General features: G+C 43.6%; 3 protein-coding genes across 4 annotated transcripts; 1 reads left to right on the forward strand and 2 right to left on the reverse strand.

The window, feature by feature from the left end:
• Nucleotides 1-1661: 1661 nt before the first annotated feature.
• LIX1 (limb and CNS expressed 1) lies at nt 1662-199733 on the reverse strand. Its single transcript, XM_077289588.1, has 6 exons — nt 199374-199733; nt 142943-143106; nt 95789-95929; nt 42539-42634; nt 23030-23107; nt 1662-6646 (listed from the first exon to the last, which is right to left on the reverse strand). The coding sequence occupies exons 1-6, from the start codon at nt 199483-199485 to the stop codon at nt 6362-6364; spliced, it is 876 nt and encodes a 291-aa protein (XP_077145703.1). The 5' UTR covers nt 199486-199733; the 3' UTR covers nt 1662-6361.
• Nucleotides 199734-218966: 19233 nt separating this feature from the next.
• Nucleotides 218967-296208, reverse strand: RIOK2 (RIO kinase 2). 2 transcript variants are annotated; one of them, XM_077289608.1, is made up of 10 exons: nt 296076-296208; nt 293929-294067; nt 282652-282768; nt 281328-281503; nt 256563-256651; nt 244989-245180; nt 244441-244533; nt 241969-242475; nt 238457-238553; nt 218967-222101 (listed from the first exon to the last, which is right to left on the reverse strand). In XM_077289608.1, the coding sequence occupies exons 1-10, from the start codon at nt 296139-296141 to the stop codon at nt 221946-221948; spliced, it is 1632 nt and encodes a 543-aa protein (XP_077145723.1). In that variant the 5' UTR covers nt 296142-296208; the 3' UTR covers nt 218967-221945. The 2 variants fall into 2 exon arrangements, with proteins under 2 accessions (XP_077145723.1, XP_077145715.1); XM_077289600.1 differs by having other exon boundaries at nt 218967-222107.
• Nucleotides 296209-296431: 223 nt separating this feature from the next.
• Nucleotides 296432-456402, forward strand: LOC143793677 (uncharacterized). The gene is made up of 13 exons (XM_077280722.1): nt 296432-296571; nt 305115-305181; nt 330953-331105; nt 331843-331892; nt 333261-333360; nt 336364-336452; nt 336895-337009; nt 389141-389263; nt 417841-418071; nt 440144-440302; nt 449760-449907; nt 454107-454250; nt 456224-456402. Exons 2-13 carry the CDS (start codon nt 305149-305151, stop codon nt 456400-456402), a joined length of 1524 nt encoding a protein of 507 aa, XP_077136837.1. The 5' UTR covers nt 296432-296571; nt 305115-305148.
• Nucleotides 456403-576716: the final 120314 nt, after the last annotated feature.

The raw sequence follows: 576716 nt of genomic DNA on the forward strand, positions 1-576716 counted from the left end.
CTTCAAGTTGTGTCTCCATCTGTTGGGATGCTTGTAGTAGAAGGTGTGTCAGAGGCCTATTATACTGCCTCTACTCTATGGAAATTGATGCCACTTTAGTGGTGTGTGACAATTATTTTTTGAAAAGTGGAGACTGCAAGTTATGTGTCCATCTGGTTGGTTGCCTGTAGTGGAAGGTGTGTCAGAGGCAGGTACAGACTGGGGCTGAAATTCAGTCCTGGCATTTGAAATCACACAGGCCCATGTTGTCCCCGTCCCCAAGCACTAGGTGGAATCTATTACTAATATTACCATGGATGGAGGAAAGCAAGATTTACTACAAGACCAATATTTCTAATGATACCCGTGGCTGCTGATGTAAGTGACGGAGTCAGCGACTTTGTGCTCCGTCACAACTCTTAACAGTATGGGTGTCTTTAGAACACCGATTCTGTTAACAACATTGCAGACAAGGCGGTCCATGACCAGACAGGCCCTTCTGGCATTTGCCAGATGGCCAGTCCGGCCCTGGTCAGAGGCCTACTATACTGTTTCTACTCTGGGGAAATTAATGCCACCCTCTATTGAGAAAGGACTGTTTTTACTGGGTCCGAAACATGTCAGGCCTATGGGGGGTCCCCATGATGTTGTTTTTTATCGCTGAAGATGTTTAAATAAAGAAATCATTTTTTACTGAAAAAGCTTCATATGCCAGAAGTCTTCTATTTCCATCTAGAGGGTTGCCTGTGTAAGTAGGGCTCCCAGACAGGAAGGCCAACACTTTCTGTCAACTACCTGTGTTACTTTCCTTACCTTTTTCTAACATTATTACAGTATAAAACTGATGTTTGTGCCATCTAAGTGTGGCTGGAATAAAAAAAAATGGAGGTATCAGGTTTTCCAGCTAAGAAGGCTTACACCACTCCCTTAACCACCAGGTCCTCATTGAAATTTCAATTCCAAGCTGTGAATGCTGGGCCAGACCCTGTTACTTCATGCCTGGCTCATGGCTGACTGCGGCTGTGCCATTTGCAAATTTTTACAGTGGGTCAATTGATGCCACTTTTCATGGTGTCTGAATCTAATTTTAACTATTTGGGAAGCTTTTTGTCACCCCTGATGGTGTTGTGTATACGTTTGGTTTGGCCTCCCATTTAATCTAATGGCGTTCGGGGCCTTTTATTGAACCTTGAAAGGTTGAGCGAATCTCTAGTGTTGAGATTGGAGCAAATTTATTTGTGTTGAATCAAATTTTTGGGGAAGATTTGTGAAGTCTACAAATTTTTACTTTCAAAAGAGCCACTCAATCTAGTAGCCAGCTAATGTGAAATCTAGCTTATAGCATTCTTGTTACATTTATCATTGTTGTTACATTTATATTTTTTTTAACAGGTTTTTTTATGTTTTAGCATTATCATCATGTGAACCATATAGTTTTACTAAGAGGGGTTTTCAAGGACAACCTTCTGTCCAAATGCAGCACCACTCCCTGACAATCTACTATCACATCTTAACACGAGGTTCTCTAAAGTGGGAATTGATGATAGTAGCAACTCTCTGCTCTGACTTATACTAGAAAAGTCCAAAGTGGCAGATCTCTTTTATGAACTAGACATATAGGCAGTGATATAGGCAGACGACCCTTTTAATATACAATTGAAAATGTAGCAAAAAATTGAATCTTTTAAAATTGACTGTACATCTTTATTTAATCAACTAAATTGTCATTTAGAACAATGCAACAAAAATTACATCTTGTGTTATAAAAATGCACAAAACCAAAGAATAACAAAAGTGTTCAATCAATTCCAACAGTATTTATAGGCAGTACCACTACGACTGTAGATATTTGTGTGTCATGTGTGTGATGTTTTTTTCAAGGGTTCAGGTAGGAAAAGTTTATCAAAATCAGATACTGTACAAGTGTACATTTGCTAAAAAATCATCAATCCATCCTAACCAATCCTGGCTAAACATGTAAAATCAACACAAGAATTTGGTGGGATTTCATTATAATAATAACATACTGTAGATGTCAACTATTTTAATACATCCATCCATTAAAGTGTTATTCCTATGTTTTTAAGTAGGTATAAATAGGTAGACCCTGTAAAACTAAGCACATGTTTAATTAATTAGCTTTTTCTATGCACAGTTCACCTGAAATTTGAGTTATTGAGCTTTATGGTTTACAGCTCGGAGCCTATGGGATGGACCACGACTGATGTCTGAGAACATGAACATGTTAACAAGATGTGAGCAAACATCTCGAAAGCACGCAGAGATGCTCCTCTCCCATGTCACTAGCTAATCTGGACCCTTCTTCCTCAGTGTCTGGGCTAGAGAAGTTTGTCACCACTGCTCACCTCCTACCACCCTGTGCGTGTTAGTGGCAGAAGTAGAGCCATCCTCCACGTCACCCATTGCTGGGATGATGGTGGCACCTGCTTATTGAAGAAGGTTGATATGATCCTAGCACTTCCAATACTGTCTAAATTGCCGCAACTGAAGCAAGCAAGTTCAGGCCAGCGACGTGATAGTGCTGCTGGTTTGAACTGTTAATCAAAATGGAGCGAGATTGGGATATGGTGCGCCCCTGAAAATAGATATTAGGATTAGTGATGAGCGAATATACTCGGTACTCGAGATTTCCCGAGCACGCTCGAGTGTCCTCCGAGTATTTGTAAGTACTCGGAGATTTAGTTTACCTCACCTCAACTGAATGATTTACATCTCTTAGCCAGCTTGATTACATGTGGGGATTCCCTAGCAACCAGGCAACCCCCACATGTACTTATGCTGGCTAACAGATGTAAATCATCCAGCTGCGGCACTGAAAATTAATTCTCCGAGTACTTACAAATACTCGGAGGACACCCGAGCGTGCCTGGAGCTGCCCTGCAAGGTAGAAATGATTGACTGCTTGTGAAGATGGACCCACCCAATGACTATTAACTGGTAGCAAACATGCTGTAAGTTTTATAGTTTACATCTTGTAGCCAAGGGAATCGGCCACCACCACTGCGGTCTTGGAGTGGTGGCAGAAAATGCACAATTACAACACTATATGTTAACAATGAGTCGATTCGTAGGCCCCTAATCCATTGTCCACATTAGTGTTTCATGGCCTCCTATGCGCCTGAATATCCAGTTCCTCTTCTGATTTGTAGGTTCATGCAAAGTAATTTTTTTTCTCCTTTCTAATGACATTACAACTAGAGTTGAGCGAATATATTCGGAATCGGTCACCGAATCTGAATTTGCCATATTTTTGCCATATTGGTGCCCTATTCGTGCAGAATTTATGTTTGACGATCGATTCTGAACATATTTGTTCATTTCTACTCCCATTGACTCCAATGACGTTTGGCTGTGTACGGCTCATATTGCACATACATTATTCGCCACCGATCGCAATCAGAACTGAATTTTGAAAAATTTGCTCAGCTTTAAGTACAACCTTAATATTTCCTTCAAGTTGCTAGGGAAATTTCAGAGAGGGAGACTGTTATCCCATATAATATTGCCACGTTCTACACATCTAATGATAGGTTCCCTTTATCTGTTAAATTATATAACTATAACACAGTAGTATATCAGTAATAGCTAGAACTGCAACTGCAGAGTGGAACCAAAACAGGTCACATTATCATGTTTTTATCTAAACGCTTTATTAAAATTTATTATTTACAGACTTGCAGATCTGCAATTTGAAATGCTTTTTGGGTGGATTTTAATTCTTAATCATATTTTTGTAAAACAAAAAAATATCAATTTATGCCTTGTTTTCTTGTGACTTGGCATTAATGTTAAATTTAGTGTAGTGCTTCTTCTAGCCTGCAGATGTCAGTGTTGTAGAAAAAGAATCCGACCTCTCTAAGGACAATTATTGGTCACAAAACTTAGGGGTCTAAATAATATTATTGAACATGTGTATTCTTATTGTAGCAGTGAAAGTTTGGAAAAAGTTAACACAAGATGAATCCCTGTAATAAATTATTTTCAGAACTGTTCACATACAAAAGCTACAAGAGTTTAGCAAGTTATAAAGTAAGAAAAAAGTGCAAAATACTAAGTGCAAAAAACGTTGTAGTCACTTCAAAAGGTTTAGTAAAAAAGTGCAAAACACTAAAAGCAAATAAACTATAGAGATTAGATGATCTTAACTGGGATTCTATGAAGAAATCATACACAGCTGTCACAGTAATGTGGATCGGGCATAAGGAAAGCAAGTGCACTTAGCGTCATCTCCACCAGTGTGGCCATTAGATTTACAACAGTCACATCAATATGAAACTTCTATTACAAAATCATTCCTATTACTGAGACATGACAAACTTTTTTTTTTTATAGGATTGTACCTACTGATGTTATCAGCTATTCTATGAATCCTAGAAGGCAATCCACAATGAATGGCCTTGTTCCAAAGTAACATGCCATGATCTACTTAAAGAAGCCTGAAGCCCTCCTGTGAAGATTTTTTTTTACTAAATCTGTGTATGTAGTGTAGTGTCAATGTGTGACTATACTCACCTACTGTTGTCACCTTCTCCGGTGTCCAGCGCCGTTCCGTTCCTCTTCAGAGTGACATCACCGCTCTTCAGACTCTCTTCAGACTCGTTGCGCACTGCTTGACCCCGAAGTGGCTGTTACACTACAAGTCTATGGAGCGTCAGAATGAGACTCCATAGACTTTCATTTTAAAAGAGGTCATAGGGCATAGAGTGGGCAGGAGAGTCTGAGGAGCGGAAGTGACAAGTCTAAGAAGAGCCTAAAGGCGCTGGATCCTGGAGAAGGTGGCAGTGGATGAGTATATTAACACACTCCCACTACACTACACACATATGTACACAGATTTAGTAAAACAAAATCTCCATGGTCGGGCTCATTTCAAGAGTTGGGTAGGGTTATTCCTCATAAGAGATGGTCTGACCATTTGGGGAATTGGAACCATCTCAGATCAATAGGAGGACCACAGGAACTCAGATGAAGTCAATAGGAGCTATGTTATTATTCACAATAGAGGAACTTTTTTTAGAAATCAATAATACAAGTAAAGATAAGAAACTTTGTAATATCTCATGTAATAGAAATCTGCATCTTTTTCCTCCTGGACTTATTTTTCACTCCTAATTTACAGGTACAATCTCACATGGTGTGTTCAGGTTTTCCAATTACTGATGACAGTTGCTGGTGATAAAATACTATGAATAGGGGAGAAAGAAGGACAGAAGGGCCAGGGGCAGACTCAGACTTTCTGCTTAAATGGGTTGTTCAGTCTAAAATGAAAAGTCTGCAGTCACTCTGCGTGAATCTCACTGCGAGGATTCATGGTTGCCTGTAGAAGAACTGCGGTCATGTATGCGATATGCATATTCCCGGGCAGAACCCGTCTAGTTGGCGTGGCCTCGATACAAGTGAAGTAAGGGAGGCCGTGCCCTGTCTAGTGGGCCCGGCTTCGCTCAGTACAAGTATACTGAATGAGGCCGCGTCCACTAGACGGGTTATGCCCGGGAGTATGCATATCGTATCGCATACCTGACCGCCATTCCTGGACATACAACGGCGTATCCTCACAGCACACAGTGTGTGAGCCTGGGGGATTCACAAATCTGCAGCCACACAGAGCGACTGCAGACTTTTAATTTTAAACCGGACAACCCCTTTAAAGTTCTCCTGAAATGACAAGAAAAATTTAAGATCTTTGTGTTGCGCAACACAAAAGATTGTGTAACGTTGAGAACACAAACAACATGCCACTTTGAAGTATTAATGAAGAAAAAAAGTTTCTAATTACTGTCACAATTTCATACTGATCCTGTCTGCTCCAGCTGTAGCGACAATGAGCTCTGTCATGTGGCTGCTTTCTCCATCAGATGTAGGTCTTATGATATTTCATCCATGTGAAGGAGACAATGGACGAGGCAGCCATGTGACATGACATTTTGTGAGTCAGGATATTATACTGTATATTTCATGATCTTGAATTACTAGTGAAAGTTCTTTAAATGAACAGAAATCATACAATGCAAAAAACTAAAGCATATTGTACATGTCTGTTTAGAACGTGCATTATGTGATCATTTTGGGCATCCGGGACCATGAATGATGCAGTAAAGGCCTCAGGTTGGCCATAATGAATTAAGATTATAGTATTAGTACCATATTGTACAGATACAGAGCTGATATACAAAATACAAAAATGAAGCTTCTACCAAAAAAACTTGCCGTTTTGTTACAGTACAAGGCAAGAATGTGTTGTAAATCACTAGGAAATACACAACTCAGTAACAATGTCCATAAAAGTTTCCTTGTTGTTGAGCCTGGGTGGTCTTATGAACAAGAACTTGTTTCTATCAGAAGACTTAGCGCCATAGATCTACTAGTGATAACCATTTAGAGTAAAGTTCAGATGATCAACATGTGTAGGTGAAGTAATGCAGTCGCTGTAGATGTGACTCAGAGCTAAGCTCAAGATTTCCTTCTTTTCTTTATAGAATCGCAGCTCTCTCCCGGCTTTTCTCGACTCTTCCAATTCCCTGAGAGCAAGCTGAAGCTCCTGAGATATGATTCCAGGACTCTCTTCTTCCTTCATTATCCAGTCTAAGGCCATGTGGCTCCTCATTCGCTCATCTAAGGAGTATTGGGAATAGTAAGCAATAACCTCCTGTTTAGAAAACAAAGACAAGAATATTAGGTTTACCACCGATATATATATATGTTATTGTGTATTGTTAGTTTAGAATCAATTCACAGATGTTGGACCATAATAGACATGTGGGTGAAACTGGTGTAACGTGCAAAGCCGTGCCTCATACTTTGTATGATTGTACTATGCAGGCATCACAAGGTAATATTAATAGGAACACTTAGTAATATAGCGGATACATACTAAGGCCTACACTGCTCAAATAATGGTTATATATCATTCACAAAAAAACAGTTAAAGGGATTCTGTCACCTGAATTTGGCGGGACCAGTTTTGGGTCATATGGGTGTGGTTTTCGGGTGTTTGATTCACCCTTTCCTTACCTGCTGGCTGCATGCTGGCCGCAATATTGGATTGAAGTTAATTCTCTGTCCTCCGGAGTACACGCCAGCGCAAGGCAATATTCATACTAGTTCATAGACAGGAAATATGTCTAGGTTGTTTAGTGGTGAAAAAACTTTTCAAACTTTGGTAAAAAAAAAAGCCGCCATTTTCCGAGACCTGCAGCATCTCAATTTTTCGTGATCTTGGGTTGGGTGAGGGCTTATTTTTTGCATGCCGAGCTGACGTTTTTATTGTTACCATTTTGATGTAGATTCAATCTTTTGATTTTTGCATTTTATTGCAATGTAGGAGCAGCCAAAAAAATGTAATTCTGACATTTTAAATTTTTTTCTTGCTGCGTCATTTAGCGATCGGGTTAATTATTTTTAAATATTGATAGATCGGGCGATTCTGAATGCGGTGATACCAAATATGTGTATATTTGATTTTTTTTTTGTATTGTCTTATTTTGAATGGTGCGAAAGAGGGATGACTTGAACTTTCATATATTTTTTTATTTTTAAATATTTTTAAAAACACTTTTTGCATACTTCAATAGTCTCCATGGGAGACTAGAAGCCGCAGTACTTTGATTGGCTCTGCTATATACAGGCGATGATCAGATCCCCTGTATGTAGCAGAAATGCTCACTTGCTATGAGCGCCGACCATCTATGACAACTATAGAGGTCTCCTGGAGACGTCTGGATGCCATACCAAACCCATCGGTGACCCGCAATCACGTTTCCATCCCAACCCATCGCGATTCCCCTCGTAGCTGTTAGAGGCACATGTCAGCTGTTCAAAACAGCTGACATGTGCCGGGAAAGATGTGAGCCCACATCAAAGAGAGGGATTCCAACATGGGAGTAATATTATACCCATCTCCGGAAAGGGGTTAATAGTCTGTTTAGACAAGCCAACTGCACTTTCCATGCACTCAGAAATCTTGTTAATAGATTGTGCCATAATTGTAGACTGCCATCGTTCTTGGCAGCACAGGACAATGTGCTGCTCAGAATCATGATTTTTAAGCAAGTTTAAAAATCATTTCACCTGATGAACAAGCATTTTGCTCTTTTGTCAGGTGACTTGCAACCTGTTTTCACTGACCAATTATCATGAAATGATCATTAACGATCAGCTAGTTCACAATAATCAACCTTTGTAAATGCACTCTAAGGCTAAATCATTAATATATGAAGCCAGAAAAAAATATTTTAATGATTATATGAAATAACTGAAGCATATTAAAGAATTTGTCTCATGAGATCAATCCCTATCCATATGACGTATTCCAGAATATACAAGTCCTAGCAATATCTTCAAGAGTGAGTCCCACTCTGGCAGACTCAAGCCATGGATTGGCCACCTTGTAAACCTAGATGTCGCCTGTTTCCTATGTGTGTCGGGAGTCAGACCCACAGCAATCAGCTGATCGTCACAGTGGCTGGATTCCTAAGGGGATTGTCTTTGCACAGACATACAGATATCAATTTTAATACATATGCTGTGGATGAAATGCACCCAGAAGAAGCAGAAGCGAAACGTGCGTCAGGGTGAGGAGGGATTCTGGTCACCCACTGGGCATTGGAGCAGCACTGGAATAACCGGGTAATAATTAAATAATTAAGAATTTTTTTACATGTAAATGGGCATTTATCCCTTCAGCATTGGCCGGGATTGTTGAGAAAGAATTTAGGTCACGCGACTATGATATTATTAGTATGTAATCACCCTTGCCGTGTTCTGAATAGGGATACTTATGGACTAGATATTGTGTTTAGCGGTTTCTAAGTGTTATTATGCTTTCTATTAACCATACACTAGTATTTGGGTGTACTTATATTTAGCCTTAGAATCCCTCCTAGTTGGGGTCTGTTTTTGTAGTCGTCTTACACACGTGGTTAATGCTAGAAAATTATGGGTATCTCTATTGGTGTGTGGGATACGTATGGGGATATGTTTGCTGTAATATTAGTCACAAGAGCGGGTAGTATTCTTAATTATATTAATAAGCAAATGCTGATTAGTTTAAAAATGGTTGTTATGTATTTTCGCAGCGGTTTGATGTACGTGAATTACGTAGTGTATGTTTTTATATGTTTTTTTGCATGCCAGTAAATGTGCCGTATTCAAAGATGGCCGCTAGTGTTTTTCGCGCATGCGCAGTGGCGTCATCGCTGTTTTCGGCTTTTGCGGTGCCTTGTGGGGCGGATCACATGGGGCCCGTGTGTTTCTGGTCCCGCAGGCCGTGCAGGCTGGATCCAAGATGATGCGACGCGCTGGCGAGCGCGATCACTGCGAATTCCGGGCGGAAAGGTATTTAATCTGTGCCCCCCACATCGGTCACAACCCCTGAGGAAGGTAGTCGCCGAAACGTGCGTCGGGGTGGACGAGATTGGTGTGCACATATACTGTGACCCCCTACTGTGGTATGTATTTGAACGATACGTGTAAGCATAGTCACATGTACCTATGACAGGCGTTCTTACATTTCAATTGATATACATGATGCAGACTACTTTGTAGTCGCCGTCTAGGATATTTATGTGCACCCTATCCGGTCTTTATTTGATGTGTGTGCGGGTTTTGTAGGGGGGATTCGTTTGCCTGCCATGCTGCATACCTGTGTTTTATCTATATTTATGAATAAAGTCTTTGTATGTTTGTATTAATTGGGACATTCCAGACTGCTTTTTTGGTGCTTTAAGTATATTTATGGTATATGTGCAGTTGTCCAAATATGGTCCTAGTCTGTTTTAGTAAATATGACGATTACATCAAAATAATGGAGTGAACAAACAGACCATGTATTCCATTGAGTATTTTTGGCTAGTTGGGGTACCTGTATATATTTTAGATATGTTTGTCTAAATTTTAAAATACTTTAATAAAATATTATTTTAATTCTTAATTTAATCTGGATCTCTTCGTGCAGCTTCCAAGAGTGTCAGTCCGCATTTTGGCTATATACTGTTTAGGAAGTGCCAGTTTTTTTGAAAAAATCTCTTTGGACTAAACTTAGGTATTTATATTAAAGAATTTGTCTCATGAGATCAATCCCTATCCATATGACGTAATATACAAGTCCTAGCAATATCTTCAAGAGTGAGTCCCGCTCTGGCAGACTTAAGCCATGGATTGGCCACCTTGTAATCCTAGATGTCGCCTGTTTCCTATGTGTGTCGGGAGTCAGACCCACAGCAATCAGCTGATCGTCACAGTGGCTGGATTCGAAAGGGGATTGTCTTTGCACAGACATATAGATATCACTTGTAATACATATACTGTGGATGAAATCATGATAAAACTGTTGGAATGGGCTTCTGTAACATGTGAATTCTTAATTTAGCCCTCTTTGTTGGAATAATAAACAAGTGAAGAGAGAATATATTTTTAGTTACAGATCTAACTAAAGAGAATTGAGAGCGGAACTTTCCCAACACATGGTTTGTGTACGGCATTCTTCCACGTAACACATGGTATTTATTTCACATTTTCAAACAGATTCAGAACAATGGTGATTCGGTAACTAGAACACAGGATATGCTGCAAAAGGTTTACTTTATAAATCCAGAATGAGAGTGAAATGGCAAGCCGAGGATTTGGTAATTCATTAAGAATGCATGTTTGGCTACTTCTTGGTCTGAAATTGGTTGCAAAGTTATGGAGCCAACACGTATAAAACATGGTATAAAATAGTGTGACACAGAAAGCAGATGTCAAGACCGTAGCCCAGCACGAATAAGACAATGCGCCCCATTCAATCCACAAAACTGTGATTTAGGATTCTGAAATGTGATATTATTGTTATTAGAAGAAAATATTAGATAAATAAATAATCCACATTAAGACTAATCACTAAATACAAAAATTGGCACAAAATGACTTAATAATATACATCAAGTATATAGAAAGAATAATTGTAGCCTGTTAGAGAAGCTGTTGGTTAAACCATAGACTTTATAATGGTTTTAACATTATATTTCCGTCCATATAAAAAATATTGCTCTTCTGCTATTCAATAATTTACAGGACTGTAACAAAACATTGAAACACTTGACAGAATTAATGAAGGATGGAAAGGTGTTATTAGTATTAGGAATGCAATAAGTGATGATAACATGACTACAGAGTGAGTCACTTACTACTTTACCAGCAAAAATTGCTGTAACTTCTAAAAGAGATGATCTATCATACAGACATAAAGACTGTGCATACCTTGGTTCATGAGAAACTGATATTTTAAAGCAGGTGTTGAAAATTCCCAAATTTAAGAATGCCTGCACACGCCATTCCATGTTGTTGAATGTATTATGGAGGAAGTCTGTGGTCATAGCCTGAATTTCTCGCTGTATGTTATCTTAGCGTCCCTGTAATGTTCATGGCTTGTTATTGTACAGCCGACCCTTCAAATGGCCCCGAAAAAAGAATCCGGCAGTGCTAAATCAGTACAGTCACTGTATGGGTGAACACCACCTTTCTTGGCCGCTCGTTGACATGTGGAATATGACAGGCCTGTCTCCTTGGAAAGCCTGTGCAACGATTTCCGTAAAGATTCCAGAAGTCGCTGTTTCACATATTGAATTGTTTCCTCAGAAATTTTAAGACATTCTCCATCATGCCTATCCAGTAATGTTCCTGTATGTTCCAGCTTATTCGCCAATGACAGAATACACGGTTTGAATGGTGGAACAGAACCTCCAAACGTCTTTAGAAACTCACTTTGGCACCTCTGTAAGGACTCAGTTTTCACACTGAAAACACGTTCCTCCAAACTATATCTGTACATTGTTAACAAATAAAGAAGGAATTCAGCAGGAGTGAAATGCAAGCGGCACATATAAACTACCGCCGCGCAGCTAGTTCTATCTTGCAGTGGAGACAACCAGATAGAATCACTCTCAGAAGTGAGAGTACAATGTTTTTCATTTTACTCTCACTTCTCATGAACCAAAGATATGTACAGTACAAATTTCGGTACGGACAACCGTTTCTTTTAGAAGTTACAGCAATTTTTCCGGGTAAAGTAGTGAGTGAGTCACGCTGTAGAAGCAGTTTATAGTCAAGGATTGAAAAACTTAGTTATTTTTTATGCAGATGCATTTTGTTAGTATGGAAATTATTTAGTATAATTCACAGTGGTAGGTTTACATACAGACGATAGGCCGGGTGCTTTTTTTTAAATGTACTGCAATGCTAAATTTCTGAACTAATAGTCACAGTAGCCCACACCTTTCCCCAGAAGATACATCACTGCAGAGCACTGTGTCAACCACTGCTCTCTCCAGGGATCACAGCAGTGACTTTCTCCCAGCAGCCCCTACCACAATAGTTACAGAAGTCCCCCTACTCCAGTGATGCCATAAATGTCTTTGTTATATTTCCCCAGTATCCATAGCAAGTCCTTTCATTTCCCAAGACGTTACAGAAACTCCAACCACCTTCTAATACAGCAAGGGTCTAGGTGATCACAACAGGGCACTCCCTGTTTGTTCACTAACTTTGCTTGGTCAAAGCACAAATGGGTATGTTTCCCCAGTATTCAGAGCATTACTTGCTCATCTTCCCCTGTAATCACAGTTGGGTTCCCCCTTTCTTCAGCAATGATCTCCAACCAAACCAACCAAATTGTACAGTGCTGTGTCTGACAAGCAATGAAGATAAAGCAATGCTTGCACTGTAGGCCCTTTAGTTGGCTGATTGGCAGGGGTTCTGGGAGTCTGATAACATTGGTCTAAAGGTACCGTTACACTAAACGACTTACCAACGATCACGACCAGCGATACGACCTGGCCGTGATCGTTGGTAAGTCGTTGTGTGGTCGCTGGGGAGCTGTCACACAGACCGCTCTCTCCAGCGACCAACGATCAGGGGAACGACTTTGGCATCGTTGAAACTGTCTTCAACGATGCCGAAGTCCCCCTGCAGCACCCGGGTAACCAGGTGCTGTGCTCTGCTTTACGGCCGGCGCTGACACATTCCGTGCAGGGAAGCTCTCGGCAGCAGCGCGTGCATTACCAGCGCTCCTGCCGAAAGCAGTTTTAACCCTGTGGATGCCGGGGGACGTGACAGACATCAGAATGTGAGTATGTACTGTTTTTTTTTTTTACTTTTACAATGGTAACCAGGGTAAATATCGGGTTACTAAGCGCGGCCCTGCACTTAGTAACCCGATATTTACCCTGGTTACAAGTGAACACATCGCTGGATCGGCGTAACGCACGCCGATCCAGGAATAACAGCAGGTGATCAGCGACCAAAAAAAAGTCCTGATCATTCCCATCGACCAACGATCTCCCAGCAGGGGCCTGATCGTTGGTCGCTGTCACACATAACGAGATCGTTAGCGGGATCGTTGCTTACGTCACCAAAAGCGTGACGTTGCAATGATATCGTTAACGATATCGTTATGCGTGACTCAGCCTTAATATTAAAGGACCACTCCAATTATTTTATTTTTATTTTTCCATGTGATAGCAGTGGGCCGCTGTCTTCTCCCAGTATCAGCCCCACTCTAGTCTGCTCCAGCAATATGTCACATCATTTGTGACCTCCTGAATCACACAGTGGCTACTGCGTGGAGCGGAGGTCACTTTCAGAATGTTCTCAATATAAGTCTATGGGAATTCTGAACGAGGCTTTGTAACTTTGAGATTGTAACCAATGCAGTTATCTCTCAAGTTACAGAAGTGGTCACGTGGAGGCAAAGCGGAGCGGAACGGGGCTCAACCCAGGAGAAGACATCATCTGGTGAATGTGTGATTACACAAATTACACTTACATACATAATAGTTTGCACATGGTAAATTATAACATACATGGGAGTGCTCCTTTAATAGTCTAGAATAGGTAATTAATATGAAAGGCCCACAAAAACCTCTTTAACTTTGCAACATCTCATCCTGGTAACAGACCCTTCAGAGTTCTGGATGCTACAAATTTACGGTATATAGCTTTGAAGAGCACTTAGGACTACAAATCTGAGGGTGATCTCGCTCATAGACACCCTCCAAAGGAAACCACTAAGACATGTTTCTGTAATTTCAGACATTTTTTATATCCTAAAGTTAGATTTAAACAAATGTAATTATCAAATTATCATTGCCATTAAATTTCAGCATTTCCAAGAATTTTAATCCCAAATTCGTGTCTATATTTTCTAGGAAATTGTAAATTTAATATAAAAGCTTAAGTAATTCTTTGGAAAAACTACTTTTACAGTTTTTGTCATTCTACTGTCTCAATAACTTCCATGTACAATCTAATTTAATTTATCATATTTGAACTACAAAGCAGATCCCTAACAAATATAATCATTGCCATATGTTGTTTAATCACTTTCCAATTTTCCCTGGCTTTCTTCTCAGGTCCAAATAAATCCAATTAAATATGAACATAATCCTTAGCTGATAATCTAATCATTGTACGTATGCATCAATCCAGCTTTGGTTACAGCACTAAGCCTATTATCATCGCCTAAAATCTACATTCACCCACATTTTTCCCATCAAATAGATAGTACTAACAACAAGATAAAAACACATGGAGATGATCAAAAAGGTATTCTGATTAGTGGTGAGAGAATATACTCGTTACTCGAGATTTCTCGAGCATCCTCAGGGGTCCTCCGAGTATTTTTTAGTGCTCGGAGATTTACCGTAGTTTTTCTTTCCGCAGCTGAATGATTTACATCTGTTAGCCAGCATAAGTACATGTGGGGGTTGCCTGGTTGCTAGAGAATCAGTCATTCCATTCATTTTGCCTGCAGGATGCGTTTTTTTCTCATAGACTTGTATTAGCGACGGATTGTGACGGATGGCCACACGTTTCATCCGTCGTGCACTGGATCCGTCGTAAAATTACTGTCCGTCGGGCAGAGAAAATGTAGAGAGGAACATTTTTTCTGCACGTCGGAAAATTGCTCACCGACGGATGACTGTGAAAAGCAGGAATCCAGCGATGGATGCCGTCTTTTCAAACCGAGCATGCATGGAAGAATTTTCCGTCTGGAAAATTCTCTCTCGCTCTCTCTTTTTACTACTGATGCTGCCTATGCAGCATCAATAGTAAAAAGATATAATGTTAAAAATAAAAAAATCGCAATATTCTCACCTTCCGGCGTCCCGCGCAGCGCTACCGATGCTCGTGATGCTCCTGGCAGATGCCGTTCCCAGTAATGCCTTACAAAATGACCCGATGATGTCATGGTCTCGCGAGACCGCGATGTCATCAGAGGTCATTGTAACGCAAGGCACTACTTGGAACACCAGCTGCCAGGAGCATCGCGAGCATTGGTAACGCTGCGCAGGACACCGGAAGGTGAGAATACTGCAATTTTTTATTTTTAACATGGGTTGTGTTGTGCATGCATTTTCGCAACGCATACACAACATGTGCACATAGCCTCAATGCGATAGTGTCAGGCCTATTTCTAGTATATACTGTATATATTCACCACTTGCACCAGGGATTTGCTGGTGACAGTTTTCAACTTCCTGGTTTGATGGTGAAGGAGTAGTCTGATTTAGTAGCAGGTGGTTGTTGTTGTTTCAGTAGATATCTGTGTGGATTTGGTATTGTGTGTTTTAGCCTAACCCCCCTTCCCATTTAGCTTATTCCTTCTTCAGTTCCCTTGATTCCCTTGTAGTTTTCTTTTACCCCTGTCTGTTTTCCCAATCTGTCAAATTTCTGTTATTCTATACCCTTCTGTCCCATACCTCCCTGGATGAGGAAGGAAACAGTGTGCATCTTTAGGCCTTTTAGAGATCATTTCATCTTCATCTTGCTTAACTGTTCACAATAACAGTAATTTTGACAAGTGGTGCCCAAACTTTTACATGCCACTGTGTATACTTGCACAGTTTTAGAGGAAACTCATCACAGAGTTTGTCCCCAAAATCTTAAATAAACTAACAATAAATCTTCTGTGGATGCAGGATTGTGCAAATCCTTCTGTCTCTTCATGCAATGCCACACAGACTCAACAATGTTGGCATCTGTGCTCTGTGGGAACGATATCATAATTTCCAGGGTTCTTTGATGTTCGTATTGCTAAAATGCAGCCTCAAACTTGCCAGTAACCTCCACTATTCTTCACTGTTGCCTGTATACACTCATTATTATACCATCCAATCGTACAATATATCATTTCTCTCAGCATCTCTAAATACAGTCCTATCTATATCACAATACATACTAAACACAGCAGGACATAACTTAGACTTCACATTACACAACCTATGTGTATAAAACGCATGACATTATTCACATAATGTGATTGGTGTCTTCAGGAGCAGGAATGCGACAGCATAGTCCACCACTCTTACATCACTTTCAGCCTCTTCTATATACAGCTTCCTCCTAGACCCTAAATATGAAGCCATTATATAATTCCTCTCAGCCCCCTATTTACTGTAACATCCCACTTCATAAAGATAACCATATAGTGGCTGTTTCCTCTCTGGTGTGGTGAACTTGCTGAGTGATAGAAAAATGGTTCCCCCAAACCAAAGCGAACCAGCCGAATCCCACCTATGACTAGTAGTAGTCCTAATGTAATCAAGCATCAGTCTGGCTCAATCCAAAAGTAGCAAACAATATACTTTAATGCTCAAAAGCAACCAAGGAACCTTGTTGCTTAGTGAAGGATCAGATGATTGGGCTCAGTTTAATTTGTTCTCAGGGATGCTGAAGTATAGATTGTGCCCTTTACAGTATTACTCCAGTTTTTTCTATCCTTTTGTTAGGGATCACGTATGTGAGTGTAATACATGTAGTCGCACACTCACCGGTAGCGGTCTTGACTAATTTACAGTCCCTCTTCGGCGCTACATGATTGCGGCTTTGACCTGTCGAATCACACATTGGTTGTTATGCGAAGCGGCAATCACTCTTTTAAATCTTGTTATGGTATCCCATAAAAAAAAAATGTTGGGTTGGGGTGTACTCATTTATGCTGAGCACTCAATGTGATTCCTAGCAAAGAGTTAAAAAAAAATAGTCTGGAGTAGTACTGAGACTGAGTAGAGACTGAGCACAATAAGTGCCTCTTAGGGGGAGCCAGGTGATGTGCGAGAGATCCACTATGGTGGCATCTACAGGAAGGTGGCCAGCATGTTAGTTCATTATGGAGAAGTCTCCTGTAGTTACTTTAATGTTTCCTCTAGGATGAAAGTCATGACTTGCTTATATTTTATATGTTGCTATTTTTCAACATACAACCCAAGTAATTACAGAATACTCTTAAGGGAATATCATATGAAAGTAGTTCTCAAAGCAGATGGTAAAGTTAAGTACACAAATCATTGTGAAGAAATAGTTACTGGCACTGGCAGGAAAGAAACCTAAACACTTGGCCTAGATCTTACTGAAGCAGATAATGGAAAAAAGTATTCAGCGCCACAACACACACAGACTGCGCTTAGGACAGTTTGTGGCAAAAATATTTTCACTGCAGCCTGTGAAAATGTCAAAACAATTGTGTTCTCTGCTGTCTCAGTAGTGTCATATCATTCTCAGATTCCCTCTCAGGAGTGGGGAAATGCACCCTTTATATTTTGTGTTCATCTTAAGTTTTATCTTATTTATTACAATTAATGGGGTTTAACACAAACTCCTTGATCATGTTGAATGCACACTACAAAACACTTAAGGAAGTGCCGCATCAAAGTTTTTATCCTATTAATATAGTGCCATCATCATATAGCACTGTGTACTTACAATTGCTCATTTTGCCTTTCTACCCAGATAATTCTTCTCTTTTCTAAGCTCTATGTAGAAACAGGAAGTTTCTTGTCCCTGCAGAAATCATTCCGCTCTTCAACTCCTGACCCAGCGGCTCTGCGCCCTCACCCCGCCAGGGACTTTAGCAGCAATGTAGAATTGTAGTTCTAATGATGACTCACACATGGAAAACTGTCCTCCTGTTTCTACAAAGAGCTTAGAAGGATTCAGCTAGTTTGTTTTTAATCACATGATGTCATAGACCTAATGGAAAACAAAAGGATTAAGTGGGTAGAAAGGCAAAATTGTCAATTGTAAGTACATAGTGCTATATATGATAACTATGATGACTACAATGTATTAAGAGGATACACATTTTGATGGATGTGCTTCTTTAAAGGGAATCTGTTACTTTTTGCTATGTAATCTGTAGAGCATAATGTAAGGGCTGAGACACTAATTCCAGTAATGTGTCACTTACTAAACTTTTTGTTGTTTCAACAAAATCGGTGTTTTATCAACTGGAGATTATCACTATAGGACTAGGTGTCTTGTGCCTCCTAGTCAACTGCTCTGTGTAACCACACTCTCAACACTGATTAGCAGCTTTCTGTCAATATACAGTGTACAAAGAAAGCGGTCAATCAGAAAACAATCAAAATGACAGCATATTTATTCATTATGTTTCTGTCTTTGATTCTCTGTTCAGTGGCTAGTGTGAACATGCGCTTACAGGTGGCATGCACACCAGTTTATACCTTTGTTTTTTGTTTCAAAATGACAACATGCAGACATCATGCTTATCTTAGATTACAGAGCAAAAATCTGGTGACAGATTCCCTTTAAATGGTTTGTCTCTCACTTAGAAATCCCATTTTTGTATACTTTATTAGGAATTCTGAGTTATAGGGGTGACAACCTTTTTTAAAATCCTCATTGACAGCCTCTTTTAAAACGCAGTTGCCTAGAGATCAGTTGCCAAATCCTAAAGAGGCCCCCAAAATGGCTGAGTTTATCAAAGGGAACCAGGACCTGCCAGGAAATGTAGCATTATATTTATATGAATGATTATCTATAAGCTACCAGGGTGTCTCAAATCAGAACAGGTGTCATTCCACAGTGTGACTTTCCATTCTGTGGTTTTCATATGCCTGAATAGGACAGGAATTATCTAGTGAGACATCACTTTTAATAATAATGTATTCTTTTTCCGGAATCTTCAACACTTGATCACAAAAGTGCAGGGTAGTTACATCTGGACAACTGCAATCAATTGTTTCCTATAGCCATCAATAAACTTCTTACACATCTTAAAGGGAACCTGTCACCACGTTTTTGGAAGATGGGATAAAAATAGCGTTAAATAGGGGCAGAGGTGGGCATTACATTAGTGTGTTTGTTATGCGTTTATTACCCACCTAAGTTGCCGAAATACCTTTGCAAAGTCTCCGTTTTCGCCTGTCAATCAGGCTGGTCTGGTCAAAAGGGCGTTGTCTTCCCCCAGATTTTGCGTAGTTTTCCGTTGGTGGCGTAGTGGTGTGCGCATGCCCAAAGTCCTGAATCCTCTGCCAGGGGATTTAAAAGAGCGCGCTGTTCGTTTTCATTGGTGATCGGTGGGCGCGGCCATCTTCCTTTGGCCGCGCGTGCGCAGAAGCGGCGCTCTGCTGGCCGCGGCTTCAGGAAAATGGCCGCCGCGATATCCATCTGCGCACGCGCGGCATCCCGCGGCCATTTTCCTGAAGCCGCGGCCAGCAGAGCGCCGCTTCTGCGCACGCGCGGCCAAAGGAAGATGGCCGCGCCCACCGATCACCAATGAAAACGAACAGCGCGCTCTTTTAAATCCCCTGGCAGAGGATTCGGGACCTTGGGCATGCGCACACCACTACGCCACCAACGGAAAACTACGCAAAATCTGGGGGAAGACAACGCCCTTTTGACCAGACCAGCCTGATTGACAGGCGAAAACGGAGACTTTGCAAAGGTATTTCGGCAACTTAGGTGGGTAATAAACGCATAACAAACACACTAATGTAACGCCCACCTCTGCCCCTATTTAACGCTATTTTTATCCCATCTTCCAAAAACGTGGTGACAGGTTCCCTTTAAACTGTCTTTTGGACCACTCTGCTCCAGGTCGCTCATATTTGAAGGCACCTTCTCCCAACGGCAATTTTAAGATCCCTCCACAGGTGTTCAATGGGATTTAGATCCGAACTCATTGCCGGTCACTTCAGAACTCTCCAGTGCTTAGTTTCCATCCATTTCTGGGTGCTTCATGAAGTATGTTTGGGGTCATTGTACTGCTGGAAGACCCATGACCAAGGATGCAAACCCATCTTTCTGACACTGGGCACTACTTTGTGACTTAGAATTCTTTTATAATCTTCAGATTTCATGAAGTCTTGAACACAACCAAGGCACCCAGTGCCAGAGGCAGCAAAACAACCCCAAAACATCTATGAACTTCCACCCAATTTGACTGTAGGTACTGTGTTCATTTCATTGTAAGCCTCATTCTGCTTTCAGTAAACAGTAGAATGATCTGCTTTACAAAGAGGTCCATCTTGGTCTCATCTGTCCACAAGATGCTTTCCCAGAAGGATCTTGGCTTACACACGTACATTTTGGCAAACTGCAGTCTAGCTTTTCTAGGTCTCTGTGTCAGCAGTGGTGTCTTCCTTGGTCTCTTGCCATAGCGTATCATTTTATTCAAATGTTGATGGATAGTTTGAACTGACACTGATGCACCCTAAGCCTGCAGGACAGCTTGAATTTCTTTGGAACTTGATTGGGGTTGCTTATCCACCTTCCGCACTATCCTGTGTTGCAACATTTCATCAATTTTTCTCTGCCATCCATGTCCAGGGAAATTAGCTACAGTGCCATGGATTGTAAACTTCTTGATTATGTTGTGCACCATGGACAAAGGAACATCAAGATCTCTGGAGATGGACTTGTTACCTTGAGATTGTTGATATTTTTCTACAATTTTGGATTTCAAGTCCTCAGACAGTTCCCTTCTCTTCTTTCTGTTCTCCATGCTTAGTGTGGCACACACAGACACACAATGCAAAGATTGAGTAAACTTCAATCCTATCTATCTGGTTTCAGGTGTGATTTTCAAATTGCCCACACCTGTTACTTGCTACAGGTGAACGAGCATCACATGCTTGAAACAAAGTTGTATATCCACACTTTTGGAAAAGTGCCAACAATGTTGTTCATTTTTGGGGTTTTTTGTGAAATTATGTCCAATTTGACTTTTATTCTCAGTTTTGTTTGTGTTGTTTTAATACACACAAAGGAAATAAACATGCATATACTAAAACATGTGTAATTGCAATAATTTTCTGGGATAAATACTTCATTTTCTGGAGCAATTTCAAGCGTGCCAACACTTTTGGCCATGACTGTATATGGGCAACAAGTGTCTGGCACAGTGTGTGGGCATCACTGTAGTGGTTGGATAGAAAGATGAGCCTGACTGCTGCATTCTGATTAAAGAGGACAAAGATTGGAGAGAGGGAAGTCTGAATAGTATGAGTTACAGTAATCAAGGCAGAAAGGAATTAGAGTAACAGAAAGAAAAGAGAGGATTCTGCAGATGATTTTTAATGTTGTGAGTAATGGAAGGTTGGAATCCACACACTTACATAGAAATATCAGGTTTTCAAAAAGTTTTAACATTTTAAAGATTCTGTTACAGGTACAGGGAAGACATGATGTCAGAGAAACTGACAAATTACATTAGTGTTTTATAGTAGCGCATGGGTGATGTCATGGAAAGGAAAATATAACTGGGTGTCATCAGTATAAAGATGGGACTGATTGTCCAGTGGGGACTTCGTACACCATAAAATAAAGAGATCCTAGAATAGGACCCTGAGGAACTCCAGCAATAACAGGAAAAGGAGAAGAAGTAGCTCCAAAATGATTCACTGAATGAGGCTTCTTTTACACTTACCGTGGCATTGCGTCCCATTTTTGCGGCCCCTATAGATTTCTATAGGGCCGCAAACACGGACTACAATAATTCAACGGAGCGCCGTATGGCCGTGAAAATATATCGACTGAAAATCAATGGGGCCGCAAAAACAATGGAAGCTTATTTTTACTGTGCACTGTGACTTCCGGTTGTGTGGAACGCCATTTTTTTCCAATATTTTTCCATAGTATTAGAAACCCGAAAAACAGCGATCAGCAAGTTTTTTGCAGTCCGATATTGCGGCAGACCGTGAAAATTGCGACGATACGGCCCGCAAAAAAGCCCGCAATAACGGGCTGCAAAAAGCACGGTTAGTGTAAAAGAAGCCTTAGGATGAGAACCAAGAGTGCAGTAACCTTGAGGTTAATCGAATAGATGAAACGTAGTAGTAATTGATGATCTATGGTGTTAAATGCTGCTGAGATATTCAGAAGAAGCAATATAGAATAGTGTTTGTTACATTTAGCCATAAGGAAATCATTGCAGAATTTAGTAAGGGCAGTTTTTTTTAGAGTGTAGAGTGTGAAAACCAGATTGTAAGGGGTCAAGGAGACAGACAGCTGAATATTTGAGAACAGACTTAACATTTCAAGAGTTTGGAAATTAAGGCTATGGGATAAGGGATGGGTTGGTAATTAGCAGAGCATGATGGGTCAAAAGATTGTAATTTTAGGGGTAATATCAGAAAATGAAAACAAGAACCTGAATGACTGTGTTATATTTTCCATACTTTAACAATTTAGTCAAATGGAACTTATGATACTTGACCCATTAGACATAAGACCCAACAATCAGTGAACAATATGCGTCCGTTTCCATTTGTTGTAATCACTCACTAATACACACACATATGCTTTCACATGTTGACGAGCGCAATGAAATATATTTTCCCTTTACTTATGTGAGATCATTATCACAGTACAATGGGAACTCCAGCGGCCTTAGACATGGGAAAATGTCTCACAGCCTGTCAGCGTCAATGATGTATTTGCCAGTTTTCAGCAATGTTTCTCATTGAGTTGATACAACCCATATCATTTATTAACAAATGCAATTTGATATAATTGTGCACAGAAAGCTTACTTTATTTTCCCCAGCTCTGTATTTAATCACACGCTCAACAGTTTACTTGCTATTGGCAGCGTAATGGAGAACAAGAATTGGCATTGAAGATGACTCTGAATGCAAAAATCACAGATGTTTCTTAGTAAAGCCATAAGATTCCAGAATTAGGAAAAAACTCATGCTGGGTAAGTGTTTATGGTTTAAGCGCATGGACTGGGTAATGTGCTAGATATTTCTTACCTGACGAGAGCATTTTGTGTCTCTCAGGGCTTTAAGACTTCCATTCCAGTGTAGAAGCTGAAAGACTATCATCAGTTCCTGTAACAAAGAGGGTAAAACTTGGAATGATCTATGCATTTCATTACACTACATTATTTACTTAGCATGTACAGTACATTATACATAGCTATGTATAGTCCTTACCCTTAAAGGGGCTTTCCCACAAACAAAAGTTCATTTTAATCAATAAATCTTGGAATAATAATAAGCTCCACAATTGGATGTGTTTAAATAAAATCTTCCTGTGCCGAGATAATCTTATAAATGTGCCCCTGATGTGTACTGTGTAATGGCTGTGTCTGACCATAGAGGAACATGGTCTGATCATATCACAGCTCCTGGGCAGCAGGGAAGCAAAAGAGAGTATACAGACAGGATAGCACGGGATCACAGCTGATTCTTTCTTTGAATTAAAACATTGTTTAAAAACAGGCAGGGAAATGTTTTACCTCACAGAAACAATCATCTGTGACCCTGTGCTGTAACGTCTGTATACTCTTTTTTGCCTCCCACCCCAGAGATCTATTGACCAAAATGAACTTTTATACTTGGGAAAGCCCCTTTAAGGCCAAGGGGGACAACATTAGGTGGGGTTTAGCATGAAAAGTTGGGGCAATTGTCCATGACTGGGATCTCCCTCAAAGCACGCCAAATAGTTTACAAACTTGATTTTCTCTATGTTATTTTAGTAAAAATTCAACACAAAACTGTACATGGTTTAGTAGGCATAAAACATCTGACAGAATTCTTATAACGGTAGGATAGTACCTGAGTACAAGGTAGAATCTGTGCATGTGTTTTTGATTTTGGAGTTCAATGCACCAATTAGTTTTACAGAATATACACACAAATCATAATGTACGATGACTAGAGATGATTGAATTTTTTAAAATCCAAATTAATTAGCTAGATTCGGAGGATTTTTCAACAAAATTTGAATTGCAGGTTCTCCAATTGCTCTGAATATTTGTGTATAACACTCAAAGGTCTTCCAGGATTGCATAAAACCTTTTTAATCTTCCTAATGCAAAGATAGCCTTAGTAAAGTCAAAGTGACATCACAATAGAAACAGATGGTAGCTCCAGCCCATTTAACAACAGGATTTCCATGTTTTTTTTTTTTTTTTTTTAATTAAAACAGGGTCCAAAAATTATCTTTCTTAGACATTTGCACAGAAAATTTACTCAAGCTGATGGTGTTGCTGTAAGAGGTAACATCATACTGCTGTGACTGAGACAAGTAATGTGACATATATTACTTCCTCCCCACTAATATGATTGCTGGAGGCAAAGTAGGCCAAGTGCATCCGTAGTTCGTAGTGCTATTGCCCAGATGGCTGATGCTTTTAGTGGTAGTGGTGCTTTTGATAGTGGCTCCCACATTTTTTGCTATGTTTTTTACCCTGTCTATTACCATTACCATATTTTTCCATAAATTTTGTACAATACTAATTAACTTTTGACAATAATTTCAACCCCAATTATTTAACCCTTGTTACACCAAAAAGGATGTAATAAAAAATGATAGGTAAACATGCAGAAAGCAAAATGTAGTAGCAGGCGTCAGTATAGGTATGTATGGTTGTCAAATTGGACTAGTAAACAGGTTCGCAAAAACAGACATGTAATGTTAAATGTCTAGATTTTTTGAAAATTTGGGTAGACTTTTACTAACAGTTGTAATTAAAAACCTAGATTGTGGGGAATTAGCTTTTGCATTTTTTTAAACTATTTTTTCTCTCTTCTCAAAAATGCAAATAAAAAAAACTCAACGTCTGACACTGATTTCAGATTTTTTCTGTAAAAACATTTGTGCTGACTCATGCAGTGCATTCGCAGTTTGGAAAAGAACCAGTGTCCCTAGGCTTTTTTATATTGGAGGGGCTCTTGGGGACCTCTGATTTACCTAAACCTCTTACACAACCATATTCTCTTCTAAAGTCATCTGTTGTCAAACCTTATGATAAGTCTTATGTGAAATGGGTGGCGGATATACCAGACTTGACTGTGGAGGAATGGGGAGAGGTGTAACATACATTTTATTCCTCAATGGTGAGTGCTAGGGACTGTTTGATTCAGTCAAAATTTCTAAACAAAGTTAACTACACAAAAGAAAGGTAGAGGAGGTTGGGATGGCTCTGGATGATCTGTGTTTTCATTGTCAAGCAGTGATGGACTCCTTTCTGCACTCAGTTTGGTCCTTTCCAATAATGTTTTCATTCTTGTCTGAGCTACTTCTGTTTTTTCATGAATTTCATGAATTTTTCAGTCTACCACTCTCATTTTCTTCAGTGCTACAATTATACAACATATTACTGACTGGAGCATTTGTCCAATATTTTAGGGTTTTCTCCTACTCTCTCTATTGCAAAGTTACAAGCTTTAACATACTTTTATTAATCTAAAACCACCCTAAAATGTCTTCTGCATTCCCTGACTAGGTTTTTATACAGGTTATGATAGTCCCTCCTGATTGGCTGCACCATACCATGTGAAGTGATAGATGCAAGGCATTATGGGAAGCCCTGAGGTCATGTCAGCCTTTTCTGATGCAATCTACTGCAATGTGTAAAAAGACAGTGGCCATTTTTTTAAATAATTTACACAAATCGAATTCAAGAAAATTCAACACAAATTTGATCTGCACCAAATCTATTTGATCATCTCTAATGACGAGTGTATCACATTCTCAAGAGACCTGCTCAATAGTCCTTCAATCCTCCCTAAGTGTTTTTTTTTTACTTTTTTTCTCTGCCTGTTCTAAGTGGAGAGCACTAAAGAAAAACTGAGAAGAGCAAGCATAAATTCTGCAAATCCTGCTTGATTTAAAAACAGTTGTTGAATATGTACGATGCAGACAAGAACAATTAGCTTTGAATATTATTATTCTTTAAGTTAAAAAGTAATATATGTCAACTTTAACTAATCAATTACATAGTTCTTTTTTTTTAAATCCAACAATCTTTAGAGGGGTTCTCCAAGAATGAGATAACATGTCGTCCCTGATATACCCGTATTTTTCGGACTATAAGACGCACCGGACTATAAGACGCACCCAGGTTTTAGAGGTGGAAAGTAGGGAAAAAAATATTTGAAGCAAAAAAGGTGGTAAAATATTTAATAACATAAACATACTATTATATGTATTATTATATATAATAGTATGTTATTATGTTGGAAGCTGCGGGTAGAAGATGGCACTGAGGGACCAGTGTGGTGTCTGTAAAGTACTGTATGAAGACGCTGGAGGGTGAGTATAAGAATGGGGGCACAGGGCTTATATTTAAAGCACCACTCCAGCACTGAAAAATAACACTGGAGTGCTGCTTTGAGATCCCATTGGGAGAACTATAACTCCCAGCATGTCCTGGAGATCCTATGGCATGCTGGGAGTTATAGTTCACCACAGAAGTGGCAGAATGCTTTATTGTGTGTTGTAGTGACTAACCTTTTAATTGTGGCAGCCAGCCAGCTGTGGTGAGGTAAAATGTTGGAGCATCCCATCCCATGACACCACAGAGCGCTCCCTCTTGTTGCCTCTCCACAGCACAGGAGTAAGCTTGCAAATTGTAGTGTGGTGTCTGCAGGACCTGTGATGACATCAGAAGAGGGAGGGCTCTGTGCTGCCATGTGATGCTCCAGTCCGCCCTCTTCATGACATAACACAGGTCCTTGTGCTGGAGCAGTCAGCATCCAGCACAGCCCCGGCAGGCAGGTAGGCAGCAATCTTGTCCCCTCTGGCCCCTGCTGCTGCCTCCTCCTCCAGACACACAGATCTCCCCAGCTGCTGCAGGAATCCAGCGCTAGGGAAACCATGTGTGTCCCTGTGACGGAGTATTCATTTGCTGCTTGGCTCACTGCTCAGCTGACCGGTGGGCGGGGAAGCAGCTAATGAATATTCACTGCACTTTAATGATCGGGACCATGTGGTTTCCCCAGTGCTGATTCCTGAAGCCTGGCAGGGACATTTTTCTGCCTCCTGCCTCCCAGTGCAATCCCACTCACTGCTGCCCCTTCCCCACGTTACATCCCTACCATAAAACGCACCCACACTTTCCTCCCAAATTTGGAGGAAAAAAGTGAGTCTTATGGACAGAAAAATGCGGTAATTCAAACTGCAGGCCATCCTAGTCACGTGTCAGGACAGGATGCATACTGAAGGTTACACAGCTCCTGAAACCTCCGTTTCAACTGACATGAGCTGTGTTATATATACCTCAGTGTGCAGCCAGGAGCACGACTGTCAGATGTGAAGAAATAAATCTATTCCTCGCTGAGCACAAAGGACATTATCTCCAGCGTCATCCACCTCAAATGTTTATTTGTTTTCACCTCGGTGAAGTTAGTCTCTGTGCAATGTTATAAAGCTGTGAAATTGATTGCAGATGAAGAGGATGAAGCTGGAGAACTCCTAAGCAAGCACAACATGGGTTAAAACATGTTTCTTCACATATTGCAGCCATGCTCCCGCTCGCCGACTGAGGTATTGTGTGATACAGCTCTTGTCAGTTGAGACACACTTCTGGGGAGCTGTATGTCTTCAGTCTGCAGCTTGTACTAACACATGAATAGGGAGGAATATCAAGGAATACAATTTATCTCATTATTGGAGAACCTCTTTAAAGGGAGTCTGTCACCTCCTATAAAAATCATACTTATGGTATTATGGTACAGATTTGTTTTATTTTATTGGGTGTAAATACAGTTTAATTTCATATGTAATTGAGGAGGCTTTAGTGCCCCCCTTCAATTTCCATCTCCACCACTCAACTTGTAATGATTGACAGCATTGTTGTCTGTATTGAAACTTCAGCCCTTAAACAATGTGCATGCCGAAACCCACTGATCCCCCCTGTCCTGTCTGCAGCAGCCATTTGGTGGACACAGGATGGTCAATGCCGACAAGAGATGAGAGCATGCTAACATTGTGTGAGTGCTCAGCTTCTGCAATGTCAGTGTTTGCAGAGCTGTGGATTTAATACAGGCAGTGCTCCTTGTAATGCTGTCAATCATAACAATAGGAGGGGTGGAGGGTGGTAACTGGGGGGTGGAATGGTGCGCTAAGGCAGCACCTCTCAATTACAAATGTTCTAAAACTGTTTTTACTTAAAACAAAATAATTAAAACCTGTACCACAGGTATGATGCTTAAAGGGATTAAGTGCCCAATGTGAATGTATAAATGTTTTAACTTGAGTACTGACGATGACAGATTCCCTTTAACAAAGACCATTGTTCAACAGTGTTTTGGATCAAGTTTCATCTGTGTTTAACTTTTTTTTACTATGAGTGTTTCACTAGTGATTTTCATGTATGGAAAAATAAAAAAATTACAACGCTTTTCATATTCATTGCAATGTTAATCATGGGCAGCACACGGACTGCACACTGATGACATCGGTGTGCAGTTTGTGATTTTCACAGAATCATAGACCTGCATAGGTAATTTTATTGACCGACAGAACAAGTGTGTGATTCAAGGACATCTGAATGAGGCTTTAAGGACACTGCTAGCTTTGACCTTTAAAGTATTTTTTTTCCACCATTGCAAATTGAGAGCCATAAATTCTAAGTTTAATTTTTTTGTAGGGCAGGTTGTATATTTCATTTATACCGTATTAGGATACATACTGTAGCAGAGAGAGATGGCGTGCTTTCTCACAACTATCAGGTGAGCAGGTACTGCAGTAGAAAAACGCCTATATTTTGGATAATACCTTATCTTGCGCTCCTTTATTCTACATTTGCAAAAAAAAAAGTTTCTGTGCACTGTGTTTGTACTTCATTGCTCTGTTAGCTGTTTTCCAGAATAGATCAACTATCCTGCGCTCTGCTTTGACTGCACAATGGCGCTTATAATAACCAGGCAATGCAGAGCTTAGACACAAAGAGAGACGAGCTATGTTGGTGCCTGCAGCAGACAGATCAGTGAAGCGAAACTGCAAATACTGCTCTGTTGATGCATATGGCAGAAGATAATACTCTGTTATATGCATCAATATCTGTCTGCTGCAGGCTTCAAACACAGCTCAGCCTTGGTTTCTTAGCCTTGAATTACCTAGTTATTACAAGCTCTCTGTTGCAGGCAGAGCAGAACCGAGTGTTACATAGTTACAAAGGTTGAAAAAAGACCTAGGTACATCAAGTTCAACCTTTCTCCACCAATTTTTTATTTTGTCACTAAATTAACTCTAACCCACAATGTTATGTGTACTGAGGAAATAATCCAGCCCTTTTTTTTAAGACAAAAAAAAATGTTATAGTGTCTGCCATTTCTACCTCTTGTGGTCGGGCTTTCCACATTCTGACTGCTCTAACTGTAAAGAACCCTTTCATATTTAGCTGTTGGAATGTAGGTCCTACACTATACAGTTGTGCTCTGGTGGAAAACAGCTAACAGGCAATAATGTAAAAAAACACAAGCAGTTTCATTGATACAGGTGACAGAATATAAAATCAGACTGGCAGAATATAAAATCTGGCTGTCAGAATATAAAATCAGGCTGGCAGAGTTGCGGACAGCCACATACAGTGCACAAAAGAACAGAGAGAGATTAGCTTCACAATGTACCAAATATCTGTGGTATGTGCAGCTGAGCATAGCCTGCAAAGCTAACATTCATCAGTCAGAGGAGCTTCTAGCACAGATCTTAATCACCAACTTAGGCCAGTCTCACACGTCCAGATAATTCCGGTACCGGAAAAATCGGTACCGGAGTTATCCGTGTCCGTGTGCTCACGTAGACTATCCGTGTGGGATCCGTGTGATGTCCGTGAGTACGTTTTTAAGGTCCGTGTGCTGTCCGTGTGCTGTACGTGTGCTGTCCGTGTGTCCGTGTCCGTGTATTGCAACAATTTTTACAATTTTAACCCTATGACAGGAAAAACGCACACGGACAGCACACGGATGGCACACGGACAGCATCCGTGTGCGGTACGTGTTTACACGGACCCATTGACTTTAATGGGTCCGTGTGATCCGTGCGCTCCCACTAACACTGACATGTCTCTGTGTTTTGCACACGGACACACGGTCCGCGAAAAATCACTGATATCTGCAGAGACACATTGATTTTAATGTGACTACATGTGTCAGTGTCTCCGGTACGTGAGAAAACTGTCACCACACGTACCGGAGCCACTGACGTGTGAAACAGGCCTTAGACAAGAGAACTCCGGAGAGAGAGTGAGGGCTCTGCAACACTGAGGACAAGCAGGGTGCTGCTGGGAAATGTTGATTTTGCAGTATAAGAATAGTATATGAATTGGACCATCCATTCAGTTATGTAAATCTGAATGCACAAAGGGGCAGATAGCGATGGAAATATAGAAAGAAACAAGAAAAACTACAAGTGAGCTTATGCAGCGCCCCAGAGTCCTGGTCGTTGCAGTACTGTGGCTCCGCCACTAAGGGGAGCTATGGTACGTCCGATGGCACTGAAGGAGTTCATCTGACCAGGTATCACAGACACCAATACATTTCACAGCCGGGCCTCCAGGGGGAGCTAAGGGTTCTATTCATTAGGCCACTCCCCACCATTGTGGGTAAACTGGGGGTCAGGCAGGAAGTTAGTTCAGAAAGCTGACTGGGTTGGAACCAGGCAACACCTTGTGGCAGAGGGTGTTGTGGGAGAAGATTCGGTAGGGTCCCTGTCAGGGGTGGGATCCTGACAGAGGCCTGGCTACAAGAAGGAATATAACGGGACCGTGCCTGCTCAGCATAGCGGCGGTGCCCAAGGAAGGATTAGAAGCGAGATAGATTGTGCTGAGTGAGAAACGAGATCAAAGCAAGAAGGAGAATACCAGTAGGAGTCGTGCTGTAAGACCGAGGCAACATCCTACTGAGGCGCACAACCGGCGGCCGGAACGCCGAGGGAGTATTACAATATTCAGCTTCAGGCAATACTCTAAACCAACGGCAGGACAGTCAGTCTAAGGCGGGCTGTCTCACCCAAAATCACCTATGCAGTCTTGGGGGGCAACTTGTGGAGAGGGGCGACTCTAGGGTCCCGGAAGAGCTCCGAGCCTACCCGTCATACGGGTGCCGTCCTGACCGCAACATCAGGGAGGGACGGAGGGTTAGCAGAACATCATCTAATCAAGTTGTGAGGGAACTTAAGAAACGGACACAACAGTTGTGGGGACTTTCCGTAAGCACAGCAGGGAAGGACCACAACACCTAGCGCTAGAAGGAAGGCACAGATTTCCACCTGTTAAGAGAACTCTGGAGGTGCCATTGGACCAGCCGGACTTGCGCAGCCTGGTTATCCGGATTCCGGACTGAGGACCCAGAGATCTTCAGTAAAGAGGTAAAGAGACTGCAACCTGGTGTCCTCGTTATTTACTGCACCGCACCACCACCACTATCTACATCCGTCACTTCATAAACTGTGCGCCCCTCGGCAGGGTCACGGACCGGGGCCTAGCCACCGTGACAACCCCAGAGCAGAGACTCAGAGGCCCGGTACCGGGTACCCCTCGGCCCTGCGGCAGTGGGGGCGCTACAACTTGGCGTCACGAACAGGATCTACTTAAGCCTGAGGAATCAGGTCATGTGTGCCTTGGAACTGTGATTTATTGTGCTTGGACTGTACTTTATTGCAAAGACTGTGTGTTGCCATTTACCGCCAAAAGTTCCCGCCAAAAGTCGCCGCCATTGCAGCGTCCCAGGGAGCGCGGAGGAAGAAGAGGGGCGTGCCATGGGAGGAGACTACCAAAGTGGCGCCAGAAGTAGCGACCGCCCCCTCCAACTCCTGCTGCGAGAGGACGACTTACCCAGCAGCCGAAGAGAACCGCCCCCTGACTTGCAACGGCGGGAACGAGGTGAAGGAGGAGCCCGACCTTGGAGAAATGGCGGAGCCAGGTGCATGCGTTGCCGCCGAATGCCCGACAGCGACGATGAGCAGCAAGTGCCCGAGCCACAGCGAGGTGATCCTGGCCTGCCCCTGCCCATCAGAGACGGGCTTGCGTCCACCGCCGGTGAAGGACCTGAACTCCTTGGAGCCGCCAGTGGAGGAGCCGAGCTTACCTATCCCAGCCACGGAGCCGTGGAGGGCGGAGCCACATCCAGAGACCACTCCGGAAGGGCCGCGGTCCGGGCTGCAGCCGATTCCAGTGTCCTTGTCAACGGACCGGAGCGACATCGGTGGAATCACATCAGGCGCAGTGGAGCGGGTAGTCCTCACCCCCGACGCGATGGGGAAGCTGTTACCTCCACTACCGACCAAGGTGGGGGAACCCATAGATGTAGGCCCGGACGGGGTGATCCTCCGGTGGGACACCCCCTGGAATGAGCCGTATGGAGCTCCGGGGGAGAGCCTCACCCTTGCGGTACTTACCTGGGAACAGTATAAGCAATGTCTAATACAACACTGGAAAGATCGAGACGAGACCGAACAACATGACACACAACGTAGGAAGTCTGCGCACGGCAGGAAAGACGTGGTAAAGAGGGGAACTGTGCTGGCCTAGCACCCGAAGAGGGGATGGGGCTCCATACAGGAACCGGGGCTACCAACTGATGTCTTTGTTACTAGTTACAACGTGAAAACTCCCTGCTGCAGTCGAGATGGTGACCCATTGCAAAGGGGGGATCAGGTGACTTACACTCGCCACCGGAATGCACAAGGATGGTGCGCTCGGAACGTACACCGGTGTGAGCCTGCGGGAGCGTCGCCTGTTGCCCCGATCATGATTGATCCAGATTTGCCAGATCTTGTTACTGTCACCACTGTACGCCTTGTAGCGGCTGCTGAACTTGCAAGCAGGGTTAGCCTCCAAATCCAGACACCGGCTGATCTGATGGCATCTGAGAGACCAACTACCAGCACAGGTGCTGCATCGGCCGGGAACCAAAGACCACCCCCTACACTACAAGACTGAGTAAGCAGGAATGCTTTAATAAATGTAAATAGTTACTGTTCTACTGTTTTGCTGCTAAACCCGTCTAGGGTTAACTCTTAAAGGGATCCCTTTGTTGACCCGGGATCCCTATTGCTTTTTGGTTGTTTTTCCACTTTTTGTTCCTGTTGAAAAGAACTGCCGCAATCATGAACAGTGCATGATACAAACTGCTTGTAAATAGTTCACACCTTATTAAAGGTGCTCCCTACTGGTTTTACTTAAAGAGAGACTCTTTGTGAAGATACCGCACCGGAGCTTTTGCTAAGTATGGACTGGTAGCTTGAGAAGATGTGCTACCTCATAGAGACTTGGTCCCCTCTTAAAGGGGATGTTCACGTATTGCGCTGATGAACCGTATTGCCTTAAGACAGTTGGGTGGCAATAATGTCTTGGAAAGAGAAAGTAATAATGTTGATATGAACACGTTAAATGTACCTAACTAGTTAAATGTGAAAAGTGTTTGATAATGTTGATGGAAGAACGAGGACAGGAAGTGAACCCGTAGGGGTTAGTAGTGAGTCCTCTTAGGAGCCAGATAGAGATGGCTCAGTGATTTCAAACTGAAAGTAAAAGTTATGTTCTATACTGTGTATAGTAGTTGAAAAGGCAGTAGGCCCGGGCTGAAAGGGGCGGTCCTGTAAGGAAAGGAGAGGCAGTAGGTCTGGAGCCGTTAGGACAGGCGGTCCTGCAGACATCAAGTAGGAGAATGTAGCACAGTTGCTTAAGCCTTATAATGTGTATAAGAAGGTCTTTAGTGGATTCAGAGTGTACATCCTTAAAGGCAACGTTGAATTAATGTCTAAAAACTTTGCACTTAGTAGAATACCCGGTTGGGTAAAGAGAGTTATTTATAGAAAAGTTATTTAAAAGTATTTAACCATGTTTGTAACGTTCAAGTGTCCTCACCTCCCATAAAGGGAAGCTCTGTTCAAGCATACTTATTGTTATTGCACTCAACAAAATTGTATGTCTTTTTGCTAACCTGTATTGTTGTTTTCTTCCCAGTCCAGGAGTACTGGATTTAACCGGGGGGGAGTGCAGCGCCCCAGAGTCCTGGTCGTTGCAGTACTGTGGCTTCGCCACTAAGGGGAGCTATGGTACGTCCGATGGCACTGAAGGAGTTAATCTGACCAGATATCACAGACACCAATACATTTCACAGCCGGGCCTCCAGGGGGAGCTAAGGGTTCTATTCATTAGGCCACTCCCCACCATTGTGGGTAAACTGGGGGTCAGGCAGGAAGTTAGTTCAGAAAGCTGACTGGGTTGGAACCAGGCAACACCTTGTGGCAGAGGGTGTTGTGGGAGAAGATTCGGTAGGGTCCCTGTCAGGGGTGGGATCCTGACAGAGGCCTGGCTACAAGAAGGAATGTAACGGGACCGTGCCTGCTCAGCATAGCGGCGGTGCCCAAGGAAGGATTAGAAGCGAGATAGATTGTGCTGAGTGAGAAACGAGATCAAAGCAAGAAGGAGAATACCAGTAGGAGTCGTGCTGTAAGACCGAGGCAACATCCTACTGAGGCGCACAACCGGCGGCCGGAACAACGAGGGAGTATTACAATATTCAGTTTCAGGCAATACTCTAAACCAACGGCAGGACAGTCAGTCTAAGGCGGGCTGTCTCACCCAAAATCACCTATGCAGTCTTGGGGGGCAACTTGTGGAGAGGGGCGACTCTAGGGTCCCGGAAGAGCTCCGAGCCTACCCGTCATACGGGTGCCGTCCTGACCGCAACATCAGGGAGGGACGGAGGATTAGCAGAACATCATCTAATCGAGTTGTGAGGGAACTTAAGAAACGGACACAACAGTTGTGGGGACTTTCCGTAAGCACAGCAGGGAAGGACCACAACACCTAGCGCTAGAAGGAAGGCACAGATTTCCACCTGTTAAGAGAACTCTGGAGGTGCCATTGGACCGGCCGGACTTGCGCAGCCTGGTTATCCGGATTCCGGACTGAGGACCCAGAGATCTTCAGTAAAGAGGTAAAGAGACTGCAACCTGGTGTCCTCGTTATTTACTGCACCGCACCACCACCACTATCTACATCTGTCACTTCATAAACTGTGCGCCCCTCGGCAGGGTCACAGACCGGGGCCTAGCCACCGTGACAACCCCAGAGCAGAGACTCAGAGGCCCGGTACCGGGTACCCCTCGGCCCTGCGGCAGTGGGGGCGCTACACTTACTCTGTATATTAGCAATAAGTATGCTTTATCTGTGCGTTATGAAAAATAATGTGATTGTGAGAAAAAACCCTTTAAATGACAAATGTATCCTTGTTTGTCTTTAGTATACAATAGATTACATCACTATCCATTACTGCTTATACAACTTTTTTCAGCATAACTATTATCCAAAAATGCTTTCATTCCCAACAAAGTTACTGCTTTATAAATGGCAAAAAAAGTAAATAAAACTGTCTAAAGTGGATAATATAATAAAAAGAAGAATCAGATGCCAACGCATTTCAGTGCGTCTGTTCTTCAAAGAAATGTTACTTCTTTATTTCATTACAAACTCACTGCAGCCGCAAAACCCCGGTTCTGAAACCTGCCACAGCCTTTCCTGAAACCAATACTCCTTGGCCCAAATGGTGAATTTCTGTGTGATGAGGTGGTGGTCTGTTACTTCTTCTATTCTAATTGTGTTTTCTTTAAGATTGTCAGCGCTAGCGCCAGTGAGGGGGTTAGTATGACCTGAATTGGGTTGCCAGAACCAATATGGTACATAGAGAAAGAAACAAATCTGCTCTTACAGAACACTTATTACAGATCGTGCTCGTTATAAAATGCCGTCTTGCCACCAGTAAACAATCCTGAAATAACATATTACAAAGTGCTAGATATTGGAGAGTTGAGCAGATCATAAACTCTGCCCATGTCACATGTGTTCAGTAACCATGCTTCACTTGTGGTTTAAAGAACATAAAATGGGTTATTGGAATCGTGGGTGGCCTGCAAATGGGGAAGGAAGTGACACGTTTATGGCTAAGAGCACAAACACATTACGAAATGATTTTTTTACGGCTAGCACTAAAGTGGTGAGGTCTTATCTGCTGCCCTTTCTAATGTTTTGCAGCAGATTACAGGTTTAGTTAATTCATACTGAATTGCGGATAGGGGTTTTCTTCCATACATGGAAGAGCTGGTTTTGTTATGCAGAAGTTCAAAGGAACACGATTAGTTTTTGGCTTCATATAAAAAAAAAAAAGTAATTCTGTACTACACACTTTTTTGTGGACTATTATTATATTCTGATTTTTCAAAAAAAGTAAAACCACAAAATGAATTAAAAAAAAAAGTATGAAAAACCCCTTGGAAATGCTGAAAATCCCCTTGGAAATGCTGACTTTTTTTGTTTTTGCCCTTTTATTTTTCCTTCTCGTCTTGCAAAAGAAATTAAATTTTTTATTTTTCCATTGACAATTCCATATAAGGGCTTTTTTTTTTTATTGGTGGGCTGAGTCGCAGTCATTTACCCATACACAAAAAAATTTAGAAATAACAATAATTCTACTTTTGTTTTTTTTTAATGATCACTTTAAAGTAAAAATAACAGTCAATATAATTATAGTGATACCAAATTTCTATTTTTTGTTGTACTACTTGAAAGAAATATTCTAAGAGCCATCACTTTTTATTTTTCCGTCGTAATCAGTGTACAAAAGCTTGTATTTCTGCAGCGCACGCTCCAGTTTATATTAGAGTAAATATGACTTTGTGATCTCTTTTTATTTCATTTCTTTTTATGGTGATTTATTTTTTACAGTATGGGAAAATATTTAATAAGTTATTATTTTTCACAAATGCGCCCAGAGAAATTCCAAATGTTTATTTATAGAGTTTGCTATTTAACTTTGGAGAGAGGGTGGTGATTTAAATATTTAAGTTTTTAACATTTTTAATTTTTTTTGTTTAATATACTGTGGTATTTTGGTGTATTGGAAAATTAAAGGTCTTTATGAAGCCCAGCCATGGACCGGGCTTCATAGGTGTGGTAAGATGGCAGACACAGGGACCTTCGGTAGGCCCATAATTGTCCTTCTACGCCCCACGAACATATCGTGTACAGGGAAGGTCAAGAAATAACTGCTCCTCTCATCAGTCCTGACCTCTTTAATTCTGCTGTCACAATTGAGGTCAAAATGTTGCTTTGAGCTAGCTCGATCACAGCAGTCACTCTCGGTTGCTGGCTGTAAAAGCAGCCATCTCCCATGCTGTATGGAGTGGGTGCAGCTCCTTCAGTGTAGATCTGCTGTGTGATAGTCTGGTTGGGCAGTAGAAAGAGTATTGTATTGTCAATGACTATTAACCTTAAAGGGAACCTTTCAGGGTATTCATGCTGCCCAAATCACAAGCAGCATGAATCACTGTATGTCTGTAGCCAGGTATATACCATTCTTTTTAGAGAAAATATGCTTACAAGACAATTGGCAGATCTCACTGCATTAATATGCAAGGAAAAGTACCGTCAATCACCAGCAGCGCTTAGAAAAGTCATCATTGAGCGAGGCCGAATCTTCAAACTATATTTTATCTAAAATGCCATAGCCAGGCTGCGATTCATGCTGACCACACCATGGGCAGTAGGAATCGCTTGACAAGTTCCCCTTAAAATAAATATGTCAAAAATTGAAAACTGCCAGAAATCAACATGTGCTGTTCTCGGTTTTGTCAGACAGTCTCATAGAGAATGAATGGACAAGAGGTGTGCATGATTGACCTCTACTGCATTCAGACAGATCTCTGCAAAGCCTCATTCTTGGGACTAATGGTGGAAACCCCAGTGATCAGAGAGTTCTCTCACTGTTGTACTGCAGGGCAACTGTATACAGCACTAATTCATATACATGTGCTTCTCACAAAACTAGAATATCATCAAGAAGTACATTTATTTCAGTTCTTCAAAACAAAAAATTAAACTCATATATAGAGTCACTACATTGATTTATTTCAAGTATTTATTTTTGTTAATGTTGATGATTATGGCTTTCATCCAATGAAAACCTAAAAGTAATTATCTCAGTAAATTAGAATTAACAAAAAACACCTGCAACGGCTTCCTAAGAGTTTAAAAAAGTCCCTTAACCTGTTTCAGTAGGCTCCACAATCATGAGGAAGACTGCTGACTTGACAGATGTCCAGAAGGCAGTCATTTACACACTCCACAAGAAGGGTAAGCCACAAAAGGTCATTGCTAAAGAAGCTGGCAGTTCACAGAGTGCTGTATTCATTAATCATTAATGGAAAGTTGAGTGGAAGGAAAAAGTGTGTTAAAAAAAGGTGCACAAGCAACCAGGATAACCGCAGCCTCCAAAGGATTGTTAAGAAAAAAACATTCAAAAATTTGGGGGAGATTCACAAGGAGTGGACTGCTGCTGGAGTCTGCTTGAGGTCTAGTGTGAAGTTTCCACAATCAGTGATGCTTGGGGAGCTATGTCATCTGCTGGTGTAGGTCCACTGTGTTTTTTCAAGACCAAAATCAGCGCAGCCATCTACCAGGAAAATTTAGAGCACCTGCCGACCAACTTTTTGGAGATGGAAAATTCATTCTCCAGCAGGACTTGGCACCTGTCCACACTGCCAAAAGTACCAATACCTGGTTTAAAAACAACAGTATCACTGTGCTTGATTGGCCAGCAAACTTGCCTGACCTTAACCCCATAGAGAACCTATGGGGTATTGTCAAGGGGAAGATGAGAGACACCAGACCCAACAATGCAGATGAGCTGAAGGCTGCTATCAAAGCAACCTGGGCTTCCATAACTCCTCAGTAGTGCCACAGGCTGATCGCCTCCATGCCACGCCGCACTGATGCAGTAATTGATGCAAAAGGAGCCCTGACCAAGTATTGAGTGCATTTACTGAACATACATTTCAGTAGGCCAACATTTCGGATTTTAAAATCATTTTTCAAGCTGGTGTTATAAAGTATTTTAATTTACTGAGATAATGACTTCTGGGTTTTCATTGGCTGCAAGCCAAAATCATCAACATTAACAGAAATAAACACTTGAAATAGATCACTCTGTATGTAATCACTCTATATAATATATGAGTTTCACTTTTTGTATTGAAGAACTGAAATAAATTAACTTTTTGATATTCTAATTTTGTGAGAAGCACGTGTATGTCAAAAACCAGCTGATAGATTCCCTTCACTGCTAAATCTCTGAAGTAATGAAATAATGTCTTCAATAAAGCAAGTCATGTTCAATTATTTCTTTTATGTAATGGTTTTCAAATACAACTTCTACAGCCAAGTCTATAGCCAACCTTTAATGCGGTCATCTAAAACAAATATTCTGTAATTCCACTTCCAATGGAATAGAGAAAAAACTATTCCATTGGGTAATAATTGGACAAAACCAAAATTTAATTAACAATTTTGATTGACTTAAACCTGGTACAGCAAATCTATCCATTTCTCATGGAAGTATAAGTGTGGGCAAATGCTGTAACCGTACCGCCTGCTGTGTTTCATTTCAACCGTCCCCGAAGAGTTGTTTTCGGAGTCTTTTTTTTGGCCACTCACTGTTCTCACCTATTAATGTTTGGAGGTGAGGAAAGAACTAATTTCCTGCTGGAAAAAAAAATATGGTAGGTTCGTTTACCTTAGAGGATATTTTATTTTTCTTTGTAGTGTTGTATGTTTTATTCATGGGTATCTGATCGCGTAGAATAAATTTACTTGCATTAACAAGCTCTATGGGGACACACTCATCACACCCTAAATAATCAGCATCTAAGCATTGGAAATGTTTATTTAATCTGCTCTGATAATTGGCCAATGCATGTTTGGATTTGACTTTCCTCCCATTTACAATCATCTGGTCCCTTTGCTTTCTGCTGGCACCATCTACTTCTCTTTTATGTGGTGTATGGGGAAATGTTTAGTATTGGGGCACAGTAAAAAGCTTGTGTTGAATTCAATTTGTTATGCTAACTGCACAGCTATTTTTTTGCCTTCTTATATTTCCCCAATGTACAGCAAATTTCAGACATTGTTGGCAGCTCCTTCTTTGATGTCTTGAATTTCATGAATGTATTATTACACCTTCTTCGACAAAGAAAAACTAAACATGCGCTGCCACTACGGAATCAATAACTCAATGAAAAAAAAAATCCTGGATAATTTTACACCTAATAATTTTTTTAAAAACAATGTTGCCTTCTTCCTGCTGTTTTTGCAGCTTTTTTTTAAACCCATTGTGACCAGATGTTGACTGTAAGTCAATTGAAACTACAAGCAGTACATTTTTGTGGCATTTTTCATGCTCTGGCCATGGCATTTATTTTTTCAGGTATTGGTTTCTCTATAGGAAGAAAAACACTCCAAAAAATGCATGTTAAAAATTTATGAACACAAAAAAATGAATGGATGGATGTAACACTGACTTCCTGCAATTCTGTTGAATCAAATCTATAGCACCATATTACAACTCTATAATGTGGGAAGTCTGGTTCAAGAGAGTCACTGGAAGAGGAGTTGAATCAAGAACAAACACTGTTAAAAAAAGGGCTTAAAGACTCACATGGCTTAACAACATCACACGAGCCCCAGAAAGCCTGGCGCCGGTATTGCTGGAATGGCGCTGGCACCGGACGTGAGTACAGGACGTTATTTCATCAAGGGGAATATAGTAATTGAGAAGGGGTTGTCCGTGTGTGATGTTGTTATGTCATGTGAGTTCTGAAGCCAATCAGCAGCTGCTTCACTCTTACTTCCTTCGGACATTCGGATGTAATCAGAGAGCAGCAGCACTTTTTCCAGGTGATTGGCCGCTGATTGGCTGCAGGGCTCATGTGACGCAACAACGTCACACAAGCCCTGGGTGACACTGGCACCCGATGCGAGTACAGGCTGTTTATATTTTATAAGGGGGATATAGGAATTGAAAATGGGTTATCCGAATAGTAGACAACCTCTTTAGTACACCACTAAGGAAATAAAATAACTTTAAAAATTTAGCTTTTAAGCTCTGATTTTAGAGACCAGAATGAGCACACTATTATCTTCTCTATAAAACATAGTCACATAAAGAGACATACCACTTTTCCCCTCATAGACTCAGTTAGAATTTGGGATGGATTTATAACCACTTAACTGGTAAACTTTTAAAGAGAAACTTTAGTGAAAAAAAATATTTAGCCTGATAATTTTTCATTAGTTACATCCTAGTAAAGAATATCAGCAGGCATTTTGCTTGCTATATAACACCTTAATAAGTTCAGAGTCTGGCTGCCAGCAAGTGCCACTGTAATGGTAGTACCATGTTCAAAAGAAAACTACCACTGATTTAAATGGATTCTAACTTAGAATGTTCTGAGAGTGTACCTCCAACTATGGGGGTGCAGTAAAGACTAGCATCAGCCTTTACTAGGGGCTGCTAACATCTATGCACTAGGAGACAGATCGTCGTCCCTTGTCTTTGACTGTACGTTTCTTTATCCGGTAATGTGACCATACGGCACTGGCATTTTTACTGGATACTGGAGATTAGGAGACTGAGCAGGGCCAAATGGGTTTCAGTCATCTATACACATTTTGGAAATGTATGGTGGTTCATGATGACAGACTTATCTATTGAGATATAGTATTTATTTCAAGGTTGGACATGATTGAGTACTATTACAAGTACTTGCTGAGGATAGTACAAATCATTTAAAGGGGTTAACCAGGACTTTTAATATTTCTGTATATGGGGTTAAGAATATACAGGCAGACAGTTGCCAACTGCATGCCTGTTCTGCACGGGGATGACCTCTGCCAGCTTAGCTTGGCAATCCTCCTGCATGGCAATCCCCACTCATCAACGCAACAGCTCTTCTTCTTCTGGTTCGAGGCATGATGGGGCATTGCTGCAGACTGATTGACAGCCGGCTCGCTCCCCGCAGTTAGACAGCGGGGATCTTGCTGCCAATCAGCATGACATCGGTTCAGCACCCCGTCAACAGAGCAGAATGGAAGAGAAGACGCTGCTCTGACGACATGAAGTAGATAGCAGAAGTCAAAGAATCGCCGTCAGGAGCGGTCCGTGACCACTCTGAGTCAACGGAGAGGGGAACCGGGCAGAACAGTTAGCGAGTACCGGCCTGTTAGCTCTTAGACTCTCAAGCAAAAATATTACAAATCCTGGATAACCCCTTTATTAACAACATGTACATACAGTATGTAGAGTTCTCCCCTGTACAAAGACCTGTTTCAGCCACTGGGAGACTGTGCATGATATAAATCATTATCCTATGCCAGACTCCAAAAACACCTTTCTGACACTCCATCATGTCCTCCTTACACCATTTTACACTGCACTGACTGATATCCACGACCTTCAGACATATTTTTACAATTATATAATGAAAATCGGATGCAGCACAGACAAGATTCCTGCTCACACATCTGAAATATATCCAGCATCTTTAAACAATTTAGTGTTTTATACATTCCTGAAACCTCCATATATCATTTATATTCATTTATATCTCTATACTATATCAGACAATTCTGATGTTAAGAAACTTTTATGAAAATTGAGAAATACACAAATGGTATTACTTATGATACTGACCTGAAATTCCAGCATAGTTTTTCCAATGTTAGCCTCCAACATATAATGATAGGAACCAATGCTTGTACTAGGATCATCAGCATCATCCTCATTACCCTGTGGGACGCAAAAAGTAGAAATACAATTACGGTATATGTATCTGAGTATACAAAAGATACAGTATTGTGACTCAAGTTGGGCAAAACTATTACAAAGAATTAAAAACCCGTCCAAAAAGGTCATGAACATCAGATAATAAACATTTCCTTTACCCTTCCTATGATTTCTAAGTTAACTGAATCCTATCATAATATCAAAAATATGCATGTAAGAGCATTCAGAGTACATCTCCCTCTTATAGAACTACTGGTAAGCACTTGTGCTAATTAATAACCTCTAGGACCCGGCAATTTTTCATTTTTGCACTTAAGTTTTTTCTTCCTCTCATTTTAAGTACCATAACTTTTTCATTTTTCCACTGATATAGCTACGGTACATGGTGGCATATTTTTTGCAATGTGAGTTATGAATTTGGATGATGACTTGTATAAATTACTATAATGTCAAACTTGCAGAGGTTTTTTTTTAAGTGGTGAAAAAATGTGGTTTATGTCGCAATTTTTTCGAGACATGTAATGTTTTTATCTTTCTGTTGATGGAGATGTATTAAGGTTTGTTTTGTGGGGCAAGCTCATGTTTTCCTTGAAACCATTTTGGAGTAAGTACGACGTTTTGATCACTTTTTATTGCATTTTTTTTTTTACAGACGAGTGATGAACAAAAAATACAATTCTGGCATTGTGAGTTTTCCTTTATCTCATTACAGATGTAACATACAGATTCACTAAATTTATATTTTGATAGACTGGACATTTATGGACGTGGTGATACCAGATATGTTTATTTTATTAATTCTTAAAATCCATAATTTTTAAAGGGAATCTTTCATCCCAAAAATCGTATATGAGATAAGGCCACCGACATCAGGGGCTTATCTGCAGCATTCTGTAATGCTGTAGATAAGCCCCCAATGTTACCTGAAAGAGAAGAAAAACAAGTTATATTATACTCACCCGGGGGCGGTCCCGCTGTGGTCCGGTCAGCATTACAGAATGCTGTAGATAAGCCCCTGATGCCGGTGACAGATTCCCTTTAATGTGGGTGAAGTTCACTTTCAATTTTTATATAATGAAACCATTTTTTTTATATTTTTTACTTTCTTATTTAGTCTCCTAAGGAGACTTGAACCTGTGATCTCTGACTGTCTCCACAGTGTCACAATATTACAGTATATAGACTGAATCATGGTCTCCTAAGATGCTTGGGAGCATCATGGCAAATGTCCCTGGAAGCATTTCTGACCCCTAGGTCACAGCTGTAAGCAATATTGTCAGAGTTTCACGCCATTTTTACAGGCGCACCAAAAAACATACAAAAACTAAAGCAAAATGGATTTTGCTGGGAAATATGTTAAGGAACATCTTTTCCAGGGAAATGAAATATATAAAGCAAAATAACTAACCCCAACCAAAAATGGCATTAACGTTCTTAAAGGGCCAGTGGGTCTCCTATACTGTTATTGCCTATGCAGTGAGTGGCTGGGCTGCCAAAAATTATGACACACTCCAATACTCCTTTCACGAGACGTACAGGAGGGCCTCCTGAAAAAATGTAGCATTGAATGCAAGGCCTGCCGTGCCCCAAAGTTATATGCACCCCAATAACCGTTTCTGCAGACGTACTTGAGGGCCTCATGTCAAAATTGTTCCCATTAGAAGAAAGTGTGCCTCCCATACTGTTTTCTTATGCATTGAATGCAAGGCCTGCCCTGTCACAAAGTTACATGCTTTCCAATAAGCCTTTCAGCAGAGGTACTTTACGGCCTCATGACAAAATTGTTCCCATTAGAAGAAAGTGTGTCTCCCATACAGTTTTCTTATGCATTGAATGCAAGGCCTGGCCTGTCCCAATGTTACATGCACCCCAATAACTGTTTCAGCAGACGTACTTTACCGCCTCATGACAAAATTGTTCCCATTAGAAGAGTGTGTGTGTCCCATACTGTTTGCTTATGCATTGAATGCAAGGCCTGCCCCGCACCAATGTTACATGCATCCCAATAACCCTTTGAAACCACGTACTGGATGGCCACATGAAACAAAAGTTTACATTATTATTAATTTTTTTATTACCATAAATTTTGTCCACGAAGTGAATGCAAGGCCTGGCCGTAATTTGCATGCACCACAATCCCCCTTGGAAGAAACGTGGAGGAGGGTCTCATAAAAAAATTGTCACATTAAAAAGGAGCGCTTCACCTATACTTGGAGTGCCCATACACTTAGTGTATGGGCTAACAAACATTTCCCCCTGGGGGTACCCTTTTTTTTAAATTATTTACGGGCATCATAAACACCCTTGCCAAAAAATAGAGTGACTGTTGCATCACTGAATCTGTTCACCCTCGTGTTCTAGTGGTGGTGCCTGAAGAGACGTGGAGGATGTCCTCATATGTCTCTATTCCCAATTTAAAGGAGCAGATCTCCTACAGTTTGAATGCCCACACATTAAGTGTATGGGCTGACAAACATTTCCCCCTGGGGGGTACAAAATGTTTATTTTTGGTAAGTATTTACGGGCATCATAACAACACCGTTGCCCAAAAATTGAGTGACTGTTGCATCACGGAATCCCTTCACCCTCGTGTTCTAGTGGTGGTGCCTGAAGAGACGTGGAGGATGTCCTCATATGTCTCTATTCCCAATTTAAAGGAGCGGGTCTCCTACATTTTGAATACCCATACACTAAGTGTATTGGCTGACAAACATTTGCCCCTGGGGGAATAAAATTTTTTTGTTTCAAATTAGTAACGGGCATCCTAAAAACACCCTTGCACAAAAATTGAGTGACTTTTGCATCACAGAATACGTTCACCCTGGTGTTCTAGTGGTTGTGGATGATGAGGATGAGGATAAGGAGGAGGATAACTCCAAATAGACAAAATCAAGAAGCGTATACCCATGTGTGGTTGTGAAGAGGTGCATGACAATACACCTCCCCAAAAAAGACAATGCATTTGAGGTTATGTTTCGCTGTTTTCATTCGGTGGTGTACAGAAGTCTTGCCCAATCCAGCCCTTGTTCATTTTTATAAGAGTCAGCCTGTCAGCATTTTCAGTTGACAGGCGGATGCACTTATCAGTTAAAATTCCACCAGCGGCACTAAAAACCCGCTCTCACAGAATGCTAGCAGAAGGGCAGGCCAGGACCTTCAAGGCGCAGAGAGCCAGTTCATGCCACGTGTCCAGCTTGGATACCCAATAATTAAAAGGCACAGAGGAATCACGGAGGACGTTTGTATGATCAGCAAGGTACTCCCTCAGCTTCCTCCCAAACATTGCACTTCTTGTGACAGCACCCCTTGCCTCTGTGCCGGCACGATGGGAGGGTCTGAGAAAACTGTCCCAGAACTTTGCCATTGTTCCCCTGCCTGTGCTGGATTGTACTTCTGTCTCTCTCACCTGTACTCCTTGGTTCGACAACAAACTCTGACATCTGCTGCCAGAGTTCTCAGATGGGAATTTTTTTAAGTAATTCCGCTCCAAGGGCCCTCTGGTACTGCACCATTTTAGTACATCTGTCTGCCTCTGGAAGAAGAGATTGAAAGTTATCCTTGTAGCGTGGGTCTAGAAGTGTCACCAACCAGTAATGAGTGTCACCGAAAATTTTAATAATGCGAGGGTCACGGGAAACACAGCGCAACATAAAGTCAGCCATGCGTGCCAGACTGCTAACAGGCAAGACTTCCATGTCCTCAACAACAGGATGACTGACCATGCTGTCCTCCTCTTCCTCCCCCTCCCTGTCCTCAGGCCATAAGCGCTAAACAGATGGTATGACAGCTGTGCTTGTAGTACCGTCTAAAGCGCATGAAAGTAACTCCTGTTCTTCTTCCTCCTCCTCTTCCTCATTGTCCACCAATCCACGTTGGGACGACATGAGGCTGGACTGTGTGTAATCACCCTATATGGTTCTTTGCTCCATGTCCTCATGCTCCGCCTGCAATGCATCCTTTTTAATTGTGAGCAGAGAGGTTTTCAGAATGCAGAGAAGCGGGATGGTGACGCTAATTATGGCGTCATCGCCGCTCACCATCTTGGTGCAGTCCTGTTTTGGAGGATGGTACATATGTCTGACATCCATGTCCTCTCCTGAGGTCTTATGTGTGGAGTCTGAACTGAATAATGATGACCTTGTTGATGCTGGTAGTCAACAACTTCCCTCTTCTGCTCACAAATCCTTTCCAACATATGCAGTATAGAGATCCAATGCATGGGGACATCACACACCAGTCAGTGAGCCAAAAGCTGCAAACACTGCTGAAGCACAGCAAGGGCGGCTGAAGCTGTAGCTGATTTTCTAAAATAGACAGACAGGTGGCATACTTTCACTAGCAGACCCGGTAGCTCCGGGTAGCTTTTGAGAAAATGTTGAACGACGAGGTTAAGCACATTGGCCAGGCAAGGTACATGTATGACCTCACCTTGCCTCAGAGCCGCCACCAGGTTCTGGCCATTGTCACACACGACCATGCCTGGCTGTAGGTTCAGCGGTGTCAGCCAAAAATCTGACTGCTCTTTCAACGCTGTCCACAACTCTTCAGCATTGTGCGGTTTGTCACCTAAGCAGATTAGCTTCAGCACATTCTATTGCCGCCTGGCTGATGGAGGCTGAAGAGGAGGAGGAAGAGGTGCAGGAGCTATAGACTGTGGGGGCTACCCTGATTGATGTAGGGCCCGCAATCCTCGGCGTCGGGAGGATGTATTCCATCCCAAGGTCCGACTGGGTCCCGGCTTCCAGTGTGCTGTCAGGGAGATGTACCGTCCCTGCCCACAAGAACTTATCTACGTGTCCGTGGTTAGGTGGACTTTCCCAGTAACAGCATTGCTGAGGGCACAGGTAATGTTGTGGGACACGTGCTGGTCTAATGCCAGTACAGCACACCGGGAGAAATAGTGGCAACTGGGGACCGAGTACCTTGGGATGGCCGCTGCCATCAGGTTGCGGAAAGATTCCATCTCAAAGAGCCTAAGGTTGCTTTCACACATCAGTATTTTGCCGTCAGTCTCAATCCAGCGAATTTAAAAAAAAAACGGATCTAGCGAATGTTGCCCCCGGATCCGTTTTTTTCCCATGGACTTGTATTAGCAATGGATTGCGACGGATGGCCTCACGTTTCATCTGTCGGTCGCCGGATCCATCGAAAATTGTTTATCTGGTGGTCGGAGAAAACGGACATAGTAACTTTAGTGTGTCCATCAAAAAAACGGACAGCGACGTCTGTCATTTGCTAGAATGGAATCCTATGGCGCCGGATCTGTCAAATGACGGAATCTGGGGACGGATTCCATTTTTTTTAACTGAGCATGCTCCAATTTTTTTAGGATCCAACTAACTGGATCAGCTAGTCGGATCCGGCAAAAAAACAGATCCGTCGCATCAGTTTTTCACAATCTGTGACGGATCCATTTAATAGTGGAAGAAGCAGTGATGTCACCTTCAGACAGTGATCCTGGAGCCTGGGGTTCGACCCACAAAGTCGGGTGCTTTGCTGCCATGTGCCTGATCATGCTGGTGGTGGTCAGGCTGGTAGTTTTGCTACCCCTGCTGATGCAAGCATGGCAGGTGCTGCAAATGGCCTGTTAAAGGTTATCGTCAGACTCTTTAAAAAATAACCAGACTCGAGAAGATCTAACAGTTGGAATGGCAACTTCCGTCATCTTGGTGTTACGGGGAACGGATGCACGCCTTCTGTCTGTGGCCATCACACTGCTTCTTCCTGCCTGTTGGGGTGCTATGCCTCCTTCCCCATGTGTGCTGCTGTCCTCACTCTGCATGTCCTCCTGCCAGGCTCGGTCAGTTACTATGTCATCCACCACCTCGTCTTCCACATCCGCACCCTGCTCCTCCTCCTGACTTTCTGGCAATTGTGTCTCATCATCGTCCACCTCTTGTGACACTTTCCCACCATTGCCTTCGTGTGACCGTGGCTGCTCAAATCTTTGGCCATTGCTACATGCGATCTCATCTGTCCCCACTTCAAGTTGACCGGCCGAGAGTCCGGAATCTTTAAAGGGAAAAGTATACAGCTCTTCGGAGTGTCCAAGTGTGGGATTAGCTGTCTCAGGGCACTCGGCATGGTGGGAGGAAGGAGGATCAGGGTGAGTAATATGCGGTCCAGACTGACGGCTACTCAGACTTGACCATGTGGAAGACGTGGTGGTGGTGGCATAGTGACAGGAAGCATTATGCGCTATCCAACCAACAACTGTTTCACACTGCTCTGGCTTCAGTAGTGGTGTGCTGCGGTCCCCTAGAAACTGGGACAAGAAGGTCGAGCGAGAAGATGTGGGTCTTTGTTGTGGCCAGCTTTCAGCTTGGCCACGGCCTTGTCCTCTGCATGAACCATCAGCATCACGTCCACTTCCTTGTCCCTTGCCTTGCCCATTTTAAATGGACTACTGAAATATTTTAAAAGTTCAATGCAAATGGATTAATTTTGAGAAAATTTATATGTGATCAGTGTGCCGAAAAAGTACACTTTTAATTCAATGGAATGTTGGTAATTTTTACATTAAGTTTTTAACAAGTTTTATTAATAACTAAGGTAAGACACACCAAAACCAGTTCAAATGAGCACTCAAATACAACAATTTTTAACCCACAGATAGAGGAGGCGTCTGACAGAGAAACCAAAATGTTCAATATGTGGCCTTTTTTTATTTTTTGAAAACAAAATTACTGTCACGAGGTAGGCTAACACGTTAAAAAAGTGGAATGTATGCCTGAAAAGCAAGTATTTGTAGAGCACAGATAGACCAGGCATCTGACTGAGATAACAGACTGTTTCAATATGTGGCCTGGAGTTTAAAAAAAATTTTTTTTAACCCAAAATACTGTATAGACCAAAGTTAGCAGACAAACAAAAAAGTGGAATGTATGCCTGAAAAGCAAGTATTTGTAGACCACAGATAGACCGGGCGTCTGACAGAGATAACAAACTGATCAAAATGTGGCCTTGATTTTTTTGGGGGGCCCACCAAAATTGTGTCAATAAGTAGGCTATGAGACAAAAAAAAATTGGAGTACTAAAATTGTAAGATATTTAGTGCAATGATATGCGTGTGGCGTACAAATCACAGTGATAAATATAAGAACTGTAGCTAAATATTTTTGGGCCAGCTAAAGATTTTTTGGTCAGCAAAATGGTGTCCAAAAATGTTGTAAAACACTCCAAAAAATACTTTAGTACCAAAAAAAAAAGCCAGAATTTTCTGCGCATTCTCATTTGATGCCTGGGACAAAAAAAAAAACATTTTAAATTGTTAGATTTTCACGCTCTTGCATTTAAATGACCTGGCTGTAGTCTGCAGTGTGACCAAGTAAATAAATGTAGAAAAAAGGTCTATGGATTGCTTTGTAATAAAATTAGCAGATATAAGGTGCAAAAAAAAAATCCTGGCCACGGATACCTGCAGCTAGGTATACACTCCCTGACAGAAGTTATGTCACAAATTCATGTTATGTAAATAAAAGCTTATAACCTGACGTTAAATACATCCATTGGTTGTATACATTATTCTTTTGAAAGCTGTAACCCTCTGAAATGTGGTTTAGGTTGAGAAAATAAATTGGCATCAATAAAGAAATATTGATCAGTTAATGGACACAGAATGGTCAGATTTTGGCAAGACAAAAGTTTTGTCGCCTAGTCATATAATGCACCCAATCCTAGTTTACATCCTAACCTGTGCTCAGTAAATGATCGGTTAATTAGTGTGTGTATAAAAAGAAACCCAGCACCCCAGACCTTCACTTGAACTGCAACTTGAGCTCTGACAACATGCCAAAAATCCACCCTGCGACCAAAGCCTGAATTATGAAGAGGCTGAAGACCACTGCAGAGGTGGCTGGCACCTTTAATGTGTCTCAGCATCAAGTACAAAGAATTAAAAAAAGATTTGCAGAGACTGGAGATGTGGTTGACAAGCCCAGGTCCGGCAGACCAGCAAGACAACTGCTCAGGAGTCACGTTTGTTGGATAGAAAATCAAAAGCAAGCCCCTCTTCCACTGCAGCAGAGCTCCAACAGGCCTGGTCACCTCAAGTCCCTGTGTCAACTAGAACAGTTTGTAGGATTCTGACTCGAAATGGCCTCCATGGTCGAATCACTACCCAGAAGCCAGCACTAAACAAAAGGCAAATAAAAAACCGTGTGGTATTTGGCATTTGCAAAGTCCCACAGCCTGCTAAACAGATGGAAGCTGGAAAAGTGGCAGAAGGTGGATTTCTCTGATGAATCTTCAGTAGAATAACACCACAGCCGACGCAAATACTGCAGGAGACCTACTGGAGCCCGTATGGATCCAAAATACACCCAGAAAACAGTTAAATTTGGTGGTGGAAAGATCATGGTCTGGGGTTACATTCAGTATGGGGGTGTGCGAAACATTTGCAAGGTGGAAGGCAATATCAATAGCCTAAAATATCAATAAGTATTAGCTACCTCTTATATTCCAAATCATAAAAGGGTTCAAATTCTGCAGCAGGATGGTGCTCCATCTCATACATCCATCTCTACAACAAAGTTCCTCCAGGCAAAAAAAGATCAAGGTGCTCAAGGACTGGCCAGCCCAGTCACCAGACATGAGCATCATTGAGCATGTTTGGGGCAGGATGAAAGAGGAAGCTTGGAAGACAAAACCAAAGAATTTAGATGAACTCTGGGAGGCATGTAAGACTGCATTCCTTGCTATTCCTGATGACTTCATTAATAAATTGTATGAATCATTGTTGAACCGCATAGATGCAGTCCTTCAAGCTCATGGAAGTCACACAAAATATTAAATATGACTCTAATAGCACCACAACTTCATTCACCAATGTTATGCAACATATATTTGTATTTCAAGTTAATTACTTGTTTGAATATAACAATAATTTCTGTGGGCGACAAAACTTTTGTCTTGCCAAAATCTGACCATTCTGTGTTCGTTAACTGATCAATATTTCTGCATTGATGCCAATTTATTTTCTTAACCTAAACCACATTTCGGAGGGTTTCAGCTTTCAAAAGAATAATTTTACAACCAATGGATGAATTTAACGTCAGGTTATAAGCTTTTATTTACATAACATGGATAAGCGACATAACTTCTGTCCGGGAGTGCATATAAAATACGCAGCAGCAGACAGTAATGGAGCCTTTTGATGTATGCAGTGAGATCTATATACTCACATACAGTGTCTGCATGCCTTGCACTGATGTGGATATGTGCACATAAACTCCCCTGCATACTTAACACTGCAATCTATATACCCCTGAATTAGCCCTAAAAAGGACTGTTAGCTTATCAGGATTTGTGGATTGAACAATGGTAGATCCACACTAACTAATAAAAGAACGAATCTGACCCTATCTCAGCAGCAGTACTCCCTACACTAGCTGATTCTGAAGCTGAATGTGCCGAGCAGGGTGGCGCCAGGTCTCTTTTAGACCTGATGACGCTGTGCGGCCAGCCAATCACTGTAATATCACAACAAAGATGTCTGTGGCATTACAGTGCATGGCAGACAATCTCTGCATGTTCATTGGCGCTCTAAAAAGCACCAAAATTTAAAGGCGAGACCAGAGCTACAGCCGAATAATCCCAGAAATGCTCGGTGCTCGCCGAGTACACCAAGCATAGTGATACTCGGGCAAGTACCGAGTAGTGGAGTGAAAGTTACTCATCACTATTTACTATACATTGAGGGACCACCAAAGAGCAAACTTGAACTGCTGTCTTGTAGTCTGTCAAATGTAAGAGTACTGCCATTGTTGAAATAGTGTGAACATATTTATTATGCATCATTATTCCTGTGAATGAACATTGCATCTGCCAGAATATTAGCTGCCCACAACATCAAGCAATGAGAATGCCAAAATGTAGAGAGTATGTTTGATGATGCCTGGGAGTGAAGATGTTTGCCAACAAAAAGAAAGCAAGGGGGTTGGTGCTTGAGTATGAGGGACTAAAACATGGCAACTGTGAGTAGTACATAGAATTGCCCAAGATTGCCAGATTTGATTTTACAGTATATTGCTGTCAAAAGAGATGAAAAATAGAGGGTGCTGTTCCAAGATTCCACCTCTTTTCAAACTATTTCTTCTTGGGAGAACATTTGCAAATTGCAATCATAAAATAGGTTACCCTTCTGAAGACTCTAACCATCAGGCTTGTTGCTTCACCGTGAGTAAGGTCATTCTGATCTTCCAGTGTGCATTTAAATGTATTGTTTCTACCATACCTAGATGCAGACACAAAAAAGCACTATACCACCAAGGCCTTTTGTATCTTGCATTCATAAGAGACACTTCACCAACCAACCACTCCTTACATGTACCTAATTCCCACTTTTTTGACTGTCAAAAAGAAAAGGTTGATACTACAAATATACCTGGTCCAACCATATAATAAACCATAAAAAGTTAAAAAAGACCAAAATAGCATAAATGAGCAGAAACTAAATGTCTCATAAGAAAGGTTATAGAAATGTAAATATACAAATTCCCTCTTCTGAGAAAAAGAGGACTTAACTCTATAGTGCCGCCTGTTGGAAGTAGTGATCCTACAAGTCACAATCAACCCTTTAACGAGTCGTGCAATATCACTTAGGATAACGTAGGAAGGTTTAAAATGCCCATAAAAGCAAATTGATAAGAATTATAAGGTCTGTGTAAAAAATACTATGCAGTTAGTTCTCTGGGCTTTATGCTTCAAGCCCATTATTATATTACAATTTTACTTAATTTGTCAAGTTGCACAGAGCCAAATTATGGCACTCACAATGGTTCAAGTACTATGCAGGCAAGCCTCCAGTTTCATACAAAGAAAAACGTTTGTTGTAGATTTAAACGAAACTCTGATTTTCTTTGGTTTTAAGCAACCTGTGGTATTTGATGGGTCTGTTGTGAACCCACGTATCATAACTAGTGATGGGCAAACCCCTGGATGTTTAGGTTTGGCTGAACATTTTAAAAAAGTTTGACTCGGGTATCAGAACAGTACCCAAACCCAGATGAATGGGGGGCCCCGAACATCTGTTGTTTGCCACGCTGTCATCTACATGACAGAATGGAAAACACTGCCTCTAATTGCCAGTAAGATTATTACTGCTGGTCAGAGAGCTGCGTGAGCCAGCAGCTGTTACTGATGGTAAAAAGTTCACTGCCAATCACAGAGGCGTCGGCTGATGTGAGTACTACTCCCATCATCTTACGCCTGCTGTCGCTGATAACAGAACAGGCATCACTGATGGGAGTATTCATCAGCCGGCACCTGTACTATAAATAAATAAATATTAAAAAACGACATTGGGTCTCCTCTATTTTTAATAACCAGTGCAGGTAAAACTGACAGCAATGGACTGGAACCCTTAGCTGTCAGCTTCATCATAACTGGTTATCAAGAATAGAGGGGTCCCCACGCTGTTTTTTTAAATTATTTAAATAAATAACTTTAAAAAAACTGTGCGAGTTCCCCCCCATTTTTGACAACAAGCCAAGCTAAAGAAGACAGCTGGGGGCTGGTATTCCCAGGCTGGTACAGGGCCATGGGTACTGGCACCCCCAGCCTAAAAAGAGCAGCCTGCATCCACCCCAGAAAAGGAGCATCTTTTAGATGCACCGATTCTCTCGCTTTGCCAGGCTCTTCCCAATTGCCCTGTGGCGCTGGTAAGTGGGGTAATATTTGTGGGGTTGATGTCACCTTTGCATTGTAAGGTGACAACAAGCCCAGCAGTTAGTAATGGAAAAGGGTCTGTAATGCAACTATCCATTGCTAATTCTACAGTTGTATTGTAAATAAAAAAACACCCACAATAAAGTTCTTTATTCTTAAAAAAAAAAATGCAAATGACAGCATGGGAAACACCCGATGTTTGGGGTGCCGAACTTGAACAGTGATAAGTGTTCGGTACGGACCCCAAACTTTACTGTTCGGGTTCACCCATCAGTAATCATAACAGCCCTGTCAATGATTATATGATTTTTTTCTGTATCAATTTGTGCCGTTCTCAAATGTAGTCTGTGAGGTGGCCTCAAAACCAAACATTTACTTTGTAAATTCAGTTCTCTTTTTTGGAAATATTATTTTTTCCAGTTTACTTTAAATGTAAGCCAAACTAGCAACTCGCCAGCAGTACGGGAAACAAATCCATCCTGGAACAACAAAAAACTTGTACTATATAAACTTAGTGAAAGATGCTTCATGTACAATATCTTTCTGTTCCAGTGTGATTATAGTATTCTTCCATTAAAATGCATGTATTATTCCCTTGATCTGTCAGAAACTACGCCAGTATCTGAAACATCAAATAGCATTCCACCGGATAGTATTGGGACATTAAATGTGGAACACTCCTTCCATATTAAAATGATATTTTTCATGGAAAACGCATTAAAATACAAACTGGCCTAGATTTTCCTGTACACAAACACTCCTCCGCAGCATATTTGTTCTCATATATTTGGACTCCCGCGGTGCTGTGGGGCCTCTGGGAATGACTATTGTCTGCTAGTGCTTGTTCCACTGTAATATTGTATTACTCTTGAAAATTGTGACTTGCAAAATCCAATCTCGTTCTCTTCACACACATGTAATTTAAAGCTCTATGTCCCTTAAGCAAAAACTAACAGGGCACCCCATTTAGAATAATATATTCTGTGGTAGAAAACCCATTAAAACTCTCACGCATCAAGTCACTGGTGTGACTGCTACTTCTACACCCCTGTATCTAAGACATTGCTTTAAAGAAGCACCCCCATCAAAGTTTGTATCCTCTTAATATATTGCAATCATCATATTAGATGGCACTGTGTACTTACAATTGCTCATTTTGCCTTTCTACCCAGTTAATTTTTCTCTTTTCACTTTTTTCTGCTTTACGTAGAAATAGGAAGTCTCTTTTCCCCGCATGAGGCATCCTCCTCTTCAACTTCTGGACCAGCCGCTCCACTCCTCCCCCTGCCAGGAATACAGAATTGTAGTTCTAATGCTGACTCATGCATGAAAAGAGATTTCATGTTTCTACTGTTATAGAGCTTAGAAGGACTCAGCTAGTCAGTTTTTAATCCCGTGATAAAAACTGGGAACAAGAGGGTTATTCTGCTCCTGCCATTGCAAAAGAATGCGGAGATGTAGAATGCAAATGTAATCTGTTTATTCATCAATGTGTTTCAAAGTTTTACAACTTCTTCATCAGGACAAACCATGTGGTTTGCAAAACTTTGAAACACATGGACGAATAAACCGCTTACATTTGGATTCTACAGCTCCTCATTCTTCAACGGCAGTGCAGATTGATCCATTTGTTTCCAGTTTCTATCTTCTGATTCTCCTCATGGGTCTGCAGCAGACATAAACTATATCAGTGGTTGTGTGCACACAACCAAACCACCACTGTGCATGGTCTCATGACGATTTTAACAGAGATAAGACCCATTTGCTGTTTTTATCCTGTCCAATAGTTCTTCGGTTCACTATTTAGTCACGTGATGTCATAGACCTAATGGAAAAAAGAAGAATTGAGTAGAAGTGCAAAACGAGGAATTGTAAGTACACAGTGCTGTATAATATGATGACACTCATGCTGGAGAAGATTGTACATTTGTATAGGAGAGTCAGGAGAAATAGTTTCAGGTCAAACTAGTGGTTGGCAGTGGCGTAAGTTGAAACTCATGGGCCCCCGATGCGAAAGCTCCAACGGGGCCCCCAAATATTTTAAATCTTTAACAGTAATAGTCTTTTTCTATAGGCCAAAGGGACTTTTAGGGCCCCCAAGGCTCCAGGGCCCAAGTGCGATTGAAACCCCTGCACCTGTTGTAGTTACGCCCCTGGTGGTTGGATAATACATATCTAAGGTATAGTGTTTAGGGGCGTACACATGCAGAAGAGGGCCCCTATGCAAGAAAAATACTTGGGCTCTTTGCAATCCAAAAGCTCAGCATAATGCACAATTTCACCTGCTTTGGGGAGGGAAGAGGGCCCCCTTTCCTCTTGAACCAAGGTGCTGCTGTACAGGTTACACCACTAATATGTCCAACCCCCCGGTTCACATACAAGGATATACAGTATATCTTGATACTATAGAGGTAACAACAAAGTTCTCATGCTATATTTTAGTGAAAATGATTTGCACCCACTCATAGACGGTCTTCTGTTTTGCAGCACTTGCTTCCTTCCAAATCATCGCCTTACCTATTAAATCACATCATATGAATTAAATAAGCTAAACACTAACGTCATGGCCTCTATTTAACTGCTGATTTATTCTTGCTTGATATTGGATGGCGATTTTAAGTAATGAATCATTTTTATGAAGATTTCTATGCTTAAAAGGAATACCCTTTGTAGACTTCTGGGCGCGACTTTCCTCTGGGATATCTAAAAGCCAGCATAAATATTTCAACGGCACTGCGTTAATGTTGCTGGATTCAGATGCTATAAATTTTCCAATGCATTTAGAGTTAAAAAAAATACTGACAAAAGTGTGTATGACCTTACAATATTTGTAACTACGGGGTCTATAGTCCATGGCCATGATTACTAATATGAAATCTTTTCACCAAGGCACTTTTGTCAGAGGCTGCCCAGTCACTGGGCAATGTAACCTACAGCCTAATTGTATGGCTGCATATAAATCACATCATTACATATAACACTACACAATGTATTCTACTTGGGTTATTACTTCTAGAACATGGATAAGAAAAACCATTCTATGCTTATGAAGTTCTTAACTGAAATGTTAGATTTAACAGTCAGCATTTGGTACAGTGTATATGTTGTGTGGAAAGGCGAGAGGTGTTAAAGGGTAAGCTTTCCTTTAAAAAACAAAGGCCTATTATACGGAATACTTAAATGTTGACTTTATGCCCTATTAAGAGTTCTCAACTCAAGAGTTCTCAACTCTCAGATCTCGGGGACCAGGACTGGGAAAGAGTTTTGCTTGTTTATGTAGTCCCAACTGTTTAGGGATCTCTCAGGATGAGCTGCATATGTTGGAGCTGTATATCACCTTCGTGACCACCAATACGACTTAAAACTGACCTGAGATGTAAGAGAATAGCATCCACCAACGGGCGAAAATACAGCAACCGCTAGCTGTACACTATAGCTGACACCCTGCTGCATCAGTCACGATTGGTGTTGGCACCAACCACGGCCGTATAACAACTTTGATGCTGCTGTCATTATTTAATACAGCATTTAGATGGTTAACAGAGTGTGGGGGTCCCTCTTTAACCCATCGGCACCTTGAGATCATGATCGTGTGGTGTTAATGGTTATTATGACAATTCATAGCCAAAAGACAGCATTAGAGTCTGCCGGCCATAGTGACCTGTTCAGAAGTTAGCAACTTTTAGGTGGTAAAAATAACATTTTTCTTTCATGTCATGCCACTTTTCATTAATTCCTAAAAAGCACCTGAAGGGTTAATAAATTACATGTCAGCAGTTTTGAATATGTTGAGGGGCACTGATTTTAATATGGTATCACATTTTGGGGCTTTCCAATATATACGTCCCTCAAGGTCACTTCAAAACTGAATTGGTCCCTAAAAAAGAAGAAGTTTTGTAAATTTTCATGAAAAATTACTACTACAATTTTAAAGCTTCTAACATCCTAACAAAATAAAAGAACATTTTACAGATGGTGCTAACATGAGGGAAAATGTTATTTGTTAATTTTTTGTGTGGTATGACTGTGTCACGACTGTATTGAAGGGTGCTAAGGGCGCGGGACTTTTTCTGATGGTGAAGACACCGGGGCCACGTACCTTGCCTTAGCTCCTGAATCCGCCCTCAGTCTGTACCCTTCCCCCACCCAGGGAAGAGGGGAATAGTAGTGTACCATAATACACCAACCAGACTAACAAGGTAAGACGAAAAGAGATAAAGGAAAATACCAATCATACAAAAATACACATATAAACAACAGAGGTAAACACCAGGGAGTGGAGGATGGGGTTAAACCAAAGTAGGCGAAAAAAGGGAAATATCAAACACTCAAAACTTAGCAACAGTCACAGTTAAACCCACCAAACACCTTCGCCAATAAAAAACACCAACAACCACCAGCCATGCAGCATAAGCTATCTCTGACAACGAGTGCTCGCCAGGGTCTGGTATATATAGGACATGGGAGTGGCTAACAATGCAAAGCTGAGAGCCTTAACGCAGGAAATCTTCCAGGAACTCTCAACTGAGCAGATTAACCCATGCACTGCTAAAATAAACTTAGAGCGATTACTATAAAGGTGAAGTGCTTCTAATCAGTGCAGGAGTAGGAGAAATCAGACACTGCGGTCTAATGATTATCTAAGGGATGATTCAAAGTTTGAAAATTGCAAATGTCAAAATTTCTGATATTTTTATAAATAGATGATAATTATAGTGACCTAAATTTATCATTATCATAAAATGTAATGTGTTATGAAAAACAATCTCAAAATCACTGTGAAGTGTTTAAACGTTTCAGAGTTATCACATAAAGTGACAGGTTAGATGTGAAAAATTTGGCATGGACTCTAACAGGATATACATAGCTGTTAGGTTAGAGCTATAGTCACCAAGTTCATGTGGTCCGTCCATAAGAAATGGTGATCAGCTGATCGTAGGGGTTGGTGGAACTTGGACACCAACTAATTTGATATTGATGGCCTCTCATAAAAATCCCCCAAAACTGGTGAACCCTTGAATACATTCATGATAAATTAAATTAATAAAAAGCACAACACAACTCTTTAATATATCCTGCATAATAATATAGGATCAGAAGGTGTGTTCTCAACTTTTATTGGCTGTCTTTAGCATATAGTTTTGCTAATTTATATAGTCATTATTATTATTATTCCTTTTTATAGCGCCATTTATTCCATGGTGCTTTACATGTGATAAAAGAGGCATACATAGACAAGTACAATCAACATGAGCAATACAATGAACATACTGTTAGGGTTGGCGGAACGCACCGAATATATTTATTAGGTGAGATAGGTGCGTTCGCAACCCGGGATCCACCGTGCAGGAAAGAACCTACTGCTAAGTAAGGCGGTGAAGTAAATTAGTATAAACGAACTCTGTTACTTCACAGAGCCCGTAGTAAAGAGAACGTTGTGCCCTGTTTAGCTCACAGGGGACACAGCTACTGAGTAGAGCTGACAGTGGTCATGCAGTCCAAACCAAATACGCAGCTCCTCTCCGGAGGAGTTGGAATTCTAATGGCTTATTTTAGCCGAGTGCCTGACTGCATACACACAAAACTCCTCGCCGGAGGTGCCAGCATTCCAGGGGCTTATTTCAGCTGGGTCCCTGACCACACACACGACCACACTGGCGCTGAGCTCGTACATATTTGATACTAGCGCATGGCCGTGCAGTCATGAAAACCTTTTATAGCTGCAGCAACTTCAGGACCTTCCACAGAAGGACCAATGGAAGGCTGCCACAGAACTTGATCAGGTACAAGACCTTCCTGGAGGACCAATGGAAGTTGCTGCAGTACCTGAGCATGTGACCCTTGATCTCCATTGAGAGATCTTACCCTGGGCATGCTCAGTGTGTGCAAAGCAGGACTTAGTCCCAGAAAAGCCTGCTCGCTGCAGACCAGTGCAGGGTACAATAGCAGAGCCTGGAGAGGCAGCAGTAATCCTTTGCACAGTATCAGATTCAGTGAGGCGCTGGGACCGAAGTCTCCACTGAGCAGGCTCCACTGCGCTCGATGTAGAATGGGAGACCGCAGCAGACATGGCTCGAGATTCCCCCTGTGCAGCGGCGGGAATTCGACTCCTAACACACACAAGTACAGAAGGAGAGAGGACTCTGCCTGCTAGGGCTCACAGTCTACAGGGGATGGGTGATGATACACTAGGAGAGGGTAGAGTTGGTTGTGCGGTGGTTCAGTAGACTGAGGATCACTGCAGGTTGTAGGCTTATTGGAAAAGGTGGGTCTTCAGGTTTCTTTTTGAAAGTTTCCGTGGTAGGCGAAAGTCTGATGTGTTGTGGTAGAGAGTTCCAGAGTATGGGGAAGCACAGGAGAAGTCTTGAATGCGGTTGTGGGAAGAAGAGATAAGAGGGGAGTAGAGAAGGAGATCTTGAGAGGATCGAAGGTTGCGTGTCGGCAAGTACCAGGTGACCATGTCACAGATGTATGGAGGAGACAGGTTGTGGATGGATTTGTATGTCATAGTTAGGGTTTTGAACTGGAGTCTCTGGACAATAGGAAGCCAGTGAAGGTCTTGGCAGAGAGGAGAGGCTGGGGAATAATGGGCAGAAAGGTGGATTAATCGACATCAGAGTTTAAGATAGATTGGCATGGTGCAAGATTGCTAGAGGGAAGGCCAGAGAGCAGAAGGTTGCAATAGTCAAGGCGGGAGATGATGAGGGCGTGCACAAGCATTTTTGCAGTTTCTTGGTCAAGGAATGTATGGACCCGGGTAATGTTTTTGAGTTGGAGTCGGCAGGAGGAGGCAAGGGCTTGGATATGTGGCTTGAAAGAGAGGGCAGAGTTGAGGAACACCCCGAGACACCGAGCATGTGGGACTGGGGAAAGTGAGCAGCCATTGACATTGATGGATAGGTCTTGTGGAGGGGTAGAGTGAGATGGGGGAAAGATGATCAATTCTGTTTTGTCCATGTTCAGTTTTAGAAAGCGAGTAGAAAAGAAAGATGAAATAGCGGACAGACATTGTGGGATTTTGGTCAGTAAGGAGGTGATGTCAGGTCCAGATAGGTAGATCTGCGTGTCATCGGCATCGAGATGATACTGCAGACCGTGGGATTCTATGAGCTGTCCCAAGCCAAAGGTGTAGATGGAGAAGAGCAGGGGTCCTATAGCTGAGCCTTGGGGAACACCGACAGACAGGGGGCGAGGTGAGGAGGTGGTGTGGGAGAGGGAGACACTGAATGTTCGGTCTCTTAGATATGACAAGATCCAGGATAGGGCCAAATCTGTAATACCAAGAGATGACAGAATCTGTAGCAAGAGGGAATGGTTCACAGTATCAAAGGCAGAAGACAGGTCCAGGAGGAGGAGCACAGAGTAGTGTTGCTTGCTCTTGGTGGTTAGTAGGTCATTGTTAACTTTAGTTAGTGCAGTTTCAGTTGAGTGATGCGGTCGGAAGCCAGATTGTAACTGGTCAAAGAGGGAGTAGGAGGAGAGGTGGGCAGACAGTTCATGAAGGATGTGTTGTTCCAGTAGTTTTGAGGCATAAGGGAGAAGTGATAATGGGCGATAGCTAAACACAGGGGATGGGTCGAGGGAGGGATTTTTGAGGATGGGTGTGATTGAGTCATGTTTGAAGGATGAGGAGAAGACACAATTTGCAAGTGAAAGGTTGAAGAGATGTGTTAGGGTTGGGATGAAGACTGTGGCGAGGTTAGGAATGAGGTGGGATGGGAGCGGGTCAAGCGTGCAAGTGGTGAGATATGATCTTGACAGAAGATCAGCTCTCCACCCTGCTGTCATGGCAAAGAAGCTAGTTTTGGAAGAACAGGGCTGAGCAGTTAAAAGGAGGGGCACTAGGGGCTGCGGGCCAAAGCTTTCTCTGATTGTATCGATCTTCTTAAAGAAAGAGGCAAAGCAGAAATGAGAGAAGGAGGTGGTGCTGGGGGATGGAGTAGAGAATTGAAAGTGTTGAAATGATATTTAGGGTTGTGAGACAGGGAGGATATGAGAGATGAGAAGTTTGTTTTGCCACAGTGAGTGTAGATCTGAAATTGGCAAGGGACTGCTTGTATGCGATAAAGTGCTCAGCAGAATGGGATCTCTTCCATCTCCGCTCAGCAACCCTGGAAGCCCGTTCTGTTCTTTGGTCAGGCCTGTTGATTGTACGAGTTTTGCTGTGCGTGAGGGGGGCGGCCAAATCAAATGCTGCTGTTATTGTGGTGTTGTATAAAGTGGCAGCAGCATCTGTGTCATGTAAGGAAGATATGTCTGTAAGAAGGAAAAGGGACTCAGAGATTGAGTGTAAATTGATGTGTTTGAGATTTCTGCGAGAGTGGGTGAGTTTGTGGAGTGGGGGTTGCACACTAGGAGGAGAGGGAAGAAAATGTCAGTAGGTTGTGGTCAGACAGGGGGAGGGGTGAGTTAGTGAGATTAGTAGGGGAACAGAGGCAGGTGAAGATAAGGTCCAGCATGTGGCCATCTTTGTGAATGGCCACAGAGGACCAATGAATGAGGCCAAAGAAGGCAGTCAGTGCTAAAAGTTTAGAGACAGCTGAGGTGGAAGTGTCAATGGGGATATTGAAGTCACCCATGATAATGAGGATGTCAGCAGAAAGGAAATGAAGTAGCCAGATGTTGAAGTGGTCGAGAAAGGTGGAGATGGCTAGCTCTGGCGGGCGGTAGATGACAGCAAGCTGGAGGTTGGAGGGGGAGTAGATGTGGACAGAGGGCACCTCAATCGAGGGAAGAGTAGCAGAGGTAGCAGAGGGTGGTAGCGGTAATTGGGGCAAAGGAGCAGGTATCAGACAGGAGCAAGCCAACTCCTCCACCACGTTTGTTGCTGGGGTGAGAGGTGTGAGAGAGATGGAATCCGCCATAAGAAAGTGCAGCTGGAGAGGCTGAGTCAGAGGGGGTGAGCCAGGTTTCAGTGATGCCAAGGAAGGAGAGTTTGCTGGTGATAAAGAGGTCATGGATATACGACAGATTGTTGCAGACAGAGCGTGCATTCCATAATGCTCCAGGTCTGGGGATCGGGGGAGTGGGGGCTGGATCAATGGGTATGAGGTTAGCATCATTGCAAAAGCTTGTAGAGGATCGAGGCAGGGTGTTAGAAATGAGTGTGGGGATGTGTTGAGGAGGGCCAGGATTTGGGGATATGTCACCGGCAATGAGGAGTAGCAGACAGAGCATTAGAAGGTGGGAGCAGGATAGGACATGATACGGCCGTGTGTGTCTGGAGAAAAAGGATTGTATGTGGAGGAACAGTTCTGAGGAGAAGGTGAGATGGCTGGGGAGTATGGAGGAAAAAATGAGTAGTTCTTTACTAGGTGGAGGGATTGCAGGAGATTGTAAGAAGGAAAATAGTATGGGGGTGAAAGTGAAAAGAAACAGAAATATTGTAGTGGTTTTATATTCCATTACCTTACAGTCAATTTCAGTCCAATTCAAGTCTAATTCAAAGTATTGTAATTAGAAATCTGTAATTTGAAAGATACATGGATCAGACTCCTGGGTCTGAATATATCCCCAGTTAAGGGCAATCAGGTGTGAATGAGGAGGTGGGTGGGTATGGCGAGACCAGATGTAGAGTGTTAAGCAAAGGTCATAAAGAGAGGGAGGGGTTGGAGTGACCACTCAAAGATATGCCAGAATAACATAATGAGAGACATGAAACAGGTCATGGAAACAAGATGATAGGTAAGAAAGCATACAAGAAAAAGATTATATGCGCTGCACATTAGGGTGCCAAGGAAATGCATGGTAAAAATTAAGTAGCAAGTTTTTGAAGGTCTTACCTCCTAATTTTATTTCTTTTTGGTCATAGATATTTTATCATTTTCTTTTTTTAAGATTAGTTATCATTTACTGGTTGCTCAATGGCACATCATATTGCAGTTTTAAATGTTTGTTTAGTATTTATGGTCATGCATATTCCGCGTTATGTATGGTATGTTATGCCGTTTACCGATCAGATTAATTGATTTTATATTTTGATAGATCGGGCGTTTCTGAAATCGGCGATACCAAATGTGTGTTTTTTTTATGTACAATGTACAGTACATAATTGTGTAATGCATATTTTACTGTAATATAATGCTTACTGCCATTCTATGTTTTTTTAATTATAAATAGTATATCCAGTTAAAGATATGATGACAAACTGAGTGGTTATTGTGTGTACAATATTGTGGAAAATGAGAAACATGGAATAATTCACATGCCTTGAGCAAGTGGTAAACCTAAATTTAATGTCAACATACTTTACATGGTGAATCCTTATGCCAAAAGGAACAAATTTGACGGGAAAGACTTACCAATTTACAAAGTTCATTTTTCCTTGGCACCCTACTGCACATTGACACTCAGATGCCAGGGAAAACTGAGTAGATATAAAGCATACCAGAAAAAGATTATATGCGCTGCACATAGACACTCAGAAGCCAGGGAAAACTGAGTATATATAAAGCATACCAGAAAAAGATTATATGCGCTGCACATAGACCCAAAGAGTGGTCGTAAATGGCTGCACATCCAGTTGGAAGAATGTCGCAAGTGGGGTACCACAGGGTTCCGTCCTGGGCCCTGTATTGTTCAACATCTTTATCAATGATTTAGATGAAGGAATTCAGGGTAAACTGATTAAATTTGCTGATGACACAAAGCTAAGAGGGATAGCTAATACTAGAGAAGAGAGAGGGGATTCAAAAGGATATAAATAAACTGGAGCAGTGGGCAGCAACAGAATGGTTTTTAACAGGGAAAAATGCAAAGTACTACATCTGGGCTATAAAAATGAAAAAAAAACATATACAGAATGGGAGGAATAGGGCTAAGCAACAGCACATGTGAAAAAGACTTGGGTATACTTATAGATCATAAACTAAACATGAGTCAACAGAGTGATGCCGCAGCAAAAAAAGGCAAATGCAATTCTGGGATGTATTAACAGTAGCATACAGTCATTATTGCCCTCTACTCCTCTTTGGTCAGACCTCACCACATTTTAAAAAAGACATCAACAAACTTGAGCAAGTTCAGAGAAGAGCGACTAGAATGGTGACCGGTCGGCAAACCATGTCCTATGAGAAACGGTTCCAGGATTTGGGAATGTTTAGCTTGCAAAAAAGAAGACTGATAGGAGACTTAATAGCTGTCTACAAATATCTCAAGGGCTGTCACATTGTAGAAGGAACATCTTTATTCTCATTTGCACAAGGAAAGACTAGAAGCAATGGGATGAAACTGAATGGGAGGAGACACAGATTAGATATTAGAAAAAACTTTTTGACAGGGTGATAAATGAGTAGAACAGGCTGCCCCGAGAGGTGGTGAGTTCTCCTTCCATGGAAGTCTTCAAACAGAGGCTGGACGGACACCTGTCTGGGATGATTTAGTGAATCCTGCTTTGAGCGAGGGGTTAGACCAGATGACCCAGGAGGTCCTTTCCAACTCTACCATTCTATGATTCTATGAGACAGTCAGGTGCCAGGGAAAGCTGAGTAGATGTAGTTCTACCTGTTTATGCGTCATGTGTATAAGATCATAGCTATAATTATCATGTGTATGTGGTTTATAAGAACTGGCAAGTAGCTGATTGATGGGGTTCGCAGGAGTTGGATGCCAATTAATTTGATTTTGATGGCCTATTCTAAAGATCCCAGGTAAATACTTTAAGAGTTTACTGGTTAAGATACTCGTTTTATGAATCTACAATTCTTTAGAATGTCCTGTATCTGTAGTCTCCAACCTATCTTAGCCTAAGAGCCATAGTCAGCTCTGACAGATGGTCAGGAGCCACGTTCTGAGTAGTGAAATTCGGTGCCAACCCGTAGCAGTGACTAGTGACACCCAGAGCTCACCATTACTGGTAAAATGACAGTCAAAGCTTTCCCCCCAGATATAACATTGAGATCTTGTGACGACTTTCCATAAAGGCATCACACTTATAGCCAAGGGTTCCCACCTTACTTCCATTTTGTATTCTTGCCTAAATCACTCTCACCACACAATCCCATCCAGCATTATCATACTATCTCCAGTTTACCATATTTACCTCTCCACGCTTATGGCCAGAATATGCGCATCTAGATCTGCTCTTCGATGCGGGGCTACTCACAAATGTCACCTTTTGGAGACCTGCTCTTCTGCGAGCCACAACTCAAGGGCTCATGAGCCACATATCGCTCCCGAGCCACATGTTGGGTATCCCTGTCCTAATTAAGTCAGAAAAGTTGTTCTCAACTTTCAGTGACTGTGTTTTGGAAACAGTTTTGACCTGTTTATGTAGTAGTCCTAACTGGGCATAGACCCCAACTGATTTGATATTGATAGTTATCCTATAAATAGGCTATCAATACCAGAAAACCAGGAAACCTTTTTAATAATAAAATTCTTACTGCCAGCAACCATCCTTGCTAGGCTAACTCGGTAAAAAGAACAGCACAAGTCTATAAAATGTCCAAGGAATGAGTATATGGTTAAAAGATCTGTATAACTAATTCAAATAAAACTTAAAAAACACCTTAATGGATGAATATATTAAATTACTCAATGTATTGTATCTACAAATGGCACCTAATATAAAAAGCAAGGAAGCAGTTAATTATATGAGGTATACACTATCTCTTGCCTTCCATTAATCTTCCAAGTTGTAAGTCAGTTTTGAGGTTGAATTTTGTTTACCTGCCACCCAGAAGTTAAATCTATTTCTCTACACTGCTCCCCATCCAAACGTTATTACTGTAAGGTCAAATTACTTAAATGTAGCTGGAATGAAAAGCACTGCCAACTGCTTCAGTGAACTGCAAACCTCACAGGAACCCGCATAACAAGGGAAGGATTACAATGGCTCCTTCAAATGTATTGATGATTATAGGCCAGTGATAGGGAGAATGTGAAGACAAATGACGCTGGGTTTGTTTGGAGATTTTTGCTGTAACTATTAAAACTAAGGAAAACATGACATATTTTCTTTAAAGCCACAAAACTTGTTAGGTAGAAATTTGCTCTGAAGCTTTATAGAAGGTCAGAGCTTTACAAATAACCCCAAATTTGAGGTTTCCTAAAAGTGCAATGTTTAAGTCCCATGGAAATGTGTTTTCTGATAACTTAAAAAGAACAATATTTTAGAGCTCTGTGCGGTATCACACTTTGTTATTCCTCTTAGAAATTAATAAATTGTCAAATGGGTATTATCATTCCCTTTGTCAAAGGGGATTTTCCCTACAGTGGGTACAGAAAGTATTCATATCCCTTTACATTTTTCAGTCTTTGTTTTATTGCAGCCATTTGGTAAATTCAAAAAAAGTTCATTTTTTTCTCATTAACGTACACTCTGCACCCCATCTTGACTGAAAAAAAACAGAAATATAGTAATTTTTGCAAATGTATTAAAATGGAAAAACTGAAATATCACATGGTCATAAGTATTCAGACCCTTTGCTCAGTATTGAGTAGAAGCACCCTTTTGAGCTAGTACAGCCATGAGTCTTTTTGGGAATGAAGCAAAAAGTTTTTCACACCACCTGGATTTGGGAATCCTCTGCCATTTTTCCTTGCAGATCCTCTCCAGTTCCGTCAGATTGGATGGTGAACGTTGGTGGACAGCCATTTTCAGGTCTCTCCAGAGATGCTCAATTGGGTTTAAGTCAGGGCTCTGGCTGGGCCAGTCAAGAATGGTCACAGAGCTGTCCTGAAGCCAATCCTTTGTTATTTTAGCTGTGTGCTTAGGGTCATTGTCTTGTTGGAAGGTGAACCTTCGGCCAAGTCTGAGGTCCAGAGCACTCTGGAAGAGCTTTTCATCCAGGATATCTCTGTACTTGGCCGCATTCATGTTTCCTTCAATGACAACCTGTCATCCTGTCGCTGCAGCTGAAAAACACCACCATAGAATGATGCTGCCACCACGTTTCACTGTTGGGATTGTATTGGGCAGGTGATGAGCAGTGCCTGGTTTTCTTGATACATACTGCTTAGAATTATCATCAAAGGTCTATCTTCGTCTCATCAGACCAGAGAATCTAATTTCTCATAGTCTGGGAGTGCTTTGTGTGTTTTTTTTTTTAGCAAACTCTATGCGGGCTTTCATATGTCTTGCACTGTGGAGAGGCTTCCGTTGGGCCACTCTGCCATAAAGGCCCGACTAGTGGAGGGCTGCAGTGAGAGTTGACTGGAAATTTCTCCCATCTCCCTACTGCATCTCTGGAGCTCAGCCACAGTGATCTTGGGGATCTTCATAACCTCTCTCACCAAGGCTCTTCTCCCACGATTGCTCAAATTGGCTGGACGGCCAGGTCTAGGAAGACTTCTGGTTGTCCCAAACTTCTTCCATTTAAGGATTATGGAGGCCACTGTGCTCTTAGGAACCTTGAGTACTGCAGAAATTCTGTTGCAACCTTGGCCAGATCTGTGCCTTGCCACAATTCTGTCTCTGAGTTCCTTTGACCTCATGATTCTCATGTGGTCTGACATGCACTGTGATCTGTGAGGTATTTTATAGACAAGGACAGTACAGACCAAAATTTTGGACCCCTTCTCATTTAAAGATTTTTCTGTATTTTCATGACTATGAAAATTGTACATTCACACTGAAGGCATCAAAACTATGAATTGACACATGTGGAATTATATACTTAACAAAAAAGTGTGAAACAACTAAAAATATATCTTATATTCTAGGTTCTTCAAAGTAGCCACCTTTTGCTTTGATGACTGCTTTGCACACTTTTGGCATTCTCTTGATGAGCTTCTAGAGGAAGTCACCAGGAACGGTCTTCCAACAATCTTGAAGGAGTTCCCAGAGATGCTTAGCACTTGTTGGCCCTTTTGCCTTCACTCTGCGGTCCAGCTCACCCCAAACCATCTCGACTGGGTTCAGGTCTGGTGACTGTGGAGGCCAGGTCATCTGGCGTAGCACCCCATCACTTTCCTTCTTGGTCAAATAGCCCTTTCACAGCCTGGAGGTGTGTTTGGGGTCATTGTCCTGTTGAAAAATAAATGATGGTCAAACTAAACGCAAACCGGATGGAATAGCATGCCGCTGCAAGATGCTTTGGTAGCCATGCTGGTTCAGTATGCCTTCAATTTTGAATAAATCCCCAACAATGTCACCAGCAAAGCACCCCCACACTATCACACCTCCTCAATGCTTCACGGTGGGAACCAGGCATGTAGAGTCCATCCGTTCACCTTTTCTGCGTCGCACAAATACATGGTGGTTGGAACCAAAGATCTCAAATTTGGACTCATCAGACCAAAGCACAGATTTCCACTGGTCTAATGTCCATTCCTTGTGTTCTTTTGCCCAAACAAGTCTCTTCTGCTTGTTGCCTGTCCTTAGCAGTGGTTTCCTAGCAGCTATTTCACCCTGAAGGCCTGCTGCACAAAGTCTCCTCTTAACAGTTGTTGTAGAGATGTGTCTGCTGCTAGAACTCTGTGTGGCATTGACCTGGTCTCTAATCTTGGCTGCTGTTAACCTGTGATTTCTGAAGCTGGTGACTCGGATAAACTTATCCTCAGAAGCAGAGGTGACTCTTGGTCTTCCTTTCCTGGGGCTGTCCTCATGTGAGCCAGTTTCTTTGTAGCGCTTGATGGTTTTTGCAACTGCACTTGAGGACACTTTCAAAAAGTTTTCCCAATTTTTCAGACTGACTGACCTTAATTTCTTAAAGTAATGATGGCCACTCGTTTTTCTTTACTTAGCTGCTTTTTTCTTGCCATAATACAAATTCTAACAGTCTATTCAGTAGGACTATCAGCTGTGTATCCACCAGACTTCTGCACAACACAACTGATGGTCCCAACCCCATTTATAAGGCAAGAAATCCCACTTATTAAACCTGACAGGGCACACCTGTGAAGTGAAAACCATTCCCGGTGACTACTTCTTGAAGCTCATCAAGAGAATGCCAAGAGTGTGCAAAGCAGTCATCAAAGCAAAAGGTGGCTACTTTGAAGAACCTAGAATATAAGACATATTTTCAGTTGTTTCATAATTTTGTGTTAAGTATATAATTCCACATGTGTTAATTCATAGTTTTGATGCCTTCAGTGTGAATGTACAATTTTCATAGTCATGAAAATACAGAAAAATCTTTAAATGAGAAGGTGTGTCCAAACTTTTGCTCTGTACTGTATGTGCCTTTCCAAATCAAGTTCTATCAGTTTAATTAAACACAGCTGGACTCCAATGAAGGAGTAGAACCATCTCAAGGAGGATCACAGGGAAATGGACAGCATGAGACTTAAATATGAGAGTATGAGCAAAGGGTCTGAATACTTATGACTGATATTTCAGTTTTTCTTTTTTATTAAATTTGCAAAAATTTCTACATTTCTGTTTTTTTTCAGTCAAGCCACTGTATGTCCTGTCTTCTCCATGTAACCATCCAGGCCTCATCTGAGTGGGGAGTGAAAAGGACACCAGGCATAGCTCACATTTAAAAAGTGTATAATGAAGATGGGTAGATCAGAGTGCCGAGTCCTGGAGGGGGCCCTAACTCCAATATGTACTATAAAAAAGAAAAAATAGGACCCACACACGTTTAGTATTAAATTAACGCAAAAGAGCACAACTACGCCACGTGGCTAACATACAAACATATACATACCCGACGCATACGACCCCAATCCTGGTATACATGGCCCCCTATCCTGGTATATATGCCCCCATCTTGGTATATATGGTTCCCCATCCAAGTGTATATGGCCCCCATTCAGGTACACATTTCCTTTAAATTGGGGGATCTTAGGTAAAAAATACCATTTAGCAGGCATAGAATTCACTGGATATAAAAGTTTACCCATCCGTCAAGAAAAAAAACTTTTTTAGACTCCATTTGTTTAAGAGAATGCAATTTGTTAGCAAACTTCAATGTTGAATTCTCAGATAAAACCACATATAATTCCCAATCGGACAATGGGCCTCGACTTTACTACTACATTTCAACCATTATACATCAAAATAGTCTATTGCGGGTAGGCTACTGCTACACAAGAAGCAATTCCAACTCCAAAATATAAGATTTAAAAGTACATTTTATTTATCAGGAAATAAAACAATAATAAAAAATAAATTCTAAAAAAGACAGGGCTAAAAAAACCTCCAAAGAGGGAGGGAAATGCACAGGATTAATATTCAATATGCTGGGACCATCAATATATACATCACCTGCGGGACAACCACTATATAAATAAAATTTACCTTTAAATCTTATATTTTGGAGTTGGAATCGCTTCTTGTCTAGCGGTATCCTAAACGCAATAGACCGTTTTGATGTACAGTTGTGCTCAAAAATTTACATATCCTGCAGAATTTTTGCTTTCATGGCCTTTTTTCAGAGAATATGAATGATAACACCAAAACTTTTTCTCCACTCGTGGTTAGTGGTTGGGTGAAGCCGTTTAGTGTCAAACTGCTGTGTTTTTTCTTTTTAAATCATAATGACAACCCAAAACATCCAAATGACCCTGATGAAGAGTTCACATACCCCATTTCTTAATACCGTGTATTGCCCCCTCTAACATCAATGACAGCTTGAAGTCTTTTGTGGTAGTTGTGGATGAGGTTCTTTATTTTCTCAGATGGTAAAGCTGTCCACTACTTGGCAAAAAGCCTCCAGTTCCTGTAAATTCCTGGGCTGTATAGCATGAACTGCGCGCTTGAGATCTCCCCAGAGTGGCTCAATTAAATTGAGGTTAGGAGACTGAGATGGCCACTCCAGAACCTTCACTTTGTTCTGCTGTAGCCAATGACAGGTCAACTTGGCCTTGTGTTTTGGATCATTGTCATATTGGAAAGTCCAAGTACATCCCATGCGCAGCTTCCAGGCTGATGAGTGCAAATTTGCCTTCAGTATTTGCTAATAATGTGCTGCATTCATCTTTCCTTCAACTTTTACAAAGTTTCTTGTGCCATTGTAGCTCACACATCAGCGATCCACCTCCGTGTTTTACAGTAGGAATGGTGTTCCTTTCATCATAGGCCTTGTTGACCTCTCTCCAAAAGTAACGTTTATGATTGTGGCCAAAAAGTTCAATTTTGGTCTCATCACTCCAAATTACCTTGCTCCAGAAGTTTTGAGGCTTGTCTCTGTGCTGTTTTGCGTATTGTAGGCTAGATACTTTGTGGCATTTGTGCAGTAATGGCTTTCCTCTTGTGACTCGACCATGCAGCCCATTTTTCTTCAAGTGACTCCTTATTGTGCATCTTGAAACAGCCACACCGCTAGTTTTCAGAGAGTCCTGTGTTTCAGCTGATTTTATTTGCAGGTTTTTCTTTGCATCCCGAACAATTTTCCTTGCAATTGTGGACAACATTTTTGTTGGTCTACCTTGGTTTTGTTTTTACAGAGCCCCTGATTTTCCATTTGTTAATCACAGTTTAAATGCTGCTGACTGGCATTATCATTTTCTTGGATATCTTTATGAATCCCCTTCCTGTTTTTTACAGTTCAACTAGCTTTTCCCGTAGATCTGTTGACAATTCTTTTGCTTTTCCCATGACTCACAATCCAAAAAAAGTGGCTGGATGAAAGATGCAAAAGTCTGTCTGGATCCCAGAAACTCACTCAGCTTTTATGCACACTGTTTACAAGCTAATAGGTCACAGGCGAGGATGTTACCTTTAGTAGCCATTCAAACCCATTTGTGTCAACTTCTGTGCATGTTATGAGACCAAAATCACCAGGGTATGTGAACTTTTGATAAGGGTCATCCGGATGTTTCAGGTTGTCATTATGATTTAAAAAGAGAAAACACAGTAGTGTGCCAATAAATGGCTTCACCCAACCTCTAACCATGAGTAGAGAAAAATTTTTGGTGTTATCATTCATATTCTCTGAAAAATGACCAATAAAGTAAAAATTCTGCCGAGGTATGTAAAATTTTGAGCACAACTGTATAATGGTGGAAATGTCTAACAATTACTTTATCATTTGGACATATAGAAATTACATTTCCACCATTGGCAGCATAATTGATTATGAAATCCTGACGACTTCTGAGCCACTTTAGTGCCCTCCTCTCTCAGTCATTCAAATTAAGTGGTGTCTCAATTATAAATTAAGACCCTAATATTATTTCACACCATTGTTGCAGATTTAACTCCACCCTTAAAACATTCAAATTAAGCCTCCGATGAGGTGTCATTTTGCCAGTTCACTCAAAGCATTAGGCGTAGTTATAGTAAAAATCTGATTTGCCTTCAAATATACCGACATTATCTTTTCCTCATTCAGTAATCTGTAGTTTCTGTTTATGAAATTTATAGAACTGAAATTTTCTTAGAGATTTATAAAAATCTATTTCAAACCTAGAAAAAGCAAACGTATTATTTACACGATATATAAGGCCTTTTACGAAGAGACAGGAGAAACAGGTGCTAAAACACATTCGCGACTATCACAGGAGTCGTTCTAGATCGTATACACTGAAGCATTGGGTCCACTGGGCCTAAATGATCGCAATGATCTCAGTCATTTTCTATTATTAATACACTGCTATTTCATTCTTTTCTACCTGTATTTTATTAAGAATTGTATTCATGTTTTTAATCATTATGTATTCAACTCATTGGAATGAAGGAAGAAAGGTAGGGTCATGTGAGGCACCTGGATGAAGCGTCAAGAAGGACAAAAAATGGTCGTAGTGCCGTATACTTGGAAGGGAGCCCGCTCCAACCTGCTTCATGTATACTATCTTTGAATGAAGAAACATTTTGAAAAAGGAATCTTTCAATCATTCCATCCTTATGGTGAGAATTTCTAAGTATTCCAGTCTTAAGTTATTTATTTATTAGCAAATAGATTTATTAGAACCAGTGAGAATATTGTACTTTGAAAATCCTATATCCTTTCATTTTTATAGCCCACATCATATAAAATGAGCTTATGCAATGCTTATTCTAATATTAGAATTATACAGCTCTAGGTTTTTTAAGCCAGTACAGCAATGTCAACAGGTCTACTGTATATCTATTTACTAATGCAAGCAATTTGTGTTGTTAAAACTTGTCACAAATCCTCTTATTAAAGTACATACACAATTTTGAAATTATTTTTTGCCAGAGTTTCTTCTCCTGTCTCACTTTATGGCTAGAATAAATGGTTGTGGTGTAGAAATTAGACTGGAGGTGAGTGTGCTGCCTGTTGCCAAAATACAAACCAAACTAGGATAGAACTGCAATCTTGTTTTCTGGTATTTAGTTGGAGGAACAAGCTTAACTGATGGAAGCAATTTTCCACAGGTCAGATGATAATAATTTCTAATTGACCAATTTATATGGACTATTTTTAAAATATAGTAATTATTACCGACATTTACGATGTAGCAGATCTCTATGTGTAAAACCAACCTATAACCTTAGGCCTCATACACAGGACCTAGAGGATGTAGCGTGACTCCACTGTATAATGTTTCATTACTTCCTATATGTACAACCCTTATGTACAGTATCTTTTAGGGGAGAAAAGCTCTGAACATGGAGTATACTATAGAGAGCACCACTATTTGGTAGCTGGTGGCATCATTTGGAATTCACACCAAAAAACTAGGTATTCCTCCATATGAAGGCAGTGACATATAGTTACACTAATGGCCCTTACATTGTATGCACGCTCTATTACAAGTCTATACAAAACCAGGCAAAACATCTCTGTGCCCAAACTCAAACTGTAGAAATGCCAGAAAAAGAATAATCTATATGTAAATTACAATTACCCCGAGGCATAAGTGCACTTTGGCAAATGTGCAATATTTAAAGCTCCAGGAGATACTCCTGTTATGAATTACTTTGAGGTGAAGTATGTCTATGTCTGTCCTTAGAAAGTCTCCGCATTCCTGCAAATTCATATTAAAACAACTATCGATTACATTTCTGCTTTCCATCATATTTTCCATCTTTGCAGTCAAAACTTTTAGCTTTTATTTTACATGCCACGCTCTTTCCTCCGTTAGTAAATATTCATGTGTCCAGAAAAATAAAGTATGTCAAATAATTTTGGGGACAAAATCTAAGATACAGTAACAGTATGTAAACTATTTTGGGCCCTAGACAACATGGAAACGAGGCCAGTCATTGTATCTAAGAGGTAAAAAGTTCTGTTCTATCAGGTCTGTCAATATATGTTTCCTGTGCCAGGAAACAGATTATTCCTCTGATTTAGAAAAGGTTTCTGGAATATCTAGACAATTAGCAAAACTTGAGTTCTCACACTAAACCTTTCACTCGTTGGCCCTGATTGACGAAGATTTCAAACAGTTGGCAAACCATGAGAACAACTTTAAGCAAAGGGGTATATTTGCTTTGGAGAACACATCGATGGGCTTTGATGAAAGCTCAAAAATGGTTATTCGGAGGAAAATAAGTTTATTCATTTTCAGACTCCTTAGAGCTGAGATGGCACCTGTAACACATTGAGGGAAAAAAGGTTACAAAAAAGGCAGATGGATACTGAAGGAATGAGGTCTATAAGTCCTACATGATGCTGTGCTATAAAAGACATAGGATAAGGTGGATACATGTGCAGAAGATTTCTGGGACTAAAAATCGGTTCCTTTCATCTGATTGGGCTAAGTTTGGTGGCAAGTCTCATCTTGTTAGGGCATAATAGGTAAACTGTGTACACAATTATCAGGTGAGTATTTTGACCATATTATTTGTATATAAACGTTTCAACTCTAACCTGTATAAACTTGAATGCTCATTGGATGACGCCGATCAGGTGATGTGTATTTGTGTAACAAGGGAGGGTGAGGTCTACAAATATCAACACCCTTGATCAAGTTGTGCAGACTTATTAGGCAGCTTGTTTTCCACAGGCAAAATGGGCCAAAAGGGGATTTATTTGACTCGGAAAAATCAACAATTGTCACGTCTTACACAGGGATGCAGCACTCATCAAATTGCTAAGATATTGGGGTGTGATCACAGAACCATCAAAAGTTTTGTTGCAAATAGTCAACAGGGTCACAAAAAAAACTTTTGAAAGTTTTTTTTTGTTGAGAAAAAAATGACGCACAATAACTCCCAAATATTTCAGAAGACTCAAAAGTGAAGTGACCAGGGAGCCATTATTCTCCAGAGCAGTCATATACCAGAACTGCAGCCTCCCTGCAGTGCCCAGAAGTACAAGTTGTTAAGTCCTCAGAGACATGGCCGAGGTAAAGGAGGCTGAAACCCAACAAACACTGAACAAGACACATAAGTTAAAATGTCAAGAAAGGGACAAGGAATATCAAAGATGGACTGATGAATTGCAAGTGACTCTTGATGGATCAGATGGATGACCTACACATTGCATCAGACACCAGCAAGGTGGAATAGTGGTGCTGCTCTGAGATGGTATTATATTTTGGATTGAAGATGGACTCAAAAACAATAATTCTCAAACCTAAAATTTTTAGAAGATACTTTCTTCAAGCAGCAGTACAGGAAAAAGACTGAAGTTTTTGTTTTGTGCAGGACAATGCTCCATCTCAGGCATCAAAGTCTCCACTGCTTGTCTGCCAATAAAGGCCTTAAGGGTATGTGCACACGCTGCGGATTTTGCTGCCGATCCGCAGCGGATTTGACGCTGCGGATCCGCAGCAGTTTTCCCTAAGTTTACAGTACCATGTAAACCTATGGGAAAAAAAAAACGCTGTGCACATGCTGCGGAAAAATCCGCGCGGAAACGCAGCGGATTATTTTCTGCAGCATGTCAATTCTTTCTGCGGATTCCGCAGCGGTTTTCAACATGCACCAATAGGAAAGTGCAGTTGAAAACCCGCAGAGGAATCCGCAGAAGAAACCGCGAGAAAATCCGCAGTGAAAACCGCAGTGGTTTTGCACTGCGGATTTTCCAAATCCGCTGCGGAAAAATCCGCAGCAGAATACGTAACGTGTGCACATGGCCTAAAGATGAAAGTATAATGACATGGCCCCTTCCTCACCTGACTTAAACCCTAGTGAGAACTTGTAGGACTTAGTTAAATGGGAGATTTATGGTGAAGCAAAACAGAATACCTGTCTGAAAAATGTCTGGAAGGCTGTGGTTGGTATTGACTTTATGGATGGAAGGCTTAAGGTACCTTCACACGAAGCGACGCTGCAGCGATAGCGACAACGATGCCGATCGCTGCAGCGTCGCTGTTTGGTCACTGGAGAGCTGTCACACAGACCGCTCTCCAGCGACCAACGATGCCGAGGTCCCCAGGTAACCAGGGTAAACATCGGGTTGCTAAGCGCAGGGCCGCGCTTAGTAACCCAATGTTTACCTTGGTTACCAGCGTAAAAGTAAAAATAACAAACAGTACATACTCACCTGCGCGTCCCCTGGCGTCCGCTTCCTGCACTGTGTGAGCGCCGGCCCTAACAGCAGAGCGGTGACGTCACCGCTGTGCTTTTACTTTCACTTTAGGGCCGGCGCTCAGTCAGAGCAGGAAGCGGACGGCAGGGGACGCGCAGGTGAGTATGTACTGTTTGTTATTTTTACTTTTACGCTGGTAACCAGGGTAAACATCGGGTTACTAAGCGCGGCCCTGCGCTTAGTAACCCGATATTTACCCTGGTTACCAGCGTAAAACATCGCTGGTATCGTTGCTTTTGGTGTCAAACCTGACGATACACGCCGGTCTGACGACCAAATAAAGTTCTGAACTTTATTCAACGACCAGCGATATCACAGCAGGATCCAGATCATTGCTGCGTGTCAAACACAACGATATCGCTAGCCAGGACGCTGCAACGTCACGGATCGTTGTCATTCTCGTTGTAAAGTCGTTTCGTGTGAAGGTACCTTTAGAGCTGATATTGAAAAGAAGGGAGACTATATTGGTCACTGATATTTTTTTTAAATATAGTTTTGTACATTTTGAGTTGTTTTTTTTTATTATTCTCACTTTCTCAGACAAAAACAAACAACTGAGATGGGGAATTTACAATTTTTATTTAGTAGTATAATAATTCTTCACAGTAATAGATGTCCAAAAATTCTGCACCCATAGATCTACTAAGAAAAACAAAACTTAACTTTCACTTTATTTAATCCTTTCACTCTCGGGTGATTTTCTGTTTTTCATTTTTTTTTCCGCCCCTTGTTGCAAGAGCCATAACTTTTTTATTTTTCCAGCCATATAACCGTAAAGTGGCTTGTTTTTTGTGGGACAAGTTGTACTTTTGAATTACCCCATTCGTTCTGCCAAAAAGTGTACTGGAAAACAGGAAAAAAATTCCAAGTGCGGTGACATAGCAAAAGAAATGCAATTACACATTTGTTTTTTGTTTTTTTAAATTACCAAGTTCAATACACTGTGTTCCAAATTATTATGCAAATTGGATTTAAGTGTGATAAAGATTTAATTGTTTTGTTTTTCAAATAAACTCGTGGATGGTATTGTGTCTCAGGGCTCAATGTATCACTGAAATCAATCTTAAACACATGTGATAATTGGTTTTCCAGATGATTCTAATTAAAGGAAAACTACTTAAAAATGATGTTCCACATTATTAAGCAGGTCACAGTTTTCAAGTAACATGGGAAAGAAAAAGGATCTCTCTGCTGCCGAAAAGCATCAAATTGTGCAATGCCTTGGTGAAGGGATGAAAACATTAGAAATTTCCCGAAAACTTAAGCGTGATCATCGTAGTGTTAAGAGATTTGTGGCTGTATCTGAGCACAGATGTGTTTATGCTGATAAAGGCATAATGAGGAAGATTTCTGCCAGGCAAGTTCATCGGATTAAGAGAGCAGCTGCTAAAAGGCCATTACAAAGCAGCAAACAGATATTTGAAGCTGCTGGTGCTTCTGGAGTCCCTCGAACCTCAAGGTGTAGGCTCCTTCAAAGGCTTGCTGTGGTGCATAAACCTACTATTCGGCCACCCTTAAACAGTGTTCACAAGCAGAAATGGTTGCATTGGGCCCACACATACATGAAGACTAATTTCCAAACAGTCTTGTTTACTGATAAGCGTTGGGCAACCCTGGATGGTCCAGATGGATGGAGTAGTGGATGGTTGGTGGATGGCGCCATGTCCCAACAAGGCTGCAACGTCAGCAAGGAGGTGGAGGAGTCATGTTTTGGGCCGGAATCATGGAGAAACAGCTGGTAGGGTCCTTTAAGGTTCTTGAAGGTGTGAAAATGACCTCTGCAAAGTATACTGTATAGAGTTTCTGACTGACAACTTTCCTCCATGGTATAAAAAGCAGAAATGTGCCTTCAGGAGCAAAATCATCTTCATGCATGACAATGCACCATCTCATGCTGCAAAAAATACCTCATTGGCTGCTTTGGGCATAAAAGGAGATAAACTCATGGTGTGGCCACCATCTTCCCCTGACCTCAACCCTATAAAGAACCTTTGGAGTATCATCAAGCAAAAGATCTAGGAGTGTGGGAGGCAGTTCACATCAAACCAGCAGCTCAGGGAGGGAAGAAATACAAGCAGAAACTCTCCAAAAACTCACAAGTTCAATGGATGCAAGAATTGTGAAGGTGACATCAATGAAGGGGTCCTATGTTAACATGTAACTTGGCCTGTTAGGATGTTTTGGAGTTAAATAGATTTTTTATTCAGTTAATGTGACCTCCTAATGCTGCTAATTCCACAAATGAGCATTTTCAGTTCTTTAAAACATATCAAATGTTTAGAAATTCTGCTGTGCCTAATAATTTGGAACAGCGCATTTTAAGTTTTTATTCATTTTGGAGATTATACTGTTATCATTGGGAGGTTTCTTCAATAAAATTTGATGTATACTCTAATGGGTGATTACTTTTATTAGACTGACTGTCATTTGCACCAACCATTTAGGAAAATCAGATAAAAATGTCAGTTGCATAATAATTTGGAACATAGTGTATATTGTAAAACTGACCTAGCAATAAGATTCCCCAGGTCAGTACAAGTACGCATATACCAAACATGTATGTTTTTTTTTTTTGTATTTAAGTGTTGAAAAAAAATTAAAAGCTTGTCAAAAAAATTTGCTTTTGTTGCCATTTTCTGAGACCCGGAACGTTCTCATTTTTCAGCATCTGGCGCTGTGTGATGGCTTATTTTTTGTGCCCTGAGCTGACATTTTTACTGATACCATTTTGGGGTACATACGATGTTTTGATCACCTGTTATTGCATTTGATTACAATGTTGCGTTTACCACATAAACATAATTCTGGCATTTACATTTTTTGTCTCGTTACGCCATTTACCGATCGGATTAATTTACCTTATATTTTAATAGCGCGGACATTTCTCAACGCAGCTATATCAGATATGTTTATTTTTTTCTCAATGTTTTATTTTTAATGGGGCAAAAAGGGGGGGTGATTTGAACTTTTGCGTTTTTTCAATTGTTTAAATATTTTTTTCAAAATTTTTTTTCTACTTTTTACTGTATTTAATAGTCATCTTAGAAGACTTGATGCTGTGATCATCTCATCGCCTGTGCTACACATAGCAGTGCTTAAGCATTGCAATGTATAGCTAAAATCACAATCTTCAGCAGACCCCCGGCTGTTAATGACAATCTGCTGACGTCCAATTATCATGTGATAGGCACGACTATGAGCGGGATCATTGAGGTGCTTCTTGTCTGCACATATTATAAGCTGCCATCAGTGAAAGCAGCATTAGACATGTTAACAGCCCCACCCGCATCTGTTAGAGGCACTTGATGGCTGATAAATCAGCCATCAAGTGCGGGGAATGATGCAGGCTCAGTATGTGAGTCAGCATCAAAGGCATGGACAAGTCACTTATGTCATTGGTCGTGAAGGAGTTAATATTCAGGTTTTAGGTTTATTAACCTTTTGGATTGACCGGCAGCACTGTAGCTGTTTAATAATAAAATTAATCATTAAGAAATATAAACTGCCTAATAATTATCACACAGTATATAGAAGCTAATCCCAACATTCAGAGGGTTCACTCATCACAAGCGCCATTTGATGGAACTTAGACCCTTATCTTGTGACTGTACAACAAGAGCAGTAAGGCAAATCCAATTTACCTCTAAGCCAATCAGTTGTTCTTTTGTTGATTTTTTGATGATACATATGTAGGATGCTAACAGGTGCGTAGGATGCAGTGACACACAGGAAGCAGAGCAAGGGTTAACAGGTTCTTTATATATAGAATAGTAATGGTACAAGGAGGGGGGTAAAGGATGTGACTGGAAGATGGGGAAAGTCAAATGCAATAGAATGTAACAGGTTAACGTATCAGTCTCTGTGCGCTGGAGGAAGGAGGCTGGAAGATCCCTCGGCGGCGCGAGATGTCTCCGATCCGGTTCCGCAGATGAGCGATGCACTTTCTCCTTGCGACGACGAATCCTCCGGGTCCTTCGGCATGTGATCTCCTGATCCCTGCACACGGTGGAGTAGAAGTGATGGTCGGTGGCACAGAAGAAGCAGAAAGTTCAGTAGGCAAGGCCACAGCAGAAGCACACAGTCCAGCGGACACAGCCACAGGCACGGGCCGGTCCTTAGCAGGCACTGCAAGGATGGGACTAAGCTGTGCCTCCGCGGTGGTGAGCGGAGCCAAGGTACGTACTCTATCCTGGTCACTACCCAGTGCGGAAGTATCTCTGAACTGAGGGTAGGGTGTTCGGCAGTCTGGCTAGCTGGAGGTATAGGCACAGCTAGCAGGCGTGGGTCCGTGGAGAGGGAGTTAACCGTCTCACTACTCACAAGCTCATTCCCTGCCAAGTGTCCCATCTTCCCGCTCAAACTGCTATTTATGTCAGACCCGCCCCCATCAGTCAGGTGCCCTGAACTGCTCTGGTCAGCAATATCTTCACCCTGAAACACTGGTGACAGCCCCGACGGCTCCGGCCCAGACATGCAGGAGAGACAGTTAGCTTGGCTCTCCTCCCTACACATACAGACGACAATGTTTAATTCTGCTACTGTTGTTTTTAGTCCTGTTGAGTAATTACTGCGTGCACCAGGGTGTCAAGTACAGTTGTTCGTTAGAAATGCATTTCATGGTTAATGTTCTTTTGTTGTATTGTAGAGATACAGTGGGGAAAAAAAAGTATTTAGTCAGCCACCAATTGTGCAAGTTCTCCCACTTAAAAAGATGAGAGAGACCAGTAATTGACATCATAGGTAGATCACAACTAATGAGAAAACAAATCCAGGAAATCACCTTGTCTGGTTAAGCAAGATTTATTTTGCAAATTCTGGTGGAAAATACATATTTGGTCACCTAAAAACATGCAAGATTTCTGGCTATCACAGACCTATAACTTCTTCTTTAAGAGGCTTCTCTATCCTCCACTCATTACCGGTAGTAATGGCACCTGTTTCAACTTGTTATCAGTATAAAATAGACCTGTTCACAACCTCAAACAGTCACACTCCAAACTCCATAATGGTGAAGACCAAAGAGCTGTCGAAGGACACCAGAAACAAAATAGTAGCCCTACACCAGGCTGGGAAGACTGAATCTGCAATAGGCAAGCAGCTAGGTGTGATGAAATCAACTGTGGGAGAAATAATAAGAAAATGGAAGACATACAAGACCACTGATAATCTCCCTCGATCTGAGGCTCCACGCAAGATTTCACCCCGTGGGGTCAAAATGATTACAAGAACGGTGAGCAAAAATCCCAGAACCATACAGCGGGACCTAGTGAATGACCTGCATAGAGCTGGGACCACCGTAACAAAGGCTACCATCTGCTTGTGGCACATTAGTATATGGAAGGGGGAAAACTTTTCAAGATGGGTGGTGACCATGGTGGCCATTTTGAAGTCAGCCATTTTGGATCCAACTTTATTTTTTCCAATTGGAAGAGGGTCACGTGACACATCAAACTTATCGAGATTTTCACAAGAAAAATAATGGTGTGTTTGGTTTTAATGTAACTTTTATTATTTCACGAGTTATTTACAAGTTTATGACCACTTATAAAATGTGTTCAAAGTGCTGCCAATTGTGTTGGATTGTCAATGCAACCCTCTTCTCCCACTCTTGACACACTGATAGCAACACCGCAGAAGAAATACTAGCACAGGCTTCCAGTATCCGTTGTTTCAGATGCTGCACATCTCGCATCTTCACAGCATAGACAATTGAATTCAGATGACCCCAAAGATAAAAGTCTAAGGTGGTCAGGTCGGAAGACCTTGGTGGCCATTCAACTGGCCCACGATGACCATCATGATGGGTTGCCCTCTTTATGCACTGAAGATGCCACGTTCCCTGAGTTTTTCCAGCAAGATGGTGCACCACCACATTATGGGTGTGAGGTCCGAGCATTCCTACATGAACAGTTTCCTGGAAAGTGGATTGGTAGTCGTGGGCCAGTTGAATGGCCAGCAATGTCTCCAAATCTGACCCCCTTAGACTTTTATCTTTGGGGTCATCTGAAGGCAATTGTCTATGCTGTGAGGATATGAGATGTGCAGCATCTGACACAATGGATAATGGAAGCCTGTGCTAGCATTTCTTCTGCGGCATTGCTATCAGTGTGTCCAGTGTGGGAGAAGAGCGTTGCATTGACAATCCAGCACAATGGGCAGCACTTTGAACGCATTTTATAAGTGTTCAGAAACTTGTAAATAACTCATGAAAGAATAAAGTTACGTTACAACCAAGCACACCATGTTAGGGTTGGCGGAACGCACCGAGTATAAAAATATGTAATAATAGGTGCTTTTGCAACCCGGGATCCACTGTGCAGGAGAGGAACCTGCTGCTAGTAATTGGCGGCGCTATATGGTGGTATTAGCGAACTCTGTTACTTCACAGAATCGCTAGGATAGGGAAACGCTGTGCCCTGTTAACCTCTCAGAGGAACACAGCTACCAAATAGAGCAAAACTGTGGTCATGCAGTCAACATAGTACACAAACAACTCCTCACCGGAGATGCCGGTATTCTAGCGCTTATTTCAGCCAAGACCTGAATCCAAACACACAAAACTCCTCACCGGAGGTGCTGGTATTCTAGGGGCTTATTTCAGCCAACGCTGACCTCGTTCAAACATAACCACACAGTAGCAAGGCTCAAAACATAGGTTGATACTAGCGCATGGCCGTGCGGCTATGCAAACCTTTAAAACCTGTAGCAGACAAGGACCTTCCTGGTGGTCCAATAGGAGCTGCTACAGGACCTGAGCATGTGACCCCAGAACTCCAATGGGAGGTCGTCCCGTGGGCATGCTCAGTATGGGAAAAGCGGGACTTAGTCCCAGAAAGACCTGCTCACTGCTGAACATTGCTGGCTACAATGACAGAGCCTGGAAGGGCAGTAGTAACCAGTCGTCCAGTATCAGCCTGAGCCTGACGCTGGGACCAACGTCTCCACTGAGCAGGCTCCACTGCAGCTGGAGGAGAATGGGAGATCGCAGCAGACATAGTTCGAGATTCCCCCTGTGCAGCGGCGGAAACTCGACACCTAACAGACCATTGTTTTTCTCGTGAAATTCTCAATAAGTTTGATGTGTCAAATGACCCTCTTCCTATTGAAAAAAATAAAGTTCAATCCAAAATGGCAGACTTCAAAATGGCCGCCATGGTCACCACCCATCTTGAAAAGTTTTCCCCCTCCCATATACTAATGTGCCACAAACAGGAAGTTGATATCACCAACCATTCCCTTTTTATTTAGTTTTATCCATATAAATGGCCCACCCTGTATAACAAAATATTGAGATGAACTTTTTTTAATGACCAAATACTTATTTTCCACCAAAACTTGCAAAATAAATTTTGACAAATTAGACAAGTTGATTTTCTGGATTGTTTTCTCATTTTGACTCTCATAGTTGTGGTCTACCTATAATGTCAATTACAGGCCTCTCTCATCTTTTTAATTGGGAGAACTTACACCAATTGGTGGCTGACTAAATTTATTTTTTTCTCCACTGTATATGTGTTGGTTTCAGGGACAGACAAATCATTGGCGCAACCTGTACAGCCGCACAGGGGCCCAATACGTGAGGGGGCCCATTTTTACCTCCAAAGCAAATGGAATTGGGCATCATGATGAACTATTTGGCTGCAAAGTGTCCATATATTGTTCTTGCACAGGGACTTTTTTTGTCTGCATCTGCCAGTGGTTGGTTTTGTAGAGGCAATTTTACATACCCCCTCAGTATTTTGAGTATGGATTTCCGTTTGTTTGTCTGTCTAAATGTGTTTTAATTGTTTTTTAATGCAGATCTGAATAAATGTTAAAGATCACCAAAAATTACCTCTGCCTTTTTAATTTTATATTACTAGTAAAAACTAAACAGATTTTTAAATGTCATTTTTAAAAAACTGTGAGGAAAGAGCTTTTTTAATGTAGGAAAAATATGCAAATGATTTGATAATTTAATTTCCAGTAAAACGTTTCTGCCATTTCCTGACATACCTAGCACCGAAGTGACGCATCTATTCCGAGCAGCATGGTGTGTGAGAGCAGATGGCATCGTCATTGTTATGGAGTGAGTGTCTTCGCTGCTCCAGGGGACATACTCCTATTTTATTGAGAGGCTTTTCCTTGCTTGTTTACTTCACTATATACTATGGCCACACTTGTCTGTGTTCTGATCAGAGTGAAAACGCTCATATCAGAGTAAAGACCACTGCAATAGTGATTGATAACGAAGCTGCTGACGAGCAGGAACAAATGTAATAATATATATTGCTACCAGAGCTTCTAAGCAAGTGCAGAGATGTCCCAGGGAGCTGCCTGTATGAGAACACTTCCTAGTTTCTCATCTATCACTGAGCGGTGAAATCTCTCAGTGAGAAGAGAGACCACCACTGCTCCTGGGGACATCACTGAACTGTCTGAGAAGACCAATTACTGCCGCTCCAGCAGTATCACACTTGTCCCTGTCCTGTCATCACTGGAAGAGGGTACTGCTGCAGCACTGCTCTCCTCGTTAAGAGCAGTCCTTTGGCGGTAACTTCTCCCAGCGGTGAGAAAAGCTTGGTAGCCTGGTATTAGTCGTACAATATCAGTATGTCTGACCTGCACTCACCACCCCTGCCCTGGAGCTCCTGTCACTGCCGCTGGCCAACCTGTGCTCACCGCCTCTACCCTGTCACCGCTCACCACTCTTGTCACGTTCCTGTCATCATTCACCACTGAACTCTGTGTGAACAATGATAGTTAAATTGTAGTTCAGAGCACAACTCTGGGCTACAATAAAATATAACCCAACTCCTCCCTCAGCTAATAACTGGATAGCCTAGGGAGTGTGCTCAGATGACAGCTGAGCAGCCACAGTGTTGGAGATGCTCCTATGACCAGTGCCTGCTGTATTTCCATTGTGTCAATGTCGTGCTTAAACATTTCCACATCAGCAAATAAAAATGGCAGCCCCAAGCAGGAGCAGAATTATTTGTTATAAATAAATTGAAGTTAAAACTGTACATACTATTTTGTATTAAAATAATTGATTATATTATCCATTTTTTAAAAATTGCCACACATTCCCTTTAATGTGGATGATCAGTGTTTATTTCCATGTGAGTGCAATAGTTTGTGCTAGTCTACTTGGAGAACATTTATGCAGATTCAGCTCACTGTTTTTCTTTTGATTCTTGGATGGAATAATTCTTTGCTTATTGGCAGAACTCAGCATGAGGATGTTTGGCTAAGAATAATAAGATGCTTTGATCAACTGAAGAGTAATCTATGGTGCCAGCTAAGTGCTATACACTAAAAAGTGTGCAGTAAAAAATAACTACTCAGCACTGGGCCAGTAAATAATAACAAAAGGAAAAACTATAAAATAGATTTCAAAGGAAAATAGTTTTCCACATTCAGTTGGTAACACTTAATGAGCAAAGCTGTCCAGTAAACAGAAAATCATGCTTATGACCAAGACTGCCAGGAGAAGAAGCATTGGAATGGACAAGACGTCAACTCTCATTACCACATTATGGGAGTTCTAGATGTGGCCTTGCTTGTATTAGAGAGCTGTAGATGATCTGCAATGTCTCTTGTCATCATTTTGCAGTGGAGAAGTGGCCACACACGTGCTGTCACTCTTCATTATCTTCTATGGAATATACAACAACAACTCTGAGTGTCCTCAGTTGTTTCTATACCCCTGATTTTCTGTAACGACGTGCAACCAATTGTATGCGGCCAACCCTTTCTTTACAAACATTTAGTTGCGGTTACTTTCTAGTGTCTGAGACTCTAAGGACAGGAGTGGGGAACCTTATTTCTGCCAAGGACCATTAGGATATTTATACCATTCTTCGGGGCCTGCACAAAGCATGCGCTAACTCTGCCCTCCTGATGCTGGCACCGATGTCTGGATGTAATCGTTAATTGCACACACCTCAGCATTCAGTAGGGAACAACTGCATGCACAAGAAAAAGTTAAAGGGTTAGCGGCAGTCAAAATACAGCTGCTGGCCCAAGCATTGTGGTCCCCGGAAATCTGTCTGGGGGCCGGATAATAGGTTATCGAGGGCCGTAAACGTCCTGCAGGCTTGAGGTTCTCCACCCCTGCTCTAGGGCCTGTTAATGATATATATTTTTTACATTATAGGCAAATAACTGTATGCATAAGTTCTGCTGTCCTGCCTGCCTACACACAGAAGGATTAAGGGCTTAATGTAGTACCCAGCATGCAAGTAGCCCACCCCTGTTCTAGATACCCCTACATAAAGGGGTTTTCTTGAAAAAAATGGAGAAAAAGGTAGATGTTGCTTGAAAATAACAACATATGCATTACTTACCTGCTGAAGCCTCTGAAGCTCCAGCACCTCCACAGTTCTTCCTTCACAGCAGCGGTAACATCTGTCTTACAAGCAATCACAGTAGACAGCGTCCAAACCTCAGCTGACATTTTAAAACATACTTTACTCTGAAATAGATATACAAGATACAACGTTTCGTTTCGACCTGTGTTAGGTCTTGATCAAATACTTCACAAAGACCCAACACAGGTTGAAAAGTTGTATTGCGCCTATCTATGCCAGAAAAAAATACTGTGAGTGCATACATTATCATTTCCAAAGGGTCTCCTCGATATTTTGGACTCTGTGTCCTCCTGGAAAGTGTACCTTCTTTTCTATAATCCTGTCTTACATGTGACTACTGCAGCCAATCACTGGGCTCAGTGGTCATGCTAAGGTAGACTAAATTAATATTAGAGTTTTTGTTAGTCATGGGTCATTTTCTCCAAAAGCAAAGAAGTCTACAATTTAATAAATAACTGCTCATTATTTAATAAATCTGTTGCTCTGTGAACAAGAACAAAGATGCCCAGTTCTCTGACATTTTTTAAGTAGCAAGGAAAAACCTGTGTTATGTTAAGCTAGCGCAAACCTTCCTTCTTAAAGAACAAAGCTGATTTTAATGCCTAAGTTCAACAAAAACTAAACCCGAACAAAATTATCATCCTGTCCATCAAGGAGCCTGAATTACATTACAAACCATAGTACGGGCTGTTGTTTTAAATTGTTTGGCTACCTTAGAAATGCTACGTATCAGGAAAATCTGTTTTCGTGGCCAAGTGCCACCACCATACAGAATATAAGTCAAGAATGAGTCATGTCGTGCCATAGAAAATAAAGGAAGAAAATCAGGGAAGGCTGGTTAGCAGAAACTTTACCTGAAATATAAGCATGACTTAGGTAAATATAAGAATTCAGCTAGGAAGGGCTGATTCCTATCTCATCTTAACGTATGCATGGTTTGTACTTGACTCCTGTAGTCTACTACAATCATTAAAGCGTACAATAGCCCACCTGAACCCATTCCAACCCGTTCAACCATTGTAGAAGAAATGATATATTTCCTCTAATAACCATTTTAAAATGAGGCTGTTTTGTGGTTGAATGCAGTGTAATCCTTACTAACCCCTAGGCTTAGTGCGTCAAAATGCAACACATGATATTGAGTACTATCAAGAGGAGGAACTTGGTTTATTAGAGGTTTATTTCCTATATCGTAGGCTCTGTTGATATTTTACTTGGTGTCACATTTGGTTTATATTCCTGAGAAATCTCCAGACATGTGTGGCTTTATGGCATATAGCCGAAAATAACACACAGCTTCGCATTTTAAAGACATGTTTACCATTGGGTCAATGACGTCTATGGCCATTTTGGGACTACACTCCCTGACAGAAGTGATGTCACTTATCCATGTTATGTAAATAAAAGCTTATAACCTGACGTTAAATTCATCCATTGGATGTATAAATTATTCTTTTGAAAGCTGAAACCCTCCGAAATGTGGTTTAGGTAAAGAAAATAAGTTGGCATCAATGTAGAAATATTGATCAGTTAACCCTAGAACGCATACCTGGGGCCTCGCAGGCCTGCCAGGTTACTTTTTTCTATTTTCTGCAAAAGTACTTTAGTTAGAATTTTGAAAATCTAGGTAATCCTCAGGTATATAGTTGTTAGTAATTTCCAGTTATTCATATATTTTTATGTTACAGACATTTCGGTATAACAACCTTTTTTTGGGACTACCCCATATTCACGCACCTGGGGCCTTTTAGGCCTGTACTAGGTTTACATGTGATACACAGATTTGCTTATCAAGGCAAATTACGGAGGCAATGATCCGATGTGGAATACGCTTTCTGGAACATCCAGAGCAAAGAGAAAAAAAAAGAAAGCGCTGCTATATTTGTCCAGCAAAGAAGGAAAGAAAATCGGAGCGTTTCTGTTCTACTTGCGGACAAAATGTATGCAAGGAACATTCAGCCGAAAAAATAATATGCGAGAATTGTCGGGGGAATATGTAAAGTTACAAATAAATATTCCTGCACCAAGTTTGCTACAACCAAAAAATGTTTTCATAAAAAAATTGCATATAGAATGCCTATATTTGGCGTGCCCGTTTACTTACTTTTTTGTTGTTTTATGCACATAATTATGTTTTGAAATATGCACATCTTAGGCTGTGTTCCCAGTAGCCAGGGGTTCGCCAGAAGGGGATCCATAATGGATCTGACCTCCTGGTAACTCAAGGATTCCGCCAGCCTTAGCTGGGGTCACCAGGAGGTCAGATCCATTACGGATCCCCTCCTGGCGGACCCCAGTGCTAGTTGGAATGCATCCTTACCTTGCAATTGTAAAATACATTTTGAAAAGTATTTTTATTTGAGTTATTCCATGATAATTGTAAACAGGCCTAAAAGGCCCCAGGTGCGTGAATGTGTAGATTTTTATGGGTATGCGTTCTAGGGTTAATGGACACAGAATGGACAGATTTTGGCAAGACAAAAGTTTTGTCGCCTGGTCAGATAATGCACCCAATCCTAGTCTACATCCTCACCTGTGCTCAGTAAATGATCGGTTAATTAGTGTGTGTATAAAAAGAAACCCAGCACCCCAGACCTTCACTTGAACTGCAACTTGAGCTCTGACAACATGTGACCCTCAGAACAACGAGATGTGATCGCGTTGTTCCGAGCATCTCCTCTGTCCTCCACCCTGCAGGCCTGGATCCAAGATGGTGCTTTGCAAAATGGCAGATCAGCGATCTGACACTATACAATGATGTCCCACCCTGGGACAAAGTAAAAAAGTTAAGAAAAAAAATTCCTAAATAAAGAAAAAAAAATATTGTTCCAGTTAATACATTTCTTTATGTAAATAAAAAAAAACAATAAAAGTACACATATTTAGTATCACCGCGTCTGTAACGACCCAACCTATAAAACTGTCCCACTAGTTAACCCCTTCAGTGAACACGGTAAAAAAAAAAAAACGAGGCAAAAACAACGCTTTATTCTCATACCGCCAAACAAAAAGTGGAATAACACGCGATCAAAAAGATGGATATAAATTAACATGGTACCGCTGAAAACATCATCTTGTCCCGCAAAAAACGAGTTGCCATACAGTGTCACCAGCGAAAAAATAAAAAAGTTATAGCCCTCAGAATAAAGCGATGCAAAAATAATTATTTTTTCTATGAAATAGTTTTTATTGTATAAAAGCGCCAAAACATTAAAAAAATGATATAAATGAGGTATCACTGTAATCATACTGACCAAAAGAATTAAAATGCTTTATCAATTTTACCAAACGTGGAACCGTATAAACGCCCCCAAAAGAAATTAATGAATTGCTGGTTTTTGTTCATTCTTCCTAACAAAAATCGGAATAAAAAACGATCAAAAAATGTCATGTGCCAAAAAATGATTCCAATAAAAACGTCAACTCGTTCCGCAAAAAACAAGACCTCATATGACTCTGTGGACCAAAATATGGAAAAATTATAGCTCTCAAAATGTGGTAAAGCAAAAACTATTTTTTGCAATAAAAAGTGTCTTTTAGTGTGTGACAACTGCCAAACATAAAAACCCCCCGCTATAAATAGTAAATCAAACCCCCCTTTATCAACGCCTTAGAAATAATAAAATTAAAAAAATGTATTTATTTCTATTTTCCCATTAGGGTTAGGACTAAAGTTAGGGTTTGGATTACATTTACGGTTGGCATTAGGGTTGGGATTAGGAGTGTGTCAGGGTTAGGGGTGTGGTTAGGGTTATGGTTGGGATTAGGGTTAGGGGTGTGTTGGAGTTAGGGGTGTGGTTAGGGTTGGGAGTAGGGTTAGGGGTGTGTTGGGGTTAGGGTTGGAGTTAGAATTGGGGGGTTTCCACTGTTTAGGCTTATCAGGGGCTCTCCAAATGAGACATGGCGTCCGATCTCAATTCCAGCCAATTCTGTGTTAAAAAAGTAAAACAGTTCTCCTTCCCTTCCGAGCTCTCCCATATGCCCAAACAGGGGTTTACCCCAACATATGGGGTATCAGCGTACTGAGGACAAATTGGACAACAACTTTTGGGGTCCAATTTCTCTTGTTACCCTTGTGAAAAAAAAATTGGGGGGCTAAGAAATCATTTTTGTGGGAAAAAAATATTTTTTATTTTCACGGCTCTGCGTTATAAACTATAGTGAAACACTTGGAGGTTCACAGTTCTCACAGAACATCTAGATAAGTTCTTTGGGGGGTCTACTTTCCAAAATGGTGTCACTTGTAGGGGGTTTCCGCTCTTTAGGCACATCAGGGGCTCTCCAAACACGACATGGCGTCCTATCTCAATTCCAGTCAATTTTGCATTGAAAAGTCAAACAGCGCTCCTTCCCTTCTGAGCTCTGCCATGCGCCCAAACAGTGGTTTACCCCCACATATGGGGTGTCAGCGTACTAAGGACAAATTGCACAACAACTTTTGGGGTCCAATTTCTCCTGTTACCCTTGGGAAAATAAAAAAATGGGGGCGAAAAGATCATTTTTATGAAAAAATATGATTTTTATTTTTACGGCTCTATATTACAAACTTCTGTGAAGCACTTGGGGGTTTAAAGTGCTTACCACACATCTAGATAAGTTCCTTAGGGAGTCTACTTTCCAAAATGGTGTAACTTGTGGGGGGTTTCACTGTTTAGGCACATCAGGGGCTCTCCAAAAGCAACATGGCTTCCTAACTCAATTCCAGTCAATTTTGCATTGAAAAGTCAAACGGCGCTCCTTTGCTTCCGAGCTCTGCCATGCGCCCAAACAGTGGTTCCCCCCACATATGGGGTATCTGTGTGCTCAGGACAAATTGTACAACAACTTTTGGGGTCCAATTTCTCCTGTTACCCTTTGTAAAATAAAACAAAGTGGATCTGAAGTAAATTTTTTGTGAAAAAAAGTTAAATGTTCATTTTTTTAAACGTTCCAAAAATTCCTGTGAAACACCTGAAGGGTTAATAAACTTCTTGAATGTGATTTTGAGCACCTTGAGGGGTTCAGTTTTTAGAATGGTGTCACATTTGGGTATTTTCTATTATATAGACCCCTCAAAGTGACTTCAAATGTGATGTGGTCCTTAAAAAAAATGGTGTTGTAAAAATGAGAAATTGCTGGTCAACTTTTAACCCTTATAACTCCCTAACAAAAAAAAATGTTGGTTCCAAAATTGTGCTGATGTAAAGTAGACATGTGGGAAATGTTACTTATTAAGTATTTTGTATGACATATCTCTGTGATTTAAGGGCATGAAAATTCAAATTTGGGAAATTGCTACGTTTTCACAATTTTCGCCAAATTTCAGTTTTTTCACAAATAAACGCAAGTAATGTCAAGGAAATTTTACCACTATCTTGAAGTACAATATGTCTCGAGAAAACAGTGTCAGAATCACTGGGATCCATGCAAGCGTTCCAGAGTTATAACCTCAAAGGGCCAGTGGTCAGAGTTGTAAAAATTGGCCCGGTCATTAACATGCAAACCACCCTTGGGTGTTAAGGGGTTAAAGGGATTTTCCCACGAACAAAAATAATATTTTAATCAATAGATCTTGGAATAATAATAAGTTCCACAACTGGATGTTTTTAAATAAAACGTCCCTGTGCTGAGATAATCTTATAAATGTGCCCCTGTATGTGCTGTGTAATGATTCTATTTGGGAGGTAAAACATATCACTGACTGCTTTTAAACAATGTTTTACTTCAAAGAATGAACAAGCTGTCATCCCATGCTGTAATGTCTGTACACCCCTTTCCTCCCTACGGGCCCAGGAGCTGTGACATGATCAGACCATGTTCCTGTATGGTCAGACACAGCCATTACACAGTACACATCAGAGGCACATTTATAAGATTATCTCAGCACAGGAAAAAAAATTTAAAATACATCCAATTGTGGAAATTATTATTATTCCAAGAACTATTGATTAAAATTAACTTTTTTTTGCGTGGGAAAACCCCTTTAAGGTGAAAATGAGCCCCCGTCACTAACAGGTTAAATCATTCCTGAACAGGGAATACAGCTATAACTGATCACTCTGCGGATAAATTACATTTTTTTTTAAATTGAATGCAAAAAGAGATGATGTCTGTTCTATATCACACACCCGAATTGTTTGTGACATTTTTTAACATTATCTAGATGTATTTTAAAGGAAAAACCATAAACTGAAGGTTTGAGATCACAAAACACATAAAGTGAGGTCCTCTGAGAGAAGAATGGGAAGATTTACAAGTTTAGCAGAAGACCAAGAATATTTTCATGGCACGATCCTGCCTTCGGTTTGTATAACTTCATCAGTGTTTAGGAGACACTCAGTTCTGATCCTATTTGATGATTTATATTTGAGAGAAAGCAGCAAAGTCTGGACGACCTGTTCTGGAGATTAAAACAAAACTATTTCCACCTTGAGAAACGTTCCACAAATAAGAGCAGTGACTGATGTTGGTTCCTTGCGGCTGTTACTTCTTAGGAGAGTAGATTTGTAAAGCACTTTTCACAGTTCTCTGATGAGCAAATTAGAGGTCCTTAGAAACCACAGGAATGCAGACTTAAAGTTTCTTTTTCATACGCACCGCAAAATGTCTATTATATAAACTATTGTAAGGGAGCATTTACAAGGTTAAATCATTGTGCATTACTGCGGTAAATACAGATGAGATTTCTCCTCATCTAACTTACAATCTCATATTTTTTTTTTACTATTGATTCACTTGAAAGGAATCAGAAATGTAGTTTTCCAATCTTTGTGATGGCTAGGAAATGCCATATCTAAAAATGGTTGTCCACTTTATCTTTATCTTAACAAATGTGTTTGGAACATGATTTTGTGGCATCCACTTACTATTATGTAAGTATTACATGTTTTTCTCTTGAACTTGAGCCTCACAGACTTCCCTGTTCTCAAAATGGCTGCTAGTGGAGGAACATATTCCCAGGCTTGTCAATCAGCTGTTCCAAATGAAAACTACTGCTCCTGGGAAAACAGATTTTGAACTGAAGGAGGCTGCTGGACAGTTCTGGTCACATGCTCCTCCACCAGCAACCATTTTGTGTTAGGAACCTAATTTTGTAGCATTAACTTACTATTTTAGTAGTATTACATGTACTCCTCCTAAGCTTGTTCCTCACATACTGCACATCTTTCCTGTTCTCAAAATGGATGCTAGTGGAGGATCATGTGACTAAACTTGTTCATTAGCTTTTCCAAATCAAAACCATTGTCTATGGAAAAGTTGTTTTTTTTTAATTGGAGGAGACTGATGGACAAGTCTGGTCACATGCTGGAGGAGCAGCAGCCATTTTGTGTTGGGGACCTAATTTTGTAGCATTAACTACTACTATTAATATTTTATGATTGGCAATAATTTGTATGTATATAGTGCAGATGAGGCAACACCATCCAGCATGTTACATTTCGTAGCTGACTCAATACATGTGATAATGCAATGATTTAGCTTTACCTACTGAGTGTAGGCCCGCAATTTTGTAAACTCCTCTAAGGCTGGTTGCACAGTACAGATTTCAGTTGACTTAAAAGCGTAATTTAGACCATTTTTGTCAATGAGTGTTACAGCTGCCAACTGCTGACATATATGAACAAAGTTGATTTGACATAGTTTAGTATTTGGCAAAGGTCGTTGTGGTATAACTACGATTTCGCATGGGACTGCAGATTAACAAATTTGGAAAATAATGCAAAAGGTTACTGTGATGCATTTATCACAAATTTAGCCATTCTACACATCTATGTGTTTGTCGAGCTTTGGTGAATGAGCAGCTATGAAGACAGCTTTCGACTTACACTTGTAGAGGAAACAGCTTCTTGAACACTTTTCATGATGAATTCGTGCGTGATTCTCCGGATGGGTAATTCATTGTAAAGGGAGTTGATTAGGGCAACCTTAGCTGCATCTCTCCGTGCTTCTGCTCTACTTGTGCAACACTGAGGAAACAATAAAGACACACAAGATTAACATTAACCTACATGAGTTACTGTGTGGCATGGCATTTAGACATTGTGACCCATATGGTTAAACAAGAGTTGCACAGGGGCCCTAATAAACAGTTTCCGGTACGTTCACACAGGACTTTTTTGCTGCTTTTTTTTGCTGCTTTTTTATGCTAATTTTCAGCTGCTTTTTACAGTACCAGTAAAGCCTATGAGATTTCAGAAATCTCATGCACACACGTTGGTTTTTTGTTTGATCAGTTTTTTCTGCTTTGCTGCTTTTTTTGGACATAGGGCATGTCACTTCTTTCAGCGTTTTTGCTGCGTTTTTGCAGCGTTTTTTCACCCATTGACTTGAATGGGTGATGAAAAAAACGCTGCAAAAACGCTGAAAAAACGCATGTAGCATTATTTGCTGCGTTTTTTGTGCACAAAATCATGGCCAGCAGGAAGGGATCTCACAGCCAAGAGCTTAGGGGTGTGGTTAGTGAGGTGTGAAGAGCCATTGTGAGCCATTATGAGGTGTGAAGAGCCATTGTGAGGTGTCCTGTTTGTGATCTATTGTGTGGGAGTTCCTGGTAGTGAGGTGTGAAGAGCCATTGTGAGGTTGAAGAGCCATTGTGAGGTGTCCTGATTGTGATCTATTGTGAGGGAGTTCCTGGTAGTGAGGTGTGAAGAGCCATTGTGAGCCATTGTGAGGTGTGAAGAGCCATTGTGAGGTGTCCTGATTGTGATCTATTGTGAGGGAGTTCCTGGTAGTAAGGTGTGAAGAGCCATTGTGAGGTGTCCTAGCAGCTGAAAATTGGCATAAAAAAAGCAGCAAAAATCTGCAGCAAAAATCTGCAGCAAAAAAGTCCTGTGTGAACGTACCCAAAAAACGCACCAAAAACGCACCAAAAAAATGCACCTAAATTAGCATAAAAAAAAGCAGCAAAAAAAGCAGCAAAAAAGTCCTGTGTGAACGTACCCTGAGTTAGTTTCACTGATCCATCATTCACAGTCCAAGACAGCAATGTGTGGACCAACTGCAGGTCTACTGACACGAACTCAACAGCCTCATAGGCATACATGAGGCTATTGAATTCGACTCCAGTGGCATGCAAACAGTCCGAATTTTGTGATCAGTACTTGGATTGTGAAGAACAGAAATTTGAAAGTTCAGCATTGCTATAAAAATTTGAACCAATAATACATATATAACAGAAGTAGGTAAGAACTTTTGTAAGGTTGTGACCACAAAATATTTTTAATAATACATGAAAGGGTTGTCTAGATTAGGATAACAATTTAACTATATACCCAATTAGGGCAAAATGAAACTAACCCTACATAGACCAGCCTCTGCTCCCTCCTATCACCTTTGGGGGCAAGGCTTAAGTTCCACAACAGACCGACCTACGTCACTATCTAGCTCTCCCTAGGCTGCGCTGATAGCACCATATTCTGAAAGCAAGCAGAAACTGCCATGTTACTATGACAGGGTATGGCATCACCAGCTACTACACCATAGTATGCAATCTGCAGAAGGGATACTGCATATTACAGTTTTTTTACAACTCACCTAACTACAATTTTTAATCTCTCCCTCTCCTCTGGCATTTTCCCCTCCTCCTTCAAACACTCTATCATTACTCCATTACTAAAAAAACCCACCCTTGACCCATCATGCACAAACAACAACAGACCGGTCTCCAATCTCCCCTTCATCTCAAAACTCCTGGGGCGCCTGATCTACTCCCGCCTTACCCGTTACCTCTCCACTCATTCCCTCCTAGACCCTTCCCAGTCCGGTTTCCGCCCCCTACATTCGACAGAAACTGCACTCATCAAGGTGACCAATGACCTTCTGACAGCAAAATGTAATGGTGACCACTCTCTGCTCATTCTCCTCGACCTCTCTGCAGCTTTCGACACTGTTGACCACCCTCTCCTACTCTCTAGGCTCCAGTCACTAGGCATTAAGGACACTGCTCTCTCCTGGTTCTCCTCCTACTTTTCTGAACGCTCCTTCAGTGTTCTGTTTTCTGGCTCCACTTCATCTCCTCTTCCTCTCACTGTTGGGGTACCTCAGGGCTCAGTCCTTGACCCCCTTCTCTTCTCCCTCTACACAGCCCCAATTGGACAGACCATCAGCAGATTTGGCTTTCAGTACCATCTTTACGCTGATGACACACAACTATACACGTCATCCCCTGACCTTACCCCCGCTGTACTACAGAATGCCACTGACTGTCTGTCTGCAGTTTCCAACATCATGTCCGCTCTCTATCTGAAACTTTACCTCTCCAAAACTGAACTTCTTCTGCTCCCGCCTTCTACTAACCTCCCTAAATCTGACATTTCCCTCTCCGTGGGTGGCACCATAATAACACCCCGGCAGCAGGCGCGCTGTCTGGGTGTTATGTTTGACTCCGATCTCTCCTTCACCTCCCACATACAACCTCTCGCCCGCTCGTGCCGCTTACACCTAAAGAACATCTCCAGAATCCGCCCTTTTCTCACCATGGAGACCTCAAAAACTCTCACTGTCACCCTAATCCACTCCCGCCTGGACTACTGTAACGCTCTACTAATTGGCCTCCCTGTTACTCGACTTTCCCCTCTCCAGTCTATCCTTAATGCGGCAGCTAGGGTCGTCCATCTGGCTAATCGTTACTCGGACGTGTCCGCTCTTCACCAGTCGTTACACTGGCTGCCCATTCATTACAGGATACAATTCAAAGTACTTGTTCTCACCCACAAAGCTCTCCACAGTGCGGCACCCCCATACATCTCCTCCCTCATTTCTGTCTATCGGCCTAGCCGACCACTGCGCTCTGCAAACGACTTTCAACTAACCTCTGCACTAATCCGTACCTCCCACTCCCGACTCCAAGACTTCTCCCGTGCTGCGCCAATCCTCTGGAATGCTCTACCCCAAGATATTAGGACCATCCACAACTTGCATAGTTTTAGGCGCTTGCTCAAAACACATTTGTTCAGAGTTGCCTACCACATTAACTAATCAAAGACATTTTATGTTTGTGTGTGTGTAGCCCATTCACTATCTCCATCTACCCCCCACCCCCTGAAGATGGCTGGACCATCATTGTAAATACACACCTGTACTTTGTATCTCCCCACCTTTACTGTAGATTGTAAGCTCTCACGAGCAGGGTCGTCTTATTTTGTCTTATTTTGCTTTATTACTGTATTGTTAACGTTGTTACCTATGACTGTTGTGTTTGAAACTGTTAAACTGTAAAGCGCTGCGGAATATGTTGGCGCTATATAAAGATTATTATTATTATTATTATTATTGTTTTTTTATCTTTCTCTGCCCTTCTGGGGCAGCTGTAAATCCAGAGATGCCAATCAAAGAAAAAGGGGTTGAAGATAGAACTAAAGAAAGTAGCTGAAAAAGTGCACTGAGTTGGCTGGCCACACGTAGGGTTCACTGAGCACCTCATTAACATATTTGAATAAAAATGATTTCTGGTAAACAACAACAAATGTGGATACCATAGGTAGGATTTGTATTAGGGCTATGTCCCCTACAAGGTGCAGTCATTTGGTGCTGAGAGACTCCCCTTAAATTCACCTCTCTGTTGAGGAGATAATAGCAATCAAGGTATTTGGCACCTAATGAATTAACATTTTTAAAGTCCAAGTGTATGTTATCAGTGTTTTCACAAACGGACATAAGAACAAGCCCTCACCATTGCTTAGAGTAGATTTCTCCCTGATTTCCTGCCTTAACCTCCTGCATAAGAAACAAATGTAATACAGTGAAACCCTGAAAACAGGTGAGCTGACTACTTTGTTGTTGGGTAACCTACTGCAAGACTCAGTGTCAGGGAGGGGCAGCACAGCTGAGTTTAGATGTGTCACATTACAAACCTTTCTATCAGCTTTCCTTATTACTGAGTGTGTCAGTAATCGCACTTATGTCTGCTGTGCTCAAGCAATCTGTAATTGCTCTGCAGTGAGATCATGGCTGTCATTATGTCTCACACAGGAGCATCCTGCCTGTTCTGGATTACTCCTTTGTGAGATATGATGACTCCCTGCTCTGATCTTATAACAGAGTGAGTACAAATTCAGTACAACAGACATAAGTGTGATCAGTGTCAGACTGCAGAACATTGGACCCACCGGAGGATTTGATTCTGAGTGCCCACCTTTCTCCCCCGCTGAAGAACCCCATAGCAAATGCAAGGTTTGCCCTATGAACTCTCCTGAAGGAGAAGCCAGGGTGCAACTGAGGATTTTCTGGTTCTCTGGTAGGCCAGTCCAACCCTGAGTGTGATTGCTGACACATCTGAGGACACGTGTAAGATGGTGATTGGAGGATCTTGCACCCACCTGAGGAGTGCTCTGTTGTTTTACAGTGTGTGAATGTTTTTTAAACTGCAGTATGGTGGTACATTTATAGGTCACCAGACAGTAGTGTTAATTTAATAGTCATCTTTGTGGCACAGTCTCTGTGGGGTTCGTATACAGGGTTAATTGTAGGTCCGACCAATACTGGGGATCGTGGGTTAGTGACAGTAATAGGAAGTTCAGGCAGTTAAGTATTAAGTGTTAGCAAGGAAAGAAGTACAGGTTAACCTCAGAAAAGAAAAAGATCATTGTTAGGTGTTTGTGGGAATCAGTGAAAAAGGAAGAAAGTGTCCTCAACAAAACTTAATTAGCAGCGGTGTTCTACCTGCCACAGTCAAGTTGGGGGACCTGCGGTGAGAGAAGAGAGGAACATCTCTAAGAGACTTGGTGGAAACGGCCCTAGTGCTGGACAGGCTTGAGACCTGCAGTCAGTGAGACAATGTCAGCGGGTCTGGGCACGTATAGGATGAAGATAGTGGGAGAATCTACTTTACTTCTGTTCCCAATTAAAGATTGGTCAGAGTGCAGTTCAGGGCGAAACATTTTGACCCGGGTGGCACTACACTAGTAATATGGAGATCCCTTGCTTAAACTGAACTGTCAACAACGTTTAAGTATTGTGCCGTTGCTAATAACCATAAAGAACACGACTCTGGTGCAGAAGTGTAATTCCTGCTATTCTTTGTGTGCCGGTTGTTTGACTAGTAAAATGGACTTTGTTTTTAACAAAGGATCTTGTTTTTCTGTAATGTGCCGGGGTGTCGTACTTATGACACTCGAGTAAAACACTAAGGTGGAACAATAGAAGGTCACCAACATAGTATTTAAACCCAAATAGGGTATAATCAGTACAGAGAAACTGGGACCAAAAGCAGGAACATATAGGACCACTGCCTTAAATTAATCAAAAGACCAAAGGAAAAAGAAGCAGCATACAGTCCGGATAAATATGTAAACAAACTTTATTAACAATTATTACAAGTTTAAAATGAACAGAGGGGGATGGTCCCCGTGCTGTACTCAGCACGCACCTACAAGAGCAGGGGATATGTGCCTGTAGTATACATATGTCCACATTATAACCAAGGCTAGTATAGCAGAGGATTAAAGTGACTGTGCATAGGATTCAAAAAAAAGCCTGCATTGGACACACAGGTCCATGAAATTAGCTAACAAGCACATTTCATACTAAGTATATAATATATTATACATACCAGGTAATGTGGAAACAAGTCACGGCGTGGATTGGCACTGTACCCCTGTATCCCCCGACGCGCGTTTCGGCTATCGCCTTTCTCAAGGGCCCTTGAGAAAGGCGATAGCCCTTGAGAAAGGCGATAGCCCTTGAGAAAGGCGATAGCCGAAACACGCGTCGGGGGATACAGGGGTACAGTGCCAATCCACGCCGTGACTTGTTTCCACATTACCTGGTATGTATAATATATTATATACTTAGTATGAAATGTGCTTGTTAGCTAATTTCATGGACCTGTGTGTCCAATGCAGGCTTTTTTTTGAATCCTATGCACAGTCACTTTAATCCTCTGCTATACTAGCCTTGGTTATAATGTGGACATATGTATACTACAGGCACATATCCCCTGCTCTTGTAGGTGCGTGCTGAGTACAGCACGGGGACCATCCCCCTCTGTTCATTTTAAACTTGTAATAATTGTTAATAAAGTTTGTTTACATATTTATCTGGACTGTATGCTGCTTCTTTTTCCTTTGGTCTTTTGATTATGACACTCGACTACGGCTACCACCCCAGATACGTTTACACAGACAGTGTATAGGAGGGACAGTACAGCAGATCTGATAATGCTATGAGAGGAGGAGAGCTGATAGAAGGGTTTGTAATGTGAAACAGTTAAACTCAATTATGCAGCCCCTTGTCCCGCAAGGACCTTAGCTAAAAGGTGTTACTCATCTGTCCTTTCTAGTCATGCAAAAGGTTGGACCAGGAGATCAGACTGTATGTCATATGTTTTATACACTCAAAAATCTGCATTAAGCTATGGTGAGGGCCTGCTTTTCTGTCTTTTTGAGTATTGCGGCCTGCTTATGATGGGTCAACATTATACAGGGAGAAGAACACGCCCCAAGTGAAAACTGTTTGATAACGTCGTAATGTCATGCATGCCCTGGGAGAGCCAATGCTAACAATGTGAGTATAAGTGTTATTTCACTGCTCAAAAAAATAAAGGGAACACTTAAACAACACAATGTAACTCCAAGTCAATCACACTTCTGTGGAATCAATCTGTACAGTTATGAAGCAACACTGATGGAAGCTCAATTTCTCCTGCTGTTGTGCAATTTGGACCAGACAACAAGTATATATTATAGCAATACAACCCCTATAAAGGAGTAATTCTGCAGGTAGTGACCACAGACCATTTCTCTGTTTTCATCCTTTTTGGCTGTTGATTTGGTCACTTTTGCATTTTGTCATTGTTCTCACACCTAGAAGTACAGTAGCATGATGCGGTGTCTACTGTACAACCCACAGAAGTTGCTCAGGTAGTGCCGCCCATCCAGGGTGGCACATCAATGTGAGCTGTTGCAAGAAGGGTAGCTGTTTCTGTCAGCATTGTGTCCAGACCATGGAACAGATACCAGGAGACAGGCCAGTGCACCAGGCAACATGGAGGGTGCCGTAGGAGGGCAACAACTCAGCAGTAGGACCACTAAGTCCTCCTTTGTGCAAGGAGGAAAAGAAGGATCAGTGCCAGAGCCCTGCAAAATTATCTCCAGCTGGCCACTAACATCCATGTGTCTGATCAAACTGTCAGAAACAGACTCCATGAGTGTGGTATGAGGGCCTAATGCCCAGAAGTGTGTGTTATGCTTACAGTCCAACATCGTGCAGGGCGATTGGCATTTGCCAGAGAACACCAAGATTGTCAGATTTCGACATTGGTACTCTGTGCTCTTTATAGATGAGAGCAGGTTCACACTGAGCACATGTGACAGAGTCTGAAGACACTTGGAGAATGTTCTGTTGCAACATCCTCCAGCATGACCGGTTTGGCAGTGGGTCAGTAATGGTGTGGGGAGGCATTTCTTTGGAGGGCCGCACAGCCCTCCATGTGCTAGCGAGAGGTACCCTGACTGCCATTAGGTACCAGGGTGAGATTCTCAGACCCATTGTGAGACCAAATGTAGGTGCAGTGGGCCCTGGGTTCCTCCTGATGCATGACAATGCTAGGCCTCATGTGGCGGAAGTGTATCTGCAGTTCCTGCATGATGAAGGCATTGATGTTATAGACTGGCCTTCCCATTCTTCAGACCTGAATCCAATCGAGCAAATCTGGGACATTATGTCTCGCTCTATCCATCAATGCCACATAGCACAACATACTGTCCAAGACTTGAATGATGCCTTAATATGACGGGGATCTCTCAGGAGAACATTTGCCACCTCATCAGGACCATGCCCAGGCGTTGTAAGGAGATCATACAGGCACGTGAAGACCATACGCATTACAGAGCATCATTTCCTTGTCTTGAAGCATTTCCACTGCAGATGGATCAGCCTGTAATTTGATTTTCCACTTTGATTTTGAGTATCATTCCAAATCCAGACCTCCATGTGATATACATTTTGATTTACATTGATCAATTTTATGTTTTATGGTTCTCAACGCATTCCACTATGTAATTAATACATTTTTCCAACTGGAATATTTCATTCAGTGATATCTATGATGTGCTATTTTAGTCTTCCCTTTTTTTTTGAGCAGTGAATTTTGCTGGGGGAAAACATAGTGGTTGAGAAGATGTTGTCCAAATAATAAACAACCCCTTTAAGGTTTTACTCAAGTAGATTGCATTCTTATGTCCTGATTGGTTGGTTATTTGGTCCACTTGCTAATAGGCCATTTAACCATAGCTTTTTACCAATGACACAGTTGATTGAGCATTAGTTCTGTACTTATTGGTTGAGGCCAAATGTAAACTATTTCCAAATGGCTGCAATTGTAGTACATTATCCCATTGATGGATTAATGGAAAGAAATAAGAAAAGAGCTGTATTGCTAAAAAGAATTTTGGGCCGAATTCATAAAGACTAGCATTTTGTACACCAGTTGTGATGAACTGTTCACTGCAGTAAGATGCACCAAATTCATTGAAAAGCATGCAACTCTTAATGAATGTGGAACATCTTTCAACTGTGGTGCGCCACTGCCAGTGAAGTTATTCTAGTCAGTGACTGAAGTACATCTCTAGCGTATTTTACACGGTTTTTAATTATGAATTATTTCACTTGGTTATATCACTTGGTGATGCTTGTTTTGCCCGAGCTACACTCACTTTTCTAATTTAGCAGAGCTGTCTGTGAGCGGCGTAAAAATGCCAAAAGTTGTGAAATCGGTTTTAAAAATTGTGGCAAACACATGGAAAATCAGACCCTTTGTATCTATAGGCTCTAATGATATTTCTGGCCATGAGCACATTACAACAAGACCACTTGATTTATGATATGACATATGCTAGGTAAGTATGGTTTTGCATACAGAAGTAGAAACGTGTGCCTCATATTTTACACTATTACTCCATTTCCACCTTGACTTCCTTTTCATTTGCTTTGAACTTTACACGCTCGTCCTATTTCCTCCCTTTATGTTATGGATCTCTTCCCTCACTCCTCTTCATATCAGCATATAAGACACATTCCAAATATTGCTCAGGTTATTGCTTTCAGATCTGCAGATTCTCCAGCTGTTGACACATGATACTAATCACTATATACAATATCTTGACCCGGGACCTGCACTCAACATGTTGAGTTTCAAAATCAGGGCTGATTTTTTTCTTACCTCTGGTCCTTTGATCTAGTGACAAAGTATGAATTCTCTCATTTTGCTGAGTAGGACGTGCCTTGTTGATGAATTTATTTGATACATATTGATCTGGTTTATGATGTTGAACTTTAATGAAAACCATTCATAACGTTTCTATCCCAAACAAATATTATTTAAGGATGAACCTGTGATACTATACTAGCTGGAAGACAACCAAACCCGTTACTTTATAGTCTGAGAGAGAGAAAAAATAATGTGGCTGGACATATACATGACCGGCACATTTAGTCATTGCATTTAGAATGTAATGAAATATGACATATTGAGACAAAAATATATTATTTTATGTTTTTATTGACGGGGTTGTCCAGCTCTATTAGAGTGAAAATGAATGACCAGGAATATTCTTCAATATGGACTGGTGGCCATTAATTTGGTAGAATGCAGCCTATGGTTTTCAAACCTCGGACAACTCCTTTCAATGTTTCAGAACAGAAACAGAAGAGTAGTTAACTATCATTTTTATTAATAATTTTTATTTCTATAGCACCAAAATATTCCGCAGCACATTACAATTTAGATTAATTAGCTAGGAATTACAATAAAGAGATTCTCCAGGTACATAACAGACATATACTATTCATGGCCTATCTTTTGGATGTGGCATCAAAGCAATATTGGTGAGGTCTGGCATCTAGCCCCTCCAGTTATCAGCTGTTATGAGCTCCAGTAGCCACCGCATGTATACACTAAATGGAGGTGCGCTGCGCAGAAATGCAATTCAGCTTCTATTCTCTTCAGTAGGAGTATTTGTTACACTGATCATATGGTAGACTTAAAGGGAACCTTTCACCAGAAAAAATACTATTAACCTGCAGATATGGGGTTAATCTGCAGGCAATAGCGTTAATAATGTGCCCAGGGCTCGCACTTAGCTGAACACTGCGAGTAGAAAATGAACTTTATACTCAGCCGGCAGTGTTCCAGTTTCAGTCACAGGGGCGGCGCTGCAGTAACCGCACTCAGGGCTGCCACAAGGTATTTCAGGGTCCCATACTGACAAAATTTTGGGGCCCCCTTGGGACTCCACCCAGGCTCCACCCCATCTCCGCCTCCAACTCTCAAACCTTTCACAGTCCTATCACCCACTCAGAAAAACTCCACATCTACACCACATCCTCATCAATCACACATTAACAGATTCCATCTAACACCAGATCACATACATACCCAGCAGCTTTTGTTTTGGCTAAAAGATTTTTTGAAGCCGCCACCACGATAAGGTAGACACTTTTGGCAGGGCCGTAGTCTACTCTAACCTATTAAATATTTGTTAAAATATCCAACACTCTTTTTAGGTATATTTCTATTTATGTTTCTTTAAGGGAATGTGTCAAATATATTTTAAAAATGAACAATAATACCACATATAAGGGACAAATACTGCCACATCATGACCAGACCACATATTACCACCACATAGTGACCTATAATACCACATACAAGGCACAAATACCGCTACACTGTGACCAGACCACATTATCATCACAGTGACTGAATAATACCACATATAAAGGGACAAATACCACCACACCATGACAAGACCTCATATTATCACCACATAGTTACCGAATAATACCACATACAAGGGACAAATACGGACACACCATGACCAAACCACATATACCACATAGTGACCGAATACTACAATACTGATCATTAATTAAAAAAAACCCACAATACTAATTTTACCATAAGTGCCATTATACACAGCAGCTTTGTATATAGTACACAGTGTATAGTGTCAGGAGTGTCATCAGTGTACACGTAATACAGTGATCACCAGTGACATTATACACAGGAGCTCTGTATATAGTGTCAGTGTACAGGTAATACAGTGATCACCGGTGACATACACAGGAGCTCTGTATATAATGTAAAATGTACAGTTAATACAGTGATCACCAGTGACAATATACACAGGAGCTCTGTATATAGTCTATAGTGTACAGGTAATACAGTGATCACCAGGGACATTATACACAGGAGCTCTGTATATAGTATCAGTGTACGGGTAATACAGTGATCACTGTTGACATTATATACATGAGCTCTGTATATAGTGTCAGTGTACAGGTAATTGTTATGATCCTTAGTGGTTGAGGATCACAAATTACTCCAGCTAAGTAACAAACATAGGACAAGCTCTAGGGAGGTGGCAAACTGGACTGACCGCAAATCTGAACCTATCCAAACACACTAGAAGTAGCCGGTGAACGTGCCTAAAAAATCCTAGATGTCTCGAGCCAGCCTGAGGAACTAACTACCCCTAGAGAGAAAGAAAGACCTCTCTTGCCTCCAGAGAAATAATCCCCAAAGATATAGAAGCCCCCAACAGATAATAACGGTGAGGTAAGAGGAAGGCACATACACAGGGGTGAAAGCAGATTCAGCAAATGAGGCCCACTAATACTAGATAGCAGAAAATAGAACAGGGAATCTATGCGGTCAGTAAAAAACCCTTACAAAATATCCACACTGAGAGTTCAAGAACCCCCACACCAACTCACGGTGTGGGGGGAGAAACTCAGTCCCCTAGAGCAACCAGCAAGCGAGGAAATCACATTTTAGTGAGCTGGATTAAAAACATAGTGAACACTGATAATCAAAAAATGATCAAACAAAAACTTAGCTTGTCTTGGAGAGACTGGGAGCAAGGTAGACACAAGGAATCTGAAGAGCACTGAATACATTGATCGCAGGCAAGGAACTGAGTCTCCAGGTGAGCTAAATAGGAAACCAACCAAGGATAACGAACCAGCTGATGCAGCCAACCTGCAGAAAGACAACACTACACAGTACCGCTTGCGACCACTAGAGGGAGCCCAAAAACAGAATTCACAACAGTACCCCCCCCTTGAGGAGGGGTCACCGAACCCTCATCAAGACCCCCAGGGCGATCAGGATGAGCCGCGTGGAAGGCACGAACCAAATCGGCCGCATGAACGTCAGAGGCGACAACCCAGGAATTATCCTCCTGACCATAGCCCTTCCACTTAACCAAATACTGAAGCCTCCGTCTAGAGATACGAGAATCCAAAATCTTCTCCACCACGTACTCCAATTCGCCCTCGACCAGCACCGGAGCAGGAGGCTCAACAGAAGGAACCACAGGTACCACATACCTCCGCAACAAAGACCTATGGAACACATTATGAATGGCAAACGATGCTGGGAGATCCAAACGAAAAGACACCGGGTTAAGGATTTCCAAGATCTTAAAAGGACCGATGAAGCGAGGCTTGAATTTAGGAGAGGAGACCTTCATAGGAACATACCGAGAAGACAGCCACACCAAATCCCCAACACGAAGTCGGGGAAACACACCGCGGCGGCGGTTGGCAAAGCGCTGAGCCTTCTCCTGTGACAACCTCAAATTGTCCATCACATGGTTCCAAATCTGCTGCAACCTATCCACCACAGAATCCACCCCAGGACAGTCAGAAGGCTCAACCTGACCCGAGGAAAAACGAGGATGGAAACCAGAATTGCAGAAAAAAGGCGAAACCAAAGTAGCAGAACTAGCCCGATTATTAAGGGCAAACTCGGCCAATGGCAAAAAAGTCACCCAATCATCCTGATCAGCAGAAACAAAACATCTCAAATAAGTTTCCAACGTCTGATTAGTTCGCTCGGTTTGGCCATTAGTCTGAGGATGGAAGGCCGACGAAAAAGACAAATCAATGCCCATCTTAGCACAAAAAGTCCGCCAAAACCTGGACACAAACTGGGATCCTCTATCAGACACAATATTTTCAGGAATGCCGTGCAAGCGAACCACATTCTGAAAAAATAGAGGAACCAAATCGGAGGAAGAAGGCAACTTAGGCAAGGGCACCAAATGGACCATCTTGGAAAAACGATCACACACCACCCAGATGACAGACATTTTCTGAGATACTGGAAGATCCGAAATAAAATCCATGGAAATGTGCGTCCAAGGCCTTTTCGGAACAGGCAAAGGCAAAAGCAAACCGCTGGCACGAGAACAGCAAGGCTTAGCCCGAGCACAAATCCCACAAGACTGCACAAAGGAATGCACATCCCGCGACAAGGAAGGCCACCAGAAGGACCTAGCCACCAAATCTCTGGTACCAAAAATCCCAGGATGACCCGCCAACACCGAAGAATGAACCTTGGAAATAACTCTGCTGGTCCATCTATCCGGGACAAACAGTCTCTCTGGTGGACAACGGTCAGGTCTATCCGCCTGAAATTTCTGCAGCACTCGTCGCAAATCTGGGGAAATGGCAGACAAAATCACTCCCTCTCTGAGAATACCAGCCGGCTCAGAAACTCCTGGAGAGTCAGGCACAAAACTCCTAGAAAGTGCATCAGCTTTCACGTTCTTCGAACCAGGCAGGTATGAGACCACGAAGTTGAAACGGGAGGAAAAACAACGACCAACGAGCCTGTCTAGGATTCAGGCGCTTGGCAGATTCAAGGTAAATCAGATTTTTGTGATCAGTCAAGACCACCACACGATGCTTAGCTCCTTCGAGCCAATGTCGCCACTCCTCAAATGCCCACTTCATAGCCAACAATTCCCGATTACCAACATCATAATTCCGCTCGGCAGGCGAAAACTTTCTTGAAAAGAAAGCACATGGCTTCATCACAGAGCCATCAGAGCTTCTCTGCGACAAAACAGCCCCTGCTCCAATCTCAGAAGCATCAACCTCGACCTGGAAGGGGAGAGAGACATCTGGCTGACATAAGACTGGAGCTGAAGAAAACCGGTGCTTCAGCTCCCGAAAGGCCTCCACGGCCGCAGGAGACCAATTAGTCACATCAGAACCCTTCTTGGTCAAATCCGTCAAAGGTTTAACCACGCTAGAAAAATTAGTGATGAAACGACGGTAAAAATTAGCAAAACCCAAGAACTTCTGAAGACTCTTAACAGACGTGGGCTGAGTCCAGTCATGAATAGCCTGGACCTTGACTGGGTCCATCTCCACAGTAGGAGAAAAAATAAAACCCAAAAAGGAGACCTTCTGTACTCCGAAGAGGCATTTTGAGCCCTTCACAAATAAAGCATTAGCACGCAGGACCTGAAACACCATCCTGACCTGCTTCACATGGGACTCCCAATCATCAGAAAAGACCAAAATGTCATCCAGATAAACAATCATAAATTTATCCAGATATTCTCGGAAGATGTCATGCATGAAGGACTGAAACACAGAAGGAGCATTAGAGAGTCCAAAAGGCATCACCAAGTACTGAAAATGGCCTTCGGGCGTATTAAATGCTGTTTTCCATTCATCTCCCTGCTTAATGCGCACAAGGTTATATGCACCACGGAGATCTATCTTGGTGAACCAACTGGCACCCTTAATCCGAGCAAACAAATCAGACAATAGTGGCAAAGGAAACTGAAATTTGACTGTGATTTTATTCAGAAGACGATAATCTATACAAGGTCTCAAAGAACCGTCCTTCTTGGCCACAAAAAAAAATCCTGCACCAAGAGGGGAAGAGGATGGGCGAATATGTCCCTTCTCCAAAGACTCCTTTATATAACTCCGCATCGCGGCATGCTCTGGTATAGACAAATTAAATAGTCGTCCCTTAGGGAATTTACTACCAGGAATTAAATTTATAGCACAGTCACAATCCCTATGAGAAGGCAGGGCACATGACCTGGGCTCATCAAATTCATCCTGGTAGTCAGACAAAAACTCAGGGACCTCAGAAGGAGTAGAAGAAGCAATAGACACCAACGGAGTATCGCCATGAATTCCCTGACAACCCCAACTTGACACAGACATAGCTTTCCAATCTAAAACTGGATTATGAGCTTGCAGCCATGGCAGACCCAAAACGACAACATCATGCAAATTATGCAGAACGAGAAAGCGAATCACCTCCTGATGTACGGGAGTCATGCACATGGTCATTTGCGTCCAATACTGGGGCTTATTCTCAGCCAATGGCGTAGCATCAATTCCCCTCAGAGGAATAGGAAATTCCAAAGGCTCCAGGACAAAACCACAGCGCCTGGCAAACGACAAATCCATCAGATTCAGGGCAGCACCCGAATCCACAAAAGCCATAACCGGGTAGGACGATAAAGAACAAATCAAAGTAACAGACAAAATAAATTTAGGCTGTATAGTACCAATGGTGACAGGTTTAGCAATTTTTTTTTTAAGCGTTTAGAGCATGCTGAGATAACATGAGTAGAATCACCACAGTAAAAGCACAACCCATTTTGACGTCTATGACTTTGACGCTCAATTCTGGTCAGAGTTCGGTCACATTGCATAGACTCAGGTCTCTGTTCAGAAAATACCGCCAAAGGATGAGCAGATTTGCGCTCCCGCAAACGCCGATCAACCTGAATGGCTAAAGCCATAGAATCACTCAGACTTGCAGGGGTGGGAAACCCCACCATAACATTCTTAACGGCCTCAGAAAGACCTTCTCTGAAATTTGCAGCCAGGGCACACTCATTCCATTGAGTAAGCACCGACCATTTCCGAAATTTTTGACAATACACCTCTGCTTCATCCTGACCCTGAGAGATAGCCAGCAACGCTTTTTCTGCCTGATTCTCAAGATTAGGCTCCTCATAAAGCAGTCCAAGAGCCAGAAAAAATGCATCTACATTAAGCAATGCAGGATCTCCTGGCGCCAGAGAGAAAGCCCAATCTTGAGGGTCGCCACGCAACAAGGAGATAACAATTTTAACTTGCTGAGCGGAATCACCAGAGGAACGAGGTCTCAGAGATAGAAAGAACTTACAATTATTCTTAAAATTTAGAAACCTAGATCTATCTCCAGAAAACAACTCAGGAATGGGTATCTTTGGTTCTGACATAGATCTATGAATAACAAAATCCTGAATACTTTGCACCTGTGCAGTAAGATGATCCACACTAGAAGTCAGAGTCTGAACATTCATGCCTGCAGCTGAGCTCAAAACCACCCAGAGTTCAAGGGGATGAAAGAAGCTAAACAGACTGCAGCAAAGGAAAAGCGGGAGGAAAAAAAAAAAATGTACTCAGGTCTTCTTTTTTATCCCACTTCTGCGATGCATTAAACACTTTTTGGCCTGCGATACTGTTATGATCCTTAGTGGTTGAGGATCACAAATTACTCCAGCTAAGTAACAAACATAGGACAAGCTCTAGGGAGGTGGCAAACTGGACTGACCGCAAATCTGAACCTATCCAAACACACTAGAAGTAGCCGGTGAACGTGCCTAAAAAATCCTAGACGTCTCGAGCCAGCCTGAGGAACTAACTACCCCTAGAGTGAAAGAAAGACCTCTCTTGCCTCCAGAGAAATAATCCCCAAAGATATAGAAGCCCCCAACAGATAATAACGGTGAGGTAAGAGGAAGGCACATACACAGGGGTGAAAGCAGATTCAGCAAATGAAGCCCACTAATACTAGATAGCAGAAAATAGAACAGGGAATCTATGCGGTCAGTAAAAAACCCTTACAAAATATCCACACTGAGAGTTCAAGAACCCCCACACCAACTCACGGTGTGGGGGGAGAAACTCAGTCCCCTAGAGCAACCAGCAAGCGAGGAAATCACATTTTAGCGAGCTGGACTAAAAACATAATGAACACTGATAATCAAAAAATGATCAAACAAAAACTTAGCTTGTCTTGGAGAGACTGGGAGCAAGGTAGACACAAGGAATCTGAAGAGCACTGAATACATTGATCGCAGGCAAGGAACTGAGTCTCCAGGTGAGCTAAATAGGAAACCAACCAAGGATAACGAACCAGCTGATGCAGCCAACCTGCAGAAAGACAACACTACACAGTACCGCTTGCGACCACTAGAGGGAGCCCAAAAACAGAATTCACAACAGGTAATACAGTGATCACCAGTGATATTATCCACAGGAGCTCTGTATATAGTGTATAGTGTACAGGTAGTACAGCGATTACCAGTGACATTATACACAGGAGCTCTGTATATAGTGTCAGTGTAACAGTGTAAATGTAATACAGTGATCACCAGTGACAAACACAGGAGCTCTGTATATAATGTATAGTTAATACAGTGATCACCAGTGACATTATACACTGGAGCTCTGTATATAGTATCAGTGTATGGGTAATACAGTGATCACTGTTGACATATACATGAGCTTTGTATATAGTGTCACTGTACAGATAATACAGTGATCAATGGTGACATTATACACAGGAGCTCTGTATATAGTATACAGTATACAGTAAATAGTGTCAGTGTACAGGTTACACACTGACTCACCGGTGATGTCTCTAGTTGAAGTCCTTCATCTTTGCCTTTCTTCTTCTTCATCCAGTTCAGACCACCATCATTTCTTCCAGCCAGGACTCGTCTCTGCAGACAATAATAGTTATCTAGAGCACATTCCCCAATATTTGCTCAAGCTCTACACTACGCCAGATGAAGAAAAAAAGCAACTCACCCTGCACAGTAACAGAACCTCTCCTCCCCCACACTGAAAACAGTATCCTCAAAAATAATATCCTTTAATTAGCACCTGCAGTAATAATATCCTACATTCTGGACCCCACGTTTACTCCCATTCTGGACCCCGCATGTCCTCCCATTCTGCCTCATGTCTCTCCATATTGCCCCCATAGTAATCTATAATAGTATAATGCATCCCATAGTTATCCATAGTAGTATAATGCAGCCCCATAGCAGTATAATGCATCCCCATAGCAGCATAATGCAGCCCCATAGCAGTATAATGCAGCCCCATAGCAGTATAATGCACCCTCATAGCAATATTATGCAGCCCCATAGTAGTATAATGCACCCCCATAGTAGTATAATGCACTCCAAAGTAGTATAATGCAGCCCCATAGCAGTATAATGTACCCCCATAGCAGTATAATGTACCCCCATAGCACTATAATGCACCCTCATAGCAGTATGATGCAGCCCCATAGTACAATGCAGCCACATAGTACAATGCAGCCCCATAGGATAAAGCACTCCCATAATGGTATAATGCAGCTCCATAGTATAATGCACCCCCATAGTGGTATAATGCACCCCCATAGTGGTATAATGCAGCTCCATAGTATAATGCACCCCCATAGTGGTATAATGCACTCTATAGTAGTATAATGCACCCCCATAGCAGTATAATGCACCCCCATAGAAATATGATGCAGCTCCATAGTAGTATAATGCACCCCATAGTGGTATAATGCACCCCCATAGTATAATGCACCCCCATAGTAGTCTAATGCACCTCATAGTATAATGCAGCCCCATAGTATAATACACCTCATAGTATAATGCACCCTATAGCGGTATAATGCACCCCCATAGTGGTATAATGCACTCCATAGGAGTATAATGTAGCCTCAGAGGAGTATAATGCACCCCCATAGGAATATAATGCACCCCCATAAGAGTATAATGCACCCCCCTAGCAGGATAATGCAGCCCCATACTGCGGCTTTACAAAACATAAGTTTCTCCTTACCTGGCAGCGGTCCAGCGATGCCCACCACTTGATAAATCTGAGGTGCATACCATCGTATTACAGTGACGTCATATGCCGGCGACGTGCCCGCTGACGTCAGCTGCCGGCCTGTGTTTGGCTGGCGGCTGTTTACTGTTGCCATGCGGGAGGAATCTCCTGCAAGTGGCCGGGGTCCAGCGATGTCCACCACTCGATACATCTGAGACGTGTACCATCGTATGACAGTGATGTCATACGCCGGCGACGTGCCTGCTGGCCTGTGTTTGGCTGGCGGCATTCAACGGTTGCCATGCGGGAGGAATCTGAGGTAGGAGATGGCAGCTGGTGCTCATGACAGTCTATGGAGAGGGGAAGGGGAGAAGAGGAAGGAGCTAGCGGGAGATTAGCATATGGACAGATAGATAGATATACATGCATACTTTTATTTATTTTGTGGAGTCATATCTCCAAACTTTTATAAACCAGGAGAAGGATATGTATTGGGACATGTAGACAGTAATTATGTCCCTATTGAAGCCCCTTAGTATTCTCGCCAGCAATACCCCTGTTATGGCCATTAGGCCTGTCCCACACGTCCAGATAATTCCGGTACCGGAAAAATCGGTACCGGAATTATCCGTGTCCGTGTGCCCATGCGTTTCTGCGGCACATCAGTGTGGCACACGTGCGGCACACGTGTGCCGCCCGTGTGCCGACTCGGTACCACACGCACCGTGCAGGAGACAGCGCTAGAGATAAGCGCTGTTCCCCCCACGTGGTGCTGAAGCCGCCATTCATATCTTCTCTGCAGCAGCGTTTGCTGTAGAGAAGATATGAATAACCCTTTTTTTTGTTTGTTTCTCGTGTTTAACATAAAGATCCATGTCCCCACCCCCCTCCCACCCCCTGTGCGGCCGCCTGCTGTTATTAAAATACTTACCCGTCTCCCTTGCAGTGTCCTGTCCTGGCCGCAGCTTCTACTGTATGAGAAGTCACGTGGGGCCGCCGATTACAGTCATGAATATGCGGCTCCACCTCCCATAGGGGTGGAGCCGCATATTCATTTCTGTAATGGGCGGCCCCACGTGACCGCATACAGTAGAAGCTGCGGCCAGGACAGGACACTGCGAGGGAGCCGGGTAAGTATTTTAATAACAGCGGGCGGCCGCACAGGGGGTGGGAGGGGGGTGGGGACATGGATCTTTATGTTAAACACGAGAAACAAACAAAAAAAAAGGATTATTCATATCTTCTCTACAGCAAACGCTGCTGCAGAGAAGATATGAATGGCGGCTTCAGCACCATGTGGGGGGGACTGCGCTTACTGTAGCGCTGTCTCCTGCACGGCACACGGACTGCACACGGACAACGTCCGTGTGTGGTACGTGTTTTACACGGACCCATTGACTTTAATGGGTCCGTGTAATACGTGCGCTCCCACGAACACTGACATGTCTCCGTGCTTGGCACACGGAGACACGGTCCGCAAAAAAATGAATGACATCTGCACAGATGCATTGATTTCAATGTGTCTACGTGTGTCAGTGGCTCCGGTACATGAGGAAACTGTCACCTCACATATCGGAACCACTGACGTGTGAAACCGGCCTTATTGAGTATGATGCTTCCCACCTGCACACTGAGTATGGTATCCCCACACACACAGCTTTACCCCACACGTGCAGTATACAATGTGATGGCCACATAATTTCTATACAAGGTATGATGTTCCCACAGTGCCACCAAAACAGTATAATACCTCCACAGCAAGTGCCCCCTATAATATGATATCCCCATAGTCCCGCCACATAGACACAGTATTTTGGCACACAAAGTATGATAGCACACTTTTAAATATGACGGTCCCCACAAGCCCTCACACAGTGATGACAAGGGGAGGAGAGGGAGTCCGGTGCTGAACGGCACTGGCCAACACGACACATAGGCCCCAGTGAAGCTATGGACAGTACACCGCCCTGAGCATGCACTATTCTAACACAATTATCAGATCAGACTCATCCATTGGGCACGCTAACAAAATGGATGTCATATGGACATAATCCATATAACATTGGCTTTTTACAGATCCATTAAAATTATTAACACAGGAAACTGTATTTGGCCTTTTTATGTTTAAATTATTGATATATAAAATGGATGTTATACCCATGTAAAAAAAACTTATTTAAGAGTGGGTGTCAGGTCTAAATATGTTGGTAGAAGCTGAAGTTCAGTTGCCAGAAAGAGGCAATCAGTACATGATGGGTGTTGTAGTTCAGGTGCGGTAGTTCTGCCTGACTCTTTTCATATACCATGGTTATGATCGTTCCTCCTGCAGACAGAGATCTGGATATCATGATACAAACATTTAAATATATTCGAAAACCAGACATGTACTCTATCCACATGACTATTTCATGAACTTGTAGACTCAAACAGAGACAAAGAATCTTGTTTTCAACATAAGCCACCTGCCGCTTTTGTCACTGAGATATTATATGATTTTGATAGAGCAATTTTGGCAAAATCAACAGTTGTGCAATCTGTGCTATGAGCCGAGCCATTTTATATACTCATTTGTTATTGTTTCGCCTATGGTGCAGTTTAAAACCACAAATTAATTTGAAGGTCTCTGTTTCATGAAGCACTTTGTCTTACACAGTAGCAGCAGGATGCAGTGGTTTTGCTTCCCAGCCGTTTGTCAGAAGGTCTTGGGCTTTCAGCTGTGCGGAGAATGCTTGGTTTAAATCATCATGAGAAACCTTCCCCCTGATCGTCCTGCTGCGCTGCATTGTGAAATACTGTCACCATTCGTGGAAAAACATGAAAGTAACAGCAATACGATCATTTGGGGAATAACGTAATGGCTTACAACTAGATGTTATTACCACATACAGAGAGACACTATATTTAATTATTTTAGTCAAAAGCAGAAAGATCATCTATTTGACATCAATGAAATGCACAATCAGGACCAAAACTTCAAAATATCTTTAGTTTCTGACATTTAGACAGAAACTGACCTTTTATGCCATTAAACTGGTGTGTAAAGCTTTGATAAGCCATAAAAATTTTGTGCAACTTCAGAATTGGGCGCAGATGTTGTGACGTTTGGCATTTTCACACCAGTTTCTCCCAGCACCATAAAAATGGGCAAAGCTCAGGGGGGCTGAGCATGATGAAGGCATGACGCCACAGCTCAGGGCCGGCTCCAGGTTTTCATGGGCCCTCATCGAAAGAGTCCAGGTGGGCCCCTTTAACACATACCACAATTCATAATGTACGGATACGGCAGAGAAATGTAGGTATAGTACAATGTCAAAGATTTCACTTACTTCTTACATTACATGAGTGATATCCATTGTGCATTCTACATTAGCTCAGAAACCGGACAGTATAGTCCTCTATACAGAATAATGTGCCCCATATATTGCTCCAAACAGAATAATGAGCTCCATATATTGCCCCATACAGTATAATGGCCCCATATAGTGCTCCATACAGTATAATGGGCACCACAGAGTACTCCATACAGAATGAGCCGCATATATTGCTCCATACGGAATTGACCCCATATAATGCTCCATACAGTATAGTGAGCCACATATAATTCTCCTTACAGTATATGATGGGCCCCATCTATTGCTCCATATATAATGGGCCTCATATAATGCTCCATACAGTCTATGATCGGCCGCATACAGCATACTGAGTCCCATATATTGCTCCATACAGAATGGGCCCCATATGATGCTCCATACAGAATGGGCCCCATATAATACTCCTTACAGAATGGGTCCCATATAATGCTTCAAAAATAATTGGCCTCATAAGATGCTCCATGTGTAATGGGCGCCATATAATGCTCCATATATAATTGGCCATATAAAATGCTCCATATGATCTGAATGTCACAGTCAGAGGATGGAAGACACTGCAGCACTGGAACCGGGAGAGGTAAGTATAACTATAGCGCGCCAGTGTCCCCGACGGCGAGTGGGCCCCCTGCCTGCTCAGGGCCCCCGGCACTTGCCCGGGTGCGCCGGGTGCTGACGCCGGCACTGCCACAGCTCATCTAATTCACGAAGAGCTGTGTAGCTCCTTACACCAGAAATTTCTCTAATTGCCTTACCTGCCTCCCAATGGATCCTCCCCTCTGGTCTCTTTTATGTGCAAATAAATGTGTATATATTTGGACCAAGAGGTCTCTGACCTCAGTCTCTTAGTGCATCTTCAAATGCAGCTTTTAAGTGCACATTAGAAATATACCTGGAATGTCCCAGAAATGACAGCAGGTAAGAAAAAACAATGTTAACTGTGCTTACCTCTTTATCGCTCACACTTACTTTCACCATGCTTACTTATGCCTTTATAGTTTTTGTTTCACTAATCCTTACTCTCCTTCTCTACCCCCATATCCCAGCCATCTCCAAACAAATGTTTATCTCACCTTCCATCTTACCTCCACACCAAACCTCATCTGCATACCTGCTCCTTAACCTCAGATCCCTGTTACTAAAACACAAAAAAAGCAGCCACTCTCCATTTCCCATCTCCTCTCCCTTTCTCAGTTTCTCCTCACTGCTGACAATATACAGTGCCTTGCGAAAGTATTCGGCTCCTGGAACTTTTCAACATTTTCCCACATATCATGCTTCAAACATAAAGATACCAAATGCAAATTTTTGGTGAAGAATCAACAACAAGTGGAACACAATTGTGAAGTTGAACGAAATTTATTGGTTATTTTAAATTTTTTTGGGAAATTCAAAAACTGAAAAGTGGGACGTGCAATATTATTCGGCCCTTTCACTTTCAGTGCACCAAACGCACTCCAGAAGTTCATTGTGGATCTCTGAATGATCCAATACTGTCCTAAATGCCTAATGATCATAAATATAATCCACCTGTGTGTAATCAATGCATGTATAAATGCACCTGCTCTGTGATAGTCTCAGGGTTCTGTTTGAAGCACAGAGAGCATCATGAAAACCAAGGAACACAACTGGCAGGTCCGTGATACTGTTGTGGAGAAGTTTAAAGCCGGATTTGGATACAAAATGATTTCCAAAACTTTTGTGATAGAAATATATATATCATGTAGATCTCACTTGCATGTATACTGCTCTATAATCATATATACTCATATACTCACAGCTAATATATACATTATAATCAATGGCTTAAAATGGCTGACATAAACTTATATAAGCCAGACAGATTGTATGGGGTTTTCCATCTCAAAAGCGGAACAACGCCAGATGTATTAAGTGCTGATCAGATGTCTCAACTCTGTCCTAGATGCAGAGAGCTCAATTTTAGTTGCTTAATCAGCAGTCATATGTGCATTAATCATAATATTCCATATATGTTTAGATAACCAATGACAGAGGAGCTAGACAATATGGTAATTAACTAACCACCCCTAACAACCCCTAACCACTCCTTTCTATATGAAAATATAAAACTATGTATGTATAATAAAGTATCAGTATTGATGGAATGTTGTTCTGTCACAATGGTGTACAGTCCATTCTTGATGAGCGCTCAAAATACTCAGTCTTATTGGGAACGGCAGCAGCACACACACAGGGATAAATTTATCCAACCCAAATTTCCATATCACTTTAAACATCCCAAGGAGCACTGTGCAAGCGATCATATTTAAATGGAAGGAGTATCATACCACTGCAAATCTACCAAGACCCGGCCGTCCCTCTAAACCTTCATCTCAAACAAGGAGAAGACTAATCAGAGATGCAGCCAAGAGACCCATGATCACTCTGGATGAACTGCAGAGATCTACAGCTGAGGTAGGACAGTCTGTCCATAGGACAACAATCAGTCGTACACTGCACAAATCTGGCCTTTATGGAAGAGTGGCAAAAAGAAAGCCATTTCTCAAAGATATCCATAAAAAGTGTTGTTTAAAGTTTGCAACAAGCCACATGGGAGACACACCAAACATGTGGAAGAAGGTGCTTTGGTCAGATGAAACCAAAATCGAACTTTTTGGCAACAATGCCAAACGATATGTTTGGCGTAAAGACAACACAGCTTATCACCTCGAACACACCACCCCCACTGTCAAACATGGTGGTGGCAGCATCATGGTTTGGGCCTGCTTTTCTTTAGCAGGGACAGGGAAGATGGTTAAAATTGATGGGAAGATGGATGGAGCCAAATACAGGACCATTCTTGAAGAAAACCTGTTGGAGTCTCCAAAAGACCTGAGACTGGGATGCAGATTTGTCTTCCAACAAGACAATGATCCCAAACATAAAGCAAAATCTGCAATGGAATGATTCACAAATAAACATATCCATGTGTTAGAATGGCCAAGTCAAAGTCCAGACCTCAATCCAATCGAGAATCTGTGGAAAGAGCTGAAAACTGCTGTTCACAAATGATCTCCATCAAACCTCACTGAGCTTGATCTGTTTGCTAAGGAAGAATGGGCATGAATTTCAGTCTCTCGATGTACAAAACTGATAGAGACATACCCCAATAAACTTGCAGCTGTATTCGCATCAAAAGGTGGTGCAACAAAGTATTAAGTTAATGGGGCCGAATAATATTGCACGCCCCACTTTTCAGTTTTGGAATTTCCACAAAAATTTAAAATAACCAATACAATTCGTTCAACTTCACAATCATGTTCCACTTGTTGTTGATTCTTTACCAAAAATGTACATTTGGTGTCTTTATGTTTGAAGCATGATATGTGGGAAAAGGTTGAAAAGTTCCAGTGAGCCAAATACTTTCGCAAGGCACTGTAACTCCCAATCTGAGACTTCCACAGCCCCATTAATTCTCCCTCCTATCACACACCACCTGTCAGAAAATATCGCAATCTCTCCAATATAAAACCCGTTTTTCTGACGCCACCTCCGCCAGTTTCTTTTTCTGGAGCGATTTGAAATGCCCTTTACATCTGCAATAAGCTCCATGTCATCCACGACCACTTTACCTTTCATACCTTATCCTTCTTGGGCCTCCTTGAAAGGTGGCTGATGCCCCCCGACACGGCCTTACCCGTTGCCCTGTGTTACGATGGAATTCACTTCACTCACACTCCATGCCCTGGCAATAGACATGGTGGAGTAATTGGTCGTCTTCTTTCTAACAACTGCACCTTCAATCCACTCCCACCTCTACCCTCCCTCGTCCTCCCTTTTTTTGAAGTGTATTCTGTCTGTATCTACTCTCCCTCCAACCTCCAATTGGTGGCCATATACAGACCCCTGTCCCAGCCACTTTAACATCCCCAATGACTCCTGCCAGCCTACAGCTTCCAAACTCCTGTCATTTGCTTCATTCTATGGTTTTATCCATTGATCTGCCACCCACACAGACAGACATGTATTAGACCTCATCTTCATCTGCCTCTGCTCCCTATCTAACCTCACCTCTCATACCTGTTCTCCTCACCTGCCCCCATGTTTCAAACTAGTACACTCCCACAGAAACCTTGCACACTTACATGTTAAACCAGTCTCCAAATCTATTCTATCACTGTCCTCCATATTTTCATTCCACAACACAGACAGTGCCACCATTTTCTACAACGCCACACTCGCATCAGCTATTGACTTGTCACCTCACTCGTGAATGGCAGAGTCCCTCAAGGCACTGTCCTGGGACCTCTACTCTTTTCAATCTATACCTTTGGCCTAGGACAGCTCATAAAGTTTCATGGCTTCCATTACCACCTATACGCTGATGGCACTCAGAACTACCTCTCTGCTGTCCTGAATCCCAGAATGTCTATCAGCCATAGCCTCTTTCTTCTCCTCTCGCTTCCTAAAACTCAAAGTGGACAAAAGAGAACTCAACATCTTTCCTCCATCTTGCCTAACCTCCCTACCCAATCCATCTATCAAGATTAACAATACCACCCTTTCCGCAGTACCAGAAGTCTGTGCCTCTGAGCTACCCTCGACTCTGCCCTGTCCTTCAAACCACACATCCAAGCTCTTGCCACCTGCAACTCAAAAATATTTAAAGAATCTGTCCTTTCTTCAACCCTGAAGCTACTAAAATGTTAGTACATGCCCTCATCATCTCTCGCCTCGACTACTGCAAAATCCTCTTCTGTGGCCTCCCTACTAACACTCTCGCACCTCTCCAGTCCGTCATTAACTCTGCCTCCCAACTAAGACACCTTTCTCTACGCTACTCTGGTTCTGCCCTCTGCTAATCCCTTTATTGGCTCCCAATTCCCCAACGTATCCAGTTTAAACTGCTAATACTGAGAGTAAATTAACTTAGGCACTCAACTTATGCGAAGTTTTTTGCAATTTATTGTGGTCATCAAATAAACGTTTCGGCTACAATGAACGGCCTTCTTCAGTAACAATTCCTTCAGGAAGATAAAAGCGTTTAGTGAACGCGGTGAAACAGCATCGGCACATGAACAGTAACAACTGCGTGAAGGTAAAAAAGTCCAAGTCGGTGTGTCCGGGAATAATTGGAGGCCCAGAGAGGTGTGTCGGCGTGTATGGCAAAGACACGGCATCCACCGCTAGTCAGCTCTTGGTGTAAAGCACCAAGGAATCAATGCTGCTCTAAAAAACAATAATAATAATAATAGTAATAATAGATACTCCTGATTCATTAAGAGTAAGTTTCTTCATTAATCAGGAGTGACTCCATCACGTCCCCTCATCAAAACTGGCATGAAAATTTAAATATTGAACAACAACAGTGCTATTTGGTAAAAAAAAAGGTTAATAAATATGAAACATGAATATTTAAGAAAGTTGAACTGAGGTTTTGCCTTTTTTAGGAGAATGTCTATGTATGTAGAATTATTGGCTAACTATTACTATGCAAAATTATTATACAACTAAGTGAAAAACCTAAATTTCTCCATCTTAATTGTTTATTTTCATGTGTTAAAGTGAAAATATTAATGAAAAACTAAAAACTGTGCAAAAATGATTTCTGACATTTAAGAAAAAAATACCAGTGACCAATAGCTGCCCTTCTTTCAAATAATCGTCATAAGCCTTCCATCTATGGAGTCTGCCAGTTTGTTAATCTGTTGACAATTAACATTTTGGTTAGCACCCACCACAGTCTTGCCAACATTGTTCAAAAATGCACTCTGTAGAGTATGGGCAACCAGTGCAATTACTGGCACAGAGTGGAGGCATTGGTGTAGTGGCTGAAAAGACCATTCAGCTGTATATACCCTCTTAAAAATCATCATATATTTTGCAGTGCACCCTGTAGCTCATTACTAGTCATTGTTAAAGTTTCTGCCTGCCATGCAAGGGATTGAGAGTTTGCACAGATCACATAAAAATTAAAAAAGTGAATACTGTGCAAAAGGGACCCCCTCCTTTATGGGTCCTGATGCAACTGAAAGGGCTGCACATGTGGTAAAAAAAAAAAATTAGAGGTGAAGAAATATTGTACTAAGGCCTTTGATAAATTATCTAAAATGACAGAACAAATTAATTTTTAAAACAATTAAAGAAAACTAAATCTAAAAATATACTAAACCACTGCTAAAGAAAGCAATTTGCAGGGTTACATTTCAGCAATTTAATCAGCTTCTCTAGGCCTAGAATCTCATCCATAAATATTATTGTACATTGCTCAGTCTTTCCTTATATTTCTCTTGATGCAAAACTTTGTGAAACATCTACAAGAGATTGTAGTTAAAGCGGTTGTCCACCACTCAGACCACCTCACCTCAACCACTACGTTCCCCCCAAGTAAAACAATAGCAGCAATGGTAAAGGCGTATAATGTATCCATAAAAATCAGATGCAGCATGGATGTTCCTCATGGCATGTGACTTTTTTGTGCTCCTATAGACTTTAATAGGTGAGTCTCATCTGAAATACAGAACAAACTAGTGCATGCTATGGTTTTCTTTTCACATGGACACTTGGTCCAAGTGAAAAAAAATATCATCTGATCAGCCTTTTTAAATGACAGTCAGTGTGCTGTCATTTTGCTAGCCAATTTTAACTTGGATAGCACACATCCTTATAATATGATCGTCTGATTGAACTCAATAGCTAAATTTCCAGAAGAATATGAATATGAAAGGAATATCAAGGAAAATGGCCATTTTTTATCTGTAGAGTAGTCCATCTGTCATCCGTAATTCCACTTTTTACATCCATGCAACATCCGTTTTTACATCCATAACTAAAAAAAAAAAAGTTTAATACAGTTTCCTATGTAATGTTTGCAATGGATCAGTTAAAAACCACATCAATTATCACTGTTTTTTGTGCTGTCCATGTGCCCTTCGCACTCATGGACATCAAAGAGACCGAGAACTTGCCTTAGCCTAAGTTGACATGTGCTATGAAAAATTGCCCATTTTTCATTCATAATAAATAGATATTTTTTTGTCCGTACCGTATAGTCAACCATTTGTTGTTCATATGTCCTTTTTTTAACATCCATATGCCTTCTATTTTTATACATCAATAAAACTAGACAAAGCGGAGTACAGTTTCTTTTAATAATAATAATGGTAATTGACCCATTGAAAATAGATGTCGAACGGAAGAGTTTGTGTGCTATCCATGTGTGATATTCATTTTCCAAATGCATAGCATGGACCAAAAATTAGTTTGTGTGAAAGTAGCCTGTATCAGAGACTGTGCGTAATTAGATGTCCTATCACTTTTTCCCTGTTTGGCCCTAGGTCACATCTATAGTCGGAAAAGCTCAAATACATAGAGAGTTTATGTTCTTTTTAAACGATTGTCCATGTTTAGAGATGTATCATACATTAGTGATGAGCTAGCGTGCTCAGATATAGTGTTATCAAACAGGCAATGACCGCATGTGGCGGCGAGACATGTATCCGTGGTGACGAGAACATATTACTTGAGCATCCGCGATACTCGGATAACACCTGAGCATGCTTGGATAACGCTGTCCGAGCACGCTCGCTCATCACTAATCATAATATATTCTACGTATAAATGGCCTTATCATTTTCAAAGAACAAACACAATATTCCATTAGAATTTCCAAAACTCCAAGATGACAGTAACTAAGAAATGGGAAGATTAGATTGAACTTTGTCTGTATTCTTATGACTGAACATTTTGGACACAACAGAGTATAATACTGTAAGGACGTTGAAGCCATGGTCCCACTTGGAATTTGTCCATATCTTTTACTTAATCTGTCTGCTAATACCATCAGAGAGATTTACTGCTCCGGACTCAGGAAGCACAGTACAAACCTCCGAGAGAGGGAATGTGCAGCCAATACATAATGTCTCCCCGGGTGAGCAAGTGCTACATAAAATACAACATGTCGCATTGATCGGTCCTTCCAACAGGTACAGCCGGATGCATTCAACAGTGGAAATGTCAGCGTGAAATGTGGTAAGACTTGTAATGCACAAAAAATATTTGTCTGAAAATAAAACATTTTCTACGTGATTACCATGTAGTTCTTGGAAAAAAGGAAACAAAGATTGTACACTGTGCCTAATATATTATTGTAGGAATTTGCAGATATAAAACAAATTTAAGCACCATAGATCAATATGTGAAACGTTTTCCCTGTGTAAAGAAACACAAATTTATCCTAATAAACAGTTTGTGTGTAATACTGCTGTATACAAGTAATACAAACATACATGTTCCTATATACAGCACATCAATGTTTTATACCTTGCCCACCTTTCGGTGCTTAAATATTTCCATAAGTTCTCATGTAATCTTTCAGGACAGAAAGACACAAAATTGCTCATAATAATGCAGCCATATGGTGATTAAATGTCCAACTAAGGACACACATAGTAGTGCCACATCGTGCCTAAATACAAGCAGTAAAAGGGCATATACCACAGTATCCTCTTTTAATAGTTCTAGTTTTTGCTCCTATAGAATAATGTCAGACATAGGGTCCATGCAATACAGCCATTAAAAGTGCCTATAAGCCAGTGTATACGAGTACCATCCACAGTGCCTCTGCCCCTTGAATACTGCCAATCCACCAATGGTGTAGCTTTAAACTCCCAATGCAAAATTACCAACAAGTCCCCAAGTATCACACATTTTTAATAGTGTTGGATTTTTCACCTGCAGAAAAATGGACCTTTTGGGCCTTGTAGGCTCTAAGGCCCAGATGTGATGGTTACCCCTGCACTTACTATAACTATGTCCCTGCAGGCCATGGTGCTCATTGACCGTGCCAACTACTCTAACCCAAAATTGTGAAAACTGAAGTTCCCTGGTCATGGTGTCCACCACAATAGTAATAATTCTGCAGGCTGCACTTACAATGTCTAAAACCTACAGGGAATCATAATAATGTACATATTCTAAAGTTTATTAAATACAATGCAAAATCCAATAAAATACTATGCATATTATACTGTATGAAGAAAAGGAAGGGGAAGGGAGGAAAGATGCCCACCATGGAGCCAAGGGACTGTTTGACGTGAAGAGTAAAATTGAGAGGTATCGCCTACTATACAAATACAGGCCAAAAGACTAGATACTGTAAATGCAAGCATTTACTGTAGATGTGTATAGAAAATGTAAATATATGAAGATATTATCGAGGTCCCATAGCAAAGCAATAGAGAAAAAAGATCAGTTAGAAATTACCTTTAGCCATGGTGATGGACCTGAGACCGTGACCTCAGAGCTCCACCACCTTTAAGCACAATGTGGTGCAAATGCTTTCCGAAGGTTTTTGCAGACTCTATTTGCTGCTTTAAGCTTAGTATGTGATGTCCAATTAATCTTGTATTACAGAATGGATCAATCTTGGAACCAGTTGGAAGACCACTTCCCATGTTACTTGTGCTACTGTGAGCAACCTGGGTGGAGTCCACCCAGGTTAATGTGAGCAACCTGGGAGGAGTCCACCCAGGTTACTGTGAGCAACCTGGGTGGACTAAACATGCTACCATAACCTGCAACATCTCCGGACCAGTGGAACTTGATGATTTGTGTGCCCAAGTGCCTTCAGCATGGTAGCAGCCAAGGCTGTAAGTGCAGGGATTTCTGCGTGCGTAGCTCATACTCGATACTGAATAAATGGACATGCTTTAAAAAATTGTTTCTATTTTTTCATCATTTGCGTATCATTAACTTGTCTATCCAGCCTGTGATTTTTATAATTCCACGACTTCTTTTTGGCGTTGCAATTCAATGTTAAGAAGAGTATGTATCAATTACATTTCCACTAAGGGGTTCAAAAGCCAAAATAGGCGACTGTTTCCTTGTTGCTTACTGATCTCCAATACTTGTCATATATTTTTGTTGACGGGACAAAATTTTTAGATTAATGTGAAATTTATTGAATACCAGACAAGGCATGCGACACAAAACAAAATAAATGAATTTCTTATATTCATGGAAGGCAAACCGGATGTTTATCTGATGTCTGAAGAGGCATAAAACTGATAATATCCATATAGGAAGAGATTATCTCAAAGAAAAGAAAAAAAGAAAGATAATATAAAAAAAAAGTCCCCAGTGTTATTAAAAGTAAAAACATCTGTGGAAACCATAAAGCACGGAGTGGCTGAGTTCAGGAAGAGGGGAGCCAAATGTCAGATCAGTTGGGGCTAACATAGGTCTTACTGTGGGAAATGGAAATTGTTGAACATTTTCATGACCATACCATGTGGTTTTGAGGATTTACTAGACAGCCAAAAATGGCACAGAACTATTTTTAAAAGCATAGACATATAATATATACTGTCAGTAGAAGATGGAAGGATTAGCGGATAAGTCACCCACCCAACACAACGTAACCACAAATAAAGTATTTGATATTCATGAAACATCAAGCTACAAGCTAGAAAAGCAAAAGCGAACACTAGAACATAAAAAAAGGTTTTCATCAGAAACATAAAAGCACAAGAACCATTAAAAACATCCAAAAGCAAAATATTGGCCCAGATGGAGTTCCACATTTTGAAATTGATCTCAATCCTCAAACACAAAGAACACAGTTTTCTTCTTACACGTCCAGTGGACGAGTTCCCATCTATCAACCAAATCAGTGACCGTCACCACTATGATGTCATTTCTCCATGTTTTTGATGCACAGTTCTTTAGGTTAAACCAAAATCCACTAGTTACATCCAATTCATGTTAACGAGATCAAAGAAGGGCAAATGTGGTGTCCAAGCCGATCATCGGAGCAACTCCATGGAATAGAGGAGAAAACACTTGGGAGTTTACAACGCTTAAAGTAACAAAAATACATGGAAAAATGACAATGTCTTAAGGGGGTCCCATATGCCAGACTGACCACCCCTTTACTGCTTTCTATCTACCTTATATCTTTCATTAGTGTAGATATGTAACATGTTGGATTCCAGCATTAGCACAGATACAATTGACTAATAACATGATTCTACCAGACATTGTGTTATACGGGACTCCTGTAGTACACCTTCACTTTGTATATTTCCACAGTATGTGGACATCAATACTGCTCTGTTCTCACTATCTTTTTAATAATGTTTGTAATTTTCTTTATTTTTTTTTTATAATAAAATTTGTTAAAATTTAAGCATTATAAACTCCGAGTGTTTTTCTCCTGCATGTAATAAAGTTTCTTAAGTTTATCCATATTGATAATCCATATGTTGTGATAACGATTAAAAAAAAGTTGTCCAATTGTACATAAAATAAGCTGTTTGATACTTTTCTTAAAGGGAATGTCACCAGGTTTTTGCCACCTAATCTGAGAGCAACATAATGTAGAGACAGAAATCCTGATTCCAGCGATGTGTCACTTACTGGGCTGCTTAGTATGGTTTCGATAAAATCACTGATTTATCAGCAGGAATTTATCAGTAAACCTGCTACTCTACAGTCCTCCATATTTATGAGCTCTGTATAACTCCGCCCCCACCACTGATTGGTAGCTTTCTGTGTATACTGTGCATGGGCAGAATCAGGGGTGTGGGTGGGGTTAGAAGGAGCTCAGCCTTCAGAGAACTGCTACATCTGCAGCAGATAAAACAGTGATTTTATTAAAATGACAGCAAGCAGCCCAATAAGTGACACATCACAGGAATCAGGGTCTCTTCCCCTATATTTTGCTTCACTCAGATAGGGTAGCAAAAACCTGGTGAGATATTCTCTTTAATGGGCTGTGTCTGGAATTGTAGCTCTCTCATTAAAGTGATTGGGGATGGACTGCAATACCAGAAACTACCATGAACAAGAGTAGCACTATTCCAGGAAAAAAAAGTGATAGAAATATATTTTAATTTCTGGACAAGCCCTTTAATGTTTTAAACAGTGAAATTGAATCTGGTGATAATGGTACTTCCTCATAAGATTGCATTACTCCATATAGGTCAGATTTTATTGCTTCCATGTTTTATAATGAAGAATTTAGAGGACAGCTGTTTTGAGGAGTGGGGGTTGGATTGGTTTGTATTCTTGTTATATCTTGATGCTGGTCAAGTATGTTAATAACTCCTATGAGGATGTTATTTTTCATATATCAGCAAAGTTGGATCTATCCTGAAGGGAAAAGCACTCCGGGGAATTCCTTAAATATAATATATTGCAGGCTTATCATGTTTATCTGAAATGCAGCACAGCACCTCCATGACTTTCCCAGGGTCCAGGACAATGCGCAGTCCGCAGACAGAATACCAGAAATGCTATAACCATGATTAGGGCCAATCCAACTTTAATAAGCCCACCATAAAATATATGGTTTACAGGATCATGGAAAATAGAGCTTTTAATGAGAAATATATTTTTACAGACTCACAATTATATTGCGCTGTATGAGTTATATAACAGTCACAACACTCTGCATCTATAGGATTTTGGATTGTGATTACGGATAAACAAACTAGCTGCTGTGATTTACTTTATATAATAAAGGTCCAAACCTAGACATATAAAAAATAAAGACCACTTAAGTATTCAACATTCCTCCAGTCAGCATGTATGGATTTCAGTGCACAAAATGATATTTCAAACTTGTATTCATTGATAACTTGGAGAACTATGTTGAAGGGGTGGTCCAGGTTTGACACAAAAGTCTGCAGTTACTCTATGTGACTGCAGATTTGTGAATCCTCACATCACGCACAGCGCACGGTCAGGATGTCAATTCACTTGTATTGAGCGAGGCCGTGCATGTCAAGTCGGGATGTGGCCAGGAGTATGTATATTGCATACATGCAACAGGGAGAGGGAGGGGAATCCCAAACACTAGGGAAGGGGGAGTGGAGACTGTTAGACAGATCTAACAACACCCTGTCTCGCCTGACGTCCCTAAATAGGTTCCGCACCTATCGCCGAGCAGGAACCTAGTCCCTGCCTGACCCTAGCGATAGGCCCTGGAAAGGGAGGGGATGGGGTTGTGCTAGTCAGCCCCCACTACAACTAAAGACAGAGAGGGTGGACAAACGAGGAGATACACTTAGCTCGAGAAGACCACCGAGATATCACGCCAACAATCCTCCAAGAATACTACAAGAAGACCCTAGCCAACTGCTAGTACTTCCAACCAGACAGATGAAAATTGAGCTCACACCAGCACCTGGTATTTAACCCCTTTACCCCCAAGGGTTGTTTGCACGTTAATGAACAGACCAATTTTTACAATTCTGACCACTGTCCCTTTATGAGGTTATAACTCTGGAACGCTTCAACGGATCCTGGTGATTCCGACACTGTTTTCTCGTGACATATTGTACTTCATGATAGTGGTAAAATATCTTTGATATTACCTGCCTTTATTTGTAAAAAAAAACCTGAAATTTGGCGAAAATTGTGAAAATTTCGCAATTTTTCAACTTTGAATTTCTATACAATTAAATCACAGAGATATGTCACACAAAATACTTAATAAGTAACATTTCCCACATATCTACTTTACATCAGCACAATTTTGGAACCAAAATTTTTTTTTTGTTAGGGAGTTATAAGGGTTAAAAGTTGACCAGCAATTTCTCATTTTTACAACACCATTTTTTTTTAGGGACCACATCTCAGTTGAAGTCATCTTGAGGGGTCTATATGATGGAAAATACCCATGTGACACCATTCTAAAAACTGCACCCCTCAAGGTGCTCAAAACCACATTCAAGAAGTTTATTAACCCTTCAGGTGTTTCACAGGAATTTTTGGAATGTTTAAATAAAAATGAACATTTAACTTTTTTACACAAAAAATTTACTTCACCTCCAATTTGTTTTATTTTACCAAGGGTAACAGGAGAAAATGGACCGCAAAAGTTGTTGTACAATTTGTCCTGAGTACGCTGATACCCCATATTTGGGGGTAAACCACTGCTTGGGCGCATGGCAGAGCTCGGAAGCGAAGGAGCGTCATTTGACTTTTCAATGCAAAATTGACTGGAATTCAGATGGGACGCCATGTTATGTTTGGAGAGCCACTGATGTGCCTAAAGATTGAAACCCCCCACAAGTGACACCATTTTGGAAAGTAGACCCCCTAAGGAACTCATCTAGATGTGTTGTGAGAGCTTTGAACCCCCAAGTGTTTCACTACAGGTTATAACGCAGAGCCGTGAAAATAAAAAATCCTTTTTTTCCACAAAAATTATTTTTTAGGCCCCAGTTTTGTATTTTTCTAAGGAAAACAGTGTAAATTGAACCCCAAAAGTTGTTGTCCAATTTGTCCTGAGTACGCTGATATCCCATATGTGGGGGGAACCACCATTTGGGCGCATGGCAGACCTCAGAAGGGAAGGAGCGCCATTTGGAATGCAGACTTAGATGGATTGGTCTGCAGGCGTCATGTTGCATTTGCAGAGCCCCTGATGTAACTAAACAGTAGAAACCCCCCATAAGTGACCCCATATTGGAAACTAGACCCCCCAAGGAACTTATTTAGATGTGTTGTGAGAACTTTGAACCCCCAAGTGTTTCACTACAGTTTATAACGCAGAGCCGTGAAAATAAAAACTCTTTTTTTCCCCAGAAAATCTATTTTTTAGCCCCCAGTTTTGTATTTTTTCAAGGGTAACAGGAGAAATTGGACCCCAAAAGTTGTTGTCCAATGTGTCCTGAGTACGCTGATACCCCATATGTTGGGGTAAACCCCTGTCTGTGCACACGGGAGAGCTCGGAAGGGAAGGAGAACTGTTTTACTTTTTCAACGCAGAATTGGATCGGACGCAATGTCGCATCTGGAGAGCCCCTGATGTGCCTAAACAGTGGAAACCCCCCAATTATAACTGAAACCCTAATCCAAACACACCCCTAACCCTAATCTCAACTGTAACTCTAACCACACCCCTAACCCTGACACACTACTAACCCTAATCCCAACCGTAAATGTAATCCAAACCCTAACCCTAACTTTAGCCCCAACCCTAACTTTAGCCCCAACCCTAACCCTAACTGTAGCCCTAACCCTAGCCCCAACCCTAACCCTAGCCCTAACCCTAGCCCTAGCCCTAACCCTAGTCCTAACCCTAGCCCTAACCCTAATGGGAAAATGGAAATAAATACATTTTTTTATTTTTTCGTAACTAAGGGGGTGATGAAGGGGGGTTTGATTTACTATTTTTGACTGGCAGCCGTCACACACTAAAATACGCTTTTTATTGCAAGAAATGTTTTTTGTGTTACATTTTGAGTGCTATAATTTTTCCATATTTTGGTCCACCGAGTCATGTGAGGTCTTGTTTTTTGCGGGACGAGTTGACGCTTTTATTGGTAACATTTTCGGGCACGTGACATTTTTTGATCGCTTTTTATTCCGATTTTTGTGAGGCAGAATGACCAAAAACCAGCTATTCTTTTTGGAGGGGCGTTTATACCGTTCCGCGTTTGGTAAAATTGATAAAGCAGTTTTATTCTTCGGGTCAGTACGATTACAGCGATACCTCATTTATATAATTTTTTTATGTTTTGGCGCTTTTATACGATACAAACTATTTTATAGAAAAAATAATTATTTTTGCATCGCTTTATTCTGAGGACTATAACTTTTTTATTTTTTTGCTGATGATGCTCTATGGCAGCTCGTTTTTTGCGGGACAAGATGACGTTTTCAGCGGTATCATGGATATTTATATCTGTTTTTTTGATCACGTGTTATTCCACTTTTTGTTTGGCGGTATGATAATAAAGCGTTGTTTTTTGCCTCGTTTTTTATTTTATTTTAATTTTTTTACGGTGTTCACTGAAGGGGTTAACTAGTGGGACAGTTTTATAGGTCGGGTCGTTACGGACGCGGCGATACTAAATATGTGTACTTTTATTGTTTTTTTATTTAGCTAAAGGAAAATATTTATTGGAACATAATTATTATTATTATTTATTTAGGAATTTTTTTTTTTTTTTTTTTACACATGTAATTTATTTTATTTTTTTTACTTTTTTACTTTGCCCCGGGGGGGGGGGGGGGGGGGGGCATCACAGTAAAGTGACAGATCGCCGATCTGACACTTTGCTGTGCACTGTGTCAGATCGGCGATCTGACGTGCACTTCTCCTGGCTTCCCGGCGACTGCTCTGAGCAGGCGCAGTGAAGCCACCTCCCTGCAGGACCCGTATGCAGCCCCGCGGCCATTTTGGATCCGGGGCTTGCAGGGAGGAGACGCTCGGTACAAGGTGAGCACATCGCCTTGTACCGATCGTCTCAGGGAAGCCCGAAGGGAGCCCCCTCCCGGCGCGATGCTTCCCTATACCACCGGCACACTGCGATCATGTTTGATCGCAGTGTGCCGGGGTTATTGTGCCGGGGGCGGTCCGTGACCGCTCCTGGCACATAGTGCCGGATGTCAGCTGCGATAGTCAGCTGACACCCGGCCGCGATCGGCCGCGCTCCCCCCGTGAGCACGGCCGATAGCGCTGGACGTACTATTCCGTCCTTGGGAAGTAGGGCCCACCCCACATGGACGGAATAGTACGTCCAATGGCAGAAAGGGGTTAAACCTTTAGCAAGCGTGTGTTAAATAGCAGCAGAACGTGGAGTTTACGGTTGGGTCCTAGAGGGAGTAAGATATCTGTTGTGAATTTGGTTTCTGGGCTCCCCCGGTGGTTACTGGTGGTACTGAACTTGTGTGCTTCATCTCCTCTGTTCACCTGTTTTCATCAGGATGTGGGAGTTTCTATTTAGCCTTGCTCCTCAGTCATTTCTATGCCGGCCAACAATGTTACCAGAAGCCTTTCTGTTGCATGTTCCTGCTCCTAGACTACTATCAGCTAAGTTGGACTTGTAGTCCTAAGATTGTTTTTGCATTTTTGTTCCAGTTCTCTGTGTTTGAATATTTCTGAGGCTGGAAGCTCTTGTGAGCTGAAATTGCCACTCTGGTGTCATGAGTTGATATTAGAGTCTTAAAGTAATTTCAGGATGGTGTTTTGAAAGGGTTTTCAGCTGACTGTGAAGTTCCCTTTTCTGTCTTCCTACTATCTAGTAAGCGGACCTCAATTTGCTAAACCTATCTTCATACTTCGTATGTCAATTTCCTCTAAAATCACCGACAATATATGTGGGGGCTACTGTCTGCCTTTTGGGGAAAATTTCTCTAGAGGTAAGCCAGGTCTGTATTTTCCTCTGCTAGGGTCAGTCAGTCCTCCGGCTGGCGCTGGGCGTCTAGGGATAAAACGTAGGCACGCTACCCGGCCACTGTTAGTTGTGCGGTAGGTTTAGCTCACAGTCAGCTCGAGTTCCCATCTTCCAAGAGCTAGTCCTTTTGTATGCTTTACTACGGTCTCTTGCCATTGAGAACCATGACAGTTTGGCCGGCCAAGGGTTAAAATAATTGGCAGAAGAAAGGAGAGAAAAGAAGTCTGCAGAGAATTTTTTTTTTTTTTTTTTCTGAGTTTGCTCATTAGTTGATTCACTTGCATCTCTGCTTACTGCAGCCTTCGTCTCTCTCTCCTTCTAATCCTTGAATGGTTCTGATTTCACCTGATTAAAATGGATTCTCAGAGTTTAGCTACAGGTTTGAATAATCTCGCTATGAAGGTTCAAAGTTTACAGGATTTTGTAATTCATGCTCCTATATCTGAACCTAGAATTCCTTTACCTGAATTTTTCTCCGGGGATAGATCTCGCTTCCAGAATTTCAAACATAATTGTAAATTATTTTTGTCTCTGAGATCTCGCTCCGCTGGAGATCCTGCACAGCAGGTCAGGATTGTAATTTCCTTGCTCCGGGGCGACCCTCAGGATTGGGCATTTGCTTTGGCACCAGGGGATCCTGCGTTGCTCAATGTGGATGCGTTTTTCCTGGCTTTGGGGTTGCTTTATGAGGAACCTCATTTAGAGATTCAGGCTGAAAAAGCCTTGATGGCCCTGTCTCAAGGGCAAGATGAGGCTGAAATATACTGCCAAAAATTTCGTAAGTGGTCTGTGCTTACTCAGTGGAATGAGTGCGCCCTGGCGGCGAATTTCAGAGAGGGTCTCTCTGATGCCATTAAAGATGTTATGGTGGGGTTCCCTGTGCCTACAGGTCTGAATGAGTCCATGACAATGGCTATTCAGATTGATCGGCGTTTGCGGGAGCGCAAACCTGTGCACCATTTGGCGGTGTCTACTGAGAAGGCGCCAGAGATTATGCAATGTGATAGAATTCTGTCCAGAAGCGAACGACAGAATTTTAGGCGAAAAAATGGGTTATGCTTCTATTGTGGTGATTCAACTCATGTTATATCAGCATGCTCTAAACGTACTAAGAAGATTGATAAGTCTGTTTCAATTGGCACTTTACAGTCTAAGCTTATTCTATCTGTGACCCTGATTTGCTCTTTATCGTCTATTACCGCGGACGCCTATGTCGACTCTGGCGCCGCTTTGAGTCTTATGGATTGGTCCTTTGCCAAACGCTGTGGGTTTAATTTAGAGCCTCTGGAAGTTCCTATACCTCTGAAGGGTATTGACTCCACGCCATTGGCTAGTAATAAACCACAATACTGGACACAAGTAACTATGCGTATTAATCCGGATCACCAGGAGATTATTCGCTTCCTTGTGTTGTATAATCTACATGATGTGTTGGTGCTTGGATTGCCATGGCTGCAATCTCATAACCCAGTCCTCGACTGGAAAGCAATGTCTGTGTTAAGCTGGGGATGTCAGGGGATTCATGGGGACGTACCTTTGGTTTCCATTTCGTCATCTATTCCCTCTGAGATTCCGGAATTTTTATCTGATTATCGTGATGTTTTTGAGGAGCCTAAACTTGGTTCACTACCTCCGCACAGAGATTGCGATTGTACTATAGATCTGATTCCGGGCAGTAAGTTTCCAAAGGGTCGTTTATTTAATCTATCTGTGCCTGAACATGCTGCTATGCGGGAATATATTAAGGAGTCCTTGGAAAAGGGACATATTCGTCCTTCGTCATCTCCCTTAGGAGCCGGTTTTTTCTTTGTATCTAAAAAAGATGGCTCTTTGAGGCCGTGTATTGATTATCGGCTTTTGAATAAAATCACGGTTAAATATCAGTATCCTTTGCCACTGCTTACTGATTTGTTTGCTCGAATAAAGGGGGCCAAGTGGTTCTCTAAGATTGATCTTCGTGGGGCGTATAATTTAGTGCGAATTAAGCAGGGGGATGAGTGGAAAACCGCATTTAATACGCCTGAGGGCCATTTTGAGTATTTAGTAATGCCTTTTGGTCTTTCAAATGCCCCTTCAGTCTTTCAGTCTTTTATGCATGACATTTTCCGTGAATATTTGGATAAATTTATGATTGTGTATCTGGATGATATTTTGATTTTTTCGGATGACTGGGACTCTCATGTCCAACAGGTCAGGAGGGTTTTTCAGGTTTTGCGCTCTAATTCCTTGTGTGTAAAGGGTTCTAAGTGTGTTTTTGGGGTTCAAAAGATTTCGTTTTTGGGGTACATTTTTTCCCCCTCTTCCATTGAGATGGACCCTGTCAAGGTTCAGGCTATTTGTGATTGGACGCAACCCTCTTCTCTTAAGAGCCTTCAGAAGTTTTTGGGCTTTGCTAATTTTTATCGTCGATTTATAACTGGTTTTTCTGATGTTGCTAAGCCGTTGACTGATTTGACTAAGAAGGGTGCTGATGTTGCCGATTGGTCCCCTGCTGCTGTGGAGGCCTTTCGGGAGCTTAAGCGCCGCTTTTCTTCCGCCCCTGTATTGCGTCAGCCTGATGTTACTCTTCCTTTTCAGGTTGAGGTCGACGCTTCAGAAATCGGAGCTGGGGCGGTTTTGTCGCAGAAAAGTTCCGACTGCTCCGTGATGAGACCTTGCGCGTTCTTTTCTCGTAAATTTTCGCCCGCTGAGCGAAATTATGATATTGGTAATCGGGAGCTCTTGGCTATGAAGTGGGCTTTTGAGGAGTGGCGTCATTGGCTTGAGGGGGCTAGACATCAGGTGGTGGTATTGACCGACCACAAGAATTTGATTTATCTTGAGTCTGCCAGGCGCCTGAATCCTAGACAGGCGCGCTGGTCGTTATTTTTCTCTCGGTTTAATTTTGTGGTTTCTTACCTACCGGGTTCTAAAAATGTGAAGGCGGATGCCCTTTCTAGGAGTTTTGAACCTGATTCCCCTGGTAATTCTGAACCTACAGGTATCCTTAAGGATGGAGTGATATTATCTGCTGTTTCCCCAGACTTGCGACGGGTCTTGCAGGAGTTTCAGGCGGATAGACCTGATCGTTGCCCGCCTGGTAGACTGTTTGTTCCGGATGATTGGACCAGTAGAGTCATCTCGGAGGTCCATTCTTCTGCGTTAGCTGGTCATCCTGGAATCTTTGGTACCAGGGATTTGGTGGCTAGGTCCTTCTGGTGGCCTTCCCTGTTGCGAGATGTGCGAGGTTTTGTGCAGTCTTGTGATGTTTGTGCTCGGGCCAAGCCTTGTTGTTCTCGGGCTAGTGGATTGTTGTTATCTTTGCCTATTCCGAAGAGGCCTTGGACTCACATCTCCATGGATTTTATTTCTGATCTCCCTGTTTCTCAGAAGATGTCTGTCATCTGGGTGGTGTGTGACCGTTTCTCTAAGATGGTCCATTTGGTCCCCTTGCCTAAATTGCCTTCCTCATCCGAGCTGGTTCCTCTGTTTTTTCAAAATGTGGTTCGCTTGCATGGTATTCCGGAGAATATCGTTTCTGACAGGGGAACCCAATTCGTGTCTAGATTTTGGCGAGCGTTCTGTGCTAGGATGGGCATTGATTTGTCTTTTTCGTCTGCTTTCCATCCTCAGACTAATGGCCAGACCGAGCGAACTAATCAGACCTTGGAGACTTACTTGAGGTGTTTTGTGTCTGCGGATCAGGATGATTGGGTTGCCTTTTTGCCCTTGGCGGAGTTTGCCCTCAATAACCGGGCTAGTTCTGCCACCTTGGTTTCTCCTTTCTTCTGTAATTCGGGGTTTCATCCTCGTTTCTCTTCCGGTCAGGTGGAGTCTTCGGATTGTCCTGGAGTGGATGCTGTGGTGGAGAGGTTGCATCAGATTTGGGGGCATGTGGTGGACAATTTGAAGTTGTCCCAGGAGAAGACTCAGCAGTTTGCCAACCGCCGTCGTCGTGCTGGTCCTCGTCTTTGTGTTGGGGACTTGGTGTGGTTGTCTTCTCGTTTTGTCCCTATGAAGGTTTCTTCTCCTAAGTTTAAGCCTCGGTTCATCGGCCCGTACAAGATATTGGAGATTCTTAACCCTGTGTCCTTTCGTTTGGACCTCCCTGCATCTTTTTCTATTCATAATGTCTTCCATCGGTCATTGTTGCGCAGGTATGAGGTACCGGTTGTGCCTTCCGTTGAGCCTCCTGCTCCGGTGTTGGTTGAGGGTGAGTTGGAGTACGTTGTCGAGAAGATCTTGGACTCCCGTGTTTCCAGACGGAGACTTCAGTATTTGGTCAAGTGGAAGGGCTACGGTCAGGAGGATAATTCTTGGGTGACAGCCTCTGATGTTCATGCCTCCGATTTGGTCCGTGCCTTTCATAGGGCTCATCCTGATCGCCCTGGTGGTTCTGGTGAGGGTTCGGTGCCCCCTCCTTGAGGGGGGGGTACTGTTGTGAATTTGGTTTCTGGGCTCCCCCGGTGGTTACTGGTGGTACTGAACTTGTGTGCTTCATCTCCTCTGTTCACCTGTTTTCATCAGGATGTGGGAGTTTCTATTTAGCCTTGCTCCTCAGTCATTTCTATGCCGGCCAACAATGTTACCAGAAGCCTTTCTGTTGCATGTTCCTGCTCCTAGACTACTATCAGCTAAGTTGGACTTGTAGTCCTAAGATTGTTTTTGCATTTTTGTTCCAGTTCTCTGTGTTTGAATATTTCTGAGGCTGGAAGCTCTTGTGAGCTGAAATTGCCACTCTGGTGTCATGAGTTGATATTAGAGTCTTAAAGTAATTTCAGGATGGTGTTTTGAAAGGGTTTTCAGCTGACTGTGAAGTTCCCTTTTCTGTCTTCCTACTATCTAGTAAGCGGACCTCAATTTGCTAAACCTATCTTCATACTTCGTATGTCAATTTCCTCTAAAATCACCGACAATATATGTGGGGGCTACTGTCTGCCTTTTGGGGAAAATTTCTCTAGAGGTAAGCCAGGTCTGTATTTTCCTCTGCTAGGGTCAGTCAGTCCTCCGGCTGGCGCTGGGCGTCTAGGGATAAAACGTAGGCACGCTACCCGGCCACTGTTAGTTGTGCGGTAGGTTTAGCTCACAGTCAGCTCGAGTTCCCATCTTCCAAGAGCTAGTCCTTTTGTATGCTTTACTACGGTCTCTTGCCATTGAGAACCATGACAGATATCACTCCATAACAGAGATACAAAAATCAAGAAGGTGCTTGCAGAGCTAAACGCAATGACCTTCTACAGCTGGATCCAGGATGACTGTCTGTCACACCCGTGACAATTGCTCCTCTTTAAATGGGTTATTATATGAAAAAATCCCTGCAGTATTGTACAACATTATTTTAGCTTTATTGATGGAAAAAAACATGACTCTCCAGTGTATTTTTATCCCTTTTAATCTTTCTACTCACCACTCTGCAGCGCTTGTCTGTTCAATTACTACGGGCAAGCAGCACAATCATACCTACCTATCTATCTATCTATCTATCTATCTATCTATCTATCTATCTATCTATCTATCTATCTATCTATCTATCTATCCATGAAAGGGGAGGACATAATAAGGAAGTCACTGAAGAGCCTACATGTCTGTCCACCACTATCCACCAACATTTTGACCATATGTGAAATAACAGGGTGTGCTAATAAAGATAAAAAATACTAAAGAATATACAAAGCCCCACAATATTTTAAAAAGGATAAATGATGCAAATGTAACTATATTCAGCTTGAATACAAACATTTTTTTTCTGGCAACTATTACTTATATTTGGAAAATGTGTCCAAACAAACATTAAGTGCAATTTTAATTAGCGGTAACATACAGTAAATTAATGATTGAGGTAATCAATATATGAGACAAAAGTGTGATTTTCCAGGAACACGGTGGGGCTCTCTCTATGATGTGTAATATACCAGCACAGCTACGAAATCATCTGACCAAGTTCAACAAGTGTATTATGCAACATTATACCATAGGGGAACGCCTGACAATAATTTGCACAGTATTACACATGGGATACACAGAACCAATATTTACATTCTATCAAAACAATTTCATGGCCTAAAAATGGAAATAATATGGGAAAAGTCCTGGGAACATGGGAGACTAAAAACACTGCAGAATGTGGATAAGAACGCAGCAGATGTGGAACACAAACATAAATATTTGGCTAAGTGACTTTCTATCAGCATATTTCATCAGAGAGATCACATTAGTATGCAGGGAAATCTATAGATAAATATTTATACATCGTGCTGCATATTTGACATATTTTCACACACAGAGATGACTGTAATAATGAGACCAATTTCACGTAGACGCTGTATTTTCTAAAGAAAAATGTCTCCAGAGAAAGGAATATTGTTCTGTAGCCATTGGCTCGATTTAGATCAAACATTGCAAATTACTGCAGGTAGAATATAAGCACTACCGGATGACACCTTAGGAAGAGCTCCAAGGTGCAGCCTAAAATAAAAAGACAACTTCTTACCTCCTGCAGCAGCGCCGTTCCTCCGCTGTCCGTGCTGTGTCTCTTGGCCGTCATGAGATGTGGTTATGTCATCATCAGACACTGATTGGCTGCAGCTTTCACTATTCCATCAGAGAGAAAATACTCTGTCATGGAATATTAAAGGCTGCAGCTGATCAGTGAATGCCGATTATGATATCGTGTGCCAACCAGGAGGCACAGCACCGACATCAGAGGAATGGAGCTGTTTTGGGAAGGAGTCGAGCTATTTATAAGAGGCTGTCCAGTAGTAGACAACCCCTTTAATGCACAAGTAGTCTGTGTCTTAGCTTATGCTTGCCTGTCATTTATTTCCCATATTGTCAACTACTTGGTCGCATTATGCCATCATTATGACCAGTGACTTGTTGCACCGGGTAAAGCTTATGTCTGAAATTCACTTCCTCCATTTTCAGAGACCTTGGCTTCTGCTTTGACCCAAACTATGCTTTACACTGGAGCACCACCTGTGCATAAATGCTGTGGTGTATAAGCACAAGTTCACCATAAAGCTAAAAAAGTTAAAAATATGAGGCAATTGGTAGAACTATACAGGCACATGAACCTTAAAGTGGTACATTTTCAATAGGTCTTGGAATAAAAATAAGCTCCACAATTGGATGTGTTAAAAAAAAATATTCCAGTGCTGAGATAATCTTATAAATGTGTCCCTGCTGTGTACTGTGCAATGGCTGAAAGAACATGGTTAGCACACACCACAGCTCCTAGTCAGGGGAGGAAGCAAAAATGTAGAAAGACAGGACAGCACAGGGTGGCAACGGATTCTCTCTCAGGTAACACATTTCCCTGCCTGTTTTATCACAGCAGCGAGTGTTTCTGCCACGTCTCCAGCCCTCTGAGCTCATAATAAATCAAGTCAGTGACACATGAGCTCAGCGGCTGCCGAAGCGCTTACAACACTGACTTGATTTATGCTGAGCTCAGTGGGTTGGAGACGTGGCAGAAACACTCACTGCTGTGATAAAACAGGCAGGGAAATGTGTTACCTCACATAGAGCAGCAGTTGCAAGCCACTGCTACAGTATGTCATCTGTATACTCACTTTTTCTTCTTCCTCTGGCCAGAAGATGTGGTATGATCAGATTATGTTCCTGCACAACCAAACGCACTCATTATACAGTACACAGCAGGGGCACATTTGAAAAATCTCAGCACAAAAACATTTATTTTTTAAACATACCAAATAGTGAAATCTATTTTTATTCTAAGATCTATTGATTAAAATGTACTTTGTTCATGGGACAACCTCTTTAATAATGAGATCCTAAGTATCAATGTTACAATAAAAAGGAAAATCATTCTTACCTGAAAATTTCCAAAACAGCTTCCTCCAGGTAAAGTGACATAACAAACAAATGGTGGATCTGGAGATGGGACAGACTCATAGGCCACCAAGCTTTCACTGGGGAATATTGCCCTTCTTTTCTCTTTTTTCTCCCAGAACTCTTGAAGTAATGCAACTACGTTCACTGCAATGGATAAAGAGAATAGGAAGAATTACATAAATCTCCATTAACCCCTTAGTGACAGAGCCAATTTGGTACTTAATGACCGAGCCAATTTTTACAATTCTGACCACTGTCAATTTAAGAGGTTATAACTCTGGAACGCTTTATCGGATCCCGCTGATTCTGAGATTATTTTTTCAGGACATGTTGTACTTCAAGTTAGTGGTAACATTTCTTCGATATTACTTGCGATTATTTATGAAAAAAGTGGAAATATGGCGAAAATTTTTAAAATTTTGCAATTTTCAAACTTTGTATTTTTATGCCCTTAAACCAGAGAGATATGTCATGAAAAATAGTTAATAAATAACATTTCCCACATGTCTACTTTACATCAGCACAATTTTGGAAACAAAATTTTTTTTTTGTTAGGGAGTTATAAGGGTTAAAAGTTGACCAGCAATTTCTCATTTTTACAACACCATCTTTTTTTTAGGGACCACATCACCTTTGAAGTCATTTTGAGGGGTCTATATGAGAGAAAAATTCAAGAAGTTTATTAACCCTTTACGTGCATCACAGGAACTGAAACAATGTGGAAGAAAAAAATGAACATTTAACTTTTTTTTGCAAACATTTTACTTCAGAACCATTTTTTAAAATTTTCTCAAGTGTAAAAACAGAAATTTAACCACAAATTTTGTTGTGCAATTTCTCCTGAGTACGCCGATACCCCATATGTGGAGGTAAACCACTGTTTGGGCGCACCGCAGAGCTTGGAAGTGAAGGAGCACCGTTTGACTTTTTCAATGCAGAATTGGCTGGAATTGAGATCGGACGCCATGTCGCGTTTGGAGAGCCCCTGATGTGCCTAAACAGTGGAAACCCCCCACAAGTGACACCATTTTGGAAACTAGACCCCTTAAGGAACTTATCTAGATGTGTGGTGAGCACTTTGAACCCCCAAGTGCTTCACAGAAGTTTATAACGTAGAGCCGTGAAAATAAAAAATCGCATTTGTTTACACAAAAATGATCTTTTCTCCCACAAATTCTTATTTTCACAAGGGTAACAGGAGAAATTAGACCACAAAAGTTGTTGTGCAATTTCTCCTGAGTATGTCGATACCCCATATGTGGGGGTAAACCACTGTTTGGGCGCACCGCAGAGCTTGGAAGAGAAGGAGTGTCGTTTTACTTTTTCAATGTAGAATTGGCTGGAATTGAGATCGGACGCCATGTCACGTTTGGAGAACCCCTGATGTGCCTAAACAGTGGAAACCCCCCACAAGTGACACCATTTTGGAAACTAGACCCCTTAAGGAACTTATCTAGATGTGTGGTGAGCACTTTAAACCCCCAGGTGCTTCACAAAAGTTTATAACGTAGAGCCGTGAAAATAAAAAAATCGCATTTTTTCTACAAAAATGATCTTTTTGCCTCCAAATTTTTATTTTACCAAGGGTAACAGGAGAAAATGGACCCCAGAAGTTGTTGTACAATTTGTCCTGAGTACGCCGACACCCCATATGTGGGGGTAAACCACTGTTTGGGCGCATGGCTGAGCTCGGAAGCAAAGGAGCGCCATTTGACTTTTCAATGCAAAATTGACTGGAATTGAGATCGGACGCCATGTCGCGTTTGGAGAGCCCCTGATGTGCCAAAACAGTAGAAACCCCCCTCAAGTGACCCCATTTTGGAAAATAGACCCCCCAAGGAACTTATCTAGATATGTCGTGAGAACTTTGAATGCCCATGTGCTTCACAGAAGTTTATAATGCAGAGTAGTGAAAATAAAAAATATTTTTTTTTCCCACAAAAAAGATTTTTTAGCCCCCAAATTTTCATTTTCACAAGGGTAACAAGAGAAATTGGACCCCAAACGTTGTTGTCCAATTTGTCCTGAGTATGCTGGTACCCCATATGTGGGGGTAAACCACTGTTTGGGCGCACGGCAGAGCTCGGAAGGGAAGGAGCGCCATTTTGGAATGCAGGCTTTGATAGAATGGTCTGCGGGCGTTATGTTGCGTTTGCAGAGCCACTGATGTACCTAAACAGTAGAAACCCCCCACAAGTGACCTCATTTTGGAAACTAGACCCCCCAAGGAACTTATCTAGATATGTGGTGAGAACTTTGAATGCCCAAGTGCTTCACAGAAGTTTATAATGCAGAGTAGTGAAAATAGAAAATATTTTTTTTTTCCACAAAAAAGATTTTTTAGCCCCCAAGTTTTTATTTTCACAAGGGTAACAAGAGAAATTGGACGCCAATATTTGTTCTCCAATTTGTTCTGAGTATGCTGGTACCCCATATGTGGGGGTAAACCACTGTTTGGGCACACGGCAGAGCTCGGAAGAGAAGGAGCGCCATTTTGGAATGCAGACTTTGATAGAATTGTCTGTGGGTGTTATGTTGCGTTTGCAGAGCCCCTGATGTACCTAAACAGTAGAAACCCCCCACAAGTGACCAAATTTTGGAAACTAGACCCCCTACGGAACTTATCTAGATATGTGGTGAGAACTTTGAATGCTCAAGTGCTTCACAGAAGTTTATAATGCAGAGTAGTGAAAATAAAAAATATTTTTTTTTTCCACAAAAAAGATTTTTAGCCCCCAAGTTTTTATTTTCACAAGGGTAACAGGAGAAATTGGACCCCATAAGTTGTTGTCCAATTTATCCCGAGTACGCTGATGCCCCATATGTGGGGGTAAACCACTGTTTGGGTGCATGGCAGAGCTCAGAAGGGAGGGAGCACCATTTGACTTTTTTAGCGCAAAATTGGCTGTCGTGTTTGGAGACCCCCTGATGTACTTAAACAGTGGAAACCCCCCAATTCTAACTCCAACCCTAACCCCAACACACCCCTAACCCTAATCTCAACCCGATCCATAATCCTAATCACAACCCTAACGATAATCACAACCCTAACCCCAAAACAGCCCTAATCTCAACCCTAACCATAACCCTAATCAAAACCCTAAATTCAACACACCCCTAATCCTAATCTCAACCCTAACCTCAAACCTAACCCTAATCCCAATACACCCCTAACCCTAATCCCAACCCTAACCTTAACCCTAATCCCAACCCTAACCCTAATCCCAAACGTAACCCTAATCCCAAACGTATCCCTAATACCAACCCTAATCCAAACCCTAACCCTAACTCTAACCCTAACTTTAGCCCCAACCCTAACCCTAACTTTAGCCCCAACCCTAACCCTAATTTTAGCCCCAACCCTAGCCCTAACCCTAACTTTAGCCCTAACCCTAAATTTAGCCCCAACCCTAACCCTAAATTTAACCCTAACCCTAGCCCTAACTTTAGCCCCAACCCTAACCCTAAGGCTACTGTCACACTTGCGTCGTGTGGCATCCGTCGCAATCCGTTGTTTTGGACAAAAAACGGATCCAGCAAATGTGCCCACAGGATGCCTTTTTTGCCCATAGACTTGTATTGCCGACGGATGGCCACACGTTGCGTCCATCGTGCACTGGATCCGTTGTGTTTTGGCGGACCGTCGTCACAAAAAAAGTTCAATGTAACCTTTTTTGTGTACGTCGCGTCCGCCATTTCCACGCATGCGTGGCCGTAACTCTGCCCCCTCCTCCCCAGGACATAGACTGGGCAGCGGATGCGTTGAAAAACTGCATCCGCTGCCCACGTTGTGCACAATTTTCACAATGTGCGTCGGTACGTCGGGCCGACGCATTGCGACCGCACCGTACCGACGCAAGTGTGAAAGAAGCCTAAGGCTACTTTCACACTAGCGTCGTACTCGGCCCGTCGCAGTGTGTCGGGCCGATGTACCGACGCTAGCGTTGTAAGCGCCGCACAACGGGTGCAGCGGATGCTGTTTTTCAACGCATCCGCTGCCCCATTGTGAGGTGCGGGGAGGCGGAGGCGGCGTTCCGGCCGCGCATGCGCGGTCGGAAATGGCGGACACGTCGCACAAAAAAACGTTACATGTAGCTTTTTTTGTGCCGACGGTCCGCCAAAGCACGACGGATGCGACGTGTGGCACTCCGTCGCAATATGTCGCTAATGCAAGTCAATGGGGAAAAAACACATCCTGCAAGCACTTTTGCAGGATGCGTTTTTTCTCCAAAACGGCGCATTGCGACGGAAGCCAAAAAACGCTAGTGTGAAAGTAGCCTAACCCTAGCCCTAACCCTAGCCCTAACCCTAAATTTAGCCCCAACCCTAACCCTAAATTTAGCCCCAACCCTAACCCTAACCCTAATTTTAGCTCCAACTCGTCTCTCCTGCTGGCCGGCAGATGGCAGCAGATGGCGGGCGCACTGCGCATGCGCCCGCCATTTTCTTTCCCGAGGAAGAAGCCGGCCGGCAGGAGGAGACGCAGGAGGACCCAGGGACACCGGTAAGTATGATAGGGTCCCCGAATCCCATTTCTCTGTCCTCTGATGTGCGATCACATCAGAGGACAGAGAATTACAGATCGCTTTTTTTTTTTTTTTGCGGTCGCCGGTAAAGTTAATTACCGGTGATCGCAAAACAGGGGTCGGTAAAAACCGACCCCGATCATGTTCTTTGGGGTCTCGGCTACCCCCGGCAGCCGAGACCCCAAAGATCTTCCGGGGGCCGGGTGGCGGGCGCACTGCGCATGCGCCCGCCATTTTTTCCCCGGAAAAAGATGGCGGCGCCCATCGGGAGCCACGAGGAGCACCGCGGGAGATAGGTGAGTATTGGGGGGCTATCAGGGGCCATCGGGGACCCTATTTCTCTGTCCTCCGATGTGCGATCACATCGGAGGACAGAGAAATTAAATGGCAAATCGCATTTTTTTTTTTTTTGTTGCGACCGCCGGTAAACGGTTAATTACCGGCGATCGCAACTCGGGGGTCGGTAAAAACCCCCCGAATCATGTTCTCTGGGGTCTCGGCTACCCTCGGCAACAGAGACCCCAGAGAAAATCCGATTCTGGGGGGCGCTATTCACTTTTTCCACAGCGCCGTTAATTAACGGCGCTGTGGTTTAAGTACCCTTAGCGGCCGCCGTTAAAAAGCGTATCGGCGGTCGTTAAGGGGTTAATTCTGTTACTTTGTTTAGTGATTGGATTCTATATAATTTTATACTTAAGATGCAAGAAAGAAAGAAACTGCAATGTTTAATGTAAAACAGCAGACACTTTGTAAGTTTATTCTTATGTGAAATTAATTTGCATAAATGAAAATTTGCTGATGCAGTTTTTATTGTATGATGCAGTCAAATTCCAAATATGTCACCAGACAGATTACAGATATATCATAATAGAAACCCAAAGATCCTATATGGTACCTTAGCTAATTGAATGTAATATGTGGCATTTTGACATCTGTGTACTTTTCTTTATAAAGTAATTGCACATTATAATACTTAAAGGGTTTACCCAGTAATATTTAATTTTTTTCTTATGTGCCTAACAGCTTGAAAGCAGGTAGTTGCTGGATCCTCTGTTATGCCTCATCATGTCAATCTGCTTCTTATTTGTTTTTACTTCTGCTTTCTCACAACTCGCCCGCCCTTCAACACATTTTATGCACTCTCTCCATATCCACCCCTCCCTTCTCCCCTCTCCCATGTATAACTCTGAGGCTCTACTGACATTTCTTACCCACTCCAAACCATCGAATAGCTCCATGCAGCACTCAAAACGCTCATACAAATCATCCCACCTCCTGCTCTTTCTGTGTTTTTCTCCTTTTACTAGTTGCAGGCGACATCTCCCCCAACTCTGGGCCTCCCTCCACCAGCATACATTACTCTCCTCCAGCTGCATATAAAAACCCTGCTAATCTTATTAACATTCAGTGCATGCCTTCTCCTATCGCTTTCCACTGTGCTCTCTGAAATGCACGGTCTGTGTGTAACAAACTAACTTACATTCACAATTTCTTCCTCTCTAATTCCCTTAACCTTCTGGCTATTACAGAAACCTGGATCCAGCATTCAGACACCACCGCCGCTGCTGCTCTCTTGTTTGGTGGGCTGAAATTTTCACATACCGCCAGAGCTGAGGACAGGGTTTGCTCCTTTCATCACAATGTGCTTTCCAGGTCATCCACCCGGTTCCCTCACTTACATTTCCTTCCTTCGAAGTCCACTCCATCAGACTCTTTAAGCCCTTCTCCTTGTGAGTGGTGGTCATTTATCGCCCTCCAGGCTCCTCCCGCCAGTTTCTAGACCAATTTGCCACCTCGCTTACTCACTTCCTATCCTGTGACATACCCGCCCTCATCATGGGAGACTTTAACATCCCCATCAATGATCCCCTCTCCCAATCTGCCTCTCATCTTCTTTCTCTAACTTCTTCATTTGGCCTCACAGTTTACTAATTCTCCTACGCATGAGGACGGGAATACTCTGGACCTGGTTTTCTCCCATCCCGGCTCGTTGCACGACTTTACTAACTCCCCTCTCCCGCTCTCGGACGACAACCATCTTTCCTTCTCTGTCAAGAATTGTCTGCTCACCCGGGACACCCCCAACTACCACACTTATCAGAATACACGTACCATTAATACCCAGCAGCTTATGGACAATCTCCACACATCTTTAGCCCCCATCTCCTCCTCTCCTGTCCAGACTTAGCATTGTCACACTTCAATAATACACTGAAGAATGCCCTAAATGAAGCAGCACCTTCTACACGCAGAAAGACCCGACACCGACAATGGCAGCCCTGGCACACTATGCAAACACGCTTTCTTCAGCGTTGATCAAGGTGTGCAGAGCGGCAGTGGAGAAAATCTCTCTTAGCAGAAGACTTCATCCACTATAAGTTCATGCTCAAAACCTATAACTCTGCCCTTCATCTGGCCAAACAATCCTACTTCACCACACTCATTACCTCACTATCCAACAACCCAAAATTTTGAAACCTTTAAACTCCCTCCTGAAACCTAAAGTACAGGCCCCCCATCACCAACCTCAGCGGTGAGGATCTGGCCACTTATTTCCTAGAAAAAAATCAACCACATCCATCAGGATATCTCAGCCCAATCTCCTCAGTGCTTGGAGCCCCTGCCCTGCCGCACCTCAAGCTCACTAGACATCTTTGAGCCTGCTTCAGAAGAAGAAGTTTCCAAGCTCCTCGCTTCTGCTCGGCCTACCACCTGCAATAGTGACCCTATTCCTTCACATCTCCTGCAGTCTCTCTCACCAGTGGTCACCACTCACCTGACTAAAATATTTAACCTCTCTCTTTCTTCAGGTGTCTTTCCCTCCTCATGTAAACATGCCATCATAACCCCTTTACTTAAAAAGCCATCCCTGGACCAGAACTGCACTGCTAACTACAGACTTGTCTCTAATCTTTCCTTCATCTCTAAACTCCTGGAACGCTTGGTCCACTCCCATCTATTCCGCTATCTCTCGGATAACTCTCTTCTCAACCCTTTACACTCTGGTTTCCGCGCTTTACACTCCACTGAAACTGCCCTCAGTAAAGTCTCTAATGGTCTAATAACAGCTAAATCCAAAGGTCATTGTTCCCTGCTGATTCTCCTGGATCTCTCCGCAGCATTCGACACTGCGGATCATCAGCTCCTCCTCTCTATGCTCCGCTCTATAGGCCTCAAGGACACAGCCCTCTCCTGGTTCTCCTCCTACCTCTCTGACCGCTCCTTCACTGTATCTTTTTCTGGTTCCTTTTCCTCTCCTCGTCCCCTTACTATCAGGGTTCCACAGGGCTCAGTCCTAGGCCCTCTCCTCTTCTCTCTATACACTGCCCTTATTGGACAATCAGCAGATTTGGGTTCCAGTACCATCTCTATGCTGATGACACCCAATTATACACTTCTTCCCCTGACATCACACCTACCCTAATTCAAAATACCAAGGATTGTCTGTCTGCTGTCTCTAACATCATGTCCTCCCTCTATCTGAAACTAAATCTCTCCAAAACGGAACTTCTTGTGTTTCTCCCTTCTACTAAGCTCACTATACCCAACATCAAAATTACCCTGGAGGGTTCAACCATAACTCCTAAGCAGCATGCCCGCTGTCTTGGGTCACATTCGACACCGAACTTTCTTTTACTCCCTATATCCGATCACTCACTCGCCCTTGGCACCTGCATCTTAAAAACATCTCCAAAATCCGACCTTTTCCCACCTTTGAAACTACTAAGACTCTTACTGTCGCTCTTATTCATTACCGTCTGGACTACTGCAACTCTCTTCTGATCGGTCTCCCTCTTACCAAACTTTCTCCTCTCCAATCTATCATGAATGTGGCAGCCAGGGTCATATTTCTGTATAGCCGCTTCACCGATGCCTCCATCTTGTGCCAGTCATTACACTGGCTACCCATTCCAGCAGGGACGTCACTCCTAATGTCACTGTTTAAATTGTCTTAACTTGTATTGAATTTATTGTCTGTAAATGTCCCCGCCTAATTGTAAAGTGCTGCGGAATATGTTGGCGATATATAAATAAAAATTATTATGCCTAGCGCCGATTTCTGCTAGCTCAAAGTGGTCACGGGCCCCTCTTGTAGCTTATAGTGATGTCACTTCGACAGAGCATCTGGTTATCTTCCACTCTGCTGTTGACAGGCGTAATTGTAGATGTGATGCTGATTGACAGCCGACCCCCTGCTGTATAACTAAGGAGAGGTGGCTGTCAATCAGCATGACTTCAGCAGTAGATTTTCCCTGACTTCAGGAAACTTTTGACTGTCAATCATAGCGCTGGGGGCAGGAAAAAGAAGATGAAACTAAATATTGATGAAGCACATGCCTGCTAAACCACCCACCTTACAGGATTTACCTATCGCCGTTCTAGTGACACATCCGCTATAAATGTAAATAGGTCTAAAACTATATTCGGATTTCAGGAGATAATGTTAAAAGGGGCAGAACATCTTTTTTTGGTAAAAAAAAAATAAATAAAGAGCCAAAAAACCCAAAACACTGTTTTGTAGCCACCGCTATGTGAAGGTATTGGATGATTTTGTTTTAATAAGCGCTGTATACATCTCTAAGCAGCAAGCTGTTCCTAGTGGCAGCTGTGTATATAGCTCATAATGCTCTGGGGTGAGCTGAAGGGCCAATCAGTTAGGCGTTGTGTGCTAGAAATCCTGGTAGGACATTTATAACTTATGGGGTGCGGAGTGAAGGAAAAATGTTGGGGTCAGAGTTTTCCAAAATATACCAAGCACTTTGGAAAATGTTAGTACAAGGCTTGAATAGCTGTCATTGTTTTTTGCATTTCTGTAATAGACACAGCATTGGTTTCTCTCCAGATATGTACTATATAATATTGCTACATCATGATTTCTTATTTCACCCTTGGCTCTACTGAGCGGCTTATATTTCTACAGGGGAGATGGCTGAATGGGAAATATCAAACTAGCAAGTTAACATCTCATACTGATGATGTCAAATAAACTATTACCGTACATTTTCGGTTTGGATCTCAGAAAGTAATGAATGATTGGAACAGCCCTGAGCTGCAAACATTCACAAAGTCTTACAAAATCCCTGTTGGAGTGATTTTGGCTTGGCTGTTCTACAGGAATACAGCATCTTAGTCAATCTACACAGAACATAAGATTCAGTTTTTAAAACCTTTCAATCACCTGTAACATCAAAGGATATTCTATAAAAATGTCAAATAAACTCCAGCCCAAGTCTGCGAAGCAGAAGTTAGAGTCCATTTAAATCAACTTCAGCTGTCAGGCTTTCTTTTCTAGGGTACATTATGGAACATATTATACCTGAATTCAGCCTTATTCTGCAGAGCATGGTTATTTTTATGGTATATATATATATATATAGATATATATATATATATATATATATATATATATATATATATATATATATAAATAAACAGAACTGTTGCAGTAGAAATATAGGTAATAGAGAAGAATTGCTTGAAATTCGAATTCGACCAGCTTTACTGAATTATTAAAAACATGCAGCTTGTGGCAAACCGATTTGTGGTGAATTGAAAGTACTACAAAGTCTACAATTGTCCTAAAAAGATGCATATGACACGGTCTCCTGTGTCCAACTAATTTCAAACTCTTTAACACAAACATGATCTTAGTAATGTCACCAAAGTGACTACATACTTGGCTATGTACTGTCTATAGAGTTTGTTCAGTGTTTTATACCTTTATCTTTCTTTATGGCTATGCTATGAGATGTGACGTCTTCTCACAATCCAGATTCACCACAAAATGACTGCTGCATTTCCTGCATCTGCTTTTATACAAGCAATGATAGTCCCTCCTGATTGGCTATGCTGTACCATCTCACTTGATAGCTGAAAGGCATTATGGGGAAGCACACACAGCTCAGTCCAGGTCACGTGAGCTCTCTTTGGCTAATAAAATCTTCTGCAATGAGTAAAATGGCGATGGCTATTTTAGGCAATTCGTGAAAAGCGTATCGCAAATTATTCAAATTCTACAGATTCAGCAAATTCCTAAAAGTTCAACACAAATTCAATTCTCATTTAAAATGATTTGCTCATTTCTAATAGTCAAGAAATAAACAATATAGATGTCTGCAGGCTCGGACTGGCACCAGGCACTGACACCTGCTGGCATACTGGCCAGCAGCTGCCTAGGGCCCCCACTGCTCCATGGCTATAGGGCCCCTGAGTCAAGGGGGCAAGCCCTGTGCCAGTAGCAGCAGCTGGAGACAGGCTCCAGTCCCTGCTGCTAAATCCAAATGAATATTCACGCTTCCCCACGCCCCTATGGGCGTGGAGAGGCGTGAATACCATTTCTCTTTAATAGCGGGCAGCGTTAGCCGCAGGGTGCAGCTAACACTGCCCGCATGTAAAACCGCCCACACACACACACTCACAAAGTACCGCACACCCACACAGCACCGCACCGCACACATACACACGCAGGCACACAGACTCACAGAGCAGCTCTCCTCCCGGCGTCCTGCTTCCTGTCTGAGACAGCCCAGCTGGATGACATCATCCAGCATGCTGCTGTCTCAGTCAGAAAGCTTCCAGGAATCCAGCAAGGAAGAGGCTGCTGGAATGAGCTGCTGCTGCGGTGAGGTGAGCTGTGCGGTGTGTCTGCGTGTGTGTGTGTGTGTGAGAGTGAGTGAGAGTGTGTGTGTGTATGTGAGTGTGTGTGTGTGTGTATGTGTGAGTGAGTGAGAGTGTGTGAGTGAGTGAGAGTGTGTGTGAGTGAGTGAAAGTGTGTGTGTGTGAGAGAGTGTGTGTGTGTGTGTGTGAGATGAGCTGCGGTGAGCTGTGTGTGTGTGGTGAAGGACAATGATATTGGTGGGGGAGGCAATGATGGAGGTGATGGGCAATGATGGTGGTGGGGGGAGACAATGATGGAGGTGATGGGCAATGATGGTGGGGGGGAAGACAATGATGGAGGTGATGGGCAATGATGGTGGTGGTGGTGAGGCAATGATGGAGGTGAGGGGAGGCAATGATGGAAGTGATGGGCAGTGATGGTGGGGGAGACAATGATGGAGGTGAGTGGCAATTATGGTGAGGGAGGGAATGATGGAGGTGATGGGCAATGAGGGTGAGAAGAGGCAATGATGGTGGGGGAGGCAATGATGGAGGTGATAGGTAATGATGGTATGGGAGGCAATGATGGAGGTGATAGGCAATGATGGTGGGGAGGGAATGATGGAGGTGATGGGCAATGATGGTGGTGGGGGGAGGCAATGATGGAGGTGATGGGCAATGGTGGTTGTGGGAGGCAATGATGGAGGTGATGAAATGGGCAACGGTGGTGGTGGGAGGCAATGATGGAGGTGATGGGCAATGATGGTGGTGGGAGGCAGTGATGGAGGTGATGAAATGGGCAATGATGGTGGTGGGGGGAGGCAATGATGGAGGTGATGGGCAATGATGGTGGTGGGGGAGGCAATGATGGAGGTGATGGGCAATGATGGTGGTGGGAGGCAGTGATAGAGGTGATGAAATGGGCAATGCTGGTGGTGGGGGGAGGCAATGATGGAGGTGATGGGCAATGATTGTGGTGGGGGAGGCAATGGAGGTGATGGGCAATGATGGTGGTGGGGGAGGCAATGATGGAGGTGATGAAATGGACAATGATGGTGAGGGAGGAGGCAATGATGCAGGTGGTGGAATGGGCAGTGATGGAGGTGGTGGGGAGAATGATGGAGGTGGTGATGAGGACAATGATGGGGGTGGAGAGGGGCTACATTATATTCTGTGAGGGGACTGCATTATTCTCAGGGGACTACATTATATTTTGGGGGCTACATCATACTATGTGAGGGGGCTACAATATACTCTATGGGGGGGCTGCATTATATTCTGTGGTGGGGCTGCATTCTCTCAGTTGACTACATTATGTTCTGTGGTGGCTGCATTATACTATATGAGGGTGCTACATTATATTCTATGGTGGGGACTGCCTGAGGGGTTTGCATTATATTTTGTGGGGTGCTTCATTATATTCTATGAGAGGGGACTGCGTTATATTTTATGAGGGGGCTAAATTATATTCTGCGAGGGGGCTAAATTATATTCTGCGAGGGGGCTAAATTATATTCTGCGAGGGGGCTACCCCAACCCTTGCTACATAATTAAGATGTGAACTACCTTATATTATACCCTGATATTAGCGCTTATCCCCTTAATGACAGCCAATACATCTTTTAACTGACCTGAGATATAAGAGAATAGCCTCCCCATACAGGTGACAATCCCGCAGATGTCAGCTGTGCACTATAGCTGACAACTTGCTGTATCAGCCATGATCAGTGTTTGCACCGTCCAAATCTATTTAACCCCTTAGATGCTGCTGTCAATAGTGACAACATCATTATAAATGGTTAACAGAGTGTGAGGGCTTCCTCTTTATCCAAATTGGTGCCCTTAGATCATGATTGTGTGGTCCTGATGTTTGCCATGGCAATTCACGACCAAATAGCGGCCTTACAGTCTGACAGCTCTAGTAATCTGTTCAGAAGTTAGAGGCATTTAGGTGATAAAAATACACATTTTCATTTCTGTCATACCACTTTGCATTAATTCCTGTAAAGCACCTGAAGGGTTAATAAACTACCTGACAGTAGTTTTCAATATGTCAGGGGGTGCTGTTTTTAAAATGGTATCATGTTTTGGGGTTTCCCAATATATGAGACCCCTAAAGTCACTTCAAACATGGATAAGTCCCTAAAAAAAATTTTTTTTGTCAATTTCCTTGAAAAAATGAAAAATTGGTGCTACATTTTTAAACCTCCTAAAATGCTAACAAAATAAAATAACATTTTACAAATGGTGCTGAGGTAAAGCCGACATGTGGGAAATGTTATTTATTAATGGTTTGCTGTGGTATGACCATCTGGATTAAAGGGATAATCATTAAAATTTTGAAAATTGCTAATTTTTTAACATTTTTCTCAAATGTTTGATATTTTTTATAAATAAACACAAAACATATTGACCTAAATTTACCATTATCATAAAGTATAATATGTCATGAAAAAACAATCTAAAAATCACTGGGATTTGTTGAAGCATTCCAGAGTTATTACCACATAAAGTGACACTAGACAGATTTCAAAAATTTGGCTCCGTCACTAAGGGGATAAACTGCACAATTGGTGGTCTTGTATCTATTTCTATGTAGCTACTTAGTGGGCCCCAAGAATGATTTTCTCTGGTGGGCTCAAGGTGCTCCAGTTCGATGCTGGGTGTCTGCTATAAAAAAATAAGAATTTGTACCTTCTTCCCTTTTGCTATAGCATATCTATGCCATTAGGATTTTTAGGGTATTTTGATATAATGTATCCTTACTGCTGAGGCTTGTGATTGGTTGCAGTGATCAGGTGACTTCACTGGCGCATAATTGCATTTGCCTCTGATAACGTGCTATTTCAGTTACTTAATTATTGCAGTCAATCATAGGTCTCAGCAATCAGCTGACCAAAAAAATGGGACATCACACATCCTCTCTAGGCACAGAACACCGGAGCTTATATGAATAGCCTGGAATCCTTTCTGGCTATTGGTCCCTTCCCAGAATATTACTATCAGTTCCCAGCTGTCGACTTTCCCTCAGCTGGTTATAAAAACTAAGGGTGACCCCATGCCGGTTTTTAATTCAATTATTTATTTAATACATGCTACACAGACAGCGGATGCTGCCTCCAACTGCCATCAGCGTCGCCTGGTCTCCTACTGCCATTACCTGGAAACAGTGCAAATTCTACTGCTTTTCCCTGGTGCCGTTACGTGTCACACTGATGAAACACGAATGTCATCTATGTGCACATGTGTAGCACGCATTTTGTCCATGCTGCATGAAACAAAGGACTTGTTTGTGTGCACCACCATTGAATACAATGGGTGTGTGTATGCCTGCATTTGTAGTCCTTAAAACCGCATACGAACATAACAAACAGACTTGTTATAGAAATTTCATTTCCACCGTGCTTTTTATGTACTCAGAATAAACTGACCTGCGGTGCGTGTTTCAAATCTGCAACATGTCATTTCTCTTGCGGATATGCAGAGTTTCCTGTGTGGATTTTCCCCTTGACTTCCACAGGTAAAATTCACAGGTAAAAATGTACATAAGGCGGAAACGCATAAGAAAAAGCATAGTCAAATCAAAATACCAGAACGTATCAAAAACAGAGCAGCTTTATTTAAAACATGACACACCAAAAACAGACAAAAGAGCAGCCTCAAAAACGCATGTTAAAAAAAAACGAACACAAAAACACAATGAAAAACAGCAATTTAAGTAATAGGTGCATAAATTCTGCTGTGTCAAAAAATTCAACAAAAGCTCATGGTGGCCTAAGGGTAGTGGCACAAGATCGTTTTCTCCTCATCTGACAAAAATGGTCTGATTATTCAGATCAGACTTTGACATCCATTTTTCTTGGATGTGGAAAGAAAAAAGAAAAAATGTTTCTCCATATTGTCATTACTTTCATTGCCAATTTTGATTCAACACTCAGATCAAGATTGGACATGTCTCTGATTATTTCCACTCAGTCCAAAAGATACAAAAATAAAATCGAACATGTACACAGCCCCATAGAATATCATAGGTACAAGTGCTACCCATAAAAACCACAGATAGCACTTGTCTGAGAAAATCAGTCATGTGCACAAGCCCCAAGAAATACTGGTTTCCATTCTGATGGACTTGGCCCGGAGGCTCCAGTGTTAGTGTGCAGCTTTCAAAAACAGGGCCCATTAAAATTATCTGATTATTGGGGCAGCATTTTTTGTTACAACCCTATTAGAGGGATTTATAGGGGTTTTCTACATCAAACTATGCATTTTTGTCAGAAGAGATACCTGCCAGGGTATAAATCTACCTATTAATAATAGTATTTTAGAATAACGAGGATATGCCAAGTGAAAGAGAAGCAGTGGTGATAAGTCAAAGAAGGTCATATAGGGTAATGGTGCTGCATAAGAACCTAGTATGGATCAACTAATCATCATGTAGTTACAAACATACATTTGAAGGATTTGTCACCAGTGTAATGTATGAACAGATCATACAGGCCACAAAGGCGGCACTAGTACAGACTCCATGCTTACCCATGCAAACTGTCAAACACCACAGCAAAAAATGTCCCGACGCGTGTTTCGCCCACGTGCTTTGACACTCCCCTTCAGAAAGCACGGGGTGCGAAACACGCGTCGGGCGTTTTTTGTGGTGGTGTTTGTGACCTGGCAGTTTACATCACGGGTAAGCATGAAGTCTGTACTAGCGCCGCATTTGTGGCCTGAGTGATCTGTTCATACATTACACTGGTGACAAATCCTTGAAATGTTTGTTTGTAACTACATGACGATTAGCTGATCCACACTAGGTTCCAATGTGGCACCATTACCCTATTTGACCTTTGACTTATCAACACTGCTTCTCTTTCACTTGGCATGCATATGCCCTTTCCTTTTGTGATATACTGCATGTCTTTTAAATATATGATCAATAAAATGTAATGATTGTATTCTTTTATTCTTTATTCTCTTCCCTCTCCTCTCCAGGTCCACAATCCCAACCCCACTCCACAAACTTGCATATATAACACCACAGTAGCTGCAGCTCTGGAATCGGTTGCCCCTCTCACACATACCAAAGCTCGCAAAAATCAACAGACAGCCCTGGCATACCAGTCTGACCAAAGAATTGAGACGGGCTTCCAGGGTTGCTGAGCGGAGATGGAAAAGATCCCACTCCAATGAGGACTTCATCGCATTCAAACAGTCCCTCACTACTTTCAAGGCCATACTTGCTGCAGCAATACAAACCTACTTTAACATCCCTGCCGGCTTCACTGCATGGCTTCCCATCTCCCCTCCTACTCACCACTCCGGGCCATGCTGTGAGTTCTGTCCTCTGCCGGCTCTATGTTCCATGTCCATGTTCTGGGCATCATATCCTTGCTTGCTGCATACTTCATGTCAGTATGCTTAGGGCGCGGCCCCGGCACTTCCTGTTTCTTATAGAGACTGTGTGCACCTTCCTAAGGTGTCCTCTGCCAATTGCCAGGAGACATCAGGTACTAAAGGCATTCCCACCCCTAGGGGGATGCCTGAGCAACAAACTCTGCCAGTCTGTCTTTGGCTACCGAGTTGCCAGGTCCCGTCCTGCTATTTCTCTTTGCCACCCAGGGGGCTTCGTACCCTTGCCCCGGTGCCTGTGTTCTGTGTCCCTCGTTTCTGCCTTCCAGGAGGCTGCATTCCCTGGCATGAATCCTTGGTCCTTTACCTGTACCTGTACCAGATCCTGTCTGAACTGAGTCTTATACCTGTGTCCGTTTGTACCCCTGTCTATAGCGTTCCCTATCCCTCTGTGTGTTTCCTTGTGTTCACTCCCTTTGCTCTTTGCTCCGCAACCTGCGGCGTTGCGCTTTGCTTCACAACCTGCGGCTCTGCTCTTTGCTCTGCAACCTGTGGCTCTGCTCTTTGCTCCGAACCTTGCGGTTCGGCTCTGTTCACCGCAACCTGCGGTTCCCCTCTGCTCGCCGCATTCTGCGGTTCTGCTCTACACCCATCTCACCTCCTGTGGCTCTGCCCTTCTCTCCGCATTCTTTGGCTTTGCTCTGCTCCCGTTCCGTGCCCTGTGTGTCCTTGTCCTTCTAAGGCCCCTTTCACACATCAGTTTTTTGCCATCAGTCGCAATCCGTTGAATTATGAAAAAAACGGATCCAGTGTCTTGTATTAGCGACGGATGGCCTCACGTTTCATCCGTCGTTCACCTGATCCGTCGAAAATTGTTTGTCCGGCGGCCGGAGACAACGGACAAAGAAACATTTTTTGTGTACGTCGCAAAAAAGGACAGCGACGGATCTATCGCCATCCGTCGTTTGCTAGAATGGAAGCCTATGGTGCCGGATCTGTCAAATGATGGAATCCGGCGACGGATTCCGTTTTTTTTAACTGAGCATGCTCTGATCCAATTAGCCAGATCCGCTAGTCAGGTCCGTCCAATAAATGGATCCATCACATCAGTTTTTCACTGATCCGTCGAGCCAACCGATTGTGACTGACGGCAAAAAGCTGATGTGTGAAAGGGGCCTAATCTGAACTGGTTCCTTACAGTTCCTGTCCCTCCAGTCTGAACTAGTTCCTAACAGTTCCCTACTCGTACCTGCCTGTGTTCCTGCCCTACCCGTTAAGATCCCGATTCCTTCAGTGGGCTCCGTGTCCGCCTGTCTGCCAGAGTGCCAGCCGTGCCCGCCTGCCAGAGTGCCAGGTGTGCTCGCCAGAGTGCCAGCCGTGCCCACCAGAGTACCAGTCAAGCTCGTCTGTACTTGCTTGCACCTGTCACTAGTGTTTCGTCCCTCAGTGGGATCAGCTGCTACAGCCAGACACTGCCCTGGAGTGGTACCTTGCAGTTACCTGCCGCACAAGCATGACCTCACCATCAGACGTGTTGTGAAATTGGATTCTGGGCTCCCCCGGTGGCCACTGGTGGAATTGAACTTGTGTTCATCATCCTCTCTGTTCACCTGTTCCCATCAGGATGTGGGAGTCTCTATATAACCTTGCTCCTCTGTCAGTTTCATGCCGGTCATCAATGTAATCAGAAGCCTTTCTTTGCATGTTCCTGCTACTAGACAACTCCCAGCTAAGTTGGACTTTCGTCCTTGTTTGTTTTTGCATTTTGTTCCAGTTCACAGCTGCTGTTTCGTTACTGTGTCTGGAAAGCTCTTGTGATCTGAAATTGCCACTCTGGTGTTATGAGTTAATACTAGAGTCTTAAAGTAATTTCTGGATGGTGTTTTGATAGGGTTTTCAGCTGACCATGAAAGTGCCCTTTCTGTCTTCCTGCTATCTAGTAAGCGGACCTCGATTTTGCTAAACCTATTTTCATACTACGTTTGTCATTTCATCTAAAATCACCGCCAATATATGTGGGGGCCTCTGTCTGCCTTTTGGGGAAATTTCTCTAGAGGTGAGCCAGGACTGTATTTTCCTCTGCTAGGATTAGTTAGTCCTCCGGCTGGCGCTGGGCGTCTAGGGATAAAACGTAGGCACGCTACCCGGCCACTGTTAATTGTGCGGCAGGTTTAGTTCATGGTCAGTTTAGATTCCATCTTCCAAGAGCTAGTTCTTATATATGCTGGGCTATGTTCTCTAGCCATTGAGAATCATGACACAGACGCTCCAGTGAACATCAAGGTAGCTGCTTAGTCATGCCCCTTCCAGAGTAGTCTGGTTTGTGGCACATTGGGGCCACAATCCCAGTCTTGCTCCTCTCAGTCAGGGAATGAGCATTACACCTACTTCTCATCTCTCATATACTCCCTGTCTCACCCGCCTAAACAGTTATTCAAAACTTTCAATTCTCTCCTCCGTTCCCCAGCACCTCCTCCATCTCCACTCATCTCAGCTGAAGACTTTGAGGTTATCAACCTTCTGCTTGAGAAATGAGGCAGAGACAGTTTTGGTCGGCAACCCCCAGAGCCCTTCCCGCTAACTGCTCAGCCCTCCGCCTACAAGACCAACTTCTCCACCATTACAGAAGATCGACTCTCCACTCTACCTTCAAGATTACATCTCACCACCTATGCACTTGATCCGATCCCATGCCACTTCATCCCAAACCTCACCACAGTCTTCATCGCAACCCTAACCCATATCTTCAACCCATCACTAACTGGTGTTTTCTCCTCAATCTTTAAACATGCCTCAATCATACCTATCCTCAAAAAGCCGTCTCTTGACCCATCCTCTGTATCTAGCTATCGCCCTATATAACTTCTCCCCTATGCCTTAAAACTACTGGAACAACACGTCCATCTTGAACTGTCCGCCCACCTCTCTTCTTGCTCCCTCTTTGACCGCTTACAATCTGGCTTCTAGCCGTAACACTCCACTGAAACTGCCCTAACTAAGGTCACCAATGACCTATTAACTGCCAAGGCTAAGCAACACTACTCTGTCCTCATCCTCCTGGACCTGTCCTCTGCCTTTGACACAGTGGACCATTCCCTATTATATTACCCTCTCATCTCTTGGCTTCACTGACTTGGCCCTATCTTGGATCTAGTCATACCTAACAGACTGGACATTCAGTGTCTCCCACTCGCACACCACCTCCTCACCTCGCCCCCTATATGTCGGAGTCCCGCAAGGTTCAATCCTAGGGCCCTTGCTCTTCTCCATGTACACCTTCGGCCTCGGACAGCTCATAGAATCTCACGGCTTTCAGTATAACCTCTATGCTGATGACACACAGATCTACAGCTCTGGACCAGATATCACCTCCCTACTAACCAGAATCCCTCAATGTTTGTCTGCTATTTCATCTTTCTCCTCCACTAGATTTCTAAGACTTAGTATGGACTAAACAGAATTCATCATCTTTCCCCCATTTCACTAGACCCCCTCAATGGACCTATCCATTAAATGGCTGCCCACTCTCCCCAGTTGCACAATCTCGCTGCCTCGGGGTAATCCTTGACACTGATCTCTCCTTCAAACCACATATCCAAGCCCTTTCTAATTCCTACCAACTTCAACTCAAAAATATTTCACAGATCCGTACATTCCTCAACCAAGAATCTGCAAAAACCCTAGTCCATGCCCTCATCATCTCTCGTCTTGACTACTGCAACCTCCTGCTCTGTGGCTTCCCCTCTAACACACTTGCACCCCTCCAATCTATTCTAAACTCTGCTGCCCGACTTATCCACCTGTCCCCCCGCTATTCCCCGGCCTCCCCCTCTGTCAATTTCTGCACTGGCTCCCCATTACCCAAAGACTCCAGTTAAAAAACCCTAACCACGGCATACTAAGCCATCCACAACCTGTCTCCTCCATACATCTGTGACCTCATTTCCCGATACCTACCAGCGTGCAACCTCCGATCCTTACAAGATCACCTTCTCTACTTCCCTCTTATCTCCTCTTCCAACAATCGCATAAAAGATTTCTCCCGTGCATCACCCCTACTCTGGAACTCTCCACCACAACATATCAGACTATTGCCTACCATGGAAACCTTCAAAAAGAATCTGAAGACCTGCCTCTTCTGATAAGCCTACAACCTGCATTAACCACCGGTCAACTAAGCCACTGCACGACCAGCTCTACCCTCGCCTACTGTATCCCCATCCATCCCTTGTAGATTATGAGCCCTCGTGAGCAGGATCCTCTCTCCTCCTGTACCATTGTGACTTGTATTGTTTAAGATTATTGTACTTGTTTTTATTATGTACACCCCTCCTCACATGTAAAGCGCCATGGATTAAATGGCGCTATAATAATAATAATAATAATAATTCTTGGGTATTAGTGGTTTATGGATACTTTGTATTCTTCTCTAGGTGATATATGATTCATTCCACTATAAGTAAATAACTATGTGTTAATGGAGAGACAAATATAGATATGTCTGTAGCCAGCATTACTATTCTTTTATGATTCTTGAATATTTGTTTCTATTAATATTAGTGTAGGGATCTATGAATTGCCAAAACTGAGCTGTGAGATAGTCATGATGAGGTGAGCTCTGCGCAGGCCTAAATGTCTACGTGGTTTTCATATGGACCGTCTAGAACGATAATTATTTGCTGATCTGGTATATATGCAGAAGTTTTTGCAATGAAATCAGCAGATTTTTGCTTCTCTGGATTTCATTGATGAATTTATACACTGGAAGACATTCTACGGCTTTTAAACATGTTGAAAACATTTTAAAACTTGTTTTTACCACTTGTGCACTGCTGGCTCTTAGTGAGAGATTTTCACTCCGACTATAGAGAATGTATGCTGGCACTGCATTCATAATTATACATTAATGTGGACAATTATTCAGCTTATGTATTCTTTATTCTCCCATATGCCAACCTATACAATCCATACAAATTTTTTATAAGCGAGGAGGATTGTAATGTTGGCGGTTCAAAGCTACATTCATACTGGGTGGTGATATCAATAATATTACATTGGAACTGAACTTGACTTCCCTTTTACTGCACTTCTGTTGTGAATTACTGTCCTAATACACATTTGTATGTAGTGAAATCAGTGGCATTTTAGTTGTTTGTCAAAGTTTCCGTATTTGTCTGGAGTCCATTAAAAATCTTCATGTACCTCTCTTAGTACACACCACATATGGGCCAGATGACATTTACGTTTGTAAAAAGAAAAAAATGTAATAAATCTGTAAGCGCTTATACAGCTGTATACAGTCTATCGGGCATTGACTTCCAATATGAAAAAACATATCCTAGCAAAAAAAAACTCATCCAACGGCATTAATTAGGAAAAATACCCAGCTCGACAGAATTTTTAATAATCAGATACAAATAAACCTACAGAGGAGAATATAAATAAGCAAACTAGATTCTATAAGAATAACTTTTTTTTTTGCATTTACCAGAAATGATTAAAGTTAAGAAAATTTGTAATAATTGACTAATTAATCCATTTGATTCTAAAAGCAACTGCCGCCACCCATGACGAGCAGTGCGAATAGAGAGAAAAAGCGCTAATAGGGTAATATTGTTCACACAAAAAATGGGACCAAATCCCCTATGAAGTGGCACGCTCACATTAGGATTCTGTGTAAAGGGCATAACACCTTTAGAAAGTACCAATGTGATCCATCTGCTGCTGCGAATCCTGGAAGGATGGAGGGTACGCCACATACAAGTATCAGAAGTAGGCAGTTGGCACAGAAATAGGATGTAATGCCTGCATTGCTATTGATTAATAGTCCAAACGAAAATCCTTTATTATGATGTATAAATACAACGTGTTTTTGGCTCAGATTTAGCCCTTCATCAGGAACACCACATCAATAACAGTGTAGTAATAACATCCTATTTCTATGCCAAATTTCTACATCTAAGAACTAAATAATGACAATTGCCATACACATCTTCAAAGACATTGACACTTTAAATGAAATCTGTCACCAGGTTTTTCCCACCTAATCCAACAGCAGCACAACGTAGGAACAAAGACCCAGGTTCCAGTGATGTATCACTTACTAGGCTGCTGTCTGTAGCTTTTATAACATTACTTTTTTATCAGCAGGAGATTGACTAGAAGAATAGTAAACCTCCTGCCATGTAGTTCTCCATATTTATGCGCTCTATATAACCCTACCCTCATCAGTGATTGGCAGCTTTCTGCCTATGCACAGTGTACACAAAGACCTGCCAATCAGTGGTGTGAACAGGGTTTTACAGAGCTCAGCAGAGAACTGCTAGATCTGCAGCAGAGAAAATAATTTTGTAAAGAATACAGCAAACAGCCCAGTAAGTGATACATTGCTGGAATCAGGGTCTCTCTTCCCAGATGGAGGTCACAAAAACCTGCTGACAGATTTCCTTTAAAAGCATCAGAGAGGACTCATCCCCATTGCTGTGTGGGACCTGACACACACTGGACAATACATTTAGAAAGCTTCTGCAGTTCCAACCCAACCATAACAAAGTGCTAAATAAGGGACCTTCATATAAGGTGCAGGTTTATCTCCAGAATTGCTGGGAACTTTACCTCATTCGTTTTCTGCTGTGGAAACATTTCATAAATATTCCCTATGGTGCGTATGATTTAGATCACGTCTCATTTTCTGTTATCTCCAAATGTCAAAACAATTTACATACCTAACATTACAGCATCGTGAAAGATGAGGCCAAAGAACACACGGACACATTTATCAAGGCCAAATAGGGTCACAACAAGAGATTCATATTTTTGAAAATAAGAGAAGACAGTTCTAAGGATAACATGTTGTTAGATAATGTCCCAGAAATGACCCAGGCTTTTGTTTTGACATTTTACCATGACATTTCCACGGGTGTGCAGTGTTCTAACTTCTAACACTGTGACAAAACAAGTAGGGGAGGCAGATATTATTTATAGAATAAAGGTGGTTACAAATGTCTCATCTGAAACTGTACCATACTGATAGAATAGATGGGAACCTCGTTATGGTTCTGTCTGAACTGATGCTTGGTCCTTTTCTGACTGGAATCCATTTTTAGAGCTCGCTAACCCCAATGTTATTCAATGGGACAGCCCTGATGGCCGATTTTTTCACTGACAGAGTCTTGAAGGGGGTCTGGCCTCAGGGACCCTTGTCAATACTAATACTATTGTCAAGTCAGTCATGGTAACACAAAACCCATTCTTAATTAAAATAAAGACACAAAGCCTCAAATTGGAAATCAATGGCGGTGGTGTTTATTTAGGGTGACATGAAATAAATTAATTGAATATTACCAATAAATATTTTAATAAATAAATTAATACCAAGAATTTCATAAATTAATTAAATAACACCAATACATAACTGAAACAATCCACCCAATAGTTGGGCGATTTTACCCTCAAATAAACAACCACGACAAGGAAAGGAACACAACAAAATAGGGAGGGCGGGCGGGATCTTCTCTCTTCATTAACGATATGAGATAAACTGAGGTAAAGCTGCCTATTTATAGACAGAATTCTTCCCGCTCTTTTACAGCTGACCAATGAAAAGGCATAAAAAGAGCGCCAACAAAAAACAGAAATAACCAGCTCGTGTTACCACAGCTTTACACATTACTCATTTAACCCTAAAAATTCATATCAGAAACCAACTAATATAGAACCAAAGTGATAATTAAAGTAAGAAATGAAAATTAAACTGTAGGGTCTGTGTTCCCATGAAACCTCCCCGCATACTTGGCTTCAGGGGAGGGCTTCCAAGAGTGGTGCACTCAAAAATGCAAGGGCGGTGTTCTGAAGGAAAGTAGAGTCATGATATAAGATGCTATCCTTTGGCACTCAATAAGTCACGTACAATTATAGTTAAAAAAAAGTTGCAGTTTGGTTCTCAGCCGACTTTTGAGAATATTACAGACATTTAATCCATCCAACGATTCGGCAGTATTGCCTTTCTCAAGGATATCTGTAGGTGAGTCGATCGGTGGGATCCCGATGCTCCTGTGCTGTGCGGTAGCTACAAGCCCCGGACAAATGTATCGTCTCATGCCGGGAAGTCAGGCATATGTAAATTGAAACTTAATATTCACCCCTTCCTCCTTCCATAACCCCGTCCACCTTCTGCTGGTGTCCGTACTTCAGCCTAGCTGCCGTAGGCCCGAGGATCACATCAGAATCCATGCACTGACCGTCTGCTCTCCTGACCTGAGAGTGACGGCTGCATAGAAATACATGCTGTCACCCTCACGAGAGCAGACGACCAGTCCTCGGATTGAGATACGATCCTCAGGAGAGTAACACAGACGTCTGACTGCATCCAATAAGTGACGATGGATAGGAGGGGTGGGTGCATATGTGATTGGAAAGGGGTGAATATTTATTTTGCAATTTACATTTGCTTGACTTGCCGGCATGAGACAATACATTTGTCCGGGGCTTACAGCAGCACAACAGGGCCCCGTAGAGAAATAAAGGGTACATATCCTAAAAGGGATACCCAAGCACTATTTCAGGATACTATTAGCATACTATACAAAAATGACCTGACATATTCCCTTTAAAGAAAACTAAATAATAAGTAAACAGAATAAACTTAAAATATCTGTTCATGTGTAGGGTCTTGTGTTAGATCCTTAGACAGTTGGGTAGCAATGCTATAGAAAAAAAATAGCATTTTTTTTTCCAGATCAGTTCTATTTCATAGCTAATCAGCTGATGGGGCAGGTCTTTGCCGAGAAGGGGACTAAAGATCTTTGTGTCCTACAGCGGACAAGGCCGAGGTGGGAAGCTCTTGCTGCAGCCAGTTGTCTTACAGCCTGCCAAACAATAGTGCGATGAAGGAAGGAGGATACCTGACCACGTGGCATCATTATGCGAGACACAAAAAAATATTTCTTTATAAATAGAGATGAGCAAATATATTTCAGTGGAATTGAATTCTTTTTGAATATTGCAAAAGTACACATTTGCCAAAATTCAGATTTTTTTTTGTAATTTGCTTCTGCAATAAGTTGACCAATAGTGTAAAGTGCCGTCAAAAGTTGAAAGAAACCCTAAACTTATATTTATCTCACTGCTCAGCTCCCAGGACCCTCTGCTCCTGACCAACACCGATCCGGTTATTGATGCATATTTTTATCATAGCCGCGAGAACTGAATCCCTGCGTCTCTTTACGCTAGGCCAGAACTTCAAGTGTGTGTAAGGTCATGATGTCATGACATGAATTCACTTCCCGGTTCTGCGTATGCACAGGCAAGGTCATGGTGCACGTCATGACTTCATTACATTGGGACCTTACCCACGCTTGTGCAGGACTGTCCCAGGCCTCATCAGACCTGGAAGTCCCAGCCTGGTGTGAAGAGACCAGAGGACTCAGCACTAATGGTAATGATAAGAAGATGTAACAAGGAACCAGCTGGGTGACGTGGGAAGCGGAAGAGCCAAACAGGTAAGTAGAAGTATTTCCTTTTTTACATGTGACGTTTATTATATTTTGGGGTCTGGAGAGACCCCAGAGCATAATAAGATACATTCAAATCACAGATAATAATTTCTCTGCAAACTGAATTTTTTGGGAAAATCCACAAGAACTGACAAATGTGAAATTTGCCTGATCTGCTCATCTTAATTTCATAGAGATACAGCAATAAAAGACAAATTAGAATTAAAAAAAGAATGAGAAAAGTAATCCTCAAAGACCAAAAATTGAGGACCATTCCGAAAGGTGGACTATCAATGCCAAAAAATGTTTAGGTGCGCCGTCACCCTGTCTAAAGTAACGTCACATTTTATTCATGCTGAAAGGTATGCCATTGCTATTAGCTTACAAAAATTACTTTATAAGAGGAGGTAGCATTAAATTAAATTATACATACCTGACTACATATACATCAAATCTAAATCTTGGCTGTTCTTCACTAGCTCTATTGTAGTCTTGTGCACATTAGAGGATGTGTTTTGTCTCCATGAAATTATAAAGATCTGATTATGGAAGATAACGTCTTTAGTTACTGTATTTAGAAAATCTTGGCTCTGCTTTTCTTTAGTTTATTCTCTAAATACATTTAATGTATAGATTCCTTACCATAAAAATAGTTTCTTTTGAAGCAAAAGCTTTCATGTGTTGGCCAAAAAAACCTTTTGGTTCTCAGTCATGAAATACCATTATGTATTTGGAGCGCCTGCCAGGGCCGTGGGGCTACTCGATACCGGGCAGGTTCTTAAAGGGATGTGTCACGGCAGCAGTGACCCGGTCCGTGGCCCTGGGCGTCCAATAAAAGAGTCAATGTAATGAAAGGGGAATAGTTTATAGGGGAATTGTTTGTGACGCAGCCTGTGGTATTGGGCAAGGGATAGCCGACGCTGCTTAAAGACACCGCTTGGGCAGCTGGTGATGCAGCAGAGTTGGTACAGCTCTCCACAGGTAGAGCTAAGTCCCAGGGCACTTATGATGTGAAAGATAGTAGTGATGTTTGTAGTGCAGAGTGGATGGTGCAGTAAATAACGTCCGAGGACACAGCAGGGTGTAGTTTCCACACTTTTACTCACAGTTTGTGGTGCAGTCCATGGCACTGATTACAGATGGTTATGAAGATCCGGGCAGCCTGGAAGCAATTTGGGATCCACCTAACCAGGTGAGTTCAGAGAAGACCCTCCTATTGTGCTGTATTTTGAGGTCCTTGCTGCCTAAAGCTGTGCTCAGTCCTCTGCTTCTTCATGTTCTTTAGTCCTTGTCTGTATGGCAGACAGCTTGAGTATATTGCAGGTGTCACTCATTTGTGGTGGCTCCGGGCTCTCATTTGCTGCTGTGCCTTCAGATGTTGTGATGGGCCAGGAGACCTGCAGTCCACTGCCCTCCGGATTTAGCTGCCGTGACTTCAGTACCCGCACAACCACAGACTCCGGCATCCAGTCTCTAAGACTTGGCCCTGAGGTGAGCTTATCTACAGATCCTCTCCTCAGGTTCTTCCTTGACTTCCTCTCTCCTCTCTGTCTGCTCTCAGACTAACTGACTCACCCCACCTCCAGGCCAGAACTTATAGAGCAGCTCCCCTGAAACTGGGTTTAGAGCCCCCCCTTCTAGTCTGGAGTCAGGAAAGTGTTGCATGCCAGTGTTACCTGCTAAGGGGATCCCTTATTGCTTCCAGGCATGACATCACCCCCTGTGAGGGAGGCAATGCCACTGTAGCAACCGGACTCCTGGGGTGCCACATATTATTTATGTGCTTTTACATTTCTTGCCCTTGGTTATATATTAGTAAAGAAAGAAACATGTTGGCCTGGGAATATAATTTAAATATTTTATAATTTATTTTGCTAATTACATAAAAAAGAGAAACATATTGAGATTTGAGAGTCCTTAGTCGATGATACTTTTTAATGGCTAACAGAAAAGATGGTAACAAATTGCAAGCTTTCGAGGATACTCAGGTCTCTTCATCAGGCTTAGGGCTCATACTCACTTGCGAGAAACTCGGAAGAGTCTCGCACGGCAATACCCGGCACTCAGGAGCAGAGAGTGCGGCTGCATGTATTCCTATGCGGCCGCACACTCCAATCTGAGTGCAGGCAGCAGCGCCGGGTAATAACATGCGAGACTCATCCGAGTTTCTCACAAGTGAGTATGAGCCCATAGACTAAAAATCTGATATTTATGCAAAAGAGGACAACTAAGGAATGTGCTCTTCAGACCATTTGGGGGCTTCATAATTATAGACGAAACCTAAATCACAGGACAATAAAGCTTTCCTTATCTATGAACTGTTCTAATATTTGTGGCCACAAATGTTTATCCCTCTCCCATAATGATAGCTCTGCTTCACGTCACTTGTCTTATCTATTGCATTATTCCTGTGCTCTGTTGTGCATGAATATGTGATTCTTCAGATTTTGTGTTATTCTATACATATATAGATGGTTAAAAGGAAGGTTGATCCTACTGACAGATAAATACAAGTTAAGGCCCCGTCTCACATAGCGAGATCGCTAGCGAGATCGCTGCTGAGTCACAAGTTTTGTGACGCAACAGCGACCTCAGTAGCGATCTCGCTATGTGTGACACGTACCAGCGATCAGGCCCCTGCTGTGAGATCGCTGGTCGTGTCGGAATGGCCTGGACCTTTTTTTGGTCGTTGAGGTCCCGCTGACAGCGCTGAATCGGTGTGTGTGACACCGATCCAGCGATGTCTTCACTGGTAACCAGGGTAAACATCGGGTTACTAAGCGCAGGGCCGCGCTTAGTAACCCGATGTTTACCCTGGTTACCAGCGTAAATGTAAAAAATAACAAACAGTACATACTCGCCTTCTGATGTCCGTCAGGTCCCTTGCCGTCTGCTTCCTGCTCTGAGTGCCGTACAGTGAGAGCGCAGCACAGCAGTGACGTCACCGCTGCGCTCTGCTCTCTGTTGTGGATTCTGTTTGTGGGCTCCCTCTGGTGGTTACTGCTGGTACTGGGTGACTTTGGTGGGTTGCGGCCTTTGGTTTCCACCTGTCCATCAGAGGCTGGGTGTTTCCTATTTTACCTGGCCTTTCTGTCATTTCCTTGCCGGCTATCAATGTATTCAGATGTGCTCTGTTTTGTTCCTGCCTACCTGCTCCCAGATCTTTCAGGATAAGCTAAGTGCTGAATTTCAGTTGTTTGTTTTTTTGTCCAGCTTGCTTATTATGTCTCTATGCTAGCTGGTAGCTCTAGTGGACTGAGGTTCTCCCCATGTGCCATGAGTTGGCACATGGGTTCTTGTAATCTCAGGATGGTTTTTTGATTAGGGTTTTTTGCTGACCGCTCAGACCCCTTTTGTATCGTTCTGCTTTCTAGTTTACAGCGGGCCTCAATTTGCTAAACCTATATATATCATCTCTATGTGTGTGCCTTCCTCTCATTTCACCGTCAATACATGTGGGGGGCAACTATACCTTTTGGGGTTCGTTCCTCTGGAGGCAAGTGAGGTCTTTATTTTCTCTGCAGTACTAGTTAGCTCTTAGGCTGGTGCGTGGCGTCTAGAACCAACGTAGGCACGCTCCCTGGCTATCTCTAGTTGCGTTTGTCAGGCGTAGGGCAGCGGTCAGCCCAGGTTCCATCACCCTAGAGCTCGTCCGTTATGTATTTGTACCTTGCTTGTCCTGTGCTATCCCTAGCCATTGAGATTCATGACAGTATAGCCGGCCCACAAAGTGTTAATTGTTTAACACTTAAAAGAAGTTAAAAGAAGTGTTTAAGGGAAATTTTTTTTTTTTTTTTTTTCCCTTCAGAGTTTGCTGCCTAGCCCTTAATTGCTGTCTAGCTGCTTCTTACCTCCTCTTAACCCTTGAATGGCTCTGATCTTAGCTGTTTAACATGGATGTCCAGAGTTTGGCTTCCAGCCTGAGTAATCTCGCGGCAAAAGTTCAAAACATACAGGATTTTGTTGTTCACACTCCCATGTCTGAACCTAGAATTCCTATTCCAGAGTTCTTCTCTGGAGATAGATCTACCTTCCTGAATTTCAGGAACAATTGTAAATTGTTTCTTTCTTTAAAATCTTGCTCCTCTGGAGACCCTGCTCAACAGGTCAGGATTGTAATATCTTTCCTGCGGGGCGACCCTCAGAATTGGGCATTTGCATTGGCACCAGGGGATCCTGCATTGCTCAGTGTGGATGCGTTTTTTCTGGCATTGGGATTGCTCTATGAGGAACCCAACCTGGAGATTCAGGCTGAAAAGGCTTTGTTAGCCCTCTCTCAGGGGCATGATGAAGCGGAAATATATTGTCAAAAATTTCGGAAATGGTCGGTGCTTACTCAGTGGAATGAGTGCGCCCTGGCTGCAAACTTCAGAAATGGTCTTTCTGAGGCCATTAAGGATATTATGGTGGGGTTCCCTACGCCTACAGGTCTGAATGAGTCTATGGCTATGGCCATACAGATTGATCGGCGTTTGCGGGAGCGCAAACCCGTGCACCAGTTGGCGGTGTCTTCTGAACAGGCACCTGAGACTATGCAATGTGATAGAATTCAGTCCAGAAGTGAACGGCAAAATTATAGGCGGAAAAATGGATTGTGTTTTTATTGTGGTGATTCAGCTCATGTTATATCAGCATGCTCTAAACGCACAAAAAAGCTTGATAAATCTTTTGCCATTAGTACTCTGCAGTCTAAGTTCATTTTGTCTGTGACTCTGATTTTTTCACTGTCTTCCATTTCCGTTGATGCCTATGTGGATTCGGGCGCTGCCCTGAGTCTTATGGATTGGTCATTTGCTAAACGCTGCGGTTTTAGTCTGGAGCCTCTGGAAGTTCCTATTCCTCTGAAGGGAATTGACTCTACACCATTGGCTATGAATAAACCGCAGTATTGGACACAAGTGACCATGCGCATGACTCCCGTTCATCAGGAGGTGATTCGCTTCCTTGTACTGTATAATTTACATGATGTACTAGTGCTGGGGCTGCCATGGTTACAAACTCATAATCCTGTCCTGGACTGGAAAACAATGTCTGTGTTAAGCTGGGGATGTCAGGGGGTTCATGATCATGCACCTCCGATTTCAATCGCTTCATCTACTCCTTCTGAGATCCCTGAGTTTTTGTCTGACTATAGGGATGTTTTTGAGGAGCCTAAGCTCAATTCGCTCCCTCCTCATAGAGATTGTGACTGTGCTATAGAATTGATTCCTGGCAGTAAGTTCCCTAAGGGTCGTTTATTTAATCTGTCACTGCCAGAGCATACTGCTATGCGGAATTATATTAAGGAGTCCTTGGAAAAGGGACATATTCGTCCATCTTCGTCCCCTCTGGGAGCAGGTTTTTTTTTCGTGGCAAAAAAAAGATGGTTCCCTGAGGCCTTGTATAGATTATCGCCTTCTGAATAAGATTACAGTCAAATATCAGTATCCATTGCCATTATTGACTGACTTGTTTGCTCGCATTAAGGGGGCTAGGTGGTTCACTAAGATAGATCTTCGCGGTGCGTATAATCTGGTGCGGATAAAACAAGGTGATGAGTGGAAAACCGCATTTAATACGCCTGAGGGCCATTTTGAGTATTTGGTAATGCCTTTTGGACTCTCCAATGCTCCGTCAGTCTTTCAGTCCTTTATGCACAATATTTTCCGTGAATATCTGGATAAGTTTATGATTGTGTATTTGGATGATATTTTGGTGTTTTCTGATGACTGGGAGTCTCATGTTCTACAGGTCAGGAAGGTGTTTCAGGTTCTGCGGGCCAATTCTCTGTTTGTGAAGGGCTCAAAGTGTCTCTTCGGAGTCCAGAAGATTTCTTTTTTGGGGTACATTTTTTCTCCTTCTACTATTGAGATGGATCCCGTCAAGGTTCAGGCAATTTGTGACTGGACACAACCTACATCTGTTAAGAGCCTACAGAAGTTCTTGGGGTTTGCTAATTTTTATCGTCGGTTCATTGCAAATTTTTCCAGTATTGTTAAACCTTTGACTGATTTGACTAAAAAGGGTGCTGATGTTGCTAATTGGTCTCCTGCGGCTGTGGGGGCCTTTCAGGAACTTAAGCGCCGGTTTTCTTCTGCTCCTGTGTTGTGTCAACCAGATGTTTCACTTCCGTTTCAGGTTGAGGTTGATGCTTCCGAGATTGGAGCGGGGGCGGTTTTGTCACAGAGAAGTTCTGATGGCTCGGTGATGAAGCCATGTGCATTCTTCTCTAGAAAATTCTCGCCCGCCGAGCGCAATTATGATGTGGGTAATCGGGAGCTTTTGGCCATGAAGTGGGCATTTGAGGAGTGGCGTCATTGGCTTGAGGGTGCTAAACATCGTGTGGTGGTCTTGACTGATCACAAGAATCTCATTTACCTTGAGTCTGCCAGGCGTTTGAATCCTAGACAGGCTCGTTGGTCGTTGTTTTTTTCTCGTTTCAATTTCGTGGTTTCATACCTGCCAGGTTCAAAGAATGTGAAGGCAGATGCTCTTTCCAGGAGTTTTGTGCCTGACTCTCCTGGAGACTCTGGGCCTACTGGTATCCTTAGGGATGGGGTAATATTGTCCGCCGTATCCCCAGACTTGCGACGTGCATTGCAGGAGTTTCAGGTGGATAAACCGGATCGTTGTCCACCAGAAAGACTGTTTGTTCCGGATGATTGGACCAGTAGAGTCATCTCCGAGGTCCATTCTTCTGTGTTGGCTGGTCATCCTGGAATATTTGGTACTAGAGACTTGGTGGCCAGGTCTTTTTGGTGGCCTTTCTTGTCTAGGGATGTGCGTACCTTTGTGCAGTCTTGTGAAGTGTGTGCTCGAGCTAAGCCTTGCTGTTCTCGGGCCAGTGGGTTGTTGTTATCCTTGCCCATCCCGAAGAGGCCTTGGACGCACATTTCCATGGATTTTATTTCTGATCTCCCGGTTTCACAGAAAATGTCCGTTATCTGGGTTGTGTGTGACCGCTTTTCTAAGATGGTTCATTTGGTGCCCTTGCCTAAGTTGCCTTCCTCCTCTGAGTTGGTCCCTTTATTTTTTCAGAACGTGGTTCGTTTGCATGGGATTCCGGAGAATATCGTTTCTGACAGGGGATCCCAGTTTGTGTCTAGATTTTGGCGGACATTTTGTGCCAAGATGGGCATTGATTTGTCTTTCTCGTCTGCATTCCATCCTCAGACGAATGGCCAGACGGAGCGAACTAATCAGACCTTGGAAACTTATTTGAGGTGTTTTGTTTCTGCTGACCAAGATGACTGGGTTGCTTTTTTGCCACTGGCCGAATTTGCTCTTAATAATCGGGCTAGTTCTGCCACGTTGGTCTCTCCTTTTTTTTGTAATTCGGGGTTTCATCCTCGTTTTTCCTCTGGTCAGGTGGAGTCTTCGGATTGTCCTGGAGTGGACGTGGTGGTGGACAGGCTACATCAAATTTGGAATCAGGTGGTGGACAATTTGAAGTTATCTCAGGAGAAGACTCAGCAGTTTGCTAATCGCCGTCGCCGCGTGGGTCCCCGACTTCTTGTTGGGGATTTGGTGTGGTTGTCTTCTCGTTTTGTCCCTATGAAGGTCTCTTCTCCTAAGTTCAAGCCTCGGTTCATCGGTCCTTATAGGATCTCGGAGATTCTTAACCCTGTATCTTTTCGTTTGGATCTCCCAGCATCGTTTGCTATTCATAATGTGTTCCATCGGTCGTTGTTGCGGAGGTATGAGGTGCCCGTTGTTCCTTCGGTTGAGCCTCCTGCTCCGGTGCTGGTGGAGGGAGAATTGGAGTATGTTGTTGAGAAGATCTTGGATTCTCGTGTTTCCAGACGCAAACTCCAGTATTTGGTTAAGTGGAAGGGTTATGGTCAGGGGGATAATTCCTGGGTGGTCGCCTCCGATGTTCATGCGACTGATTTGGTCCGCGCCTTCCATAGAGCTCACCCTGATCGCCCTGGGGGTTCTCGTGAGGGTTCGGTGACCCCTCCTCAAGGGGGGGGGTACTGTTGTGGATTCTGTTTGTGGGCTCCCTCTGGTGGTTACTGCTGGTACTGGGTGACTTTGGTGGGTTGCGGCCTTTGGTTTCCACCTGTCCATCAGAGGCTGGGTGTTTCCTATTTTACCTGGCCTTTCTGTCATTTCCTTGCCGGCTATCAATGTATTCAGATGTGCTCTGTTTTGTTCCTGCCTACCTGCTCCCAGATCTTTCAGGATAAGCTAAGTGCTGAATTTCAGTTGTTTGGTTTTTTGTCCAGCTTGCTTATTATGTCTCTATGCTAGCTGGTAGCTCTAGTGGACTGAGGTTCTCCCCATGTGCCATGAGTTGGCACATGGGTTCTTGTAATCTCAGGATGGTTTTTTGATTAGGGTTTTTTGCTGACCGCTCAGACCCCTTTTGTATCGTTCTGCTTTCTAGTTTACAGCGGGCCTCAATTTGCTAAACCTATATATATATCATCTCTATGTGTGTGCCTTCCTCTCATTTCACCGTCAATACATGTGGGGGGCAACTATACCTTTTGGGGTTCGTTCCTCTGGAGGCAAGTGAGGTCTTTATTTTCTCTGCAGTACTAGTTAGCTCTTAGGCTGGTGCGTGGCGTCTAGAACCAACGTAGGCACGCTCTCTGGCTATCTCTAGTTGCGTTTGTCAGGCGTAGGGCAGCGGTCAGCCCAGGTTCCATCACCCTAGAGCTCGTCCGTTATATATTTGTACCTTACCTTGATTCATGACAGCTCTCACTGTACGGCACTCAGAGCAGGAAGCAGACGGCAAGGGACCTGACGGACATCAGAAGGCGAGTATGTACTGTTTGTTATTTTTTACATTTACGCTGGTAACCAGGGTAAACATCGGGTTACTAAGCGCGGCCCTGCGCTTAGTAACCCGATGTTTACCCTGGTTACCCGGGTGCTGCAGGGGGACTTCGGCATCGTTGAAGACAGTTTCAACGATGCCGAAGTCGTTCCCCTGATCGTTGGTCGCTGGAGAGAGCTGTCTGTGTGACAGCTCCCCAGCGACCACACAACGACTTACCAACGATCACGGCCAGGTCATATCGCTGGTCGTGATCGTTGGTAAATCGCTATGTGAGACGGGGCCTTTACTCTTTTAATGACTAATTTCAGGGACCAAAACAAACTGATGGGGACAGAACAATTGTTAATACTATTGTTCATGATTTTTGGCACGCAAAAAGGATCTGAAAAATTGAGAAACTAGCATTTTGCTTGTTTATTGGCAGATTGGCTGCTGACTCAAAAACAGATCAGAAGTTTTATGCATGAAGGCCTATTTATACTAGTCAATAATTGGCAAACAAGCATTTATAAGAACTCTTGTTCCTGATCTTCATTCCATTTAAACATGTCACTAATCAGCCAACAATCAAAAGATACAAAGAATAATAGGGTCTCATCAACAGACTTTCACATGTGGTTGTCCTGACGAAAGAGTTGGATTTGACTCTGAAACCCTTGGACAATAAACCACCTTTAATCAGTCTTCTGATCTGTTCTTGAATCAGCAACGCTATTGAAGTCACCCTGCAGGTGAGCAGATTATATCAAATTCTTAACCTCATTACCCAGGTGAAGCCCTATTGTGATTTGTATATTTTTATTGTTGGCGGATTAGCGACATGTTGAAATAGAAAGAGGATCGGGAACAAGAGTTCTTATGTATGCTGGTTTGCCAATTATTGTAAATAGGCCTTTATGCATAAAACTCACATTGATCAACTGTGAAGGAAAAATTTATTAAGGAATGTTTAGCACAACTGTACTGGAAAAACGTTGATTTTTTTTGATAAAAATGTCCAATTTCTTTGATTTTCCAACATTATTGCAACTTTAAAAAAAAAAAAAATAGGTGAGGTTCTGCATAAAAGAACCATGTCTTCATTGGGTTGATATATTTACTTTAACCATATTTGGTGTAAATTTGACTTTCTGGCTTATGATCGCCCAGAAGTGCACCAAAATTATTAATAAGTGTGATAAATATCCTTATTTCGTATATTTATTTAATCAGGATTCTTTACCAGATGCCTCATAAAAAATGTAGTGGTTTATTGGATTGTCCATCAAAAAACATAATTTCGGCAATACATAAAATAGGTGAAATAGTTGCAAATAGATTCTCTATTTGTTCCCCATCTTTCCTGAGATTCTGAATGGCAAATGGTGTCTGTCCCTGTCATGGAAATCCAGGAAAAAGATGTGCACACTGTCACTGGGTTGGTGCAGGCATGAACAAAAATAGTCCAAGTATAGGAAAAATCAGCCGCACTCAATTGGTTGAAAGTTCAGCAAACTGTGTAGTTTCTTTATTAACATATACAATAAACATCACCAGGTGCTTTTTTAGGAGGTAAATGGGTGGCGGACTATTCAATTCGGGTAACATTTCGACCCCAGCGGGTCTTTATCAAAACCTCACTTATGCCAAAGAGGTAGAGGAGAGGAGAAAGAGCCGAGTTCCCATAGGGCAGCTCTGGTGGAGTTGTGTGGAAGCGCGTCCGCCTGGTGGGTGATGTAGATGAGGTAAGTGAGGTTTTGATAAAGACCCGCTGAGGTCGAAACGTTACCCGAATTTAATAGTCCGCCACCCATTTACCTCCTAAAAAAGCACCTGGTGATGTTTATTGTATATGTTAATAAAGAAACTACACAGTTTGCTGAACTTTCAACCAATTGAGTGCGGCTGATTTTTCCTATACTTGTCCCTGTCATGGAGTATGGTATTAGTCATCCTTGCTCACTTACATACCAGCTGTTCATTCTGTCTATGTGAAGTCTGAAGTCCATCGAGAGTGAAGGAGCAGGCAGGAGGCCCAAAGTAACAGCCCCCATGTGATAATATATGTCCCATAGAGCACGTGCTCTCTCTATATGGTGCTAACTTTTACTTTGAGCTAAATATACAGAAATCACTTTTTGTAATGTCAGCAAAACCTTCCACGAGGCTCAGTACAGAATTGAGTATAATAATAATTCAATTAATAATTAATATTTAACAAAGTGTAAGCCTCTACCTAACTTTGATGTGTAAACCGTCAGTTGTAATAAATTACCCCCAGAATATTTTTACAAGGTGTATAAAATTGGGTTTTCTAAACCAGACAACACCCTTTAGTATGGCTGCTAGAAGTTCATGTCTCCAGACACAATTTTCCAACTGTAGCTTATGCCAATGTAGCTGTATTTGCTTAAAATGATAACAAATAGCTCCATTGTATAGCATTTATGGAACATATTTCTATTACAGCGCAATGGATTACATGTCATAAATGAAAAATACAGTGACGTATGTACAGGACGCAGAAGAGAGACAGTATTTGATGACATATTGAAATAAGCATCTATTAAAGATGGGAAATATACATGAACTCCAGAAGTTGCTGATCCGGCCTCTGACATATATTATCCCCTTGTGCCGGAGATGTACTATAGGACTCTTATCAGTGACACAAATGATTTATGTACAAGAGGTGCAAGCATAATAAAACACCTCGGCTCATTCTATCCATCATACACAGCATACATGCCAAGCAGGATTATTTATATCTCTCTTTGAGAAGCCACAACCCAAAAATTTACAATGGAGACCGGAGTGATAAAGAAGAGACCACAAGTGAAGTATTTGAGGCTGAAAATCCAATATGAAATCTATTACATAGAGAAATTCCATTGTGAAAGGGCTCCTAAGGCTAGATTACATTTCTTAAATCAATCAATGGCACGTAATCAGTAAAACCATATCATTTAAACATAAAAATCATAAGTGCACCCTGCTACAGCTGGCTCCCATTACAAGTTGTAACTTAAGGCAAGTTTTCGGGAAAGTTGTTAAAAAACCGACTTTAGACTACAGAACAGATTGCGAGAGTCCGTGTTATAACAGTGCGATTTGGTAGCCACAAGCTTCTTCTAGAGAGTTTCAATATTATTCTTCAAGTCCAAACAGTGGGGTGACGTTGGTTTTTATAGGCAAGGTAAAGCTATGGTTGACAGAATTATTGAAGGAATGTTCAAAATAATTCTTATGGCTACTGCCATTTTTCAAGAAGTTCTCCAGGAAATTACAGCTAAAGCATAACGACAGCGTTTGAAGTTTTTGGTGAGTTTTGTATGCTGCGTACATTCAAACAAATGTAAGTAACCTACAGTTGAAACCAGAAGTTTACATACACTATATAAAAAGACACATATGCATGTTTTTCTCAATATCTGACATTAAATCACAATTTATTATTATTATTTATTATTATTATTTATTGCTATAGCGCCATTTATTCCATGGCGCTTTACATGTGAGGAGGGGTATACATAATAAAAACAAGTACAATATTCTTAAACAATACAAGTCATAACTGGAACAGGAGGAGAGAGGACCCTGCCCGCGAAGGCTCACAATCTACAAGGGATGGGTGAGAATACAGTAGGTGAGGATAGAGCTGGTCATGCAGCGGTTTGGTTGATCGGTGGTTACTGCAGGTTGTAGGCTTGTTGGAAGAGGTAGGTCTTCAGGTTCTTTTTGAAGGTTTCGATGGTAGGCGAGAGTCTGATGTGTTGTGGTAGAGGGTTCCAGAGTAGGGGTGATACGCGAGAGAAATCTTGTATACGATTGTGGGAAGAGGAGATAAGAGGGGAGTAGAGAAGGAGATCTTCTGAGGATCGGAGGTTGCGTGTAGGTAAGTACCGGGAGACGAGGTCACAGATGTATGGAGGAGACAGGTTGTGGATGGCTTTGTACGTCATGGTTAGGGTTTTGTACTGGAGTCTCTGGGTAATGGGGAGCCAGTGAAGGGATTGACAATAAACTTTTCCGTTTTAGGTCAATTAGGATTACCATAATTATTAATACTAGTTGGCTCATGCAAAATTTTCACACATTGGTTGTCGGGGGCGCAGGCAATTTCAGGAAAATTAAGCTGGTCAAATGTAAATGTATGTAATGAGATGATGAACACAGAGAGGTATGTGTGTCAATTACATGTACAGTATATAAATGTTTTCACGAATATTTGAGCCCATGGATCCATTATATGTCCTTTTTGCAAGCCGGCGAGAAAATCTCACCATACGGATGTCACAAGGATGCTTACATGTGAGAAAGTTGCATCCTCGCACTGCACACGGATTACATAAGGATCACTGTTCAGGAAACATTTCTGCTATTGTCGTCCGTGTAAAATGGACCAATTTTTTATACGTTGTGTGTGACTCAAGCCTAAAGGAGATCCCCCAACATTAAACCTAATGGCATTTTACTTACTCATCAGAAGGGGTCTGATTGTCAGGACCTTGCAAACGAACAGGGTCAGCAGCATTTTTTCCCCTCTACAGCAGCACTGCCATCTATCTGCAGTGTAGGGAAGTGCAACACAGCCCTTTGTATGTGAACGAAGTAGCTCACTGTACAGCAGTGCTACTTTGACAGTAAAAAGATGAAGGAGAATTGACCTAATGACTGAGCGTATATACACCATTGTATTGGGAATAGTAATATCTGCAGATTATTTTACCTTTTTTTTCCCTACGGTTGGATTTTTTTTTCAATTTTTGCAAGGCTGTTTCCACCAATCTCTCCCATCGGGAAACAATGTACAGTCTGAGTTATGTCAACGCTGCAGTTTTTTACTTGGAACCAGAGGTGACTTCAGGTCACCAATAAGCTGCAGCCTTAGAAAGAAGATAAACTTCTCAATGACTGTCCAATAATACGGAAAATCTGATGGTTCAGAACCTGTCCGGTCCCTTTTAGACTGCATTCATTTATATCTTCAGTTTTAAAGCTGAAGTCTAAAAGGTAAAGGTAAAGTTTTACTTTTATTCTGCTTCCAAATATGTAGCAAATATTTTATAAGTACCTGCCTGAAATTGGCTTGGCAAGGAGTTTGGCAAGCTGGAAAGTCCCCAAGGCAAATGTTAGGATTTGTTTCAGCTTTGTATTAGTTTGCTTTGGGGTAGTGTGATGCCACCTGCAGGTCCTTACTGCAGTTTTATGAAAATTAATGTTTAAAATGTATTTTGTGATAACACCGTTGATGTGTGGTTTGCTTGGCTATTTTCTTGCTGAAGGTGTGTCATTTGTGTGCGTGGGTGCCGTATGAACGGAGATACAAAGGAATCACCGAAAAAGAGTGTTTTGAAATAATATAGAAGGATTTGCCAAATGCCATAAAAATGACAGAGAGAATGTTTTAAGGCATTTTTATTACTTACTGCAAAGTCAAAAGTTTACATACACTAAGATTACTATGCCTTTAAACAATTCTGGACTGTCCATATGATCATGTCATGTGTTTGGAAGCTTCTGATTGTTTTTGCAGTAACATCTGAGTTAATTAGAAACACACCTGCGGATGTATTTTAATACACACCTAAAACACACTGCTTCTTTGTGTAGCATCATGGGAAAGTCTAAAGAAATCAGCCAAGATATCAGGAAGAGAATTGTGGACTTGCACAAGTCTGGCTCATCCTTGGGTACAATTTCAAGATACCTAAAGGTGCCTCGTTCATCTGTACAAACAGTTATACGGAAGTACAAACAAGATGGGAATGACCAGCCATCATACTGCTCAGGAAGGAGACTGGTTCTGTGTCCCAGAGATGAATGTGCATTGGTCCGACAAGTGCATATCACCCCAAGGACAAAAGAAAATGACCTTGTGAAGATGATGGTGGAAGCTGGTAAGATTGTGTCAATATCCACAGTGAAATGAGTACTGTATCAACATGGGCTGAAAGGCCACTTTGCCAAGAAGAAGCCATTACTCCAAAAGAAACATAAAAAAGCCAGATTAATGTTTGCAAATGTACACAGGAATACGACCTTAATTTTTGGAGACATTTCCTGTGGTCTGATGAAACTAAAATTTATGGCCTTTTTTGGCCATAATGACCATCATTACATTTGGAGAAAAGAGAGAAAAGAGAGAAGTTAGAACACCATCCCAACTGTGAAACACGGTGGTAGCAGCATCATCATGTTCATTCCAAAAAAAAAGATGACATAAGGGGAAAAATCGAGTATAAAAAAACAATACTTTATTGATTAAAATATGAGTAACCACTAATGATTGGAGACAATAAAACGAACAAAAACAGGTGAGTGTCACACAACAATGGCAGGAGGCAGGTTAGTGAGAGGTCCTAATACATGATCCAACAATAGAAGGAATAAAGTCCTCACATAATGACTACTACGAACGGCGGGACACCCACTCCCATAACATTGGAGGAAAGTGGTAAAAACAGAGGTTGCCAAATCTAGCAACATGCAGGGTAATCACCGAACATAATATATATAGGAGCGGTCAGCAAATATAATCCCAAATGGTTATGCTGCCGCTGTATATACCACTTGCATAATAATACTGTGTTCATAACAAAGTCAGTACATAGATAGTCATTAGGCTTACCCACCGCAGTGCAGGGACCTTACACGAACTTGCCTCCGCCCCAATCATCATGTTGTAGGGTTGTTTTGCTGCAGGAGGGACTGGTGCACTTCACAAAATAGATTGCCTCATGAGAAAAGATTATGTGGCAATACTGAAGCAACATCTCAAGACATCAGCCAGGAAGTTAAAGCTTTGGCGGAAATAGGTCTTCCAAATGGACAATGACCCGAAGCATACTGCCATAATGGTAACAAAGTGGCTTAAGGATAACAACGTCAATGTTTTGGAGTGGCCATCACCTAGGCATGATCTTATTCCCTTTGAAAATTTATGGGCAAAGTTGAAAAGGCTGGTGTGAGCAAGGCGACCTACAAACCTGGATCAGTTACACCAGTTTTATCAGGAGGAATGAGCCCAAATTCTGACCAACTATTGTGAGAAGCTTGTGGAAGGATATACCAAACCATTGACCCAAGTCATTCAGTTTAAGGGCAATTGTACCAAATATTAATGAAATGTATGTAAATGTTTAACTTTGCAGTAAGTAATAAAAAAATGCCTTAAAAGGAATAAACTTTGTCAACAAGTCTTTGCTTCAGTGTGCTCTCCTGCGAATTACCACCCCCTATAAGCTGTTGCTGGTCAGAAGACAATAATCCCTAAGTGTAACAGTATGTGCCTCAAAGAATTATTGTTTTATTAATTCATTATTATTTTTCCATGGGAGTAAATATGCTCCAGGCTGAATTGCTGTCATTTCCCATATGACAGGAAATTGTGACTTTGAATCACTTCTCGCAGACAAGCCGAGAATCAGGGTAGTCAAAGAGTCCGAGGTCAAAAACCAGGAGTGTACGTCATGACATGAACAGAGGGAAGAGACAAAAGTGTTGTCAGGTAACAGTCCGAGGTCAGAATACCAGGAGAAAAGCTGATCAGAGCAAAGGGAGCAGGCTAAACAGATGGTCAGAACGATGTCCAAGGTCAGGCAACAAAAAGATCTACAAGCAGAACACAAGGCACAAAGACACAAACCACACAGAGCTAAATGTACATCTGGCAGAGGTCTTGGACTGACAGCCAGCAAAGCAGCTGGGCAACCACCTGGAATAGGGAACACCTGAAGGCAGACCAAAACCTCCCAGTCCCAGATGTCAATCAAAACTCCGACAACTCAGCATGCCCCTGAACCAAACTGGACGACTGAGCTGTCAAACTGCAATCAGTAACTGCATGCCAGCCAGACACATTGACGGGTGGAATCGTGACACAAAAAGGTAAACTCTCTGAGAGGTAAATCTTTATATCCTTTCGCCTTCAGAATGATGTAGAAAAAGAATAATGATGTGCTTTATTCATTTACACAGCTTCTAGATATGAAAGACTGTCCCTGATTTTCCTGCTTTGTTTTTTGGGTATAGGTCCCAATTCATTAAAACTGACACTTTATATGCCAGTTTAATGAAGGAAGCGCTGGAGTAAGATATGCCAAATTCATGAAGTGGAGTGTGCCACAGCCAGAAATGTACTCCACTTTGGTGGTGTAAGGTTTGATGAATTTGTAAGAAGCACTTGATAACATCCTGTCCTTCCCAATCTCTGGCCACCTTTTACAAACTAGCTGGAACTGGCTGAGCGTAAAAACATCAAAAGTTATATTTTCAATTTTGCAATATTGCAATTAATTATTCACCATAATTCTAGGGTAAACTGCTTGATGAATTGGAGCCATAGTCCCTACATGGACTGCTGTATGGGAGATGCCTGCTTTAGTATACAGTAAAAGCAAATCCTCCCTTGATGAATGCAAATGTATAGAGTTAGTATCAGCTGAAAGGAGCGATATACATTTAGTGTAGGGATTGTCCCATTAGACAGAGGAGACTCCCAACAATTAGCCAGAGCACAAAGCTACTCTGTAAAAGATGCTTTACTTGTGGCAAATCCAGTTCTTCGATACATTATATGATCATTCAACCGTAAAGAAACTGCACAGATCAATTTTTTTTACAGATGAGTATAACTGAAATAGTGATAAAAATAATCTAAGCAATAAGATCATACATCGTTACCACCATTTACAAACACTATGACGCGTACCCAAAAACAGCCAGAAAACCCCAAAACATCCACTTTCGCCACCTTTGCTAACCCCACCCTTTGGAGATCCAGTTTGCAGACCTGCCGAACCAAATAGAGATTGTAGGAGTATACAAGAAACACATGAAACATAACAAGTCATTGCAGGAACAAACAATTACCGCTTAACAGGTAGTTTAATCTAGACAGCGCGTAGCTAAATGCAGATCTACTTCCCTGCAACGCCTGTTCTGCATTTACACAGTCTTCTACTGAAAATCAAAAGCACATGGGCCGCTCATATCTGGCTTCATAAGAACAATGGGAAACAAACCTTTGAAGCTTTTCCGAATTTATATAGAAGGTGCTTTCAATTTAATTTATGGTACCAGGGTTTCTAGCTGCCCAGACATTGAATGTACTCAGTGAATTTATAATGTTTAATGATGATGTTCTGGCCTCTGCCCTGGTATTAAAAAACAGCAGTTATCGTGCATGATTACTGCTGGTGCGCGTAGTCATCAGGCACTAATAACGATATGTCACATTCCCAAAAAGCGAGATCCTTGGACGAAGCCTTGTGCAGACCACAACTGGAATGTTTCCTGGTCATAATCTGCATCAGTGGAAAAGGCTGGAGATAGAGCCTGACAGATGTTCCATTAGCGCTAATCACACTGTGCTTCATTACAGGGAGAATATAATAATCTGTTTATAAGTAGGGTTTATTTCCCTTTTGTGGGCGGCACGGCATATGGAGATGATTTGGAGTGTGGAGGATACATCCTTGTTCAGCAAATTTGCATTTCAAAATAATGTATTTTTGGAGCAGATACGCTGACAACCTTGGCATGGTCTTGGACATACACAGCAACCATATCACCAGTGTTGCCTAAACTTAACGTGCTGCTCCATTTCATATAAGTTATGTCGGCCTTTAGTGTCAGCACATGTAAAATCTTGCACTTTTGTACCTATTTTGTGGTTTTAACTTCTCTTCAGCTTTCTTTAAATATGTTTTTGCTTTCAAAAAACCTGTCAACAAGATGCTGCTGACAGATCTGTGTGTTATAGGAATGCAATGTTGGGGGCTGTGATCAAGGGTACACAGCTAGTGATTCTGTGGTCACATGCATTCTGTGCGGCCGCCAACCAACTGGACACATATACAGCTATGTCTATGACATGATGTTCAGAAAGATCCAGCTGTCTATAGAGACTAGATGGCATATTAGTGGCAGTGCTGTTCACTTTTCATGGCCCCGATCTTGAATTTCAGTGCATGACAGAAAGGATATCCTTACATTTGAGCACTCAATGGATATGCCACACATCTGATAGGTTCAGCACTCCGGTCGATGGAGGAGAAAAGGTAGAGCTTTGGTTACACATCCATGCTGTTTCTCCATAGCAGTTTATGGGAGTTGGAAAATGCTGCATAACTCCCATAAACTATAAGGGTATGTTTCCACGGTCAGTAAACGCTGAGGATTGAACCCTGTGTACAGCCGCAGTGTTCAATACGCAGCGTGCAGATGTTACAGGATAGTGCATGGGATTTTATGAAACCCTGCGGCTCATCTTTCTAGACCGCAGCATGTCTATTTACTTTGCACAAATGCTCAGTCTCCGCAAGATACGGATTGCGAAAGTATTCAGCCCCCTGGAACTTTTCAACCTTTTACCACATATCATGCTTCAAACATAAAGATACCAAATGTAAATTTTTGGTGACGAATCAACAACAAGTGGAACACAATTGTGAAGTTGAACGAAATGTATTGGTTATTTTAAATTTTTGTGGAAATTCAAAAATTGAAAAGTAGGGCGTGCAATATTATTCAGCCCCTTTACTTTCAGTGCAGCAAACTTACTCCAGAAGTTCATTGTGGATCTCTGAATGATCCAATGTTGTCCTAAATGCCTAATGATGATAACTATAATCCACCTGTGTGTAATCAAGTCTCCGTATAAATGCACCTGCTCTGTCATAGTCTCAGGGTTCTGTTTGAAGAACAGAGAGCATCATAGAGAGCATCATGGAGACCAAGGAACACAACAGGCAGGTCCGTGATACTGTTGTGGAGAAGTTTAAAGCAGGATTTGGATATAAAATGATTTCCAAAACTTTAAACATCCCAAGGAGAACTGTGCAAGCGATCATATTGAAATGAAAGAAGTATGATATAACTGCAAATCTACCAAGACCCGGCTGTCCCTCTAAAGTTTCATCTCAAACAAGGAGAAGACTGATCAGAGATGCAGCCAAGAGGCCCATGATCACTCTGGGTGAACTGCAGAGATCTACAGCTGAAGTGGGACAGTTCTGTCCATAGGACAACAATCAGTCATACACTGCACAAATCTGGCCTTTATGGAAGAGTGGTAAGAAGAAAGCCATTTCTCAAAGATATCCATAAAAAGTGTTGTTTAAAGTTTGCAGCCAGCCACCTGGGAGACACACCAAACATGTGGAAGAAGGTGCTCTGGTCAGATGAAACCAAAATCGAACTTTTTGGCAACAATGCCAAACGATATGTTTGGCGTAAAGGCAACACAGCTCATCACCCCGAACACACCATCCCCACTGTCAAACATGGTGGTGGCAGCATCATGGTTTGGGCCTGCTTTTCTTCAGCAGGGGCAGGGAAGATGGTTAAAATTGATGGGAAGATGGATGGAGCCAAATACAGGACCATTCTTGAAGAACACCTGTTGGATTCTGCAAAAGACCTGAGACTGGGACGGAGATTGGAATGGAATGGTTCACAAATAAACGTATCCAGGTGTTAGAATGTGTCGAGAATCTGTGGAAAGAGCTGAAAACTGCTGTTCACAAACGATATCCATCAAACCTCACTGAGCTTGAGCTGTTTGCCAAGGAAGAATGGGCAACAATTTCAGTCTCTCGATGTACAAAACTGATAGAGACATACCCCAAGCGACCTGCAGCTGTAATTGCAGCAAAAGGTGGCACAACAAATTATTAAGTTAAAGGGGCCGAATAATATTGCATGCCCCACTTTTCACTTTTTGAATTTCCACAAAAATTTAAAATAACCAATAAATTTTGTTGAACTTCACAATTGTGTTCCACTTGCTGTTGATTCTTCACCAAAAATTTACATTTGGTATCTTTATGTTTGAAGCATGATATGTGGGAATAGGTTGAAAAGTTCCAGGGAGCCGAACACTTTCGCAAGGCACTGTAATTATCACAGTCCAATGTATAGGATGCAGTGATTTCGCATGATTCAGTGAACACATGAGGAATCACTGCGCTTACAAAACCCGACAGCGCTTTGGATGGGGCGGGCATGTGCTGCGTCCAAAGCGCTGCCGATACGGACAGTGGAAACATACCCTAATAAAGATTGCTTGCACATATGAAAGTCTGCTTTTCCCTGGAATGAAACAGGGGAGCAATGAACCCCCAGATGTGGAACCCTCTCTCAGGTCTGACTTCAGGTCTTCGAATTCTCCTCCTCACCTTCCAAGAGCTTTAACTTTTTTTTTTTACCTATAGAGCAGTATTAGGAGGTTTTTTTAGGATTTTTCATGTACCAGCTGCAGTTTTTATCATTATCATATTAGGATGCATACAAAATACTGATCTTTCTCTTCGGAAGTGAAGTGACCAAAAATAATCAGAGATTCTACCATTTCATAGATATACAAACAGTATGCTGTGACAAGGCTATCGCCTCCCTGTAATCATCCTGTGGGAAGTGGGCATTGGAAGGGACACCTCCACCCATTTCCAACCTCTTACATGCCACATCTATGACTGACAGTGGCATCTAGGGGGTCAAACTGCTGTAATGGGAGCTGGCACTTGCCCACAGCACTTGTTCACTCTCACTGGCCTCACCCATCATTATTGTATATGCCATTAACCTCTTTTTATTGCAGCTAATCATTGCCTTTTACCTCCGTATGACCAGTTACCAGTGTGAGACTTGTTCTCTGGACCTACATGCCATTTAATATTTATCCAATGCGAACAGAAAAGCCACCAAACGTACTATACAGAATAGATAGATCTGGGCTCAGTAACTAACTCCTTACTGCCCGTAATACACCATTTATATATTTGTTGTTGCTTTTTCTATCCATTCTGCGCTGAAAGCCCATATCAGGAGTGGGTGAACCAGAACTCTTAGGCTATGTGCACACGTTCAGGATTTCTTGCCGAAATTTCCTGAGCAAAACAGGGCATTTTCTGCAAGAAATCCGCATGCGTTTTTACCGCGTTTTTGGTGCATTTTTTTTGCAGATTCTTCCGGAGGTTCCCAATGCAATAATATAGTGGGAAACCCGCAAAAAATCTGCAAAATTAATGAACATGCTGCGTTTTTTCGCGGAAAAAAAAACATCATGTGCACAAAAATTCCAGAATGCATTCTAAATGATGGGATGCATAATGTATGTGTTTTTTTCGCGTTTTTATAGCGAAAAAAAGCAAAAAATCTGCAACGTGTGCACACAGCCTTAATGGTTGGTAGGGGATCAAATATTTATTTCTCACTGCAAAATGCAAATAAATTTATATAATTTATACAATGTGATTTTCTGGATTTTATTTTTGATATTCTATCTCTCATTGTTAAAATTAACCTACCTTTAAAATTATAGACTGTTCATGTCTTTGTGAGTGGGCAAACAAAATCAGCAAGGGCTCAAACACTTATTTCTCCCACTGTAAATCATGGTAATGAGGCCTTCTAGATATCTATCAATGATTGTATTCTTGCTGTAGGAATATTTTATTATTTTCCTCAGAAATATTCTTTGGTCATCCTCCATATACAACAAATATAAGATCTACTCACAACCTCTCAATAACATTCAAGTTTGAGAATTGTGACGATCATTCCAGAACCTTAATCTTTTTTTTTTTCTAAGTAGTTCATAGTGGATTTCAAAGTACACTGCTCAAAAAAATAAAAGGAACGCCAAAATCCCACTTCCTATATATCACTGAATGAAATATTCCAGTTGTAAATCTTTATTCATTACATAGTGGAATGTGTTGAGAACAATAAAACCTAAAAATTCTCAACGTAAATCACAACTAATATCCCACGGAGGTCTGGAGTTGGAATGATGCTCAAAATCAAAGTGGAAAAGTTACAGGCTGACCCAACTTCAGTGGAAATGCATCAAGACAAGGAAATGATGCTCAGTAGTGTGTGCGGCCTCCACGTGCCTGTATGACCTCCCTACAATGCCTGGGCATGCTCCTGATGAGGCGGCGGATGGTCTGCTGAGGGATCTCCTCCCAGACCTGGACTAAAGCATCCGCCAACTCCTGGACAGTCTGTGGTGCAACGTGACGTTGGTGTATGGTGTGTGAGACATGATGTCCCAGATGTGTTCAATCGGATTCAGGTCTGGGGAATGGGCGGGCCAGTCCATAGCTTGAATGCCTTCATCTAGCAGGAACTGCTGAGACACTCCAGCCACATGAGGTCTGGCATGGTTTTGCATTAGGAGGAACCCAGGGTCAACCGCACCATCATATGGTCTCATAGAGGGTCTGAGGATCTCATCTCGGTACCTAATGGCAGTCAGGCTACCTCTAAAGAGCACATGGAGGGCTGTGCAGCCTTCCAAAGAAATGCCACCCCACACCATTACTGACTCACTGTCAAGCCGGTCATGCTGAAGGATGTTGCAGGCAGCAGAACACTCTCCACAGCGTCTCCAGACTCTGTCACATGTGATTAGTGTGAACCTGCTTTCATCTGTGAAGAACACAGGGTGCCAGTGGCAAATTTGCCAATCCTGGTGTTCTGTGGCAAATGCCAAGCATCCTGCACGGTATTGGGCTGTGAGCACAACCCCCATCTGTGGACATAGGGCACTCAGGCCATCCTCATGGAGTCGGTTTCTAACCGTTTGTGCAGACACATGCACATTTGTGGCTTGCTGGAGGTCATTTTGCAGGGCTCTGGCAGTGCTCCTCCTGTTCATCCTTGCACAAAGGCTGAGGTAGCGGTCCTGCTGCTGGGTTGTTGCCCTCCTACACCCCCCTTCACATCTCCTGGTGTACTGGCCTGTCTCCTGGTAGCGCCTTCAGCCTCTGCACACTACGCTGACAGACACAGCAAACCTTCTTGCCACAGCTCGCATTGATGTGCCATCCTGAATGAGCTGCACTACCTGAGCCACTTGTGTGGGTTGTAGAGTCCGTCTCATGCTACCATGAGTGTGAAAGCACAACAAACATTCAAAAGTGACCAAAACATCAGCCAGAAAGCATTGGTACTGAGATGTGGTCTGTGGTCCCCACCTGCAGAGCCACTCCTTTATTGAGGGTGTCTTGATAATTGCCAATAATTTCCATCCGTTGTCTATTCCATTTGCACAACAGCATGTGAAATTGATTGTCAGTGTTGCTTCCTAAGTGGACAGTTTGATTTCACAGAAGTTTGATTTACTTGGAGTTACATTCTGTCGTTTAAGTGTTCCCTTTATTTTTTTTAGCAGTGTATATTTTGGATCATTGACTTGCTGCAATATCCAACAACTTTTCTGCGCCGGCTTCTTTTCTATTTGGTGAAATCCAATGCTTAGAAGTTTCCAAATGTTAGATTCCATTTTCCACTGTGATGAATCCAGCAAATAAACAGAAATTTTGCATTAAAATTTGCAGCAATATGTCATACACTAACACTTCCCCTTAAGACCACCGATTTTATCAGGATCCCTCCTATAAAGAACAGCTGTTTATTTGTGACAAGAGTTGTAATTATAACATAGTCCATGTAATCCACTGTGAGGCTGTCATCAATGTTCACCCACACTGGGCCTCTTTATTTGCTTGGGTTTCCCCTGTAAAGACCACGTGTCACTTGCTTACCCTTCTCTACAGTTCTGTTCCCATTAACACTAAATGTTGCCATTATTTGGAATAAAACAAGTTAGCCAACCTGGGTAGAATAATTGGGAAGACCTTACTAAGTAATGAAGGCAAGGAGGCCATGCTAGGGGCAGAGAAGACTACAGTACTCCAGCTGTTAGGAAACCAATGCTCAAAGCATGAAGTACAAACTGTTAACAGGGTATCCTGGGAAGTCACAGGTGGAAGACCACCACAGTATATTATTTGGATATTCAGCTTACAGGTGACACATAACTATATGTCCTCCATGCGGAGACTGAAAGGGAGATAGAAGGAAAGTGTCCTCCCTGCACGTCAGTAAAATATATCGAGGGGGCAGACTGTAAAGCTTGTTTATTAGCTATGCCAGCTCCCTTCTATGTCTCTCTGTCAGCCATGACAGAGAAGAGACTGGCTTAGCTAACCATCACTGGTCATGTGCGGGCGAGGGCTGGAAAGCTCCCTTTATGTGCTGAAGAGAAGGCAGAAGTGGAGCTGCCGGGGAGAAGAGAGAGGGTGCGGCACACATGGCTGCAGATACCAAAAATATAGTATATTAGGATGTTCAAAAATAGTATATATTTCACATTTAATGAAACATATTTTTCTTGTACCAGTCAACCCCGTTAATGAAAAATTTTATAAAATAACAATATAGTCTGCTTTCTCTGACAGACCCATACATAATTAATGTAACTGAGATCAAGAATGCACATTTCCACTCCATTAACGATGTGGCTCTATATTGCCCGGTTCTCAGGATCGCAAGATGTCCTAGTTGTCTGACCCACAAAGATCAGCCAGTAATTCTCTAACTCCATGATAGGGGATCACTTGTTATTTTAGAAATAAACCTTTATATATTCTATGTGTCATTGTGTATTGTTCATGTTTTTATCATTCTTCATACTTTTTATTTTTTGTTGAGAGGACCATCCACTTGAAACTCCATATTTTTTGCAGTTTTGGGTGGACAAGAGGTTTTAGTATGTCTGCTACTGGATTGCAAGAAAACCTTCATCGCCTCCTTGTGGAGATTAAATATAGTGGATAGGTGTAGCTCAAATACATGACACATATGCTGTCTACAGCCATTTAACTGAAATACTGAATGTTCTTTTACTTACATGTTTTACATTATTCTGCTATTGCTAGTCTCCAGTGCCACATGGTGCTCTAAGGGGTAAAGTTTCATCCTTGTGGATGTGGACAGTACCAAGTCAGCGTAAGGAGACATATAGGCCATGCAATGCTCCTCTGTGAATTTAAATATGCAAATATCCCCTTCAAAGAGGAAGAGAACAGGAACTCTAGTGCCACCTATTGAATGCAGCAATCCTAAAAGTCAATACTGACCTTGCCATAAGACTTAAGATAATAAGCTAAATCAGACTACATTTTCAGGCGTGTGTTTCGAGGTGTTTGCCCCTCATCAGTGCCAGGCCTTTATCCTAAATCATGAGGTATGGCCCTTTAAATAGTTGATATTGAGTTTTAGAATTGCTAAATTTGAAAAAAAAAAGTGCTCATGGAAACCACAAAAAACAGCCCACTTTTGACCTGGTGACAGGTCAACTTCAGTGTTGTTGTCCAAGAGCAAATGACTTAAAGAGGTTGTCCGGTCGAAATCGATAAGTCTGCAGTCACTCTGCAGACTTATGAATCCCCCCCAGGGCAAGCACTGTGCAATGCGGGGATTTGCTGTTATTTGAGTCCGGACCAGAAGGTATGTATGAATTATACAGTACATACCGATGGTCAGTGGGCACGAGTGAGTTATTAAAGTAATATTGTTTCTACTGTACTACAGTTGGTTGCCAAAGGTACTTCAATGGTTATTCCCATTTTATCCATTTATGGCATATCCATAGGATATGCCATAAATGTACAGTAGCTGCAGACCCTATTAATCAGATCGACTTTCAGCTTGAGAACAGAGCGCCATTATCAGTGGAGAGGTGGGAGGAACTTGAATTCATGACGGGGCTCTGTGCTTAATATTATTGCAGGTTATTGTGGGCTCTGCATCTACTGTACACTTATGGCACAAACTACGGATATGCCATAAACGGATAATATAGAAATAACCTTTTAAAGAGAACCTAACAGCATGATTTTGTAAAGTACAGACGTGGTTGTAATGGCGCTGTAATCTGATTGCATTGATGCCTTTGGTGAAGAAATCCACTTTGTTGTTCTTCTTTAATCACTATTTGATGTTTTCTGCTAATTAGGTTTCGGTGCTCTGGGGCCGGACTGTACACGGGGTCTTCTCCTCCCTGCCTGACTGTGATTCTCTGACCACTCTTTAAAGGGAGTATGTTTTGCAGGGTCAAAACAGTTGACATCACCAGACAGGAGACCTAAAAGGGTATTTAAACATACTTTTGCGTATGTTCTTAGCATCAGCAAAGAGATGTGCAGAAAAAAACAAGTTCTCCTAATATAGTCTCATAGAGAAAATGAGATGGACTGGGGAGAGTACAGGGCAGAGAGCCTGAGGCAATGAACATGAAGGGACGGCCTTTGAGGCACTTCTTGGTCTTGCAGATTGGACAGAAAGTTTTCAGGTCTCCTATCTAGTGCTGTCAGCAGCTGACTCCCCCTAAAAGGATCAACCTTATTACACAAGAAACCCCACTATCCTGGGAGATGCAATCATTGCTCAGTTAAGGGGTTTAACTTGTTTTATTAATTCATGGGCTCACAGAGGGTGAAAATAACAAATGCAGTTTTCTTTACCATCCCCTGCTCCAGCTCTTCACAGCTGCCTCTGGTGTTGGCTGATTGGCGGCAGCGTTGTTGACATGGGGTCACTGCTGCAACCTATCACTGGGTTCAGCCGCTTGTTCGTCTACACTGGCAGAGCAGCTGCTGGGATGTTAAATGTACGAGGCAATGGTAAAAAGCCGCAGCTGGGGCAAGAGAGGGTGAGGTAAAGCTATGTTTGTTATTTGTGGATGTCTATGAAGAAAAAAAAATCATTCCAGGAAAAACTCGTTAAATAACGGAATAATAATTATAGAATAACTATGTTATATCTATACCATCTACTATATAATTATCTAAGGGTCACTTCCGTCTTTCTGTCTGTCCTTCTGTCTGTCTGTCTTTCTTTCTGTCACGGATATTCATTGGTTGTGGCCTCTGTCTGTCATGGAATCCAAGTCGCTGATTGGTCGTGGTAAAACGCCCACGACCAATCAGCGACGCACACAGTCCGGAAGAAAATGGCCGCTCCTTACTCCCCGCACTCAGTGCCCGGCGCCCGCATACTCCCCTCCAGTCACCGCTCACACAGGGTTAATGCCGGCGGTAACGGACCGCGTTATGCCGCGGGTAACGCACTCCGTAACCGCTGCTGTTAACCCTGTGTGTGTCCCCAATTTTTTACTATTGATGCAGCCTATAGTAAAAAAATGTAATGTTAAAAATAATAAAAAAACAAAAAACCTGCTATACTCACACTCCGTAGTCCATCGAGCCGCTCGCGCCGTTCGCCATCTTCCGTACCCGGCGATGCATTGCGAAATTACCCAGAAGACTTAGCGGTCTCGCGAGACCGCGAAGTCATCTGGGTAATTTCGCAATGCATCCTGGGAACGGAAGATGGCGGCCGGCGCGAGCGGCTCGGCAGAGCTTCGGTGGATCCCAAGCGTCGGTAACCGCTTCCTGGATCCAGGCGCCAATGGAAGGTGAGTATATAACTATTTTTTATTTTAATTATTTTTTTTTTTAACAGGGATATCATGCCCACATTGCTATATACATGGGCTGCGCAATATACAACGTGGGCTGCGCAATATACAACGTAGGCTGTGCAATATACTACGTGGGCTGCGCAATATACTACGTGGGCTGCGCAATATACTACGTGGGCTGCGCAATATACTACGTGGGCTGCGCAATGTACTACGTGGGCTGCGCAATATACTGCGTGGGCTGCGCAATATACAACGTGGGCTGCGCAATATACTACGTGGGCTGCGCAATATACTACGTGGGCTGCGCAATATACTACGTGGGCTGCGCAATATACAACGTGGCTGCGCAATATACTACGTGGGCTGCGCAATATACTACGTGGGCTGCGCAATGTACTATGTGGGCTGCGCAATGTACTGCGTGGGCTGCGCAATATACAACGTGGCTGCGCAATATACTACGTGGGCTGCGCAATATACTACGTGGGCTGCGCAATATACTATGTGGGCTGCGCAATGTACTGCGTGGGCTGCGCAATGTACTGCGTGGGCTGCGCAATGTACTGCGTGGCTGTGCAATATACTACGTGGGCTGTGCTATACACTACGCATACATATTCTAGAATACCCGATGCGTTAGAATCGGGCCACCATCTAGTATCTATATAATTATGGAATGAGATCACTGCATCTATGGTTACCCCAAAGGACAGCATTAGGCAGCTTTACATTAATTCTGAGGTCCAGCATATTCCGCAGTACTGTACAGAGATTTTCCCAGAAGTGGCCGCCACCAGACAGAGCATTCAGCACATGTGTCTGCAAACCACAATAAAGATATTTTGTTATTATCCATAGCAAAAATGTCTCCAGTCAGAGCATTACAATGTAATATCGTCCTAAAGGGAAATTCTAGCTGTTACGTACTACAAGTGCAACATCACGATCCAATACATTCACTGACTCATACATTTCCAATTCTACGCTCACTTTTATTGTAACCCCGTATACACTGTGGGAATCCTGTACGGATTTCACTGGCTGTGTAAACTGTAACGACCGTCTGCCACTCTGAGCTCTGGGGCAAGAGGACACCAGAACAAGCTCACTTAGTTAAGATACTTTAATGAATCTTTCATCTTTCACTGGTTTAAGAGGAGCGCTATCATCCGCATATATATGATCTCCACCAAGTCCTACCAACCCCATATACATGATCTCCACCAACTCCCATCATCCCCTTATACACGATCTCCACCAACTACCATCATCCGCATATATATGATCTCCACCAAGTCCCATCATCCCCTTATACATCATCTCCACCAAGTCCCATCATTCCCATATACATGATCTTGACCAATTTCCATCATCCCCATCTACATGATCTCCACCAATTCCCATTACCCGCATAAACATGATCTCCACCAATTTACACCATTCACATCTACATGATCACCAAGTTCAAAGCACACAATTTAGAACACACAATAATTAAACTATGTATAGTTGCGGTTCAACTACAAGTACCAGCATAACCTGTCAACCCCAGCTTGCTGCTCTGCTCCCTGGACAATTATATCATGTATGAACCTAGGAGCCAGAAATGTGTCTACACCGTGTCCAAAATGATTATAAAATGAGACCCTCGGAAACACAACAAACCACCACAAACCGCAGCTAGAATGATTGCTATATAACACTATGGACACGTAAATAAACAACTGGAGTATGTATACAGTGCGGGGATTGGTTTTGCTCAGTATTGCTGTGAGTCCTGCAGGCAGGGCATGCTGGCCCTTGTAGTTTATCAGAAGTCTACAGATGTAGGATGTCTGAGCAGGCAGCTGGTGGGACTAGACGTCCATAACTTCTTCCTAAGCCAGTACAGCAGATATAAGAACATAAAATCATTAGAAACCATAGTTATAATCCCATGTTCTATAATGTAAACCAATAGTGCTCTACATGTGGACATATACACGGTGTGCGGTGCATTCTGAGCACCTGTGCCTGTCTCCACCTCTGCACACCCTACCTGCACACTACTGAGATTATGACATATATTATTTCTTTTTAGATCCCCATTGATTCCATGGTGCTGAACATGAGGAGGTTACATAAACATAAATGACAGAGAATGAACGAACAATGACAGACAGGTACAGAGGGGAGCGGGCTCTACCCTTGCGGCTTTCGTGATAATTGGGTATACATACTTTTCATGCAGTGCTAAGAAAATAACCAAAATAACGAGTATCCCACTAAGCAACAAATCTAATTACATGAAACAAACTGAATTTATAGTAAGAGACTGCTATAAATTACTGACACATCAGTTTGCCAGTTCCTATAAGCACCTCCATGTGAGTGCAGCCATGATCCCACAAGAGGTCTGAGAAGTTTTAGGTCCTACTTACAGTCTTTGAACACCATGCCGGGGTCACTTTGTGGCAGCACCTGGGTGACCAGGATCTGCAGGGAGTCTAAGGTCCTGTCCATGATAGCTGGGTCCCCTTCTTGCAGCTGCATGCACTGTACACTGTCCTCATGCCTGGATTATCCCATCTCTGCACTCAGTGTGTGCAGCTCATTGATGCAGTGGATTAAGGAGAACTCTCTTTTAACATCTGCCAATCAGGCATTGGCCAGAATCTAAAGCCCCTCAGGGGGTCCTCCTCCCTGGCTTGCTTATCTTTGTTGTAGGCTGAGCTAATTAGCTGTATGACTGGGCTGACAGATCCATTCCCACTGCTTCCCTCTGTGAAACACACCCACCTACAGGCCAGCCAGAGCAGGCTGCAAAATCCCAGGCATTCCTCCATTCATCCCCTCCCACAACCCTTCTGTGTATTCAGCAGGAAACAACCAGCCTTTAGTGCACTTTACTGGAAATGTTTTCTCTTTCTAGTTTATATTTATTTCTGTACCAATCATGATAAATATAATTATTGCTAATATAGCAGGATATTTCCTTTATTTTGCATTCTTCTAGCAGTAAAATAGTAAACAATGTGAATAAATGATGGCCATTCATAAAGAACTGAATTCATGAGGTGCAGGGCAAAGAAGGCATCAGGAGCCTGGCATGGCAATTGTATCGGAGGCCAGTGAAGGGAATTTGGCTCTGACAGTGCTGCATTGTAGAGACGGGAAAAAAGAGAACTTCTGCTATTATAGTCAATTATCATTGATTTTTCTTCTAATGTATCAGGAAGACTTTTTACTGGTTGTGATTTTAGGATAAGTACAGGTGCTTCTCACAAAATTAGAATATCATCAAAAAGTTAATTTATTTCCGTTCTTCAGTACAAAAAGTGAAACTCGTATATTAGAGTCATTACAAACAGAGTGATCTATTTCAGGTGTTTATTTCTGTTAATGTTGATGATTATCGCTTACAGCCAATGAAAACACAAAAGTCATTATCTCAGTAAATTAGAATTCTTCATAACACCAGCTTGAAAAATTATTTTAAAATCCGAAATGTTGGCCTACTGAAATGTATGTTCAGTAAATGCACTCAGTACTTGTTCGGGGCTCCTTTTGCATCAATTATTGCATCAATGCGGTGTGGCATGGAGGTAATCAGCCTGTGGCACTGCTGAGGTGTTATGGAAGCCCAGGTTGCTTTGATAGCAGCCTTCAGCTTGTCTGCATTGTTGGGTCTGATATCTCTCTTTTTCCTCTTGACAATACTCCATAGATTCTCTATGGGGTTGAGGACAGATGAGTTTGTGGTTATCAGCTGGTTGGAGGGTAATAGTAAAACTTGACTTTTAATTAACAGGTTAAAATCTATAAAGTGCGGGAAAATAGTGCAAAGAAGTGCTTGTGCTTCAGCCATAAGTGCAAAATAAAAACCAAACAAATAACAGTTGTACATACCATGTATCTCAATTTCTTAGAGACAATGATTAGGACTATTATGTATAAATCATTTGTCGCCCCTAGATATCATGCAAAATTAATATGTCTCTTGTAGATCAACGATCCTTCTTTTTCAGATCTTTATACGATCAGTCATATCACCATAGAAATACCACTTCATTTATACCCGCATTAAATATACAACAAGACCACAGACGACGCCTCTCTGCATATAGGTATCAGTGCAGTCAATATCTGACCCTCAATTGCACTTTTGTTATGTGGTCAAATGGTCACCGCCAATATAGCAAGTGCCTCCTATGGTAGCATTTAGTGGTAGTGCAACATGCTCAGAGATTACAAACTCTCCATATCGTGGTATATTACCCAAAGACGTCACCAGAATACATAAATACCTCCCACCAGGGGCAGGCATGTTCAATACATGACTCAAATGGGTATACTTCTCAAGGAAAGGGTTTTATACTCATCTGCGGGACCTGATATTCAAACGGTGCCTTATCTGAGTGTCCAGGATCTCATGTCGGGCATTGGTCTGTGCTTGCCATGCCGTCTTATCCCTTCAGCAATCGGTGTCTCCCTACGCGTTTCGTCTTTTGACTCATCAGGGGGGTAGCGACATCAAACCTACAGTAAACGGGCTGAGCTCATGATCATTTTACTTGCCTTAAATAGACTCTGTGCGTATTCCCACATCGCGTGGTTCCGGACGCCGGTGAATCACTTATGGTATTCGGTGTGCTCATGTCCCGTGATGTCACCGTCACATCCGGGTCTTGAGCCGCAAGCGGTGAGCGTTGGAACGCTCATGTCATCTCCGGCTGCTGGTATGCATAGGGGGATGTAGTATACCGCTGACGTAATGCCCGGATTTCGGATCATGTGACCCGCAGCGGTGCATTACAATAATGTGGCAGACACAAATTGTGCTGTCGCGATTCCACAATCATCCAGGTGGATGCTTTTCATTCACCACCATGGAGGCTGTCTTAAATAGAGGTTCATATGTGCAGATTTCTTGAAATCCCTCATTTATGTACACCTAACGGGATATTAGCTAGATTCCTGACCTCATTCAGGGTAGTCATTCATAATAGGATACCACTCATTCAATGCATTTTATCTCTTTTGGATATATTGGAATACCTGGGAGGTGTAAACATATATGCACAATCAAAAACCATATTTATTGAGATGGGAGCCCATTGGGTCCTGTAGGGATACCGTTGAGGGTCACTCCTTTTCTATCTTTTCTTTAATATTTTTTGTAGTGGAGGTTCCGTCGTGTCTTAATGGGCTCCCATTTCAATAAATATGGTTTTTGATTGTGCATATATGTTTCCAGGTCAGGAATCTAGCTAATATCCCGTTAGGTGTACATAAATTAGGGATTTCAAGAAATCTGCACATATGAACCTCTATTTAAGACAGCCTCACATTCAACCAAGAATCTGCAAAAACCCTAGTCCATGCCCTCATCATCTCCCGCCTCGACTACTGCAACTTCCTGCTCTATGGCCTCCCATCTAACACTCTCGCACCCCTCCACTCTATTCTAAACTCTGCTGCCCGACTCATCCACCAGTCCCCCCGCTATTCCCCAGCCTCTCCCCTCTGTCAATCCCTGCACTGGCTCCCCATTACCCAAAAACTCCAGTTCAAAACCCTAACCATGGCATACAAAGCCATCCACAACCTGTCTCCTCCATACATCTGTGACCTCGTCTCCCGGTACCTACCTGCACGCAACCTCCGATCTTCACAAGATTTACTTCTCTACTCCCCTCTTATCTCCTCTTCCCACAAACGCATACAAGATTTCTCCCGCGCATCCCCCCTCCTCTGGAACTCTCTACCCCAACACATCAGACTCTCACCTACCATGGAAACCTTCAAAAAGAACCTGAAGACCTACCTCTTCCTACAAGCCTACAACCTGCAGTAACCACCAATGGACCAAACCGCTGCACAACCAGCTCTACCCTCGCCTATTGTATCCTCACCCATCCCTTGTAGATTGTGAGCCCTCGCGGGCAGGGTCCTCTCTCCTCATATACCAGTCGTGACTTGTATTGATTAAGATTATTGTACTTGTTTTTTTATTATGTATACCCCTTCTCACATGTAAAGCACTATGGAATAAATGGCGCTATAATAATAAATAATAACAACAATTTGGAGGCCAGGTCAACATTTTGCTGCGTTATCCGGTTTAAAGAGACCCCTGTCATTAGGGAATACCATGGGCAGGTAGGACCGAACTGTATGTTTACATGGGCAAATGCGGCGCGCCCCCACACCGCCGCAGGGCCGAGGGGTACCCGGAGCCGGGCCTCTAGTTCTCAGTCTCGGGGTTGTCACGGTGGCTAGACCCGGTCCGTGGCCCTGTCCGTCAGTGGGGGACGTCCGGTGTAATAGGTGGTAGTAATGGTAGCGATGGAGCGGTGCAGTTGTGGGGTGTAAGTCGCGGTAAATAACGAGGACACCAGGTTGCAGTCTCTTTACCTCTTTACTGGAGATCTCTGAGTCCTCAGTCCAGAACACGGTTCACCAGGCTACGCAAGTCCGGCCGGTCCAATGGCACCTCCAGAGTTCTCCTCTCAGGTGGAAATCTGTGCCTTCCTTCTAGCGCTATGTGTTGTAGTCCTTCCCTGCTGTGCTTACGGAAAGTAACCCCACAACGGTTGTGTCTGTTTCTTAAGTTCCCTCACAACTCGATTTGATGTTCCTCTGTAATCCACCCCTTCCCTGTATTCAGGTTGGAATGGCACCCGTTTGTCAGGTAGGCCTGGAGTTCTTCCGGGACCCTAGAGTCGCCCCTCTCCCGCAATTGCCCCCCAAGACTTCATAGGTGATATGTGGTAGACAGCCCGCCTGAGACTGACTGTCCTGCCGCTGTTTGGAGTATGGCTTGAAGCTGTATTCTAATCCACTCCCTCGGCGTTCCGGCCACCGGTATTGCGCCTCAGCAGGGTGCTGCCTCTTTCAACAAAACCCCTGCTGGTATTCTCCTTCTGCTTGATCTCGTTTCTCACTCAGCACAATCTGTCTCGCTTCTAGTCCTTTCCTTGAGTCCCGCCGCTTCCAGGAGCCTGCGCGGACCCGTTACGTTCTTTCAATGCCAAGCCTCTGCCAGGATCCCACCCCTGGCAGAGACCCTACAGTCTCTCCCTTCACAACACCCCCTGCCACAGGGTGTTGCTCCGTTCAATCCCGTCAGCGTTCTCTCTAACTTTCTGCCTGACCCCCAGTTTACCCACTATGGTGGGGAGTGGCCTAATGAATAGCACCCTTAGCTCCCCCCGGAGGCCCAGCTGTGAAACATATTGGTGTCTGTGATACCTGATTGGAGGAACTCCTTCGGTGCCATCGAACGTACCATGGCTCCCCTTAGCGGCGAAGCCACAGTACTGCAACGACCAGAACTCTGGGGCGCTGCACTCCCCCCTGGTTAAACACAGTACTCCGGGACTGGGAAGAAAAACAACAATACAGATTAGTAAACAGACATACAATTTTGTTGAGTGCAAAACAATAAGTATACTTGAACAGGCTTCCCTTTATGGGAGGTGAGGACACTTTTAACGTTACAAACATAGTCAACATTATAAATTACAGGCTATGCATAACTCCTGTTACCCAACCGGGTATTCTACTTAGTGCAAATTCGGGAACAATAAATTAACATTGCCTTTAAGAAACATACACTCTTAGTTTACCAAAGGCCTTCCTATAATCACATTACAGGGTAAGGTAACTTCACATTCTCCTACTTTGAACCTGCAGGACCGCCTGTCCCTATGGCACCAGACCTACTGCCTCTCCTTTCTTTTACAGGACCGCCCTGTTCATCCAGGGCCTACTGCCTTTCTCTACTATACATGGTATAGACATAACATTCCTTTCGTTTAAAGAACTCTGAGCCAGCTCTACTCGGCTCCTTTAAGGACTCACTCTCTAACCCCTACGGGTTCACTCTCTGTCCTTAGTAACAAAGTAACTTTCAATGGGGACGCGGGGTTTACCTTCTATCCTCACCTTCATTATTACTTCGCTTACTTTCAGCTATGCAGGTCTCTATCTCTACCCCTACGGGCTCTCTGCATCTTTTCTTTCTGCAAAACTTTAGATTTCACATTTCAACAAATTCAACACATATAACTTAGCATGTAAAACAGTTACATTTCTTTTCAAGGCATCATTATGGCATTACTGTTCTGCAACAGTATCTCTCTCAAGTTCAGTTTCTCACATCCCCTTTAAGAGGAGACCAAGTCTTTCTAAGGTAGCTCGTCTTCTCAGCCTACCGGCCCATGCAAAGGTTCCGGCATGGTATCTTCGCAAAGTGTCTTTAACTAGAACCGGTAGGAAAGGTATCTTCACAAAGTGTCTTTGGCTCAAACCAATAGGGCAAATATCTTCGCAAAGTGTCTTTGGCTAAAACCAGTAGGGAGCACCTTTAAGAAGGTGCAAACTATTTACAAAAGAAAGTTCGAATCATGCACAGTCCATGATTCAGCAGTTTTTATAACATTGTGGAACACAAAGCAAAAATGAAAGTGAAAGCAAAAATAAAAAGCAATAGGGATCCCGGGTAAACAAAGGGATCCCTTTAAGAGTTAACCCAGGACGGGTTTTAGCAGCAAAACAGCAAGGAAATAAACAGTTAACTATTTACAGTTTCAGGTTTCCGAGGCTTAGTTGGACGGCTTCCAGGGCAGCACCTGGCACTTAACCCTTCCTGGCCTGGGAAAAGTGAGGTCCAGGGCTACACCCAGTGCTGGACACACGCCGTTAATCCGTCTTTCATGTATGGTTAAATCATGCGCAGCGATGGAGGTCTGCGCAGCTTGAGTATGGGCATTTGTGGCAGCAAAGGTAGCGGCTGCTGCAAGATCAGTCACTGGAACCGAGTCAGCAGCTGTGGCACTAGCAGTCACTGGAGTGGTGTCGGTCGTCAGGGCAGGGTCGTCTTTCATACCTGCTTCAGATGCGGTCCCTTCGGTGCCGGTCTGCTCTGCCTCCGCTGGGGTCTGGAATGCTGGCTGCGGGGCCTTGTGCTGCGACGCTGTCATCTCTGCTTGCAGCACCTCGCTTTCCGGCAGGGCCTTGCTTTCCAGCTTCGTAGCGCTGGGACTTCTTTCCTGCTCCGGACCAGATGAGGCTGCCGACAGATGTCCGGTGAGGCTCCTGATGATGGCCTTCTTCCACCCGGCCTCAGTGCTCAGCTGCGTCCGCCGGGGTCGGTCGCTGAGCTCGTCCACTCCGGCCTGCAGGAATTCAGCATCAGCGGTGGACGCCTGGTTGCGGTGCCCCTCCGGGTGGCTGGGGGAGTCCTCTGCTCCGACCCCACGCTCCGGCTCCGGGCGGCTCGCCATGGCATCCTCCATGTCGCTCGCTCCTTCTTCCTGGTCCTTTTCCCGCTCTCTCCTTCGTGGGCGGTTTCGTTTTCTCTGTCTCTGCCCACCATTGAGGATCAGGAGGCGGATCTCGGCTGCTGACGGACACGTCCTCAAGGGGCCGAGATATTTAGACTGGGCGGCCATTGTCTTTCGCACTCTTCAGCTTGTTCACGCCCACTTCCACGCCCTTCTTCTTCTCCTGCGCTCTCCTTAGCGCTGTAATGGCGGCGGTTTTGGCGGGAACTTCTGGCGGCAAGTGGCAACACACAGTCCTTGTAATAAAGCACAGTCCAAGCACGATAAATCACAGTTCCAAGGCACACATGACCTGATTCTTCAGGCTTAAGTAGATCCTGTTCGTGACGCCAAGTCTGCGGCGCGCCCCCACACCGCCGCAGGGCCGAGGGGTACCCGGAGCCGGGCCTCTAGTTCTCAGTCTCGGGGTTGTCACGGTGGCTAGACCCGGTCCGTGGCCCTGTCCGTCAGTGGGGGACGTCCGGTGTAATAGGTGGTAGTAATGGTAGCGATGGAGCGGTGCAGTTGTGGGGTGTAAGTCGCGGTAAATAACGAGGACACCAGGTTGCAGTCTCTTTACCTCTTTACTGGAGATCTCTGAGTCCTCAGTCCAGAACACGGTTCACCAGGCTACGCAAGTCCGGCCGGTCCAATGGCACCTCCAGAGTTCTCCTCTCAGGTGGAAATCTGTGCCTTCCTTCTAGCGCTATGTGTTGTAGTCCTTCCCTGCTGTGCTTACGGAAAGTAACCCCACAACGGTTGTGTCTGTTTCTTAAGTTCCCTCACAACTCGATTTGATGTTCCTCTGTAATCCACCCCTTCCCTGTATTCAGGTTGGAATGGCACCCGTTTGTCAGGTAGGCCTGGAGTTCTTCCGGGACCCTAGAGTCGCCCCTCTCCCGCAATTGCCCCCCAAGACTTCATAGGTGATATGTGGTAGACAGCCCGCCTGAGACTGACTGTCCTGCCGCTGTTTGGAGTATGGCTTGAAGCTGTATTCTAATCCACTCCCTCGGCGTTCCGGCCACCGGTATTGCGCCTCAGCAGGGTGCTGCCTCTTTCAACAAAACCCCTGCTGGTATTCTCCTTCTGCTTGATCTCGTTTCTCACTCAGCACAATCTGTCTCGCTTCTAGTCCTTTCCTTGAGTCCCGCCGCTTCCAGGAGCCTGCGCGGACCCGTTACGTTCTTTCAATGCCAAGCCTCTGCCAGGATCCCACCCCTGGCAGAGACCCTACAGTCTCTCCCTTCACAACACCCCCTGCCACAGGGTGTTGCTCCGTTCAATCCCGTCAGCGTTCTCTCTAACTTTCTGCCTGACCCCCAGTTTACCCACTATGGTGGGGAGTGGCCTAATGAATAGCACCCTTAGCTCCCCCCGGAGGCCCAGCTGTGAAACATATTGGTGTCTGTGATACCTGATTGGAGGAACTCCTTCGGTGCCATCGAACGTACCATGGCTCCCCTTAGCGGCGAAGCCACAGTACTGCAACGACCAGAACTCTGGGGCGCTGCACAAACAAGGTTTCCCAGCATAACATTGCTAACAGTATCACACTGTCTCTGTCAGCTTGCTTATTTCCAGTGTCTAAGCGCCATGTCTTCAACATGTAAGTGACCGATCCAAATGATGTAAAATAAAACACGATTCGTCTGACCAGAACACTGTCTGGGCCAAGGATCTGCATGGCCACTCTGACAGTTCTGGATCTACGCAACCTCGTATACAACAAGCTGTGATGAACTGGTTGTTCTGGCACCATCCCATCATAGTTAGGCCAGTTTCATATGTCAGTTTTTCCTTTTTTGCATCTGTGAAAAACAGACCAATTTCCAACAGACCAAGTGTTTTGGATCGGATTTTCACCAATGTTTGATTTGTGTTTCAGTTCTACCATCAGTGTTCCATCCATTTTCTATCATGCAAAAAAAAAAACAGAAAAAGATTTCTGTAGCAAGCATTGTCAAGAAAACAATAAAAAATGGACAGCAACAGGATACAACTAGGAAGCTATCAGTGTGCTGATGTGTTTTTCACTGACCCATGGAATTGCATTGGACATCTCGGCTTTTATTTTTTTGTACACACTTGGTCGGCAAAAACCGGACCCAGCCCCATGGGTAAGTGTTCTAGCCATGGAAAAAAGGACTGGAATGTATACGAGAAAATCATGCTTGTGAAAGAGGCGTTACCATTAGCTTTTTCAGTAATATTTGTCATGGTTAGCTTTTCTGAGTGCCTGGACCAGACAGGCTAACCAAAGGCATTATTTAACATTGGGAGCCCAATAAAGTGTCAAGGTCCAGTTGTCCTTTCTTTGACTTTTGTAAACCAAGAACAACCCAAAAGACCTGGCATTCTCAAAATGCTCTGGCACAGCAACCTAGCCATTGCAAAATGGTTCTTGTCAATGCCAATCAGAACCTTTTTTAATCAATTTTTCTTTTCTCCAGCAAAACTTTCAGAATTAATTATTCACATACAGCCTATTATATCCAACCCCACTAAAGATGCCATGCAAACAAAATAATTGTGCTCGGTTCATCTGTTAGTGGCTTTATAGTTATGAATTTATATATACAGTATGTCTTCCCTTAATACTGGCTAAGATCTATATTTTAGTTTCTGAATGGATGTTACATACACTAGTCGCATAACTTTTTCCAAATGCCCAAAGCAGCAACTGTTTCTGGAGGACATCTGGGGTACCAGTCTATAAAACACATGGAAATAGCATATAAGATTTAGTTCCTATAATTAAGGACCAGTAATTGTTACAATATTCATAATTGGCTGAATTCAGCAGCTGGCTTGTGGCAAATATGGAGTGCAAGGAAAATTCTTTATGTATAGATTCTTGTATATATGTTCCAGAACAGAAGCCGAAAAACCCCTAATATTTCCAGCAGGAAAGTTTTGGACAGAGACATCCGGAAGGATATGTCTTACCATTGGGTGCACACGACTGAGACTATTTAATATTTCATACATATTCTATAAAGATTTGCTATGCGGTAGCATCCAAATGTAGCAATGCAGCTGTCACATTCAGCATCTGTCTCCGATAAGCACAATGTACAAGCTGCCTTTGCTCTGTAAGGTCCTGCGTTCTTTGGTGGTGGGCAGAAGTATAAGAATTGAGTCCTGGTTGCCAATGTGACCACCTACTCCTTGAACAGTATTTACAGACGGAAAGGAGAGAACATGCAGATGTAGGATAAGTGGATGCAAGGGAATTACTAAAGTCAATGGACACAGGAAATGCTGTTCTGCTCAAGGCTAAAGTCTTTACCGGAGAAGGGAACATGAAGAAGTCTTTTCCCGGGATTGTGCTACGCTTTCCAGAGCTGGAAGCAAACAGCTTGAAACAAGTCTTATTTAATCTTTCAAGGAACTAAAGGTACCGTCACACTAGGCGATATCGCCAGCGATCCGTGACGTTGCAGCGACCTGGATAGCGATATAGCTGTATTTGACACGCAGCAGCGATCTGGATCCCGCTGTGAAATTGCTGGTCGCTGCTAGAAGGTCTGCACATTATTTGGTCGCTAGGTCGCCGTGTATCGCCGTGTTTGACAGCAAAAGCGACGATACCAGCGATATTTTACACTGGTAACCAGGGTAAACATCGGGTAACTAAGCGCAGGGCCGCGCTTAGTAACCCGATGTTTACCCTGGTTACCAGCGTAAAAGTTAAAAAAACAAACAGTACATACTCACCTGCGCGTCCCCCAGCCTCTGCTTCCTGACACTCTGAGCTCCGGCCCTAAACTGAAAGTGAAAGCAACAGCGGTGACGTCACCGCTGTGCTGTTAGGGCCGGAGCTCAGTCAGCGTCAGGAAGCAGAGGCTGGGAGACGCGCAGGTGAGCATGTACTGTTTGTTTTTTTAACTTTTACGCTGGTAACCAGGGTAAACATCGGGTTACTAAGCGCGGCCCTGCGCTTAGCAACCCGATGTTTACCCTGGTTACCCGGGGACCTCGGCATCGCTGGTCGCTGGAGAGCGGTCTGTGTGACAGCTCTCCAGCGACCAAACAGCGACGCTGCAGCGATCGGGATCGCTGTCGCTATCGCTGCAGCGTCGCTTACGGCACCTTAAGGATATTGTTTCACTGAACCATCAAAGAACGTTTCCCCAAAAGCATTTCCTCACGGCAGCACCAACTAATCCTCCATTGATGGTTCCTTTCCAGTCTCATTGGCCATTCCTTATTTAGACTCCATGCTTAATAATGGTGCGGTTTAACATTTTCAATGAAACAACTGGAGCAGCTGCCACTCATCTGACCTTCTACTTAATTAATAGTGTCTCCTTAATTACATGTATTTAAACATTTCCTTTCTTTTAGATATTATCTTCTGATGGATCAAAGCAGGCAGCAGTTTAAAACCCCGGATGGAACCATATCCAGTACTAACAAAAGCTTCACGTGGAGGACACTTTCAACAACGTCTTTCCAGATTTCTAATTCACTTCGAAGTATAGTATTCCCAGAAATGTAGCAGATTGCCAAGTTTTTAGTCGTTTTAATAATTCATCAAATTCTCTCATTACACTGGCTGCTTTTTTTTTTCTAACACTTTGACCTATTTTATGATTTCCCAGTACAATGTGTCATCAGGAATGTTGGATTTATCATTAATGTTAGTGGCTCGGCAGTATATCATTCCAGTAATCATACTTTTTAATTTCTTAATAAAAGGATGGGCAATCTTTGGCATGAGAACCATATATTCATCCGGGAAGATAGACTGTAGGAACAGCTGGACTGTCTAACATTATCCATCCCCTCAATGACTAAGTCTTAGAAAACGTTTCCAACTTCAAAATACAAAAAAATCTTGAAGAAACAGCTCATATTTTATTAAGTTTATATGACCCCATTAGTTTGGTGTAATAGTTGACACTTTTGGCTGCATTCTTGAGCTGTTATCTTGCCAAGTTCATATACCTACAAATACAGTATATACCATGAACATCTTATATGCTCTTTTAAGATCTTTTCCAATTAAAACCCATCACTTATCATTGTTCTATAGAGTTTGCTCAACAAAGCCCGATTTGTAATTTCTTTTCCTGACTTTAGGACATATCTGAACCGAAAATAGCCCAAAAATCAGTCTGGAATTCTACCAGGCTACCGTGAATTCATGACTTGTGGCTGCGATGTTCACATGTTTAGCAATGCTGTCAGCAAGTAGATTATAATCTTTCTTCGATTAATGGCAACAATTACTGACCCATTACTAACTAACTATGACTGTAATAGGACTACTTGGACAGTCTATGTGCTGGATCTACCTTGGCAAGGCAGAAAGAAAGTTCTTCTGGAGCCTGGATTTCTTAGGAATATCATGACAATCACAAATGTCTGTAGACATCATGAATCAAAAATGTTATATTAATAAGAACTTATTCTCATATGTCATGGTCACAAATAAAATATTTTTTACACTTTTTTTCTTACAAAAAAAGATCCCCCCAGACAAAATGTTGTGGTATTGGCACTATATTGGAAATATGACAGCAAAAATCGTAATTTGTGAATAAACCCTTAGAGAATGGTCAGGCTGGCCAGGATAACTTTCATCTGCAGCAGTCATGTGCAATGAGTCTTCCCTTCGACCTTCATGCTGATTATGTGCCTGAAAATAAAAGCATACCTGTTTCAGTTAACTTTTCAGAATATGGTGTCCTGTGTGTAATTTCTTTTTCTTTTGCCATAACGGAAAAACACTGATTCAAAACACTGACACCGCAATATTTTTTTTATATGGACGTGTGAAGGGGGCCTAAGACAAATTTGAGATGTTTTTTTTTTCCACAATGGATGGCGAGTTCAGGAGTTGGGGAATAAATGGCTCATAAGTTAAGAAAAAATTCACTGACAAGAAATATTATACATTTTCTTATATTCATTAGTACTGCTGATTTATGCAAAGTTTGTTGAAAGTACATTGACTTTTTAAAGTGGAGTTTGCGGAGCTTAGACTGAACCTGTTGGCAGGTTTTTAGACCCCAAAGAAACGTAATCACAGTACAGTAAAGATAACTTTCATATATTTACAATACAAATCAATTTCTTCGTTCTCTCATAATCCATTGGCGATTTCCTATGAAAATGAGCTTGGCATAAGTGAGATTTAAGTCTTTGCAACCAGCTTTCCTGAGATCTCATTCCCGAGAGTGGTGTATGCGCAGATGGATATTCCCCACAGCGTCATGACGGCACCTGTGCAAGATGTCAGCTGAGGTAGCAGGTGACAGAAGAATGACCTGTCAATCACTGGCAAGAGGAGGACCCCAGAGGAAGAACGTTGCTGGTTGTAGTCACTTCCAGTATTGATGTCCCTTGTCCCTACACGTTTCGCCGCTCCTGTTATTGGGGCTCATCAGGGGACCACAAATAGGAGTGTGCTCTCCCTTTGCTATTATGGCACATGCCTATTTGTGGTCTCCTGATGAGCCCCGATAACAGGAGGGGATGAAACGTGTAGGGACAAGAGATGTCAATACTGGAAGTTACTAAAATAAGCTAAGTGATCTATTGTGATCTTTCTTTTGAATTTAAAAAGAACTAAGTTTGATATAGCACCTTTTCTGTATAGAGATGCATCTGAAGGTGACTTACATACATTTGTATTAAATGCACTATATACAGTGCCTTGTGAAAGTATTTGGCCCCCTGGAACTTTTCAACCTTTTCCCATATATCATGCTTCAAACATAAAGATACCAAATGCAATTTATTGGTGAAGAATCAACAACAAGTGGAACACAACTGTGAAGTTGAACAAAATTTATTGGTTATTTTAGATTTTTGTGGAAATTCAAAAACTGAAAAGTGGGGCGTGCAATATCATTCGGCCCCTTTAACTTAATACTTTGTTGCACAACCTTTAGCTGCGATTACAGCTGCAAGTCGCTTGGGGTATGTCTCTATCAGTTTTGTACATCAAAAGACTGAAATTCTTGCCCATTCTTCCTTGGCAAACAGCTCGAGCTCAGTGAGGTTTGATGGAGATCGTTTGTGAACAGCAGTTTTCAGCTCTTTCCACAGATTCGTGGGCTGTTATATACTACGTGGGCTGTGCTATATACTACATGAGCTGTGTTATACACTGCGTGGGCTGTGCTATATGCTACGTTGCCTGTGCTATATACTAAGTGGGCTGTGCTATATACTACGTGGGTTGTGCTATAAACTATGTGGATGTGCAATATACTACGTGGCTGTGCTATCTACTACTTGGCTGTCATATACTACGTGGGCTGTGCTATATACTACATGGCTATGCAATATACTACGTGGCTGTTATATACTATGTCGGCTATTATGCTGTGCTATATACTATGCTGGCTGTGCTTTATACTACATAGCTGTGCTATATACTACGTGGCTGTTATATACTATGTGGCTGTTATATACTACGTGGCCTGTGCTATATACTACGTGGGCTGTGCTATAAACTACGTGGATGTGCAATATACTACGTGGCTGTGCTATATACTACGCGGCTGTGCTATATACTACGTGGCTGTTATATACTACGTGTGCTGTGCTATATACTACGTGGGCTGTGCTATATACTACGTGGCTGTTATATACTACGTGGCTGTGCTATATACGTGGCTGTGCTGTATACTACGTGGCTGTGCTATATACTGTGTGGGCTGTGTTATATGCTATGTGGGCTGCTATATACTACGTGGCTGTGCTATATGCTACCTGGGCTGTGCTATATGCTACCTGGGCTGTGCTATATGCTACGTGGGCTGTGGTATATGCTACGTGGCTGTGCTATATGCTACGTGGGCTGTTATATACGTGGGCTGTGTTATATGCTATGTGGCTGTGCTATATTTCTCTGCTGTATTTGTGCATCATGAATCATGGTATGTGTTAAAGAGGGGCGCCCACTGAGACTCTTTCGCCCGGGGCCCTCAAAAACCTGGAGCCGGCCCTGGCTTCACTGATTGGTCACGCCCCCCGGCCAGATGCGCACAATCAGCGACAGGCGCAGTCCGGCCACGAATTGGCACGGAATTTGAACCACGCTTCGCTAATTGGTCGCGCCCGGACGGCCAAAACGTGTATTCATTGCATTATTCTGAAAACTTCATAAATAAACTACATACATATTCTAGAATACCTGATGCGTTACAATCGGGACACCATCTAGTGATCTCATTAAGGGACAGTGGTCAGAATTGTAAAATGTGGGTGGTCATGAAGGTGAAAACAGGCTTCACTGTGAAGGGGTTAAGCTCCAAAAATGTTTTTTTTTGCCTAGTCCAATGATCTGCTCATGCATTCACTGCTTTGCCTGATAAAGCAGGATGTTACAGCAGTCGCTGATTATAACACTTCATATTTCCAGGTGTCCTGCAGAATAATGCCCAGTTTTGTATAATGAGTGTGATATTAGTATGTACTGTTTCTATGTACCAAACATATATTAGTTCAGCTTAAATCCCCTTCTGCTAGAAATGCTAGTACTTTAGTATAGGAATTATTCTGCACGCTGTATGCACTTCTAGTCTACACCCATGGAGCGCACAGCCAAAATATGGCGTCACATGTACTCAGTCGGGCACACTCACAGATTACTATTTATTAAGATTGCTCATGGGGTATAAAGAAAGAAATCTCCTTGGGTTGGGCTGAACAAAACAGCCTGTGCATCTGTATACACACAAACGCACTCACCTAGCTCACATAAATGATAGCTGGGATGATGACTTCCACCCACAAAAAATGAAGTACACATCCAATTTTCTTATTCTACTCCACAGTATAATGGCAGAAAGGACTATAAATACATTGCCTGTGTGGTAAAATGACATTTTAAGTTATTAAAGCAAAAACGCTATTGCTACTTGTATGACTATTCCACTTGTACTGTGATGGGACCGTACTGAGCTATCATGGAATCAATAGGCATGTCTGTCTGTCCGTTCAAAATGACTTTCAAATGAAGCACAGGCAGTGTACGCACAGGCAGTGAAGTACACCCAGTGTGGCCAAGCAGTTCAGTGCACCTACCCACCTACTTGTCTCCCATCTATTGCCTCTGCCTCCTGTACAGTCAGAGCTGTCAATCAAGGAAGAGTAGAGCGGAGATGGATGGAAATAAGTGGGTGGGAAGGTGAACTAAACTGTTTGACTCCACCAAGTGTGAAGTCATTTCGTACTGACTGACTCTCTTTATGTAAAGTATTTAAAAAGTGACTGTTTAAAATTAGTTTTTCTGTTTTACAGACCTAAACGTGTTGCTGATTGGTGGGGGGTCTGTGTCCAGAGACTGCCACAGAATTCTCAAAACATGGCTCTGAAGTGCTTACTTCTGCTAGCGGCAGAGCTCACCTCTTCCATCAGTGTGCGTTGGCTTAATAGAAAGTCTATGAGCATGTACATTGAGTCTTTTGTGCAATCATTGGGGTCTCAAGACCCTGAACCACACCAATTGGCAATATAATTGTGGCAGTAAAACATAGATATGTTAATGTGTCTGTAAAATCTTAAATGATCTTATGTTGATAATTATTTGCATACTGGTTAGAATAAAGCAAATTATATGGGCATCATATAGAATAGCACATTCTTTTGAAGGTTTGGTGTAATGATGTACTACCCCAGTATTTGCTCTAGTTTGGCCAATGTTGAAAGGTGGCAAATATATTGATTGGTGGAAGATGGGACTCTGGGATCCCACTGATTACTACAATGCCACATATGGGTGCATTGGAGCAGGAGTTTGCCCGTTCATTGTGACTCGAGCAGGGGGAGCACGTCCATACATTGTGACTGGAGCAGGTGGAGCATGCCTATACATTGTGACTGGAGCAGGGGCAGCACGTACATTGTGACTGGAGCAGGGGCAGCACGTCTGTACCTTGTGACTCAAGCAGGTGGAGCATGCCCATACATTGTGACTGGAACAGGGGCAGCGCATCCGTACATTGTAACTGGAGCAGGGGCATCATGTCCATATATTGTGACTTGGGCAGGAGGAGCATGCCCATACATTGTGACTGGAGCAGGGGCAGCGTGTCCGTACCTTGTGACTCAAGCAGGTGGAGCATGCCCATACATTGCGACTGGAACAGGGGCAGCGCATCCATACATTGTAACTGGAGCAGGGGCAGCGTGTCGGTACATTGTGACTGGAGCTGGAGGAGCACGCCTATACATTGTGACTGTGGCAGCACGTCTGTACATTGCGATTCGAGCAGGTGGAGCATGCCCATACATTGTGACTGGAGCAGGAGGAGCAACACCCATCCATTGTGACTGGAACAGGGGCAGCGTGTCCATACATTGTGACTGGAGCTGGAGGAGCATGCCCGTACATTGTGACTGGAGCAGGGGCAGTGCGCCTGTACATTGTGACTGGAGAAGGGGCAACGCATCTGTACGTTGTGACTGGAGATGGGGCAACGCATCTGTACGTTGTGACTGAAGCAGGTGGAGCACGCCCGTACATTTTGACTGGAGCAGGGGCAACGCATCTGTACGTTGTGACTGGAGCAGGGGCAACGCATCTGTACGTTGTGACTGGAGCAGGGGCATCGCTGCCCGGGCATTATTAATGAATGTTGCACAGCTGTCACTTATTGCTAATTATGGATATGGCATAAGAACATACTGGTCACTAGTGTGACATTTTGCTATTTTTACTCTGCAACATTCACTGCTGCTTGTTTCTGGAAAATACCCATGGAGACAAAATCATTACTACATCTATAGATAAATTCTCAAAGGGTTATGATTTAAAAAAAAAATAGGGTCACTTGGGGGGGGGGGGGGGGGTTGTGCTCTTCTAGCACTTAGGGACTCTGTATATGGAATCCACAAACTATTATAGGAAAATCTGCGCTCCAGGAGGAAAGTCGCGCTCTGTCCCTCATGGGTCTTGCCATGTGGCTAAGCAGTACTGTACAGCCACATATGGGGCATTTGCACATTCAGCAGAAATTACAAAAAATAAATAAATTTGGTGCCATTTTTACTTATTTCCCACTGTGAAAATGTAAAATCTGAGGCCAAAACAAAAGTTTTATTGCTAAAAAGTTTTGTGACACACCTGTGGTGTCAATATGATCTCTGTACCCCTAGATGAATTCATTGAGAGGTGAAGTTGGTAAAATAGGGTCACTTATGAAGGGGGGGGGGGGGGGGTTCTGCTGTTCTGGCACCTCAGGGGCTTTGTCAATGTGACAAACCAGTTCAGCAAAATCTGAACTTCAATATGGGCGCTTCTTCCCTTCTGAGCTTTGCACGGTGTAACAAAAGTCGTTTTTGACCATATATGGGGTATCTCTGTACTCGGGAGAAATTGCAGAACAAATTTCGGGGTCCATTTTCTCCTGGCATCCTTGTGAAAATTAAAAAATTTGGGACTAAAAATATTGTGGGAGTTTTTTTCTTAATCTTTACTGATCAACGTCGTAAAATTCTGTGAAGCACCCATGGGTTCTAGTTGCTCACCACAAATCGAGATAAATTTCTTGAGTGGTCAGTTGTGGGGGGGTTCCACTGTTTGGGCACATCAGAGGCTCTCCAAACGTCACAGGACACAAGCAGACTTTTCCATCAAAGTCTGTTTTCCAAAACGTCACTACTTCCTTTCTGAGCTCTGGCGTGTGCCCAACAGTAGTTTTCCCCCAAATATGGGGTATCTGCATACTCAGGAGAAATTTCACAACAAATTGTATGGTGCTTTTTCTCCTGTTAGCCTTGTGAAAGTAAAAAAAAAAAAAATGGAGCTGAAAAAACATTTTACCGGAAAAATGTTTACTTTTTTTTTTTTAATCTTCACGGCTCAACGTTATAAACTTCTGTGAAGCAACTGGGGGGTTTAAGGTGCTCACTACACATCTAGTTAAGTTCCTCGAGGGACCTAGTTTCCAAAATGGGGTCACTTGTGGGAGAAATGGGTTGAATATATGAGGTATCAGCATACTCAGGAGAAATTGCACATTTCTTCAGTTACCCTTGTGAAAATGCAAAAATTGGGGCTAAAAAACATTTGTGTGAAAAATGTAATTTTTTATTCTCACGGCTCAACGTTATAAATTTCTGTGAAGCACTTGGGAAGATGCTCACCACACACCTAGATAAGTTCCCTGAGAGGACTAGTTTTCAACATGGTGTCACTTGTCAGCAGTTTCCCGTTTAGGCACATCATTGGCTCGCCAAACGCAACATGGAGTCCACTAATTGTTTCAGCAAATTTTGCATTCAAAAAGTCAAAAGGTGCGCCCTTCCAAGAAATGCCGTGACAGTACTTTTCCCCCACATATCGGGTTTCGGCCTGCTCAGGAGAAAATGCACAACAAATTTTGGGGTCCATTTTCTCCTGTTACCCTTGTGAAAATAAACAGAAATTGGGTCTTAAGTAAAGTTTTTGTGAAAAAAAAATTAAATGTTAATTTTTTACTTACTCCTGTGAAGCACCTGAAAAGTAAAAAAAAAAATTACTTGAATGTGGTTTTAAGAACCTTAAGGCGTGCAGTTTTTAGAATGGTGTAAATTTTTGGTATTTTCTATCATATAGACCCATCAGAGTCACTTTAAATGTGATGTAGCCCATAAAAATGATTTTGCAAATTTTGTAGTAAAAATTAGAAATTGCTGATCAGATTTGAACCCTTCTAACTTCCTAACACAACAAATTATGCTTCAAAAATTGTGCTGATGTAAAGTAGACATGTAAGAAATGTTGTTTATTAAACTATTGTGTGACATAACTGATTTAAGAGCATAAAAATTAAAAACTTTGAAAATGTTACAAAATTTTCAAAATAAAATCACCAAATTTCCATTTTTTCCACAAATAAACGCAAATCATATTGAACAAACTTTACCATGAAGTACAATATGGTTTTTCGTAACAATCTCAGAATCAGTGGGATATGCTGACACTTTCCAGAGTTATACCCACATAAAGTGACACTGGACAGAATTGTAAAATTTGACATGGTCATGAAGGTGAAAACAGGCTCGGGGTGAAAGTGTTAAAATATAACTACTTTTAGTTTTTATTTCCTAAATCGATAGTACACGTGAAAATAAACAACTTTGTAATATATCTTATCAGAGAAATCTGCTTTGTCCACAAGGACTCATTCGGTCTCAAAATTCTCAAGTAAAATCTGTATTCAGTGAAAACAGATTTTGCATTAATGAAGTAAGAGATGACGATTACCGTATTTTTCAGGCTATAAGAATGTGGAGGGAAATGAAGTATGTGTCTTATAGTCTGGATGTACCGGCTCTGGCTGTGGTGGGTAGGTGGGGGAGTAGCATCGGTGGAGCAGCGAGTCACAGGAGGCTGGAGCCTGCGGCTAACTCCTGTGCCCACTGCTAAAGAGAAATGAATATTCACTGCATGTCACGCCCATGGGCGTGGAGGGCAATGAACATTCATTTCTCTTTAATAGCGTCTTGGTATGATTGGCCCCCACCCCCATCCTGGTATGCATGGCCCCATCAGAAAACATAAAAAATTCAAACCATTACACTTACCTTCCCAGCGCTCCCTCACAGCATCCTGCTCCTTTGCCAGCATATGCTTTATGCTTGTAAGGAGCGCATGGCAGGGACATCATTGCAAGCCGAAGGGCAGCTGCAGGAATACTCACTGCTCCCCACGGCAGAACTGTGAACGCAGAGAGCATTCATTGTTCTTCAGTAGCGTGCAGTGTCAGCTGCTGGTGGTCACGTGTGCAGCTACTTAAGAGAAACGAATAGTCACCTCTCTCCACATCCAGAGAGATGAATATTCATTTCTCTTAAAAGTAGCAGCACATGTGACCGCCGGCAGCAGCAGGAAGCCGGCGGCTGACACTGTGCGCGCTACTGAAGAGCATGAGGTCCCTGCCATGCGCTGCTTACAAGCATAAAGCAGCTGCTAGCATCAGAACCAGATGCTGCGAGGGAGCACTGCAAAGGTAAGTAATGATTTTTTGTTTTTATGTTTTCTGATGCGGGCCAATCATACCAGAATAGGGATGGGGCCATGCAAACTAGGACCAGATGGGGGCCCTGCATACCAGGATAGGGATATGCCTACTAGGACGAGATGGGGGCCCTGCATACCAGGATAGGGGATGGGGTCATGCATACTAGGATAGAGTGATCAATCCTGCCAGGATAGGGATGAAGGGGGACCATTCCTACCAGGATAGGGATGAGGGGACCATGGACTCCAGGATAGGGATGAGGGGGCCATGCACACCAGGATAGGGATGAGGGGGCCATGCACTCCAGGATAGGGATGAGGGGGCCAAGCATACCAGGATAGGGATGAGGGGGCTATGCATACCAGGATAGGGATGAGCGATCCATGTGTATTAGGTTGGGGATATTAACAATACCAGGATAGGCAATATTAAGTACAGAATTGACCACATTTTTGCTTCAATTTTCTTTTCCTAATTTCCTCCTCTAAAACCTAGGTGCATCTTATAGTCCGAAAAATACGTTTTTTTCTGATAAGACTATGTAGACTAGAGGGAGAGGAGCTCTGTCTTTTTCTCCTCCTTTCTCTCCTTCGCATAGGTGATGACTATTACTACTGATAAGATTCTCTCTCTGTAGTGAAGAAGTCTGTATTGATTGGATACAGATTTTACCAGAGAATTGAGAATTTTGAAAATGACATCAATCGAGGAGAGAGAAGCAGGATCATATGATACTTTGCAATATATTTTATCAGAGACATCTGCTTCTGACGTTTACCAGTCGGATTAATTGTTTTTATATTTTGATAGATCGGACATTTCTGAAAGAAGCGATAGCAAATGTGTTTTTATTTTTTAAATGGGCAAAAAAGGGGGTGATTTGAACTTCGGTTCCTTTCTTCGTCATAATTTTAAAAACTTTTTCCCACACTTTTCACTGACTTCAAGTGGACCTTAGGAGACTTGAAGCTTGGATAATCCAATCGCTTGTCCTATGTATAGCAGAAATCACAATCTCCTTTGAACGCTGGTCACAGGAGATTCACAATGACCGGCCTGGTGGTCATCAGCAAACACGTGACAGGGGCGCCGATGGGCAGGATTAATGAAGCACTTCCTGCCAACGTGTTAAATCCCGCTGTTAGTGACTAATAGCGGGATTTAACAGGTTCAATCGGGGGCAGAGCACCGCTTCACCCTCGGCTGCTAAAGGAACTTGATGGCTAACGAAATCAGCCATCAAGTGCAGGGACAGATGTGGGCTCGGCGTGTGAGTCCACATCAAATGCAGGGACTCATGTCAAAGGTCTTGAAGGAGTTAACCAGACATATACAGAGGTTGGTATACAACTCCTGTGTTCTTGTACAAGTGAAGAACTATGCCACAAAGGATGCACACTAATGGGACAAATCTCTGCCTAAACTGCATATATTTTTCTTAAAAATATAACTACTCAGCTCTTTAGCAGCATTTTTTCATCCACATGTGTCTTTTACATCCATTAGTCACCAGTCTCTGGCCATTGCTTTAGAGCAGTTGTTACATTTGGAACTGCATAGGCTGTAAAATCTTAGTATGACTCTATATGAAAGTAATGCAGAAAAACAGGAAATCCAGAAGAATTACATTTGTTAACTTTAAGTGGTAAAAACACATATCAATATTAGAAAGTGAAGGAACTGCATAGATGTAAAAGTAAAAGGGCCGCAGACATTATCCCCAGAAGCTGGCGGCATCCACACTGCACTTGATATTGAACATGTTCTCGCGGCGTTGCTTGGTGCACACGTTTGCTTCTCCCTTTTGCAGTCGTCTTCTGATGACAGATTTTTGCTGCTTTGTCAGCTGCCTCTTCACCTTCTGCTTCACCTGTTCCTATGGAGAGCAAAACCAACAAATCACAAAAAGCAAAGAAGTCTGACACTCAGAGACAACGCATCAAATAGGAAAAAGAGCTTCCCTTTTAAGAGGAAGCTAATAATGCTTTGTTTGTAAGTATAGCAGAGGAGAGAACGTTCCTTGCAAGTATTGTATCCATTTCAATTAAAGAATGCTGCTTTGTTGCTAGGAAGAGAGATGTGTGTATAGCAGTAAACAGCAGAGATCTGGAGCATTGTCTCACCTCCTCCTACACTATATTTTTCTGAGAACATGGTGAGTTATGAATTCCCAAAGAAACTCATGATATAATGCCTTCCATCCTGCAGACCAGATGCAGGAGCATCCTGGCAGCTATTGCTCAGCTGGAGGAAGAAAACTGGCCGGCCACACACGGAGTTGATCTAGTTAAGATATGTTGTTTTTTTTTTTATCCATTTCTTAACTGATCAAGAAAAGCAAGAACGAAGAACTTTAGAGGATAAAAACTAAGCTGCCAAGTAAACAAAAAAGGGAAAAAGGAACAAAATCTCCACACATACAGACAAGGGGATTGGAGTTTGTAGCCAGCTGTCCATTACCGCCACCTCTCCCCATCATCAGTCTCTGGCAGCATCACTTTCCCGCCACCGTTGGGTGTTGCTCACACAGTTGATGATTTTGAGGTTCATGATTCAGAGAGCTGTCAGTCAGACAGGAGGCAGCAGCGGATGGGGAGAAGGGAGAGAGGCAGAAGAGCTGTAAGTGTAGCGCCCACCCCACTGCACTGGCAACTCGCTAGATTACAATTTCTCTAAAATGAATTTCTACAAGAAAGCGAAGGATTTTATCAGCATTAAAGATCTGTTACATACATGCTAATAGTTTGGGCTATAAAATCCTGATTATGGGTTCCCTTTAAGCAATATTTCCAAACAGGAGAGGATCCTAGATAGGAAAAAAAAAATATAAAAGCATTTTTTTAATACACTCCTGGTGTAATTTATTAAGGAATAAGTTGGAGATGATCAAAAAGATTAGCAGGAAACTACTCCAACAGGCCAAATCGATACTCCATGGCAGCGGGACACAAGTCCTGAGAACTACCTCCAACCTGCTGGCATCCCCGGAATCTCTACTCGTTAATATGACCGAGGAGACATCATTGAGGAATTAAGTATGCATTACATCGCAGGCGCCTACTAATCAAACATGCAAACAGGTAGGAGTTCACAGAGCTCTGGTCTGGTGGCTACTACACCAGCATCCTTCAAATCTTTTGCTCATTTGAGTGGTTTTCTTTCCTTGATTAAATCACAGTACAACCTGTGCGCTGGAAAACAGAACGTAGATGCAATGTTGGAACCTAGCCTTACCTCAAAACACACATTTTCAATCTGTGCCCTTATCTACCCAACTATATATGTTACTCACTAATTAAAAGAAGGAAAGTTTTATACTTCAACCCAATGTAAAAGATCAGGCTGATAATGACAAAAATGCTGGACAAAATCTAATGCCACTTTGATGGTTTTTTTCCAGATACCTATAGGAAGGAACACACAATTATATATACACATACAGTACACTTAAAAAAAATAAAGGGAACACTTAAACAACACAATGTAACTCCAAGTCAATCTCACTCCTGTGAAATCAACCTGTCCAGTTATGAAGCAAGACAGATTGGGAATCAATTTCTACTGCTGTTGTGCAAAAGGGACAGACAACAGGAAGAAAGGATAGGCAATTTAGGAGACAACTCCTATAAAGGAGTGGTTCCGCAGGGAGTGACCAAAGACCATTTCTCTGTTCTCATCCTTTTTGGCTGTTTTGGTCAATTTTGCATTTTGTCATTGCTCTCACTCCTAGAGGTACTGTATCGTAGCATGAAGCGGTGTCTACTGTTCAACCCACAGAAGTTACTCAGGTAGTGCAGCTCATACAGGATGGCACATTAATGTGAGCTGCGGAAAGAAAGGTAGCTGTGTGTCAGCAGTGTCCAGAGCATTTAGCAGATACCAGGAGACATGCAAGTACACCAGGATACGTGGAGGGGGCAGTAGGATGGAAACAACTCAGAAGCAGGACCGTTACCTCCTCCGTTGAGCAAAGAGGAACAGGAGGAGCAGTGCCAGAGTCCTGAAAAAAATGACCTCCAGCAGGCTACTAACATCCATGGTCTGCTCAAACTGTCAGAAACAGACTCCATGAGGGTGATAGGAGGGCCCGACATCCACAAGTGGATGTTGCCCTTACAGCCCAACAATGTGCAGGGTGATTGGCATTTTCCAGAGAACATCAAGATTGGCAGATTCAACATTGGCGCCCTGTGCTCTATACAGATGAGAGAAAGTTCAGACTGAGCACATGCGACAGACGTGAGAGTCTGGAGACGCATGAGTCTCTTGCATCAATTCCCAGCACTGACCCCGGCACTCGGGACCGCAGTGTTCAGCTGCATAGAAATACATGCAGCCACACGCTCTGGTCCGAGTGCCGGGTATTGATACGAGAGACTCGTGCGAGTTTCTCGCATTGCACAGGCAAGTGTGACCCCAGCCTTATTGTGAGAACATATGCCGATGCACTGGGCCCAGGGTTACTTCTGGTGAATGACAATGCTAGGCCTCATGTGGCTGATGTGTGTCAGCAGTTCCTGCATGATGAAGGCACTGATGCTATGGACTGGCCTGCTCGTTCCCCAGACCTGAATCCAACCGAACACATCTGGGACATCATGTCTCGCACTATCCACCAACGTCACGTTGCACCACAGACTGTCCAGGAGTTGACTGATGCTTTAATCCAGGTCTGGGAAGAGATCACTGTGGAGGACATCCACCGCCTCAATAGGACCATGCCAAGTATCATTTTCTTGTCTTGAAGCATTTCCATTGAAGTTGGATCAGCCTGTAATTTGATTTTCCACTTTGAATTGGAGTATCATTCCAAATCCAGACCACCATGGGATATTAATTTTGATTTGCATTAATCATTTTTAGGTTTTATTGTTCTCAATGCACTCCTCGAATAAAGATTTTCAATTAACCGCCAAGGCCAAGCAACACTACTCTGTCCTCCTCCTCTTGGACCTGTCCTCTGCCTTTGACACAGTGGACCATTCCCTATTATTACAGACCCTCTCATACCTTGGCATAACAGATTTGGCCCTATCCTGGATCTCGTCATATCTAACAGACCAGACAGTCAGCATCTCCCACTCGCACACCACCTCCTCACCTCGCCCCCTATCTGTCAGAGTCCCGCAAGGTTCAGTCCTAGGGCGACTGCTCATATCCATTTACACCTTCGGCCTTGGACAGCTCAGAATCTCACGGCTTTCAGTATCATCTCTATGCTGACGACACACAGATCTACATCTCTGGACCAGTTATCACCACCCTACTAACCAGAATCCATCAATGTCTGTCCTCTATTTCATCCTTCTTCTCCGCTAGATTTCTAAAACTTAACATGGACAAAACAGAATTCATCATCTTTCCCTCATCTCACACAAACCCCCCCCAACGGACCTATCCATTAAAGTAAACGGCTGCCCACTCTCCCCAGTCCCACAAGCTCGCTGCCTTGGGGTAATCCTTGACACGGATCTCTCTTTCAAACCACATATACAAGCGCTTTCCATTTCCTGCCGACTTCAAATCAAAAATATTTTATGGATCCGTACATTCCTCAACCAAGAATCTGCAAAAACCGTAGTCCATGCCCTCATCATCTCACGCCTTAACTACTGCAACCTCCTGCTCTGCGGCCTCCCCTTGAACACTCTGGTGCATCCCTCAAATCTATTCTAAACTCTGCTGCCCGACTAATCCACCTGTCCCCCCCGCTATTCCCCGGCCTCTCCCCTTTGTCAATCCCTGCACTGGCTCCCCACTACCCAAAGACCACTAGGAATAACTCAGGTGGGCCACAAAAATAGGCATTAGTCCTACCGGTAATTATGTTTCCAGGAGTCCATCCTGACAGCACTATGGAGGACGTCCTCCTCCCCCTTGCTGGGACAGGAAACACACGAGAGTTTAAAGGTCATGTCCCGCCCCCAAATCCTCAGTGTTGTAACAAGAACCGCTTCATGGAAATGCAAATAAGACTTTAATGACAAAAAAACATATTACATCATATGTCAGCACATTACATGTTATGTTATCACATCAAACCAGGGGGGGAACTACCCGTGCTGTCAGGATGGACTCCTGGAAACATAATTACCGGTAGGACTAATGCCTATTTTCCAGGACGTCCCTCCTGACAGCACCATGGAGAGTACCAAAGCACCTCCTTAGGGTGGGACTACCGCTTGGAGAACTTTCCTCCCAAATGCAGTATGTTGACCAGACAAAACATCAAGTTTATAATGTTTACAAAAGGTATTGGCACTGGCCCATGTTGCAGCCCTACAAATCTGCTCCAGAGAGGCGCCTGCTCTCTCCACCCAGGAAGTAGATATCCCTCTAGTAGAGTGTGCATGAAGGCCCTCCGGAGGTGGGACCCCTTCAGACAGTTAGGCCTCAGAGATCACGGAAGTGATCCAACGAGCAATAGATGCCTTAGAGGCCTTCTTTCCCTTTTTCTTTCCCCCAAATAGAATGAACAAATTTGGGTCTATCCGCCATGAGCTAGTGGCTGCTAGGTAATCTAAGACTGCCTGTCTGACGTTGAGGGAATGAATGGCTTTTTCTTTTGCATTAGCAGGGCTATTACAAAATGAAGGTAACACGATCTCCTGATTTCTGTTCTTTGCGGAACCTACTTTTGGAATAAATGAGGGGTCTAGTTTAAGGATTAAACTATCCTCTCTAATCTGTAGGTACGGGTCCCTAGTACACAGGGCTTGAATTTCCCCCACCCTCTTAGCCGTGGTTACTGCCACTAAGAATACTGTTTTACGTGTGAGGATTGATATGGGCATATTATCAGCCGAGGCGTATGCGTCTTTACATAAGAATCTGAGGACCAAGTTGAGGTCCCAGGGAGGCGTTAGTTGCCTAATGGTGGGGCGCAACCTCTGAGTAGCTTGGATAAATCTGACCACCCACGGGTAAGATGCTAGGGGATAGTCAAAAAAAGAGCTAAGTGCTGAGATCTGCACTTTCAAGGTGCTTGGTCTAAGACCCTTGTTGAATCCAGCCTGCAGGAAGTTTAGGATTCCAGGTATGTCAGGAGTGTCTGCCGCAACCTCAGACCTGCCACCCTCCAGACAGAAGCGCTTCCAGATCTTCAAATAGATTGCCGAAGTGACTGGCTTCCTGCTGGATTTAATAGTGGCTATCACTTGGTCTGATAAGCCCCTCGCCTTCAGGATGTCCCTTTCAGGATCCATGCCGAGAGATGGAGTTTCTCTGGATTCGGGTGATAAACTGGACCTTGTTGGATTACATCCTCCCTGAGAGGAAGCTCTATTGGGTTCTCGATCGCCAAGTCTGTTAGCAGAGAGAACCAGCTCCTTCTTGGCCAATATGGAGCGATCAGGATAACCTGGGCTCGATCCTCCTTGATCTTTCGGAGAACGGCTGGGATCAGTGCCAGAGGAGGAAATGCGTATGAGAGAGGTTCCGTCCAGCCCTGGCTCAGGGTGTCTAACCCCTCCGGGAGGTCCCGTGGGTTCAGAGAGAAGAATCTTGAGACCTTCGAGTTTCTTCTGTTTGCAAACGGGTCTATACAGGGAGTTCCCCAACGAAGGCATAACTCCTGGAAGATATCCTGGTTGAGTTCCCACTCTGTTGGAAACACCCGCTTTCTGCTCAGATAGTCTGCTATCACGTTCTGAGAGCCCTCTAGGTGAATTGCAGAAATGGATAGAACCGAACTCTCTGCCCATCGAAATATTCTTCCCGCTAGATCCTGGAGCAGATGGTGTCTTGAGCCCCCCTGATGTTTCAGGAAAGAGACCGTTGTCACATTGTCGGATAGTATCCGGACGTGGCAATTTGCAAGAGTGTGTCGATTTCTTCTCAAGGCTTCCCAGACAGCATACAGCTCCTTGAAGTTGGAGGAGCTCTGAATGACTCCTGCTGGCCACCTTCCTTGTAGGATTTTGCCCTTTAGATGGGCTTCCCATCCCCATGCACTGGCGTCTGTAGTGACTAGGGGGAGGTAGACCATAGTACTCCGACTCTTAAGTTCTCCGGCTGTGTCCACCAGAGGAGAGACCGTCGTACTGGAACCGTTAGCTTCAGAATACTGTTCAGTGAAAACCGGCGACTGTCCCATCTGGAGAGAATTAGTCTTTGCAGAGGTCTTGAGTGAGACTGTGCCCATCTGACACAAGGTATGCAGGCTGTCATTAGACCCAGTACTCTCATGGCCGTCCTTATGGAGGCTCTGTTCTGTAAAAGGAGCCTGATCTGAGTCTGGATTGCCTCCAGCTTGTTCTCGGGCAATAGAGATATTCTGTTTCTGGAGTCTAGACATACTCCCAAGAAGGTCTTCCTGTATTCTGGGGTTAGGTCGGAGTTCTGCCAGTTTATGACCCATCCTAATTGTTCCATTACCGAAATGGTCTGGCTCCTGTGGACTAATAGTGTCTCTGGCGATCTTGCTACAAGTAGAAAGTCGTCGAGATATGGAACTATTATGACCCCTTGGCTTCTCAGGAAGGCGACGATCTCCGACACTAGCTTTGTGAATACACGAGGTGCCGAGGCAAGCCCGAAGGGAGGGCATTGAAACTGGTAGTGACAGGTCCGGGACGGCAGAGCCACAGCAAACCTCAGAAGCCTCTGAGATGAGGGGTGGACGTGGACCTGATAATAGGCACTCTTCGGGTCGAGAGTGCACATCACAGCGTCCCGATCTATGAAGTGAATTGCTGAACGTATGGATTCCATACGAAACCTTTTGTACCTGACCCAGCCGTTCAAAGGTTTTAAATTTATTATCGTCCGGGAGTCACCGGACGGTTTTGTGATGGAGAATAGAGAAGAGTAGTGTCCCTGGCCTACCTCTAGTGGAGGGACCGGAATTATGACTGCTGAAGAGAGCATATCCTGCAGATCTATCAGCATGGCAGAGCCTTTTCTGACCACAGTAGGAGCGATGTATCTTTCTGGAGGAGGGGAATAGAGCTCGATGCTGTATCCCTCTGCCACGGTTCGGAGGACCCACTGATTCTGAGTGATCTGGGTCCAGCTTCCCGCAAAGTGTCGAAGACTCCCCCTGATATAAGTGGTGTCATTGTGTTTTAGATCTAGAGGATGGGCTAAAGAAGAAGTTTCTGTTCTTATTGCCCTGGCTACGGGAACCCCTGTATGATCCTCTATTGGATCTACCTCCTCTGAAATCGTACTGCTTCCTGAAGGGAAATCCTTTCCGAAAGGACTGAGGCTTTTTTGGTTTGTCCTCTGGGAACCCTTTCTTTTTATCAGAGGCAGACTCTAGAATAGTATCTAGAGAGGGTCCAAATACTCTTGACCCTGAAAAGGGGATTGAGCAGAGCTTGGATTTAGAGGCACTATCTCCTGACCTGGATCTTAACCAGACCGCCCTTCTAGCTGAGTTAGATAAAGAGCCGCACCTGGCTGAAAATCTAACTGACTCTGCCGTCATGTCAGATAGGAATGCCATGGCAGATTTCATAATGGGAAGGGAGCTTATAATGTCGGACCTCGGGGTTCTATTAGACAGATGCTCATCCAACTGACCCAACCATAGATACATAGATCTGGCCACCGAAGTGGCTGCTATGTTAGTCTTAATTAAGGCCGCGGAAGATTCCCAGGCCCTTTTAAGAAGTATATCAGCCTTTCTGTCCATAGGATCACGCAAATTAGATGAGTCCTCGAATGGTATGAGTCTTTTTGGCGACCTTTGCCACCGGGACGTCTATCTTGAGAATTTCTTCCCATAGTTTGACTTCTTCAGGGTCGAATGGTAAGCGACCCTTAAAGTCACGAGACAGTACCAGCCGACGTTCAGCCTCCTTCCACTCTTCCAGTATCATGGCTTTAATATGCTCACTAACGGGGAAGACTGTTTGTCGACGTGACATAAGTCCCCCGAACATCAAGTCCTATCTGGACTGCGGCTTGGTTGTCTCTTCTACTTGCATCGTGCTTCTCACAGCCTGGACAAGGTTGTTCGTCTCCTCCGCCTAGAAGAGATATTTCCTATGGTGATCTTGGCTCCCTGAGGGGAGCTCCCCCTCCTCCTCTGAGACTGAGTCCTCTGGGTCGGACCTGTCCTCAGAACTAAACTCTGGCTCTCTCAGGTCTCGTTCCCGTCTGGCTCTCTTGCGGCGAGGGATGGGGCTGAACTGCCCTGAAAGACTGGACATAGAAGCCTGGACCTCTTCCCGGATTAGGGATCTCATTTCTGAAAGAAGTGAAGATTGTTCATCCTTCACAACCTTAGATGTGCAGTATGCACACAAGGTCTTGTCATGGGAGTCCAGGAGCCTCACATGACATATGGGGCATCTGATGGATTTTGCAGAGACCTTGCCGAGTTTCTTAGGTGGAGCAGGGGGGGGGGCAGCGGGGGTTCCCTTATCCTTAAACGACATAAGATAGGGGATGAGTCTAAAAGAGCCGTGAGGTTAGACTGCGCTATGCGCACTTACCCCTTCATCGCCGGGCATGTCTCCTTCCATGGTACCTCCGCCATAGTAGTCCGAAGGTCCAGCCGTTCCTAACGCTGTGGAGGAGCGCCCGTGCTGCTATGCGTTCCACCACTGGAGCGCATGCACTTCCCCGCTTTTGCCGCGTCACCGGAAGTGACGTTTGCCGGATGCGTCGTCACCGGAAGTGACGCGGTTCCCTCGGAGATCCGGAAGACGCTGGTCAGAGTGAGACGCTGCTCAGTATGCCGTGCCCCGCTGTCACATGGCACCGCATCCGCAGCCGAGAGCCTCCCCCCGGGAGGAGCGGCTGCCACCAGGAGCCTCGTCCTGCTCCTGGTCTTTGGAGCAGAGGGACTCCCCACCGGAGAGTTTCTGCCCTGAGCCTCTTGAGAGGGGGAAGTGTATTGGCAAGCCGCACGATCCCCCTGAGCTCCGGTAAGCGTACACAGCTTCTCTCGTGCGTCCCTCCTTGCAGGGACAGGAAAAACACTGAGGATTTGGGGGTGGGACATGACCTTTAAACTCTCATGTGTTTCCTGTCCCAGCAAGGGGGAGGAGGACGTCCTCCATGGTGCTGTCAGGAGGGACGTCCTGGAAAAATATTTTATGGCCAAATGTTAATTCGTTAAGGTAGCACATTTTGGCACATAATTTATTAATTCTTTTTTAATTTTTAAAATTGTGCAAATCTAGGCAACATTCACACATCGGTGTCATGTGGCCTATGATGTCCGGACCAGCTGTGAGTCTCCTAACCCAAACTCAAGAGACTCACAGGGGGTATATGAAACTGTTGAGTTCAAATCAGCAGACCTGCAACTGATCCAAGCATCACGGTTAGTTCACAGACAAATGAAACATGGATGTGCACATTTAGCGTAAGGTTGCATTTATATGGGTTGTCTACTACTCAGACAACTCCTTCTTAATTCCTTAGTTTCCCTCTTGTAAAATAACACTAAGGCTGTGTGCACACATTCAGGATTTTTCGCTATAAAAATGTGATAAAACCGCGAAAAAAAATGCATACATTAAAGCATCCTATTATTAGAATGCAATCCGCAATTTTTGTGCACGTTACGTTTTTTTCCACGGCAGAATCGCATTCCGGAAAAAAAAATGCAGCATGTTCATTCTTTGTGCGGAATCGCGGGGATTCTGCACACATAGGAAGGCATTGATCCACTTTCTTTCCGCATGTGGCTATGCCCACCATGCGGGAAGTAAGCGGATCATGTGCGGTTGGTACCCAGGATGGAGGAGGAGGAGACTCTCCTCCATGCCCTGGGAACCATATACCTGTAAACAGAAAAAAAAAAGGATTACAATAAAAAAATCGTGATATTCTCACCATCCGGTGTCCCCGGCAGCCTTCCCGCTCCTCGCGATGCTCCCGTTCCCAGGGATGCTTGTGATGATGTATGGGTCTCAAGAGACCACTACATCATCTGGGGTCATTGCCGCTGCCGGGAGCATCGCAAGGAGCAGGAAGGCTGCAGGGGCCGCCGGAAGGTGAGAATATCACGATTTTTTTTTTTAATTATTATTTTTAACATTCTATCTTTTTACTATTGATGCTGCATAGGCAGCATCAATAGTAAAAAGTTGGTCACACTTGTCAAACACTATATTTGACAAGTGTGACCAACCCGTCAATCAGTTTTCCAAGCGATGCTACAGATCGCTTGTAAAACGCTAGCTTTCTGCAAGCTAATTACGCTTGTAAAACGCTAGTGTTTATCGGGAAAAAACATGCCAATTCCACATACGTTTTACCCACGTCACAGTGGCGGAATTGGCAATTCCGGACGTGTGCACATAGCCTTATACTCGCCTCTAGCCCTGTTGCCACTTCAGTCCATAGATATTGCGAAGCAGTAAGAGTAGTGGATAACCCATTTAAGTAGGCTTACCATGGCCATAATCTGATCATCAGTCATTTAAAAGCCTGCTTACACACTTCTCCACTGCTAGTATGAACATTTTATGCGTAGACTCATGTTATCAGAAGCACATACAATGGCTTACAAAAGTATTCACCCCTTTGGCATTTTTTGTTTTTCTACCTCACAACCTGGAATTTCACTTTTTTTTTTGGTTATTTCCATCAGGTCATGTAAAGAACATGTATAAAACTGAACATATGACTTTCTTTTTATTGTGAAGCAAACAACAAATAGGACAAAATAGCAAAACTTCAGTGTGCATAACTATTTACCCCTTAAAGTCAGTACTCTGTAGTGCGCCCTTTTGTGGCAATTACAGCTGCAAGTCACTTTGGATAAGTCTCTGCTACTGGAATTTTTCCTCATTGCCTCGCCTTGGACCATTTTTCCCTGTGCCTGCTGCCCATAAATATCCTCAGAGTGAGATGCTGCCACCACCATCTTTCACTGTGGGGATGGTGTTCTTGGGGTGATGAGCTGTGTTGGTTTGGCATCAGATAAAGCATTTACTTTGGTAACCAAAAAGTTAAATTTTGGTCTCATCTGACCACAGCACCTTACTCCATACATTTGGGGAGTCTCACGCGTCTTTTGGCAAATTCAAATGAGCCTTACATTTCTTATGTGCAAGTGAAGGCTTTGTTCTATGGAGTGTACGGTTTATTGTGGTCATATGGACAAATACTCCAGTCTTTGCTTGGAAACTCTGCTGCCGTTTCAGGGTTACCTTTGGTCTCTGTGCTGAATCTCTGATTAATGCCCCCTTGACCGAGCTTGAGAGTTTTGGTAGGCGGCCCATTCTTGGTAGGTTTGTTGTAGTTCCATTTGATAATTGTGGATTTCATGGTGCTCAGGGAAATCATCAGAGATTGGATTTTTTTTTAAATAACCCAACCCTGTCTTGTACTTCTCAACAACTTTGTCCCTGACTTGTTTGGAGATCTCCTTGGTCTTCATGGTATTTGGTTATTGGGGCCTCCTGCTTAATGGTGTTGCAGCCTCTGTGGCCTTTCAGGAAAGGTGTATATATACTGGCAGGCCATGTGACACTTAGATTGCACACAGGCGGACTTCATTTCACTAAGCATGTGACTTATGAAGGCAATTGCTGGCATCAGAATTTTTTTAGGGGCTTCATAGCAAAAAAGGTGAATATATATGCACATGCCAATTTTTACACATTTGACATTTGTCTAACAGCTACGAGACATGCAGCAGCATATTTTTCAAGCACGCCGAAGACACTTTGTTAGCACACGAGCATGATAACACCTTATCAGAGCACGTTCGCTCATCATTAATTATTACCTATTGCTCACTTTTTTTTTTTTTTCACAGCAGAGCATGCATTTTTCGTTAGCTCTATTAAAGGAAACCTGGTCTTTAACTATTTTCTGGGATATGGCTCCCAAAGATCATATCATATCCGGACACAATATTCAGTGCAATTATCAGTATAACTTTATATCTTCTTTGGCACTTGCTCAGCACAGTCAGTTCCTGGTACAAGAAAACTATTTAACCTTACTGATAAAATATGAGCCAAAATCATCTCCAACATGTAAGACCGCAATTTATTTTAGAATTGTTTTGGGCATCAATTATATCAACTGTGGCGCCATCTAGTGGCCATGCATGTTGAAAAGTTATTCTGATTAACCAAAGAGGCAGTTCATAAAATTTATACGTTCACTTACATGATTTTTGGCTACAATATCTACATTATCACTCTATGATACACTGACTGCCCAGCCTACATGGTCAACCAGTAGAAGAGGACATCGCTAGGACCTGTACACTTACTTGTGAAGACTAGGTCACTATTAAAAGGGAGGCTTTAATTGGAACAAGTAAAAATTGTTGTGGTGCCTCAAAGAGCAGGCACATAACTGGTCAGTAAAAAAAAAATAATAATAATAATTTGTAGGCAAACAAACTGGTCACGTCTTATTTCTAATAAACATAGTCCTTTATGGAATGTACCAATAAAAGGACAAAAAGTGAGGTTACATTATAGGGTGTTTCATTTTGTATGGTAAAAATTAAAATGTCAAATTTTTGCAGACTTTGCTTACGCCCCGAGTCTCACTAATGTAAAAAGTATATATGCCAATTTTCAAGATGATCGAACTATGTTTAGAGGTTGCACACTTTTATCAGTTTAATAAAAGCACGCAAAAAAACAGATTTTCAATGTTAAGTATTTTTTATTAGAAATTCAAACAATTAAAAACTTACAATAATAGTGACAATAAATAGTATTGATAGGCAGTATCATACGTATTAAATGATTTACACTAATGTGCTGTGAAAGATGCAACTCCTTTTGTTTGCTTGGTGATGGCTTTTCTAGGATACTCGACAACTCTTAAGAACTGTTTCGGTTGTTCATCTCTGATTGAATTATTAAACTTCTTTATCACCACCTTAAAAGCATTGATGGAGCTTCTTACTGTATCACTGCAATATTTTTCTACATCGTGGATCCCAAAATTCAATTCAAAGAATGTCTTTGTTTTACTTGTAACAAAATCGCTGAGGTCTTTTCCTTCAAAAACTAGTTTTTTACCTTCCAACTGTTTCAGCTCCTTTTTCTTTGCAGGTTTCATTCTTACATTTTCAAACATCTTATCCTTGTCAGCCTGACTGATACGTTCATCCAAAAATGCCAATCCTATGTTAGTTTCTGACAGATACCGAATGTGACTCTTAGCCACTGTGAGGGCACTTTCTCTGACATCTTTATCTGGATAATATTGCAAAAGCTGTAGCATCTCCAAATCATTCTTTGGAGCCCATCGACTTACAACTGCCTCGTGCCAAAAGCGGACATATATTAGACAAAACGCACTACTTTTCTTATTCCTTTCAATTCGGTATTAGAAATATGCAATTGTTTAGTGAATAACACAATTTTGAGTACATATATGGCCTTTGCCATCCACCTTGCTTCAGTCAGAGCCCCTGGAACCCTAAATTCGAAATAGTTTTCATCCCAGACTCCAAGATATAGAAATGATAGTTCTAATAGCTCTTTGTAATCTTCTCTTGGATGACTGCCATCTTGCAAGATATTGTTGAGGTAGTCCATTATTTTCACATGTTGTTCTTCTAGAAAACCTTGAATGGGATTTTCTTCATCTAACATCATGAAATAGGACTTCTTATTAAATGAATTCGACTGATTTTGGAACTTTCAGAAAATCTGGATGTCAGGACAACTTGATGGGATGTTACAACAGTTACCAAACACTCCTTTCAAGATTAATTCGTGGGTGTGGTGGCGGCAAGCCAACCACAACAATGGTCTCCCAAATTCAGTTTCAATTCTGATACATGCTCCTTCGATCATTCCTGTATTAGATGCAGTTGTATCGAAAGATATACCAATGATAAGGTCACGTAGTGCGAATCGGTCTACCTCCTGAATAACAACTTCAGCCATTAGCTCACCAGTACCTTTCTGGGCAACAGGTACGCCAAGCAAATGCTCAAAATCCTTTCCAGTTTCAAGAACAGCAGCTCTATCTTCTAGAGTTTTGACACTCCCTCAGGCAGCAATTCACTATCCCAATGTAAGACTAAATGAGGAGGATTTTCAAACAGTGACTTCCATGTTCTCAGCCATTTGTCTTCTGTTAATCGCCCGAGCTCGGAAAACGGTCGATGGCGATATGGAAATGCATGAAACATCATGACCAAAGCTTTTTGCAGTTGCAATAAATGAAGTACTTGCTTGTCGAATGGAGAGTTGTTCTCAATCCCATGTAGCCGTGAGTGTGTGATCAAGAGGTTTTAATCTACGACCTGCACACGATTTTTTCACTGGTGGTGCAGAAAGTTTGTCCTCTTCGTGAATTGATGATGATGGAGATGAGACTGAGTGTTCCACTGTTCATTTTGGGGATTTCTTTATAATGTTTCTCCTTGTATGCCTCCTTTTTTTCTGCATTTATTTTCTTCTTTTTAATTTGTGAGGCAAGAACCTTATCTACACCACTCATTGATAAACTCATATAATCCTCTCTTTGTGACATAAGGAATGCTTTATCGTCTTCTAGTACGCTATTCATGGAGATCACATTTTGCCTGGCAATATCAAATAGCTCAACAAAATCACCTTTCCAAATCTGCCGCTTCATATTTACTTTGTCAATGTTTCTTGATTTCTCTTTACCCAGATGTTGATATTCCTTGTATAACTTCTGTATACGCGTTGGGATATTCTCCTCTGTCATAACAGAGATACTTGCTTTCTTCCACACTTCCTGTAGTTTAATACTTGTGGATTTAGCAGCACACGAGAGTGTTTCTTTCATTTCCTTGTGATGGTAAATAAAAACTAAAAGCACTTGTTCCTTGGAAGGGAGTTGAGCTCCCAAAAATTCACCACCAGGCACCTTTTCAATTAACCAAATTCCCTTTCTAGTACTCTTTCAGTTAAACTACCCGCAAAACATAATAGAAACACAACATACACATACACAGAGGGCGGCTGCGCTGTGGGCAGCCGCTGCGGCTGTGCTGCGGGCTCTGCTTTCTCAGCTGTTCTTCATTTTAAAATTTAAAATGTCCAATTTGTGCGAGAACGGCTACACCCAGTAAACTAAGGGATACATCCTTGGATTCAGCATCTCTTTGCCTACATCAGGCTGCTCTCAGATGAAGTAGGAAAAACCTGCTTACAGATTCCCTTTAAAAGATTGTGTTGTTCCCACAGGACAGTTCACCCCTTATCTAATATTTATCACCTATCCTGTGGATATGATAAAATGCTGTGGGCTGTAACTGGCCCCAGTGTTGCTGGTAAAATGGACATTATGTGCAGAACTGCAGGCACGCCATTTACTACTCACCACCTATTACTGATTACTTTACAGATGACATTGCATCTAGACATCAGCCGGTAGGCAAATACAGATGGATCACAGCTAGTGATCAGCGAATATACTCGTTACTCGAGATTTCCCAAGCACGCTGGGGGGTCCTCCGAGTATTTTTTAGTGCTCGGAGATTTAGTTTTAAAGGCAGCAGCTGAATTATTTACAGCTATTAGCCATGCTAAGTACATGTGGGGGTTGCCTGGTTGCTAGGGAATCCCCACATGTAATCAAGCAGGCTAGTAGCTGTAAATCATGCAGCTGCATAAAAAAAAACTAAATCTCCGACCACTAAAAAATACTCGGAGGACCCCCGAGCGTGCTTGGGATATCTCAAGTAACGAGTATATTCGCTCATTAATCATAGCCAATTTAGTGGGGCACCGTTGTCTATATACTGGCCCTTGTTAGCAATATACCTTTGGTTACTGTGACTGCTAATTTTAAACAATATAGCTAGACAGATGATTTAATTTATAAAAAAAGTTACATTTTATATATTTTGGTGGAAGTGAGGAATCATGTATTCAATAGGACAATTGACAAGTAGTGTGGTTTATATACCGACCCACCTACTGCCCGGTCCAACAATTGTTTTTGTATATATAGTAACTTACTCTATATCTGAGCAAAGAACAGAAAACACACAAGAAATACCTTCTTCCAGAGCCAAGTATGATTTATGTCATGTAGAAGGGCTTCTCTCAGTTAAGATATTATTTCAGGAATATGGACAATGTAGGAGGCTTCTTTTCAGAAAGCATAAGTCCAGACCACAATAACCAGCTATGACCCAGTGCCAGCATGGAGTTTTATATACGAGATGTATCATACTTGTGGATACATTTCATAAGAGGAGAGAATTGTGCTTCAGACACAAAACTTTGGAAGAGAAATATAGTAAATGTTAATTTAATAGAGCGACTATAAAAATCTGTGAGATAAGATGTCACTGACCGGTGGGATCGTGGAACAGCTGCCGACTGTACCTATGGACGTCACGCTGGTTGTTCGTGTACGGTGCTGGTTAATGTGTTGTAAACTGTCTTCATCCCTAGAAATAAAATACAAAATGAGGAAACAATGCAAAGCGTTCAACGAAATGCCCCACTAACATGCCAACACACAGCATGATTAAAGAGGACCCGTGGGCTCTTCTGACAGGACCGTCTTGTATTATCTATGAAACAGCAAGGCCAAACCATTTTTACTTTCAGAACCTTATGTTGTACCTTTGTTAATCCTCAAAGAAATATACAAAAGTATTGGGAAAAAAGGTTTTGCCATTCCCCATGTCGAGTCACATTAGTGAGAATCCAGACTAACTACAATTTAGGATTTGTGAAGTTGTAGGCGTGCGTTTACCACAGCTAATGGCACATGCAGTCCACCATGGCTGAAAATATCGGATATCATGAAGTAATATTTCAAGAGATTGTGCAGCATCACTGTCAGCCCGGGGATCCAGCGCAGGGTGCTCTGGTGGTCTATATGTCTGCACCAAAAGCCATAACATCCATGAAAGGCCCAATCGTATATAAATCGGCGATGGGGCCCCGTTTTAGTCAAGACTATCAGAGTATCTTGCGCTGGATCTATGTTGGGGACAAGGGAGTATAAATCACTTTATTTTTGCCCCATCTTTGGTGTCTGAAGGTTTTCACAGAGGCTGGATAACCCCTTTATCATTTCTATATGCCTTGTAAATCCTCATTAAAAAATAAACAGGTTCTCAGACATGTAAAAGAATTCCCAGGACCTTGTCCAGTAGCCATAGCAGTAAGGATGGCTGCAGACTATAAGCCCTGCAAACTGCATCCTGCCATCCTTGGCTCCTGTTTTAAAAGGGAACCTGACAGTTCCCCATGCCCTGAAACCCACCGGCATTTGTGCATTTATTGATTAATTCCCTGCCTAACCAGCCCTTTATCCTGTTAGTCACCTAAATACATGCTGCAAAAAAGGATTTATAAACTGTTTTTCTCATGCATATCAGTTCTTTGACTAGTCGATGGGGCGTTAAGTTTCCCCACAGACTAGTCGTCCCTCTTTTCATGTCATCATGGCCACAGGGTCATGATAACATGATTTGCAAGAGCTTCCGTCATCACCAGCTCTCTGCAAACATCGTGCATGCATGCGGCTTTCTTCAGGCACCTCATGGCACCCCTGACGACGGGTGTACTCTTTCTGGCTTCAAAGGCGCACGGAGCATGACTGGAGGTCCAGAAGATGTATGTGAACACGTGCAAGGTTTGCAGAGGGCTGGCGATGATGCTGGCTCCTGTAAACCATGTCATGTCTCTGTGGGCATGATAACATGCAGAGAGGGACGGCTAGTCTAGGGAAACTAACACCGCATCAACTAGTCTAAGGATTCATTTGCATAAATAAAAAAAAAAATCAAATTAGAAATACTTTTTTTCAGCATATGATTAGGTGACTAAGGGTAAAGGGCTTAAAAAAACAAAAAACCCCTTAAACCTTAATCAGATTCCTCGCATCATGTTCTCATACACTTCATGCAGTTAATAGCCTGTGTCTGTACTGCTACGTACTAGGCTGTTAACTGCTTCATGCAGCTTTACATGAACACCCGAGCCTTAGGGTACCGTCTCACAGTGGCACTTTGATCGCTACGACGGCACGATTTGTGACGTTCCAGCGATATCCATACGATATCGCTGTGTCTGACACGCAGCAGCGATCAGGGACCCCGCTGAGAATCGTACGTCGTAGCAGATCGTTTGGAACTTTCTTTCGTCGCTGGATCTCCCGCTGTCATCGTTGGATCGGTGTGTGTGACACCGATCCAACGATGCGTTCGCTTGTAACCAGGGTAAACATCGGGTTACTAAGCGCAGGGCCGCGCTTAGTAACCCGATGTTTACCGTGGTTACCATCGTAAATGTAAAAAAAACCAAACAGTACATACTCACATTCCGGTGTCCGTCAGGTCCCTTGCCGTCTGCTTCCCGCACTGACTGACTGCCGGCCGTAAAGTGAAAGCACAGCACAGCGGTCCTGCGCTCAGTAACCCGATGTTTACCCTGGTTACCCGGGGACCTCGGCATCGTTGGTCGCTGGAGAGCTGTCTGTGTGACAGCTCCCCAGCGACCACACAACGACTTACCAACGATCACGGCCAGGTCGTATCGCTGGTCGGGATTGTTGGTAAATCGTTTTGTGAGACGGTACCCTTACACTATGGCTACGAAAGCAATTGTTACCATCTACCTCTCGTGTCTCCCTTTTTCCTATAGATTGTAAGCTTGCGAGCAGGGTCCTCACTCCTCTTGGTATCTGTTTTGAACTGTGATTATTGTTATACTGTATTGTCTATTGCCTGTACAAATCCCCTCTATAATGTAAAGTGCTGCGGAATATGTTGGTGCTATATAAATAAAGTTATTATTAATAATAATATTACTATTATTATTATTATGCAGAACATTTAGCAATAAATACACATATGCTGGTAGGTTGGAGGGACCAGTCACCCCGAAATTCGAGTATGAGCTGCGGCCACTGGCATCAGGGGCTTATATACAGCATTCTGTAATGCTGTAGATAAGCCCCCCAATGTATCCTGAAAGATAAACAGGTTATATTATAATCACCCAGGGGCAGTCCCGGGTCGGGTCTGATGGGTGTCGCGGTCCGGCGCCTCCCATCTTCATATGATGACGTCCTCTTCTTGTATTCACGCTGCGGCTCCGGCGCAGGCGTACTTTATCTGCCCTGTTGAGGGCAGAGCAAAGTACTGCAGTGCGCAGGCGCTGGGAAAGGTCAGAGAGGCCGGCAGTACTGCAGTACTTTATGTTGCCCTCAACAGGGCAAATGATTACGCCTGCGCCGGAGCCGCGGCAGGAAGACAAAAAGAGGACGTCGTCGCATGAAGATGGGAGGCGCCGGACCCGGACCGTGACACCCATAGGACCCGAACCGGGACCGCCCCTGGGTGAGTATAATCCAACTCGTTTTTCTTATCTTTCAGGGTACATCGGGGGCTTATCTACAGCATTACAGAATGCTGTAGATAAGCCCCTGATGCCGGTGGCCGCAGGTCATTCTCGAATTTTGGGGTGACAGGTTCCCTTTAAGTGGCCGGCCTGGCACAACGTTGTGTGCTTCTCAAATCAACAATGATGTTGCCTCAGTCCGGCTGATCAAAAGAGCAGCTGGGGATGCCCATAGGTAGGAGGCAATTTTCAGGCCTCCTGTCTGACGGCCAGGGATTATTGATGAGGCTGCTAGATCAGGGAACTTGCAAATCGATTTGCTCATTTCTATGTTCTCCTGGACTATAACACTGATGAAACTACAGCTTCAATGTATGATCTCTAAGGTGTGACTTCTGCAATCCCAGGCAACCAGCACAATGAAGGGTATGGCAAGAACAGGACTGGAAATATTCTTCTTCAGACAAAGCCATATCACAATAAATCTTGTACATTTTTCTGAATTACCTGAATGGTCTGTACTCTTTGTTTTCCCCAGAAAGATCCACCAGGTCCGGACATTTATCTTCATAATCCTCAAGTTCCTCACTTTCGTGACATTGAGCATCTTCATCTGAGCTTAGCTTTTCATTCCCCAGTCTGCTACCTTCGTCCCCACCATGTTCAGAGATTTCAGGGGTTTTCTGGTCAGTCTTTTCAACAGCCCTTCCTTCCAGTTCAGCTAAAGCGTTATTGAATTCTGTCATGTCTAAGCCCGGTCTATGAGGGTCACTGTTCTGTTTGGTTTCAGAGTCTTTAGTAGAAGAGGTGTCTGTGGCATCTAATAGTCTTGTGTCTTCTTTCTGGTAGTTTTTGTTTTCCTGCTCCCCACCTCCGTTAGGCGGAGTACAGCTGGTTACTGTACCCTCCTCGTCGGTATCATCTGGACCAGCTGGCTGTAGGAGCTCATCATCCTCCTGCATTTCTTTGGTATAGCCACTGACTGCAATTTCTACATCAAGGGAGCACTCTTTTCTGAAACGAAACCATTGCAGATATGTCAAGAGTGAGGAGCTAAACCAAGAGGCGAGATGTGCATCGTGTAAAATGTTACCTACATGGCTACTAAGGCAGTGTGTAGATATAGCCTGCTGTAATGTGCACTAAACATGAAGGCACCGATTCAGACGACACATTGTGATAATTCTGGAGTGAAATGGTTTAAAATGTCACAAAACGCCAGTCTTGATTAATTAAGGCTCCAGTTTGCATCTTAGAAAACTAGCAAGTTGTTGTGAGTAACGCTGTTAATATGGTGCACTAAGACAATGAATGAGTTGGAGAGGGTCACAGACGAGTGTGAAGAGATACAACAAGTATTATTGTCCGTGTACTCAGTCCTGAGTGGAGGAGGCCAGTCCACCTGTAGGAGCGTACATGCAATACAAAGACAGGGCGAGGCTTGCCACAAGAGAAACAAGAGCAAAGTGGCTGGGAAGTGAAGAGTGTTTCCATCGGTAAGTGGTAGTGATGAGCGAGTATACTCATTGCTCGGGTTTTCCAGAGCATGCTCGGGTGGTCTCCGAGTATTTGTTATTGCTCGGAGATTTAGTTTTCATCTCCTCAGCTGCATGATTTACGACTGCTACACAGGCTGAATACTGTACATGTGGGAATTCCCTAACAAACAGGCAACCCCCACATGTTTTCAGGCTGTCAAGCAGTCGCAAATAATGCAGCAGCAGTGAAAACTAAGTCTCCGAGCATTCACAAATACTTGGAGAACAACCCGAGCAACGAATAAAGAGCCAATGAGTTGCCACACTAGAGGAAGGCTGTGAGTGAAGAGGTTTGCCACCATAGAAATAGTGAGGAGGTAGGTGCACAAGTGAAGCAATGATTTTTATACATCCTCACAATTCAATCAATTGAATCCCTATAACAAAGCATTGCAGAACCACAGGATATACCAGAAAGGTGGCAGAAAGCATAAAAATGGCAGAATAGGGAAAAAGCGGTGCAGCCCAGCAATGGTGCCTGCGTCATAAATAGCTAACAAGTGGAGAGGAGTAGCAGACAGTACCTATGGTGCTCTACCCCAAGGGTTCAATGAGGACCATGGATGATTAATCAGAGGATACAGCAGTCACCCGATACTGTGCTTAATGAAAGCTGAAGAAGACACCATTTATATGAAAATAAATTTCCTTGGTGCAGAATCTGCACTCCGATATCCCAATCTACAAATATAACCTAGAATAAATACAAGGAATAATCTGCACACACCAGATTAGGATATGGTTCTTCAGAGGAAAAAATAATGTCAGTATTATAGAACAACCTCCAGCACTCAAAGCAAGAGAAAAAGAAAAAAAATCTTTTGTCATGCAAAAATGAAATCTTTATTATTCTGGGGATTCACAGCCGATGAGGAATGCAACAGGAAGTTATTTCACCCAACGTTTCGGCCTATTTCGGCCTAATGGCCTTTCTCAAGGGTTCATTCTGTAATTGTGAGCGGCATCCTGTAAAGTGTCCCAGAGATGACACTGGGACACTTTGTACTAGAAAACGGGAATACAATTCCAAGTGCGGTGAAATTGCAAAAAAAAAAAAAGTAGTGCAATTCCACAACAGTTTTTTGGATTTTTTTTTTTTTTACCATGTTCACTAAATGCTACAGCTGACCTGTCATTATGATTCTGCTACAGCTTCTCCACGGCCCCTCTGTACGCTACAGCTTCTCCACGGCCCCTCTGTACGCTACAGCTTCTCCACGGCCCCTCTGTACGCTACAGCTTCTCCACGGCCCCTCTGTACGCTACAGCTTCTCCACGGCCCCTCTGTACGCTACAGCTTCTCCACGGCCCCTCTGTACGCTACAGCTTCTCCACGGCCCCTCTATACCACAGCTTCTCTATAGCATATCTAATTCATCATACAAATGAAGCAGCCGCCACATTGCAGATCACAAGACATTATCCGTACGGCATCACTTACTGGATATCATGGAAGGTGGGGAAAAGTTCACTTTCATAGTTGAAGCGTTTTAAGAAAAAATCTCGAATACATTTTACATCTCTGTCAAAATACCTAAAAAACAAGAAAAGAAAATCTGTTTAGAGCCGTGACATGACACTTAGTATAACATTTGATACAGTGTCTCTGCATCCACCTTCAGCTCTGGGCACATACGCTGCTCAAATATCAGGCCTATTATCTGTGCTGAGATCACACATTAAAATACTTTCCTGCATTTACAATCTCAACCAATAAATCACTTGAACGTGTTCTTGGCCGCACTTGGTCAATGCATGTCTCTATCAATGTACGAGCAGACGAAGGAGAATGCTGCTATTAGTAGGTAGCTGATGTGCCTATGAATAATTCAGCATTAAGGACATTAGGATCAGAGCCAAGATTAGTGCATATGCTCTATCAATCAATTCAAGGTTGCGGTGTGCATGGGATCACTCTGCAAGGGGATTTACAGCAATAATTGTACATGACACTTTGGGTAATAGATTGTATTCAGCCTGGAAACTGACCATTCTGCATTTGCGTGAGATGTAGACACCATTTGTGGGAAATCAATCATGGTGACGTGGTCCTCATCATCCAGCATTAGATTGAACTCATTGAAGTCACCGTGGATCAGACCGTGATTGCCAAGCCTGATGATAAGCTCCATTACTTCATTGTACAGCGCTGCTGGATCTTCAAGATGACGAACCTGACATCTAAGGCAAGAAAAAAAAATGGTTAAAATAAACTAATAGGGGAGTTTCACACAAATTACAATTGGGATACATGAATATGTTGGGAGAACACGATGCCTTGATGGTAACCCAGACAGATCTCAGCGCATGACAGTGACCCTCATGGACAATGACGGTTCATCTCACTAGATGGATCACTAAACATGGCCTTGGAGACAGGCACAGACAGGTAATCAACTAAACCAAGACATGAATGATAAAAATAACTGGAGAGGCAATGTATTACTCTATGTATATCAGAAACATGTAGAAAATCCTGCAAAGTACAGCTGATCCCCCCTCCCCAACAATTGGTGGGACTGGGACTTTAAGGTACAGTGTTTCAAGGGAACCAGTCACCCCGTTTTTTCCGTATGAGATAAAAATACCGTTAAATAGGGCCTGAGCTGTGCATTACAATAGTGTATTTTGTGGACCCTGATTCCCCACCTATGCTGCCAAAATACGTTACCAAAGTTGCCGTTTTCGCCTGTCAATCAGGCTGGTCTGGTCAGATGGGCGTGGTGACATCGCTGTTCCTTCCCCCAGATCTTGCTTATTTTTCCGTTGGTTGCGTAGTGGTTTGCGCATGCCCAACGCCCGAATCCACTGCATAGGTGTGGAAAAAGAGCGCGATCTGCGCTATTCCCCTGGTGATCGGTGGGGGCGGCCATCTTCCTGTGGCCGCGCGTGCGCAGATGGAGATCGCAGCGGCCATTTCTCTGAAGCAGAGTTCGCATCTCGGCTTCAGGAAAATGGCCGCCGCGATCTCCATCTGCGCACGCGCGGCCATTTTCCTGAAGCCCCGGGCAGCAGAGCGCTCCATCTGCGCACGCGCGGCCACAGGAAGATGGCCGCCCCCACCGATCACCAGGGAAATAGCGCAGATCGCGCTCTTTTTCCACACCTTCGAAGTGGATTCGGGCCTTGGGCATGCGCAAACCACTACGCCACCAACGGAAAAATAAGCAAGATCTGGGGGAAGGAACAGCGATGTCACCACGCCCATCCGACCAGACCAGCCTGATTGACAGGCGAAAACGGCGACTTTGGTAACGTATTTCGGCAGCATAGGTGGGGAATCAGGGTCCACAAAATACACTATTGTAATGCACAGCTCAGGCCCTATTTAACGGTATTTTTATCTCATACGGAAAAAAACGGGGTGACAGGTTCCCTTTAATGTGTGTTTTAATCTGATGGGAAACAAGGCTGATCACCTAAGGTGTACGCAAGATTTTGTTAAAATATTTGGCAGTTTAAATTGTAACAAATTAGGATCAAAGAAAAGGAGTAGATTAATGGAGACATTGCTGGGATTTTGTTTTATACATTTTGCAAGTTTAGAGTTCCTTTAAAAGGGGTTTGTGTTCTGCTTTAATACTAGATCAGTGAGGGTCCGCCACCCTGCACCCTCCACTGATCGTCTGTCATCAGCTCCTGTAGTGCAGAGATGAATCAATGAATGAAGCGGTACAGCACTGCTACGTACACTGTGTATAGAGAACTGCCGCTCAGCTCCTGCACAATTCACTGTATACATCCTAGCAGCCACTGGAGCTCATTGTTTGGGGTATCAGGTGTAGGATCCCGAGTGATCAAATATTTATGATCTACTCAATAGGGTAAGGGTACCGTCACACATTGAAATTTCCATCGCTACGACGTTACGATTCGTGACGTTCTAGCGATATCGTTACGATATCGCAGTGTCTGACACGCTACTGCGATCAGACACCCTGCTGAGAATCGTACGTCGTAGCAGATCGTTTGGAACTTTCTTTCGTCGCTTGATCACCCGCTGACATCGCTGGATCGTTGTGTGTGACAGCGATGTCTTCGCTTGTAACCAGGGTAAACATCGGGTAACTAAGCGCAGGGCCGCACTTAGTAACCCGATGTTTACCCTGGTTACAAGCGTAAACGTAAAAAAACAAACCGTACATACTCACCCGTCGGTGTCCTTCAGGTCCCTTGCCGTCTGCTTCCTGCTCTGAGTGCCGGCCGGAAAGTGAGAGCAGATCACAGCGGTGCTGCGCTCTGCTCTCACTGTACGGCTGGTTTTGCCGGGAGGAATAGAGTGCTTTTCCACCAGGCAGCGGAGCTTTCAGTGTAGTGGCCACACAGCTTTAAAGGGCCACTGTCACCCCCTCCAGCCGTTATAAACTAAAAGAGCCACCTTGTGCAGCAGCAATGCTGCAGTCTAACAAGGTGGCTCTTTTAGTTTTTGATTCATTTATTACCTCAATAAAGCGTTTTAAAAATTGGCCACAAATACCAGATATTGTACCTGGAGGCGGTCCGAATCGTCCTCTATGAATCTCCCAACTGCCGTCACTCTTCTCTTCAGGGGCGATGGTCGCCCCTGAAGGCGCCGGATTTAAGAAGAAACAGCGCGAAGGGGGCGGCGACCATCGCCCCTGAAGAGAAGAGTGACGGCAGTTGGGAGATTCATAGAGGACGATTCGGACCGCCTCCAGGTACAATATCTGGTATTTGTGGCCAATTTTTAAAACGCTTTATTGAGGTAATAAATGAATCAAAAACTAAAAGCCACCTTGGTAGACTGCAGCATTACTGCTGCACAAGGTGGCTCTTTTAGTTTATAACGGCTGGAGGGGGTGACAGTGGCCCTTTAAAATGCTATTAACCCCCCACATGTGCAGGTGGACAGCATTTTATGACTGGTTCCCTTTACCAAGTTATCACCTCTCTCAAAGTGATGTCTCATGGATAATGAATAGCATGGTCACGCTCATACACTATACTGGGGTATTTCAGTGTCTGTGCAATCAGCATCTATTCTGTGGACAGGAGATAACTTGCTCTAGTGGAAATAACCTTTTACATTGATACTGAATTAGAGTACACATTCTTTCAAGTTTTATTTAGTAAAAGTACACATTAAAATAAGAAATTCTAACATATCTTATCAGAAAAAGCTACCATATTTTTCATACTATAAGACGCACAGGTTTTAGAGGTGGAAAATAGGGAAACAAATTTTTTGAAGCTAAATATGGTAAAATATTTAATAACATAAATAACACACTATTATATGTGGTGTTATATATAATAGTATGTTATTATGTCGAAAGCTACGGGTAGAAGATGGTGCTGCGGGACCAGTGTGGTGTCTGTAAAGTACTATATGAAGACGCTGGAGGGTGAGTATAAGAATGGGGGCACAGGGCTTATATTTAAAGCACCACTCCAGAACTGAAAAATAACACTGGAGTGCTGCTTAAAGATCCCATGGGAGAACTATAACTCCCAGCATGTCCTGCAGATCCTATGGCATGCTGGCAGTTCACCACAGGAGTGGCAAAGTGCTTTTTTTATGAGCTGTAATTACTAATCTTACTAGTTCTTAATTGTACAGGCTGTGCTCACATCAGTGCAGGTCCTGCAGCCAGCCACGCTGGAAAACCAAAAGTATCTCTCTCTGCAGCTTACAGGACCTGTGGGGAGGTAATGAAGGGCTGGAGCATCACATGACTGAAAAGCCCTCCCTTTTTTTACCTCACCACAGGTCCTGTAATAGGAAGCTGCATTTTTTCTAGTGCGGTGTCTGCAGGACCTGTGGTGACATAATAATGAAGAGGGAGGGCTCTGTGCGGCCATGTGATGCTCCAGCCCGCAGTCTTCATTACCTCACCGCAGGTCCTGACAGGGGAGCTGACAGGTATGTGACAGCGGCGATCCCTTCTGTGGCACCGTGCTCCTGCCGCCTCCTTCTCCACCGGACACACGATCTTCCCAGCCGCTGCAGGAATCCGGTGCTGGGGAAACCGTGTGAGTCCGCTGTTTAAGTGATGGAATATTCATTTTCTGCTCCCCGCCCACTGCTCGGCGCTGACAGGTGGGCAGGGAAGTGGCTAATGAATATTCCTTCACTTTAAACATCGGGACCACGTGGTTTCCCCAGCGCCAGATTCCTTCAGTGGCGACATTTTCCTGCCTCCTGCGATCCCACTCCGCTGCTGCCCCCTTCGCACATGTTACATTCACTCCATAAGACGCAGCCCACACTTTCCTCCCAGATTTGGAGGAAAAAAAGTGTCTTATGGTCTGAATATACGGTACTTTCTCCTCCTGGACTGATCATCCATTTTGAAATTTGGGTAAACCATGTATTCAGTGAAGACAGACTGTTAGGGTACCGTCACACAGTGCCATTTTCATCGCTACGACGGCACGATTCGTGACGTTGCAGCGTCGTATAAGTATCGCTCCAGCGTCATATACTGCGGTCACACGTTGCAATACACGGCGCTGGAGCGATAATTTCATGACGTATTTGCGATGTAGAAGCCATTGCTTACTGTGCGCACATCGTATACAACCTGTGTCACACAATGCAATCATGCCGCCACAGCGGGACACTAGACGACGAAAGAAAGTTTCAAACGATCTGCTACGACGTACGATTCTCAGCGGGGATCCAGATCGCAGTAGCGTGTCAGACACAGCGATATCGTAAATGCATCGCTGGAACGTCACAAATCGTGCCGTCGTAGCGATCAAAATTGCACTGTGTGACGGTACCCTAAGAGTCACATTTGGTATCTGTCAGAAACTAACATAGGATTGGCATTTTTGGATGAACGTATCAGTCAGGCTGACAAGGATAAGATGTTTGAAAATGTAAGAATCAAACCTGCAAAGAAAAAGGAGCTGAAACAGTTGGAAGGTAAAAAACTAGTTTTTGAAGGCAAAGACCTCAGCGATTTTGTTACAAGTAAAACAAAGACATTCTTTGAATTGAATTTTGGGATCCACGATGTAGAAAAATATTGCAGTGATACAGTAAGAAGCTCCATCAATGCTCCATCACGAATCGTGCCGTTGTAGCGATCAAAATTGCACTGTGTGACGGTACCCTTACATTACTGAGATAGGAGATGGCGGATGCTACGATGATAAGACTGTATAGAGGAGAGGAGATAGCGAAAGCTCCTCCCTTCTCTTCCCCTCTCCCATCGTGTTTGCTTTTGTGGCTGCTGCTTGACATTGAGTACTGCTGCTTAGTATTCCTCCGTCCTAGGTGCATTACTCTACATTAAACCTCATTTGCCTCAATTCTCATGATTAAAGGATGTGATATTTGGTGTCTGACATGGGTGTCTTATGCTTTTGGTTAAGATATTAGACCTATGATATGTTAGGGGCAAGGTTGATGTTGCCAGACAGTAATAAAGGAAAGGTGCCGCATTTTATTTTTTGCATTAAAAATGATTGTTTATATAAACAATTATTTTTAATACAAATTTACATTTTTTAACTTTAACATTTTTTTTTATTATTAATTTTTTTTTTCAGCCACTGGGCGCCGCCATTTTGCTTTGAAGGAGTGTAAGTGTAGCTGCACGACGCTTACACTCTGCAAATACGGCAGCCCTGGGCATAGACATCTGCGGTCGGCTCCCGACCCCATACCTAGCATTATAAGATGCTCCCTGCTGTGATGTGGCCACGCCCCCTGAGCCGTCCACATCACAGCAGAGGATCAGCGCCATCTTCCTGGAGCTCACAGTGAATCTGTGAGCTCCAGCTTCCCAGGATAATGGCAGGAGCCCTGCAGTTATAGGAGGAGGAGGAGGAGGAGACCAAGGACGGGAGGGAGAAAGGACTCAGCAGGGAGCCGTGAAGTAAGTATCAGTGGGGAGGGGGAGAGGTAATCTAATCCTATCCCTTGTGGTGCTGACTCTGAGCAGTTATCTCCTCCCATGTGTGTTACTGTGCTGACTGTGTATCTAATCCTCTCCTGTGTGATACTGTCTGCTGAGCCATGCATCTAATCCTGTCCTGTGTGATACTAACTGAGCTGTGTATCTAATCCTCTCCTGTGTGATACTTTGCTGAGCCATGCATCTAATCCTATCCCTTGTGTTACTGTGCATCTAATCCTCTCCTGTGTGATACTTTGCTGAGCTGTGTATCTACTCTTCTCCTGTGTGATACAGTCTGCTGAGCCATGCATCTAATCCTGTCCTGTGTGATACTGTCTGCTGAGCCATGTATCTAATCCTCCTCTGTGTGATACTGTGCTGAGATGTGTATCTAATCCTCTCCTGTGGGATACTGTGTGCTGAGCCGTGTATCTAATCCTATTCTGTGCGTTACTGTGCTGAGATGTGTATCTAATCCTCCCCTGTGTGATACTGACTGCTGAGCTGTGTATCTAATGCTATCCTTTGTGATACTGACGGCTGAGCCATGTATCTAATCCTATCCTGTATGATACTGACTGAGCTGTGTATCTAATACTGTCCTGTGTGATACTGACTGCTGAGCTGTGTATCTAATCCTCTCCTATGCACTCCTCTCCCCCGTTATGTGAGAACACTGGCGGTATTATGAGTGATCTATATGGCGATATGTGTGATCTATATGGCGGTATTATGAGCGATCTATATGGCGATATGTGTGATCTATATGGCGGTATTATGTGAGATCTATATGTCGGTATTATGTGAGATCTATATGTCGGTATTATGTGAGAACACTGGCGTCGTTATTTGCAATCTATATGATGGTATGTGAGAACTATAGGACAGTATTATGTGTGCTCTATATGGCGGTATTATGAGTGATCTATATGGCGGTATTATGTGAGATCTATATGACGGTATTATGTGATCAGTATGGTGGTATTATGCTTGATCAGTATTGTGAGAATTATATGGTGGTATTGTGTGTGATCTATATGGCGGTATTATGTGAGAACACTATGGCAGTATTATGTGTGATCTATATGGCGGTATGTGAGAACACTGGCGGTATTATGTGTGATCTATATGGCGGTATTATGTGAGAACTGTATGACAGTATTGTGTGATCTATTTCATAGTATTGTGTGTGATCTATATGGCGGTATTATGTGAGAACACTATGGCAGTATTATCTTCAGAAAGCGGACCCATTCTATGGTGGTTCTGGATGAGCACCTGCACGCGGGTCTGGGGTAATAGAGGGGGCAGCATGACCTCCAGTTAGGTGCAGTCAGGGGAAGGCTGGTGAGGCAGCTGAAGAGAGGGGTCTCACATTTATCGCTACTATATGGCTACATTTCCTTTCCAGCGTCACCCCGGACTGCGCCTGTCATCTCGCTTTCACACATCGCCAGGACAGGATGGGGAAGACAGGATCTGAGGAGGGGAATGGGGTCTGCATGCAAAGTCTGGATCAGGACAGGCCATCAATCCGCAGAAATGTTTCCTGGATTTCTGTGGAGCAGACGGTCCATCCACGTGTATACGTGGGCCGACGTACCAACGCATGCTGTGAAAGAAATGCCCGATGTGGGCAGCGGAAGCAGTCTTACGCCGCTTCCGCTGCCCCATTGTAAGGACTGGGGAGGAGGGGGCGGAGTTTTGGCAGCGCATGCGCGGTCGAAAATGGCGAACACGACGCGCAAAAAAAGTTACATGTAATATTTTTTTGTGGCGGCGGTGCGCCAAAACACGATGCAACCGTCGCACGACGGTTGCGACGTGTGGCAATACGTCGCAATGCGTCGGTAATGTTAGTCTATGGGGAAAAAACGCATCCCGCAGACAACTTTGCAGGATGTGTTTTTTCTCCTGAACGACGCATTGCAACATACAGCCAACAATGCTAGTGTGAAAGTAGCCTAAGGCTGCCGTCACACTAGCAGTGTTTGGTCAGTATTTTACCTCAGTATTTGTAAGCCAAAACCAGGAGTGGGTGATAAATGCAGAAGTGGTGCATATGTTTCTATTATACTTCTCCTCTAATTGTTCCACTCCTGGTTTTGGCTACAAATACTGAGGTAAAATACTGACCAAATGCTGCTAGTGTGACGGCAGCCTTACTCTGCAGTCACCAACAAAATGGCTGCTCACTGGATTCCTGAATATCATCCGCTCTTATCCCTTAGCAGACACCCAGAAGGGAAGGAGAGGAGACATCACACAGGTCAGCAGACTCCGCCCATAATTACTGCAGTGCTGTAATGTGAGCTAGTTGTACACTAGGTTTTTCTGAAATTTCAGCAGCTGCTCCCCCTAGTGTTTAAAAGTGGAAATTCCAAAACTTTTCAAATTATTTTTCATATTTTACTTAATTATAAACAAATAATAATATTTAAGAAAATGTAAACATTAATTCTTTACATTTTTACAATTTCTGTAAAAAACTTTTTATGGATGGCACCTTCCCTTTAATAAGCAATGAGAAATGCTGATTGTTATTTTGTTCTATGATGTAACCTTGTTATGTTGTATAATCTTCAATAAAACAAGTTTAACAAACTAAAAACATTTAATTGCAAGAGTAGTAAAATGAATAAAAAAAACAAAAAACAAAAATCAACAAAACAGGCATGAGAAGAATCATGTGTCCATCACTACAATTGTGTCTTGGTAGTATGTACTCATTCAGTATACAGAGGGGTGGGCTATTGCAGAGGTCTCCGACACTAATCATGGACCTGGCACATTCACCATCAGCAGACCTATTGGCTGACCGTATGACAAGTCCCTGGATCTGAACTGCTGGATGCAAGGTTTGCTTTCTCAGCCTTGGCTCCTATTACATGCAGCAATATGGCTCTCTACAAAGGAGGCCATTGTGCTGGTGGGAGAAGGCAGCGGACATGGCTGCACTGCCACCTTGTGGCAAGAGAAGGAAATACTTCATAAGATGTTCTGTAGTGTAAACTACAATATATACAAGAGGTTTCCCACAGACATTTGTGAAATCCCATTGATGAATGGTGTAAAATAATTGCTCTTAACTAAAAAAAAAAAAAAAAAAAAAACAACAAACAAAAAAAAAGAACAATTATACTTTAGGTCTACATTACCGAGAAGGATGATGGGTGCAAGTTCTGGTCGAGAGACAGATAAATAGTTTGGAGGTTTCAGCCAGCACAAGGTAAAAAATAATTTAGTAGGCAGACAACCCCCTCCCATGTGTCCCACAGAGGTGGGCAGGGCCGGACTGGGACTAAAATTCGGGCCTGGCATTTGAAGTCACACAGGCCCACTTGTCACATGGTGACTGTATAATATCTTTGTACACTTGTAGGCTACAAGAAGTGAGGGGAGTGTAACACGACTATATAACATATAATCACAGCTGTATCCAGCATTACAGCTCAGCCCCCATAGAATGTAATACAGCACAGCCCCCATAGAATGTAATACAGCACAGCCCCCATAGAATGTAATACAGCACAGCCCCCATACAATGTAATGCAGCACAGCCCCCATAGAATGTAATGCAGCACAGCCCCCATAGAATGTAATGCAGCACAGCCCCCATAGAATGTAATGCAGCACAGCCCCCATAGAATGTAATGCAGCACAGCCCCCATAGAATGTAATGCAGCACAGCCCCATAGAATGTAATGCAGCACAGCCCCATAGAATATAATGCAGCACAGGCCCATAGAATGGAATGCAGCACAGCCCCATAGAATGTAATACAGCACAGCCCCCATAGAATGTAATACAGCACAGCCCCCATACAATGTAATGCAGCACAGCCCCCATAGAATGTAATGCAGCACAGCCCCCATAGAATGTAATGCAGCACAGCCCCCATAGAATGTAATGCAGCACAGCCCCCATAGAATGTAATGCAGCACAGCCCCCATAGAATGTAATGCAGCACAGCCCCCATAGAATGTAATGCAGCACAGCCCCATAGAATGGAATGCAGCACAGCCCCATAGAATGGAATGCAGCACAGGCCCATAGAATATAATGCAGCAGAGGCCCATAGAATGGAATGCAGCACAGGCCCATAGAATGGAATGCAGCAGAGGCCCATAGAATGGAATGCAGCAGAGGCCCATAGAATGGAATGCAGCACAGCCCCATAGAATGGAATGCAGCACAGGCCCATAGAATGGAATGCAGCACAGGCCCATAGAATGGAATGCAGCACAGGCCCATAGAATGGAATGCAGCACAGGCCCATAGAATGGAATGCAGCACAGGCCCATAGAATATAATGCAGCACAGGCCCATAGAATGGAATGCAGCAGAGGCCCATAGAATGGAATGCAGCAGAGGCCCATAGAATGGAATGCAGCAGAGGCCCATAGAATAGAATGCAGCACAGGCCCATAGAATATAATGCAGCAGAGGCCCATAGAATATAATGCAGCACAGGCCCATAGAATATAATGCAGCAGAGGCCCATAGAATGGAATGCAGCACAGGCCCATAGAATACAATGCAGCACAGGCCCATAGAATATAATGCAGCAGAGGCCCATAGAATGGAATGCAGCACAGGCCCATAGAATATAATGCAGCAGAGGCCCATAGAATGGAATGCAGCACAGCCCCCCCCCCCCCCCCCCCAATAGCTCCACAATCCAGTCATCACTCATTGATCAAAAAAAAACAAAAAAAAACAAAACACTCTACTCACCTTTCCTCCTGCCCCGCGCTGCTCTGGCTCTGGTCTCAGCAGTCGCAGTCTGCCCGCCCGGTCACACAGCAGGTGCGCGATGATATGACGTCATCGCGCACCCGCAGTGTCAGCGGCAGGCAGAGCGGGGAATGATGGGAGAGGAAGCATCAGCAGACGCTCTCTCCTCCATCATTGCATTCAACTGAACCGGCGTCTATGACACCGTTATAGTTGAATGCGGGGCCGGGAGTGCGCCGACAGCGGGGAGAGTGTGCCGACAGCGGCACACTCGAGCGGCCCACTACTGCCACCGGCCCTTCTGGCATTTGCCAGAACTGCCCGATGGCCAGTCCGGCCCTGGAGGTGGGACAAGCCTTAGAGTGACATGTCCATGCACTCCATGGATAGGCAGATGATCAGTCATCATTGCAGGGGAATATCATGGCCGCAGCTTCCACCGGCTGATTGTTGGTGGTCTCTGAAGTGCTCAGGTGATTTCTGGGGCATACAACCACTTTAAAGGACTTATATGCACCATTTTCTTAGGTGCCAGTGAGGTTATAACCCCATCAGCAATATCATGTGCACGATCAGCAGATATTCTAATAACTGGACATGTGCATGATACCTGCCGACCAGATAAAAGCCTTGGCAGGTGTCATAACATCATTAACCCCGCTCACTTCCGAAGCAGAAAAGAGTGATGCCCGAGGACCCCTTTAAATATTTTATGCTGCCTGATGCCAATTTGCCTAGTCATTTTTTCAGATGAGCATTTACAGAAAGGAGTAATGTGAAAGAGTAAATCTGACAATGCCAGTATTCGTTTTTATAAGGACCCTTCCCATCTCACACGACCCAACTAACAGTGCAGGGTGGGAGGATTGTCCGGTTTTCTCACTGCCCCGCAGCCCAGAATCAGTCAGCCAACATTACACTTGCATCAGAGATCTTAAATCTACTCGTTACTTACAGGGGATAGCCATTAATGAGCTCCATCACCACAGCATGCCTGTTGTAGTCATAGGGTTTTGGTACGGGGAATCCTGTGTCATACAAAGCCTAGAAAACAAAAATGTAGAAACGCTGGTCAGCAAAATGGGCTTATAAAAGTCAAAAATGTTAACCTTGCATTTATAGATGACAGAAATGACTAAAATATTGTGTTAGTCTGAGAATTACTTAAAAAAGGGCCGTCACCCTAACATGTATCTAAAAATATAAAATAAATCATCATCTCTGGACCCCCTGTATCAGCTGGACACATGTGACCCTGCAGCTAACCACCAGCCTCAGTGATGTCCTATTCCGTCCAGACCATTCAGTGTGTACAGAGCCAGGACTGTCCAGAGTGTATGTGACTGCTGCGACTGGGTGCAGTGGGGGACGTGGGAAGCGTAGGATGAAGAGTGCTGGGGAAATCTGTCAAAATCAGTATACTTTAGTTTTATACATTTAAAAAAGGAAAAAATTATATTTATATTTAAAAAAAAATTATATATTTTATAATAAATATTTTTTTTTCTTGGTAGGTGGGGGGACATTCGACCCTGCCCTGCGGCACATATATGGGTTACACATTTGGTAACATGGTTCATTTTGTGACCAAAAATGATTCCTCTTTAATTCACTGTCTTGATGAGCCGCCCGCTGTGCAATAAGCATCCTGAGAAGGTAAAGCGTGGCGTCATCTCCAGCACCTGCTTCAATCATGGAACAGAAATGCATGAATCGCAATCTAACAACGTGAATATATATATTTTTAATGGGTTTTGTCTTTTTTAAATGCACCGCTAGGACACAGCCTGAATGTGCTGGTGGGGGTTGGACATTTCGGACCACCGCTGATTCTTTCTACTAAAAGTGCATTACTAAGCACCATAGCCCCAATCACCTACATATGGGATGCTCTTGAGATGTGCCAACAATATGTAAGGGCACAAGACCCTTGTATTGACAAGCTATTGTACGGCTGCTCCTACGTAACATCTCTGCTGCGGAGCTCCCACAATGGAGCTGCTGACGATCTCATCATGAAGGAGGAGGAAAACATTCACATGTTACAGATATTACACACTTAGCGCTTATCAAGTTACACTGGGGATATTTTTTGCAGCCCTTGTATAGATTTCTTAATATCTCTTGCACTAAGCTGGCACTGTAAAGCAACGGATTGTCTGCAAGCAGAGGAAAAAGGAGATTTTTGTGTACTCACAGTAAAATCTCTTTCTCTTAGCCTCTAATTGGGGGACACAGGACCATGGGTGTTATGCTGCTGTCCACTAGGAGGTGACACTATGCATAATCTGAAAAAGATTAACTGTGGCTCCTCCTATGCAGTATACACTCCTGGACGGCATCAGCCTTCTCCAGATTTGTGCAAAAGCAGTAGGAGGAACGTAACATGAATAACATAATTATGCCTGTAAGAAAGGCAACTATGTACGAGCTCAAGCAAACAATATGAGAACTCAACAGTTACAACGGCCCGGAAAGGGCAACAGGGTGGGAGCTGTGTCCCCCAATTAGAGGCTAAGAGAAAGAGATTTTACGGTGAGTACACAAAAATTTCCTTTACTCTTCCGCCTCATTGGGGGACACAGGACCATGGGACGTCCTAAAGCAGTCCCTGGGTGGGAAGCAATGGACGAATATTGTGCAGACAGGCCCCTATACTTAGGGCACCGCCGCCTGCAGGACACATCTACCCAGGCTCGCGTCCGCTGAGGACTGGGTATGAACCCTGTAGTGTTTAGTAAACGTGTGTAAGCTAGTCCAAGTGGCCGCCTTACACACTTGTTGTGCCGAAGCCTGGTGCCGAATGGCCCAGGAGGCCCCTACCGCCCGTGTAGAGTGTGCCGTAATACCGGCTGGAAGAGAAGAATTCTTAAGGCGGTAGGCCTATTGTATGGTGGATTTGATCCACCTAGCAAGGGTAGCTTTGGAAGCTGGCAGACCCTTGTGGGCGCCTTCCGGAAGGAGGAAAAGAGAATCAGACCTCCGGAAGGGCGCAGTCCTAGACACGTATATACGCAATGCCCTGACAAGGTCAAGCGTATGCAGAGCCTTCTCCACTCTATGAACCGGAACCGGACAAAGGGATGGTAGTGAAATTTCCTCATTGAGGTGGAAGTTGGACACAACCTTCGGAAGGAAGGATGGGACCGTACGAAGAACTACCTTGTCCTGGTGAAAAGCCAGGAAGGGCCGTCTGCAGGAGAGTGCTGTCAGTTCAGACACCCTGCGCAGCGAGGTGATTGCCACCAGGAAAACCACCTTCTGGGAAAGAAGGCGGAGCGGGACCTCCTTAAGGGGTTCGAAGGGTGGTTCCTGCAATGCTGTCAGGACCAGGTTGAGGTCCCACGTTTCTAGTGGTCGTCTGTAGGGGGGAACCAAATCGGGAAACCCCCTGAAGGAAAGTCCTTACTTGCGGCTTGGTAGCAATGCACCTTTGAAAAAGCACTGAGAGGGCTGACACCTGGCTCTTAAGCGAGCCCAATGACAGCCTGGCCTCCAGACCCGATTGGAGAAAACCAAGTACTTTGGGTAGGGAATAAGGGAGTGGGATCTGGCCACGAGATTCGCACCAGGTAAAGAAAGCTTTCCAGATACGGTAATAAATCTTGGCAGAGGCTGGCTTCCGTGCCCTGATCATGGTTGCAATGACGTCCGTCGCGAGCCCTGCCTGGGTTAGAACCCAGGTCTCAAGGGCCACGCCGTCAAATTGAGAGCCTCTGAGTGCTGGTGGTAGAACGGCCCTTGTGATAGAAGATCGTGGCGGTCGGGGAGACGCCAGGGGGCGTCTGCTGTGAGTTGTACGATGTCGGCGTACCATGTGCGTCTGGGCCAGTCCGGTGCAACTAGGATGGTTGGAACTCCTTGTTTGATCTTCCTCACCACTCTGGATATCAGGGGGAGAGGTGGAAAAATATACAGAAGCTGGAACTGGGTCCAGTCCTGAACCAGAGCGTCTGCTCCGAGCGACCGCGGATCGTGTGCTCTGGCCATGAAGTTGGAGACCTTGGCATTGAAGTGGGATGCCATTAGGTCCACATCCGGGGTCCCCCAGCGGAGACAGATCTGGTGAAAAATTTCAGGATGGAGAGACCACTCTCCCGAGTCTATACCTTGTCAGCTGAGGAAGTCTGCTTCCCAGTTGTCCACACCCGGAATGTGGACTGCCGAAAGAACCGACCCTGTGTCCTCCGCCCAGCGGAGGATGTGTGACACTTCTCGCATCGCCTGGGTACTGCGGGTCCCCCCTTGGCGATTCACATATGCCACAGCCGTGGCATTGTCCAACTGTATTCTGATGTGAGAGGCTGCCAGTAAGTGATGGAAGGCCCTCAATGCCAGAAGGATGGCACGAATTTCCAGGATGTTGATGGGCGTGGTCGCGTCCACTGGGGACCACTTGCCCTGTGCCCTGTGGTGTAGGTGCACCGCACCCCAACCCGTCAGGCTGGCTTCGGTGGTCAGAACCTTCCATTGACCTGTGAGGAAGGATTTCCCCTTTGCTAGCGAGGTTGGCTTGAGCCACCAGTGCAGGGACCTCCTGGTTGACGACTTTAGCTGGAACTCCCTGTCGAGAGAAAAGGGATTCCTGTCCCAGGACTTGAGAATGGCTAGTTGGAGAGGTCTGAGGTGAAACTGGGCAAATGGGACCGCTTCTATTGCTGCTGCCCTCTTGCCGAGGACTCATGGCAAACCGGAGAGATCGAGGGGGTTTGCGGAGGAGGGTGCAAACTGCTAGTCGGAGAGCCAGTGCCTTGTCCTTGGGAAGGAGCACTAGACTCCTGGAGGTGTTGAATAACATTCCCAGGAAGGTCAGGGACTGACTCGGGGTTGGTGATGACTTTTGTAGGTTGATTAACCAGCCCATGCGACTGAGAGTATCGGTTGTGATTGAGACGCTGAGCTCGCAGTCCTTGAAGGTGGGAGCCTTGATGAGTAGATCATCCAGGTATGGAACCACTACTATGCCTCTGGAGTGCAGGACGTCCATGGTGGCTGCCATGACTTTGGTGAACACTCTGGGAGCCGTGGCGAGTCCGAAGGGGAGAGCCACGAATTGGTAGTGGTCCTGGCCTATTGCGAACCTGAGAAACCTCTGATGGGCAGGTTCAATGGGTATATGCAGGTATGGGTCTTGTATGTCTATGGAGGCGAGATATTCTCCCTTCTCCATGGACGCAATGATGGACCGAAGGGACTCCATGCGGAAATGACGGACGCGTACATATTTGTTGAGCTGTTTTAGGTCTAGTATGGGCCGTACGCTGCCTCCTTTCTTGGGAACTACGAACAGATTGGAGTAGAACCCTCGGTAGCGGTCGGTCGTGGGTACCGGTACTATGACTCCTGCTTGAAAAAGCGAGGAGACCGCTTGGTGGTAGGCACGAGCCTTGGCTGGCGGTTTTGGGGGAACAGAGAGGAAGAATCGGTCCGGTGGGTTGGAGATGAAGTCTATTTTGTATCCGGAAGACACTAGTTCCCTGACCCACCTGTCTTCTGTAATAGGCAGCCAGACTTGATTAAAGAGCAAAAGTCGGCCGCCTACTGGTGTGGTGTCTTCCGGAGTCCGTGAGTCATGATGAGGAGAAAGTCTGAGATTTTCCTCCTCTGGGCTTAGGCTGGCCTGCTTTTGACTGCCAGGTCTTGTCCGACCTTTGCGTCGATCGTGAGTTGTTCCTGCGTGGGGAACGGTTACGATTTTGTGCTGGACGCGAGACGGACCAGCCCGAGGAATTCCGAAAGGATCGGTATCGAGTTTGGTTACGCTTCTTGTAAGTGCGTTTAGGTTTCAGTTGGGGAAGAGAAGTACTCTTACCCCCGGTGGCGTTGGATATCATAGTGTCCAACTGTTCACCGAAAAGTCTCCCACTGAGGTAGGGGAGGTGCGTGAGGGACTTCTTTGAGGCTGCGTCCGCTTTCCATTCCCGCAGCCAGAGGATACGCCGAATCGTGATGGCGTTTGATGCTATCCCCGCTACTCCCCTTGCTGAATCCAGAGCTGCATGGAGCATGTAGTCTGCTACAACTGCAATTTGAACCGCTTGGTCCGACAGCTCAGTCGGATGCTTGGAGAGCTTGTAAATTCTTTGCCCAGGCCAGAATGGCTTTGGCAGCCCAAACTGAGGCGAACGCGGGAGCCAGGGATGCCCCTGCTGCCTCGAAAATTGAACGAGCCATGCGTTCTACTTGCCGGTCTGCTGCGTCCCTGAGGGTTGAGCTATCTGGCAGTGAAAGGAGGGTCTGTGCTGCCAGCCTAGAGACTGGGGGGTCCACTTCAGGTGGATCTGTCCATTCCTTGGTGTCCTTCTGTGGGAAGGGGTACCTCGCCTCCAGATATTTGCAATTAGCGAATTTTTTCTCAGGTTGTGAGAGCTGCTTTTTAACCCCTTCATGACCCAGCCTATTTTGGCCTTAATGACCTTGCCGTTTTTTGCAATTCTGACCAGTGTCCATTTATGAGGTAATAACTCGGGAACGCTTCAACGGATCCTAGCGATTCTGAGATTGTTTTTTCGTGACATATTGGGCTTCATGTTAGTGGTAAATTTAGGTCGATAATTTCTGCGTTTATTTGTGAAAAAAATGGAAACTTGGCGAAAATTTTGAAAATTTCGCAATTTTCACATTTTGAATTTTTATTCTGTTAAACCAGAGAGTTATGTGACACAAAATAGTTAATAAATAACATTTCCCACATGTCTACTTTACATCAGCACAATTTTGGAAACAACATTTTTTTTTGCTAGGAAGTTATAAGGGTTAAAATTTGACCAGTGATTTCTCATTTTTACAACAAAATTTACAAAACCATTTTTTTTAGGGACCACCTCACATTTGAAGTCAATTTGAGGGGTCTATATGACTGAAAATATCCAAAAGTGACACCATTCTAAAAACTGCACCCCTCAAGGTGCTCAAAACCACATTCAAGAAGTTTATTAACCCTTCAGGTGTTTCACAGCAGCAGAAGCAACATGGAAGGAAAAAATGAACATTTAACTTTTTAGTCACAAAAATGATCTTTTAGCAACAATTTTTTTATTTTCCCAAGGGTAAAAGGAGAAACTGGACCACGAAAGTTGTTGTCCAATTTGTTCTGAGTACGCTGATACCTCATATGTGTGGGTAAACCACTGTTTGGGCGCACGGCAGAACTCGGAAGGGAAGGAGCGCCATTTGACTTTTTGAATTAAAAATTGGCTCCAATCTTTAGCGGACACCATGTCGCGTTTGGAGAGCCCCCGTGTGCCTAAACATTGGAGCTCCCCCACAAGTGACCCCATTTTGGAAACTAGATGCCCCAAGGAACTTATCTAGATGCATAGTGAGCACTTTAAACCCCCAGGTGCTTCACAAATTGATCCGTAAAAATGAAAAAGTACTTTTTTTTCACAAAAAAATTATTTTAGCCTCAATTTTTTAATTTTCACATGGGCAACAGGATAAAATGGATCCTAAAATTTGTTGGGCAATTTCTCCTGAGTACACTGATACCTCATATGTGGGGATAAACCACTGTTTGGGCGCATGGCAAGGCTCGGAAGGGAAGGCGCGCCATTTGACTTTTTGAATGGAAAAGTAGCTCCAATCGTTAGCGGACACCATGTCGCGTTTGGAGAGCCCCTGTGTGCCTAAACATTGGAGCTCCCCCACAAGTGACCCCATTTTGGAAACTAGACCCCCCAAGGAACTTATCTAGATGCATAGTGAGCACTTTAAACCAACAAGTGCTTCACAGAAGTTTATAACGCAGAGCCGTGAAAATAAAAAATAATTTTTCTTTCCTCAAAAATGATTTTTAGCCCAGAATTTTTTATTTTCCCAAGGGTAACAGGAGAAATTGGACCCCAAATGTTGTTGATCAGTTTCTCCTGAGTACGCTGGTACCCCATATGTGGGGGTAAAGCACTGTTTGGGCACACGTCGGGGCTCGGAAGGGAGAGAGCACCATTTTACTTTTTCAACGCAAGATTGTCTGGAATCAATGGTGGCGCCGTGTCGCGTTTGGAGACCCCCTGAAGTGCCTAAACATTGGAGCTTCCCCATAAGTGACCCCATTTTGGAAACTAGACCTCCCAAGGAACTAATTTAGGGTAACAGGGGAAATTTGACCCCAATAGTTGTTGTCCAGTTTCTCCTGAGTACGCTGATACCCCATATGTGGGGGTAAACCACTGTTTGGGCACACGTCGGGGTTCGGAAGGGAAGTAGTGACGTTTTGAAATGCAGACTTTGATGGAATGCTCTGCGGGCGTCACGTTGCGTTTGCAGAGCCCCTGATGTGCCTAAACAGTAGAAACCCCCCACAAGTGACCCCATTTTGGAAACTAGACCCCCAAATGAACTTATCTAGATGTGTGGTGAGCACTTTGAACCCCCAAGTGCTTCACAGAAGTTTATAACGCAGAGCCGTGAAAATAAAAAATCATTTTTCTTTCCTCAAAAATAATTTTTTAGCCCGCAATTTTTTATTTTCCCAAGGGTTACAGGAGAAATTGGACCCCAAAAGTTGTTGATCAGTTTCTCCTGAGTACGCTGGTACCCCATATGTGGGGGTAAAGCACTATTTGGGCACATGCCGGGGCTTGGAAGTGAAGTAGTGATGTTTTGAAATGCAGACTTTGATGGAATGCTCTGCGGGCGTCACGTTGCGTTTGCAGAGCCCCTGATGTGCCTAAACAGTAGAAACTCCCCACAAGTGACCCCATTTTGGAAACTAAACCCCCAAGGGAACTTATCTAGATGTGTGGTGAGCACTTTGAACCCCCAAGTGCTTCACAGAAGTTTATAACGCAGAGCCGTGAAAATAAAAAATCATTTTTCTTTCCTCAAAAATAATTTTTTACCCGCAATTTTTTATTTTCCCAAGGGTTACAGGAGAAATTGGACCCCAAAAGTTGTTGATCAGTTTCTCCTGAGTACGCTGGTACCCCATATGTGGGGGTAAAGCACTGTTTGGGCACAAGTCGGGGCTCGGAAGGGAGAGAGCACCATTTTACTTTTTCAACGCAAGATTGGCTGGAATCAATGGTGGCGCCGTGTCGCGTTTGGAGACCCCCTGATGTGCCTAAAAAGTGGAAACCCCTCAATTCTAACTCCAACACTAACCCCAACACACCCCTAACTCTAATCCCAACCCTAACCACAACCGTAACCCCAACACACCCCTAACCCTAGTCTTACCCCTAATTCCAACCCTAAGGCTATGTGCTCACGTTGCGGATTTGTGTGGATTTTTCCGCAGTTTTTGAAGAATCTGCAGGTAAAACGCACTGCGCTTTAGCTGCGGATTTACCGCGGATTTCCAGTGTTTTTTGTGTGGATTTCACTTGCGGATTCCTATTATGGAGCAGGTGTAAAACGCTGCGGAATTGCACAAAGAATTGACATGCTGCGGAAAATGCAACGCAGCGTTTCCGCGCTGTATTTTCCGCACCATGGGCACAGCGGATTTGGTTTTCCATAGGTTTACGTGGTACTGTAAACGTGATGGAAAACTGATACGAATCCGCAGCGACCAATCCGCTGCGGATCCGCAGCCAAATCCGCACCGTGTGCACATAGCCTAATTCTAACCCTAATTCCAACCCTAACCCTAATTCTAACCCTAATTCTAACCCTAAGTGCAACCCTAGCCCTAAGTGCAACCCTAGCCCTAAGTGCAACCCTAGCCCTAAGTGCAACCCTAGCCCTAAGTGCAACCCTAAGTACAACCCTAAGTGCAACCCTAGCCCTAAGTGCAACCCTAAGTGCAACCCTAAGTGCAACCCTAGCCCTAAGTGCAACCCTAAGTGCAACCCTAAGTGCAACCCTAGCCCTAAGTGCAACCCTAAGTGCACCCCTAAGTGCAACCCTAGCCCTAAGTGCAACCCTAAGTGCAACCCTAAGTGCAACCCTAAGTGCAACCCTAAGTGCAACCCTAGCCCTAAGTGCAACCCTAAGTGCAACCCTACCCCTAACCCTACCCCTAACCCTAATGGAAAAACAAAAATAATTATATTTTCTGTATTTTATTATTGTCCCTACCTATGGGGGTGATAAAGGGGGTGATTTATTTACTATTTTTTTTATTTTGATCGCTGTGATAGAACTTATCACAGCGATCAAAATGTGCAGGAACGAATCTGCCGGCTGGCAGATTCGGCGGGCGCACTGCGCATGCGCCCGCCATTTTCCAAGATGGCGGCGCCCATGAAGCAGACGGCCGGACACCGGGAGGGACATCGGAGCTAGGTAAGTATGGGGGGGGTGGGACCGGAACACGGGGGGGGGGGGGGGGGGGGATCGCAGGACCTGGGGAGCGGACAGGAGGACCGGGGGAGCCGACAGGAGGGAGGAGGGGAGCGGAACGGAGATCGGGGCAAAAAGGACGACTGGGGGGGCGATCGGTGGGGTGGGGGCAGATCGGGGTCTCCAGCCATGGCAGATGCTATTGCAGCATCGGCCATGGCTGGATTGTAATATTTCACCATTTTCATAGGTGAAATATTACAAATCGCTCTGATTGGCAGTTTCACTTTCAACAGCCAATCAGAGCGATCGTAGCCACGGGGGGGGGGGGGGGTGAAGCCACCCCCCCTAGGCTGAAGTACAACTCCCCCTCTCCCTGCAGATCGGGTGAAATAGGAGTTAACCCCTTCACCCGATCTGCAGGGACGCGATCATTCTGTGACACAGCATATGCGTCACAGGTCGGATTGGCACCGACTTTCATGACGCATACGCTGTGTCACAGGTCGGGAAGGGGTTAAGGATCGCCTTAAACTCTGGGTGGTTCGAGAAAACATTAGGCGGCTTCAGAGGTCCTTCAAAGGAAATCTTATGTTCTGGGGCCTCTGGTGGCGGATCAGAAATGTCCAGCACCTGATGGATGGAAGAAATTATGTCCTCAACTAGCGCTGTATTGCTAGGAGGTATTGGGATCAGGGATCCCTCCGTTTCCCTGTCTGAGTCAGCCGCAGATGCCTTCCGAATCCTGTGTATCACTGAGGCGTCCCCTGCTGAGTGGGCCAGGGAGGAGGCCTTCTCTGGTCGGGGATTGCGGAGATCTGCATTGTCTGCCCCTGGAATGGGACGGTATGGATGACCTGGAGCTACGGTGTCTCTCCCTAGAGGGGGATGACCGTGTGCTATGGGATGACGCAGATGGACTTGATCTATAGGTCCGCTTGCGTCCTGACCGAGACGTGGATGTGCCAGGGTCATCTTGTCCCTGAGTCAAGCTCTCCCTTTGCTGGGTAACGGTCATAGCCGGGGCATGACCCTGCAGAGCCTGAAGCAATGTGGAGGTTAGGTTATCTATCGACTGCGTCATAGATTGCGATATCTGAGTTGCCCATTCCGGCGTGGCATTAGACACCGAGGCATTGGCAGGGGCTTCTTGGGGCTCTGACACATTAGTTTGTATACAGTTTTGACAATGCGGGTACGTGCTGCCACTGGGGAGAGCGGTCCCGCAGGCTGTGCAGAATGCATAATAGCAGTTCTGCCTGGTTCTCTTGGACCTTGAGCCCGGCATAGTGCCCAGATGCCGGCAGAGGACCTTACAGGGGTAGAGAAACCTATAGGAGAGCCTTATAGGTAATATGGATTCACAGCTGAGTAAAAAACCCAGCTGTGATCTTACCCCACCAGTGTGCCCCTAGGTCCAGCGCCGAAGATCCACAGTCCTGTGCCCCCCGGAGACTGGCTGCCTGGTCCTGGTCCTGCAGACCGGGAGATGCAGGGTTAATCTCCAGCAGAAAATGGCTGCTGAGAAAAAGAGGAAGGAGGAGAAGGGGGCGGAGAGCTGGAAAAAGGTGGCAAAGCTGTGTAAAAACGCGCCCTTTCTGTCTCGATCCACCCCCTTTATGACACTGTTGAGTGTCATATTTGTCATCCGGGGGGCGGGCCGGGGGGCGGAGAGGAGGCGGCTGCTTCAGCTAGGCCGAAGCCGGGGCCTAAATTAGATGCCTGAGGCCCAGAAGGGCTCCAGGCCGGCGCAAAAGTCCGGGAGGGGGTCGGATCTGAACTGGACCCCTCCGGATTTAAAGGCAGGATGGCAGTGGGGCTGTAAGCGGAAGGGGGAGCCCGGTTGGGGTCTCCCTGAGGCAGTATAGAGCTGGTACTGCCGCAGAGACAGGGACACAGAGAGCCCTGTGTCTGTATGTGCCATGCCTGCCTGCACTCCCCCCGGCTCCAACAGGAGCCCGCAGCTAGGCTGGGGTCCCTGGATGCAGCCGCAGTGTGCTGGCCCATTGCTGGGAGCTGTAGAATGCTGCCACTGAGGAGAGCGGTCCAGCAGGCAGTACAGAATGCGTAATAGCAGTCCTGCCTGGTTCTCTTGGACCTTGAGCCCGGCATAGTGCACAGAGTGTAGAAGGGCTGCTATGCAAAGGACCTTACAGGGGTAGAGAAACCTATAGGAGAGCCTTATAGGTAATATGGATTCACAGCCGAGTAAAACAACCCAGCTGTGATCTTACCCCACCAGTATGCCCCTAGGTCCAGCGCCGAAGATCCACAGTCTTGTGTATCCTGGAGACTGGCTGGCCTGGTCCTGCTGACCGGGAGATGCAGGGTTAATCCTTGCTGCAGTAGAAATGGCCGCCGAGGAGAAGAGGCAGGGGGAGAAGGGGGCGGAGAGCTGAGAAAAAGGCGGCTAAGCGGTGTAAAAACGCGCCCTTTCTGTCTCGATCCACCCCCTTTATGACACTGTAGAGAGTCATATTTGTCATCCGGGGGGCAGGCCGGGGGGGCGGAGAGGAGGCGGCAGCTACAGCTAGGCCGAAGCCGGGGCCTAAATTAGATGCCTGATGCCCAGAAAGGCTCCAGGCCGGCGCGGAAGTCCGGGGGGGTCGGATCTGAACCGGACCCCCCCCCAGATTTAAAGGCAGGATAGGGGTGGGGCTGTAAGCGGGAGGGGGGCCCTGTGAGGGGTCCCCCTGAGGCAGTATAGAGCTGGTGCTGCCGCAGAGACAGAGGCGCAGGGAGCCCTGTGTCTCTATGTGCCATGCCTGCCTGCACTCCCCCCGGCCCCGACAGGAGCCCGCAGCTGGGCTGGGGTCCCTGGATGCAGGCGCAGTGTGCTGGCCCATTGCTGGGAGCTGTAGAATGCTGCCTGTACAGGCCCTGAGGCGTCTCAACCTAATACCCCCAGAGGGGGATTAGGGAGGGTGCTGTTGTCACACCTTCAGGGGCCTTTATCCTCGCCTCGACCTCAACCTCAACCCAGAAACTAAAAGGAATTGGGGGAGGAGGGGGGTCTCGACTTCGAACCAGCACCCGAGGGACTGGGGAAGGAGCAACATGGGGAATAGCCATCTCTACTTCAACTGGGCACCACATAATAGGGGGCCGAGGAAGGAGCCATGCCGGGAGTCTCACAGAAGACCCTCTTTTCTTCATCTGTAATCCCGTCGGAAAAACCGGAGTAAAAATCTTTTAGGTGTGCCTCCTATGCGACACTAAGCAAAAACTGGAGAAGGCTGATGCCGTCCAGGGGTGTATACTGCACAGGAGGAGCCACAGTTAATCTTTTTCAGATTATGCATAGTGTCGCCTCCTAGTGGACAGCAGCATAACACCCATGGTCCTGTGTCCCCCAATGAGGCGACAGAGTAAATCCGTCTTTCTGCACTGTAGGAACTTAGCCGGAGTGTGGGGGGATAAAGGGAGAATTTATATGGTTATATTAGAACATACTACATTAGGGAAGGTGTTGTGAATTTGGATTTTGGGCTCCCCCGGTGGCCACTGGTGGAATTGAACTTGTGTCATCATCTTTCCTGTTCACCTGTTCTCATCAGATCTGGGTGTCGCTATATAATCTGGCTTCTCTGTTAGTTGCTTGCCGGTCAACAATGTTATCAGAAGCCTCTCTGTGCTTGTTCCTGCTCCCAGACATCTACTAGATAAGTTGGACTTTCGTCCATGTTTGTTTTTGCTTTTTGGTTCCAGTTCACAGCTGCAGTTTCGTTACTGTGTCTGGAAAGCTCTTGTTGATCAGGAATTGCCACTCTGGTATTATGAGTTAATGCCAGAGTCCTAAAGTAATTTCTGGATGGTGTTTTGTTAGGGTTTTCTGCTGACCATGAAAGTGTTCTTTCTGTCTTCTGCTATCTAGAAAGCGGACCTCAAATTTGCTAAAACTATTTTCCTGCTGTGTTTGTTATTTCATCTAAAATCACCGCCAATATATGTGGGGGGCCTCTGTCTCCTTTTTGGGCATTTCTCTAGAGGTGAGCCAGGTCTTATATTTCCCTCTACTAGCATTATTTAGTTCTCCGGCCGGCGCTGGGCATATAGGGATAAAAAGTAGGACATGCTACCTGGCTACTTCTAGTTGTGCGGTAGGTTTAGTTCATGGTCAGTACAGTTCCCATCTTCCAAGAGCTTGTTCCTATATACGCTTATGCTATGTTCTCTAGCCATGGAGATCATGACAGTTTGACCGGCCCACTAAAGGGTTAATTCCTTGGCTGAGAAAGGAGTGAAATAAGAAGTCTGCTGAGAGTTTTTTTTTTTTTTTGTGCTCTTAATTGGATCATTTGCCAGTCTGTCTATGCTGCAGTCTTTCTTTTTTTTCTCTCTCCTTCTAATCTTTGAATGGCTCTGTGTTCACCTGTTTATTATGGATCTTCAGAGTGTAACTGCAGGTTTGAATAATCTCACCACGAAAGTACAAAATTTGCAAGATTTTGTTGTTCATGCTCCGGTATCTGAACCGAGAATTCCTTTGCCGGAATTTTTCTCGGGGAATAGATCTGGTTTTCAGAATTTTAGAAATAATTGCAAGTTATTTTTGTCCCTGAAATCTCGTTCTGCCGGGGACCCTGCACAGCAGGTTCGGATTGTGATTTCTCTGCTCCGTGGCGACCCTCAAGACTGGGCTTTTTCATTGGCACCAGGGGATCCTGCGTTGCGCAGTGTAGATGCGTTTTTTCTGGCCTTGGGGTTGCTTTATGACGAACCTCATTTGGAACTTCAGGCAGAAAAAACTTTGATGTCCCCATCTCAGGGGCAAGATGAAGCTGAAATTTACTGCCAGAGATTCCGTAAATGGTCTGTGCTTACTCAGTGGAATGAGTGTGCCTTGGCGGCTACTTTCAGAGAGGGTCTCTCTGATGCCATTAAGGATGTTATGGTGGGGTTCCCTGTGCCTGCGGGTCTGAATGAGTCCATGACAATAGCTATTCAGATCGATAGGCGTCTGCGGGAGCGCAAACTAGTGCACCATCTGGCGGTGTCCACTGAGAAGACGCCAGAAAGTATGCAGTGTGATAGAATTCTGTCCAGAAGCGAGCGGCAGAATTTTAGACGGAAAAATGGGTTGTGTTTCTATTGTGGGGATTCTACTCATGTTATATCAGCATGCTCTAAGCGTACTAAAAAGCTTGATAAGTCTGTTTCCATTGGCACTTTACAGTCTAAGTTTATTTTGTCTGTGACCCTGATTTGCTCTTTGTCATCTATTACCACGGACGCCTATATCGACTCTGGCGCCGCTTTGAGTCTTATGGATTGGTCCTTTGCCAATCGTTGTGGGTATGATTTAGAGCCTTTGGAGACTCTTATTCCTCTGAAGGGGATTGACTCCACCCCATTGGCTAATAATAAACCACAATACTGGACACAAGTAACTATGCGTATTAATCCGGATCACCAGGAGATTATTCGTTTTCTGGTGCTGTATAATCTACATGATGATTTGGTGCTAGGATTGCCATGGCTGCAGTCTCACAACCCAGTCCTTGACTGGAGAGCTATGTCTGTGTTGAGCTGGGGATGTAAGGGGACTCATGGGGACGTACCTTTGGTTTCCATTTCATCATCTATCCCCTCTGAAATCCCTGAGTTCCTGTCTGATTATCGTGACGTCTTTGAAGAACCCAAGCTGGGTTCACTACCTCCGCACCGTGAGTGCGATTGTGCTATAGATTTAATTCCGGGTAGTAAATACCCAAAGGGTCGTTTATTTAATCTGTCTGTGCCTGAACATGCTGCTATGCGAGAATATATAAAGGAGTCCTTGGAAAAGGGACATATTCGTCCATCGTCATCTCCCTTAGGAGCCGGCTTTTTCTTTGTGTCAAAAAAAGACGGCTCTTTGAGACCATGTATTGATTATCGGCTTTTGAATAAAATCACGGTTAAATATCAATACCCATTGCCGTTGCTGACTGATTTGTTTGCTCGCATAAGGGGGGCCAAGTGGTTCTCTAAGATTGATCTCCGTGGGGCGTATAATTTGGTGCGAATCAGGCAGGGGGATGAGTGGAAAACCGCATTTAATACGCCCGAGGGCCACTTTGAGTATTTGGTGATGCCTTTTGGTCTTTCTAATGCCCCTTCAGTCTTCCAGTCCTTTATGCATGATATTTTCCGCGATTTTTTGGATAAATTTATGATAGTGTATCTGGATGATATTCTGATTTTTTCGGATGACTGGGACTCTCATGTCCAGCAAGTCAAGAGGGTTTTTCAGGTTTTGCGGTCTAATTCTCTGTGTGTCAAGGGTTCTAAGTGCGTTTTTGGGGTTCAGAGAATTTCCTTTTTGGGATATATTTTTTCTCCCTCTTCCATTGAGATGGATCCTGTCAAGGTTCAAGCTATTTGTGATTGGACGCAGCCCTCTTCTCTTAAAAGTCTTCAGAAATTTTTGGGCTTTGCCAACTTTTATCGTCGATTTATTGCTGGTTTTTTGGATGTCGTTAAGCCATTGACCGATTTGACTAGACAGGGTGCTGATGTTGCTAATTGGTCCCCTGATGCTGTGGAGGCTTTTCAGGAGCTTAAGCGCCGTTTTTCTTCTGCCCCTGTGTTGCGTCAGCCTGATGTGGCTCTTCCTTTTCAGGTTGAGGTCGACGCTTCTGAGATCGGAGCTGGGGCAGTGTTGTCGCAGAAAAGTTCTGACTGCTCCGTGATGAGGCCTTGTGCCTTCTTTTCCCGTAAATTTTCGCCCGCTGAGCGGAATTATGATGTTGGGAATCGGGAGCTTTTGGCCATGAAGTGGGCGTTTGAGGAGTGGCGCCATTGGCTTGAGGGGTCCAGACATCAGGTGGTGGTATTGACTGACCACAAAAATTTGATTTATCTTGAGACCGCCAGGCGCCTGAATCCTAGACAGGCGCGCTGGTCATTATTTTTTTCTCGGTTTAATTTTGTGGTGTCATACCTACCGGGTTCTAAGAATGTTAAGGCGGATGCCCTTTCTAGGAGTTTTGAGCCTGATTCACCCGGCAACTCTGAGCCCACAGGTATCCTTAAGGATGGAGTTATTTTGTCAGCCGTTTCTCCAGACCTGCGGCGGGCCTTGCAGGAGTTTCAGGCGGATAGACCGGATCGTTGTCCGCCTGATAGGCTGTTTGTTCCTGATGATTGGACCAGTAGAGTCATCTCTGAGGTGCATTCTTCTGCATTGGCAGGTCATCCTGGAATTTTTGGTACCAGGGATTTGGTGGCAAGATCCTTCTGGTGGCCTTCCCTGTCACGAGATGTGCGAGGCTTTGTGCAGTCTTGTGACGTTTGTGCTCGGGCCAAGCCTTGTTGTTCTCGGGCTAGTGGATTATTGTTGCCCTTGCCTATTCCTAAGAGGCCTTGGACGCACATCTCGATGGATTTTATTTCAGATCTGCCTGTTTCCCAGAAAATGTCTGTCATCTGGGTGGTGTGTGACCGTTTTTCTAAGATGGTCCATTTGGTTCCCCTGCCCAAATTGCCTTCTTCTTCCGAGTTGGTTCCCCTGTTTTTTCAAAATGTTGTTCGTTTGCATGGTATTCCTGAGAATATCGTTTCTGACAGAGGAACCCAATTTGTGTCTAGATTTTGGCGGGCATTCTGTGCTAGGATGGGCATAGATTTGTCTTTTTCGTCTGCTTTTCACCCTCAGACTAATGGCCAGACCGAGCGGACTAATCAGACCCTGGAGACATATCTGAGGTGTTTTGTGTCTGCTGACCAGGATGATTGGGTTGCTTTTTTGCCATTGGCGGAGTTCGCCCTCAATAATCGGGCCAGCTCTGCCACCTTGGTGTCCCCGTTTTTCTGTAATTCGGGGTTCCATCCTCGATTTTCCTCCGGTCAGGTGGAGTCCTCGGATTGTCCTGGAGTGGATGCGGTGGTGGAGAGATTGCATCATATTTGGGGGCAGGTGATGGACAATTTGAAGTTGTCCCAGGAGAAGACTCAGCTTTTTGCCAACCGTTACCGTCGTGTTGGTTCTCGGCTTTGTGTTGGAGATTTGGTGTGGTTGTCTTCTCGTTTTGTCCCTATGAGGGTCTCTTCTCCTAAGTTTAAGCCTCGGTTCATCGGTCCGTATAAAATATTGGAGATTCTTAACCCTGTTTCCTTCCGTTTAGACCTCCCTGCATCCTTTTCCATTCATAACGTTTTTCATCGGTCGTTATTGCGCAGGTATGAGGTACCTGTTGTGCCTTCCGTTGAGCCTCCTGCTCCGGTGTTGGTTGAGGGTGAGTTGGAGTACGTTGTGGAGAAGATCCTAGACTCCCGTGTTTCCAGACGGAGACTCCAGTATCTGGTCAAGTGGAAGGGATACGGCCAGGAGGATAATTCTTGGGTCACTGCATCTGATGTTCATGCCTCCGATCTGGTTCGTGCCTTTCATAGGGCCCATCCTGATCGCCCTGGTGGTTCTGGTGAGGGTTCGGTGCCCCCTCCTTGAGGGGGGGGTACTGTTGTGAATTTGGATTTTGGGCTCCCCCGGTGGCCACTGGTGGAATTGAACTTGTGTCATCATCTTTCCTGTTCACCTGTTCTCATCAGATCTGGGTGTCGCTATATAATCTGGCTTCTCTGTTAGTTGCTTGCCGGTCAACAATGTTATCAGAAGCCTCTCTGTGCTTGTTCCTGCTCCCAGACATCTACTAGATAAGTTGGACTTTCGTCCATGTTTGTTTTTGCTTTTTGGTTCCAGTTCACAGCTGCAGTTTCGTTACTGTGTCTGGAAAGCTCTTGTTGATCAGGAATTGCCACTCTGGTATTATGAGTTAATGCCAGAGTCCTAAAGTAATTTCTGGATGGTGTTTTGTTAGGGTTTTCTGCTGACCATGAAAGTGTTCTTTCTGTCTTCTGCTATCTAGAAAGCGGACCTCAAATTTGCTAAAACTATTTTCCTGCTGTGTTTGTTATTTCATCTAAAATCACCGCCAATATATGTGGGGGGCCTCTGTCTCCTTTTTGGGCATTTCTCTAGAGGTGAGCCAGGTCTTATATTTCCCTCTGCTAGCATTATTTAGTTCTCCGGCCGGCGCTGGGCATATAGGGATAAAAAGTAGGACATGCTACCTGGCTACTTCTAGTTGTGCGGTAGGTTTAGTTCATGGTCAGTACAGTTCCCATCTTCCAAGAGCTTGTTCCTATATAGGCTTATGCTATGTTCTCTAGCCATGGAGATCATGACAGGAAGGGTCGTCTATACAATTACTCTGCTTTTATGACAGAGCTTCCTATAAAAAATAAATACAAAAATAAAATTAAAGGGAACCTGTCACCCTCAAAATCGCGGGCGAGCTAAGCCCACCGGCATCAGGGGCTTATCTACAGCATTCTGGAATGCTGTAGATAAGCCCACGATGTATCCTAAAAGATTAAAAAAAGACGTTAGATTATACTCACCCAGAGGCGGTCCCGCTGCTGGTACTGGTCCGGAACCTCCCAGAGCAAAGTACTGCAGTGAGCAGGCACCTGGCCTCTCTGACTTTTCTCAGCTCATCTGATGAAGATGGGAGGCGCCGGACCCGGACCGCCCCTAGGTGAGTATAATCTAACGTCTTTTTCTTCTCTTTCAGGATACATCGGGGGCTTATCTACAGCATTACAGAATGCTGTAGATAAGCCCTTGATGCTGGTAGGCTTACCTCACCCGCAATTTTGGGGGGTGACAGGTTCCCTTTAAGGGCTGAGAAGTGAAGAAGTTCTGCTAGAAGTGGAACACAAAAGCATAACACAATACATACAGTTTTTAATCAGCACATGACCAACAGAAAATTTTAAAATAATAACACAAAATTGCAAAACAGATAATGGTCCCGTACCAGCCAGCTGAAAGTCTCAACCCTGGATTCATGCTGTACGGAGCCAGCATACAGTGAGACCCCCAGCCGATGCGCCATTCACAGTTCAGAATATTAGCGATTACCAAGGCACACAAGAGATGGCTGTGCCCGGGATCAGGCAGGCTTTGATCTGCAGGCATTTGGTTGATGGATATACAGAAAACCAATTAGACTGTGGAATTTCCAGCTTAAGGATGACATTCTTCCGTGGGAACAGCAGAAGCAATTTAGTACACTTCTTGCAGAGCCCGGGCTTTCCATGTGTCTGCGGCCCCCAGAAGGGAATCAGAGATACAGAGGAAGCAACAAGTCGCCTGTTCTCCACAGAATAACCCAGATATCCAATCTGCTGAATAATGGAGAAGGATTTGTTAAGGTCCTGGGGTAATGTCCCACTCGTGACTTTACTACTTAGGGGTCCTGTATACATTGGTCGACCCAGTAATCCCTGTAACAATGTAAGACATTCATGACTGCATAATCCCAGGCTCCGAGCATGGAAAACCAGAAGATGATATAAGAATCATCAGGAGTATCTTCTCACTTGGTATAATAGAATATAACATTGTATTACAGAAGTGACTCTACATTGATAGTATACACAGATCTATACATAGTCTAGAAGAAAAAACTGGGAGCCCTTCCGCTCTCCAAAGGAATAAGCATTTAGGCGGGAAATGAGACTTAACTTGAGCAAAAACCTAGTTTTAGTCAAATTACACTTAATTGCGCATTTACCAGACAAAACTGCGTAGGATATGATTGAGTTGTGTGACTCCACGCACTCTGCCGGGAGGATGGATTTCCACAATTTGGGCATCTGAAGATGCCCTCACTAACTATTTTAATAAGGGTAGGTATGATTGATCGCTGTGCCACGTCTAGAGCAACTACACGTACAGGAAGGTCACGTCTTTCCACAAAGGGTGGACGAGATGGCAGCTTCACCGGATAAGCGCCACCATGCCTCGTGCCACAGGACGTCTCCGACAGGAGAGGAGTTCTCTACATATGCACATGGGAATAGATGATAATGTCACCCCATAGGTTTGCACTGGGAGCAACCGAAAGAGTATGGCTGCAGGTAACATCTTAGGTCCTGGGATGTCGCAGTCATTTCCGGACACAGCCATGCTGTAAAACGGCTTCACCAAAAGAAAGAGCACTAGATGACGTTTCTCGAGCATGAACCTCTGCGCTCAGGCTAGGTGCACACCCGCGTTGGAGCTCTGTCTATCACTGGATATTACACACAGACACAAGAATGGAAATCTGACTGCAAAACAAGTCAATAGGATCCATTAGGGGCCAACTGTGTCCCATCATGAATCAGTGCACGCACTGAAATGTATTATTCTGTTCCGGATGGGGACTAATGTAACAGAGATTAGAATATTGGTGTGACTGGGGCATAAGAACGACGTGAATGAGGAACCTATGTGATCGGTTACACAACACAGCCATCATCTACATTATGGCTCCTATGAGGAAGGCGAACACTGGCGTTCTTTACTTGAGGAGGACACTTACATTTGATTACTATCGAAATATTCTTATAGGGGGGATAGGGAAATGAACTACATATTAATAGTCTACCGACAACCAGTGTGCTCCTCCAGTACACTACATTCAATACATCCATTTCTTTAAAATGGCCTTCCACCCCTGTACGGACAGGACAGGACAGATGTCAAACTCAGTGACACATACCAAATAGGGATGTATGGGAAGCATTACATTCTATGGAAGACAGAGGATTGGCGGATGGAGTAGAATTTGTGTTCTCTCCCGCACAGTAGAGCAGGGTGCACGGGCATGCTCAGCTACCGCTTCTCTGATCCGGAGAATAACAGGCACCGTATGCGGTTTTCAGATAGTTGTAATAACTGATTATACAAGTTTATCTCATGTTTTGGCTCCCTCCCCTCCTGCTGAGATTCATTCTCCACATTTTTGCCACCTTGTCTTAGAGCAATATGACGTAGGGGCAGAGACACTGATTCCAGTGATGTGTCACTTCCTGAACTGCTTGTTTAGATAAAACACTTTTGGCAGGAGATATTTAGTTTTGGCAGCAAAGTAGTCCTTCACATTAATGAGCTTTGTATAACCCCCCGTCACCGATTGGCAGCTTTCTGCCTATGCAGCAAGCTGCCAATCAGTAGCGTGGGCGGGGTTATACAGAGCTCATCACTGGGCGGATTAGCAAGATATACAGTAGAGGAAACAATGTCAAAACTACAGCAAGCAGCTCAGTAAGTGACACATCACTGTAATTAGGGTCGGTTTCTACATTACACTGCTCTCAGATGAGGCATCAAACATCTGCTGACAGATTCCCCCTAACACAATCTGATCCCCATAGATGCTGCACTACTGACTCTCTGCTCTTACGTTGGGTTGTATTAAAGGAAATCATGACTCACCATTTCTTATTAAAAAAATACGGTACATAAAAAAAAAAAAAAGGAGAAACTTTAAAGGGAGCCCGTCATTTCATTTCAAACATCTATACTGTCCCCAGTGCGTTGTTAGTGATGTCCTAAGAGCACTTTATAGTTATGCAGTACCTGCTCATTTAGTCATAGGGGTGGGCTTCCTTTGCTGTTCAGTCACAAGCGTCGTCATCCACACAATTTGAATGATTTCCCTGGTCGTGCCGACATCACTGGATTCCCGCACCTGTGCAGTGTGGACAGAGTGGCCGGCTCCAGGCGCCGCACTGGGCAGGTGCGGAATTCCAGTGACATCGCCACACCCAAGGAAATCATTCAAATTGTGAGTAAATGAGCAGGTTCGACACACGGTAACTATATAAAATACTATTTGGACATCACAGAGAGGATTAAGGGAAAAACACTAACTTATGCACATTGCAACACAACGCACTGGGGACAGGTTACATGGGTGAAGTGACATGACAGGTTCCATTTAAAGGTCTGGATCATTTCCTCTGTACACAGCATTGTGGGTTATAGTTAAGTTAGTGACAAAATGTATACAGAATAAGACAAAGGTGGGACTTGATGGACCCAGGTCTTTTTTCCATCTGTGTGACTAGAGACAAGTCAGGAACATGCTGCTTTTAGAGATTATCTATATAAATCAGGTTTGTTCAACAGGATATGGTAAAGAAGTCAATGACTTTTTGGAAACAGAATCCGCACGCCAGTCCCTGAGCCATAAGGACCTCCGAATGGTGATGGCGTTTTCTGCTGCTTGAGAAGCGCAGTCAGCGGCATCCAGAGACGCGGTCACTAGAAAATCCCCAGCTCTGGCTGAGTAGCGAGGTCTGCTACCTCGGGGGGAAGATTGGTATCCAGAACAGCTGAAAACAAGACCTCAGCCCAATGGGTCATAGCCTTGGCCACCCACGTAGCGGCAAAAGATGGGAAGAGTGCGGCTGCTGAGGCTTCAAAAACTGAACAAGCCATATTGTCGATCGGTGGGGTTTTTAATCGAGGCGCCCTCTGAAGAGGATAAAATAGATTTAGCAGCTAGGCGCGATACTGGAGGATCTACCGGAGGAGACAGTGACCAATCTTTTCTTAGATCAGGAGCAAAGGGATATTTTGACTCCATGGGCTTTCGCCCTGTAAAGCATTTATCTGGACGGATCCTATGAGATTCAACGATTTCCTTAAATTCGGGATGATTGGCGAACACTCTGTGAGCCTGCTTGGTCCTCTTAAAGGACACAGCATGATCCGTTTTAGATAAAGGTTCTTTATCTAGCTTCAGGGCCTTGTTTACTGACTCAATGAGAGAGTCGAGAGTCTCCTGATCGTGTTAAAATTCCTGATCTAGGAACGTGTCAGAATCGTCCTCTGAGCCAGGTTCTCTACTAGCCCCAAGGGAGGGGGAGCGAGAAAAGGAACTCTCAGAACCCGACTTCCGGTGATGGTCTGGGGACAAGGCATGAGTCCTTTTCCTGGAAGAGCGAGAGCTCCTTGGTAAGGTACGACCCCTAGTGTACAAGGGGTTCTGATCATCAGAAGCATTGTCCGTAACAGTGCCCTGGTTAAAGGAGGGGACTCGGAACGAGTCCAATGCTTTGGCCAGGGATGCCATAGACCGGGTAAGGGAGGTAGCCCACTCAGGGGGACTAGGGGGTTCGGTATCAGTAACAGGTGGTTCCTGAGCAGTCACCGGTTCACAAGCTGAGCATAACGCAGTATTGTGACCCTGGGGTAGAGATACCTTACAAGAGGTACAAGCAGCAAAAAACACAGTGTGGGTTTTCCCAGATTTTTTAGTTAGGCTTTGATTGAGACATAGTGTAGCCTTGAGGAGAGCGCTTACTAGCAGGGGAAGGGTTAAGCTATGTTTCTGCAGCTTACCCAGGGGTCCTGTGTCTTGAGTCCCCGGGGGAGATCCGCAATGTGTCCACCGAAATCACTAATCCCTGAAGCTGTGATTCAGAACGCTGGAGCAGCGCTGCAGCATCAGCCCTGTGGGTGTCCAAAGATGGCTGCCGAGATCAGGAACAGAAGACGCTTCTCGCAGAACGAGAAGTGCCAGAGAGTGGGCGCCGGTAACCGCCGGTGGGTGGAGCCAACGTTCCGGCCTGGACGAGAGAAAAGCCGGGGGCTGAATTTTAAGCTTGTGGTTGCGGCCAAGCGCCACGGCCGCTATTTGTGCAGACCGACATGACCCACGCACCAGGGCTTTAAGGTATATGCGGACCTCCCTTATCCCAGGACCTCCCAGCGCCTCGGCCCCGCAGGTGTACTCACGGTAGATGTGGTGGGCCGGTGCTCAATCCACCGTCGCCATAGTCAGGGAGGACATTGAACATTTTGGCCAGTTCTTACTCTTGTCTGCTAATAGTAGAATGTGTCAGCTTGTGGTCACCGAGGCAAACAACAGACCAAGACGGGAACCAAATCAGCCTGATCATACACAATTCTTGGCACTCAGTGTAGAGATGATTTTTTTTTTTCTTGATGACAGCTATCCAGAAATAAACATACGTTGCAGCCTATGTAGACCTCCCTCTGTATACGGATTGCCAAGGAAAGCCCACAATTTGGATGAAGGCGCTGAAGTGAAGGAGCGCTGGCCACCGCACGGAGGCTGAGCCTTCGCCCTCACTTCCACCAGAAATCTATAGGGGCAGGCTTCCATTAGCAGTAAGGTGAATGTATGAGAATTTTTAGGATCACAATTAGAGTTTTGTGACCTGATAGTTAATCCCTTTAGGTGTTGAGAATATAGCAAAGACAAGAACAGAGCCTACAAACTGAAGAATAAGGAATAGTTAGGAGCCCAGAGCAGAGAACACTGAGTGATCATTTTACTGCCAGCAGCCATATGGCATGGTGACTATGGACTTCACATGTGGGCACGCAGGGTACTCCAGAGAGGGCACTGAGCTTGGTAGTATCTCTCGGGACTAGGTAAGAGGGGACCCCTGAATTATAACCCACATGAGCACTAATATTGCATGAGGACATGGATAGTTATTTTTTTTATTTTTTTTTTTTTAATAATATACACAGTGAAATGTATAAAGCATTGAAAGAAATAAATTAATTAAAAGTCAAAAATAACATAGTAACATATATACACAGATGATAGAAATCCTTTATACCATCCTATACTCTGATCAGCATCATAAGAGAACCACCTTAAAGCCACTGTGATCCTCACACCCAGCAGTATGTTACCTTCATGTATGCAAACTCCTTCATCGCAGCCAGACGGGACAGGTAGAGCCAGGACATCTTGTGTCTGTGCTTGTGATAATCACGCTTGTTTTTAAGGTTACGAAAAGACGTTCTTCCGAGTCGGTGAAGTTTTAATGCGAGCTGCTTATCGTCTTCATTTGCAACAATATAGATATCTGAATGGAGGAAAAAGGAGAATGCCACTGTGGAGGAGAGGTAAAATAACAGGCCCTGGTCACATTGGTGCAGTGGCTCCATGTATAATGGAGACCACAATGCAGTGCCAGATCTAGCCCACAATGGGCGACAACGGCCCCCTCTGAATTATAGCAATGCCCATCAAGTTTTTTAATTTTGTGGTTAGACATATCTCTGACAGCGACATTTCACATGTGCCGGTATGGGCCCATTGGAGCACCCGTGACAGGATCGCGGGTCACTGATGCATTGCTATGACAGCAGGGTGTCTCATGAAGACCTCTGTGGCCAGGCGTCAAAGGAGACCTTACCTTCTGATATATACAGAAATACTGCAGTATTGAACAGTGAAAAGATTAAAAAAATATATATATATTTCTCCCAAAAATAAGAAAAAAAAAAAAAGTTGAAATCACCCCCTTTTCCCACATAGAAAATAAGGATTAAAAAACACATGTGGTATTGCCGTGCTCATAAAAGTTTGATCTGTCAAAATGTAAAAATAATTAACCCGATCGGTAAACACCGTAAAAGTGAAACATTCAAAAACACCAAATTTAAATTTTTTTGGTTGCTGCAATTCCACAGAAATACTCTAACAAGCGATCAAAACGTCACATCTATCACATAATTGTATCAATAAAAACGGCGTCTTGCCCCACCAAAAAAGGAAGACATCGCCAAGCTCCATCAACTGAAATATGAAAACGTTACAGTTCTTGGAAGATGGCGACAACACCAACATTTTTTTTGTGTGCAAACTTCAGATTTTTTTTTTCACCACTAAAATAAAAAAACTGGACATATTTGGTATTACCGTAATCGTATTGATGGGGAGAATCACACTGCAAGGTCATTTTACCACATAATGTACACTATAAAAACAATTCCCAAAGAAACAGTCAGAATTACGGTACATTTTTTCCCACAATTTCTATGTATTTGGAATTTTTCTCCTGTTTTCCAGTACACCATGTGGTAAAATGAATAGTGTCATTTAACGGTGCTAATTGTCCTCATACGGCTATGTGGTCAGAAAATATAAGAAGCTATGGTTCTGTGAAAAGGGGGAATAAACCCAGAAATGGGCCCCATCGTGAAAGGGTTAATAAAGGACCTTTCTTACCTGACTCTTTGCCCACACCCATCTGGTTGCCGACTGAAGTGATGACGTCTCGTGATGAGAGGGTCTTTAGTGCCAAGTAATCATATCCGCCATAAATGAGCCGGTAGCCCTGCACAGCTGAACAGAATACAGAAACGTCAGAGGCGCAAATCTTAGTCTTCATTTACTGTAAGAGCAACTACCGGAATGAACCCTCTAACCCCTTAGTGACGGAGCCAAATATTTAAAATCTCACCAGTGTCCCATTTATGTGGTAATAACTCTGAAATTCGCCAACAAATTCCAGTGATTTTGAGATTGTTTTTTTACGTGGCACATTATACTTTATGATAATGGTAAATTTAGGTCAATATGTTTTGTGTTTAATTGTAAATAAATATCAGAAACTTGAGAAAAATGTAAAAAAAAAAAAAAAAATATAGCAATTTTAAAACTTTGAATGATTATCCCTTTAATCCCGATAGTATTTATTAATGTTTTTCTGTAGAGTGACTAATTTCCCACATGTCTGCTTTACATCAGGACCATTTGTAAAATGTTATTTTATTTTGTTAGCATTTTAGGAGGTTTAAAAATGTAGCAGTAATTTTTAATTTTTTCAAGGAAATTTACAAAATTTATTTTTTTAAAGGACCTATCCATGTTTGAAGAGACTTTAGAGGTCCTATATATGGGAAAACGCCCAAAAGTGATACCATTTTAAAAACAGGATCCCTTGACATATTGAAAACTGCAGTCAGGTAGTTTATTAACCCTTCAGGTGCTTTACAGGAATTAATGCAAAGTGGTACGACAAATGAAAATGTGTATTTTTACCACCTAAATGCCTCTAACTTCTGAACAGATTACAACAGCCGGCAGACTCTAAGGCTATGTGCACACTTTGCGGATTTTGCTGCGGATCCGCAGCAGTTTCCCATGAGTTTACAGTACAATGTAAACCTATGGGAAACAAAAAACGCTGTGCACATCCTGCGGAAAAAAACGCGCGGAAATGCAGCGGATTGCATTCCGCAGCATGTCACTTCTTTTCTGCGGATTTTCACCTGCTCCAATAGGAAAATGCAGATGAAAACCTGCAAAAGAATCCGCAGTAAAAACCGCGACGCGTTTTCACTGCGGATTTTGGAATTCCGCTGCAGAAAAATCCGCAGTGGAATCCGCAAAGTGTGCACATAGCCTAAGGCCGCTATTTGGTCATGAATTGCCATCGCAAAGACCAGGACCACACAATCATGATCTGAGGGCACCAATGGGGATAAAGAGGAAGCCCCCACACTTAACCATTTATAATGATGTAGTCACTATTGACAGCAGCATCTAAGGGGTTAAACAGATATGGACGGTGCAAACACTGATTGTGGCTGATACAGCAAGTTGTCAGCTATAGTGGACAGCCGACAGCTGCCGGATTGTCACCTTTTATGGGGAGGCTATTCTCTTATATCTCAGGTCAGTTAAAAGACGTATTGGCGGTCATTAAGGGGTCAAAGAGGCTGCCCGCTACTACCAGATATGTCATCTTATTATATTTTATGACGTTTGTACAGTATATACAACTAAAAGAATCATGACCATTTGTTATTGTGTTGCCATATTCTAAAAGCCACACGTTTTACACTTTTCAATCAATGGAGCCGAATGAGGACTTTTTGTAGCGTGACAAGATGTAGTTTTTAGCGGTGCCATTTTCTGGCACAAGACTGACAACTTTATATTACACTTTTTGGAGATGGAAAATACAAACACCGTTCACTAATTTGCAGCACTGGTGGAGCGTGGTCACGGGGGGTGTTCCGGCGATGATATGATGATACGACAGGTTCCGGGAAATCCCATCCCAGGCTGATGCGGCAGGTTCGGTGGTACCGGGGCTCCGCTGACATTTTGTGAAAGCACGGAGCCCCCGCACTTCCGTTGCTACGATGCGGTGGTCTCTGGGAAAATGGCAACTGGGGGCGGCGCATGTGCAGATTGAGATCTCAGCACAGATCTCATCTCCGCATGCGCCGCTTCCGGCAGCCATTTTCCCAGAGACCACCGCATCGTAGCAATGGAAGTGCGGGGGCTCCATGCTTTTACAAAATGTCGGCGGAGCCCCCACATTACCGCTGCACCAGCCTGGGAAGGGAGTGTGATCATCGCCCTGCAGCGTCGGACCGCCACAGAATTGTCCGACTCATGCTGCCGCCACACTTGTAAGTATATTCTGACTAGAAGATGCACCCCCATTTTCTCCAAAAATTTTTGGGAAAAAAAAAAGGGCATCATATAGTCCGAAAAAGGAGATTTTTGCTGAATAACATTCCCAGGAAGGTCAGGGACTGACTCGGGGTTGGTGATAACTTTTGTAGGTTGATTAACCAGCCCATGCGACAGAGTATCGGTTGTGATTGAGACGCTGAGCTCACAGTCCTTGAAGGTGGGAGCCTTGATGAGTAGATCGTCCAGGTATGGAACGACTACTATGCCTCTGGAGTGCAAGACGTCCATGGTGGCTGCCATGACCTTGGTGAACACTCTGGGAGCCGTGGCGAGTCCGAAAGGGAGAGCCACGAATTGGTAGTGGTCCTGGCCTATTGCGAACCTGAGAAACCTCTGATGGGCAGGTGCAATGGGTATATGCAGGTATGCGTCTTGTATGTCTATGGAGGCGAGATATTCTCCCTTCTCCATGGACGCAATGATGGACCGAAGGGACTCCATGCGGAAATGACGGACCCGTACATATTTGTTGAGCTGTTCTAGATCTAGTATGGGCCGTACGCTGCCTCCTTTCTTGGGAACTACGAACAGATTGGAGTAGAACCCTCGGAAGCGGTCGGTCGTGGGTACCGGTCAGGGCCGGCTCCAGGTTTTTGAGGGCCCCGGGCGAAAGAGTCTCAGCGGTCCCCCCTTTAACACAGCGCAGTATATAGCACAGCACGTGCAGTATATAACACCGCACGCACACTATATAGTACAGCACGTGCACTATATAGCACAGCACGTGCAGTATATAACACAGCACGCGCACTATATAACACAGCCCGCGCACTATAACACAGCCCGCGCACTATATAACAGCACGCGCAATATATAACAGCCCGCGCAATATATAACACAGCCCACGCATTATATAACAGCCCACGCAGTACATAGCACAGCCACGTAGTATATAACACAGCCCATGGCCCCATGCAGTACACAGCACAGCCCAGTAGTATATAACACAGCCCATGTAGTATACAGCACAGCGCACGTAGTACAGCACAGCCCCGTGACGTTGTATATAACACAGCCGGCCATATATATACAGTAGTGAGTGAGTCTATGACTATAACTACAAGTCGCACTCCCAGCATTGCTAACATACCAATACCATAGATAGCAGGCTGCATCCCCCCTGCCCCTGCAATGTGTTGGGACCGAAGACTCACTCACTGCTTCACGTGGCGCTGCTGCCCACGTTGTGGACACAGGGACAGGGTGCATGCACCGACCGTGCACCGTCCGCACCTGACTGCAGCTCATCTTCTGCTTGGCGCTGCCGCTGGACCTGTCCTGGATGGTGGACGTGGAATTCTTCTCTGAGCTCTATACCCTGAGCTCTATATATCTGATACCCCTTAGACCCCATGTCCAGAGCCTCTCACCTAGCCAAATCAGTTCTCATGCTTCGCACTGACGAGGGCCAACAGCCCGAAACACCGTGTCTGCGAATTGAGATACTGATTTGGCTTTTATCCTAAGTCATATTGTACGACTCGTTAAAGGGTTGATTTTGACTTGTAGGATCGCTACTTCCAATAGGTGGCGCTGTAGAGTTTAAGTCCTCTTTTTCTCAGAAGAGGCAATTTGCATATTTAAATTCCCAGAGGAGCATTGTACGGCAAATAAGCCTCCTTACCTTGACAAGCCAGAGATGGTATGTCACTCTCCATAAGGAGAAACGATACCCCTTAGACCCCATGTCCAGAGCCTCTCACCTAGCCAAATCAGTTCTCATGCTTCGCACTGACGAGGGCCAACAGCCCGAAACACCGTGTCTGCGAATTGAGATACTGATTTGGCTTTTATCCTAAGTCATATTGTACGACTCGTTAAAGGGTTGATTGTGACTTGTAGGATCGCTACTTCCAATAGGTGGCGCTGTAGAGTTTAAGTCCTCTTTTTCTCAGAAGAGGCAATTTGCATCTCTGAGTTCTAGACACTCTCACCGACCGGAAGTGACACAGGACAAATGACCGCCGGCCCGGAAGTGACTCTCTTCGTATCCATGGTGACGGCGGAGGTGAGTATTGCAGCTGCGCAGCGCCTGCGAAACCCTCAGAGAGCTCTGTGCCGTCTGCTGCCGGGGCGCTGGCGCGGATGATGGATGTGCTCCTCCAGGCTCCGAGACCTGGCTGGGAGAGGGATTTGAATGACTGCGTGTATGTAAGAGTCACACACAGCAGGGATGTATTCCGGCTGCGGGGCCCCCCCAGGAGCGCTGCGCATGAGTGTGTACAGACTCAGTACTTGTACGTTACTACCATAAATGGGCCCCCCCCGTCTTGCCAGGGCCCCGGCACTTGCCCGGGTACGCCGGGTGCCGACGCCGGCCCTGGTACCGGTACTATGACTCCTGCTTGAAACAGCGAGGAGACCGCTTGGTGGTAGGCACGAGCCTTGGCTGGCGGTTTTGGGGGGACAGAGAGGAAGAATCGGTCCGGTGGGTTGGAGGCGAAGTCTATTTTGTATCCGGAAGACACTAGTTCCCTGACCCACCTGTCTTCTGTAATAGGCAGCCAGACTTGATTAAAGAGCAAAAGTCGGCCGCCTACTGGTGTGGTGTCTTCCGGAGTCCGTGAGTCATGATGAGGAGAAAGTCTGAGATTTTCCTCCTCTGGGCTTAGGCTGGCCTGCTTTTGACTGCCAGGTCTTGTCCGACCTTTGCGTCGATCGTGAGTTGTCCCTGCGTGGGGAACGGTTACGATTTTGTGCTGGACGCGAGACGGACGAGCCGGAGGAATTCCGAAAGGATCGGAATAGAGTTTGGTTACGCTTCTTGTAAGTGCGTTTAGGTTTCAGTTGGGGAAGAGAAGTACTCTTACCCCCGGTGGCGTTGGATATCATAGTGTCCAACTGTTCACCGAAAAGTCTCCCACTGAGGTAGGGGAGGTGCGTGAGGGACTTCTTTGAGGCTGCGTCCGCTTTCCATTCCCGCAGCCAGAGGATACGCCGAATCGTGATGGCGTTTGATGCTATCCCCGCTACTCCCCTTGCTGAATCCAGAGCTGCCTGGAGCATGTAGTCTGCTACAACTGCTATTTGAACCGCTTGGTCCGACAGCTCAGGAGCGGATGCTTGGAGAACTTGTAAATTCTTTGCCCAGGCCAGAATGGCCTTGGCAGCCCAAACTGAGGCGAACGCGGGAGCCAGGGATGCCCCTGCTGCCTCGAAAACTGAACGAGCCATGCTTTCTACCTGCCGGTCTGCTGCGTCCCTGAGGGTTGAGCTATCTGGCAGTGAAAGGAGGGTCTGTGCTGCTAGCCTAGAGACTGGGGGGTCCACTTCAGGTGGATCTGTCCATTCCTTGGTGTCCTTCTGTGGGAAGGGGTACCTCGCCTCCAGATATTTGCGATTAGCGAATTTTTTCTCAGGCTGTGAGAGCTGCTTTTTAAGGATCGCCTTAAACTCTGGGTGGTTAGAGAAAACCTTAGGCGGCTTCAGAGGTCCTTCAAAGGAAATCTTATGTTCTGGGGCCTCTGGTGGCGGATCAGAAATGTCCAGCACCCGATGGATGGATGAAATTATGTCCTCAACTAGCGCTGTATTGCTAGGAGGGATTGGGATCAGGGACCCCTCCGTTTCTCTGTCTGAGTCAGAGTCGCAGATGCCTTCCGAATCCTGTGTATCACTGAGGCGTCCTCTGCTGAGTGGGCCGGGGAGGAGGCCTTCTCTGGTCGGGGATTGCGGAGATCTGCATTGTCTGTCCCTGGAATGGGACGGTCTAGATGACCTGGAGCTACGGTGTCTCTCCCTAGAGGGGGATGACCGTGTGCTATGGGATGACGCAGATGGATTTGATCTATGGGTCCGCTTGCGTCCTGACCTAGACGTGGATGTGCCAGGATCATCTTGTTCCTGAGTCAAGCTCTCCCTTTGCTGGGTAACGGTCATAGCCGGGGCATGACCCTGCAGAGCCTGAAGCAATGTGGAGGTTAGGTTATCTATAGACTGCGTCATAGATTGCGATATCTGAGTAGCCCATTCCGGCGTGGCATTAGACACCGAGGCATTGGCAGGGGCTTCTTGGGGCTCTGACACATTAGTTTGTATACAGTTCTGACAATGCGGGTACGTGCTACTACTGGGGAGAGCGGTCCCGCAGGCTGTGCAGAATGCATAATAGCAGTTCTGCCTGGTTCTCTTGGACCTTGAGCCCGGCATAGTGCCCAGATGCCGGCAGAGGACCTTACAGGGGTAGAGAAACCTATAGGGGAGCCTTATAGGTAATATGGATTCACAGCCGAGTAAAAAAACCCAGCTGTGATCTTACCCCACCAGTGTGCCCCTAGGTCCAGCGCCGAAGATCCACAGTCCTGTGCCCCCCGGAGACTGGCTGCCTGGTCCTGCAGACCGGGAGATGCAGGGTTAATCTGCAGCCGAAAATCGCTGCTGAGATAGAGAGGAAAGGAGCAGAAGGGGGCGGAGAGCTGGAAAAAAGGCGGCAAGGCTGTGTAAAAACACGCCCTTTCTGTCTCGATCCACCCACTTTATGACACTGTAGAGTGTCATATTTGTCATCCGGGGGGCGGGCCGGGGGGCGGAGAGGAGGCGGTAGCTTCAGCTAGGCCAAAGCCGGGGCCTAAATTAGATGCCTGAGGCCCAGAAGGGCTCCAGGCCGGCGCGAAAGTCCGGGAGGGGGTCGGATCTGAACCGGACCCCTCCGGATTTAAAGGAAGGATGGCGGAGGGGCTATAAGCGGAAGGGGGAGCCCGGTAGGGGTCTCCCTGAGGCAGTATAGAGCTGGTGCTGCCGCAGAGACAGGGGCGCAGGGAGCCCTGTGTCTGTATGTGCCATGCCTGCCTGCACTCCCCCCGGCCCCAACAGGAGCCCGCAGCTGGGCTGGGGTCCCTGGATGCAGGCGCAGTGTGCTGGCCCATTGCTGGGAGGTGTAGAATGCTGCCTGTACAGGCCCTACCTGAGGTGTTTCAACCTAATACCCCCAGAGGGGGATAGGGAGGGTGCTGTTGTCACCTTCAGGGGCCTTTATCCTCGCCTCGACCTCAACCCAGAAACCAAAAGGAATTGGGGAAGGAGGGGGGGTCTCGACTTCGAACCAGCACCCGAGGGACTGGGGAAGGAGCAACATGGGGAATAGCCATCTCTACTTCAACTGGGCACCCCATAATAGGGGGCCGAGGAAGGAGCCATGCCGGGAGTCTCACAGGAGACCCTGTTTTCTTCATCTGTAATCCCGTCGGAAAAAACAGAGTAAAAATCTTTTAGGTGTGCCTCCTATGCGACACTAAGCAAAAACTGGAGAAGGCTGATGCCGTCCAGGGGTGTATACTGCACAGGAGGAGCCACAGTTAATCTTTTTCAGATTATGCATAGTGTCGCCTCCTAGTGGACAGCAGCATAACACCCATGGTCCTGTGTCCCCCAATGAGGCGACAGAGTAAATACAGTGTGCGTGCGTGCACACATACATATAAACGCACACATATACAGGTCATATGAAAAAGTTTGGGCACCCCTATTAATCTTAAGCTTAATGTTTTATAAAAATTGTTTTTTGGCAACAGCTATTTCAGTTTCATATATCTAATAACTGTTGGACACAGTAATGTTTCTGCCTTGAAATGAGGTTTATTGTACTAACAGAAAATGTGCAATCTGCATTCAAACAAAATTTGACAGGTGCATAAGTATGGGCACCCTTATCATTTTCTTGTTTTAAATACTCCTACCTACTTCTTACTGACTTACTAAAGCACTTTTTTTGGTTTTGTAACCTCATTGAGCTTTGAACTTCATAGCCAGGTGTATGCAATCATGAGAAAAGCTACTTAAAGTGGCCACTTGCAAGTTGTTCTCCTGTTTGAATCTCCTCTGAAGAGTGGCATCATGGGCTCCTCAAAACAACGATTATTCAACATAGTTGTTCAGGGGAAGGATACAAAAAGCTGTCTCAGAGATTTAACCTGTCAATTTCCACTGTGAGGAACATAGTAAGGAAATGGAAGAACACAGGTACAGTTCTTGTTAAGGCCAGAAGTGGCAGGCCAAGAAAAACATCAGAAAGGCAGAGAAGAAGAATGGTGAGATCAGTCAAGGACAATCCTCAGACCATCTCCAAAGAGCTGCAGCATCAACTTGCTGCAGATGGTGTCACTGTGCATCGGTCAACTATACAACGCACTGTGTTTTTTTGCCGCCATGCATAACGCCTTTTTGTATTACCAAACAACTCAATCTTGGTTTCATGAGTCCACAGGACCTTCTTCCAAAAAGAAATTGGCTTCTCCAAATGTGCTTTTGCATACCTCTGCCGACTGTTTGTGGCGTGCTTGCAGAAACGGCTTCTTTTGCATCACTCTCCCATACAGCTTCTCCTTGTGCAAAGTGCGTTGTATACTTGACCAATGCACAGTGACACCATCTGCAGCAAGTTGATGCTGCAGCTCTCTGGAAGTGGTCTGAAGATTGTCCTTGACTGATCTCACCATTCTTCTTCTCTACCTTTCTGATGTTTTTCTTGGCCTGCCACTTCTGGCCTTAACAAGAACTGTACCTGTGTTCTTCCATTTCCTTACTATGTTCCTCACAGTGGAAATTGACAGGTTGAACCTCTGAGACAGCTTTTTGTATCCTTCCCCTGAACAACTATGTTGAATAATCTTTGTTTTCAGATCATTTGACAGTTGTTTTGAGGAGCCCATGATGCCACTCTTCGGAGGAGATTTAAACAGGAGTACAACTTGCAAGTGGCCACTTTAAGTAGCTTTTCTCATGATTTCATACACCCGGCTATGAAGTTCAAAGCTCAATGAGGTTACAAAACCAAAAAAAGTGCTTTAGTAAGTCAGTAAAAAGTAGGTAGGAGTATTTAAAACAAGAAAATGATAAGGGTGCCCATACTTATGCACCTGTCAACTTGTTTGAATGCAGATTGCACATTTTCTGTTAGTACAATAAACCTCATTTCAAGGCAGAAACATTACTGTGTCCAACAGTTATTAGATATATGAAACTGAAATAGCTGTTGCAAAAAAAACAATTTTTATAAAACATTAAGCTTAAGATTAATAGGGGTGCCCAAACTTTTTCATATGACTGTACATATAAACCACTTTTGCACAAGGAAATCATTTTCATGAAAAATGTTTTGCACCATTTTTTGAGTAAAAACGCAATTTTCTTTCCCGAGTAGGAGGAGTTATTTTTTATTTTTTTTTAACATAAGCTGTAGCATTTATTGGCACCATTTTGGCATTAATGCAACTTTTTTTTTTATATTTTGTGGCATTTTCTGTACAGAATAAATAATGATATAGCGTTATACTATGTGGCGATATCACATTTGTGACTTACGGTAGATTTTTTTTTTTCCCATATCTGTTTTGTAAAAACTGGGATTTTGGAGAGGGTGTTTTTACTTTTTATTTAAATATGTAAAGCATTTTTTTTTTTTTTACTATATTTATTATTTTCCAAAAGGAGCATGAACACGCGACCCTATGACCATGTAGGGAATACACTGCACTACGGATTGCCTCATCCTATCAGTGTAAGACCTCAGACATTAGATTTTTCTCCCATACGAGAAAAACAGACCGAATATTAAGATTACACTGTAATCAGTGTGGTCCGAGTGTCATCCGTTCTTTTCGTACATTCAGAAGTTCTCCATGTGACATTTTTTAAAGACCTATAGACATGCGTTGCTGTTTTTGATCCAACCTTTTGATGAGAATCGGACATATTTCAAAATCACAGACATGTGAATGGCCCCATAGCACTTGTACCTGTGATTGTCTATCTGTGAAAACACCGAGAATCACTTGCATGAATGTGTAAAAAAAAATAAATAAATAACATTCATTCAGAAAAGTGGGATGATTTTTTCTTGCTTGTTATGAGTGTACAATACGCTCTCTTACAGCGGCAGCTATTAATCTTTTACAGGACCATTTGGTTTCCCATGTTAAAGAATTGATACGAAATGTATACGAAAAAAAAATCAGATTCTGTACTATGCCTCCGTATGGCATCCAACTTTTTGCTGCGATTTTTTTCACGCAGATTTGTTCAGTGAAAACAAAGGATAAAAACATTTGCTAATCTACACTGCCCCATTGAATAACATTTGTCTGAGTGCTGTGCGTTTTTTTTTTTTTTGTGGCCAGCACTCGGACCAAAAATATGGTGGTGTAAACAAGCCCTATGACTGACAAGTAGATTATCAGTCCTCCAGAGGGCTCCAACGGCATAGCCGGAGACAATTATAAGGCCTCCAGCTACCAAAGCATCCCATCAGCAGCCCAGCTCCCTCTGCCAAACCCATGGGCCACTTTCAGTATTGACAGTGGTGTATGATGGGGATAAACTGCTGGGATTGGAGAGAATACCGATCCTAGAGGTTACAGCAGGAGCTGGCTATGTATCCATTGGGCTCCTGCAGCTGATTGAAGTGCTGCACGTTTCACCGCTCACCCCCCTTCCTGCCTTCCTAATTTACACTGAGCACTACGCTGCTGAAGATTGAGTCTTGGCAGGCAGCATGGTCGTACTGCTGGCCCGAACAGAGAGCTTTCCCATGCTGCACAGGAGCGCAATGGAATATATCATAGCTAGCTAGCCACTTTGCCTAGATTACCGGCCACCTTACAGTCTCAAAGAGAAGTATACTGCAGAACTAAATCCCTCTGTTCTTGGCAACAGAGGGGATTTAATAAAAAGTACATTGTAGAATTGCTTATTTTTTTAGAAGCATTTTTTGCAATTTTAAGCATTTAAGACCTCAAATTATGGAATCAAATTATATATACTATAAGAAAAATAAAATGTTGATGTTCCCAGCTCTAAATGTCAGATGTGTAATAGCGGCACCAGAGTGCAGGCGTAGATCAGTAATTTACCATCAGTATTTATAAGCACATGCTAGGACTGGTCCTAAGCACAGGGGGAAACTAAAAATGAAAACTATGATTAAAAACTTCTAGTGATTTGTCTACATTTACATAAGTGATTTATAATGCAAACACACTGAAAAATATAACTACTAGAAAGGCAGCTTATTCTTACTCTTTGTCCGCTCATACGCTATTAGTTTATGCTTTACAAGCTCTCGCAGGATTTTGTTGCATCCGCCATGCTTCAGGCTGGCTATTGAGGCAATCAGACTGGCAGGCACGATCTCGTGGTTCTTCATGCCCATTTCGACCTAAAAGGAAAACAATAATGGGTATTAAAGACAAAGCAGTTATACAAGAGAGGACTAAATGTTTTCTGCAATTTTCACAAAAAACCCAAACCCTAGATACAGACATACCAGGGGCATCTCATGTCTAGATGATTAATAGTTAAAACCTCCACAGGGTGTAATGAATCTGGGCACGTATATAGAGATTTCCCACCAGGATTCCATAACTCCTGGCTACCTTCACCCTACCTTGGCCTGTTTCATGTCAGCATCCAGGACGGTAACGAGTCTATGAACTTTATTGCTGTCAGGTTTCCAGTTTTTGGGGAAAATCAAAAGAAAAACCACTGAGAAGTCTGACAGGAGGATGGCACATATCAGTAAGAACACGTGTATGAGGTTATGTCCGTACCCCACTGACTAGAGTCCAGTCTGTTGGGTTTTCGCCGTGGTCAGACACTAATGGAGCATTAACATGGAAGTGTTCGTGGACACAAAGTTATTTGACTTTGAAGAAGATCCACATTACCATACACATGAAGAAATGGCTCATATATGTTTGAATACTTTATCAATTCAGTTGCCGTCCATATCGGATTATTTTTTTTTTTTATATCCAGCAAAATTGAGAAACCCTTGTTGAGGAAGAGAATAAGCTAATGTCACGCCTCTGATGGAGATTCCTTGTGAAATCTACCGGAAACTTAAAGGCGTTGTCCGGGCTAGAAAGAAAACTCTTCAATCACTCTGTGGCATGTGGTGCACACACAGAACGCTCCAGCATTGCCAGTGACTGAACCCCTGAGATTCGCCCACTTGTTACGCCTGGATTAGACTCATCCGGCTTTCCTATTTAGAGAATGTAATAAGTAGTCGCGATCAGAAAGAGGGGAGGGGGGGGGGGCCCCACGAGCACGCGGTCAGAAGGGGGGGGGGCCCACGAGCGCGCGGTCAGAAGGGGGGGGGGGCCACGAGCGCGCGGTCAGAAGGGGGGGGGGGCCACGAGCGTGCGGTCAGAAGGGGGGGGGGCCACGAGCGCGCGGTCAGAAGGGGGGGGGGGCCACGAGCGCGCGGTCAGAAGGGGGGGGGGGCCACGAGCGCGCGGTCAGAAGGGGGGGGGGGCCACGAGCGCGCGGTCAGAAGGGGGGGGGCCACGAGCGCGCGGTCAGAAGGGGGGGGGGGCCACGAGCGCGCGGTCAGAGGAGGGGGGCCCACGAGCGCGCGGTCAGAGGAGGGGGGCCCACGAGCGCGCGGTCAGAGGAGGGGGGCCCACGAGCGCGCGGTCAGAGGAGGGGGGCCCACGAGCGCGCGGTCAGAGGAGGGGGGCCCACGAGCGCGCGGTCAGAGGAGGGGGGCCCACGAGCGCGCGGTCAGAGGAGGGGGGCCCACGAGCGCGCGGTCAGAGGAGGGGGGCCCACGAGCGCGCGGTCAGAGGAGGGGGGCCCACGAGCGCGCGGTCAGAGGAGGGGGGCCCACGAGCGCGCGGTCAGAGGAGGGGGGCCCACGAGCGCGCGGTCAGAGGAGGGGGGCCCACGAGCGCGCGGTCAGAGGAGGGGGGCCCACGAGCGCGCGGTCAGAGGAGGGGGGCCCACGAGCGCGCGGTCAGAGGAGGGGGGCCCACGAGCGCGCGGTCAGAGGAGGGGGGCCCACGAGCGCGCGGTCAGAGGAGGGGGGCCCACGAGCGCGCGGTCAGAAGGGGGGGGGCCCACGAGCGCGCGGTCAGAAGGGGGGGGGCCCACGAGCGCGCGGTCAGAAGGGGGGGGGCCCACGAGCGCGCGGTCAGATGGGCCAAGGGATGGGGATCGGGGCTAGGGCGTGGTGAAGAGAGACTAGAGCACATATGCCAGGGCACGGTGAAGAGAGTCGATAGCACGGGGCAGCAGGTTTTCATGTCCTTCAGCTGTATGAAGCCTATGAACTGCCTGTAGCACTGCGGTGATGGCAGCTGCGGGTCCGGCCTGTAGGACATACCGAGCTTCCCCCTGCACACAGCCCACACACTAGTACAGCAGCCCGGCCCCGTACATACCGCGGTTAGCACTCGGAAGTCATCTCTGGACAAGTACCGGAGCAGCACCACGTTCAGCTTCCCCATGCTGACCACCTGGCCGCCTGGAACGCAGAACTCTCCCACGTGCGTTCCAACAGTACGTGTTGCGTCACTACACTGCTGCCGAACAGCATGCTGGGCGGTCCTGGCTGCTGTGTGGCGCCCGGTGCCGTGTAGCGCTGTACTGTGACCGTGCACCGCTCCGTCCTGGTAACATACTGTATACAATGCTCATATAGGGAATCCGGTGTCGGTCGCCATGACGTGCAGCCCCGGAATAGGCGCCAGCTGAGTTGTTGGTTTTATCGCCCTTCCAGGACCTTGGCTGCCTAGGAGAAAACTGTAAAGTTTGTAGTGGGCGGGAGCAGCGCAGCCGGGTCTCACCCTGCACAGGGGCGCGGAGCAGCAGCGCTGGGCATCACACCCGCCGCAGGCAGACGTGGTGGCACTGCTGGGAGTTATAGTACTGCTGCAGGTACAGTAGTTCCTTACTGCCCTGTGATGTGAGCCCCAGGGCTACGAGTCCCCGTCACTGACGCTCTGTACGCTCTATGGCTGGTTTCACACTTGCATTTTGATCTGCAGCGTTTTTTTTTTTTTTTAAAACGCATGTTGTGAAAAAACGCATGACAACGCGGCTTAACGCTGCGTTTTTAGACGCATGCGTTTTTGCATGCAGAAAAAAACCCGCGGCGTTTACATGCGTTTTTTCCTGCGTTTGCGTTTTTTAAACGCATGCTGAGAAGTGTGTGACAGCTGCCAATCATCAAAATCAACTAGAAAACCCACTATAAACAGAAATAGCTGGGGTTAGGGTTAGGATCCCTAGTAACCCTAGGGATCCTAACCCTAATTCTAGGGATCCTAACCCTTAGGGTTAGGATCCTAACCCCTAGGTTTAGGGTTAGAGTTAGGGTTAGGATCCCTAGTAACCCTAGGGTTAGGGTTAGGGTTTTCTTGTTTTTTTCTTGTGTTTAGGGTTAGGGTTTTCTTGTTTTCTTGTGTTTTTCTATAAAAACGCATGCGTTTACATAGACAGCAATACATTTTTTTGCCGCAAATAAACGCATGCGTTTTTTTGCGGCAAAAAAAACGCCGCTAGAAATTACTACAGGTTGCATTTCTGCAACTAAACGTACGCGTCAAAAAATGCATGCGTTGCCGAAAACGCGTCAAAACGCATGCTAAAAAACACATGCGTTTTTTAATGTTAAGTATAGAAAAAAAAATGCATGCGTTTTTTAGCGCTAAAACGCTGCAGATCAAAACGCAAGTGTGAAACCAGCCTATGACTGACACAGATCTACACAGCGTGCATATACAATACATTGTCGGCTTTTTCCCTATGGCAGAAACTTTGCCTCATTATTACTGGGGGTGTAACTTTGGAATGGAGGGTCGCAGAAGAAAATAAACTGCCCCAGAATCAGCGGAAATTGGAGGAAGTGCTCAGTTTAAATGTAAAAAACCCAGTGAAAGTTCCCTGTAAAGCGATCCTGACCTGAAGCGCAGCCATATACTCTGCAACACTGCGACATTCCAGAGAAAATATACTGTCCAGATCCAGCCAGAGATCGGACCAGGCCGGCTCTTCCCAGCACCGCTGCATGTAATTGCCAGGTCTCGCCATTGTGTGTCAGTCACCTGCCGCGGTGCTGGGAAGAGACGGACGAGGACGATGCTGAACATTGGTTTCTGGCTATGGTCCACGGTTGAATCTTCAAAGCCAGAGAATAATCTACCTTGCTATGGTTCATGCTCCCTGCGGTTTGGGCGGCATGAATTTGATGACAGGTTTCCATTAGAGGGGTTGTCTAACCTGCAGACATTTTTGGCAAGCACTGCCATTTGCACAATCCTAGCGGTGTGTAATGAACTCACTGTTTGGATTCAACTTCTCTTGCAGGCTCCAGTGGTTGTCGTGTTTTTCAGTTTGCAGCTCGGTGGCCGACACTCTAGTTGGCATACTTTGAGGTCACATGATGACCAGAAGCTCTAGCTCAGTGAGATTGGAAGGAGACGTCTGTGAACAGCAGTTTTAAAGCAAACCTGTCACCAGTTTAGGCCTATATAAGTACGGCCACCTCCTTTCAGGGCTTATCTTTATGCAGTTTATGCACTTTATGCACTTTATGCAGTAAATAGCCTCTGTGTCTGTACTGCTACATACTTAGGCAGTTAACTGGTTCATGCAGCTTTACATGAACACCCGAGCCTTACACTATGGCTGGTCCAAATAACTAAAGCAATTGTTACCATCCACCTCTCGTGTCTCCCCTTTTCCTCATAGTCTGTAAGCTTGCGAGCAGGGCCCTCATTCCTCCTGGTATCTGTTTTGAACTGTGATTTCTGTTATGCTGTAATGTCTATTGTCTGTACAAGTCCCCTCTAGAATCTGTAAAGCGCTGCAGAATATGTTGGCGCTATATAAATAAAAATTATTATTATTATTTACAGCATTCTGTAATGCGGTACATAAGCCCCGATCCCACCTGAAATAAGAAAAATAAGTTATATTATACTCACCCCGGGGGCGGTCCTGTCCAATGGTTGTCGCAGGTCCAGGTCCTTCGCCTCCTGTCTTCTTGCGCCGCCGCCCTCCTGTTGCTTCATCAGTCCCCCACTTCACACTCCTGCCCAGGCATACGTCTCTGCCCTGTTGATGTCAGAGCAAAGTACTGCAGTGTGCAGGCACCGGGAAAGGCCCAGTGCCTGCGCACTGCAGGACCTCACTATGCCCTCAACAGCAGTAGAATGCTGTAGATAAGCCCTGAAAGGCGGTGGCCGCATCTTATATCTGCCAAACCTGGTGACAGGTTCCCTTTAAAGTCTGGCCACAGATTCTCAATGTGATTTAGCTTAGCACCATAACTGGGACATTCACACACATGAATATGGTTGGCTCTAAACCATTCCTCTATAGCTCTGGCTGTATGTGTAGGGTCGTTGTCCTACTGGAAGGTGAACCAGCACCGCAGTCTCTAGTCTTTTTCAGGTTTTTCCTCCAGGATTGCTCTGTAATTAGCTCCATCCATCTTCCCATCAACTCTAGCCAGCTTCATTGTCCCTGCTGAAGAAAAGCCTCCCAACAGCACGATGCTGCCACCACCATGTTTGATCGTGAGGGTTTGTTTTCAGGGTGATGTGCAGTGTTAGTTTTCCGCCACTTATAGCGTTTTGCATTTAGCTCAGAATGTTCTCTTCAGCCTCATCTGACCTGAGCACCTTCTTCCACATGCTAGCTGGGTCCACTACATGGTGTTTTCCTGACCACAAATAGGACTTCTTGTTGCTTGATTTAAAAAATAGCTTTTTTTTTCTTGGATGTTGGATTGAACAGTGCTCTGTGAGATGTTCAGAAATTGTGCTATTTTTTTTTTTTATAACCTATCCCCGCTTTAGTCTTCGCCATAACTTTATCCCAGACCTGTCTGGTGTGTTCCTTAGTTTTCATGATGCTGTTTGAGCCCTAATTTTCTCAAACAAACCTCTGAGGCCTTCACAGAACAGCTGTAGTTATAGTGAGAATAAATTACACACAAGTGGACTCAATTTACTAATTTTGTGACTTCTGGAGGCAATTGGTCACTCAGGATTTTATTTATGGGTATCAGACTGCAAGGGGTCATAACTTTCAGGTAATTTTGTTTACCGTTTTTAGAAAACCTTGTATCATTTCCCTTACACTTCACACATACTTGCTACTGTATGTTAGTAGGTCAAACAAAATCCCAATAAAACAATAAAATACATTTAAGGTTGTGGGTAAAAAAATGTGGAAAAGATCAGAGGTTATGAATACTCTTTCAAGGCACTGTACGTTGTAAGGTTACATTCATATCACTTCTCCCTTTTTCATGAGCATACAGTAAATATATATTGCAAAAATCTACAATAATGGCATACTGTATAATTTTTATAGGGAATGTGTCAATAGAAAAAAAAATCTATCGTTTAAATCGGGTTTTTGTGTTGTGTATTTTTTAAATGATTCCTTAAAAAAAAAAAAAAAAAAAATACAGAAAACAATAAATCTTTAAATTTTCACACTGGCCACTGTGGCTGTTTCAGACTCCTACCGTATTTTTCTGACTATAAGACGCACCTGACCATAAGATGCACCCAAATTTTGAGGTCGAAAATAGCAAGAAAAAGATTTTTGTAAGATGGGGTCCGTCTTGTTGTCCGAATTTAAGGTATCTTACCTGAGGGTCAGCGATGGTAGAGTCGGGTCACAGGAGGCATGATCCCTTCCGCAGCAAGCCGGCGGCGGCAGAAGTGGGGCGATGCTGCATCCCCTGGGTTATCCCAGCTGTGCAATGCTGCGGGTCCAGTGTCGGCGATGAGGCAGAGCAGAGTGCGTTGCATAGAGCAGGGTTCCTTCCTCAGGATACCAGCGGCAGAAATGTGGTGATGCTGCGGCCCGGTGTCCACGGTGAGCAGAGCCAAGTGCATCATTGGTTTCTCGGCGGTCATTTTCCTGAAGCCGAGGGCTGCCGAGATCTCAATCTGGTCACGCGCGGCCTCCGTTGTCCATTTTCCTGAAGCCGAGGGCGGCCTCCGACCGCTATTTTCCTCAGGAAAATGGAGCGCGAGAGGCCCAGCCGAGATCTCAATCCTCGCACGCGCTGTCTCTTGCGGCCCACGGCTTTAGGAAGGTGGCCGTAGGGAAACGAATGATATACTCCGCACTGCTCACCACCGACACCGAGCTTCAGCATTGCCACACTTATGCCACCGACGGGACCCTGAGGAAGGGACTCTGCTGCGCCACTGCCGCAACCACCCGGTAAGCCTGCATTCAGACTATAGGATGCACCCCTTATTTTCTCCCCCAATTTTTTGGGGGAAAAAGTGTGTCTTAAAGTCTGAAAAATATGGTACTTCCTGTCCTTTCAGGAAGAGATTTCAACAGAATCCTTATTGTCAGAGGCAGGAATACAGTGACAGGTAACATCTCTATACACAGCAGATAACACATGAGCTGTCATTCACAATAGCCGACTCTGCTGACTTTGCTCCTTTCCCTTCACAATAACATTTGCACACGCTCATGGTTCAATACAAAAAGAGGGTCAGGCTCTGTTCATTGCTGATAATGTAAAAGTGAGGTTCACCAAAACAAAAGGAAGTTAGTCTAAAAGAACCCCATAGTGGTCAGTGTGAAAATTGCATGATTTCTCTTTTTTATTTTTAATACACATTGTGAGATGTAAAAAAAAAAAATTTGAAAAAAATATACAATTAATACAAAAACTTGATTTAAACAAGGCCATGTTCTAATGATGGCTTCCCTTTAAATAGGAAGTGACCATTTTTTTTTTTTTTTTGTTCTTTTATTTTTTGATATACTGGAAAAAGAGAACTGAGACATAAACCTTCCAGGAGTCAGTGCAGAGCTGTGTGTGGCCCCATGAGCTGCTCTCGAGTTGTGTGTGTCGGTGCTCTTCTTTATTAGGCTCTGTACACCAGTCCTGGCAGTAATGTTGGCTTCTGGGGAAATATGTCTTCATTCTGTCACATATATGCCAACAAACAAACTTTGGGTGCATATCTAGGAGGCTTGTGTCTGTATACCTAGTTCTGTGTTCAGAAGCTTTGCAGTTCGTGTCCTTTCAATCGTATTTTGCGGTTTATAAGATGCGCCGGATTAAAATATGCACCCCAAATCAAATTTTGGGGAGAAAAATAGGAACAAAACTTTGTAATAAAATGGTGGTACTTCTTATAATATGTGTGTCTTATTGCTACAAGGGGTACCAGGGTCGCTGTTGTCACAGATAGGAGTGGGGCGATGCTGTGGACCCCAGGCTGGAGGGAATGGGTGTTCAGAGGTGCGGGAGCTCCACCCACAATTTGTGAAAACCCGGAGCCCCCGCAATTCCGTGGTTTACTTTGTAGTGGACTTTGCAAGTGCCGCCCCAGAGGCCATTTTCCTGGAGTTCACTGCAATGTAAATCATAGAAGTGCGGAGGCTCCAGGTTTTTGAAATATGTCGACAGAGCCTCCGCACCACCAACACCCTCATCGTTGCACCTCCAACCCCCCCCCCCCCCTCCTCCCAGCCTGAGGCCCACAGCATTGCCCCACTACCTCCTCCGCCAGCAAGGACCCTGCTCCACCGCAGTCGGTAAGGTATATTCAAATTATAAAATGCCCCCCCTTTACGCCCCCCAAATTTTAGGGAAAAAAGTGCGTATTATAATCTGAAAAATACGATACTTTTCTTTCTCTACAAATTCACCAGATAAAAACCCTGCATGATTCCATGAAAACATCACTTTTGTGAGACATTTATCTTGTTTGTATAAGGTGGAATAAGACTGCACTTATGTCATCTTTTTTGCCGGATTTATTTATTTTTTTTGCGGTTTTCAAACTGTTAAGATGAATATTGATAGAGTTTTACAGTACATAGTTAGCAAGGCCGAAAAAAAGACATTTGTCCATCCAGTTCAGCCCATATTCCATCAGAATAAACCCCCAGATCTACGTCCTTCTAAAGAACCTCATAACTGTAAGATACAATATTGTAACACTCCAGGAAGACTTCCAGGCCTCTCTTGAACCCCTCAACTGAGTTCACCATCACCACCTCCTCAGGCAATGAATTCCAGATTCTCACTGCCCTAACAGTAAAGAATCCTCTTCTATGTTGGTGGTAAAACCTTCTCTCCTCCAGACGCAGAGAATGCCCCCTTGTGACAGTCACCTTCCTTGGTATAAACAGATCCTCGGAGAGAGATTTGTATTGTCCCCTTATATACTTATACATGGTTATTAGATCGCCCCTCAGTCATCTTTTTTCTAGACTAAATAATCCTAATTTTGCTAATATCTGTTTGTACGGGTTTCTACAAACATGGCAATTCCAAATATGTGTCTTTTTTGGGGGTCACTTTTGTTGTTGATATGCTTTAATCTATGGCAGACCCCTACAATATCTATAGCACCACATCCGCATACTGTGATTAGCTGTGGGGGACGGTGGGTTCAACGCTTTCCCTAAACTTCTTACCTGTTGTGATCACGGTTGACTTTAGCATGTAAGGTGTTAATAGAGCCCCTCCAGAGCCCCTGTACTGCGCTCCCCTTGTGTCCCTGCTTGCGACATGAGGTGAAAATGAGGGAGTCCAGGGCAGTATATAGAAAAAGAAATGTGTTTTCATGTCCTTGTGAAAGGCAGCAGGAGAAAAGGCTGGTGAGTAAAGGGAAACTGTTCACATTTTTTCCAAGTGTTTCATCATTTTTAAAGGGAACCTGTCACCCCCCCCCTCCACCCCGGCGTTTTTAACTAAAAGAGCCATCTTGTGCAGCACTAATGCTGCATTCTGTCAAGGTGGCTCTTTTATTTGGGGTCCCTTCCAACGCTGAAGTATTCGTTTTTATATTTTGCCCGCATACCTGTAGTCTGTCCGGGGGGCATGTCTTTTCCCCCCCGGACACAAAAGCCTCCCAGCCATCACATATTTCCTCTGGGCGCCGCCTCCTCTGCATCCATTTACGTCACCGGCGCCTGCGCTGTAACGGTTTTTTCGGGCATGCGTAGTTTGTGCTGCCCTTCGACTCGCATCACATGATGTCTTTGTACACGCGCCTGCGTGTACCTGCGGCCCGAGATCCCGCCCTGCAGTCTCTTCTGATTTATTCTCACTGCGGGGCGGGATCTCGGGCCGCGGGTACACGCGGGCGCGTGTACAAAGACATCATGTGATGTGAGTCGCAGGGCAGGGCAAACTGCGCATGCCCGAAAAAAACCTTACAGCGCAGGCGTCGGGGACATAATGGATGCAGAGGAGGTGGCGCACGGAGGAAAGGAGTGATGGCTGGGAGGCTTTTGTGTCCAGGGGGAAAAGACATGCCCCCCAGACAGACTACAGGTATGGCGGGCAAATTATAAAAACGAATATTTCAGCGTTGGAAGGGACCCCAAATAAAAGAGCCACCTTGACAGAATGCAGCATTAGTGCTGCACAAGATGGCTCTTTTAGTTACAAACACCAGGAGGGGGGGGACAGGTTCCCTTTAACACCATGTAATAAGAGAAGAAACTGCTCCGACATATTAGACTGTTTTCCGCAGACTTCAGACAAAAAAATTGTTTGTAATGTCGCAAATGTTGTGAGTTTTGGCGTTTTTATTCCAGCACTGCCTAGCTCTGCCGATGTTTTACAAAGTTGGCAATGCTCCCAATTATAAGGCAGGGGGGTTTCTGGCACCCCTTGGGTCTCTCTTAATATCAGATCCAGCACAGCTTTATAACTTTTGTTAAAGAAAAAAGTAAACAAGCCATAGGTCCAACCTATAAACCTTGTAACCTATAAAAATATTTAGAATTGAGAGTCCTCAGTGGTTGATACCTTTTAGGCTATGTGCACACGTCAGGATTCTTTGCAGAAATTTCCTGAACAAAACCGGACTTTTTCTGCAGGAAATCCGCATGCGTTTTTTTGCGCGGATTTTTCACGTTTTTTTCCCGGAGCATCCCAATGCATTAAATAGTGGGAAATCCGTGAAAAATCCGCAAAATTAATGAACATGCTGTGTTTTTTACCGTGATGCATTTTTTTCGCCGAAAAAACACATGTGCACAAAAATTGCAGATTGCATTCTATTAATAGGATACTTAATGGATGCGTTTTTTTCACGGTTTTATCGCATTTTATAGCGAAAAAATGTGAAAAAAACGTGAAAAATCCGGAACGTGTGCACACAGTCTAAATGGCTAACTGAAAAGATGGCAACAAATTGCAAGCTTTCGAGACTACACAGGTCCCTTCATCAGGCGTAGACTAATACAAATTCTGAAAAAAATTCAGAATTTCAGAATTTTTATTAGTCTCTGCCTGATGAAGGGACCTTGTTGAATTTGTTACCATCTTTTCAGTTAGCTGTTAAAAGGTTTCAACCACTGTGGACTCTCAATTCTAAATATTTTTCTATCTACTGGCTAACACGCTACCAAGATATATAGCTTTCCTGTATTGTAGCCTATAACATTTCCTTTTTTAATTCCAGAATTATTGACCTTCAGACATCTGCTCATAGAAACATGTCATTCATGAATTCCTCAGAACGTCTCCAGGTATCTTTAGTTGTGTGGAACGCTATTGTTTGCTTTTTATTTTACTGGATATATAATTATTTGATATACAGGGTGGGCCATTTATATGGATACATCTAAATAAAGTGGGAATGGTTGGTGATATCAACTTCCTGTGTGTGGCACATTAGTACAGGTCCTTCTCAAAAAATTAGCATATAGTGTTAAATTTCATTATTTACCATAATGTAATGATTACAATTAAACTTTCATATATTATAGATTCATTATCCACCAACTGAAATTTGTCAGGTCTTTTATTGTTTTAATACTGATGATTTTGGCCTACAACTCCTGATAACCCAAAAAACCTGTCTCAATAAATTAGCATATCAAGAAAAGGTTCTCTAAACGACCTATTACCCTAATCTTCTGAATCAACTAATTAACTCTAAACACATGCAAAAGATACCTGAGGCTTTTAAAAACTCCCTGCCTGGTTCATTACTCAAAACCCCCATCATGGGTAAGACTAGCGACCTGACAGATGTCAAGAAGGCCATCATTGACACCCTCAAGCAAGAGTGTAAGACCCAGAAAGAAATTTCTCAACAAATAGGCTGTTCCCAGAGTGCTGTATCAAGGCACCTCAATGGTAAGTCTGTTGGAAGGAAACAATGTGGCAGAAAACGCTGTACAACGAGAAGAGGTGACCAGACCCTGAGGAAGATTGTGGAGAAGGACCGATTCCAGACCTTGGGGAACCTGAGGAAGCAGTGGACTGAGTCTGGTGTGTGCAGGAAATGGGCTACAGGTGCCGCATTCCCCAGGTAAAGCCACTTTTGAACCATAAACAGCGGCAGAAGCGCCTGACCTGGGCTACAGAGAAGCAGCACTGGACTGTTGCTAAGTGGTCCCAAGTACTTTTTTCTGATGAAAGCAAATTTTGCATGTCATTCGGAAATCAAGGTGCCAGAGTCTGGAGGAAGACTGGGGAGAAGGAAATGCCAAAATGCCTGAAGTCCAGTGTCAAGTACCCACAGTCAGTGATGGTATGGGGTGCCATGTCAGCTGCTGGTGTTGGTCCACTGTGTTTCATCAAGGGCAGGGTCAATCGGCTGAAATGCTTTATGGAGATGAAGATTTCATTTTTCAGCACGACCTGGCACCTGCTCACAGTGCCAAAACCACTGGTAAATGGTTTACTGACCATGGTATTACTGTGCTCAATTGGCCTGCCAACTCTCCTGACCTGAACCCCATAGAGAATCTGTGGGATATTGTGAAGAGAAAGTTGAGAGACGCAAGACCCAACACTCTGGATGAGCTTAAGGCCGCTATTGAAGCATCCTGGGCCTCCATAACATCTCAGCAGTGTCACAGGCTGATTGCCTCCATGCCACGCCGCATTGAAGCAGTCATTTCTGCCAAAGGATTCCCGACCAAGTATTGAGTGCATAACTGAACATTATTATTTGATGGTTTTTTTGTTTGTTATTAAAAAACACTTTTATTTGATTGGACGGGTGAAATATGCTAATTTATTGAGACAGGTTTTTTGGGTTATCAGGAGTTGTATGCAAAATCATCAGTATTAAAACAATAAAAGACCTGACAAATTTCAGTTGGTGGATAATGAATCTATAATATATGAAAGTTTAATTGTAATCATTACATTATGGTAAATAATGAAATTTAACACTATATGCTAATTTTTTGAGAAGGACCTGTATATGGGAGGGCGAAAACTTTTCAAGATGGATGGTGACCATGGCAGCCATTTTGGATCCAACCTTATTTTTTTCAATGGGAAGAGGGTCATGTGACACATCCAACATATTGAGAATTTCACAAGAAAAACAATAGTGTGCATGGTTTTAATGTAACCTTATTCTGTCATGAGTTATTTACAAGTTTATGACCACTTATAAAATGTGTTCAAAGTGCTGCCCATTGTGTTGGATTGTCAATGCAACCTTCTTCTCCCACTCTTGACACACTGATAGCAACACCGCAGAAGAAATACTAGCACAGGCTTCCAGTATCCATTGTTTCAGATGCTGCACATCTCTTATCTTCACAGCATAGACAATTGCCTTCAGATGACCCCAAAGATAGATAAAAGTCTAATGGGGTCAGATTGGGAGACCTTGGTGGCCATTCAACTGGCCCACAACGACCAATCCACTTTCCAGGGAAACTGTTCAGTTATGCACTCAAGATGGCACATTCCCAGAGTTTTTCCAGCAAGATGGTGCGATCTCCATCTGCGCACGCGCGGCATCCCGCGGCCATTTTCCTGAAGCCCCAGGCAGCAGAGCGCTCCATCTGCGCACGCGCGGCCACAGGAAGATGGCCACCCCCACCGATCACCAGGGGAATAGCGCAGATCGCGCTCTTTTTCCACACCTATGAAGTGGATTCGGGCCTTGGGCATGCGCAAACCACTACGCCACCAACGGAAAAATAAGCAAGATCTGGGGGAAGGAAGAGCGATGTCCCCACGCCCATCCGACCAGACCAGCCTGATTGACAGGCGAAAACGGCGACTTTGGTAACGTATTTCGGCAGCATAGGTGGGGAATCGGGGTCCACAAAATACACTATTGTAATGCACAGCTCAGGCCCTATTTAACGGTATTTTTATCTCATACGGAAAAAACGGGGTGACAGGTTCCCTTTAACATGAGATTTCAATATTCCAGTTAATTTATACGGTTCCTAAAAACTCTTTCACTAAATGACGTTCCACTACATTTGGATAGCAGTTATGTTATTTCAGCTAACGAATTCCTGGAAAATGTAAGAAAAATAGTCAAATAATAAAAACCCCCTTCACTTTCCACTGCTGATTTCCCAGAATCCCTTTGTCGGCACAGTGCTTGCACAGAGGTAGGTGCTATAAAGCATTTAATAGCAGCAGGTAGGGTGTCTGTGTGGCAGTGTAGGGGCGGTGACTGCGCCTCTCAGACATCTTGTGGCAAAGCCTTCACTATGAAATCACTCCTTGCTGTTACAGATTTTTCTTTTTTGGTTTAGTTCCATGTTTTCATACCTTCTGGTTTTCTAGACTTGGCCAGACCTCCGCGTCACCCAGAGAATGTGATAATCCAGCGCTTGTTTCCAGGACAGAACTTCAGTACAGGGACTAAATATTTGTAGCGTATTTCGTAACATTTATTTTTCATTTTACATTTAATTTTTTTTCCAAACGTTCTCCATTTTATAAGTGATATTTGATGTTACGGAGACCGTGTTCACATCTGCCCTATTTATTTGCATTGTATTTTTCCAGGACACTATTGATCCATCACATGACGGATATCTACACAATCACGACAGCCATCATTTTTTAGCTGAAGGAATATACCAAGATCTACAGTGGAAGCATATACAATAAAGCTATCTTTTATTTGGTATGGGGCAGTAACAGTCATCTTTCTAGTTGCCTTAGGGCAGGAGTCCCCAACATGTAGCTCGGGAACCATTGTGACTTGCCGTCTGCCAGCTTGGTGCGTGTCTAGCAAACAGCTATGAAGAACAGGTCTCCAGATGATGACTTTTGTGAGTAGCCTCACATAGAAGAGCAGATCTGCATGCACATATATACTGGCCTGGGGGGGTGGAGGATAAATGAAGTATGGTAAGCTGTAGATAGGATTGTACTTCCAGTCTTAGGAGGTGCTTGAAGCTGGATGTTACAGATTGGTGGGAGGACCTGATGAAAGAATACCGATGAGAGTATGGTGGGAACCCCAGAGAGTAAGGTGGCTACCCATAGGGGAAGGTGGGAAACCCTGTGGGTAAGGTGGCTACCCCTGGGAGTTAGGTGGCTACCCATGGGGGTAAGGTGGGAACCCCTGGGAGTAAGGTGGCTACCCATGGGGATAAGGTGGGAACCCCTGGGGGTAAGATTAGAACCCTTTGGAGTAAGGTGGCTACCCATGGGGGTAAGGTGGGAACCCCTGGGGGTAAGGTTAAAACCCCTTGGAGTAAGATGGCTTGCCCATGGGAGTAAGGTGGGAACCCCTGGGGGTAAGATGGGAACCCTTGGGAGTAAGGTGGCTACACATGGTTGTAAGGTGGTAACTCCTGGGGATAGTTGGGATCCCCTAGGGGTAGGTATACTGCCTCAGTGTGATTTCTGTGTGAAAGCTTTCGCTGTCATTATATTGGTAATGGGAGCTCTGGGTGTCACTAGTAATGGGAAGTGTAGAGAGAGGGCAGGAGCTGGTGGTCACTGCTCTGGGGGCTCTGGATGTGGCTCTTGACAATCTTGCAGAGTTTAATGTGGCTCTCAGTGTAAGAAAAAGTTGAGGACCACTGCCATGGGCCTCATTCAGACATCATTTTTTTCCCACAGATACCACATGTACCCATTATAAACTATAGTGCTTTTCACTTGTCCCTGATTCTTATATGTCCATGCAAAACACTGAGACCTGTCCGGCTTTCTGGGAAATTGGATGATTATCGCCAGTACAAGTCTATGGGTCCGTGTATTAAATGTTCAGCAGACGAATGGCATCTGCATTTTGTCCATGGGCAGTCCAAGTTTAACATTAGGAGAAGCTTTAATTTATTTTTCTTTATCCATCTGTAAAAAAAAAACAGAAAAACACTGCTGTCACACAATTAGGAAAAACAGACACTTGGAGGCAAATGAATGGTACCATTTTTTTCACATACGTGTTTAAATACTGATGAGTGAATGAGGCCTTAGAGCAATCTGTCACTACTGATTGAATTTGCCTCATTCGTCACTGGGTTATTGTTGGATAGCTTTTTCACAAACAGTCCCTGCACGCGCACACAGTCACACCCAAAAGCTGGATGTCATTGGTCAGGGAGTTCCTGTCTACATGTCTGAAGTAATGTGTACCATGTAACAGGTAAGCACGGCCAGTCACAACATTGGAGAGGGGGCACATAACCGCTCCAAACAAGATGCCAATATGAAGCACCACTCCAGCATTTTAGTGTTGGGGTGGTGCTACTAATGTAAATCCCCTGTTTCGAGCATTATACTCCCCAGCCGCCATCTTCATCTGTTCTTGGCACCGCTCCGGTCCCTCGCCACCATCTTGTGAACACAACTTCTGACTGACCGGGAGCTCTCTGTGTTAGTCTCTGAGAGCCTCGTCCTGGCGTGTTGTGTTACACTTTGAAAACTCTTCCTTCTACTTCTATCTCCATTATTCACTGATGTGCCCTCATCTGATGGGATGAGGATCTTCTATAGGACTCCGTTATTGTTGCGTAATTGGGATGAATATTTATTTACTAGATGGTGGCCCGATATTAACGCATCGGGTATTCTAGAATATGCTATTGTCCAGCCACGTAGTATATTGCCCAGCCACGTAGTATATTGCCCAGCCACGTAGTATATTGCCCAGCCACGTAGTATATTGCCCAGCCACGTAGTATATTGCCCAGCCACGTAGTATATTGCCCAGCCACATAGTATACAGCACAGACACGTAGTATATTGCCCAGCCACATAGTATATTGCCCAGCCACATAGTATATTGCCCAGCCACATAGTATATTGCCCAGCCACATAGTATATTGCCCAGCCACATAGTATATTGCCCAGCCACATAGTATATTGCCCAGCCACATAGTATATTGCCCAGCCACGTAGTATATTGCCCAGCCACGTAGTATATTGCCCAGCCACGTAGTATATTGCCCAGCCACGTAGTATATTGCCCAGCCACGTAGTATATTGCCCAGCCACGTAGTATATTGCCCAGCCACGTAGTATATTGCCCAGCCACGTAGTATATTGCCCAGCCACGTAGTATATTGCCCAGCCACATAGTATACAGCACAGAGCCACGTAGTATACAGCACAGACACGTAGTATATTGCCTAGCCACATAGTATATTGCCCAGCCACATAGTATATTGCCCAGCCACATAGTATATTGCCCAGCCACATAGTATATTGCCCAGCCACATAGTATATTGCCCAGCCACATAGTATATTGCCCAGCCACATAGTATATTGCCCAGCCACATAGTATATTGCCCAGCCACATAGTATATTGCCCAGCCACATAGTATATTGCCCAGCCACATAGTATATTGCCCAGCCACATAGTATATTGCCCAGCCACATAGTATATTGCCCAGCCACATAGTATATTGCCCAGCCACATAGTATATTGCCCAGCCACATACTATACTGCCCAGTCACATAGTATATTGGCCAGTCACGTAGTATGCACCATATCCCTGTTAAAAAAAAGAATTAAAATAAAAAATAGTTATATACTCACCCTCCGTTGGCGCCCGGATCGAAGCGGCCGGTTACCGATGCTCCTCGCGCTCCGGTCTGAAGAGTGCATTGCGGTCTCGCGAGATGATGAGATGATTTTTTTTTATTATTTTTAACATTAGATCTTTAGAAAAATTGATCACACAGGGTTAATAGCAGCGTTAACCGAGTGCGTTACACCGCGGTCAACGCTGCCATTAACCCTGTGTGAGCGCTGACCGGAGGGGAGTATGCGTGCGCCGGGCACTGACTGTGGGGAGGAAGGAGCGGCCATTTTTCCGCCAGACTGTGCCCGTCGCTGATTGGTTGTGGCTGTTTTGCCACCACCAATCAGCGACTTGGATTACATGACAGACAGAGGCCGCGACCAATGAATATCCGTGACAGACAGAAGGACAGACAGAAAGATGGAAGTGACCCTTAGACAATTATATAGTAGATTTTTTGTTTCTTTCTGCATTTTATGATTTTGCCGTTTTTTTTATGTAATAGCACAAACATAACATTTTTCATTCTTTGCCGCATACAGACCTGATCTAATTAGCTGATGAAACTCTGACCCCGATTCAGCAGAGATTTATGCATAAATCGCTTTGAAAAGTCACTGAATTTTTGGGCAATGCGGAATTTTGAGGTCAGTTTTGCCCAAGTCCCCCAAAATGTGAAATGACTGGGTTGATTTGGCATTTCATGGAGTAATGATTCTTTAAATGAAGTTTTCCCTCAAAATATTTCAGTTTGATATTTCTCTAATATCTGATCCCAGAAGATAGAAGTCTGAGACCCCACTATAGTCTGTAAGTGCGCTGGCTGTATATCACATAGGCTTAAATGGAGAAAGGTAATCGACGACTAGGCAGCCCCATTATTGGGATCTTTTGGGGGTCCCAGTGTTCACACCTCCACCTAACAGATAATTCTAGCATCCCTAAGCAATGTTTCACACACAATATTACAACATTTCAAGTATTTCCTGACTGCGTGTCCTCGGGGACATATATCACAAAGACTCTTGACTCAGGGTGACCTGATGTCTAGAGAGACCCTTGATGTCTAAGACTGCTACTGAGTAGTACACAGGGACAGGTACAATTATTCATTTTTACAGGCCCCAAGGGTTTTTTTAGTTATTATTTTGTAAACAAAGCTACAAGTTAATATTTAGAAATAAAACCTCTTTTTTCTACTTTAAATTTATTATTTTTTTTAATTAATTCTACATAATCTCTTTTTTTTTAATATTTAAAGCATACATTTTGCAGTTCTCATGTAGGCCACTAGATGTCAGCAAGTTTCCACTTAAGACTGTCAAAGCTGGATCATGTCGTTAGCAGCTTGCTGTGATGAGTGTGGGAGCCCCCTGGAGGACTAATGATAGAATTGCCCTTGTGATTTGTTTTGCTTACTTATATAGCGCCATCATATTCCATAGCGCTTTACAGATACTGTCCTTCATATTACAGGATATATATATACATGTAGTAAGAGTCACTTGTGGGGTAATTTCACTTATGTTAATTAGTCTCTGACTGCTCGAGGGGACTTTGGTATTCCCAGAATAGTTGTCCTACTAATCATGTTGCTGTGCCCCTGTCTCCGCCAGCTCTAACATATGCCCGTGACTGTGTGACGGGTGTACTTCACATTGGGGAAACCAACGCCCTCTGGACTAGTCTGAGCCTAATTAGCATAGCGAGAGCAGATTTTCCACATTCTTATTTGTCATACACTGCAATCACTTATGCTGTACAAAGGGCTTGTCAGGCAGGGTGTTACCATAACAATAAACACATGGTGGCGGTTTTGCGGCATGGGGGACCTGTCAGGTTCCCTTTCAATGGTTGCAAGTATGAGCATAATTACAGCCTATCCGTACTCGGGGTGCTACCTCATTTATTACATAAAATTTAAAAAAGGAAATGCTTAAAAAACGCTAAAATAGCTGAATTGTTGCAAGGGGAATACATGAAGGTGTTATTTTGAAGTGCTGCCTTTTTACATTGAAAAAAGACATAAATCTATCGAAGTTCAACAATGCTCTATTAATTATATGTAATCTGTCATGAGATAATTTGTAAACTACAGTAGCATTTGCTATAAGAACTGCATCCTGTCCTTTTTGAAATGCCAATAAATTCTCTGCCATTACTAACTCTTGACTGCTTGAACTGTAAAGAACCCTTTCTTAATTGTCTTTCCTCCACATGTAATGAATATCCCCGAGTTCTTTGTTAGGTGTTTTAAGAAAAAAAATCATGTGCCAGTTCTTTGTATTGGCTATTTTTCTTTAACCCTAGTTAACATCTTAGGGCAAAAATAGCTTTCACTGAAGTCCTTAGGACTTTTGCACTCAACAATTTCATCCAAGTCCCTTCTGAGTGCTAATCCTCTAACTTTGGATCCAGTTGGATGAACGCGTAGGTGGAGTAAATTAATTCTTCAGAGATGATGATGCGAAATACGTTTTTTTGCTTTTTATTCACAACGTTTTTTACACTGTACAATTATCTTTAACAAGTAAAAAAAAAAAAACACCTACTGGTTCATCCAAATGGATCCGGTATCTCCTGGAGGATTTATCCACCAGCCCCGGGGCAGCAGCTGCTGTTCTTCTTCATGTCTACATGTGAGTTGTTCCTGTCACATCTCCACCAGGTGAGTGTAACCTGCTCTTACCCACTCTCCCACCCTGGGGTATCACCCTATTGTGCGCTCTGAATAAATCTACACTAGATGTGGGGAACAATACTCTAACACCCCCCCCCCAGGCGTTTGAAACTAAAAGAGCCACCTTGTGCAGCACTAATGCTGCATTCTGACATGGTGGCTCTCTTAGTTCTTGTTCCTGGCACTACTGAAATAATCGTTTTTGAAATTTGTCCCTCATACCTTTGAAATCGCCACGGTGGGCAGGTCTTTCCCCCCTAATCCTGACGCCTCACAGCCGTCACTCATGGCCTCTGCGCGCCGGGCGCCGCCTCCTCTTCATTAGTTCATAACCCTAAACGTCTCTTTGACACTTTCCGGTCCCTACTCAACCCAAGAGAGCAGGCCCCAACCACAGATCTCCACGCTGACGATCTGGCCAATTACTTCAAAGAAAAAATTGACCACATTCGACAGGAAATCATTTCCCAATCTCTTCATACCAAGCACTGTCCTCCCTCCCCCACTGTATCTAGTTCACTCTCTGACTTTGAACCAGTTACAGAAGAAGAAGTAAGCAGGCTCCTTGCATCTTCTCGCCCGACCACTTGCACCAGCGACCCCATTCCGTCGCATCTCCTCCAGTCCCTTTCCCCGGCTGTCACCTCTCACCTAACAAAAATATTCAACCTTTCCCTCACTTCCGGTATTTTTCCCTCCTCATTTAAGCATGCCATCATACATCCACTACTTAAAAAGCCCTCCCTCGATCAAGATTGTGCCGCTAATTATAGACCTGTCTCTAATCTTCCCTTCATCTCTAAACTCCTGGAACGCCTGGTCCACTCCCGTCTTACCCGCTATCTCTCAGATAATTCTCTTCTCGACCCTCTTCAATCTGGTTTCCGCTCTTTACACTCTACTGAAACTGCCCTCACTAAAGTCTCTAATGACCTACTAACAGCTAAATCTAATGGTCACTATTCCATACTAATTCTCTTGGATCTCTCCGCAGCATTCGACACTGTGGCTCATCAGCTCCTCCTCACTATGCTCCGCTCCATCGGCCTCAAGGACACCGTTCTCTCTTGGTTCTCCTCCTATCTCTCTGGCCGATCCTTCACTGTTTGTTTTGCTGGTTCCTCCTCCTCTCACCTTCCCCTTACTGTTGGGGTTCCTCAAGGATCAGTCCTAGGCCCCCTCCTCTTCTCTTTGTATACTGCCCCTATTGGACAAACAATCAGTAGATTTGGTTTCCAGTACCATCTCTATGCTGACGACACCCAATTATATACCTCTTCTCCTGTTATCACGCCGACCTTTTTAGAAAACACCAGTGATTGTCTTACCGCTGTCTCTAACATCATGTCCTCCCTCTATCTGAAACTGAACCTGTCAAAAACTGAACTCCTCGTGTTCTCTCCCTCTACAAACCTACCTTTGCCCGACATTGCCATCTCTGTGTGCGGTTCCACCATTACTCCAAAGCAACATGCCCGCTGCCTTGGAGTCATCCTTGATTCCGAGCTTTCATTCACCCCCCACATCCGATCACTGGCTCGCTCTTCTTATCTGCATCTCAAAAACATTTCCAGAATTCGCCCTTTTCTTACTTTCGACTCTGCAAAAACTCTTACTGTCTCACTTATTCATTCTCGTCTGGACTATTGTAACTCTCTACTAATTGGCCTACCTTTTACCAGACTCTCCCCGCTCCAATCTGTCCTGAATGCTGCTGCCAGGATCATATTCCTCGCCAACCGTTACACTGATGCCTCTACCTTGTGCCAGTCATTACACTGGCTACCCATCCAATCCAGAATCCAGTACAAAACTACTACCCTCATCCACAAAGCACTCCATGGCTCAGCACCACCCTACATCTCCTCTCTGGTCTCAGTCTACCAACCTACCCGTGCCCTCCGCTCTGCTAATGACCTCAGGTTAGCATCCTCAATAATCAGAACCTCCCACTCCCGTCTCCAAGACTTTACACGTGCGGCGCCGATTCTTTGGAATGCACTACCTAGGTTAATACAATTAATCCCCAATCCCCACAGTTTTAAGCGTGCACTAAAAACTCATTTGTTCAGATTGGCCTACCGCCTCAACGCATTAACCTAATTATCCCTGTGTGGCCTATTAATAAAAAACAACAACATAATCACGTTCCTCCATCATGTTCTCATACACTTTATGCAGTTAATAGCCTCTGTGTCTGTACTGTTACATACTTAGGCAGTTAACTGGTTCATGCAGCTTTACATGAACACCCGAGCCTTACACTATGGCTGGTCCAAATAACTAAAGCAATTGTTACCATCCACCTCTTGTGTCTCCCCTTTTCCTCATAGATTGTAAGCTTGCGAGCAGCAGGGCCCTCTTTCCTCCTGGTATCTGTTTTGAACTGTGATTTCTGTTATGCTGTAATGTCTGTTGTCTGTATAAGTCCCCTCTATAAGTTGTAAAGCGCTGCGGAATATGTTGGCGCTATATAAATAAAATTATTATTATTATTATTAGTTTTCCCGGCGCCTGCGCTGTTATTTGTTTTTCCGGGCATGCGCAGTTGCGCTGCCCTTCGAATTTACAGCGCAGGCGCCGGGGACACTAATGAAGGAAGAGGAGGCGGCACCCGGCGCGCAGAGGCCATGAGTGACGGCTGTGAGGCGTCTGGATTAGGGGGGAAAGACCTGCCCACCGTGGCGATTTCAAGGTATGAGGGACAAATTTCAAAAACAATTATTGCAGCAGTGCCAGGAACAAGAACTAAGAGAGCCACCTTGTCAGAATGCAGCATTAGTGCTGCACAAGGTGGCTCTTTTAGTTACAAACGCCTGGGGGGGGTGACAGGTTCCCTTTAAACTTTTATATTTTTTTTATTTTTTTTCATATCTTTAAAAAAAAATTTTTAAAAAAACTTTTGCCATGTTTCAATAGCCTCCATGGGAGGCTAGAAGCTGGCACAACTGGATCGGTTCAGCTACATAGGAGCGATCATCAGATCGCTCCTATGCAGCAAAATTACAGGCTTGCTATGAGCGCCGACCACAGGGTGGCGCTCACAGCCAGCCGGCATCAAGAACCATAGAGGTCTCGAGACCTCAGGTTGTCATGCTGACGCATTGCTGACCCCCGATCATGTGACGGGGTCGGTGATGCGCTCATTTCCAGCCCGATGGCCGGAAGCGGTAGTTAAATGTCAGGTGGAATTGTGATCAACCCGCCGCTATTAACTAGTTAAATGCAGCTGTCAGCGGCATTTAACTAGTTAATAGCGGCGGGTTGATCGCGATTCCACCTGCCGCTATTGCTCACACGTCAGCTGTACAAAACAGCTGACAAGTCGCGACTTTGATGTGGGTTCACCGCCGGAGCCCACATCAAAGGGGGAGACACGACATGCGCAGTACTATTGCGGCGCATGTCGTGATGGGGTTAACTCACATGACATTGTGCCGCCAGAATAGATGGAGTAGTAGGAAGTTGGTAGAGCTGTTGTTTGACGTGTTCGGACTACTGACATGGCCGCCGGACCAAAGAACTGTGAATGTCCTAGTAGCCGGCGTTCAGAGCGTCTCTTTTGGCTAATAGGCTGCACAAAGTCTGTAACTCCAGGTCATCGTGCCTGCAGAAGGTAGTAGGAAGTTAGAGCTCTGGTCCGCCATGCATAGACTATTGACATGGCCGCTGGACCATAACCATGGGAACATCCTAGTATCTGCAGCATTCCCATCATCATCTCTTCTTTGTAGGCCGTTCTTAACATACAGGTCATTGTTCCTTCAGAAGAGACACTGGAGGCTGAAGGAAGTTAGCAGGGCACTGGTCCGGTGTGCACAGACTTCTAACATGGCCGCTGGACCAGAGTCTTGTCAAACGTTTTGCTCAACTTTAGAACCTAGCTTTTACGGAGATAGAGATAAGGCTACTTTCACACATCAGGTTTTTGCCGGCGAGTTTTGAAAAAAACGGATCCTTTTTTTTTTTTCCCCGTAGGATCGTTTTTTTTCTCATAGAGCTGTATAAGCGCCGGATCGTGCCTGATGGCCTCACGTTTCATCCGTTTTTTGACGGATCTGTCCAAAATTTCTTTTCCAGCGGACGGAGAAAACGTCCATATGAATGTTTTTTGTGTACGGAGAAAAAACGCCCAGCGACGGTTCCAGTGATAAACGGATGAAACGTGTGGTGTATTGAATGGATCCAGCTACCGATTCCTTTTTTTCCGCACTGAGCATGCCCCGTTCCTGCATTTCAATTCTGTAGTCAGTCTCTCTCTCTCCCTCTACCTCTCTCTATCTCTTTCTTTCTCTCTACCTCTCTCTCTCTTTTCCCTGGAACAGGAAGTCAGGATTGTATGCCTGATAAACCAAAATGGATTCGGCGCATCAGTTTTTCACAATTTGCATCGGATCCGTTTTTTTCAAAAATAGACAGATTATGCCTGAAGGCAAAAAACTGATGTGTGAAAGTAGCCTAAGACACTGACAATCCAGGAGGACTTTTTTCCTCTGTGGTCAGCAACAAAAAATCAATCTGAACTTGGACTAATGTGAAACATCTTGCTTAAAATAACAAGCCAATAATTGTGTTGCACTCAGGCTTGGATATATGTATACTCGTGTTCCTCCTGGCCTGTTAAATATTTAAACAAAGCTCGGCAGCAATTTACACTTTTCAGTCCTTTTCATTTGTCTCTCTTCATTTTTATTAACGCTAAGTTAGTTTTGCTTCTAATTTGCTGCACATAACTATCAGCGAGGAGCTGTGATCGCTCCGATTGTGTCACTTGTTTCGTAAACAAAAGGACCAACAAAGCCCCAGCGACCCCTCTCTACCCCCAGAGCTTCACTGGCCTTTGCCAAGTGTACAGTTCAGTGTTCGGTCACCTGTATCTGTTGGTTTAGCACATTTTAAAGTAGTTCTCAGCTCCCTTCTTGTTCTCTGCAGCTTAGTTTTAAGCTTCAAACATTGCCTGGCTCATTATGCCCTCCAGAAGGTTAAGGCCTTCTTGTCAGACCGGAACTGCTCACTAATTAGAGTGTGGCGCTTGGCACTGAACGTGTGGTGCCTGCGAGCTTTCCTACTGCGATCACTTCTATTCAACTTCTCCTATTATAACAGGACAATGGACATGAGTGTCAGTGGATGAAAACAGCTGCTGCTTGGACATAGCGTAAGCTACTAAAACCTCTGAACCCCCCAAACAGGGGAACCATCATCTGTATTCATTACTAATATGGGTTTAATCCCTATCGATGTTTTCAAAGTTCTGCTGTTTGTCTTCTGTGCATACGATCAAAATTGCTGTTTGTGTAATTATTTTTGTTACCCTTTACCCAATCCATTTTTCAGGGGTTCTCCAGACTTATTTATTTTTTAGTGCACTGGCTTAGTCTGTGTACAGATAGGAAATCTAAGGATGAGTTAAAGTGAGCGTTTCATACTGAATGTATGGCAGTATTTTGTCATGTCCATATGTCATGCTTGTGCTTCGGCATCAGTTTGATTAATGTTCTCAATAAAAAAATAATAAAAGGCCGAATTCTGTTTCTTATGTAATCATTGCTATGGATCTTTTAAAAACAAGTGGCTGGTGTTAGTATGGCATCCTTTTTTATAAAATGGAAAACTTGTGTACAAAAACAAACTTGTCTGACCGAGGGCTTTCTATCCCTTTACTGCCATTGCTTTGTTGCCGCTTTTTGTTGACAGGGCAACGGCAATGACATCATGATGATAGAGTGATCGCTGCTGCCAATCACTGAACTCAGTGGTCATGACAAGGTAGGTGGCACAAGAGAGTTGAACCCAGTGATTTTTAGACAGAACAAACTGGGACTAAAAAATCTAAGCACGGAAAACCCCTTCAAATCTGTTAGTCCATTTAGGCGCTGTGCACCTTGTGTTGAAACCTTACATTTGGTGTGGATGTGACAAAGCTACAAGCTCCATAGTGCTCTAGCCACTTGGCCTGTCTGTTTGGCCTCTTGTCGGACTGGTGTACCTTTTCTTCCTCTTGTCTTCCAGCAATTCTTATACAGAGTACCCCAACGCAATACGTAATAACAAACACTGTGACACTGTGTGGTTACCCAAATTTTTTGTTTCTTCTTGAGTTGGAGTCAATGGCTGGTGTATGGCTCTGTATGACTATATACCAATCCTGTAAGGAAAATGCTGGTAACGTAAAGTGTCCCAAAGCATTAACAATATTATAACACCAAAAAAAGCAAACAGACAATGTCTTTTGGTCCAAACATGCCTTTTATTACATTCATAAAACACCAAGGGATTCAAAACCATAAACAGTCTCTTCTAGGCACAAAGGTATAAAGGCAAAAAAAAAGTTAATTTAGCAGGGCACATATGTCAGTGCGGGCTCACCCGAACAGATTACATTCCTTTCTCTAGAAGCAAACTTCATACACAGAAGAGGCACTATCCTTCCCATCTTTGTATCCCTTTCAGCCCGAGCTCCAGCAGCTTCCAGCGCCAAACAGAAATGTTCAACTCTGGGTACAGTTCATACTGAACAGGCTGCAGCCTCTACACAGTTCTCTTCAGCTCAAACACACAGACTACTCAGCTTTTCTAGCTGACCCATTCAGTCTCCATTCAGAGAGAGGCTCTGGCATGGCATGTCTCTCCCAGCTATAGCTCACATTTTAGCAGGTCACTCACCAGCTTCACCACCCTCAACTGTGCTTCATTCAGCAGACTGTCCCCTTGTGACCACAGGCCCTGGTTCTTAGTCAAAGCTAGTCAGGTGCATCTAATCAAGACCTGTGGTTCTAGGATTTAACCCAGTCCTACCTGGCTTTGCTACAATATGTAGACACGGGTATATATAGAAATACACCACCGATGAGCAAGATGATACACATCAGTGTTATAAATCCAGCCAATGTAGAAAAGATGAATACCTCATATGCCATAAGAAAAGCAAAAATATATTTCAAAAAAACAGCTTTAAGTTGCCATGATTAAAGAAATTGTATACATACTTCCACCCAAAGAAACACACCCGACATGCATCTAGCTGGGGCTTCATCTAATAATAATGATAATAATAATAATTTTTATTTATATAGCGCCAACATATTCCGCAGCGCTTTACAAATTATATAGGGGACTTGTACAGACAATAGACATTACATCATAACAGGAATCACAGTTCATCTGAGGATTCTGATGTTTACTATCTTGCTTATTGGTGGGGCTTCCTATATTTAAGTGTCTACATATGTAATGGTTTGGTGGCTATTATGTGTTTACATCTGTCTGACATTTTTTCACTTTTTTTTAGTTATGTATGGCTATATAGTGGCATCTGTCAGTTTTCTGTCTGACTTGCACATTAGGGAATCTTGTTTTGAGCACAATGCACAAGTTGCGACATGGATTTTCTGCTTACTAATCTGTGATTTGTTTTACATTTTATTTGAAGTGTAGACTATGAATGAGATATGAATTACTTTCTGATTATATGCCCCCATGCAGCTCAGGTGAACTGCTAATGAAGGATTAATAATAGACAGTTGGCCTGAAACTAGATCAGTCTACAACATTTCCTCTATTTTGCGTAGGAAATTACTGGAAAACAGACATAATGAACGCCCTCCCCTGAGTTTATCTTAGGGGGGTCGCATGAGAACACAGCCCCCAATTTTTATATTTGATGGTTTGATACAACCCCAGTTTTATAAAGGTAATGGTGTTTTAAGGTGGTAAACAATAAAGGGTTAATATGTTTTCTCTCAGTCAGCTGTGCGAGGCACGAGCAGGTTCTAACCAGTTTTTACAGGTTCATTTTCTGTGTTCTTCCCGCAATTTTGCGGCATCCTGATTGGCTAACAAGTTTTGTGAGGGAAGAAATTTGTTTATATAACCAGCTGTTTCCTGGGTCCTGTCATCAGTCGACCACAAGAAGATTTGAAGATCCCACCCGCCCTCCCGCTTTTTCGACTGTTAATCCTCTTGCCGTGTCGTTTAAAGGGAACCTGTCACCACGTTTTTGGAAGATGGGATAAAAATAGCGTTAAATAGGGGCAGAGGTGGGCGTTACATTAGTGTGTTTGTTATGCGTTTATTACCCACCTAAGTTGCCGAAATACCTTTGCAAAGTCTCCGTTTTCGCCTGTCAATCAGGCTGGTCTGGTCAAAAGGGCGTCTTGTCTTCCCCCAGATTTTGCGTAGTTTTCCGTTGGTGGCGTAGTGGTGTGCGCATGCCCAAAGTCCTGAATCCTCTGCCAGGGGATTTAAAAGAGCGCGCTGTTCGTTTTCATTGGTGATCGGTGGGCGCGGCCATCTTCCTTTGGCCGCGCGTGCGCAGAAGCGGCGCTCTGCTGGCCGCGGCTTCAGGAAAATGGCCGCGGGATGCCGCGCGTGCGCAGATGGATATCGCGGCGGCCATTTTCCTGAAGCCGCGGCCAGCAGAGCGCCGCTTCTGCGCACGCGCGGCCAAAGGAAGATGGCCGCGCCCACCGATCACCAATGAAAACGAACAGCGCGCTCTTTTAAATCCCCTGGCAGAGGATTCGGGACCTTGGGCATGCACACACCACTACGCCACCAACGGAAAACTACGCAAAATCTGGGGGAAGACAACGCCCTTTTGACCAGACCAGCCTGATTGACAGGCGAAAACGGAGACTTTGCAAAGGTATTTCGGCAACTTAGGTGGGTAATAAACGCATAACAAACACACTAATGTAACGCCCACCTCTGCCCCTATTTAACGCTATTTTTATCCCATCTTCCAAAAATGTGGTGACAGGTTCCCTTTAATTTTGTGGGAAAATCGCCCGGATTCGGGTGGATTTGGACAGTTCATGGTCAGTTGGTATTCAAGTATGGGAAAATTTTTATAAAGATTTATTTGGTTATAATTTATTTAAATTATTATTCATGTTACTCAAAAAATAAACGTCACGGCCAAGAAAATATTTATTCCAAAACGTATATCTTGTGTCCTTGTTTTTATTTACCGTCAATAGTGGGGCTTGTGTTATCATGGAGTACCTAACCCTATACTGTATGAGAATTATAGAAGTTGTGCCATCTGTACAATCACTGCTGGTTCGGCACTTATTATGTATTTATTATGCATTGTTTATATAGCACCATCATATTCTGCAGCGCTTTACATACATTTTCATTGCTGTCCCCGATGGGGCTCACAATCTGAATTCCCCAACAGTATGTCTTTGGAATGGGGGAGGAAACCGGAGAACCTGGTGGAAACCCACACAAATATGGGGAGAACATACAGATGTTGTTCTTAATGAGACTTGAACCCAGGACCCCAGCGCTGCAAGGCCAGTGCTAACCACTGAGCCACCGTGCTGCCCTACTTGAAACCACCCAGCTAGTGTATAAAAACACTGGTATCACATGACATCCATGCCAATGAAGTGGTGATTGCTTGCTGCCTCTTTTAGGTTTGACTAATTAGAGGTGGGATCTGAATAGAAAACCCAAATCTCTGATGACCGGTTGCCATAATATTCATGGGGTTTCAGCAAACTATTGTTCCCAAGCACAGTTCAATGTAAAAAAAAACAAGCAAAAACAACCCCCAAAATGTGCTTTACTTACCTTACCTGGGTCCAGCACTGTCTCTGCACTGTTGACCATAGTATCTATTGTTTGTCTGCAGCGCTGATGTCATGTCAACAGTACTGCAGTCAGTCAAAGATCTCAGCAGCTGTGATGAAGTAGATGTCATCGGCCGCTAAGCTCAGTGATTGGCTGATGTGTGTAAGACTGTGTTAAAACATTTTGTTTTTCTGTCCTATTTTTTGAGGGGAATAATGGCTTCAATGTCCATTTGGATCCCTTGCAGAACTGATGCAGATGGAAGAAGAGGGACCCCATCGATGATTATGTGCTTTGTCTGGCTTCCGTTATGTTTCTTCATTTAGAACGGAAAAAAAAGTCATGGATGAAGCACATTTTCTTCAATCCCATATTAATCTGAGTTTGATCTACTTTCATTTTTCCGTTCCCCCATGACAGCACACCTGAGAGAGGGGATCCGCCCAGTTAGGACAGGAATACTACTGAAAATAAAAGGGTGGTACCTCTCCCTCGCTTGGGTTTCCTGTCCTGACAGGGACATGCTGAAGACGGCGGTCACAGTCTACTTACCCTCTCCCGTCCCAGCGTGGAGGAACAGCCAGGGCCTGTGCGCCGGTCTTTGGGTGATGGAGGCGCCGTCCGAGTGGGCGTGTATGCAGCACAGTCAGGAGTCCAGGGCTCTTCTGTGGCTGCTGCGCCACCCTCCCCCATCTGCCGGCATCCAGGAGCTCCAGGAGGGGCGGCCGCTTCCGCGTCGCGCGCGTCTGATGTCACACGCAAGGCACGCTGGGAATGGGGGGTCTGCGTGACGTCGGGGCGGGCACCAGATCCTAAATGGTGGCGCCCATGAAGAAAAAATGCCGACCGGCTAAACTAGCAAAGCGGCGTGTCAGAAGGGGGTAGGGACTATCGATGGGCACCGGAGGAGGCGCGGAGTGCAGTGGATCCCTCATAAAGAGGGATGACCACAGAAGACTCACTCATGCCCAGAATTTCATCATGGAAGTAGGGCAAGAGCAGCAGCAGCCACCGCCGTTACAGCATCAGGAGCTCTCACCAGATGCCTTGCCGAGCCACCAGCATACCAGGAAGAGTAGCCACTCAAGTGGTAAGAGTGGCAGTCGTCCTGTCCGGCAAGACTCCTCGACGTCCAGAAGGGACGTTGTACATTAATCTGATCAGCCTCCGAAACCGGTACCCTTGACTGACAGCGGTGGTGAGTGATCTTCGTGAATGTTACCTTATGGTAACAGGGTCCATTTTTTCTGCTTGATCACTAGGGGTCGTGGAAGTCTAGCGGTAAAACAAAGAACAGAGAATGTGTCCTTTGCAAAAGACCGCTGGCAGTTCAGTGGCAGAAAAATCTCTGTGCTGACTGTATTAATAAGACCACACAGGAAGAGACCCCTGATTTCGCCACTAGCCTTAGGGCTATAATAACAGCAGAAGTAAAGGGCTCCTTAAAAGCAGCCATCAAAAAAGCTGGAAAAAGAAGCCTCAAGGTGCCTACTGATTCAGAGGCCTCTCTAGAGCAAGAAGGTCGGGAAAGATCCCTGTCTTCCTCTGCCGCCGCCTCCTCTCTCCAGTCCTCAGAATCCTCCTCGGACAGTGATATAGGGGACCGACCATGTTTCCCAACTGAGGATGTAGAAAGACAAAGCAGTCAGGTCTACAATGGGCCTTAAGGAAGAAAAAGCACCTAGGTCATTAGAGAATGTTATGTTCGGTGGGTTGCAGGAAAAAAGGAAACGCACGTTCCCTGTCATTGCGAAAATAAAGGCATTGATTGATAAAGAATGGAAAAGGCCTGAGAGGCCTGGTACTTTACCTTCTTCATCAAAAAGAAGGTACCCAATTGAGGAGAATGACTCTGAAGCTTGGGAAAAAAAATCCCTAAAATTGATGGTGCTGTGGCTAGATCCTTAAAAAGATCATCCCTACCATTAGAGGACTCAGGCGTACTAAAGGACCCGCTTGATAAAAAGGCAGACGGCTTTTAAAAACACGTCTGGGAAGCGACTGCAGAGGGATTAAAACCAGCAATAGCTGGAACATTTTCTGCCTGTGCTATCATGATCTGGCTACAGCAGATAGATCAGCTGAGGGATAAAGTGCCAAGAGACGATATCCTAGCAAATATGACCTTAGTGCATGGAGCAGCAGCTTTCTTAGCCGATTCCTCAGCGGATTCTGCAAGATTAACAGCCAGAGCAGCGGGCTTGTCCAATGCGGCAAGACGAGCAATGTGGTTCAAAGGGTGTCTGGGGGATTTACCATCTAAACATAGACTGTGCTCCATCCCGTGTGATGGTCAATTCCTTTTTGGTAAAAAATTGGAAGAAATTTTGGAACAAGCAGGGGATAGAAAGAAAGGCTTTCGCCGTTTTCCTGTAGAGTCCAAAAAGCCTTCCTTTCGGAGGAGAAGATTTAATAGAGGTTGACCCCCAGGAGGTAGGAGAATTTGGGACTTTAAAGAAAAAAGAGGGTTGGGCTACATTTTCAAAGAGCCCTCTGCATCATAAAAAAAATCTCCCCAATGACATCAGATCGGAGGTAGGGGGAAGGCTCTCTCTCTTCCTCCCTGCCTGGGTAAACATCTCCCCCAGTTTATGGGTATTAAACATAATCAAAGACCATTTAAAAATATAATTCATCCGTCCCAGTGATTTGTCCCATACCTGGACGACTTCCTTGAGGTAGGGAGGTCAGAGACCCACTGCACACACCAAGTAAGAGAAGCGATGTCAACTCTAATAGAGTTGGGATGGATAATAAATACCCCGTCACAGGTTCCTTCTCCGATATCACACAATCAACAGAGCAAGAGAATAGTGAACAATTCCAGATTTTTTATTTAGGCAAAACACGAAAGGTCCATATAATCCACCACACTGAGGATACAACAGTCCAGAACACAAATGCAGTTCAGTAACAGGATAAAAGTCCAACAATCCAGCAGAGAGGATAACATAGTCCATATACTCTTCTTTCTCTCTGATATCCTCTTCACATCATGGTTCCACGCCAGACTGATCTGTGTCTCACCTCCGTGATATTTACAAGTCCCTCTCCTCAGGTCAGGATGGGGTGGTTCCCAGGCGCTCATTGTTTCAACAAGCTAGGTCAACATGTCATTAGCATATTAGCAAACAGCATTATTCACTGACCCTGTGGAGAGATAACAATACAGAACTGTGGGGAGAATATCAGATGGCAAATACAACTCATCCTACAAGAGAACACCATGAAAATAAGTAAAATAGAAATATACACAAAAATGATACCCATGTAGCATATCACACCATCACACCCCCAAGTCGAGATTAGCGCCAGAAAAAGTGCAATCCTTCCTAGGGTTAATACTGGACTCCGAGCAAGATAATCAAGATAAGGAGCCCGGTTTGTACAGGAATGCAACAGCCAGCAATGACACTAAGGAACGCAATGTCCCTACTAGGCTCGTTAGCATCATGCATACTAGCTGTAGGGTGGGCAGAGTTTCACCTAAGACAGCTGCAGTGGGAAGTTCTGTCAGCACAGAAATTATTGAAAGGACATTTAGAAGGAAAACTATATCTTTCCTTGACCGTAAGAGATTCCCTAATCTGGTGGACTGTGAAGGAGCATCTGACATTGGGGGTCCTGCGGCAAAAACCAGTCGAGGACATTATCACAACTGATGCAAGTGGTACAGGTTGGGGAGCACACCTGAGATTCCACTCAGTACAAGGGACCTGGTCCTCGCTAGACAGGAGTCACTGTTCAAATGTGAAACTGTGGGCAGTGGAAAAGGCCTTGAGACATTTTCTCCCCTTGCTTCGGGGCCGCCATACTCGAGTCATGTCAGACAATCGAGCAGTGGTGGCTTATGTCAACCACCAGGGGGGACGAGGTGGAGGTGTCAGATCTACTATTCCAGTTAGAGGAACAACACCTGTTATCTCTCACGGCTCTACATATAAGGGGCGTCAAAAGTATACAAGCAGACTTCTTAAGTCTCAGAGACTTGAGACGGGGAGTTGTCCTTAAATCCTCAGGTTTTCCAACAAATAGTGCAAGCTTGGGGCAAACCAGAGATAGACCTGTTTGCCACCTCACACAACAAAAAAGTCAGGAAGTTCTGCTCCCTAAATCCAAGGGAACATCCATTTGCTGTAGATGCCCTACAAATACCATGGAAGTTCTCCCTGGCCTACGTGTTCCCCCCCGATGGCAATGATTCCGACAGTAGTCCGGAAGATCAGAGAGGATCAAGCGAGGGTAATTCTCAAAGCTCCATTGTGGCCGAAGAGGCTATGGTTCTCCCTTCTAAGGCAGATGTCAGTTACAGATCCATGGATCTTGCCAGAAGTTCCGGACCGGCTTACCCAGGGACCAGTGAGCCACTCTCACGTGAAGGGCTTCCATCTGGCAGCCTGAAATTTGAGAGGGCACTACTGAGTTGCTAATGATTCTCACCTGGGTTAGTCTCCACCCTGTAGAAGAGTAGAAAACCTATCACATCCAGAATATATGGTAGAACATGGAAGACGTTCCTAGACTTTCTGGGGGAACCGTTAGAGGATGTAGTGCCGGTGGGACCTATCCTAGAATTTCTACAGGCAGGGTTGCAACTCGGGTTAGCAACTAGCACCCTCAAGGGTCAAGTTTCAGCCCTGGGGGCCCTATATAACTGCAACCTAGCTTCCAATAAGTGGGTGTCCCGGTTCATGAAGTCTTGTAGTAGGTATAGGCCGGTCATTGTTCCGAAGATCCCTCCCTGGGACCTGAATCTGGTCTTGGAGGCTTTAACCAGAAACCCCTTTGAGCCTTTACAGACGTTATCACCTAAGTTACTCACACTTAAAACAGTATTGCTGGTAGCCTTAACATCAGCCCGTAGAGTGGGCGACTTACAGGCCCTGTCTATATGCCCTTCATATACTCATATTTTTGAAGACCGAGTAGTTCTAAGACCAGATCCGGCCTATCTCCCCAAGGTAGTCTTTAAGTTCCATAGGAGTAAGGAGATCACCTTACCATCATTTTGCTATAATCCTAGGAACCCAGGGGAGCAAAAGTTCCAAACGTTAGATGTGAGGAGGTCCATGCTACAATACATGTCCATAACTAGTCAGTGGAGGAAAGATTAGTCCCTATTTGTAGCCTTCCCGGATAACAAAAAGGGTATGGGGTAGCTTAAAGTACCATTGCCAGATGGATAAGGGAGGCCATTAGTTTATCCTACTCTGCGAGTGGCGCTCCGGTTCCTGAAGGCATCAAGGCTAACTCCACCAGAGCCGTGGCTACCTCCTGGGCAGAGAAGGCTGAGGTATCAATTGATCAGATTTGTAAGGCCGCTACCTGGTCCTCACCCTCAACCTTCTTCAAACACTACCAGCTAGATCTATCCTCCTCTGCTTACCTAACCTTTGGTAGAAGGGTGCTGCAAGCGGTGGTCCCTCCCTAAGGTGTTTCATTCTACAAAAGTCTCTTAGGTGTGCTGTCATGAGTGAAGGGAAAACACCAAGGTTACTTACCAGTAGCCATTTTTCCAAAACCCATGACAGCACCCATATATCCCCCCCCCCCTTTATCACTCCTTTGGTGTGCACTATAGTTTGGGTGTTTTTAGTTGATATAATGTGGTGATGGTTTTGCCATGTGTACTAACCAGGGGGGCTTCTCATGCTCTGTAAACCAACTGAAGCGAGGGAGAGGTACCGCCCTTTTATTTTCAGTAGGGTTCCTGCCCTCACTGGGCGGATCCCCTCTCTCAGGTGTGCTGTCATGGGTTCTGGAAAAACAGGCTACCGGTAAGTAACCATGGTGTTTCATCAGTGATGTAATAGATCCATTTTGGGCATCAATTAGATTATTCAATTCCTAAAAATGGAACAGACAATCTGATTGTCTAAATGGAAGTATGAATGTAGCCTTCCACTTTAAAGTCTGTGCGTAATGTGTACAACAAATCTGTTTTCTATCCACAACAGAAATGATTTGCTGCGGATTTAAAAATCGTAGTATAAATGTTACTCCTTATGTAGATCCATGAACAATAATATGGATGCACTCAATCAGTGAGAAATCAGACCGTAGGACTGGGAAAATCGCAAAGAGGCCAGAAAAGTGCAATCCAGCTCCAATTAATAAAATCACAATTTTATTGAAGAAATTAGTTAACATACATAAAGTCAGCAGAAAAAGTAATAGTAAGCAACAGTACCTAATGAAATATCTCAGCACAGTGGTGTCAGTGTTAAATAGTATCTCTGCTCCAGACACATCCCCTGAGGAAGCAGGGTGAAACGCACATTGGGGTTCAGCACATATGGGTCAGCAAACCTGTTAAGTAAGGTCTTTCATTATTATCTCTATCCCCTGTTCCAACATTTGCTATTGTTATTTAACAGTATAGTTCACAATGACTACTATCATTGGAATTTAGAGGATTTATGCACTTGAACTTTATTTATATACTACAACATGTTAAGGAGCTGAAACTCCTAAACCCTTCATCCAATTTTAATGTGGATACCCTCAAAAGAAAGCTGAAAGTCTGAACTTGAATTGTTTTGTTTAAAATTCACTGTGGTAATGTCTATAACCAAAATTAGAAAAATGTTGGCTCTGTCCAAATATATATGGACTTAACTGTATCTGATCTGTTTGGCGTATGCCCTTAGAGATACTATTTAATACTGACACCAGTGTGCCTTGATATTTCTTGTGGTACTGTTTCTTACTATTACTTTTTCTGCTGACTTTATGTATTTTAACTCCTTTCTTTAATAAAGTTGTGATTTTATTGATTGGAGCTGGATTGCACTTTTCTGGCCTATTAGGATTTTCCCAATTGAGACCTTTCGTTTGATTTCTGATTTACAATTCTGAATGATCAAATGTCAGCACATGTGGAGTTGTAAAATCTTATCCAGTTTCCAAATCCACAACACTTCAGACGGATGTGAGCTTACAGTGTCTATTAAAAGCTAGGTTTTCATTCATGTAATACAATGTAAGATGATTAGGATGCTTCATCAAACAGGAGAGACGAGCCCTCTCATTCCTAGGTCACATATCCATTTCCAAATGTAGAAGTAGCTGCGTGGTCACTGTCCTTTCTCACACTATTCTGGCTTTTTACTGTACAGCATAGTGAGGTTATAATGATTCCACGCCGTCTTTCAGTACATCTCTATACGCTGGTGCTGCACCCTGGATTTTCCATAGTGGTTTATGCTTCCACTGGTTCTTGTATAATGTTTGTCTTATTTTTGCAGTCATGCATCTGTGTGTTTCTTTTCTGACTAGGCTGGGAAGCCCGTCCGCCGGTCCACGGCAGGCGCACATCTTTCCACTGGCCCCGGGAATCATGGAAAGATGCTATTAAAAGGAGATGGCCAGAATGAGTTCCAGTCACATGCCTCAAGTAGGAGGTCTTCAGGAAATGAGCACAAATTGGCGGTCAGTTTCCTAATGTGTTCCTGTCTATTTCCCAAAGAAAATAAGCTAAAAGTAAATCTTGAAATATTCAGAGCAAAGGGGAAATTCATTGCAAAAATATTCATTGCTATAAAGAATATCTTCTTCAAAGTCCGAGATCATAACGAGGCTTCAGGGGCGTAACTACAGTGGGTGCAGGGAATGCAGTAGCACCCAAACTCTAGTGTAGGGGGACCCATTGAAGACAACTGAAACTATTAAATACCCATGTCAGTTTGGGACTTTGTTGTAGAGTTTGCATTGGGACCACGAGTGTCGCGTCACGCCACCCGGCCACTCATAGGACCTTTACGTACTAACTCAACCCCTTTGCGTTATACGATCAGTGTGTGTGACATCCAGTAATGATTTCTTGTGTAGGTGATGCATTTCTTATATTCTGTAGTGTCTCTGACATGTCATTTAGGGTTACGGGTACATGACTGTGGCTCATCTACATAGCAATGAGTCTCCATGCCTGGTTTCTCCTTCCTTTGAAAACACTTCAATTAGAGGACAGTCGGGACCAATGACATTCCACCATTTATAGGTGTCATAAATCTTGTCATCAAGATACTTATGTTTGGTTTATTTTGTTTTATTTTTTACCCTTTTTTTATATTAAATAAAGGTCTGAACTTCACTTTTTATAGATTGATTTAGGTCGTGATGTTTCTGCATCTATAAGATTTACTTTTTCTTATAATCTCTTTCTTTAGAAACTTCAGGAAGAAAATGAACAACTTAAACAAGAAGTAGAAGATCTGAGGTTTGTGTCTTTCAATCAATGTTATTTTACAGAGTCTAATAAAATAAAGGCACAATGCAGAGTTACATATATAGGTACAAAAAGGGACCCGCAAAAGCTTACACTCTGTGTAACCCTACGGAATTTGCACATAGTCACAACACAACTACTTAAAAGAAGCCTAAAGTTAATGTTTTAATGGCCATATATAACTTCTTACAAGGCTATTTATTTCTCAGGGATGTTTAACAGGAGAAGACTAAGGCCGGGATCACACATACGCGAGATACGGCCGAGTCTCGCAGGTGAAATCCCTCCTCTGGCGCCGGCACTTCGGAACGGAGCGTGCAGCTCCATGTGTTGCTGTGCGGCTGCACGCTCCACTCCGGAGCGCCGGTGCCAGAGGAGGGATTTCACCTGCGAGACTCAGCCGTATCACGCGTATGTGTGATCCCGGCCTAATGTGGACATCAACATCAGCCCAATCCTCCTCAAATGATCCAATGACTAACTTTGAGCAAAAATGTCATAGTTTTATTTCTATATGTTTTAAAGTGAATCTGTCAGCAGGTTTTTGCTATGTGATCTGACAACAGCACAGTTTAGAGGCAGAGACGCTGATTCCAAACCTTTGTCACTTAGTAGGTTGCGTGTTTCTGTTTCAATCAAATTAGTGTTTTATCAGGAGGAGATTATCACTATATGACTAGCTTGCACGTGCCTGCTGGTCCAACTCCACCCCACTACTGACCAGCAGCTCCTTGTCTATAGACAATGTACACAGAAAACTGGTGTGGCCAGGTTACACAGGACTCAACATTGCAGCCTCTGTTCAATCTTCAGAAGAGAAAACTGTGATTTAATTGCAACTGCTGCAATTAGCTGGAATAAGGGTCTCTGACCCTACATTATGCTGCTGTCAGATTACATTGCAAAAACCAGTTGACAGATTCACTTTAAAGGGAACTTGTGTCCTCTGAATGTCTGCAATCTTAGCGATGAAGCAATGTCCCTGATAAATGAATACATTTTATTAATCATTCAAATACATTTCTATTCTTAGATTAGAACAAGTTAGATAAAAAAAGAGACACAAAAGCAGGACATTCTAATAACAATATTGTGATCACAAATATTTAGGCAGCATCATATTTGGCAGCACTTTACATACATCATCATCACTGTCCCCATTGGGGCTCACAATATGAATTCTCTATCTGTGTGTCTTTGACGTGTGAGAGGAAACAGGGCTACGAGGAGGAAACCCACGCAAACCCAGGGAGAACATACAACTCCTTGCAGATGTTGTCCTTGGTGGGATTCGAGCCCCGGACCCCAGAGTTGCACTACTGAATGAAACTGAATGGAGTTTTTCAATCTTCTCCATAGATTTCAGTACAGGCAGCTAATTGATGAGGACAAGAACCAATGCTTAGATGAACGGCGCGTCAAACTCTTAAAGTCCCAGGTTTTACAGCTGGAAAGACAGGTAATATATATCCGCCTGTAGGACATCTACTGTTTCCTTATGGACCGCTACTTCGACTTTGCCAATGGAAAGCTTTTCATAGTTTGGCACTTTTCAAATGCTTTATATGCTAGATTATGCCAAAATGTAGGGCAAGGTATATAGTGTGATTAATAAGCAAGAATATCTACTATATAATTGTCTAAGGGGTACTTCCGTCTTTCTGTCTGTCCTTCTGTCTGTCTTTCTGTCACGGATATTCATTGGTCGCGGCCTCTGTCTGTCATGGAATCCAAGTCGCTGATTGGTCGTGGCAAAACAGCCACGACCAATCAGCGACGGGCACAGTCCGGCGGAAAAATGGCCCCTCCTTCCTCCCCGCAGTCAGTGCCCGCTCCGTACTCCCCTCCAGTCTGCCCTCACACAGGGTTAATCGCAGCGGTATGGACCGCGTTATGCCGCGGTGTAATGCACTCCGTTACCGCAGCTATTAACCCTGTGTGACCAACTTTTTACTATTCATGCTGCCTATGCAGCATGAATAGTAAAACGATCTAATGTTAAAAATAATTAAAAAAAAATAAAGAATCGTTATATACTCACCGTCCGTCGGCCCCCGGATCGACAACAGGCCTTTCCTGCTCGCGACGCTCAGGTAACCGGTCCATGCTGCGATCTCGCAAGATGATGACGTAGCTGTCTCACGAGACCGCTACGTCATCATCTTGCGACACCGCAATGCACTCTTCAGACCGGAGCGCACGAGCAGCGTCGGTAACCGCTTCGCTTGCATCCAGGGGCCAACGGAAGGTGAGTATATAACTATTTTTTATTTTATTATTTTTTTTTTTAACAGGGATATGATGCCCGCATTGCTATATACTACGTGGGCTGGGCAATATACTACATGGGCTGTGCTATATTCTACGTGGCTGGGCAATATACTACATGGGCTGTGCTATATACTACGTGGGCTGGGCAATATACTACATGGGCTGTGCTATATACTACATGGGCTGTGCTATATACTACGTGGGCTGGGCAATATAATACATGGGCTGTGCTATATACTATGTGGCTGGGCAATATACTACGTGGCTCGGCAATATACTACATGGGCTGCGCAATATACAACGTGGGCTGCGCAATATACAACGTGGGCTGCGCAATATACAACGTGGGCTGCGCAATATACAACGTGGGCTGCGCAATATACAACGTGGGCTGCGCAATATACAACGTGGGCTGCGCAATATACAACGTGGGCTGCGCAATATACAACGTGGGCTGCGCAATATACAACGTGGGCTGCGCAATTTACTACGTGGGCTGCGCAGTATACTACGTGGGCTGCGCAATGTACAACGTGGGCTGCGCAATGTACAACGTGGGCTGCGCAATGTACAACGTGGGCTGCGCAATGTACAACGTGGGCTGCGCAGTATACTACGTGGGCTGCGCAGTATACTACGTGGGCTGCGCAGTATACTACGTGGGCTGCGCAGTATACTACGTGGGCTGCGCAATGTACTACGTGGGCTGCGCAATATACTACGTGGGCTGCGCAATGTACAACGTGGGCTGCGCAATGTACAACGTGGGCTGCGCAATGTACAACGTGGGCTGCGCAATGTACAACGTGGGCTGCGCAATGTGCAATGTGGCCTGTGCAATATACTACGTGGGCTGCGCAATGTACTGCGTGGGCTGCGCAATGTACTACGTGGGCTGCACAATGTACTGCGTGGGCTGCGAAATGTACTGCGTGGGCTGCGCAATGTACTGCGTGGCTGTGCAATATACTACGTGGGCTGTGCTATACACTACGCATACATATTCTAGAATACCCGATGCGTTAGAATCGGGCCACCATCTAGTAATGGTTATAAGCTGAAATGTTGCACAAACAAGGGTTACAGTGATAAGAACTATGTAGCCCACTACAAATATAGATTTTTAGGGTATGTGTCCACGTTCAGGATTGCTTCAGGATTTGGTCAGGATTTTATGCAGGTAAAATCCTGACCAAATCTGCACCTGAGGTCACTGGCAGGTCACCTGCGTTTTTTCTGCAATGCAAGGACATGCTGCGTTCTTAAAAGACGCGCCACATGTGAGTTTTCTCGGGTGTGTCGCATGCGTCTTTTACTGCATAGTGGAGACGGGATTTCATGAAATCCCCTCCACTATGCTGTAACATCTGGACGCTGCGTTTTTTATGCATGCTGCTCATCGCTGCGTCAAAAACGCAGCGTTTCCTGAACATGGAAACATACCCTTAGACAGTTTTTTTAATTAGTCTGACTTTTACAGAGATACAAATGTATCTATATACAAATATATATACAAATGTATGTAACAAAACTAGAGTTGGAGTGACAGAGGCTTCAGATCTACACGTAGCACTTCAGCCTCGTCTGCATATCAATTCAAATGCCGATTTGTCAGTGATGGAAGAAGTGACTTACACATATAAATACTTTGGGGTGTGAAATCCTGCTGACGAATCAAACCACATATATCCATCAATTAAGTTACGTGTAAAAATGGGAAATGACTCAGGAAAAATTATTGAACACTCTTACTGAAATGTATTTAATACTTGAAGATGGTTTAGAGAAAAATAATTTCTGAGTAGTGATGAGCGAGTATACTCGTTGCTCGGGTTTTCCAGAGCACGCTCGGGTGGTCTCTGAGTATTTGTTAGTGTTTGGAGATTTCGTTTTCCTTGCCTCAGCTAGATGATTTGCGACCACTAGACAGCTTGATTACATGTGGGGATTCCCTAGCAACCAGGCAACGCCCACATGCACTCAGGCTGGCTAGTAGCTGTAAATCAAGCAGCTGAGTCAGCAAAAACTAAATCTCCGAATACTAACAAATAGAAAACTCGAGCAAGGAGTACACTCGCTCATCACTATTTCTGAGTTCATATAAATTAAATCCAGACCAATGTTTATAGCTTTTTATATTATATTAGAATAATTTTGGTGTGAGTGAATGTTGCCTCCTGTCTACCATCAGGTGATGTTGCTGACCGAAGGGCTCAGCTCCAGAGCGTCTGTACTTCTTGAACTTGGCGACGCGCTCCAAGCCGTTCTTGAGAAGATGCAGTAAGTACTGACAACCGTGTGCACCACTGTGTACATTGGACTCCATGCTCCATGTAGATAACAAAATAATAATCTCTTTATTTTTATATGGCGCTAACATATTCCGCAGCGCTTTACAGTTTGCACACATTATCATCACTGTCCCCGATGGGGCTCACAATCTAAATTCCCTATCAGTATGTCTTTGGAATGTGGGAGGAAACCGGAGAACCTGGAGGAAACCCACACAAACACTGGAAGAACATACAGACTCCTTGCAGATCTTGTAGATCTGCTTACGCATAACGTTTGCCATGATATGAGTGATTGAATGTAGCTATCACTATACATTTCACATCTGTGCAATCTATGTCAAATCTATTATATCTTTTTAAAAATATACATTTTTGTCTTTTCAAGCAAATTCAGCGTCTAAAGTCTTTTAATTACCTTTGCAAATCAGGTCTCTACTTGCCAGTGAAAACCGCACTCCTGACGTACAAGTCACCAGGGTAGAGCTAATACGAATGATTGAGATATGCCAATCCATGCAGGGCAAACTGCAGCACAGTCATCAGGTGAGGACATCTGCAGGTACTTTTGGCCTCCTAACAGGTCATTTTGGGTCAGACTGTAATGGTAGAGCTGGTCACATTATACTGTAATTTAAAAAATCCGTAGTTTCTACTTACTTTTGATGTATCTTAGATGGATGTCAAAAATTTTGATTGGTGGGTTAGGTCTGCTGCTTGACATCTTCCAAATTCTAGATGAAGTGTTAGTAGCACACTTTTATCTTTTTTGTGGAAAACTGAATTTGGGCTGTATATGCCCCATATTCAGCTTTGTAAGAGTATCTGAAGGGATATAGTGCTCAGCAGAGTAGTATAGACCCTTAGTTTTATTAAAGAGAATCTGTCACCACAAAATGACTGTTCAAACCAAGCACAGCTCGTTACACTGTTGCCATGGCTGAGTGACCTGGGGCACTATCCCACCTACTTGTTAGGTGTCACCGCCCTCCTCTGGCTCATGTAAAGCCAGAGCTGTCAATCAAGGAAGAAGAGAGTAGAGATACAGTTGTGTGAAAAAGTGTTTGCCCCCTTCCTGATTTCCTATTCTTTTGCATGTTTGTCACACTCAAAATGTGTCAGATCACCAAACAAATTTCAATATTAGATAAAGATAACATAAGTAAACACAAAATGCAGTTTTTAATTGAAGGCCTTTATTATTAAGGGCAAAAGACATCCAATCCTACAGGGCCCTGTGTGAAAAAGTGATTACCCTACCCCCCCTTAAAACATAAATTAGCTGTGGTTTATCACATCTTTGGGAAGCCGAGTTCAAATTATCTTTGTCTAATATTTAAATTTGTTTGGTGATCTGAAATATTTAAGTGTGACAAACATGCAAAAGAATAGGAAGTCAGTAAGGGACAAACAGGTAGGTGGGAAGGTGTACTGAACTGCTCAGCCACAAAAAGGGTGCACCAAGCGCCTGTGCAAGACTTGGTTTGAACAGTTATTTTGTGCACAAGTAATCAGTGATATTCTATAAACAGATTTTTTAAATTTCTAATATGCCTTTAGAGCACTTCTTTAGATTTGCTCCTGATATAATGAGAAAGTATGCTGCTTTGACCAATAGTGTTCAGTCTGTCAGTAGATATAACTTTAGTGTCATGGGTTTACCACGACAGGGAGGACCCACTTCACGTTCATATTAAACACTGTAAGTTTCTTTCTGCAGTGCAGGAGTTATTCTGCTCAATTTGAGAGCTCCTGGAAATTTTCCTGAATTTAGGCTCCCAGCTGTCCACTGTTAGCCACTCCCATCTCCTATATAAACTGGGTCTTGGGTAGCACTCATTGTCAGAGGTAGCTTATGCTGCATGACTGGAGGTTGTTGGTGTTTGTTATTGGAGAACGCATTTGATGGATTTATCTGTGACTGTTGCTAGGTTTTCAGTGTGTGATAATTCCCTTTCTTCTACTTTGGTTTAACCCTATCCTCCACTCCCCAGTGTTTACCTCTGTTGTTTATGTGTGTATATTTGTATGATTGGTATTTTCATTTATCCCGGTTCGTGTTACCTTCTTAGTCTGGTTGGTGTATTATGGTACACAACTACTCCCCTCTTCCCTGAGTGAGGGAAGGGTACAAACTGAGGGTGAATTCAGGAGCTAAGGCAAGGTACGTGGCCCCAGCGTCTTCACCATCAGAAGTAATCCGGGGAACAGGGTGAGCTAGGGTGCCCCTAGTGTTAGGGACAGGGAAGGAGCCCTTGGTCCTGGGACACCCAACAACAGAGCCGTGACATTTAGTTTGTGTAAGCTTACATGTGATGTCAGAAATCTTCTAGTAAAACATATAATGTGGTATAATGACTAATTGTGCTAAGTGACAAACTCAGCGATACTATACAAAGCTGTAAGTGGTAAATGGCACAGTGATGAAGGGAAGCTTTCTTTACAACTATCTACCATACTTTTACTGTTATACAGGTCCTTCTCAAAAAATTAGCATATAGTGTTAAATTTCATTATTTACCATAATGTAATGATTACAATTAAACTTTCATATACTATAGATTCATTATCCACCAACTGAAATTTGTCAGGTCTTTTATTGTTTTAATACTGATGATTTTGGCATACAACTCCTGATAACCCAAAAAACCTGTCTCAATAAATTAGCATATCAAGAAAAGGTTCTCTAAATGACCTATTACCCTAATCTTCTGAATCAACTAATTAACTCTAAACACATGCAAAAGATACCTGAGGCTTTTAAAAACTCCCTGCCTGGTTCATTACTCAAAACCCCCATCATGGGTAAGACTAGCGACCTGACAGATGTCAAGAAGGCCATCATTGACACCCTCAAGCAAGAGGGTAAAGGTACCTTCACACGAAACGACATCGCTAGCGATCCGTGACGTTGCAGCGTCCTGGCTAGCGATATCGTTTCGTTTGACACGCAGCAGCGATCAGGATCCTGCTGTGATGTCGCTGGTCGCTGAATAAAGTCCAGAACTTTATTTGGTCGTCCGATCGCTGTGTATCGTTGTGTTTGAAAGCAAAAGCAACGATACCAGCGATGTTTTACACTGGTAACCAGGGTAAACATCGGGTTACCAAGCGCAGGGCCGCGCTTAGTAACCCGATGTTTACCCTGGTTACCAGCGTAAAAGTAAAAAAAACAAACAGCACATACTTACATGCGTCCCCCAGCGTCTGCTTCCTGACACTTACTGAGCGCCGGCCCTAAAAGTGAAAGTGAAAGCACAGCGGTGACGTCACCGCTGTGCTGTTAGGGCCGGAGCTCAGTCAGTGTCAGGAAGCAGACGCTGGGGGACGCATGTAAGTATGTGCTGTTTGTTTTTTTTACTTTTACGCTGGTAACCAGGATAAACATCGGGTTACTAAGCGCGGCCCTGCGCTTAGCAACCCGATGTTTACCCTGGTTACCCGGGGACCTCGGCATCGTTGGTCGCTGGAGAGCGGTCTGTGTGACAGCTCTCCAGCGATCAAACAGCGACGCTGCAGCGATCGGCATCGTTGTCGCTATCGCTGCAGCGTCGCTTCGTGTGAAGGTACCTTTAGACCCAGAAAGAAATTTCTCAACAAATAGGCTGTTCCCAGAGTGCTGTATCAAGGCACCTCAATGGTAAGTCTGTTGGAAGGAAACAATGTGGCAGAAAACGCTGTACAACGAGAAGAGGTGACCGGACCCTGAGGAAGATTGTGGAGAAGGACCGATTCCAGACCTTGGGGAACCTGAGGAAGCAGTGGACTGAGTCTGGTGTGGAAACATCCAGAGCCACCGTGCACAGGCGTGTGCAGGAAATGGGCTACAGGTGCCGCATTCCCCAGGTAAAGCCACTTTTGAACCATAAACAGCGGCAGAAGCGCCTGACCTGGGCTACAGAGAAGCAGCACTGGACTGTTGCTAAGTGGTCCCAAGTACTTTTTTCTGATGAAAGCAAATTTTGCATGTCATTCGGAAATCAAGGTGCCAGAGTCTGGAGGAAGACTGGGGAGAAGGAAATGCCAAAATGCCTGAAGTCCAGTGTCAAGTACCCACAGTCAGTGATGGTGTGGGGTGCCATGTCAGCTGCTGGTGTTGGTCCACTGTGTTTCATCAAGGGCAGGGTCAATGCAGCTAGCTATCAGGAGATTTTGGAGCACTTCATGCTTCCATCGGCTGAAATGCTTTATGGAGATGAAGATTTCATTTTTCAGCACGACCTGGCACCTGCTCACAGTGCCAAAACCACTGGTAAATGGTTTACTGACCATGGTATTACTGTGCTCAATTGGCCTGCCAACTCTCCTGACCTGAACCCCATAGAGAATCTGTGGGATATTGTGAAGAGAAAGTTGAGAGACGCAAGACCCAACACTCTGGATGAGCTTAAGGCCGCTATTGAAGCATCCTGGGCCTCCATAACATCTCAGCAGTGTCACAGGCTGATTGCCTCCATGCCACGCCGCATTGAAGCAGTCATTTCTGCCAAAGGATTCCCGACCAAGTATTGAGTGCATAACTGAACATTATTATTTGATGGTTTTTTTGTTTGGTATTAAAAAACACTTTTATTTGATTGGACGGGTGAAATATGCTAATTTATTGAGACAGGTTTTTTGGGTTATCAGGAGTTGTATGCCAAAATCATCAGTATTAAAACAATAAAAGACCTGACAAATTTCAGTTGGTGGATAATGAATCTATAGTATATGAAAGTTTAATTGTAATCATTACATTATGGTAAATAATGAAATTTAACACTATATGCTAATTTTTTGAGAAGGACCTGTAGTATTTGTCCCCACAAAGAGTGTTTGGTGCGTTTCTGGCTCCGCAGATTTTCTGCAGTATTTCTGCACCAATTAGTTGAATTGCATTATTTTCCTGAGGTCTGGTGTGAAGTTTCCACAATCAGTGATGGTTTGGGGAGCCATGTCATCTGCTGGTGTAGGCCCACTGTGTGTTATCAAGACCAAAGTCAGCGCAGCCGTCTACCAGGAAATTTTAGAGCACTTCAATCTTCCCTCTGATGAGAAGCTTTTTGGAGATGGAAATTTCATTCTCCAGCAGGACTTTGCACCTGTCCACACTGCCAAAAGTACCAATACCTGGTTTACAAACAACAGTATCACTGTGCTTGATTGGCCAGCAAACTCGCCTGACCTTAACTCCTCCATAGAGAATCTATGGGGTATTGTCAAGAGGAAGATGAGAGACGCCAGGCTCAAAGTGCAGATGAGCTGAAGGCTGCTATCAAAGCAACCTGGGCTTCCATAACACCTCAGCAGTGCCACAGGCTGATCGCCTCCATGCCACGCCGCACTGATGCAAAAGGAGCCCCGAACAAGTATTAAGTGCATTTATTGAACATACATTCCAGTAGGCCGACATTTCAGATTTTAAAATAATTTTTCAAGCTGGTGTTATAAAGTATTCTAATTTACTGAGATAATGACTTTTGGGTTTTCATTGGCTGTAAGCCATAATCATTAACATTAACAGAAATAAACACTTGAAATAGATCACTCTGTCTGTAATGACTATATAATATATGAGGTTCATTTTTTGTATTGAAGAACTGAAATAAGTTAACTTTTTAATGATCTTCTGATTTAGTGAGAAGCACTTGTACACTTTGCTCTAAGGGGTAAGGTTTCTGCTTGTGCAGTGTGACAAGCCAGGTCTTGCTTGCCAGTATGAGGAGACTTAAATGCCATGCATTGCTCCTCTGGGAAATTAAATATGCAAATTGTCTCTTCCCAGAGGAAGAGGATTTGAACTATAGTGCCACCTATTGGAAGTAGCAGTCCTACAAGTCAATATTGACCCTTTAACGAGCCTTGCCATATGACTTGGGATAAAAGCCAAATCAGAATCTCAATTTGCAGTCACGGTGTTTCGATGTATTTCCCTTCGTCAGTGTTGTCTCTCTCCACAAGGAGAAACCTTACCCCTTAGATTGCAGTCTCATTTACCAAATCAGATCTCTTGCTTTACACTGACGAGGGGCAATACCGTGAAACACAATGTCTGCAAATTGAGATTTGGCTTTTATCCCTAGTCATATAGCGAGGCTCTTTAAGGCTAAGTTCACACTAGGCGTTTTTGCTGCATTTTTTCCTGAGTGCTTTGCAGGAAAGCAGGTTTTGCTGCGTCTTATGCGCCATTTTTGGTTTGGGTTTTTTTATGCGTTTTTTCCATTCAATTCAATGGGTGAAAAACGCTGAAAGAAATGACATGCTCTATGTCCAAAAAAAACAAGCAAAGCACAAAAAAACTGATGACAAAAAAAAAATGTGTGCATGAGATTTCTGAAATCTCATAGACATAGCTGGTACTGTCAAATGCAGCCTGAAGTTTAGCATAAAAAAACGCAGCAATAACGCCCAGTGTGACCTTAGCCTAAAGGGTCCATATTGACTTGTAGGATTGCTGCTTCCAGTAGATGATACTAGAATTCAGGCTGGTTTCTCAATTTGCACATACACAGCAGTTACAGCAAGGTGTGTTTTTTCTGCACAAAAATACGCAGAAAAAAATGCACCAAATACTCAATGTGGGAATTTGGCCTTGGTGAACTGAAGATTAGTTTCTTCTGTTAAAAAGTAAAAGGCAACAGAAACCTGCAAATCCTCCGAATCTTCTGCTTTTCTCTGGTTTAACACTAGATGTCTCCATGTAGCTTCATAGCGAGATTGCGTCTTGTTTTAATGTTCTTTGTTGTAATCATAAAGACGATGTAACTGCAAACAAAACAGATACTTGTCAATTACTGCAAAATGTAGTCCACAAAATCAATGCATTGGAACTTAATGAGAGAGAAAAGGGTTTTCCGAAGGATAAATATATATATACTTTTTTAGTTTAAAGCTTTTTATACACAAAGAAAAACATCTGAAAAACTCCTTTTTATAGAATTATCTCTTCTGTGCAGCCAAAAAGAAAACACAAAATTTCCATTTATATTTCCGTAATTAAATTAGGAATGCTAATTGGAGTCTGAGGTGAGGTTAACGAATCCCTCGATTTCCTCCCTGGGCCATTCTGCAACTCAAATGACTTGCAAGATAATGCAAATGTGTCTACTCATTGAGGCTTTTGTCTTTTATAGAAGCGCACAATGGAGTTAATGTGTATCAAAAAAAATAAATAAATAAATAAATAAAATAAAAAAAACAGCTACACATTTGTTTGTTAACCTGAAAGGGATGCCAACCACAAATTTATCATCATGATATACAATTTCTTCACTTTTCAACAGCATCCATGGTATCTATACCCAATTGCTCATCTGCCACCAACAATGGTTTTCTAGCACTATATCCGTGACAGCAATTGTCTAAATGAAATTAATTTTTATACAAGTATTGGAACCATCAGAATCTTTTATCGCCATTTTTGCTTCTATTGTTTTATGTTGGGGCAAAAAAAAGCTTGGGAATGAGGCTATAACCCTCAGTACAAAGCCAACGAAATGCGTGTTCACAGATTATAATCGGGGTCATGAAGAAAAGCTGTCTTGGGCCTCATTCACATGTCCGTGCTTAACCATGTACGTGAAAAAAATTGTATTGGTGTCATCAGAGTTTTGGATCAGTATGTGCCCAGTGTACGGTCCGTGTGTCCTTTTTGACCATCAGTGTTTTAGATCAGTGTCTGGTCAGTTTACGGTCCATGTGTCTGTTTTTACCATCAGTGTTTTAGATCAGTATGTGATCAGTGTACGGTCCGTGTATGCTTTATTGCCATCAGTGTCGCATTCGTGTGTCTGTTTTTACCATCAGTGTCATCAGTGTTTTAGATCAGTGTTTGATCGGTGTACTGTCCGTGTGTCTTTTTTGACCATCAGTGTTTTGGATTAGTGTGTCATCCATGTGTCCGTTTTTACCATCAGTGTGTCATAAGTGTTTTAGGTTATTTTGTGATCAGTGTACGTTTGTGTGTCCCTTATTACCATCAGTAGGATCTGGTGATGGGAATCGGAGTGAGAACTCCCACCTGATGAAGACGGCACGTCCGTCGAAACGCGTTGTGGCTAAACTCTATCCTGTGTCAGAGTTTCCTTTCAGTGCTGCTGTGACCGATTCCCATCAGCAGATCCTGCTTCCTTCCTCCCTTGGAGGTGTTCGGCTGGAGCTGCGGCGGTACTCGACACTTTTTTCATCCTTTGGGCTGCCACCTCAGCACTCATACATGACCGCCATATACTGACTTTGTTTTATTACCATCAGTGTCTCATCGTGTGTCTTTTTTTTACCATCAGCGTCATCTGTGTGTCTGTTTTTGTCATCAGTGTTGTATATATCGGTGTGTGATCAGTGTACGGTCCGTGTGTCCTTTTTGACCATCAGTGTCATCAGTGTTGTAGATCAGTGTGTGATCAGTGTAAGGCCCATGTGTCCTTTTTGACCATCAGTGTTGTAGATCAGTGTATGGTCCGTGTGTCCTTTTTGACCATCAGTGTCATTAGTGTTGTAGATCAGTGTGTGATCAGTGTATGGTCCGTGTGTCCTTTTTAACCATCAGTGTCATCAGTGTTGTAGATCAGTGTGTGATCAGTGTATGGTCCGTGTGTCCTTTTTAACCATCAGTGTTGTAGATCAGTGTGTGATCAGTGTATGGTCCGTGTGTCCTTTTTGACCATCAGTGTCATCAGTGTTGTAGATCAGTGTGTGATCAGTGTATGGTCCGTGTGTCCTTTTTGACCATCAGTGTCATCAGTGTTGTAGATCAGTGTGTGATCAGTGTACGGTCCGTGTGTCCTTTTTGACCATCAGTGTCATCAGTGTTGTAGATCAGTGTGTGATCAGTGTACGGTCCGTGTGTCCTTTTTAACCATCAGTGTCATCAGTGTTGTAGATCAGTGTGTGATCAGTGTATGGTCCGTGTGTCCTTTTTGACCATCAGTGTCATCAGTGTTGTAGATCAGTGTGTGATCAGTGTATGGTCCGTGTGTCCTTTTTAACCATCAGTGTTGTAGATCAGTGTGTGATCAGTGTATGGTCCGTGTGTCCTTTTTAACCATCAGTGTTGTAGATCAGTGTGTGATCAGTGTATGGTCCGTGTGTCCTTTTTAACCATCAGTGTTGTAGATCAGTGTGTGATCAGTGTAAGACCCGTGTGTCCTTCTTGACATCAGTGTTTGTCACAGATGCGTAAATACATTGGAAAGCTTCTTTTACTTGGCAATGTTATATACGTTCAGCACCCAGATGGCGTACAGATACCATTCATGTACTGTATGTGTATTTTCACCGAACCCCTAGACATGTATTGGCCTTTGTCATCCGCAGCGCCAGAAAAGAACGGACATGTCTGTGTGTTTTGCACACACACACACGTTCCGTGAAAAACATGGACATGTGAACAGCAGCATAGATTATAATGGGCACATGTGGTATCTGCGAAGAACTTGGATACAACATGTACATGTGAATGACGCCTTAGGGATAATATAGCACATGCAGGGCCGTATTTGCCACTAGGCACTCGAGGGCACGTGCCTAGGGCGGCGACATTGCGGGGGGGCGGCACCTGAGCAAGGTTTTTTTATTTTTTTTAAGTCCCGGGTCACAAACGCGACTGACCGCCCCGCCCCCCCACCTCCCGCCCGCCTCCGAGCCCCACCCACCCTCCTTGAAGACGATACTCACCCTACTCCAGCGATGCCTGGTCTCAGCGTCTGTAGCGCGTCCTGAGTGAGCGGTCACGTGGTACCGCTGATTAAGGTCATGACTATGCGCATATTCATGACCTTAATCAGCGGTACCACATGACCGCTCACTCAGGAAGAAGGCGCTGCGGCGGGACAGAGCCAGAGGGAGGATGTCGGCGCAGCCGCGCGGTGTGTGGGACAGCTGACAGGTGAGTATAAGGGACGGGGGACAGGGGGCGGGGGGATGAAGGTAAGCCGCTTGAGCCATGCAAGATGGGAGAAGGAGCGGGGGAGGGGGTGGAGAGATGAGCCATGCATACCGGGGAGTATGAGCCATCAGCTATGCATATGGGGGGGGGGAATTATGAGCCATGCATACAGGGGAATATGAGCCATCAGCCATGCATAGGGGGGGGGAATTATGAGCCATCAGCCATGCATACGGGGGGGGGGGGGGAATTATGAGCCATCAGCCATGCATATGGGGGGGGAATCATGAGCCATGCATACTGGGGAATATGAGCCATCAGCCATGCATAGGGGGGGGGGAATTATGAGCCATCAGCCATGCATACAGGGGGGGGGAGGAATTATGAGCCATGCATACAGGGGAATATGAGCCATCAGCCATACATACAGGGGGGGGGAAATTATGAGCCATGCATACGGGGGGAATATGAGCCATCAGCCATGCATACAGGGGAATATGAGCCATCAGCCATGCATATGGGGGGGGGAATTATGAGCCATGCATACAGGGGAATATGAGCCATCAGCCATGCATACAGGGGGGGGAATTATGAGCCATCAGCCATACATACAGGGGGGGGAATTATGAGCCATGCATGCAGGGGAATATGAGCCATCAGCCATACATACAGGGGGGGGAATTATGAGCCATGCATACAGGGGAATATGAGCCATCAGCCATGCATACAGGGGGGGGGGGAATTATGAGCCATGCATACGGGGGAATATGAGCCATCAGCCATATATACAGGGGGGGGAATTATGAGCCATGCATACGGGGGGGGGGGGTGGAGAGATGAGCCATGCATACAGGGGGGGTGGAGAGATGAGCCATGCATACAGGGGGGGTGAATATGAGCCATGCATACAGGGGGGGGAATATGAGCCATGCATACAGGGGGGGAAATATGAGCCATGCATACGGGGGGGAATATGAGCCATGCATACAGGAGGGGGGTTCATTATACAGTATGGAGAACTGTGTGTGGCCGTTATACAGTATTGAGCATCATGTGTGGCCGTTATACAGTATGGAGCATCATGTGTGGCCATTATACAGTATTGAGCATCATGTGTGGCCGTTATACAGTATGGAGCATCATGTGTGGCCTTTATACAGTATGGAGCATCATGTGTGGCCAATGGCCATTATACAGTATGGAGCATCACGTGTGGCCATTATACAGTATTGAGCATCATGTGTGGTCATTATACAGTATGGAGCACTGTGGACATATTGTTTCGTTTATAATTATTGTATATAAAACAGTGTGATCAGCAGTGCTAAATGGCTGTGGTTGGGACGTGGATATGGGTGTGACTAGTTGTGAAATGGGTGTGGTCAGAGGCGTGGCCTAAAATTTGCCGCGGCGCGCTATGCGCGCCGCACACTTTATACCTCCTTCCCTTCTTCAAAAGTTGGGAGGTATGGTACCGCATTTGCCAGATCATGGCAAGTGCCGCAAATCCCATAGGGAATGAATGAGGCCGAACGCAGTGTTGCTGTAAGTGATCCGTTATGTGGCACATGCAGAAAAACTGCCGGATCTGCTGCAAAAGGTGACTGTCACATCAGCGATTCTAAAGTCACTGCCGATAGTGTCATACTCACCAAAGGGGGAGGCAGCACTAAAAGTGCCTAGGGCAGCAGAAACCCTTAGTACGGCCCTGAGCACATGCAGCATATTTGCCTTCTGTGTATATTTGCTTGCCCCAAATTTGCCCCCCAAAAAAGGGCCAACAAAGGAGATAACATTTCTAATAATTGTGGAAATGTTTTGGGGTGAAAATTGAAATCCACAGCAAAGTCGTTTCTTTGTGCAGATTTGTGTCATCGACTTCACTAAATTTCCAGTGAAATCCACGTGATCCCTGCGGACCTGTAGCTCTCGGCACTCAGGTTTCTACACTGCAGCGTTTTGTACACGTGCAGATTTTGAAGCTGGTCTGCAGCAATGTGACCGCTCAGAACGAGCAGCGGGGATTCCTCCATTGGGTGCTTTCACACACTATATGGTTTTTTATTCTTTTTTATCTACAGTAAGTTAAAGATCACACAGTCTTCTGCCTTTAATGGAACCTGACATCAGATTCATAATGAAATAATTACGTGCAGACATTTTGCATCATTATTTGCTCAGTTGTTTAGTGTGTTTTAGTACTACAACTATCTTGTGTTAATCGAGTATAGGATTTCTGCTCTCCTACATACTGTAAAACCCTCTATAATAATATTATGCGTTATACAGAGTACAAACCCCGCTCTTCTGCTGATGGAGACTTTCTTACACGATCTCACGATATAGGAGGGTAACTCCTAACACAACCCCCGTCATTGTACTTGTATAGCTAGGTTATGTCTATATGACATCTATCCACCATCAATTCCCCAAGAAGCTCGTGCAACCAGAGCATAGAATTTCAAGTGGACCTGTCATGAGGAGCGACGGGCAGCATGAATCGGTCAGCAACTACAGTATGTTCACATGTTGCGTTTTTGCTGTGTTTTATATTGTTTTTTCTGCATTTTCATTACATCTTGAGCATGCTGATAAACTTTAGTGCCCCCCCCCCCCAAAAAAAAAATGATGCAACTTCCTTAGGTTTTTGCACCAAAAACGCAGCAAAACCTGATGCCTGCGATTTTTGCTGCTTATTTTGCTTTCTTAAAGAAGTGGCATTCTTTAATTTGCAAAAACACAGCAGTTTTCAAATTAAGTCAGGAAAAACAAAACAAATGTGTGTTGCATGAGATTTCTGAAATCTCCTAGCTTTTGCTAGTACTGTAAAATACAGCTTAAAATTTGCATTAAAAAAAGGCAGCAGAAAGAACGCAACGTGTGAACATAGCCCTGCTATTAAACACTGCGGTGTTTTAGCAAAAGCATCCATTTATAACCCAGCCAGTGATGATGTCGCTCAGGCGATTAGTCCAGGAAGATGGTCTCTGGTCCCCTACAGAGATAGACCAGTCTGGAGAGTGGAGCAGGGAGAAGCCACCCGAGGACCTCTCTCTCTTGGACTAACCACTTGGGCGACATGTTCCCTGGATGGTTCTAAATGTATGTCTTCTCTGACATGCTGCAGCCTTTTAGTGTAAAACCTACCTGGCTGAAATGACTGTCGGACTCTGATTCATGTTCCCCTTTTATGGACAACATTAATCAGCTGACAGGTCTCCCATTAAGAGATCGGTGGGGGTCTGGTCCTGACCCCTTACTGATGGCTCATCAGACTGCTCACAAGTGCTCACTTCAGCAAGTTTTAGGGCTCTGCTCCCACATGAGTGTACAGACCTATAAACTGTCCATGTACTGCTTAGTAGGTTCACTCATGCGGGAGCGGAGCGCTGCTAAAATGAGATGACTGAATAATGGGGGTCCCAGAACCAGACCTCCACCGATCTGTAGGATGTCTATTTGGCAATAACATAGAATAAATAGTAAAATGATAGGTACCCTTTAGTTAACTGTTTTAACCATAAGTATGTAAAATAAATCAGAAATAATTTGTAAAGCCGTGCCCTACTTCTATCATGCCCGAAGATTTTTTTATTTCTGATATTCAGAATAGCCGTATTCAGTTTTTGTTAGCAGAATAATTAAATAAAAAGTTTAATGCAGCAGTAATAGAAATGTATGCGTAAAGTTGCTGGTGCCTTATAAAAGCACTTATCTGCTGTCTCAGCCCTGTACCCATTTATTTTTAATGCAGCAGTGAATTAGTCGCCACCTCGCTGACATAGACCTAATAGCGGGATCTGATAATGTGTGTCACATGAAGGTGCCTCAGATCTGTTTGGATGGAAGGCGGGAGCTAAGTTAAGAAAATGTGTGACATCTAAGCAGCGTGATCAGGACATGTGGAGCCGGATCCAAGCTGTGATATTTAGTCTATTTTTTTTCCATTTTGGCAGAATCAACATAACATTTGTGAATCCATTAATATAGCAGTAATTTACATATCGATTCATATGGATGAGATTCTCATTTTTTTAAAGCTATTACCCACTGATGGAATTAAAAAAATATTTGTTAAATATTGGACAAAATGTTCTTACTCGTGCCTATCCCTAAAAGGTTAGTGATCATCTTAGGTTTCTTACTTACACGTATACACATATTCTAAAATCTCACGGACTAGGCAGTACATGACCTAGTGTTGAGGCGTGTCAGCAAGGTGGCCATATGCTTGATACAACCTTTGGTGTGTTATGGTCTCCTTACACATGAGACTAATAAGGGTACCGTCACACAGTGCCATTTTGATCGCTACGACGGCACGATCCGTGACGTCGCAGCGATCGTATGATTATCGCTCCAGCGTCGTAGACTGCGGTCACACGTTGCAATCACGGCGCTGGAGCGATGCCGAAGTCCCCGGGTAACCAGGGTAAACATCGGGTTACTAAGCGCAGGGCCGCGCTTAGTAACCCGATGTTTACCCTGGTTACCAGCGTAAACGTAAAAAAAAACAAACAGTACATACTCACATTCCGGTGTCTGTCCCCCGGCGTCTCAGCTTCTCTGCACTGTGTAAGCACAGCGGCCGGAAAGCAGAGTGGTGACGTCAGACGTCACCGCTGTGCTCGCTTTCTGGCTGGCCGGCGCTCACAGTGCAGAGAAGCTGAGACGCCGGAGGACAGACACCGGAATGTGAGTATGTACTGTTTGTTTTTTTTACGTTTACGCTGGTAACCACGGTAAACATCGGGTTACTAAGCGCGGCCCTGCGCTTAGTTACCCGATGTTTACCCTGGTTACAAGCGAACACATCGCTGGATCGCTGTCACACACAACGATCCAGCGATGTCAGCGGGTGATCAAGCGACGAAAGAAAGTTCCAAACGATCTGCTACGACGTACGATTCTCAGCAGGGTCCCTGATCACTGCTGCGTGTCAGACACTGCGATATCGTAACGATATCGCTAGAACGTCACGAATCGTACCGTCGTAGCGATCAAAATGGCACTGTGTGACAGTACCCTAAAGTCAGCCAAACACTCTGATATTGGTTGGACCAGCCGACTGTCTTATTTGTATGGGGGCTTCTCGACTCGTACCCGACAGATGATTTCAGCGGTTAATCCTGTTGTCCTCCCTGGAGGTAAGTCACTACCAGATGACTATGGCTGTGCTCTCTCTTAGGCTTCCTCCATGTCCGTATAACACATGTATGTGAAAAAACAGTACCAGTGTCGTCAAGGTATTCCTTTAGTGTGCCCTGAGTGTCATCAGTGTGCCATGACAGTGTCATCAGTGTGCCATGACAGTGTCGTCAGTGTGCCATGACAGTGTCGTCAGTGTGCCATGACAGTGTCGTCAGTGTGCCATGACAGTGTCGTCAGTGTGCCATGACAGTGTCGTCAGTGTGCCATGACCGTGTCGTCAGTGTGCCATGACCGTGTCGTCAGTGTGCCATGACCGTGTCGTCAGTGTGCCATGACCGTGTCGTCAGTGTGCCATGACCGTGTCGTCAGTGTGCCATGACCGTGTCGTCAGTGTGCCATGACCGTGTCGTCAGTGTGCCATGACCGTGTCGTCAGTGTGCCATGACCGTGTCGTCAGTGTGCCATGACCGTGTCGTCAGTGTGCCATGACAGTGTCGTCAGTGTGCCATGACCGTGTCGTCAGTGTGCCATGACCGTGTCGTCAGCGTGCCATGACCGTGTCGTCAGTGTGCCATCTGTGTATTTCCACTATTGATAAAGAAAGAATGAAATTGCACAGATTCTCCTATACTTTGCAATGTTAAACATGTACAGCACATGAACTGTACACTGATGCCATCTGGGGTTTTTGTCGATGCTTGGGTCATATGGATACACAGTGCGTGTGAAAACACAGACATGTGAAGATCACCATAGGTAATAATGGGTACGTGTTGTAGCCGTAAAAAAAGACTGATGCCACATGTTCTGGAAGCAAACAAGCATTTGGCCAACAGTTAAATAATAATCTATATTTATATAGCGCCAACATATTCAGCAGCACTTTAAAGTTTAACCGTTCATACACAAGTCATAAGTAACAACATTTAAAATAATACAATAATTAAAGCAAACTCCGATGACCCTGCTCGTGAAAGCTCACAGTCTACAATGAGGTGGGGAAGACACAAAGTACAGGAGCGTATTTACAATGATGGTCCAGCCATCTTGAGGGAATAGCTAACACGTATACATGCATGTGTAACTCTGCCGAGAATGCATTTGTTCTAGATGGAAAAAGGCGAATAAGTCATCTTTCTTTTTGCCACAATCTTTCCTATAAAATACTAGTTGCTTCATAGAGTAATGGTGAATACACCAGTACTTACCTCACAATGTGCAACTGGTTCTCCTTCAGAAGAAAGAGACTTCTCTGCAGCCCTACTTACTTCCAACCTGCCATTATTTGCCATCATTTCCAAAGTAAGCATTGCCTTTTTTTTTGTGATGGCCTTGTTTTTTATGGCATCCATGATGGATATGATGAAAGCTCTATGACCCATCCTTCCTTTTTTTGGATTTGGTGCGGAGATTTAGGTTCCAGCCTTCTGAAGTTCTGCACCCACTTTGGAGCAATCAAAGCAAAGTTCCAGTCATCTCCGTGTTTAAATCTCAACTTTTATAAGGAGGGAAAAATTGAACATATAAAACCATGGTGTGCTGCTCCCTCTAGTCATGTAGGAAGGTATCTATCACCCCGGTAGAATACTTGCGGTGGCTTAATAACCACATGTTTGGTCACTGGTTCCCTTTAATACATTGTACCATGCTATGGTATCCTAACACTGGAAAATCTATGGTAGCCTTTATTTCTACATGCAAAACCATGATGGAAGTCTTGTAGTTATTGTTACAATTGCTCTTCTATGTATTCCTATACTAAGGCAAGTCTCACAAGTCCAGATAATTCCGGTACCGGAAAAATCGTTACCGGAGTTATCCGTGTCCGTGTGCTCACGTGGCACATCAGTGTGGCACACGGGCGGCAGCCGTGTGCCGACTGGGTACCACACGGACCATGCAGGAGACAGCGCTACAGTAAGCGCTGTCCCCTGCTTTGGGTGCTGAAGCCGCCATTCATTTCTTCACTTTAGCAGCGTTCGCTGGAGAGAAGAAATGAAAAATCGTTTTTTTTTTTTTTTTTTGCAGTTGAAATAAAGATCTTTGTCACCACCCCCCTCCCACCCCCTGTGCGCCCGCCCGCTGGAAATAAAATACTCACCCAGCTCCCTCGATGCATCCTCTCAGCGCCGCAGCTTCTCCTGTATGAGCGGTCACGTGGTGTGCTCATTACAGTGAGGAATATGCGGCTCCACCCCTATGGGAGGTGGAGCCGCATATTCTTCACTGTAATGAGCGGCACCACGTGACCGCACATACAGGAGAAGCTGCGGCGCTGAGAGGACGCATCGAGGGAGCTGGGTGAGTATTTTATTTCCAGCGGGCGGGCGCACGGGGTGGGAGGGGGGTGGTAACAAATATCTTTATTTCAACCGCAAAAAAAAAAAAAAGATTTCATTTCTTCTCTCCAGCGAACGCTGCCTTAGAGAAGAAATGAATGGCGGCTTCAGCACCACAAGCTGGGGGGACAGCGCTTACTGTAGCGCTGTCTCCTGCACGGCACACGGACAGCATCCATGTGCGGTACGTGTTTTACACGGACCCATTGACTTTAATGGGTCCGTGTGATCCGTGCGCTCCCACGAACACTGACATGTTTCCGTGTTTTTCAAACGGACACACGGTCCGTGAAAACACGCTGACATGTGCAGAGACACATTGATTTTAATGTGTCTACGTGAGTCAGTGTCTCCGGTACGTGAGAGAACTGTCACCACACGTACCGGAGCCACTGACGTGTGAAACCGGCCTAAGCCTTATGGCCGTGTAGTGAGTTGTGTATACTCGCTAAGCATCAGTCTAGTCACCCTTTGATCGCTGATGACCTCTGTCATGTTCCAGGTCCCTTCTGATACAGGCACGTGTTTGTATGAGCACAATCATTAGAGAAGTCCTATGATTTTGGCGTCTTTTAGTGGATAATTTGATCTTTATTGGATGCTCCTTGCCTCACACTTACTATAACTATGCCGAGGTTACAGACATGCTGTTAGTGGCGACCCATCTGTTTAGTTTGGCTGTTGCCTTTAACTATGGACAGCTGCATTGACCAGATCATGTTGGCTAATAACAGGAAAACATTATTAAATGTACAAAATGCAGAATTCTATAAAAACATCCTTTTTTTACTCACAAGCTCCATATCCAGTTGTTGGGTTTGGCATTTTTGTAATTGAGTTTTAAGAATCTCTAAGCCCAAATATGAATTTCCAGAGATCACATTAATGACATTGCAGTTTTTTTGAGCACTTAATATATGTAGAAAGCAAAGTGGTCATGTACTATCCAAATATAGATGTTTTCCACAGCTGCACTTATTGGCTGCGCTCAGCCCCCCATAAAATCGTACTTGTTTCCGCTTTTCTACATGAGTTAGAAACCTAGTTAATTTCACAGTGTGTCCTTTATTGACTGCGCTGTTTAGCTTCGTTTTTTTTCCCTCCTCTGCCATATGTTAGTGATTCATAGCATAAAGATTTTCCATGTCAGTCTTGCATAGTCAGATCTGGCTAGCCCTTGCTTCTCACTTGCTGTGGTTTTTCGAAATTATAAATAGCATCCATGAATCGAGGCAGGCGGAGTGATGTAGGAGAACAGGAAATTTCTTGTTTGATGGTTCCCTACTCCTGCTATAAATATGGTTTAAAAAAAAGTTAATGGATTAGCAGCTAAATGCAAGATGGTTTCACCCTAATAGGTCATTATGTAACGTGCTGGGCTCTAAAGCCCAGTCTCAGCAGTTCTCTGTTACTAAAAGGTTGGCATCATGTACTCTCCTTGGGTCTTTCCATACTTTAGTTTTATTTACATATAGCCAGACATCTGTCCGTAATGTAACGTATTACACAAAATGGCCCACGCGAATAGTGGGAGGGTGAGACCGGTGGGGGTCTGGCACTTGGGCGTGTAGACTTTTCACAAGGCACTGTTCAGTGAAAATACACTAATGTGTCTGTCCTATTACACATAGAAGTTGCACGTTTCTTTGACAAGCTTGTGGTCTTTGACCAATGACGACCAGCAATAGGGCTCTTTTACACTTATGTATGACTTTTTTTTTTTGCTGTTTTTGTAATGTTACAGAAATACTTCTGATAAAAAGTAATAAGCATAAAACTATGCAAACTGGGTTATTGCATTTGTATAAAAACCCTAAACTTTTGGCTTCCAAGGGTTTTAAACAGTACAAATATGGATCTATTGAAACATGCTGCGTACTAAAAGTCAACAAAAAGCATGAAAAAGTCTGTACAAAAAAAGCAGACACATGAAAAAATTGTAAGATTTATTTTAATGTAGGTCTTGATATGGAAAAATAGCACTGCCAAAACTGAATTGAAAAAAACAAACATTTAGCACAAAAACCTGATTTAAACAATAGGTTATTTTCTGATGATGGTGTCCTTTTAAAATAAAAATCCATGCGTCTTATTGCTTACTGCGGGTGGTGGCTGCGGTGAAGCGGGGTCCCAGGGTTGCTGCTGGCGGTGGCAGGAGTGGTGTGTTGCTGCAGGCCGCAACCTGGGATAAGGGGGTGTTCGGATGTGCAGTGTGGCGCGCCGCTGCGGGTGCTCGGTGCTGCGGGTGCTCTGCCGACATCTTGTGAAAGCCCAGAGCCCCTTCAGTCACATGGTTTCCTATGCAGTGGACTGGACTCCGGGAAAATGGCTGCCGGCCGTGCCTGCGGCCAGTAAGGTATATCTGCATTATAAGACGCACCCCCATTTTCCCACCAAATTTTTTGGGGAAAAAGTCCGTCTTATAATCCAAAAAATACGGTACTTTCCAGGAATTTTTCTGAATAAGTCTTCTTGTCTGTATGCATGAGAAATAAAACAATCTTGGGCTATGATATGATTTGTATCCTTCATTTTCACCAAATTTCCCCTCTGCAGGCTCTGTCTTTATATTTGCAGTCAAATCTGAGCTTGTGTGTGAACAATAGCTTATACCATGGCTCCCATACCCATCATAGCATGCAGGTATGAATTCCTATTCTTCACTCCTTAGCACACAGACAGAGGTGGCAGACGCAGCATGGAAGAATGGTACACCAGTACTGAGCAGTCTAACTGTGAATCCAGCTCTGGGGTTAAGTAAATGGTTTGTTAGAAAGCTTAGGTCATTCTTTCTATATGTTTCCCTGCCCGTTTTCTCACTCCTACTACTACATGCCCTCTCCATCCAGGATAATAGGCTGTGTAACCTGACATCTCACTGCTGTGCCAGTCCACATTGCCTTGAGCAAAATGGAATTGAGCTGTTTTTTTTCAGAGTGGAAATTCAGTTCAGGAGGCAAGGGGCAGAGGAAGAAGTGGAGAAGGAAGAAGAATTCTTTGATAAGATGTATTACAAAGTTTCTTTTATCCACATGTGTTATTGATTTATGCAGCGTTTGTTACATGAACAGTTTCCTTTTATCTATTGTGTATAGATTATACCTATAGATAAACTACTTTGCCAGTCAGCTAAACATTTGATTTAATCTAAAGGTGCCTATACATCTTAACTGTGGACGGTGTCTCCTGGCTTTCCCATACACTTGAATGACCAAGCATTCATATGTTTTCAATAGGGGAAATACGCTGCTTCAAATCACCAACAATATATAAAATGGTCACTCGTCTCGCTAATCTTAACGGGTTCTGCCCATTTTAATATGTGGACTTAAAGGCAATGTGTCATCAGAAAATGACCAGATGTTTGAATCAAGTTTTTAAGTTCAGTGTTTTTTTTTTAAATTTTGTTAATTTATGTAATTTTTAAAATATACTTGGCTTTCACCCAAGATAACTACTCAAAATTTAAGACTCCTTCTTCTTGTGCCATTAACCACAATATACTGACTCAGAACTTAATTGTTTGTATATAAGCCTTATCTTGGGAGACTCTAATCTAAGCAAAGGTCCTTATAAAGGGAGGAAGAAGAGGTGAGCTGTGTTGACACTTATTGTGAATGGTGAATCCTGTGTTATCTACTACAGTGGCTTGTGAAAGTATTCACACCCTTGGATTTTTACCTATTTTGTTATATTGAAACCTGTTTAAATATTTTTGTAATCCGATTTGTGTGCGATGCATCAGCATTAAGTAGTATACATTAGCGAAGTGAGAAAATCATAGGCATACATTTTAATTTATGGGATCAAATAACTGAAATTTTGCATGTGCATATGCATTCAACTCTTTTGCTATGAAGGCCCTAAAAATTTCTGGTGCAAGCAATTACCTTCATAAGTCATGCTTAGTGAAAGGAAGTCCATCTGTATACAATCTAAGTGTCACATGGTCTGCCAGTATATACACACCTTTTCTGAAAGGCCACAGAGGCTGCAACACCATTAAGCAAGAGGCACCACTAACCAAACCACACCACACCATGAAGACCAATGAGATCTCCAAATCAAGTCAGGGACAATGTTGTTGAGAAGTACAAGTCAGGGTTGGGTTATTAAAAAAAACAAAAAACAATTCAAATCTCTCATGATCCCACTGACCACCATCGAATCCATTATCATCAAATGGAAAGAGCATGGTACAACAACAAAACTACTAAGAGTGGGCCACCCACCAAAACTCCCAGCCAGGGCAAGGAGGGTATTAATCAGAGAGGCAGCGCAGAGACCAAAAGTAACGCTGAAGATGCTGCAGAGTTCCCAAGCAGAGACTAGAGTATCTGTCCATGCAACCCCAATAAGCCGTACACTCCATAGAGGTGGCCTTTATGGAAAAGTGGGCAGGCAGAAAAAAGCTTTTACTTACACACAAAAAATATAAGGCTTGTTTTCAGCTTGCAAACAAGATGTGGGAGAATCCCCAAATGTATGGAGGAAGGTGCTGTCTGTGGTAAAATATGACCAAAGTTGAACTTTTTGGCTATCAAGGTAAATGCTATGTATGGCGCCAAACTAACACAGCTCCCCAAGAACACCATCCTCACAGTGAAAAATGGTGGTGGGAGCATCAAACTGTTGGGTTGTTTTTCATCGGCAGGAAAAATGGTCCGAGTTGAGGGGGAAGATGGTGCGAAATACAGGGATATTCTTGAGCAAAACCTGTTTGTCTGGGACAAAGGTTCACCTTCCAGTAAGAAAGTTACTCAAAGCATACTGTTAAAGCAACACTCTCGTAGTGTAACCTGTTCAAGACCTTGCCCTTTTTCGGTTTTGCGTTTTCGTTTTTTGCTCCCCTCCTTCCCAGAGCCATAACTTTTTTTATTTTTCCGTCAATATGGCCATGTGAGGGCTTGTTTTTTGAGGGACAAGTTGTACTGTTGAACGACATCATTGGTTTTAGCATGTCATGTACTAGAAACCGGGAAAAAAATTCCAAGTGCGATGAAATTGCAAATAAAGTGCAATCCCACCCTTGTTTTTTGTTTGGCTTTTTTGCTAGGTTCACTAAATGCTAAAACTGACCTGCCATTATGATTCTCCAGGTCATTACGAGTTCATAGACACCAAACGTGTAGGTTATGTTTTATCTAAGTGGTAAAAAAAAAAAAAAAATTGTGCAATTTTCTGATACCCGTAACGTCTCCATTTTTCGTCATCTGGGGTCTGGTGAGGGATTATTTTTTGTGTGCCGAGCTGATGTTTTTAATGATACCATTTTGGTGCAGATACGTTCTTTTGATCGCCCGTTATTACATTTTAATGCAATGTCATGGCGACCAAAAAAATGTAATTCTGACGTTTCAAATTTTTTTCTCGCTATGCCGTTTAGCGATCAGATTAATCTTTTTTTTTTATTGATAGATCGGGCGATTCTGAATGCGGCGATACCAAATGTGTAGGTTTGATTTTTTCTTTTATTTTTTTATTTTTTTTTTATTTTGAATGGGCAATAGGGGGGTGATTTAAACTTTTATTTTTTTTTATATTTTTCAGATTTTTTAAAACATTTTTTTTTTTTTTTTTACTTTTGCCATGCTTCAAGCTGGCACAACGCGATCGGCTCAGCTACATAGGAGCGATCATCAGATCGCTCCTATGTAGTAGATTTACTGCATTGCTATGAGCGCCGATCACAGGGTGGCGCTCATAGCAATCCGGCATCAGCAACCATACAGGTCTCAAGGAGACCTCAGGTTGTCATGCCGATGCGTCGCTGACCCCCGATCATGTGATGGGGTCGGCGATGCACTCATTTCTCGCCCAATGGCTGTAGTTAAATGCCGCTGTCAGCGTTTGACAGCGGCATTTAACTAGTTAATGGCGGGTGAATCGCCATTCCACCCGCCGCTATTGCGGGCACATGTCAGCTATTCAAAACAGCTGACATGTCGTGGCTTTGATGTGGGCTCACCGTAATGTAATGAGATGCAATGTGGGCTCACAGTAAGGCTGGAGTCACACTAGCGAGTTTTATGGACGTATGAGCGCAGAAAATACGTCCGTAAAATACGCATAACACCCGGCACAATGATTCCCTATGTCCCAGCTCCTATCAGCCGTATTTTACTGATCCGTATTATACGGTCCTCTACGGCCGTACAAAATCGCAGCATGCTGCGTTTGTCAGCGTATTGCGCAAATAAATCGCCAATGAAAGTCTATGAGGGCGAGAAAAATACGGATTCCACACGGACCAGCAGTGTGACCTGCGAGAAATACGCACCGGTGTTATTGAAAAGCCGGTAATTCAATTGCCGGCTTTTCATTTCTCCTTCACAAACCCGACATGATATGAGACATGGTTTACATACAGTAAACCATCTCATATCCCCCATTTTTTTGCATATTCCACACTACTAATGTTAGTAGTGTGTATGTGCAAAATGTGGGCGCTGTAGCTGCTAAAATAAAGGGTTAAATCGCGGAAAAAATTGGCGTGGGCTCCCGCGCAATTTTCTCCGCCAGAGTGGTAAAGCCAGTGACTGAGGGCAGATATTAATAGCCTAGAGAGGGTCCATGGTTATTGGCCCCCCCTGGCTGCAAACATCTGCCCCCAGCCACCCCAGAAAAGGCACATCTGGAAGATGCGCCTATTCTGGCACTTGGCCACTCTCTTCCCACTCCCGTGTAGCGGTGGGATATGGGGTAATGAAGGGTTAATGCCACCTTGCTATTGTAAGGTGACATTAAGCCAGATTAATAATGGAGAGGCGTCAATTATAACACCTATCCATTATTAATCCAATTGTCTGAAAGGGTTAAAAAACACACACACACGTTATTAAAAAGTATTTTAATGAAATAAACAAACAGGTTGTTTTAGTATTTTATTGCTCTCTCAATCCATCCGGAACACCCTCGCTTGGCAAAATAATAAACCCACAATATACATACCATCCGAGGATCTGTCAGGTCCCACGAGGTAATCCATCTGAAGGGGTTAATTATTTTACAGGCAGGAGCTGCGCTAAAGCACTCGCTCGTGCCTGTAATTCCCGGGTGATGAAATGAAAGCTGGGTGATCTGTACTTACATTGAGTTGCGGTGAGGCGCCCTCTGGTGGATGAACTCATGAACTGCAGCCTTGGAAAAGTTCCCACGCTCGAGTTCATATGAGTTCATCCACCAGAGGGCGCCTCACCGCAACTCAATGTAAGTGAAGATCACCCAGCTTTCCTTTCATCACCCGGGGATTACAGGCACGAGCGAGTGCTTTAGCGCAGCTCCTGCCTGTAAAATAATTAACCCCTTCAGATGGATTACCTCGTGGGACCTGACGGTTCATCAGAGGGTATGTATATTGTGGGTTTATTATGTTGCCAAGCGAGGGTGTTCCGGATGGATTGAGAGAGCAATAAAATACTAAAACAACCTGTTTGTTTATTTCATTAAAATACTTTTTAATAACGTGTGTGTTTTTTAACCCTTTCAGACAATTGGATTAATAATGGATAGGTGTCATAATTGAAGCCTCTCCATTATTAATCTGGCTTAATGTCACCTTACAATAGCAAGGTGGCATTAACCCTTCATTACCCCATATCCCACCGCTACACGGGAGTGGGAAGAGAGTGGCCAAGTGCCAGAATAGGCGCATCTTCCAGATGTGCCTTTTCTGGGGTATCTGGGGGCAGATGTTTGTAGCCAGGGGGGCCAATAACCATGGACCCTCTCCTGGCTATTAATATCTGTCCTCAGTCACTGGCTTTACCACTCTGGCGGAGAAAATTGCGCGGGAGCCCAAGCCAATTTTTTCCGCCATTTAACCCTTTATTTTAGCAGCTACAGCGCCCAAATTTTGCACATACACACTACTATCATTAGTAGTGTGGAATATGCATAAAAAAGGGGGATATGAGATGGTTTACTGTATGTAAACCATGTCTCATATCCTGTCGGGTTTGTGAAGGAGAAATGAAAAGCCGGCAATTGAATTACCGGCTTTTAACATATATCGCGCTGAATTAAATATAAATGTCTCAATGACATATATATATATATATATATATATATATATATATATATATATATATATATACAGTCATATGAAAAAGTTTGGGCACCCCTATTAATCTTAAGCTTAATGTTTTATAAAAATTGTTTTTTTTGCAAAAGCTATTTCAGTTTCATATATCTAATAACTGTTGGACACAGTAATGTTTCTGCCTTGAAATGAGGTTTATTGTACTAACAGAAAATGTGCAATCTGCATTCAAACAAAAGTTGACAGGTGCATAAGTATGGGCACCCTTATGATTTTCTTGTTTTAAAAACTCCTACCTACTTTTTACTGACTTACTAAAGCACTTTTTTTGGTTTTGTAACCTCATTGATCTTTGAACTTCATAGCTAGCTGTATGCAATCATGAGAAATCTACTTAAAGTGGCCACTTGCAAGTTGTTCTCCTGTTTGAATCTCCTCTGAAGAGTGGCATCATGGGCTCCTCAAAACAACTGTCAAATGATCTGAAAACAAAGATTATTCAACATAGTTGTTCAGGGGAAGGATACAAAAAGCTGTCTCAGAGGTTTAACCTGTCAATTTCCACTGTGAGGAACATAGTAAGGAAATGGAAGAACACAGGTACAGTTCTTGTTAAGGCCAGAAGTGGCAGGCTAAGAAAAACATCAGAAAGGCAGAGAAGAAGAATGGTGAGATCAGTCAAGGACAATCCTCAGACCACCTCCAGAGAGCTGCAGCATCAACTTGCTGCAGATGGTGTCACTGTGCATCGGTCAACTATACAACGCACTTTGCACAAGGAGAAGCTGTATGGGAGAGTGATGCGAAAGAAGCCGTTTCTGCAAGCACGCCACAAACAGAGTCGGCTGAGGTATGCAAAAGCACATTTGGAGAAGCCAATTTCTTTTTGGAAGAAGGTCCTGTGGACTGATGAAACCAAGATTGAGTTGTTTGGTAATACAAAAAGGCATTATGCATGGCAGCAAAAAAACACAGTGCGTTGTATAGTTGACCGATGCACAGTGACACCATCTGCAGCAAGTTGATGCTGCAGCTCTCTGGAGGTGGTCTGAGGATTGTCCTTGACTGATCTCACCATTCTTCTTCTCTGCCTTTCTGATGTTTTTCTTGGCCTGCCACTTCTGGCCTTAACAAGAACTGTACCTGTGTTCTTCCATTTCCTTACTATGTTCCTCACAGTGGAAATTGACAGGTTAAATCTCTGAGACAGCTTTTTGTATCCTTCCCCTGAACAACTATGTTGAATAATCTTTGTTTTCAGATCATTTGACAGTTGTTTTGAGGAGCCCATGATGCCACTCTTCAGAGGAGATTCAAACAGGAGAACAACTTGCAAGTGGCCACTATAAGTAGCTTTTCTCATGATTGCATACACCTAGCTATGAAGTTCAAAGCTCAATGAGGTTACAAAACCAAAAAAAGTGCTTTAGTAAGTCAGTAAAAAGTAGGTAGGAGTATTTAAAACAAGAAAATGATAAGGGTGCCCATACTTATGCACCTGTCAAATTTTGTTTGAATGCAGATTGCACATTTTCTGTTAGTACAATAAACCTCATTTCAAGGCAGAAACATTACTGTGTCCAACAGTTATTAGATATATGAAACTGAAATAGCTGTTGCAAAAAAAGCAATTTTTATAAAACATTAAGCTTAAGATTAATAGGGGTGCCCAAACTTTTTCATATGACTGTATATATACTGTATATATGTTTTCCCGAACATTTGAGCACATAAATCCGTTAGATGTCGGTTTTGCAAGCCTGCGAGAAAATATCGCAGTACGGATGCCATACGGATTACATACGGAGGATGCCATGCGCAAAATACGCTGACACACCCTGCCTACGGATCACTATTTTGGGAACATTTCTCCGTATTACGGCCGTAAAAAACGGACCGTATTGTCTTACGCTGAGTGTGACTCCAGCCTAATAGTACGGCGGAGGTCGGTAAGGGGTTAAGGGGAAACATGTACCGTAAATCTTTTGGAGTGGTCTAGTCAAAGCTATGTAAGTTGAAGGAGCTGGATCAGTTTTGCCTTCAGGAATGGGCAAAAATCCCAGTGGAAAGATGTGGAAAGCTACTAGAGATTTTTGCAAAGCGACTTGCAGGGGGTGTGGGGTTGAATATTTTTCCAAGCCACTGTATATAAAGAGGAGTTGCCTTTCATTGTAACCCTGTCTGTGATGACAATGAGACTGCTGAAACGTTTTCTGTACAGAAGTGTGTGTGTGTGTGTGTGTGTGTGTGTGTGTGTGTTTGTGTGTGTGTGTGTGTGTGAATAATCCTTTTAACTGATCTGTAGTAGGTTACCTCAATGACATGATATATTATGAACTCCTTTCTGTAAACTTTGTACTGTCAGTAATACGCTCATCCCCTATGTGTTACCGGTACATTTCTTCAAACATTTCTGACTGCATCAATGTGGATATTTTTTCAGGTTGTGTTCATTTCATATAATTCTTGTTAAAAACAGAAGCTGATCCCATAAAGAGTAAATGAGGAAAACCTTGTTAATCAGATTTTGTAAATACACATTCAGGTGAGAACCCGTGTAAGTTGTCATCTTTGTGTGTATACAGATATATCGTACACATACATATTATTATGGAATTAGTAATTTTGTGCTTTGCAAATACTATTACTTGATTATGGAAGGAAAAGACGGCAGCAGCGAAGAATATTTAGTTCCCGAGCTGGGGCCGCTGTCTTTGCTCCATTTGACATTCGCCTGGTGTATGTCAGTCTTTCACACTCCCAACCAGAAATCTGTCATGATGGAATGAATAACTCCACTCAACATTTCATAATCATCCCTCTAGTATTTGCAGTCGATATGCAAACATACTATTTGGAAACATGTCGGAGAATGCAAACAGATCGGCATTTGAGCACAGGATCACTTGGCTTCCAAGTTATTTACTCTCTTCACTCAAAGGAACACATTCACCTTTTTTTCTAATTTTATATAGCCGGTCATTGTTTGCTTTTGCTTAGCTTTTGCACACTTTCTAAATATTTATTATAAGATATCAGCTGGTATTTTCCTTTTTTTTTTTTTTAAGAGTTGCCTGTTTCTGCAGACACCTGTCCTTAGTCATTTCTCCTCTGCTAAGGAGAACACAACATTAAGGAAAGTCTGATAATCAGGTTTCCATTAGTGTGGGATTCCAATGAGTTTGGCATTCAGTCAAACTGTCCTTAACCTTAGGGTATGTGCACACGTCCGGATTTCTTGCAGAAATTTCCTGAAGAAAACCGGAAATTTTCTGCAAGAAATCCGCATTTTTTTTTGCGTTTTTTTTCCGTTTTTTTCGCGTTTTTTTAGCATTCTGCAAGCGTAATTAGCTTGCAGAATGCTAAAGTTTTCCAAGCGATCTGTAGCATCGCTTGGAAAGCTGACTGACAGGTTGGTCACACTTGTCAAACATAGCGTTTGACAAGTGTGACCAACTTTTTACTATAGATGCTGCCTATGCCGCATCTATAGTAAAAGATCGAATGTTTAAAAATAATAAAAAAAATAAAAAAATGCTTATACTCACCCGCAGACAGCTGATCTCCTCACCGGCGTCCGTTCCGTATAGATGGTGTGTGCGCGCAGGACCTTCCATGACGTCGCGGTCACATGACCGGTCTCGACCAATCACAAGACGGCGACGTCATCGGCAGGTCCTTCACCGCACACCAGCTACAGGAACCGAAGCGACAGCGTGCAGCTGAGAGGCGGGAAGACATCGAGGGTGAGTATAGGACTATTTTTTATTTTAATTCTTATTTTTTGACCACTTATATGGTGCCCAGTGCGTGGAGGAGAGTCTCCTCTCCTCCACCCTGGGTACCAACCGCACATAATCTGCTTACTTCCCGCATGGTGTGCACAGCCCCGTGCGGGAAGTAAGCAGATCAATGGACTCCCAGGTGTGCGGAATCCCTTGCAATTCCGCATTTTAATGAACATGTTGCTTTTTTTTCCGCGATGCGATTTTTTCGCGGAAAAAAAGGCTACATTTGCACAAAAAATGCGGAATACACTGAAAATAATGGGAGGCATATGTTAGCGTTTTTTTCGCGTTTTTATCACGTTTTTATAGCGAAAAAACGCAAAAATAACGCGAAAAATCCTGAACGTGTGCACATGGCCTTACTGTTAATTTTGGGCTTGATTATTAGACATTCTAAATCAGTTGTGGACAAATATTTTTTTTTTTCGTCCGATAGCCGCAAACGAATTTAAGCCATGTTGTGTCGTACTAATATAGTATTGGTGTTCAAGTGGTAACTAAATAACAAAATGCTAAGATATATTCACATTTATAATTTCCCTTATTCACCAGGTGCTGCTTTTAAGATCCTATTCTATTTAATGGCGCATATCACTCACATATCAGACACATGATGCGCACACACCACTCACATATCAGAGACATGAGGCACACACACCACTCACATATCAGAGACATGAGGCACACACACCACTCACATATCAGACACATGAGGCACACACACCACTCACATATCAGAGACATGAGGCACACACACCACTCACATATCAGAGACATGAGGCACACACACCACTCACATATCAGAGACGTGAGGCACACACACCACTCACATATCAGAGACGTGAGGCACACACACCACTCACATATCAGACACATGAGGCACACACACCACTCACATATCAGACACATGAGGCAGACACACCACTCACATATCAGAGACATGAGGCACACACCACTCACATATCAGACACATGAGGCACACACACCACTCACATATCAGACACATGAGGCACACACACCACTCACATATCAGAGACATGAGGCACACACACCACTCACATATCAGAGACATGAGGCACACACCACTCACATATCAGAGACGTGAGGCACACACACCACTCACATATCAGAGACGTGAGGCACACACACCACTCACATATCAGACACATGAGGCACACACACCACTCACATATCAGACACATGAGGCAGACACACCACTCACATATCAGAGACATGAGGCACACACCACTCACATATCAGAGACATGAGGCACACACCACTCACATATCAGACACATGAGGCACACACACCACTCACATATCAGACACATGAGGCACACACACCACTCACATATCAGACACATGAGGCACACACACCACTCACATATCAGACACATGAGGCACACACACCACTCACATATCAGATACATGAGGCACACACCACTCACATATCAGACACATGAGGCACACACACCACTCACATATTAGACACATGAGGCACACACACCACTCACATATCAGAGACATGAGGCACACAAACCACTCACATATCAGACACGAGGCACACACACCACTCACATATCAGACACGAGGCACACACACCACTCACATATCAGACACATGAGGCACACACACCATTCACATATCAGACACATGAGGCACACACACCACTCACATATCAGGCACATGAGGCACACACGCCACTCACATATCAGACACGTGAGGCACACACCACTCACATATCAGACACGTGAGGCACACACCACTCACATATCAGACACGTAAGGCACACACCACTCACATATCAGAGACGTGAGGCACACACACCACTCACATATCAGAGATGTGAGGCACACACACCACTCACATATCAGAGATGTGAGGCACACACACCACTCACATATCAGGCACATGAGGCATACACACCGCTCACATATCAGAGACATGAGGCACACACACCACTCACATATTAGACACATGAGGCACACACACCACTCACATATCAGACACATGAGGCACACACACCACTCACATATCAGACACATGAGGCACACACACCACTCACATATCAGACACATGAGGCACACACCACTCACATATCAGACACATGAGGCACACACACCACTCACATATCAGACACATGAGGTACACACCACTCACATATCAGACACATGAGGCACACACACCACTCACATATCAGACACATGAGGCACACACCACTCACATATCAGACACATGAGGCACACACACCACTCACATATCAGACACATGAGGCACACACACCACTCACATATCAGACACATGAGGCACACACACCACTCACATATCAGAGACATGAGGCACACACCACTCACATATCAGAGACATGAGGCACACACCACTCACATATCAGACATGAGGCACACACACCACTCACATATCAGAGACATGAGGCACACACACCACTCACATATCAGACACATGAGGCACACACACCACTCACATATCAGACACATGAGGCACACACACCACTCACATATCAGACACATGAGGCACACACACCACTCACATATCAGAGACATGAGGCACACACACCACTCACATATCAGAGACATGAGGCACACACACCACTCACATATCAGAGACATGAGGCACACACACCCCTCACATATCAGACACATGAGGCACACACACCACTCACATATCAGAGACATGAGGCACACACACCACTCACATATCAGACACATGAGGCACACACACCCCTCACATATCAGACACATGAGGCACACACACCACTCACATATCAGACACATGAGGCACACACACCACTCACATATCAAAGACACAAGCGAGGAGGAGGGGTGTGTCTGTATGTAAAATCGTCCTTAAAACCAATCCGTCGTGATAATATAGGTGAATTTAATGAAAATGTAGAGTCCCTGTGGGTGGAGATAAGGGGAGGGGGGAAAAATAATAAATTACTGATAGGGGTTTGTTATAAATCTCCAAAAATAATGGAAGCAATGGAGAATATCCTCATAAAGCAAATAGATGAAGCTGCGACTCAAGGAGAAGTCATTATTATGGGGGACTTCAACTACCCTGAAATAGATTGGGGAACAGAAACCTGCAGCTCCAGTAAAGGTAATCGGTTTTTGACAACTATGAGAGACAATTACCTTTCACAACTGGTTCAGGACCCAACAAGAAGGGGGCACTGCTAGGCCTAATATTAACCAACAGGCCAGACCGCATATCAAATATAAGGGTTGGGGGTCACTTGGGGAATAGTGATCACAAAATAATACGTTTTCGTGTATCCTTTAATAAGATGTGTAGTAGAGGGGTTACAAGGACACTAAACTTCAGGAGGGCAAATTTCCAACGGATGAGAGAGGATCTTGGTGCAATTAACTGGGACGATATCCTGAGACACAAAAATACACAAAGAAAATGGGAGACGTTTATTAGCATCCTGGATAGGACCTGTGCACAGTATATACCGTATGGGAATAAACATACTAGAAATAGGAGGAAACCAATATGGCTAAATAGAGCTGTAAGGGGTGCAATAAGGGACAAAAAGAAAGCATTTAGGGAATTAAAGGAAGTAGGTAGTGATGAGGCACTAAATAAATACAAAAAATTAAATACATTCTGTAAAAAGCAAATCAAGGCAGCAAAGATTGAGACAGAGAGACTCATTGCCAGAGAGAGTAAAAATAATCCCAAAATATTCTTTAACTACATAAATAGTAAGAAACTAAAGAATGATAGTGTTGGCCCCCTTAAAAATAGTCTGGGTGAAATGGTGGATGAGGATGAGGAAAAAGCCAATATGCTAAATGACTTTTTTTCATCAGTATTTACACAAGAATATCCCATGGCAGACAATATGATCAGTGATAACAAAAATGCCCATTAAATGTCACCTGCTTAACCCAGCAGGAAGTACGGCGGCGTCTAAAAATCACTAAAATTGACAAATCTCCAGGCCCGGATGGGATCCACCCCCGAGTACTGCAGGAATTAAGTACAGTCATTGATAGACCATTATTTTTAATCTTTAAAGAGTCCATAATAACAGGGTCTGTACCACAGGACTGGCGTATAGCAAATGTGGTGCCAATATTCAAAAAGGGGACAAAAACTGAACTTGGTAATTATAGGCCAATAAGCTTAACCTCTACTGTGGGTAAAATCCTGGAGGGCATTCTAAGGGATGCTATGCTGGAGTATCTGAAGAGGAATAACCTTATGACCCAGTATCAGCACGGGTTTACTAGGGACCGTTCATGTCAGACTAATTTGATCAGCTTCTATGAAGAGGTAAGTTCCGGACTGGACCAAGGGAACCCAGTGGACGTAGTATATATGGACTTTTCCAAAGCTTTTGATACGGTGCCACACAAAAGGTTGATACATAAAATGAGAATAATGGGGATGGGAAAATATGTGTAAGTGGATTAAGAGCTGGCTCAGGGATAGGAAACAAAGGGTGGTTATCAATGGAGCACACTCAGACTGGGTCGCGGTTAGCAGTGGGGTACCACAGGGGTCACTATTGGGCCCTCTTCTTTTTAACATATTTATTAATGACCTTGTAGGGGGTATTCAGTGTAGAATTTCAATATTTGCAGATGACACTAAACTCTGCAGGGTAATCAATACAGGGGAGGACAATTTTATATTACAGGCTGATTTATGTAAACTAGAAGCTTGGGCTGATAAATGGCAAATGAGCTTTAATGGGGATAAATGTAAGGTCATGCATTTGGGTAGAAGTAATAAGATGTATAACTATGTGCTTAATTCTAAAACTCTGGGCAAAACTGTCAATGAAAAAGACGTGGGAGTATGGGTGGATGACAAACTCATATTCAGTGTCAAGTGTCAGGCAGCTGCTACAAAGGCAAATAAAATAATGGGATGCATTAAAAGAGGCATAGATGCTCATGAGGAGAACATAATTTTATTCTATACAAGTCACTAGTTCGACCACACTTAGAATACTGTGCACAGTTCTGGTCTCCGGTGTATAAGAAAGACACAGCTGAACTAGAGCGGGTGCAGAGAAGAGCGACCAAGGTTATTAGAGGACTGGGGGGTCTGCAATACCAAGATAGGTTATTACACTTGGGGCTATTTAGTTTGGAAAAACGAAGGCTAAGGGGTGATCTTATTTTAATGTATAAATATATGAGGGTACAGTACAAAGACCTTTCTGATGATCTTTTTAATCATAGACCTGAGACAGGGACAAGGGGGCATCCTCTACGTCTGGAGGAAAGAAGGTTTAAGCATAATAACAGACGCGGATTCTTTACTGTAAGAGCAGTGAGACTATGGAACTCTCTGCCGTATGATGTAATGAGTGATTCATTACTTAAATTTAAGAGGGGACTGGATGCCTTTCTTGAAAAGTGTAATGTTACAGGGTATATACACTACATTCCTTGATAGGGCGTTGATCCAGGGAACTAGTCTGATTGCCGTATGTGGAGTCGGGGAGGAATTTTTTTCCCCGATGTGGAGCTTACTCTTTGCCACATATTTTTTTTTTGCCTTCCTCTGGAGCAACATGTTAGGGCATGTTAGGTTAGGCTATGGGTTGAACTAGATGGACTTAAAGTCTTCCATCAACCTTAATAACTATGTAACTATGACATGAAGCACACACCCCTCGCATAACAGACACATGGGGCACACACACCACTCACATATCAGACATATGCGGCACACACAGAACACATACACACTGCTCACATATCAGATATGTACAGTACACACTACTTACATGTCAGGCACAGGCTTATTTTTATCATGATTTTCAGAGATAGAACACGTGCCCATTGAAGTCTATAGTGCTATACACATTTCCATACTTTTTTTTTTATGGACCGTGTTTCTGCAAAAAAATCACCAAGAAATGGGTGTTACTGATCTCAGTCATGGATCAAACTTACCCAGACAAGTCTGAGTCTGAAACTCTCAGATGGTATCCATGTGCAATCTTGTGCTCTCCGTTATTATCATTGTAGTGGATAGGAGAAGCTTTGCAGTTTAATTTTGTTAAAATCACTGATGAAACACTGATGGTGAAAACTGACACTCTGACTAAACACTAATGAAATGCAGATCCAAAACCCTGTTAAACAATGGTTCGTGTTTTTATCTATCAGAAATAAATTATGCCTAACAGGGAGAGCGAGCACGTTCCCTGCCTCCAGAGCCTGTGTCGGAAAAGTACAGTTGTCAAAAAATCTGCAACTTTGTGGGATCATCTGAAGGAAGATAAAATGGGGTGAAACATGCTGTTTTGAACAGTTTATTAGTAAACTACCTTGTGTCACCTTTTTACAAAACTTGACAGGTTTTTGATTGCTCTCGGACAACCTCTTTAGTGACTACGCTTGGCAAAATATAGTTCTATAATTTCATACCCAATACTCATCTGCTGTTGGTTTTGCTTTTCAAATCATTTATACTAAATCCACATAATCGAGAGTCAGTATACACAGAATAATGAATTGCATTACTGTTTGGTGTGGTATAAAATTGTGACTCACTGGGAGAAGAGAATATGCTAGAATTATTACTTAACTGGTGACTTGTGGTTCTTTTGGAACGGGCACAGATCAGTGAAGTAGTCAGAGGTGTAGACAAGTCCCTGGCAGTCAGACAAGAAGTATATTCAGTATGACTAGATTAAAGGGGTTGTCCACTACTTGGATAACCTCTTCTTGATCGAAATGTTTGAACCCCATAACATAATAAAGCTTATACTTGTCCCCCGAGCCAGTGCCATTCCTGCAGTGTCTGCTCGTGCTCTCCTGGGGCTCCGGTGCTGTTGTTGTGATTTGTGACGCCGGAGTCCAATCAGCGCTGGCGTCACTGTTCCCGCCTTCGGACAAATTGAACATGAAGAGGAAGTCTTGGCTGCAGCTGATCATGCACTACCTCTTTCTGCTCAATTCCACAGGAAACGGGAACAGTGACATCAGCCCTGACTGGGCATCGGCATCAAGTGTCACAACAACTTCATGGGAGCATTGGGAGACCAAGTGTCGACACCGTGGGAACGCCGCCGGCACGTAAGGGCAGTATAAGCTTTATTATTGTACTAGATGGAAGACCGCCGCCATCTTTGTGCAGATAGCGGCGGTCACATTAAAACTGCGCATGCGCGCATCCTGTACAAAGATGGCGGCGGTCAGTGAATCATTCGGCTGACCCCGGCGGTGTGTTTGCGATGGTGTTCCTCTGATGATACCACGCTAGTGGCTGTGTATGGCGTATAGTGTGTGAGGTGTGTACTGCGTATACAGTGTGTGTGTGTGCTGCGTATGGCGTATTCAGTGTGTGTGCTGCGTATGGCGTATACCAGTGTTCCCCAACTCCGGTCCTCAAGAGCCACCAACAGGTCATGTTTTCAGGATTTCCTTAGTATTGCAAAGGTGATAATTGCATCACCTAGACAGGCAAGCATTCAATCACCTGTGCAATACTAAGGACATCCTGAAAGCATGACCTGTTGGTGGCTCTTGAGGACCGGAGTTGGGGAACACTGGCGTATACAATGTGTGTGTGGTGCGTACGGCGTATACAGTGTGTGTGTGGTGCGTACGGCGTATACAGTGTGTGTGTGGTGCGTACGGCATATACAGTGTGTGTGTGGTGCGTACGGCATACACAGTGTGTGTGTGTGGTGCGCACGGCATACACAGTGTGTGTGTGTGGTGCGCACGGCATACACAGTGTGTGTGTGTGGTGCGCACGGCATATACAGTGTGTGGTGCGGCGGTGTTCCGCTTGTGGTACCGCACAAGAGGCAGGTACCACCAGCAGTTTCCATACTGAGACAAACATCACTTGGGTGTCCCAATATAGAGGTTGGTGAACTTCCGCCGCTTGGATTTCTGGGATCCGGACACATCTGAACGGAACAGGATGTGAAGACATTATAAGGTAAGTATATATTAAGATGAGAAGAAGTTGTCCAAGTAGTGGACAACTTAGGCTACTTTCACATTTCCGTCTTTTGCAGACCGTCACAATGCGTCGTTCTGTGGAAAAAACGCATCCTGCAAAGTTGCCCGCAGGATGCGTTTTTCTTTTCACATAGACTTGCATTACCGACGCATCGCGACGTATGGACACACGTTCCATACGTCGTGCACTGGATGCGTCGGCATTTGGCGGGCCGTCGTATCGAAAAAAAATTTTGTACGTTGTGTCCTGCAATTTTTACTGCGCATGCCCGGGCGTAACTCCACCCCCCTCCTCCCTGGGACTTTACAATGGGCAGCGGACACGTTGAAACACTGCGTCCACTGCTCACGTCACTCACAAATTCACAAACTTCCGTCGGTACGGCCGAGTACCGACGGAAATGTGAAAGAAGCCTTATTTAAACATTTTGCATATTACCCAACATATAAGCCTCACAGCTCCTTTTTATCCTGTAAATTGGGGCACCTTAGAGATAAAAAAATGGGAATTTGCCAACATCCATAAAAAAGAAAATGTATAGGAAATTTGTCATTTCACCCTGTATCAACCCGCAGAGTCTTTTCTTCACTTGCCTCTACACAAAATATCGTTTCCTGCTGGTATTGTCTAAAGATTGCTTGGGACACCTTAGGATACATTTTTAAATTAGTTCAATACTAGGCAAACAATGAAGTTACAATTCATAAATAAAGTCACGTTCTTCATTTTTTAACAACATTTGTAAGGTTGGACTCCTGTCTTAGTGGCAATTGCTGGATCGGCACCATAAAATTAATTTATGGGGAATTTGTCATGTAGAACATGTATTCTACCCTCTCCTAGTGTATCCTCAGCCATCCCCTGTAGACTATGAGCCCTAGCTGGCAGGGTCCTCTCTCCTTCTGTACTTGTGTGTACATTGTGTTGCTCAGGTCGATTGTACTTGTCTATGTATGCCCCTTTTTTCACAAGTAAAACACCATGGAATAAATAAAGTAAAGCGTAATGGAGTAAAGAGACATATCTCCCAACCATGGACCCCCACAGCTCATGCCTCCCAATACTACCCCCTCCTACCGCTCCCTATCTAATATGAACTAGTGCAATCTTTCCAACTTAAAACCCATGCCCCTGAAGCCCGCCCCCCTGCTTCCTCTGTCTGGAGCACTCTGGAATGCCCGCTCAATCTGCAATAAGCTTCATGTGATTCATGACCTTTTTCTCTCACAAGCTTGCCTTCCTCGGCCTCACAGAAACATGGCTAACACCCTCTGACATGCCTCCCCTGCTGCGCTGTGTTACGGCGGCCTCCACTTCACCCACCCCCCTCGCCCCAGCAACAGACATGGTGGAGGAGTGGGTCTTTTCCTTCTAACTGCATCTTTAACCCAATCCTACCTCTACCCTCCCTTATCCTCCCCTCTTTTAAAGTCCACTCTGTCCGCATCTACTCTCCCTCCAACCTCCAAGTGGCTATCACATACCGACCTCCGGGCCCCGCCACTGCCTTTATTGACCAATTCTCTACCTGGCTTCTTCACTTTCTCTCTGCTGACATTCCCACCATCATCATGGGTGACTTCAACATCCCCACTGATACTCTTCAGTCAACCGCCTCCAAACTTCTGTCCCTTACTTCATCTTTTGGACTTACTCAGTGGTCCTCTGCAGCCACCCACACAGATGGACATACACTAGACCTGGTCTTCACCCGTCTCTGCTCTCTATCTAACTTCACCACCTCCCCTCTCCCTCTATCCGACCGCCATCTGCTCACTTTCTCATCCCTGTCCTCCTGACCGGACACACATGTCCAGCAAGATGCGCACCCCCATAGAAACCTCGCACCACCTAGACACCCACACACTCTCTGACGCTATCCTACCACTGGCATCCATATCCTCACGACACAGACAGTGCCACTGCTTTCTACAATGCCACTCTCGCATCAGCTATTGACACGGTTGCCTCTCTCATTCATGGCAGAGTACGAAGTATCAATAGAAAACCCTGGCACAATAACATCACTAAAAAGCTCCGGCAAGTGTCCAGGTTTGCAGATCGGCGTTGGAAGAAAACACATTCGCAAGACGACTTCACTGCATTCAAACAGGCAACACTCGCTTTTAAATCTTCTCTCACCTCTGCTAAACAAGCGTGTTTCACAACCCTCGTATCTTCCCTATCCTACAACCCCAAACAGTTATTCAAAACTTTTAACTCCCTCCTCTGCCCCCCACTGCCCCTTCCAATCTCCCTCATCTCTGCTGAGGACTTTGCCACACACTTCAACCAAGTCTTCATTGTTCAACCACCACAACCCCTTTGTATACTAGACCAATGCCCAAACCCCATTACCTCCCTACCCAACATCACTGAAGGGGGGCTTAATGGTCTCCTCTCCAAATAGCACCTCACCACCTGTACGCTCGACCCCATCCCATCCCACCTACTCCCCAACCTCACCACCACTCTTATCCCATCCCTAACCCATCTCTTCAACCTATCACTAACTTCTGGCACCTTCCCTTCTGCTTTCAAACATGCCACAATCAAGCCTATCCTTAAAAAGCCAACTCTCGATCCAACTGCTATATCCAGCTATCGCCCAATATTGCTGCTCCCATTCGCTTCCAAACTCCTGGAGCAGCAAATCATGCTGAACTTTCCTCACACCTCTCCTCTAACTTGCTCTTTGACAATCTACAATCTGGTTTCCGCCCCCATCACTCAACTGAGACAGCCCTGGCCAAAATTACTAACGACCTTCTTACAGCTGTAGCTAACGGACAATACTCTGTACTCCTCCTTCTAGACCTGTCCTCTGCTTTCAACACAGTTGGCCACTGCCTCCTACTACAGATCCTCTCCTCCTTTGGTATCAAAGACCTCGCCCAATCCTGGATCTCCTCATACCTTTCCAACCGCACATTCAGCGTCTCCCACTCCCACACTACCTCCTCATCCCACCCTCTCTCTGTTGGAGTCCCCCAAGGCTCTGTTCTAGGACTCCTACTCTTCTCCATCTATACACTTGGCCTGGGACAACTCATAAAGTCTCATAGATTCCAGTACCACCTTTATGCTGATGACACTCAGATCTACCTTTCTGGCCCAGACATCACCTCTCTGCTGTCCAGAATTCCGGAGTGTCTATCAGCCATATGCTCCTTCTCCTCTTGCTTCCTCAAACTCAATGTGGACAAATTTAATCTCATCATCTTTCCTCCATCTCATAAAACTTCCTTACCTGACCTATTTTTCGCAATTAACGACATCACGCTTTCCCCCGTACCAGAAGTCCGCTGCCTCGGAGTAACTCTTGACTCTGCCCTGTCCTTCAAACTGCACATCCAAGCTCTTTCCACCTCCTGTCGCCTCCAGCTCAAAAATGTCTCCAGAATCCGTCCTTTTCTCAACCGTCAATCTATTAAAATGCTTGTGCATGCCCTCATCATCTCCTGCCTTGACTACTGCAACATCCTTTTCTGTGGCCTCCCTGCTAACACCCTTGCACCTCTCCAGTCCATCCTTAGCTCTGCTGCCCGACTAATTCATCTCTCTCCTCGCTACTCCACCCCTTCCGCCCTTTGCAGATCTCTTCACTGGCTCACATTCCCTCAGCGTATCCAGTTCAAATTACTAATACTGACCTACAAAGCCATCCATAACCTTTCTCCTCCATATATCTCTGAACTAATCTCCCGATATCTTCCCTTACATAATCTCCTGTCCTCCCAAGACCTCCTTCTCTCCACACTTATTCGCTTCTCACCCAACCGCCTCTAAAACTTTTCCCGAATATCCCCCATCCTCTGGAATTCTTTGCCCCAATACGTCCGACTATCAACCATATTCGGATCCTTCAGACAGAACCTGAAAACCCATCTCTTCAGGAAAGCTTACAGCCTGCACTGACTCCTCTGCCTCCTCACCACTACCGGAGCTACCGCCTTACCAACACCAGAGCTCCTGCAAACCTTGACCTACTGTCTCCTTCCCCACCATCCTGTAGAATGTAAGCCCGCAAAGGCAGGGTCCTCGCCCCTCTGTATCAGTCTGTAATTGTTAGTTTGCTTACTGTAAGTGATTAGTGATGAGCGAATATACTCGTTACTCGAGATTTCTCGAGCATGCTCGGGGGTCCTCCGAGTATTTTATAGCGCTCGGAGTTTTAGTTTTTCTTGCCGCAGCTGAATGATTTACATCTGTTAGTCAGCTTAAGTACATGTGGGGATTCCGTAGCAACCAGGCAACCCCCACATGTACTTATGCTGGCTAGTAGCTGTAAATCATTCAGCTGCGGCAAGAATAACTAAAACTCCGAGCACTAAAAAATACTCGGAGGACCCCCGAGTATGCTCGAGAAATCTCGAATAACGAGTATATTCGCTCATCACTATAAGTGATATCTGTAATTTGTATGTAACCCCTTCTCATGTACAGCACCATGGAATCAATAGTGCTATATAAATAAATAATAATAATAACAACAATAATGCCGTTATAAAAATGAATAATAATTCTGCGCTGCATATTGTAAAGCAGGGGGTTCGGAGATAATCGATATAGTTTTGTCTGAAAACATTCAGTATATTTGGATTTTGCTAATTTTTGCACCTTCTGCCATCAGGGGTCTAGTGGGTGTGGGTGGGGTGGAGGAGTCGTATTCAAAGCCATCTCTGTATGTCTGTACTTACAGAGAAGGTCACCAGTCATTGAGTGATACCACTTACTAGACCCCTCAGCATAGTAATGGCAGAGATTGCAACAATTCTCTTCTGTTCTTTCATGTGGATCTTAACCTGGACCTTAAGTAAAGCCAGATGTCTTTTACGTAAATTGGATGCTAGGTTGTTTCTCTTTCTTTCCACAAAACTATATATCCTTCTCTATACCTTGCTGATGGCAGACTAAACCCTTTATTGTGACAGGTACTCGTTAAGTGTAAGTTTAGTCTTACTTTGCGCTTTCGTATGTTATTCCCCTCCATATCCCTAACATAAAAACACAAATTAACGCTTTTCTTTTTCTAATCATGAATAGTGGCAGAGGTGGCATTGAGAAGCTACTGGCAAAATTTCAATTGAAGTGAAAAACTTCAGCTTTATTTTTCTGAAATTATTTATATACTTCAGTTGAATTTTATGACCAGTATTGATTAAAGTATAGTCCAAGGCCACTTAATTAAGGGACCCTTTAAACAGACCAATAATCTGGAACAATCAAAGTTAGTTAGTTAGTTAGTTAAGGAGCGTTCTGCGTGCATGGAAGTGGGGTCAGTCTGTCTAAACAATGGGTGGTCATTGCGTCTATAAGAGCCCTAATTGTTATTTACAAACCCAAGCTGTTTTTCACTATCTATACAGTTAAGTCCAGAAATATTTGGGCAGTGACATAAGTTTGGCATTTTAGTTGTCTACCAAAACATATTCAAGGTACGGTAATATGGGCTTAAAGTGCAGACTCTCAGCTTTAGGGCTTGCCCACACATCGGATGAGTGCTATGCGAGAAAAAATAAGATTGCACGGCGACCAATGTTATTCAATAATGCAGTGCTGATCTGTTTATTTTCTCAGGTGTAATTTCACTCAGAAATCTGATGGGTGTGAGAAAAAAATTGGATGCCATGTGGACCATCGGTATTGCATCCCATTTTTATGAATACATCACAGTTCTGTAGCATAAGAAACTGTAAATGGTCCTGTCAATAATTGATAGCTGCTGGGTTAAAAAAACAGATTTCATACTTCTCACGGATGACAAGTGAGGAAATACCCATACCACTTTTCTGGATGCGAATGAGACCGATTTTTTTTTTTTTTTTTTTTATACGCTAGTGTGAGCGCACCTTTAATTTGATGTTATTCACATGCTCATCATTGGAGTCAGGGTTTAGGAATTACATCTGTTTAATATGTAGCTGCCTCTTTTTAAAGGGGCCAAAAATAATTGGACAGTTATTTGAAAAGCTCTTTAAAGGGAACCTGTCACCACCAAAATCGAGGGTGAGGTAACCCCACCGTCATCAGGGGCTTATATACAGCATTCTGGAATGCTGTAGATAAGCCTCCGATGTAACCTGAAAGATGAGAAAAAGAGTTTAGATTATACTCACCCAGGGGCGGTCCAGCTGCTGGTCCGGTCCGAAGGGTGTCGCGGTCCGGTCCGCCTCCTCCTATCTTCATCAGATGACGTCCTCTTCTGGTCTTCACGCTGCGGCTTTGGCGCAGGCGTACTTTGTCTGCCCCGTTGAGGGCAGAGCAAAGTACTGCAGTGCGCAGGCGCTGGGCCTCTCTGACCTTTCCCGGCGCCTGCGCACTGCAGTACTTTGCGCTGCCCTCAACAGGGCAGACAAAGTACGCCTGCGCCAGAGCCGCAGCGTGAAGACCAGAAGGGAACGTCATCGTAAGAAGATGGGAGGCCCCGGACCGCGACACCCAGGTGAGTATAATCTAACCTCTTTTTCTCATCTTTTAGGATACATCTGGGGCTTATCTACAGCATTACAGAATGCTGTAGATAAGCCCCTGATGCCGGTGGGCTTGGCTCATCTTGGATTTTGGGGGTGACAGGTTCCCTTTAATGGGCCATTCCCACATCAATTAACCCCTTAACCCTGGAGGTATTTTCGTTTTTGCTTTTTCGTTTTTCTCTCCCCTTCTTCCCAGAGCCATAACGTTTTTTTATTGTTCCGTCAATATGGCCATGTGAGGGCTTGTTTTTTGCTGGACGAGTTGTACTTTTGAACGACACCATTGGTTTTACCATGTTGTGTACTAGAAAATGGGAAAAAAATGTCAAGTGCTGTGAAATTGCAAAAAAAAAGTGCAGTCCCACACTTGTTTTTTGTTTGGCTTTTTTACTAGGTTCACCTAATGCTAAAACTGACCTGCCATTATGATTCTCCAGGTCATTACGAGTTTTTGCACATCAAACATGTCTAGGTTCTGTTTAATCTAAGTGGTGAAAAAAAATTTCAAACTTTGTTAAAAAAAAATTGCGCCATTTTCCAATACCTGTAGTCTCCATTTTTCATGATCTTGGGTTGGGTGAGGGCTTATTTTGTGTGTGCCGAGCTGAGGTTTTTAATGATACCATTTTGGTGCAGATGCGATGTTTTGATCGCCTGTTATTGCATTTTAATGCAATGTTGCGGCGACCAAAAAAACATAATTCTGGCGTTTTTTACTTTTTTTTCTCGCTACGGTGTTTAGCGATGAGGTTAATCCTTCTTTTTTGAGGTTAATCCGTCTTCTTTGACGTTTTTTATTGTTTTGTTTTGAATGGGGCGAAAGGGTGGAGATTTGAACTATTTTATTTTTTTTTACTTTTGGCATGCTTCAATAGTCTCCATGTGAGACTAGAAGCTGCCATAACTCGATCGGCTCGGCTACATACAGGCGATGATCAGTTCACCTATATGTAGCTGAATTACTCACTTGCTATGAGCGGAAACCACTGGGCGACGCACACAGCAAGCCGGCAGTGACAACCATAGAGGTCTCCAGGAGATTTCTAGTTGTCATGCCAACCCATCGGTGAGCCGGGGGTCACCGGTGGGCGGATTTCCAGCAGACAGTGGGATTTAACGGGTTAAAAGGGTTTAGTGGAAGAAGACAGACCATCGTTAGGCTGTAAAAAAAGAAGAAATTCATCAGAGATTGTAAAAATGTTATGAGTGACCAAATCAACACAAAAAAAAAATAAAGCGCGCACTGGTGAACTCAAAAAGGCCTGGATGTCCATGAAAGACAACAGTGGGCATTAATCGCAGAAGTTTTCACAATATGCACCCAAGTGAAAAATACTCTCCAAGAAGTACGGTAAGTGTTTCAGTATCTAAGCTTACTATAAAAAAAAAGACTTTATGAGAGCAAATCCAAAGGGTTAACCACAAGGTGCAAACCATTAATCAGCCTTAAATATAGAAAGGCCAGATTAGACGTTGGCAAAAAAAAATAAAATCTAAAGACTCCAGACCAGTTCTGGAACAGCATTCTTTGGATAGATGAAACTAAGATCAACTGTATCAGAATAATGGGAAGAAGAAAGTATGGAGAAGTTTTGGACTGATTCATGATCCAAAGCACACCACAACCTCTGTAAAATATGGTGGTGGCTGTGCAGGGTGGATTGATTTAAATCACGACGATTTAAATCATGATTTAAATCACGATTTAAATCAAAAGATTTTTTTCTATTTAAATCGGATCGATTTAAATCATGATTTTAATCATGATTTAAATCACTGATTTAAATCAAAAGGTTTTTTTTAATATAAATCACGATTAAAATGAAAAGTGAGAGCAGTGCGCATGTGCGCCCATAGTTACACGGACGAAACTAGGGGCAACGATCTAACGCCAGGGTGAGGGGGGGACCCCAAAGTAAGTAAAAATCTTTTTTGTTTTACTATATGGCAATAGGTAGGTGTTTAAAAGCAGCATGTCTTAATTGTATAAACTATTAATAGCCTCCACATTTTGTTCATACTGCCCCTTTAATTCCACACTTCTAGCTTGGTTTCACTTTTGGTTTAGTTTCTTTTTCCATTCAGTTGACATGCCCAAACTTGTTGGATAGTCATCATCCTACAGAAACCTCTCGAAGAGCATGGCATTGTGAATGTTACACATATACAGCCTTTATTCTACTGAGTTAAACAACTCAGCTTTATCTCATGATGGAAGAACCTTTGGATGGTAAAATATTTTCCTCAAAAAGCAGTTTATTGAAAAAAAATCCGATTTAAATCAAAAAAATCCGATTTAAATCAAAAAAATCCGATTTTTTTGATTTTTTTAAAAAAACATTGATTTTTATCCACCCTGTGGCTGTGTGATGGCAGGCATGGCTTCCAATCACTGGCTCACAAGTGTTTATTGATGATGTGACTGAAGACAGAAGCAACCGGATGAATTCTGAAGTGTACAGGGTGATACTTTCTGCTCAGGTTCAACCAAATGTAGCAAGGGTGATTGGTCGGCATTTCAGGCTGTGTGCACACGTTGCGTTTTTTTTTGCTATAAAAACGCTATAAAAATGCATAAAAAACGTATACATATGCAACCCATCAATTATAATGCATTCTGCAATTTTTGTGGACATGATGCGTTTTTTTTTCCGCGAAAAAAGCGCATCGTGGTAAAAACGCTTCATGTTCATTAATTTTACGGATTTTTCGTGTTTTTCCCGCTATTTAATGCATTGGGGAAAAAACGCAAAAAAACAGCGTAAAAAACGCATGTGGATTTCTTGCAGAAAATGTCCGGTTTTCTTCAGGAATTTTCTGCAAGAAATCCTGATGTGTGCACATACCCTCACAGTACAGATGGACAATGACCCAAAATATACTGCGAAACTCAGGAGTTTTTAAGGCAATGAAGTGGAATATTCTACAATAGCCAAGTCAATCACCAGATCTCAACCCCTTCGAGCAGCATCTTACATGCTTAAGACAAACCTTAACGCAAAAAGACCCATAAACAAGCAACAACTGAACTCAACTGCTTTAAAGGCCTGGCAAAGTGTCACAAAGGAGTGTAAACCCAGTGTTTGGTGACGTCCACGGGTTCCAGACTTCAGGCAGTCATTGCCTTCAAAGAATTCTCTACAAAGTATTAAAAATGATCTTTTTATTTATGGTAAATTTGTTCAATTTTTGAACCTCTGAAATGAGGTTTTGTAGAAAAATGGTTAGAAATTGCAAACGTTTCAAGAGATCAAATAACTAAAAATTGGCATTTGCATATGTATTTACCCCTTCTGCGATGAAGCCCCTAAATATTTATTATTAAATCAATTGATAATTTAGCAATTATCTTCATAAGTAAAATGTTTAGTGAAAGGAAGTCCACTTGTGTGCAATCTAAGTGTCAGATGGTTTGTCAGTATATACACACCTTATCTAAAAGGCCACATAGGCTGCCACAGTATTAAGCAAGAGGTACCACTAAGCAAATAACACCATGAAGACCAAGGAGGTCTTCAAACAAGTCAGGGAAGTTATTGAAGAGAAAAGTCAGGGTTGGCTTAGAAAAAATAAATAAAATATCCCAATCTTTGCCCTTCCCCCCCCCAGAGCGCCATCAAATCCGTTATCATTAAATGGAAAGCACATAGTACCACAACAAACCTGCCAAGAGGGGGCTGCCCACCAAAACTCTGTCGGGGCAAGGAGGGCATTAATCAGAGAGACAGCACAGAAGCCAAAGGTAACCCTCAAGAAACTGCAGCGTTCCCAAGCAGAGAATGGAGTATCTGTCCACACAACCACAATAAGCATTACACTCCCAAAAGGTGACCTTTATGGAAGAGTGGGCAGAAAAAAGCCTTTACTTACACACAAAAATTGTAAGACTCGTTTTGAGTTCGCCAAATATATGAAGGAGGGTAGTATGGGCAGATATGACCAAAATTGAACTTTTTGGCCACCAAGGTAAACCCTATGTCAGGCGCCAAACAACATAGCTCATCACCCAAAGAACACCATCCCCACAGTGAAGCATAGTGGTGGCAGCATCATATTTAGGGGATGTTTTTCAGCAGTAGGGATAGGGAAAATGGTCAGAGTTGAGGGGAAGACGGATAGTGCAAAATACAGGGATATTCTTGAGCAGAAACCTGTTTCAGTCTGTCATTGATTTGAGACTGGGAGGGAGATTCACCTTCCAACAAAACAATGACACAAAGCATACTGCTAAAGAAAAACTCGGGTGGAGTGGAAACGTATGAATGTTTCGGAGTGGCCTAGTCAAAGCCCAGACCTTAATCCAATTTAGAATCTGTGATCCGACTTGAAAATTACTATCGACCAGAGGAAACCATTGAATGTGAAGGAGCTTGGAGCAGTTTTGCTTTGAGGAATTGACAAAATTTCCAGTGGCAAGATGTGGAAAGCTCATGGACATTTATCCAAAGTAACTTGCAGCTGTAATTGCCGCAAAAGTAGGCTCTACAACACAGGTCCCCAACGTTTCTGACCTTGAGAGCCACATTAAGCTCTGAGAGAGGGTCGGGAGCAACATCCAGCCTTGAGAGAGGGTCGCGAGCCACATTCAGCTCCCGCCCCCCTCACAATAGTGGCAACCAAAGCCCCCATTACAGGCGTAATGGTTAACCAAAGCTTTTCCACAAAAATCATGCCAAAGCAGTATACTAAGATCCAGGGGTTCCCACAATACCCCCATTCAGTATTCTCCTATAAAGCATTCCCAAGACACTGTCACATCCAGCTTCGAACATCTCAAGCGAACCATACTTAAATCATCTCAAAACCCCTAAGACCAGTATATGTGCGTCCAGATCTGCTCTTCTGTTCAGGGCTGCTCACAAAATTCACCATTTTCAAATGTGCTCTTCATACCTGTTTGCTAGACCTGCAGCTAATGCACCAAGCTGGCAAACAGCCGCGAGCCACAATTCATGGGACCGTGAGCCACATGTGGCTCCCGAGCTACAGGTTGAGGACCCCTGCTTTACAAAGTACTGACTTTAGGGGGAGGAGCAGTTATGCACACTGACGTTTTAAGCTATTTTGTCCTATTCGTTGTTTGCTTCATAATAAAAAGAAAATCATATGTTCAGAGTTATAGGCATGTTCTTTACATGAACTAATTCAAAAACTAAAAAAAAAAAAAAAAAAGTGAGTTTCCAGGTTGTGAGGTATCAAACAATGAAAAATGCTGAGGGATGTGAATACTTTTGCAAGCCACTGTATAAGCCTAGGTTTACTAAAGGTGAGTCTGTGGCATAAGTCCTAACTTATCCTACATATTTTCATTCTTTTCAGGTTTTGTGTTTTGTTACCTTTAATTTCTGGACACTTTTATGAGGCAGAGTAATATACCATGTGCCAGGTTCTCAGCGTAAGAAATGGATGTTGGAAAAGGCTTTAACCTCGTGAAGAAACATAGCTGGATAGGTGAAATTTTGGACGGAGAGCTAATTTTCCTGGACAGATTCGTGTGGGCCCATTGGAAAATTGGGGGACTTTACGGTTACAAGGAAACACTGGCCAGGAGCCAGAGCTACAAGCGCTCACATATATGTGTCCTGAACTGTAATATAAAGGACGTACACACTGAAATAAGCAGCAAATCTGTTTTACTTCACAGTAAAGACGTATTTTCATATATTTCTTTAATGTGAAGTTGGCATCTCGAAGTATTTACGCTTCGTCCATGGCTGGCAGAACGTCTTGAAAACACTAACACTGGTTGCTGTTCTTTTCCTAAATCTGCCATTCCCAAACTGGACAAGCAGTTATTGAAGTAATTATTGAACCATGATTTCATCTGCAAATATATTTATGGGTATCCAGGTGGTTTGTCAGTTTAACTCATTTGGACGTTACTTTGTTTTACGCGGAGAATATTCACCTTGGCTTTACCTCTGGTGAACCTGCCTTTGTGCGTTAGGCCATTGCTTTTTCAGTAACTCTCTATTCTGCGGCATGTATACTATAAGATGGCCCATGAGTAGTTGGCTTGTACAGCTTCATGTGAAGAAGGTATTTAAGCTCCTTATGAGAATGATCTTCTCTAACAAGCTATGGAGGGGGGATCAGATTTCCTGAAGCTTGCTGACCATTCCCTATAGTCCATATGCAGAATACAGGCTGCCATGATTGGGGACCTGAATTCTGTTGAGTCACAGGACTGGGGTGGACATTAGCTGATCATACAATCATTCTGATAATAGAAGTCTATTAGTAATCTGGTTTTCCATAGTATAGACCTCATTGGGAGGAACATTTCCTTCCTGCGATAAGTTTTTATTAGTAGATTAATCTTTAAAACTCTATTGAAACTCTGAACTGAGACAAAAAAGACATTAAGACCTCAAACATTGTACAGATGCTATGGACAGGCCACCAGCAAGGCTGAAAGTCAAGACAATTCAAATAAGTATATAAAGGCCAAGTCATAGGACCTGTCTGTGAAATATTAATGTGGATGTTTGTGTACATTTGGACTCTTCATCTATAAATTATGACAAATATAGTTTAGGCTGTGAATAAAAATCTGAAATATAATGGGGTTTGATTTTTTCCCTTTTGCATAACAATTTATGGAACTAATGTAAAATATTTATTGTTGCTTTATTTGTAAATGTATATCTGGATTCTTACTTGCAATCCTGCACTATTCATCCTATAGAGTATTTTATGTATTTGTAGTCCATTCAGTACCTACATGTTTGTCCCTTGCCAAATACTAGAGGACGGCTACTCTAAAAAGATTAATTAAAGACAACCTGTCAGCACAATTTAATAATGGAAAGTAGAGACATGGCTGCAATGGCGCTGTAATTCTGATTTAAATTGATACCTTTGGTGAAGAAATCCACTTTGTGGTTCTTCTTTAATCACCCATTGATGTTTTCTGCTAATTAGATTTTGGTGATTCCCTGGCCCCTCCGCCTGCCTCCGGTCTGTGATTCCCCGGCCCCTCTGCCTGCCTCCAGTCTGTGATCCCCCGGCCCCTCCACCTGTCTCCGCTCTGTTATTCCCCAGCCCCTCTGCCTGCTTCCAGTCTGTGATTCCCCGGCCCCTCTGCCTGCCTCCAGTCTGTGATTCCTCGGCCCCTCTGCCTGCCTCCAGTCTGTGATTCCCCGGCCCCTCCGCCTGCCTCCGGTCTGTGATTCCCCAGCCCCTCCCTCTGCCTCCAGTCTGTGATTCCCCGGCCCCTCTGCCTGCCTCCAGTCTGTGATTCCGCCGTCCCTCTGCCTGCCTCCGGTCTGTGATTCCGCGGTCCCTTCGCCTTCCTCCGGTCTGTGATTCCCCGGCCGCTCTTCCTGCCTTCGGTCTGTGATTCCCCGGCCCCTCTGCCTGCCTCCGGTCTGTGATTCCCCAGCCCCTCCCTCTGCCTCCAGTCTGTGATTCCCCGGCCCCTCTGCCTGCCTCCGGTCTGTGATTCCGCCATCCCTCTGCCTGCCTCCGGTCTGTGATTCCCCGGCCCCTCTGTCTGCCTCCGGTCTGTGATTCCCCTACCGCTCCGCCTGCCTCCGGTCTGTGATTCCGCCGTCCCTCTGCCTGCCTCCGGTCTGTGATTCCCCGGCCCCTCTGTCTGCCTCCGGTCTGTGATTCCCCTACCGCTCCGCCTGCCTCCGGTCTGTGATTCCGCCGTCCTTCTGCCTGCCTCCGGTCTGTGATTCCCCGGCCCCTCTGCCTGCCTCCAGTCTGTGATTCCCCGGCCCCTCCGCCTGCCTCCAGTCTGTGATTCCCCAGCCCCTCCCTCTGCCTCCAGTGTGTGATTCCCCGGCCCCTCTGCCTGCCTCCAGTCTGTGATTCCTCGGCCCCTCTGCCTGCCTCCAGTCTGTGATTCCCCGGCCCCTCTGCCTGCCTCCGGTCTGTGATTCCCCGGCCCCTCTGTCTGCCTCCGGTCTGTGATTCCCCTACAGCTCCGCCTGCCTCCGGTCTGTGATTCCGCCGTCCCTCTGCCTGCCTCTGGTCTGTGATTCCCCGGCCCCTCTGCCTGCCTCCAGTCTGTGATTCCGCCTGCCTCCGGTCTGTGATTCCGCGGTCCCTCCACCTTCCTCCGGTCTGTGATTCCCCGGCCCCTCCGCCTGCCTCCGGTCTGTGATTCCCCGGCCCCTCCGCCTGTCTCCAGTCTGTGAATGAAAAAAAAAAGTTTATTAAAAAAAGGAAAGGTTTGACAATGGCGGCGCCTGCGAAGTAACAGCTATCGGATCACAAATAGCTGCTACTGCGCAGGTCTGGCCGGTGCCATTTTCATATTCTTTTCTTTTAGGAATATCAGGACAATTGCAAAGAAATTAATTATAAACACAGTAAATATGCAATCAGGCTGCAGCGCAGGTTCCACCACCTGTGCCTGCCTGCAGAAGGTCCCCCCCCCCCCAGATATATATAATATTCATTATGTAAGCTAGGGATCAGGTCAGTGAGGGATCAGTGACCTGTCAGAAGCCATACTGATGAATAGCTAATCAGAGCACCACATGAAGACCCCCACAGGCCGCCCAGGAGCACAGGCATATCATTAACTCAAAACTGAACATAAAGATTAAACAACAACCCCAACACGGATTTCATCAACCAAGCTATCATTATAATCAGTATAACGGCGCCGACCTGACACTGTAGGTTACTGAGCACAATCCTGCTGACAGTTTCCTTTAAAGGGTAGTTTTACTCAGGCGATATGTTCCATAAAAAAAGTATGCAACTTTGCATCTAGTTTTGATAAATGTCATACTGTTCTGTGTCTGTAGTTCAGCTCAAATGCAGATCAATGTAACGCCATAGTTAGTCATAGCCCTCTGTAGATTGTCATACTGCCTTCCTTCTGATCCCTACTTCTTCCTGGGATCACGACTGGAGGATGCATAACGCTCTCTTGCTGCAGAAGGTAGCACTGCGCACACACTGGTTGTGATGGCACCATTTGATCTTATTACGGAGTGAAATTACATCACTGCATTTAACCCCTTTGCTTTATTATATTGTATTCTTTCCAAACCTATTGTCATATATTTCCTGCTATTTCTTTATAGACAACAAGTGTAGAAAATCTGTCTCTACCATGGATAATGTCTGTAAGACAAGCGACTAAAAACCCAGTGACTCTGTTGGATCTTTGTTACGGGAAAGTTGATAACCTGAACCTTCTCTATGTGGTAAGTTTTCAAGAAGCCATTATACACAATTGTAATAATGTCATGGCTACGAATTTCCAAAATGTTTTTTTTAAAAGGGGGTTAAGCTAAAGAGCATGTTGAAGGCAGTTTGCCTGGATCTTCCTGGCTACTATAACACTTCTAAGAATTAGGGCGCAGTCAGACGTCCGGTCTGAGAACGGACTGCAATGCACTGACTGGTCACGGGTCTCCTAACTTGAGTGTGACCGCTTCATTAAAATATTTGAAGCTGTCACGTTCAGGTCGGGAGACCGGCGGCCAGTCCATGCATTGCGTTCCGATCTTGGAGCGTCTGAATTCGCCATTACTGTGAAAACGAACTTTAAACCAACAAAGCTAACAAGTGCTTAGAGAGTGGCCCCAAACTCTGCAAGTGCTCTGGTCCTCTGCAGTATACTTTGCCCAATGCCGTCTACTTCTTGGCCTTGATTAAATTCTCCCCCCTCCTGGTATGTCACTGATTTCATCATTACAATACCCTACCCGGCACTTACACCGTAAACTCCGATTTGTCAACTGTAATCAGCAGAGAAAAATCAACCCATAATGATTAGGTACTGATATAGATTGAATGGATTAATTAAAACTTAACCTTTAAACGAGATACCAATTCACCGCGCTAGGCTGAGATAATAGAGAAAAAAAATATATATATATACTCACTCTGTGATTGTGTTATTATGGAGCATATATATCCGGAAACTCATAAGAATTAAATCCTTTTGGTGGTCACTGCCAATAAAAAATAGTAGAGATCATATACGGAAATGGATAGAATTACCAGTAGTACTGCTGGCTAAAAAATTTTCAGTCCTTACTACTTGGTGCGAATGTCCATGAGAGACTTCTTGGACCGGATACTGGGTTCTAGTGTGAAGGGGTTCTGCTAGTAGTATGCTTTAATTGTGCGTATTTAGTACTTCAGGGAATAGCAATATGGTATATGATTAATGGATGTGCTCCCTATACCTAAATACTAGCCTCTGAGTATTTGAGACTTACTGCGGTATAGGCAGAGGCAGCAATGGACACTTGAAGGTGAAGGCAGTCCAACCAGTGAGATACTGATGGAAAGCACTAGGTAAATGAGAGCGGTAATTAGAGGAAATCGCTCGTGCAGCCGAGTGCTTGAATAACCTGTGCTTGTATGTGTAAGATTAGTATGAGCCCATAAGACCTTACTGCGATAAAAGGTATGGGCAGAGGCAGCGTATAATAATGTAGGTGATGGCAGCCCAACTAGTAGAAACGCTGATAGCAAGCACTAAATAAATGATACATGACAGCGGTGATTAGAGAAATACTCTCATAGAGTTACATGCTAGAGATAGAATTGCAATTAGAGTGCGCTTACTTGTAGAGCCTAATTCCTTGCGTGGGCCGGCTGGGTGCTGCTGCTAAGCGTGGTGGTGCTGGCTAGCAGTGACAGTGCGGTCTGCGGCGTGGAAAAAAGCTTCTGTGACGTCACGTAGAAACAGGACGGGTGCGCAATAGACTTAATCCTTCACGTTTTAATGGGTGTCGCCCCTCTTCGTCACTTGTAAAAAAAAAAATACAGGAGCTGCCATCATGGCATCATTACGTTTCCAGTAAGCTTTTGTTTTATTATTATTTTTGGAAAAAGCTGATTGCATAAATGATGCTAAATGTCTCCATCCTAAAAGGGATGTCTTAGTTAGAGACTAGAGCTGGATGATTAATCAAATTTTTGTTAGAATTAGACAACTGAATTCAGACCTCCAGCACAACAGCGTTGTCTCACTATTGGTGGGATAGCGGAGGTAGAAGCGAGGAGGCTGTGTGAGGAGAGCCATGGACGGGAGATATGGGTACTGAGCTGCTGCACTTAGCCAGGAATCGCCTAGAATGTGGCTAGAAATGACAAATGTCGGACTATGTCCGTTAACCCCATATCAGCTGCAGCGTGGCTCTATCAACTGGGAGGGCTGTTAGTAGTATCTACATCTCCCTCAAACTTTCACTGTCACCTCCGTCTGATAGGAGATAAAATATGTATCTTGTGCAACCACCTTCCTTAAATGCTTGTGGGCTCCTCTTCTCGGTTTGGTACCCTCTTCCCCAGGTAATAAAGTGTTCGCATCACCTCGCATTTTTGTGAGTGCCAGAGTTAACTCTTGCCTCCTCTTCTGCATTTAGATTGGGTGTTGATCCATGTTTTGTTTCACCTGTGGAGAGGAGGAGGTAAGTCGACCCTCTCACACTTTCTCTCTAAAATGCTTGGTCCCCCAAAGGCCACTCCATGCCCTTCAAAAACTAAACCAATAACGCCATTGATTTCCACAGCGCTTTACGTTAAGGTATGTGCACACTAAATCTTTCAGCTAGATTCTGCCAAAAAAAAAAAGTGCACAAAGCAATATCAAAATTTATTTACAGTTTATATAAAAAGTCTACACACCCTTTTTAAAACGCCATGTTTTGTTATGTACTAAAATTCATACCAAGGAGGATCATTTCAAAACATTTTCTACCTTTTAATGTGAGCAATAATGTGTACAAATTTATTGAGAAACAAACTGAAATCATTATGAAGGGTAAAAATTAAAATAACAAAACTAAAATAATGTTTTTGCATAAGTGTGAAAACCCTCTTATAATTTGAGATGTAACGGTGTTCAGACTTAGCCAATCACATTTGCACTCATGTTAAAGGGAACCTGTCACCCCAAAATTCGAGAATGAGCTGCGGCCACCGGCATCAGGGGCTTATCTACAGTATTCTGTAATGCTGTAGTTAAGCTCCTGATGTATCCTGAAAGATAAGAAAAATGAGTTAGATTATACTCACCCAGGGGCGGTCACGGTTCGGTTCGGGTCCGATGGGTGTCGCGGTCCGGGTCCGTCACCTCCCATCTTCATACGATGATGACGTCCTCTTCTTTTTTTTTCCTGCTGCGGCTGCTGCACAGGCGTATTTTGTCTGCCCTGCTGAGGGCAGAGCAAAGTACTGCAGTGCGCAGGCGCCAGGCCTCTCTGACCTTTCCCGGCACATTAGCACTGCAGTACTTTGTGTGCCGTCAACAGGGCAGACAAAGTACGCCTGCGCAGGAGCCGCAGCAGGAAGAAAAGAAGAGGATGTCATCCTATGAAGATGGGAGGCGCCGGACTCGGACCACGACGCCCATCAGACCCCGACCGAACTGGGACCGCCCCTGGGTGAGTATAATATAACCTGTTTTTCTTCTCTTTCAGGGTACATCGGGGGCTTCTCTCAGCATTACAGAATGCTGTAGATAAGCCCCTGATGCCGGTGGCCGCTTCTCATACTCGAATTTTGGGGTGACAGATTCCCTTCAAATAGTAGTCGTTACAAAGCTGCAATCATTTAAAGTGATTACGATTAACCCCATATAAAGTTTACCTGTTTCAGTAGGATTTTCCTGTCATTTTCTTAGATTAATTTTACAGCAAAAACCATGGTCCATAAACATCTTACAACACAGCAAAGGGATCTCATTGTTGAAAGTTCTCAGTTAGGAAATGGGTGCAGAAACATTTCTAAGTCATTAGATATACCATGGAAAACTGTCATCAAGAAGTGGCTTAAATTTGATACAACAGAGGCATTAGCTGGAACTGGATGTTGTGTGTGCATGAGATTTCTGAAATCTCATAGGCTTTGCTGGTACTTAAAAAGCAGCTGAAAATTCGCATAAAAAAACGCAGCAGAAACGTCCTGTGTGAACTTACCCTTAGGCTACTTTCACACTAGCGTTTTTTTGCATACGTCGCAATGCGTAGTTTTGGCGAAAAAAACGCATCATGCAAAGTCGTCTGCAGGATGCGTTTTGTCCCCATAGACTAACATTAGCGACGCATTGCGACGTATTGACACACGTTGCAACCGTCATGCGACGGTTGCATCATGTTGTGGCGGACCGCCGGCAGCAAAAAACGTTACATGTAACGTTTTTTTGTGCCGACGGTCCGCCTTTTTCGACCGCGCATGTGTGGCCGGAACTCCGCCCCCACCTTCCCGCACCTCACAATGGGGCAGCGGATGCATGGAAAAACAGCATCCGCTGCCCCCGTTGTGCGGCGCTTGCACAGTATGCGTCGGTACGTCGGGCTGACGCAGCGCGACGGCCCCGTACCGACACTAGTGTAAAAGTAGCCTTACACTTCGCTACATGTACATTTTACACAAGTCTAAGGCTAGCTTCACATTGCGTTAATGGCAGTCCGCTGACGGAATCCGTTTCATAGCGGCACTAACGCTATGTAACGGATCCGTTAGCGCACCCATTGACTACCATTATGTAGCGCATCGCAACGCATGTCATAATCGGCTCTATCTGCGCTAGCGAGTGACGGACCCGAAACGCTGCAGACTGCGTCCGAGGGTCCGTCACAGAATGACGGAACATCACTAATGCATACCGATTATGACATGTGTTAGCGATGCGCTACATAATGGTAGTCAATGGGTGCGCTAACGGATCCGTTACATAGCGTTAGTGCTGCGTTAGTGCCGCTATGAAACGGATTCCGTCAGCGGACTGCCATTAACGCAATGTGAACCTAGCCTTAGCAGTAAAAAGTTTGGTGGGAATGCTTCTTTAAGTAAATGTGAATCATGTTGTACATTTTTGATACTGGCACATATTTAATTTGTGGTGATTTTTTTTATTTCGGTTAAAAGAGCTGGTTTAGATAAAAAACACCAAACTGTCAAGTTGATAGCTGCAGAAAACCTCATGTTGAAATCATCAAAGCTTTTAATTTAAAGATCTGATAGATTCTCAATCCTTTATATCTCAACTAAGCCACAGGGGAAGGAGAGACAACTGAATGAATAATTAACATGGAAGAGAGTAAAGTGTGCACACACTGCAACATGTAGAACCGTCTATTGAATATTATCTTGTCACAAATGCTGCAGGATTACAAAAGGGAAAATGAGCAACTAGAGTGCATTTATAAGTGAGGATTCAATCTGGCACCATGAGAGAGAAATAATGCTGCTGCTGGGGTGTCAGAAATAAGGTGATACATTTAAAAGAAAAAAATGAAATTTATGTATGCATGTGTGTATAATGTAAGTATATTTGTTGTGTATATATCTATCTATATAATCGTCTAAGGTGTACTTCCGTCTGTCTGTCTTTCTGTCTGTTTGTCTGTAAAGGAAATCCCGCGTCGCTGATTGGTCGCGACCGGCAGGCCGCATCCAATCAGCGACAGGCTTGGCCCCTCCCTACTCTCCTCAAGTCAGTGCCTCCTCCCTACTCCCCTCCAATCCGTGCCAGTGTGTCGCCCCATCCCGGACCAACTTTTTACTATTGATGCTGCCTATGCAGCATCAATAGTAAAAAGATATAATGTTAAAAATAATTAAAAAAAATAAATTGTGCTGTTCTCACCTTCCGACGTCCACCGATGTGCGCGATGCTACCGCCAGCTTCCTTCCCAGAGATGCATTGCGAAATTACCCAGATGACTTAGCGGTCTTGCGAGTCCGCTAAGTCATCTGGGTAATTTCACAATGCATCACTGGGAACGGAAGCTGGCGGCAGCATCGCGCGCGTCGGGACAGCTTTGGTGGATGACGGAGGGTGAGTATATAACTATTTTTTATTTTAATTCTTTTTTTTAACTGGGATATGGTGTCCACACTGCTATATACTACGTGGGCTGTGTTATATACTGCGTGGGCTGTGTTATATACTGCGTGGCCTGTGTTATATACTGCGTGGCCTGTGTTATATACTGCGTGGCCTGTGTTATATACTATGTGGGCTGTGCTATATATTACGTGGGCTGTGTTATATACTGCCTGGCTGCTATATACTACGTGGGCACTGTTATATACTACGTGGGCTGTGTTATATACTGCGTGGGCTGTGTTATATACTGCCGTGGGCTGTGTTATATACTGTGTGGCCTGTGTTATATAATGTGTGGGCTGTGTTATATACTACATGGGCAGTGTTATATACTGCTTGGGCTGTGCTATTTACTACGTGGGCTGTTTTATATGCTGCGTGGGCTGTTTTATATACTACGTGGGCTGTGTTATATACTGCGTGGGCTGTGTTATATACTGTGTGGCCTGTGTTATATAATGTGTGGGCTGTGTTATATACTACATGGGCAGTGTTATATACTGCTTGGGCTGTGCTATTTACTACGTGGGCTGTTTTATATGCTGCGTGGGCTGTGTTTTATACTGCGTGGCCTGTGTTATATACTATGTTGGCTGTGTTATATACTGCCTGGCTGCTATATACTACGTGGGCAGTGTTATATACTGTGTGGCCTGTGTTATATACTACATGGGCTGTGTTATATACTACGTGGGCTGTGTTATATACTACGTGGGCTGTGCTATATATTATGTGGGCTGTTATATACTGCCTGGCTGCTATATACTATGTGGGCAGTGTTATATACTGCGTGGGCTGTGTTATATACTACGTGGCCTGTGTTATGTACTGCGTGGGCTGTGCTATATTTTACGTGGGCTGTTCTATATAGTATGTGGCTGCTATATACTATGTGGCTGCTATATACTACGTGGCTGTGCTATATACTACGTGGCTGTGCTATATACTACGTGGCTGTGCTATATACTACGTGGCTGTGTTATATACTACGTGGCTGTGCTATATACTACGTGGCTGTGCTAAGCGCTACGTACATACATACACATACATATTCTAGAATACCCAATGTGTTAGAACTGGGCCACCATCTAGCCTATATATATATATATATATATATATATATATATATATATATATATATACATACAAAAGAAGGAACAGCACAGTATAAATACTTATCTTCGGGTGCAAGGCCCCTAGACAATCTGTCCAATGATTATCCAAACTTCATAGAATTCCAAGAAAGAGGCAGCACTCCATTGTTTCAGTGGAAAAATGTGCAGGATTTTAATCAACCCACATGTCTGGGCGACGTTTCGGCTACAAATGAGCCTTTCTGAAGCCGGGCATTAAGTCGTGGCCCAAAAGTGTTGGCACCCTTGAAGATGTTCCAGGAAATGAAGTATTTCTCCCTGAAAATGATTGTAATTATACACGTTTTGTTCTACACATGTTTATTTCCTTTGTGTGTATTGGAACAACACAAAAAAACAGAAAAAAGGGCAAATTGAAGATAATTTTGCAGCACCCCAGAGTCCTGGCCGTTGCAGTAATGTCGCCCTGCCACTAAGGGGAGTGATGTTACGTCTGACTGCACTAAAGGAGTTCACCTGACCAGGTATCACAGTCACACTTTACACTTCACATTCTGGCCACCAGGGGGAGCAAAGGGTTCTATGTATTAGGCCACGCCTCACAATCTGGTAAAACTGGGGGCTGGATAGGAAGTTAGTCAGAAGCTGACTAGGTTGGATCCAGGCAACATCCTGTGGCAGAGGGTGTTGCGGGGGAAGATTCAGTGGGGTCTCTGTCAGGGGTGGGATCCTGACAGTGGCCTAGCGAACAGAACGTTAAGGAGCCGCGCCTGCACTCGAATGCGGTGGCATCCTAAGAAAGGATACGAAAGCGGAGTATATTGTGGAGAAGTGAGAAGCGAGAGCACAGCGCAGAGGAGATAGAACCAGAAGGAGTCGTGCTCTTAAGACCGTGGCAACATCCTTCTGAGGCGTGTAGCCGGAGCACCGAGGAAGTAAGAGACTTTACGTACTACTTCAAACAGCGGCAGGACAGTTGACTATAGGTTGGCTGTCTCACCTAAATCACCTAACGAAGACAAAGGAGGCAATTGAGGGAGAGGGGCGTCTCTAGGGTCCCAGAATAACTCCAGGCCTACCCCGTCATATGGGTGCGCCCTAGCCATATCATCTGGGGGACGGAGAAAGAACATCAGAAACAGACACAACAGTTGTGAGGACTATCCCGTGGTGCTCAGCAGGGAGGTACTACAACACACAGGCGCTAGAAGGTAGGCACTGATTTCCACCTGCAAAGGGAACTCTGGATGTGCCTTCGGACCGGCCGGTCTCAGCCAGCCCTGTTAGCAGTGCTCTGGATTGAGGATCCTGAAGCCTTCGGTAAAGAGACTGCTACCCTGTGTCCTCGTTATTCATCGCGACCTGCACCACGCACCATCATCACATCTTTCATTGGACGCCCCTTAGCAGGGTCACGGACCGGGTCTAGCCACCGTGAAGACCCCAAGACAGAAACAGAGAGGCCTGGTACCGAGTACCCCGCGGCCCTGCGTCTGGGGACGCTCCAACTTGGCGTCACGAACAGGATCTACTTAAGCCTGAAGAATCAGGTCATGTGTGTCTTGGAACTGTGTCTGAATTTTGCTTGAACAGTGACTTATTGCAAAGACGGTGTATTGCTGTTTGCCGCCAAAAATCCGCCATTGCTGCGCCGAGCGGAGCACGGAGGGAGAAGCCATAGTTTCGTGGGCTGAGCCGGCCAAAAAGAGGAGGAACCCCGTCCCCGACAGGTTAGCAGGGGGAAGGAACGGCCATGTCGGACTCCGGAGGGGCGGAGGCGGCGGTCACAGCCGCGGATGCGGGGGCACCTCCAGGCCCCGTAGTAGACGCAGCCGCGGACCTTGTACCACCGCCAGATGCCACGGGGCTTGCCGCCCCCACCGGCCAGCCGGACACTGCCGCAGCTACGACAGCCATAATGCCCTTTTCCATGCCGTACCTACCCGGAGCCGCTTGGCTCCCGCGATACTCTGGAGAGTCCCATCCGTTAACTGACTTTAAAGAGGGGATTTGCAGCTTGCTCGAGTTTTATCCCTTGACGGAGCCTCAGAAAGTTCATATGATAACGAACCAACTCTTTGGAGCGGCCTTGAGAGAAGTGGTCCTGGCCCGCTGCAGATAAGAAGACTGCGCAACAGATCTTTGCAAAGCTTAAAACCACCTTTGACACCCGCGCCGCTACTGAAATTAAATTGACATTTTATGGGTGCAAGCAGAGGCCGCAGGATAGCTTACTGGACTATGCCCTTAATCTGCAGGAGGCACTGAGGGCCATTAAGCAGAGTGATCCAAGCGGTATGCAAGATGAAGATAAACGCCTAAAAGAGCGGTTCATCGAGGGGCTCCTGTGCAGTCACCAGAGGGCCCAGCTACACTTCCTAGCCATGCAGAATCCTGACCTGACTTTTGCGCAATTTAAAGATAAAGCCATCCAAGCGCTACCAGAGCGACAGCCCAGCCATGCTGTACTTCCCAGGCGTCAAGCCCTCACGTACCACCAGGAGGTGGCGCCGGACGCGCCCATCTCCGCCTAGGCCGATGCCCAGATCCTGGAAGACGACTCCCCTGCAGGACTACGCCTCCAGATGCAAGAGCTGACCAAGAGCGTTGCTGCCCTAGCCCGGACCGTCCAGTCCCTCCAGGAGGCCCCCAAGGAGAAGATCCAGCTGGCTTCCGGACTGGAAGATGTCCCCTGGCAGCGACAGAGGAGGACTCCGCCGACCAGAGGCAGGGACGACGATCGCTTTCATCGGGATGGACGACCTATCTGCCGCCGCTGCCACCAGGTGGGCCATCTTGCAAGGTACTGTCCTGTAAACGAGCAACCCCTGGGGCAAAGGGCCAACCCCCAGGAGTAGGACGGTCAGGCCCGCAGAATTGGAGAGCCAAGTACATCGGAGGGCGACCGATCCTCCCCATTGTGATCGATGGTATCCCCATGAACGCTTTGCTGGACACGGGCTCCCAGGTGACGACTATGCCTTACATCCTTTATAGACCTTATTGGGAGGACACCGACATTACCCGTGTCCCTGATGATGATTTCTCCATAATAGCTAGTAATGGTCAGCCACTGCCACAAGTGGGGTATAAAGAGGTCACCATTAAGGTGGGGCGGGTAGAATTGGAGGCCCAGGGAATTGTTATTGTTGATATTGACCGACGTGAATGTAACCCCATGATGACCATCGGTACTAATGTCATAGAAAATTGTCTTGCAGAAGATATTGTCTTGTTGCAGCAGGTCGCCGAAACAGCGGGTTACAGCGAACAACGTGCCCTGCAGAAAGAAATCAGAGCTCTAATGCAGAGACAGCAAGTGGAGTTGACTGGTGGTGAGATTGGCCGGGTCACAGTGAGTGATTCAAACCCCATTGCGATACCCCCCAGGAGCGAAATGTTGATATGGTGTCGGGCAGCCATAGGCCTTAGGGGTAAAGATTATCAGGCCCTGGTAGAACCTGTGTATTCAGATAATAGGCCTACCCTCCTGACAGCCAGAGGGGTGGTTGATATCCGTAAGGGGAGGGTGCCAGTACGTGTTCTTAACTGTGGGGAGGAAGAAGTCCACCTAACCAAATATGTCATGCTTGCCAAGCTGTTTACTGTTAATAATAGTGTGATACAGGCACCTGGACCCTTGGTTCCGTCCAGCCCGGCGGAGGACAACGGCTCTGCAGGGCAAATGAAAGATTGGTGTCGGGAATTGCATGTGGGCGCTGATTCTACCCCATCTCACCAGATACAGGGGGCTTACAGCGTGGTTCATGAATTTGAGCGGGTATTCATTAAACACCCCCTAGATTTTGGGCAGGTAAAAGGGATTCAGCATCATATCCCCACGGGAGATCACCCACCCGTCAAAGAGAGATACCGTCCTGTACCCCCAGCTCATTATCAGTGTGCCAAGGACATGTTACGAGAGATGAAGGAGGCTGGGGTAGTGAGAGACAGTTGTAGCCCCTGGGCAGCTCCATTAGTCCTCGTTAGGAAGAAAGATGGCACCATGAGGATGTGTGTGGATTATAGGCAACTAAATAGCATTACACATAAGGATGCATACCCCCTGCCCAGGATAGAGGAGTCCTTGGCTGCTCTAAAGTCTGCTAACTACTTCTCTACCTTGGATGTCACCAGTGGGTACTGGCAGGTTCCCGTGGCAGAGGCGGACAAGGAGAAGACGGCCTTCACGACGCCGATGGGTCTCTGCGAGTTCAACTACATGCCCTTCGGATTGTGTAACGCCCCGGGGACGTTTCAGAGGATGATGGAGTGCTGTCTGGGGCACAAGAACTTTGAAACCGTGCTGCTCTATCTGGACAATGTTATTGTCTTCTCTAAGACCTATGAAGACCATTTGAAGCACCTGGCCGAGGTGTTTGAAGCTCTGTCCAACTTTGGCTTAAAGGTGAAACCGTCCAAATGCCACCTACTAAAACCCAAGGTGCAGTACCTGGGCCATGTGGTGAGTGCCGAAGGAGTGGCCCCAGACCTCGACAAGGTCACGGTGATTAAGGACTGGCCGAAGCCCGGTAACCTCCATGAAGTCCGGCAATTCCTTGGGTTGGTGGGCTACTACCGGAGGTTCATCAAGGACTTCACCAAGAAGGCTGCGCCGTTGCAAGACCTGTTGGTGGGCCAACCCAAGAAACCCAAGGGTAAGAATACCCCATTCGATTGGAACGATGGACAGGAAGGATCGTTCACCTGCTTAAAATCGGCGCTGACTGGAGAAGAGGTACTGGCTTACCCTGAATATGACCAACCGTTTGTATTGTATACGGATGCCAGCAACGTGGGGCTGGGAGCTGTGTTGTCCCAGGTCCAGAAAGGCAAGGAAAGGGTAATCGCTTACGCCAGCAGGAAACTTCGCCCCACTGAAAGGAACCCTGACAACTATAGTTCCTTTAAGCTGGAGTTTCTCGCTGTCGTTTGGGCCGTGACGGAAAGGTTCAAGCACTACATGGCCTCAGCAAAATTCACCATCTTCACAGATAATAATCCACTAACACACTTGGACACAGCAAAACTCGGCGCCTTGGAGCAGCGGTGGATGGCCCGGTTATCCAATTACGATTTCACCATCAAGTACCGGGCGGGGCACAAGAATGCAAATGCCGATGCATTGTCCCGAATGCCTCACTTGCCTGAGACGGAGGAAGATGCAGAAGCATTTGAAGAGGTAGAGCTGCCCGCTTTCCATCGCCCCAAGGCTACCCAGTGTTCCCATCAGGTGGAGGCCAGGCGCAGGAATAAGCAAGGCGCCCCGTTGAATCCCATGCCCCACCACGGGTGGACAGAGAACCAGGATGGCGACCCTGCGGTCCGTCGAGTGAAGGAGCTCCTGACGCAGGCGGGTTTGCATCCCGGCCCGGAAGATCCACCGGAGGCATTACAGTTGTGGAAGGAGAGGGGCAGACTGTTTATTCACGATGGCAAGCTGTGCCGGAGGAGCATTGACCCACGCACCCACGAATTGGTATGGCAGATTGTGGTCCCAAGACAAGATGTGCCAATGGTCCTGGGAGCGTACCACGATGAGGCAGGACACTTCGGATGGAGGAAGCTGGAGAGGCTGCTCCGAGGGAGGTTCTACTGGGTTGGTATGAAGAAAGCCATCGAGAAGTGGTGCCGAGAGTGTGGCCCATGCAGCCTACGCCGGAAGGATCGTGACAGCCAGCGGGCTCCCTTGCAGCCCATCATCACCAAACGACCGCTTGAGCTGGTCGCGCTGGATCACATGAAGCTAACACCTAGCCGGTAAGGCTATACCTATGCTCTCACCATCGTGGACCACTACTCCAGATTCCTGGTAGTCGTGCCGGTCAAAGATCTAACGGCTAGAACGGCCGCTAAAACCTTCCAGCAGTACTTCTGTCGACCTCATGGGTACCCGGAGAAGGTACTGACCGATCAGGGGCCAGCATTTGAAGCGGAAGTGTTCCAGGAGTTCTGCACTCTGTATGGATGTAAGAAGATCCGAACCACTCGATACCATCCACAAACCAACGGGATGTGTGAGAAGATGAACCAGGTGGTGATCGACTTACTGAAGACCTTACCCGTGGAGGAACGGAACTTGTGGCCCACAAAGTTACCCGACTTGGTGGATATGTACAACCACATCCCTGTGAATTCCACCAACTGCACCCCAGCGTACCTGATGCGAGGGAGGTCTAGCAAGTTACCTGTTGATCTGGACATGGGAGTCCTGACCCCCGAGGATATCTCGCCAGATGCGGACTGGGATACCGAGAGGCAGCAAAGGTACCGCAAAGTACAAGAAAGTGTGGAAAGAAGTCTCGCCCAAGCCCGACAAAAACAAGAAAGGGATTACAACCAACATGCTCCTGCGACTCCCTTGTCACCCGGGGAGCAGGTACTCAAGCGAAAGCGGAGATTACACAAGCTTGATGATCAATGGGAAGCGGAACCATATACCATCCTGCCATCTGATTTCGACAATACCAAGGTCTGTCTCATCAGCAAGGATGGAGGGGAAACCTCAATGGCAATATCCAGAGACCACCTTAAGGTATGCCCTGAGAAGCTGAGGGATGGGGAAACAGACCCCGGGACGCCTCCACCCATGGAAGAGGAGAAGATGATACACACTGTTCTTGGCGATTTTCCCCAGTCTTGGACTCAAATAAACCAGGCCATTGTGGTACCTGTCCTAACGTTTCGTCAACTGACACCGCCAGAACTAAATGAGGAGCCAGGTCATCCGGACCCGCAACCGCAGCGGTCCCCACTAGAGGATACCATACTAACCGTTGAACCGGTCAGTCCTCCCTCTGCTATCGGTGAATCTGCCATGCCCATCGGTCGTAGCAGCAGTCCTGAGAGCTCCAGCCTGCCAGTGCTACCCAGACTCACTAGAAGTGTAGCTAGGAGACAGTGCACTACACCAGTGGCAGCCAGCCTAGCGGGCCCTGTTAGGTCAATAGCCACTCCTGCACTGCGGAGGTCTACACGTAGCACCAAGAATCAAACTCCACCTCGCTACAAATCTTGGAGATACTAACAATAGCTACTGTTTGGTTGAAAATGTTTATGTAAGTTTCTTGTTACAGGTTTAAAAATGGACAATGGAGTGATGGACAGTGAATTGCTCCAAAACTTTCATGGAGACCCCTTTGTTTACCCGGGGTCCCTGCTGTGGGAGTCATGAACTGTGCATGACCAAACTTTTGCAACGTTCAAGCGTCCTCACCTCCCATAAAGGGAAGCACTGTTATATATTCACTTGTTCATAGCATTTACTTGTTTATAGTGTTTCAAAATTTTGTGTGTTTTCTAATAACATGTAATGTTGTTTTTCTTTTCCCAGTCCGGGAGTACTGGATTTAACCGGGGGGGAGTGCAGCGCCCCAGAGTCCTGGTCATTGCAGTAATGTCGCTCTGCCACTAAGGGGAGTGATGTTACGTCTGATTGCACTAAAGGAGTTCACCTGACCAGGTATCACAGACACACACTACACTCCACACTCCGGCCACCAGGGGGATGGTTCTATCTATTAGGCCACTCCTCACACTCTGGTAAAACTGGGGGTTGGACAGGAAGTTAGACAGAAAGTAGTTAGGGAGAGCTCGAGAGAGGACCTGTCGGGGGTGGGATCCTGACAGCGGCCTAGGACAGACAGAACGTTACGGAGCCGTGCTTGAGTCCATAGCGGCAGACTCCTAAGAAAGGACACGAAAGCGGAGTATATTGCGGAGAAGTGAGATCACAGCGCAGAGGAGATAGAACCAGAAGGAGTCGTGCCCTTAAGACCGTGGCAACATCCTTCTGAGGCGCGTAGCCGGTGGCCGGAGCACCGAGGAAGTAAGAGACTTTACGTACTACTTCAAACAGCGGCAGGACAGTTGACTATAGGTTGGCTGTCTCCCCTAAATCACCTAACGAAGACAAAGGAGGCAATTGTGGGAGAGGGGCGTCTCTAGGGTCCCAAAATAACTCCAGGCCTACCCCATCATACGGGTGCGCCCTAGCCATATCATCTGGGGGACGGAGAAAGAACATCAGAAACAGACACAACAGTTGTGAGGACTATCCCGTGGTGCTCAGCAGGGAGGTACTACAACACACAGGCGCTAGAAGGTAGGCACTGATTTCCACCTGCAAAGGGAACTCTGGATGTGCCTTCGGACCGGCCGGTCTCAGCCAGCCCTGTTAGCAGTGCTCTGGATTGAGGATCCTGAAGCCTTCAGTAAAGAGGTAAAGAGACTGCCACCCTGTGTCCTCGTTATTCATCGCGACCTGCACCACGCACCATCATCACATCTTTCATTGGACGCCCCTTAGCAGGGTCACGGACTGGGTCTAGCCACCGTGACGACCCCAAGACAGAAATAGAGAGGCCCGGTACCGAGTACCCCGTGGCCCTGCGTCTGGGGGCGCTACCAATTTCACATACAACCCCAAAAATGGGCCGTACAAAATTGTTGGCGCCCTCAACTTAATATTTGGTTGCACACCATTTATAATAAATAACTGCAATCAATCGCTTCCTATAATTATCAACCATCAACAAGCTTCTAACACCTCTCAACTGGAATTTTGGACCATTCTTCTTTTGCAAACTGCTCCATGTCTCTCACATTTCAAGGGCGCTTTCTCCCAACAGCAATGTTAAGATCCCTCCACAGGTGGTCAATAGGATTTAGATCCGGATTCATTGCTGTCACTTCAGAACTCTCCAGCACTTTGTTTCCTTCCATTTCTGGGTGCTTCTTGAAGTATGTTTGGCGTCATTGTCCTGCTGAGAGACTCATGAAGTTGGACGCAAACCCAGCTTTCTGACACTGGGCAATACATTGCAACCCAAAATCCTTTGGTAATTTTTAGATTTCATGATACTTTGCACACAATTAAGGTACCCAGTGCCAGAGGCAGCAAAACAACCCCAAAACCTCTTTGTACCTCCACCATATTTTACAGTTTTCGGTAAACAGTAGAATTATTATTTATTAATAGCATAATTTATACCATGGCGCTTTACATGTGAGGGGAGGGATATACATAATAAAAACAAGTATAGTAGTCTTAATCAATACAAGTCAAGACTGATACAGAAGGAGAGAGGACTCTGCCCACGAGGGCTCACAATCTATAAAGGATGGGTGAGGATACAATAGGTGAGGGTGGAGCTGGTTGTGCAGTGGTTTGGTGGATCGGTGGTTACTGCAGGTTGTAGCTTGTTGGAAGAGGTATGTCTTCAGGTTCTTTTTGAAGATTTCCATGGTAGTCGAGAGTCTGATATGTTGGGGGGATGCGCGGGAGAAATCTTGAATGCGACTGTGGGAAGAGGAGATAAGAGGGGAGTCGAAAAGGAGATCTTTTGAGGATCGGAGGTTGTGTGCAGGGAGACGAGGTAACATGTGTGGAGGAGACAGGTTGTGGATGGCTTTGTATGCCATGGTTAGGGTTTTGAACTGGAGTCATTGGGTAATGGGGAGCAAGTGCAGGGATTGACAGAGGGGAGAAGCTAGGTAATAGCGGGGGGACAGGTGGCTGAGTCGGGCAGCAGAGTTTAGATTAGATTGGAGGGGTGCGAAAGTGTTATGGGGAGGCCACATAGCAGGAGGTTGCAGTAGTCAAGGCGGGAGATAATGAGGGCATGGACTAGGGTTATTGCAGATTCTTGGTTGAGGAATGTACGGATCCTGGAAATATTTTTGAGTTGAAGTCGGCAGAAAGTGGAAAGGGCTTGGATATGTGGTTTGAAGGAAACATTTTTTTTACAACCCCCAATATATGGTGTTGCGGTTGGAATGGATTGGAGTACCAGGCTACAGTATATCTTTAAGTATAGTCTTTCTTAATAAATGTATATTGTTACATTTCCTGTAATCCAATATCATGTGATGTCATCATAAGAGCTGGATATCTAAATGTTCCAGAAGTCATACAAAACCATACACAATTTCCTTGCAGGGTACACAACCTTTCAGTTAGAAATTTCAAAATAAAATCTGGTAAAAAAAAAGAATTATATATGTATACGGTATGTATGTTTACTGTATTTTTATTTATATTTCACGGTATTTAGCATCTATTCTGTCTGTCAAAACCAATTTCAAAATTGATTTGGAAAGCTAGAACCATTACACAATTTATATTATAAGGACAAATGGAGTGGCCAAACAGACCTAACCTGTAGGAGGAAAGGCGCAATGGCCATGTCATACTTCTATTGTTTGTGTTATGGGTGTGACCTTTTCTAGCTAAACTGAAGCAAATTGACATTGACAGCCTATGAGAGCTACTGATCTCGCATGAAAAACATTATTGCAAATTCCTTCTCAGCAGAAGTGCTTTCCTTGTTGAATTATTCATTTCCAGCACTACCTCATATAGTGCACCTGCCGGCAGGGTTTCACATTGCTTATTAAAATATGTGCAGCAGGCTTTACAATTAAGTCTTTGAGAATTACAACCGTTTTGCTTACATAATGTTTTACAGTGCATTAGATTAGTGGTAACAAAGGGAGGAATTTGCATTTCAACAGGACATTTCTGAATGGTAATCACAAGGGCAAGGGGTCGCACCGATATGAATATTGTAATTTAATTGCAAAGAGACTATGCAATATTTTATTTTTATCACACTATATCATTTAAAGATATTACGTGATTGTATAGGATTTATAATCCGTACCGTGAAAATATATCTAATTTAAAGGATATTTTATTTGTGCGGTATATTGTACAGTTTTCTATATATTCAAGACAAATTCACAAGGATATTTCTGATAGGTGAGAAATAAGGAGAAGTGATGGCACGTTAGGTTTAAAAAGAAGAATGATCCAAGTTTATTTTTGTATTTTTTACATCATACAGAGTTTTGTTCTCGTGTGGATTTTAGCTTGTGTTATTGCTTTATTAGTTACCATCATGTGCAGAGTTAGCAAATGGTTAAATAATACGTAATATTGCCATGCTGCAATCGGGCTCCTCAAAGCGTCGGGCCACGGGAAACAGTCATCACTTAGTGCACACATCACATACCTCTACAACCAGGTCATTGCTTGAAGAAAATCCGTTGTTTTAATTTTTATTTCATAAATCAATAGTAGGCATGAAAATAAGCAACTTTGTAATATATCTTATCAGAAAATGTACTTCTTTCTGTGCCAAAATGGGTCATTCATATTCAAAATGGACAGTTTGAAGGGCATTGAAGTAGCTTAGGTATCTATGGTTACGACCACTAGTTGGCTGCCAAGAGAGGTGGTGAGTTCTCCTTCAATGGAAGCCTACAAACAGAGGCTGGACAGACATCTGTCTGAGATGGTGTCGTGTATCCCCTGCATTGAGCAGGGGTTTGGACCCTGGAAGACACTTCCAACTCTAACATTCTATGATTCTATGCACTTCCACTATATGAGCCCACTATATGGATACCTAAGCTTCTGCACATGGGATAAGTGACATAGTTTATCATAAGAGCTCAAATACATTTTTAATTGGAGTTCGTTGCTAATATTATTATTACACCTACTGCAATTTGGGATCTTGGAGATGGGAATACCCCTTTACTATGTGTATTATGGGCTATTTATAAATGTGTACAAATTTATTATGTCCCAATTTGTATTTTAAAGACTTAAAGGGAATCTGTTACCAGGTTTTTCCACCTACTCTGAGAGCAGCATAATATACAGACAGAGACCCTAATTCCAGTGATGTATCACTTACTGGGCTGCTTAGCGTAATTTTCATAAATCACTGTTTTATCAGGAGATTCACAAGAGGTCCGTGTTCGTGTGCTCTGCATAATGCTGACACTGCCACTGATTGGCAGCTTTCTGAGTACACTTTCAATGGGCAGAAAGCTGTCAATCAGTGTGTGGGCGGGGTTAAACAGGGATGAGTATTCACAGCACTGTTACATCTGCAGCAGATAAATCAGTGATTTTATGAAAATGACAGCAGGCAGCTCAGTAAGTGACACATCGCTGGAATCTGGGTCTCCATGCACTTCATTAGTTTTGCTGTACCTCTTTGTAGATGTCAGTATCATGCTAGTCCTAGAAGCTGCTGATTAACATTGCATACTGTAATTTAGTTTATACTAAATATGCCTGGAACCTCTTCTTCCAATGAATCTCCTATCTGTATCCTGGAACATTTGGTTGCATGCACATTATTTGTACCCAAATGCATAACTTGACATTTAAAAAAAATCTTTTTGTATAAGATTATCTCGAACAGTATGTCCAAGTCAAGGTGCAATTTATAAAAATTTTCCATAGACATTATTACATTGCTGTGGTCTCATCTGAAACTGGTGTTAGAAGACAATTATTCTGCTCTTTTTAATCAATTGCAAAATGGTGACAAATGAACCCTCATTTTGTGTCTCGTATATCATTGAATGGGGCACATCAGTAGCAGGGATCTATTAGATACATACTGGCTACTAATGATCCTTTCTCAGCCTTGATCGGAGCTAGAGTTTTTGTTTGAAGCTTAGATTCAGAGCTTTAGTGCCAGCCTGGGCCCAATCCATCCTGAGATGTGTTGTGTTGATGAGAGCTGCATGTCAAGCTGTAAATCGTCAAGTTCTAGCTATGGTCCAGGCTGAAATGCTTCCTGCTATGGTGGCCGCCCGCCTCCCCAGCCATCAGCCAGTATTAAGGAGTATGGGGACAGCAAGGGGAACGGACTGGCGGCATGGAGAGGAGGACAATTTGTGATGTGTGATTCTCCTCATCTTCCTGTATAAAACACAGTTCTTGTAGGACACTTTTTATTGTGATTTTCTCAAGGTTTTTTGGTGTTCTTCATAAGTACATAAAACACATGGCAGAAGGCAAAAATGAAAGAAAAATGGCCAAAATGTTTGACGGATGGAACAGATTGCAGTCCACCAGAAAAAAACCCTATTTTAAGAATCGCTGTTTGATGAAAAGTTGTACAAAAGGGTTTAAAAGTAAACTATTTTTTTTTTTTGTAGACACGTGTGCTGTAAAACTTTTTTTTAGTTTGTGATTTACAGTAGCAATTACACAGGTGTGCAAAAACATTTTTTTTTCGGGTTCCAAGGTTTTTTGAATGAATTTAGAATATTTTGAGGGGGCTGAATTAAAAAAAAAAAAAGCCATGTTTTTTAGGTGGGTTTTAGCTGCAATTGTAGGTTTTGATGCACTTTTCAGGGTCAAGACAATAGGCCCAGTTTCCTCCTGAGTCAATGCAGTCCAGAAATTACAAGTTAACTGCACATGTACCAAATGCTATTAGAGTTATCTTATAATACCAGGACTGCGTTAAGAAGATTGTGATGAGCAGAACATAATAAATGCTTTTAATAGCATTGACCAACTTCAGTGTTTATTGGGCATGAACTCTGGCTCCTCACCACTCTCTGCTGTAGTGGAAGAGTCAAAGTTGACTTGAAGGTGATCGAAGAATCTCTTGAAGCTCATCAAGAGAATGCCAAGAGTTTGCAAAGCAGTCATCAAAGCAAAAGCTGGCTACTTTGAAGAACCTAGAATATAAGACATAATTTCAGTTGTTTCACACTTTTTTGTTAAGTATATAATTCCACATGTGTTAATTCATAGTTTTGAGGCCTTCAGTGTGAATGTACAATTTTCATAGTCATGAAAATACAGAAAAATCTTTAAAGGAGAAGGTGTGTCCAAACTTTTGGTCTGTACTGTATATATATAATTTTTTTTTTTTAATATACAGTATTGTGCAAACATTTTAGGTGGGTGTGGATAAATTGTTGCAATGTAGGAAAGGTTAAAAAATTAACATGTTTTATTTTTATCAATTAGCAAGATGCAAAGTGATTGAACAAAAGAGAAATCCGGCTTTAAACTTCTCCACAACAGTATCACGGACCTGCCTGTTGTGTTCCTTGGTCTTCATGATGCTCTCTGTGCTTCAAACAGAACCCTGAGACTATCACAGAGCAGGTGCATTTATACGGAGACTTGATTACACACAGGTGGATTATAGTTATCATCATCAGGCATTTAAGACAACATTGGTTCATTCAGAGATCCACAATGAACGTCTGGAGTGAGTTTGCTGCACTGAAAGTAAAGGGGCTGAATAATATTGCACGCCCCACTTTTCAGTTTTTGAATTTCCACAAAAATTTAAAATAACCAATAAATTTCGTTCAACTTCACAATTGTGTTCCACTTGTTGTTGATTCTTCACCAAAAATTTACATTTGGTATCTTTATGTTTGATGCATGATATGTGGGAAAAGATTGAAAAGTTCAAGGAGCCGAATACTTTCGAAAGGCACTGTATCTACGGTCATAAATGGTTGCCATTTCATGGTGCATTATCAAATTGGCTTAAACAGCACATCTTGAAACTCCTATGTGCTTTGAAACATTTGCCTGGGAGGCACCTTGCTGATGCAGTGTAACTACCTTGTGTCTTGTTGCTGTGCTTAGTCTTGTCATGGTGAATGACCTGTAGCTCCTTTGTAGCAGAGTTTAGCTATTGCTAACCTACTTTTAAGTCTCTAACACGGTTGTTTCTGTTTCAGTTAATGTCTATGTTTCAACCTTCAGATGAAAATGATGATTATCATCATCATCACCTGTTTGGTGTAATTGGTTACTCTTACACCTCTAGTCCTACAAAATGAATGACTTTGTGCAAGTATTTCTAGAAGAATTGATGCTGTTTTGAAGGCATATTGTGGTCACATGAAATATTGAATATTGATTTGGTTTATATTTCTCTTCTGTTTATTTACTTTACATTTTGTTCATTTCCTAAAAATAAACTATTAACACTTCTATTATTAAAAGCATTCTCATCAGGTTTTTTTTTTCTACACCTGCCTAAAACTTTTGCACAGTACTGTATATGAACAACTTTCCAGAACATAGTAGAAATGCTAATTCTATTTCTTTTTCTGTAAATACCTAATTTTGTAAGATCCAATCAAGTCACATTTGCAATGAAAATATTGAAATAGTCACTTGGATTTTATTAAAGATCATATGCAGTCCTTAATTAATTCACAAGATTAATATTTGCTTAAAAAATATTCCCGGGTGGTAGTAGTTATAATGTTTACATAAGCCTGCAGATTCGTGTTGGCCTGTTGCTCCATATTATGTTTTCTATTAAATATATTCTTCCACAGCTATTTGGACAAGTCAACACAATGAGCAGAGTATGAATCAACCAATTAACCTTTCTTCCTGAGGTTTTCACAATGCTTTCCTTTATGTTACAATGTTTTTAGACCTGAAATGACATTCAAGGACGATTTCCTGGTGTATTTAAAGGCCAAGTGGTGGATAATATTTAACATATTATTACTAAATGTTCTTGCTAGATCTTTAATGCTTGTCAGCAGAGTCCTAATGTACTGTAACGAATGTTACTGCTGTGTAAAGGAGCCCATACACATGAGAAAAACTAGTAAAATTCACCAACTTCTATGGGTTTGAGAATCTTCTATGTGTAGGGGCCTCCCAAATCACACCCAGAACATAGTGTTGAATTGTGCCAATGTGGCTTCTGGTGGGATAGCTGTAATTTTAGCAAGGGCTCTATCAGATGTCCGTGATCGTCAATCTGATCTCGTATTGCAATGCATGGACTGGCCGCTCTTCTCCTGACTCGAGTGTGACAGCTTCATGTATTTCTATGAGGCTGTAACTCTCCGTTCGAGAGACACGTGGCTAGTCCATGCTTTGCAATCTGAGATCGGACCAATTATCATGAACGTCTGAAAGAGCCCCAAGTGTTTATCCGACAGCTATGGCATGTTTGTCCAGCTTTACGGTTACTGGCCATATAGTACGACTCTTACACTTGGATGAGTTGTCTACTGCTTGGACAACACCTTGTCATACCCCAAGCTTGGCCCTGATAAAATTAAAAAGCTTATACTCACCTCCCATGCCTGTGCCGTTCCCACGATGTTGACACTTGCTCTCCCCGGGGCTCCCGTGCCATTGTTGTGACTCTTGAGCCCGGCGCCCAATCAGCGCTGGCATCACTGTCCCCGGCTTCTGTCGAATTGAAATTGAAGAGGAAGTCAGAGATCATCTGTAGCCCAGACATCATCTTCGTGTTTAATTCAGCAAAAGGAGGAGACAGTGACACCAGCGCTGGTTGGGGAGCAGGCTTGTGTGTCAGAACACCGCCCGGGAGCCCCGTGTAGAACAAGTGCCGACACTGCTGGAACGGTGCCGATACGGTGAGGTGAGTATAAGCTTTTTTATTTTATCAGGGCTGAACATTTAGATCAATACGGAGTTGTCCTAGTAGTGGAGAACCCCTTTAATGACCTGCTAACCTATTTACATGTTTTCTAATTAAAAAAATGGGCCTATAATGATCATGATCAGTTTAGTAAATTTTGGCACATTGTTTTGTTTTTTTTTTTGTTTTTTTTTTACTATTATAACATATTGCATACATTCCCACTCCTTTTTCTTTTTGGTTTTACTTGGCCCAAACATTTTCAATTAGCAGGAGACAGCTTGTTGACTGAGACTGTGTGGACACGGTGTTGGTGCTGTATAATGGTCATTGTTGCTGTGGGGTAGTGTCACATGGAGATGCAGCGGCTTTGCAGTGCCTCATAGGTGCAGTAGGGCATCTGGGTCACTTCCCTTGCTGGTGTGGTGTGTGTCTATGCACACATTACACTTTTGTTGTTTTTTTTTTTTCTCCACAGCTGTCATAAAAACCCAAAGTATTTTCTAGCACCAGCAATGTGAGATTCCTGAAGTCTCATGCACTCACTGTTTGTGTTCCTTGCAGATTTGCAGCAGATTTAAATCTTCAGAATGTCAATTTTTCAGTGTTTTTTCTGCAGATTTACCCATACTAATGAATTGGAAAAAGGCATAAACTATGCATGCAAAAATGTGTCAAAAACTCATGTATTTGACGCTGTATTTTTTTTCTGCCAACACATCAGTTTTTGCAGGAGATATGTAGAAGACATCAAACAAGATACTTCAGAAAAATGCCACCAGTGTTTACCTGGAGCATCTTACTCTTGAAAAACTCAGCGGGTACGCAGGCATCTAACAGACCGTGTGTGCACATAACCTTAAAGCAAGAACTTTTTCATACCGCTTGAGATTTCCTTGATGTTCTAGTGTGGAGAAGCAAGTCCAGATTCAACTTCTGTCAAAAGACTCTATTAACTCCGGAGTTGAAGGTTGTCAATAGTAAATTATGTCTGCAGGGCACGACGGATTGATAATTTATGAATTTGGTTTGCAGTGTGGTCTTTGCAATTTATAACTGGATTATTATCTGACACAGTCCTGTTTGCACATTCGTAGGTTGTACATTTTGGCCATACTTGATTGCCCCCTCATTGATCTTGTAACTCTTCCGTATTGTCTGCCATACGCCCTTGTAATCTTTCCGACCTGGATCATACTAATTACATGAATTAACTATAGACATTTGGAAACTGAATGGCTATTGAATATACAGTTAGGTCCATATATATTTGGACAGAGACAACATTATTCAGACTTTCAGCTTTCATTTGAGGGTATCCACATTAAAATTGGATGAAGGGTTTAGGAGTTTCAGCTCCTTAATATGTGCCACCCTGTTTTTAAAGGGACCAAAAGTAATTGGACAGATTAAATAATTGTAAATAAAATGTTCATTTCTAGTACTTGGTTGAAAACCCTTTGTTGGCAATGACTGCCTGAAGTCTTGAACTCATGGACATCACCAGACGCTGTGTTTCCTCCTTTTTGATGCTCTGCCAGGCCTTCACTGCAGTGGTTTTCAGTTGCTGTTTGTTTGTGGGCCTTTCTGTCTGAAGTTTAGTCTATAACAAGTGAAATGCATGCTCAATTGGGTTCAGATCAGGTGACTGACTTGGCCATTCAAGAATATTCCACTTCTTTGCTTTAATAAACTCCTGAGTTGCTTTGGCTTTATGTTTTGGGTCATTGTCCATCTGTAGTATGAAACGACGACCAATCAGTTTGGCTGCATTTGGTTGGATCTGAGCACACAGTATGGCTCTGAATACCTCAGAATTCATTCGGCTGCTTCTGTCCTGTGTCACATCATCAATAAACACTAGTGACCCAGTGCCACTGGCAGCCATGCATGCCCAAGCCATCACACTGCCTCCGCCGTGTTTTACAGATGATGTGGTATGCTTTGGATCATGAGCTGTACCACGCCTTCGCCATACTTTTCTCTTTCCATCATTCTGGTAGAGGTTGATCTTGGTTTCATCTGTCCAAAGAATGTTCTTCCAGAACTGTGCTGGCTTTTTTTAGATGTTTTTTAGCAAAGTCCAGTCTAGCCTTTTTATTTTTGACACTTATGAGTGACTTGCACCGTGCAGTGAACCCTCTGTAGTTACTTTCATGCAGTCTTCTCTTTATGGTAGATTTGGATATTGATACGCCGACCTCCTGGAGAGTGTTGGTCACTTGGTTAGCTGTTGTGAAGGGGTTTCTCCTCACCATGGAGATTATTCTGCGATCATCCACCACTGTTGTCTTCTGTGGGCGCCCAGGTCTTTCTGCATTGATGAGTTCACCAGTACTTTCTTTCTTTATCAGGATGTACCAAACTGTAGATTTTGCCACTCCTAATATTGTAGCAATTTTTCAGATGGGTTTTTTTCTGTTTTCACAGCTTAAGGATGGCTTGTTTCACCTGCATGGAGATCTCCTTTGACCGCATGTTTACTTCACAGCAAAACCTTCCAAATGCAAGCACCACACCTCAAATCAACTCCAGGCCTTTTATCTGCTTAATTCAGAATGACATAATGAAGGGATTGCCCACAACTGTCCATGAAATAGCATTGGAGTCAATTGTCCAATTACTTTTGGTCCCTTTAAAAACAGGGTGGCACATGTTAAGGAGCGGAAGCTCCTAAACCCTTCATCCAATTTTATTGTGGATACCCTCAAATGAAAGCTAAAAGTCTGAACTTCAACTGCATCTGAATTGTTTTGTTTAAAATTCATTGTGGTAATGTCTATAACCAAAATTAGAAAAAGGTTGTCTCTGTCCAAATATATATGGACCTAACTGTATTACATCAAATCTAGAATTGTTTTAACTCTTTTTTTTTGGGGCTTTGATACAAAGAAGACAGCAGATACATGTATTTCTCGTTAGTTGTATCTTTAAGGCCTACTTTTTGCTGTTATTCTGAATCATTATATTAATCATAACTATTTTATTGCCAGCTTTATCACTTTTTCTCTGCAGTATCATTATTTTTCAGTAGAAAACTCAGAGGAATAATCTATATTGTCACAGTTTACAAGAGCAGTGTGTCCCTTAAGGCTATTGACCGTGTAAACAGCTCCTTCATCACTGTCACTGGCAAAGATGGACTTCTCACTTCCCTTGCTTTATATATATATATATTGTTTTTGTGTTTTGTTTTCCTTGTGCAGATAGTAAGGTTTTCTGGTGTATGCATTACATTTAAAATAACAATATTCTATGGTGTATATATTTCCATTTAAGTATATAATCTGAGCATAAACTGAATGGAGTAGGTAGTACATTGGGGTTGTGGAGCTCCGACATGTATTTATTTATTTGTTCTTTTTTTTTAGCTTAAAAGGCATCTGATGCCTACAAAAATGCTTAACTTCAGATATAGTGGTAACCTGTAGGTGCAAAGCATTTAAAAGGAAACTAACTCCAGGTTCTTGCTGCTTAATTTGAGAGCAGCATGATGTGGGGGCAGAAACCCTGATTCCAGCGATGTGTCACTGATTTGCTTGCTGCAGGTTTTTTTTAAATAATTGTTTTATCAATAGGAGATTATTACCAAAGGACTAGTAAACCTGCTGCCTTGTAGTCCATCCCCAACCACTGCCTATTCTCAGTTTATAGAGAAAGCTGCCAATCAGTGATGTGTGCGAGGTTATACTGAGTTCTGCATTCAGAAAATGGATAGATCTGCAGCAGATGAAACAGTTTTTAATCAAAACTCTAGCATGAAGTCTGCTTAGTGATACATCACTGGAATCATAGAATGTTAGAATTGGAAGGGACCTCCAAAGTCATCTAGTCCAACCCCCTGCTCAATGCAGGATTCACTAAACCAGCCTCTGTTTGAAGTCTTCCATTGAAGGAGAACTTACCACCTGTCGTGGAAGCCTGGTCCACTCATTGATTACCCTCACTGTCAAAAAGTTTGTTCAATATCTAGTCTGTATGTTCTCCCTTGCAGTTTAATTCCATTGCTTCTCGTCTTTTCATATGCAAATGAGAATATGGATGATCCCTCTACATTGTGACATCCCTTCAGATATTTGTAGACATTGTAGTGCAGCGGGTTGGTGCAGTGCGATAGACAGGCAGGGACCACAGAAAGTTCAACATAAACAGTGTCTTTATTTTGAGACTTACATACAGGAGTGATATCCATATCGCAGATGGGTTTCCACAAATACAATCCGTGTTCCAAACCCGTTGCCGTGAACAAAGGCACCGCTGTGCCTCTTGGATGCGTCAGCCGCCTTGAAGTCCCCCTGGCTCTGTGTTAGCTCCACACAGACCTGGGTTGCACAGAGCCTCCTGCTCTGCAGCTTGCAAACTCCTGAAACTGACACACCCAAGGCCAAACTGACAAATTTTAAATGGAATCGTGGACATAGAACCATTTCCAAAACCCAGAGTTTAGAGAGAGATTCGCCCCACTACCAAACCTGCAAATCCTTCTAAAAATAAAAGCACTTGACAGGTTTTCCTAAAAATATGACTGGGTCAACTATTTGGACCCAATCCACTCTTTCTTTTATTTTGCCTTGTGATTCACAGGCGTTCTCCTGTGAACACAAGGCACTCCAGCAGGTTTAATAATACTCCATCCGCATTCAGGGGGGCACATATCGACCCGCGCATATGATCCCCCTCATTGCTTCACAACAGCTAATAAGTCTCCTCTTAGCCTTCTTTTTTTGCAAACTAAACATTCTCAGATCCCTTAACCGTTCCTTGTAGGACATACTTTACAGTCCGCTCACTATCCTGATAGCTCTTCTCTGAACTTACTCCAGTTTTTCAATGTCTTTTTTTAAAATGTGGTGCCCAGAAGTGGACATAGTATTCCAGATGAGTCCTGACACACTGTTGACCCATGTGCAGTCTTTGATCTACAACCCCTGGCAAAAATTATGGAATCACCGGCCTTGGAGGATGTTCATTCAGTTGTTTAATTTTATAGAAAAAAAGCAGATCACAGACATGGCACAAAACTAAAGTCATTTCAAATGCCAACTTTCTGGCTTTAAGAAACACTAAAAGAAATCAAGAACAAAAAATGTGGTAGTCAGTAATGGTTACTTTTTTTAACCAAGCATAGGGGAAAAATTATGGAATCACTCAATTCTGAGGAAAAATATTTAGGCCGTGTATCATTTCCTTTACACTTCACAAATACCTGCTATTTTGTGTTGTTATATTACATAAAATCCCAATAAAATACAGATAAGTTTGTGTGTGTAAAATAATCAAATGTGGAAACGTTCACTGGGTATGAATACTTTTTCAAGGCACTATATATAATATATTTTATATGCACTTTCAGAGGTCTTCCAGGCTGGCTACTTCTCCCAAATGTCATTTTCAGCTGGACGCCAGGCACAGGATGTATGGTTTACTGTACAATGGCAGCTCTTGGCGTACTCCACTTTTTTATGTGCTGCTTATATATGTTTCTTAGTTTCTACCTCTGTATGTAAAAAGCGGAGTTTCTGCTCACATGCACAAAATATGTGATGGAAAATTCCCCATAGGTCAATAAGATGAAGTATAGGGTGTTTGATGATATTGTTTGACTTGATTGATTTTCTTTTTTCTTAAAACAGAGTGCGCTTGAAGGAAAACTTAGCACCTTGTTCAGACACCTGCATGCTGCAAGACAGACGCTGAGCATTGTTTTAGCCCCAGGAACAGACCCTTCACAATCGGCACATCACATACTTCCTACAGTTACGTATTCCCGGTTAATAAATCATTTGAGTCGATGTTCTCAGTCCTTGGAGGAATGCTGCAGAGATTTGCTCACAGTGACCCTCATTGTACCGTCTGCACCTTGGGTGAGTGAATACCTATTGTCTTTCTTTGCTATGAATCTATATATTTTGAATTTTTTTCCATTATTGACCTGAATACTTTTTTTTTCTCAGACTTTTTTCTCTTATAAACACATTGAGTTTGAACGATATATTGGAATATATTAAGAGGTTTTCTTAAATATACTATATGTTACATATAATGTATTCACGAAAAAGCTTTGGGTCTCCCTGAAGTGGCTCGTACTGCAACTACATGAAATGAGGAAGGGCTCATAAGGGTCATATGCCACTCTGTTTCTTCTTGCAAACCCACCATACATTAGGGAGGTGTTTGCCAGGTATTACAAATGCGCACAAGCTTGCATAGGGCGCCTTTTGCATCATTAACCCCCTTCATGACATATGACGTATATTTGTGTCATATGTCGTGTCCTGCCATTGATGCAGGCTCACGTACTGAGCCCGCTTCTTTCCCAGCACTTGACAGCTGATATAATCAGCCATAACTATGCCAAAGTACAGTCGTAGGGTGGAAAAAAGGTAAAACCGTGTAATTTGTCATGTTTTGTTGTTCATCTTAGGTTGCATTTACCTAAATTTAAAGTGGTTTACATTTTTAGAAACTCAGTGTTCCCAAGCACAGTTTATTAATATGGAAAAAAAAAATCTGTCCTTTACTCACCCTACCCTGGTCCAGCGCCAAGTTTTCACCACTGCTCCTTGTGTCTGCAGCGCTGAATCACATTGACAGTGCTGTAACCAATCAGTGAGCTCAACGTCTCTGCCCGAATAAACGACACAAGCCGCTCAGAGCCACCGTGCTTACTGATTGGCTGCAGAGCTGTCAACATGACTTCTGCGCTGCAGATTATTATAAAAGCAAACTGCTTGTGGACAGGGGATTCCTCAAAACGGAACACCTCTCAAGGACCAGATTTTTGTTTTCGTACCTTGATAAGTAAAATCATATTTATTCAAAAAGGATGTACTTAGTTTTTCTCATAACTGTATACAAATTAGCAGCTGCATGGGGAAAAAAGATGAACCGAGCCCTGTTCCTAATTTTGACAATTGTTAGCTTAGTGTTGGGTCATTCTCCTGTGCCAAGACTTAATAGAAGTGCTAAGATGGCGAGACAGGGTGCTTTTGTACGTCCCTTGCTGTAATATCAACCCGAAAGGTTGTGTTGGATTGCATGGAGGTGACAGAGGTGTCCTCTAGTTGGTAACATTTTGTGGTCTGACTGTGGTATCTAACTGGTTAAAATGCAGGGATCGGAGTTTTCTCAAATCCTGAGAGCTTCAGTAGCCCGCGTCATACATTCACCCCACAAATGGGGTGACCTACAGGCATGTCAATAAGGGGTTAATGTTACATTGGACAACAGGGACACCCGAAGTCTGAAAAAAGTGAGAAATAGTTAACATTTTGCTGTAGACTCTTATCATTCTGCTTCTCCATGTTATGGCTGCTGATGTCCTTGCTCAGACGATTACTTTCTTCTCTATATAAGCACACACTTATTTTTTTTTTCTGCAATTTTCTAACTTTTAAAACTAACTGACAGATTTCATTAAAATTTCCCTGCAGGTATCTGCTGCAGTTAAGAAACATTTGTGCATCTTTACAGCACATAAAGCAACATAATAAATTAATAAATTCTGTAGGGAATATTTTCCCATTTAATTTTCGCCAGTTATTTAGCTCAAAGCTAATTTTCACGCTCTTTTTGAACTTGAGTCATAATACAGAAGGGATCTTGGGTTGCTTTGTACTTTGAATGAAAAATATTTTTTTGAAGTATGTGTGTTTATCTGTGCATTTTTATGTATTCTGTATGAATTTTAAGTTGCAAATCTTGTTGTTCAGTCCTTTGATAATGGTGTCTGAGTTTTCTCTGGGAATTTACTAATATACCTGTAAATTTAGCCAGACTATGATGGAATAAAAATATTTATATATACGGTATATATATATATGCATTTTGGCTGATGGCAGGTTCCCTTTAAGGGCAGGAGCAGAAAACCTCCAGTATGTAAGATTTCATTTAAAATTCCTACTTCAATAAGTGTTATGCTGGGTAATAAAGAAAAAGGCCTCTATATACATTTTGGGGTGCAGACGTCTTCATCATATTTTTTTCTTCTGGGTGTTATGGCAACCGAAAAAATGCATCTATGGCATTTCAAGGTTTTTTTTATTTCTTAATTGTTTGTAAAATGTTTTTTTTTCTTTTATTTCTCATACGAGACCTGAACCTGACGAACATACCACCGCTTATACCATTCGTGGTGTACCTTGAAGCTCAGTCCTTGGCTGAGTTTTACAGAAGGGCCAAGTTAGCGGTGATGGGGACTTTTAGCAGGCTGCTATGGGAACCCATCACAGGGCTTAATGAGAGCCGGTCTGTATGTGTAGTGGTGATGCTACTGACCCAGAAATCTGGTGGAAAACACTTTTAATAAACACTAAATTATTTTGCAACTCAAAAATGCAAAAACATGTTGTGAGTTATAAATATTTTCACGACAATTTCATCCAGCACTGCCAAGACGAGCGGAGCTGGGGTGGTATAGGGGCGTGATGCCATAGCTCATCAAATTCATGATGAGCTGTGGCATACCTTACGCAAGTAGTCTTACTCCAGTCAATGATCAGAGAAAGATTCTCACACCACTTTTTAGATATGCCTGAGTCATTAAGAGGCATGCACCCTCATCAAGACCGGTGTGAACCATGCTGGTCTTGATGAGTCAGGGCTGTAGTCCTTTGCCCGGGTCTAGTTCTCCTGCCAAAAGGACATTTTGACAGAGCCAGACTAACAATATTATCTTATGGGGTTGATGGGTACCAACTAGTGATGAGCGCAAGTGCTCGCTACTCGAATCTAACAGCTGCGGAAGATGCGGCCGCGGGGACTCGAACATGTCACTCGAGCCCTTCGCAACACTTTGTACATATCCAAGCACACTAGGCAACCTCGAGTACCAACCATTGGTGTCCATTTTGCAAGGTGTCTGCACATTGTTGTGCCTTCTTTATGACTAAAAAGGTTGCATACAGAGCCTTATTCAGCCAACACAATAGCTATGAATAGTTGTCCCGTTGCTTATAAAGCACCTACATGTTCTACAATGCTTTGCAGAGACTGTTTTATGTTCCTCTCCCAACTGGGATGACAATCATATTTTGTTATATCTAGTCTATGTACATACACTCATTGTGGTGCACATACAAGTGTTAAAGAAAGTCATACATCTCACATCCCTGCGAAGTCTAACATACACCTCTAAGGGTATGTGTGAACGTTGAGTATTTGCTTTCAGAAATTTCTGCAAGGTTTCTGCATTTCTTGGCAGTAAAAATGCTGTGGAAAAATCCGCCGCCTTTTTGATGCGTTTTTGAATCCGTTTTTTGCATGTGTTTTTTTCCTGTGCATTCAATGGTTCAAGCTTGCACAAAGAATTGACATACTGCGGATTTAAACGCACAGCAAATCCTGAAAGGAAAACTACTGATCATGTGCATAACACTTCAGGGTTCTCACTGACTTTGCTGGAATAAGAATTCCCTAGCATTTTTTGTACAATTTCACATGGGAAAAAAACGCATCAAAAATGCACCGTGTGCACACAGTCTAACGTGTGGGGACCTCCCGATCTTCTCTGCCTTATAATATTGTGGGGAACAAGGATCTCGTAGTTTAATTTCAACAAAAGAGGTCATAAGGCACCACTGCAAGTAAATTCGGGATCACCTATAGCAAGCAAGAGAAATGCACCGAGAACATGTCGAAAAACAGCATGCTGTATAAAAAGGATCACCAGAATGAAATGTGCAAAATTATTTTATTAATAAAAGCTACAAATAACAATTAAAAACAATTGAAAAAATTAAAAAAACATGACTAAACACACAATCACCCAAAATAGGCTGCTGAGCCCTGTCAAACAATTTATGAATATTGTGATGACCCAAATACAATAATTTCAGACCCAGGCAAGAAAAAACATAATACTGGTTCCAATGTAATGAACCAGAAAGTACCATAAGTTAGCCTTGTTGTTCACCATGCATGAGAAAACCCCCAATAAGGCAATAATCTCAGCATTAGCACCTCCCTAAAGCTGGTGAAATAATGAACCTAGAACACACAAAAAGCACATATATAACCCAGGCACAAGTAGTGATATCTGTCACCTAGGAAAAAAAGTACAGTAAACATATTGAAAGTGCAAAGCTAACAAGTAACAAGGTGCTGATAGCGCAATTGAACCTCTGCTATGAGAGGAGAAGCAATAGTACCTATGCTTAGAGAGCCAAGATGCCAATGGTGATAGTCATAAAACAAGCATGGTGTTCTGGATCAGGATAAAGTCAGAGCACATGACCGGGCGCAACGCCCAACGCGTGTCACCAACCAAATCTGGCTTGCTCAGGGTCCTGTGTAGTTTGATTTCAAGTATTCGATCCTTTTGTTATCCTGCTAGATAAGCCGCCGTCAAGGTTGCATGGCAGAGCATTTGTTTTTTTTCCTCCCATTGAAAATACATGAGATATAGCTTTCAAGTCAAATAGGCTGATTGCGTCAGTAGATAAACAGTATACCAAGAGTACTAAACTGTATAGGATCAGGAAGTTTCCAGATTAATAACATCCCAAGGTATCGAAATGTCATCAGACCAGTGTATCTTTCTTTAATCTTACTTGAAAATTAAAGTTGTTTTTCTTTTATTAAATTACAGGATGTTAAAAAAAAAAAAAACTATTCAAGCTGGCTTATTTTAGTAACTTATGTTAGTCCACAAACTACATTTATAGTTCCTGATGAAGTTTAACACCCCTGCAAACTAGCCATTACCAAAGTTTTTTTTTTTTAATTTCCTGGATAAATGTTTTCTTCTCAGATGTTTCTTCCTAACTAAATGTTTGCTTATGCACAGTAAATAGTTGAGACTCCATAATATTACACATTTAACAATTTTTAATTAGATTTTTTATTCTGTTTTGCTTGAAAATAAGCATAAGCTTTTACCAAACTAAAGCAAAGTTGGGTCTCATTACTAAAAAAGAAGTTACCTGTCCTCAGTGTTTTGGATCCCATTTTCTTCCATGTTTAGTCAAGGTATCTTTTTTACCATCCATGTTTCATCAGTGATTTTACGTGTGGGCAAATAAATAAATTACAAAGCTTCTCCTATCCATTCTTGTCACATAATAGTGCTAAATAAATACTAGGCCTTCTGGCCACCGGATAAGGATTGCAGCATCTCTAAGGGTTATTGCCTCGCACCTCAAAGAAAAACCCATCCATGTGATTTTTTCCACAGGTTCTGACTTCACCTTCTCTTCATCAGACTGGCAGTAATTGTGTGCCTGAATCCCACCCCATTTGGAGACGTCCAAGCTGAATCCTAATGCGACTAATTAGATGGCTCATGACATAGAGAGTTCATCTCTCTTCAGTAAGACACATCACGACTGCCACATCTTTGACATATTGATGCCAATTTAATAGCTGCCCTGCTATAAACTGGCAGACATTTCTGTGCCCTATCATTCTGAATCTCAGTGGTGATCCAAGACTTCGGCAATGTGATCTTTTTCCATATTTCTGGCATGCTAGGGATAATGTAAAATACATTTCCCCTTCAAATAGATTGTTCAAGGATCAAGTATTGAATTCATTTTTTAGATCACATTTTTTTCTTTTTTTACTATTATAACAATTTTCTGTTGAAATATTTAAAAATTATTTGAAAACCCTGCTCGCATACATAGATATTACTCTTGCATACTTAATTAATCATTTAGATGTAGGGCAATTGTTTTGCTTGGTCCACTTATTTCACAGTGACAATGCTCACTAGCACTGGTCTTTGTCCTATGATTTTGTACAGTCCTGCTCAGTGGTTTCACATACACCAGAGGTGATCCAATCTTCAAAGATCTGAATACAGCAAATCATGCCGATTTTACTGGGAAATTTGATTTCATTGTGAGTTATTCAATGTAAATTGAATGTTCCTTATGTTCCAGGATGTCTCTCGACCCCACAGTATAATATACATAGGCTGTAAAAAAATAAATAAATAACACCTCCACAGCTCATCCGTCCAGCAGCCCGCCATTTGGATCTCTGTACCTCTTCAATCGTTGCCTAGGCCTTGAGAGTCACACATCTTGACGTCTGTCATGATTCTCAATGGCGAGAGAACATAGCCCAGCATATATGAGAACTAGCTCTTGGAAGATGGAAACTATACTGACCATGAACTAAACCTGCCGCACAACTAGAAGTGGCCGGGTAGCATGCCTACGTTTTTTTATCCCTAGATGCCCAGCGCCAGCCGGAGAACTACCTAATCCTAGCAGAGGAAAAGACAGTCCTGGCTCACCTCTAGAGAAATTTTCCCAAAAGGCAGACAGAGGCCCCCACATATATTGGCGGTGATTTAAGATGAAATGACAAACGTAGTATGAAAATAGGTTTAGCAAAATCGAGGTCCGCTTACTAGATAGCATGAAGACAGAAAGGGCACTTTCATGGTCAGCAGAAAACCCTATCAAAACACCATCCAGAAATTACTTTAAGACTCTAGCATTAACTCATAACACCAGAGTGGCAATTTCCGCTCACAAGAGCTTTCCAGACACAGTAACGAAACAGCAGCTGTGAACAGGAACAAAATGCAAAAACACACAAGGACAAAAGTCCAACTTAGCTGGGAGTTGTCTAGTAGCAGGAACATGCACAGAAAGGCTACTGATTACATTGTTGACCGGCATGAAACTGACAGAGGAGCAAGGTTATATAGCGACTCCCACATCCTGATAGGAGCAGGTGAACAGAGGGGATGATGCACACAAGTTAAATTCCACAAGTGGCCACCGGGGGAGCCCAGAATCCAATTTCACAACAGTACCCCCCCCCTCAAGGAGGGGGCACCGAACCCTCACCAGAACCACCAGGGCGATCAGGATGAGCCCTATGAAAGGCACGGACAAGATCGGAGGCATGAACATCAGAGGCAGTGACCCAAGAATTATCCTCCTGACCGTATCCCTTCCATTTGACCAGATACTGGAGTTTCCGTCTGGAAACACGAGAGTCCAAGATCTTTTCCACAACGTACTCCAACTCACCCTCAACCAACACCGGAGCAGGAGGCTCAACGGAAGGCACAGCTGGTACCTCATACCTGCGCAACAATGACCGATGAAAAACATTATGAATCGAAAAGGATGCAGGGAGGTCCAAACGGAAGGACACAGGGTTAAGAATCTCCAATATCTTGTACGGGCCGATGAACCGAGGCTTAAACTTAGGAGAAGAAACCCTCATAGGGACAAAACGAGAAGACAACCACACCAAGTCCCCAACACAAAGCCGAGGACCAACACGACGACGGCGGTTGGCAAAAAGCTGAGTCTTCTCCTGGGACAACTTCAAATTGTCCACTACCTGCCCCCAAATCTGATGCAACCTCTCCACCACAGCATCCACTCCAGGACAATCCGAAGATTCCACTTGACCGGAGGAAAATCGAGGATGAAACCCCGAATTACAGAAAAACGGGGACACCAAGGTGGCAGAGCTGGCCCGATTATTGAGGGCGAACTCCGCCAAAGGCAAAAAAGCAACCCAATCATCCTGATCCGCAGACACAAAACACCTCAAATATGTCTCCAAGGTCTGATTAGTCCGCTCGGTCTGGCCATTAGTCTGAGGATGGAAAGCAGACGAAAAAGACAAATCTATGCCCATCCTAGCACAGAATGCCCGCCAAAATCTAGACACGAATTGGGTCCCTCTGTCAGAAACGATATTCTCCGGAATACCATGCAAACGAACAACATTTTGAAAAAACAGAGGAACCAACTCGGAAGAAGAAGGCAACTTAGGCAAGGGAACCAGATGGACCATCTTAGAGAAACGGTCACACACCACCCAGATGACAGACATCTTCTGAGAAACAGGCAGATCCGAAATAAAATCCATCGAGATGTGCGTCCAAGGCCTCTTCGGGATAGGCAAGGGTAACAACAATCCACTAGCCCGAGAACAACAAGGCTTGGCCCGAGCACAAACGTCACAAGACTGCACAAAGCCTCGCACATCTCGTGACAGGGAAGGCCACCAGAAGGACCTTGCCACCAAATCCCTGGTACCAAAGATTCCAGGATGACCTGCCAACGCAGAAGAATGAACCTCAGAGATGACTCTACTGGTCCAATCATCAGGAACAAACAGTCTACCAGGTGGGCAACGATCAGGTCTATCCGCCTGAAACTCCTGCAAGGCCCGCCGCAGGTCTGGAGAAACGGCAGACAATATCACTCCATCTTTAAGGATACCTGTGGGCTCAGAATTACCAGGGGAGTCAGGCTCAAAACTCCTAGAAAGGGCATCCGCCTTAACATTCTTAGAACCCGGTAGGTAAGACACCACAAAATTAAACCGAGAGAAAAACAACGACCAGCGCGCTTGTCTAGGATTCAGGCACCTGGCAGACTCAAGGTAAATTAAATTTTTGTGGTCAGTCAATACCACCACCTGATGTCTGGCCCCCTCAAGCCAGTGACGCCACTCCTCAAAAGCCCACTTCATGGCCAAAAGCTCCCGATTCCCAATATCATAATTCCGCTCGGCGGGCGAAAATTTACGGGAAAAAAAAGCACAAGGTCTCATCACGGAGCAGTCGGAACTTCTCTGCGACAACACCGCCCCAGCTCCGATTTCAGAAGCGTCGACCTCAACCTGAAAAGGAAGAGCAACATCAGGCTGACGCAACACTGGGGCGGAAGAAAAGCGGCGCTTGAGCTCCCGAAAGGCCTCCACAGCATCAGGGGACCAATCAGCAACATCAGCACCCTTCTTAGTCAAATCAGTCAATGGTTTTACAACATCAGAAAAACCAGCAATAAATCGACGATAAAAGTTAGCAAAGCCCAAAAATTTCTGAAGACTCTTAAGAGAAGAGGGTTGCGTCCAATCACCAATAGCCTGAACCTTGACAGGATCCATCTCGATGGAAGAGGGGGAAAAAATGTATCCCAAGAAGGAAATCTTCTGAACCCCAAAAACACACTTAGAACCCTTCACACACAAGGAATTAGACCGCAAAACCTAAAAAACCCTCCTGACCTGCTGGACATGAGAGTCCCAGTCATCCGAAAAAATCAGAATATCATCCAGATACACAATCATAAATTTATCCAAATAATCGCGGAAAATGTCATGCATAAAGGACTGGAAGACTGAAGGGGCATTTGAAAGACCAAAAGGCATCACCAAATACTCAAAATGGCCCTCGGGCGTATTAAATGCGGTTTTCCACTCATCCCCCTGCTTGATTCGCACCAAATTATACGCCCCACGGAGATCAATCTTAGAGAACCACTTGGCCCCCTTTATACGAGCAAACAAATCAGTAAGCAGTGGTAACGGATATTGATATTTAACCGTGATTTTATTCAAAAGTCGATAATCAATACACGGCCTCAAAGAGCCGTCTTTCTTAGACACAAAGAAAAAACCGGCTCCTAAGGGAGATGACGAAGGACGAATATGTCCCTTTTCCAAGGACTCCTTTATATATTCTCGCATAGCAGCGTGTTCAGGCACAGACAGATTAAATAAACGACCCTTAGGGTATTTACTACCCGGGATCAAGTCTATGGCACAATCGCACTCCCGGTGCGGAGGTAGTGAACCAACCTTGGGTTCTTCAAAAACGTCACGAAAGTCAGACAAGAATTCAGGAATCTCAGAGGGAATAGATGATGAAATGGAAACCAAAGGTACGTCCCCATGAGTTCCTTTACATCCCCAGCTTAACACAGACATAGCTCTCCAGTCGAGGACTGGGTTATGAGATTGCAGCCATGGCAATCCCAGCACCAAAACATCATGTAGATTATACAGCACCAGAAAGCGAATAATCTCCTGGTGATCCGGATTAATACGCATAGTTACTTGTGTCCAGTATTGTGGTTTATTACTAGCCAATGGGGTGGAGTCAATCCCTTTCAGAGGTATCGGAGCCTCCAATGGCTCCAAATCATACCCACAGCGTTTGGCAAAGGACCAATCCATAAGACTCAAAGCAGCGCCAGAGTCGACATAGGCGTCCGCGGTAATAGATGACAAAGAACAAATCAGGGTCACAGATAGAATAAACTTAGACTGTAAAGTGCTAATTGAAACAGACTTGTCAGGCTTCTTAGTACGCTTAAAGCATGCTGATATAACATGAGTTGAATCACCACAATAGAAGCACAACCCATTTTTTCGTCTAAAATTCTGCCGCTCGCTTCTGGACAGAATTCTATCACATTGCATATTTTCTGGCGTTTTCTCAGTAGACACCGCCAAATGGTGCACAGGTTTGCGCTCCCGCAGACGCCTATCGATCTGAATAGCCATCGTCATGGACTCATTCAGACTCGCAGGCACAGGGAACCCCACCATAACATCCTTAATGGCATCAGAGAGACCTTCTCTGAAAATCGCCGCCAGGGCGCACTCATTCCACTGAGTAAGCACAGACCATTTGCGGAATTTTTGGCAGTATATTTCAGCTTCATCTTGCCCCTGAGACAAGGACATCAAGGCCTTTTCCGCCTGAAGCTCTAAATGAGGTTCCTCATAAAGCAACCCCAAGGCCAGAAAAAACGCATCCACATTGAGCAACGCAGGATCCCCTGGTGCCAATGCAAAAGCCCAGTCTTGAGGGTCGCCCCGGAGCAAGGAAATTACAATCCTGACCTGCTGTGCAGGGTCTCCGGCAGAGCGAGACTTCAGGGACAAAAACAATTTGCAATTATTTTTAAAATTTTGAAAGTGAGATCTATTCCCCGAGAAGAATTCAGGCAAAGGAATTCTAGGCTCAGACATAGGTGCATGAACAACAAAATCTTGCAAATTTTGTACCTTTGTGGCGAGATTATTCAAACCTGTAGCTACACTCTGAAGATCCATTTGAAACAGGTGAACACAGAGCCATTCAAGGATTAGAAGGAGAGGAAGAGAGGAAGGCTGCAGTATAGGCAGACTAGCAAGTGATTCAATTAAGAGCACACTCAGAACTAGAGGGGAAAAAAAAAAAAAAAAAAAAAAATGGCGAGAGAACATAGCCCAGCATATATGAGAACTAGCTCTTGGAAGATGGAAACTATACTGACCATGAACTAAACCTGCCGCACAACTAGAAGTGGCCGGGTAGCATGCCTACGTTTTTTTATCCCTAGATGCCCAGCGCCAGCCGGAGAACTACCTAATCCTAGCAGAGGAAAAGACAGTCCTGGCTCACCTCTAGAGAAATTTTCCCAAAAGGCAGACAGAGGCCCCCACATATATTGGCGGTGATTTAAGATGAAATGACAAACGTAGTATGAAAATAGGTTTAGCAAAATCGAGGTCCGCTTACTAGATAGCATGAAGACAGAAAGGGCACTTTCATGGTCAGCAGAAAACCCTATCAAAACACCATCCAGAAATTACTTTAAGACTCTAGCATTAACTCATAACACCAGAGTGGCAATTTCCGCTCACAAGAGCTTTCCAGACACAGTAACGAAACAGCAGCTGTGAACAGGAACAAAATGCAAAAACACACAAGGACAAAAGTCCAACTTAGCTGGGAGTTGTCTAGTAGCAGGAACATGCACAGAAAGGCTACTGATTACATTGTTGACCGGCATGAAACTGACAGAGGAGCAAGGTTATATAGCGACTCCCACATCCTGATAGGAGCAGGTGAACAGAGGGGATGATGCACACAAGTTAAATTCCACAAGTGGCCACCGGGGGAGCCCAGAATCCAATTTCACAACAGACGTCAAGACATACGCTGCGATGGCACAGTGAAGTTTAGAGGCCTAGTCAGCAATAGAAGCTATGGTAAAGAGTGAAGAAGCCAAAGAGAATGCTCACAACAAAGGAAGGGGACAAGAATAGGCACTGGCAGCAGGATAGGTGAGCGGTGAAGTGAGTATTGTTTTTATTTATTTTCTTAAACATTTGCCTGTACATCTTGGGTTCAGCTAATTGTAGAGGCAGCTGGCTAATTTTTGCCAAACATTTTAAAAATTTAAAAATTTTCAAAATTAAAAAGAGTAAATATCAAAAATGAATCCATATACTGGAGAATAGAGATGGGCAAACCCGAACAGTAAAGTTTGGCGTCTGTGCCGAACACCAGGAAGTCCGTGTTTCTGTTCGGGTTCGGCCCCCCCGGCCGCTGTTCCCATGTAGTCAAATGACAGCGTGAGCCCTCAGCTGTGATCAGAGGTAAAACTTTACCTCCAGTCACTGTCACTGGCTGATGGGAGTATTCATCATCCGGCATCTGTGCTGTAAATAAATAATTAAAAGAAAAATGGCATGATTTCCTCTGTATTTTGAATAACCAGCCAGGCAAAACACACAGATGGGGGATGCAACCGTCAGCTTCAGCAAGGATTCTTTATCAAGAATAGAGAGACCCCCACGCCGATTTTTGAAATTATCTAAATAAATAATTTGAAAAAACTGCTTGTGGTCCCCTCCGTTTTTGACAACCAGCCAAGCTAAAGCAGACAGCAGGGGGCTGGTATTCTCATACTGTTAAGGGGCCATGGATATTGGCCCCCCAGCCTAAAAATAGCAGCTCGCAGCCACCCAGAAAAGGCGCATCTATTAGATGAATCAATTCTGGTACTTTAAATGACTTCCCGCTTGCCCTGTAGCGGCGGCAAGTGGGGTTCATATTTGTGGCGTTGATGTCTCCTTTGTATTGTCAGGTGACATCAAGCCCATGGATTAGTAATGGAGAGGCATCTATAAGATGCCTATCCATTACTAATCCTATAGTTGTATGGTAAATAAACACAAAACCAGTATAATGTCTTTATTTGAAATAAAACATTCTTTTACTTTTTTTATTTAAAAATAACAAACAGTTATACTCGCCTAACGCCCATTCTATTGAATCCCTTGCCTCCTGTAATAAAACAATTTCCCTCACCTGTCCCTTGTTCCCACGCCGTAATCCATGTCTAGGGGATACACAGTTTTCAACCTGGATGGTGCCAAGTTGAGATCGTCCAGGCTGAGAACCACTGGGGAATGAGCTGCTGCAAGCACAGCATCAGTGACTAGCGGTGAGATCATTGAGGTTACCACCAGTCACTGACGCTGCGTTACCAGCCTGGAATTGAACTGCAGTGATCACCGCTAGCACAGTGAGAAAAGGCCTCATGGTGCAACTGAGCTCACTGGGAGAAATTTCTCCCAGTGAACTCACCAATTCACTGTGAAACAATGGGCGTTGACCTGAGTATGGTTTAATTTGGAATCATTAAAGGAGTCTGTGTCATTCTTTCAATTAAAAGACTTTATTCTGGCTGTGTGTTTATTTACAATGTAACTATAGGATTAGTAATGGATAGGTGTCTTTCAGGCATCTCTCTATTACTAAGCCTTGGGATTGATGTCACCTGACAATATGAAGGTGACATCAACCCTACAGCTATGAACCCCCTTGCCACCACTGCAGGACAAGTGGGAATAGCTGGGCAAAGCACCAGAATTGGCGCATCTAATAAATCTGCATTTTCTGGGTGGCTGTGGGCTGCAATTTTTAGGTTGGGGGTCAATATTCATGTACCTTTACCAGCCTGAGAATACCAGCCCCCAGCTATCTTCTTTAGCAAGGCTGCTTATCAACACTAGAGGGAGATTAAATAATTTTTTAAAAAAAAGCGTAGTGACCCCTCTATTCTTGGTAACTAGCCTTATTGAAGCTGACAGCTGAGGCTTGCAACCCGAGCTGTGAGTTTTGCCTGGTTGGTTATCAAAAATGCAGGGGAACCCATGCCGTTATTTTTTTACATTTATTTACAGCACAGGCGGCGGCTGATGAATACTCCCATCAGCTACTGCCTGCTCTTGTTTTTATTAGCAAAAAAAAAATACCGTATATTGGCCTGCACTTGTAAGGCGAAGTACTGGTGTAAGGGGCCAGATGACCCTTACTCCATGTAATAGAAATTCACCGCACACTCTGTAGTTTAATGTGATTCAAGAAAATAACGTTTATTAAAACTGGTGAGAACAAAAAATTGATAATGAGCAGAATATTGCCATATGTATGCCTTCTCGAGGGGCCATTCTTTCTTTTTCTTTAAGGCTATGAGACTCACCTTCATCTCCTATGTATTTCCACAACGCACCTTGCTTTTGACTGTAACCAAGGAAATAACCCCACACAAACTACATTTTGCCCCATGACTAAGGCCATGTTCACACGTTGCGGTTTTTACCGCGGATCCGCAGCGTTTTTGATGCTGCGGGTCTGCAGCAGTTTTCCATGCGGTCTACAGTACCATGTAAAGCTATGGAAAACCAAATCCGCTGTGCACATGCTGTGGAAACGCAGCGTTGTCTTTTCCGCAGCATGTCAATTCTTTGTGCGGAACTGCAGCGTTTCTGCACACACTGACTTGCATTGAGTCGGGCACTTTCGCAGCAAAACCGCAGATGTAAAAAGATCTGCGGTTTAGCTGAGGAGGAAGTGCTGCAGTTCGGGAGGGGGAAGAGTGTGGGCGGAGTGTGGACGGTGACTGTGTGTGTGCGGGCAGGGTCTGCGAGCTCTCCATGCCGGGTCTGTGGGCTGTCTGGGTGGTCTGCGGGCTGTCTGGGGGTCTGCCGTCTCTCTGTGCCATGTCTATGGGCTGTCTGGGTGGTCTGCGGGCTGTCCGTGCCGGGTCTGCGGGCTGTCCGGGTCGTCTGTGGCCTTTCCGAGTGGTCTGCGGGCTGTCCGGGTGGTCTGTGGCCTGTCCGGGGGTCTGCAGTCTCTCCGTGCCGGGTCTGCGGGCTGTCCGGGTGGTCTGCGGGCTGTCCGGGTGGTCTGCGGGCTGTCCGGGTGGTCTGCGAGCTGTCCGGGTGGTCTGCGGGCTGTCCGGGTGGTCTGCGGGCTGTCTGGGTGGTCTGCGGGCTGTCCGGGGGGTCTGCGGGCTGTGTGTGTGGCACTGTGTGTGCATGTTTGTGTGCAGGCATCGTCCAATGGGACTACAAGTCCCATCCGGCTATGCCTGCTACAGTGACAGTAATTGACACATTAGCCAATGATGGGACAGTAGTAGTCCCATCATCCGGCTAATGTGTTGAATGTATAAAAAAACACAAACATACAACATACAAACAACATATTACATACAACATACATACATGCAACATACATACAACATACATACATGCAACATACAGTTGCGGCCAAAAGTATTGACACCCCTGCAATTCTGTCAGATAATGAAAATGATTGCAATCACAAATTCTTTGGAATTATTATCTTCATTTAATTTGTCTTAAATGAAAAAACACAAAAGAGAATGAAGCAAAAAGCAAAACATTGATCATTTCACACAAAACTCCAAAAATGGTCCAGACAAAAGTATTGGCACCCTCAGTCTAATACTTGGTTGCACAACCTTTAGCCAAAATAACTGCAACAAACCGCTTCCGGTAACCATCAATGAGTTTCTTACAATGTTCTGCTGGAATTTTAGACCATTCTTCTTTGGCAAACTGCTCCAGGTCCCTGATATTTGAAGTGTGCCTTCTCCAAACTGCCATTTTTAGATCTCTCCACAGGTGTTCTATGGGACTCAGGTCTGGACTCATTGCTGGCCACCTTAGAAGTCTCCAGTGCTTTCTCTCAAACCATTTTCTAGTGCTTTTTGAAGTGTGTTTTGGGTCATTGTCCTGCTGGAAGACCCATGACCTCTGAGGGAGACCCAGCTTTCTCACACTGGGTCCTACATTATGCTGCAAAATTTGTTGGTAGTCTTCAGACTTCATAATGCCATGCACACGGTCAAGCAGTCCAGTGCCAGAGGCAGCAAAGCAAGCCCAAAACATCAGGGAACCTCCGCCATGTTTGACTGTAGGGACCGTGTTCTTTTCTTTGAATGCCTCTTTTTTTCTCCTGTAAACTCTATGTTGATGCCTTTGCCCAATAAGCTCTACTTTTGTCTCATCTGACCAGAGAACATTCTTCCAAAACGTTTTAGGCTTTTTCAGGTAAGTTTTGGCAAACTCCAGCCTGGCTTTTTTATGTCTCGGGGTAAGAAGTGGGGTCTTCCTGTGTCTCCTACCATACAGTCCCTTTTCATTCAGACGCCGACGAATAGTACGGGTTGACACTGTTGTACCCTCGGACTGCAGGGCAGCTTGAACTTGTTTGGATGTTAGTCGAGGTTCTTTATCCAACATCCCCACAATCTTGCGTTGAAATCTCTTCATATACGGCTTTGTCTCACAGACACTAAACGTGCGCTATTCAGGACGTCCATCCCACATGGTACCGTCCAACACACTGGCATGTGACCTGTCCGGGTGCTATTCAGGACATCTGTCTAACACCCCAGGCCACCAGGTCCAAAGCCTCACCATGTGCTCTTCAGGATTCCTACTCCCAGGAGATCCAACACAGGTTGTGCTCTTCAGGATTCCTACTCCCAGGAGATCCAGCACATAGGCTCGCAAGGACCTTCCAGCATAGACCATTCAGGTCCACACTCAGCGACCATACAGGAAACCACACAGGAACCACACTAGACATGTGACCCACACCCTGGTCACATTATATACCTTTAACCACTCCCACAGGTGGGAGTGTGTGGGTGTGGCTAGTTCGACCTGCCCATCTCATAACTAGCCTAGTAAGTCTCCCTTCATAACTATACAAACTGAGACTACAGGTCCCAGAACAACAACATTGCATCAGACTTACCACGCAGACTCCCTCTGCGACACATATCGGCCACTCACAATTCTGCCAGTCACTGTTTCACCACCATTATAACCACAGATATGCCTCCATGCATATCCCAAGGAGCACACACAGCGCCCCCTAGCTCCCACTGGTCACTGCATCACAATACATACAACATACTACATACATACAACATATTACATACAACATACATACAACATAGACATACAGTACATACAACATAGAGTACATACTCCCCATCACTTGTCACTTTGATCCCCAAAGCCAGTGTCACCTGTAAAATATATTAAAATAATAAACACTATACTCCCTGATCCGCAGAAATCCAATTAATACAAGTGTCCCACGACGATCTCCCGTGGAGAGCAGCAGCAGCATCAGCTGATGCGACCGCTCTCCAGGGGCTCCAGGAATACAATGATGAAAGGTATCCTTCCACACTGTATTCCTCCGCCACTGCAAAAAATAGTCCCTAGTCTCACTTGTGGCACTGCTGTGTGAGAAAGTTCCCACGCAGCAATGCCATAAAGTGAGACCCTGAACTGAGGTAACCTCTTCAGTGATGCACTGCAGGAGCCATTGTCTCCTGTAAGTGTGTCACTGGAGGTCCTATAGAGCAGTGACATCACCCTATGTCGCTGTTCTATAGGGGAGATCGTCGTGGGACACTCGTTATTTGGACTGCGTCGGACAGGGAGTATACGGTTTATTATTAATTTTTTACAGGCGATCGAGTATGGTAAGTATGGTTAAATTAAGAATATTAAAATACTTTTTTCTTGCTGTGTCTTTATTTTTATTTTTTTAACTCTTTCACTGCTCTAGGATTAATAATGGATAGGCGTCATACTGACGCCTCTCCATTATTAACCCGGCTTAATGTCACCTTACAATAGCAAGGTGACATTAACCCCTTATTACCCCATATCGCACCGCTACTCGGGAGTGGGAAGAGAGGGGCTAAGTGCCAGATTTGTCGCATCTCACAGATGCGCCATTTCTGGGGCGGTTGGGGGCTGGTATTTAGAGCCGGGGCCTGGTATTTAGAGCTGGGGGGGGGGGCAATATCCATGGCCCCTCTCTAGGCTATGAATATCAGCCTGTAGCTGTCTGCGTAGCCTTTCTGGCTATAAAATATAGGGGGACCCCACGTCATCTTTTTTGCGGGGTCCCCCTATTTTAATAGCCAGTAAAGGCTGCGGGCTGATATTCATAGCCTGGGAGGGGGCCATGGGTATTACCCCCTTCCCAGGCTACAAATATTGGCCCCGGCCGTCGGCTTTCCCCCTCTGGCGTAGAAAATTGCGTGGGAGCCCATTCCATTATTTTTTCCGTTTTTTTTTTTTTCAATTAAACGTTCAGTAAGAAACATAGGCCTTGCTATTATATATCTATGGATATAACTATGGATATATCTATACATATAACTATGGCTATATATATCTATAGATATATTTATAGATAGATATATCTATAGATACATAGATATATCTATCCATATATCTATCTGGCTACTTTCACACATTAAGTTTTTGCCGTCAGGCACAATCCGGCGAGTTTTTAAAAAACGGAACCGTGGCTTTTTTTCCGCCGGATCCGTTTTTTTCTCATAGAGTTGTATTAGCGCCGGATTACGCCTGATGGCCACACGTTTCATCCGTTTTTTGCCGGATCCGTCAGAACAGGTGTTTCCAGCGGACGGAGAAAACGTACAGAGAAACGATTGTTTCTGTCTGGCGAAAAAACGCCCAGTGACGGATCCGGCGAAAAACGTTTGAAACTGAGATGCGAAATGATGAATCCGGCCTCCGAATCTGTTTTTTCATGCGTTTTTCCATTGAAATCAGGTACAGTTTCCGTTCTCTCTCTCTCAAAAAAACGGATCAGTTGCATCAGTTTTTCACTATTTGCAACGGATCCGTTTTTTCAAAAATTCGCCGGATCCTGCCTGATGGATAGAAGTAGATAGAGATATGGATAGTTAGGCTACTTTCACACATCAGTTTGTTTCCATCAGGCAGTATCGAGCGAATTTTTGAAAAAACGGATCCGTTGCAAATAATGAAAAACTGATTAGAGAGTGAGTGAGAGAGAGAACGGAAAATGTGCATGATTTCAATGGAAAAAATGCATGAAAAACCAGATTCGGAGGCCGGATTCATCATTTCACATCTCAGTTTCATACGTTTTTCGCCGAATCCGTCGCTGGGCGTTTTTTTGCCGGACAGAAAAAACTTTCCTCTGTACGTTTTCTCCGTCCACCGGAAACATTTTCTTTAGACGGATCCGGCAAAAAACGGATGAAACGTGTGGCCATCAGGCGCAATCCGGGGCTAATACAACTCTATGAGAAAAAAACAGATCCGGCGAAAAAAAAATTGGATCTGTTTTTTTTCAAAACTCGACAGATTATGCCTGACGGCAAAAACCTGATGTGTGAAAGTAGCCTAACTATCCTTATATCTATCTACATCTATCTATCTCATTCCATCTATCTATCTTTCTGTCTGTCTATCTATCTGTCTATCTATCTGTCTGTCTGTCTATCTATGTGTATAATGGAGTGTGGGTTGGACAAATGTAAAAGAGGAGGTTGGACAAGACATGACATCACAAATCTTTTTTTTTTTTTTGTTCAATAATACATCTTTATTTAGCTTTCAAAAACACATACAAAAAAACGCATCTGCGTTTTCTGCCAAGAGCTGCGGATTTAGTGCAAATCTGCAACGTGTGCACATACCCTAAATTATTACCAAGTAAGCATCTGATATCATTATGTTGTGATTAGCTGGTTTTATGTCCTACCTGCCTTAATCAGTTTTTTGATTACATTTAGGGTTAATGACATTATGCTGTACGCTTTTGATATACAGTGACAATGCCACAGAATGTCATGCCTATTTAAACAGATTCGGGAATGTAATTTATTAAATGTTTTTATGTTATGTAATTTACCACTGTCACCTGATTTTATCTTTTGTGTGAACATGATATTGATTTATCTTTTCTTCTTGCAGCGACGTATTGAATAAGACCTGGGATAAGTCAAAACGTCACTTGAATATAGTCGCTCTAAATAATTCTTCCTGCGCATTACCAATTTTTTGTTCTTATCAGTTGTAATAAACTTTATTTTCTTGCATCACATTAAACTACAGAGTGTGCTGTGAATTTCTATTACTTGCTTTTATTAGCGGCAGCAGGTGTAGGCTGATGGGACTACTGCTCCAGTGCTGCTGATACCAGTGACAGTTTACCTCCAATCACAGCTGGGGTCTCACACTGTGACTGACCGGCGGTAATGATTTTAGGGTCGATCAGAAGCATTGGTACTGGAAATACTGGATGTTCGGGCCCCCAGTTATAGTGAATGAGGTCCGGGTACTGTTCTGGCACCCAAACCCGAACTTTTTGTAACTGATTGGCTGAACCCGCCAGACCCAAACATCCAGGGGTCTGACCATCTCTACTGGAGAATACAAATTTTGCCGACATCACTGTTGCTATACAGCTCAAGAAAAGGTATGCCAATATTTATCAGCCCAGCAGAGGGTCAAAATCAAACTGAGACTGTGTTATGTGACATCAGCATTATTATGAGTATGGTGTAAAAGTAGACATCCTCGAGGAAACGCACAAAGAAAAACATAATGAGCACAGTGAATACAAAAACCTGATGAAAATAACTGTAATGCTAAGTAATTGCTATTCTATGGTTGCTTTTACAAGTTCTCTACCGAATTAAGTAAAATTAAATGAATTAAATATATTGCTTCCATTTCCGAGGATTTTCTCTGACACCTTCCAGGAGTCCTTTCTTGCTTGATCACAGTTTTTTTTTTGTTTTCTATCTTTTGTACTAAAAGGGAGCACATGAGAAGTTGTGGCAACCAGTGCGTGTTCACAGCAAATTACATTCAGCATTTCTTCTAAGCTTTTATAGCTGGTGAGCCGGTACATTTAGAAACCCTGGACACTGTTGCCTCTAAGCTGAGTGATCCAAAACAACAGCTAATAAATATTGCTGTATAATGCCAACTAATTAGTGAGGGTAGTTATTGGGCTTATAGAAACATTGCCATGCTTTAGGGTAGAGGAGGGCCTAATTTCTATTACTTTGACAATCCTTATGTCCCCCCCATCCATTAAAATAATAACTCCTATAGTCTCATCCGGTGCCAGCTGTTGTCACTGGCTCTCCCTCGGCTCATGTGACATTGTGTCACGTGATCCCTCAGGCCAATCAGAGATGGCTCCACTCTCTCAGCAGCCGCAGCTCTTCCTTCCTGTGGATGTCTTGATTTGTCCTAAGGAGGAGACAATGTTACATGAGCCCTAGGAGAGCCCGGCCCACACCGCCGTACTGTAGGTGAGTATAGGTTTTTACTAAGGGGGAAACATAGGGATTCACCAGGGGTTGGCAGAGTATTGGAAACTGTGACCCCCATCCATTAACTGGAAGACCTTGCTCTTTTTCACCTTCCCCTTCTCATCATCTGGTAAAGAGAAGAGTTTCACAACTCATGCCTGATTTGACATTTTTTAACACACAAGTAGAAACCCATGAGGACAAGGTGGTCATAAGAACCTCAGCTAGAGAGCCCCTTTTCCTTATTGTAGTATAGAAGCAAGTTAGTAATATAATTTTCATTTGTAATATAGACTGATGGCCGTTGCTTCATATATTCCTGATTATTTTTTTTATTAAGACATAACATCTATGATGCTGCATGTCCAAAAATGTTACAATAAAGTTCCAATGATTGGATGCTTACTGGAAGACCAATATATGTCCATATTGTTGGATTTTTTACATTTTCCACGTTACAAACTATCATACAAAATGTAACAAATATTTTAATTGAATAGTGTGTTGATTGAATAGTGGACTGTGCTTGTATCACTCTCAGCACTCCCCACTACTATGGTGGCCTGGGAGTGACTAATTGTTGTGTAATTCCACATTGGCCAGTGATGATCCTTTCTGTATAAATATATTTAGACAGCTCATAATACAAAATGTAATAGAATATTTTTATAGAAACCACACACATATTGATGTAAGTATCCGGGTTGCTGTCTCGTCATTGCGATGTTTAGTTGTAAAGGGCGATAAAACACGGGGGCACGTAAGGCGAGCTATAAACATTTAGCTAACCAAATTGTCAGTGCTTTGATTTCCATTCATGTTTATAACTTTATAATTCTCCATATATTATCTGTTTATTCAGCTTGTTTCCACCTGGGTTTTATGGAAGAAGATGCTTTCTTGGTTTCCACCAGTTGACTTTATTATGTTTGTGTTACAGGCAAAAATTGAGTGTTCTGTGAGCCAGGAATTTACTGTGGAGAATGTTCTTGCAGTGTTGCCAGCATTTCCCAAAGGCGCTCCTCAGCAACGGGCAAAGAGAGCGGCTGAAGCATTAGTGAAAGCCGCCAATTATTCCAGACTAATGGCGGTGCAACAGGTATCTTGAAGGTTACTTTAGCACCACGATTCAATCATCTATTCATTGTATAGTGCTTCACGATTGATCTGCTTTCTGTTATGTGTGAAGTAAAACCATTATTGTAAACAGCTGCTCTGAAGCCTACCGAGCTTCACGGAGTCAGGCTTCTCCCAGCCAGGACCAGGAAACAGCTGCTTGATTATGTTTTATTGCATGGATTCTGGAAAACCAAGACCAGTGAAGCACTTTCAATGGGGGCTGCCAAATTAATTTAACACTTTCCATAGCTAACTGCCCCCTCCTTATATGTGGATTATCTCTCAGATCTTCATTTTCTAACACTGCTAGGTTTCTAACTAGTGATGAACGAGCATGCTCGGATAAGGCGTTATCAGAGCCTGCTCGAGTGCCAATAGAGTATCTTCAGCGTGCTCGAATACTATGAACTAGTCCCCGCAGCTGCATGTATCATGGCTGTTCGATAGTCGCAACACATGCAGGGATTGCCTGTTTGTTAGGCAACCTGCAATCAGGTGGTCACAGGTTCAAGGACCATGGGAGGAACAAATTGCGCACATATGAAAAAAAGTTACGGAAACATTTAAATCACCACCGTTCTAAAAAAAAAATACTTTTATGAAATCACAAATTTAATCTGCACTGTGAACACTAAAAATAGTTGCTAAAATAGAGAATTTGGGTCTCAAACTATATTCACATGCTGCGTTTTAATGCGGCTTTTTCTGCAACTAAAACCTCTCTTGGCAATAAAACCATTGTGTTTCAAATGCCCACTTTTCAGTATGAGTTATGTTTGCTTTTTCTACAGTATATACCGTATATACTCGAGTATAAGCCGAGACCCCTAATTTTGCCACAAAAAACTGGGAAACTTATTGACTCGAGTATAAGCCTAGGGTGGGAATGAAGCAGCTACTGGTAAATTTCAAAAATAAAAAGAGATACCAATAAAAGTAAAATTGATTGAGACATCAGTAGGTTAAGTGTTTTTGAATATCCATATTGAATCAGGAGCCCCATAAAATCTCCATACAGTTAATGATGGGCCCCATAAGATGCTCCATACAAAATACACCCCATATAATGCTCCATAAAGTTCATGATGGGCCCCATAAGATGCTCCATACAAAAATATGCCCCATATAATGCTGCACAAAGGTTAATAATGGCCCCATAAGATGCTCCATATTAAAATATGCCCCATATGCTGCTCCATAAAGGTTGATGGACCCATAAGATGCTCCATAGCATAATATGCCCCATATGCTGCTCCATAAAGGTTGATGGTCCCATAAGATGCTGTATAGCATAATATGCCTCATATGCTGCTGCGATTAAAAGAAATGACATACTCAACTCTCATCACTGGGTGCCAAGTGCCGGTGTCCTGAGCAGGTGGGGACACCGTCGCGCTATGGAGGCCAGGTGTCGGAGTCGCCGCTGGCTCAGGCCCCCGGCACTTGCAATATTCACCTGTCCCCATTCCACCGCCGAGCGCCGTTGTGTCTTCTGGCTCTCTGCAGTGACTATTCAGGCAGAGGGCGTTTACTAGCCACGTCATCGTGCCCTCTGACCTGAACATCACAGCCAGAAGACGCGGAAGACAGAGCCTGGCAGTGGAACGGGGACAGATGAATATCGCATGGCTCACCCTCCCCCATCATACTCACCCTCCTGGTGTGGTCCCTGCTTCTCCAATGGTCTCCAGTGTGTGCCGACAGCTTCTTCCTGTGTTCAGCGGTCACATGGTACTGCTCATTAAAGTAATGAATATGTGCCACGTCTATGGGAGTGGAGGTGTGTCCATATTCATTACTTTAAAGAGCGGTACCACGTGACAGCTGAACACAGGAAGAGCTGTAGGTGCCAGAGACCATCTGAGAAGCATGGACGTGCAGAGAACACGCCAGTAGGGGGTGAGTGTGACAGCCGCCACTCCTGCTGCTCCCTTTCCCCCGCTGACCCCCTGGGATAATGGCTCAAGTTTAAGCCGAGAGGGACACTTTCAGCCTAAAAAATGGGCTGAAAATCATGGCTCATACTCGAGTATATGCGGTATTTATTAAAGTCAGTTTCATTCACAAAAAAAACACTTTAAAAGCTTCAAAAAACATTTGTCTTTTTATACTTTCTCATTGCTTTCTATGGGTGAAAAACTGCTATAAAAATGCTGAACGAATAGACATGCTGCAGATTTCAAAAAGGCTGCAGCTCTCCTATTCAGTCAGGAAACAAAAAACAAGTGTGACCATGAGATTTGTGAAATCTCATTGTTTTTGGTGGTAATATAGATGTAAAACGCAGATTTTAATTTGCATAAAAAAACGCAACTAAAACACGCTGCATGTGAACAAAGCCTTAGACCTTTTTTTCTTTAAGAAAAAAATTATTATTGCTCCTGTAATTGTATTGACCGACAGAATGAAGTTGTGCGAAGTGTAAAAGAGGCTAAATGCTGTTTTATTTTATTCTATTCCACCTTGCATAGAATTTTTTCCCCATTTTCCATTGTTATTGATACCAATTTTAAATTAAGTAGTGTCAATAAAAAAAAAGCATAAAGAAATATATACAAGCCCTTACAAGGATATGTCAAAAGAAATAAAAGGGAAAAAAATAAAGTGACTGCTCTCAGAAGGTTGAGATGAATAAATCAGAAGTGACAAAATGAAAATCGCCTGGCCATTAAGGGGTAAGGATAGTTCCGACACCGCGGAGTAATGAGTGAACTCGGTTTACAATGCCTTATACAAGCATTATAGCGAGTGGTACACTCAATGTATTTATCCAGACTTACGTAATTTATCTGCAGCTTCTGAATATTCCTTGTTAAAGTAGACTCTTGGCAGCTTCCCCGTATCATTTTATTGCCGAGTTTCCTCTGTTCCATTAAAATTGCTCTTTTACACTTAGAAAAATCATCCCTTTCAAAAAAACACACAGAAATATCCATTCTATTTTACACTTAAGTTTTCTTGCTCCATTTCTCTTTGGTGTTCAGATTTGTGTCGATTTTTCAGTAATGTTTCTTTTCTATAATCTGCCATATCGGACATTGCTATTTGTCACATCGCCTGGTAAGCATTGATTGCAGACCGTATTGCACGCACTGTCACTAACATGAGAATGGGACAGATATTTATATGTGGGAGAAAAATGTATTTTTTCCTCTACACTGCAGGTGTTTGTTTTAGAGGCGAGGATACATAGCGCACAGTAGAATCAGTCCACATCTATTTTTTGCTGACAGCAGGATGCAGGACCCAGCTGTGCTTATGGATCTTTTTGAAAATAAATACTGTCATATTGCCATGGCTCAAAAATCCTTTGTTTGAAAACTTAGATCCATGTTTTTCCATCTCCCTGACATACTTTTAGGTTTTAAAAGTATTTTATCCTTTATTCATTTATCACTGTTTAACAAAAAAATCTGTTGTGTGTATAGCATTAATTTTTGATTAATGTCATACAAAAAGCTTTTGCTCATAGACTTATTGATCCTATGTTTTCTTTTGATAGTGGACCCTGTCTGTAGTTTATAGATTGTTTTTGCAGCCATTAGTCTTATGGAGGTTTTCAATTAGAGTTTAGCTACCAAGACCCAAGACATGTCATACAAATGTTATCACCCTGCTGTTTCATATACTTCATCACCTTCACACCTTGACCAGCACTTTAAAGCGATCCTCCATCCTGGTATTGAAGACTGACTATACATTCGTCATATATATTTACCCCGCCTGGTTCTCTCCGTTTGCGTCCCACTGCCTGCTGCACTGAGACCCGCGTTCTGTTCCTCCTACATCCAAGATGGCCACTACGGTGACCTAGGGAGCAAAGTTAAGTCTGAACTACACAACCACATCATAGTGTAAGCAAGGAAGGCATGTATCCGACTAACACTCCTCATGTCAGTGGTGGCCATCTTGGATACCGGAAAACCTGAATATTTGTAGCAGGAGCCAAACAAAGCGTACCAAGTTGGGTGATTGTACATGGCTGATGTATCATCACCTTTAAATAGTAGGGTGGAGTCCCTTTAAGTATTGGAGTCAGCTTTGCGATCAGATGATCACATGACTCCTCCAAGTTTCTGAAACACGTGGCCATCACTTTTACTTGTCAGAAGAAGTTGCATCTGTCTATACTTTTCCCTGACGTAGCCACGTGTACTTTATTATGAGCACCATTGTATTAATTGATAGTCATTCTTATTCCTTTCCCCATACGTTGTAATTCCCAGTATTGTTCTGTACAGTAAAAGACTGACCATGAATCATCCTTAGTTTGGATTGGCGATTGTGTGACAGTTTATCATCTATTTACCTGTATAAGTCTTATCACCACAGGCAGTGGGGGTACTTATAATGCTTATTCTGGTACATTTCTGCCTTTATTTGTTCCAAAAAACTAGCACCACATTTATTATGTGTTTTGAACTATTTTACCATCTCATTTGAAAAGGGACATGGCTTAGCTGGAAAGGCACCTGGCTTGAGATACACTACTGTGTGCTAGCATTGAGGACACATTATGTTGATCATTTTTGGAACAGAGCAGATGGTGCAACCAGTCCCGCCAACTCTCCAATTTTACCTGGATATACGTCCTGAGATGCACATTCAATGAAATGTATTGTGGCTCAGAGATCTGCCGGATGCCTACGCTGCACTACATGCCGCCAGCCAATCAGAGGCCGACAGCAGATGTCCGCTTGACAGTGACACGGGACGCATGGCAGTGACATCATGCACTGCACATACTGGCACGCTAAAGTCAGCTGTTGGCTACAGAAGAGGACCCTGCACATTGTGGGAGTGAGGAAGGTGGGTAGAATAATTTTTCTTTTTATAATGTACTGGAGAAGAACGGAAGGGGGTCAGCATGGGGAACATTATAGCAACATGGGGGACATTGTAGCAAAATATACCAGAATGGGGGACATTATACCAGGATTGAGACATTATACCATGATGGGGGACATTATACCAGAAAATACAATGATGGGGGTATTGGAATATACCGGGATGTGGGACATTATACTAGGATGGGGGACATTATACCAGCATGGAGATATAGCAGTATATACCAGGATAGAGGACATTATACCATGATGGGGGACATTATACCAGAATATACAAGGATGGGGGATATTATACTACTAGATGGAGGTAATGTCACGATGGGGGCAGGCTTTGCAGCGTTGAGAATCTCTCCCCCATGTGCTGACCCACCTATCCACTCTCTTTCCCCATGTGCTGACTTCTCCCGTCTGTGCTCTCTTCTTTGACCTGACTACCTCATGTGCTATCTCCCTTGTCTGCTCTCTCTCTCCTTCCTGTGCTGTGTTCTCCCATCAAAGACAATACTGACATTACAGCAGGAGATCGCAAAGGATACGTTTTGTGAGGTAAAATTGTTTAAAAACAGTCAGTGAAATATTTTACCTGACAAAAGAGATGTGATCCCCTGTTGTAATGTCAGTATTGTCTTTTGCTTCCTCCCCTGCCCAGGAGATGTGGTATGCTCCGTACACGGTCAGACACAGACAATTTTTAAAATGAACTTTCGTTTGTGGGAAAACCCCTTTAATGTGACCGGCTTCCTCTGCCTGTAGACACTTCATGCATCTGCCGCTGGGATCAGGCGAATGATTCACTGCGCCTGCGCAGGCGGAATTCACGCAGATGCAGTAAATCAGACTGCCGCCATCTTTGTGCAGACACAGCGGCGGTCACATTAAAACTGTGCATGCGCTCCTCCTGTACAAAGATGTCGGTGGTCAGTGAATCATTCGGCTGATCCCGGCGGCGTGTTCGCGATGGTGTTCCGCTGTTGGTACCGCACAAGAGGCTGCGTACGGCTTATACAGTGTGTGTGGTGCATACGGCATATATAGTGTGTTTGTGTGTGTGCGGTGCGTACGGTGTATACAGTGTGTGTGTTTGGTGCGACGGTATTCCGCTGGTGGTACCGCGCAAGAGGCAGGTACCACCAGCAGTTTCCATATTGAGATACCTATCACTTGGATGTCTCAATATGGAGGTCGGTGAACTTCCACCACTTGGAATTCTGGGATCCGGACACATCTGGAGGGAACAGGATGTGAAGACATTACAAGGAAAGTATATATTAAGACAATATAACGGGATGGGGGACATTATACCAGCATGGAGATATTATAGCAGTATATACCAGGATGGGGGACATTATACCAGAATATACAAGGATGGGGGATATTATACTAGAATATGCCGGGATGGGGGACATTATACCAGAGTAAACCAACTAATAAGTGGTGAAAATTTAAGCTAATCTATCTAAAACTGAACCAATTACCGTATATACTCGAGTATAAGCCGAGATTTTCAGCCCAAATTTTTGGGCTGAAAGAGCCCCTCTCGGCTTATACTCGAGTCATGATCGGTGGTGGGGTCGGCGGGTGAGCACTGTCATATACTCACCTAGTCCCGGCGTTCCTGTTGCTCCCCCTGCCTGTCACACTGTCTTCGGTGCTGCAGCCTCTTCCCCTGAGCGGTCACGTGGGACCGCTCATTAGAGAAATGAATAGGCTGCTCCACCTCCCATAGGGGCGGAGCCGCCTATTCATTTCTCTAATGAAGCGGTGCCGGTGACCGCTGATAGAGGAAGAGGCTGCGGCACCGAAGACAGGCAGGGGGAAGGAGCGGGACGCCGGGAGCAGGTAAGTATGACATATTCACCTGTCCTCGTTCCACACGCCGGGCGCCGCGCCATCTTCCCGGCGTCTCTCCGCTCTGACTGTTCAGGCAGAGGGCGCGATGACGCATATAGTGTGCGCGCCGCCCTCTGCCTGATCAGTCAGTGCAGAGAGACGCCGGGAAGATGGCGCCGAGGAGCTGCAAGCAAGACAGGTGAGTATGTGTTGTTTTTTTTTTTTTATTGCAGCAGCAGCAGCTATGGGGCAATAATGGACGGTGCAGAGCACTATATGGCACAGCTATGGGGCAATAATAAACGGTGCAGAGCATTACATGGCACAGCTATAGGGCAACGGTGCAGAGCACTATATGGCACAGCTATGGGGCAATAATGGTGCAGAGCACTATATGGCACAGCTATGGGGCAATGGTGCAGAGCACTATATGGCACAGCTATGGGGCAATGGTGCAGAGCACTGTATGGCACAGCTACGGGGCAATAATGGTGCAGAGCACTATATGGCACAGCTATGGGGCAATAATGGTGCAGAGCACTATATGGCACAGCTATGGGGCAATGGTGCAGAGCACTATATGGCACAGCTATGGGGCAACGGTGCAGAGCACTATATGGCACAGCTATGGGGCAACGGTGCAGAGCACTATATGGCACAGCTATGGGGCAACGGTGCAGAGCACTATATGGCACAGCTATGGGGCAACGGTGCAGAGCACTATATGGCACAGCTATGGGGCAACGGTGCAGAGCACTATATGGCACAGCTATGGGGCAATGGTGCAGAGCACTGTATGGCACAGCTATGGGGCAATGGTGCAGAGCACTATATGGCACAGCTAAGGGGCAACGGTGCAGAGCACTATATGGCACAGCTATGGGGCAACGGTGCAGAGCATTATATATAGGGCACAGCTATGGGGCAACGGTGCAGAGCATTATATATGTGGCACAGCTATGGGGCAATGGTGCAGAGCATTATATATGTGGCACAGCTATGGGGCAACGGTGCAGAGGACTATATGGCACAGCTATGGGGCAACGGTGCAGAGCATTGTATATATGGCACAGCTTTATGTGGAGCATCTATGGGGCCATAATGAACAGTATGGTGTATCTATTTTTAATTTTGAAATTCACCGGTACCTGCTGCATTTTCCACCCTAGGCTTATACTCGAGTCAATAAGTTTTCCCAGTTTTTTTGTGGCAAAATTAGGGGGGTCGGCTTATACTCGGGTCGGCTTATACTCGAGTATATACGGTAATCAAAAAGTATAAGCCTCTGTCTATTAAATTTGCCATATTGTGTAAGTTTGTTGCCTTTTTGCTGAACCTTTGAAAATCTTGTAATCACTGCTTCACTAGAACTCAGGTTTTTTTTAGAGGATATAGCAGAGACTTTATGAAAAACAAAACATGTGCCTAAGCACCAACAGGCAGGTACTTGCTACCTACCTGCCAGTTGTGCACGATGCGGTCACTGACAGCTCCTGCCAAGGATTCAGCTGCCTCTGCTGACGTCACGTCTACAGAGCGGAGGATTCTTTTGCACTTTGCTCTGTTAACAGGGCGGGACATCTGATGTCATTCTGATTGACAGCCGGATTCCCGCTGCCTGACCGGGGAAGTTGTCTGTCAGTCAGAATGACATCGGAAGTCCCGCCCCGTTGCATCAACAGAGTCAGTTGAATCCCCGACAGGAGCGATCTGTGCCCAGGAAGATCGGCCCCAAGCACAACAGGCAGGTAGGTAGTAACTACCTGCCTGTTAGTGCTTAGGCACATTTTATATTTTTCATAAAGTCCCAGATATATATCTTTAACGAGACCACCCAAGTGTGGAGTCTTACAGGCAACTCACATGGGAGAACAGTATGCAAATTAGCTCACTCGCAAAATGAAAGAAACTATCTTTCGTTCTATAAGGGATTTCTCCATTTGCATAGTTCTCAGGAAATATTCTCTCATGGAGAGTTTCTGCTCCTATTCACACTAGAGATTTACCCACAGCCATCCCATTTACTCAGTGGGTCTTGCACTAAACATCCTGGTATTCACTGAAACTTTCACATTCAGCCTTGTATGTCTGCAAAATTGATTAAATAATCACATTGTGGCAATGTTCTGATTTTCCCAATAAACTTTAGGGCTATGATTTCACACTCTTAGATGCCAGTAATTTCTTCTCTAAATTTATGATTATAGGGGTTGTTCTTTCACAAGATATTGATGACCTATACTTAGGATAAGCCATCAATATTAGATTGATAATATAATACTAGATTGACAGGGGGTTGACACCCAGTACCCCCATTGATCAGCTGTTGTTAGTTACATCGGTGGATGGATGTAGATACATTGAACAGTGGTAAACTTTGTATCTGCTGCTGGGTAGTGCAGGTCAGTGCTTTATTCAGGAGAATAGGAGATTTTCTGCAGTACCCGGCAGTGGCTGCTACACATAGAACAAAACTGCTCTGCATGGCACCATTCTAAGTGTTTACATCCATCCTTGGAGCTAATTGATGCTGATCTTTGGGGGATGCCAGGTGTTGGACCCCATTGATCGAATTTTCATGTCTTTTTTAAGGAAAAGTTCTCCATATCTTGTATTTGGACATCCACTTTAATGAGTATATATTTATTGATAATATATGCATTTCTTTATTTTACACCTGAAAAACTATTGCTGTGCTGGCCTCAATTCTAACGATCGGAGGTCTTGTCATTCTGTCTGTTGGTGACCTTTGTTTTCTAGATCCATGCCCTGGAAGCCGAACTTGATTTCCACCGGGGTATTTACAACCTACAAGTTCAGTACACACAAGCTCTTTTCCAAGGGATAAAACAAGCCTATCATAATTTTCAAGAAAATGTTGTGGCGGTTGTTTGTTCTCCACTGAAAGGTTAGTGAGACATAAAAATAGCACTTGCACATCCGGCCGACATGTCAGGATAACTTGGTCACTGTTATTAATTTTTACCCTTTAGAAAGAACTTGGACAACATGCTCTTAGTAGGCAAGGGAAATGTACGGTGATTGTTTTGTTAATACTTTAAGACATTTTAGCTTTGACATTTTTAGATGTTTTTCTTTGAAGCTTTAACTTTATGCATTCTGGATGTTTTTTTACCTGATCCACCAATTTCTTGTAATTCGGCATCTGTTCCATTCAGTAATTCTAATAATCTGGCTATAGTTTCTGCCACAAAAGAGCAGCATAATTTAATGCGTCATAAAGTGTAAATCTGGAATTACGAGGCACAGATAGCCAATATATGTTTCAATAGTGGTTTATTTTGGTCTGTTGTCCTGGAAGCTCTGAACATGGGGGAAATTATATGTTCTGTATATGTCACTGTTCATGATCACAGACTCCCTCATCTTTTACAGGGATTGACATTTTAGGTGACAGACTGTGGTTAAAGTGTTGTCCAAGATAACTGAACAACTGCACACAGGCAGAGATACATCACAGTAATTGACTAATGTAAAGTACACATACCTCAACAACCCCATAGTGTTTTAGTGCAGTGTCCGTGATGCTCTCTGCTGCACTTCTGTTTTCCTGGCTGCAGACTCCACATCACTGCTGCACTTCTTGTGCCATAAATATTTGGAATACAGGACGTCACTGCTGCATCCAAAGTGGAAAAAGGCTATTGGGGGCATCAGGAACGCAGCACTGGAATGGTGGGAAGTAAAATGATAAACATATTATTTAACCAGTTTAGATGTATTGATGCTTATATACAGTTTTTAATTATTTTGTACAACTTGGCACAGCTGAACATACATGAATGTATGTGTATATACAGTACAGACCAAAAGTTAGGACACACCTTCTCATTTAAAGATTTTTCTGTATTTTCATGACTATGAAAATTGTACATTCACACTGAAGGCATCAAAACTATGAACTGACACATGTGGAATTATATACTTAACAAAAAAGTGTGAAACAACTGAAATTATGTCTTATATTCTAGGTTCTTCAAAGTAGCCACCTTTTGCTTTGATGACTGCTTTGTACGCTCTTGGCATTCTCTTGATGAGCTTCAAGAGATAGTCAGCGGAAATGGTTTTCACTTCACAGGTGTGCCCTGTCAGGTTTAATAAGTGGGATTTCTTGCCTTATAAATGGGGTTGGGACCATCAGTTGTGTTGTGCAGAAGTCTGGTGGATACACAGCTGATAGTCCTACTGAATAGACTGTTAGAATTTGTATTATGGCAAGAAAAAAGCAGCTAAGTAAAGAAAAACGAGTGGCCATCATTACTTTAAGAAATGAAGGTCAGTCAGTCCAAAAAATTGGGAAAACTTTGAAAGTGTCCCCAAGTGCAGTGGCAAAAACCATCAAACGCTACAAAGAAACTGGCTCACATGAGGACCGCCCCAGGAAAGGAAGACCAAGAGTCACCTCTGCTTCTGAGGATAAGTTTATCTGAGTCACCAGCCTCAGAAATCGCAGGTTAACAGCAGCTCAGATTAGAGACCAGGTCAATGCCACACAGAGTTCTAGCAGCAGACACATCTCTACAACAACTGTTAAGAGGATACTTTGTGCAGCAGGCCTTCATGGTAAAATAGCTGCTAGGAAACCACTGGGACAGGCAACAAGCAGAAGAGACTTGTTTGGGCTAAAGAACACAAGGAATGGACATTAGACCAGTGGAAATCTGTGCTTTGGTCTGATTAGTCAAAATTTGAGATCTTTGGTTCCAACCACCGTGTCATTGTGCGACTCAGAAAAGTTAAACGGATGGACTCTACATGTCTGGTTCCCACCGTGAAGCATGGAGGAGGAGGTGTGATGGTGTGGGGGTGCTTTGCTGGTGACACTGTTGGGGATTTATTAAAAATTGAAGGTATACTGAACCAGCATGGCTACCACAGCATCTTGCAGCGGCATTCTATTCCATCCAGTTTGCATTTAGTTTGACCATCATTTATTTTTCAACAGGACAATGACCCCAAACACACCTCCAGGCTGACCTGGCCTCCACAGTCACCAGACCTGAACCCAATCGAGATGGTTTGGGGTGAGCTGGACTGCAGATTGAAGGCAAAAGGGCCAACAAGTGCTAAGCATCTCTGGGAACTCTTTCATGATTGTTGGAAGACCACTCCCGGTGACTACCTCTTGAAGCTCATCAAGAGGATGCCAAGAGTGTGCAAAGCAGTCATCAAAGCAAAAGGTGGCTACTTTGAAGAATCTAGAATATAAGACATAATTTCAGTAGTTTCACACTTTTTGTTAAGTATGTAATTCCACATGTATTAATTCATAGTTTTGATGCCTTCAGTGTGAATGTACAATTTTCATAGTCATGAAAATACAGAAAAATCTTTAAATGAGGTGTGTCCAAACTTTTGGTCTGTACTGTATATATATATATATATATATATATATATATATATATATATATATATATATATATACATATATATAATTATTTATTATTATAGTGCAATTTATTTCATGGCACTTTACATGTGAGGAGGGGGTGTACAAATTAAAAAACAAGTTCAGTAATCTTAAACAATACAAGTCACGGCTGATACAGGAGAAGACAGGACCCTGCCCGCGAGGACTCACAATGTACAATATATACACACACAGTTTATACTTGCCTATCAATCGCCCAACTCACCCTAATATTGCTGCTGGAATCCACCACCACTTTCCTTGCTTCCTCTTCTGTTTACACAACGCTTGACTGCTTCAATAAAGATCACTGCGGTCAGTGATCAATATATTTCTACATTGGTGAGAGTTTCGTTTTTCCTTTACAAAACTCCAAATGATGAGTGGACATAACATTTAAAGGATTCTGTTCACATGAAACCTATTAGAATTGAATTGGCAATCCCTTTACGTTTTTTTCTCCCACGCACCATTTTTGACAACTTTTTGTGACGTTTCTTTTGTACTTTTTTTGTTCACTTTATTTTTTTTGGAACTATTAATTTAAAAAAATACCTATCCATCAGACTCAGGCCACCACAGAGTGCTGAAAAAGCAGTTCTGAAGTGATAAGATGAGAAGACAGAAGCGCTGAGCTCCGGCACAAGCACGCACAGAGCGGTATTCAGGCATGTAGACCTACTATTGAGCGTGTACCTTGCTCTGTATGCTGCTGAACAGCGGGCTTTAGAGCAGTTGTTTCAGCAATCACTAGTGGTCTAAGGACCTGGGTGTTGAACATATTTAAACAATATATATATATTTGATAGGTAGACTAAGGCCATGTTTCCACATTGTGTTTTTGCAGCGTTTTTTTCATGCAAATTTTCAACTGCGTTTCACAGTACCAGCAAAGTCTATGCGATTTCAGAAATCTCATGCACACACCTTGGGTTTTTTTTTCCCCTGACTGTTTTGTCAAAGAGCTCAGTTTTTGCAAAATGCAGCATGTCATTTTTTTCAGCGTTTTTGCAGTGTTTTTCACCCATTGAAAGCATTGCATATAGTGCAAAAACGCTGATAAATATGAAGGTATCAGGTTTTGCTGCGCTTTTGGTGTCAAAGCCTTATGAAGTTAAATCAGATTACTTTTTTATGCACTAAACTTTATCAGCACACACAAGAGACAAATGTCCCCTTGACAAAAATGCAGTAAATAAAGAACCAAAAATGCTGCAAACACACAGCAAAAGCTGCTTTTTTATGTTGCTTTCTTACTGCCAAGAGAGTAGGTTTTGCTTGCGGGAAGAAAAGCATAAAAAACGCAATATGTGAACATAGCCTTAAAGGCTATAGTAAAATAATGCTTTATTGAACATTTGATTTGCATAAATTCATAAAAATAAGGATGATTTCTATTCAACAGGCCAAAAAATAAAGTGACACTAGTGTCTTATTAAATATCTATAAAGCACCTATTGACATATCCAATGATATTACTGTGTAATCATGCCACTTGGCCTGAGATTAATATACTGGGATCAAATAGTCCTTTTTTTAAAGGGCTTAGTGCAAAGTCAATTAACTCCTACATATAGAATATAGCCACAACTTACAATTTAATGTGTACTATTGATTTTTGGGAAAAAAAGATTAAAATGAAGGCTACCCTTTATTCTCTTTTCTGTGTTTTATAGAGGTGCTTTCCTCCTATGCTGACCTTAAACATGACGCTTCTGAAGCTTCTTTAAGAAATTTCCTAACAATTTTTAAGAACAATGCAGAACATATTCAAGATGCTGTGGACACATTAACGCCATCAACAACTCAGCAGCATGAAGGTATCATTTTTTGTTCATATTTGTACATAAAAGGGTTTTCCCACGGACCGTACAGGGACATGGACTGATCATACCACAGCTCCTGGGCAGGGAGGGGAGGAGAAAAAATGTATATAGACATTACAGCATGTGATCACAAATAATTATTTCTTTGAAGTAAAACTTGTTTAACCCCCTAACGACCAGGGGTATTTCAGTTTTTTAATTTCCATATTTTGCTCTCCTTCTTCCCAGAGACATAGCTTTTTATTTTTCTGTCTATATGGCCATGTGATTGCTTGTTTTTTGCGGGACAAGTTGTACTTTTGAACAACACCATTGGTTTTAACATTTCAGGCGCATTCCAATTTAAAATTCCAAGCGCAGTGAAATTGCAAAAAGTGCAATTCCACAGATGTTTGTTTTTTTGTTTTTTTTTGCCATGTTCACTAAATGCTAAAACTGACCTGCCATTATGATTCTCCAGGTCATTACAAGTTCACAGGCTCCAAACATGTATAAATTCTTTTTTATTTAAGTGGTGAAAAAAAAAATCCAAAAGTTATTAAAAAATATATATATATGGTGCTATTTTCCAAGACCTGTCTCGTCTCCATTTTTCGTGATCTCGGGTTGGGTGAGGGCTTATTTCTTGAGCGCCGAGATGCCGTTTTTATTGGTGCAGATACGATCTTTTGATCACTCATTTTAGCATTTTATTGCAATGTAGCGGTGACCAAAAAAAACCATAATTCTGGCATTTTTAATTTTTTTCTCGGCCTGAACTCATCGATATCAAATATGTGTATATTTGATTTTTTTTAATCATTTTATTTTGATTGAGGCAAAAGTGGGGGGTGATTTGAACTTTGATATTTTTTTTTATTTATTTTTTTTAATTTTCTAAAACTTTTTTTTTTACTTTTTGCATGCTTTAATAGTCTGCATGGGAGACTAGGAGCTGCACTACTTCGATCACTTCAACTACACACAGGCGATGATCAGATTGCCTGTGTGTAGCAGAAATGCTCTCTTGCTATGATCATTGACCATGGGGCAGCACCCATTGCAATCTGGCAATGACAACCATAGCAGTCTGCTGCAGACCTCTGGTTGTCATGCCGACTCATCGGTGACCCGCAATCATGTGACGGGGTCACCGATGGGCGGGATTAGCGACACACTTCCTGTAAGTCAGAGATTGACAGAGGCATTTAACTAGTTAACAGCCACAGGTGGATTGTGATTCCACCCACGGCTGTTGAGGGCACATGTCAGCTGTATAGATCAACTGTCATGTGCCACCAAACATGTGAAGTTCGACATGGGCGTACTATTATGCCACATGTCGGAAAGGGTTAAAAACAGGCATGGAAATGTTTTGCCTCACAGAGAGAATCAGCTGTGATCCCCTGCTGTAATTTCTGTATACTCTTTTGCTTCCTCCCCTGTCCAGGAGCTGTGGTATGATCAGACCATGTCCCTGTACGGTCAGACACAGCCATTACACAGCAGGGGCACATCTATAAGATTATTTCCGCACAGTAACAATTTATTTAAACACATCCAATAGTGGAATTCATTATTATTTCGCGACCTGTTGATTAAAATAAAATATTTTTTCTGTACAATGGAAGAGACACTGCAGGTATGAGGTTTATAGGGGACTAAGACCCCAGTGGCCCGGTATGAACTTATAGTTGCAGCTCCCAGACTGCATTTCAGGGACCCATAGTGGAGATTGGTATTATGAAAGCCTTACCTGGGACTTACGTAGAGAGGTCCCACCCAACAAAAGGAGATGTGACTGAAGATTACTATACAACTTCTAGATATATGAAGAAGTAAGATTTTTTTTTTTAATATAATACATTAGAAGTCAAGACTTTTTTTTCAGATATAGTTGTGAAAATTCTTTTATTTGTGTTAGACTTGGCATGCTCTTGGTTCTTGATGCAATTCTGCAGGATTATATTTGTTTTTCTTTTCTTAAGGAGAAGAAGCATTCTCTAAGCTTGGCAAAGAATTCTTTATTTCTTTAGACAGTTCACTTAAAAACTGTAAAGAAGAACGAGATCGGTCCATCTTTGAAATAGAGAAGCTAAGACAAGAACTCAATCAGGCGTTAGATATCATCAAAACTTTAACCCCTTCCCGACATGTGACGGTATAGTACGTCACATGTCGGGACCCCCGCTTTGATGTGCGCTCCGGCGGTGAGCGCACATCAAAGTCGCGACATGTCAGCTGTTTCTTACAGCTGACATGTGCGCGCAATAGCGGCGGGTGAAATCGCGATCACCCGCCGCTATTAACTAGTTAAATGCCGCTGTCAAACACAGACAGCGGCATTTAACTACCGCATCCGGCCGTGCGGCCGGATATGAGCGCATCGCCGACCCCCGTCACATGATCGGGGGTCGGCGATGCATCAGGACAGTAACCATAGAGGTCCTTGAGACCTCTATGGTTACTGATTGCCGGTGGCTGTGAGCGCCCCCCTGTGGTCGGCGCTCACAGCACACCTGCAATTCTGCTGTGTAGCAGCGATCTTATGATCGGTGCTGCATAGCAGAGCCGATCGGGCTGTGCCTGCTTCTAGCCTCCCATGGAGGCTATTGAAGCATGGCAAAAGTAAAAAAAAAAAGTTTTTAAAAATGTGAAAAAAAAAAAAAAAACATAAAAGTTTAAATCACCCCCCTTTCGCCCCAATCAAAATAAATCAATAAAAAAAGCGCCCAACCTACACATATTTGGTATCGCCGCGTTCAGAATCGCCCGATCTATCAATAAAAAAAAAGCATTAACCTGATCGCAAAACGGCGTAACGAGAAAAAAAATCGGAACGCCAGAATTACGTTTTTTTGGTCGCCACGGCATTGCATTAAAATGCAATAACGGGCGATCAAAAGAACGTGTCTGCACCAAAATGCTATCATTAAAAACGCCAGCTCGGCATGCAAAAAATAAGCCCTTACCCGACCCCAGATCACGAAAAATGGAGACGCTACGAGTATCGGAAAATGGCGCAATTTTGTTTTGTTTTGTTTTTTGCAAAGTTTGGAATTTTTTTTCACCACTTAGGTGAAAAATAACCTAGTCATGTTAGGTGTCTATGAACTCGTAGTGACCTGGAGAATCATAATGGCAGGTCAGTTTTAGCATTTAGTGAACCTAGCAAAATAGGCAAGCAAAAAACAAGTGTGCAATTGCACTTTTTTTGCAATTTCACTGCACTTGGAATTTTTTTCCCGTTTTCTAGTACACGACATGCTAAAACCAATGATGTCGTTGAAAAGTACAACTCGTCCCGCAAAAAATAAGCCCTCACATGGCCATATTGACGGAAAAATAAAAAAGTTATGGCTCTGGGAAGGAGGGGAGCGAAAAACGAAAACGGAAAAACGGAAAAAGCTCCGGGGGTGAAGGGGTTAAAGATGGAAAAAAAGCACAAGGGAAGTTTTTCCAATGACCAGTCTTCAAAATCAGAGGGTGAAAGTGCAGCTGGAAAGACGCCAACTTCTGTTGATCACAGACGGGAAATTGCAGATATCACATCCCAACTTTTTTCCTTTGGAGGAAAAAACTCTCTCACCTCCACTATAAAAGAGAGAGAGATAGCAGAGAGACAACCTGAACAAACGCAAAGCTCAAGTACAGTTCATCGTAGAAGCAAAAGCCTCCAAAGAAGCAAAAGTGTTAAGATGCAACCTTCTTGGCAGGTTTAATGAAGTCATTTAAAGAAAGTGAAAACATTTTGATAATTTTATATGATAATTGTAATATTTTCCAAACTGGGAAAGTAGTAACACATGGTTGGCAAGTTAGAAAATATTGATTTTTAAGCAGATTTTGTATTATTATTGATTCTAGTAATGTTTGTTTCTGCTCTCCTTTGTTCAACTAACGCAAACCAGATTTTTTTTGCAAAAATTAAAAAAATATCTTGTTTTCCCATCTAGAAAAAGATACAATCACTTGTAGATCTGCCATTAGTGTTTGCCTCCTTGGTGTTCAACATTGCCTAAAATTGCTAAATTTAAAAAGTATTTGGTTATTCAATGTTTTGTTTCTGTTGGAAGAAACAGATGTTTGAGATTTGAAGGTTTTCTACAAAAAAGCTGATGTTTATGAATCAAAATCTGGTGTTCTCATTGTGGAGTAGAGAAAAAAAGTGTGACCATTTTTTATCTCTATGTATAAAATCTTTGATGAAATGTATATGTATATTTTAACTGAAATTTTCTAAGTTTCCTAATCTTTAAAGTGATTTTTATTTATGGTTTAATAATTAATAAACATATTTATGTTATGAAATGATTTCATGATAGAATTAACTACCAAGTCTATTTGGATGTTTTCAATATGCCTTTGGCAAAGAATGGAGAGAACAGCACTCAGCCGTGTCCTCCTCTACATATATTTTCAACCATGCATTCATTACGTAATTTATTTATATGGCTGATAAAATAGTGTCATTAAACTCAACACTCATTTCTTCACCTTTCTTCATTGTGTATATTATGGTATTTTTACCCTGCCTCACTTACAATAGGCTGTATAGTATGCAAAATTAATTTCAATTTTAATACGTTCACTGCAGATATTAGGTCAAGTGTAAAGTGTATCAGTCAGGTATAAGATTGTTGACCTCATGAATCCTAGTAATTGCTAAAATACCAGCAAACCATTTGTAAGTTTATAGACAATAGCATAAGCCCGTTTAACATTCAGTTTAGAATAAATGGTTGTAGGTGTTTATTGAATATTTGTCATGCAGAGACACCATTTCAATTCTACAATGTGCCCCATGGGCCAGCATAAATTGGCTGCTTCTCTCAATGCTGTATGCCAAAACTCACAGAAATATTTCATTGTAAAATACAATTTTTCTTTGCCTAAAGCCTATGGGTACACTCAATCCAATATGCTGCTCTTAATGTTTAATATCGCTTAGTAAAGTGCAGCAAGGGGCTTGATACATTGCGCCAATAAGATAATTCATTGAATTTTTAATGACAACCTTTTCCTTCTAGTGAAGCACATTCCTCTTCAAAGAGCTGAGCACACTTATGTCTGTATTCCCTTGAATGTAAGAACCTAGGTATTTCTGAATAATTGCAGGCAATTTCCATAGAATGTGGAAACCGTGTCTTGTATATAATATGGAGATACTTCAAAGGGAATTGAGGTGAATTTCATCAATGCTTGTATAAAATTACTGATGACTAATCAGACAAATATTGAATTTATAACATTAGAAGCGACCATTGTTAGATCTCCTGTGCACTGAAGTAATAGTCTATAGACAAAAGTAATGGGATACCTATACATTTACACCTATGGGAGCTTCTATCACATCTTATTCTGAATCCATAGGCATTTGTATGGGTTTGAACTCCCCACCACACCTTTGCAGTTAAAAAAAAACAAAACAAGAATTTTGTGTTTTTGGAAATTTGTCGCTCATTCATCCAGAAGAAAATCTGTGACGTCTGACATTGATGTTGGCTGAGAGAGCCTGGCTCGCAATCCCCATTGTAATTTATCTGAAGTTGTTCAATGAGATTGAGGTCGTGATTGTGTGTGGTCAGTCACATTCTGTTACACCAAACCTCCCCAACTATGCCTTTATGGGTCTTGCTTTGTGCACTGGGACACTGTTATGCTCGAATTGAAAAAGGACTTCTTTAAAATGTTCCCACAAAGTTAGAAACATAAAATTGTCCAAAATGTCTTGTTATGCTCAGTCCTTTAGATTTCTTTTTACTGTAATTAAAGGACCTAAGCCAACCCCTGAAGAACAACCCCATATCATTATCCCTCCTCTGCCACACTTTACAGTTGGCACAGTGCAATCAGACAGGTAATGGTCTCCTGGGATTTGCCAAACCCAGATTTGTCTATCACATTGCCAGAAATAGAAGTCATTGGTCACGCCACATAAGTTCTCACTGCTTGATTGACGGCATACTTACAGTAGTGTTCAAAATAATAGCAGTCCAATATGACTAACCAGATTAATCACTGTTTTTGGTATTCATTATATTACCACATGTCAAACAATTTACCAGTTGGTGCAGTAGATTCTAAGAAAATCAACAGGACTCCGCATTCATGATCTGCATATTTTTGAGTCTGTGTATTAGAATAATGAATTGAAAGAGATGTGTTCAAAATAATAGCAGTGTGGAGTTCAATTAGTGAGGTCAATCATTCTCTGAAGAAACATGTGTGAATCAGGTGGCCCTTATTTAAGGGTGAAGCCAGGACATGTTGTACATGCATTTCTCCTTGAAAGCCTGATAAATATGGGTCGTCCGAGACATTGTTCAGAAGAACAGTGTACTGTGATTAAAAAGTTGATTGGATAGGGAAAAAGTTATAAAGTGCAGACAATGATAGGCTGTTCTGCTAAAATGATCTCCAATGCTTTAAAATGGAAAGCCAAACCAGAGAGATGTGGTAAAAAATGGAAGACTACCATTCGAATGGATGGAAGAATAGCAAGAATGGCAAAGGCTCAGCCAATGATAATCTTCGGGATGATCAAAGACAGTCTCAAGTTACCTGTGCGTACTCTGACAGTTAGAAGACGCTTGTGTGAAGCTAATCTCTCAGCAAGAAGTCCCCACAAAGTCCCACTGTTAAAAAAGAAAAGAAAAAAAAAGACATGTACTGAAGACTGAATTTGCCAAAGAACACATCACCTGGCCTAAATAGAAATGGAGAAACATTTTGTGGACTCATGAAAGCAAAATTGTTCTTTCTGGGTCCAAGGGCTGCAGACAGTCCGTCAGACACCCCCAAACTCTGCTTTCAAGCCACAGGACACGACAGTGAAGCATAGTGGTGCAAGCATCATGATATGGGCATGTTACTCTTACTATGGTGCCGGACCTATTTACTGCATACCAGAGATCATGGACCAGTTTGCAGGTATTAAAATACTTGAAGAGGTCATGTTGCCTTACGCTCTGAAGAGGATGTGCCCTTGAAATGGCTTTTTCAACAAGACAATATCCCTAAACTCACCAGTGAACAAGCAAATGCTAGGTTCCATTCCAACAAAATTGAGGTTATGGAGTGGCCAGCCGAATCCCCGGACCTTAGTCAGATTGAACACTTGTGTGGTGACATTAAAAATGCCATTTCTGAGGCAAAGCTAACAAATGCCTAAAAATTGTGGGATGTAGTCCAAGCATCCTGGGCTGGAACAACAGGTGACAGGTGCCAGAAGTTTGTTGACTATATGCAATATAGATGTGAAGCAGTTCTAAAAAACTGTGAGTATACATCTAAGTATTAGGTTAGTGATTCACAGGAATGATAAATTCACAAACGCATAGTGCATAATGAGAGTTTGTAAAGGTAAATGCAGACACTGCTATTTTTTAGCCCAATGTTTATTTTTTGTTATTTTCTGTAAAGTAGTTAAAAATTATATTCATTTCTCTATATTTTGAATTAGAAAATAGTGTGCAACGTTCCCAATGCATGGAAATAGAAACTACTGTAAAGATTTTGTGATTAACTCATGTTTTTGAACACACTGCTATTATTTTGAACACTACTGTAACACCACAGTATCCAATTAATGGCATTATGCTTGGTGATATAAGGCTTTCGTATAGTTTCTCAGTCATGGAAATCAAAGCCATGAATCTGCCAGGGCACAGTTTTTATGCTGATATTAAAGCCTGAGGAGTTTTGGAGCTACTGAGCCAGCAGAGATCTGGTGACTTTTTTGAGTTTCTGTACTCGGTGACCCCGCTCTGTAACTTTACGTGGGCTGCCACTTCATGGCTGAATGCTGTGGCTCCTAAACCCTTCAATGTTGCAATAATACAATTGATTCTAAAATATTTAGTAGAGAAGAAATTTCACATCTGACTTACTGCAATGGTGGCTCTGTATTACAGGACCACAACAAATCTAGTGGGCTCTTTAGTATCAGACATTTTTTTCTCAAATGTTTGTAAAGGCAGATTGCATGGCTATCGTCAGGATGGCAAACCTGAATTCAAAGATTGTGAGCTGTGGCCAATACTGTGTTCAAACAGCATACGAAACCTAAAGAACATCAAGAAATATCTACGGCCCTAAAGACTCCATTTCAAATGACCTACCGTACTATGAGGCCTCTTATTCCACATTGTTCTTCTGACTTCATATCTAGTCATAAAACATATTCTACTGTAGGATTTTTTAATCCAGTAGGACAAAAAAAGGTCCAATCGCCATTGGACTCCATCTTTTGCAAAAATATTCTTCTACAAGCATTTAGGATTTTCTGCATACATATGATTTGAAGCACTTCAAGAAAACCTTATGCCTCCATACAGGTGCTGTGCACAGGACTCTGTAATGTTGATGATCACTTAGGTCAGATATGGAACAGCCCAACATGTGGAATCAGCAAGAGACCAATACTGTTATCTGTGTGGCTAAAGGTGATATAAAAATAATTTAACTTGATTTAAATATTTGTTTTCATTGATAAAACTTTTTTTTATAATTATTCAATTTTTAAATCTTACAATCCCTAGGTTGTAAAGAGCATATAAGCTGTCAATTCCTGAAAATATTCAGCACAAATATTTTACACATAAATTTTTATAGCAGAACTTTAACACATTTGCTATATATTTAGACATTTCCCCTGAAGCTGAATAGATTATTTTTTTTCAATTATTTTAGCACCTGTCCTATATGCAAGTAGGACACAGTATGTTAGGCTATTACTGCACCTTTTACTGAGCTGAAAAATGGAAAAACAGCATGACACTAATTGTAGCTTTCATGAGTCAGTAGGCACAAATGAGGCATTATTTAGGCTTTTACAAGGTGCAACACAAATATTGGATCTGCTGCACTATAAACTTTATATAGTAAAGATACCACTCCGCATTTCCCTTGTGACTGCTGAGCTTTACAATGAGTGAAGTTTTTATTTGTACATCTTGGTTACATAAAAGAAAAGTTATTCCTTGCTTATTTACATGCACTCAGGATGTTTCTTTAGGTCTGTACAATAGTTTTTGACTGGTCCATCTAAGGGTACCGTCACATTAAGCGACGCTGCAGCGATAGCGACAACGATGTCGATCGCTGCAGCGTCGCTGTTTGATCGCTGGAGAGCTGTCACACAGACCGCTCTCCAGCGACCAACGATGCCGAGGTCCCCGGGTAACCAGGGTACACATCGGGTTGCTAAGCGCAGAGCCGCGCTTAGTAACCCGATGTTTACCCTGGTTACCAGCGTAAAAGTAAAAAAAACAAACAGTACATACTCACCTGCGCGTCTCCCAGCGTCTGCTTCCTGACACTGACTGAGCTCCGGCCCTAACAGCACAGCGGTGACGTCACCGCTGTGCTTTCACTTTCACTTTAGGGCCGGATCTCAGTCAGAGCAGGAAGCAGACGCTGGGAGACGCGCAGGTGAGTATGTACTGTTTGTTTTTTTTACTTTTACGCTGGTAACCAGGGTAAACATCGGGTTACTAAGCGCGGCCCTGCGCTTAGTAACCCGATGTTTACCCTGGTTACCAGTGTAAAACATCGCTGGTATCGTTGCTTTTGGTGTCAAACACAACGATACACGGCGATCGGACGACCAAATAAAGTTCTGGACTTTATTCAGCGACATCACAGCAGGATCCTGATCGCTGCTGCGTGTCAAACTAAACGATATCGCTAGCGATGACGCTGCAACGTCACGGATCGCTAGCGATATCGTTTAGTGTGACGGTACCTTAAGGCAATACTCACACTATGTTTTATAGCCTCTGATGAAGATATACAAAAGGACGTTTTCCAGGTGTATGTGTTAAATGAAGACTGACGAATACGTAATGGGTAGCGTCCATCACCCATAGACTTTCATGCTTTAAAAAAATATATATTCCTACCAACGATTGTCAGAAGCTTGTGGAAGGCTATCCCAAACGTTTAACCCAAGTCATTCAGTTTAAGGGCAATAGTACCAAATACTCATGAAATGTATGTAAACTTTTGACTTTGCAGTAAGTAATAAAAATGTCTTAAAACATTCTCTCTCTCATTATTCTGGCGTTTGGCAAATAATAATTATGGTAATCCTAATTGACCTAAAATGGGAAATGTTTGTTCTGATTTCATGTCCGATATTGAGAAAAACATGCATGTGTGTCTTTTTATATAGTGTATGTAAACTTGTGGTTTCAACTATGTATATGTTGTGATATGTCAACTCATGTTGTGGTACACGGCGGTAGGAAAAACAGGAACACTGTCTCTTTAAGTTTGGTTTACTATAAGGCAGCATAAACCAACTAGAAGTGGAAAGTAAACACAGCCTTTCCGGCTAAAACAGGAAAGCATCAAAGAAAAACAAAATGCTGCAACACAGTACATATTTATGTGGGTACATTGCACTCTGGAGCAACACAGGTTCAGTCTTTGTTCCACAAGACACAAAACCACTGGAGGATTATATAAATTTATTTGCAGTTAGAAATAAGTATTTGATCCCCTACCAACCATTAAGGCTATGTTTTCACGTGGCGTACCGGCAGCGCTTTGAATGCTGCGGATCCCCTCTCCGTCCAAAACGCTGCCGTATTTTGTACACGCGGTGATTCTGCATGTGTTTATTGAACACATGCGGAATCACTGCATTCTATACATAGAACGGTGCTATTTATCTTGTGGAGACTGAGCGTCTCTGCAAGATAAAAAGACATGCTGTCTCATTGCAGACTCAATTAATCAGTCAGACTCTAACCTCTACAACATCGGCAAGACCAAAGAGCTTTCTAAGGATGTCAGGGACAAGATCCATAGCCCTTTGGAAGGTTGCTGGGGCCCCCTGCAGTCTGATGGGCATTGGGGTGTATTGGAAACACCCATCAGGCATCGAGAAGGCCATCTTCTCTTTGGCACTCTGGGTTATGGGGATCTGCCAGTAGCCTTTCGTCAGGTCGAGGGTGGTGATGTACCCAATCTCTCAATGAGTTCGTCCACACATGGCATCGGATTTGCATCACATTTGGAGACCTCATTCAGCTTGCAGTAATCATTGCAAAATCACCACTCACTATCGGGCTTCGATACGAGGACGATGGGACTCAACCATCCACTTTTCGACTCCTCAATCACCCCAAGGTCTAACATCCTCTTCATCTCATTGGCTATTACCTCCTGACGTGCTTTGAGAATTTTATAGAGTCTGAAGTTCACCCTTACGTGTGGCTCTGTCAACACGTCATGCTAGACCACCTGCGGATGCCCTGGCAACTCTTGAGAACAGGCCACAGTTCTGCTGCAACACTTCCTGACACTTGTCTCTGGGCTGGCATTAGTCTCTGCAATGGTGACATTGTCCACTGTGGCTTTGTGATTGGCTCCCAGGCAAGGGGTTTCCAGCGACTCCTGATCTTGCCATGGCTTTGGCAAGTTCACATGGAATATTTGGTGTGGCTTCCATCAGCCTGGCTGGTGTACCTTGTAATTCACCTCCTCATATGGGCCTTGCCACTTGGCTTCACTGTGGAGAAAAGCACTAGGACGTGGTCCCCAGGCTGGAACTGCCTCACTCTCGCTGAATGGTTATACAACCTTGGCTGTGCCTGGAGAAGGTGCTCCTTCAAACAGAGATTGAAATGGTTATACAAAATATTAATATTACGAAAAAATACAAAAATTGAGCTTGACTTAAGTTGGTACACATGCTGCACATAAACACTTGTTCACATTGGCCATAAAACATAAAACCTACAAGAGAAAAAATTAGCAAAAACCCTGCTGTAAATAAGTAAAAAGCAAAAAGTGCATCTAAATAAGAGTTTTTAGTAATACTGTTTTTCGTCAAAAATAGCATAAAAACCATCCCACTATGACAAGGTATTTCTGATCGGGACTGTCCTTCAATGTCTAATATTGCAAACTTTACCATGTGTCAATGTTGACCTCAGTGTGAATAAGGGCAGACAACAGGACTGGGCCCAACCAGTTGAACACCAGCCTGGGGGAGCTTTATATACAACCCCTGGCAAAAATTATGGAATCACCGGCTTTGGAGGATGTTCGTTCAGTTGTTTCATTTTGTAGAAAAAAAAGCAGATCACAGACATGGCACAAAGCTAAAGTCATTTCAAATGGCAACTTTCTGGCTTTAAGAAACACTTAGGGTATGGGCACATGTAGGTGGAATCTCTGTGGATTTTTCCGCACCTGTTTTTGTAAATTTACAGGTAAACTGCACTGCGGATTACCTGCGGAATTACCACGGTTTTTGTGTGGATTCCATCTGCAGTTTTACACCTGCGGATTCCCATTATGGAGCAGGTGTAAACCGCAGCAGAATCCGCACAAAGAATTGACATGATGCGGAATAAACAATGCAGCGTTTCCGCACGTTTTTTTCTGCAGCATGTGCACTGCGGATTTTGTTTTCCATAGGTTTACATAGTATTGTAAAATCATAGAAAACAGCTGCAGATCCGCAGCAAAATCCGCAGCGTATGCACATACCGTAAAAGAAATCAAGAACAAAAAATGTGGTAGTCAGTAACGGTTACTTTTTTTAACCAAGCATAGGGGAATTATGGAGTCACTTAATTCTGAGGAAAAAAATTATGGAATCACCCTGTAAATGTTCATCATTGATTTGCTTGTTAGTCTGCATCTAAAAAGGAGTGATCACACTTTAGAGAGCTGTTGCACCAAGTGGACTGACATAAATCATGGCTCCAACACAAGAGATGTCAATTGAAACAAAGGAGAAGATTATGAAACTCTTAAAAGAGGGTAAATCATCATGTAATGTTGCAAAAGATGTTGTTCACAGTCAGATGTGTCTAAAATCAGGACCAAATACAAACAACATGGGAAGGTTGTTAAAGGCAAACATACTGGTAGACCAAGGAAGACATTAAAGCGTCAAGACTGGAAACTTAAAGGGACTCTGTCACCTGAATTTGGAGGGAACAATATTCAGCCATAGGGCCGGGTTTTCGGGTGTTTGATTCACCCTTTCCTTACACGCTGGCTGCATGCTGGCTGCAATATTGGATTGAAGTTCATTCTCTGTCCTTCGTAGTACATGCCTGCACAAGGCAATCTTGCCTTACGCAGGCGTGTACTATGACTGAAAATTGTTCCCTCCAAATTCAGGTGACAGAGTCCCTTTAAAGCAATATGTCTCCAAAACAGGAAATGCACAACAAAACAAATGAATGAATGGGTGGAAACTGGAGTCAACGTCTGTGACCGAACTGTAAGAAACCGTCTAAAGGAAATGGGATTTACATACAGAAAAGCTAAAAGAAAGCCATCATTAACACCTAAACAGAAAAAAATCAAGATTACAATGGGCTAAGGAAAAGCAATCGTGGACTGTGGATGACTGGATGAAAGTCATATTCAGTGACTAATCACAAATCTGCATTGGGCAAGGTGATAATGCTGGAACTTTTGTTTGGTGCCGTTCCAATGAGATTTATAATGACGACTGCCTGAAGAGAACATGCAAATTTCCACAGTCATTAATAATATGGGGATGCATGTCAGGTAAAGGCACTGAGGAGATGGCTATCATTACATCTTCAATAAATGCACAAGTTTATGTTGATATTTTGGACACTTTTCTTATCCCATGAATTGAAAGGATGTTTGGGGATGATGAAATCATTTTTCAAGATGATAATGCATCCTGCCATAGAGCAAAAACTGTTCAAACATTCCTTGAAAACAGACACATAAGGTCAATGTCATGGCCAGCAAATAGTCCGGTTTTCAATCCAATTGAAAATCTTTCGTGGAAGTTGAAGAAAATGGTCCATGACAAGGTTCCAACCTGAAAAGCTGATCTGGCAACAGCAATCAGAAAGTTGGAGTCAGATTGATGAACAGTACAGTTGAACACTCATTAAGTCAATGCCTCAGACACTGCAAGCTGTTATAAAAGCCAGAGGTGGTGCAACAAAATACTAGTGATGTTTTGGAGTGTTTTTTTGTTTGTTTATTTTTCATGATTCCATAATTTTTTCCACAGAATTGAGTGACTCCATAATTTTTCCCTATGCTTGGTTAAAAAAAGTAACCATTACTGACTACCACATTTTTTGTTCTTGATTTCTTTTAGCGTTTCTGAAAGCCAGAAAGTTGCCATTTGACATGACTTTAGTTTTGTGCCATGTCTGTGATCTGCTTTTTTTCTACAAAATTAAACAACTGAATGAACATCCTCCAAGGCTGGTGATTCTATAACTTTTGCCAGGGGTTGTACAATCTCCAGCTCAGAAAAGGGTGGCCACACCCTGGCTTGCACAGAATACAATAATACAAAGAAAAGACACAAAAATTGAGCTTGACTTAAGTTGGTACACATGCAGCACATAAACGCATGTTCACATTAGCCATAAGCATATAAAACCTACAAGAGACAAAATGAGCAAAAACCCTGCTGTAAAAAGCAAAAAGTGCATCTAAATAAGGCTGGAGTCACACATAACATCTAAAAAAATCGGTTCGTTTTACACGGACGAGAGACGCAGAAATATTCCCTGAACAGTGATCCGTATGTCATCCGAGTGCAGTGCGGGGGTGCGATTTTCTCACATGTAAGCATCCGTATGGTGAGATTTTCTCACCGGCTTGCAAAATGGACATATAATGGATCCATGGGCTTAAATATTCATGAAAACATATATAGAGTATATATATATATGTCAGTGACACACATATATTATATTTCATACAGAGCTAGATGGCAGAATAGCCGATAATTCAATTGTCAGGTTCTGTAAAATCATTACCGAACCCAGAAGGATATGAGACATGGTTTTCATACAGTAAAACGGTGCATATCTGTTAGATTTTTATATGTCCCTCACTAATAATGTTAGTAGTGTCTGTATGTGTAAAATTTTGGAGCTGTAGGTGTTAAAGGATTAATTCACGGAAAAACTGGCGTGGGCTCCTGTGCAATTTTCTCCACTAGAGAGGGAAAGCCAGTGACTGAGGGCAGATATTAATAGCCTAGAGAGTGACCATGATTATTGGTACCCCCGGGATAAAAAAAATGTGCCCCCAGGAAAGACGCATCTGTAAGATGGTGGCATATGGCGTAACAAGGGATTAATATCACCTTGCTATTGTAAGGTGACATTAAGCCTGGTTAATAATGGAGAAGTGTCAATAAGACACCTATCCACTACTAATCCAATAGTATGTATGGGTTAAAAAAAAATACACACATTAAGAATAAAGTCTTTTAATGAAATAATTACACAGGTTTACCATCTTTATTACACTCTCAATCGAAGTGAAGCCCTCGTTCTTCTGTAAAAAAATCCAAAATAAAAAAAACAACAATATCCCATACCTGTCCGCTGTACAGTCAAGTCTCACACTGCAATCCATCTCAAGGGGTTAAATAGTTTACAACCGGAAGCAGTGCTAATGCTACTGCCCGATTGTAAACCACGGAGGAATGAATGAAAAGCTGCCTGTGCAGCCTCTCCGCCTGACCTTATAATAGCAAGGTGACATTAACCCCTTATTACTCCATATGCCACTGCTACTGGGCAGTGGGAAGAGAGAGGCTAAGTGCCGGCTTACAGATGCGCCTTTTCTGGGGTCGCTGGAAACAGATTTTTTTTGCCATGGGGTCCAATAACCATGGTCCCTCTCTAGGCTATTAATATCTGCTCTCAGTCACTGGCTTTCCCTCTCTAGTGGAGAAAATTGCGCAGGAGCCCATGCCAGTTTTTCCTTGAATTAATCCTTTAACACCTACAGCTCCAAAATTTTACACACACTACTAACATTATTAGTGAGGGACATATAATAATCTAACGGATATGCAATGGTTTACTGCATGTAAACCATGTCTACTATCCTGTCGGGTTCTGTAATGATTTTACAGAACCCAAGAATTGAATTATCGGCTATTCTGCTATCTAGCCTCCGCCCTTGCCCTGTCTCCTAATTGCAGCCCTGGATCTGCCCCCTTTCCCATCCAGGGAAGAGAGGCGCTACCGTGTACTGCAGTACACCAACCCAACAGACAGGGAAACAAAGACAAGGGTAAAAGAAAATTCCACTCACACAAATATACTCTCAAAATAGCAGAGGTATTCACGAGGGTGTGAAGGAAGGGGAAAGAAAATAAAGCAGGTATGGATGAGGAGTTTCCAAGCAACAATCACACAATAAACTCCTTGAGCTCTTCCAGACACCAGCTCTTCAGTCTATCTAGCAAATGCTTAATAGTAAGAGACCTAGCATTCAACTTTAGATAAGATGCAGCAGGAAAAATTCATTGTAGTAAATACAGGAAAACATTTTGGTCAATTATGACCTTCATCAGTTACAGGAGGTTATTAAATAAAAGCCGGTACTGGGAATTATAATCGCTGCACGATCATATATCAAAATTAGTTCAGCGTGGTTGTTGTAGGCAAACCTGCTATGAGCAAAATAGGAAGATTCCTGGAGCTGCAGTGCTCTCTGATGCGGCATCCACCGCTTGTCTCGGAGGAGCAGGAGCATTAGACGCTGTGGTCTTCTGATACTGCTCTTTCGCGGTAACTCCGTGACAGTACTCCCCCTTTTATTAGGGACCTCCGGAACCTCAGGGCCTGGTTTATCTGGGTGGGCCACATGAAAGGCCCGAACCAGTCTGGTCGCATGGACATCGAAAGCTGGAACCCATATCCTCTCCTCAGGACCGTACCCCTTCCAATGTTCCATGTATTGAAGTGACCGATGAACAAGGCGGGAGTCTAAGACCTTTGCTATCTGGAAATCCAGATTACCATCGACAACGACAGGAGAAGGTGGCAGAGGTGAAGGTTCTGCAGATGCCACATACTTTTTGAGAAGGGAACGGTGAAAAACATTGTGGATTTTAAAAGTAGGTGGCAGAGCAAGGCGGAATGCTATTAGATTGACGACGGCTAAGATCTTATAAGAACCAATAAACCTGGGACCCAATTCCCAAGATGGAACCTTTAGCTTAATGTTCCTGGAGAACAGCCACACCAAGTCACCAACACACAGGTCCGGACCCACCAAACGTCTCCAATCAGCCACACTCTTATATTTGGAACCCATCTTTTGCAAATTATTAGTCACCCCCTGCCATATTGTAGAAATAGAAGAAGAAAACTGTTCCTCCTCTGGTAAACCAGAAGGGCGATCACCAATGAACGAACTAAACTGCGGATGGAACCCATATGCCCGGAAAAACGGGGACTTACCAGTTGATTCCTGACAGCGATTATTAACTTCAAATTCAGCCAATGGTAAGTAGGTCACCCAGTCCTCCTGATTCTCAGACACAAAACATCTAAGATATGCCTCTAAATTCTGATTGCCCCGTTCAGTCTGCCCGTTAGACTGCAGGTGAAAAGCAAGAAAAAGACAAATAGATCCCCAGATGGGTGCAAATCATCCTCCAGAATTTGGAGATAAACTGCAGCTCCAATCTGAAACAATATCCGTAGGAATCCCATGCAGTCTTATTATTTCCCTGACGAAGATTTGCACCAGAGTTTTGGCAATCGGCAAAGCAATAAAATGAGACATTTTACTGAACCTGTCCACCACCACCAGGATTACAGTGTTCCCTTCAGACACAGTTAGATCCGTAATAAAATCGACCAACAAATGAGTCTAAGGTCTGCTGGGAATCTCCAATGGTAGGAGAGCCCCTGATGGACGAGTATGTGAGGTCTTAAAACGCGCACAGATATTGCAGGCGGCCACATACTCCTGAACATCCTTATAAGCACCTGGCCACCAAAAACGTAGAGTAAGTAGATCCGTGGTGGCGTTATTCCCCGGATGTCCAACCAGCACGTATCATGATGTTCACTGAGGATTCTAAGACAGAGATTGACTGGTACAAACAGTTTACCAAATGGACAGGTATTAGGGGCGTCCCCCTGAGCGTCAGCAACCTCTCTTTCAAGATTGGAGCATATAGACACCATCGCTACCCTTTTTTGTAAAATAGGTACCGGTTTGCACTTATCGCCTCCGCCAAGAAAGCAACAGGACAAAGCATCTGCCTTAACATTTTTGCTCCCTGGCCTAAAAGATGCAAAGAAGTTAAACCTGGTAAAGAATAATGCCCATCTTGCCTGACGAGGTGTAAGACGTTTTGCCGACTCCAAGTAAACCAGATTCTTATGGTTAGTGATCACCATCACTGGTTGAACCGCTCCCTCCAAAAAATTACGCCACTCCTCAAGTGCCCATTTGATAGCTAAGAGTTCACTATTACCAATATCATAGTTTCTCTCAGCTGTCGAAAGTTTTTTAGAAAAGTATGCTCATGGTTGCCATTTACCAGGAGACGCACCCTGCGATAATACAGCCCCCACTCCCACCATCACCTCCACAATGAAAGGCTGAATGACAGGCTGAATAAGAATTGGCGCAGAAGCAAAACATCTTTTCAATGTGTCAAATGCCTCCCAGGTAGGACTGGACCACTTGGAGAAGTCCGTCCCCTTTTTAGTCATATCAGTGAGAGGTTTGACTACTGAAAAGTTTTTTATGAATTTACGGTAGTAATTGGCAAAACCCCAAAACCTTTGTAAGGCCTTCAAATCCTCAGGACGATCCCACTTCAAAACCACCTGGACTTTCGCCGGATCCATGCAAAAACCGGTGGCAGATAATACTTATCCAAGGAAAGGGATTTCCTCAACCGAGAACATACACCTCTCGGGTTTGACATACAATTTATTGTCACGTAATATGTGTAGGACTTGTCTGACATGTTGCTGGTGTGACTCAAGGTCAGGTGAATAAATAGGAATGTTATCCAGGTAGATAACAACAAACCTGCCTACTAGGTGACTAAAGATGTCATTAATAAAGTGTTGGAAGACGGGCGCGTTTGTCAACCCAAAAGGCATCACCAGATTCTCTTAGTGTCCTTCTGGCGTATTGAACGCAGTCTTCCACTCATCCCCCTCCTTAATGCTGATGAGGTTCTACGCCCCCTGAGGTCCATTTTAGAGAACCATTTTGCCCCAACAATTTGATTAAAAAGGTCATGGATAAGAGGTTGCGGATACGGATCAAGGACAGTGATCGCATTAAGTTCCCAGAAATCCAGGCCAGGTTGTAACGTGCCATCCTTCTTGACAAAAAAGAACCCCGCAGCTAGAGGAGAAGAGGATGGTCGGATATGACCCTTATCCAGACTTTCCGTAATATAGTCCTTCATGGCCTGCCTTTCTGGACCAGAGATGTTATAGAGTCTGCTCTTGGGCAGTTTGGCACCAGGAACAAGATTGATGGCACAATCATAAGGATGATGAGGGGTAAGCTTTTGGCTCCCCTGCTCAGAAAACACATCCTCGAAGTCTGACAGGTAATGGTGCACAGACTGGGTATCCACCCTTGCCAACAGGGTACCCAAACAGTGTCCTTGACAGTATGTACTTCACTTTACCACTTCCTGTGTCTGCCAATCAATTACCGGATTGTGCAGAGCGAGCCAAGGAAGTCCCAGTACCACAGGTGAAGGCAGACCATCAAGCACATAGCAGTTTAACACCTCAGAGTGTATGGCCCCCACCTGTAGCCATAAGTCACGGACCACCTGTGTGAAGTGCCCCTGTTTTAGAGAGCCAGAATCAATAGCTATAATGGGTATCAGTCTGAACAAGGTATGTGAGACAAGGCCTTGGTCCCGAGCGAACCTAGCGTTGACCAAATTAAACCCCGCCCCACTGTCCAAGAAGGCAGAAACATCCACCTTATTTTCACCCACATATACAATAGCTGGAAGGAAAAAACGAGTCTTTCCCACAGAGGTTATGAGTACACCAGAGTTGCCAACCTCCCTGCAACCTGGGCCCTCTAGTTTTCCAGCGGTTGTTTAACCAAGTGACGGGTAGGACATGTGCTCACAAAATGACCCTTCTTGCCACAAGAGAAACACACTCCCCCTTACGCTGGATTAATGCAAGTTTGCTAGGTTGGGATGCCGCACCCATTTGCATGGATTCCACAGTGGAATCAGTGGTTACACTCAACCTTGGACTCCCGCCCCCAGAGGTGTCTCCCTGTGTCTCTGGTGAAGACGGCGATCAACACAAATTTCCAGAGACATGGCCACCTCAAGGGAGTCAGGAGTGTCATAGAGAGCTAACGCATCCCTTACTCTCACAGAGAGACCCTCGCAGAACTGACTATGGAGGGCCGGGTCATTCCACCTAGTGTCAGTGGCCCACCGCCGGAACTCGGAGTAGTATTCCTCCGCCAGACGGTCTCCCTGCTGAAGTTGGCGCAGAGATGACTCAGCCAAGGAGACACGATCAGGGTCATCATGCACCAAGCCCAAAGCCTGAAAGAAACGCTCTTCTGTCTGGAGTGACTGTGAGTCAGATGGAAGAGAAAATGCCCATGCTTTTGGGTCCTCCTGCAGGAGCGAGATAACAATCCCCACCTGTTGCTCCTCTGTACCAGAGGATACCAGATGCAGCCAGAAATAAAGTTTACAGGCCTCACGGAACACAAAAAACATGTCCTGCCCACCAGAGAACCTGTCTGGCGGCGAGACCTTGGGCTCCACAATGGTTTGACTGGAGGGCGAGATCCCTACACCAGATGTAACAGAGCGTTGTGAAACCGCTGTGCTTAAATCCGTCACCTCCAAACTGAGCTGCTGCAATTGCCCTGTCAGTGCTGTGATAGGATCCATCATGGATCAGATAAGGCTTTCGGTCTGAGAAAATGTCACGATTGGACTGGCAAGTAAACTGGGACCAGGGGCACCTTTCCTGGCCCTAGCTCTAGAGGGCGCCCTAACTCGCCCTGTTTCCCGGGATACCTCAGATGGCGAGGATGCCGGGGCCTCTGCTCTTGCCCTGTCTCCTAAGTGCAGCCCTGCGTCTGTCCTCTTCCCCACCCAGGGAAGAGAGGCGCTACCGTGTACCGCAGTACACCAACCCGGCAGACAGGGAAACAAAGACAAGGGTAAAAGAAAATTCCACTCACACAAATATACTCTCACAAATAACACAGGTATTCACCAGGGTGTGAATGACAGGGGAAGAAAATAAAGCAGTTAAGGATGAGGAGTTTCCAAGCGTACAAACCAAGCAACAATCGCACAATAAACTCCTCCAGCTCTTCCAGACACCAGCTCTTCACTCTTCAGGTCTATCTAGCAAATGCTATCTCAGACAAGGAACTAGCCAGAAGGCCTAGCTTTTGTAGTGGAGAGGAGTGGCTAACCGAGCACAGCTGAATGCAGGAATTACCACATGGCCGATTAACCCCTGTCCTGCTGAAAGAAAACAAACACATTTAATATACTGTAGAAGTGCTTCTTCTCAGTGGAGGAGCAGGAGCCATCAGACGCTGCGGTCTTTTGGTACTGCTCTGTCGCGGTAACTCCGTGACATGCACTTTTTGCTTTTTACTTATTTACAACAGGGTTTTTGCTCATTTTTTCTTGTGTAGGTATTAAAACATTAATATTGAAGAACTGAAACAGCAAAAGCTACCCACTGATAAGACACACGTAAATATCTTAAAATTAAGAACAGAACTTAAAGTCCTTTTAATAGATGAATATGACAAATTTCTCCAATCTCGCAAAGCTATCCATTGTTTTTCTTATTAAAAAAATGACAAAATGTATGGCAAATAAAGTAAAAACTCAGAGGATCAAAACTACAAGCCCCACAATTAGATTTGAATATCAGTCTTACTCTCACCCACTAAATATTTCGAACACATTCGCCTCATACTATTACACACTATACAATTTAGATAAACTGTATAACAAATATATGTACCAGTAGCGCTTCAACCCGGTATATCCTGCAGCAAGTACGGGTACAGTACCACGTCTGTACCAATGGAGATACAAAAAAAATAAAATCTATATTACTCGCGCTGGAAATAGATTTACTATGAGAGCCTAAAATAGGAGAAAAAGCTGCACTAATTAGCCCCGTTATGTGTAAAGGTGGGAATAAATAGTAACAATGTATCCGCTGTCACTTAAAATATATATGCAATGTTAATTATAAAGCACTGCAGTTTAACAAGGGGAGCCGCATGCACAGTAAGTACCTGGTATGATTGTAGTGCTGTGACGCGTCTCTAATCCTTCAAGCGGTCTTAATCCTGCATCTTGCTGCAGTGGCAGTAAATCCTAAGCGATGCCTTCTGAGGAGCGGGCTAATGGACACTGCCCCGGCCGGTAGCAAAAATGCCCTGCGCCCGCTTCCTTTGTTACTATTTATTCCCATTGTTACTATTTATTCCCACCTTTACACATAACGGGGCTAATTAGTGCAGCTTTTTCTCCTATTTTAGGCTCTCATAGTAAATCTATTTCCAGCGCGAGTAATATAGATTTTACAATTTAGATAAAGACACAAACACTCCTCAACCACATAATCAATCATATTATTACCAATTCCTTAATAAGATACAACACCCTAGTTTAAACAAGGAACAGCTATCGGGACTAAATATTTTCTTTTTTCCTCAGATGAAGTCAAATCAGCGATATCAAAGCTAAAAGAGGACAAATCGCCAAGCCCAGATGGAATAACAAATGAATACTACTGGAATTTTAACGACCTATTAACTACCTCATTAACCAACGGTGTTCAAGTATGAGGCCAAGGAAGCCATTTCTTCCAGAGAATTATTAAAAAACCACAATAACAGTAATTCAAAAGCAAAACAGCCGCCTATATTTCCAATTATAGACCAATATCCTTGTTGAACACTGACATCAAACTTTACGCAAAAATTATAGCCCAAACAGTAACTAAGATTATTCCTGAATTAGTCCTTACTGATCAAGTAGGATTCATACACAGTAGGCAAGTGTCTGATGCCACCAGAAAGATTTTAGACTTAATTTCTTTGATGGAGAAAGCCTTAACTCCCTCTATAATTATCACATTGGACTCCAAAAAGGCTTTCGATCATATACATTTTGGATTTACCTTTGTGTCTTTAACAAAATTTGGGTTTCAAGGCCACATACTAAGTACCATTCTAGCATTATATACTTGTCACCCTGCCAACATTCTAGTCAATAATTGCCTATCCAAAAATGTTAAAATTTCCAATGGAACTAGGTAAGGTTGCCCTTTGTCACCGCTTCTGTCCTAACAATGGAACCCTTAGCAGAATCAGTAAGAATTAACCCCCTAATCAAGGGAATTCATATTAACAATAGTCCATATAAAATTAACCTATTCGCAGACTATACCATTTTTACTTTATCGGCCTGTGTGTAAATTCTCTCAAAAGGACTGACCAAGATTAACAATACCTTCACCGAAATATCTTACTACAAAATCAACTCCAAAAAAATAAAAAATTCTGAGTTTTAATTTAGACATAGACTTACTACAACATATTAAAAAAAACATATTTTCTCCTACGTATCATTGGGGGACACAGGACGAATGGGTGTTATGCTGCTGCCACCAGGAGGACACTAAGTTAAACACACACAAAAGATTAACTCCTCCCCTGCAGTATACACCCACGGGCTGGAGAATCCGGAGCCAGTTCTTACTTAGTGTCTCAGGAGGCACTTGGGTCCTCAGGACCCCACCAATTTTTAATTTAACGGAGAGAAGGGCGCGACAGGCAAATTTTCAGCTCTGATCTCCCCCGCACCAACAACGGGCAAGTACATGGAGCGTTCCTCCTGTATCCTTTCCCGCGACGATGGATGCCAGCCCTGGCTCACTTTTCAGTGTGGCGACGGTTCCTTAGCGTTCCGATCTCCCTCCCTCCCTCTCAGGCGACCACGGGGACTAATCATCCACCTAAGTTTCCTGGAGCCAGGGCACAGCCGGACAGAATGACATGGCGTCCGTGCAGCCGCCCACTGCATCACCACTGAATATAGCGGACGACGCATGGCGGCAGAAGCTCTCCACCCTCTCCCTACCAAGGTGAAGGTGGATGGAGCATTGGTTCCATCGCACAGGGTAAGTGCGGGGGCCGACGAGCTGACAGGGGGGGGCCCCTTACTCTCTTACTAATGCGGCTCTGCAGCCGCGGGGCAGCGTTATAATTCTGAGGGGGCACGGCGGTCTTTCCGGTGCTCCGTTGGCGCGGTGGCACCTCGGCCCGGTCCGGACTCCAGCGCCCGCCTACATGCACGCCTACGTCCGCCCAAGACACGCCCCCTCCCTGGGCGCTTCTCGCTCCCGAGAAGCGCCCTTCTCACATCTCGGCGGCCATCTTGGACCAGGAAGTGCGCTGGCGGCTTTGCAGCAACGCAGTGCACAGGACATCAGGATCTCCCTGCCAGGCCACCGCAGAACTTTGGTGAGACGCACTCAGTAGGATTGTCTCCCCCCCTGCCAGTACGCTCACTTAATCACAAATATGTCACAGTCTAAGCAAAAACGGACTGGAAAGACCCACTCCGTTATTTTTGCTGTGTGCACCTCCTGCAAGGTATCTCTGCCCCGAGGTCACACTGACCCGCTGTGCACCGCCTGCGAAATGTTGGCGGCTCAGGTTACTCCGGCCTCTGACCCGGAATGTAGCGAGCCTAGTACCCCCGCATGGGCGTCCTCCCTCGCTCGATCTGTGGCATCCTTGGAAAGGACGATACAGTCTCTCCGTGAGCCGTCCCTTAGCCAGGGCACTTCCACGGATGATATAACGCGGTCTAAGAACCCCTCTCGGCCTAGAGGTCGTACCGTTTCCAGAAGCCCTCACTCATCCAAAAAGAGGTCCAGGGTAATATCTCCGGTCCGGGATCAGCCTTCCGGCTCAGAGAGCGAAGTCTCTCGTCACTCATCCCCGACTCATAGCAGAGAATCCCTCCTGGACGACGCGTCCAACGCGTCCTGTTCCCCAGAGTATCATCACGATCAAGAGACTTTAGATTCTCTCATAGACTCTGTAAGTCAGACACTACAGTTAGAGGAGGAAACCCCGTCCAAGGCGGTTCATCCCGTATCATTCGGGCGAACCACAAAGGCTCATAAATTTTTTCCTACGCACCCTCAATTCAAGGACATAGTCGATCACCATAGAGTCCGTCCGGATAAACGTTTCTCAGGACAGAAGGCTATGCAATTGAAGTATCCGTTTGCTCAGGACCTAGCTAGGGACTGGTCTCAGTCACCCTCCGTGGACCCGCCAGTGTCGCGGCTAGCCACCAAGGCGGTTCTATCCTCCTCTGAGGGTGCGTCCATCAAGCATCCCACTGATAGACAAATTGAACAGATGGCTCGCTCGGCCTTTGAAGCCTCCTCGGCTTCTCTCTTTCCCTCTTTTGCCGTCACGTGGGTTGCAAAAGCTATGTCCCATTGGGCCGAGTCTTTATCCTCTACAGCACTACGTGCCGACTTACCCCCAGAGATTTCACACCTGGCCACTCAGATCGCTAGAGCGGGGGACTTCGTAGTTTCCGCATCCTTAGACGCGGCCAACTGTGCCTCACAGGCAGCGGCCAATGCTGTCATGATCCGCAGATCCCTTTGGCTCAGGGACTGGAAAGCGGACTCGGGATCCAAAAAATCCCTCACGTCTCTTCCATACCAGGGCGAACGCCTATTTGGGGACAAACTAGACAAAATAATCGCAGACTCCACAGGAGGAAAGAGCAAATTCCTTCCCCAGCAACGAACTTTTCGTCCCTTTCGCAACCAACAGGGCCGAGGCCGATATTTCCGTTTCGGCTCCAATTGGTCCAATCCCTCCTCCGCGCCACCCGGCGTCGGGAGAGGTCAGCGCAAGGACAGAGCCTCCCAGCCGTCTTACAAACCTTCTCCCACTTGGAGAGGCAGACCCAGACAACAGGGATTCCGAGGGTCCAGACCTAACAGGTCTCCACCTCAATGACTCTTGGCAAACGCCGAAGGACACCGACAGAGTAGGCGGCCGCCTACTCTTCTTTCGGGACGCGTGGCTCTCGGTAGTTCCCGACCGATGGGTCCGCGACCTAGTGTCCTCCGGTTACAAGATAGAGTTTGTCTCTCTTCCCCCATCTCGTTTCTTCCAGTCCCCTCCTCCCAGAGCAAGGGTCTGTCAGTACTTCCAGGCCATAAGGTCGCTATGGGAAGATGGGGTCATCATCCCGGTACCTCAGAACGAGAGGTACCAAGGTTTCTATTCCAATCTTTTCATCGTACCAAAAAAGGACGGCTCAGTACGTCCAATATTAGACCTCAAGCTTCTCAACAAGTACGTCCGCGTACATCGATTCCGTATGGAGTCCCTCCGCTCGGTAATTGCCTCTCTGGAAGAGGGCAAGTTCCTTGCATCTCTGGATGTTCAGGACGCTTACCTGCACATTCCCATCCTACCGTCTCATCAGCGTTTCCTCCGCTTCGCGGTCCAGGGGCACCATTTCCAGTTTGTCGCCCTACCCTTCGGGCTGGCCACCGCTCCTCGGGTATTCACCAAGGTCATGGCAGCTGCCGTGGCCATTCTCCATGCTCGAGGCATAGTGGTGTTGCCCTACTTGGACGACATTCTCATAAAAGGCTCCTCTTTTCGATCCTGCTCAGAAGCAGTAGACGTCACCATAAATACCTTTTTGCGCCTGGGTTGGAAAATCAACTTCAAGAAATCTTCCCCAGTCCCGGCTCAAACCATATCCTACCTGGGGATGATCCTAGACTCCTCTCAGGGTCTAGTACTCCTACCTCCGGAAAAGGTATCCACGCTACAGAGAGAAGTCCGAAAGCTTACCCAACCTCGCCCTCACTCCCTACGCTTCTCCATGAGGGTACTCGGCAGGATGGTGGCGGCAATGGAGGCAGTGCCTTTTGCTGTATTTCACCTCCGTCCCCTACAGCACGCCCTTCTAGCAGTATGGGACAGGAATCCTGCCTCGCTCGACCGCCGTCTCCTGCTCTCTCGCCCAATCAGGCAGTCCCTCAGGTGGTGGACCAAGAGGTCCTCCCTGACTCGGGGGAAGTCTTTCCTTCCGGTGCACTGGCTGGTTGTCACAACGGACGCCAGTCTCTTCGGCTGGGGTGCTGTGTTCCAGCGCCACTCGACTCAGGGTCGCTGGTCCCCGCAGGAATCCCAGCTGCCCATCAACATCCTAGAGATTCGGGCAATCAGACTGGCACTCCGCCATTTTCATCCGTTTCTTTCCGGCCGCGCGGTCAGAGTCCAGTCCGACAACGCCACTGCAGTAGCCTACATCAACCGCCAAGGGGGCACTCGCAGCAAAGCGGCCATGGTCGAGGTAACGCTCATTCTCCGCTGGGCCGAGACCAACCACTCCATACTTTCAGCAGTTTACATCCCAGGTGTGGAAAACTGGGAAGCGGACTTTCTCAGTCGCCACAGCCTTGATCCCGGAGAGTGGTCTCTTCATCCCGCAATCTTTCACCAGATATGCTCTCGATGGGGGACTCCGGACGTGGATCTAATGGCATCTCGCCTCAATTGCCAGGTTCCCGTCTTCATGGCCAGGTCTCACGACCCCTCAGCTTTCGGAGCCGATGCTCTCGTCCTCTCATGGCAGGGTTTCAGACTCCCATACATCTTTCCCCCAATTCCCCTTCTGGCAAAGGTAATCAGGAAGGTCAGGGCAGAACGGATTTCAGTAATTCTCATCGCTCCGGACTGGCCGCGCAGGACATGGTACGCCGAGATGGTGCAACTGGTCTCAGACGTACCTTGGAGGCTGCCGAGCCGCGCAGACCTCCTGTCTCAAGGGCCCATTTACCACCCGAACTCAGAGGCCCTGTGTTTAACGGCGTGGCCGTTGAGTCCTGGGTACTGAGGCAGAAGGGTCTGCCCCAGACGGTTATATCTACCATGCTCCGCGCACGCAAGTCTTCTTCCATGCGCATCTACCACCGCGCCTGGAAGGTATACTTCGCCTGGTGCAGGGATCGGGGACGTTTCCCCCTCCAATTTTCTATTCCTCACATTTTGGAATTCCTCCAATCAGGCGTAGACTTGGGCCTTGCCCTCAGTTCTCTTAAGGGCCAAATTTCTGCTCTCTCGGTTCTTTTCCAGAGAAGGATTGCAAACAGACTGCAAGTCAAGACTTTCATCCAGGGAGTTTCTCATATGGTTCCGCCTTACAGAATGCCCTTGGAACCATGGGACCTGAATCTGGTCCTCTGTGCTCTTCAAGAGCCCCCTTTTGAGCCCTTGCATGAGGTGTCCTTGCTGCTCTTGTCGTGGAAAGTTGCCTTCCTCGTGGCTGTCACGTCTATTAGACGTGTCTCTGAGCTGGCAGCTCTGTCTTGCCAACCTCCTTTCCTCGTGTTCCACCAGGACAAGGTAGTTCTACGGACATGTCGTTTCCTCCTTCCATCTTAATGAGGAGATTGTCCTTCCCTCACTGTGCCCTGCTCCTTCTCACCGCACGGAAAGGGCTCTCCACACTCTGGACTTAGTGAGGGGTCTCAGACGTTATGTCTCCAGAACTGCGTCTCTCCGTAGGTCAGACGCCTTGTTCGTTCTTCCGGAAGGGCCACGGAAGGGACTTCCCGCTTCCAAGGCCTCCATTGCCAAGTGGATTCGTTCCGCCATCCAAGAGTCCTACCGTGTCAAGGGTCACGCCGCACCTCCGGGGATCAAGGCTCATTCTACCCGGTCAGTCGGCGCGTCCTGGGCCATCCGGCACCAGGCATCGGCAGCGCAGGTCTGCAAGGCTGCTACATGGTCCAGCCTGCATACATTCACGAAGCACTACCATGTGCACTCTCAGGCCTCGGCAGACGCGTCCGTCGGTAGGCGAATCCTACAAGCGGCAGTGTCTCATCTGTAGCTCGTAGGCACGCACAGCATTTATAACTTCTTGTTGCCCACCCAGGGACTGCTTTGGGATGTCCCATTCGTCCTGTGTCCCCCAATGATACGTAGGAGAAAAGGAGATTTTTGTGTACTCACCGTAAAATCTTTTTCTCCGAGTCAATCATTGGGGGACACAGCACCCTCCCTGTTAGCCTAGTTTGGCTCGGTTATTCTTTTCAGTCGGTGTTTTGACTGTAACATGTTTACTGTTATTATCTGGTTTACTCCTACTGCTTTGTTACCGAACTGGCTCCGGATTCTCCAGCCCGTGGGTGTATACTGCAGGGGAGGAGTTAATCTTTTGTGTGTGTTTAACTTAGTGTCCTCCTGGTGGCAGCAGCATAACACCCATTCATCCTGTGTCCCCCAATGATTGACTCGGAGAAAAAGATTTTACGGTGAGTACACAAAAATCTCCTTATTTGGGAATCAACTCCTTTACTTATGTAGGCATAAAAGTAACAAACCCAAATTCCAATATAATAGATGCCAATTTAAATGATTTTTATATACTGTAGATATCCAAGATAGTATTATAAACATAGGGAAAAAAAATAATCCTCATGGCTAGGTAGAATTTTTTTTTAATGTATGTCCTTTCAAACATACAATACATTTTTAAAACTATTACAATATACTTTCTGGATACCTGGCTCAATCATTTGCAAAACAATTAATGAAACATGTTTGGAACTACAAAATGGCCAGAATTGCAAAACAGATTTTTACAAAACATAAGGAAAAAGGACTAGTACTACCTAATTTACATGGATATCATGTTAGTAATTAGCAAACCTAATTCTGCAAAGCAAAAGTTCCTTTTCTTCAGGCCAAAAAAGACTTCTTATATATGAATCAGCAACTTCTGTCTTCCTTAATCTTAAACCATTTAATGGTTCCCAATTTTCCACTCCTATCTCGCCCGATGATCAGTTCAACTATTTCTGCTTGAAAAAAAATTAGTGTAAAGTTCACTCCTTTTACTGATGTTCCTCTAAATAATATTCATATTACCTCTCTAAATACTCTGATTCCCAACTTTCCCTGTCAAAAATATGTGAAATTAGGGATCCAAGATTTTTCTATAATGATAAAAGAGAACAAACCTAACTCTTTCATAAACTTTCAAGCATTGAAATCCAATTTCAGTATTTTAGATGATGACTTTTACAACTTTCTAGAAATGAGAAAACTACTTAGGAAATAATCAAAATTTCCTATTGTCCTACCTAAAGACTTCTTACTTCCCATCCAAAACTCGTCTAATAATCTCTGGAAAACCAGAAAAATCTATGCAATATTTAACTCGGACTCATCTTTTTCCAAGCCTTTATATTCTCTTAAATGGGAAAAAGAGTTGGGTAAGCAATTTAATGTTGAAAAATGGCAAAGAGCACTTACTTATACAGCTACAACTAACGCCACTTTTCATGAGTCCTTCTTTAAGCTTTTAACTAAATGGTGCTACACTGCCACAAGGTTTAAATCTACTTCCTCTGACTGTTCGGACAAATGTTGGAGAGATTGCGGACTTATAACTAACCTCTATCATATTTTCTGAGATTGCCCCAAGATCAGGAAGCTATTGGATGATCTCTTAGTTCTTTTAAAGAAAATTACCAACATAATTATTCCTAGGGACAACTCCCTTTTATTATTTTCACTAGACATAGATGGCTTTCCTACTAATTCCAGATTCATTAAGATACATATCTTTTTTGGTTACGAAACATTTTTTGGCAATCAATTATAAATCATACTTGTCGTCATATAGCAATAACTGGAATCAACAAGTGGGGTCAAATCTATACAAATCTGAGCATGCATCTTTCCCTGCACATGATGGCTAATTTAATCAGCCAATATGTGTCTTTAACAGCTGGGGATAGAGCAGAGCTCCGCCCATGGCTGTTATCCTGTTAAATCCCTTTTTCAATCTCTGACAGCGCCCATGACGTGATCGCGAGATGCCTATGGGTTGTCAGGACAGCCGACATTGTGCTGATGAACCCCCATGCCATTCATTATGATCCTCCTGTGAAAACTAGTCCTTGGCTGGCGTTCAAAGGAGATCGTGATTATTATTTTAGCACTGCTATGTGTAGCACAAGTGATCAGACAATTGCATTTTCAAGTCCCCTAAAGAGACTATTACATACAATTAAAAGTGAAAAAAAAGTTTTTAAAATATGAAACAACAAAACAAAAAGGTTGAAATCACCTCCTTTTACCCCATTAAAACTAAAACAATTGAAAAAAATACACATTTAGTATTATTGCATTCATAAGACTTCGATTTATCAAAATATTAAATAAATTAATCCGATCGTCAAACGGATAACAACAAAAAATCAAAATGTTATTTACTTTTTTTGGCTGCCACAACATTGCAATAAAATGCAATAAGAGGCCATCAAAACATCATATTTACCTGAAAATGATATCAGTAAAAAGGTCACCTCAGGGCGCAAAAATAAGTCCTCACAGAGCCCCACTTTCTGAAAAATAAAAACGCTACGAGTTTTGGAAAATGCTAAAAAAAGCAAAAAATGTTTTCTTACAAATTTCTGAATTTTTTTTCACCACTTAAAAAAACCTAGACATGTTTGGTATCTGCGTAATTGTACTGCCCTGGAGAATCCCATTGGCAGGTCAGTTTTATCCAAAAAACAATTGTGGAATTGCACTTTTTTTTGCAATTTCAATGCACTTGGAATTTTTTTCCCTCTTTCCAGTGCATCACGTGATAAAATGAATGGTGTCATTCAAAAGTACAAATTGTCCCACAAAAAACAAGCCCTCGTACCGTTTTCTGAACGGAAAAATAAAAAACTTATGGCTCTTGGAAGAATGGTAGGAGTAAAGCAAAAATTAAAAATTATCCTGTGGTGAAGGGGCTAAGGAGCACATATTATCTTTTATTTTTTATGACAATCCTTCATTGGCTACTTACTAGCATCCAGAGCTGCCTGGGGCTCTCTGGTCGGTACATGCGGAACCCTTATAACGTACTAGTATGTGACTTTTGTGTACATATGTGTTACTACTATACTTATTTAAGTTCAGATATGAAATGAAATTCTCAGTATTGCTTGCAGGAGAACATCTCTAAGGGTCACCTTGCGAAATGCACTCATAAAACACTACTGTGAAGGTTTGTAATAGAGCGTTATTTACAGCATCTTCGAGGCACCACATATGGTTCTAAAGGGACCAAGTCTTATATCATGTACACAAGGTCGGATTTGAAGAAAAAAAAAATTAAATCTTTAGGCATTGTTTATAAAATGAAGCTTTAAACTGTAGAGAAGAAACAACTGAATATGAAGTAGGTAGCCAGACTGGGCTTAGGAGCCTTTATTTTATATCTCGTTATTTTTAACAACGCAAAGAGAACATAATCCAAGTATGTAGCAATCAGCCATGACTATGACAAGGCAGCTACTTTGGAATAACTGGCAGAAAACATCTTCAATTGATTATTCTCTTTGTGTTTTGTATCGGGGAGCAACATGATGCTTCATACTGTGATATGCTGTGTTCATTTGGGGCACTATTATACTGTAATGTGAATAAAGGTTGCTTTCACCTCTACACCCATTTTTACAAAATAACATACAAATTATAAATAAGCGTCCAGCCATTTTTTACATGTGGCTCTGGTAAAATGCCCCTACTTAACATACTGCAAACATACCGTGGAGTCTTGTGTTATTTCATCCACTCCGCTATCGCTTCTAGCTACTCCACAAACTAGAATTAAGGACAGTTGAAAAGGGGCAACACGTCTGCAGGGCCAGACTACACAACTTTCTTTGTAGTTTGTTACCTTAGATCAGGGATGTCAAACTGAAATACACAAAGGGCCAAAATGAAAAGCTTGGACAAAGTCACAGGCCAGCTTTTATATTTGTGAAATAAAAATGTCTACAATTGGGGAAGTTTTTTCTTATCATCAAATAAAACAATGAACCTTTCATATGGAATCAAACTTAAAATGGGCTGTCCCATGAACAAAGTACATTTTAATTACCGTATTTTCCGGCATATAAGACAACTTTTTAACCCCTGAAAATCTTCTTAAAAGTTGGGGGTCGTCTTATACGCCGGGTGCAGACCAATGTGCATATGGTGGGTGGGGGGGAGTGGACCCGATGACGAAGAGAGGGGGCCTCTCACAGGAAAGTGTGAGTGGAGTATCCCCCTATTACCTCATTGTGGCAGCGTGGGGTTTCTGTGCTGGTGAGCGGCGGCTCCTCTTCGTGCAGTGGGTGCTCCGTGCTGTGGGGTGGCGGCATATCTTCGTGCTGCATCGGGGCTCCTCCGGCATTTCCTCAAAGCCCGGAGGCACCGGCAGCTCCATTGCTGCGATGCGGTGGCCTCCGGGAAAATGGCCGCTGGGGGCGGTGCATGCTCAGATTCAGATCTCGTCTCCCAAGATCTCGGGACGAGATCTGAATCTGAGCATGCACCGCCCCCAGCGGCCATTTTCCCGGAGGCCACCACATCGCAGCAATGGAGCTGCCGGTGCCTCCGGGCTTTGAGGAAATGCCGGAGGAGCCCCGACGCAACACGAAGATACGCCGCCCCACAGCACAGAGCACCCACGGCACGAAGAGGAGCCGCAGCTCACCAGCACAAACCCCACGCTGCCACAATGAGGTAATAGGGGGATACTCCACTCACACTTTCCTGTGAGATGCCCCCTCTCTTCGTCATCGGGACCACTCTCCCCCCAAAAGACACATTAGTCACCGGTCCTATAAGACGACACATGGCATATAAGAAGACCCCCAACTTTTAAGAAGATTTTATATTTTAACTGGAAAAGTTGGGGGGTCGTCTTATACGCCCAGTCGTCTTATACGCCGGAAAATACGGTAATAGATCTTAGAATAAAATATTGGAATTATATGCAGGAAAGATATATATCTTGGTACCGTGTTAGCCAGTGGATAGAAAAATATTTAGAATTGAGAGTCCTCAGTGGTTGATACCCTTTAATGGTTAACTGAAAAGATGGTAACAAATTGCAAGCTTTCGAGACTACTCTGGTCTCTTCCTCAGGCATAGACTAGTCTATGTCTGAGGAAGATACCAGAGTAGTCTCGAAAGCTTGCAATTTGTTACCATCTTTTCAGTTAGCCATTAAAAGGTATCAACCACGAGGACTCTCAATTCTAAATATTTTGGAATTATACAATATGTTATGTAATGGCAGTAAAAAGCATATGGCCCAATTTAAATATGTAATAAAGGATAAAAAAACCTTGACTAATACAGATAATAAAGTATGAGGCACAAAAGTGCCCTCAAAAACACATGCACAGTATGATGTCCCTACTGTACCCCCCTCCTTCAATCCCAGCGACAAAGAATGCTGACCCTATCACAGTATGATTTTCCAACTGTAATCCCCACACAGCCCTCCATACAGTATAGTGGCCACAAAAAGTGCTCCATATAATATAATGGGCCCCATCTAGTCTTCCATACAGTATAATGGGGCCTTGCATTGCTTTCTATATAGTATAATGGCCCCAAAAAGTGCTCCATACAGTATAATGGCCCCACATAGTGCTCTATACAGTCTAATGGCCCCACATAGTGTTCCATACAGTATAATGGCTCCACAGTATTCCATACAGTATAATTACCCCACTTAGTGCTCCATACATTATAATGGACCACATAGTGCTCCATAAAGTAAATTGGCCCCACAAAGTGCTTCATACAGTATAATGGCCATGTGTATTGCTCCATACAGTATAATAGGCTCCAAATTAAAATAAATAAATACTCACCTCTGCCCATCTCTCCAATGCTACAATCTTTTCAGATCCTCTTCACATCTCAGTACAGCAGGAGCATTGTAATGATGTCATCGCGCCCGCTGTTCTGAGACGTAAGACACAGGTGGAATGATTGAATGGAGCATCAACTGATCAATACTCCGTTTACCCGTCCAGTTTTGCAGGCCAAATATACTACACTGCGGGCCAGAGTTTGACATATGTACCTTACAAAAACACAGCGTTGCATAGAATTCAAATACACAAAACAGTAGAATTTAATTATCAAAAAGACCATTTTTTAATACAGGTTTTTAGACCATTGTTTCTTGTATGCTACAAATTGTTGTAGATTTCAGCATTCAGCCCAAGTAGCAAAACTTAGACATTAGAAGAATAGAATGTTTTTCTTGGGATGCACAACAACATCATCAACATGGAGGATATGGGTGTAACTGACAGATAAACACTAGAGAGAAAATAACGAAGTATAGTAAAGACTAGTGGAACATTAACAAACTTAAGCAGTCACCACAGTGCCACACTTATTTTTAGCTTTTTTTCTTAGCTAATTGTTAATACAGTATATTTTCTTGTACAGGTGTATTAGAAAACAATTTAAACAGCATTTTACAGATTGATAAGTCATCAATTCCTTTAGTACCTTCCCCCATACTTCCCCTAGACATATAGTTAAAATTTAGGAAGCTTTTCTATTTTTTGTCTTTCCTAATATTCCCCATTTTTTTTTGTCAGTTTTGGTGCATTACATTAGGTTAGGACCATTCTAAATAGGGTCACCGTGATGTTGTGGGATGGCTTTTATGTTTTTTTTTTAGCAAAAATATATTAACCAAGTACCCTATATTATTTATATGCACTTTTGCTATTTATTTATTTACTGCAGGGTATTTCCACATTTTGTTTTTCTCTTGGCTTTTGTCTGTTTAGTGACCAGTGTGAACACACACCAACTTGCATTCCAGTTCATTGCTTTTGCTTTCTGTTTGTCTCTGCACCCTGTACAGATAAGGGTGTGGCCTCCCTTTTATTTGAGCTGGACATTACATTTAACCCCTTTCTGTCATTGGACGTACTATTCCGTCCATGTGGGGTGGGCGCTAATTTCCAAGGACGGAATAGTACGTCCAGTGCGATCAGCCGCGCTCACGGGGGGAGCGCAGCCGACCGCGGCCGGGTGTCAGCTGACTATCGCAGCTGACATCCGGCACTATGTACCAGGAGCGGTCACGGACCGCCCCCGGCACATTAACCTCCAGCACACTGCGATCAAACATGATCACAGTGTACCGGCGGTACAGGGAAGCATCGGGCAGGGAGGGGGCTCCCTGCGTGTTTACCTGAGACGATCGGTACAAGGCGATGTGCTCACCTTGTACCGATCGTCTCCTCCCTGCAGTCCCCAGATCCAAAATGGCCACGGGGCTGCATCTGGGTCCTGCAGGGAGGTGGCTTCACTGCGCCTGCTCAGAGCAGGCGACAGGAAGCCTCCCTGCTGTGCTGTCTCATCGCCGATCTGACACTGTGCAAGGCAAAGTGTCAGATTAGCGATCTGTCACTTTACTGTGATGCCCCCCCCCCCCCCCCCCAGGGCAAAGTAAAAATGTAAAAAAAAAAAAAAATCACATGTGTAAAAAAAAAAAAAATTCCTAAATAAATAATAATAATTAAAAAAATTGTTCCAATAAATACATTCCTTTAGCTAAATAAAAAAAAAACAATAAAAGTACACATATTTAGTATCGCCGCGTCCGTAATGACCCGACCTATAAAACTGTCCCACTAGTAAACCCCTTCAGTGAACACCGTAAAAAAAAAAAAACGAGGCAAAAAACAACGCTTTATCATACCGCCGAGCAAAAAGTGGAATAACATGCGATCAAAAAGACGGAAATAAATAACCATGGCACCGCTGAAAATGTCATCTTGTCCCGCAAAAAAACGAGCTGCCACACAGCATCATCAGCGAAAAAATAAAAAAGTTATAGTCCTCAGAATAAAGCGATGCAAAAATAATTATTTTTTCTATAAAATAGTTTTTATCGTATAAAAGCGCCAAAACATAAAAAAATGATATAAATGAGGTATCGTTTGTAATCGTACTGACCCAAAAAATAAAATTGCTTTATCCATTTTACCAAACGCGGAACGGTATAAACGTCCCCCCCCAAAAAAAATTCATGAATAGCTGGTTTTTGGTCATTCTGCCTCACAAAAATCGGAATAAAAAGCGATCAAAAAATGTCACATGCCCGAAAATGTTACCAATAAAAAGGTCAACTTGTCCCGCAAAAAAGAAGACCTCACATGACTCTGTGGACCAAAATATGGAAAAATTATAGCTCTTAAAATGTGGTAACGCAAAAAACATTTTTTGCAATAAAAAGCGTCTTTTAGTGTGTGACGGCTGCCAATCAAAAATCCGCTAGAAAACGGTAAATAGTAAATCAAACCCCCCTTCATCACCCCCTTAGTTACGAAAAATTAAAAAAATTTAAAAAATGTATTTATTTCCATTTTCCCATTAGGGTTAGGGTTAGGGCTAGGGTTAGGGCTAGGGTCAGGGCTAGGGTCAGGGCTAGGGTTAGGGCTAGGGTTAGGGTTAGGGTTTGGGCTAGGGTTAGGGCTACAGTTAGGGTTGGGGCTAAAATTAGGGTTGGGGCTAAAGTTAGGGTTGGGGCTAAAGTTAGGGTTAGCGTTTGGATTACATTTACGGTTGGGAATAGGGTTGGGATTAGGGTTAGGGGTGTGTCAGGGTTAGGGGTGTGGTTAGGGTTACAGTTGAGATTAGGGTTAGGGGTGTGTTTGGATTAGGGTTTCAGTTAGAATTGGGGGTTTCCACTGTTTAGGCACATCAGGGGCTCTCCAAATGCGACATTGCGTCCGATCTCAATTCCTGCCAATTCTGCATTGAAAAAGTAAAACAGTGCTCCTTCCCTTCCGAGCTCTCCCGTGCGCACAAATAGGGGTTTACCCCAACATATGGGGTATCAGCGTACTCAGGACACATTGGACAACAACTTTTGGGGTCCAATTTCTCCTGTTATCCTTGGGAAAATACATAACTGGGGGCTAAAAAATAATTTTTGTGTGAAAAATTTTTTTTTTTATTTTCACGGCTCTGCGCTATAAACTGTAGTGAAGCAGTTGGGGGTTCAAAGTTCTCACAGCACATCTAGATAAGTTCCTTGGGGGATCTAGTTTCCAATATGGGGTCACTTGTGGGGGGTTTCTACTGTTTAGTTACATCAGGGGCTCTGCAAATGCAACGTGACGCCTGCAGACCAATCCATCTAAGTCTGCATTCCAAATGGCACTCCTTCCCTTCCAAGCTCTCCCATGCGCCCAAACGGTGGTTCCCCCCCACATATTGGGTATCATCGTACTCAGGACAAATTGGATAACAACTTTTGGGGTTCAATTTACACTGTTACCCTTGGAAAAATACAAAACTTGGGGCTAAAGTATAGTTTTTGTGGAAAAAAAAGGATTTTTTATTTTCACTGCTCTGCGTTATAAACTGTAGTGAAACACTTGGGGGTTCAAAGTTCTCACAGCACATCTAGATAAGTTCCTTGGGGGATCTAGTTTCCAATATGGGGTCACTTGTGGGGGGTTTCTACTGTTTAGTTACATCAGGGGCTCTGCAAATGCAACGTGACGCCTGCAGACCAATCCATCTAAGTCTGCATTCCAAATGGCGCTCCTTCCCTTCCAAGCTCTCCCATGCGCCCAAACGGTGGTTCCCCCCCCACATATCGGGTATCAGCGTACTCAGGACAAATTGGACAACAACGTTTGGGGTTCACTTTCTCCTGTTACCCTTGGGAAAATACAAAACTGGGGGATAAAAAATAATTTTTGTGGGGAAAAAAAATAATTTTTATTTTCACGGCTCTGCGTTATAAACTGTAGTGGAACACTTGGGGGTTCAAAGCTCTCACAACACATCTAGATGAGTTCCTTAGGGGGTCTACTTTCCAAAATGGTGTCACTTGTGGGGGGTTTAAATGTTTAGGCGCATCAGTGGCTCTCCAAACGCAACATGGCGTCCTATCTCAATTCCAGTCAATTTTGCATTGAAAAGTCAAATGGCGCTCCTTCCCTTCCGAGCTCTGCCATGCGCCCAAACAGTGGTTTACCCCCACATATGAGGTATCAGCGTACTCAGGACAAATTGGACAACAACTTTTGGGGTCCAATTTCTTCTATTACCCTTGGGAAAATAAAAAATTGGGGGCGAAAATATAATTTTTGTGAAAAAATATGATTTTTTATTTTATGGCTCTGCATTATAAACTTCTGTGAAGCACTTGGTGGGTCAAAGTGCTCACCACACATCAAGATAAGTTCCTTAAGGGGTCTACTTTCCAAAATGGTGTCACTTGTGGGGTGTTTCAATGTTTAGGCACATCAGGGGCTCTCCAGACACAACATGGCGTCCCATCTCAATTCCAGTCAATTTTGCATTGAAAAGTCAAGCGGCGCTCTTTCCCTTCCGAGCTCTCCCTTTCGCCCAAACAGTGGTTTACCCCCACATATGGGGTATCAGCGTACTCAGGACAAATTGTACAACAACTTTTGGAGTCCAATTTCTTCTCTTACTCTTGGGAAAAAAAAAATTGGGGGCAAAAAATCATTTTTGTGAAAAAATATGATTTTTTATTTTTACGGCTCTGCATTGTAAACGTCTGTGAATCACTTAATGGGTCAAAGTGCTCACCACACATCTAGATAAGTTCCTTAGGGGGTCCACTTTCCAAAATGGTGTCACTTGTGGGGGTTTTCAATGTTTAGGCACATCAGTGGCTCTCCAAACGCAACATGGCGTCCCATCTCAATTCCAGTCAATTTTGCATTGAAAAGTCAAATGGCGCTCCTTCCCTTCCAAGCTCTGCCATGTGCCCAAACAGTGGTTTACCCCCACATATGGGGTATCGGCGTACTCAGTACAAATTGTACAACAACTTTTGGGGTCCATTTTCTTCTGTTACCCTTGGTAAAATAAAATAAAACAAATTGGATCTGAAGTAAAATTTTTTTGTAAAAAAGTTAAATGTTCATTTTTATTTAAACATTCCAAAAACTCCTGTGAAAGACCTGAAGGGTTAATAAACTTCTTGAATGTGGTTTTGAGCACCTTAAGGGGTGCAGTTTTTAGAATGGTGTCACACTTGGGTATTTTGCATCATATAGACCCTTCAAAATGACTTCAAATGAGATGTGGTCCCTAAAAAAAAGGTGTTGTTAAAATGAGAAATTGCTGGTCAAATTTTAACCCTTATAACACTGTTGTGAACTGTGTTTCTGGGCTCCCTCTGGTGGTCACTAATGGTATTGTGTGAGGCATGTCTTGTTGCAGGCCTAGGCTCCAGCTGTGTCATTAAGCAGCGGGTGTTCCCTATTTAGGTCTCCTCTGGACTCAGTCTCTTGCCTGGCATCGTTGTATCCAGTCCTATAAGGTCTCCTCCTGATTCCTTTCCGTCTGTCTCATGCAAGAAAAGCTAAGTCCGTTTTGAATACTTTGGATCATTTGCATTTTTCAGTGTTTTTGTCCAGCTTGCTTAATATGTGATTTTCTAGCTCGCTGGTAGCTCTAGGGTGATGATATTCTCCCTCCGCACCGTCAGTCGGTGTGGGGGTTCTTGAAATATTCAGCGTGGATGTTTTTGCAGGGTTTTCTGCTGACCGCATAGTTCACTATCTATTTTCTGCCTATCTAGACTAGTGTGTTGTGAATTTGGATTCTGGGCTCCCCCGGTGGCTACTGGTGGAATTGAACTGGTGTTTTCATCTTCTCTGTTCACCTGTTCCCATCAAGATGTGGGAGTCGCTATATAACCTTGCTGCTCTGTTAGTTGCTTGCCGGTCAACAATGTTATCAGAAGCCTCTCTGTGCTTGTTCCTGCTCCTAGACAACTACTAGATAAGTTGGACTCTTGTCCATGTTTGTTTTTGCATTTTTGTTCCAGTTCACAGCTGTAGTTTCGTTACTGTGTCTGGAAAGCTCTTGTGAACAGTAATTGCCACTCTGATGTTATGAGTTAATGCCAGAGTTTTAAAGTAATTTCTGGATGGTGTTTTGATAGGGTTTTCAGCTGACCATGAAAGTGTCCTTTCTGTCTTCTGCTATGTAGTAAGTGGACCTCAAATTTGCTAAACCTATTTTCATACTACGTTTGTTATTTCATCTTTATTCACCGCCAATACATGTGGGGGGCCTCTGTCTCCTTTCGGGGTATTTCTCTAGAGGTGAGCTAGGACTGATATTTTCCTCTGCTAGCATTATTTAGTCCTCCGGCTGGTGCTGGGCATCTAGAATCAACGTAGGCATGCTACCCGGCCACTGCTAGTTGTGCGTTAGGTTTAGTTCATGGTCAGCTCAGTTCCCATCTTCCAAGAGCTAGTTCCTATATATGCTTATGCTATGATCTCTTGCCATTTGAGATCATGACAGTTTGACCGGCCCACTAAAGGGTTAAATTCCTTGGCTGAGAAAGGAGAGAAATAAGAAGTCTGCTGAGAATTTTTTTTTTTTTTTTTTTTTCCTCCTTCTAATCTTTGAATGGCTCTGTGTCCACCTGTTTGTAATGGATCTTCAGAGTGTAACTGCAGGTTTGAATAATCTCGCCACGAAGGTACAAAATTTGCAAGACTTTGTTTGTCATGCACCTGTATCTGAGCCGAGAATTCCTTTGCCGGAATTTTTCTCGGGGAATAGATCTGGGTTTCAGAATTTTCGAAATAATTGCAAATTATTTTTGTCCCTGAAATTTCGCTCTGCCGGAGACCCTGCACAGCAGGTCAGGATTGTGATTTCCTTGCTCCGGGGCGACCCTCAAGACTGGGCTTTTTCATTGACACCAGGGGATCCTGCGTTGCTCAATGTGGATGCATTTTTTCTGGCCTTGGGGTTGCTTTATGACGAACCTCATTTGGAGCTTCAGGCAGAAAAAACTTTGATGTCCCTATCTCAGGGGCAAGATGAAGCGGAAATTTACTGTCAAAGATTCCGTAAATGGTCTGTGCTTACTCAGTGGAATGAGTACGCCCTGGCGGCGACTTTCAGAGAGGGTCTCTCTGATGCCATTAAGGATGTTATGGTGGGGTTCCCTGTGCCTGCGGGTCTGAATGAGTCCATGACAATGGCTATTCAGATCGATAGGCGTTTGCGGGAGCGCAAACCAGTGCACCATCTGGCGGTGTCCACTGAGAAGTCGCCAGAGAGTATGCAGTGTGATAGAATTCTGTCCCGAAGCGAGCGGCAGAATTTTAGACGGAAAAATGGGTTGTGTTTCTATTGTGGTGATTCTACTCATGTTATATCAGCATGCTCTAAGCGCACTAAAAAGCTTGATAAATCTGTTTCCATTTGCACCTTACCGTCTAAGTTTATTCTATCGGTGACCCTGATTTGCTCTTTGTCATCTATTACCACGGACGCCTATGTCGACTCTGGCGCCGCTTTGAGTCTTATGGATTGGTCCTTTGCCAAACGCTGTGGGTATGATTTAGAGCCTTTGGAGACTCTTATTCCTCTGAAGGGGATTGACTCCACCCCATTGGCTAATAATAAACCACAATACTGGACACAAGTAACTATGCGTATTAATCCGGATCACCAGGAGATTATTCGCTTTCTGGTGCTGTATAATCTACATGATGATTTGGTGCTAGGATTGCCTTGGCTGCAATCTCACAACCCAGTCCTCGACTGGAGAGCTATGTCTGTGTTGAGCTGGGGATGTAAGGGGGCTCATGGGGATGTACCTGTGGTTTCCATTTCATCATCTATTCCCTCTGAAATTCCTGAGTTCCTGTCTGACTATCGTGACGTCTTTGAAGAATCCAAGCTTGGTTCATTACCTCCGCACCGAGAGTGCGATTGTGCCATAGATTTAATCCCGGGTAGTAAATACCCAAAGGGTCGTTTATTTAATCTGTCTGTGCCTGAACATGCTGCTATGCGAGAATATATAAAGGAGTCCTTGGAAAAGGGACATATTCGTCCATCGTCATCTCCCTTAGGAGCCGGTTTTTTCTTTGTGTCAAAAAAAGACGGCTCTTTGAGACCATGTATCGATTATCGGCTTTTGAATAAAATCACTGTAAAATATCAATACCCATTGCCGTTGCTGACTGATTTGTTTGCTCGCATAAAGGGGGCCAAGTGGTTCTCTAAGATTGACCTTCGTGGGGCGTATAATTTGGTGCGAATCAGGCAGGGGGATGAGTGGAAAACCGCATTTAATACGCCCGAGGGCCACTTTGAGTATTTAGTGATGCCTTTTGGTCTTTCAAATGCTCCGTCAGTTTTCCAGTCCTTTATGCATGATATTTTTCGCGATTATTTGGATAAATTTATGATTGTGTATCTGGATGATATTCTGATTTTTTCGGATGACTGGGACTCTCATGTCCAGCAAGTCAGGAGGGTTTTCCAGGTTTTGCGGTCTAATTCTTTGTGTGTGAAGGGTTCTAAGTGTGTTTTTGGGGTACAGAGGATTTCCTTTTTGGGATATATTTTTTCTCCCTCTTCCATTGAAATGGATCCTGTTAAGGTTCAAGCTATTTGTGATTGGACGCAGCCCTCTTCTCTTAAGAGTCTTCAGAAATTTTTGGGCTTTGCTAACTTTTATCGTCGATTTATTGCTGTTTTTTCGGATATTGCTAAGCCATTGACCGATTTGACTAAGAAGGGTGCTGATGTTGCTGATTGGTCCCCTGACGCTGTGGAGGCCTTTCGGGAGCTTAAGCGCCGTTTTTCCTCTGCCCCTGTGTTGCGTCAGCCTGATGTTGCTCTACCTTTTCAGGTTGAGGTCGACGCTTCTGAGATCGGAGCTGGGGCAGTGTTGTCGCAGAAAAGTTCTGACTGCTCCGTGATGAGGCCTTGTGCCTTCTTTTCCCGTAAATTTTCGCCCGCTGAGCGGAATTATGATGTTGGGAATCGGGAGCTTTTGGCCATGAAGTGGGCTTTTGAGGAGTGGCGCCATTGGCTTGAGGGGGCCAGACATCAGGTGGTGGTATTGACTGACCACAAAAACTTGATTTATCTTGAGACCGCCAGGCGCCTGAATCCTAGACAGGCGCGCTGGTCATTATTTTTCTCTCGGTTTAATTTTGTGGTGTCATACCTACCGAGTTCTAAGAATGTTAAGGCGGATGCCCTTTCTAGGAGTTTTGAGCCTGACTCGCCTGGTAACTCTGAGCCCACAGGTATCCTTAAGGATGGAGTGGTATTGTCAGCTGTTTCTCCAGACCTGCGGCGGGCCTTGCAGGAGTTTCAGGCGGATAGACCGGATCGTTGCCCACCTGATAAACTGTTTGTTCCTGATGATTGGACCAGTAGAGTCATCTCTGAGGTTCATTCGTCTGTGTTGGCAGGTCATCCTGGCATTTTTGGTACCAGGGATTTGGTGGCAAGGTCCTTCTGGTGGCCTTCCCTGTCACGAGATGTGCGAGGCTTTGTGCAGTCTTGTGACGTTTGTGCTCGGGCCAAGCCTTGTTGCTCTCGGGCTAGTGGATTATTGTTGCCCTTGCCTATTCCTAAGAGGCCTTGGACGCACATCTCGATGGATTTTATTTCAGATCTGCCTGTTTCTCAGAAGATGTCTGTCATCTGGGTGGTGTGTGACCGTTTCTCTAAGATGGTCCATTTGGTTCCTCTGCCCAAGTTGCCTTCTTCTTCCGAGTTGGTTCCTCTGTTTTTTCAAAATGTTGTTCGTTTGCATGGTATTCCTGAGAATATCATTTCTGACAGAGGGACCCAATTCGTGTCTAGATTTTGGCGGGCATTCTGTGCTAGGATGGGCATAGATTTATCTTTTTCGTCCGCTTTCCATCCTCAGACGAATGGCCAGACCGAGCGGACTAATCAGACCCTGGAGACATATCTGAGGTGTTTTGTGTCTGCTGACCAGGATGATTGGGTTGCTTTTTTGCCATTGGCAGAGTTCGCTCTCAATAATCGGGCCAGCTCTGCCACTTTGGTGTCCCCGTTTTTCTGTAATTCGGGGTTTCATCCTCGATTTTCCTCTGGTCAGGTGGAATCTTCGGATTGTCCTGGAGTGGATGCTGTGGTGGAGAGATTGCATCAGATCTGGGGGCAGGTGGTGGACAATTTGAGGTTGTCCCAGGAGAAGACTCAGCTTTTTGCCAACCGCCACCGTCGTGTTGGTCCTCGGCTTTGTGTTGGGGATTTGGTGTGGTTGTCTTCTCGTTTTGTCCCTATGAGGGTCTCTTCTCCTAAGTTTAAGCCTCGGTTCATCGGCCCGTATAAGATATTGGAGATTCTTAACCCTGTTTCCTTCCGTTTGGACCTCCCTGCATCCTTTTCTATTCATAACGTTTTTCATCGGTCATTATTGCGCAGGTATGAGGTACCGGTTGTGCCTTCCGTTGAGCCTCCTGCTCCGGTGTTGGTTGAGGGTGAGTTGGAGTACGTTGTGGAGAAAATCTTAGACTCTCGTGTTTCCAGACGGAGACTCCAGTATCTGGTCAAGTGGAAGGGATACGGCCAGGAGGATAATTCTTGGGTGAATGCATCTGATGTTCATGCCTCTGATCTGGTTCGTGCCTTTCATAGGGCCCATCCTGATCGCCCTGGTGGTTCTGGTGAGGGTTCGGTGCCCCCTCCTTGAGGGGGGGGGTACTGTTGTGAATTTGGATTCTGGGCTCCCCCGGTGGCTACTGGTGGAATTGAACTGGTGTTTTCATCTTCTCTGTTCACCTGTTCCCATCAAGATGTGGGAGTCGCTATATAACCTTGCTGCTCTGTTAGTTGCTTGCCGGTCAACAATGTTATCAGAAGCCTCTCTGTGCTTGTTCCTGCTCCTAGACAACTACTAGATAAGTTGGACTCTTGTCCATGTTTGTTTTTGCATTTTTGTTCCAGTTCACAGCTGTAGTTTCGTTACTGTGTCTGGAAAGCTCTTGTGAACAGTAATTGCCACTCTGATGTTATGAGTTAATGCCAGAGTTTTAAAGTAATTTCTGGATGGTGTTTTGATAGGGTTTTCAGCTGACCATGAAAGTGTCCTTTCTGTCTTCTGCTATGTAGTAAGTGGACCTCAAATTTGCTAAACCTATTTTCATACTACGTTTGTTATTTCATCTTTATTCACCGCCAATACATGTGGGGGGCCTCTGTCTCCTTTCGGGGTATTTCTCTAGAGGTGAGCTAGGACTGATATTTTCCTCTGCTAGCATTATTTAGTCCTCCGGCTGGTGCTGGGCATCTAGAATCAACGTAGGCATGCTACCCGGCCACTGCTAGTTGTGCGTTAGGTTTAGTTCATGGTCAGCTCAGTTCCCATCTTCCAAGAGCTAGTTCCTATATATGCTTATGCTATGATCTCTTGCCATTTGAGATCATGACACTAGTGGGCCTCACTTTGCTGAATCTAGTTCATCTCTACGTTTGTGTTTTCCTCTTGCCTCACCGTTATTATTTGTTGGGGGCTTTCTATATCTTTGGGGTTCAATTTCTCTGGAGGCAAGTGAGGTCTTATTTTCCCTCTAGGGGTAGTCAGTTCTCTGGCTGGCTCGAGACGTCTAGAATCAACGTAGGCACGTTCACCGGCTACTTCTAGTTGTTGTGTTAGGATCAGTTATGCGGTTAGCCCAGTTTCCACCTCCCTAGAGCAGTTCTTTGTTTTTTGTTGACCTTGCCGGAATTCCTGAGATCCTCTACCACTGGGATCATAACAGTATGCCAGGCCAAACGAAAATGTTTATTGCATCGCAGAAGCGGGATTAAAAGAAGTTCTGAGTTTTTTGGTTTTTTTTTGTGTTGCTGCAGTTTGCCTAGCTTCTTCCATCCCCTTTTACTCTGAGTGGCTGGAGCTCTGCTGCAGATATGAATGTCCAGACTCTGACTTCTAGTGTGGATTCAGCTTGCTACTAGGGTGCAAAGCATTCAGGATTTTGTTATCCATAGCCCTATGTCTGAACCAAAAATACCTATTCCTGAGCCGTTTTTTGGAGATAGATCTAAGTTCCTGAATTTTAGGAATAATTGTAAATTGTTTCTGTCTCTGAAACCTCATTCCTCTGGTGATTCCGCTCAGCAAGTAAAAATTGTTATCTCCTTCTTGCGCGGCGACCCTCAAGATTGGGCCTTCTCTCTGGCGCCAGGAGATCCTGCATTGGTGAATGTTGATGCATTTTTTCTGGCACTTGGTTTGCTTTATGAGGAGCCTAATCTTGAAAATCAGGCTGAAAAGATGTTGCTGGCTATCTCTCAAGGTCAGGACGAAGCTGAGGTGTATTGTCAAAAATTTCGGAAATAGTCCGTGCTTACTCAATGGAATGAGTGTGCCCTGGCCGCAAATTTCAGAAATGGTCTTTCTGAAGCCATTAAGAATGTGATGGTGGGGTTTCCTATCCCTACAGGTCTGAATGATTCAATGGCTCTGGCCATTCAAATTGATCGTCGTTTGCGGGAGTGCAAATCTGTTAATCCTTTGGCGGTGCTGTCTGAACGGTCACCTGATTCTATGCAATGTGACAGAATTCTGTCCAGAGCCGAGCGGCAAAATCATAGACGTCAAAATGGGTTGTGTTTTTACTGTGGTGATTCAACACATGTTATTTCAGCATGCTCTAAACGTTTAAAAAAAATTGTTAATCCTGTCGCCATTAGTACTTTTCAGCCTAAGTTTATTTTGTCTGTGACTTTAATTTGTTCATTATCTTCTTACTCAGTTATGGCTTTTGAGGATTCTGGTGCTGCTCTGAGTCTGATAGATTTGTCGTTTGCCAGGCGCTGTGGGTTTGTCCTGGAGCCTTTGGAAATTCCTATTCCTCTTAGAGGAATTGATGCTATGCCATTGGCAGAGAATAAACCTCAGTATTGGACGCAAGTGACCATGTGCATGACTCCTGTACATCAGGAGGTGATTCGTTTTCTGGTACTGCATAAAATGCATGATGTTGTTTTGGGTCTGCCATGGTTACAGGCCCATAATCCAGTTTTAGATTGGAAAGCTATGACTGTGTCAAGTTGGGGTTGTCAGGGGATTCATGGCGATTCTCCATTGGTGTCTATTGCTTCTTCTACTCCTTCTGAGATCCCTGAGTTTTTGTCAGACTATCAGGATGTATTTCATGAGCCCAGTTCCAGTGCCCTTCCTCCTCATAGGGACTGTGATTGTGCTATAGATTTGATTCCTGGTAGTAAATTTCCTAAGGGACGACTCTTTAATTTATCTGTGCCAGAGCATGCCGCGAAGCGGAGTTATATAAAGGAGTCTTTGGAGAAGGGACATATTCGCCCATCCTCTTCTCCTCTTGGTGCAGGATTCTTTTTTGTGGGCAAGAAAGACGGGTCTTTGAGACCTTGTATAGATTATCGTCTTCTGAATAAGATCACGGTGAAATTTCAGTATCCTTTGCCATTGTTGCCTGATTTGTTTGCTCGGATTAAGGGTGCCAGTTGGTTCACCAAGATAGATCTTCGTGGTGCGTATAACCTTGTGCGCATAAAGCAGGGAGATGAATGGAAAACAGCATTTAATACGCCCGAGGGTCATTTTGAGTACCTGGTGATGCCTTTTGGACTCTCTAATGCTTCTTCTGTGTTTCAGTCCTTCATGCATGACATCTTCCGGAAATATCTGGATAAATTTATGATTATTTATCTGGATGATATTTTGTTTTTTTCTGATGATTGGGAGTCCCATGTGAACCAGGTCAGGATGGTGTTTCAGGTTCTGCGTGAGAATGCTTTATTTGTGAAGGGCTCAAAATGTATCTTTGGGGTACAGAAGGTTTCTTTTTTGGGTTTTATTTTTTCCCCTTCTACTGTGGAGATGGACCCAGTCAAGGTCCGCGCCATTCATGACTGGACTCAGCCCACGTCTGTTAAGAGCCTGCAGAAGTTCTTGGGCTTTGCTAATTTTTACCGTCGTTTTATCGCTAATTTTTCTAGCGTGGTTAAACCTTTGACGGATATGACCAAGAAGGGTTCTGATGTTGCTAATTGGTCTCCTGCGGCCGTGGAAGCCTTTCGGGAGCTGAAGCGTCGGTTTACTTCGGCGCCAGTCTTGTGCCAGCCGGATGTCTCTCTTCCCTTCCAGGTTGAAGTTGATGCTTCTGAGATTGGTGCAGGGGCCGTTTTGTCGCAAAAAAGTTCTGATGGCTCCGTGATGAAGCCATGCGCCTTCTTTTCTAGAAAATTTTCGCCTGCTGAGCGGAACTATGATGTTGGTAATCGGGAGTTGTTGGCTATGAAGTGGGCATTTGAGGAGTGGCGACATTGGCTCGAGGGAGCTAAACATCGTGTGGTGGTCTTGACTGATCATAAAAATCTGATTTATCTCGAGTCTGCCAAGCGCCTGAATCCTAGACAGGCTCGTTGGTCGTTGTTTTTCTCCCGTTTTGACTTTGTGGTCTCGTACCTGCCTGGTTCGAAGAACGTGAAGGCTGATGCACTTTCTAGGAGTTTTGTGCCTGACTCTCCGGGAGTCTCGGAGCCGGCTGGTATTCTCAGAGAGGGAGTGATTTTGTCTGCCATTTCCCCAGATTTGCGACGAGTGCTGCAGAAATTTCAGGCTGATGGGCCTGATCGTTGCCCACCAGAGAGACTGTTTGTCCCTGACAGATGGACTAGCAGAGTTATTTCTGAGGTTCATTCTTCGGTGTTGGCGGGGCATCCTGGGATTTTCGGTACCAGAGATTTGGTGGCTAGGTCCTTTTGGTGGCCTTCCTTGTCGTGGGATGTGCGTTCTTTTGTGCAGTCCTGTGGGATTTGTGCTCGGGCTAAGCCTTGCTGTTCTCGTGCCAGCGGGTTGCTTTTGCCCTTGCCTATCCCGAAGAGGCCTTGGACGCACATTTCCATGGAGTTCATTTCGGATCTTCCGGTATCTCGGAAGATGTCTGTCATCTGGGTGGTGTGCGATCGTTTTTCTAAAATGGTCCATTTGGTGCCCTTGCCTAAGTTGCCTTCCTCCTCTGATTTGGTTCCTTTGTTCTTTCAGAATGTGGTTCGTTTGCACGGCATCCCTGAGAATATTGTGTCTGACAGAGGATCCCAGTTTGTGTCCAGATTCTGGCGATCCTTTTGTGCTAAGATGGGTATTGATTTGTCTTTTTCGTCGGCTTTTCATCCTCAGACTAATGGCCAGACCGAGCGAACTAATCAGACGTTGGAGACTTATTTAAGATGTTTTGTTTCTGCTGATCAGGACGACTGGGTTACCTTTTTGCCACTGGCCGAGTTTGCCCTTAATAATCGGGCTAGTTCTGCCACTTTGGTTTCACCCTTTTTGTGCAACTCTGGTTTTCATCCTCGTTTCTCCTCGGGCCAGGTTGAACCTTCTGACTGTCCTGGGGTTGATTCTGTGGTGGATAGGTTGCAGCGGATTTGGAACCATGTGGTGGACAATTTGAAATTGTCACAAGAGAAGGCCCAGCGTTTTGCCAACCGCCGCCGCGGTGTGAGTCCCCGGCTTCGTGTTGGGGATTTGGTTTGGTTGTCTTCTCGGCATGTTCCTTTGAAGGTCTCCTCTCCTAAGTTCAAGCCTCGCTTTATCGGTCCTTATAAGATTTTGGAAATCCTTAACCCGGTGTCTTTTCGCTTGGACCTTCCAGCGTCATTTGCTATTCATAATGTGTTCCATAGGTCCTTGTTGCGGCGGTACGTGGTGCCTATGGTTCCTGCTGTTGAGCCTCCTGCCCCGGTTTTGGTTGAGGGCGAGTTGGAGTACGTAGTGGAGAAGATTTTGGATTCTCGTATTTCTAGACGGAGACTTCAGTATTTAGTTAAGTGGAAAGGCTATGGTCAGGAGGATAATTCCTGGGTTGTCTCCTCTGATGTTCATGCGGCTGATTTGGTTCATGCCTTTCACGCTGCTCATCCTGATCGCCCTGGGGGTCTTAGTGAGGGTTCGGTGACCCCTCCTCAAGGGGGGGGTACTGTTGTGAACTGTGTTTCTGGGCTTTCTCTGGTGGTCACTAACGGTATTGTGTGAGGCATGTCTTGTTGCAGGCCTAGGCTCCAGCTGTGTCATTAAGCAGCGGGTGTTCCCTATTTAGGTCTCCTCTGGACTCAGTCTCTTGCCTGGCATCGTTGTATCCAGTCGTATATGGTCTCCTCCTGATTCCTTTCCGTCTGTCTCATGCAAGAAAAGCTAAGTCCGTTTTGAATACTTTGGATCATTTGCATTTTTCAGTGTTTTTGTCCAGCTTGCTTAATATGTGATTTTCTAGCTCGCTGGTAGCTCTAGGGTGCTGATATTCTCCCTCCGCACCGTCAGTCGGTGTGGGGGTTCTTGAAATATTCAGCGTGGATGTTTTTGCAGGGTTTTCTGCTGACCGCATAGTTCACTATCTATTTTCTGCCTATCTAGACTAGTGGGCCTCACTTTGCTGAATCTAGTTCATCTCTACGTTTGTGTTTTCCTCTTGCCTCACCGTTATTATTTGTTGGGGGCTTTCTATATCTTTGTGGTTCAATTTCTCTGGAGGCAAGTGAGGTCTTATTTTCCCTCTAGGGGTAGTCAGTTCTCCGGCTGGCTCGAGACGTCTAGAACCAACGTAGGCACGTTCACCGGCTACTTCTAGTTGTTGTGTTAGGATCAGTTATGCGGTTAGCCCAGTTTCCACCTCCCTAGAGCAGTTCTTTGTTTTTTGTTGACCTTGCCGGAATTCCTGAGATCCTCTACCACTGGGATCATAACATAATTCCCTAACAACAAAAAAATGTTGGTTCCAAAATTGTGCTGATGTAAAGTAGACATGTGGGAAATGTTACTTATTAAGTATTTTATGTGACATATCTCTGTGATTTAATTGTATAAAAATTAAAAGTTGGAAAATTGCGAAATTTTCAAAATTTTCGCCAAATTTCCGTTTTTTTTCACAAATAAACGCATTTAATATCAAAGAAATGTTACCACTATCATGAAGTACAATATGTCACGAGAAAACAGTGTCAGAATCATCAGGATCCATTGAAGCGTTCCAGAGTTATAACCTCATAAAGGGACAGTGGTCAGAACTGTAAAAATTGGCCCTGTCATTAACGTGCAAACCACCCTTGGGGTAAAGGGGTTAAAAAGCTCCATACTGCTGGTGGTCCATTAGTCAGGGCCTCAGTTCTTATCAGCCCTTATTCACACCAACATCTTTAGACACATGTTAAGGTTTAAACACCTTAACGGCCAGGGGTATTTCCGTTTTTGCATTTTTGTTTTTTGATCCCCTTCTTCCCAAAGCCATAACTGTTTTTTTCTGCCAATATGGCCATATGAGTGAGTTTGCTCGGTGAGTTTTGCTTTTGAATGACACCATTGGTTTTACCATATTGTGATCAGGAATATGGTAAAAAAATTCTAAGTGCAGTGAAATTGCAAAAAAAGTGCAATTCCATAATGTGTTTTGAGGTTTTTATTTCACAATGTTCACTAAATGCTAAAACTGACCTGCCACTATGATTCTCCGTGTCATTACGAGTTTGTAGATACCAAACACGTATAGGTTCTTTTTTATTTAACCCCTTAACCCTCAAGGGTGATTTGCATGTTAATGACCGGGCCAATTTTTACAATTCTGACCACTGTCTTTTTATGAGGTTACAACTCATGCATTGGTCCCAGTGATTCTGACAATGTTTTCTCATGACATATTGTACTTCATGTTATTGGTAAAATTTCCTTGACATTACATGCGTTTATTTGTGAAAAAAAGGAAATTTGGTGAAAATTTTGAAAATTTCACTATTTTCCAAATTTGAATTTTCATGCCCTTAAATCACAGAGATATGTCACACAAAATACTTAATAAGTAACATTTCCCACATGTTCACTTTACATCAGCACAATTTTGGAACCAAATTTGTTTTTGTTTGGGAGTTATAAGGGTTAAAAGTTGACTAGCAATTTCTCATTTTTACAACACCATTTTTTTTAGGGACCACATCACATTTGAAGTCACTTTGAGGGATCTATATGATAGAAAATACCCAAGTGTGACATCAAAACTGCACCTCTCAAAGTGCTCAAAATCACATTCAAGAAGTTTATTAACCCTTCAGGTGTTTCACAGGAATTTTTGGAATGTTTTAAAAAATAAATAACATTTAACTTTTTTTCACAAAAAATTTACTTCAGATCCAATTTGTTTTATTTTACCAAGGGTAACAGGAGAAATTGGACCCCAAATGTTGTTGTACAATTTGTCCTGAGTACGCAGATACCCCATATGTGGGGGGACCCACTGTTTGGGCGCATTGCAGAGCTCAGAAGGGAAGGAGTTTGACTTTCTAATGCAAAATTGGCTGGAATTGAAATAGGACGCCATTTCGCCTTTGGAGAGCCCCTGATGTGGCTAAACAGTAAAAGCTCCCCACAAGTGACACCATTTTGGAAAGTAGATCCCCTAAGGAACTTATCTAGATGTGTGCTGAGCACTTTGACCCACCAAGTGCTTCACAGAAGTTTATAATGTAGAGCCGTAAAAATAAAAAATGATATTTTTCACAAAAATTATATTTTCGCTACCAATTTTTTTTTCCCAAGCGTAACAGAAGAAATTGAACCCCAAAAGTTGTTGTGCAGTTTGTCCTGAGTATGCTGATAGCCCATATGTGGGGGTAAATCACTGTTTGAGCGCATGGCAGAGCTCGGAAGGGAAGGAGTGCCGTTTGACTTTTCAATGCAAAATTGACTGGAATTGAGATAGGAAGCCATGTCACATTTGGAGAGCCCCTGATGTGCCTAAACAGTGAAAACCCCCACAAGTGACACCATTGTGGAAACTAGTCCCCCTAAGGAACTTATCTAGATGTGTTGTGAGAACTTTGAACCCCGAAGTGTTTCACTACAGTTTATAACGCAGAGCCGTGAAAATAAAAAATCTTTTTTTCCACCAAAATTTATTGTAGCCCCCAGTTTTGTATTTTCCCAAGGGTAAAAGGAGAAATTGGATGCCAAAAGTTATTGTATAATTTGTCCTGAGTACGCTGATACCCCATATGTGGGGGAGGAACCACCGTTTGGGTGCATGGCAGAGCTCAGAAGGGAAGGAGCACCGTTTGGAATGCAGACTTAGATGGAATGGTCTGCAGGCGTCACGTTGCATTTACAGAGCTCCTGATGTACCTAAACAGTAGAAACCCCCCACAATTGACCCCATATTGGAAACTAGACCCCCCAAGGATCATACCTAGATGTGTTGTGAGAACTTTGAACCCCCAAGTGTTTCACTACAGTTTATAGCGCAGAGCCGTGATAATAAAAAATCCTTTTTTTCCACAATATTATTTTTTAGCCCCCAGTTTTGTATTTTCTCAAGGGTAATAGGAGAAATTGGACCCCAAAAAATGTTGTACAATTTGTCCTGAGTACGCTGATACGCCATATGTGGGGGAACCACTGTTTGGGTGCAAGGCAGAGCTCGGAAGAGAAGGAGCGCCGTTTGGAATGCAGACTTAGATGTAATGGTCTGCGGGTGTCACGTTGCGTTTGCAGAGCCCCTGATGTTCCTAATCAGTAGAAACCCCCCACAAGTAACCCCATATTGGACTAGACCCCCCAAAGAACTTATCTAGATGTGTTGTGAGAACTTTGAATTTTCCCAAGGGTAACAGGAGAAATTAGACCCCAAAAGTTGTTGTCAAACTTGTCCTGAGTACGCTGATACCCCATATGTGGGGGGGAACCACCGTTTGGGCGCATGGCAGAGCTTCGAAGGAAAGGAGTGCTGTTTGGAATGAAGACTTAGATGGAATGGTCACATTGCGCTTGCAGAGCCCTTGATGTATCTAAACAGCAGAAACTCCCCACAAGTGACCCCATATTGGAAACTAGACTCCCCAAGGAACTTAAGTAGATGTGTTGTGAGAACTTTGAACCCCCAAGTGTTTCACTACAGTTTATAACACAGAGCCGTGAAAATAAAAAATATATTTTTTCCCACAAAAATGATTTTTTAGACCCCAAATTTTTATTTTCCCAAGGGTAACAAGAGAAATTGTTTTCCAATTTATCCTGAGTATGCTGATACCCCATATGATGGGGTAAACCCCTGTTTGGGTGTATGGGAGAGCTCGGAAGGGAAGGAGCACTGTTTTACTTTTTCAACGCAGAATTGGCTGGAATTGAGATCGGATGCCATGTCGCATTTGGAGAGCCCCTGATGTGCCTAAACAGTGTTAACCCCTCAATTCTAACTCCAACCCTAACCCCAACACACCCCTAACCCTAATCCCAACTCTAACCATAACCCTAACCACACCACTAACCTGAACACGCCCATAACCCTAATCCCAACCCTAACCACACCCCTAACTCCAACACACCCCTAACCATAATCCCAACCATAACCCTAACTACACCCCTAACCCTGACACACCCCTAATCCCAACCCTAATCCCTACCGAAAATGTAATCCAAACCTTAACAATAACTTTAGCACCAACCCTAACCCTAACTTTAGCCCCAACCCTAAATTTAGCCCCAACCCTAACCCTAACTTTAGCCCTAACCCTAACTGTAGCCCTAACCCTAACTGTAGCCCTAACCCTAACTTTAGCCCTAACTCTAATGGGAAAATAGAAATAAATACATTTTTTAATTTTATTTTTCCCTAACTAAGGCGGTGATAATGGGGTGTTTGATTTACTATTTATAGCTGGTTTTTATGGCGGGTTTTTATGTTTGGCAGATGTCACACACTAAAAGACGCTTTTTATTGCAAAAAATATTTTTTGCGTTACCACATTTTGAGAGCTATAATTTTTCTATATTTTGGTCCACAGAGTAATGTGTGGTCTTGTATTTTGCAGGACGAGTTGACGTTTTTATTGGTACCATTTTTGGGCACATGACATTTTTTTATCGCTTTTTATTCCGATTTTTGTAAGGCAGAATGATCAAAAACCAGCAATTCATTATTTTCTTTTGGGGGGCGTTTATACCGTTCCGCGTTTGGTAAAATTGATGAAGCAGTTTTATTCTTCGGGTCAGTACGATTATAGCGATACCTCATTAATATTTTTTTTTATGTTTTGGTGCTTTTATACAATAAAAACTATTTTATAGAAAAAATAATTATTTTTGCATCGCTTTATTCTGAGGGCTATAACTTTTTTATTTTTTTGCTGATGACGCTGTTTTGCAGGACAAGATGATGTTTTCAGCGGTACCATGCTTATTTATATCCCTCTTTTTGTCGCGTGTTATTCCCCTTTTTGTTCGGCGATATGATGATAAAGCATTGTTTCTTGCATCTTTTTTTTACGGTGTTCACTGAAGGGGTTAACAAGTCAGACAGTTTAATAGGTCGGACGTGGTGATACTAAAAATGTGTACTTTTATTGTTTTTTTTTATTTTCAAAGAGAAATGTATTTATTGGAATAATATATATATTTTTTTCTTTATTTAGGATTTTTTTTTTCCGTACACGTTTTTTTAAAACTTTTTTACTTTGTCCCAGGGTGGGACATCATTGTATAGTGTCAGATCGCTGATCTGACACTTTGCAAAGCACTGATCTGACAGGCAGTGCAGGAGGCTTGCCTGTGCCTGCTCTCAGCAGGCGCTTGCAAGCCACCTCCCTGCAGGGCCTGGAAGGCCCCCCGTGGCCATCTTCGATCCGGGGCCTGCAGGGAGGAGGACGGAGGAGACGCTTGGAACAATGCGATAACATCGCGTTGTTCCGAGGGTCTCAGGGAAACACGCAGGGAGCCCCCTCCCTGTGCAATGCTTCCCTATGCCGCCGGAACGCTGCGATCATGTTTGATCGCAGTGTTCCGGGGGTTAATGTGCCAGAAGCGGTCCGTGACCACTACTGGCACAAAGTGCCGGATGTCAGCTGTAATAATCAGCTGACACTCGGCCGCGCTCCCCCCGTGAGCGTGGCTGATCGCACATGACGTACTATCCCATCCCTGGGAATTAAGTCCCAGGCCACCTCGCCGGGATAGTACGTCAGATGGCAGAAAGGGGTTAAAATTTAGATGGCCAGTTATCACATCTAAATACAGGTGCTTCTCACAAAATTAGAATATCATCAAAAAGTTAATTTATTTCAGTTCTTCAATTCAAAAAGTGAAACTCATATATTATATAGAGTCATGACAAACAGAGTGATCTATTTCAAGTGTTTATTTCTGTTAGTGTTGAAGGGAACCTGTCACCCCTCCCAGGCAGTGGCGTATCGGGGGGGGGGGGGGGGGTTCAGCCGGGGCATGTGCCCCGGGCGCAGCCAGCAGGGGGGCACAGTTGGGCCGCCTAATTCAGTGGTCCGCAGTGTCTCCCCCGGCGGCTGCATTCTGCCGCCCCCGGTCTGGAAGTCAGCTGTTCTCTGTGCCGACTGTCAAGCTGACAGCCGGCTCAGAGAAGCTGCAGAGCGCCGGCTCCCAACGTGTGCAGAGGTGGAGGGAGGCCCCTGCAGAGTGGCTGCGGGGGGCAGGGAGAAATCCCTGCAGCTCCACTGCCCATCGATCTGTCTTCCTGCTTCCTCTTGCTTCCTCTCACACAGACGCGCCGCTGGATAACGTCATCATTCAGCGGCCGGCTGTGTCAGAGGAAGGCGATGAGATGCAGCGCGAGGAGAGGTGAGAGGTGTGTGTGTGTATGTGAATGTATGTGTGTATGTGAATGTGTGTATGAATGTGTGTGTATGTGAATGTGTGTGTGTGTATATGAATGTGTGTGTGTGTGTGTGAATGTATGTGTGTGTATGTGAATGTATGTGTGTGTGTGTGTATGTGTGTGTGTATGTGAATGTGTGTGTATGTGAATGTGTGTATGAATGTGTGTGTATGTGAATGTGTGTGTGAATGTGTGTGTATGTGAATGTGTGTGTGTGTATATGAATGTATGTGTGTGTGTGAATGTATGTGTGTGTATGTGAATGTATGTGTGTGTATGTGTGTATGTGAATGTGTGTGTGTGTATGTGAATGTGTATGTGTGTGTGTATGTGAATGTGTGTGTGTGTGTATATGAATGTGTGTGTGTGTGTGTGTGTGTGAATGTATGTGTGTGTATGTGAATGTATGTGTGTATGTGAATGTGTGTGTGTATGTGTGTGTATGTGAATGTGTGTTTGTGTATGTGAATGTGTGTATGAATGTGTGTGTATGTGAATGTGTGTGTGAATGTGTGTGTATGTGAATGTGTGTGTGTATGTGAATGTGTGTGTATGTGTGTGTGTGTGTGAATGTATGTGTGTGTGTGTATGTGAATGTATGTGTGTGTATGTGTGTGTGTATGTGAATGTGTGTGTGTATGTGTGAATGTGTGTGTGTGTATTTGAATGTGTGTGTATCGCGCTGCAGGGGAATGTGCAGAGAAGTGAATGGTGTGTGTGTGTGGGGGGAGGTGAGGGCAATGATGGGGCTGACGGGGAGAGAGCAATGATGCGGATGGTGGTGGAGGAGAGGGCAATGACGGGGCTGACTGGGAGAGAGCAATGATGCGGATGGTGGAGGAGGAGAGGGCAATGATGGGGCTGAAGGGGAGAGAGCAATGCTGGGGATGGTGGAGGAGGAGAGGGCAATGATGGGGCTGATGGGGAGAGGGCAATGATGGGGATGGTGGAGGAGGAGAGGTGTTGTGAATTTGCTTTTTGCTCCCTCTAGTGGTTACTAGTTTTTTGACTCTGGTTTTTCTGTCATTCCTTTTATCCGCACCTGGGTCGTTACTTAGGGGTGTTGCTATATAAGCTCCCTGGACCTTCAGTTCAATGCCTGGCAACGTAGTTATCAGAGCTAGTCTGCTGTGCTCTTGTCTACTGATCCTGGTTCCAGTTATATCAGCTAAGTCTGCCTTTTGCTTTTTGCTATTTGTTTTGGTTTTGTATTTTTGTCCAGCTTGTTCCAAATCTATATCCTGACCTTTGCTGGAAGCTCTAGGGGGGCTGGTGTTCTCCCCCCGGACCGTTAGACGGTTCGGGGGTTCTTGAATTTCCAGTGTGGATTTTAATAGGGTTTTTGTTGACCATATAAGTTACCTTTCTTTATTCTGCTATCAGTAAGCGGGCCTCTCTGTGCTAAACCTGGTTCATTTCTGTGTTTGTCATTTCCTCTTACCTCACCGTCATTATTTGTGGGGGGCTTCTATCCAGCTTTGGGGTCCCCTTCTCTGGAGGCAAGAAAGGTCTTTGTTTTCCTCTACTAGGGGTAGCTAGATTCTCCGGCTGGCGCGTGTCATCTAGAATCAACGTAGGAATGATCCCCGGCTACTTCTAGTGTTGGCGTTAGGAGTAGATATATGGTCAACCCAGTTACCACTGCCCTATGAGCTGGATTTTTGTATTCTGCAGATTTCCACGTTCCTCTGAGACCCTCGCCATTGGGGTCATAACAGTTTGCCAGGCCAGTATTAAATGTTTAATGCATTGCAGAAGAGGGATTATAAGAAAGAAGATTCTGAGTTTTTTTTTTTTTTTTCTTCTTCCCCTTTACCTCAGAGTGGCTATGCTTGCTGCAGACATGAATGTCCAGACCTTGATTACAAGTGTGGACCAGCTGGCTACTCGTGTGCAGGGCATACAAGACTATGTTATCAGAAATCCTAGGTCAGAACCTAAAATACCGATTCCTGAACTGTTTTCCGGAGACAGGTTTAAGTTTAGGAATTTCGTGAATAATTGTAAATTGTTTTTGTCCCTGAGACCCTGTTCATCTGGAGATTCTGCTCAGCAAGTAAAAATTGTTATTTCGTTCTTACGGGGCGACCCTCAGGATTGGGCTTTTTCGCTGGCGCCAGGAGATCCGGCATTGGCTGATCTTGATGCGTTTTTTCTGGCGCTCGGTTTACTTTATGAGGAACCCAATCTTGAGATTCAGGCAGAAAAGGCCTTGCTGGCTATGTCTCAGGGGCAGGACGAGGCTGAAGTGTATTGCCAAAAATTTCGGAAATGGTCCGTGCTGACACATTGGAACGAGTGTGCACTGGCCGCTAATTTTAGAAATGGCCTTTCTGAAGCCATTAAGAATGTTATGGTGGGTTTTCCCATTCCCACAGGTCTGAATGATACTATGGCACTGGCTATTCAAATTGACCGGCGGTTGCGGGAGCGCAAAACCGCAAATTCCCTCATGGTGTTGTCTGAACAGACACCTAATTCGGTGCAATGTGATAGAAAAACCGCAAATTCCCTCATGGTGTTGTCTGAACAGACACCTGATTTAATGCAATGTGATAGAATCCTGACTAGAAATGAGCGGAAAATTCATAGACGCCGGAATGGCTTGTGCTACTACTGTGGTGATTCTACACATGTTATCTCAGCATGCTCTAAACGTATAGCTAAGGTTGTTAGTCCTGTCACCGTTGGTAATTTGCAACCTAAATTTATTCTGTCTGTAACTTTGATTTGCTCACTGTCATCTTATCCTGTCATGGCGTTTGTAGATTCAGGTGCTGCCCTGAGTCTCATGGATCTCTCATTTGCTAAGCGCTGTGGTTTTACTCTTGAACCATTAGAAAATCCTATTCCTCTTAGGGGTATTGATGCTACACCATTGGCAGCAAATAAACCGCAGTATTGGACACAGGTTACCATGTGCATGACTCCTGAACACCGCGAGGTGATACGTTTCCTGGTTTTACATAAAATGCATGATTTGGTTGTTTTAGGGCTGCCATGGTTACAGACCCATAATCCAGTCCTGGACTGGAAGGCTATGTCAGTCTCAAGTTGGGGCTGTCGTGGTATTCATGGGGATTCCCTGCCTGTGTCTATTGCTTCTTCTACGCCTTCGGAAGTTCCGGAGTATTTGTCTGATTATCAGGATGTCTTCAGTGAGTCTGAGTCCAGTGCACTGCCTCCTCATAGGGACTGTGACTGTGCTATAGATTTGATCCCAGGCAGTAAATTTCCTAAGGGAAGACTGTTTAATCTGTCGGTACCTGAACATACCGCTATGCGTTCATATATCAAGGAGTCTCTGGAGAAAGGACATATTCGTCCGTCTTCTTCCCCTCTTGGTGCGGGATTCTTTTTTGTGGCAAAAAAGGACGGATCTTTGAGACCTTGTATTGATTATCGACTTTTAAATAAGATCACTGTCAAATTTCAGTATCCTTTACCGCTGTTGTCTGACTTGTTTGCCCGGATTAAGGGTGCCAAGTGGTTCACCAAGATAGACCTTCGTGGTGCGTACAACCTTGTGCGCATTAAGCAAGGTGATGAATGGAAAACCGCATTCAATACGCCCGAAGGTCATTTTGAGTACTTGGTGATGCCTTTTGGGCTCTCCAATGCGCCTTCAGTTTTTCAGTCCTTTATGCATGACATTTTCCGGAAGTATCTGGATAAATTTTTGATTGTTTATCTGGATGATATTTTGGTTTTTTCTGACAATTGGGATTCGCATGTGGAGCAGGTCAGGTTGGTCTTTAAAATTTTGCGTGAAAATTCTTTGTTTGTCAAGGGCTCAAAGTGTCTCTTTGGTGTGCAGAAGGTTCCCTTTTTGGGGTTCATTTTTTCCCCTTCTGCTGTGGAGATGGACCCAGTCAAGGTCCGAGCTATTCTTGATTGGACTCAGCCCTCGTCAGTTAAGAGTCATTTCCGAGGTTCATTCCTCGGTGTTGGCAGGTCACCCGGGAATTTTTGGCACCAGAGATCTGGTGGCCAGGTCCTTTTGGTGGCCTTCCTTGTCAAGGGATGTGCGGTCATTTGTGCAGTCCTGTGGGACTTGTGCTCGAGCTAAGCCTTGCTGTTCTCGTGCCAGCGGTTTGCTCTTGCCCTTGCCTGTCCCGAAGAGACCTTGGACACATATCTCCATGGATTTCATTTCTGATCTTCCGCTATCTCAGGGCATGTCTGTTATCTGGGTGATATGTGATCGCTTCTCCAAGATGGTCCATTTGGTTCCTTTGCCTAAGCTGCCTTCCTCTTCCGATCTGGTTCCTGTGTTTTTCCAGAACGTGGTTCGTTTGCACGGCATCCCTGAGAATATTGTGTCAGACAGAGGATCCCAGTTCGTTTCCAGGTTCTGGCGATCCTTTTGTAGTAGGATGGGCATTGATTTGTCGTTTTCGTCTGCTTTCCATCCTCAGACTAATGGACAGACGGAGCGAACCAATCAGACTTTGGAGGCTTATTTGAGGTGTTTTGTCTCTGCTGATCAGGACGATTGGGTGACATTCTTGCCGTTGGCTGAGTTTGCCCTTAATAATCGGGCTAGTTCCGCCACCTTGGTTTCGCCTTTTTTCTGCAACTCTGGTTTCCATCCTCGCTTTTCTTCGGGTCATGTGGAGCCTTCTGACTGTCCTGGGGTGGATTCTGTGGTGGATAGGTTGCAGCAGATCTGGAATCATGTGGTGGACAACTTGAAGTTGTCACAGGAGAAGGCTCAGCGCTTTGCCAACCGCCGCCGCGGTGTGGGTCCCCGACTACGCGTTGGGGATTTGGTATGGCTTTCTTCCCGCTTTGTTCCTATGAAGGTCTCCTCTCCCAAATTTAAACCTCGTTTTATTGGGCCTTACAAGATATTGGAAATCCTTAATCCTGTATCTTTTCGTCTGGATCTTCCTGTGTCGTTTGCTATTCACAATGTATTTCATAGGTCCTTGTTGCGGCGGTACATTGTGCCTGTAGTTCCTTCTGCTGAGCCTCCTGCTCCGGTGTTGGTTGAGGGCGAGTTGGAGTACGTGGTGGAGAAGATCTTGGATTCTCGCCTCTCCAGGCGGAGGCTTCAGTACCTGGTCAAGTGGAAGGGCTATGGTCAGGAGGATAATTCCTGGGTGGTCGCCTCTGATGTTCATGCGGCCGATTTAGTTCGTGCCTTTCATGCCGCTCATCCTGATCGCCCTGGTGGTCGTGGTGAGGGTTCGGTGACCCCTCACTAAGGGGGGGGGTACTGTTGTGAATTTGCTTTTTGCTCCTTCTAGTGGTTACTAGTTTTTTGACTCTGGTTTTTCTGTCATTCCTTTTATCCGCACCTGGGTCGTTACTTAGGGGTGTTGCTATATAAGCTCCCTGGACCTTCAGTTCAATGCCTGGCAACGTAGTTATCAGAGCTAGTCTGCTGTGCTCTTGTCTACTGATCCTGGTTCCAGTTATATCAGCTAAGTCTGCCTTTTGCTTTTTGCTATTTGTTTTGGTTTTGTATTTTTGTCCAGCTTGTTCCAAATCTATATCCTGACCTTTGCTGGAAGCTCTAGGGGGGCTGGTGTTCTCCCCCTGGACCGTTAGACGGTTCGGGGCTTCTTGAATTTCCAGTGTGGATTTTAATAGGGTTTTTGTTGACCATATAAGTTACCTTTCTTTATTCTGCTATCAGTAAGCGGGCCTCTCTGTGCTAAACCTGGTTCATTTCTGTGTTTGTCATTTCCTCTTACCTCACCGTCATTATTTGTGGGGGGCTTCTATCCAGCTTTGGGGTCCCCTTCTCTGGAGGCAAGAAAGGTCTTTGTTTTCCTCTACTAGGGGTAGCTAGATTCTCCGGCTGGCGCGTGTCATCTAGAATCAATGTAGGAATGATCCCCGGCTACTTCTAGTGTTGGCATTAGGAGTAGATATATGGTCAACCCAGTTACCACTGCCCTATGAGCTGGATTTTTGTATTCTGCAGATTTCCACGTTCCTCTGAGACCCTCGCCATTGGGGTCATAACAGAGAGGGCAATGATGGGGCTGACGGGGAGAGGGCAATGATGGGGATGGTGGGGGAGGAGATGGCAATGATGGGGCTGACGGGGGGGCATATGTCCTTGGGGGGGGCGCCAAAATGAGTTCTTGCCCCGGGTGCCATAAACCCTAGATACACCTCTGCTCCCAGGCGTTTGTAACTAAAAGAGCCATCTTGTGCAGCACTAATGCTGCATTCTGACAAGGTGGCTCTTTTAGTTCTTGGTGCTGTAACTGCAGAAATAATCGATTTTGCAATTTGTCCAAAATACCTTGAAATAGTCCTGGGGGCAGGTCTTTCCCCCCCTAATGCAGACGCAGCACTGCCGTCACTCATGCCCTCTTGGCGCCTGGCGCCACCTCTTCAGCGTTGTTTTCAACTGTCCCATCGCCTGCGCTGTTTTCTTATGCCTTGGGCATGCGCTGTTAACGCTGACCGTCTTCTGACATCATTTGATGTCTTGCTGACTGCGCCTGTGCGGCCGCGCTGCCCAAGATCCTGCCCCGCTGTGTCTTCTGATTTATTCACACTGCGGGGCGGGATTTTGGGCAGCGCGGCCGCACAGGCACAGTCAGCAAGACATCAAATGATGTGAGAAGACGGGCAGCACTAACTGCGCATGCCCAAGGCAAAAGATAACAGCGCAGGCGCCGGGACAGTTGAAAACAACGCTGAGGAGGCAGCTTCAGGCGCCAAGAGAGCATGAGTGACAGCGGTGCTGCGTCTGCATTAGGGGGGGAAAGACCTGCCCCAGGACTATTTCAAGGTATTTTGGACAAATTGCAAAATCGATTATTCTCGATTAATCTGCAGTTACAGCACCAAGAACTAAAAGAGCCACCTTGTCAGAATGCAGCATTAGTGCTGCACAAGGTGGCTCTTTTAGTTACAAACGCTTGGGGGGGGGGGGGGTTGACAGGTTCCCTTTAATGATTATGGCTTACAGCCAAAGAAAAACCAAAAGTCATTATCTCAGTAACTTAGAATAATTAACAGAAAAACACCTGCAAAGGCTTCCTAAGTGTTTAAAAAGGTCCCTTATAGTGATGAGCGAGTGTGCTCGTTAATCAAGTTTTCCTAGCATGCTCGGGTGTTCTCCGAGTAATTTGGGCATGCTTGTTTGTGTTGCCGCAGCTGCATGATTTGTGGCTGCTAGACAGCCTCAATACTTGTGAGAATTTCCTAACAAACAGGCAATCTCTGCATGTGTTCAAGTTGTCTAACAGCCTCAAATCATGCAGATGGGAAGACACAAGCATAATCTACAAACACGCCCAAGATACTCGGAGAACACACAAGCATGCTTGGAAAACCCGAGTAACGAGCACACTCAGTCATCACTAGTCCCTTAGTCTGTGTCACAATCATGGGGAAGACTGCTGACTTCACAGATGTCCAAAAGGCAGTCACTGACAGACTCCACAAGTAGCTGAGAATACTTTGCTTAGGAGACAGGAGTGCACATGCCAGATTAAGGATGTGCTATCTGCTCCTGTCTCCTGAGCTGAGCGCTTTTCAGGGTCCTTTTGAGCAATCAGTGTGTGTGTTGTGGGGAAGGGGGGGGGCACTAATCTACAAGCAATTAAAGATACTGAAAGATATAAAAAACATGTGAAATGTTTACCCTTTAATAATGCTAGTTACTGCCATTCACCATTGTTGTGTAAAGAAATCCACTTGTTTATTACAGTACTTTGTTATATCTGATTTGTTAGTTCATTGTAAGAAAGAGACATGCTAACAACTAACAACATCAATATGCATTCATAGTTTACAAAAGGGAGAAAAAAAATCATCTGTTGGGAGTTTACTTTGTAGTTTTACTTCTCTACATGGTGTCATATTGATTCTAAATGAGGCAGATGAAATGAAAAATGATGCCTTGTAGTCATCCCCCAGATCAAGCATTTTTTTAAAAATAATTTACTATGACCTAATTTGAATGGACCCCTTGTATGTATTATTAATATTGTTTACACTTTAGTGCAGTCCTATGACAAATCTATTCTTAATATCTTGACTACTGCTGTTTTTCATAAGCTGCTGCTTATTTACCTCGACGTCCAGATCATTTATATAAACTCACCTCCCCAATTATAATGTAAATTATGAATACCCCTGGAAATCTTCCCTTTATTCTTCCAGTTCATAAATCAAAGAACCATCTCCATAAAAGATGGGTAATTTACCTTGTCTCTGCTGGTTATTATGGGGAGGGGTCTTTATTTTTTTCACCACATTAGTTTCATAGCTTTAGGATGCAAATCCCCATAGCAGTTGTAGACAAAGAAACCAGACAGTGCTTGACATTTGCTTTCTTTATGTGTCAAATGATGTGTGAACCGTACAATAGGAATTGGGATGATTGCAAATGAAAATTTAAACAAACGTGAGTAGTGCACATGACTGATAATGAGTGATTTGCCGTACTCTCACCGGCTAAGCTGGAAGCTTTCGGATTCTGTATAAGTAAGAGGTTTCCATATTCATTCTGATTATTTCTTATATGGCTTCAGGGTGAAAGGGTGAATGCATATTTTAAGAGTGGTTCATCTAAGAAGGAAATCTAATATAAAATAATATTAATAAATAATAGAAAACCATTATGCCACTAATAAAAAATAATTACTGATTTCATGTGTCCGATAATGGTGATAACTACCATGAGGGCAAAATTAAGGACTGGAGAGGCATTAGCCTAAGATCCCACATCTAGCCGCCCCACTGACATTGATATTTGAAAAGATTCATTGAATATCTCCAAATATACAAGAATTCTAATACCGAATCTACAGATATAAGGAGTGCATAGACCCCAAATAGTATAAGCAAAAAATGCTACTATAGTGGGGAAAATAAGCATTTGAGGCACTGCAGATTTTGCAAGTTTTCCCACTTACAAAGAATGGAGAGGTCTGTAATTTTTATCATAGGTACACTTCAACTGTGAGAGACAGATTCTAAAAATGTAAAAATAAAAAACATAAAAACACATTGTATCATTTTTATGTAATTATTTTGCATTTTATTGCATGAAATAAGTATTTTATACAATAGAAAAACAGAATTTAACATTTGGTACAGAAACATTTGTTTACAATTACAGAGGTAAGACGTTTCCTGTAGTTCTTGACCAAGTTTGCACACACTGCAGCAGGGATTTTGGCCCACTTCAACATACAGATCTCCAGATTTTTCAGGTTTTGGGGCTGCCACTGAGCAACATTGTGTTTCAGCTCCCTCTAAAGATTTTATATTGGGTTAAGGTCTGTAGACTGGCTAGGCCACTCCAGGACCTTGTGCTACTTCTGATGGAGCCACTCCTTAGTTGTCCTGGCTGTGTGTTTTGGGTAATTGTCTTGCTGGAAGACCAATCCATGACCCATCTTTAATGCTCTTACTGGGTGCAGAAGGTTGTTGGCCAAAATCATGCGATGCATGACCCCATTCATCCTCCTTTCAATAGGGTGCAGTCGTAGTTTCCCCTTTTCAGAAAAGTACCCCCAAAGTATGATATTATCACCACCATGCTTCACGGATGGGCTAATGTTCATGGGGTTGTACTCATCCTTCCTCGAAACGCAATAAGTGAAGTTCATACCAAAAAGTTCTATGCTGGTCTCATCTGACCACATGACCTTCTCCCATGCCTCCTCTGGATCATCCAGATGGTAATTGTCTTACTTCAAACGGGCATGGACATGTGCTGGTGTGAGGAGGGAGACTTTGAAGGCCCTGCAGGATTTTAATCCATGATGGAGAAGTGTGTTATTAACAGTAATGTTTGAGACAGGAACAGGGGGGGCCGTGTAAAAAAGATGATTGCAAATAGGGGCAAGAAGCTCTGTGAAGAAAGAAAAAAATTATGATTGCAAAAAGTAATAAAATAAAAAAAATATAAAAAAAGACACACACTTGGGCGGACCGCCTGTGAGGCGGTATTGGTGTCAGACGTTGTCTGGAATAGGTTCCAGGGTCCATACTAGTGCCACTGGACCCTTCTCTTTATTCCAGACAATGTCTGACAAATACCGTCGGAGCATCACTTTCCTATCTACCTGCAATGTACTTATGGTCATGATAGTGATAAGCTGCTGATGCTATCTCTGGCAACACTTATCTTCTGAGTGAACAAAGTATTAGACATGTTAAAATTCAACATAGTAGGCCAATATCAGGAGAACGCGTTGTTGCCTTACAAACATTACATCTCAGATTCTGCTGTCTTTAGTTGTTTTTTCTAAAATTGTCTAAGGTTTTTGTCCGACTTAAATTAGCTATGCATTTTATGTGCCTATTTGGAAGTATAAAACAGAATAGGAATTACTCTTCTAGGGTATGATCGCAAAGAGTTTTTCATGAGGATTTAAAAGCATTAAAGTGCAATTTGAATAGGTTTTCTGTGGATTGTAGTTGAAAAACATTAGTTTAATATGTATGGCGGTCTTTAATCTGTTCCACTTTGATATTTTATGCATTTTACTCAGTTTTATGTTATATGCTGTAGAATACTTTCTAAAATTTGTTTACTATTTTATCCTATTTTTGTATCTAAGTGATGCAAATACACAGTCATTTTTATTAACTATTTTAATTCTTTGCATATTCTGATTTTAGCATTTTCCCTAAATTTCTAGTTTACTTGTACGTGACCATTTAAAGAAAGCCAACCATAGTGAAGGGATCTCTGCCAGTTCTCCATCTGAAAAGGCTGAGTTGTACAGTTCCTGTCTGTATTCCAAAGAAGATCATACTTGTTAAAATGGATAACATCTGTGGAGAGCATCTGAGAGGCTATTGAGAAGATCGTGATCAGATAAAAAAAAAGAAATAACATTTTCCAGCTGTGATTGCTGCTTGTCAGGAAATGGAGAACGATAGAAGTGCATTTGCAATACAATTGGTGGTATAGCGATTCTCCATGGGGTATTGCTGCTTTTTCCATATTTTGAAAGGGAAGGTGGGAAGGGCGTTTTCCGATGAATAAATAATGGATAGCTGTCATACACCCCATAGTACTTAGAAAATAGGCAGAGGCAATAACCTGTGTACAATCTATATGTTAGCACTATAGAATCAACACAGCATAAACATATATGTAGTATATTCAGAATATACATCGATCTACTATAATATGATATCCACAAACCTAATATGGTCTAGTCAACCTTGTATTGCCTAAACATCTTTAACCCATTGAGCCATGGATGCTAAAGGTGTTCTGTGGTATCTGGTTTTAACTTATTTTCAACCGCTTTAAACTTTTATAGATTCCGAATGTGTAAAAAAATATATGAAACAGCAAATATTCACAAAATTATAGCAGTGTGTTGAAAACAACCGAGAAAAAGCTCAATCCACTGAGTAACATTTATTTCCTTATACACAAAGGCACTGGGAGCTGCACATTCAACTCCAAATGAAAACATGAACAAAATATAAAAACAACTGAAACTGAAAACAAAGAAATCAAAAAATAGCAGTGTCTGCATTTTCATCTATAATAATAATCTTTATTTTTATATAGCGCTAACAAATTCCGCAGCGCAGTTTGTACACAATTTGTATCATCACTAGTGTTGAGCATTCCGATACCGCAAGTATCGGGTATCGGCCGATACTTGCGGGTATCGGAATTCCGATACCGAGATCCGATACTTTTGTGGTATCGGGTATCGGTATCGAAACAACATTAATGTGTAAAAGAAAGAATTAAAATAAAAAATATTGCTATACTCACCTCTCCGACGCAGCCTGCACCTTACCGAGGGAACCGGCAGCGTTCTTTGCTTAAAATGCGCGCTTTTCCTTCCTTCCGTGACGTCACGGCTTCTGATTGGTCGCGTGCCGCCCATGTGGCCGCGACGCAACCAATCACAGCAAGCCGTGACGTAATTTTAGGTCCTTCAGTATTTTAAAATTACGTTCCGGCGTTGTGATTGGTCGCGTCGCGGTCACATGGGCGACGCGACCAATCACAAGCCGTGACGTCACGGGAGGCAGGAGACGCGCGCATTTTAAAATGCGCGCGTGTCCAGCCTCCCGTGACGTCACGGCTTGTGATTGGTCGCGTCGCCCATGTGACCGCGACGTGACCAATCACAACGCCGGAACGTAATTTTAGAGTCCTGAAGGACCTGAAATTACGTCACGGCTTGCTGTGATTGGTTGCGTCGCGGCCACATGGGCGACGCGACCAATCACAAGCCGGGAGTTCACGTAAGGAAGTTAAAGCGCGAATTTTAAGCAAACAACGCTGCCGGTTCCCTCGGTAAGGTGCAGGCTGCGTCGGAGAGGTGAGTATAGCAATATTTTTTATTTTAATTCTTTATTTTACACATTAATATGGTTCCCAGGGCCTGAAGGAGAGTTTCCTCTCCTTCAGACCCTGGGAACCATCAGGAATACCGTCCGATACATGAGTCCCATTGACTTGTATTGGTATCGGGTATCGGTATCGGATTAGATCCGATACTTTGCCGGTATCGGCCGATACTTTCCGACGGTATCGCTCAACACTAATCATCACTGTCCCTGATGGGGCTCACAATCTAAATTCCCTATCAGTATGTCTTTGGAATGTGGGAGAAAACTGGAGAAAACCCACGCAAACACGGGGAGAACATACAAACTCCTTGCAGATGTTGTCCTTGGTGGGATTTGAACCCAGGACCCCAGCGCTGCAAGGCTGCAGTGCTACCCTCTGAGCCACCATGCTGCCCATGGTGGGCATTATAAACCCATTATAAACTCGAATGTTTAGTCTAAACTGAAATTTGTTTACAGACTTCGCTTTTCTGTCAATTACTTATCTAATATTTAGTTGTTTAACCGTTATTTCTGGTAACAGCTTTACATCTGTTGGACATGGTAGTCAATTAACATCTGACACCTGCGAACAGATATTCCAGCCCAAGCTGACTGTACTACATTCCACAGTCCTTTTGCATTCTTAGGTTGTGTACACTCTGTTTGTAATGACTCTATATAATATATCAGTTTCACTTTTTGCATTGAAGAACTGAAATAAATTAACTTTTTGATGATATTCTAATTTAGAGAGAAGCACTTCATTGTGGCCAAAGAGTTCTATTTTAACACCATCAGTCCACAGGACTTGTTTCGAAAATGCATCAGGCTTGTTTTGATGTTCTTTTGCATACTTCTGATGCTGAATTTTATGGTGAGGACACAGGAAAAGGTTTCTTTTGATGACTGTTCCATGAAGGCCGTGTGTGACGCTAGTCACTTATCACGGCCAAGCCGTGAGTCAGAAGGGTCAAGGAGTCCAAGGTCAGAAGCCAGGAGAGTACGTCATAAACAGAAGGAAGGGACAAAAGCGTAGTCAGGTAACGTTCCGAGGTCAGAGTGCTGGGAGGATAATGGATCAGAGCTGAAGGGGTTAAACAGGCGGATGGTCAGAACAAAGTCCAAGGTCAGGCAACAGATCAAGCAAACAGAACTCAAGGCAGACGAGAGCACTAAGCACAAACCTCACAAGATGAATGTACGTCTGGCAGTGTTCTGGGAAACTTAGCTCAGTTAAGAAGCATGGTCATTAACTGGAATAGCAAACACATGAGACAGCCAACGCCTCAGTCTCAGATTGGATAGTAGAGCTGTCAATCAACACACTGACAGCTCTGCACGCCCCTGTACCAGATTGGATGGCCAAGCTGTCAATCACAGTACTGACAGCTTCAGCACACCCCTGTTGTGAATTAGACTTTTTGGCTCCCTCTTGTGGTTACTAGTGATATGACTCTGGGAATGTCTTTCCTCAGTTTGGCACCCACCTGGGTCGTTAGTCCAGGGGTGTTGCTATATAAACTTCCTGGATCCTTAGTCCAGTGCCTGGCATTGTTGTAATCAGATCCTTTCTGTTTGCTCCTGTCTGCTGCTCCTGGTTCGTGCAAAATTAAGCTAAGTCCTGCTTCTTTGTTTTTTGGTTATTTGCTTGCTCTTATTTTTGTCCAGCTTGTACTAAATGTGATTCCTGACCTTGCTGGAAGCTCTAGGGTCTTTTTAGCAAGAAAGGTCTTTCTTTTCCCTTCTAGGGTTAGTTAGTTCTCCGGCTGGCGCGAGACGTCTAGAACCAACGTAGGCACGTTCCCCCGCTGCTGCTATTTGTGGTGCTAGAATTAGATATATGGTCAGCTCAGTTACTACTGCCCTATGAGCTGGTTTTTTGTGTTTGCAGACTTAGTAATTATTTCTGAGACCCTCTGCCATTGGGGTCATAACAGTATGCCAGGCCAACATTGAATGTTTAATGCATTGCAGAAGTGGGATAATAAGAAAGGAAATTCTGATTTTTTTTTTTCCTCTCTTCCTCACCTTTACCTCTGAGTGGCTTGTGCTTGCTGCAGACATGAATGTCCAGACCTTGATTACAAGTGTAGACCAGCTTGCTGCTCGTGTGCAGGGCATACAAGATTTTGTTACCAGTAGTCCAATGTCTGAACCTAAAATACCTATTCCTGAACTGTTTTCTGGAGACCGATTTAAGTTTAGGAATTTCAGGAATAATTGTAAATTGTTTCTATCTCTGAGACCCCGTTCATCTGGAGATTCAGCTCAGCAAGTTAAAATTGTTATCTCTTTTTTACGGGGCGACCCTCAGGATTGGGCCTTCTCGCTAGCGCCAGCAGATCCGGCATTGGCAAATATTGATGCGTTTTTTCTGGCGCTCGGATTGCTTTACGAGGAACCCAATCTTGAAATTCAGGCAGAAAAAGCCTTGCTGGCTATTTCTCAGGGCCAGGATGAAGCTGAAGTGTATTGCCAAAAATTTCGGAAATGGTCCGTGCTTACTCAGTGGAATGAGTGTGCTCTGGCCGCAAATTTCAGAAATGGCCTTTCTGAAGCCATTAAGAATGTGATGGTGGGTTTCCCCATTCCTACAAGTCTGAACAATTCCATGGCGCTGGCTATTCAAATTGACCGGCGTGTGCGGGAGCGCAAAACCGCTAATCCTCTGGTGGTGTTGTCTGAACAAACACCTGATTTAATGCAATGTGATAGAATTCAGACTAGAAATGAGCGGAAAAATCATAGACGTCAGAATGGGTTGTGTTTTTACTGTGGTGATTCTACACATGTTATATCAGCATGCTCTAAACGCCTAACAAGGGTTGTTAGTCCTGTCGCCATTGGTAATTTGCAACCTAAATTTATTTTGTCTGTGACTTTAATTTGCTCATTGTCTTCCTACCCTGTTATGGCGTTTGTGGATTCAGGTGCTGCCCTGAGTCTTATGGATCTGTCATTTGCCAAGCGCTGTGGTTTTGTTCTTGAACCGTTGGTAAATCCTATTCCTCTTAGAGGTATTGATGCTACGCCATTGGCGGAAAATAAACCGCAGTTTTGGACGCAGGTAACCATGTGCATGACTCCTGAACATCGGGAGGTGATTCGTTTTCTTGTTCTGCATAAAATGCATGATTTGGTCGTTTTGGGTCTGCCATGGTTACAGACCCACAATCCAGTCTTGGATTGGAAGGCAATGTCTGTGTCAAGTTGGGGCTGTCAGGGAATTCATGCTGATTCTCCGCCGGTGTCTATTGCTTCCTCTACTCCTTCGGAAGTTCCTGAGTATTTGTCTGATTATCAGGATGTATTCAGCGAGTCCAGGTCCAGTGCTCTGCCTCCTCATAGGGACTGTGACTGCGCCATAGATTTGATTCCAGGTAGTAAATTTCCTAAGGGAAGACTATTTAATCTGTCTGTACCTGAGCATGCCGCAATGCGTTCGTATATCAAGGAGTCTCTGGAGAAGGGGCATATCCGTCCATCCTCTTCCCCTCTTGGTGCGGGATTCTTTTTTGTGGCCAAGAAGGACGGATCTTTGAGACCTTGTATTGACTATCGGCTTCTGAATAAAATCACTGTTAAATTTCAGTATCCTTTGCCTCTGTTGTCGGACTTGTTTGCCCGGATTAAAGGTGCCAAGTGGTTCACCAAGATAGATCTTCGTGGTGCGTACAACCTTGTGCGCATTAAGCAAGGAGATGAATGGAAGACTGCATTTAATACGCCCGAAGGTCATTTTGAGTACTTGGTGATGCCTTTTGGGCTCTCTAATGCTCTCTCAGTGTTTCAGTCCTTTATGCATGATATTTTCCGGAAGTATCTGGATAAATTTATGATTGTTTATCTGGATGATATTCTGGTTTTCTCTGAAGATTGGGACTCACATGTGGAGCAGGTCCGGATGGTGTTTCAGGTTTTGCGTGAGAATGCTTTGTTTGTTAAGGGCTCAAAGTGTCTCTTTGGAGTACAGAAGGTTCCCTTTTTGGGGTTTATTTTTTCCCCTTCTGCTGTGGAGATGGACCCAGTCAAGGTCCGAGCTATTCATGATTGGACTCAACCCACGTCAGTTAAGAGTCTTCAGAAGTTCTTGGGTTTTGCTAACTTCTACCGTCGTTTTATCGCTAATTTTTCTAGCGTTGTTAAACCTTTGACGGATATGACCAAGAAAGGTTCTGATGTTGCTAACTGGGCTCCTGCAGCCGTGGAGGCGTTCCAAGAGTTGAAGCGCCGGTTTACTTCGGCGCCTGTTTTGTGCCAGCCTGATGTCTCACTTCCCTTTCAGGTCGAAGTGGATGCTTTTGAGATTGGGGCAGGGGCCGTTTTGTCGCAGAGAGGCCCTGGTTGCTCGGTAATGAGACCATGTGCTTTCTTCTCTAGGAAGTTTTCGCCTGCTGAGCGGAATTATGATGTTGGCAATCGGGAGTTGCTGGCCCTGAAGTGGGCATTTGAGGAGTGGCGTCATTGGCTCGAGGGTGCTAAGCATCGTGTGGTGGTCTTGACTGATCACAAAAATTTGATGTATCTCGAGTCTGCTAAACGCCTGAATCCTAGACAGGCCCGCTGGTCATTGTTTTTCTCCCGTTTTGACTTTGTGGTCTCGTATTTACCAGGTTCAAAGAATGTGAAGGCTGATGCTCTTTCAAGGAGCTTTGTGCCTGACTCTCCTGGAGTCGCAGAACCAGTTGGTATTCTTAAAGAGGGAGTTATCTTGTCAGCCATTTCTCCTGATTTGCGACGTGTGTTGCAGAGATTTCAGGCTGGTAGACCTGACTCTTGTCCACCTGACAGACTGTTTGTTCCTGATAAGTGGACCAGCAGAGTCATTTCCGAGGTTCATTCCTCGGTGTTGGCAGGGCATCCGGGAATTTTTGGCACCAGAGATCTGGTGGCTAGGTCCTTTTGGTGGCCTTCCTTGTCACGGGATGTGCGGTCATTTGTGCAGTCCTGTGGGACTTGTGCTCGAGCTAAGCCTTGCTGTTCTCGTGCCAGCGGGTTGCTCTTGCCCTTGCCTGTCCCGAAGAGGCCTTGGACACACATTTCCATGGATTTCATTTCAGATCTCCCGGTGTCTCAGGGCATGTCTGTCATCTGGGTGGTATGTGATCGCTTTTCTAAAATGGTCCATTTGGTGCCTTTGCCTAAGCTGCCTTCCTCTTCCGATCTGGTTCCTGTGTTCTTTCAGAATGTGGTTCGTTTACACGGCATTCCTGAGAATATTGTGTCTGACAGAGGATCCCAGTTTGTTTCCAGGTTCTGGCGATCCTTTTGTGCTAGGATGGGCATTGATTTGTCGTTTTCGTCTGCCTTTCATCCTCAGACTAATGGACAAACGGAGCGAACTAATCAGACTCTGGAGGCTTATTTGAGGTGTTTTGTTTCGGCAGATCAGGATGATTGGGTGACCTTCTTGCCGTTGGCTGAGTTTGCCCTTAATAATCGGGCTAGTTCCGCTACTTTGGTTTCGCCATTTTTCTGCAACTCTGGTTTCCACCCTCGTTTTTCCTCGGGACATGTGGAGCCTTCTGACTGTCCTGGGGTAGATTCTGTGGTGGATAGGTTGCAGCAGATCTGGAATCATGTGGTGGACAACTTAAAGTTGTCACAGGAGAAGGCTCAGCGTTTTGCCAACCGCCGCCGCGGTGTGGGTCCCCGACTTCGTGTTGGGGATTTGGTATGGCTGTCTTCTCGATTTGTTCCTATGAAGGTCTCCTCTCCTAAATTTAAGCCTCGCTTCATCGGTCCTTACAAGATATTGGAAATCCTTAATCCTGTGTCCTTTCGCTTGGATCTTCCGGTGTCGTTTGCCATTCACAACGTGTTCCATAGGTCTTTGTTGCGGCGATACGTTGTACCTGTGGTTCCTTCTGTTGAGCCTCCTGCTCCGGTGTTGGTTGAGGGCGAGTTGGAGTACATGGTGGAGAAGATCTTGGATTCTCGTCTCTCCAGATGGAGGCTTCAGTATCTGGTCAAGTGGAAGGGCTATGGTCAGGAGGATAATTCCTGGGTGGTTGCCTCTGATGTGCATGCGGCCGATTTAGTTTGTGCCTTTCACGCTGCTCATCCTGATCGCCCTGGTGGTCTTGGTGAGGGTTCGGTGACCCCTCCTTAAGGGGGGGGTACTGTTGTGAATTAGACTTTTTGGCTCCCTCTTGTGGTTACTAGTGATATGACTCTGGGATTGTCTTTCCTCAGTTTGGCACCCACCTGGGTCGTTAGTCCAGGGGTGTTGCTATATAAACTTCCTGGATCCTTAGTCCATCGTTGTAATCAGATCCTTTCTGTTTGCTCCTGTCTGCTGGTCCTGGTTCGTGCAAAATTAAGCTAAGTCCTGCTTCTTTGTTTTTTGGTTATTTGCTTGCTCTTATTTTTGTCCAGCTTGTACTAAATGTGATTCCTGACCTTGCTGGAAGCTCTAGGGTCTTTTTAGCAAGAAAGGTCTTTCTTTTCCCTTCTAGGGTTAGTTAGTTCTCCGGCTGGCGCGAGACGTCTAGAACCAACGTAGGCACGTTCCCCGGCTGCTGCTATTTGTGGTGCTAGGATTAGATATATGGTCAGCTCAGTTACCACTGCCCTATGAGCTGGTTTTTTGTGTTTGCAGACTTAGTAATTATTTCTGAGACCCTCTGCCATTGGGGTCATAACACACCCCTATACCAGATTGGATAGCCGAGCTGTCAGCAACTGCATCCTCGACACACTGAGAGGTGGAACTGTGACACCATGTTTGTGCAAGTGTTTCTGAACAGTAGGAAATGTGCCAAAACTCCAGAGAATGATAAATCTATCTGAAGTTCTTTTGCAGTCAAGCGAGGGTTCTGATTTGTCCCTCTAGCAATTCTACGAGCAGCTCTCACTGAAAATGTGCTTGGTTTTCCAGACCTTATCTTGACCTCCACTGTTCCTGTTAACTTCCATTTCTTAATTACATTTTGAAATGAGGAAAGAGCAAATTAAAAACACTTTGGTATCTTCTTATAGTCTTCTCCTGCTTTGTAGGCCTCCAACATTTTCATTTTTAGAGTACTAGGCAGCTGTATAACAACCCATAGTTACTGTTTATTGGCACAAGGTTAGAGGAGGCTGGGTTTTTATAAAACTGGGAAATTTGCATCACCTGACCTTTCATAACGATGATAGAGAACAAGCCATAACCCTAACAGACTAACTAAGGCTTGAAACCTTGGTCAAAGTTATTTGAGCGCACAAATCTCCTAGCATGCCCAAACTTTTGCATTGACTTATTTTCTTTTTTGTAAGTTTTAAAATGTAAAAAATTACAATATATTTTTTATATGCCTAAAATACAAAGGAAATGTGTCATCTTTAACTTGTGGCCTTTTAGAGATCATTTTATATTCAAACGGCTTAACTGTTAACAATAACAGTCATTTTGACCAGGGGTGCCCAAACTGCACATACAGACAAATATACATACTTGCATAAAGCATGTGTGCATTTACTATTTTTTCAATAATTAACCTAAAATAACCTATGATGTATTTATTATAAATAAATAGCAGTCTTGTGTATAACAGTTTTCCATCAAAATGTAAATGAAAATTACAATTTTCACACAATTTATTATATTTAATATAGTGCGTAATGGTCTATTACTTGGCTAATTTCACTATAAAGTGCTTATAACACCTCTATTTTCCTGCTTTACAAATACTAATGACCTGCCATGGAAAACCACAGGCGTTAGCTTGTAAGAATATCTCAAATGATATTACTGATGCCATTTGGGAGAATTTTTGTAAATGTATAACTGGTTTTACCTCTCTTTTAAATATTTGAAACTGACCCTGAGATTGGGTAATCATTTGGCTGGTTATACCCATTAATTAAAAGACACATATCATTGCTTTTTTTAGGTATTAGTGTTGCATTAAATTTCCTTAACAGAGTTGTTCAAGTAAATTTTTCAGAGTTTAGCATATTATAAAATATGAAAAAACAAGTCACCTAGTTGATCCGATTCCTCAATGCTCCACTTCCAACGCAGCTTGGGTTCCCCACCAGATTCTACACTTTATCTTTCTTGCAAAAAGAGCATATGGTAGCTGCAGCTAATGACAGGCTATTGGTGGCCACTGCAATCAAATGTCAAGAACCTCAGAGCTGGTCTATGAACATCCTGCTTTTGCCATGCAGACATGGAGCTGCAGCAACCAACAACGCATGGGAACTTGTTGTGAACTCTGTTTCCGGGCTCCCTCCTGTGGTCGTGAGTGGTACTGTGTGAGTTCTCTCTTTGCGCTCCCCCTGGTGGCTCTTTTTGTTATTTTGCAGGTTCTGGCTGGGATCAGCTGTCTCGTCATCTGCTAGTTAGGTTTCCTATTTAATCCACCTGGTCCTTCATTCCTTGCCTGTTGTCGTTGTATTCAGTGCTATTCTGATTGCTCCTGTCTACATCCGTTATCAGTCTCTCCAAGAGAAGCTAAGTTTTGTTTGCTTATTTTTGCTCATCTGTGTTCAAGATGTTTCCTAGTATATGATGGGTTTTGTCCAGCTTGCTAATATGTGATTTCCCTGCTTGCTGGTGCTCTGGGGTGCTGAGTTGCTCCCCCCACATCGTTAGTTGGTGTGGGGGTTCTCGCATTCTCTGCGTGGATATTTTTGCATAGGGTTTTTTACTGACCGCACAGATCCCTTGCTATTTTCTGCTATCTAGCGTTAGCGGGCCTCATTTGCTTAACCTGTTTCATCTCTGCGTTTGTCTTTTCCTCTTAACTCACCGTTATTATTTGTGGGGGGCTTCTATATCTCAGGGGTTATTTCTCTAAGGCAAGTGAGGTCTTTACTTTCTCTTTAGGGGTAGTCAGTTTCTCAGGCCGTGAAGAGACGTCTAGGATTTCAGGAAACGTTCCACGGCTACCTTTAGTGTGTGCGGTTAGGATCAGGTTTTGCGGTCAGTCCAGTTACCACATCCCCAGAGCTCGTCCTATTATCTTCTACTTGCTGGTTAGATTTGTGATCCTAAGCCACTGAGGATCATAACAGGAACTACAGTTAGTAAACACACTTTTGATCTTTTTGACATGACATTGGGTATGGGGAGACACTCCTGCACACTTGGCTTGTAGCTTGTCCAGAAAGTTTGGTCCATACATGACACACTGGCAAGTAAAGCCAGCCTTAGGCTAGGTTCACATGACCAATTTTCTCTCATTATGGAAAATCAGTCCAATTAGGCTAAGTGCACACATTCAGGAATGGAAGCAGAATTTTCCTGAACAAAACCGGACACTCCTGGCTGGAAATCCGCACGCGTTTTTTACGTGGTTTGTATGTGTTTTATTCGCGTCTTTTACGCGTTTTTGCATGCTTTTTTTTAGTGTTTTTTTGCACAAATAAAGTTGGTTACAAAAAAAGCCTCCCATGAGGTAATTTTCTGGTCCAACCCCTCTTCTCCATTCTGCTTTCTTGTTGGATCGCAGATCCCGCACGTACAGCCCCAGTGGCGTCTTAGCACAGAACACATGCAGCTTTTGTTGCTTACACTACTACTTCTGCTGCACCACCACAGCGAGCAGTTAACATAATGTCATTAGATGTGCACACTTTGCGGGTTTGGCTGCAGATACGCAGCTTTTTGGACGCTGAGGATTCGCAGCAGTTTTCCATGTGTTGCACAGTAGAATGTAAACCATGTACTAAAGACTATATTCTTCCATAGGAGCACTCTCGGCGGAGGAGGAGGAAACCAAAGCGAATGTGGGTGCATCCGATTATTTAGGAGCGGGCCAACAAGGGCCACTTCCATCTACTTTACCAGGAGTCAAGGAGGTAAGATATGGGAAAAAAGTATATTGTCATGTTGTTTATTGCTGTTATCCAAAGATGTAACATTGGAATTTGTGTGGTAAGGTAAACCTAAGTTTTAGCTTTGGTTTTTTTTAACAGTTATCCAGAGAAATTCATGAAGTTTTGCAGGCTAAGCATTGAAGCTTTTGATTGCCTTCTTGTTCTCCTTGATCCTGATCTCACTTATGTAGACATGGTCATGCGAAGAGCCATCTCTGCAGAGGAAAGGCTGCTCATCACCTTGCGGTAAATACATTTTTTTTTTACTTGGACAACACATACTGCCAGACACATTCCCCCATAATGCTGCCACAGTAGCCCAAAATGCTGCAGGATATAGTGCCCCCCTAATGCTGCCACAGTGACCCATAATGCTGCCAGACAGTGCCCCCATAATGCTGCCACAGTGCCCCATAATACTGCCAGACAGTGCCCCATAATGCTGCCACAGTGCCCCATAATACTGCCAGTGCCCCATAATGCTGCCAGACAGTGCCCCCATAATGCTGCCAGACAGTGCCCCCATAATGCTGCCACAGTGGCCCATAATGCTGCCAGACAGTGCCCCCATATTGTTGCCAGACAGTGCCCCATAATGCTGCCACAATGCCCCATAATACTGCCAGACAGTGCCCCCATAATGCTGCCACAGTGGCCCATAATACTGCCAGACAGTGCCCCCATAATGCTGCCAGACAGTGCCCCAATAATGCTGCCACAGTGGCCCATAATTCTGCCAGACAGTGCCCCCATAATGCTGCCACAGTGGCCCATAATACTGGCAGACAGTGGCCCCATAATGCTGCAACAGTTGCGCATAATGCTGCCAGACAGTGCCCCCATAATGCTGCCATTCTTACCTTGGCTTACATATCTTTTATTTTATTCGCTTTTATAATTTTTTTTGTTTCTTTGCAGATTTTTGGCCACAGGAGAGAGCTACACATCACTGCACCGCTAATTTAGGGTTGGTAAATCCACCATCTCTCAAATTGTGAGGTGCACATGTACTGTCATCTGGCAGAAGTTGCAGTCCATCGTGATACCTTGCCCAACCGAGGAGACTTGGCTGCAGGGTGCAGCAGGCTTTCAAACTGTGGCCAATTTCCCCAACTGCATAGGTGCTGTTGATGGCTAACATGTGATGAGAGTGCTGAAGCCACCATGATCAGGATCACGCTTCTTTAATTATAAGAAGTATTTTTCTGTGGTTCTGATGGCAGTGGCTGATGCAAGTTACAAATTTGTTGCCATCGACGTTGGTGCTTATGGCAGTTCTGTGGACTCTCGGGTGTTGCAATCATCACAGATTGGACTTCAAATTCTTCGAGCTGGTGGAACGCTTCCAGCCCCAAGACCTTTGCCAGGTTCCACACATCCAGTACCCTTTGTGATGGTATCGGATGAGGCATTTCCCTTAAACACCAACCGCTGCGCCCATACCCACGAAGGGGACTGGATGACCGGCAGAGGAATTTTAATTATTGGCTGAGCCGTGCACGAAGATATGTGGAATGCACCTTTGGGATCATGCGTAGTCAGTGGAGGATCTTTCACACTGCCATCCAGTTAGATCCAGAGATCGTTGACACTGTAATAAAGGCATGCTGTGTACTCCACAACTACGCTCGTGAATACAGCACAGAGGTAGTTGAGGAGTCACAGCTGTCTGAATTAATTGCAGTTGACAACTTGGGTCAAGGAAGACTATCCAACTCGGGTGTGCATGTGCGAGAACTCTTCACTGACTACTTCACGAGTCCTGAAGGTGCCGTGCACGGCAATACTCCTGTGCCGGTGTTGAGCAGTCTGAACAGCAGAGAAGATCTGATGCCTAACCCCAATCAATCAAGTCCCCAACATGTACAGCAGAGAAGATCTGAACATTAGGACAAACATTATCAAACATGTCCATCAACAATGGACGTTATAACAACCTGTCAACAAGACAGAGGGGGGTTGGGACGGCCGGGCTGGTTACAGAACTCCTCAAAAGTGCTGGTACTCCAGATCGTACCTATACCTGGAAACAGGTCTTGTGAGGACATAGTTGTATTTGGGGAGATAACATTATGCCCAGTAGTTGTACGAGTTGCTGATGGGTGGCCAGAAGCAGGGCCGGACTGGCCATTGGGCAGTTCTGGCATTTCCCAGAGGGGCCGCCACCTGCCGTGGGCTGCTCCCTCTGCAGGAGCCCCTTTGATGTGGTGACAGTACAGGAGCCGCTCAGGAGAAGGAGGCAAGGCCTCAACTGCTCTTTTCATGCAAACATCAGCAGTCGGACAGGAGTCAGCAGTCAGGAGGAAGAGTGGAGATAAGCTGGGCTGGGGGCAGGGAGGCATTTATCCCTGGGCTATCTCCCAGCTCCTGCTCATGGCCGGGGATAATTTACATACCTCTCCTAGAGGCCGCACCAGACACAGCTGCTGTCTGTAGCACCCAGCCAATGAAATCAAGCAGGGGAGCTACAGAAACCAATGGGAGGAGGTGGGCGGGGCCAGTGCTGTGAGGAAAAAAAGACTATGGAAGATCACAGCTCTGAGCTCCTCCAATGGAAGCTGCAGCCTTCCCTCCTCTGCTGTATCAGTGCTGGAGGATGCAGGGCTGAGAGTGAGAGGATCAGTGCTGGAGGATGCTGGAGGATTCAGGGCTGAGAGTGAGAGGATCAGTGCTGGAGGAGGCAGGGCTGAGAATGAGAGGATCAGTGCTGGAGGATGCAGGGCTGAGAGTGAGAGGATCAGTGCTGGAGGATGCAGGGCTGAGGGTGAGAGGATCAGTGCTGGAGGATGCAGGGCTGAGGGTGAGAGGATCAGTGCTGGAGGATGCAGGCAGGGCTGAGGGTGAGAGGAGGGCTCAGGCCTGTGTGTGCAACCACTAGCAATGGAATTGAAATCCACTGCTCCTAGAAAGTAATGTCACATGAAGAAATCCAGCTGCCTGCAGAAAGGAGTGAGTATATATGTATATGCTCAATATGTACAGTGTGTATATGTGCAAGTCATGTGTCTGTAGTTTATGTATGTATGTATGTATGTATGTATATATATATATATGCACCTTATGTGTCTGTATATGTACTGTATGTGTATATATATATATATATACATACATATACATACATATACACTGTATATGTGTATATACTGTAATGCTGCAGAATCATGAATTATTTCTGCTACTTGCATTTTACTGCCCTGTGTTGCAGATTTGTGGAAACAAAGTCTATTTTTAAAGGGAACTTATCTCCAGTGTTTGTCTTTCAATAAATTCCGCCACATTTATCACCTCTGTGCTGCATTACACTGACATGTATATTGACTCCTGACCCCCTGTTTACCCCCATACAAAACATTTTATTTGCTCTCACGCTGTATTTAAAGTGAGGCTGGTCAGGCTTCCTCTCTGTTGTATACTGCTGACCTGTACTTAGACTATCTAGAGAGCAAGATTACAGAAGTTACAAGAAGTGGGCCTGTGTTCTTAAAAATGCCAGGACTGAATTTAAGTCCCAGCCCAGCCCTGGCCAGAAGTGTAGGCTTCTGCAGTGTCGGGCCTGTATGCTGCTGCCTGGCCAAAACGCTGGGAAGCAGCTGCTGGTGGAGGCACACTTTGGGGATTAAATGCATTCATATTCCCCATTATTATGGCTTGTGACGTGGGTATAGGGGATGGGACATCAGCAGCCATTAGAAAAGCATTGACTGCTGTCATACAGAGGTTCTGCCTGTCCTGTGGCATGGACCTTAGGCGGCTGGCTAACACTGAACCGAATTTGTCCAGCTCATCTTGTGCCGAAGAATTGTCGATGAGATTGAGGGTTCGACTAGTGAGAGTTTCAATGACACTAGTCGAAGTCTCATTTTTTTGGCCCTCTTGGGTGCCGCCCTTATCAATGGCACGAGACGGGCAGAACCAGCCCACATCCCAGTGGGCTTTGACACGCCACCAGCAGAGCTTGACGCAGCACCAGAGGCAGGAGCAGCATCAGTAGACACCGATGCTGCATCCACCGCAGAGGACGAACTGGCCACCGTACAGGAGGATGCCGTAACAGCAACAGACATAGCGGATGAAGGCCTAGCCAAGGGAGGATTTGGTGAGGAGCACAAAGTCCTCCACCTCCTCTCCAACACCATGCTCCGGGCTGTTGCCTTCATGGGCCGGTGGTGTTTGGGCCCTTACATTGCCTGAACTGAACTGAACTGAAGTTCTGTAGAAGGAATAAAAAAGACATGTTTAATAAAAGAGTATTTTGAAACATTGGAGATAAAAAAAATATATATATATATATATATATATATATATATATATATATATATATATATATATATACAGTATATATATATTTATATATATATATATATATATATATATATATATATATATATATATATATATATATATTTTACCTCCACAAATCCCTGCTAGTTAAAATGAACTGCAGCTGGTCTGCATATGGCACCCTCCTGTTTGGTGGCAAGCTGCCGCTTTCTGTCCTCTGTGCCTTCATCAGCCTGTCGGTCACAGATCTCCACCTTTTTTTACATCGTCCACTGAAATGAAACAAAAAAAAATTTACAAACTCAATATTTTTTAAAAAAGTACACAAGTTAAAATTAATAAATACTTCCAAATCATTTTTTTTTCCCGATTTAGGTAGCTGAGGCTACTGAGGGTGAATTTCCATGACAATCGCCGGCCAGGCATCACGTTTTGGAGAGGAGGCTTTATACTCTTCACTGGCACGGTCCCAGACCTCCGGGTGTTTTTCAATCTACAATGTTAAGATAATCAGTCAATACATTTTTTAAATTATTAGTTGATTAAAAAATCAAAATATTATATCTATATATACATTTGCATGTAGAAAAGCCGCGGAGACACCATCACGTGTTTCTCAACGCAAGCAATGAATAGCGAGGTCTTTCACCGGGAAGGAACAACCATGGGAAGGGCAGCATCCAAAAAAGGAAAACCACCTATGCCAAAACATGGTATCCATTCTGGATCACTGCGCTGAGAAGCACGTGATGGTGTCTCCGCGGTGTTGGATGTTTTGATCTCCCCGAGGTCATTCATCCTTATGTTTATAGTCCTTTCACTAAGCACTGCTCCTAATAGCCAGTTTCCTACTCCACACTGATGAGGGGCAAAAACCCCGAAAAAGCTGTCTGTGGATGGATACCATGTTTTGGCATAGGTGGTTTTCCTTTTTTGGATGCTGCCCTTCCCGTGGTTGTTCCTTCCCGGTGAAAGACCTGGCTATTCATTGCTTGTGTTGAGAAACACGTGATGGTGTCTCCGCGGCTTTTCTACATGCATTTGCATATTTCCCTTAAGGGATGGGGGCAGTGTTCTGGATCACTGCGTTGAGAAACACGTGATGGTGTCTCCGCGGTGTTGGATGTTTTGATCTACCCGAGGTCATTCATCCTTATGTTTATATACTGTATATACATTTGCACACATATATACATATATATTCATACTGAAACATACACGCAAAACCGATCTAGATATGTATGAATCCATGTACACATGTGCGCACACACACACAACCCCCCCTACACGGCTCTTTCAACAGAATCTCCTGTACAAATCTTGATATTTTCGACACATACCGTTAAAAAACATAAGCAACACATAACGGCTGGACACAATGCACAAAGCAATGTGTTTTTGGACGTTGAGAAATTATATTTTGGACCCCAAAAGTTTTTGCGCAATTATCCTGAGTACATCAATACCCTGTATGTGGGAGTAAACCTAGGTTTGGTCGCATGGGAGAGCTTGGAAGGGAAGGAGCGCTGTTTCACTTTTTCTACACAGAATTGGCTGGAATAGAGATCAGACGGCAGCTCGCGTTTGCAGAGCCCCTGATGTGCCTGAACAGTGGAAACCCCCCAATTCTAACTCAAAACCTAACCCCAACACACCCCTAACCCTAATCCCAACACTAGCCCCAAGTCCAACACTAGCCCTAACACCAACCCTAACCTTATCCCTAGCCCAAACCCTAGCCTTAACTGTAACATCAACCCTATCCCTAGCCCTAACCCCAACCCTAACCCTATCCTTAACCCTAACCCTCTCCCTAACCCCAACCCTAGCCCCAACCCTAGCCCTAACTCTGAAAAAAATATCATGGGCTCCCACTCAATTTTCACCACCAGAGAGGGAAAGCCAGTGACTAAGGGCAGATATTAATAGCCTAGAGAGGTACTATGGTTATTTGCCCCCCCTGGCTAAAAACATCTGCCCCCAACCACCCCAGAAAAGGTGCATCTGCAAGATGCGCCTTTTCCAGCACTTAGCCTCTCTCTTCCCATTCCCGAGTAGCGGTGCTATTGAAAGGTGACATTAAGCCGGGTTAATAATGGAGAGGCATCAATAAGACACCTATCCATTATTAACCCTAGAATAGTAATAAAAGGTAAAGACACACATTTATGAAAAAAATATTTTAATAAAAAAATAATGACACCAAGTTTTTGACCTAATTTATTGAACAGCTAATCCCCAAAAAAAACACGGTTAAAAAAATAAAATAAAAAAATTATCCATACCTCTCCGCTGTTCAGTCAGGACCCATGCAGTAATCCTTCAGAAAGGGTTAACAAGTTTACAACAGGTCCGGTGCTAATGCGACCAGCCCCGCTGTAAACCACTGCAGAATGATTGCTTTCATCTCTGTGCAGCCTCCCCGGCTGACCGGAGATGGGAGATCGGGTTCATCTCCGGTCATCCAGGAAGTCCACGGAGCCGCAGTGAGTACTGAACGAGTTCACCCGAGCAGCGCGAGCTGCATTCAGGTGAACCCGTTATACAGTGATCGGGACCGCAGCCGCGGTTTAGATGTTATGTTATGTGGCTGCTCTAAACTGTAGATCATCGTGGGACACTCATTTAATTTGGATGCTGCGGAGGGTAGGTATATACTGTGGTTTGTTATTTTACTTTTTTTGTACAAGGGCTTCGTGGAATTGGGTGTGTAGATGAGTATGGGTTTGTTTTTATTCTTTTATGTTAGGTGGCGATCATCGGGGAGAGATATATATAATTTATTTTCACAGGTAACTACTGGCCACCAATGAAACTTTTGGGGGGTCAAAAAAAAGGGGAAATAAATACAATTTGGGCACATGTAAAAATATATATAAAAGGGGCAGAAAAAAATAATAGGGGAATTAAGGGGGGGGGGGGGCAAAAAATATATCGGGTCAGGAACTACTGCAAAAAAAAGTGTTTTTTTTTTAAGCAGGAACAGTTTGATGGGAAATACTGCTCCCATCGAGCGGAGCCTGTTGCGACTACTGATAGGCCGATGGGAGTAGTAGTCTAATCGGCCTATGTCTGACAACTCATATACACCACACCCGTACACACACACACACGGGCACACACACATAGTCACTTTCCACACTAATCAAGAAAACCACATCCAGCTCCATGCGGTCATACCAGTCCATGTTGGCAGCCATCATCCAGGAAGACGGAAATAATCTTTATGGGATTCTCGTGGCATGGCATGATGGGATGGACATGATGGGATGGCCACATGTCACTTTCTGTTTGCTGTGTTTTTTGCCGCAGCAAATGCACTTGAAATTCGCAAACATTTTTAATATTTGCGGATTTCAAGCGTTCCAATTCAAGTCTATGGGAGCGGAATCACCGCTATTCTGCAAATTAATGAACACGCTGTGTGTTTTTCCGCAATGCGTTTCCGCTGCAGAAAAAAACGCAGTATGGGCACAACAATTGCGGATTGCATTCTAATAGGATGCTTAATGTTAGCGTTTTTATAGCATTTTTATAGCAAAAAATACGGAACGTGTGCACACAGTCTTTCACTACCACTCAAAAGTTTAGGGTCACTTAGAAATTTCCTTATTTTTAAAAGAAAAGCACAGTTTTTTCCAATAAAGCTAACATTAAACGATTCAGAAATACACTCTATACATTGCTAATGTGGTAAATGACTATTCAAGCTGCAAACGTCTGGTTTGTAATGCAATATCTTCATAGGTGTACAGAGGCCCATTTCCAACAACCATCACTCCAGTGTTCTTATGGTACTTTGTATTTGCTAACTGTGCAAAAAGGCTAATGGATGGTTAGAATACCCTTGAAAACCATTGTGCAAGTATGTTAGCACAGCTGAAAACAGTTTGGCTGATTAAAGAACCTATAAACCTGACCTTCCTTCGAGCTAGTTGAGAATCTGGAGCATTACATTTGTTGGTTCCATTAAACTCTCAAAATAGCCAGAAAAAAAGAACTTTCATGTGAAACTCGACAGTCTATTCTTCTTAGAAATGAAGGCTATTCCATGAGAGAAATTGCCAAGAAACTGAAGATTTCCTACAATGGTGTGTACTACTCCCTTCAGAGGAGACCACAAACAGGATCTAACCAGAGTAGAAAGAGAAGTGGAAGGCCCCGATGCACAACTGAGCAACAAGACAAGTACATTAGAGTCTGTAGTTTGAGAAAATCGGCGCCTCACAGGTCCTCAACTGGCAGCTTCATTAAATAGTACACGCAAAATGCCAATGTCAACGTCTACAGTGAAGAGGCGACTCCAGGATGCTGGCCTTCAGGGCAGAGTGGCAAAGGAAAAGTCATATGTGAGACTGGCTAATAAAAGGAAAAGATTAATATGAGCAAAAGAACACAGACGTTGGACAGAGGAAGATTGTAAAAAAGTGTTATGGACAGACAAATCCAAGTTTGAGGTGTTTGGATCACACAGAAGAACATTTGGGAGATGCAGAACAACTGAAAAGATGCTGGAAGAGTGTCTGACGCCATCTGTCAAGCATGGTGGAGGTAATGTGATTGTCTGGGGTTGCTTTGGTGCTGGTAAAGTGGGAGGTTTGTACAAGGTAAAAGGGATATTGAATAAGGAAGGCTATCACTCCATTTTGCAATGCCATGCCATACCCTGTTGATAGCGCTTGATTGGAGCCAATTTCATCTTAAAACAGGACAATGACCCAAAGCACACATCAAAAGTATGCAAGAACTATTTAGGGAAGAAGCAGGCAGCTGGTATTCTATCTGTGATAGAGTGGCCAGCGCAGTCACCAGATCTCAACGCCATTGAGCTGTTGTGGGAGCAGCTTGACCATATGGTACGCAAAAAGCGCCCATCAAGCCAAACCAACTTGTGGGAGGGGCTTCTCAAAGCTGGGGTGAAATTTCTCCAAATTACTTCAGCAAATTAACTGCTAGAATGCCAAAGGTCTGCAATGCTGTAATTGCTGAAAAGGGAGCATTCTTTGACGAAAACAAAGTTTGAAGGAGAAAATTATTATTTCAAATAAAAATGTTTTTTTCGAACCTTGTCAATGTCTGGACTAGATTTTAAATTCATTTAGCAACTCATTTGATTAATAAAAGTTTGTGTTTTCATGGAAAACATAAAATTGTATGGGTGACCCTAAACTTTTGAACGGTAGTGTATGCTAATCACACTCTGATCAGACTCTGATCAGAGTTTTATCAGAGTTTGATCAAAGTGTGATCCTATTTTCTCAGATGTGAAAAAAAAAGTTTCCCCATCTTCTACAGGCAGTGTGTCTGTGAAAATAGGATTGCACTCAAATGTCATACAAGGGCGGTCTCATGCTTTCCATGGATCTGTAGGCATGAATGGCCGAGTGTCATCCGACTATTGGAGGCAACTCTACATGCTGCTGTCCAAGGAAAAAAATCAGACATGTGCACTGCCTCATTGAATAACACAGATGAATGCTATTCATCACAACCAGAGATCACCGATCCACAGTGAGAAAAAGTCTCACTGTGCAGCGCTGATCTCCCTCCCTTAGGTCACCACAGTTCAGGGATCCGACTGGGAACACAGCCTCAGTGATCGGAGGTAACCGCGATGACGTCACCGCTAGTCACTGAGGCTGCTCTCTCAGCAGTTCCTTCCTCAGTGATTCCCAGCCTAGACAGTCACATCTTGGCACTGTCTAGGTTGAAAACTATTTATCCCCAGACATGGATTACAGCATGGGAAAGAGCAATGGACAGGTGAGGGATATGGTTGTTTTTTATTTTTGTTTTATTACAGGAGACCTTGGCGTCAGTGGAATGGGTGATGATGTGAGTATGGTTTAAATTAGATTAATTAAAGGAGTCTGTGTCAATCTTTCAATTAAAGGACTTTAGTCTGGCTGTGTGTTTATTTACAATATAACTATAGGAATTATAATGGATAGGTGTCTGTATTTTTGATAACCAGCCAGGCAAAACTGACGGTTGCGGGCTACATATGTGTGAGACTGCATTTTACTCAAACACGTGGCGAGTACAAGGCGTGTATGGATAAAATCATCTGTCAGACTCATATGATATGTATAAAACTCAATGGCTGATAATGTGATGATAAAGTGAACGAACGGTGGTTCTATATTTCATGTTTACCATTTACAGTGAAAATTGACCCATTGACAGATATGGTCTGATCTGTAGCACCTCTAGCAGGGGCATATAATTGACAGTTCTACTTATGTATATGTACAGTGGAAATATAACCATTGTCAGTCTCACTATACTCTATAGAACCCAGAGTGAGATTAGTACCACAGTCAGTATCATTATGGTCAACAGTACCCTAGTATAATCTGAACCTTGGTCAATATCACTCTGGTCAATTATAGGTATCTCTGATTCTAACTACAGGGTGGGCCATTTATATGGATACACCTTGGTGGGCCATGTACAGTATATGGATACACCTAAATAAAATGGGAAGGGTTGGTGATATCAACTTCATGTTTGTGGCACATTAGTATATGGGAGGGGGAAAACTTTTCAAGAAGGGTGGTAACCATGGCGGCCATTTTGAAGTCGGTTATTTTTGATCCAACTTCATAAATGGCCGACCCAGGTGTATCCATATAAATGGCCCACCCTGTATTATCGATTTATATAGTTTGCGATTGTCTTATTGCCCCCCCAGGTTATCTATATATATATAATTGTCTAATGTCCACTTCCGTCTGTTTGTCACGGAAATCCTGCGTCGCTGATTGGTCGCAGCCGGCTGGACATGACCAATCAGCGACAGGCACAGTCCGGCCGCAAATTGGCCCCTCCATACTCCCCTCCAGTCAGCGCCCTCATAGCATTTTAGCAGTCCGTTAAACGGACTGCATTACACCGCAGTATAACGCAGTGTAACGCAGTCCGTTAACGCTGCCATTAACCCTGTAAGTGTGACCAACTTTTTACTATTGATGCTGCCTATGCTCCCACGAGACCGCTACATCATCACGGGTTATTGCCGCAAGGCATTACTGAGAACGGAGCGTTGTGACTAGCATCGCTAAAGGCCTGGGCTGGATCTGGGGGCCACCGGAAGGTGAGTATAAAACTATTTTTTATTTCAATTTTTTTTAACAGGGATATGGTGACCACATTGCTATATACTACGTAGGCTGTGTTATATACTATGTGGGCTGTGTTACATACTGCGTGGGCGGTGTTATATACTGCATGGGCTATGTTATATACTATGTCGCTGTGCTATATACTATGTGGCCTGTGCTATATACTATGTGGCTGTGCTATATACTGCGTGGCTGTGTTATATACTACGTGGGCTGTGTTATATACTGCATGGGCTGTGCTATATACTATGTGGGCTGTCTTATATACTGCGTGACCTGTGTTATATACTACGTCACTGTGTTATATACTACGTGGGCTGTGCTATATACTACGTGTCTATGCAATATACTACGTGGCTGTGCTATATACTACATCGCTGTGTTATATACTACGTGGACTGTGTTATATACTGCGTGGGCTGTGCTATATACTATGTGGTTATGCAATATACTACGTGGCTGTGCAATATACTACATGGCTGTGCAATATACTACGTGGGCTGTGCTATATACTATGTGGGCTGTGCTATATACTATGTGGCTGTGCTATATACTACGTGGCTGTGCTATATACTGCGTGGCTGAGTTATAGACTACGTTGGCTGTGTTATATACTGCATGGGCTGTGCTATATACTACGTGGGCTGTGTTATATACTGCATGGCCTGTGTTATACACTACGTCACTGTGCTATATACTACGTGGGCTGTGCTATATACTACATGTCTGTGCAATATACTACATGGCGGTGCTATATATTACATGGCTGTGCAATATACTACATGGGCTGTGCTATATACTATGTGGGCTGTGCTATATACTATGTGGCTGTGCTATATACTATGTGGCTGTGCTATATACTGCGTGGCTGTGTTATAGACTACGTGGGCTGTGTTATATACTGCATGGGCTGTGCTATATACTACGTGGGCTGTGTTATATACTGCATGGCCTGTGTTATACACTACCTCACTGTGCTATATACTACGTGGGCTGTGCTATATACTACGTGTCTGTGCAATATACTACATGGCTGTGCTATATACTACATCTGTTATGATCCGGTGACCTTGGAGCCGCATGAGACTTTCTCAGGAGTAGGTGGAACCTGTACTGACCGCAATCCCTAAACTGACACCGCAACTAGAAGTAGCCGTGGGGTGTACCTAACAATCCTAGACACCTCGACACAGCCGGAGGACTAAATACCCCTATAGATGGAAATGGGAAAACTATCTTGCCTCAGAGCAGAACCCCAAAGGATAGGCAGCCCCCCACGAATATTGACTGTGAGTATTAGAGGAAAGACATACGCAGGTAGGAAACAGGATTTAGCAAAAGAGGCCACTCTAGCTAAATAGGAAAGGATAGGATAGAATACTAAGCGGTCAGTATAAAACCCTAAAAATATCCACAGCAGATAATACAAGAATTCCACCATCTAACTAAAGACATGGAGCGTATATCTGCATGTCCTGAGAATCCAACTTGACTGTAAAAATCCTGACACAGTCCAAGCTGAACAAGGAAAGACAAATGAATAGCACTAAATAGTAAGCACACAGCATGTGTGCTGCAGAAACAAAAACCAGACACTTATCTTTGCTGATTTGGGAGCAGGGCAGGAAGACCAGAAAGAGATCCAAAACCTCCAAGAACAATGGACAACTGGCACGGGCTAATGAATCCTGCAACCCTAAATACCCCAGTCAGGCCTGCAATCAGCAGGAACACCTGACCAGGATTGCAAGCCAGGGACAACTGCAATACCACCACCAATCACCAGAGGGAACCCAAGAGCAGAATTCACAACAGTACCCCCCCCTTGAGGAGGGGGCACCGAACCCTCACCAGAGCCCCCAGGTCGATCAGGACGAGCCAGATGAAAGGCACGGACCAAATCAGCAGCATGGACATCAGAGGCAAAAACCCAAGAATTATCCTCCTGGCCATAACCCTTCCATTTGACAAGATACTGAAGCCTCCTCCTCGAAAAACGAGAATCCAAAATGTTCTCAACCACATACTCCAACTCCCCATCAATCAACACGGGAGCCGGAGGATCAACAGAGGGAACAACGGGTACCACATATTTCCGCAATAAAGATCTATGGAAGACATTATGGACAGTAAAAGAGGCCGGAAGCGCCAATCGAAAAGACACAGGATTGATAATCTCAGAAATCTTATAAGGACCAATAAACCGAGGCTTAAACTCAGGAGAAGAAACCTTCATAGGAACATGACGGGAAGACAACCAGACCAGATCCCCAACCTGAAGCCGGGAACCAACACACCGACGACGGTTAGCAAAACGTTGAGCCTCCTCCTGAGACAACACCAAATTGTCCACCACATGAGCCCAAATCTGCTGCAACCTGTCAACCACCGAATCCACACCAGGACAGTCAGAAGGCACAACCTGCCCCGAAGAAAAACGAGGATGAAAACCAAAATTACAAAAGAAGGGCGAAACCAAAGTAGCTGAACTAGCCCGATTATTAAGGGCAAACTCGGCCAATGGCAAGAAATCCACCCAATCATCCTGATCAGCAGACACAAAGCATCTCAAATAAGTTTCCAAAGTCTGATTAGTTCGCTCAGTCGGGCCATTTGTCTGAGGATGAAATGCGGAAGAAAAAGACAAATCAATGCCCAACCTAGCACAAAAGGCCCGCCAAAACCTAGAAACAAACTGGGAACCTCTGTCGGACACAATATTCTCTGGAATACCATGCAAACGAACCACATGCTGAAAAAACAACGGAACCAAATCTGAAGAGGAAGGCAATTTAGGCAAAGGCACCAAATGAACCATCTTAGAGAACCGGTCACAAACAACCCAGATAACCGACATCCTCTGGGAAACCAGAAGATCAGAAATAAAATCTATAGAAAAATGCGTCCAGGGCCTCTCAGGAACCGGCAATGGCAAAAGCAACCCACTAGCACGGGAACAACAAGGCTTGGCCCGCGCACAAGTCCCTCAGGACTGCACAAAAGAACACACATCACGTGACAAAGAAGGCCACCAAAAGGACCTACCAACCAAATCTCTGGTACCAAAAATACCAGGATGACCAGCCAACACAGAAAAAAGGAATCTCAGAAATTACTCTACTAGTCCATCTGTCAGGAACAAACAGTTTTCCCACTGGACAGCGGTCAGGTTTGTCAGCCTGAAATTCCTGAAGAACCCGTCGTAAATCAGGGGAAATGGCAGAAAGGACCACCCCTTCTTTCAGAATGCCGACCGGTTCAAGGACCTCAGGAGAATCAGGCAAAAAACTCCTAGAGAGGGCATCGGCCTTAATATTCTTAGAACCCGGAAGATACGAGACCACAAAATCAAAACGGGAAAAAAACAAAGACCATCGAGCCTGTCTAGGATTCAGCCGTCTGGCAGACTCGAGGTAAATCAGATTCTTATGATCGGTCAAGACCACAATACGGTGCTTAGCTCCCTCAAGCCAATGTCGCCACTCCTCAAACACCCACTTCATAGCCAACAACTCCCGATTGCCGACATCATAATTGCGTTCAGCAGGCGAAAACTTACGGGAAAAGAAGGCACACGGTTTCATCAAGGAACCAACAGGATCCCTCTGGGACAAAACGGCCCCTGCGCCAATCTCAGAAGCGTCAACCTCAACCTGAAACGGAAGAGAAACATCCGGTTGACGCAACACCGGGGCAAAAGTAAATCGGCGTTTAAGCTCCTGAAAGGCAGAGACAGCCGCAGAGGACCAATTAGCCACATCAGCGCCTTTCTTCGTCAAATCGGTCAAGGGTTTAAACACGCTGGAGAAGTTAGCAATGAAACGGCGATAAAAATTAGCAAAGCCCAAAAATTTCTGAAGGCTCTTCACGGATGTGGGTTGAATCCAATCATGAATGGCCTGAACCTTAACGGGATCCATCTCTATAGATGAGGGAGAAAAAATGAAGCCCAAAAAAGAAACCTTCTGCACTCCAAAGAGACACTTAGACCCCTTCACAAACAAAGCATTGTCACGAAGGATCTGAAATACCGTCCTAACCTGTTCCACATGAGACTCCCAATCATCGGAAAAAATCAAAATGTCATCCAAATATACAATCAAGAATTTATCAAGATACGTCCGGAAGATATCATGCATGAAGGACTGAAAAACAGATGGAGCATTGGAGAGCCCGAATGGCATCACAAGGTATTCAAAATGGCCTTTGGGCGTATTAAACGCAGTTTTCCATTCATCACCCTGCTTAATCCGAACAAGATTATATGCCCCCCGAAGGTCAATCTTCGTAAACCAACTAGCCCCCTTAATCCTCGCAAACAAATCGGAAAGCAGAGGCAGAGGGTATTGAAACTTGACCGTGATCTTATTCAAAAGGCGATAATCAATACAGGGTCTCAAGGAGCCATCCTTCTTAGCAACAAAAAAAAATCCCGCTCCCAACAGTGAAGAAGATGGCCGAATATGCCCTTTCTCCAAAGACTCCTTAATATAACTCCGCATGGCGGTATGCTCAGGCACAGACAGGTTGAAAAGTCGGCCCTTAGGAAACTTACAGCCTGGAATCAAGTCAATAGCACAATCACAGTCCCTATGCGGTGGAAGGGCACTGGACTTGGGCTCATCGAATACATCCTGAAAATCAGATAAAAACTCTGTAACTTCAGAAGAGGGAGAAGAGGAGATTGACATCAAAGGAACGTCATTATGAACCCCCTGACAACCCCAACTAGTCACAGACATAGATTTCCAATCCAACACAGGATTATGTACCTGCAACCACGGAAAACCCAGCACGACAGCATCATGCAAATTATGCAACACCAGAAATCGACAATCTTCTTGATGGGCTGGCGCCATGCACATGGTCACCTGTGTCCAAAACTGGGGCTTATTTTTAGCCAAAGGTGTAGCATCAATGCCCCTTAAAGGAATAGGGTTCTGCAAAGACTGCAAGGGAAAACCACAACGCCTGGCAAAATCAAAGTCCATTAAGTTCAAGGCGGCGCCTGAATCCACAAACGCCATTACAGAAAATGATGACAATGAGCAGATCAAGGACACAGATAACAGAAATTTAGGCTGTACAGTACTGATGGTAAATGAACAAGCGATCCTCTTTGTACACCTAGGGCAGACTGAAATGACATGAGAAGCATCGCCACAATAAAAACACAACCTATTCTGACATCTGAATCCTTGTTGTTCCGTTCTAGACAGAATCCTATCACACTGCATTGGCTCAGGCATCCGCTCCGAGGGCAACGCCACAGCGCGCACAGTTCTGCGCTCTCGCAAGCGCTGATCAATCTGAATGGCCAGAGACATAGAATCACTCAGACCGAAAGGCGTGGGAAACCCCACCATAACATCTTTAACGGATTCAGAAAGACCCTTTCTGAAAATTGCCGCCAAGGCATCATCATTCCATTTAGTCAACACAGACCATTTTCTAAATTTCTGACAATACAATTCTGCCGCTTCTTGACCCTGAGACAGGGCCAACAAGGTCTTCTCCGGTTGATCCACAGAATTTGGTTAATCATGTAATAATCCTAAAGCCTGAAAAAAGGCATCTACATTAAGCAAGGCCGGATTCCCAGATTCCAGGGGAAATGCCCAATCCTGAGGATCGCCACGCAGCAGGGAGATGACAATTTTAACCTGCTGAATGGAATCACCAGAGGATCGAGGTCTCAGAGCAAAAAACAGTTTACAGTTGTTTTTAAAACTCAAAAATTTGGACCTGTCACCAAAAAACAAATCAGGAGTAGGAATCTTAGGCTCTAAAACAGGAGTTTGAACAATATAATCAGAGATACCCTGTACTCTAGCATCAAGCTGGTCCACACGAGAAGCCAATCCCTGAACATCCATGCTAGCACAAGACTCCTCAGCCACCCAGAGAAAAAGAGGGAAGGAGAGACAAAGCAGGCTACAGAAAAAAAAATGGCTCAACACCTTTCTTCCCTTCTTCTGAGATGCATTTAACTCATTGTAGGCCAGTTGTACTGTTATGATCCGGTGACCTTGGAGCCGCATGAGAGTTTCTCAGGAGTAGGTGGAACCTGTACTGACCGCAATCCTTAAACTGACACCGCAACTGGAAGTAGCCGTGGGGTGTACCAAACAATCCTAGACACCTCGACACAGCCGGAGGACTAAATACCCCTATAGATGGAAATGGGAAAACCATCTTGCCTCAGAGCAGAACCCCAAAGGATAGGCAGCCCCCCACGAATATTGACTGTGAGTATTAGAGGAAAGACATACGCAGGAAGGAAACAGGATTTAGCAAAAGAGGCCACTCTAGCTAAATAGGAAAGGATAGGACAGAATACTAAGCGGTCAGTATAAAACCCTAAAAATATCCACAGCAGATAATACAAGAATTCCACCATCTAACTAAAGACATGGAGCGTATATCTGCATCTCCTGAGAATCCAACTTGACTGTAAAAATCCTGACACAGTCCAAGCTGAACAAGGAAAGACAAATGAATAGCACAAAGTAGTAAGCACACAGCATGTGTGCTGCAGAAACAAAAACCAGACACTTATCTTTGCTGATTTGGGAGCAGGGCAGGAAGACCAGAAAGAGATCCAAAACCTCCAAGAACAATGGACAACTGGCACGGGCTAATGAATCCTGCAACCCTAAATACCCCAGTCAGGCCTGCAATGAGCAGGAACACCTGACCAGGATTGCAAGCCAGGGACAACTGCAATACCACCAACAACCACCGGAGGGAACCCAAGAGCAGAATTCACAACATACATCGCTGTGTTATATACCATGTGGGCTGTGTTATATACTGCGTGGGCTGTGCTATATACTACGTGGCTATGCAGTATACTACGTGGCTGTGCAATATACTACGCGGCTGTCCTATATACTACGTGGCTGTGCAATATACTACGTGGGCTGTGCTATATACTATGTGGGCTGTGCTATATACTACGTGGCTGTGCTACATACTACGTGGCTGTGCTATATACTACGTGGCTGTGCTATATACTACGTGGGCTGTGTTATATGCTACGTGGGCTGTGAGACTTTCGCCTGGGGCCCTCAAAAACCAGGAGCCGGTCCTGGCTTCACTGATTGGTCGCGCCCAGCCGGCCTCGACCAATCAGTGACAGACGCAGTCCAGCCACAAATTGGCGCGGGATTTGAACCATGCTTCGCTAATTGGTCGCACCCGGCCGGCCGAATCCTGTGTATTCATTGCATTATTCTGAAATCTTCATAAATAAACTACATACATATTCTAGAATACCCAATGCGTTAGAATCGGGCCACCATCTAACATTTTATATTTGTCTACTTTCTTATTAAATAGTGAATGTTATATTTTATGCAAAAAGAAAAAAAAGAGCATGAACCGCACATCCCAAAATCATACGTTGATCTAAAGCCGCTAGGCAAAAATTTAAATACTGAACATGAGGTTTTCAGTTTAACATTCTGATCAGACTGTATGAAGCCCACTGCCCCTTCACGGCAAACCTCGTAGTGGGTCCTAACGCCCTAACGGAGCGGAGCCGTGCGGCGACCACCGCCGCAGCGGCCATGCACCAGCAGGGCGGACGGCCTGTTGCCCCACAGCACCCATGCTGCGAGACTGAGCCCCCATGACTCCAGACCGCGCCGCCCCACCAGCACAAAGCCACAGCAACAATGGCCGCCACACAGCACCAGCACCAAAATGAAAAGGAGCATTTAAACTCACCTTCCTCCAGCTCTTCAGTGAGAGCCAAAATGGGCTAGACCCCTTACTTTGCAGTCTCCTGCTAATTAAAATCACCTGAGCCAAATGGGAGGAGTGCTGGTCCAAAGAAAGACAAGTACATGCTGGTGCTGTGTGGCGACCATTGTTGCTGTGGCCTTGTGCTGGTGGGGCGGCGCGGTCTGGAGTCTTGGGGACTCAGTCTCGCAGCATGGGTGCTGTAGGGCAACAGGCCGTCCGCCCTGCTGGTGCATGGCCGCTGCGGCGGTGGTCGCCGCACGGCTCCGCTCCGTTAGGGCGTTAGGACCCACTACAAGGTTTGCCGTGAAGGGGCAGTGGGCTTCATACAGTCTGATCAGAATGTTAAACTGAAAACCTCATGTTCAGTATTTAAATTTTTGCCTAGCGGCTTTAGATCAACGTATGATTTTGGGATGTGCGGTTCATGCTCTTTTTTTTTCTTTTTGCACATAGAATGTTATATTTTAGCTTATTAACCTCACTTTTTGTTGAATCTATACAAATTTGTGAGTAGATTGTTCTGGTGATTTTAGGAAAGCTCCCCTATACCACCCCCGCTTTTGCAGTGTATTGGTAATCGTCAGTTGATAAATTGTTTTGTATGTTACAGAGTTTTTACACATATATGTTTCTATATAAAAAGTTATATATTTTAGTCAATAAATGCCTTGTTTTTCTCCTTGTATAAATATATGGTGTAAAACATTATTTTTTCTGGAAGGATCTATATCTGTTGCATTTTCTTGCCACTGCTATGTTAGCCTACCCATATTCCCCTGTCAGTATCTTGTTACAATGTTACCTGTCACAAATACTTATATGTAACACTATGGGTTCTGCATTGCAGTAGTATGGAATATTAATAATGTATTTTTTCACCTTTGATTTAGATTCATTTTTTTTCTCAGTTGTAAAATAATAGAAAATATAGTGTGCTCTCACATAGATGACTCACAATATATATATTTTACAATTCACTTTTTCATTTCAAAAATCCGATTTGGAATAGTCCTTTATGTCATTTCACATATAATGTCCATAGTGGATTTATACATTTACAGCACACCGCCATCAATACAAAGTAACCTTCATCTCATACAAGGTCAATAACCTTCTTTGATTCCCACTAATGTCTGGCTTAGGTTGAAAAATAACACACAACTTTTATTGAAAGGGGACATTTTTTCTACATTTGATTTATGAGATTGTCTATCAATCAAATCTTGCTCTGTATATGGGGGAGAATGAAATGTCCCTTAAGGCTCTTGGATAGATGCATCCGGAGTAAAAACCACATGCAATAATAAAGAAGAAAGTGCAATCTATGAGTCAATTGTAGCCATAATTTATGTTCTGTTTTGATTTTGTCACGTTGTCAATTTTCTTAGTGAGGTATGGAGACCTGATTTATAGACTGCCTGTCTAGGTAGATGCTTGTGCTCATTTCATGCTTAAAAGTAGAAAATACTGTGTATTATACAAATCTGTCAATGTCGGGGAGCTTCACCGTAGCCCCTTTTCAATGATAAAATACCATTTGGTTTGTAGCTTTAAAAAATCTAGGGTATCAATATTCTGTACACTCTTATTAAGTAGCATTTTAGATGTGAAATTAGAGAAGATTGAATAAAGTAAAATTCGTATTCACCTGTTTTCATGGACTTTCCCAAGAAATTCGATTTCCAGAGAAGTTATTCTCTGCGAATGTAATATCCCTTATTATGCTATGGAAAATCTCCAAACTTCCGAGCATAATAAATGTAAGATGTGAAAAATAAAATATATACTTATGCTCAACTCACCGATCACCTATCCGCTCCGCTCCTCACCATCATCCATGCTCCTCACTGCATCTTCGGATCACCACTGCATCCGCTCATATCCCTATGCCTCCTCACAGTAGGCTGGGACTTCCGGGTCTGATGAGGCCTGTTAGGGTTCCCTGCAAGCAAGTAAAAGATCAGGCACAGAACTGTCCTGGGTCTCATCAGAGCAAGAAGTCCTAAGCTAATGTGAACTGCCTGAGGATTTCAGTTCTCGCAGAGATAAGGAGAAGCAACGAGGACTGGATAGGTGACAGTGAGGACTGAAAAGGCCAGAGCTCTAAAGTGAGTATTTTTTTTACTTTTTAATGGCACTTTATGGTTCAGGAAAATAGCGACCACCATGTCACTGAACCTACGAGGAAGCGAATTTAAAAAACCTGCATGTTGGCGAAGGCGGATTTTTGTAACATTCTAATAGAACTAAATTCCATTCAGATATTTTCCCTCATCTTTGCTACAAAGACAAGTTAGGGTCATCCTATTTTCTCACATTGTTACAAATTACTTGTAGTCATTTCTTAGTATCTTTATATTACCATAGTTATATGTATTAAAAGTGACACGTAGTATGACCACCATTACTGATTCAAAAAGGGAGAACAATACATCCATTTTCTTTAGACTCCGGGTTGGCAAATTTGCCTAATTGTACAGTCATACATTCATCACTTATAAATTGCTGAGTAATGAAATTTGAATTTATATTTTCAGAAAACAAAATTTGGCATATTCTGAGAGATTCGAGAGTCTTTTACCTCACTCCAGAGATGGATTAACATGTACACAATTTAGGACTACTTTATAATGTTCTCCATGCTGCTGTTACTGCTTCTGTTTTATTTAGAAAGGAGGATATGAGTCATTTTACATAACAATATAAAGATTTAAATAATACAATTTTTTGTCAGGTTATACAATTTTTTGACAAAAATACATATTAACTTTTTAAAATGTAAGGTGGGCACAAAGGGTTTTGATCCAAAGGTGAAGGCAAAGCAGTGGCTGGAGGCTATGGTCAGGATTACATAGTTATAAAGCGAATCACCAGTTTGTTGCATCAAAAAGATTCCTTAGCAAATAACAGCACCAAGGGGTTACAATATCTAGCTGATTTGATATAGTACTCTATACCCAGCCATGGCAGGTAAACAATCTAGACCAGCATGCTGTTATACAAAATCTACTGTGGAGTGATATATTTATTTTCTGGTGTGTGATGTGCATGTTAATTAAATCAGAGAAAGTGTAAAGTTAATTACCTATTGTGTGAGGAATCCTGCCAATACGTTTCGCTTGGATATCGCTTCTTCAGGGGGCGTGCTGATTCTGCTTGTCTGTTGAAAAAAGGAATGAAGAGCAGGGATCCCTCTCTCTTTGCTGTACAAGGTAGCCACCTCCCATCAGCTCTGAGCCAATTGCAAATTAAGAGATAAAGTCTGCATATGGTGAAAATGCAAGATACAGGTCACATAAAGCCCATAAATAGTGTTATTTCTCATGTACTTATTCTGAAAACTTATTTGTAATTTCGGTTAGCCTTTAAAGGTATTGAACAGTAAAATATATTCTTTAGACCTTCACAAATGTAGAATTTGACATTAAACAGTCTGTACTTTATGTATGTGAATGGGATTTTTGCATCCCTCCTCGCATACAGACAAAATATTTGGTCAGATTTTTGGTGCACTTTGGAAAAAAGTAGTATGCAACTTCCCCCTGTGAAAAAGCTGAGCCAATTTTGACCTTAATGACCAAGCCAATTTTTACAATTCTGACCACTATCACTTTATGAGGTTTTAACTCTGGAACGCCTCAACGGATCCCACTGATTATGAGATGTTTTTTTCATGACATATTGTACTTCATGACAGTGGTAAAATTTCTTCAATATGACACTTGCGTTTATTTATGAAAAAAAACCTGAAATTTGGCAAAAATTTTGAAACCACCCCAACACTGAATAAATCATACACATACAACTGAATAAATCGCACACACAGAACTGAATAAATTGCACACACTGAATAAATCCCCCTCACACATTCTGAATAAATCACATACACAACTGAATAAATCCCACACATACTGAATAAATCCCCCCACACACATGCTGAATAAATCCCCCCACACATTGAACAAATCACACACACTAAATAGATCCTTACACACACACTGAATGCACACACACAGAATAAATCACCCCCACACACTGAATAAACCACACACACACACACACACTGAATAAATCACACACACTGAATAAATCCTCACACACACTGAATACACACACACACACACAGAATAAATCCCCCCACACTCTCTGAATAAATCCCCTACACACTGAATAAATACACACACACACACACTCTCTCTGAATAAATCCCCCCGAAAACACAGCTTTGGTGTCTTCAGCTCCTCAGCCACAGGAACACTTACCACCTCTCTCTGTTGCGCGCTGGCTAGTGGTGTCGGCAGCGTGATCACATGACCTAATCATGCTGCTAGCGTCTCTGTGACCCGGCGGTCAGAGCTTCAATTGTACTCGCATCTGTAAGACGCGAGTACAATTGATCCCTGGGAGCCGGCGTGCTGCAGCTTCTCTGTGCTGTCTGTTAGCTTGACAGTCGGCTCAGAGAACTGCAGACTACCAGTCCGGGGGGCAGCAGAAAGCAGCTGCCAGGGGAGATGCTTCAGACTGTTGCATTAGGCGGTCTGACTGTGCCCGGGGCACATGCCCTGCCTGCCCCCTCCTAGATACACCTTTGCATACACAAAATGCTTGGATATAGTGCAAGGATATGGTTGTGCAGCGGTTGAAAGGGGCTTTTAGAGAAGCAAATACTGGGGACTTAAACCACACCACAGCATACTGCTTGGGAGATAAAGAGCCAAAATAAAGTAATGACAAGTATTACAGAAGTTTAGTTACTCATTAACCTTTTAAGGACTGGGTGATTTTTTATTTTTGTACTTTCATTTTTTTCCCTCTTCTTTTTCCTAGTCATAACGTTTAGATTTTTCCATCTGCTTAGCAGACTGCGGGACAAGTTTTTATTTCGAATGACACCATTTATTTTGCCATATAATGTACGGAAAAATGGGGGAAAAAAATCCAAGCATTATGATATGATGAAAAAAATGCAATTTCACTAGTGTTTTTGGGGTTTTGTTTTAACAGCAAATTGCATACTTGTACTTTGACATCAGCTGGAAAAAAATTCTCAAGCATTAGCCTTTGCTCAGAAAATGTACTGCCTGATTTTATTTATAGGTGTAAAGACCCACATACACATGAAGGTTAGTGCTGTTGTCCCTTGGTGCAATGCCGGGTATTGGATGCCCTGGCTGTGTCATTGTAGAGGTGAGGGCCAGTAACTAGGAGGAATGATATCAAATATAAAAGCAGATTATATTATATTTTGGTTTAACAGTTTTCATTGTACTGACAGAATTATTTTTCAGGCTAATACAATTACAGCAATACCAAACTTGTATAGTTTTTTTCATTTAGGTTGTGCAAATTTGGAAATTGTGCAAAAAAAAATTATTTAGTTTGTGTCGCTGTTTTGGAGACCCGTAACTTTTTACATTTTCTGTTGTTGGAGCTCTCGGTGTGATACCAGTAATTGGTTGCCCAGGTCATGTCATTTGGGGAATGAGGGACTCAGTAAGTTGGAGTATAGGAAAGACAACAAATGAAAAATCAGTATTTTTTTTAGAATTTTTTAACATTACCATATTACCTGTGTGATTTTTTAGATTTATAAAATTCCGTTAGATACTTATTTTTATGTGCCTATCAATTGCACTGGCAAGAAGATTTTGATTTCAGCATTGTTGATATTTCCTATCCTGCGAGCTCTGAAGCTTTGCTATCTATGCTGTTCAGTAGTTTGCCGACATCCCTTTGTCTCAATATATGTATCTACTTCTAGAAGATTCTGTCGGCCGCCTGCGGCTTTACTGTTTCCTCCTTTTATGATTGCTCTCTTCTAAAAATCCAATGCTGTGAAACCAGTTGAGTATAAATCTGCAGGAGTTCTCAGTTTTCCATTAACTTTTAAGGACTGGCCACTTGAAGACCAGTTGAGAAAAACAGTATCATTGATTTGAGTGATGGATTCCAATAATGGAGTTTCAGTGATTGCCACTTACAGAATTGAGCCAATATACAGTAAAAGATTTACCCAATGAGCAGAGACATCGCTACTTTTCCATGATACCCACTAGATTACAAGCTATTGCTATATTGATCTTTCTACTCCGCATGTGGAGGAAATATATACTAGTAAAAGCCGCCATAAAGCCGGAATATAGAGCATTTTATGTGTGATAAAATATTTGTCACACATCTTTCACATCCGTGTTTAAACACATATGTGACAAAATGGCACCGGTACATCGGTGTTTTGGATCAGTGTGTCGTGAGTGTACGGTCCATGTGTCCATTTTTCCAATCAGCGTTTTTCACGGATGGATGAATCTAATATATAATTACCACTCGGCTCTGTCACAGCTTCCGGCGATTGTGTCGCTATCCACCGCGGCTGGAAGATGTGACAAAAAACACAAAGCTATTCCATCGGGAGATCAGCGGCGCTACTCGCTCATCTCCCGGCTGCTCGCATCGGAACTATGCCGACCGCCATATTGGAACACCCAAGTTATGGGTTACGGCGCCAGCTGAGCCAATGAGCATTGCGCATGGGATTTGAATCCCCAGCCAAGCCACGCGGCACCGCTCATTGGCTGAGCACCCCTGGCCTCAGCCAATGAGTGGCACGGGATTCAAATCCCATGGGTTTGCAGGTGTCTACCCGGGGTGTGTGTGTGCAGGCATTGTCTGAAGGGACTACAAGTCCCATCCGGCTATGCCTTCTACAGTACATACAACATACAGCACATGCAACATGCAGTACATACAGTACATACAACATACAGTACACAACATACAACACACAGTACATACAGTACATACAACATACAGTACATACAACATACAGTACATGTAACATACAGTACATACAACATACAGTACCTACTACAAACAGTACATACAATATACAGTATATACAACATACAGCACATACAGTACATACAATATACAGTACATACAACATACAGTACAAAATACAGTGCATGCAACATACAGTACATACACCATACAGTACATACACCATACAGTACATACAACATATAGTACATACAACAAACAACATACAGTACACAACATACAACACACAGTACATACAGTACATACAACATACATAACATACAATATACAGTACATACAACATACAGTACATATAACATACAGTACATACAACATACAGTACCTACTACAAACAGTACATACAACATACAGTATATACAACATACAGCACATACAGTACATACAACATACAGTACATACAACATACAGTACAAAACACAGTGCATGTAACATACAGTACAAACAGTACATACACCATACAGTACATACAACATACAGTACATACAACATACAACATACAGTACATACAACATACAGTACATACAACATACAGTACAAAATACAGTACATACAACATACAGTACAGACAGTACATACACCAAGCAGTACATACACCATACAGTACATACAGTACATACAACATACAGTACATATAGTACATACAACATACAACATACAGTACATACAACATACAGTACATACAACATACAATATATACAGTACATACAATATACAACATACAGCACATACAGTACATACAACATACAGTACATACAACATACAGTACATACAGTACATACAACATACAGTACATACAATATACAGTACATTCAACATACAATACATACCGTACATACAATATACAACATACAGCACATACAGTACATACAGCATACAGTACATACAACATACAGTTCACACAACATACAGTACACACAACATACAGTACACAGCATACAACACACAGTACATGCAACATACAGTACATACAACATACAATACATACAGTACATACAATATACAACATACAGCACATACAGTACATACAACATACAGTACACACAGCATACAGTACACAACATATAACACACAGTACATACAGTACATACAACATACAGTACATGCAACATACAGTATATACAGCGCATACAACATACAGTATATACAGTACATACAGCATCCGTGTGGGATTTGAATCTCCCGCCAAAGTCGCGCGGCCAGGGGCGGCTCAGCCAATAAGCCCTGCCGCGTGGCTTTGGCGGGGAGATTTTAATCCCACATCAAAGACACGCGGCACCGCTCATTGGCTGAGCCAATGAGCGTCGCTGCGTGGGATTTGAATCCCCTGCAAAAGCCGCGCGGCACCACTCATTGGCTCAACTGGCAGGAGATTTGAATCTGGCGCCGCTCATTGGCTGAGCATCAGGGGCGCTCAGCCAATGAGTAGTGCCGCGCGGCTTTGGTGGGGGGATTTGAATCCAACGCCAAAGCCGTGCGGCACCGCTCATTGACTGAGCCGCCTGCCGGCTGAGCCAATGAGTTGCCACGCGGGATTTGAATCCATTGGCTGAGCTGCCGCTGGCTGAGCCAATGAGCGGCACGGGATTCAAATCCCCTGCCAAAGCCTCTCAGCACCGCTCATTGGCTCAGCCGGTGGGGTATTTGAATCCCGTGCCGCTCATTGGCTGAGTGCCAGGGGGATGTTCATTTCACCGCACTCCCGATGCAATAGCATTGGGCCTATTTCTAGTAAAGAAATAAATTAAAAATATTCTCCCATCCTTTGCAATGTTAAATACAGACAGCACACCGATGCTGTACATGTTTTTCACAGGGCCATAGACTTGTATTGGCCCTTTTCATCTTTGATACCAGAAAACAATAGCTATGTGTCAGTTAGTTTTGCATGGACACACAGTCCGTTAAAAAACACAGACTTGTGACTAGCAGCATAGATTATAATAGGTATGTGTTCTATCTGTGAAAAAAATGGATACTACATGAAACAAGGATGTGTGAGTGAGGCCTAACAGTGTAATAGCATGAAGCTTGACCATTCTAGTTGATGCTTTAAGATGAACCTAGAAGTCTTTGATGCGTTAAAAGAAGTCACCTAAGTAGTAAAGGAAAGAAAATAGTTCTGTCACAAGATTTAATAATATAAACAGTGTATATAATTAAACAGAACCTGATGAGGCAAATGTACTTACTTTGATAATCTGCATCAGAATGGATGTATAATCCTTTTTGAAAGTTTGTCTATTAAGTATGAGCAAAATCCTATTGTATGGCTTATTCACAGGATTATTTAGGAGCTTTATGTAGACCAATGTCCATGACAACGATCCATTGGCGATAGTTATAGTTGTGTGACAGTCACACCCCAGTCACTGGTTCTGTCATATAATAGTAATCAGAGGTGGACATATCATTGGTGCAGCCGCACAGGGGCCCAAGAGATAAGGGGGCCCACTACTTCCTCCAAACTAGCAAAACATATGTCATAGTAGAACTATTGGACTGCAGAGGGCCCTTATACTGTTCTTGCACAGGGGCCCTTTTCTGTCGGTGTCCGCCACTGAGAGTTATTGCATACCGACTGACGAGTAAAATGTTGGCCTGGGCACCACATGGATAACTTTGCTGGGAAGCTTTAGCAATTTTAGCAATCCATCTGTTAGAAAAAAAAATTATGGGAAAAGGAGAAACTCAAAATATAATTGTAATAAAATAAGTAATACCAGATATTGTTCACATTGGCAACAATCTACAAACCTAACATGAAATGAAGTGTCCTGTGCATATTACAAATCCTAACTTATCGTATAGATGATAGGTTTGGCATTAACGCAAGGCAGAATGGCACACATTCATATAACGGTGCATTATTAATCAGCAGCCTTCATTAGGGAGCTATAAAAAGACATCCTGAATATTCAGCAATTTAACTATTTAGTGACTGCTAATATACACAGAAATAGGAAAATAAGGAAATACAGATTATGGAACATTTCAGTTATTTTTACATAGGGACACAATAGTTATAATGAATCTATATGGAAACAATGGGAAAGTGCAATGGCTTTACCATTCAGACTGCTACAAAGGTGCGACATGCAGCAATGGAGGACATGCGAACCGTGCAAAGCTCTGATTCCCAGGAACCAGGCTGTAGATGGCCTATTCCCATTAGGCCTGTTTCACACGTCAGTGGCTCCGTAACGTGTGGTGACAGTTTTCTCACGTACCGGAGACACTGACTCACATAGACACATTAAAATCAATGTGTCTCTGCACGTCAGCGTGTTTTCACGGACCGTGTGTCCTTTGAAAAACACGGAGACATGTCAGTGTTCGTGGGAGCGCACGTATCACACGGACCCATTAAAGTCAATGGGTCCGTGTAAAACATGTACCGCACACGGATGCTGTCCGTGTGCCGTCCGTGTGCCATGCAGGAGACAGTGCTACAGTAAGCGCTGTCCCCCCAGCTTGTGGTGCTGAAGCCGCCATTCATTTCTTCTCTCCAGCAGCGTTCGCTAGAGAGAAGGAATGAAAAATCTTTTTTTTTTTGTGTGTGGTTAAAATCAAGTTCCCGGCAACCTCCCCCCTCCCACCCCCTGTGCGCCCACCCGCTGGAAATAAAATACTCACCCAGCTCCCTCGATGCTTCCTCTCAGCTCCGCAGCTTGTCCTGTATGAGCAGTCATGTGGTGCCGCTCATTACAGTGATGAATATGTGGCTCCACCTCCCATAGGGGTGGAGCCGCATATTCATCACTGTAATGAGCGGTACCACGTGACCGCTCATACAGGAAGAAGCTGCGGTGCTGAGAGGAAGCATCGAGGGAGCTGGGTGAGTATTTTATTTCCAGCGGGTGGGCGCACAGGGGGTGGGAGGGGGAGGTTGCCGGGAACTTGATTTTAACCACAAAAAAAAAATAAAAAAACAATGATTTTTCATTCCTTCTCTCCAGCAAACGCTGCTGGGAAGAAGGGATGAATTCCGGCTTCAGCACCAGATGCAGGGGACAGCGCTTATCTCTAGCGCTGTCTCCTGCACGGTCCGTGTGGTCCTCAGTGGGCACACGGGCGGCATACGGCTGCCGCACATGTGCCACACTGATGTGCCACGTGAGCACACGGACACGGATAACTCTGGTACCGATTTTTCCGGTACTGGAATTATCTGGACGTGTGAGACTGGCCTTATACAAAGATTTGCACAAACTCCTAGCGGCACTGTTTATTCTTTTTTGTGTAAGTAATTTTTGTAGGTTTAAAGCAAGGTTCCAACTAGAGGTCAGAGTTCCATTTTCCGGTTCAGATAAGGGCGGACATATTATTGGCGCAACCTGTGCAGCCACATGGGGGTCCAAGAGGTAAGGGGATCCATTTCCACCTGTATTATGATGAGCTATTAGACTGGAAAGGGCCAACACATTTTTCTTGCGCAGGAACCATCTTCTGTCTGTGTCCACCAGTGTGTTCACATACAGTGCCTTGCGAAAGTATTCGGCCCCCTGGAACTTTTCAACCTTTTCCCACATATCATGCTTCAAACATAAAGATACCAAATGTACATTTTTGGTGAAGAATAAACAACAAGTGGAACAAAATTGTGAAGTTGAATGAAATTTATTGGTTATTTTACATTTTTGGGAAATTCAAAAACTGAAAAGTGGGGCGTTCAATATTATTCGGCCCCTTTAACGTAATACTTTGTTGCACCACCTTTTGCTGTGATTACAGCTGCAAGTCGCTTGGGGTATGTTTTTCTCAGTTTTTAACATCGAGAGACTGAAATTCTTGCCCATTCTTCCTTGGCAAACAGCTCGAGCTGAGGTTTGATGGAGATCATTTGTGAACAGCAGTTTTCAGCTCTTTCCACAGATTCTCGATTGGATTGAGGTCTGGACTTTGACTTGGCCATTCTAACACCTGAATACGTTTATTTGTGAACCATTCCATTGTAGATTTTGCTTTATGTTTGGGATCATTGTCTTGTTGGAATACAAATCTCTGTCCCAGTCTCAGGTCTTTTGAAGACTCCAACAGGTTTTCTTCAAGAGTGGTCCGGTATTTGGCTCCAACTATATTCCCATCAATTTTACACCATCTTCCCTGTCCCTGCTGAAGAAAAGCAGGCCCAAACCTTGATGCTGCCACCACCATGTTTGACAGTGGGGATGGTGTGTTCAGGGTGATGAGCTGTGTTGCCTTTACACTAAACATATCGTTTGGCATTGTTGCCAAAAAGTTAGATTTTGGTTTCATCTTCCACATGTTTGGTCTGTCTCCCAGGTGGCTTGTTGTAAACTTTAATCAACACTTTTTATGGATATCTTTGAGAAATGGTTTTCTTCTTGCCACTGTCCATAAAGGCCAGATTTGTGCAGTGTACGACTGATTGTTGTCCTATGGACAGACTGTCCCACCTCAGCTGTAGATCTCTGCAGTTCATCCAGAGTGATCATGGGCCTCTTGGCTGCATCTCTGATCAGTCTTCTCTTTGTTTGAGATGAAAGTTTAGAGGGACGGCCGGGTCTTGGTAGATTAGCAGTGGTATGATACTCCTTCCATTTCAATATGATTGCTTGCACAGTGCTCCTTGGGATGTTTCAAGTTTTGGAAATCATTTTGTATCCAAATCCGGCTTTAAACTTCTCCACAACAGTATCACGGACCTGCCTGTTGTGTTCCTTGGTCTTCATGATGCTCTCTGTTCTTCAAACAGAACCCTGAGACTATCACAGAGCAGGTGCATTTATACGGAGACTTGATTACACACAGGTGGATTATAGTTATCATCATTAGGCATTTAGGACAACATTGGATCATTCAGAGATCCACAATGAACTTCTGGAGTGAGTTTGCTGCACTGAAAGTAAAGGGACCTAATAATATTGCACGCCCCACTTTTCAGTTTTTGAATTTCCACAATAATTTAAAATAACCAATACATTTTGTTCAACTTCACAATTGTGTTCCACTTGTTGTTGATTCTTCACCGAAAATTTACATTTGGTATCTTTATGTTTGAAGCATGGTATGTGGGAAAAGGTTGAAAAGTTCCAAGGGGTCAAATACATTCACAAGGCACTGTATAGGATTGTACAGTAAAAACGGAACTCCTGCAAAAAAATAGATCCTCCAAATGATGGACGTAAATGGTGTCAGGTGGACCTCATTGACTATAAGGGTATGTTTCCACGTTCAGTTTTGCTTCAGGCTTTGGTCAGGATTTTATGCAGGTAAAATCCTGACCAAAACTGCACCTGAGGTCACTGGCAGGTCACCTGCGGTGTACCTGCGTGTTTTGCTCATAGTAGCAACATGCTGCGTTTCAAAAAAACGCACCACGCATGCGTTTTCGCGGCAAAAACACATGCGTTTTTTAACGCATAGTGGAGTCTGGATTTCATGAAATCCCCTCCACTATGCTGTAACATCTGGACGCTGCGTTTTTGACGCTGCGGAAAAATGCAGCGTCAAAAACGCAGCGTTTCCTGAACGTGGAAACATACCCTTATGGGGTCTGTTTGATTTCTAGTTGGGCATTTGGCATTTTAACAAAATAAACCCAAAACTCTATCAAAAGCTATCCGTAGAGATAGAGGTGGGAAACACACACATGCTATTTGCACTAGGATCAAGAGATACCACCATGTTTTTTCCAAACAGGATTTTCTATTGTCTTTCATCTGTCTAAATTTACATGCCACACAATGTGGTTAATTATAATGTGCTCACTTGTCTTTAAGAAAATAAAATTGTGGCTAAAATTGGAAGATTTTTATTTTCTTCTCCTTTCCTTGTGACATGGCTCTCTCTTACACCGCTGCTGATATTCTGCTCAATATTCATCCACACACAAATCTAAGCTGTGAGTAAATCCAAGCAATTTAACATCTCTTTCTGCCAAAAGCATTTATTTAACATAAATAGAAGCAAGGAAATTGCCGGCAGGATATGTGGAACAGCAAATAGAAAAACTTTTTCCTTTCCCAGCCAGTATAATTGTGATAGAAAATCTGAATAATTGTATGTTTCTGCTTGGTAAATCGAGTTCACTATTTATAGAAAAAACAGAGATGAATGATAGATGTGCAGTTCATCAATGTTTCTATCTCTGTTGCTGAGTATTATGTTAAAGGCTGCCATCAGTGGTACACTGGATACATATCAACATAGCAGAAATCCCAGAAGGCAATGTATATAAACGTTTTTTTTTTTTTTTTACTGGCACTTAACATTTGATATTGTTTCTATTTTTCATAGTGTTCAACTATTGACAGAGTGTGGACACAGTTACTGCACAGACTCCTAGGTCAAAGTAGTTTTCAGGGAATAGAAAACATAAAGAGAGTAAGAAATTAATATTATAAATAATTTCCAAAATATCTTTATTTAGCAAATCATACTAATTTTGTCTTGGAAGGTAATCACTATTGTACATCAAAATGACCACTGTCTTGTTACACTGCCAGAGAAGTGTCCTAAAATGTCTCTTGGACAGATGCTGATGAGCATGCGCAGCAGGAAGCTTCATTAGGGTATGTGTCCACGTTCAGGATTGCATCAGGATTTGGTCAGGATTTTTCATCAGTATTTGTAAGGCTGGGTTCACATTGCGTTAATGGGTGATCGCTAACGGACAGCGTTGCACGGCGAAAATGTCGCAATTAACGCCGTGCAACGGGTCCGTTAGCGCACCCATTGACAGCAATGTTAATTTCTCCAGCAGCGCATCAGCGCTAGTGATGTGCCGTTCTTCTGTGACGCGCCTCGGACGCTGCTTGCAGCGTCCGTGGCGCGCCCGAGGTCCGTTCCCCGCTCTCGCAGATCGGGGATCTGCGAGAGCGGGGACGTTAACGCGACCCCCAAACGCGATCCATAAAAATACATTGCGTTAGCGCAATCCGCTAGCGCTAGCGCTAAACGGATTGCCCTAACGCAATGTGAACCTAGCCTTAGCCAAAACCAGGAGTGGAACAATTAGAGGAAAAGTATAATAGAAACATATGCACCACTTTTGCATTTATCACCCACTCCTGGTTTTGGCTTACAAATACTGATGAAAAATCCTGACCAAATCCTGATGCAATCCTGAACATGGACACATACCCTTAGGGTATGGCTCCACGGTACGGCTTGCCGGCGGGATCGCCGCAGCGGCGAAGCCGCTCGGCGCTAAGCCCCGCCCCCTTTCTGGGACGCGATGGTGCCGGATGTATACAGTACACATCCGGGATCATCGCACCCTTCGCCATAGGGCCCTGTGATATGCCTTGCGGGGACGCTGCGTCCCTGCAAGGTGTACGGACATGCTGCGTTCTGAAAAGACGCGCAGCATGTCCGGAGTCGCAGGGCCGCCGCGTGCGGGTTTCCACGCATAGTGGAGACGGGATTTCATAAAATCCCCTCCACTATGCAGGAACATCTGGACGCTGCTTGTTTGACGCTGCAGCGTCAAACAAGCAGCGTTTACGTACCGTGGAAACATACCCTATGGGTATGTGTCCACGTTCAGGTTTGCTTCAGGCTTTGGTCAGGATTTTATGCAAGTAAAATCCTGACCAAAACTGCACCTGAGGTCACTGGCAGGTCACCTGCGGTGTGCCTGCGTGTTTTGCTCATTGTAGCAACATGCTGCGTTTTTAACGCATAGTGGAGTCGGGATTTCATGAAATCCCCTCCACTATGCTGTAACATCTGGACGCTGCGTTTTTGACGCTGCGGAAAAACGCAGCGTCAAAAACGCAGCATTTCCTGAACATGGACACATACCCTTATTGTGAGCTAGAGACAATCTGATCCATGCATGTACTGTCAAGCAATCTCCAGATCATAGCAGTTGATCAGCACTCAGAAAGACAGATTGAACAACAGTGTGAGTAGCCTCTCCTTACCTCAGAACCCTGGAATCTCCAGTATTAGGTCAGATAGACATGGTGATGGACAGCAGTGTGAGCAACCTATTCTTACCTCTGAACCTCTGGTATCTCCTATATCCTGTATTAGATTTGCATTGAAGAAAGGTCTCCTTGCCGTGGTTGATGGGTACACATGAATTGACCAATTTATGCACCAAGTACCTTCGTTTTTGTAAATATATTCGATGTAGCAGTAATGCAGTACAAATCCCATTTATTAAATGTTTGCATAAATCTTAGAGTTTGCAGAGTGCTGCTATATTCTCTTGTTTGTATATTAGGCTGAGCAGCAGTATCACCAGCTCCTTTTTACCTCAGAACCCCTGATATCTCCAAAATTACATCAGGCAGACATGGTGGACAGCAGTGTGGAGCAGCCTCTTCTTACATAATCACTAATGGTATCTCCAGTATTAGATCAGACAGACAGTGTGGAAAGCAATGTGAGTGGTGTCTTCTTTGTTATCCACCACCTCGTCTTCCACTGCTGCATCCAGGTACCCCTGACTTGATGACTTAACAACAACCTGATTTATCGGCAAATGTGTCTTATCATCATCTTACTTCTTAGACAAAATTTGCATTCCTCACCATCATCTTCTTGTGACCGTGGCTGCTCTAAGTTTTGTGCATCACTGAACAGCATGTCCTCCTGTCCCTCTTGGAACATGCAGGATTAGAGGCCACAATCAAGAAAATATTATGTAAAGAGCTCCTCGGAGTGTCCTAGTGTTGGATCAGTGGTCTTATGGGACGCAACATGATGGGAGGGAGGATGATCAGAGGAAGATTAAGTGATCCAGACTGTTGGCTGGTGAGACTGGAATGAGTGGAAGATTGGATGGTGCTGGCAAGCATGCTGGAAGCATTATCTGCTATCCAACCGACCACCTGTTCGCTGTGAGGTGGTGTCCCATGCCTCCCTGTAAAATGGGACAGGAAGCTATGTGTTGTGGATGTGCATGTTGCTAGTGCTCCAGAAACAGGCATAGTCGCACCTGCCCCACGTCCTTGCCATCTGGAGGCACTTTCACGTCCCCATCCCTTATAGCACGCCTTACGCATTTTGTTATTGTTAGGTCTCTTCAAGCCAAATTTCCCTGATTAATTGAAAGTACATTTTTTAATAAAGAAAAAAAATGTGTTCTTCTGTAGCAGGCCAAGCGGTTTTTAAAACTTTCAAACTACCGTAATTTTTGGAACCAAAACATTTTGGGAACTGTAGCAGGCCAAGCGCTTTTTTATTTTTTTTATTTTAAACCACTGTTTAAACACAAAGCACGTTAAGCTACATGGATGACAATAGTCAATTTATGGAACCAAAAAATTTGTGAACTGTAGCAGGCTGAGCGGTTTTAAAATTTTTTAAACCACCTTAATTTTACACAAAGCATGTTAATCTGTATGTATGACAATAGTCAATTTTTCAAACACAAAAATGTTGTGAACTGTAGCAGGCAAAGTGGTTTTTACAGATTTTAAACCACCGTAATTTTACACAAAGCATGTTAAACTGTATGAAAGACAATAGTCAATTTTTGGAACAAAAAATATTTAAAATTTGTGAACTGTAGAAAAAAAGTGGTTATCTGCAGCAGCTACATATTTATGAACAGACTGCAAAGCCCTAAGCCCTACCTGGAGGCTTTATTCACCACTCTCTTGCTCCAGCAGTTGTCCCTAGGCTAAATGAAGAAAGCATCACATACAGTAGAAACAGAAAAAGAAAAAGATTAGCCCTTAGAAGTACTTTTAGTATTTTGGTTCAGCATCAGCATCAGTAGCATCGCTAGAGAGCTCTGATTAATGAAGCTGTACGCACACAGGCCTGGATAACTACTCTCACTCTCCAATCACAACTGTCCCTGAGATGTGCAATGGCATCAGTGTGCCGAGTGTGGTGGTACCAGTGTTTTTTTAACCTTTGATGAGGTAATGCAGCCAGCCAATCACAGTAATGCCACTACCAAGATGGCTATAACATTACGGTGACTGGCGGGAAATCCCGGCATGATCATTGGCTGCGTAACAGGCGCCAAACGTGGGACGGGGATTCAAGAATTCAATCCGAGCCCCAGCCAAGGCTTGACAAGTGCAGAGCATATCCAAGCACCTAGATACTTCAGTGATATCCGGGTATCATCGACCATGTTCGCTCATCATTAGTTATCACCTCCACATAGATAACTTTTACACCAGAATCCCACTCTTTAATACCATCTGTCAGAGGAACAGTTGCATGCAGCACCTTGCAAACAAACCAGAGAGGCCTCCTTAGGGTAAGTTCACACAGGGCGTTTTTGCTGCTTTTTTATGCTAATTTTCAGCTGCTTTTTATGGTACCAGCAATGTCTATGAGATTTCAGAAATCTCATGCACACATTGTTTTTTTGTGTGATCAGTATTTTGTGCTTTGCTGCGGTTTTTGGACATAGAGCATGTCACTTCTTTCAACGTTTTTGCTGCGTTTTTTCAGCGTTTTTCACCCATTGACTTGAACGGGTATTGAAACAACAAAAATGCATGGTATCATTATTTGCTGCGTTTTTGCTGCTGAACATTCAAGGACATTAGTATGGACAAAGAGAAAAAAAACAGCAAAAAAAGCACCTAAAAATTCACCAAAAATGCAACAAAATGCACCTAAACCTGCATTTTTTATGTAATTTCTTTACTGCCAAGAAGATCAGGTCTTTGCTGCAAAAAAGCAGCAAAAATGCCCTGTGTGAACTTACCCTTAGGCTATGTGCACACGTTGTGGAATGGGGTGCAGAATTTTCTGCACAAAATCCGCATCTCCTGGCAGAATCCACAGGTGCAGATTTGCCGCAGATTTTGTGCGGTTTTTATGCGGAATTGATGTGGATTTTGTGCGGATTTTCTGTGGTCTTTACCACTGCGGATTTCTATAATGGAAGGGTACAGAAACGCTGCAGATCCACACAAAAGAAGTGACATGCACTTCTTTTAAATCCGCAGCGTTTCCACGCAGATTTTTCCGCACCATCTGCACTGCTTTTTTTTTTTCACATTGATTTACATTGTACTGTAAACCACAGTGCGGATCTGCAGCGTTTCTGACCGGAAAAATCCGCTGCGGATCTGCACTAAATCCGCATCGTGTGCACATAGCCTTAAGCTGTTAATTGGGCAACTGCTAAGAAAGAGCAACAGCAGAGGCCAATGCAGCGTGCTGGTGGTCAAGTATAAGGACAATAGGGATGTCCTTATCTTAACCACAATACACAGTGACAACAGGTCCCTTGTCACTGTCCGAGGTATCACATCTGAAGTCCCAAAGCCAAATTGTATCCCGGATTATAATAAATTCATGGGGGTGTCTAGATCTCCCAGATCAGGTTCTCAATCCATACAGTGCCATATGAAAAGCAAGTATGGTACAAAAAGTTGGCTGTGCACATTGTACTGCTGGCATTGTACAATGCTTTGTGCTATTTTGATGTGCAGTCAATACGAGGAGCTTCCTTCAATTTCAGGAGGTAGTCATCAAGGCCCTAATGTTTGGCAGTAAGGAAGGTAAGGGACCAGTACTTCCGAAACAAATGATGCCCGTAGGGTACCAGGGCAACATTTTCCTGATGAGGTTCCACAAACTGTGAGGAAGGGAAGAACACAGAAAAGATGCAGAGTACGCTCCAAGAAGGGAATACGAAAGGACTCAATTTACTGTTGTGAAACCTGCCCTGAGAAACCTGGCCTTTGCATTAAAGATTTCTTCAAAACATACCGCACAACATCCTTTTATATCTTACACATACCACCACGTTATTAATTTGTGCACCAGTATAACAAAAAGCATTATTATCATAGTATCACTACTATAGCTATGCCTCTAGACAATTATTTGAGGGGTGTAGTTTCAAGAATGGGGTCTATTGTGAGGGGATTTCCAATGTTTAGGTACATCCGTGGCTCTCCAAACGTGACATGACACATGCAGACCATCACATCAAAGTCTGCACTGCAAAACGTCACTCGACAGGAGCTCGGCAGTGTGCCATAATGGTAGTTTTCCAAAGCATTATAGGTATCCGTGTAGGGGAAATTGCACAACAAATTGTATGGTTCATTTTCTCCTGCTACTCTTGTGAAAATAAAAATTTGGGGCTGAAGCAACACTTTTATGTGAGAAATGTGATGTTTTATTTTTATAGCTCAACATTATAAAATTCAGTGAATCACACATCTAGGTAAATTCCTTGTCAGGTGTAGTTTTCAATATGGGGTTACTTGTGGACAGTTTACACTAATTAGGGACATCAGAGGCTCTGTGAAAGCGACATGCCATCTGCTATCGATTCCACCCACTTTTGAGTTCAAAAAATCAAATGGTGCTCCTTCTGTTCCAAGCGATGCCATGTGCCCAAATAGTAGTTTTCTACCACATATGGGGCATCGGTGTATTCAGAAGTAGTGATGGGCGAACCCCTGGATGTTCGGTTCTGATGGGATCAGCTGAATATTTACCAGAACAGTATCTGAACCCAGACCACATTCAGATGAATGGGGGACCCAAACATCCGTTGTTTGCCATGCTGTCACCTACATGACAGCGCTGCAAAGACTGCCTCTGATCGGCAGTAAGAGTATTACCACAGGTCAGAGAGTTGCAGTTCCCCATGCTGTCAGATTACAGCGTGAGCCAGCAACTATGACCAGTGGTAAAAAGTTTACTGCCAGTCACACAGGCATCAGCTGATGTGAATACTACTCCCACCAGTTTATACCTGCTGTTCCTGATAACAGCGAGAGCAGGCTCCGCTGATGGGACCATTCATCAGCAGGCGCCTGTGCTATAAATAAATCCGTTTAAGAAAAAATGACATGGGGTCTGTTAACTTTGTCAGGCTGGTTATCAAAAATAGAACAGACCCAATGTCATAAAAAAAAAAATATATATATTTATTTATAAAGCTTGCGCCAGCTGATGAATACTCCCATCAGCGGCACCTGCTCTCGCTGTTACCTGCGACAGCAGGCATAGAGAGATAGGAGTAGTACTCACATTAGGCGACATCTCTGTGACCGTCTATAAATGTTTTATGCTACCCAAAGAAACAGTGTGTTTCAGGTTTGCATTAAAATACATCCACAGGTGTGTTTCTTCTTAACTCAGATGTTGCAAAAAAAAAAAAATCAGAGAAAAAGCACCAAGCAGTCAAGAAGTCCAAATAACAATCTTTTTATTATATCAAACATGATAAAAAGCCAGACAAACAATACATAGCAGGGCTAAAAAGATGACAATTGGGAGTCACCCACAGCATGCAAAGCCCAAGGCAGGGTGTGAACCTAACACACAGTAGTGATACTAGCATATAGGGAACAACACAAAGTGCACAAATCTAAAATACGGTGGCCTCCCATGTAAATGGAAAGTAATGTGGCCACAACACTTGAACACTCCGTAATAGCAGAGAGTATCTAGGCTACAAAGAGCCATACACGTTACCTAATGCTGATGGTCAGTATAGTAGTGACACCCGTCCACCCCGACGCGCGTTTCGGTATGGTACCTTCCTCAGGGTGTCCCTACTATACTGACCATCAGCATTAGGTAATGTGTATGGCTCTTCGTAGCCTAGATACTCTCTGCTATTACGGAGTGTTCAAGTGTTGTGGCCACATTACTTTCAATTTACATGGGAGGCCACCGTACTTTAGATTTGTGCACTTTGTGTTGTTCTCTATATGCTAGTATCACTACTGTGTGATAGGTTCACACCCTGCCTTGGGCTTTGCATGCTGTGGGTGACTCCCAATTGTCATCTTTTTAGCCCTGCTATGTATTGTTTGTCTGGCTTTTTATCATGTTTGATATAATAAAAAGATTGTTATTTGGACTTCTTGACTGCTTGGTGCTTTTTCTCTGATTAGTTTATCGTATATTGCAGTTGTCCATATGTCCATGCATAGGTGGTGGTATGATAGACAGGAATACAAAAGTGGGTGTCCACATATACACACTCGTTCAGTACAGTACATAGTTGGTCTCCACCATCGATAATGCTTATCGGAATTTTGCTATAAAAAAAAAGAGAAGCTACCAAACACAAGACATCATCATGTGGGCAGTCCAGAATTGTTTAAGGGCATTAAATCTTAGTGTATGTACACTTTTGATTTTGCAATCTAATATATAAAGCTGAATGTGTGTGTGTGTGTGTGTCTGTGTGTGTGTATGTATGTATGTCCGGGATTGGCATCTGCACCGTCGCAGCTACAGCCACAAAATTTTGCACAGTCACACGTCTGGACCCCGAAAGCGTCATAGGCTATGTTGTGAGGTGAAATTTTAACCCCGCGCGTTCCAGTTCACAAAACCATTTTGCCCCTATCTACATAATGAGGAAAAAATGAAAGGAAAAGTGTTGGAGGCAAATTGACAGCTGCCAGATGTGAACAAGGGGGACTTAAAGAATGAGAGCGATGGCGCCAAAGAGTATATACCGTACAGTTGCTAAGGTGGGGCCCCGACATGGGATACTCACCACACACAAGTATATGAAAACACACACAAAATGCACCACACACTACCACGTGCTTGAACCCATATACCACCCTCAGCACACATTTAACCACACATACACCAACCTTGCCACATAAAAGTCGAACACAAAAGTCGCCACTCAAAACTCGCCACGCGCAAAATTCGCCACATGCAAATCTCACCACATGCAAAACTAGGCTCACGCACAACTCGCCACACGTGCAAAACTCACCTCATGGAAAACTCGCCACATGCAAAACTTGTACAAGCGGAAAAATTGCCACATGCACAAAAGTTGCAACACATGCAAAAGTTGCCTCGCTCGCCATGCGCAAAACTTGCTGCACACAACTTGCTACATTAACCTGTCACATGCAACTCGACACACAAAAAGTTGCTACACGCATGTCGCCACACAAAACTCATCTCACAAAAGTCGATAGAAACATGAGGATCTACATGACAGGTGATGTTTCTTCTGGACTGTATTTGAGCCAGCTGTTGACTATTGGAGATGGCAAGGCACCAGTAAACTCAACAGTTATGACCCCAGTGGACAGGGTCTCAGAGGAACGTGTAAGTCTGCAAGATACAAAAATCCAGCTCATAGGGCTGTGGTAACTGGGTTGACCAAATAGCTACTCCTAACGCCAACACTAGAAGTAGCCGGGGATCATGCCTATGGTGATCGCTAGATGACTCGCGCCAGCCGGAGAATCTAACTACCCCTAGGAGAAGAAAACAAAGACCTCTCTTGCCTCCAGAGAAAGGGACCCCAAAGCAAGATACAAGCCCCCCACAAATAATAACGGTGAGGTAAGAGGAAATGACAAACACAGAAATGAACCAGGTTCAGCAAAGAGAGGCCAGCTTACTAATAGCAGAATATAGCAAGATAACTTATCTGGTCAACAAAAACCCTATAAAAATCCACGCTGGAGATTCAAGAACCCCCGAACCATCTAACGGTCCGGGGGGAGAACACCAGCCCCCTAGAGCTTCCAGCAAAGGTCAGGATACAGATAGGAACAAGCTGGACAAAAATACCAAACAAAACAAAAGCAAAAACAAAGAAGCAGACATAGCTTGAAAAACAGGAACCAGGATCAGAGGACAAGAGCACAGCAGATTAGCTCTGATTTCAACGATGCCAGGCATTGAACTGAAGGTCCAGGGAGCTTATATAGCAACGCCCCTGAACTAACGGCCCAGGTGAGGATATAGGAAAAGACAGACGCTCCAGAGTCAAATCACTAATGACCACTAGAGGGAGCAAAAAGCAAAATCACAACACTCAACCACTGGAAGATCACCTTCTCAAGCAACTTTTGTTGCATTGTAACTTCCATTGAGGAGTTGAAAGCAAAGGTTTTTCCAAACATTCAACTCCACTTCAAAAATTCTGGCTGGCTGTGTGAAAGGGCTATTCTAGCTCCCAAAAATGACAGCATCAACAAGATCAATCTTCAAATTCTAAATCTCCTTCCAGGTGTGTGCACAACCTACAAGTCAGTGGATACAGTAATAGACCCTGCTCAAGCATTATTTTATCCAACTGAGATCCTCAATTCCTTGGAGCCACAAGGACTTCCTCCTCACAACCTCTTTTCTAAAACCTGGTTCACCTATTCTGCTATTGAGAAATTTGGATCCACCAAAGCTATGTAATGGAACAAGACTCTTGATTAAGAACCTGTTTCCACATGTAATTGAGGCAACCGTTTTGACAGGATGTGCCACAGGAGAAAATGTTTTCATTCCAACAA

This window comes from Ranitomeya variabilis, chromosome 1, assembly GCF_051348905.1.
Source record: "Ranitomeya variabilis isolate aRanVar5 chromosome 1, aRanVar5.hap1, whole genome shotgun sequence".
In the NCBI taxonomy this organism is placed as follows: domain Eukaryota; kingdom Metazoa; phylum Chordata; class Amphibia; order Anura; family Dendrobatidae; genus Ranitomeya; species Ranitomeya variabilis.

Bases quoted from the DNA above. Each gene is read 5' to 3' on its own strand.
- RIOK2 (XM_077289600.1), bottom strand. From the start codon at position 296,141: ATGGGGAAGCTGAACGTGGTGCTGCTCCGGTACTTGTCCAGAGATGAC. The intron at 242,476-244,440 runs GTAAGTGATGCC...GTTTCGTTTCAG, and splicing joins CCCACCTTCCATGATATCCA to AAAAGAGTGCTCCCTTGATG. The intron at 222,108-238,456 runs GTCAGTGACATC...TGCTCTCCATAG, and splicing joins GCTGTTCCACGATCCCACCG to GAACAGGTGAAGCAGAAGGT.
- LOC143793677 (XM_077280722.1), top strand. From the start codon at position 305,149: ATGTCATTCATGAATTCCTCAGAACGTCTCCAG. The intron at 440,303-449,759 runs GTATCTTGAAGG...TTTGTTTTCTAG, and splicing joins GACTAATGGCGGTGCAACAG to ATCCATGCCCTGGAAGCCGA. The intron at 454,251-456,223 runs GTATCATTTTTT...TCTTTTCTTAAG, and splicing joins AACAACTCAGCAGCATGAAG to GAGAAGAAGCATTCTCTAAG.
- LIX1 (XM_077289588.1), bottom strand. From the start codon at position 199,485: ATGCAGCTGCAAGAAGGGGACCCAGCTATCATGGACAGGACCTTAGAC. The intron at 23,108-42,538 runs GTCAGTATCATA...TCTTTGTTACAG, and splicing joins AAACTATGCTGGAATTTCAG to GAACTGATGATAGTCTTTCA. The intron at 6,647-23,029 runs GTAAGAAATATC...TTTTCTAAACAG, and splicing joins ACACAAAATGCTCTCGTCAG to GAGGTTATTGCTTACTATTC.